General features: G+C 36.0%; 6 protein-coding genes and 1 long non-coding RNA gene across 11 annotated transcripts; 2 read left to right on the top strand and 5 right to left on the bottom strand.

The window, feature by feature from the left end:
* Positions 1 to 116112: 116112 nt before the first annotated feature.
* On the bottom strand, positions 116113 to 175623 carry asmt (acetylserotonin O-methyltransferase). Of its 2 annotated transcripts, XM_030124795.1 has the most exons (10): positions 174327 to 175623; positions 168620 to 168794; positions 165050 to 165179; positions 163417 to 163485; positions 160436 to 160554; positions 140143 to 140283; positions 127191 to 127313; positions 118731 to 120280; positions 116893 to 116894; positions 116113 to 116716 (listed from the first exon to the last, which is right to left on the bottom strand). In XM_030124795.1, exons 1-8 carry the CDS (start codon positions 174426 to 174428, stop codon positions 120063 to 120065), a joined length of 1077 nt encoding a protein of 358 aa, XP_029980655.1. In that variant the 5' UTR covers positions 174429 to 175623; the 3' UTR covers positions 116113 to 116716; positions 116893 to 116894; positions 118731 to 120062. The 2 variants fall into 2 exon arrangements, with proteins under 2 accessions (XP_029980655.1, XP_029980656.1); XM_030124796.1 differs by lacking the exon at positions 116893 to 116894.
* A 481-nt stretch (positions 175624 to 176104) lies between these two features.
* Positions 176105 to 183503, bottom strand: akap17a (A kinase (PRKA) anchor protein 17A). 3 transcript variants are annotated; one of them, XM_030124792.1, is made up of 7 exons: positions 183398 to 183503; positions 182039 to 182381; positions 181533 to 181751; positions 181102 to 181314; positions 179674 to 179822; positions 179319 to 179559; positions 176105 to 178260 (listed from the first exon to the last, which is right to left on the bottom strand). In XM_030124792.1, the coding sequence occupies exons 2-7, from the start codon at positions 182363 to 182365 to the stop codon at positions 177337 to 177339; spliced, it is 2073 nt and encodes a 690-aa protein (XP_029980652.1). In that variant the 5' UTR covers positions 182366 to 182381; positions 183398 to 183503; the 3' UTR covers positions 176105 to 177336. The 3 variants fall into 3 exon arrangements, with proteins under 3 accessions (XP_029980652.1, XP_029980653.1, XP_029980654.1); XM_030124793.1 differs by having other exon boundaries at positions 182039 to 182385; positions 183411 to 183496; XM_030124794.1 differs by lacking the exon at positions 183398 to 183503 and adding an exon at positions 183204 to 183360.
* Positions 183504 to 193701: 10198 nt separating this feature from the next.
* Positions 193702 to 202086, bottom strand: sowahca (sosondowah ankyrin repeat domain family Ca). Of its 2 annotated transcripts, none has more exons than XM_030125331.1 (4): positions 201576 to 202086; positions 199306 to 199689; positions 198028 to 198417; positions 193702 to 195836 (listed from the first exon to the last, which is right to left on the bottom strand). In XM_030125331.1, exons 1-4 carry the CDS (start codon positions 201921 to 201923, stop codon positions 195372 to 195374), a joined length of 1587 nt encoding a protein of 528 aa, XP_029981191.1. In that variant the 5' UTR covers positions 201924 to 202086; the 3' UTR covers positions 193702 to 195371. The 2 variants fall into 2 exon arrangements, with proteins under 2 accessions (XP_029981191.1, XP_029981190.1); XM_030125330.1 differs by having other exon boundaries at positions 199306 to 199694; positions 201581 to 202086.
* Positions 202087 to 202758: 672 nt separating this feature from the next.
* Positions 202759 to 214347, top strand: septin10 (septin 10). The gene is made up of 10 exons (XM_030125545.1): positions 202759 to 202909; positions 204350 to 204464; positions 204686 to 204881; positions 205063 to 205249; positions 208074 to 208235; positions 209214 to 209310; positions 209398 to 209566; positions 209667 to 209799; positions 210716 to 210894; positions 212802 to 214347. The coding sequence occupies exons 1-10, from the start codon at positions 202880 to 202882 to the stop codon at positions 212815 to 212817; spliced, it is 1284 nt and encodes a 427-aa protein (XP_029981405.1). The 5' UTR covers positions 202759 to 202879; the 3' UTR covers positions 212818 to 214347.
* A 13185-nt stretch (positions 214348 to 227532) lies between these two features.
* Positions 227533 to 464767, bottom strand: LOC115412945 (E3 ubiquitin-protein ligase SH3RF3-like). The gene is given in 11 exon segments (XM_030125629.1): positions 227533 to 229190; positions 234915 to 235288; positions 255245 to 255570; positions 274035 to 274306; positions 283798 to 283968; positions 291405 to 291510; positions 291513 to 291519; positions 295724 to 296032; positions 310858 to 310953; positions 317460 to 317735; positions 464152 to 464767. Coding segments are annotated over 11 exon segments (2523 nt in total). The 5' UTR covers positions 464569 to 464767; the 3' UTR covers positions 227533 to 229021.
* LOC115412946 (uncharacterized) lies at positions 352410 to 357768 on the bottom strand. Its single transcript, XR_003934405.1, has 3 exons — positions 357613 to 357768; positions 354656 to 354660; positions 352410 to 352424 (listed from the first exon to the last, which is right to left on the bottom strand). It is a non-coding gene; the product is annotated as an uncharacterized LOC115412946 (long non-coding RNA).
* Positions 464768 to 484250: 19483 nt separating the features above from the next.
* edar (ectodysplasin A receptor) lies at positions 484251 to 563486 on the top strand. The gene is made up of 12 exons (XM_030124057.1): positions 484251 to 484423; positions 510285 to 510350; positions 524371 to 524490; positions 528708 to 528889; positions 537042 to 537127; positions 547319 to 547390; positions 547666 to 547791; positions 547896 to 547970; positions 554506 to 554578; positions 560453 to 560783; positions 560898 to 560961; positions 562428 to 563486. The coding sequence occupies exons 2-12, from the start codon at positions 510300 to 510302 to the stop codon at positions 562811 to 562813; spliced, it is 1566 nt and encodes a 521-aa protein (XP_029979917.1). The 5' UTR covers positions 484251 to 484423; positions 510285 to 510299; the 3' UTR covers positions 562814 to 563486.
* Positions 563487 to 564664: the final 1178 nt, after the last annotated feature.

Genomic DNA, 564664 nt, shown 5'->3' with positions numbered 1-564664 from the left:
TTTATTACATAATGCGGCTTTATTACAAGATGATGTGACATTCTTATTACATTTTGAACTTTTATTACATAATGGGAATTTATTACATAATGTGGCTCAACACACCCTTAATTTAACTGTTATTATTAACAACTAATCAGTATAACTATTTGACCATTACTTATTTAATGAAGATTACTCTTACTTGAAAAGCTGCAACTTAGCTCATGGTGCAAGAATATGCAACTCAACAGAAATATTCATTCAACAAAAAAAATAATTAATCAAAACAGTCACCATAACTGTGCTATATAGGGTCATTCCATGTCAAATCACCCAAAAAAAAAATGACATTTTAAACCCCACCTCCTCCAAATTCAATGAAAATTGGTTTATAGGTAAATCCTAGCCAAAAAAGCCAAATTTTCAAATTTTAGCAAAATCGGACCAACGGTTTTTGAGATATCGCCATTTCTTTTTTTCACTTTTTCGCGAAAAACGGCGTGGCCACCAAATTTCAAAGTGCTGTATCTCAGCAACCAGTGGTCCAATTTTCAAAAATAAAGTATATTTGTGAAGGGGAGATCATAAGGAATCTAAATACATCATTAGTTTTATCTTTTAAGTGATATATCTCATCATGACCTTTTGACCAATATTTTGACCTTGAAATTGACAATTTGGGACAAATGACCCCGCGACGACTTTTCCTGAAAATTGTAGCCCAACATGTTGCCTACAACATATAAAGAAATTGGAGAGGTAATATTTTTCATTTTGAAGCAATATCAATTAGAATGAGACATACTTGCCACTAAAATGATCATCCCTGTATTCTGTGTACATAAACCATGTATTATCCATGTACATCACATATTCACAAAGTCAAGAGAAGATATATGCCAATTATCAGTCTTAATATGGAAAATCCAGTGTCTTTAGTCTTTTTATGTAATGACATGTCTATTCAGTGTCAAGAATCCATTTGTTGCATTCACTTGAAATCCTGAAAAGGTCATCTGAAGAGAGGCAATAGTTTCTAGTAGAGGAGGAGGTTAGGTACGGAGCAGTTATCACACATAGAATATCCGACTCCGGAATCCAACATTGGTCATCCCTTGATGGCCAATGGAAGGTTTTAGCAGGTCCAGATGGATGCATAAATTTGATGTGGTAGTCACCGAATTCCTCAGAAATTTCGTCAACTAGTCCAATCCACGGATGTTCATCGTACATACAGCAGACAAAATTCTGCTGTTTTATTTCCAAGGGAATTTGCATGACCCTGGGTGTACATGTTTCATTGTTGGCGTCTTGGATTTGTACCAAATCTGGAGGATTGTCCTGCTCAGAGAGTTTAAAGGCTTTAATCTGAGTGAGGGAGACAGGTACAAAACGATGATACTGCAGAGTGCCTTTGATAGTCCTTGCTAACTGGAATCGAGGTTTGAGGTTTTCTTAGTTGGCGGCAACTTCATCTTGTGTGACATGAAAGAAGGAGATTCCAGGGATATTCTTGACACAGTATTCAAACATTGCTTTAGAATCCAGAATATAACCTTCAGTAACACACTGCAGACTGGCCTTTGTGACCAATCGTTTTATTTTTATTTATTTTATTTATTTTTCATTCTTGTGTATGATGTAATTTAGGGCAGACTTGAGGTCTGCAGTTAACAGACATCAAAGGCTGAGGGAAATTTAGTGGCAGACATATGGTCTGCAGTTTAAGTGGGTTAGGTCATGTGACCCCTGATTTGTATTCTAGATATTTTTGAATAAAGTTTCAGTTGAGAATAGCATGCACTACTGCAAGCAAGTGGTTTTGAGTTGTCTTGTTAGTAGTGTAGAGACAGAGAACATGTTAACCATGTGGTAAGCATATAATGTGTGAAATGTGTTGAATTGTGTGTACGGATGTACATAGAATGTACAGGAGTAGGACTTTTAGCTGTGGTAATGCACATTTCAAACTGATGCTGCTTCAAAATGAAAAATATTACCTCTCCAGTTTCTTCATATGTTGTAGGCAACATGTTGGGCTACAATTTTCAGGAAAAGTTGTCGCGGGGTCGTTTGTCCCAAATTGTCAATTTCAAGGTCAAAATATAGGTCAAAAGGTCATGATGAGATATATCACTTAAAAGATAAAACTAATGATGTATTTAGATTCCTTATGATCTCCCCTTCACAAATATACTTTATTTTTGAAAATCGGACCACTGGTTGCTGAGATACAGCACTTTAAAATTTGGCGGCCACAACGTTTTTCGTGAAAAAGTTAAAAAAAGAAATGGCAATATCTCAAAAACCGTTGGTCCGATTTTGCTAAAATTTGAAAATTTGGCTTTTCTGGCTAGGATTTACCTATAAACCAATTTTCATTGAATTTGGAGGAGGTAGGGTTTAACTCATTGGGTGATCTGACATGGAATGACCCTATACTTAAAAAAAACAAAAACAAAAACAAACTTCTTATCAACTTAGAACACTGTTAAACACAAAAAAACTGTCCCAACTACTTTGTCCCTAGCTGCTCCTCACGTCACAATATTATGGGGTAAATTTTATTATATTATTTTAAGTAGCAATTGTTACTGTTAACAAATGGGTAGACTTTAACCAGTCAAAACAGATTTCACTGGCTAAATATTACTGTTGATTAAAATGCAACTGATTTCTATAGTTTGTTTTTACCAACCCCCAAAACCCTTTTTTACAGTGTTCTATTACAAGCCAACCTTCATCTTCCTCCCACTTTATTTACTTATCGTTTGTCTTTTTTATATAATGTATTTATTTTTATTTATGATGGTCCGAGGGCAGCATGCTCAACAAATTATGTCAAAGATGACTTGATGTTTTCATTGGAGGCAGTAAATGAAGTTATTTGACCTTCATGTAACAGTGATCAAATACAACCAGGATAGAAAATCAAATGTATTTTAGATCATGAAGCCTCCAGTCAGACACACCAGGGCAAATATAATTACAATTATTATCTATTGAAATAAAACACAAAGAAAAATGTCCACTTTACTCGTGTTCTGCATTAGTTTGAGTAAATAAACCTGCTCTGATGGTATGGACATAAAGTGAATCTTTAATCGTCTGATATATGAGATATTTAACTCTGGCTAAATAAATGACCAAACACATGAGGCGAAGAGGAATATCTTTCTCTTTGGAGTGTGAGAGAAGCCTGTCTGTCCTCATTAGCGGTCTCTTAAGTGTGAGATTAAAACAGCCATTAATCTTCCAGGCAGCAGTGATTTATGGGAAAGGCCTGACAGCGCAGGGCTAAGTGATACATGGACCTTGTCAAGGCTTCTGATGGAGGGATGAATGAGTGGACAAAAGGACACGCACGTACACACACCTCACCTGGACTATCAGGTATGTATATGAGGACAAAGTGGGTGGATATATAACAACAAAATTGCCAAAGACAAGGTTAGTCATCTATCAAATTACTGCAAACATCTACCAGTCACCATGAATACTTTCCGTAAACATTGACTTTTATGGGGCAACACCAAGGTTATTATCGTTAACGAAAACTAACGAAATAACGAAAACTAGAATTGAAAAAACAACTTTGTTAACTGAAATAAATAAAAACTATAATTAAAAGAAAAAAAACGATAACTAACTGAAACTGTATTGTGTGTTTACAAAACTAACTAAAACGAATAAGAATTATGGATAAAATTCCCTTCATTTTTGTCTTTGTCAATGTCGGATTGATAAGAAAGTGATTTATTTTGCTCTAGCAATTTTAGCTGGCGGCACCATACAACTCTTCACGGTCCCTCACTTGTCATCACTTGTGGTTTAGAGTCGTCTTCACATCCCCACTTTACCTGGAAACACGGAGACTAAAGTTGGGAGAAAGCAGCAGAGTCCTGTCTGGGAATTATGTGAATATGATGGCAAAAAAGATAAAAGATACGACAAAACTAAAACTAAACTACAACTAAACTAATACTAAGCATTTAGAAAAAAAATGAAAGCTAATAAAAACTAGCAAATCTGCTCTAAAAACTAATTAAAACTAACTGAATTACAGAAAAAAAGTCAAAACTAAATAAAAACTAGAAGCACTCGGAGAGCGCAGACCTCCGCCAAGGCTGATCAGTGCCCCCCCCCCCCCCCCCCCCCCCCGTGGGCCCCCCCACCCCCGATCACCACCAAAATTTAATCATTTCTTCCTTATCCCATTTCCAACAAACAACAAATTTCATCCGAATCTGTCCATAACTTTTTGAGTTATGTTGCACACTAACGGACAGACAAACAAACAAACAAACAAACAAACAAACAGACAGACAGACAGACAAACAAACTAACAAACAAACAAACCCTGGCAAAAACATAACCTCCTTGGCGGAGGTAATAAACTATAATGAAAAATCTAAAACTATTAGAACCTTGCAAAGTGGGTGTATATAGAACAACAAAATTACCAAAGACAAGGTGAGCCATCTATCAAATTACTGCAAACATCTACCAATCACCATGAATACTTTCCGTAAACATTGACTTTTATGGGGCAACACCAAGGTTATTATTGTTAACAAAAACTAACGAAATAACGAAAACTAGAATTGAAAATACAATTTCGTTAACGGAAATAAATAAAAACTGTAATTAAAAGAAAAAAAACGATAACTAACTGAAACTTTATTGTGTGTTTACAAAACTAACTAAAACTAATAAGAATTATGGATAAAATTCCCTTCGTTTTTGTCTTTGTCAATGTCGGATTGATAAGAAAGTGTTGTATTTCGCACTAGCAATTTTAGCTGGCGGCACCATACAACTCTTCACGGTCCCTCACTTGTCATCACTTGTGGTTTAGAGTTGTCTTCTCATCCCCACTTTACCTGGAAACACGGAGACTAAAGTTGGGAGAAAGCAGCAGAGTCCTGTCTGGGAATTATGTGAATACGACGGCAAAAAAGATAAAAGATACGACAAAACTAAAACTAAATTACAACTAAACTAATACTAAGCATTTAGAAAAAAATGAAAGCTGATAAAAACTAGCAAATCTGCTCTAAAAACTAATTAAAACTAACTGAATTAGAGAAAAAAAAGTCAAAACTAAATAAAAATAAACTAAAATGAAAAATCTAAAACTATTAGAACCTTGAAAAGTGGGTGTATATAGAACAACAAAATTACCAAAGACAAGGTGAGCCATCTATCAAATTACTGCAAACATCTACCAATCACCAAGAATACTTTCCGTAAACACTGACTTTTATGGGGCAAAACCAATGTTATTATCGTTAACAAAAACTAACGAAATAACAAAAACTTGAATTGAAAAAACATTTTTGTTAACTGAAATAAATAAAAACTATAATTAAAAGGAAAAAAATGATAACTAACGGAAGCTGTATTGTGTGCTCACAAAACTAACTAAAACAAATATAAATTATGGATAAAATTCCCTTCGTTTTCATCTTTGTGAATGTCGGATTGATAAGAAGGTGATTTATTTTGCTCTGGCAATTTTAGCTGGTGGCACCATACAACTCTTCACGGTCCCTCACTTGTCGTCACTTGTGGTTTAGAGTCGTCTTCTCGTTCCCACTTTACCTGGAAACATGGAGACTAAAGTTGGGAGAAAGCAGCAGAGTTCTGTCTGGGAATTATGTGAATACGACAGAGAAGACGGGAAAAGATGTGAAAAAACTAAACAAAAACTAAGCATTTAGAAAAAAAATGAAAACTAATAAAAACTAGCAAACCTGCTCTAAAAACTAATTAAAACTAACTGAATTAGCAGAAAAAAAAGTCAAAACTAAATAAAAACTAGAAGCACTCGGAGAGCGCAGACCTCCGCCAAGGCTGATCAGTGCCCCCCCCCCCCCGTGGGCCCCCCCACCCCCGATCACCACCAAAATTTAATCATTTCTTCCTTATCCCATTTCCAACAAACAACAAATTTCATCCGAATCTGTCCATAACTTTTTGAGTTATGTTGCACACTAACGGACAGACAAACAAACAAACAAACAAACAAACAAACAAACAAACAAACAAACAAACAAACAAACAAACAGACAGACAGACAGACAAACAAACTAACAAACAAACAAACCCTGGCAAAAACATAACCTCCTTGGCGGAGGTAATAAACTATAATGAAAAATCTAAAACTATTAGAACCTTGCAAAGTGGGTGTATATAGAACAACAAAATTACCAAAGACAAGGTGAGCCATCTATCAAATTACTGCAAACATCTACCAGTCACCATGAATACTTTCCGTAAACATTGACTTTTATGGGGCAACACCAAGGTTATTATTGTTAACAAAAACTAACGAAATAACGAAAACTAGAATTGAAAATACAATTTCGTTAACGGAAATAAATAAAAACTGTAATTAAAAGAAAAAAACGATAACTAACTGAAACTGTATTGTGTGTTTACAAAACTAACTAAAACTAATAAGAATTATGGATAAAATTCCCTTCGTTTTTGTCTTTGTCAATGTCGGATTGAAAAGAAAGTGTTGTATTTCGCACTAGCAATTTTAGCTGGCGGCACCATACAACTCTTCACGGTCCCTCACTTGTCGTCACTTGTGGTTTAGAGTTGTCTTCTCATCCCCACTTTACCTGGAAACACGGAGACTAAAGTTGGGAGAAAGCAGCAGAGTTCTGTCTGGGAATTATGTGAATACGACGGCAAAAAAGATAAAAGATACGACAAAACTAAAACTAAATTACAACTAAACTAATACTAAGCATTTAGAAAAAAATGAAAGCTGATAAAAACTAGCAAATCTGCTCTAAAAACTAATTAAAACTAACTGAATTAGAGAAAAAAAAGTCAAAACTAAATAAAAATAAACTATAATGAAAAATCTAAAACTATTAGAACCTTGAAAAGTGGGTGTATATAGAACAACAAAATTACCAAAGACAAGGTGAGCCATCTATCAAATTACTGCAAACATCTACCAATCACCAAGAATACTTTCCGTAAACACTGACTTTTATGGGGCAAAACCAATGTTATTATCGTTAACGAAAACTAACGAAATAACAAAAACTTGAATTGAAAAAACATTTTTGTTAACTGAAATAAATAAAAACTATAATTAAAAGGAAAAAAATGATAACTAACGGAAGCTGTATTGTGTGCTCACAAAACTAACTAAAACAAATATAAATTATGGATAAAATTCCCTTCGTTTTCATCTTTGTGAATGTCGGATTGATAAGAAGGTGATTTATTTTGCTCTGGCAATTTTAGCTGGTGGCACCATACAACTCTTCACGGTCCCTCACTTGTCGTCACTTGTGGTTTAGAGTCGTCTTCTCGTTCCCACTTTACCTGGAAACATGGAGACTAAAGTTGGGAGAAAGCAGCAGAGTTCTGTCTGGGAATTATGTGAATACGACAGAGAAGACGGGAAAAGATATGAAAAAACTAAACAAAAACTAAGCATTCAGAAAAAAAATGAAAACTAATAAAAACTAGCAAACCTGCTCTAAAAACTAATTAAAACTAACTGAATTAGAGGGAAAAAAAAGTCAAAACTAAATAAAACTTAACTATAATGAAAAATCCAAAACTATTAGAACCTTGGGCAACACTGTAGTTCAGTGGTTCCCAACCTTTTTTGACTCCTGACCCCATTTTAACATCACAAATTTCTGGCGACCCCAGACATTCAAAACGGAGACTTTTTTTTTTTTTTTTTGTGCTAAAATTTGTTTTTTATCATGTAATACGTTGCTATACTATGTTACAAATAAATGTTAATTCTAGAGGACATTTAGTCTATATAATGTATATTATTATGGACGGAGGCAGAAAAGCCAGGTGTAGATTACTGCACGAAGGGAGAATTTTATTTTCCTTGGTCAGGATATGTACAGTCAGTCCAGCTTGGATTTACAAGGCTCACAATTAATACTGAACAAACAAGAACTCAAACTATGAATTATGAAAGAGCTGCAGCATCTGAAACCGACCACAATGAACATTTGACAGATAAACAGAACCACAGTGCTGCAATTTCAGACTCACAGTTTGCCATGTCTTTTATGTATTGGGATTGTTTCTGTCAACTCAACATATATTTGTTATTAGTAAGTTTTTATGTTTCATTTTCGATCAATTACAAGAAATTTCAGATGACCCCATTTGAATTCCAGGGGACCCCACGTGGGGTCCCGACCCCAAGGTTGAAAAACACTGCTGTAGTTTATAGTATTGTGACGTCAAAACTTACTTTTCTTTGGGGTCAGTTTCCAGTTTCTTCACATAAAAACTGTTCATGAAAAACTTGAGCACATCTCAAATACATTTGTCAAAAAGTGGAGCAACAGACTGAGTTGTGTAAAGTGATGCTCTTTCTAATAACCGTCCTCTCTGTTCACCGACACTGACAACAAACAGCTTCAGTCGCCCGCTGCCTGTTCCAGACAGAAAGATAAAAAATAGACACTGAGGTCGACCTCTGCTTCAGAAACTGGAACAGGTTTCTGTACCAAATCCAGATCCCATTAACACTGTCTTTATCACCTCACTGGACAGAATCCTGCATTGCAAAATCCTGCTTTGTTTGCTCTGCATCACAGTTAATCTTTTTCTAATTATGGACCATACTGTTCTCTCTCATTCTGCAGCCAGACGGATTCCGTTTGGACTGAACTCTTGTTTGCAGCCGCCGTATTTTTCATTATAGGAGGAAGAAAAGACGTGACTACATTTAGAAATAGGTTTCTATGTTTGCATCGTACTTTAAGACTCATGCAGATAAGTTAATTCCAGATGCATTTCACCAGTCATCTTTGCATTAAGTGTCTAATTCGGCAGGTTGGACAGAAACGTCCAAGTGTCAGTTTTACTGGCGATGTAAGTAGATCAAAATTTTGCAGATTAGTCTCACCGCTAATGACTGGAGGCACGAGTCAGGAGAAATAAGATTGAGCTAAGACCCCTTTTCGTCTTACTTTAGCCTAATGCAGGTTCTTGCAGGTTGGCAATGTTTGCAATTTCTGTGATCTTCACACACTTAAGTAGCTATCATAATAACATTAAAAGTTAAAGGCGAACTCATTTCATTATCCATGGAGGGAAATTCAGTCTCTGCATTTTACCCATCCTACGCAGTGCACCTAGCATTAGCGGCAGCATTAGAATCAGCCCTACGGAAGCAGTGGGATGCCATTGAAGACACTTGGAGCCTGATTTACTAAAGGTTTACAAACTTGACTGCGCATGCAAAAACACTTTGCAGCTTATCTACTAAAAGAGTTGCACCTCTCAAATGGGCACAATAGCTCGCACAAGCCATTTAGCATGTTTGCTATGATGGACATTCAATATGAGTGTTTCTGCCAGAATGCGTAAAATTACTGGGAGGAGTAGATGCAAATATTTATTTAGCTCGGAAAATGTGATTTACCAAACCTGAAACTGATTGCGGTGGCTGATTTAGCGTCTATATTTAACATGTCTGTAAGGCAGGTTTTAACTGGCCCAGCTCTGCGCAAAATTGGCTGCAGTTGTAGTGGCAAGGAGGCAGCATAGGCACAACCAAAGACAACACATAGAACCAACGTTTTCTGCTCGTGTCAACAGTTTTGGAATGACGGAAGAAAAAATTATTGAGACGTATGACCCCCCCACACGCACTTCATGGGACTCTTGTAGCAAAGACAACTTTTCCACTTGATCTGATGATTGTGAGTAAAATTACGCATCGACATTGGGTGACAGTGTGACAAAATTATATGTGCTTGATAGTCGTTCAATTCAACAACTCCCACGGCCCCCCCACTACTAAAATGAATCTGGCGCCACTGCCCAGCAATGCCAATTTAGAACCTCTAGATGAACTAGGGGATGATTTGCTCATGCAATACCTTCTATGACAAAACTCCTCACATTACATTTCTGTGCATCTGGACCATTCCAGCGCACTGTTATTTGTGCCGGCGTATCCCAGAGCAGTTTTTCCAGTGTGCTGTCTCCATGACAACAATCAGTAGTGCATGCAAAATCCTCATTTAAATAGGGCGGTCTCCAAGACTTTACACCTGTTGTCATTTATGCAGGCAATCTTAGTTGATCACCTGTGACATACAATGGACCATAAGTTTTATTGTCCATTTTACATCTTCATTTCTATATATCATAATTATTCTTTTATCTGTTTATTCCTTTGTATTTTATGGATTGTCTGTTTTATCTTGTTGTACAGTGTCCTTGGGTGTCCTGAAAGGCGCTTATAAATAAAATTTATTATTATTATTATTATTATTATTATTATTATTATTATTATTATTATTATTATTATTATTCATTCATTTTCTGAACCTGCTTTATCCTCACTAGGGTCGCGGGGGTCGCTTGGAGCCTATCCCAGCTACATAGGGGCGAAGGCGGGGTACACCCTGGACAAGTCGCCAGTTCATCGCAGGGCTGAACATATAGAGACAAACAACCAATCACTTTCACATTCACACCTATGGGCAATTTTAGATTAACCAATTAACCTGTTAGTGCATGTCTTTGGATGGTGGGAGGAAGCCGGAGTACCCGAAGAGAACCCATGCAGACACGGGGAGAACATGCAAACTCCACACAGAAAGGTCCCACCCCCCGTCGACTGGTGTTGGAATTGAACCCAGGACCTTCTTGCGGTGAGGCACGAGTGCTAACCACTGCACCACCGTGTCGCCCTATTATTATTATTATTATTATTATTATTATTATTATTATTATTATTATTATTATTAATAATAGCGCATACATTTTTTTAAAAGCACAAACAAGCAAATTTGCGCCTGTTATTTGCGATCTTAGTAAATCAGAACCTTGGAGACCAGCTCCACATTTTCATCATACCCTGTTTTTTCACGATAAATCTTCAGACATAGAACACTGACACAGATCATACTTTCACCTTTTCAACCAGACCTGTTTGGAGTTGAAGCCTAATTGTGAAAGTATTTGTGTTTTAATAGCCAAAGAACCAAATGCACCATCATTTTGCTGGTCCACCACCAAGATCATGGCCAGATTTACCATCACAGAGCTGTAGTAGCACTGACTCCGGTTAACACAACAGAGATACCGGTAGAATAGAGTTTCAGTATGGCAGTGAAATCAAACCAGCAGAGGTCCATAACTGAACCTGCACAGATAAGACTGTTCTCGGTTCTTTGAGCACTGACAGCCAGACCTTGTTGATAGTCTCAAGGTATGCGGGCTGTCCTGTTAGCCTGTAGATATCTGCTTAATGGGAAAGTCTAGTATGAACATACATCTCTGAAAACATTGGAGCAACTTTCCAGGTTAGGCCAGGCTCTGTCTGGACCACAGATTCAAAGTTACACAACTAAATACTGTCATAACTCTAGAACAGAAAAGGCCTGTTTCTAAAATATTCAGCTCACAATAACATAAGTGTTGATGGAAGCATTAGGTGTGTTCCATCTAGCTGGTTTTAATCCCATTTTCAATATTCCATAAACTTTTAAGAAGAGAAAGGAGGCACTGGTATGTCAGTTTTTGGGCTGTTGTTTTGGAACCAGGAGTATACGAAGGTGTTGGAGTATGGGGGGGTCAGAACCATCAAACATGGGACGGCAGATTTAAAAGCCTCATAACAGCCTTAAAATCTTTCCAATAGAGCAATAAAGATAATAATGAATGAATGAATAAATAAAGAAATAAATAATAAAGATAATAAACTTGTGTATAGCTAACCATTAAGGCTATTATTATTTAGAAGAGGGCAGGAAATATAAGATTTTCTTCATCCTTCTCCTTTTCGAGCATGGGTGTGTATATATTTGTTCACCTGATGATTATTGAATGTCTGCTGATGAAATGCACAACTGCTGAAGTGCACAAACTGCTGAAGAAGTGACTATATTTGAACATAAGGGGCAGAACCACTGACTTGGTTAAATGGTAAAGCTCCTTAACCTCTGAATAACAGAATATATGTTAATTAACTTTATTATCCCTGTAGGGAAATTTATTTTCTGGATTTTACCCATCCTAATACACAAACACACAGTATTAGCATTAGCATTAGCACCTAGCATACATTAGGAGCAGTGAGCTGCCATTGAAGGCAGTCAGGGACAAACTGCATGTCTTCAACAGCTCTGCGGTCCATTAGAATTCACTTTATTTACCTGTTTTAAATGGTTTGGGAAGCCAGATATTCGATTGAGAATTAACCCCTGAACCTTCTTGCTCTGAGGCAAATGTGATAACCACTACACCACCGTGTCACCCCAATAATTTAAGTGGTACCGTTAATGTACGACTACTGTCAAACTGTCTAGTTGTGGTTAAATAAACCAAAACTGTAAAATTCCAAATTGGCAGGTGGGCGAACTGTCAGACAGACATATCCGTCAAATACTACAGATCACTAGAGATCTAATGAACAAGGGAAAAGTTTAAAAAATGGACCACCAGATCACTTACTGGAGGATCTGGATGCATATGACAAGAGTAGTTCCAGTAAAAACAAGTATTGATTCTTTTCAAAGACAATTTAAATGGAAGTTGATGGAAGTCAGGGCTTTTTGGAGACACCCTGGTGGCCATCTGTGGTATTACAACTTCAACATTAGCTTCATTTTTGAGTCGAGGTCCAGTTTTTATGGTTAAGAAAGTTGAACACAAAATGGAAACGGATTTAGCAAATAATTACATATTATGGGGATCATTAAGGAGAAAGAGTTCAACAGATTAATAAAGAAACAAACAGAGATACCACATTAGAAAGGAAACGGCATCCAAACATCACCATGTATGAAGAGTTACAGAATCTAAGACAACAGCTTTGACAAACCGTGGAAGGCTTTGAAATGTTATATGATCCAGACCAGTGGTTTGGTTCAGAGGAAGAAGCTAAAGCAGCTTCAGGCTGTTGACAAAATACCTCTTATGTCTGTCAGCTAAGGTTGTCTGTCATTGTATGAAATAGTATCCTATATCGTACTGGAGAGTTTTTACACCATAGACATGATTTAGAGTGGGTAGAAATGCATAAAGTTACATTTTCTATTGCGTTCTATTACTGATTCTCTGAGCTTTTGGTTAAAATTTGCAACACAATGACCCACCTGTGAACGTATACAGACACACAGTGTGGTTTAATGATGCAGTGGCTCTCTACTAAAGTTGAATTTGGTCCAAACTGGCAGCAGCTCCAGCTCAGAACCAGCAGCACATTGTGATATTGTTGGAAAGCTGTTATCAGAGTGGTAAAATCTGAAAATCACACGTTTTTCAGTGGGAATTCACATCCACACTTCTGTACTTATGTCATATGTGGAGTGAGTCATAGCCACATAAAAACATTACATTAGATCAACCTTTTCAAGGATTTATTTTCTCAAATTAACCCATAAAGACCCAAACATCCACCGGAGGCCAAATTATCTACTGATCTAAACTGTTTACTACCTGTTGATCCACTAATCCTATCAATACATGTGAATAATTGGTGTAAAATACAGTTTGTCATCTTTTCATGGTCATCAGATATGACCCATATGGACGTTCAGAGGCTCCATAGTGAACGTGGAAACACCATCATCTTCTACAACATTGATTCACCAGTAAAACCCAAGGAGTTGGATCACTAGTTGCTTTTCCATTGACCCTCAAATTGCGGAAATATAACTTGTGTATAAAAATTTAATGGAAAAATGAACAACTGAAATGAGCAAATGAAACAATTTCACCTAAAGTCTCATTTTTCGATTAACAATTTTTGCGCTGGCAAGAGATGGTTTGTCGGGCATAGTGCAAATGGTATATCATGCAAAACTGCAATGGAAAGACCTTTTTTCACAACTAGAGTCAGATGAATTAAAAAAAACGGATGTTGATGTGCGTTAAAACAAGCGAAGAAGAAGAAGAAACATGCCGCGGTATGTGTGGACACATCAGGAAACCCAATCATTTTTGAATTTAGTACGAGTTAGAGGGGTGATATATAATAATAATGAATATATCTGTAAATCAACACCATATTTATATTCGTCGCCATGTTTATGGAATGACTTCTCGTGTCGTCTCGCAATAATAAATAAACAAATCAATGCATTTGTGATTTAATGGAAATACTGACATTACACACTTCTGTTTTTTCGACATTTAGTAAATATCGGTGAAGTTTTGCGCAGATGTCCGATGGAAAATCAACAAATGACAGTGGATGGAGACACTTAATTCATGTTCAGTTAATGTTATATTTTGGTGAAAAAGTCACTTTTTCTTCAGTTTTCTCTGTTTCTTACATAACAACCCTCAACTTTAATCTGAGCTTTGATGAACGTCTACATCAGGGGTGTCAAACTCATTTTAGTTCAGGGGCCACATACAGCCTAATATGATATAAAGTGGGCCAGACCAGTAAAATAATATAAATAATAAGAGAAGAACTTATAAAAAATGTCAACTCTAAAGTTTTCTCTATTTTTGAGTGAAAAATAAATAAAATTCCGTAGTGAAAATGTTTACATCTACGAACTGTACTTGAACATATATGAACAACCTGAAAAATAAGTGCAATTGTAACAATATTACACCTTCGGTTATCATTTTTATCACAACTTTCAGATAACAGTGGATCTTCAAATACACAAAACATTCAGTAACAGGCAGAATATTGGTACAATTCCAAATACTTCTCGTGAGACATTTTAGGTTGTTCACATTTTTGTAAAAGGCTAGTCTGTAAATGTATACATTTTTGTGTAATTTTTCTTTTTTGTTTGTTTGTTTTACACTAAAACAAAGAGAAAAAACTTGCTTTTTTTCAGTATTTATAGGTTATTTTGATAGTATTTTACTGGTCTGACCCACTTTAGTTTGAATTGAACTAAAAGGATTTTGACATCCTTGATTGCTAATATATTCAGTGTAAATTTTTGCATTTCACAAATTCATCCCATGGGCCGGATTGGACCCTTTAGCGGGCCGATTTTGGCCACATGTTTGACACCTGTGGTCTACATGATGAGAGGATAATATTAAAATAAAATGGTGATAAATCATTTAGGAAAGGTTAAATAGAGAGAAAAATTTATTTGGGAACTTACACAAATGTCACACCGGGTCTTTATGAGTTAACTTCAGTATTTAATGCCACGAACATGCTTGAATTATATATATTTTTGAAAAATATGTAACTTATCTGTGGTTTTGACGAAACAAATACTAGCATTGAGTGGCCTTCAGTAATCCACAGCAGCTGTACACAAACACAGCAGCGCACCTTGCAATGGAGAGAGAGAAGGGGGGGGGGGGGGGGGGACATTCTCCTTTATTTCACACACAGTAAACAAACTTAATGCCCTGAATAACAGCGCAGGAGATGTGTTACATTAGCTGAAAAATACCAACCAAAATAGTGCACAATGAGCTCTACAGAACTAATAAAGTCCCATTTCCACTCATTTATTCAGTTACTGCCCTGGCTTTTTCTTTCTTTTTTTTTTTTTTTCCCAATTTGTTATTGAGCCATCCAGGGGGGTAAAACCAATTATCACAGCAGAGAATTGGTATCACCACCTTCCTTTAAATGGGGAAAAAAAAGATGCTAGTTGCAATATGTGACTTGGTGGTAGACAGTGGTGTGTTGGTGAAAGTATCATATCTGGAGGTGTGTTTAAGAATTTACAGTATGAGAGTGAGGGGGGGTGAGTGTAGTTTGTGTGTCTGTACATCTGTGTGCGTCCCTCTCTTATAAAAAAAAAAAAAAAAAAGACACTCTCAGAGATGCACTGTAGGAGAGGATGGGATTTACTGTCTAAAAATGGCCAAAGAGGAAGAGGAGGAGGAGGAGGAGGAGGAGAAAAAAGAGGAAAAGGCAGGGTAAGTGAGAAGATATGTGGAAATGTGGGAGACAGGGGGAGGGGGGAGAATATATTTCTCTCTGAGCTGGCATGGAAAGGAATGAGGAGAAGCAGCAGAAAATCTAAGAAATAGAAAATCAGAAAGAAAAATTAAACCACAGAAAAAATAAAATAAAACGGCTAAACACAAAACCAGGTAATGCACCCGGAGCCGGGGCAAATAGAAAATAAGCTGTCATTTTCTAAGTGAGATTTATATATTTGTAGGACAACAACGATGAACCAATAACTCAGATCATTTATTTAAGCCTGAGCGAAAGGGAACGTCCATTTTTCTTGTTGTGTTAAGGTTGTGTAAACACACACACAGACAGCACGCACACAAGGTCTGGGCCGTCTGGAAGGCGGATGGCACAACAATCTCCAGGGCACAATGCTTCACTCCACCCACTCATCTACTGAGGATAGAGAGAAGAAGAAGAAGATGAAGAAGAAGAGGAATGAGGATGAGGAAGGGGGAGAGGCAGGAGGTCGGAGACACAGAGAAATACCCACAGAGGCAGAGGAGGCGTTAAAGGAGAAAATACAGGAGGAAAGAAAAGACAAGGATGTGAAAGTAGAGAGGAAGGAAGATGACACAGCGGAGAGAAGAGAAAAGACGAGTGTATGTTTGCGTCACATCTGCAGTGGAGGAGAACTGCCTGACAGCCATCAGACGCCTGCTGAATGACAATCTCCTCTCCTCTCTCCTCTCTCAGGTGGCTCCTTTATTCCTCCTACTTTTTTTTTTTTTTTTTTTTCAGTTTCTCACCCTGTAACGTCCTTGAAACTCAGATGCTCCGAGCTTACAGTCTTGGCGATTTCACACCTGGCAATCAATCTTTTCTAAGACAATATGTGCTCCCCGTGGCTTGTATGCCAAAGCCGGTGCCACGTCATCATGGTCGATAAACTATTACACCGGAATCAATTCTCAGTGTGCAACATGAATTGAAGAAACTAAAGGTCCTTCCCCTGCTGTAATTTATAGTCATGCCAAAGTTGAGGCAAAAATAAGAAACGATGGATAACAGGTTATGGGTTTGTTAATGATGACAGTTGTATAAGTCTGTGAGGATAATATCTTGTTATGGGCGATTTAATGGGCATTAGACATGACAGATCTGGGATAAAAAAAACAGCGTGGCATTTTACGGAATATGATTAGACATCAAAATGGCATCCTGAAAGAGGATCGATATCAGTTAAATGTGTTAGTTTACAGACAGATTTAGAGTCGCATTCAGACCAGATGCAATTCACAAAGTTTGAGTTTTTTTTTTTTTTTATTACCTCCGCCAAGGAACGTCAGAGGTTATGTTTTCATTGGGGTTTGTCTGTTTGTTTGTTTGTCTGTTAGTAAGATATCTCAAAAGGTTATGAATTTGGATGAAATTTTCAGCAAATGTTGATACTGTCACAAGGAACAAATTATTACATTTTAGTGGTAATAGGGAGGACTGATCTGCCTTGGCGGAGGTCTGCGCTCTCCAAGTGCTTTTCTAGGCTGGCCGTAAGCTATTGTCATCATGCGGCGTCCGTTGACGTCTGTCATCCATTACAAAAATTTCAATTGTCTTCTTCTCCAAAACTACAACTCCGATTGACTTCAAACTTGGTATACAGCTTCTTAATGATGATGTCAACACAAGGTATTGAAAGTATTTTGATCCGGATCTGATTCTGGATTTGGTGCAACTTTGAAAAATTTTCCCATTATAAGAGATAGGAAGTGGATTGACCCAATAAATCAGTAAATATCAATGATATCAAATCGGAATTTGAATTCTTTACAGATCTGATTGGAATATGACCAAAACATGGGCTATTTCTGTAATATAATAAATACACATAACTGGGTGATAATAAATGGCATCTGGATACATTTCCCAAAGCTTTTCATTTGGCCAGTAAGCTACAGGGCCATTGGTCCTATTTTTTTTTTTTAGCTTATTATTATTAGCTTACCGGCCGAAAGGCCGTAAGCTATTGTTGTCTTGCATCGTTGTCGTCATCTGTCGTGGTCATCTGTCGTCCGTTACAAAAATTTCAATTGTCTTCTCCGAAACGACAATTCCGATTGACTTCAAACTTGGTATACAGCTTCTTTATGATGATGTCAACAAAAGTTAGTGAAATTATTTGGATCCGGATCTGATTCTGGATTTGGTGCGAGTTTGAAAAATTTCCCCATTATAAGTGATAGGAAGTGGATCGATGCAACGACTCAGTAAATATAAATGATATCAAGTGTAAATTTCTACAGTCCAGTCCTGATGGGGAGATGACCAAAACATAATGTCCACATGCTGATTAGGATCTTCGTCTGGATCTGGGAATTTATGGAAAATTTAACATGGGCTCTTATGGGGAAAACATTTCAATCGTCTTCTTCTCCAAAACTCCAGTTCTGATTGACTTCAAACTTGGTATACAGCTTCTGTATGATGATGTCAACACAAGGTATTGAAATTATTTCGATCCGGATCTGATTCAGGATTTGGTGTGACTTTGAAAACATTTTCCCATTATAACAGATGGGAAGTGGATTGATCCAATAAATCAGTAAGTATCAATGATATCAAGTTGGAATTTGAATTTTTTACAGATCTGATCGGAATATGACCAAAACATGGGCTATTTCTGTAATATAATAAATACACAGAACTGGGTGATAATAAATGGCATCTAGATACATTTCCCAAAGCTTTTCATTTGGCCAGTAAGCTACAGGGCCATTTGTCCTATTTTTTAGCTTATTATTATTAGCTTACCGGCCGATAGACCGTAAGCTATTGTTGTCTTGCGTCGTCGTGGTCATCTGTCGTCCGTTACAAAAATTTCAATCCTCTTCTTCTCCGAAGCGACAATTCCGATTGACTTCAAACTTGGTATACAGCTTCTTTATGATGATGTCAACAAAAGTTAGTGAAATTATTTGGATCCGGATCTGATTCTGGATTTGGTGCGACTTTGAAAAATTTCCCCATTATAAGAGATAGGAAGTGGATTGATCCAATAAATCAGTAAGTATCAATGATATCAAGTTGGAATTTGAATTTTTTACAGATCTGATCGGAATATGACCAAAACAAGGTAGCCATATGCTGATTTGCTTGGCACCATTAAACTGGATTTGAATTTGTTGTTTTGAGGTATTCAAATTCTTACATGTCTGCATGTTACAGAAGCACGTGTTTGATTGTTTAAAAATAACATCATTCAGGTAAACAAATCCGGTCACGTTATTGTCAACAACCAACTGCCGACTCTACTTCCTTTGGGCATGCACGGTGTGATCCTTCGCACGTTATTTGTTTAGAAATAAGCTTGCTCACGTGATCAGAAGAGGATTTTAATTTGGCCGGTAAGCTACAGGGCCATTGGTCCTATTTTTTATTTAACCTTTACTCAACCAATACGTCCCTTGAGAATAAAGAAGGCACACCAATCCACACAAAGATGAAACACTCATGCATGACAAAGATGTATAGAATATAATACAGATAAAAATAGCAGAAAAAAAAAACGAGGATGAGAGAACGCAAGGAAAGGTACATGAAACAAATCCAGCTGGAATAGATATTACACTCTTCAGTTAGTCTAATTCCGTGACAACAATAGCATGTTTATTTTTCTACACATATTTTCCTCCTTCTGCTCACATAACTATCATTTTACAAACTAGTATAAACATAAAAAAAACCCTTTAGTTTCTGTTGGACTTCAACCTGTGGATAATATTGGATGTGACAGATGGAAGTGAAGCAGCAACAAAAAGTTTAGTTTTCGTAAGTGTTGGTAGTGGAAGTGGATTCTTTATATTAGTGTTTGAGAGCCACTGCTTTACATGATGTAGATTTGTCCGTAACGCTGGTCTGGTCCATCTCTCAAAGGCATCAGCGTTGACCTCAATCTACACTAGGTTAAAAAATGATTAGACCACCCCTTGTTTTCTTCAATTTCTTGTTCATTTTAATGCCTGGTACAACTAAAGGTACATTTGTTTGTACAAATATAATGATAACAACAAAAATATCTCATTAGAGTTTAATTTCAGAGCTGATATCTAGTCACTTTCCATGTTTTTCTTGATAATAACCAAAATCACTTCAGTTCTTACATCAATATCTATGTCATTGTACTGCTAAAAACAGTGCTTTTAGGCATTCCATCTTTTCTTTTCTGTCTGTTTTAGTCACATGATACACACAGGAGTTAGTACTTGATTGCATAACCATTGTTTTTTGATGACTTTTGATGGTCTAATAATTTTTTCTACGACTGTACACTGATTTATACATCTGGATTTGACACGTCAGGTGCAGCTTCATTACAATAGTAGAATGTGGAAAATGGAGTGTGATGCCATCATTTTCCAAAATTTTCATATTTGTGGTGTCGTTTACACGGGGACAAGACACTCAAACATAATGAAAAATATTAATTTTGCAAAATATCAGCATTACTGTGGAGAGGGCATAAGTTAAACATTTGTCCATCGGTCATTTTTATCTCATTTGTTTCATTTGGAACTTTTAATAAGTGGTCTAGTTCATCTGTAGATTATGACTCCATTAACAGGATTTTATTCCAAACAGAAGATTCCTGTAGTTATAGAAGATAACACTGAGAGGCAGCTCACTGGTTCATAAAGGATATTTCACAAAACAAACATTTTCCTCTAGGAGATCTCATCCACATACATGACTGGATTTGATTTCTTAAATCGAAAGTGGAAATTTTCTAAAACAGTAATTTTTACCTTCGCCAAGGAACAGCAGAGGTTATGTTTTCATCGGTGTGTGTTTGTCTGTTTGTTTGTCCAACTGTTAACAAGATAACTCAAAAAGTTATGGACGGATTTGGATGAAATTTTCAGGAAATGTTGATACTGGTGTAAGGAACAAATGATAAAATTTTGGTGGTGATGGGGGGGCTGATCTGCCTTGGCAGAGGTGCTTTTCTAGTTATCCATGTGAACGTCAGAAATGAGTAGTTGGCAGTGGTGGCTGCTCGTCTTTCAGACAGGGGAAGCTCATTCTCGGCTTACATCAAAAAAAAAAAAAAAAGTCAAGTTATTTAAACATACATTCGACCCTCCGCTCCTTTTTAAGAAAATGCTCAGTGACCTTATCGTACCAAGTCGGCGTCTTTTCCAGGGACTGGACCAGTGTCCTCTGAATGTCCATCAGAGCAAGGCTGCTTAGATTGCCTTGGCCCATTGTGTTATGGGTGTAAGACTTCAGCCTTTTTAAACTAGAGATGCTCCTTTCACTCCGACCTAGCCGACAGTTTGATTGATTTGATTATCTACAAAACGATATTAAACTCGAACAAGAAATGATTAAATTATGTAACTGAAACAAGAAAATGCTGAAATTATGTTAAATTGAAACAAGGAAGTACAATGAGTGTGTTTTATTTACAGTGCAAGAAATGAACGAATAATTTCGTAGTGGTTTCTCTCCTGATTTCACAGCAGAATGCGCGACGGTATTAAACTGAACTGTGTCAGTGAAGGAGTAGATCTGAAAACAGCTGTCAATCAAACGGGATTCAGCCTTTCGACTGATCCTCCAATCAGCACGTGGGATTCTGGCGTCCAGCCTGGCCAAGCTCCGCCTACAGCTCCATTCACCCCCAGAGACGCCCGGCGTCCGGGGGCGGGACAACATCGTGGCATTTATCCAATTACCGTCCAGTTTTGATGCAATGAAAAAAACTGTTCCACTCAGTCCCATTGAAGCCCATAGACGCCCGCAGTCTACGGACAAATGCACTGAGCAGAGATCGAATGAGAAAACAGCGCAACAGGAATGTATGAGAAGTGAACAACATCGCGTCCGTTGATTTGTGATAAAGCTGATTCTGAACGAATTCGTCTGTGAGATGAACATGTTCTAACACATTTGTTGTCAATAAAATGTCAACTCAACCGTACATATTTAACCATTTAATTTTCATAATTTTAGGGGAAGCCAGGCTTCCCTTGCAGTCTATGAGAAATCGCCACTGGTAGTTGGGCGATAAAAACAGTTTAGAAAGCAATAATGTGACACCTAGTTTGTTTCTTATTCCTGTCAACGTGCATATATCTGAAATAACAATAATGGCAGATGTATAGGGTATTTACCTGGGGTAATACAGCGGCCCTGAGTCAAGGTCATGGTCAAGGTCAAATATACAACACATTTAAAAACAATGGGAAGTGCCCAAAGTGCTAGATACAAAGTTGTATATACAAATGCAAGTTATACTAAAACTAGTAAAATAAGAATAAATATTGATAGAATACAAAAATACAATAAAAAAAATACTGTTAAAAAATGAATACACAGTAATAGTAAAAATTTTTAATTTTATATTCTTATTCTGGTTTTTATCCCGGATTGTTTTTATCTTTTCTGATTTTTATTGTGTTTTATTGCATCTTGTTTTTATTTAATGGATCTTATCTATTTTATTTACTTATCCATGCTGCTATACCAATGAATGGTGGAACACTGAACACTTTTTGTCCTGTCTTTTTGTCCTGTCTGTAAGCGTGATCAAGTGCCTGTCTTGCATGTTTAATGTATGTGTTGTAATGCCAAGGCAATCACCTAGACTGCAAAACAAATCTACCTAGGGGTATAAATAAAGTAACCTTGACCTTGACCTTAGGATAAATAGCATCTAAAACATAACTGGAAGATAAAACAAATAAAAGTCACACACTTGTATTAAAGGCCAGTGCAAATAGGTGCGTCTTTAAAAGAGGTTTAAATGATGATTTAGATGAGTGTAGAAACATAACCACATTTGGGAAAATACAGCCACATTTCACAAAACACCGTGTTTCACAAAACACAACGGTATTTTACAGAACACAATGGCATTTCACAGAAGCAGGACGCAATGTGAAAAGCAGATAATGCAGTGAAAATGGAATTTGCTCTGTCTTTGTTCGTAAAACCAGGTCGATGACGAGTCAGCAAAGACAAAGAAGTCCTAAATGGGAGGTAGCAGGTAGCAAAGCAGGCAGAGATCGTGAACAAGCGGCCAGCCAGGCAGAACAAAGGCAGGAACACTAGGGATGAGTGGCACATTAGACAATCTGGCAAATGAGTACAGCTAGAGGGCAGGTGTATTTACTGAGAGGCTGATTAGCACAATGAGACTCATGTGCATCGACAAGTATCAGGTGATCCGAGTAAAAACAGTTGGGAGGGAATGGTTGACGGGCAACTTAAGAAAACACATGCAATTTGATGATGCAATAGGACGCTGTCAGACTGACTGTAGGTATGTTGGAAATATTTGAAGTACAACCAAACTCTAAAACCAGAAAAAAGAAAAGATAAAGAAATATTCTCTTGTAAAATGTTTCCATAGTGACGCCATCTTAGTAAGAATGGTCACTCAATTTGCAGAATTTACTGAGTTATCTAGTTAATTAGGTTTTTTTTTGTATTTTTTTAAAAATAATTTGTTGACTCATGTTTGTTTGTCATCAGCCACCATTTAAGTTTTGTCAGAACTGCTAATAGTCTCTTCATCCTTCTCAATGAAGAAGCTGAAACCTGCACTGGAAAAAAAAAAAAAATCTAAATCTTACCAAGTGTATATTTCTCATTTCTTGTCAAAATGTCTCATCACACTTAACCCTTTCATGCATAGTGGTCACTACAGTAGACAGTTATTCTACAGCTGTTCTCTTGTATATTCATGGGTTTTGTTGTTTTAGTTCCATATCAGCCAACACAGTGGGCTCTTATGCACCATCCCATACACTGACTTTCATACCATTACTGTAACTTTCCTGTTCTTTTATCTAAATCAATTGCTATTTGTTATTAGACTGAAATTAACAGTTTTTTTTTCTTTTTTTGCATATTATCTGAGTGAGTAATAACTAGTATTATAGTATGTTCAAATGTGATGAAACATCAGATTAGCAGCATTAACCTCCTGAGACCCAGGAAAATGAAATTTTTTAGCTTTTTTCCATTAAACAATTGTCTTGATTGGAAACTACATAATACTACAGTTTTTTTGTTTGTTTGTTTGTTTTCAGATACATTTTTAAAATTATTTTTATTTATTTATTTATTTTAATGGAATGTCCTTTACAATTGACAGCATTTTTTAAGTGAAACTGTTTCACTTTTGTCCTCTACAGAGGACAAAAATGCATTGCTGGGTCTCAGGAGGTTAAAAATGCTTTTATTTAATAGTTTTTCACACAGTATGTCAGTAAATGCATGTTTCTTAGCTAAAAAATTAAATGAACGGTGTTAAGCTGAGTGGACATTTTTGTAGTGCCATGAAAAATAGGTTCATTAAAAAATAATAATAATAATTGCATTGGTTTTTTTTTCATGACTAAAGAGATAAAAACACTCAGGAAAAAAAAAGTCTTGATGCAGGTTCTCATAATTCATGCATGAAAGGGTTAAAATACCTAAAGAGTAACTTTTCAGTGAGATAAAAGAACTTATTAATAGACAATAGACCTTGAAAATCTTATTTGAAGAAATCTTACAAGATCATTTTCACTTGTTCCATTGGCAGATTTTTTGTTCAATTCAAGCAAAAATTTTCTTGTATTAATTTTTCTTGCTAGTTTTTAGAGGGGCATTTTTTCCGGTGTTTGCAGTTTGATTAAAGCTGCATATGACTTTTGTCACCAATTTTTCATCAAATTTTTAAAATCCGAGTCATAGCTTAACTATCACGAATCTGTAAGTCTTTCCATGATTACGCACCTGAATCTCTTCCCTCACGGTGAACAATTTTGAAGTGTACTCCACTATAAACAATCCATTTGTTTACAAACAGAGCTGCTAGGTCACGCGGGCATTTTCAGAAATTTGTCATGACATGCGTTGTGAGAAGCGGAGCTCCACACAGCTCCAATAGCAAGACGCAATGAAGCTGTTTCCCTGTTTGTTGCCGCTGCGGCCATAATGTGGCTGCGTGGAGCTCTGTTTCCCATGATGCACATCGCAACAAATTTCCGAAAATGCCTGAGGGTTTACATCTTCTACTAACCAGTGACACTGGTACTATGAAATCTGTAAATAATTGATATTTGTGATAGACTTCTGTTGCAGTTAGGGAAAGATTAGGCACCAAATCTGTTTCTACAGTTTCACAGTGGCACAAGTTCCGTCACAGCTTTATGTCTCATACTTAACATTATTAAAATACACAGTTCTGACCCAAACCATGATTGTTTCTTATGCTTAACCAAATTGCATGTGAAGGTAATAAAACAAACACTCAAACTACAACTGTTGTCAGTTATCTGTCCACAAAAGTAAGCTAACTGTAAGTTAAAAATAAAGATTTCATATTAAAACATGTGCTTGGGCAGTTTTTTTTTTTTTTTTGCCTTTTCACACTGGTAAAGCTTCTTTCTGGATCTCAAGGACAGCTGAGGAACAAACAGTGAACATGAATTGAACTTTATTTGTCTTCTAAACTTCCTCGTTCTAATCTCGTTTATCAACTTTAATGACCTTGCAGATTTTGTTTGCATAATATTCCCTAATCATTCATTCCCTAATGGTCTTAAACTTGTCAAACTTTTAAAACATCACCATAAAAACCTCTTTAATACTCCAAGTTCATCGATCTCTGAATCGTGGTTTGTATGACAAGACACAATGAATGTTGCAAAGAAAAGAAGTTGCTTGTTTTTTTAAGACAGTAGCAGCACAAACCACCAGAGAAACAGGTCATGATGGAACCTTTTCACACCCACAAAGTGTCACTCTAAAAAGTTGTTTATTGAGCAAATGAACATGCATATGAGCACAAAATTTACACAGTGGACTAACAGTCATTAGACCCCATCCTGGATTTAATTAACAATGTGTGAAGGTGGCAGATGAGAATTTTTTTTCCCTAATGGTGCAAGATGCTGCTGCTAATGATGAGGGGATGTTAGGAATTTGTGTGATAGTTGACACACTGTAAAAATCAAAATCTTACCGAGTGTATTTTTCTCATTTCTAGACAAAATATCTCATCACACCTAAAATAAGACATAATCACCTAAAGAGTAACTTTCCAGTGAGATATAAGAACTTATTTTCAGACAATAGATCTTGAAAATCTTATTTCAAGAAATCTTACCAAAATAATTTTGACATGTTCCATTGGCAGATTTTTTTTTTTTTTCCTTACATCAATATTTTTTTGCTTAATTCAAACCAAAAAAAATTGCCATTGCATGCCAGTGCATATGTTGTATTGAGTATATGTTATGTATTACATACACTGAGAACTGCACTGTGCATTACACTGAGGGTGGTGGTTGTTCAGTCGGGGGAGGTGTGTGTGTGTGTGTGTGGGGGGGGGCATTTAACTGCTTGTGGGTAAAAACTGTGCTTGAGTCATCTTGGAATATGTCTGTGTCATCAGCAAAGAAAACCTCCACTGATGTTCAGGTCTGGTCCTTCAGTATATTCAGGTTCAGTTGACCTTATTTTATGGACTCAGTGTTCCTGAACCAACTCCAGATCAGAACACTGCAGCCACAGGCTTGTAATGCAGGCACTAGGTATGATGGGTAATCACTTTATCTGCCTCTCTTCATCACTCTGCAACAGGGTCAATCTGGACTCATCAGATCACATGACCTTGTTCTACTGAAACACAGTCCAATCTTTATGCTCTCTACGACGGTCTGAAGACCTCTTTAGGAAAGCATACCCGTAATCTTGTATCCATTACCTGTTTTAACTTGTCTTATTTCCTTTGTTTCATAACTTCCCTTGTAATCGTATTTATTCTACCCTGCTTGTAGCACTTTAATGTTTTTAGCTAAAAATGTAAAGTGCATTATAAACAAAATTTATTATTATTATTATTATTATTATTACGTAGGACACGTGTCGGACAAACGCGCGCCGGACACAGAACGTCCATTATAGTAGGACTAACGTGTAAAGGGACTAGTGCAAAGGCTGAACCCAAATGCAAGACCAGAACACAGATGACCAATTGAGAGTGTTTATTAAACACAATCACAGTAGTAAAAACACAGCACAAAATAGTTAACACGTCTGTGAAGGTGTGTGATACAGGACTCTTCGTCTGGGCTGTGAGCGGGGAATATGGATGGTCAGCACGGCCGAGCCGGAGGATTCCCGTCAACACCCCGACGAGGGCAAAACAGAGGATAGTCAAAAAACAAGCCAGGTCATACACAGGAGGGCAATTCAGGAGGCAACGGGACATGAGGGATAGGCTACTCACGGTCAAGGTCCAGGCGAGGGTCGAAACACAAGGTAACACGTTGGAGGCTGAGGTAATCAGGGAATAGGCAGAATCAGAAGTCGATGTATGAACCAGGTCAGAACCAGACAAGCAGGCAGACGAGGAACTGGCAGAATCGGTGGTCTGAAGGCAAAACGGGTCAAAATGGGCAGACAGACTGACAGGTATCCAAAAACGCTGGTAAGTGAGCACACAAAGGTAGAACACAAACTGGCAAAGGAACAGGGGAAAACACAGGGTTTAAATACACAAGAGGGCGGGAAGACAATTGGACACAGGTGGAGATAATCAGGGAGTCAGGTAATCAGGAGCAGGTGAAACAATCAAGGAGGGGAAGTAAAGACACCAGACATGACACAAGAGGGAAACTTAACAAAATAAAACAGGAACAGACAGACAAAACAGAGAAGACAGACAGTCTGGGAGCAGACATGACATAACGGCATTGTACCCGTGGTGCCATTGTATGATAGCGTCCTCCCGTGGTGAAACAGTGGCATTGCACCTGTACACCCTCCCATGCTGCAATATCGGGACACGCGTCGGATACAGAACGTCCATTATAGTAGGATTACGAACTGACAGTTGTTTATGAAATGAGAAGCTACTCATTGCATCAGTATCAGTGTTTCTTAACCTTTTTTGAAGAAATGTCCCTTTCGTCATCATGAGCCTCCTGCGCAAATTTTGCGACTGGGGGGTGGGATGGGTGTTATACCGCTCTGTAACAAGTAGTGGAGTGGGGGATAGTCAGACCTTATATACATTGCATAGATAGTGACACCTCATGAACCAGGGGGAATGCGATGGACATTACCACTGAAGATGGGGGGGGGTTGTGATGTACCTTATTGTGGAGGAGTGCGGGGGGGGGGTACTGCTTGGTATTGATACTTATACAGACTAACGCCCCCTATTCCGGTCTCAGCGCCCCCCTCTTAGCGTTCTCGTTCCAAACACCCCCCAATGCTGTCCCATTAGTACCATCCCCATTGAGAAACTCTGAGTTACGGGATTAAAGACCTTGTTGCAGCTCCAGTAATTATCCCATGGAAGGCTGATACATATTTCCTTAGTTAACGACCGAAAGCATCTACTGATCTAATAGATTTAATAACTTTTGAACCTCAAATCCTGTCAATACATGTAAATAATTCAGATAAAACGCAGGTTCTCTGCACATCAGCAGCCTCTGATATGACTCATCTGGATGTTCAGAGGTTTCGTAGTGAATGTGGAAACACTCATCTTCTGCAACATAGATTCACCAGTTAAACCTATGGAGTTTAGGTTGTGGACACTTCTTTGATGTTCCGTTAATGATATATTTTTCTGATAAAGTCAGTTTTTTCTTAAATATTTCTAATATAATATCCTCTGAGCTTTTTAAGATCAGTAAATGCAGGGAAATACCCATTTGTATATATCCTATTTGTTGTGCATATCTCTCATCTGTAGTACAGAGTTAGCGTTTGTATATTCTTTCTGTACATTTTGTTCATTTCAGGAGTTCTAGCATTACTTTAGTAGCGCGTGTGTATTAATATTTTATTCTGAAGCCCTTGCACAGTTCACTTTTCTTAACGCTGTGATGTTTGTATTTTATTTTATTTTTCTTATACAGTCCCTTTTGCACTAAGTGTTTTGCTGCTAAACTGAACTGCAGCTGCTAAACTGATTTTCATTGTTCCTGTGACAGTGACAATAAAGATCTATTCTATTCTATTCTACTGAAAATTGCTAAATGTGAAGGATAATTTGTAGGTGTGTTTTATGTTGCTGCTGTCAACTGTGAAATTTCCCCAAGGTGGGATCAATAAAATCTTCTCTTATCTTATCTTATCTTCTCTTCTCTTATCTTATTTTACCTTATCTTATCTTATCTTATTTTATCGTATTGTATCGTGTCGTATTGTATCTTATCTTATCTTATTTTATCTTGTTATCTTATCATATTGTATCATATCATGTCGTGTCATATCGTATCTTATCTTATTTTATCGTGTCGTATCTTATCTTATCGTATTGTATCGTGTCGTATCGTATCTTATCTTATTTTATCTTATGGTATCGTATCGTATTGTGTTGTGTCATATTGTATCTTATCTTATCTTATCTTATCGTGTCATATCTTATTTTTACCTTACCTTATTTTATCTTACCTTACCTTATTTTATTCTATCTTATCTTACCTTATTTATTTTATCGTATTGTATCGTGTCGTATCTTATCTTATTTATCTTATCTCATCTTATCTTATTTTGTCTTATCTTATCTTGTCTTATCGTATCGTATTGTGTCGTATCTTATCTTATTTTACCTTATCTTATTTGATCTTATCTTATCTTATTTTATCGTATTGTATCGTATCGTATCGTATCGTATCTTATCTTATCATATCTTGTCTTGTCTTGTCTTATCTTACACACAAATGTAGTCACAGCTCTTTAAGGGTTAAATGCAGATTGTGTCTTTCTTTTTATACCTGTGCAGTGTTATAGCCACACATCCGCAACTTACAAGGACAGTATTTCTCTCCAAGTCCAACAATAAAAGCGCAGACAAAGTGCTCTATCTGTGGATTGTTTTCAGTCTTCAAACCGCCTCATTCTGACTTCACCAAAAGCCTTCCTGCTGGAGGGCGCTTCATCCATTACCGTTCAGGTCACAGGACTGAGTGGCGTGTATATCAAGTGTGTGTGCGCGAGTGTGTGTGTTTTGTTTTTTTTTTGTTTTTTTTGAGTAATCCCGGGAGTTAAAGACATCTTACAGTTGTTCGACTTTCATTGATTGCTCGTCTCCTTCCTGTTCACTTATGTAGGGCTTGGGGGAAAAGAGTGAGATTATAGAGACGCAGAAGAGGAGGGAGGATGAGAAGAGAATCTGTGATGTGGGAGGAGATCACGGGTTAGGATGAGCGTAGGAGAGGGGTAAACTGCATAAAAAACAACAAGGAGGAGGAGGAGGAGGAGAGCCTTCTATTAACCCTTTCATGCATACTGGTCTCTACAGTGGACAGTTATTCTACAGCTGTTCTCTAATATATTCATGGATTTTGTTGTTTTAGTTCCATATCAGCCAACACAGTGGACGCTTATGCATCATCCCATACACTGACATTCCATGCGTTTCCATGACAACTTTTATTCCTGGTTTAAACTGATTAAAGGTTAGAGCCTATTTCAGATGCCCACGTAAACACTTTATTCCAGCTGAAAAAGAAAAGTTCAGATTAAATTTAAACCCAATTAAAGTCACTGGTTTAATCCACTTTTAAATCTGGGCTAAATTATTCCTCGGACATGTAAACGCTTTATTTCGTTTGGACTTTATTCCTGCCATTCTGCACATGCTCGTTGTCTTGTCCTGTCGTGATGACGCACACATTCTGCGCTGGTGGAAGAATATGTGTAACAGGGTCGATAATCTAGCAGCAATGTGGGTACATTATATTGTGTATTGTTATAATTACACAAAATCTGTGCATTTTATTTTAATTTCTTTTGGTTTAGTACCTGACATTGTGGGCCTCCGGATCAGTGTGTGTGGAACTTTTTGTTTTGGTCTGTTCCCCATCGAACTGTTTACAGTGTAACGCTGCGCACTATAACTTGAGTTTTCGCGCCTTTGCCTCCTCCCTTTTGTTCCGGTTTTCTGTGGGAGAGGTAAGCAGCCGTGTAGTTTGTAGAAATTTTTGGTTTAACCTTTGTTAATTTAATTTTTTTTTACATGAACCAGCTAGTTTAGGCTGTATTAGGCACTTATAATGTATTTAAACATGTTTCTTTATTATTTGGTTTGTGCAGGAGTGCGCTTTACATGGGGTACTGACCGGAGGTTATGTTTTATCATTTTGTCAGGTATGTTGTATTTTGTTTTAATAATTCAATGTATTTTGCTCCCTTTTGTTCCGGTTTTCTGTGGGAGAGGAGTGCGCTTTACATGGGGTACTGACCGGAGGTTATGTTTTATCATTTTGTCAGATCAATAAACGGAGACTATCTCCAAAGACACACACGTGCGGGTCTCATCATTAAAAGAGAAAAAGAACACAACGCAGAGTCCGACACCACCGGTTACATATGCAATGCAGTCTAGTCAACCCCGGGCTATTCTGATGGGATCTACCAGCCTCTAAAACCCTGAAGGAAGAGTTCATCACTTGTTTTTTATTCATTCATTTGTCATGCACTAATGAGTTCGATAAGTGGGCAAAACAGTTTGCACTGCAGTGCACCAATTGCCTTGTTCTTGCAGCCCTTCCGTTAGCTTAGCTTAGCCTAGCTTAGCATAATTGCTTCATTCCTATGGGCAGATGTAGCCAGGCTTTTATAGGTGATTTGTAGTATTTTATGAGTGATTTTGTGAAATTCAGTTGTCCCTAATCATTACTTTAGTCCGCTGGGGTCAGTATGATCACAAATTGAGGCTCAAATCATGGCGATGTGACTTACTGCACTTCTAAAATCTAGGGAAATAAAAACTAATGCAAAGCTAAAACAGTAAAATAAAGCTAATTTAGCGCATGCATCCCTTCCAACAAAAAGATTTTCCAACTTCCATCAACAAAACAGTCCCAAGATTGTATGAGTGCAGTAAGTTGTGAATCTAAAGAAATAATTAGGGAGAATCGGATTTCACAAAATCACTTACAAAAGACAACAAATCACCTTTAAAAAACTGGCTACCTGTGACCATGGGAATGCAGTAACTATTTTAAGCTAAGCTAACAGAAGGGCTGCCAGAACAGAATAAACATTTCACATGTAAACCTTTATTCGAGTTTAACATTTCCATGTAAACAGAAGAGCAAGTACTTTAGTTACGGATTAATTTCTTCTGAAAAAATAAATCAGATTTAAAAAACATCATGTAACCGTACCCATTCATACCATTACTGTAACTTTGCTGTTCTTGATAAACCTGATCTGTAGTAACATATTTGAGTGTTAATCAGTAGCTTGTTATTGTTATTAGACTATAATTAACAGGTTTTTTTAAAACAAGATGTGTTTTTTCTGCATATTATCTCCATGAAGTGAGTAATGACTAGTATTAGAGTATGTTAAAATATGAGAAAACATCTGAGTAGCACCATTAAAAATGTTTTTCTTACATAGTTTTCACACAATTAAAGTGAGGACAAATGCGAAGTCTAAATGAACTGGGATTGTAGGTGTGAAATTATGGAATGGACCTTATGATGCATTTAAGTTATTCATTCCTTTGGCAAAGTAAAAAAAAAAACCTACCTTAAGTTTAAAATTATTTAGAAATATTTAATTGTGATGGTAGATATGTTTTTGTCGTTGATTTTTTAAAATTATTAGCTTACCGGACGACAGGCCATTAGCTATTGTTGTCATGCAGCATCCGGTGTCATCATCTGTCGTCATCTGTCATCATCGTCGTCTGTGGTCGTCATCTGTGGTCGTCGTCTGTAGTCGTCGTCTGTCGTCCATTACAAAAATTTCAATCGTCTTCTTCTCCGAAACTACAATTCCAATTGACTTCAAACTTGGTATACAGCTTCTTTATGACTATGTCAACAAACGTTAGTGAAATTATTTGGATCTGGATCTGATTCTGGATTTGGTGCGACTTTGAAAAATGCCCCCGTTATAAGAGATAGGAAGTGGATCGATGCAATAACTCAGTAAATATAAATGATATCCAGTGTAAATTTCTACAGTCCAGCCCTGATGGGGAGATGACCAAAACATAATGTCCACATGCTGATCAGGATCTTCTTCTGGATCTGGGAACTTACGGAAAATTTAACATGGGCTCTTATGGGGAAAACATTTCAGTCGTCTTCTTCTCCTAAACTCCAGTTCTGATTGACTTCAAACTTGGTATACAGCTTCTTTATGATGATGTCAACACAAGGAATTGAAATTATTTCCATCCGAATCTGATTCTGGATTTGGTGCGACTTTGAAAAATTTCCCCATTATAAGAGATAGGAAGTGGATTGATCCAATAAATCAGTATCAATGATATCAGGTTGGAATTTGAATTTTTTACAGATCTGATCGGAATATGACCAAAACATGGGCTATTTCTGTAATATAATAAATACACATAACTGGGTGATAATAAATGGCATCTAGATACATTTCCCAAAGCTTTTAATTTGGCCGGTAAGCTACAGGGCCATTGGTCTTATTTATTTTTTATTATTATGTTGTGAACGCTTGATGCTGTACACGTTGAAGTTGATGTAAGCAGTGTATTAGGTGAAAAGGAGAGGCAAAAAAATGAGCTTTTGCTTCTAGCCTATTCCTTTTTTAGTTTTTATGTTTATTGCGATTAATGTACTGAGTATAAAAACCAAAAATAAATTCATTCAGTCATTCATTCATTCACAATATATCAGTAAATACATGTTTCTTTGTGTCCAGCTGAGTGGACATTTTTGCAATTCCATGCAAAATAGGTTCATAAGAAAATTTTCAATCGCATTGTTTTTTTCATGCCTAAAGAGGAATAAAAACATTCAGGAAAAAAAAATCTTGATTAAGGTTCTTATAATTCATGCATGAAAGGGTTAAGCAGCCATCTGGTTCACGTGGGTGGGTGGGTGGGTGGGGTGGGGGGGGCTGTGGTGTCCTTGGGCCTCAGGTCAATAAAGCCATTACATTAGAGTGACACACACCTACACAAACAGTGCCAAGGCCGTGCAGGGAGCTGACAGTGTGTCTGAGCAGCATGGGGGAGACAAATGAGTGACACTGCATGAACACGTAGTCTGCTACAGAGACGATTTGTCATCATGTGAACAGTAGCTCTAATTCTGACAGGGACACACACACATAACACATAGCACACACACACACACACATCCTCAGGGCTGCACTTCCCAATATACTCACATCAAAGCATGTATGCTTTTGAAGAATCTCTCTGCTGTTTTTTTTTTTTTTTGCTGCATTCTGTCTGTCTCTGATAAGGTTAGCATTCGATTAGCTGTCTCTGTGTCTTTTCTTTCTTTCCTAACAGATACCCAAGTGATGTCTAGAGAACTCACTGAACTGTGACATGATTGAAAAAGATGACCCGCCGTTTTCTTACATTAGAGGACGCTCCGGATAAGAATAGAAAACTGCCTATTTTGTGGTAAACTAGTCATGTCTGAGCATTTTTAGCAGCAGAAGCAACAGCTGGAGACTGGAAAGCACTTGGCGTTAAGCCTCGGATCCATAGGGGTATTATATCATTCTTTTTAGGGTTTTTTTTTTTTTTTTTTTTGTGCAAAACATCAGACTGCTTCATTAACTAAAAATGAAAAAAAAAATAAATAAATAACCAGGAAAATGACAATACTCCAAAATTCCTAAAGGGGATGAAAACAACTTATGTTTTAGATTTATTTATTTATTTTTAACATGCAAAGAACAAAATAAAACAAAACGAAGCGAATTAAGACAAAACAAAAACAAAATAACATTTAAATGAACAGAATCTCTCTTCAAATACGTGCAAGTCTAAATTTTGCATGGTCGAAAAGGAGTAGGAAGAAGTATAAACTTATTTAATCCTACCCCTCAAGTGCTTTTACACCTTTATGACTAACTTAATACAACAATCAAACAATACATTTTTCGAAATTTTAGCATTCAACCACAACTAATACATAATGCAGTATCTGAATTAATTAAACATCAGACTGCTTCATTAACTAAAAAAACAAACAAACAAACAAACATATATATATATATATATATATATATATATATATATATATATATATATATATATATATATATATATATATATATATATATATATGTATATAACCAGGAAAATGACAATACTCCAGAATGCCTAAAGGGGATGAAAACAACTGATGTTTATATATTTATGCATGCAAAGAACAAAATAAAACAAAACAAAGCAAATTAAGACAAAAAAAAAAACCCCAAAATAACATTTAAATGAACAGAATCTATCTTAAAATACGTGCAAGTCTGAATTTTTCATGGCCGAAAAGGAGTAGGAAGAAGTATAAACTTTTTTAATCCTACCCCTCAAGTGCTTTTACATCTTTACGACTAACTTAATACAACAATCAAACAATACATTTTTCCTAATTTTAGCTTCGAACCACAATAAATACATGCAGTAATTGAATTATACATAACGATATGTTCATGGCAGTACAGTCATACAAACAGACTCAACAATTCAACCATTTTCTTCAATAATTACAGCAGATTTATTAATACAACATCATCCATAAACAAACAGGCCTCACTGTCATTATTAAATACTGTCCCTCACAAGAATCCATTCTTTATATCTTTTTTAAACTAAATTATGTTTGATATTTGTTCTATCGCCACGCACAATTTGTTCCACAATTTGACTCCACAGATGGTGATACAGAAACTCTTTAACGTAGTGCATACTTTATGAATCTTTAAATTTAATTTTCCCCTTAAATCATAGCCTCCTTCTTTCACAAAACATTTCTTGAATGTTGCTCGGCATTAAGTTATTCTTTGCTTTATACATTATTTAAATAATTTTGAACTCCACAAGGTCAATGAGTTTTAAAGTTTTAGATTGTAAAAATAGTGTAAAAAACGTTTAGATTGTAATAAATATCTTGTGCAGTTGACAGTTGACTGGTGATGTTAGGGTGCTCTGTGTATATTTTTGTAATGTTCATCATACAATCGCGGAAAAAATTAGTAGCCCCCCCCCCCCCCCCTTGTTTTCTTCAGTTTCTTGTTCATTTTAATGCCTGGTACAACTAAAGGTACATTTGTTTAGACAAATATAATGATAACAACAAAAATAGCTCATAAGAGTTTAATTTCAGAGCTGATATCTAGACATTTTCCATGTTTTCTTGATAATAACCAGAATCACTCATTTATTTCTTTATTTTCTTTTTTTATTTATTTAGTTTATTACCTCCGCCAAGGAGGTTATGTTTTTGCCAGGGTTTGTTTGTTTGTTTGTCTGTCTGTCTGTTTGTCTGTCCGTTAGTGTGCAACATAACTCAAAAAGTTATGGACAGATTTGGATGAAATTTTCAGGGTTTGTTGGAAATGGGATAAGGGAGAAATGATTAAATTTTGGTGGTGATCGGGGGTGGGGGGGCCCACGGGGGGGGCCACTGATCAGCCTTGGCGGAGGTCTGCGCTCTCCGAGTGCTTCTAGTTTTGAATATGCAACAAGACAAAGTATTTTTACTTAGTCCTTAGAAATTAAACAGGTAGTAAGAAGTCATGGAAAAAAAAACAAAAACAAAACTTATACATATACATGACTTCCTTTGCACATTTGAAAAGGAGTGCAGAGGAAGTGTAATTTATTTAATCCCACCCCTTCTCCACACAACAGTCTATCCTTTAGCTTCCTATCAGCAGAATATATGAAGAGTCAAGTCCCATAGATCATTTTGTAAGTAATTAACCTTAAGTTAACTTTCAGTTCTTACATCAATATCTATGGCATTGTACTGCCAAAAACAGTGCTTTTTGGCATTCCATGTTTTCTTTTCTGTCTGCTTTAGTCACATGATACACACAGGAGTTAGTACTTCATTGCATAACCATTGTTTTTGATAACTTTTGATGGTCTAATAATTTTTTCCACGACTGTATTTCTTAGTTACAGTCTTTTTCTAACCCTAATCACCCTAATTTTTGCATCCAAACCTTTTTTTTTTTTTTTTTTTTAATCTTTTTTTATTATTTCAAATTATACATTTACACAAACATGCACCCATACATAGACACAACATATACAAACAAATTATACAACAAACCTACCAAAACCCCCAAAAGAGAAGAAAAAAAAAAAACCCAAAACAAACCAAAAAAACCACACACACACACACTAAAAACAAACAAACAAAAAAACAGCAAGATAAATAACATTATCAACTCCTCTTTACAATACTCAGGGCTGACCAAGAGTCAATACAATGCAAACCGACAACACATTTCTCCATCAAAAGGACACAGGAGACAGCAGGACACTCTTGTTGACAGTAGAGAAAAAAGGATTCCATCGTTGATAAAACAAAATAATTTGTCCACGAACAGAAAACTTAGTCTTTTCCAACTTTAAAAAGAAAAGTAAATCATGCACCCATTGCACAAAAGTAGGTGGCAGAGGAACCTTCCACTTAAACAGAATCATACGACGGGCTAATAGTATACAAAAAGCTATTGAGTCACTTTTGCATCCAAACCTACAGTCATTACAATTCAGCTGTATTTGAAAAAGCCCAACATCACAAATCAGAGATTCGCCTCCAACACCTTGTCTTCAAACCTTTGCCTGAAGTGAGAAAGAAAAGAAAAAAAAAAGTGTTATTGTGACAATGCAATTCAGTTTTATTTTTACAGCACCCATCATAATACATTATTAATTCAAGTCCTTCAAAAGACCATATGGAGAAGAAACCCACAAATCCTCCAGGAGCAAACCCAAGGCGACAGTGGGGAGAAAAAACTACTTTTACTGAAGAAAAAAAAACTCAGATAGAACTCAGCTCTGGGTATGCGGCCATCTGCCTCCACCAGCTGGAGTTGGTGGACAGAGGAGAAAAAGAACAACAAACAACGGACACTGGACAATACAAGCAAACCACAACCACACATCAGGAACAAACAGAAGCAGAACGAGAGATTTCTATATTTCTATATTTAGGGATCCCCATTTGTCTCCACCAAAGTAGAGACTATTCTTTCTCGGGTTCATTCCTAACATTAAAGTATTAAAATTTTTACATTTACAAAGCAAATAGACAGAAAAAAAACATAGTTACATTGATTTTGCATTGTTTCATTATTGATTACAGATTTCTTGAGATTTGTTTTAAAAGCAATATGATTACTTCTCAATATAAAACTATTACCACCTATAAATTTACAAAGCACATCAACAGAAAAAAAATGTTGTTACATTAACCCTTTCATGCATGAATTATGAGAACTGTAGTCGCAATTTTTTTCCTGAGTGTTTTTATTCCTCTTTAGGCATGAAAAAACAATGCAACTGAATTTTTTAATTAACCTGTTTTTTTTTTATGAAGGTAGATTTGTTTCTTTATTGCTTTAACTAACAAAAAAATTTCAATAAAAAAAAGTATTTGAATGAAAAAAAAATTTATGACCGAAAAAATTGCATTTGAACACTTTTTTTCTTTGATTGAAGTGATTTTTTTTTTTTTAACTGAAATTTTTTTTAAATAAAAATAATATTTTTTTTGTTTAAGCAATAAAAAAACAAATGTACCTTCATAATTTTTTGTGGAGTTCCAAAAATGTCCACTCTGTTGGACACCATGTGTTTAATTTTTGAAGGAAGGAATGCAATATCAGAAAGTGATAAACTGTGTGAAAGCTATAAAATGAAAACATTTTTAACGCAACTAATCTGATATTTTCTCACATTTTATCATATACCCAATTTTAATTAGCAATTGATTTACACTCAAACATGTCACTGCAGATCAGGTTTATCAAGTAATGCAAAGTTATAGTAACGGTATGAATGTCAGTGTATTATTATGGGATGGTGCATAAGCGTCCACTATGTTGGCTGATATGGAACTAAAACAACAAAACCCATGAATATATTAGAGAACAGATGTAGAATAACTGTCCACTGTAGTGACCACGATGCATGAAAGGGTTAATCAAGATTTTTTTTTCTGGAGTGTTTTTATTCTTCTTTAGGCATGGGAAAAAAAAAAGAAAAAAAAAAGAAAACAATGCAGTGGATTTTTTATGAATCTATTTGATCACGGAGTTACAAAAATGTCCACTCAGCTGGACACCATGTGTTTAATTTTAGAAACAAAGAAACATGTATTTACTGCTATACTATGTGAAAACTATGACATAAAAAACATTTTTAATGCTGCTAATCTGATGTTTTCTCACATTTTAACATACCTGCATGGAGATAATATGCAAAAAAAAACCAAACAACTTTTTGTTTAGAAAAAAAATACAAAAACTTTTTATTAAAGTCTAGTAACAATTAGCATTTTTTTTTTACACTCAAACATATTACTGCAGATCAGGTTTATGTAGAACAGCAAAGTTACAGTAATGGTATGAATTGTAGCATATGGGATGATGCACAAAACAACAAATCAATAAATATACAAGTAAACACCTTTGATCAGCTGTCCACTGTAATGACCACTATGCATGAAAGGGTTAATTTAGCATTGTTTCATTACTGATTATAGATTTCTTAAGATGTGTTTTTAAAAACAACATGATTACTTATTAACGTCGTTTCTAAGTGTTATGGTACAAGGAGACCACTAAGGCCTGACATAGTTACTGTTTAGAGTATTGTGAGTTAACAATGACTTTAAATTCGATTGATTGATTGATTTTAACCCTTTCATGCACACTGGTCACTCCAGTGGACAGCTATTTTACAGCTGTTCCCTTGTACAGGGTGGGGAAGCAAAATTTACAATGAACATTTAGTTGTTTTTTCTCAGCAGGCACTACGTCAGTTGTTTTGAAACCAAACATATATTGATTTCATAATCATACCTAACACTATTATCCATACCTTTTCAGAAACTTTTGCCCATATGAGTAATCAGGAAAGCAAACGTCAAAGAGTGTGTGATTTGCTGAATGCACTCGTCACACCAAAGGAGATTTCAAAAATAGTTGGAGTGTCCATAAAGACTGTTTATAATGGAAAGAAGAGAATGACTATGAGCAAAACTATTAGGAGAAAGTCTGGAAGATACTATTAAAGAAGAATGGGAGAAGTTGTCACCCGAATATTTGAGGAACACTTGGAAGTGGAGGAAGCAACAAAAAACGTACCAAAGCTTTTATTAAAGCTCTCAAATCCAAAATCCTAAAGGATCCAACCAAATCCATGAGAAAAATGGCAATTGAACTTGAGGTAGACAACAAGACCGTTAGAAATGCAGTAAAATATGGTTTGAAGTTAAAATCTTACACAAGAACACCAAAACACTTGTTGACAACAGCAACAAATCCAACTTTAGCAATTTTTGGGAATCATGTTTATGGCCGCCTTCTAGCCCAGATCTAAACCCTCTGGATTCTGCTATTTGGGGCGTTTTAGAATATGCTACCAATAGAACATCACACAGCAATGTTGACTTTCTTAAAGATACTATTAAAGAAGAATGGGAGAAGTTGTCACCCGAATATTTGAGGAACACTTGCGCAAGTTTCAGGAAGCGTGTGAAGGCAGTTATTGAGAAAGGAGGACACATAGAATAAAAACATTTTCAATTATGTAAATTTTCTTGTGGCAAATAAATTCTCATGACTTTCAATAAACTAATTGGTCATAGACTGTCTTTCAATCCCTGCCTCAAAATATTGTAAATTTTGCTTCCCCACCCTGTATATTCATGGATTTTGTTGTTGTTTTCGTTGTTGTTGTTGTTGTTGTTTTTTTTTACACATATCTTTATTAAAGTTTTAAGACACTACATATCTTTTCTGACATGAATTGGTAGCATTATGTAGATCTCTCCTGAGCATAAACCCCCAGAATCACAAGCCCTCTCCATAGTTTTCACACAATTTATCAGTAAATACATGTTTCTGTGCGTCAAAAATTAAACGTGTGGTGTCCAGCTGAGTGGACATTTTTGCAACTTCATGAAAAATAGGTTCATGAGAATTTTTTTTTCTTTTCTTTTTTTTTTTTAATGTATTTCTAATTTTTTTTTTAAATTATTTTTATTATTATTATTTTTTAAATTTATTTTCCAGAAGAAAATTTTCAATCGCATTGTTTTTTTCATGCCTAAAGAGGAATAAAAACACTCAGGAAAAAATTTTGATTAAGGTTCTCATAATTCGTGCATGAAAAGGTTAAATATGAATGTCAAAGAAGAGGAAAAATGAGTAAACAAACAAAACATTTCAACATTTCAACATAAAACATACAATACATACTTTAAAAGGAGTGAGAAACTCCCACCCCTTCTCCTTAATTAATAATAATAAGCTTCCTAGTCTAAACATACCTATACTCTAATGCCTGATACTTACAATTAAATAATTTTTTTTTCTGGCTTCATATTATTACGAACAAATAGAATATAATTTACATGAATTTAACTCTAGATTTTATAGGAAGCCACTGATCAGCATAACTTATTTTAGTTATCTTTTCCTGAACTAAACCAAGTTGCATATGTTCCTAAACCCAATGAAACTCATGCCATGATGTTATGCCATAGCCTTAAAAATGTTGTGAACAGGACTTAAAAGTAACATTTTCAGTTGGTTCTGATAATATGTTGTGTTGCTGTGTGATTTATTAGAGCACTGAAACCATATACATAAGCTCTGAAATGGTTATATTCAGCTGCCTGTCCCAAACATGGACATTTTACTGGGTCACCAATTGGATTATAAACATGTCTGCAAAATGAAGTAAATTTATTTTCTGAATTGCAATAAAAATGCTTTTGTTATTTTAGTCCATGAATGACTGCACAGGAAATTGTTTTGCTTTCATGTGACCTAACATGCAGGGGGTTGTATTGTTTTGTTTTCTTGTTGCTGTGGTTTTGGTGCTCGTTTTAATATTAATTCGCTGTTGTAGTGCTAAATATTACACTCTACTGAAAATAATTTTGGTTGTGGAAACCTTCAAACAGAATCAAGTTTTCTAATTTGTATTTTACTTTTTTGCTATCTTATGGACTGCATGTCTCCAAGTGTGGAGAAATAAAGAACCTTTTTTTAAGTTGACAATGAAAAGTTCAGTATCAGTCATGTGTTTTTGTTCATTAGCATTTGACTGGTTCATCTCAAATGTCGGTTCATAATACTGTGTTGCCACCATTAGCTAAATTACTTGTCAGCGTCATAAGCAACAAGTGGTTCCAGGCACAACAAACCCCGCCCCTCGCACGTACTGTAGCTTATTTTGGGATCGATCCAGCTGATGTCATCATGTCTATGTGTGTGCAGATGTCAGCATATCAATTGCCTCTATACATGCGGGTCATGGCTCAGGTGGTAGAGTGGGTCGTCCAATAACTGAAGGGTTGGCGGTTCGAATCCCGCTCTATCCTAGTCTGTTGTGTCCTTGGGCAAGACACTTCACCCTCCTTGCCTCCAGTGCCACTCACACTAGTGTATGAATGCGTGTGAATGTTTGGTGGTGGTCGGAAGGGCCGTAGGCGCGAATTGGCAGCCACGCTTCTGTCAGTCTGCCCCAGGGCAGCTATGGCTACAGATGTAGTTTACCACCACCAGAGGGAGAATGTGAGAGCGAATGAATAATGGATCAATAATGTAAAGCGCTTTGGGTGTCTAGAAAAGCGCTATATAAAATCTAATCCATTATTATTATTATTTTTATTATTATTATTATTATGTGCCAAGTGTGAAGTAAATTGAAACAAAATTGATGTTGTTATAGACATTTGAAATTTCGCCCATTATGAGCAAATGGGGAAAAAAAAAGATGTAAAAAATTCATTAAAAATTTGAACTTTGACCTACTTTTCCTAAAATGTAATCATGTCTATTCTGGATCACTAGCAATATATAAATCCAATTTGGTATGAATTCAAACAATAGTTGTGCTGCTACAAACATTTGAATTTTCACCCAATACAAGTAAATGGGGAAAAAAAAAGATTTTAAAAATTCATAAAAAATTGTAACTTTGACCTATTTTTCCCAAAATTTTATGACATTTCTTCTGGATCACTGGCAATCTATAAGCCCAATTTGGTAAGAATTCAACTAATAGTTTTGCTGCTACGCACATTTGAAATTTTGCCCATTGTAAGTAAATGGGGAAAAAAAAGTTTAAAAAATTCATAAAAAATTTGAACTTTGACCTACTGTTCCCAAAATGTTATGAGATTTATTCTGGGTCACTGGCAGTCTATAAACTAAATTTGGTATGAATTCAACCAACACTTTTTCTGCTAGAGTGTTAACAACCAAACAAAGAAACAACCAAACAAAGAAACAAACCAAACCAAAAACAATACCCCTTCCTTCCCCTTCGGGGAGGCGGGGAAACCATTCATGTTTCTATCCATGACTAATGTTCTGAAATTCCAACAACAATTCAACATTGTTAAGACACCAGAAAAGTCAGTCAAACTGCATACATTAAAGCATTTCCTGATGGATTTTGCATGTATGCATGATGGATTTTACATGGCTTGAGGAGACATAAAATAGATATTCTGGAACTGGAGCTGAACAACCTTGGAAACCACTGATCTGCATTATAATAAGACCACTGTTGAAAGGTGGAATGATCCCTCGGCTCCTTCTGACAATGAGGGCCAGCTGCACCAATGACAAGGTTCAAGGTTTGAGTTGCATTGTAGTGACATTGAGGACAAAAATTCAAGTTCTTGGTTATGGACTGAAAATATATCAGTTTAGAGTCAAATTTTCTCAGGAATCTGAATCTGAAATCATTTATGCAAAATCTTTTGTGGTTTTCAAATCACTGAGACTTTATTGACACAAGGTTGAAACAAAAAAACATGAAATTTCGCCAGTGCACTACTGGATTTAACCATTTAATTTCTGTCAAAAATCAAACATAACATGCTTTCTTCTCTTCATCTGTGGGCTTTGAATACTCCCCAGGAGGCCTTCCTTCCTCCACCCCTGGATGGCTTTGGTCTTGGCATCTTAGCCTTATTCAGTCAGTCTGAAATTGAAAAAAAATATATATATCAATTAGGCATTACTCCATAACATGTGTAAGAGTTGTTTTATTAGTTTAACTATAAATTGACATATAGAAGCCTTCCTAAAGTGATTCTGGCTGCTTAAACTGGCTTCATCATTGACAGCGCAAGTCAAAATCTTACCAATTTGGTGGGCAGTTTCAAAAACAAATATGAAAATTTGGTTGTAAAAAAATTTGATCTCACTTTAGGAAAGTAAATGGGCCTAAATAATATAAACTAATTGTAGCCCATGTAGGTGGGCATAATTGATTAAATTTTGGAGACTAGATATTGAAAATTGAGTGAATGCAAGTTTTTTTTTTTTACAATGGTATGTATTTTTTTTCACAAACTAAAAACTGATGGGGGTAGGGTTAGTAAAAGTAATGATTTGACTTATCTAATATTAGAATATACTTAATTGTCATGTAATGCAAATTCGATTGATTAATTGATTTTAAATATGAATGTCAAAGAAGAGGAAAAATGAGTAAACAAACAAAACATTTCAACATAAGACATACAATACATATTTTAAAAGGAGTGAGAAACTCCCACCCCTTCTCCTTAATTAATAATAATAAGCTTCCTAGTCTTCCTAGTCTAAGCATATCTATACTCCTAAATAATATAAACTTATTGTAGCCCATGTAGGTGGGCATAAATGATTAAATTTTGGAGGCTAGATATTGAAAATTGAGTGAATGCAAGTTTTTTTTTTACAATGGTATGTATTTTTTTCACAAACTAAAAACTGATGGGGGTTAGTAAAAGTAATGATTTGACTTATCTAATATTAGAATATAATTAATTGTCGCGTAATGCTTCATTAACAAGAGAAAAAGAAAGAGAATGGTGTATAATACATACAGATTTATGACAATATCAACTCTACATAAAGAATTCTAAGTCAAATTCTTACCTAGAAGCCAAAAAAATCCAAACAAAATTGTCACAGGACGTCTTCTGAGGAACTGGCTGATATGACGTCATTGACTTTGAACTGAAATCACTGAAACTGATACTCATTCAAAAGGGCATACCATAAGCTCTTCTTCTAAGGTTAAAAGTAAGCAAATTTGCAAGCAGCAACAAGATTAATATGGGTTTTCAAATTATTTGTCACTGAAAAAGGGGAATTTTTGCCCACTTTTCAGCAAACATCATGCAAAAAGTCACCCAAGGACAAGTGATACACATTTTTTGATGTTATATTCTGAAACTACACACTTTTTCCAATAAATTTAACGCAAGACACTGCATGAAAGGTATACATTTATTCCACAATATGTTTTTCATAATAATGTCACAATAATGATACTCAAAGTTTCAACCTTGTCCTATACTCCTGTTGCTCCCTGCTCCTCTACCAGTATCACTACCCCCCACCCCCACCCCCCCGACCATGCACTGACCCCGAAAGATGTGAAACATGTAGGTCAACATCGCCGTACATATTTGATGCATCAACCCAGATTTGACCTTGAAAATGAACGTCAAGGTCAACACCCAAGGAGCTCATCTGACACCTAAATATGAAACATGAAGGAGATGGGATGATTTGGTGAAGACTCATCGCATTGACACTGATGGATGGACAGACACCCTGACAGATGCTGCAGGACATGCCAATACTGAGTAATAAAAATAATATAAAATGTAGGATTTTTAACCCATAAAGACCCTGTGCTGCTATTGTGGCAGTTCCAAAATATTTTTTTTTCTCCATATTTTACTTTTCTTAAGTGATTTATCACCATCTATTATGACATTATCCTCTGTAGTTTGCTTTTTTTCAGTGAACATCAGGTATTTTCCCATATTTAGTTCACTGGTCATGTAGATGTTCATTAACCCTTTCATGCATGAATTATGAGAACCTTAGTCAAAATTTTTCTTCCTGAATGTTTTTATTCCTCTTTAGGCATTAAAAGAAAATACAATTGAATTTTTTTATTTTTTTATTTTTTTTTTTTTATGAACCTATTTTTCATGGAGTTACAAAAATGTCCACTCAGCTGGACACCGTGCATTTAATTTTTGAAGCAAAGAAACATGCATTTAAAACGTATCATTAGAAAGTGATATCTGTGTGTGTGAAATCTATGAAATAATAACATTTTTAATGCAGCTAATCTGATGTTTTCACACATTTGAACATACTCTAATACTAGTTATTACTCACTTCATGGAGATAATATATATATATAAAAAAAAAAAAAAACACTTTTTGATTAAGAAAACTTTTAAATTACAGTCTAACAACAGTTTGCAATTGATTTACACTCAAACATGTTACTGCTGATCAGGTTTATCTAGAACATAAAGTTACAGTAATGGTGTGAATGGCAGTGCATGGCAGTGGTTCTCAATCTTTTTCCGTCAGGCCCCCCCTTTGGATGACGAAAAATCTCCAGGCCCCCCTCAGCCCCAAACAACATTGTAACAGTGGTGCAATTATAACTTTTATTGAAAGAAACATCACTACTGTAACAATACTTTTTGCTTTTCCTTCAATTATTTGTTGCGCAAGTTAAAAGTAACTTAGATTTTTGTGTGAACAATACAAATAAACTCAACAAGACTGCTCCCTGAGACAATATTTTTCCAAATAAAAATAGGAAATGCACAATTATCTTACAACTATGACAGTAAAGTTCCTTTTTCTAGAACAACAAACAAATTTGGGTAACAAAGATGAACATTTTAACAATATCAGAGGCTGCAATGAGCCTGTTTCCATTGCACATCTCAGAACATTAAAGTGCAAACTGTACAAACTGTGCAAAAACACAAACATTGCACATGTTTCTTTTCCAGTCCAATCCTTGTCCATTCTCCAAACCTAAACTCTGTCTAGTCCAGTGACAGATCACTGTGGCAGTAGATTTGTTTGTTGTACATCCCTAAAATGAGTCCAGGGTGCTCCAACGCTAAAACATTAGTTCCACCTGCTACATTTTCTAACCTGAAAAAAAAAACAAAAAACAGGAGTGATCCCATGACCCCCCTGGCAAGCCTTCGCGCCCCCCCTAGGGGGCCCGCCCCACAGTTTGAGAAACACTGGTGTATGGGATGGTGCACAAGTGTCCACTGTGTTGGCTGATATGAAACTAAAACAAAACCCATGAATATACAAGAGAACAGCTGTAGAATAACTGTCCACTGTTGTGACCACTATGCATGAAAGGGTTAAAGGAATGATATTTTGCTTTTTTTTTTTTTTTTTTAACCCTTTCATGCATAGCGGTCACTACAGTGGACAGTTATTCTCCAGCTGTTCTCTTGTATATTCATGGGTTTTGTTGTTTTAGTTCCATATCAGCTGACACAGTGAACACTTATGCACCATCCCATACACTGACATTCATACCGTTATGTATGACAATAAAAAAAAAAAAAAAAAAAAAAAAATAGAAATGCAACAATTAAACGACTGGATCGGAATCCATTGAGGCTTTTATCATACCTTACTAACTCTTGCTAAATCTACAGTGCCAGCTCTCTCAGAATGTTTTACTATACGGAACTAAAATCCTTCACATAAAGTCATAAAAGATGTGAAATTTTACTGGAGGTTGATAGCTACACACCCCATTCTCAATAAATAATAAAAATAAAAAATATATATATAAACCTCTCGTGAAACTTTTTATGCTGCAAACTTTTCTGCTTCGGATCAGTGTGTGTGTGTGTGTGCGTTTGTGTGTGTGTGTGTGTCCATGAGGCTGTATATTTCTCACCTTATGGGGATGTAAATCTGTCACTTGTGGGGACAAAATGGAGGCCTCGATAACATAAATCATTAAATTCAGGGGCTGAGGGTTTCTCTGTGTGTCTGCTCGCTGGCATAAATCTCTTAAGAATTCATGTTGTCTCTCTTTTTCAGACCTATTTCTTTTTCTCCCAGGAGTTTTTGTGTCAGTCATAATGCTCTGCAATGTGTGTGTGTGCGTCTGTGCGTGTGCGTGCTTCAACAATGAATCATCAGAAGCATGTGCTCTGCGTTTTCTTTTCTGTTTCATGTTCGTCCCTGTCAGCGCCGTGTGCTTTCTTTTAATTATCTGTACGTAAGCGTGTCACATGCGTGTCAGCCCCCCCACCCCCCCACTGTGCAGTAATGAGACATATTGGCTACACGGAGCTGAGGGAAGGTCAGGCTAAATTGAGGAGGTGAAGAAGAAGAGAAGGTGTGACTTCTGCCACCGAGATCCTAATGATGAATCCGAATAAATCTGCTGCGAATTAGCATCAACAAGTATCATCCTGTTATGATCTGAGGAGAAAAGAGACAGAGGAACAGATGTAGAAGAATGTGTCAGAAGAAAACACACACAAAAAAATTGGTAATCAGTGCCTCTAGGATCTGTTTAACCTATAATGACCCAAACATCCACTGGTAACGTAAACCATCTACTGATCTAAAATCTATAATACCTGTTAATCCACTATTCTCATCAATAAATGTAAATAAAAAATTTTAAAAAATGAAAAAAAATACAGTTTGTCATCTTTTCATGGTAATCAGATATGACCCATTTGGACGTTCAGAGGCTCCGTAGTTACCGTGGAAACACTGTCATCTTCTACAACATTGATTCACCAGTAAAACAAATGGAGTTGGATCAATGACAGTGGATGGAAACACTGGGTTTATGTTCAGTTAATGATATTTTTTCTGAAGAAGTCACTTTTTTTTTGGATAAAATAACCTTTGAATTTACTGTGAATTTTCATGAACATCTAAATTAACCCTTTCATGCACAGTGGTCACTCCAGTGGACAACTGTTCAAATGTCTTCTCTTGTATACAGGGTGGGGAAGCAAAATTTTCAATGAACATTTAGTTGTTTTTTCTCAGCAGGCACTACGTCAATTGTTTTGAAACCAAACATATATTGATGTCATAATCATACCTAACACTATTATCCATACCTTTTCAGAAACTTTTGCCCATATGAGTAATCAGGAAAGCAAACGTCAAAGAGTGTGTGATTTGCTGAATGCACTCGTCACACCAAAGGAGATTTCAAAAATAGTTGGAGTGTCCGTAAAGACTGTTTATAATGGAAAGAAGAGAATGACTATGAGCAAAACTATTACGAGAAAGTCTGGAAGTGGAGGAAGCAACAAAAAACGTACCAAAGCTTTTATTAAAGCTCTCAAATCCAAAATCCTAAAGGATCCAACCAAATCCATGAGAAAAATGGCAATTGAACTTGAGGTAGACAACAAGACCGTTAGAAATGCAGTAAAATATGGTTTGAAGTGAAAATCTTACACAAGAACACCAAAACACTTGTTGACAACAGCAACAAATCCAACTTTAGCAATTTTTGGGAATCATGTTTATGGCCGCCTTCTAGCCCAGATCTAAACCCTCTGGATTCTGCTATTTGGGGATTTTAGAACATGCTACCAATAGAACATCACACAGCAATGTCCACTTTCTTAAAGATACTATTAAAGAAGAATGGGAGAAGTTGTCACCCGAATATTTGAGGAACACTTGTGCAAGTTTCAGGAAGCGTGTGAAGGCAGTTATTGAGAAAGAAGGAGGACACATAGAATAAAAACATTTTCTATTATGTACATTTTCTTGTGGCAAATAAATTCTCATGACTTTCAATAAACTAACTGGTCATACACTGTCTTTCAATCCCCGCCTCAAAATATTGTAAATTTTGCTTCCCCACCCTGTATATATGGGTTTTGTTGTTTTAGTTCCATATCAGCCAACACGGTGAACACTTATGTATCATCCCATATATTGTAATTCATACCATTACTGTAAATTTGCTGTTTTAGATAAACCTGATCTGCAGTAACATGTTTGAGTGTAAAAAAAAATTGCTAATTGGTGTTAAACTGTAATTAAAGTTTTTTTGTTTGTTTGTTTGCATATTATCTCCATGCAGGTATTGTTAAAATGTGAGAAAATATCAGATTAGCAGCATTAAAAATGTTTGTATCTCATAGTTTTCACACAGTATATCAGTAAATGCATTTTTCTTTGCTTCTAAAATTAAACGCATGATTTTGTAACTCCATGTAAAATCGGTTCATAAAAAAATAATTCAATCACATTGTTTGTTTTTTTTTTGTTTAGTTTTCATGCCTAAAGAGGAATAAAAACAGTTAGGAAAAAAAAAATCTTGATTAAGGTTCTCATAATTTATGCATGAAAGGGTTAAATACAGGAAATTAAATACAGGCACATATATGATTTTCAGTGAAAAATGCAAAAATACAGAGGATAATATTAAAATAAATGGTGATAAATCACTTCAGAAAGGGAGAGAGAGAAAATTTCCATTTGGGAACTGCCAGAAAAGTAAGACTGGGTCTTTATGGGTTAAGGAGTCGAAACAAAGATCAATGAATGACGACACAGCGAGGCCATTACAGGAAATATAGAAGAGAAATGAAAAGGTGTAAGAGTTCTGCACCTAAAGAGAAAAATGTTCAGGTTTTTTTTTGTTTTGTCTTGTTTTCAAACCAAACTAAAGATGTCAATAATTTAATCAGGAAATCTATTGATATCCCATAATAATAAGCCCCCGAGGACTCAGAGATCAAGAGGACTGGATGGATGGATGGATGGATGGATGGATGGATGGATGGATGGATGGATGATTTTCAGATAATGTGTTTCAGATTTGCTCTCTGTATAAAACTCTTTAACCCTTTCATGCATGAATTATGAAAACCTTAGTCAAATTTTTTTTCTTGAGTGTTTTTATTCCTCCTTAGGCATGAAAAAAACAATGTGATCAAGTTTTTTTTTCTTTTCATGGAGTTACATAATGTCCATGCATTTAATTTTTGAAGTAAAGAAACGTGTTTACAACCCAATATTAGAAAGTGAGATGAAAACAATGAAATAAAAACATTTTAATGCTGCTAATCTGATGTTTTCTCAGATTTTAACATATTCTAATGCTAGTTATTATTCACTTCATGGAGATAATATGTTAAAAAAAAAAAAAAAAAAAAACTTTTTGTCTAACAAATAACAATTGATTTTACACTAAAGGGGTTAGGGATGGGGTTAGGGTTGGGGTTAAGGTTAGGGTTGGGGTTAGGGTTAGGGTTGAGGTTAGGGTTGGGGTTAGGGTTAGGTCTAGGGTTGGGGTTAGGGTTGAGGTTAGGGTTGGGGTTAAGGTTAAGGTTAGGATTAGGGTTGGGGTTAGGGTTAGGGTTGATCTTAAGGTTAGAGTTAGGGTTGAGGTTAAGGTTAGGGTTGGGGTTAAGGTTAGGGTTAGGGTTGGGGTTAGGGTTGGGGTTAGGATTAGGATTAGGGTTGGGGTTAAGGTTAGGATTAGGGTTGGGTTAGGTTTGGGGTTAGGGTTGAGGTTAGGGTTGGGGTTAGGGTTGGGGTTAAGGTTAGGGTTGGGGTTAGGGTTGGGGTTAGGATTAGGATTAGGATTAGGATTAGGGTTGGGGTTAGGGTTGGGGTTAAGGTTAGGGTTGAGGTTAGGGTTAGGGTTGGGGTTAGGGTTGAGGTTAAGGTTAGAGTCAGGGTTGAGGTTAAGGTTAGGGTTAGGGTTAGGGTTGGGGTTAGGGTAAGGGTTAGGGTTGAGGTTAGGGTTAGGTAGGGCTGCACGATTAATCGATTTTAAATCAAAATCGGATTTTTTAATTAGGATGATTTTTAAAAAAAGGAAATCGCAAAATCGATTTCATCTCTCTCGTGCCTCCGGGCCACGCACTTGTGGGCTGCCATAGGTTCCTCCTCCTATCAGTGACAGCGGTCTGTCACAGAAGTCCGTGTAATGACCGGACTTTAAATGTGTTCATGAGCCCACAGTACTTATAGTAATGTAAGTCGTGGCTTCACGCATGGATCCCGCAACTGACATAGAACTGCATGCGGATCATTCATCTTCCATTGTCCTGGATCCGTACTGTACTGTCTTCTTCCGAACCGGGTCCTGGTCTCGGGGTCATCAGCCTCAGCAGAGGAGCCCACACAGCCCTCTGCCCACACAAATGCACCAGCTCCAGGATAGAATCCCTCCAGCGTGTCCTGGGTCGGTCTGTTCCACGCACGGATCCTCCAGGTTAAATAGAACCGCATGTAGATCACTCATATTACGTGGTCCACGCACACACGACTGATGCCTGTCACTGACTTACATTGGTATCACTTCTCTGGACCCAGATACCCAAAAAAGAAAGAAAACTATATATATATGTATATATATATATATATATATATATATATATATATATATATATTTTTTTTTTTTTTTTTTTTTTTTTTAATAATTAATTTAGTCCTCTTACTTGCTATTTTTTTTCGTTCACAAATGTAAGTTCTGTAACACAAAACCAAATATTTATTTTTTGAAAGATGCTGAAATTTATTTAAAGCTGTTTGATAAATCTGGAAACAAAAAGGCTATAAAACCATCAGTACTTGCTCTGAGTTGAACATTGTATTATAGTGTATTCCCCCTGGGAAACTTCTGTTATTTTCTTGTATACATTGTTTGTATACTCTACTTCATTCAATAAAGATTTAATTGAGAAAAAATGAACTTCTGACACGGTGGTGCAGTGGTTAGCACTCGTGCCTCTAAGCTAGAAGGTCCTGGGTTCGATTCCAACACCAGTCGACGGGGGGTGGGACCTTTCTATGTGGAGTTTGCATGTTCTCCCCGTGTCTGCGTGGGTTCTCTCCGGGTACTCCGGCTTCCTCCCACCATCCAAACACATGCAGTAATAGGTTAATTGGTTAATCTAAATTGCCCATAGGTGTGAATGTGAGAGTGATTGTTTGTCTCTATATGTCAGTCCTGTGATGAACTGGCGACTTGTCCAGGGTGTACCCCGCCTTCGCCCCTATGTAGCTGGGATAGGCTCCAAGCGACCCCCATTACCCTAGTGAGGATAAAGCGGGTTCAGAAAATGAATGAATGAATGAATAAACTTCTGTGGGTTCATCACATGATGCCATCACAGATTTGAGGTCAGAGCAGTGCCTTGCATTGTGGGCTGCTCATGAAAACGACATGCTGACTTTTGTTGTCTTTTGTAGTTTTACCCAAAAGTCAAAATCGAAAATTGAGTTTTTAGAGGAAAAAAATCAGGATTTTTTTTTTTTTTGCCAAAATCGTGCAGCCCTAGGGTTAGGTATGGGGTTAGGGTTAGGGTTAGAGTTAGGTTTAGGTTTAGGGTTAGGTTTAGGGTTAGGTTTATGTATTTCATACCAACATTTCTAGCCACAGATATAAGAAGTTGGTATTGTTTAAAGCATTTCCAACAGCTTTTGCATTTGGAATGAAGGAACAGAATGAAGCTGTAACCTCTCAGAACCTTTATTTCAGTTTAGTCAAAGACACCAGACTGGTCTGATAAAGTAAATGTCCTTCAAGATTTGTTGAAAAAACATATTTATTAATATTTAGACCAAAACACAATCTTTTCCTGACCTCAACCAAAGTATTTTTCATTACCTCATCCTAAAAACTTCCATGAGTCAGGATGCAGACTCTCTGGGTTCTGGATCTGCCTTCCACCCGTCCACCTCCTGCCGATCGAGGAACGTCTACATCAAATCTGATCCTTCAGTGACAAATTGCATCCAGATTAGGTATTTGTGGCTTTGCAGAAATCTACAATGACAGCAGTTTAAGTTAAAGTCCCTGTTAAACCGCTTCATGAAGAATATACTTCAAAAATATGTCTTTGGATTTATAGTTAGGCACAAATTATCTGTTTTGACGCTGAGTTCCAGCTTTTGGACGTTCACAGGCTGACCTGCTGCTGGTTCTGGCTCTAAACCCACTGAGAGATTTATGAAGGAAGTCTGAGTCATACGCCACCTCCTCCCTGACCTTGGAGGACACTGACCAGTACATGCTAAGCCAAATTTTTACTTTACTAATCTTTAATTTCTCTTTATTTGTTAGATTTTTTCAAGTTTATATGAACAAATATATATTTTTCCAACTTTTTAACAACAACAATCTCTCTGCCGCTGCATTTTCAACTTTAAAGGATTCAATTTACTGCAACTCCTTAACTGTTTGTGCTATCCACAAAATTCAAATGGCATCGGAAAGCTGAGATTCGGAGCTTTCCAACACCATATAGCATTTTATGGCAGCAATGTGGGACAAGTGGAAGGGAACTGTTTCAGAGACTTACACACAGGCTAAAAAAAACGCCTGGAAATAACAAAAAGTATGAAAGCATAATATGGATACTGCATGTTCATGACCAAAAACCATGTTGGAGCAGATGTAAAACAGTTGAAAGTTTATTTTTGCTATCTGAAAAAGTTTTGTTATGGACATTTACGTTTATTTTCTGATAAAAACTTCAAGTCTTTTTTTTTAACAAAAATATACTGTTTTAAGCATGTATTATTTGTAATAATGACAATTAATGGACAGACATTGAAAGTTAAGATCTTCCTGAAGACAAAGCTGCAAAAGAATTGGCAAAAAGGACATTTTCTGACACTTTTATTGCAAAGAAAACATGAAGACACCTGGGCGGCATGTTTAAATGGCAGTCTTAAACGGGTTAAAATGTGACATTTTTGACAACAGTTGGATAATATTTGTATCTATATAATATTTACAAAGATGAGATATAAGTTACAGAAAAAACTAGACTTAACTTAACCCTTTCATGCATGAATTATGAGAACCTTAAGTGTTTTTATTCCTCTTTAGGCATTAAAAAAACAAAGCAACTGAAAAATTAAAAAAAATGTATGAACTTCTTTTTCATGGAGTTGCAAAAATGTCCACTCAAGTGGACACCATGCATTTAATTTTTGAAGCAAAGAAACATGTATTTACTGATATACTGTGTGAAAACTATGTAATAAAAACATGTTTAATGCTGCTAATCCAATGTTTTGTCACATTTTAACATACTCTAATACTAGTTATTACTCACTTCATGGAGATAATATGCAAAAAACCCCACATTTTTGTTGAAAAAAACAAAACAAAAGAAACTGTTAGTTACAGTCTAATTACGATATCAAGCAATTTTTTACTCTTAAACATATCACTGCCGATTAGGTGTATAAAGAACAGCAAATTTACAACTAGAAGCACTCGGAGAGCGCAGACCTCCACCAAGGCTGATCAGTGCCCCCCCCCCCCCCCCCCGTGGGCCCCCCCATGCCAAGGAGGTTATGTTTTTGCCAGGGTTTGTTTGTCTGTCTGTCTGTTTGTCTGTCCATTAGTGTGCAACATAACTCAAAAAGTTATGGACAGATTTTGATAAAATTTTCTGGTCTGCGCCCCCCCGTGGGCCCCCCCACCCCCGATCACCACCAAAATTTAATCATTTCTTCCTTATCCTACTTCCAACAAACCCTGAAAATTTCATCAAAATCTGTCCATAACTTTTTGAGTTATGTTGCACACTAACGGACAGACAAACAGACAGACAAACAAACCCTGGCAAAAACATAACCTCCTTGGCGGAGGTAATAACAGTATGAATGTCAGTGTAAAGGATGATGCGTAAGTGTCCACTGTGTTGGCTGATATGGAACTAAAACAACAAAACCCATGAATATACAAGAGAACAGCTGTAGAATAGCTGTCCACTGTAGTGACCACTATGCATGAAAGGGTTAAAGACCCAAACGTCCACCTTTAACCAAAACCATCTACTGATCTAAACTGTCTAATACCTGTTGATCCATTAATCTTATCAATACATGTAAATAAATGTAAAATGCAGTTTATCATCTTTTCATGGTCATCAGATATGACCCATTTGGATGTTCAGAGGCTCCATAGTTACCATGGAAACACTGTCATCTTCTACAACATTGATTCACCAGTAAAACCCATGGAGTTGGATCAATGACAGTGGATGGAAACACTGGGTTTATGTTCAGTTAATGACAGATTGGACTGAAAGAGACACTTTTTCTTCAGTTTTCTCAGTTTCTGATATTACAACCCTCAACTTTAATCTGAGCTTTAATGATCATCTGCATGATCAGTTAATTAACCCTTTCATGCATGAATTATGAGAACCTTAATCAAGATTTTTTTTTTTTTCCTGAGTGTTTTTATTCCTCTTTAGGCATAAAAAAAACAATGTCATTGATTTTTTTTTTATTTTTTATTTTTATGAACCTATTTTTCATGAAGCTACAAAAATGTCCACTCAGCTGAACACCATGCGTTTAATTTTTGAAGCAAAGAAACATGCATTTACTGACATACTGTGTGAAAACTATGAAATAAAAACATTTTTATTCTCCTGAGACCCAGCAATGCATTTTTGTTCTCTGTAGCAGGCAAAAGTTTGACAGTTTTACTTAAAAAATGCTGTCCATTGCAAAGGACATTCCGCTAAAAAAAAAAAAAAAAAAAAAAAAATTAATAATAATAATAATAATAATAATTTTTTAAAAAATGTATCTGAAGAGAAAAAAACTGTTGCATTATGCAGTTTCCAATCACGACAATTGTTTAATGGATAAAAGCTAAAATTTTCACTTTCCTGGCTTTCAGGAGGTTAATGCTGCTAATCTGATGTTTTCTCACATTTTAATATACTATAATACTGGTTATTACTCACTCAGATAATATTTAAAAAAAAACAAAACAAAACAAAACTTTTTGTTTACAACAACAAACAAACTGTTAATTACAGTCTAATAAAGTTAGCAATTGATTTAGATAAAAGAACCGGAAAATTACAGTAATGGTATGAATGTCAGTGTATGGGATGATGCATTAGTGTCCACTGTCTTGGTTGATGTGGAACTAAAACATCAAAATCCATGAATATACGAAAGAACAGCTGTAGAATAACTGTCCACTGGAGTGACCAGTATGCATGAAAGGGTTAAATACAGGAAAACATCTGATTTATACTTAAAAATGCTAAATACAGAGCATAATATTCGAAGAAATGGTGAGAAATCAGTTAAGAAAGGTTTAAAATAGAGAAAAATTCATTTTGGAATCACCACAAAAATAACACTGGGTCTAGATGGGTTAAAAGTGTTGGTTTGGGTTATTGAAGTGTATTCTTTCTATTAAAAATACTTCATTACAACCCTGGTGAATGTGTCTGTGCTGACCTCAGTCTACTGCAGGTAAAACACTGACTTACACACCTGTATGACCTATATTTGGTGTTTCAGGCACATGTTCATTAGACAAAGAAACAATAGGCATGTGTGAACCAAGGTTATAATAGTTTTGGATTTTTAATTATAGTTTAGTTTTAATTAGTTTTGACTTTTTTTTTCTCTTATTCAGTTAGTTTTAATTAGTTTTTAGAGCAGGTTTGTTAGTTTTTATTAGTTATCGTTTTTTTCTGAATGCTTAGTTTTAGTTTAGTTTAGTTTAGTTTAGTTTTAGTATTAGTTTTAGTTATTTCATATATTTTATCTTCCTCATCATCCTATTCAAAGAAATTAGTGAGGCGTGGATATGTGTTACCCTGGACACTTTATTTGGGGGTCGGGTTAGGGCGGCTCATGGACTGAGCAGAGACACAATGTACCGTACAATGTCTAAATTCCCTATAGCAGGTTGAGGGGGGGTGCAATCCATACACAACGTCACTTACGTGAAACAATGCGAAGATGTGCAAAGCATGAGAGGAGATGCACAAAGCAGCCAGCAGTTAAAGCAGATAGAAACATATATAAACCAGCTAACCAGCAGTTAAAGCAGATAGAAACATATATAAACCAGCTAACCAGCAGTTAAAGCAGATAGGAGCATATTATAAACCAGCTAACCAGCAGTTAAAGCAGATAGGAACATATTATAAACCAGCTAACCAGCAGTTAAAGCAGACAGAAACATATATAAACCAGCTAACCAGCAGTTAAAGCAGATAGAAACATATATAAACCAGCTAACCAGCAGTTAAACCAGATAGGAACCTATTATAAACCAGCTAACCAGCAGTTAAAGCAGACAGAAACATATACAAACCACTTATAAACATATATAACCCAGTTCCTCAACAGTAAACCACACCTTAGCAGATTTCTCATCTCTTAATCATCTGCAGTTCCATTATTAGCCAAGTTTGCTTCAGTTCAGTTCAGCTAGCTGTAGCTAGTAACATCAAACGTTTTTTAACATTATAACAGGTTCCATACCTCTGTAATTGGATTAGTTTTCATCCTCCTCTTTTCTCCTCTTCTAAACTGTGCAGTTCAGGGCTTGGAAGGCCTTTTCATGGTGATAAACTCTCCAGTTTTAACCTGGATGCTAGTTCAACACTGACTGTCCTTTAGCTCAGCTCTGTCTGTCACTCACGCGCACACACACGGTACGCCAAAAAAAAAAAAAAAAAAAAAACCCGACCCATGTATCACTACAGTAAACCCCAGACAGGACTGTGCTGCTGTGTCCCAGCTTTAGTCTGTATGTTCCAGGTAGAGTGGGGACCAGAAGACGACTGGAAACCACAAATGACCAGACATGACAGACTGTGAAGTGTCGTATGGTGTCACCAGCTCAAACTGCTGAAGTGAAATAAATTAATTTCATATCAATCCGACATTGACAAAGACGAAAACGAAGGGAATTGTATCCATAATTTTTATACGTTTTAGTTAGTTTTGTAAGCTCACAATACAGTTTCAGTTAGTTATCGTTTTTTTCTTTTAATTAGAGTTTTTATTTATTTCAGTTAACGAAAATGTTTTTTCAATTTTAGTTTTCGTCATTTCGTTCGTTTTCGTTAACGATAATAACCTTGGTGTGAACTGGGGTGTAACACCATCGCTCTAATCTCTTCGTTTTTCATGCAGAAACACACAGACCAGGGTTTTATAAGATCAGTTTTTGTCTCAAAGTCAGTTTTATTGACTCAAAACATTGTTTATGTGCAGATGAGAAACCAAAACATAGAGAAAAAAAAAAAAGTCTCTATGAGAGTTAACAGGGATTAAGGTCGTAGAAAATCTCTGGGGATATAGAAGCAAACCACACCCACATTTTTTGGTCCTGTATGAAAATTACAACTTTTTGGAAAGTTGATGGAATAAAAATAGAACAGATTTGGGGTTTTAAATTACAGCAACCCACTGTTCCACTTTTGATAGGAGATCTTCCTGCTGATTTGACAATAAATGGAAACATACCTTGTAAAAATCTTTGGTGCTGCTGCTGCTGCAAAAAAGAAAACAATCACTCGAAATGGCTTCAACTTTTTTCTTTTTTTTTTTTTTTTTTTTTTTTTTAACTCGTCTTGTCCTGCATCCTAACAGCAGAATGGTAGTCTGGCTGCCTTTTAGTGCTGAACAAATTTGCTTTGCCAAGGGAAACTTCATAAAGTATATGAAGCTCTGCTTGATATTCTACTGTCTTTATTATGAGTTTTGTTGAACCATATTTCGATGCTGAACCTGACATGGTGGGGGGGGGGGGGGGGGGGCAAGAAAGAAGAAGGTGGTGAAGACCCTCACAAGAAAATATCAACATTACTAACAGTAACAACCATGGTGATAATTATAATGGTAACAATAACTACAACCAGAACTGAGTAAACTGGGCAGAAGAGAGAGAAGACAAAAAAAAAAAAAAACAACAACAACAGATAAACAAAACCACAATATAATAAAATAAAATAAAATAAAATACAAAAGACCTATTAAATGATGAATATAAGAAAAGAAGGCTTGAGCAGCATATCATACACAATGTCCGCTCAAATAATACCAGTAACAAATCCACACAGCATCAGTTGTTCACATTAATCTGCTGGGACAGAGTGACTGCATCAGAGTAAAGAAAGAGAACAAATGGCTTGAACTCGATCCACCGGTGCTGGAGGACTGGTTGAAAATTGTAGATGAAATTCACAAAATGGAGAGATTAACATTTATGCAGAGGCTGCAAACTGAACTCTACATGAGAAGGTGGGGCAAATGGATTAGTTTCTTTAAAGACAATTAATGTGTGGTTTGTCTCATCGTCCTGGGAGTGTTGTGTGAACTGCTGCTCGGATAATTTGATTGTGTAACTTGATTGCTGTTTCATAACTGTAGCCATTATTATCTTTGCTATTGGATTATAACTATTGTCTATTGCCGTTTGGGTTTTTTTTATGTTTTGTGTATAAAGATGATAAATAACTAATAGCTGAATAACTAATAACTAATAACCAGACCCCTCAGGTCATCTGGATCTGGTCTTTTGTCAGTTCCCACACTGTAAAAAATGACTGTATAATTAACACCTAAAAGTTGTAAAATTGCAACATAAAAAACCTGTAAGTGACAATACAATGCAAAGTTGTTTATTTTAAAAGATTTTTGTGTTAATGATTAAATCAAATATAGCTGCAGTTTTTACAGGAAGAGTATGTGAACAAAACCAGATTTGTATGTAGAAATTATGTATTTCTATTGTTTTTAGAAAATAAAACTGTACATTGAAATCCAATGTGGTGCTGTTTAAATTGCAGGACCATAATGTTGAAATAAGGACATATTTGCTTTTTTTTTTTTTAAACAAAAAGTTTTTAAAAAAGTAAACATTTAACAATTTAATATTTTAGACTTGTAAATTAATGGGTCGGCAGAGTTGGTAGAGCGGCTCGTCCAGTAACCAAAGGGTTGGTGGTTTGAATCCTGACTCTGACTGTCCATATGTCAAAGTGTCCATGGAAGACACTGAATCCTAAACTGGTCCCAGTAGGACCTGGTGGCTTTGGAAAGCGCTTTGGGTACCATGAAGGTGTAGAAAATGTGCTAAATAAGTGCAGTCCATTTACCATTTAAATCCAGTGTTAAATCTACGTGTTTAAAATGTTAAATCTACATGTTACTCTGTAAATATGTTTCCAGTTGGATGTGTTTTTTACAGTATTGTTCTGGAAACCACAGCTGCCAGTTTTTTTCTGTAAAAAGAACAGGATTTGTTTTTTATAGTGCAGAGTCAGAACAGACACGGAGAAGCTGCGTTCAGCTTCTATGCCCCACATGTCTGGAACAAACTTCCAGAAAACCTCAGATCAGCTGAAACCCTCAGTTTATTTAAATCCAGGTTAAAGACCCACTTGTTCTCAGCTGCATTTGAATAGAGTTTTGATTCTTCAGCTCAGATCTACACTGTTCCTTTTAAGCGAAAAGTTTTTATCTGTTTTATCTGCTTGTTATCTGTTTATCCGTTTTATCTATTTATCTGATTTTTTTGTTTGTTTGTTTTTCTTATGCCTATATTTTTTATTGCTCCCATGCTGTATTGCTTTTAATGTTTTATATAATAGCTTTTTTAAAATTTATATAGCACCTTTAAAAACAGTTTACAAAGTGCTTTGACAGACAAAGCAGAGGACACAACAACAGGATACAAGATGCAAGTAAAAACACTACAACAGAAGCAACACAATAAGAGAGATATGTACAGCAAATGCAAAAACATGACACTTCGAATAAATTAAGTGAATCGAAGTACAGAGGGCAGGAATAACGTAACATGATGCTGTCAAATCAATGTAAAAATGAAGAAATGGGATAAAGCAACATCATGTATGAGAAAATAAATTAATAATCAAACAGGATAAAATTCAAGTAAAAAAAAATTAATTAAAAATTAAAAAGGGACAAACATCACATAAAAGCGAGTCTATAAAAATGTGTTGTAAGAAGTGATTTAAAAGATGTCACTGATTCTGCAAGCCTTATCTCCTCGGGCAGGCCGTTCCAAAGTCGAGGGGCCCTGATGGAAAAGGCCCGATCACCTTTAGATTTAAGCCACGACTTTGGAACAGCCAGGAGCCCTCTGCCCCCCCCCGAGGATCTAAGGCTGCATACTGGCTCATAGTCAACTAGCATCTCATCTATATAGCTAGGGGCCAGGCCCATTCTGGCTTTAAAAGTGATCAGTAAAATCTTAAAATCAATTCTAAAACACACAGGAAGCCCATGGAGGGATGTCAGGAAAGGGGTGATGTGATGTCACCTGTTAAAACCAGTGAAAGCACTTTGAATTGTCTTATGCATGAAATGTGCTATATAAATAAACCTGCCTAATAAAAACTGTCAAAAAAAAAAGATAGTAGAAAATCTCTGTCTACCATCCCTCCCTTTCAGAGCTTCCAAGTGCTACATCTGGAATTTCAACCGTGGCGTTTCTTTGTTCGCAGTTAAATTATAGGCACTTGCTCGGCGCAGCATTAGCAGTCTCCTTACGGTTGCTGATTTAATGGCAGGTACAGCTGTCATTCAGCTACTTGTGTCTTACTGATAAATCCATGTTTAATCTCTGTCGGGGAAGCTGTAATAGCTGGTTGTAATGGAACAAGCGGCTTGCTGCAGTCACTGTGATTAATGTGAACCAAACTCCCTTTGGCCCAGGCAAGTGTTCACCTCAGGTCTTTTAACAGAGAGGTCACAAACTAATTCTGTGAGGGCAGATAAAACAATCTTGTGCAGCTGAACACAAGGAGGCAATGTCAGACTGTTGCAAATTAAGATTTAATGTCCACAATAACAGTGTCATTAAAAAATAAATCCTTTCAGAGGCTTCAGTTTATAAAGTCAAGAGAAAACTGTCAACTTGTCTCTTTGGAAAATGATGAAATTCTCAGATGCTGATTAGCTCATTTTAGAGTCAGAAAGGAAAAACTCCAGCAGTGGCTGATCAGACAAAGGTCATATTAATCATTATTTGTAACAGTTGGATTTATTTTCCTAAGGCAGCGACAACAACCCTGTCTCACAGAGGGTTACCTTCATATGGAACTAATATGCAAATCCAAAAACATTGACAATAAACTGAATGCTCTAAGTTTTTGCAATAAATGTCATCAGTGTTTTGTTTTGTTTTTTTTGTTTCAAGGACAAATTCTCTTATTGAAGGATGTGCAACTATGTTCACTTTTCCTCAACAGGTAGGAAGGAGTTATGGTGAATGCCAGGTCGTTGGCAAGAAAGATTAGAATTTGCATTCCAGTTTCCACTGTTTAAAGATAACAAACAAAACACAAGAAAAGTACTCGGAGAGCGCAGACCTCCAACAAGGCAGATCAGTCCCCCCCCCCCCCGATCACCACCAAAACTTAATCATTTCCTGCTTGTGCCAGTATCAGCATTTCCTGAAATTTTCATCCAAATCCATCCTTAACTTTTTGAGTTATCTTGCTAATAAACAAACAAACACACAAGGCAAAGTGATCACAATACCTCTGGAGGTAATAACAAAACACAACACAAGAAAATCACTCAGGAGCGCAGACCTCTGCCAAGACAGATCCCCCCCCCCCCCCCCCGATCACCACCAAAATTTCATCATTTTTTTCCTTGTTCTAGTACCAACATTTCCTGAAAATTTCATGAAAATCCATCCATAAATAACTTTTTGAGTTATCTTGCTAACAAACAAACAAACATGCACACATGCAAACACACAAAGTGATCACAATACCTCCAGGCAGAGGTAGCAACAAAAAACATAATGAATTTGTTAAACCCATAAAGACCCAGTGCTACTTTTGTGTCAATTACAAAAATTAATATTTCTATCCATTTAAACTTTCTTAAGTGTTTTATCACCATATATTACAAATTATCCTTTGCATTTTCCTTTTTTTGAAGTAAAAATCAGGTATTTTCCTATATTAAATTTACTGATCATGTAGATGTTCATTAAAGCTCAGATTAAAATTGAGGATTATTAAGTCATAAATACAAAAAACTGAAGAAAATGTGACTTTATCAGCAAACATGTCATTAACTGAACATAAACCCAGTCTTTCCATCCACTGTCATTGATCCACCTCCATGGGTTTCACTGGTGAATCAATATTGTTGAAGATGACAGTGTTTCCACGGTAACTACGGAGCCTCTGAACGTCCACATGGGTCATATCTGATGACCATGAAAAGATGACAAACTGTATTTTACAGCAATTATTTACATGTATTTATAGGATTAATGGATCAGCAGGTATTAAACAGTTTAGATCAGTAAATGCTTTTGGTCAGTGATGGATGTCTGGGTCTTTATGGGTTAAATGTTAACTACGGTCAAGGTCAAGTTTATTTATATAGCACATTTACAGCAACATCAAGTGCCCAAAGTGCTATACAAAGATATAGGTAAAAATATAATATATGATAAAACTACTAAAATATATAAATATAGAAGATAAGATATATTAAAACTGATCAAACAGATAAATAGTATCTAAAAACATTGTCAGAAGATAAAACAAATAAAAGTCACATGCTTGTGTTAAAAGCCAGTGTAAATAGGGATAATTATTAGCTCATTCATGCTAATTGCTCTAGATGTGAAGTTTGTGTTGGGTTGATGTTTGTGTTGTTTATTTACTGCAGGAGACTTCATTTCTAAGCATCAAATTGTAGACGGTGTTGTAGTGATGCTAAACAAAGCAGAGGCATATGAACTCTGAATGAAGCAGAATTGTTGTAGAAAAAACAAGAACACTTTACACAGGAGTTTGCTCAGAAACAGAGTTAATGTTAAAACATCAGTTCGCAGTAAGTCCAACACTTTGCATATGCACAAAAACATGGAAATTTCACATACTGTAGCTTTAATAGTGATAATTATATAGCATTGTAACCCTATAGTTTTGGCATCGTTATATTTATTGTACATTATGTAAACAAGCAAAGGACTAGACAACAGATTTACTCCCTATCCACAGAATACAGATATTTTCTTTAATGGGGGTTTTCTCGTACAATACTACCCACTCTGACCATACTACAAAGCAAAAACAACTGCAAACTGATGAAAACACATGGACAAATCATTATCTCTGTTGGACACTGTGGCTAATACTGGACATAGAAAACCCAAAGGCTTTAATCTGTGGTGATAGTGAGCAGTGTATATTCTGTATTTGATGTACAGTAGATTGCACAACACAACACTGATACACATGTCCGCCTCCCAAATGAGCAAATCACACATCGGCTTATACAGGGTTTTACTTCGATGTTTCAGGTGAATGTTTATTACACAAAGCACCAGTAGACACTGTGATGTGATGCTATCATTTTTAATCCCTTTTTCATCCCTGTTCACACAGACTAGGAGAGGGGGGTAAACATGTCCAGTTCATGGGGCCCAGCATTCCCAGGGGGCCCAGTAGATGTAGGTTAGAAGTTCAGATGTCCAAAGTTAAGTTTCACTTCCAGTTTCACGCCAGTTACAGCATTTATGGAACATGGATAAGTGAGTGATGATGATGATGAAGGCAGGAGAGAGGCAGGACCACAGCAGCAGGTCCAGAGATGATCCAGGGAAAACCTGTGAGGTAATAAAGCACAGAGACTCCAGGGAAGAAGACAGTTCTGAATAATCCCAAGTGCATCAATTAGTGACATGTGAGATATTTAGGACTGTTTAAAACTTAGTCTTTTTCCTGTTTTTTTTTTTTTTTTCCCACTAAATTTTTTCCTGTTTTTTTCCCCACAAAACTTTTTTCCTGTTTTTTCCCTCACCATTTTTTTTCCTGGGTTTTTTTTCCCAACGACAATTTTTTCTGTTTTTTTCCCACAAAATTTTTTCCTCGTTTTTTTTTCCAACAAAATTTTTTTCCTGGGTGTTTTTTCCCTATAAAAATGTTTCCCTGTGTTTTTTTCCCAACAAAAATTTTGTCTTGTTTTTTTCCCACAAAATTTTGGGGTTTTTTCCCACAAATTTTTTTCCTTGTTTTTTTTTTTTTTTTTTTTTTTTTTTTTTTCAAATTTTTTTCCCTGGGTTTTCCGTACAGAAATTTTGTCTTGTTTTTTTTTTTTACCATAAAATGTTTTCCTGGGTTTTTTTTCCCCATAAAATTTTTTTCCTGTTTTTTTTTTCCCCATAAAATTTTTTCTCTGTTTTTTTCCCAAAATTTTTCCCTGGGTTTTCCCACTAATTTTTTTCCTGTTTTTTTTTTGTTGTTTTGTTTGTTTGGTTTTTTTTTTTGTTTTTTTTTTTCTTCAACCAAATTTTTTTCCTAGGTTTTTTTCCCCCACAAATATTTTTCCTGTTTTTTTGTCCCACAATTTTTTTTTCCCTGTTGGTCTCCCCACTAATTTTTTTCCCTGTTTTTTTCCCCGCTATTTTTTTCCCTGTTTTTTTCCCCACAAATTTTTTTTCCTGTTTTTTTCCCCACTATTTTTTTTCCTGTGTTTTTTCGCCACTAAATTTTTTCCTGTTTTTTTTCCACTAATTTTTTCCTGTTTTTTATCCTACTAAATTTGAGCAAATTTACACATACTTTTATTTTATGAAGGCCCCACAACGTTAAGCTTTCATGGGGCCCACAAATGCTAGCGGCGCCTCAGCACACAGATACACAAAGACCCAAGTATTTAGAAAGACACAAACACCATTTATGTGTGGCTCAGACACTCAGTCCTAGTGAAAAACACAACTTCTGCAAAATATCTGCAGTGGATTGGTTCTGGTACTAATCTCTGAATCCAAATTAGCACTACAGAACATTACTTTCTGTTGCATCACATCCTTTCGTCTTGAGTTTATCACTGCCAACGTAAATCAAACGATTTCATAATATGTTTATAATGAAGTTCCTTATTTCACAGTTATAAAGTTTATCTTCATTTATAGTTAAAATTATGAAATTACGATAATGACGTACAATTATCCTTTCATAAGCAAGTTACAGCCATTTACTGACTCCCTTTGTCTTAGTTTTTAATCTCATCTCATCTGACAGTATTAATAAAGGTTTATCATATATATATATAAAAATAGTGTGTTTTAAATTTTTCATTTTTTCAGTTTTTTTCTTTAATACCAAAATCTAATGGAGTGCTAACAGCGCTTAAACAGACATACATTTTTTTCCCTTTCAAAATCACATTAACATAAATTTTTTAAATGTTGAAATGAAACAAATCATCACTGTCAGGTGGAAACCTCTTATGTCCAAAACGGTTATTTTTCAGGAAACTGGGAAATGATGCATATTCTAAATAAATGATTGGAGTGAAGAGATGTAGTCACAAGCCTTTTTCAACATTTCTTATTGGTTAAATATTTCTAAAACCATCAGGCCAACATGAAGACTGACCAATAGAATTATTTTATGACAAAAAACTTACAAGGACTTACAAGGTTTCCACCCGACAGTGACAAAATGTTTCACTTGCATGTAAAAACTATTTCTGCGAGACAGTTTCCAACAAGTGCCATTCTGTTATATGTGCGTTGGATGTGGAAACATGCATTAACCTATTGATTTAAATCAGGGGTAGATCTATGGGAAGCATATGGATGTGAAAATAAATCCAAAGGAGAGTACAAGGCAACAACACAACATACAAGCCGTTACAGGATGTACCTGAATGCAGCATCATTCATCACCAGGAAGCCTCATGCCATAGGGCAGGATCAACTGTGGAGGGGAAAAAAAAATAAAAAAGAAGGCAAGACAAAACCCTATAGAGACCTGGCACCTGAAAAAATGTCAGTGGAGATGAGATTCATCTTTTCATCCAAGAGAAAAGGGCATGCACCATGAAAGTGGTTCTGCTGTACAGCTGTTCATCAGACTTACCTGCTCATCCTTAACACCTCTTCCATCTGTATCGATATTTGAACAAATCACCACGGAGCGCTGAGAGTGCAGTCTTTTGTGCAGGTGGTCATGAGTTACAGTTCCCTGAGTTGTTGTTTGTTTCTTGAATTTCTTTTCATCAAGTGTAATTTTCTCAATGCTGCTGCATATTAAGGCTCACTTTAAAATAATGACACTCATTTTTGATAAATAATTAGACAAATTACACTTTATTGCAATCACAAGGAAATTGTGGCAGCCTACTGGGAAGAAATTCTTTGCTAGTAAGAAAAAAACCCAGTGAGTGTGAGGGAGAGACTTGTTCAGATTGATATTTTTTGCAGCGTTGCCCCCTCCCTTCCTTTTCTCTAGTTATTATTCCACCCCTGTCTCCCCGGCTCTTACTCTGTGCAGTGGAGTGCCAATTATTATGGTAATGACTGAAACAGATATCAGATGGGTTTCCCTGAAATAAGCTTTTCATATTTCACACACATCACTCGGTGTCTGTGTGTGCGTGCGTGTCCATGTCCATATGTGTGTTGGTGTGAAACAGGAACGAGACAGAATGCACAGAATTGAGTTTTCTCAACTCCCCCTGACTGAATTAAACATTTATAGGGAAATTTTTACAATACTACTTGGCTTCACTCATCAAGAACCGCTTCCTTTGAACACTGTGGACATAAACTGAGGGTTATAAAACAGGACTGTGTCAGTGTCGTTGACCGTAACTGGATAAGAAAGGCATGTGGTGACAGTCCTGTTTCCAAGGTCATTGCTCCCTCTCGTCTCTTCTCCGTTTCATCTCACCAGCCTTTCTGCCGCATGTATCTGTTCGTTCCTTCACTAAAGTCTGCACACCGTCTCATGCGTTTGATGATAGGTGGCTGATATTTCGCTGCAGAAAGGGGGTTGTTGGGAAATATAAAAGGTGTCCTATAAAGGGAACATGCAGGGTAATAGAACATCAGAGTGAAAACATCATTGGACTAACATGGTAACAAAGGTAACATTTCAACACACCTTGATCTATTCTGAGCTTCACCCTTTATACATATTTACACGCTAAGGTTCAGTATGCATGGATTTATATCCACTGAATACCTCACAATCTTCTCTATGGTGGCCATAAAAACACAAAAGTCCCTATAAAAAAAAGTTAGTGTTTGTTTTATGTATGCTTGGAATAATAACTTCACGCTCAGACATACAGTAGGTGATAGTTACCAGTAGCAGTCGGTGCTAAACAAGGCCAGGAACACAAGAAAATATGATCACAGCAGTCATGAATTTATGTGCAGTGTCATATTTTTATGTCAGCTGATAATTTGTGTTATAATACGCCATAAGCCTGTGATTTTAATGTTTGGCTAAACTCTGCCTGCATTTTAATGTTTTATTTGTGCAAGAAAATGGGAAAAAAATTAATCTAATTCACATTCTGATTACTCTCTGATCTATGATGTAACAGTCATATAATCTATATGGGTGCTTCTATGAAACTGGGTTAATTTTGGTATATGACTTTTTAGACCCAATAATAAAAGAGAATTTAGACATATTTCCCCCCAGGATGTACCTAATGATGACCTCAGATAAATGCAAAAAAAATTATACTCTTGCTCTGAGCCATCCCAAAAATAATGCATTTTTGATAAAATATTGGGGCCAAAAATAGGACCAAAATTGGGACATTAAAGCTGCCTAGATGTCAGTGCATTTGATCTAGAAAACATGGCTGTAAATGGTCTTATATACCACTATAAATAAAGACACTGTGTTAAATTTGAATATCCTAGTGGTTTTTCTAATCCAGACATGTGGGTTTTTCATGAATCTCAGTCTCATTCCAGGTTTTGCGAATAACCCATCATGTCCACTTGCGTTACATGCAGAACCTGCCCATTTAAACACAAATAAATCGCCAATGATTTTGCAACAGTGGTCATTTTTGTGAAACACTCTGCCTTGCATAATCAGTTCGATTCCCAAAATGTACCTGTGAGAGAATAAAGAGATATAAAAAAAAATAGTAGCATGTAATTTTCGTGTCCTTTTGACCATGTTACATGCAGATTTTTGTATTAAATGTAATGTTAAAATAATATCAAAATGTGTTTTATCTGAAACATATTCTGATCAGACTCTGATCTATGACATAACAATCACATGATATATTTGGGTGCTTCTATGAAACTGGGTTCATTTCGGTATATGACTTTTTAGACCCAATAATAAAAGAGAATTTAGACATATTTCCCCCCAGGATGTACCTAATGATGACCTCGGATAAATGCAAAAAAAAAATTATACTCTTGCTCTGAGCCATCCCAAAATTAATGCATTTTTGATAAAATATTGGGGCCAAAAATAGGACCAAAATTGGGACATTAAAGCTACCTAGATGTCAGTGCATTTGATTTGGAAAACATGGTTGTAAATGGTCTTATATACCGCAATAAATAAAGACACTGTGTTAAATGTGTTGATCTCAGTGGTTTTTCTAATCCAGACATGTGGGTTTTTCATGAATCTCAGTCTCATTTCAGGTTTTGCGAGTAACCCATCATGTCCACTTGCGTTACATGCAGAACTGGCCCATTTAAACACAAATAAATCGCCAATGATTTTGCAACAGCGGTCATTTTTGTGAAACACTCTCCCTTTCATAATCAGTTCGATTCCCAAAATGTACCTGTGAGAGAATAAAGAGATATTCAAAAAAATAGTAGCATGTAATTTTCGTGTCCTTTTGACCGTGTTACATGCAGATTTTTGTATTAAATATAATGTAAAATAATATCAAAATGTGTTTTATCTGACAAATAGTATCTCATTTATCTTAGTAAATATTTATTTTTAAAACAGACCCAAAGTGCTTCCAAACTTACTTCATAACATTAGTCTACATCTGGTATAAATTTTTAGTCCCATGTCCTGTTTTTAGGGACCAGTTTCAATGAAGCATCCATGTTGTTAACCACAGATGACCTCTGTTGCTGGACAGCCAGGTGGTGTTACACCTCATACTCTGTTAAATTTACTGTCAACAGGGACTAACTGGATGCTGAAGAGAGATAAACTTTATTACCGGTGACATTTGGAGCAGATTAACTGTCTGTATCTCAGTCAAGGTGACCTGGCAATCCTGTAAAAATAAAAGAAATAAAAACTACTGTGATTGGCTACAGGTGCAAATATGTGTGTCTGGAGCTGTCCTCTAAAAGTTTTAGCAGCAACATTTGTGCTGAAACTAGAATTCAGATAGATAGATAGATAGATAGATAGATAGATAGATAGATAGATAGATAGATAGATAGATAGATAGATAGATAGATTGATTGACTGATTGATTGATTCCCTGGCTTCATATATTCAATTTGATGATTCCCGTTGAAAGATTTCCAGTTATGATCAGCGTAAAGAATTCACTGAAGCAGACATCAACATTAATCTACATCTCTTTTATTCACTGGAAGTTAAATATTGATCAAAAGATTTATTTTTATTATTTGCACTTCAGAAACAGCAAGGGGAAAAAAAAAAAAACATTTTCATGCAAGTAACACCATTGTGCAGGAGAGGATAGAAGCTAAAAAAGGCTTATATAAATACCTCCCTGGAAATAAACAATGCACGGTTGAACAAAAAAAAAGTTTAAAAAAAAAAAAGTTAAAATACAGTATAAGTGAAATAATAATCTAAAGTAAAAACAATAGAAATACAAATCAAATTATATAAAGTCTTTTATTTATAATTATATGAAGGGGTGAATTGGGATTCAACCCCAACTTTAATAAACTCTTGTTTAAAAACATATACTATTTTAATGAAGAAAATGTATTACATATTACATATTAGGTGTTTTGTTTTTTATTTTAACAATACAGAAGATAAAAAAAAGAATTGACCCTTTCATGCATGAATTATGAGAACCCTAGTGAGTGAGTGTTTTTATTCCTCTTTAGGCATTAAAAAAAAAAAAAATACAAATGAATTTTTTTTTTTTTTTTTTTTTTTTTTATGAACCTATTTTTAATGGAGTTACAAAAATGTCCACTCATTTCGACACCATGTGTTTAATTTTTGAAGCAAAGAAACATTAATTTAAAACACAATATGAGAAATTGATATACTGTGTGAAAACTACAAAATAAAACATTTTTGATGCAGCTAATCTGATGTTTTCTCCTATTTTATCATACTCCAATACTAGTTATTACTCACTTCATGGAGATAATACACAAAAAAATCTATTTTGTTTAAGAAAACTGTTAATTACAGTTTAATAACAATTGGCAACTGATTTACACTCAATCATGTTACTGCAGATCAGGTTTACTAAGAACATAAAGTTACAGTAATGGTATGAATTGCAGTGTATGGAATGATGCATGAGTGTCCACTTGGTTGGCTGACATGGAACTAAAACAACAAAACCCAAGAATATACAAGAGAGCAGCTGGAGTATAACTGCCCCTGTCATGACCAGTATGCATGAAAGAGTTAAAAATACAATATAACTGAAATAATAATTTAAAGTAAAAACAATAGAAATACAAATCAGATTATATAAAGCCTTACATTTTTTCATAAATTAGAGTCCTTTTCAGATGCTTTTTAAATAATGATAAAGAAGATGTTGATTGAAGTGCAGGTCGTAGATTATTCCAAAGATGTGATCCACAATATTTTAAGAGAATACTGACTGACAGAAGTTTGGCAGTATGGAAAATAAAATTTGCTTGAGTAAGATGAAGTGGTTGAGCAGTAAAAGTAGGGTGGACACTTTAACCCTTTCATGCATACTGGTCACTACAGTGGACAGCTATTCTACAGCTGTTGTCTTATGGGTTTTGTTGTTTTAGTTCCGTATCAGCCAACACAGTGGATGCTTACATATACTGTAATTCAAACCATTACTGTAACTTTATGTTCTTGATAAATCTGATCTGCACTAGCATGATTGAGTGTAAATCAATTGCTAAATGTTATTAGACTGTAATTAACAGTTTTCTTAAACAAAAGTTTTTTGTTTGTTTTTTTATATTATCTCCATGAAGGGAGAAAGAACTAGTATTAGAGTATGATAAAAGATGACAAAATATGAGATTAGCCGCATTAAAAATGGTTTTATTTCATATTTTTAACATAGTATATCACTTTCTGATATTGCGTTTTAATACATGTTTTTTTGCTTCAAAAATTAAACATATGGTGTCCAAATGAGTGGACATTTTTGTAACTCCATGAAAAATTCTTAATTAAAAAAATAATAATTCAATCTCATTTTTTTGGTTTTTTTTATGCCTAAAGAGGAATAAAAACACTCAGGAAAAAAAATCTTGATTAAGGTTCTCATATGTCATGCATCAAAGGGTTAATAGAATTACCAAGACTTATGACTCATCTGCAAAAAGTCTGAATGTTTGCATAATGTCAAGAATCTGCTGTTTAAGAATCATATTAATAACCATAAAAGGACAAATACTGTGTGACCAAATGAGAGAAGAAGCTTAAATGCCTATTATTATCTGTGCCATTATATTAGAATTAAATGTATTGTGTAATTGACAATCAGTATCATGAGACTTGATCTGACTGTTGCAGAAAAAGCAGTATTCTACTACGGAATAATGAGCCACTCTGCGTAAATCATTACCATGTGACTGTCAGTCTAAATAGGATGATTTGTTTTCATTTCGTTTATATTTAACTCACTTCACAACATGCTGTGAAAAAGAATCCACTCAAACTAGTTAATATCAGCTGTAATATTCAAAGCATTCCATTATTTATTCCATGTTTCCCCTCAACATGCCTCATCTACTTTGCGCTGCTTGTTTGTTTTATTTAAACATGAAGAAGAAGCATTGCATTACAGTGAGACAGGAGAACATAAAAGAAGAACAATCCTCTGGAGCCTCAAGCTAGAGGTTCTCCAGAGGAGGCACGCTACATAAAAAGCTTAAAATGCGTCATGAAGGGGAAAAAAATCTTCCTTTTCCATACATACTGTACATAGTACAACATGTGCACATAGTTCAGAAGATCACAAAAACAGCAGGAAAGAATAAATACCCACAAATGAGCGAACGGATGAATATTTATTGCGCATTTCACAAACTTAGGGTTGAGATCCAAAACGAGTTGTGGAGCTGTTTTTATTGGGCCGCCAGTTGGTAAAATAAAAAACAAAACACTTAATATGTAATATGTAATACATTTTCTTCATTAAAATAGTATACGTTTTTATACAAGAGTTTATTAAAGTTGGGGTTGAATCCCAATTCATCTCTTGGCCCCTCCCCCTTTATATAATTATAAATGAAAGACTTTATATAATTCCATTTGTATTTCTGTTGTTTTTACTTTAGATTATTATTTCCTTATATTGCATTTTTAATTCTTTTTTTTTTTTTTTTTACCATGTATTGTTTATTTCCAGGGAGGTATTTATATAAGCCTTTTTTGGCTCCTATCCTCTCCGGCACAATGGTGTTACTTGCATGAAAACTGTTTTTTAAAATTTTCTCTTGCTGTTTCGGATGTGCAAATAAATAAAATAAAATAAAAAATAAATCTTATGCTCAATATTTAACTTCCAGTGAATAAAAGAGATGTAGATTACTGTTGATGTCTGCTTCAGTGAATTCTTTATGCTGTTCATAATTGGAAATCTTACAATGGGAATAATTAAATGGAATATATGAAGCCAGGGAATGGATGAATGAATGAATGAATGAATCTATCTATCTATCTATCTATCTATCTATCTATCTATCTATCTATCTATCTATCTATCTATCTATCTATCTATCTATCTATCTATCTATCTATCTATCTATCTATCTATCTATCTATCTATCTATCTATCTATCTATCTATCTATCTTTTTACACTTTGCAAGGAGGAGAAATTTCCCATAATTCTGTTCGAATCACTGGCAAGATGGAGATAAATACAACCAAAAAGTGCAGCAGTGTGATGAAAGTAACACACAAATGTACGTATTTTCTTCATAAACAACATAGTCATTTGATCGACTGTTTAATGCCATTTCAATGTGTTATTGATCGCATTTCTGCGGTTTATAGTTGATAGCTGCAAAATATGACCAAACCCCAGTTTAACAGATGGTTACATCTACTGACAGCACGATGAATACTTTGGGAAACAAAGTTGATAAAATTGCATAACAGCTTTGATGTGAGTTTTAGGAAATATTGCTGGTGTAAGGTGATGGTAAATGGGGGTGAGTTCAGCTGCTGCTGCTGTAGCAGCATTTGGAGGGTTAGACAGTTGGAGAATATTAATATGTAGCATCATAAGATGGATCCTACTTGGAATCAAAAATTCAACTATTTCTGATTAAGTCTATGAAAGCAGCGCAGGTAGGTACAGAAAGGAGACAAACCCTTTGTTTTTGGTCATTTTAGTTCTTTTAGTAGACTTTTTACAGAAAGGATATTTCAACAACATTTACCAAGTGGTCATACTCAGCTCTTTTATATATATTTTTCTGTATGTATTTTTATTGTTGTATTTACATTGTTGTATATATTGTTGTATTTTTTACTATTATTACTATTTACTATTATGACTATTATTCCAGTACATGTATTTGATGCAGGTTTTTTCCTTGTGTTTTTGACAGACATAAGTAGAGGAGGTGAAGATTGTAACAGAAGAGGTTTTCCTCTTAGTGTTTATTATATTATACTGACAGTCAATAGAAACTTTGAGGTAGAAATGTCTGCATATTTCTACTTGTAGGGGGGTTGTAATTATTCATTGTGGATTTATTGATGACTTAGTGCTTGGGTAGCTGAGATAATGATGAGTTGTCATGTTGTCACGGTTCATTGCACATGGGTTGGTCTCTTTGCAAAAGTGGACCAAATACACATTGAGCAATACTCAGTGGGTATCTGCACAAGCTGAGGATTGGTTTTGAAGGCCTATATAAAGGACCAAAAAAGGCCACCATTGTTAGTCCAGTGAACGGCATCATGCCACGTCTATCACGTAAACAATGTCTCCGGGCACTGGGTATGGTGGAGGCCGGTTTGAGCTACAGTGATATAGCCAGGCCTATGTATGGGCTGTTCCCAACCCACAATCAGAAACCTGGTTGAACACCACAACACCACAGGCTCTGCTGACCATAGACTGCGTCCAGGGAGAGAGAGAGTGACAACTCCTGACCGAAACCGCTACTGTTGTGACTTTGTGTTTGGCAGGTGCCATTTTCTTTTGTTAAGTTTTTTGTTTTGAAATTATTCTTGAAACTTTAGATTTTTGTTTCTGTGTCCCAATATCCTAAACAAATGATTCATATGAAAAAATTCCAGTTTAGGGTTTCAAAATAAAAAAATTATGTCGAAAAATATAGTCTCAAAGTTTTCATTGACTGTGAGTGTATTTTTCTGTATATATGTATTTTTATTGTTGTATTTACATTGTTGTATATGTTGTTGTATTTTTTACTATTATTACTATTTACTATTATGACTATTATTCCAGTGCATGTATTTGATGCAGGTTTTTTCCTTGTGTTTTTGACAGACATAAGTAGTGGAGGTGAAGACTAACAGAAGAGGTTTTCCTCTTAGTGTTTAGTCTGTTACATATTAGTGCATGTGAGCGACACGGTGGTGCAGTGGTTAGCACTCGTGCCTCACGGCAAGAAGGTCCTGGGTTTGATTCCAACACCAGTCGACGGGGGGTGGGACCTTTCTGTGTGGAGTTTGCATGTTCTCCCCGTGTCTGCGTGGGTTCTCTCCGGGTACTCCGGCTTCCTCCCACCATCCAAAAACATGCACTAATAAGTTAATTGGTTAATCTAAATTGTCCATAGGTGTGAATGTGAGAGTGATTGTTTGTCTCTATATGTCAGCCCTGCGATGAACTGGCGAAATGTCCAGGGTGTACCCCGCCTTCACCCCTATGTAGCTGGGATAGGCTCCAAGCGACCCCCGTGAACCTAGTGAGGATAAAGCAGGTTCAGAAAATGAATGAATGAATGAATATTAGCACATTGACCTGTGGGGATCCATGGGTTCTAGATGTGTTAGTACTCATGCATGCTGTACTGCATTTGTCCAATAGTGACCGCCAAAGCGTTCTGGCCATAGCACCATGATTGTAAGTCTATTGTATTGCAAAATTATTAATATTTTCCCAAATATTGGTCCTAACAACTTATCGTTTTCGCTAGTCTGTTCTTTGAGCAAAAATACATACGTACGCCAAACTGCAGTAGTCAGCTCTTTCTGCATTTTGTGTGAATCCCCAGACACACACACACGCACACACACACACACGCACACACACACACAAGCACGCACACACACACATACACACACACACACACACACACACACACACACACACACACACACACACAGAGGCCTCTTGGCTTATATGATATAGATATTTTACATTTTGTATGCTAATCCTTACTTTTAATATTACGATCCCTATGCTGTTATTTTATGTTAAATTTGGGTCCTGAGGAGTTTTTGGGTCTTGAGTTGAAAATGTTTCTTGACCTCTGATTTAGATGCAAAAATGTCATTTTATCATAATTATAGATCAATGAGAGATAAGTACTTCTATATTATCACTATACCTATGAGAGAGAAGTAGCTTTTACCTCATCCAACATTAGGTCTTTTTTTCCCATTTCTTTTTTCTTGTATCAGGCGTTGTCTTGGCTTCCATCCACATAAAAGTACAAAGTCTTCTATGCTTAACTCATAATCCTTTTCTTGGGTTTCCCTTAACATCACGAAACACAGAAAACTGCTGAGAAATGTGTATATAAGGACATTACCTCAGAAAACGTCCAGAAGTCGATTTGTCATATTCAATTTGTGGTTTTGGTGTTAAGAAAAAAAAAAAACAAAAAACTGCAGGTCTGAATCTGAGTTCAAAGCAGATTTCTTCCTTTTCATCGTTTGTGATGAAGCCTCAAGGCAAACACTGAGCAGACTGCTGCTCTATAAGTGCACATGAGGAGGAGGGAGATTTGCTGCTCCATTAAATTACCTTGTAATTTTGCACCAGGAAAACATCGTTGAGGTGTTGTGGAGGAGGACATAACCAGACCATTCATTATGCAACACAGACACATTTATGCCAGGAACTTAGAATAGGCCACAGCATTGCCAGTCGGAACATTTACACAGTGATAAAGTGCGTTGCGTCTTTGTGCGTCTCACTCATGCCGACATTAACAGAGGTCAGAGGTCAGGGCTGAAACCGCACAGAGACGACACACAGCTGTTAATCTTACTTCAGTGTTAAAGAAGGCAAATTGCAAGAGAATAGATCATTCAGAAACTGCATTAACCTCCTGGTATTAAGTGCAGCACTTACTTTTATTATGCACATTTCCCTCTCATATCTTTAAAACGGGGCTACACAATTAAAATGCAATCAAAATTTCAATATCAGCCTGTACATTTATATAATACAGATAAGGTGGTGAAAGCAGTGTTGTATAGTAATTAAGTAATAATACTTAACTACTGTACATGAGTAAGTTTTGGGAGAAGTTGTACTTTAACCCTTTCATGCATACTGGTCACTACAGTGGACGGTTATTCTACAGTTGTTCATTTGTATATTCCTGGATTTTGTTGTTTTAGTTCCATATCAACCAACACAGTGGACACTCGTGCATCATCCCATACACTGCAATTCATACCATTATTGTAAATTTGCTGGTCTTGATAAACCTGATCTGCAGTAACACGCTTAAGTGTAAAAAAAATGTTTGACATTGTTATTAGACTGTAATTAACAGGGTTTTTTCCCAACAAAAAGATGTTTTTTTTTTTTGTTTTTTTTTGTATATTATCTCCATGAAGTGAGTAATAACAAGTACTAGAGTATGTTAAAATGTGACAAAACATCAGATTAGCTGCATTAAACATGTTTTCACACAGTAGATCAGCAAATACATGTTTCTTTGCTTCAAAAATTAAATGCATGGTGTCCAGCTTAGTGGACATTTTTGCAACTCCATGAAAAATAAGTTCATAATTTTTTTTCAATTGTATTGGTTTTTTTTAATGCCTAAAGAGAAATAAAAACACTCAGGAAAAAAAAAAATATTGATTAAAGTTCTATTAATTCAGGCATGAAAAGGGTTAAATTATTAGACCATCAAAAGTCATCAAAAACAATGGTTATGCAATCAAGATCTAACTCCTGTATGTATCACGTGACTAAAACAGGCAGAAAAAAAAAACATGGAATGCCTAAAAGCACTGTTTTTACATATTATAAAGTGGCATTAAAGTACAGGATTTTGTTATTGTTGAGCTGATTCTTTATTAGTTTGTTTAACAAAACCTAATTTAGCTAGCAAGTGACTGGAAGTCTTACACAAACAATATAAAATAACTGTCAAATACTTAAGAAAACCACAAAATTAACATTTATGTCTCATCCACACAAATATGTTCTGCCAAACTGGTATTTTTCTTTATCTGTAGTCCTTTTATCCACATGTTAATGCTGTTTTAGGGCACTGTTATCATGGGATGCACTGAAGAGGATCAGAAGACCCATAGGTTTGTTTGAAAAAACCTTTAATCAAAGCTTTGAGGGAAGAAGTTAGTAAGGAACACTAACATCTGACAATGAATGGCTGAACAAAATGCCTTCTTATACAGCCGTGGAAAAAATTATTAGACCATCAAAGTCATCAAAAACAATGGTTATGCAATCAAGTACTAACTCCAGTGTGTATCATGTGACTAAAACAGACAGAAAAGAAAACATGGAATGCCTAAAAGCACTGTTTTAGCATATTATAAAGTGGCATTCAAGTACAGGATTTTATTACTGTTGAGCTGATTCTTTATTAGTTTGTTTAACAAAACCTAATTAAGTTAGTGAATGACTGGAAGTCACACACAAACAATATAAAATAACTGTCAAATGCTTAAGAAAACCACAAAATTAACATTTATGCCTCATCTATAAAAATATGTTCAGCCAAACTGGTATTTTTCTTTGTCTTTAGTCCTTTTATCCACATGTCAATGCTGTTTTAGGGCACTGTTATAATGGGATGCACTGAAGAGGATCAGAAAACCCATAGGTTTGCTTGAGAAAACCTTTGAGGGTAGAAGTTAGTGAGGAACACCAACATCTGACAATGAATGGTTGAACAAAATGCCTTCGTATACAGTTGTGGAAAAAATCATTAGACCATCAAAATTCATCAAAAACAATGGTTATGCAATAAAGTACTAACTCCTGTGTGTATCATGTGACTAAAACAGACAGAAATGAAAACATGGAATGCCTAAAAGCACTGTTTTTGTCAGTATAATGCCATAGATATTGATGTAAGAACTTAACCCATAAAGACCTAATGTTACATTTGTGGCAGTTCGAAAATATTTTGTACTCGATATTTAATTTTTCTTAAGTGATTTATCATAATTTATTACGACATAATCCTCTGTGTTTTATGTTTTTTTAGTGGACATCAGGTATTTTCCTGTATTTAATTTACTGATCATGTAGATATCTATAAAAGCTCAGATTAAAGTTGAGGGTTATTATATCAAAAAAATTATTAGACCATCAAAAGTCATCAAAAACAATGGTTATGCAATCAAGTACTAACTCCTGTGTGTATCATGTGACTAAAACAGACAGAAAAGAAAACATGAAAACATGGAATGCCTAAAAGCACTGTTTTTGTCGGTATAATGCCATAGATATTGATGTAAGAACTGAAGTGATTTTAGTTATCATCAAAAAAACATGGAAAATGTCTAGATATCAGCTCTGAAATTAAACTCTTATGAGCTATTTTTGTTGTTATCATTATATTTGTCCAAACAAATGTACCTTTAGTTGTACCAGGCATTAAAATGAACAAGAAATTGAAGAAAACAAGGGGTGGTCTAATAATTTTTTCCATGACTGTATGTATGGAATATTTCTTTAAGTAGTAATTTTCCATGTACTACAGTATGTTAATGCATCAACTACACACTCCAACTTTTGCATTAGCTCTGTCTGCTTCACATTCAACTCCATCCACTAGGTGTGACATTTTAACAGACTGCTACTGCAAGAGAGAATATTTTCATATCTGTGTTCAAAGATGATGTTCGCTGAGAAATCCAGTCAAAGCAGCCAAGAAAAATGGAATTAAAAGTAAAAACATGTTTATTATTTATTATTGAGATGACTTAATGGGGTAATTTTAATGTTCTTTGTGTACAGAGTGAGCTGTTCTTGTGGTTTGTTTTCAAGCTGCATTCTGCCAATATTAAAGAAACCACTGATGTTCTTGTCTTTGAAAATCTCCTTAAAGAAATTCAACGTTGCATGAGAAATAAATCATTTTTGGATCCTGTTAAATTATGCCAACTGTTACACTTACAATATGCTGTTTCTCAACTTTAAAGATATTCTTGCAAACTAAGAAATGTGTAGTTAAGAAAACTGATAAAGAGACAAAATGTTTGTAAGAACAAAACCAGTCCAACTGAACTTCGAAAACAAATAAGGATGAGCAATGACCTGGACAACTGAGAACTTACACAGAAGTAGGAGATTATTCATACTGAACTAAAAAACTATTTACATTAGAACCTCGCAGTAAAAGTGCAGGATTGTGTGAGAATGTGGCTCATGAGCATTTTTGTCTTGAAATACATGTAGAAATCCGCAGTATGAGCATGCCTCATGTCACTGAGGCAACGTATTCATTCATTCATTCATTTTCTGAACTTGCATTATCCTCACTAGGGTCACGGGGGTCACTTGGAGCCTATCCCAGCTACTTACGGGCAAAGGCGGGGTACACCCTGGACAAGTCAAGTTCATCGCAGGGCTGACATACAGACACAAACAATCACTCTCACACCTATGGGCAATTTAGATTAACCAGTTAACCTATCAGTGCATGTCTTTGGATGGTGGGAGGAAGCCAGAGTACCTGGAGAGAACCCACACACACACGGGGAGAACATGCAAACTCCACACAGAAAGGACCCACCCCCCGTCGACTGGTGTTGGAATCGAACCCAGGACCTTCTTGCTGAGAGGCACGAGTGCTAACCACTGCACCACCGTGTCGCCGAGATTATTCATACTGAACTAAAAAACTATTTACATTAGAACCTCGCAGTAAAAGCGCAGGATTGTGTGAGAATTTGCTTTACAGTGTGGCTCATGAGTATTTTTGTCTTGAAATACACTGAACAAAAATATAAACGCACCACTTTTGTTTTTGCTCCCATTTTTCATGAGCTGAACTCAAAGATCTAAAACTTTTTCTATGTACACAAAAGGCCTATTTCTCTCAAATATTGTTCATAAATTTCTCTAAATCTGTGTTAGTGAGCACTTCTCCTTTGTCCTGTGCTGAGATAATCCATCCACCTCACAGGTGTGGCATATCAAGATCCTGATTAGACAGCAGAATTATTGCACAGGTGTGACTTAGGCTGGCCACAATAAAAGGCCACTCTAAAATGTGCAGTTTTACTGTATTGGCTGGTCCAGGGGGGTCAGAAAACCAGTCAGTATTTGGTGTGACCACCATTTTCCTCGCACAGTCTTCTTCATGAATTCTCTGAAACAGCTTTGGAGATGGCTTATGGTAGAGAAATGAACATTCAATTCACAGGCAAAAGCTCTGGTGGAGATTCCTGAAGTCAGCATGCCAACTGCATATTCCCTCAAAACTTGTGACATCTGTGGTATTGTGCTGTGTGATAAAACTGCTCATTTTAGAGTGGCCTTTTATTGTGGCCAGCCTAAGGCACACCTGTGCAATAATCATGCTGTCTAATCAGTATCTTGATATGCCACACCTGTGAGGTGGATGGATTATCTCAGCAAAGGAGAAGTGTTCACTAACACAAATTTAGACAGATTTGTGAACAATATTTGAGAGAAATAAGCCTTGTGTGTACACAGAAAAAGTTTTAGATCTTTGAGTTCAGCTCATGAAAAATGGGAGCAAAAACAAAAGTGGTGCGTTTATATTTTTGTTCAGTGTACATGTAGAAATCCGCAGTACGAGCATGCCTCATGTCACTGAGGCAACGTATTCATTCATTCATTCATTTTCTGAACCTGCTTTATCCTCACTAGGGTCATGGGGGTCACTTGGAGCCTATCCCAGCTACTTACGGGCGAAGGCGGGGTACACCCTGGACATTTTGCCCGGGCATCGCAGGGCTGAACATATAGACACAAACAATCACTCTCATATTCACACCTATGGGCAATTTAGATTAACCAATTAACCTATTAGTGCATGTGTTTGGATGGTGGGAGGAAGCCGGAGTACCCGGAGAGAACCCACGCAGACACGGGGAGAACATGCAAACTCCACACAGAAAGGTCCCACCCCCTGTCAAATGGTGTTGGAATCGAACCCAGGACCTTCTTGCCGTGAGGCACGAGTGCTAACCACTGCACCACCGTGTCGCCTGAGGCAACAAAGCAATCATTTATTTCTTTTGCATTCTCTTTTATGAATTTCGTCACTTTAACATTCAGAGCACTGGGCAGAAATCACATCGCGTCAAACACCCGCCGTGGGCCTTTGCGACGCTTTGTTTTAATTAAACAGTCGGATTCCCCTGGTCCGCACCAGAATGTAAAAGAAATAAATGATTGCTGAGGCAACATAGCAGGCATTTATTTCTTTCGCATTCTGTTTTATTATGTTTTTAAAACTGTTAATTTTCTTTCTACCTGCACTTTTTCTGTTTCAAAAGCCCTTGAAAAGGGATTTTTGGGTGGTTTTCAGAATGGATTAATTATATTTCAATTCCTTTCAATAGGGAAAATTGATTTGTAAAACGAGTAAATTACAAAACGAGCTTGTTCATGGAATGAATTAAACACGTACACTGCAAAAAAGGCCTGTAGAAGAATTAGAAAAATAAACTCATTATTGGGTGTAAAATGTCTGTTTGAAGTAAAATTATCTGCCAGTGCAGTAAGAAAATTGCACTTATCAAGGTTTTTTTTTTAAATAAGAAAATGCACGGTCCAAACTTGTGGTGTAATTTCCAGAAAATGATTTGCTCAGGTGTCTATTTTGTGTATGTTACCATATGTTGAGGTGGACACACCTGATATTGAATGATGACACTTTCAATTTAACTGTATTGTACCTGTATTCAGTGCACTGAATAAACGTGTTAAGTTTGGTCACAATTTGTCCCCAGTTCCTTCTCTAGTGACCATACTCATCCTCCAACAATGTAGCTTGTTTTGTTATAAATATTGCTTAAAATTAGTTGTAGTATCTAAGTGGGGTAGCTCAAAATGGAAATTCTTATAAGTCAAATAATCTTTTTTTTGCTCCAATATTTTTTTATTGAAGAAAAATACAACACTTCTAATCACAGAATTACAATTTACCTTCCCTTTTTTTTTAGTTAAAACATATATGCATACAGACACATTTATTTATCTATCTATCTATCTATCTATCTATCTATCTATCTATCTATCTATCTATCTATCTATCTATCTATATATATATATATATATATATATATATATATACACACACACACTCACACATACAAAAACAATAAATGAAAGAGCAAAGTCAAATAATCTTAACAAGATTAAGTCTTCATAAGTAAATAAACAAACAAAACAATCTTTTAAGATAAATATTCCAAATTCAAGTCAGATATTCCTTTTATGCAGCGTACTGTATCTCTCATCACTGGTCACTGTAAATATTTTTTGCAAAGTTCCATCTTATGGGGCGTAACTTCAGCTGTCTGTCCATGTTGAGCCCTACAGCATCACCTACAGCAGCTCATCAAAATGATCTCTTAAATTGACAAGAATCACACCTGTAAATGATTTATCTGTCTCACTAAGTTCCCCTTGTGGTCCACTTTGCGTCTCCATAAACCACTCTGTCAGGAGCAGATGGAGGTTGGATGGAGGCTCTTTGGTATTTTTGGATAATATATCATTCACAGCTGCACTCTGTCCTCAATAACAGCCTCTGAAATGTTCACTTTCAGTTTACACTCACATTAAGTGTTTTATGGTTCATTCTGCCATTTCTGTTTATGACTGAATTAGCCGCTACAGTAACAGGCTTAGAGCGACATTATCCCAGTTCATCCTGTGTGCGTGAAGGAGAAACTGACCTTTCAGTCCAACCACTAATGTTGGCGGTAATTATCAAAAGTTTAACTGACATCATGATTTGCGTTAGCTGGCGTCTGTGCTCAGGACTGTACAGAAATATTGTGCCATTGACAGAATTACTGCAACATTTGAAAGTACTGTTTTTTACCTTTCGTTTGTTTGTTTGTCCATCTGTTAGCAAGATAACTCAAAAAGTTATAGATGGATTTTGATGAAATTTTCAGTAAATGTTGATACTGGCACAAGGAACAAATGATTAAATTTTGGTGGTGATTGGGGCGGGACTTTTTGTGTTTGTTTGTCTGATAGCAAGATAACTCAAAAGTTATGGAAGGATTTTGATGAAATTTAGGATAACTCTAAAAGTTATGGAAAAATTTTGATGACATTTTCAGGAAATGTTGATACTGGCACAAGGAACAAATGATTCAATTTTGGTGGTGATTGGGGTGGGGCTTTTTGTGTTTGTTTGTCTGATAGCAAGATAACTCCAAAGTTTTTGAAGGATTTTGATGAAATTTTCAGGAAATGTTGATACTGGCACAAGGAATAAATTATAAAATTTTGGTGGTGACTTGGGGGAGGGGGGGGGTTGGCGGATTTTTTGTTTGTTTGTTTGTCTGTCTGTTAGCAAGATAACTCAAAAAGTTCTCAAGGGATTTTGATGCAATTGTCAGGAAATGTTGATACTGGCACAAGGAACAACTGATTAAATTTGGTGGTGGTGGTGGTGGTGGGGGGGGGTTGGCAGATTTTTTGTTTGTTTGTCTGTCTGTTAACAAGATAACTCAAAAAGTTATGGACGGATTTGATGAAATTTTAGATAACTCAAAAAGTTATGGAATAATTTTAATAAAATTTTCAGGAAATGTTGATACTGGCACAAGGAATAAATTATACAATTTTGGTGGTGACTGGGGGGAATGGGACGGGGGGGACTGATTTTTTTGTTTGTTTGTTTGTCTGTCTGTTAGCAAGATAACTCAAAAAGTTATGGATGGATTTGATTAAATTTTCAGGAAATGTTGATACTGGCACAAGGAACAAATGATTAAATTTTGGTGGCGATCGGGGGGAGGGGGGGGATTTTTGTTTGTTTGTCTTTTAGCAAGATGACTTAAAAAGTTATGGATGGATTTTGATGAAATTTACAGGAAGTGTTGATACTGGCACAAGGAACCAATTATTAAATTTTGGCGATGATTGGGGGGGACGGGGGGGGCGCTTTTTTGTTTGTTTGTCTGTGTGTCAGCAAGATAATTCAAAAAGTTATGGAGGGATTTCGATGAAAATTTCAGGAAATGTTGATACTGGCACAAGGAACGAATGATTACATTTTGGTGGTGATCAGAGGAGGGGGGCTGATCTGCCTTGGCAGAGGTCTGCACTCTCCAAATGCTTTTCTATGTATACAAAGAAAATTGGGAAAGCATCTAAAACATCTTTATTAACAAATCTTGTAGTCCATTAGGAACCAATAACAGCCTTTAGATTTGGGAAAAGTCATTTCAGGTTTTTAGGGGGGGGGGGGGGCTGATCTGCCTTGATGGATGTCTGCGCTCTTTGAGTTTTTTTCTAGTTTTTTTATTGTCAACAGAAGATATTTCTGTCATCACATGCTGCATTATTCACCCCCATCATATCATTGAAATAAGGGGAAGAAAACACCACTGACAGAATGGAAAGCAGAATATCTGTTTTTTCTTGCCTGTTAATGACAAAGATGAATCGTGTTCAACAAGTCAAGGTCTCAAACAGCTTACTTCTAACCGCATTATGGAGAAAGAAACAAAGATGTCGTTGAGTGTCACTGTGTTGATTCAGGTTGCTTCCTGTCACCGTCACCCCCCCCCCACACACACAGTTAACGACACATCGCTCCAGTGTGTTTTTCCTTGATGCGACTGCAGCGATGAGCCGGGCTGTCTGCCTCCATGTTCCTTTTTTGGAGTGTGAGTGATGAAGATGTTTTCACAAAGACACAGAGAAGAGGGAGAAAAACAAACTTTGGATCTTTTATAGCAACAAACCCTGATTCACCTTTATTTTTTCTTTTGTGTTTGCAGCCGGCAGTGTACTCTCTGGCTGCAGAGTACGTGAAAACATGTTGTTTTCACAGACATTATAGTAATTTAACCCTCAGCGTGCATCCAGGTTGAGTGTGTTTTTCAGTTCTAACCTCATCTGCATGTTCCTGATGTTACTTGACAATATTTCTATACTTACAGGAGCTGGTATCAAACACTGTGGCTGCTGTAGATGAGTCAAAAGAGGCCCCGAGGTAATAATGAATGAGCACAAAAATCATCCTGTAGATTTCCTCAGTCTGTAGCCCAGTGTTTTTCAACCTTGGGGTTGGGATCTCACATGGGGTCACCTGGAATTCAAATGGGGTTGACTGAAATTTCTTGTAATTGATTAAAAAAAAAAAAAAAAAAAAACCTTACTTATAAAAAGTATATAATGAGTTGACAGAGACAATCCCACTACATAAAAGACATGACAAACTGTGAAGCTGAAACTGCAGCACTGTGGTACTGTTTATCTTTCAAATGTTCATTGTGGTCGGTTTCAGATGCTGCAGCTCTTTCATAATTCATAGTTTGAGTTATTGTTTGTTCAGTGTTAATTGTCAGCCTTGTAAATCCAAGCTGGACTGACTGTACATATCCTGACCAAGGAAAATAAAATTCTCCCTTTGTGCAGTAATCTACACCTGGCTTTTCTGCCTCCATCCATAATAATGTACATTATATAGACTAAATGTCGTCTAAAATTAACGTTCATTTGGAACATAGTATAGCAAACTATTACATGATCAAAACCAAATTAATTTTAGCAAAAAAAAAAAAGTCTTCGTTTTGAATGTCTGGGGTCGCCAGAAATTTGTGATGTGAAAATGGGGTCACAAGAGAAAAAAGGTTGAGAACCACTGATACAGCCCCATTTACACAGCACTTCTGTTCCAGGAATATTTCACCTTTATTTGGAGGACAGTTCAAAACAATAATATTTGCATGTATAACCAATCATTTCCATGTTTTCTTGATAATAACCAAAATCACTTAACCCATAAAGACCCAAACATCCACCATCGACCAAAACCATTTACTGATGTAAAATGTTTAATACCTGTTGATCCACTAATCCTATCAATCCATGTAAATAATTGGCGTAAAATACAGTTTGTCATCTTTTCATGGTCATCAGATATGACCCATTTGGATGTTCAGAGGCTCCGTAGTTACCATGGAAACACCGTCATCTTCTACAACATTGATTCACCAGTCAAACCGATGGAGTTGGATCAATGACAGTGGATGGACACACTTGATTTATGTTCAGTTAATGAGTGATTTTACTATAAAAGTCACTTCTTCTTCAGTTTTATCTGTTTCGATACAATAACCGTTGACTTTAATCTGAACTTTTATGAAAATCTACATGATCAGTCAATTAAAAATAGGAAAATAAATAATTTTTACTGGAAAAAAATGCTGAATTCCAAGGATAATATTATAATAAATGGTGATAAATCACTTAGGAATGGTTAAATACAGAGAACTGCCACAAAAGTCACACTGGGTCCTTATGGGTTAAATGTGAAACTCAGCAACCTGGATATTTATAATAGAACATACATTTAAAAGACAAACAGGTCAAAATCTAATATAATGTCAAGCCGCAATGTGTAAAAAGATGGATGGATGGATGCATGGATGGATGGATGGATGGATGGACGGACGGACGGACAGACAGACAGATGGAGGGACAGATGGACGGATGAATGGATGGATGGATGGATGGATGGATGGATGGATGGATGGACGGATGGATGGACAGATGGACGGATGGACGGATGGATGTGTAGATGGATGGATGGATGGATGATTGGATGGATGGATGGACGGATGGACAGATGAATGCGTGGATGGATGGATAGATGGATGAATGGATGGATGGATAGACGGACAGACAGACGGACGGACGGATGGATGGATGGACGGACGGACGGACAGACAGACAGATGGAGGGACAGATGGACGGATGAATGGATGGATGGATGGATGGATGGATGGACGGATGGATGGACAGATGGACGGATGGACGGATGGATGTGTAGATGGATGGATGGATGGATGATTGGATGGATGGATGGACGGATGGACAGATGAATGCGTGGATGGATGGATAGATGGATGAATGGATGGATGGATAGACGGACAGACAGACGGACGGACGGATGGATGGATGGATGGATGGACGGATGGACGGATGGACAGATGAATGCGTAGATGGATGAATGGATGGATGGATGGATGGATGCATGGATGGATGGGTGAGTGGATGGATGGACAGACGAACGGACGGATGGACAGATGGATGTGTAGATGGATGGATGGGTGGATGGATGGATGATTGGATGGATGGACGGACGGATGGACAGATGAATGCGTAGATAGATGGATGGATGGATGGATGGATGGATGGGTGGGTGAGTGGGTGGATGGATGGATGGATGGATGGACAGATGGATGTATGAATGGGTGAGTGGATGGATGGATGGACAGACAGACGGATGGATGAATGGGTGAGTGGATGGATGGATGGATGGATGGATGGATGGATGGATGGATGGACAAATGAATGCGTAGATGGATGGATGGATGATTGGATGGATGGATGGACGGACGGATGGACAGATGAATGCGTAGATGGATGGATGGATGGATGGGTGAGTGGGTGGATGGATGGATGGATGGACAGACGGATGTATGAATGGGTGAGTGGATGGATGGACGGACAGACGGATGGATGAATGGGTGAGTGGATGGATGGATGGACAAATGAATGCGTAGATGGATGAATGGATGGATGGATGGATGGATGGGTGAGTGGATGGATGGACATACGAACAGACGGATAGATAGATAGATAGATAGATAGATAGATAGATAGATAGATAGATAGATAGATAGATAGATAGATAGATAGATAGATAGATAGATAGATAGATAGATAGATAGATAGATAGAAGGAAATTCAAGAAATTCAAAAATATGGACATGTTCAGGCCCTATGATGGCGCCTGTTTGACATGCTTTCTGCTGATGCGTTCAGGCTGTTTCTTCACATGCCAGTATGAGCACATGTAACTTGAATCCTCCCCACCTGCTCTAATTTCTTTATTATCTGGAATCCCGTTAACATCTCCTGCTGCAACCGCCCATTTTCTCCACAGAGATCAGTTAATTTTCATCTAATCTTTTTATGTCCCCGCATACATCCTGCTGTATTAATTTCCTTTTTGCACGACTGCGAGAGCGTGAGTGTATTTTGTGAATTTGTGGGATGTGAAAACGTCTTACGACAACCCCCGATCTGGGTCTTGCATATGGGAGACTGAGTTGCCCCGGTTTCATAACCAAGTAATGACAAACTCACCAGAGTGCCTGCAATGCATGACTCATAAAGATATGATTTTTGAAATGCTAATGAGGGGAAGATTATACAGCGTGGAAGAGCAAGATAGGGCACGAAAGAGTAAGATAGAGACAGTAAGACAGAGGGGGAATTCTTTGTATCTTTACTGACTCTTTTTGCTCTGGAGCTGACAGTCATGGTTTCCTACTGAATGCATAAGGTAGTTTTAAATAATCTCCCCTTACCCGCTTCTATCACTTTGATGAGTCAGACGGCGAAGGGGAGCGAGGGCGAGACAGTTAGAGTTTAATGGTAAAGCCTGCAGCGCTTGGGAGAATTTCCTTACTCTTCTTTCCGTCTCACGCTTCCCATCTCGCATGCATGTTCGTCTCCAATGCAGTGAAACAGAGCTAAACAAGGTTAAAGAGAAGGTCAAACACATGAACACAGTTAATCTCCTCATGTCTCATAAGGCTGCTACTCCAGACCGCATGACGCGCCGGAAGAGACTCGATTATATTTCTTTGTAAAAAAAAAAAAAAAAAAAAATCCACTGAATCTTCTACATCACCTGTGGAGTGACCTTCAAGAAAATGCACAGGGAAGGGGAAAAAATAGGGGTGAAGCTACCTGTTTGAAGCTGCAGAAACACAGCGGTACATGTGTAGAATCATGATTTATTGTACAGTAGCAAGTATCAGGCTCATCATCTTCCCATTCTTTATCTCACTCCACCTCTGATTCTTCCCGGTCTTCCTCCCATTATTGTTATTGTGTTCCCAGCTCTCTCTCTCTCTCTCCTGCTCCTATAATTTTTTTCCCTGTATGCTCTCTCTCACCCCCCACCACCACCACCACCACCATCTATCTGTATCTCCTCCTCCTCATTACACCTCCGCCACATCCCTCTCTGCCTCCCTATCCACAGTTTCATCATTTGGGCAAATCTCCTCCTTTCCTCTCTCTCTATACCACTCTGCTTCTGTCTTCGCCATCTTCCGACATGTTGAGCTACTGTAGTGAAGGTCATTTTAGTGTTAGAGGCGTGGGGGGAGGGGGGAGGGGGCGAGGGAGAGATGATGCAGCTATATGCAACTGCTGCTCTGGATAACTGCAGGAAGACAAATGGATGGAACGCAATGTAGAAAAAGGAGGGTGGGGGGGGAAACAACAACAACAACAACAACAACACAGAAGACACTGTGACGAAGCCAGAATTCCCCGTGACCTTTGTTCTTTGTGCACCGCTGCATCCTGCTGCCATTTGTTTTCATTTGTGGACATCAGCTGAAATTTACCTAAGCATCCATGACAGCTTCATTATGTGCACTTTTATCAGTATGTCCTCATACCAAAACAACAGAGTAGGTCAATTTGCCAGTCACTTCTCAAACAACATACATGAGTGTTTGCAGATTTGCCGGTCTAGCAGCTCTATAGGACGATGGATCTGCAAAGGACACAGATTTCTGCCAAAAAAAAAAAAAAAACATGAAAAAAGGGATTTTTGCATATTATAAAGTGGCATTAAATACAGGATTATGTTACTGTTGAGCTGATACTTTATTAATTTGTTTGATAAAACTAATTTAGCTGGCAAGCAGTGGCGGCTGCTCGTCTTTCAGACAGGGGAAGCTCATTGTCGGCTTACATCAAAAAAATTGTCAAGTTATTTAAACATAAATTCGGCCCTCCATTCCTTTTTAAGAAAATGGTCAGTGACCTTATTGTACCAACTAAACAAGAAAATTTTGAAATTATGTTAAATTGAAACAAGGAAGTACAATGAGTGTGTTTTATTTACAGTGCAAGAAATGAACAAGTAATTTCATAATCAGCACGTGGAAGCCCAGCGTCCAGCCCAGCCGAGCTCCGCCCACAGCTCCATTCACCCCCAGAGACGCTGAGCATCCGGGGGCAGGACAACATCGTGGCATTTATCCAATTACCGTCCAGTTTTGAGGCAATGAAAAAAACTGTTCCACTCAGTCCCATTGAAGTGCATGGACGCTGAGCGTCTACGGACAAATGCACTGAGCAGAGATCGAATGAGAAAACAGCGCAACGGGAATGTATGAAAAGTGAACAACATCGAGTCCGCTGATTTGTGATAAAGCTGATTCTGAACGAACTCGTCTGTGAGATGAACGTGTTCTAACACATTTGTAGTGAATGAAATGTCAACACAACTGTACATATTTAACCATTTAATTTTCGTAATTTTAAGAGAAGCTAAGCTTCCCTTGCAGTCTATGAGAAATCACCTCTGGTGCACTCATCGATTGATATAAATTGCCCATAGGTGTGATAGGTTGTTTGTCTCCATATGTCAGCCCTGAAGTGGTGACATGTCCAGGGTGTACCCTGCCTACACCCATAAGTAGTTAGGACAGACTCCAGCACCCCCCATGACCCTAGTGAGGATAAAGCGGGTTCAGAAAATGAATGAATGAATGAATGCTTGAGAAAACCACAAAATTAACATTTATGTCTCATCCATACAAATATGTTCAGCCAAACTAGTATTTTTCTTTGTCTTTAGTCCTTTTATCCTCATGTCAATGCTGTTTTAGGGCACTGTTATCATGGGATGCACTGAAGAGAATCAGAAGACCCATAGATTTACTTGAGAAAACCTTTGAGGGTAGAAGTTAGTGAGGAACACCAACATCTGACAATGAATGGCTGAACAAAATGCTTTCTCATACACTCACAGAAAAAATTATTAGACCATCAAAAGTCATCAAAAACAATGGTTATGCAATGAAGTACTAACTCCTGTGTGCATCATGTGACTAAAACAGACAGAAAAGAAAACATGGAATGCCTAAAAGCACTGTTTTTGGCAGAACAATGCCATAGATATTGATGTAAGAACTTTGGTTTTCTCTGTTTTTAATAAAATAACCATCAACTTTAATCTGAGTTTTTCTGAACATCTACATGATAAGTAAATTAAACACAGGACCCATTTTTACATTTGTGTCAGTTCTAAAATATTTTGTTCTCTATATTTAACTTTTCTTAAGTGATTCGACATAATCCTCTGTGTTTTGTGTTTTTTTTAGTGAACATCAGGTATTTTCCTGTATTTAATTCACTGATCATGTAGATATCCATAAAAGCTCAGACAAAAGTTGAGGGTTATTATATCAAAAACAGGGAAAACTTAAGAAAAAGTGACTTTTTCAGCAAAAATATATCATTAACTGAACATAATCCAACCATCTCCATCCACTGTCATTGATCCAACTCCATGGGTTTCACTGGTGAATCAATGTTATAGAAAATGACAATGTTTCCACGGTAACTACGAAGCCTCTGAATGTCCAAATGGGTCATATCTGATGGCCATGAAAAGATGATAAACTGCATTTTACACCAATTATTTACATGTAGTGATAGGATTAATGGATCAACAGGTATTCAGCATTTTTTTCAGTGAGATAGCCAGTTACCATCATGCACACGTGAAGTTTTGGAACCCTTAGGGGACAGAAAAACTATGAGAATGCCCTCCTCACATATGCATATTGTCTTCAGTGCTTACACAGTTGAGGTGTATTTCTAGTCAAAGAATGATTTATGCCAAACTTCAAGACACACTGTAAACAAGGGTTATAAAACAGGGTCATATAGAGGGTCATTCAGAGATTTTCTGGACACCATCTATGATAACAGTCACAAAATTGGAGATTTGTAAAAATGGAGTGGACAGGGGAAAAGCAGAGATTGGAAAACGATGGTGTCACACCCCATTTTACTCATGTCTATTATTGCTTTGTGTAATGAAGCTGCACCTGAAACATCAAATCCAGGTGTATAAATCAGTGTAAGACCTGCAGTAGATCGAGGTCAGCACGGGTATCTTTAGATTGACCGGACCGGCGTTATGGACAAATCAACATCATATAAAGAATACATTTCGACCGCCCGAAACAGCACCTAAAATACCTTACGTTTAACAAAAACATAAGTAGTAATTGTCAGTTCTGATGTAACAGACCTACATTTACATATACCTCAGATAACCACAATGAACCATGACTGCTAGAAGCAAAAAATAACATTTGGCTGTGAGGAAAATGAATCATTCCTCTGTGTAATCTATGAAAACACTTCATAGTCATTTTAGATGTAAAACAACAACAAAAGCTCTACTTCATCACTTACTTCTACTCTGACTTCTAAACCATCTGATGACAATGAACCAAAAATTATATTTGCATTTTCTTTCTTTTTCTTTTTTTGCAGCTGTTCAAACATTAGCTTCAAACTGACTCTACATTTTATAGACACACATCGACAAATAAAATATGAAAATAAAAAAGTTCAGCTTTAGTGTAAAAGCAAAGGTTAGAATCAAATATATAGTAGATGATTAGGACTAAAATGAGTGTATTACTCTACAACATGTCTGTGATTATAAATACAAAATAAACAAAGTATGATTTTAAAGAACCGATGTTTAGTTTTAGTTGAAAGTACGACATGAACATTGGTTTCCTATTTCTACATTTAACCCCTTTAGCCCTATCAGCCCGCCCGCGTGCCGAAAAAATTATAATGATATTCATCTACTATGAAAATATAATAAATCAGGACAATGAATGTTTTTTTCAACTTTTGCTCAAAGTTTAGACCCTAATGTTAATAAAAGTACATCAAAAGTGTATTTTAGTGCAAACTTTAATGTTCAAACATGATTTTTAACATTTTGTGGGGTGAAATATACGCTATTAAAAATCTCTGACACGAACAATTAATTTATGCATATCATCGTCAATCCAGCCGAAAAAAAAACAGGCAAGGATAAAAAATTCCAATTTCTCTTTTAGTTTGTTACAGTTTACTCAGGCATAGTAATAGATACAATATTTTAGACAATGGGAATAGATTCTGTGAGGTCTCTAAATGTTCATAGACACCAAGAACATCCATATGAGCCTTATTATTGTGAAGTAATTCTTCATTTACTTTGGGTATGTCTTTTAAGGCGTTTTTCCCCTGAAAATATGGTCAGGGTTTAATTAATAATATTTACCAGTTTGGTTCATCCTTTCTTAACAGTATTATTGTTAACAGTATTATTATTTGAAATCACATTGTAAATCTTTAAACTGAAATAAAAGTTTCTCAGAAATGCTTTATGGGAGTCACTTTTTATGAATTCATAAACCCCTACAACTTAATTCACTGTAGGTCATTCCTATTCATTTACTATTTTCTGCCATTTTCATTGGAATTTGCATCACCTTGTATTATTAACAGTAAAGTAAGTAAACCATCAGTTTTGAAGACATAGTTTGATAAACAACAACTTCATTTTATGCATTTGTTGCAAAATATACTAAATACACAGTGAGACTAAGGCTGAATCCCAATTCACCCCTTACCCCTGCCCCTTGGTTTTGCACGTACACGTGAAAGAGTAGTGTTGTCCCGATTCTTGATTAGACGGAGGGGAAGGGCTAAGGCAGAGGGCTGTATAACCCTCCAAACGGAGATATTTCAGGACCATACTACAAATGGAGGGGTAGGAGAAATTTCCCATAGTTCTGTTCGAATCATTAGCAAGATGGAGGTAAACACAGCCAAAAAGCGCAGCAGTGTGATGAAAGAAACACACAAATGTATGTATTTTCTTCGTAAACAACTAAATCATTTGATCGACTCTTCAATGCCGTTTCAATGTGTCATACGTAGATCACATTTCTGTGGTTTATAGTTGATAGCTGCTAAAAGATGACCAAAGCCCATGGAACAGAGATGGTTACACCTACTGATGGCATGGGGAATACTTTCGGAAACAAAGTTGTCATACCTGTTTATAGCGGCATCGATGACTGATGATGACGTAACAGGTCTCGAAGGGTTGTTTCATTTCATAGGGGAATGTTTCAACCCCTAACCCTTGCAGCTCCATTTCAAGAGGTAGTGCCAAGTGCAAAGGCCAAAGGGTAGTGGTAAGGGGGAGGGCCAAGGGGTGAATTGGGATTGGGCCTAAATACATGGATTTAGGCAGAGGATATGGACTTTTTCATTTCATAACTGTAAGTCCCATCATGCATTGTGCAGATTAAATACATTTAAATAATTGTAAACAAATCCATTTAGCTGAAGACTTATTTGTTTGTCTCTTCTGTGTAAATCTTTTTAAGGTATTTCTGAGATCATCACAAGGTTGACATACATATAGTGACAAACACACATTCACAGCTGTAGGTAATTTAGCCATTTAACCTATTAACCCCTTAATGCAGGGGTGTCAAACTCATTTTAGTTCAGGGGCCACATTCAGCTAAATTTGATCTGTAGTGGGCCGAAACAGTAAAATAATAACGTAATAATATATAAATAATGCCAACTCCAAACTTTTCTCAATGTTTTAGAGTGAAAAAAGTAAATTTACCTTATGAAAAGGTTTACATCTACAAACTATCCTTTCAAAAGATGTGAATAACATGAACAAACTATAAAAATAGGTGTAATTTTAACAACATTCTGCCTCAGTTTATCATTTACACACGTACATTATAACTTACTGATCACAATGGCTCTACAAATACACAAAACATTTAATAACAGACAGAGTCTTGTTAAAATTGCACTTACTTCTCTTAAGACATTTCAGGTTGTTCATATTTGTTTGGGTTATTCACATTTTTTGCAAAATTATACTTTGTTTTAGTGTAAATACATGAAAATATTTACATTTACAGAGAGAAAAATTCAGAGTTGTCATTATTTATATGTTATTATGATAGTATTTTACTGGTCCTGCCCACTTCAGATTGAATTGGTCTGAATGTGGAACCTGAACTGAAATGATTGTTAATATCTTAGTGTAATTTTTGCATTCCACAAATTCATCCCAAGGGCCGGACTGGACCCTTTGGCGGGCCGGATTTAGCCCCTGGGCCACATGTTTGACACCTGTGCCTTAATGCCTGAATTTATATGCAAGTACATTCAAAAAATGTATTATTTTTGTTTTTGCTTTCTAGTAGATGCTAAATTAAGTGGAGATTGTTAATTTAACTATAGCACATAAAATAGATGGAGTTTTGGGTATGTTGTATATTTGCGACAATAGGCAATAAAGAAAATAAATAAATAAATGAATACACATTTTCCTGTCTCAGGCGTGGAAATGGTTTTATTGATGCCACATTATTTTCAGTGTCCTGACTGTAACACCAACTATTTTAACTATTATTATCCAAACAAAGTGAGCTCAAGCTTTTAATTTGGAACATGAGTGTCAAACTCCTTTTAGTTCAGGTTCCACATACAGATAAATATTATAACAGTATGTCACAAATTTATGAATGGAGGCATTTAAGGGTTTAAGGTGCATGTTTTCGGACATTGGGTGGAAGTCAGAGAACCCATGCAGACACTGGAAGAAAAAGCCTTCTAGCTGTGAGGTGACATTGCTAAATACTGCACCACTGTGCCGCCCTTAAATGCAAATATTTACAGTATTTGCTGATCCAAAAAAACAAGAACAAAAAAAATACCTGCAACCCACCTCTTGGTCCTGACGCACTGTTTGGGATTGGAGGCTTTAAGCTTTGTTTTCCTTATTTATATTCAACACACTGTATAATATAGCAGCATTATTTCCATTTATTTCTTGTAGCTATCTTATTGCATTCCAATGCAGTATTTAGACTTTTGCATAAGGACTGACTTTGTGAATATATTTCCATTCCGTGTTGACAATCACGTCCAGCGTTCCTGGTGAGAAAGGTCTTTCCCTCCCCAGTTGAACAGATAAAAGACCGGTAAGCTCTTGCGGTACTTTCCCTGCTGTGTCATTGTCAGACAACTTGCTGCTTTTTGTGTTTTGCCCTCACAGTCATTAAAAATGTGGGTGTAACTGGGCTTAAACTGGCTTAATGTTTTTGCAATACCCCAACCCTTTCTCACCTCCGTGGAAAGTATGTTAAAAGAGCAAGTGTTCAAAGGGGTGTTGCAAGAGAGCCGAGCCCAACCTCGATCCCTTTCGGCTCAAATTAAGTGGAGATTGTTCATTTGACTGTAGCACATAAAATAGATAGAGTTTTGGGTATGATGCATATTTGCGACAACAGGCAATAAAGAAAATAACTAAATTTATGACTGGAGGCATTTAAGGGTTTAACGTGCATGTTTTCGGACACTGGAAGAAAAAGCCTTCTAGCTGTGAGGTGACATTGCTAAACACTGCACCACTATGCCGCCCTTAAATGCAAATATTTACAGTATTTGCTGATCCAAAAAAACAAAAAAAAAAAAAAAACCTGCAACCCACCTCTTGGTCCTGACACGCTGTTTGGGATTGGAGGCTTTAAGCTTTGTTTTCCCTATTTATATTCAACACACTGTATAATATAGCAGCATTATTTCCATTTATTTCTTGTAGCTATCTTATAGCATTCCAATGCAGTATTTAGACTTTTGCATCAGGACTGACTTTGTGAATATATTTCCATTCCGTGTTGACAATCACATCCGGCGTTCCTGGTGAGAAAGGTCTTTCCCTCCCCAATTGAACAGATAAAAGACCGGTAAGCTCTTGCGGTACTTTCCCTGCTGTGTCATCGTCAGACAACTTGCTGCTTTTTGTGTTTTGCCCTCACAGTCATTAAAAATGTGGGTGTAACTGGGCTTAAACTGGCTTAATGTTTTTGCAATACCCCCACCCTTCCTCACCTCCGTGGAAAGTATGTTAAAAGAGCAAGTGTTCAAAGGGGTGTTGCAAGAGAGCCCAGCCCAGCCTCGATCCCTTTCGGCTCAAACTGACACAGAGATTCAACACGAGGAGAGGAGGCTAATAATCCGTGGAATTAAATGAATGGGAGTCATTTCCCCCTTGTGGATGTTCTAACTTGACAGTGTAATGCAGATTAGCGGCACTCTATAGTGTGAGATAACATGTAGAAGTGTAGGGGCATGTTTTTGCAAGTGGGATCAGTTTTACAGATTCACCTGCTATGTCATATGAATATGAATTAGCTGTCCTGTATTTCTGCCTGTCAAACGGGCATGGAGCTTCACCTATGCTGATACCTTAAGGGACACACACCCGGGTGACCCTGGCATTTACACACTAATGAAAACAATCACGGGAAATATGTTAATCTGCCTGGCTGTGGTTGGTTGAAGCAAACTGTGCTCTTTCAAAAAGGCCAGATGCTCCTATGAGTAATCACCTATGGCAACTGAATCCATTTAACCGTAACAACTACGACTCTGCATTTGACCCATGTATTAATGAACTTTATACACTACGCTCTATCCGGCAGATTCACAGCTACATATTTGTCTCGGGCTTATGGCAACGAGAGCCACAGTTCCCCCTTTAAACAACATTCCTGATTTTCCCTTGGAATATTTACGAAACTTATGAGACCATCATTACCTAATTGAAATGAATGTTGCAAATACAGTGGAAAATATTTTAAATTATTATGAATGCATGGTGCAAAGGGCAGCGCAGTGCGTCTAACTTCACTGCTGGAACTGGACTGATAATGTCATTAAGAATTAAGGCTGGTATTTTAATAGAACTAATGTAGTCTGACTGGTCTAAGAAAGAGGATGAGGCAAGGTCAACAACCTATATGTCTTCAAGAAATGGCCGTCATATTGAACTAAACTAAACTAAACGGCATCTCCAAATGACTCTTTCTCTGTCTCTTTTTTTTTTTTTTTAGGTCTTTCACACTTTTGTTTTTTACTCAATACTGTAATATTATGCTCTTATTTATATGTATGCTTTTCATATATATACATATATATACATATATATATATATATATATATATATATATATATATATATATATATATATATATATATATATATATATATATATATAAAACTATGATCCACTTTAACCTTTTCATGCATAGTGGTCACTCCAGTGGACAGTTCTTCTCCAGCCGTTCTCTTGTATATTCATGGATTTTGTTGTTTTAGTTTCATATCAGCCAACACAGTGGACGCTCATGCACCATCCCATACACTGAGATTCATACAATTACTATAACTTTGCTGTTCTAAATAAAGCTGATCTGCAATAACATGTTTGAGTGTAAAAAAAAATTGGCAATTGTTATTAGATTGTAATTAACAGTTTTGTTTTCCTTTTTTTTTTTTTTAACAAAAAGTTTTTTTTTTTTGCATATTATCTCCATGCAGGTATGTTAAAATGTGAGAAAATGTCAGATTAGCAGCATTAAAAGTGTTTTTATTTCATAGTTTTCCCACTGTATATCAGTAAATACATGTTTCTTTGCTTCTAAAATGAAATGCATGGTGTCCAGCTGAGTGGATATTTTTGTAACTTCATGAAATATAGGTTCATAAAAAAATCTATCAAAATTTTTTTTTCCATGCCTAAAGATGAATAAAAATACTCAGGAAAAAAATCTTGATTAAGGTTCTCATAATTCATGCATGAAAGGGTTAAAGATAACTGCATTTTTCTATTCTATTCTATTCTATTCTATTCTATTCTATTCTATTCTATTCTATTCTATTCATAAACCCTACCCCCATAAACCCAAACCCTGCTCAAAAACAGATAAATACAGGTTAATTTCTCTGTCCACAGTACTGATGAAGATTTATTCTACCTTCGCATACTAAAATGAAAAATGTCTGACACACAATTTATTGTCACCTGTAACTTGGGTAAAACATTTTTGGATGTGTTAATTCATCTGTTTTTTTTTTTTGTTTTGTTTTTTTTTGTGTTTTTTTTTAACGAACTGTTTATGCTATAAATGTACAAAAGCATTAGCTAACAGTCCCATAACATTAATAAAAGCATTGTTTATCATTGAAAAGTTCAACATGAAAAGTTGACTTTGGCCAGTAGAAAATATGGCGGGGGTTGGGGGGGGGGGGGGCATGAGCAATTTTGGAGTTTATAACTAGTATCAACCATACTTTCTGTAACACATGAAGACAGGATTAGTGTATCTTCAATGGCTGCTCACTGCTTTTAGCATGCTAAGTGCTAATGCTAATAGTAGGTGCTTTTTATTAGGGTGGGTAAAATGCGGAGACCAAAATTATTCATGTGGCTATTAAAGTGAGTTATCTTTAATCTTTAACTTCTAATTAAAGGTCCACAGATAGTAATGATCTTGTTAAAGGAGTGATATTTAGCTTTTTTTTTTTTTTTTTTTAATTTTAAATGGAATTATGCATTTTAAAACATTTCCTTGTGGTCTACATAAACTGTAAATGCTATCCTTAGGTCTGGATTCTTCATTAATTCAACTTGTATTTTTAACCCATAACGACCCAGTGCTACCATTGTGGCAGTTCCAAAATATTTTTTTTCTCTGTATTTAAATTTTCTTGAGTGATTTATCACTATCTATTATGACATTATCCTCTGTAGTTTGCTTTTTTTTCAGTGAACATCAGGTATTTTCCCATATTTAGCTCACTGGTAATGTAGATGTTCATTAAATGAGTGATATTTTGCTTTTTTAAAATGGAATTATGCATTTTAAAACATTTCCTTGTGGTCTACATAAACTGTAAATGCTATCCTTAGGTCTGAATTCTTCATTAATTCAACTCCACAGGTCCATCTTCAACCCTATTCCTGAGTAATGACACCAGAAAGGTTGTTTTGAGCCCTGGCCCTTTAAATGCAAATGAGCCACTTCACACTCCACCCCCTCCAGGGTGTTGACAGTGCTGCTCTGTCCCATTCAGCCAACAACTGAACATTTTAGGTAATCGGCTCGAAGTTTGGACATTTTTCAGTATGGACTACAGCTGCTGCTGCTGATAAACAATTACGTCGTACTCTGAGAAATGTTCGTTGGAAGTCTTGACCTTATATGTGCAAATGTCGTGACGTAACTAGTTATAGACGGAATTAAAACAGGTTGTAGAAATCCACTCGATTTTTACCAAAATGAATATAAAGATAGCTTTGCAGCACCTGCAGGGTTCAAATTCAAACTTTTTGAACTATTAGGGTCCAAATACACAAATAAATGAAGCAAAGACTAATAAAAGTGAGTTTATCAAAATATGACCCCTTTAACCCTTTCATGCATGAATTATGAGAACCTTAATCAAGATTTTTTTTCCTGAGTGTTTTTATTCATCTTAAGGCATGGAAAAAAAAATTTGACAGATTTTTTATGAACCTATATTTCATGGAGTTACAAAAATATCCACTCAGCTGGACACCATGCATTTCATTTTAGAAGCAAAGAAACATGTATTTACTGATATACAGTGGGAAAACTATGAAATAAAAACACTTTTAATGCTGCTAATCTGACATTTTCTCACATTTTAACATACCTGCATGGAGATAATATGCAAAAAAAAAAACAAAAAAAAAAACTTTTTGTTTAAAAAAAAAAAAAAACAGAAAACAAAACTGTTAATTGCAGTCTAATAACAATTGCCAATTTTTTTTACACTCAAACATGTTACTGCAGATCAGCTTTATTTAGAACAGCAAAGTTACAGTAATGGTATGAATCTCAGTGTATGGGATGATGCATAAGCGTCCACTGTGTTGGCTGATATGGAACTAAAACAACAAAATCCATGAATGTACAAGAGAATGGCTGGAGAAGAACTGTCCACTGGAGCGACCACTATGCATGAAAGGGTTAAGTCTGTATAAGGTTACAGCAATAAATGGATTGCGGCATCCGAAAAGGCAAAATACATCACTATATAGACATACGTTTTACTTAAAGCAGGGGTGTCAAACTCATTTTAGTTCAGGGGCCACATTCGCCCCAATTTAATCTCAAGTGGGCCGGACCAGTAAAATAATAACAGTGAAAAAAGTAAAATTATGTTATGGTCAGGTTTACATCTACTAAGTTTCCTTAAAAATCTGAATAACATTAACAACTTCAATTGTCTTAAGAAAAACAAGTGCAATTTTGACAATAGTCTGCCTCAGTTTATCAGTTTATCATTTACACATGTGCATTACAATCGCACAAAACATTTAGTAACAGGCAGAATATTGGTAAAATTGCATTTACTTTTCTTAAGACATTTCCGTTTTCATATTTGTTTAGGTTATTCACATTTTTTGTAAAATTATAGTTTGGTAATGTAAACATTTTCATGTAATTTTACTTTTTTTACACCAAAAAAAACAAAGAGAAAATTCGAGGTTGTCATTATTTATTGGTTATGATAATATTTTACTGGTTCTGACCCACTTGAAATCTAATTGGACTGTATGTGTCTGTATGTGGAACCTGAATTAAAATCATTTTGACACTACTGATTGTTAATATCTTCAGTGTAATTTTTTGCGTTTCACAAATTCATCCTGCGGGCCGGATTGGACCCTTTTGCGGGCTGGATTTGGCCCCCGGGCCGCATGTTTGACACGTGTGACTTAAAGGGTCCGTCATAGATATTTGTAGAAAAATAAACCTTAATGAACTGCAAGCTACACTTTTATGGCACTTTTGGCTAACATAATAGTGTAAAAAAAAGTCCTCAAAGTAATTATGTTTGTGGTTGACAAAGTGCAGATGTTAATCATTAGCATAGATGAAGTGACTAAACCAGAATAAACATTTATATCCATGACCTCCAGTAACAACATGTCAATCTTGGTTTGTTCTGAAAGTCTGACAGGCTTCCCATGCCCAGTTATGGATTCTAATGTAGGATAATGTGGACAGTTGCCATTTTATGGAAGGGTTTAGCAAAGGGTCAGCTATGCTTTGTTGGAAAAATAATACCCACCACATTATACTGTGTTTGAACACAATAATTGCATGTTATTTAACAGGTAATTTCCAAGAGCTAAAAATGGAACTGGCCTTTTTTCTGTGTATGTGTGGGAAGAAAATTATAGTGGAGTCTATTCCAATGTCAGAAGTGAAACCTGTGATAATCTCTTACTGTTAATTCTTTCATTCTGGAGCTCTAGTACTTAAAGTAGGCTGTGGAGCACATTTTAGAAATCGTATAATCCATCCTTGACATTTACACCCACTACAGTAAATTTATGGTGGCTTTTAGAATAAAGATCAAGGATTTTTCAGCAGTAGTTTCAGAGGAGGAAGTATGAAAAATTAAAAAAGAAAAAGTTAAAGTAGTCTTTCATTTTTATTAAGGTGTGATTAAGATGAAGCTCACATGCCTTCTTATGTTCAGAGGTCATTTCAGTGCTGCAGCAAGTCAAAACCGATATCACCTTTAATGTCTTTGGTCCAAATGCAGAGTGAGTATGTGGATGGAAATTGATTGTGGTGATCAAAGCGCCTTCATAGATTCCATTTATTGGTCTGACACTTCATCAATTCCTGGTCAGCTTTTAGTGTGAAAAAAAAAAAAAAGTACCTACACTGCAAAAATCTAAGTGTGTTTTTCTCATTTCTAGTCAAAATATCTCATCACACCTAAAATAAGACATAATCACCTAAAGAGTAACTTTTCAGTGAGATATAAGAACTTATTTTTAGACAATAGATCTTGAAAATCTTATTTCAAGAAATCTTACTAAAATAATTTTCACTTGTTCCATTGGCAGATTTTTTTTTTTGCTTGAATTAAGCACAAAAAAAAAAAAATCTAAAAACAAGCAAAAAAATCTGCCAATGGAACAAATGAAAGAAGGGATTCAGCCTGAGGATCAATAAGGTTCATCTGTACCTGCATTTACTTTGTGCTCAGTTTCATAATATGTTTTAGATGATATTATCAAAGCATTCACTCAAATAAAATGTTGCCTGTGTTTGTTCATCAAACCAGAGACACATATTTAATCATTTTCAACATTTCAACATATGGGTCCGATTAAGGGGTAACACATGGACATGTTTCATGTTCAACAGTCTCTGTCACACTGCAAAAATCAGAATTTTATTCAGTGTACTTTTCTCATTTCTAGTCAAAATATCTCATCACACTTAAAATAAGACATAATCACCTAAAGAGTAACTTGTAAGTGAGATATAAGAACTTATTTTTTGACAATAGATCTTGAAAATCTTATTTCGTGAAATCTTATCAAGATAATTTTCACTTGTTCCATTGGCAGATTTTTTTTGTCTGAATTAAGCAAAAAAAATCTCGAAACAAGCAAAAAAAAAAAAAAAAAAAATCTGTCAATGGAACAAGTGAAAGAAGGGATTTAGCCTGAGGATCAATAAAGTTCATCTGTCCCTGTATTTACTTTGTGCTCAGTTTCATACCATACCAACTTTATTTATAAAGCACTTTAAGAACTTTACAGCTGGCCAAAGTGCCATACACCAAACATAAAACAAGGGATTAAATAAGTAAATAAAACTAGTGATAACACAGGGTGTTAAGCGGGCTAAGAACAACAAAATACAACCATCATAAAAACAAAGACAAATTAAAATCTGTTAAAAATAGCATAAAAAAACCAGACATGCCACTCACTGATTAAAAGCTAATGAGAAAAGTGCATTTTTAGATGTGATTTAAAGACAGGTACAGACTGAGCCTGTCTAACAACTAAGGGCAACTGGTTCCACAACTTCGTAATACGTTTTAGATGATATTATCAAAGCATCCACTCAAATAAAATGTTGCCTGTGTTTGTTCAGCAAACCAGAAACGCACATTTAGTCATTTTCAACATTTCAACATATGGGTCTGATCAAGGGGTAACACATGGACATGTTTCATGTTCAGCAGTCTCTGTCACACTGCAAAAATCCAAATCTTATTAAGTGTATTTTTCTCATTTCTAGTCAAAATATCTCATCACACTTAAAATAAGACATAATCACCTAAAGAGTAACTTTTCAGTGAGATATAAGAAAATTTTTAAACAATAGATCTTGAAAAACTTATTTCAAAAAATCTTACCAAGATAATTTCCACTTGTTCCATTGGCAGATTTTTTGCTTAATTCAAGATTTTATTTTATTTTTGCTTAATTCAAGCAAAAAAAAAAAAAAATCAGCTAATGGAACAAGTAAAATTAATTCGGTATGATTTCTTGAAATCAGATTTTCAGGATCTATTGTCTAAAAATAAGTTCTTATATCTCACTGAAAAGTTACTCTTTAGGTGATTATGTCTTATTACCTCTGCCAAGGAGGTTATGTTTTTTCCAAGGTTTGTTTGTTGGTTAGTTAGCAACATAACTGAAAAAGTTATGGATGGATTTTGATGAAATTTTCAGGAAATGTCCAAAATGGGACGTGTAACAAATGATTAGATTTTGGGAATGATCCGGATCACTGTCTGGATCCAGGAATTTTTAAAAGGATTCTTTATCATTGGGAGATAAGGATATTTTCAACATATGTATGTGTAACTCCACAATGAACGGTCAGAGGGCTTGGTAAAAAAAAAAAAAAAAAAAGTTCCCAACAGGTTCTACAAGATATTGAAGATTGATTCATCTTGTGTAGCAAAAATGATATAGTTGTTTGTTAGCAAGATAACTCAAAAAGTTATGGATGGATTTGGGTGAAATTTTCAAGAAATGTTGATACTAGCACAAGGAACAAATGATAAAATTTTGGTGGTGATTGGGGGGGGGGGGTGATCTGCCTTGGCGGAGGTATGCGCTCTCCAAGTGCTTTTCTAGTTTTAAGTGTGATGAGACATTTTGACTAGAAATGAGAAAAATACACTTGGTAAGATTTTGACTTTTGCAGTGTACATAGGTTATTTGTAAAATTAAGTCCAGTAGTATTGACGCAATTGTGAAAATATACACAAAAATTTGCAGAATCTCAGATGTATAAAGCTCTGATGGACTGGACAATTTGGAACCTGTTCTCAATTGGACGTGGTTCTCAATTTCCATCTATAGATAAGATATATCACACCTTTCACATTACTCTGGACTCTGACGGAATGAACATCAAAGGTGTAATAGATTAATAAAAATAAAGCACCGGCACAGTGTGTGTGTTTGGCAAGGAGGACCAAATGATGTCAAAACCAGGACATGGCTATATTTTTGTCCCTGGAACACTTTGATGGGGGGTGGGGGCATGTGGGTGGGTGGGTGACATGTTGCCAGGAGCCGAAGTGACAACCTTGTGGCTGAAATATGTCTGCCAGACAGTCATAACCTCCTGCTGTGGAGTGTGTTTGTGAGTCTGAGGGATGAACTGTATTTAGTCATGCTAAGGGGCAGGACAAGGATACAAAAAACAGAAGCAACAATAAGTGACAGCAAGGAAGAAGGGCAAAAATAGAGGGATTAGTCATTATCAACTGGAGGAGTGTAACATGCACATCCATACACACACATACATGTTGGGTTTCCATGTTTTAAGGGAACTTCATAACCGCTTCATTACCTCTCCAAAGGTCTCCACCAACATCATCTCTTTTTTCTTTGTATTTGTAGCTCATAAAAGTCTACAACCTGCATTTTTGTGTGTGTGCATGTGTGTGTGTGTGTGTGTATGTGTGTGAAGCCTACAGGGCAGACATCTTTGTCCTCAGTTCAATACTGCTGTCACCGGCCCATGAATTATGGAAGTGTTTGGAAGTGACAAAGCACAGCTTAGAGCCAAGAGACACTTTTATTGAGTTGTGAGATGTGATGGCTGTGTGCATGTGTGTGCATGTGTGTGCTGATGTGTGCGCTGATGTGTGTGTTATTCTCCTCCACCTTGGTTTTGATGAAAAGACACGGATCATGTCTCACGCTCATCCCTCGGCTTCCCTCCTTGGCTCTTTGTTGAGGCAACATTGTCATCATAACCTCTCTTGTTTCTATCTTTTCCTGTTGCGCAGCTGTGCCGCAACAAAACAAACAGCTGTTTGCATGTGGTTTCCTCAGTGACAGCAAATATGAAGCAGTTACGCTTGTTCCTGTTACACTGTCCATAATCCTGCCACATTTTGCAAATATATTCTCTTCTAAATTCATGGCAAACTAGTTTTGTACTCTGTGTTCTTCATGCCTATATAATTACTCTGCAGTCATTAACATGTCTGTACAGTGCATATGCAGATAGATTATGAGACAAATAATTAATAAACAGGTCATGTCACCCTCAAAAAAGTCATTTGTCGAAAAGCAGTTTGTTTCTTTTTTTACAGCAAAACTGTGCCACATCTGGTTACTATAGCAACACAGGTGGATGAAAATCAGCAGTGTAGTAACACAGTGATTGCGTGATATGGAAGAAAATACATGAACAACACATTAGTCCAGCAGCAAACACTTGATAATGGCTTTACGTGTAAATTCATAATTTAAAGTTCATTTAAAAATTTAAGTCAATTTTACCGTGATGTACAGTACATAAATGTTGGTATTATGTATATTGATTTTCTGATGTTGTAAAGCTATGTCATTATTTTATGTAATTCATGGACTGTAAATGGATTCTCCCTACATTATAAGGCTTAGGTGAAAGAAGCCAAGCCATCTGAGCCAAATCAGTGAATAGATCATCCCATCTGGAATTAAAACCTAAAATGACTTTTGCCAGATATAAAGGCTGTTATTGGTCCCTAATAGACTACAAGTTTTATTAATAAAGATGTTTATGAATGCATATACAATAATAAGTAATGGTAAAAAATTGTGTCAAGTGATATATTTTTGTTGAAATATATAACATTATCATGTGAAAGGATGAAAGGATTAACCTTCCTCTTGTGTTAGCTTTCTGTTACCATCTCTTATGTTAACAGGTTGGTTTTGACCCATGTCTTAAATCAGCTGTAAAATACACTAAAAACTATTATCTATCATCCAATTTGTTTCTCATCTCTTGGTTACCTTGTTAGACTTCTTATCCATGAAAATGTTGATTTTTCACTCATTTCCTCTGCCAGGAGGTATTGTGATCACTTTGCTTTGTGTGTTTGCGTGTTTGTTGTTAGCAAGATAACTCAAAAAGTTATGGATGGATTTTCATGAAATTTTCAGGAAATATTGATACTGGCACAAGGAAGAAATGACTAAATTTTGGCGGTGATCGGGGGTGGGGGTGGGGGTGGGGTGGGGTGGGGCGGGGGTGGGGGCACTGATCTGCCTAGAGGTTCCTGACATAGTCAAAAAGCCTTGATGCAATACACAAGTTTTATGTGGTTAATTCACACATTTAAAACCTAAAATGGGTTGGTGCCTACCCTAACACAAGAGGAAGGTTTTAAGACACAACTTAATACACTGAACAAAAATATAAATGCAACACTTTTGTTTTTGCTCCCATTTTTCATGAGCTGAACTCAAAGATCTAAAACTTTTTCTGCGTACACACAAGGTTTATTTCTCTCAAATATTGTTCACAAATCTGTCTAAATTTGTGTTAGTGAACACTTCTTCTTTGCTGAGATAATCCATCCACCTCACAGGTGTGGCATATCAAGATGCTGATTAGACAGCATGATTATTGCACAGGTGTGCCTTAGGCTGGCCACAATAAAAGGCCACTCTAAAATGAGCAGTTTTATCACACAGCACAATACCACAGATGTCACAAGTTTTGAGGGAATATGCAGTTGGCATGCTGACTTCAGGAATCTCCACCAGAGCTTTTGCCTGTGAATTGAATGTTCATTTCTCTACCATAAGCCATCTCCAAAGCTGTTTCAGAGAATTCATGAAGAAGACTGTGCGAGGAAAATGGTGGTCACACCAAATACTGACTGGTTTTCTGACCCCCCTGGACCACCCAATTCTGTAAAACTGCACATTTTAGAGTGGCCTTTTATTGTGGCCAGCCTAAGTCACACCTGTGCAATAATCCTGCTGTCTAATCAGCATCTTGATATGCCACACCTGTGAGGTGGATGGATTATCTCAGCAAAGGACAAAGGAGAAGTGCTCACTAACACAGATTTAGACAAATTTATGAACAATATTTGAGAGAAATAGGCCTTTTGTGTAGATAGAAAAAAGTTTTAGATTGTTGAGTTCAGCTCATGAAAAATGGGAGCAAAAACAAAAGTGTTGCATTTATATTTTTGTTCAGTGTATATAATTTAATAATATAAAAGTAAAACACTCACATGTTTTTCTTAATAATGCTATTATAGAAAACTGAGCAACAAGAAACATGAATATGTGATTATATTTGGAGGCTAAATATGGTTTGATTCAATTGTTCAGGACTTCTCTTGTCTTATGCACCTTTTTTTTCCTCCTCTGTTTCCCCCAAATAAGCAAAGACCAAACACCTCTGGGATAGAAATGACCGTAAATGAGCATAAGCCCCGTCTTGCTGGTTTGTTTACATCTAACTACCACAATTCCTTATGCTCAGGCAGTTTGGCGTGACTTGCCTGGAACGCTATGAAGTCATGAGTCGTGGTTTTGAAGTCGTGACTTATGGGCTCAAAAACCTGCCTGGAACCCAGGTACCACATGCAACACACCTAAACTGAACCCTTTCCCTCACATTAAAACACCTTTTTAACCCTATGATTTCCTGACTTATGTCACAGGCCCCTGCATTTTGTCCTTATAAAGGAGCAGAGACCAAACAACTCACTGTGCAAAAAGATCTGCGTCCCCAAAATGTAACTATAATGTGGCTGCACACACACAAACACACACGCAAATACACACAGAAAGTCTTTAGGCTTAAACTGAGCTTGTTTCCTGAAATGCCCTGAAGTTGTTATCTTAAAGTGGCATCCTGAAGCTTGAGGGTGGTGAGGTGCGTGACTTGTGGAGCAGATTTAGAGTGTCCCCAAAGAGCAATGAGCAGCACACAGCTCATACACCGGCAAAATACACAAATAGAAGTGCATATTGATGAACGCCTTTCCTGTACGCTAAATCATGCATAATCGTACGAATACAGACGTCAGAATACTAATAACACACTGACATTCACACTGGGCTGTAAGTCATACATTTTACATGTGTGGTAATTAAGATATACTCATAAGAGGTATTGCTTTCATGAATGCTAATCGATTTCCCAAGGGGAGTGTGCATACATGATTATGTAATTCTTATACAGTCACGGAAAAAAATATTAGACCACCCCTTGTTTTCTTCAGTTTGTTAGTCATTTTAATGCCTGGTACAACTAAAGGTACATTTGTTTGGACAAATATAATGATAACAACAAAAATAGCTCATAAGGGTTTAATTTCAGAGCTGATATCTAGACATTTTCCATGTTTTTTTGATGATAACCAGAATCACTTCAGTTCTTACATCAACAGCTATGGCATTATACTGACAAAAACAGTGCTTTTAGGTATTCCATGTTTTATTTTCTGTCTGTTTTAGTCACATGATACACACATGAGTTAGTACTTGATTGCATAACCATTGTTTTTGATGGTCTAATAATTTTTTTCTGTCTGTATAAGAAGGCATTTTGTTCAGCCATTCATTGTCAGATGTTGGTGTTCCTCACTAACTTCTTCCCTCAAAGCTTTGATTAAAGGTTTTTTCAAACAAACCTATGGGTTTTCTGATCCTCTTCAGTGCATCCCATTATAACAGTGCCCTAAAACAGCATTAACATGTGGATAAAAGGACTAAAGACAAAGAAAAATACCAGTTTGGCTGAACATATTTGTGTGGATGAGACATAAATGTTAATTTTGTGGTTTTCTTAAGCATTTGACAATTATTTTATATTGTTTGCGTAAGACTTCCAGTCACTTGCTAGCTAAATTAGGTTTTGTTAAACAAACTAATAAAGAATCAGCTCAACAGTAACAAAATCCTGTATTTAATGCCACTTTATAATATGCAAAAATCTCTTTTTTCATGAATTTTTTTTTGCAGAAGTCTGTATCGCTCTCCTTTTCTTTTGTCCTTTACAGATCCATCGCCTATAGAGTATATAGTATATAATAGTATATAGTATATATTAACTATAACCTAATCTAATAACTAAAATCACTTAAGTTCTTACATCAATATCTATGGCATTGTACTGGCAAAAACAGTGCTTGTAGACATTCCATATTTTCTTTTCTGTCTGTTTTAGTTACATGACACGGTGGTGCAGTGGTTAGCACTCGTGCCTCACGGCAACAAGGTCCTGGGTTCAATTCCAACACCAGTCGACGGGGGGAGTTTGGATGTTCTCCCCGTGTCTGCGTGGGTTCTCTCCGGGTACTCCGGCTTCCTCCCACCATCCAAAGACATGCACTAATAGGTTAACTGGTTAATCTAAATTGCCCATAGGTGTGAATGTGAGAGTGATTGTTTGTCTCTATATGTTCAGCCCTGCGATGAACTGGTGACATGTCCAGGGTGTACCCCGCCTTCGCCCCTATGTAGCTGGGATAGGCTCCAAGCGACCCCCGTGACCCTAGTGAGGATAAAGCGGGTTCAGAAAATGAATGAATGGTTACATGATGCACACAGGAGTTAGTACTTGATTGCATAACAATTGTTTTTGATGACTTTTGATGGTCTAATAATTTTTTCCACAACTGTATAAGAAGGCATTTTGTTCAGCCATTCGTTGTCCCTTTTTTCATGGATTTTTTTTGCAGAAATTTGAATTGCTCTCCTCATCTTTTGTCCTTTGCAGATCCATCATCCTATATATATATATATATATATATATATATATATATATATATATATATATATATATATATATATATTTATTTATTTATTTATTTATTTTTTTTTTTCAAAGTCATTTTAAATCAATGGGAAAAGGACAAATGTGGGTGTAGATGTTTCTCTAATTGATTGAATTGGGTTTGGCTTTGAGATGTTTTTAAGGAACATTGTTATTATACTTTTAGTGCCTTTTAAAATAATGGTGATGCTTTATGTGTATGTTCTGATCAATTTTAAGTTCGTTTTTAGTACTGACTTCCAAAAACAGTGCTTTTAGGCATTCCTTGTTTTCTTTTCCATCTGTTTTAGTCACATGATACACACAGGAGTTGTACTTGATTGCATAATCATTGTTTTTGATGACTTTTGATGGTCTAATCATTTTTTCCCATTACTGTACATCTAATGCTTTTTTTTCTTTTATCTCAGAGTAGAACACAGTGACTGAGAGTGGGTGAACATGCCACCAAGCCGTACTGGAATCAGACACATGGTGGTTACACTGACATGTATCATAGACCACCTGGCACCGAAGACATCCACCATGGTTTCACCTTATTTTAGTACAATTGTGTGTCTTCTCCAGCTGGACTTGAGTCACATTTCCAAGACAGGAGGAGTAGAACAGCCGCCTGGCCGACCTCGCCTCACCTATCTAGCCTCCTCTCCGTCACAGTTCCCTATTTTTAAAGCTCTAACTTTCCAGATCCATCCATAAAGCCCACTCAGGTTGAACCGGGGGCTAGCACAATAATAGCTTCATGAGATGGAGCAGTAAATGGAACCGAAAAGTAGAGAGGAGAAATGTATGCACCTTTCTCTGCTGAAGTGGAAAACATTGACCTGAACCTAAATCATTGACGAAAAGCGAGGGAAAGTACTTGAAGAGATACTCTCGAAAAATTACAGCTGATTTTCTGCCGCTAGAGACAGAGAGAAGTTTATTTCAATGCACACTGCACACCAAATTGTTCTCTCTCATCTTGAGTGAAAAAGAATACACCTGACTGAACAATTTTAAAGTTCACACCATGTCATCCACTATTTTTTTCTTTCTTGATTTACTTTTTTTTTTTTTCACCCATTGAATAGTGCACTTCACATTTTTATCTTCAGATGTCAGTATAAAAGTGATCAAGGTGAAGAAGTAGAGAGAACTTTGCAGCTCCTCTCATTTTATTACCAACATTTTATTATTACCTTGCATCAGGTCGCATTCTAAAATAGCAGCTAGAGTCCAAAGTTTTATCCACGAGCTCAGATCAGCTTAACCCACAAAGACCCAAACAGCCACTGGTGACCAAGACCATGTACTGATGCAAAAAGTTTAATACTTGTTGGTCCACTTCTATCAATACATGTACATAATTGGTGTAAAATACAGTTTGTCATCTTTTCAGGGTCATCAGGTATGACCCATTTGGACATTCAGAGGCTCTGTAGTGAACGAGGAAACCACGTCATCTTCTACAACATTGATTCACCGGTAAAACCCATGGAGTTGGATCAATGACAGTGAATGGAGACACTTGTTTTTATGTTCAGTTAATGATATGTTGTACTGTTAAGTCACTTTTTCTTCAGTTTTCTCCATTTTGATATAATAACCTTTGAATTTACTCTGAGCTTTTATGAACATCTACATCAGTGTTTTTCAACCCCAGGTTCGAGACCCCATGTGGGGTTGCCTGGAATTCAAATGGGGTCGCCTGAAATTTCTAGCAATTGATAAAAATAAAAACTTACTCTAAAAATATATGGTAAGCTGAGAGAGACAAATGTTCATTGTGGTCGGTTTCAGATGCTGCAGCTCTTTCATAATTCATAGTTTGAGTTCTTGTTTGTTCAGTATTAATTGTCAGCCTTGTAAATACAAGCTGGACTGACTGTACATATCCTGACCAAGGAAAATAAAATTCTCACTTTGTGCAGTAATCTACACCTGGCTTTTCTGCTTCTGTCCATAATAATATACATTATATAGACTAAATGTCGTCTAAAATTAACAATTATTTGCAACATAGTAGTCCAGCTTGTATTTACAAGGCTGCAAATTAATACTGAACAAACAATAACTCAAACTATGAATTCTGAAAGAGCTGCAGCATCTGAAACCGACCACAATGAACATTTGAAAGACAAACAGTACCACAATGTTTCAGTTTCAGCTTCAGAGTTTGTCATGTCTTTTATGTATTGATTGTCTCTCTCAACTCACCACATATTTTTTTATAGTAAGTTTGTATTTTTATTTTTTTTTATCAATTACTAGAAATTTCAGGCGACCCCATTTGAATTCCAGGCGACCCCACATGGGGTCCCGACCCCAAGGTTGAAAAACACTGCAATAAATGGTCGCAAAACACTTAAGATTGGTTATATAGATTGATAAAGCTGATAATTGATAAAGCACTTTGTGACTCTGTCTGTGAAAAGTGCTCTATAAATAAAATTTACTTTACTTACTTACTTTACTTATATAGAGAAAACAATTTATTTGGGAACTGCCGCAAAAGTACCACTGGGTCTTTATGGGTTAAGGATATTTTAAAAACAGCTTTGTCATGCTACAGTTAATATTAAAATATTGCCAGAGCTCTTTATTATAAATGACCTCATAAGGAAGAAAAAATGAACTTTTTGGCTTTTTTTTTTATTAAAGATTTAGAGAAAGTAAGATCAATTTCATCTAATCTGCGTTTAGCGTCAGAGGAGGATTTCAGAGTGTGGGAAGTTTAATCAAGTTAAAGGGATGATCGTAGATTTGTCTCAACTCCAAATCCGTCTCATATTTAAAAAGACTCGAAACATATAAGTATGATTTGCTGCTTTACTCCTGAAACAGTCTTTGAGATTTAAAGTTGTATAGTCCTCTATGGTGTCAACACTGAGCACCCGAGCAATGTCCCGTTAACCACCGTGACCGTGGTATTACTGTACAGCGTCACCCGTTGCTACGTCTTCTCTCCACAGGTCGAACTGTCTTCAGCCTCAGCACTTCATTCCCCCTCATTAGTCCAGCTCTCTGCAAAGCTGTCCACACGGATTTGACATCAATTCTAATTTGTTGCACTTTGAAGTCTGATTAATTCACAATTACCAAGAGAAAGGGAAGAGAGGAGGGTATGAGAGGGCAGTGAGAATGAGTGGGTGTGAGGGAAGAGACAGTGAAGTGAACAGTGTTGGTACAGTTGTCTGAATGCAGAGCAGGGTTCACACAATACTAGTTCCAGGAGGATGAATATGTAGTCTCTTTCAGCTTTAAAAAAAAAAAAAAAAAAAAAAAAAAAAAAGGCTGGAAATGTATCTTTTAGTTATCTTTTGGCACTGGCACAAAATGGCAAATAGCGTTAATTATACTGTACAAACACTGGCCGGGAATTTAATTAAAATGTCAGATAAAAAGGTTTCTGCTCCTCGTAACGCTGAACAATACAAAAAAATGTTTTCAGGCAAAAGTGTGTCACATCCAAGGTACACCACAGTGACAGGCTGAGTTTGAACAAAAGGAGATGTTCATTCAGAATCCATGCTGTGCACACAAGAGGATGGAGTGGGGTGGGGGGGGGGGGGGGGGGGGGGGGTGAAATAAAAGATGAGCCAGGGCCCATTGTGAAAACGATTTATTGAGTCCCATCTATCATTACAAAGAATACGATACAAAGAGAGCTTTACTGGGCTGTTAGGAGCAGTAAGAGGTGAGCAGCTCAGACACGGGGATTAAAATGGAATAATGAGGAAAGATATGCAATGAGGTTCTTCATCTGCAAGCTCACACTACATGGTGCATGGAACAGGTTGAACTTTACTATCTATATCTATTGGTTTACAACAGGTTATGCTAAAACTCGGATGGTTTTATACTGTTAGCGATCTGCTTTACGGGGTCGTGTCGGAGGTAATTCTGCATTTCTTCTGATCTTTCGTGTCCACTGCTTTCAGACTGATACACTAACTCCGTCTGATGATTCATGTATTGATAGGCTTTGTTCTCATTTTTGTTTAATTTTCTTCTTTTTATTGAGTTGATGGAAAAAAAAAAAGGGATTTTGCCTGGAGATCAATAAAGTTCATCTGTATCTGTATTCACTTTGTGCTCAGTTTCATAAGTTTTAGATTATGTTATCAAGGCATTCAGTAAAATAAAACGTTGCCTGTGTTTGGTCATCAAACCATAGACGTTTAATACACGTTTAATCATTTTCAACATTTCTACATATGGGTCCGATCAAGCGGTAACACGTGGACACATTTACGTGTTCAACAGTCTCTGTCATGTAAGCAGAGTAACTTATATGCATGGATTATACATATTTGAGTAGGTATTTATAAGCACTTTAACATTATGTATAACAAAATTTGGGGAGATACAATTTTAGGTCAATCACTGCTAGGTTTGCTATCGGTTATTGGCATTATTAGGACTCTAAACAGATGTAACTTTATCATTAAGGAAGCAAAAGTAATGTGTTATGTCACAGATGTCAAACATGCGGCCCGGGGGCCAAATCTGGCCCACCATAGGGTCCAGTTCGGCCCTTGGGATGAATCTGTGAAATGCAAAAATAAGTAAGATAACTAAGATATTAACAATCATTTTAGTTCAGGTTCCACATTCAGACCAGTTTAATCTCAAGTGGGTCATAATAACCTATAATCATGTATTTACATGTATGTACGCTAAAACCAAGTATAATGTTGCAAAAATATCTGAATAACCTGAACAAATGTGAACAACCTGAAATGTCTTAAAAGAAGTAAGTGTAATTTTTTTTAATATTCCGCCTGATACTAAATGTTTTGTGTTTGTAGATCCACTGTGATCTGTAAGTTATAATGTACATGTGGAAATGATATAATATGATAGTGAAGCATAATATTGTTAAAATTACACATTTTTTTCAGTTTGTTCATATTATTCACATTGTTTGAAAGGATAGTTTGTAGATGCAAACATTTTCATCTTGTAATTTTACTTTTTTCACTCTAAAACATAGAGCAAAGTTTGGAGTTGACATTATTTATATATTATTATGTTATTATTTTACTGGTTCGGCCCACTTCAAATCAAATTTAGCTGAATGTGGCCCCTGAACTAAAATGAGTTTGACACCCCTGTGTTATATTGTGTAAATGTGAGATGGGGGTGGGATTTAATTAGTTTCTTCTTCCCACTCCTTTTTGAGCCACACATATTGAATTTATTTTATTACTAGTGTACATGGCAATTGCTATTTTGTCTTGATCACCTACATTTATTAATGTATTTGCTCTGCTATTAGTTCCTTGTACACAAAAAATGCTTATTTTTTTCTTCTGCTCAAAATAAATGAATGAATGAATGACTTAAAACAGACATACATTTTTTAAGCTTTACGCAAACATTCAAAACATACGGTTCTTGAGGGAAAAATACATCAAGTAGGACGAAACCTTTTAGATATTATGTTCAATTATGCTGAAAATCAATTTTGAAGTAAAATATTAAAAAGTCTCTGTTTTATTGACATGAGAATGTGGTAACACGTGGACAGGCTGCCATAGTAACACGTTACCATCACTCAAAATGTTGACTTATTTTTCAAAACAAGCCAAGATATAATGACAATGCTTTATTTAGGGGCAGCCATGGCTCAGAAAGTAGAGCGGGTTGTCCAATAATTGAAGGGTTGGCGGTTCGAATCACTCACACTAGTGTATGAATGTGTGTGAATGTTTGGTGGTGGTCGGAGGGGCCATTTGGCGCAAATTGGCAGCCATGCTTCCGTTAGCTATAAATGTAGTTTACCACCACCAGAGTGTGAATGTGAGAGCTAATGAATAATGTAAAGTGCCTTGAAAAGTGCTACAGAAATGTAATCCATTATTATTTAATGTATTTAATACTACCACAGTGTTACTTATAACTTGTGGTGGTCCATACTGATATAGGTAAATTACAAATAAAGGGTAATTTCTCTGTAACAGTTCACAGATAGTCATTTTAAATGTGACCGGTGTATGAATTCACAAACTTCATTATTCAGAATTTTAATTTCTCGCAGTAATAGACAGTTTTTTGCATGTCTTTTGGTTAATTTTATGCAGCCTAGCAAAAAGTTCATAACATCTCCTGTACTGTGTAAGTGGTATTTTAAAAAGGATGACAGATGACAGAGCCCACTTGATATATGATGTGTGCAAATGTACTTTCTCATGTTGATGTTTATTTTGCGCTTGATAGGACCCATATGTGTATATCAAGGTTATAGTGTGAAATTGCTTGTGGCTATTTTGGCACTTTGAATAAAATTAGATTTTAATAATTACCCTGTCTCTTTCAAAGGACAATATTACTACTTTTTTTTTTTTATGTGCTACAATTAGGGAATGATACGATACAAAGGAGGATTAGGGCCATGCTGAAAACAAAAAAGAAAAGTATGATCTTTCAAGAACAAGTTGTAAAATTCTGAGATTAAAGTCATAATATTTAATGAAAGAAGTTGTAATTTTATGAGAGGAAACTCATAAAGAAGGGGAAAAAATTTGAGGAATAGTCAATCAGCTGTGTTACAATGATGAAACTCCGTAAATCATACTTTAGTATAGGTTTCGCAAATTAAATACTCACTCTTTTAGGTTTAGTAGAAGGTGGAAAGATATTCACACATTCAAACTTTCAAGCTTCTCTGATAACTTTCACTCTTGCCTCCTGTTGTTGCTTTAGACTTGTAGAATTATGACTTCACTCCCATAAAAAATCTGACTTTCTTTCAAGTAAAACAATGACTTAATTGTCATAATTTGATGACTTCTTGAAATATTATGACATTATTCTCAAAATGTTGCATTTTTTTTTTTTTTTTTTAATCTTCAGCGTGGCCCTACTTGTCCTTAATATCAGGCCTTGGTTTAATACTTAAAAAGGCTGACCCTGATGAAGGCTAAAGCTGAAATTCGTAGGTATAAAATTTAGAGATAAATAAAATTATTCTACATAAGTGCTGCAGAGTTCTTGACCTGTTGAAAGTTTTTCTCCTTCTTCATACATTTTAGATGTAAGTGAAGTTGCGCCAGAACTTCCTACTTAAAATTAACACAGAAAAAGGCTGCAAAAATGTGCTATTCAAAAAAAAAGACTCAAAGTGCATTTATTAATATTTAAACCAAATCAGAATCCTTTCCTGACTCAAAACAAAGTGCTCTTATTGCCTAAATCTAAAAACTTACAGTTCAGAATTTGCAAAATCTTTGATGTTGTTTACGACAACATTTTATTCAACTCCTATAAAGCTAAACCTTTATTTAAAAAGTTAACATTAACACGTAATTAAACTGGCAGCTGTTTATCTGCCAAAAATATTAAAAATCAAAGTGGCACTCGAGCAGCTCTGTTAAATTTAGGGGGTCAGTCATAAACTGGGCCCAAGGACTTGAAATTAGATTCCAAAGTTTGCACACTACAGAAGCACGTATAAAAGGATGCAGGATATTTCAGAGTACGAAGTATAAGTAGAGAAGGTTTTTTGTTGACCTCTAAAAGTAGGCAAACCGAGGAGTCATGTACTTGTCAGTCTCATGTCTCTTTGCGGCCCAGGACAGCGTCGTAGATCTTTCCGGTGAAGCGGTGTTGGGTAGCGGTGAAGCCGGCAGCAGTCAGCAGGGCAGCGTACTGGACAGCTGTCCTCTCCCGACCCTCCGTCTGCACCAGCATATTCAGGGAGTAGAGCTGTGCTGTCAGTGGGCCAGAACCATCTTCATGGAGCAACGCCTCCACCAGCAACACAGCGCCTCCTGCAGGACAGAGCAGGGCATTGGACTTGTTTGTTTGTTTGTTTGTTTGTTTGTTTGTTACCGCCCCATTGCGAGGGGGAAGCAACTGTGTGACTATAGCATCTCAAAAATCACTTTTCTCTTCAGATCATGGTGTTATTTAAACCAGTTAATCTCCAACATGATAATAGCCCCCCCAAAAAATTTCAGCAAAATCCGAGAGAAACTATAGAGTGAGTAATATCTGAATAAATTGTGAAATGCACATGTATAAAAGTATGTCCAGATTATTAGAACCATGTCATCATTGAAGTCTTTGATTTATGCAACCTTAAATCTTGTATTTAGCCTTATTATTTAAGTGTTCAGCTATATTTGTCTTTAACTAAAACCTGTATTTTGCTGAAAAGGAGTTTAAGAAAACAGACATTGTGTTCAACTAGATTTACTGTTCTGAACTTCTTTCTATTTCAAGTTTTTAGCCTATAATTGAGTTATTTTATCTTAAAATCACCTTATTTTCACTTATATATCACCTGATATATAAGTTGATATTACAGGGACGCTGTAAAATACCATAAAAAGCAATTTGTGGACACTTAAGACCTCATTATATGTGATTTTCTGGGTTAAAATGAGCATTTTTGATGCTTTTTGATGGGCCCTTCATACTTTGCGGTGGGGGGGGGGTCAAACATTGACGGATTTTGCTGAAATTTTTTGGGGAGGGTATTATCATGTTGGAGATTAACTGGTTTAAATAACACCATGATCTGAAGAGAAAAGTGATTTTTGAGACGCCATACTGTGTGACTCAAAATCTACAGTACATTTCATTTACCTAGGCACCAGTGACAGCTGTAATATGTGTAAGCAGTCAGTTGCTAATCACACACACGTTCTGGTCCTGTCCGAAACTCTCGGGCTTTTGGGGCCAAATTTTTTGACACACTTGCAACAGTGCTCGTTACGGACCCTAGTTCTGAGCTATACATGGGCCTGTTTGGTTCTCCCTCACTTACAACACCCATTCTCCCTGTGACAAAGCACCAGGTACTGGCCTTCACAGCACAACTGGCCAGACGCCTTATTTTGCTTAAGTGGAAACATGTGTCACCCCCCCCCCCCCCCCCCCCCCCCCCACACACACACACACACACACACACACACACACACACACACACACACCTTCACACAATAGCTGGCTTAGAGAAATCTTAACTCATATCAAACTTGAGAAGGTTAGATTCCCAGTGTGGGTTCTAGTAATGTTTTCAACAAAACCTGGCAGCCCTTTATAGAGTATTTAGATCAGAGGTGTCAAACATGCGGCCTGGGGGCCAAATCTGGCCCTCCAAAGGGTCCAGTCCGGCCCCTGGGATGAATTTGTGAAATGCAAAAATTACACTGAAGATATTAATCATTTTAGTTCAGGTTCCACATACAGACCAATTCACCTCAAGTGGGTCGGATCAGTAAAATACTATCATAATAACCCATAAATACTCACAACTCCAAATTTTTCTCTTTGTAAATGTAAACATTTTCATGTCGTTTTGCTGTATTTACACTAAAACAAACTATCATTTAAAAAATGTGAATAACCTGAACAAATATGAACATTTTGAAAAGTCTGAAGTGTCATTTTACCAATATTCTGCCTGTTATTAAATGTTTTGTGTATTTGTAGATCCACTGTGATCTGTAAGTTATAATGCACATGTGTAAATGATAAACTGAGACATAATATTGTTAAAATTGTACTTAGTTTTCGTAAGAAATTTCAGTTTGGACAGTTGGACAGTTGCTAGATGTAAACATTTTCATCGCATAATTTTACATTTTTGGCTTTAAAACATAGAGGAAAGTTTGGAGTTGACATTATTTATATATTATTATGTTATTATTTCACTGGTCCGGCCCACTTCAGATCAAATTTGGCTTAATGTGGCCCCTGAACGAAAACCAGTTGGACACCCCTGATTTAGATAGAATTACTATTCACCCAGGGAGTGATTAGACCCCCCCACCCCCCGTCCTCTAGTTTGTTTCAATTACCTTTTTTAATTTATTTATATCATATATTATATTATGATTTAATTTATTTTATTGTAAATCCAACAGTGGTCATGTGGGGTTTTTTGCTTGTTTGTTTTTTTTTTTTATATATATATTTCTTTGTGTTTTGTTTTATTTTGTTTTTTCTATTAATAGTGGTTGGGAAGGGATAATGGTTAATTATGGTTCATTCATAGAAGCTGTTCTGGCTCAGATTAAAACTGTTGTTCTAAATATACATGGTATAAGACAACTTCCTATTGTTTTTCAACTAGAACACCTGGAAACATTGTACATGTCAAAAATTGCTATGTGTGTATGAAAAATCCAATAAAGATTTATAAAAACCAAAAAAACTAAAATCTACAGCACATTTCAACGTCATACAAAAGGCGGTACCATATCCCGATGTCCCTTGAAGATGTTGCGATTCACCTGAGCACAGTGAAAGTACTCAACATGGTGGATAAGATCTAAATGGGCGAGCATCTGCAATCTCTCCTCCTTCCGTACCCTTGACATTCTTTCTGTCCCACTCTAATTGATTAGACCGGGTGTCCTGATATGTCCTAGTGATACCTTTGCACAAAGTTTGTTTGCAGTAACACAGCTGGGAGATGTAAATTTAAAGCCTACCTACAGCATCTGTCGATACTTTGCACAACACTTCATATGATAACTCTGTTCTCTCAGTTAGGGGCAGTGATATTTGGAACAGCATATACCCCTCCCCATAAGAGAATGCCGCACATGTAACACCATCAAGACTGAACTTAAAAACTGGGTGAAATCAAATCAACATTGTACACACTAGAGTCCTGCAGGTCTACTGATGCACGTTGAATGTTTTCTCTCGTGTGTCCGGATAATCTGTACTAACAAGAGCTGGTTGTAACCAGGTAAACTGTTCATGTTCATATTCACTGGAATCAAGTTTTCTCTGTTTTGCACTGCATGACTGCATTGGCCCATGCACCAGTGTCTCTCCAGGTAGAATAGAATAGAATAGATAGATAGATAGATAGATAGATAGATAGATAGATAGATAGATAGATAGATAGATAGATAGATAGATAGATAGATAGATAGATAGATAGATAGACAGACAGACAGACAGACAGACAGACAGACAGACAGACAGACAGACAGACAGACAGACAGACAGACAGACAGACAGACAGACAGACAGACAGACAGATAGATAGATAGATAGATAGATAGATAGACAGATAGATACTTACTTTATTGATCCTTTGCAGGAAATTGCTTTGTTACAACAGCAGCAGTACAAGAAAAAAAAACCCACTGACCCATCGCGTGAACGTCCCACAAAAAACCATCAATGAAACAAATAAATAATAAACAGAATAAAAGATATATATATATATATATATATATATATATATATATATATATATATATATATATATATATATATATATATATATATATATATATATGTACAATACAAGTAATGTAAATAATACAATAACCTAAAACACCTAACACACCTAAGTATGCACAGCATACAATAATTTATCGCACAGCGATATTAAAAAGTCTAATAGCAGCAGGCAGGAAGGACCTCCTACTGCGTTCAGTCCTGGACCGATAATAGAATAGAATAGAATAGAATAGAATAGAATAGAATGTCTTTATTGTCATTGTACAGGTACAACAAAATTTAAAAAGTCCAATCATCCTAGGTGCCATATACAACTATAAATAATGTATATAAAACTAAAATATAAAAGAAAAACCCTGATGGCATAAATATCTAAAAAAAAAAAAAAAAAGAAAAAAAGCAGCATAAAACAGTGTTACTAGAAGTATAAAAGACACATAAAACATCATCATACACTCTGGACAACATTCAGCATTCCATACAATGGTGTTTATACTAATACTTAAAGGTTAACTGTGTATACTGTATATGTGAACTAATGCTATGGAATGTGTGTGTGTAGCCTTAATTTTTAAAATGTTTCTAATTTTATGAATTCTGGTACTGTACAGCTTACCCAGGGACAACAGTTGAAAAATAGCTTTTTTGCTAATACTGGCACATTTACAGAAATGTTCATTAATGTGTACTGTCCCTGCTAAATAAACAAATAAATAAAAAAATAAATAAATAAAATGGGTCAAGATATACAGCGCTATGCAAAAGCCACCAGCGAGTTTGTTGTAGCTACATTATAATGGCATACAAGGAAGAATTATTACACCGTCAAAAGTCATCAAAAACAATGGTTATGCAATCAAGTACTAACTCCTGTGTGTATCATGTGACTAAAACAGACAGAAAAGAAAACATGGAATGCCTGAAAGCACTGTTTTTGGCAGTACAATGCCATAGATATTGATGTAAGAACTTCAGTTTTCTCTGTTTTTGATTAAATAACCATCAACTTTAATCTCAGCTTTTATGAACGTCTACATGGTAAGTAAATTAAATATAGTAAAACACCCGATGTTCACAGAAAAAATACAAAATACACATGATAATATGAGAAAAAATGGTGATAAATCACTTTAAAAAAGTTGAATATAGAGAAATTAAATATTTTGGAACTGCCACAAAAGTAGCACTGGGTCTTTATGTGTTAAAGTACACAAATAGAATGTCTCCTAGATATAAGGTGGGACTTAACATCTTCTAATGAAGAATGTTATACACTATTACAGTCCTGGAAAAAATTATTAGACCATTAAAAGTCATCAAAAACAATGGTCTACGCAATCAAGTACTAACTCCTGTGTGTATCATGTGACTAAAACAGACTGAAAAGAAAACATGGAATGCCTAAAAGCACTGTTTTTGTCAGTACAATACCATAGATTTTAATGTACGAACTGAAGTGATTTTGGTTATTATCAAGAAAACATGGAAAATGTCTAGATATCAGCTCTGAAATTAAACTACTATGAGCTATTTTTGCTGTTATCATTATATGTGTCCTAACAAATGTACCTTTAGTTGTACCAGGCATTAAAATGAATAAGAAATTTAAGAAAACAAGGGGTGGTCCAATAATTTTTTCTGCGACTGTATTGCAAGATTAGATATTTCTTATTTTCTGCACTGCCCACTATCTGCAATGAATATTTAATGCCTCCCAATTCAAAAAAAAAAGTAAAATGTATTATCTATCTATGCAGGACCAAATAACTTATTTAACTACTAGAAATATTAATTCCTTCCTTCGAGTAAAACATGTATTTGTATTAATTGGATGCGTTTTGACAACAATTATTGAACCTTTCACTACATGAATACATATTAGAAACCATCCTGAGGGTTAAATCAAGTGGAAAAATAAGTAATTAGTGAAGAAAACAAGGGGTGGTCTAATAATCTTTTCCACAACTGTATGATGTACATCTGATTTTTCAGTGTCTCCAACTACAGATAACATGGAAATATAAAAAAATATTAAGACATTACAAGCAAGAACTTCAGCAAAAACAGGCCAAAGTGTCCAAAATTGCATTTAGACATACCATTGTGTTGTACTTAACATATCATGACCTCTTTTGCTCAGATAATATGGGATTTTCTCACTCACTTTCTTCACTATTGGTTGTGAGTCTTGGAGTCATCTGTACTGTTTCCTTTTATCTATTTTTCTTTGGTTCTGTTTTGTTTTCTCACTCTTGTTGTCTGTTGGGACCTCTTACCAGGTCATCGCTTTAAATGAGAAGGTGTTCAGTGTTCAGAGAACGCAAACCTCCGTCAAGCACCCCAAACAATGTGCATGTGTGGATCAACTATTTCTTTTTAAATTAAACAGTTTCAAGGTTGTTCCATACAGCAGAAAAATATGAAGATGTGTATGTCAAATTATATTCAATTCCAATCAATATTTGTTGAGTTATAATGAAAAATGTGTCGTAAATGGAATTTTCAATGTTCAGCTGAAATGTCCACAGAGTTCACATTCCACAGTGGATGTGGACAATTTTGTGCCAGATACATGATATTGTTCTAAGCTACGGGTGGATCAAATTGGAGGCTAATCGGAGTCGTTTTGAATTTTTTATGAATTTTCGAAAATTGCTCAATGATGAGAGATAGGAAAATTGGAGATTTTGTGACCTTGCTGTGACCTTGAACTTTGGCCTACTTGGCCCAAAATTTAATGGGTTGGTCCCAGGGCCTAGGCCTATCTGTGGGGGAGATTTGGTAAAGATGGTTGGAATAGTTTTCCCGTAAAGTTGCTAACAAACAAACAAACAAACAAACAAACAAACACACAAAGCAAAGTGATCACAATACCTCCTGGTGGAGATAATAATAAATAAAAACTCTGCATTTTTTGTATTTTTTTTTATCCTGTGCACATATTCCAGTGTGTTTCATTGTATGTTAAAAAAAGACAGAAATATTACGCTCACTCTAACACTATAAAGCCAAAAAAAAATAAAAGGAGGCTTAAGACTTTCATAGCACAATTTTATGTAATTAGCATCAAAAAACCAGAGCAATCATAATACTTTTAAGTCCATTTTTGCTTTTCCTTCGACGGAAATCCTGTAGCTCCACTGAAATTACAACAAGTTGCACTGACAATCCTCTAAAACTAGACTTCCCTTTTATATTATTTATTCCTTTTTCCTTCCATTTTTTTCCAACAGGAAACACACAAGACTGTTTTCTGTTGCCTTGCCTCATACTGTCACTGCTTGTGTGTAAGTGTGTGCAGGCGTCTCGTCTGTCTTTGATCAAAGTCAGAAGGACAGATTTTTCTGGGATCAGTTGCATTGTGGGATACAATCTGCCATCACATTTCAAGCAGGGGAAAAGAATTTCTCATCCTTTTACATTCAGTGACTCGCACACACACACTCACACACACATAGACACACAGACCTGGTTTGCAGGCTTTGTAGACTCGGCTGAGTAGCTCCACACAGCACTGGTCTGTCCAGTCATGAAGGATTCTGGCGAGGATGTAGAGGTCGGCTTCGGGCAGGGGGTCTTTGAAGAAGTCTCCTAAATACAAACATCCATATGCACAGTTTTAATCTACTGACTTTCAACGACAATTAAATTACTTCAAATAATTATGTTGGCAGGCCTCCCAGCAGTACGATGCGTAGTCTATTGGCGCTTCCCAAAGTCAGACATCATTATTAGATAGTACGATGTCTTTTATAATCAAATTATGTGATATACATGTGACCTAACAGTTCATGACAGCATATTTCCAGATGCTGACTAACATTCGCTGATAATCTGCTTACAGTGGGAAAAGATGTGTTTAGAGGAGCATGTTTGAGTTTTTTATTTGGCTCCTCTAGGCTAAGTCTTATCTGCTACTGACACTGCTGCTGTTTATTATCAGAGTATACACAGAAATGATGAATTAAACGCCTCTGTGAATCACAGCAAAGAGAACAGCAGCGGCTCCTGAATGGAGACACACAGGTGACAGTCTGTTCTGTCTTATGCTGCTTTTATTTTTAGCTCTAAGTGGGCACTTGTTTTTCATCCTTTTTTCAGTAGTTTCTTTTTTTTCTGAATTTTTTTTTTTTTTTTGCCCTTACTGAAAAGAAGACACAGGAGACGAGAGCAGATATCTGATGAGGAATGATATGAAACAACAGTCACAAAGGCCTAGAAACAAACCTGGCATGTCACAGTTCATGGATGGTTCAGTTAATCACAACTACAGGCCTCCACTGGTAGAGGCTTCTTTTTTAGAGACAGGAAATGTTTTCCCCAAAGACACTATATGGACAGAAACTCTTAATCATCAGTTATGACTCACTAGAAGTATATGACAGTGTATTTACCTGCAGAGACCTTGATAAATGCCTGGATTTTTGTTATTTTTCTGTTCTTGCGCTCTAGATCAAAACCTAAATGTACTTTTTTATATAGACTTGAGTTCATGGATATACATACTGTTAATATTGTGTCTATTCACATTATATGTCTATTTTTATTCTACTTTTAGTTCTATATTTATTTTATTTTCTGTAAAATTTAATATTTTGTTATCTTATTTTTAGTTTTTGAAATTTTATATTCATTCTATTTTTTTTATTTTTTTTTAATTAATATTTTTGCACTGACTGGAGTAGCATTTCTACTTTTAATGTACACACAATGCCGATAAAGTCTATTCTATTCTATTCTATTCTATTCTATTCTATTCTATTCTATTCTATTCTATTCTATTCTATTCTATATTTATTTGTGCTTTAGAGCGTAACCTTCTCATGATTGATTCTTTAGCTCACTTGACCACCACTGGTCTTGTTGCCTCTTACACTGAGAAGAGATGAGGGATGAACGTGAATTGTGTGTTTATGAACATTTACCCGAAAATATTATATATTATGTTTTTAACATTGTGTAGTCTTCATACAGTACATTCTCTTCATACTGTTAGTGATGTTAAAGAAATTCTACCTTAACCCATAAAGACCTTGTTCTACTTCTATATCACTTCCCAAATTAAATTTTCTCTATATTTAACCATTCTTAAGCGGTTTATCACCATTTATTTATAATATTATCCTCTGTATTTTGTATTTTATCAGTATAAATCAGGTATTTTCCTGTATTTAATTTACTAATCATGTAGCTCACAGGTGTCAAACATGCGGCCCGGGGGCCAAATCTAGCCTGCCAAAACATCCAATCTGGCCCATGGGATGAATTTGTGAAATGCAAAAACTATACTGAAGATATTAACAATCAACTGTGTCAAAATCATTTAAATTCAGGTTCCACATACAGACATATATATGCATACAGACCAATAAGATCTCAAGTGGCTCAGACCAGTAAAACGTTATATTAACCTATAAATAATGACAACCGTGAAATTTGTCGTGCAAAAAAGTAAAATTACATGAACATGTTTACATTAGCAAACTATCCTTTTACAAAAAATGTGAGTAACCTGAAATGTCTTAAGAGAAGTCAATGGAATTTTACCAATATTCTGCCAGTTACTAAATGTTTTGTGTATTTGTAATAGTAATGTAAGTTGAAACACGTGTAAATGATAAACTGATAAACTGAGGCATAATTTTGTTAAAATTGCAAATATTTCCTTAAGACATTTCTAGTAGTTCAAGTTATTTGAGATTTTTAAGTGAAGTTTGTGGATGTAAACATTATAATATAATTTTACTTTTTCTACTGTTATTATTTTAATAGTCTGGCCCACTTGAGATCATATTGAGGTGAATGTGGCCCTTGAACTAAAATGAGTTTGACACCCCTGATGTAGGTGTTCATAAAAGCTCAGACTGAAGTTGAGGGATATTACAACAGAAACAGAAACAAAAATGCAGGAAAAGTGACTTTTCCAATTAAATCTATCCTTAACTGAACATAAACCAAGTGTGTCCATCCACTGTCATTGCTCCAACTCCATGGATTTTACTGGTGAATCAATGTTGTAGAAGATGACCGTGTTTCTACGTTCACCACGGAGCCTCTCAACGTCCAAATGGGTCATATTTGATTATGATTTATATCTGAGAAACGGCATTTTACACCAATTATTTACATGTATTGATAGGATTAGTGGATCAACAGGTATTAAACAGTTTAGATCAGTAGATGGTTTAGGTTGGTGATGGATGTTTGGATCTTTATGGGTTAACCTGCTTTTAGTCAGACCATAGTCACAGTCTGCACACCTTGCCTCATACTCTGTTCTCCATCTGGATCTGCAGACAAGATGTCCACAGGCCAAGGTTCATGGACGTATTTTACCTAAACTACCTCCTTCTGCTTCATCTGAAAGGGGGTCAGAATAGAACCACTACTCCAACACATACAGAGGAAATAACTCAGGTGGGTCAGGATACCTAATGGATGCCTCCCTGGTGAGGTGTTTCACACATGTCAAACCAAGAGGAGACCCAGGGGCAGACCCAGGGCATGCTGGGAGGATTATGATTCTCAGCTGGCCTGGGAATGCCACGGTGCCTCCCAGGAGGAGTTAGAAGAGGTGGCTGGGGAGAGGAAAGTCTGAGCTATGGATGGATGGATGGATGGATGATGGATGGATGGGTGTGTGGGGGGGTGGATGCATGGATGGATGGATGGATGGATGCATGCATGCATGGAAGGATGGATGGGTGGGTGTGTGGATGGATGGATGGATGGATGGGTGAGCGGGTGGGTGGATGGATGGATGGATGCATGCATGGAAGCATGGATGGATGGGTGAGCGGGTGGGTGGATGGATGGATGGATGGATGGGTGTGTGAGGGGTGGATGCATGGATTGATGTATGGATGGATGTATGGATGGATGCATGCATGGATGGATGGATGGATGCATGGATGGATATCTGTCTCCTTTAGTAATGTGCATATTGTCGCTGTCGGGTGGAAACCTCTTAAGTCCATTTTTGTTCTTTTTTTTTGTCATAAAATGATTCTATTGGTCAGTCTTCATGTTGGCCTGATGGTTTAGCCAATGAAAAGTGTTGAAAATGGTTTGTGACTACATCTCTTAACTCCATTCATTTATTTAGAACATACAGAGTACTTCCAGTTTCCTGAAAAATAACCGTTTTGGACATAAGACGTTTCCACCCAACAGCTATGATTTATACATCGGTTGCTGTGTTTTCCTTTAGATAGTGGAAAAAAACCAGGACTACATAAATTTCTATCTTGATGTCTGTTCTCACAAGACTGTTCCAGTAAACGTCTCCTGCATAACCCATCCAATCAAGCATCTCAGTCCAGTTTCCAGTTCCAACTTCAGTGATTATTTCAAACCCATTTAATGTCACAGTCATAGGAACATATTTATGAGCATTTTAAAATTAATGACGGCTGCGAACGCTTCTTACAGACATGTTACAAAGAGCTCTGCCGTCGACTGAAGACGTATCCCTGACTAATTAACTAACAATTAACTGGATTAGACATGCATCGCTCTGGTTCCAGTCTGGGAGGGATTCTGTTTCAGAGGTGTTCAGGTCCATGGACGTCTTTTGTCCCATGAGTTGTTCTTAGGAAACGTACTTTTTGACAGGTTTAACTCCAGTGTTTCTGACATCAGAGGTAAGACCCCACTCAGGTCTCACCTCCCCTCATGACCGGATGAGGGGTAAAAGTCATTCAGAGCTCAGCTTGTCTCCTGAGACTGAAACATACAACCATTACTTATTGTTTGTATGGTTCATTGGTTGTGAAAATGACTGGCAACCTGCATCACAACAGTATTTCTGACAATGTTAACCTTTCAGGAAATGACTTCTAAATATGGCCGACTTACTGTTGTTATATATATATGAGCTCGTTTAGACTGACTACCTCCTTGTGGTGTATTTATTTATTGTATTTTATTGTTTCCTGGGTCGGTTTTTATGCACTTTTATTGGTTTTTATGCACTATTTCTAGTTGTTTTTTCTCGTATTTATCTGACTCTCTGAACGACCGCATAAGAATTCCTATGTGCATATGCACAAATAGCAAATAAACTTTTGAATCTTGATGTTCAATTCCCTATTGCACTGGAGTGAGAAAACTAACTCAGAATAATCTAATATTACATTTCATTTTTGGGGTAATTGACTTTAAATCACCTTACACGGTTCTTACACGCAGTTCCAGTTAATAAGTAACTGATGCAGTCAACTTATTGTAAAAACGTGAAACAGTCAACAAGCAAATCCTGTTGTTTTGCTGTTGGTTTTTTATGTCTCATTCATTACATTAGTCGGTTTTCCACGGACATCTGCACAAAACTTTACCGATATTCATTAAATGTTGAAAAAATCAAAAGTGCGTAATATCGGTTTTTCCATTAAATCACAAATGTGATGATTTGTTTATTATCGAGAGATGACACGAGAAGTCATTCCATAAACATGGCAACGAATATAAATATCATGTTGATTTACAGATATATTGATTATCATTATATATTACCCTTCTATCCCATATTAAATTAAAAAATGATTGGGTTTCCGGGCGATACGGTGGTGCAGTGGTTAGCACTCGTGCCTCACGGCAACAAGGTCCTGGGTTCGATTCCAACACCAGTCAACGGGGGGTGGGACCTTCCTGTGTGGAGTTTCTCCCCGTGTCTACGTGAGTTCTCTCTGGGTATTCCGGCTTCCTCCCACCATCCAAACACATGCACTAACTGGTTAATCTAAATTGCCCATAAGTGTGAATGTGAGAGTGACTGTTTGTCTCTATATGTTCAGCCCTGCGATGAACTGGCGACTTGTCCAGGGTGTACCCCGCCTTCACCCCTATGTAGCTGGGATAGGCTCCAAGCAACCCCCGTGACCCTAGTGAGGATAAAGCGGGTTCAGAAAATGAATGAATGACTTTAAATCATCTTACACGGTTACTTGGACTGACATTTTAACTAGTTCCAGTTAATAGGTAACTGATGCAGTCAACTTATTGTATAAACGTGAAACAGTCGACAAACAAATCCTGTTGTTTTACTGGATTTTTTGTCTCATTCATTACATTGGTAACTTTTCCATGGACATCTGCACAAAACTTTACCGATATTCATTAAATGTTGAAAAAACCAAAAGTGCGTAATGCTGGTTTTTCCATTAAATCACAAATGTGATGATTTGTTTATTGTCGAGAGATGACACGAGAAGTCATTCCATAAACATGGCAATGAACATAAATATCACTGGTCTACAAGGAAAATGCTTCCAGAATAAAAGTAATGAAATTTTACCACATGAGAGTCACTGATAAAGAAAAATCAAGTCAAAAATGCTGGTTGGCTGAACTTTCCAAGATACAGCCTTGGGTCAAAATGTGAAATTCAAGAATTAACGTGCGAATGGGTTCGACTCAAAAGGAATATTTGTCTCAGAGCTACAAGATCTACTTCAAAACACAGTCTGCACATTAGAATACATTCACTTTACAGGTTCTATTTAGTGGAAGATTTATAAAACTATTATATAAATGTACATAAACCAATACATATGTGTAATAACACTTAATCATAAACCTTGAAAACATCAGCAAACCGGCACTTTTGTCATTTATTTTCCAATTAATCTTATTAAAATACGTAACATTTAGCACATTTAATGTCTGAAGCAAATCATTTCTAAAAAATTGTAGACCAGTGTATCATGTTGATTTACAGATATATTGATGATCATTATATATTACCCTTCTATCCCATATTAAATAAAAAAAATTATTGGGTTTCCTGGTGTGTCCACACATACCGCGCCATGTTTCTTTTAAAACTCGTCTTCCTCTCTTGTTGCAACGTCCGTCAACATCCATTTTTTTTTTTTCAATTCACGCTACTCTAGTTGCGGAAAAAGGTCTTTCCATTTCAGTTTTTGCGTGATATATCAATTGCACTACGCCCAAAAAAACCACCTCTTATTAGCGTTAAAACTTTTAATTGAAAAATGAGAGTTTTGGCGAAATTGTTGTTTTTCCATTAGGCAAATTTTTATGCGCAAGTTATATTCTCGCAATTTGAGGGTCATTGGAAAAGCAACTACTATCACATGACATTAGCATCAGAAATCATGTTAGTGGAATACATGCTGAAGACGAGGACAACATTATATTTATTTTCCATTTTTCCTTCTCTGTTTTTTATGGCTTGAGTCATATATTTTAATGTATTTCTTGTGTTCTTATATAGGTCTTATATCAATAGTACCTTAAAATGTTCTTATGTTTATGTATATTGTTTGTATTTGTGTATATGCTTTATGGCTGTATTTTGTAAAACCATGGATTCTGCACATTGATGTAAATATTTTTAAGGAGGTTCATCACATAATTCTTAGTGGGTATACAAGATGATCACTCTTAGTTTAGTTTAGTTTATTTGTCTCAAACTTTGAAGCAAAAAAACCCCAAAACAATAAAAGCAAGACATTGCATATGCACCCATCAAGTCATTAATCACAGAAAAAGTAACGAAACACAATAAATTTAACATAAATGTACATAGTCGTGGAAAAAAATATTAGACCACCCTTGTTATTCTTTAGTTTTTTGTTAATTTTAATGCCTGGTACAACTAAAGGTACATTTGTTTGGACAAATACAATGATAACAACAAAAATAGCTCATAAGAGTTTAATGTAAGAGCTGATATCTAGACATTTTTCATATTTTCTTGATAATAACCAAAATCACTTCAGTTCTTACATCAATATCTATGGCATTGTACTGACAAAAACAGTCCTTTTAGGCATTCCATGTTTTCTTTTCAGTCTGTTTTAGTCACATGATACACACAAGAGTTAGTACTTGATTGTATAACCATTGTATTTGATGACTTTTGATGGTCTAATAATTTTTTCCGCGACTGTATGTACACAGTTTGGGAAGGGACAGAAAGAAGCAAAAGCTTATCTCTGTGCATGTTTGACAGAAGTCTGAAGAGGGGTAGTTATGCTTGAAACATCGTGGCTGGAATAAAAATGTATCTTGGGAGATATACTGGTGCACAGATTGTTTTTCTCTTCAGACTGTTGTTATGCAGCACCCAGTGAGATGTACTATGGGTATGTGCGAGTCTTTGTTCTTTATTCTTCAGATGCAGCATCGCAAATCATCTGATTTTACAAATGTGAGGAAATAAATACAACAGACATTTCCTCTCATTGATTAATTTGTTTAAGAAGGATGGATGGTGGCATTTGGATGCATTCTAGCCTACGTTTTATTCCAAAATAATGCTTCCTTTTGATGTATGCACAAGTAACCCACAAAATCCTCAACAGTCACTACTGGTGAAAAAAGTAAATACCGTAAAGATATTTACCTCCGCCAAGGAGGTTATGTTTTTGCCAGGGTTTGTTTGTTTGTTTGTCTGTCTGTTTGTTTGTCTGTCCGTTAGTGTGCAACATAACTCAAAAAGTTATGGACAGATTTGGATGAAATTTTCAGGGTTTGTTGGAAATGGGATAAGGAAGAAATGATTAAATTTTGGTGGTGATCGGGGGTGGGGGGGGCCCACAGGGGGGGCCACTGTTCGTTAGTGTGCAACATAACTCAAAAAGTTATGGACAGATTTGGATGAAATTTTCAGGGTTTGTTGGAAATGGGATAAGGAAGAAATGATTAAATTTTGGTGGTGATCGGGGGTGGGGGGGCCCACGGGGGGGCCCACTGATCAGCCTTGGCGGAGGTCTGCGCTCTCCGAGTGCTTCTAGTTTAGATCTGCAATTCCTATTCATATGCTTTAAAAAGTGACAGAAAGAAGATATTGTCAGCTTTTCAGTGACTTTGGTGTCATCTGTTGTGACATATGTATAAAGTTTTCTATTTATTGTCTGACTGTTTCATACACTGTTGCCCAGAAAGTTGGAGTAAAATATTTGTACCTCTTCTCATGCAATTAAATAAGCTATACTTCCTCCAACTCCTTTTCGAATGTGCAAATGAAGTCATACTTTGCTTTCATGTATATGTGTAAGTTTTTTTTCTCCACGATTTCTTACTATGTGTTTTATTTCTAAGGACTAAGTAAGATTACTTTGTTTTCTTGCATATTCGAAATAAACTACAAAATGTGATATCATGACTCGCATAAATATACACACCACTTTGAATTGGCGTGTTATCTGTACACATTATAAGTTTTCCTTGTGTATGTTCACGCCGCGTCAAATACCACGCACTGAGGGTTAGGGATATGTAAACCGGAGATCTTGGCTTAAACTGACACGTGATCAAATGGTGTTAACCCTGTGACACCAAACGTATCATATTTGATACAAGAGTTTTGAAGCTCTCTACATGATCAGTGTGGTATTATTTTCTTGAAAAATCTGATGTATACAATTAGATACATGTAATACACAGATAATCCACCAGGGGGAGGAATTCATTCACCAGAGGCTTTTCCAGTGACACTACAAGATTGTCATTAATGAGGAAGGAGGCAGAACTTTGACAATTTTGGAAAGGAATTACCAATTTGTTAGACATGTTCGTGTTATATTATGTTTTTGTTTGTTAAAAAATAGTAATATTTGAGCATTGAGACCTGATGTATCAAGTAGGATACCAAATTTAACCCTTTCATGCACCAATTATGAGAACCTTAATCAAAATTTTTTCCTGAGTGTTTTTATTCCTCTTTAGGCATGAAAAAAACAATGCAATTGAAAATTTTCTTCTGAAAAATAAATAAAAAATAAATAAATAAATAAAAATTATTTAAAAAATTAAAAAAAAAAAAATACATACAAAAAATAATAACGAAAAAAAATTCTTATGAACCTATTTTTCATGAAGTTGCAAAAATGTCCACTCAGCTGGACACCACACGTTTAATTTTTGACGCACAGAAACATGTATTTACTGATAAATTGTGTGAAAACTATGGGGAGGGCTTGTGATTCTGGGGGTTTATGCTCAGGAGAGATCTACATAATGTTACCTTTTCATGTCAGAAAAGATATGTAGTGTCTTAAAACTTTAATAAAGATATGTGTAAAAAAAAAAAAAAAAAAAAAAAAAAAAGCAACGAAAAGAACAACAAAATCCATGAATATACAAGAGAACAGTTGTAGAAGAGCTGTCCACTATAGTGACCACTGTGCATGAAAGGGTTAAACTCGTACATGGAAATTGTTATTTTAAAAAAATTTGGGGGGTTGTTCGGAAGGACCGATAAATGAATGAATGAATGTTTATTTCAGTTAAATACAAAACACAAAACATATACATATTAAAAAAAAAACAACAAAACAAAACACATACATATTAAAAAAACAAACAAACATAAAATTAACACATTTTGTAACTGAAAAAGGAAGAAGCTGAAGCCGGAGGCTTATTTCTGCTTCTCCTATTCACATCCTTAATTCACGTCTACACCCGTAGTTGCAGCAGGTAAATACTTAAACACAAATTATACTACATTCAGTGTTATAAATCATTTTGTAAACATATTACTTTCATAGCCCTTCAGAATTTGACAAATTAAAGTCTTTTTGAAACTCAACAGTGAGCTACACAATTTCACTTCATCCTTCAGTTCGTTCCATAGCTTGACACCAATAACTGAAACACTGTGATATTTAACGTTTGTTCTTACTTTACATTTTTCAAACACAAACATCCCTCTTAAATTATAATGTCCTTCTCTTAACTTAAAAATTTTCTGAATACAAAAAGGAAGGTTTTTACTTTTAACGCGAAACATAAATTCCATTGTTTTTAAATATACAATATCAAAAAATTTTAGTAAACCAGATTCTACAAAAAGTGGATTACTTGATTGGAAATAACCAGCTTTGTTTATGACTCTAATAGCTTTGTTTTTGGAGTTTAATTATCGGGTCTAAATTAGTTTTATTCACATTGCCCCATATTTCCACACAGTATGACATATATGGCATTACAAGTGAACAATACAACATATGCAAACATTTTTTGTTTAACAAGTCGCGAGTTTTATAAAGAATCGCAACAGCCTTGGACATTTTGCGTTTGATATATTCTATTTGTGGTTTCCAACAGAGTTTATGGTCAATAATCACTCCCAAAAATTTTGTTTCATACACCCTTTCAATTTCAATTTCATTAATTTTCAGTTTTATATCATAATTTACCCTAGCACCACCAAAAACCATAAATTTTGTTTTATCTTCAATAAGTGATAACTTATTTACATAAAACCATTTTTTTTAACTTGATCAATTCCTTTTCCACAGTTTCTAATATTTGTTTCATATTTGCTAAAGGCTCAAGTTTCAAAGAACTGGAATTTTCTGTCAATGATTTAATGGTTCAGGCTTTACAGGGTTAAATAACATGCGAAAGGTCAAAAATGCGTACGCTAAATGTCATAAGAACTGGCGTAACATGCAATGCGATTTCATGAGATCAGTTCCTCTCATGAAATGATTGTGACAACGTGAATTATTCCTGGTAGATAGTGTAACAGGAATTCAGCAAATAATCATTGCACCTAGTCAAAGATAATTATTAATGTGTATAAATAGGAATAAAAAGAGGAATGTGTCTGAAAACGAAATTATTCCAACTTTATCGGTAACAGTGTGTAAATACAACAATACACCTGTTTTACACTGAAAAACGCGGGACAATATTATACATATTTTGCTGGACCTCCTTTAGCATTTGTCATGACATTGTTTCACTAAGCTTCTGTAATATCACAACATTTATCATGTGAACCCACTTTTATTAGTCTTTGGTTCATTTATTTGTGTATTTGGACCCTAACAGTTCATAAAGTTTGAATTTGAACCCTCCAGGTGCTGCAAAGCTACCTTTACTGCAACAGCCTGTTTACATGCTTAAACAAGAAGGAGCTGGCCCGTCTACAGTTTGTCCAGAACTCTGCTGCCAGGCTCCTGACCCGCACAAACAGGAGAACCCACATCACTCCCATCCTTAAATCTCTCCACTGGCTCCCTGTTCTATATCGTCTTCATTTCAAAATTCTTGTGCTAACTTTCCGGGCCCTACATGGCCAGGCCCCTGCATACATTGCTTCCCTGATCCAGCCCTACAGCTCGACTCGTAGCTTGAGGTCTTCAGGACAGCACCTGCTGATGGTTCCACGGACCTGTTTTAGCACACGCGGTGACAGGTCTTTTAAAGCTGTGGCACCACGTCTATGGAATGACCTGCCTCTACACCTACGGTCCATGGACTCTGTAGAGAGCTTTAAGAAACACCTCAAAACCCTCCTGTTCAAAAAGGCTTTTTAGTCTCCCACCTGACCCAGGACCACCACAGACTGATTACACTCTATGTATTCATCATAACGTACTCCATGTGTCATCCCCCCCCCCAGTCTCTCTATATCTCTATCGCTCTCTCTTTTCTCCTCCTTTACTCTCTCTCCCTCTCTTTAACCCCAACTGGTCAAGGCAGACAGCCATCCTTCAGGAGTCTGGGTCTGCTCGAGGTTTCTGCTGTTAAAGGGAAGTTTTTCCTCGCCACTGTCACCAATCACAAGTGTTTGCCCCTGAAGGATTCTGTTGGGTCTCTGTAAACTTAATTTGATTCTGATTTGAATTGATAAAGCACTTTGTGACTCTGTCTGTGAAAAGTGCTCTATAAATAAAATTTACTTTACTTACTTTACTTACTTTACTTTATATTCATTCCGGCAAAAATCGAGTGCATTTCTATACCCTGTTTCAATTCCTTCATAATTTGTGAAGTTTTATAACTAGTTACATCACGATATTTGCCCATATAAGGTCAAGACTTCCGACGAACATTTCTCCGAGTACGATATAATTGTTTGTCAGCAGCAGCGGTTGTAGTAAAAAATGAAAATATGTCCAAACTTCCAGCCGATTACCTAAAATGTTCAGTTGTTGATTATGTTAATGAACTCAAGTGGCTGAACGGGACTGAGCGCACAGTTAACAACCTGGGAGGGGGCGGGGTCATGTGCATTTAAAGGGCCAGTGCTCAAAATGACTTTTCTGGTGTCATTACTCAGAAATGGGGTTGAAGATGGACCTGTGGAGTTGAATTAATGAAGAATTCAGACCCAAACATAGCATTTACAGTTTACGTAGACCACAGGGAAATATTTTAAATTGCATAATTCCATTTAAAAAAGCAAAATATCACTCCTTTAAGATACATACCCAAGCACGAGTTTAAAAAATATGTTCTGACTTGTGAATAAAACGGATTGTACAGTGCATTAATTAGTTTCACCCACCCCACCCTTGATTGGAAACACTGTGTGTGTGTGCGTGCGTGTGCGTGTGTGTGTGTGTGTGTATGTGTGTGTGTGTAGCATTGTACTTGAACTGGCTGTACATGATTAGAAATGTCAAGCGATTTCACCAGCTGTAATGAACGTTACCCTCGTGGAACGCTATTCTCTGGTCGGCCTCCGTGACAAAGTGTTCCCTGGAAGTACGCACCACCTTGGGGAGGTCAAAGATCGTCACAGTGCATTCTGGGTAGGCTGACGTGCACTGCTTAGCTAATGCTCCACTGCAGCCTGGAGAGAGAAACAGAGAGCGAGAGAATTACTTACAGTGTAGTTACTGCACAACGAATACAGATCACCTTCATTAACAAGGCAGAGTATCAAACACACACACACCCACACACACACCTACACATACACACATACACATACAGATTTTCACCGAAACGTACACGTTCACATGAGCGGCGCAGTTGCTTTCAGGTATGAATGCATTACTTAGTTGCATGATTTGTATTTAATTGTGTATTCCATCTTTGGGAATACGGTTCGTCTAACATTCATGCCAATAAAGCAGAGTGAAATGAACTGAATTTAAAGCAACACAGAAGCTGAATTTAGATTGACATGAACACAACAAAACTCACTATCCAGGAACACACATTCACACACAATTTGATTTCATTAATATATGGACAAGTGTGGTTTTGAAAGTGTTTGGAGAGCATTGTTTCTCCATACAACAACATGCTGCAAGGCTAAGGTGATGATTTGAGCAGAAAACCAAGCGGCGAAACAAGCCTGCAAACACACACACAAACTCACACACACACACACACACACACACACACACACACACACACACACACAAGGATTTAATCTGAAAATATGAATCTTTCAACTTGATGCTTTGGCAGCATTATTATCAGTGTTCATGCTTCATAAACCACGAATTTTAAACAGAGAGAGAGTGAGTATGGGGCAGATAGTAACAGAAAAAAACAGATAGAGAGAAGTAGATTAAGACCGAATGAATGGGGAAGAGTGATAGAAAGGCAGTCAAGTGGAATACAGGATCAACGGATCACAGTTTGACGTACCTACAAAGCTGGTCAGACCTGAGCTGATGCATATGTGTGTGTGTTTCTGTGTGTGTGTGTGTGTGTGTGTGTGTGTGCACAGGCCAAACAGTTTGAACCTCCTCCCAACACGACCTGCTGCTTCTGAATCAGTCTGTAATCTGAAAAAACGTGCAACATACACACACAGATAGTCTTCGACAGCCACGTCAAAGAGAGGTCAGCGCAGGAATCAGAGAGCAGCGAGGAGAAGCAAAACACAACACACCCCAAGACCTCAGGCTAACCAGCTGCCTCTGTTTGTTAATGACATCCTGTGAGTCTGAGACACATTGCTGTATTGTTTGCTGTTATTACAATAATTGAGGGGTTTTTTTTCCCCTTGAAACTGTTATTTTTGAATTCTTCTCGTCTTGTTTTCTATGTTATCTGATATGTGCAGTGCAGAACTACAATCACACAAATTTCTTTAGGTCAGTGGTTCCCTACCTTTTTTGGCTCGTGACCACATTTTCACATCACGAATTTCTGGCGACCCCAGACATTCAAAACGGAGACTTTTTTTTTTTCTAAAATTAATTTGTTTTTGATCATGTAATAGTTTGCTATACTATGCTGCAAATAAACGTTAATTTTAGATGACATTTAGTCTATATTTTGTATAATATTATGGACGGAGGCAGTAAAGTCAGGTGTAGATTACTGCACAAAGTGAGGATTTTATTTTTCTTGGTCAGGATATGTACAGTCAGTCTAGCTTGTATTTACAAGGCTGACAATTAATACTGAACAAATAATAACTCAAACTATGAATTATGAAAGAGCTGCAGCATCTGAAACCGACCACAATGAACATTTGACAGATAAACAGTACCACAGTGCTTCAGTTTCAGCTTCACAGTTTGTCATGTCTTTTATGTATTGTGATTGTCTCTCTCAACTCACTATATATTTTTTATTAGTAATTTTTTTCTTTTTTTTAATCAGTTGCTAGAAATTTCCAGTGACCCCATTTGAATTTCAGGTGACCCCACGTGGGATCCGACCCCAAGGTTGAAAAACACTGCTTTAGATTATATGGGTTTACTAGACTGTTTTACTTGGATCCAGTATTTTTAACCAATGTGGAGGAAATCTACATTTTGCAGTCAGTTAAACTGTGCTTTCTTTTTCACTTCTTGGTCTGGGAGAGAGCACATTTTAACCTTTTCATGCACGAATTATGAGAACCTTAATCAAATTTTTTTTCCGGAGTGTTTTTATTCCTCTTTACGCATGAAAAAAACAATGCGATTGAAAAATTTCTTCTGAAAAATAAATTTAAAAAAATAAAATAAGATAAAAATAATTCCAAAAAATTCAAAAATACATTAAAAAAAAAAATAATGAAAAACAAAAATTCTTATGAACCTATTTTTCATTAAGTTGCAAAAATGTCCACTCAGCTGGACGCCACACGTTTAATTTTTGATGCACAGAAACATGTATTTACTGATAAATTGTGTGAAAACTATGGGGAGGGCTTGTGATTCTGGGGGTTTATGCTCTGGAGAGATCTACATAATGTTACCAATTCATGTCAGAAAAGATATGTAGTGTCTTAAAACTTTAATAAAGATATGTGTAAAAAAAAAAAAAAAAAAAAAAAAAAAAAAACAACAAAAAGAACAACAAAATCCACGAATATAGAAGAGAACAGCTATAGAATAGCTGTTCACTGTAGTGACCAGTATGCATGAAAGGGTTAACAGAAAGCATTTAATGTAATATAAAAGGTGTTTTCTAATCTCTTGACAGTGCATGTCTATGTATGTCTTTTTTTTTCCATTTGCACAATTAAAAAAAAGAAAAGCAAGAAAAAATTAAGATCAAAATGTTAGCTGAGCCAAAAATCTCACCAAAATAACCATAAACAACCATAAAATAACCCAAAATTAAGTTATTCTAGTACTGCTGTAAATTAATTTTATAATAGTTTTATCTTTCCTACTATCAAATTTTAAGATTTCCATATGAGAAGACTGAATACTTTTAATTTACACAATGCCATTGTTTAGTGATGTATATTAGGTCCATTCGTATAGAAGCTATAATTATTAAATATTCAACATTTTTTGGCAAATAATTCACCTGTAAAAGTCATTCGTAACCCATAAAGACCCAAACCTCTACCGGTGATCAAAACCATCAACTGAATTAAAATGTTCCATATCTGTTGATTGATCCGCTAATTCTATCAATCCATGTAAATAATTGGTGTAAAATGCAGTTTGTCATCTTTTCATGGTCATCAGATATGACCCATTTGGATGTTCAGAGGCTCCATAGTGAACATGGAAACACTGTCATCTTCTACAACACTGATTCACCAGCAAAACCCATGGAGTTCAATAAATGACAGTGGATGAGGATGCTTATTTTTATATTCAGTTATTGATATATTTGCTGAAAACGTCCCTTTTTCCTCAGTTTTCTCTGTTTTGATATAATAACCTTTGAATTCACTCTGAGTTTTCATGAACATCTAAATTAAAAATCCAAATTAAGTATAGGAAAATATAGAATTTACAGTGAAAAATGCAAAATACAGAAGATAATATTATTGATGGTAATAAAAACCTCAGACCAGGCCAGGAATCTGGGTGTTGTCATGGATTCAGACCTGAATTTTAAAAACCACATAAACAATTACAAAGTCAGTTTACTATCACCTCAAGAATATTTCTAGGATTAAAGGACTGATGTCGCAGCAGGACCTTGAAAAACTTGTCCATGCATTTATCTTTAGTCGAGTTGACTACTGTAACAGTATCTTCTCTGGTCTGCCTAAAAAGTCAATCAGAAAACTGCAGCTGATCCAGAATCCTGCTGCTCCAGTCCTCACTAAAACTAAGAGAGTGGACCACATCAGTCCAGTTCTGAGGTCTCTACACTGGCTCCCTGTCTCTGAGAGAATAGACTTTAAAATTCCCTTGCTAGCATATAAAGCCCTGAATGGTTTAGGCCCAAACTCCATCAGAGACCTTCTAGTCCAGTATGAACCATCCAGACCACTCAGGTCATATGGTGCAGGTCTGCTCTGTGTTCCCAAAGTCAGAACTAAACATGGAGAATCAGCGTTCAGTTTCTATGCTCCGTATATCTGGAACAAACTACCAGAAAATATCAGGTCTGCTGAGAGTCTGAGTTCTTTTAAGTCCAGGTTAAAGACTCACCTGTTCACTGCTGCCTTTGACTAAAAGGCTTTTTACTTTTTAAATTTTACATTCTCTTTCGAAACTCTGCACTGCAACTCTTACTTTAATATTTGTGCGTTTTTATATTTTTCGGTTTCATGTTTTGTTTTCTTACTTGCTGTTTTTAATCACCTTTTACATGTTTTTTTAAATAATGTTTTAAATGTGTTTCTTTTTTCCTTGTCGTTGTATTTCATTGTCCTGTGTGAAGCACCTTGAATTGCATTGTTGCTGAAATGTGCTATACAAATAAACTTGCCTTGCCTTGATAAATCATTTAAGAAAGGTTGACCAGAGAGAAAAATTCATTTGGGAAGTGCCACAAAAGTAAAACTGGGTGTTTATGGGTTACCAAAGTTTTAGTACCATTTTTACTCTAAGTATCGATTGATTTAGTGATGCTTTCATGGGGCTGCAGTTTTTCCACCACCATGAAATGTTACCCCAGAGTTGGAACATTTCAGCTCATTTTTGATTTCCCAGGTGCGTTATCGCAGACTAAAATGCCTCTGGATGCAACTGGGCTTACTTACAAGTAATAAATTAAACTCATTAAATTCAGTCGAAAATACTGGAACACATCTTTCTTGTCAACAGAGGCTTTAATTACAGTTGTTGATGTAAAATCCTGGGGAGAGTGCTGCCGGCTGAATCAGATTCATTCCGTCTTATTTCATCTGACACGAAATTCTAAAAACCACTGACATGAGTTTGGGGGATAATTTTGACCACACGAAATGGAACACAATCATGTGAACAAAATCAGAAAAGCAATATAGAGTGAGTCACCAACTTCTACTGCTGATTGAAGCTGATCATCCACAGCCTGATTATTTTTGGTGCATTAACCCATAAAGACCCCAACATCCACCGCTGACCAAAAGCGTCTACTAATGTAAATGTTTAATAACTGTTGATCCACTAATCCTACCAATCCATGGAAATAATTGGTGTAAAATACAGTTTGTCATCTTTTCATGGTCATCAGATATGACCCATTTGGATGTTCAGAGGCTCTGTAGTTACCATGGCAACAATGTCATCTTCTACAACATTGTTTCACCAATAAAACCTATGGACTTGGATCAATGACAGTGGATGGATACACTTGGATTATGTTCAGTTAATGATAGATTTTGCTGGAAAAAGTCAGCTTTTTTTCAGTTTTCTCTGTTACTGATATAATAATTGTTGAATTTACTCTGAGCTTTTATGAACATCTACATGATCAGTAAAGTAAATATAGAAAAATGCATGATTTTCACAGAGAAAACACAAAATAAAGAAGATAATGTTACAATAAATGGTGATAAATCCCTTAAGAAAGATTAAATATGGAGAAAATTTCATTTGGGAAGTGACACTGCACCCTGCTGCAACAGTTGAATCCTGTATCCAGAGGTTAATCCTAAGGTATGAGTGGGAGTGCTATTCCGCACTCACAAAAGTCAATACTTAGCTTGAAAAATCACAGGTTGTCATCGTATCCAACTGTATCAGACCTGCCTCCTGTCAGATAAATGGCGGTGATCAATTCAGTCAGATCCATGCCGAGTTTAACCCATAAAGACCCAGTGCTACTTTTGTGGCTGTCCCCAAATGATTTTTTTTCTTTATTTTTAACTTTTCTTAAGTAATTTATTATCATTTATTTTAATATTATGCTCAGTATTTTTGCATTCTTAAGTGAAAATCAGGTACAGGGGTTGGACAAAATAATGGAAACACCTTAAAACATCAACAAAATATAATTTAATATGGTGTAGGTCCGCCTTTTGCGGCAGTTACAGCCTCAATTCTCAGAGGTATTGATTCATACAACTTGTGAATTGTTTCCAAAGGAATTTTAAGCCATTCTTCAGTTAGAATACCCTCCAACTCTTTTAGAGATGATGGCGGTGGAAATCGGCGTCTTACTTGAATCTCTAAAACTGACCATAAATGCTCAATAATGTTGAGGTCTGGGGACTGTGCCGGCCATACGAGATGCTCAACTTCATTAGAATGTTCCTCATGCCATTTTTTAACAATTCTAGCTGTATGGATTGGGGCATTATCATCTTGAGGTGAAGGTGTTTCCATTATTTTGTCCAACCCCTGTATTTTACTTAGCTATATTTAATTTACTTATGATTGATGTCCATAAAAGCTCAAATTAAAGTTGAGTGTTACTATATTAAAAACAGAGAAAATGAAAGAAGAAATGACATTTCTGGTAAAATATATCATTAACTGAACATAAAAACAAGTGTGTCCATCCACTGTCACTGATCCAACTCCATGGGTTTTACTGGTGAATCAATGTTGTAGAAGATGACGGTGTTTCCACGTTCACTACAGAGCCTCTGAACATCCAAATGGGTCATATTTGATGACCATGAAAAGATGACAAACTGCATTTTACAACAATTATTTACATGGCTTGATACGATTAGTGGATCAACAGTTTCAATTCAATTCAATTCTATTCTATTCTATTCTATTCTATTCTATATTTATTTGTGCTTTAGAGCGTAACCTTCTCATGATTGATTCTTTAGCTCACTTGACCACCACTGGTCTTGTTGCCTCTTACACTGAGAAGAGATGAGGGATGAACGTGAATTGTGTGTTTATGAAAATTTACCCGAAAATATTATACATTATGTTTTTAACATTGTGTACTCTTCATACAGTACATTCTCTTCATACTGTTTGTGATGTTAAAGAAATTCTACCTTAACCCATCTACTTTTATGTCACTTCCCAAATTAAATCTTCTCTATATTTAACCTTTCTTAAGTGGTTTATCACCATTTATTTATAACAGTATCCTCTGTATTTTGTATTTTATCAGTATAAATCAGGTATTTTCCTGTATTTCATTTACTGATCATGTAGATGTTCATAAAAGCTCAGATTGAAGTTGAGGGATATTACATAAAAAACAGAAAGAAAAAAGCAGGAAAAGTGACTTTTCCAGTAAAATCTATCATTAACTGAACATAAACTAAGTGTGTCCATCCACTGTCATTGATCCAACTCTATGGGTTTTGCTGGTGAATCATGTTGTAGAAGATGACGGTGTTTCCATGGTAACTACGGAGCTTCTGAACGTCCAAATGGGTCATATCTGATGACTATGAAAAGATGACAAACTGCATTTTACACCAGTTATTTACATGGATTGATAGGATTAGTGGATCAACAGGTATTTAACTTTTTATAACAGTAAATGATTTTTGTCACCAGTGTATGTTTGGGTCTTTATGCGTTAAATGCAGAGCCAGACTGGTCTCCCAAAGCTAAGGCAGATGTGTTTGGTTCTCAGTGAAATGTAGCAACATGACCTAAATATGTGTGTATATTGACCAGTATGAAATGCTTGAGAGCAATCTGTTTTTCTTACAGCTTAATTTCATTTTATTTATTTATTTATCTAGACAGGGACAATACACAACATACATTAACCTTAACCCTTTCATGCACAAATAATGAGAACCTTAATCAAAATTATTTCCTGAGTGTTTTCATTCCTCTTTAGGCATGAAAAACACAATGCGACTGAAAATTTTCTTCTGAAAAATAAAAAAATATTAAAAAAAAAAAAAAATCGAAAAAAAAAAAACATTTCTTATGAACCTATTTTTCATGAAGTTGCAAAAATGTCCACTCAGCTGGACACCACACGTTTAATTTCTGATGCACAGAAACATGTATTTACTGATAAATTGTGTGAAAACTATGGGGAGGGCTTGTAGTTCTGGGGGTTTATGATCAGGAGAGATCTACATAATGTTACCAATTCATGTCAGAAAAGATATGTAGTGTCTTAAAACTTTAATAAAGATATGTGTAAGAAAAACAAAAACAAAAAAAAAAACACCGAAAAGAACAACAAAATCCATGAATATACAAGAGAACAGCTGTAGAGTAGCTGTCCACTGTAGTGACCAGTATGCATGAAAGGGTTAAACAGGAGAAATATAGTGTGCCAGGTTGTAGCACTAGTGTTAATTTCCACCTGTAGTCCCTAAGAAGGCTGATGTTATTAAAAAAACAGACATTAATAAAAACTAAAACATACAAAAAGCGGTAAAAAATGCATTTCTATAAATCCATATATATGAAAAAATTCATTCACATCCAACCTCTTACTTGTCCCACTGCAGTCCGTCACACACTCTAAGCATGTTTACATTACATTACATTGTGGCCACAGGTTTGATTAGAGAGTGGCTGTTTTTGTTATTTTTGTTTTGTGTTAGTAGCTCCGTTGCTAATGTGTTCCACTGTCGCACGGTCACACACGAGAATGCTGAATTTGCAAATGTCGTTTTGTGCCTCGGAATCCTGCACTCGCCGCATGTGGTTGATCGAGTAGTTCGAGATGTTTTTCCAGAACTCAAAGAGATAAACCTTTTTAAGGCAGGAGCAGCAGAATTATGAATAACCTTAAACAAGAAGCACACATTTGTATACACGATTACATTTTCAAAGCTTAAGATCTTATATTTTGATAAAACTGCAGCTGCTACATCCTTTAAGCTGATTATTCAGTTTTTAAAAATCCAAAGAAATGCATGTAAAATACAGCATCTTTCCATACTTCAAATAATTTGGTTCTTACCAAGATTAAAAAACAACGTAGATTTAAAAGTGTTGGATAATTTATCTTGTTTTAAGAGTTAACTTCTTATTTTAAGTGTTCATGCATCTGTAGCAAGGTTATAATAGTTTTGGATTTTTCATTAAAGTTTCGTTTTATTTAGTTTTGAATTTTTTTTTCTCTAATTCAGTTAGTTTTAATTTGTTTTTAGAGCAGGTTTGCTAGCTTTTAGTAGTTTTCGTTATTCTCTACATGCTTAGTTTTAGTTTAGTTTTAGTTTCTTTATATGTTTTATCTTCTTCATCATCGAATTCATATAAATCCCAGACAGGATTCTGCTGTTTTCTCCCAACTTTAGTCTCCATGTTTCCAGGTAGAGTGGGGACCAGAAGACGACTCTCAACGACAAGTGACGAGAAGTGATTGACCGTTAAATATCATATGGTGCTGCTAGCTAAAATTGCTTGAGGGAAATAAATCGATTTTATATCAACCCGACATCGACAAAGACGAAAACGAAGGGAATTTTATCCATAATTTTTATACGTTTTAGTTAGCTTTATAAGCACACAATACAGTTTCAGTTAGTTATTGTTTTTTTTTCTTTTAATTCTGGTTTTTATTTATTTCAGTTAACGAAAATGTTTTTTCAATTCTAGTTTTCATCATTTCGTTAGTTTTCATTAACGATAATAACCTTGATCTATAGACATATTTCTACATTTACCAATCTTAATTCAAGAAATCTTGTCAAGTGAACTTATCCTGCTGCATGGACAGATATTTCACTTGTTTTGAGCACATTTTTCCTCAGATTTGGTGTTTTTATCTTATTTTTAGACACCCCTTTTTTTGCAGTGCACAGCTGTACCTCCAACACGTGCACTGTACATTAAGTCTGCAGACACATGCTGGTCTATTTGGTTTAAAGTCAGTCACTTGGCAGAGTTGGACAGATGATGAGAAAGACAGAGTTCCTGAGCAGCAGGTGTTCATAGACACAACAGATGCTGTGGTAGAGACAAAGTCTTAATGGGACACTGCAGTCACACCCTTCACACCCCTGCTGTCCACATGTACACTCTTTTTAGAGACACGCCTTCATGCATAAACATGAACATGTGACCTCATGCTGAGAAAGTCACAGAGTAAAAGGAAGGGAAAGGCTGTCCTCGATGTGTCTACATGTGTGTATGTGTGAGTGGGTCTGTGCTTTAAATGGCTTCACAGCTCCCCTGTGTGGTCAGCAGAGGTGTCACACTGCAGGGGTTTCCACCAATGTGCATCAGCCCGGAAAACTGAGGAGCTTCCTATTCCTGGCTGAGAGGAGACTTTTAATAATTAAACTGGAGATGAACTGAAAGTTACTCATTAACTTAAAATAACTGTTTTTGGTGATGTTTACATTAGATGTGTCTGTGAAAAAAGCTACTGACTGTGTTCTCACAAGGCTATTTTTAGATTATTTTCAAAGCCACTAGAAATTTGGTTTGATATAGCAATAATGCTTACAATCAAAACTGACTAAAGCCTCAGTGTAAATAAGCACTCATGTCTATTACAAAACATCATCCAAAAACATTTCTTTCTGCTGTTAAGACCAAGGGGCAAGGGCCTCAGCTCCAAAATAATGCTTAAGTATCGTATAGTTGTAATACCACTGACATCCACTAGGACTCACCTTAGTTTCCATAGACTTACACTGAAATCTCTCTAAAAGGCAAGGCAAGGCAAGTTTATTTGTATAGCACATTTCAGCAACAAGGCAATTCAAGGTGCTTCACACAGGACATTGAAATAAAAGAAACAAAAAGAAACACATTTAAAACATTATAAAAGAAACATATAAAAGGTGATTAAAAACAGAAAGTAAGAAAACAACACATAAAATCAAAAAAATAAATAAATGAATAAATAAAATAGAATAAAATAAAATAAAAATAAAAACACACACATATTAAAGTAAAAGTTGCAGTGCAGAGTTTCAAAGACAATATAAAATTTAAAAAGTCAAAAGCCTTTTAGTCAAAGGCAGCAGTGAACAGGTGAGTCTTTAACCTGGACTTAAAAGAACTCAGACTCTCAGCAGACCTGATATTTTCTGGTAGTTTGTTCCAGATATACGGAGCATAGAAACTGAACGCTGATTCTCCATGTTTAGTTCTGACTTTAGGAACACAGAGCAGACCTGCACCAGATGACCTGAGTGGTCTGGACGGTTCATACTGGACTAGAAGGTCTCTGATGTATTTTGCGCCTAAACCATTCAGTGCTTTATATGCTAGTAAGAGAATTTTGAAGTCTATTCTCTGAGAGACAGGGAGCCAGTGTAGAGACCTCAGAACTGGGCTGATGTGGTCCACTCTCTTGGTTTTAGTGAGGACTGGAGCAGCAGCATTCTGGATCAGTTGCAGTCGTCGAATAGACTTTTTAGGTAGACCAGAGAAGATACTGTTACAGTAGTCAACTCGACTAAAGATAAATGCATGGACAAGTTTTTCAAGGTCCTGCTGCGACATCAGTCCTTTAATCCTAGAAATGTTCTTGAGGTGATAGTAAGCTGACTTTGTAATTGTTTGTATGTGGTTTTTAAAATTCAGGTCTGAATCCATGACAACACCCAGATTCCTGGCCTGGTCTGAGGTTTTTAACTGAAGTGACTGGAGCTGTATGCTGATTTTAAGACGCTCCTCCTTGGGTCCAAAAACAACTACCTCAGTTTTTTCTCTGTTTAACTGAAGAAAGTTATGGCCCATCCATTCAGATATTTGCTCCATGCATTTACCCAGTGCTTGTAAAATATTAAATGAATCATTTTTTTTCCAGGACTTGCTATGATCTTTAAATTTTAACTTGATTAATTTGATATCGGGTCAAATGCTTGCCTGCTGAATTACAAATTTGGAATTTCAGTTTATTTAACATACCCCATTTTTCCTGACTGATAGTTCAACAGTAGTCATTGTCAGTCGGTTCTAGTGTAAAATGACCATTTTCCCAAGTCAATAAGCAAGTGTTTAGCATTAGCACACCTCTGATCCTTTGGGTTCCTGTAGTTCTGCACCTGCTGTCCAAATATGGTCACTTCTGTTTTCAAAATAGCCAACATGATGATGAGTAAATCACAAATATGTGCTTCAAAAGCACAGTAAAGAAACCTATACGTGATTTCACTGTTACGAGTTTGGACCATTTTTCAGGCTGGAAAGGTTTAGCGTACCATTAACTGTTGACGATAACTGAGGCTAAATGTGTCAGCAAAATTCAAAGATTCAATACAGTCTAACAATAAATCAGTTACATATAATTTTTATACTGTTAAAGTTAACTCACTTTATTATGCCTGTAAGGAAATTCACCCATCCTCACCTAGCGTTAGCATTAGCTCGTAGCGCATTAGGAACGGTGAGCTAATATTGAAGATGCTCAAGGAACATTCTTTGGACCGTGGTCAGTGACACTGACAGATTAATTAACCTATATGTAACTGTTTTTAATGATGGGGGAAACCTGTGAGGCAGAAGTGCTAACCAAGGTTATTATCATTAACGAAAACTAACGAAATGACAAAAACTAGAATTGAAAAGCATTTTCATTGACTGAAATAAATAAAAACTACAATTAAAAGAAAAAAAAACGATAACTAACTGAAATTGTATTGTGTGCTTACAAAACTAACTAAAATGTATAAAAATTATGGATAAAATTCCATTTCTTTTCATCTTTGTCAATGTCAGATTGATATGAAATCGATTTATTTCACTCTAGCAATTTTAGCTAGCAGCCCCATATGATATTTAACGGTCCGTCACTTGTTGTCACTTGTGGTTTAGAGTCGTCTTCTGATCCCCACTCTACCTAGAAACATGGAGACTAAAGTTGGGAGAAAGCAGCAGAGTCCTGTCTGGGATTTATTTGAATACAACGGTGAAGAAGATAAAAGAATTTAAAAAACTAAACTAAAACTAAGTATTTAGGAAAAAAACAAAAACTAATAAAAACTAGCAAACCTGCTCTAAAAACTAATTAAAACTAACTGAATTAGAGAAAAAAAAGTCAAAACTAAATAAAACTAAACTATAATGAAAAATCCAAAACTATTATAACCTTGGTGCTAACCACTATGCCACCACACTGCCCACTTTAGCTTTAACTGTGTTTATCTTGCTTAACTGCAGGTAACTAGCAGCTAGTAGCTAACAGAAGCTAGATTCGTTCTTGGAAGTAATAAATGTAGAAAGTTTACACAATTTCAGCTTTAGATTTACTCTGTCTAATGTTTTTTTAATGTTTTCTATCATGTACATAAGACGTACAGACTAAAAAGGCTTTGTGTATTTAGGTTTAAAAAAACATCCAAGCTAGTTCAGTGGATGGAAGGAGGCCGGACTCACTGGGGGCTGAGGATGAGAGATGGACTCTGAGGTGGAAACCATCATGGATAATTCAGATCATCCTCGTTGCAGCATACTGACTGACTGGAGAAGTAGCTCTAGTGGTTGGCTTCACTATGCTGCGAGACTTAATTTTACAGAAATCCTTCATCCCCAGTGCTGTAGTCGACGGCAAACACACTGCGCTGGACTTATTTACACATATTTCTACTCATGGAATAATAATCTTCTATAATTGAGCTATAGGACAAGTGATCTTCCATGAGGCAATCAGTAAAGTTCATCTCATCTCATTCAGCTGAAGTGTATCCACAATCAGTTCTTTTATTATCACAAATGGGAGGGGAAAATATTTATTTATGCACATCTTAACTTGCTGATGAATCACTTGTGACAACAGAGGATCCATTTATGCCTCCTTCACTTCTTCTTTCATCTTCCCTATTTGATCGTGCTCCGTTCTTGGCTTGTTTCTCCACGATTCCTTTGAAGCTCCAGCCTCACATTGTAGAGTTCACTTTCCGTTTGTTCTATCTTGTTTTTCCTCATATTTTTATCTTAGTGCCCTTTGCTCATGTAAAAAAAAGAAGTGGTGAGGAAGCTCTTGCTCAAGAACTCTTTATAAATAAATCTAAGGTGATAAAAGGGAATATTTGGAAAAGAAAGTGAGAGGCCTTTTTCATCCAAACATAATGGACATTCTATGATTTCCATAAGTTTGTAGCGACAGCTGTTCGTTCTGCTTCTACTGTTGTTGATGCAGTGACGGAAATGTCATCACTAATCGCTTTTCCATTGACCCTCAAACTGCACGAATATAACTTGTGCATCAAAATTTACCTAATGGAAAAATGACAATTAAAAATTTTTGTGCTGGCAAGAGGTGGTTTTTCAGGTGTAGCGCAAATGGTATATCACTCAAAACTGCAATGGAAAGACCTTTTTTCGCAACTAGAGTCACCTGAACATTAAAGAAAAGGGATGTTGACGGATGTTACAACAAGTGAAGAAGAGTTTTAAAAGAAACATGGTGCAGTATGTGTGGACAGATCAGGAAACCCAATCATTTTTTAATTTAGTATAAATTAGAGGGGAAATATATAATAATAATAATGAATATATCTGTAGATCAACACAATATTTATGTATGTAGCCATGTTTATGGAATGACTTCTCGTGTCATCTCACGATAAACAAGAAAAGCACTCGGAGAGCACAGACGTCCGCCAAGACAGATCTGTCCCTCCCCCCGATCACCACCAAAATGTAATCATTTCTTCCTTGTGCCAGTATCAACATTTCCTGATAATTTCATGAAAATCCGTCCATAACTTTTTGAGTTATCTTGCTAACAAACAAACAAACAAACAGGCAAACACACAAAGCAACGCGATCACAATACCTCCTGGTGAAGGTAATAAACAAATCATCGCATTTGTGATTTAATGGAAAAACTGACATTACGCACTTCTGTTTTTTCGACATTTAGTAAATATTGGTGAAGTTTTGTGAAGATGTCCAATGGAAAAACGACTACTGTTGAATTGTTTTCCGGTGCTATTTATTGTTACATGCATACTTTTATCTGCTTTGGAATTTGAGAAACTCTAATGATGATCATTCAAAAACAAAAAAAAAAGTAAAGCTAATTAGGAATGCATAAAGCCCATGTATGTATGTGATGCTGATAAAGAAAAAGCTGTTTCCCCACTTGTTTTCTAGAAGGTTGATAACTACACTGAAATGTCAGAACAACAGGGAAATATTGTAAAAGTCCCCCAGTTGCTTGTAAAGCTACAAACAGTTCTGACAGACGTGGTTGGATACTTCACTCCGTCTCAGCAGGGTAAACCTCAGCTCAGTCATGTTTGACGGAGACCACCACTGACTGAAAAATATTCAGAGTTTTTGTGCTGTTTACTTTCTCAGCTGGTAGGACCACAGACAAAACATGATTACAACCAAGAGAATAAAAAGTAGAAACTGTATCCACGGCATATAAAAAGGTTTGTCCATGAGTCCTCATCTGTAAAAGTGGTATCATGGAAACTGGTTGAAGGAATGTTTGAAAATATGGCACAAACATTCACTTGGACGGAAGATTTTTAAGGACGAGGACCTTACGTATTTTTAGCCATTGTTTTGTCTTACGTAAAATAATGGACCCAATTTTTGCCCAACTTTCAACATATCTTCTGAATTTTCAGACATTAACCCATAAAGATCCAGAGTGACTTTGTCTATATTTAACATTTCTTGTGATTTATCACCATATATCAAAATATTATCCTCTATATTTAGTAAAAATCAGGTATTTTCCTATATTTCATTTACTGATCATGTACTTTAATCATCATGATGAGATTACGTTTGAGGGTTATTATATCAAAAACCGGGAAAACTGAAGAAAAATGTACTTTTTCAGCAAATATATCATTAATTGAACATAAAACAAGTGTGTCTATCCACTGTCATTGATCCAGCTCCATGGGTTTTACTGGTGAATCAATGTTGTAGAAGATGACGGTGTTTCCACAGTAACTACAGAGCCTCTAAACGTCCAAATGGGTCATATCTGATGACCATGAAAAGATGACAAACTGCATTTTACACCAATTATTTACATGGAGTGATAGAATTAGTGGTTCAGAGGTTATTAAACATTTTAGATCAGTATGTGATTTTGGTTGCCGGTGGCTGTTTGGGTCTTTATGGGTTAAAATAATTTCTCAAACACACAGATCAGTAAAGTATTGACACTGTTTGATGCCTGTATCGGTTATTACCTCTGCCAGGAGGTATTGTGATCACTTTGCTTTGTGTGTTTGTTTGTTTGCGTGTTTGCTTGTTTGTTTGTTAGCAACTTTATGGGAAAACTGTTACAACCATCTTTACCAAATTGTACCCACAGAGCCCTGGGATGAACCCATTAAATTTTGGGCCAAGTAGGCCAAAGTTCAAGGTCACAGCAAGGTCACAAAATCTCAAATTTTCCTATCTCTCATCATTGAGCAATTTTCGAAAATTAATAAAAAATTCAAAACGACTCCGCTTAGCCTCCAATTTGATCCACCCGTAGCTTATAACAATATCTTGTATTTGGCACAAAATTGTCCACATCCACTGTGAAATGTGGACTCTGTGGACATTTTAATTTAAAATTGAAAATCCCATTTACGACACTTTTTATTATAACTTAACAAATATTGATTGGAATTTAATATAATTTGACATACACATGACTGGTACCAAGCTTCAACTTTTTCTGCTGTATGGAACAACCTGGAAACTGTTTAATTTAAAAAGAAATAGTTGATCCACACATACACACCGTTCAGGGTGCTTGGCGGAGGTTTGCGTTCTCTGAACACTTGTTATTTTATTTTGACCAGGGGAATCTACTTTCACTCATCATTCGCTCAACATTTTCAACCTTTAAGACGCTGCCCACTAAGGAAACTTAGGAAGTGAACGAGTTAATTTCATTGGCAAGGCATAAGGTGCAGTATATTCATCAGATTTTGGTGGTCAAAGGTTAAAGGTCAAAGCCAACTTTACTTTACAGCACAGGTGTCAAACTCCGGTCCTTGAGGGCTGGTATCCTGCATGTTTTAGATATTTCCCTCTTCCATCACACCTGAAAGCCATTATGTCATTATCAAACTTCTGCAGAGCTGGACGATGAGCTGATCATTAATTGACCGAGGTGTGCTGGAAGAGGGACATATCTAAAACATGCAGGACATCGGCCCTCGAGGACCGGAGTTTGACACCCCTGCTTTACAGGAATGCCAAAAAAAGATGTCTTTAACATGGCACAAATCCAGTGATGAATTGGTTAGAATTTGGTGGCCAAAGGTCACAGTCGTGATTTTGGCAATAATTCACAAATATACACTGTATATCAGTTATGAGGAAAACTTGATGTAAATAATGTAACAAATGCAATGGAATAAAATATGAACTGATAACATTTTATATCCAAAAGGGGCAAGAGTTAACTCCACTCTTGTGAACAAAATATCACAAGAATATTGTAATTTTTGTGTGAGATTTTCAGTAGATTTTAAAAATGTAATAATCTCTGCTAAAGAGTTCTGCATTAGTTGTAGTAGAATTTATTGGAGATACCGGCCAGAGTTGCATTGCAGTTGTCAACGCATGATGTGCTGTTGTGGTAATGGCATAACTAATACTTCTAATGTGTCAAAGGAGGGTGCAGTTTGGAAATGTTTTGTAGATGGAAAAAAGCAATCCGTCAAACATTATTGATATGACTGGAGAAGTAGAAGATACTGTCGACGAGAATGTAAGAAGATAGATATGGTGGTTCCAACAACGGAAAATTTACAGTTATATTGTTTTGAACTGATGATTATTACTCCCATTTTGTTGGTGTTGAGTTTTAGAACGTCGCTATCTATATCTGTATATCCTGGAGCCAAGCAGTGAGGGAGCTGGAGGGAAGACTAAAAATGGACCTGCTGTACATGTAAACTGTGTATCATCAGCATCAAAGTGCACTGGGAAAAAAAAAACAAAATCTTACCAAGTGTATTTTTCTCATTTCTAGTCAAAATATCTCATCACACTTAAAATAAGACATAATCACCTAAAGAGTAACTTCTAAGTGAGATATAAGAACTTGTGTTTAGACAATAGATCTTGAAAATCTTACTTCAAGAAATCTTACCAAGATAAGTTTCACTTGTTCTACTGGCAGATTTTTTTTTTTGCTTAATTCAAGATTTTTTTTTTTTGCTTAATTCAAGATTTTTTTTTGCTTAATTCAAGCAAAAAAAATCTGCCAATGGAACAGGTGAAAATTATCTTGGTAAAATTTTTTGAAATAAGATTTTCAAGGATATAGCTGATTCAACAAATTTAAATATTTCATCTAAAATCACCCTTACACACACTTACACATACTCTTTTTCTTTTATTCTCTGTTTATATTTTTGTTGTACTTTGTAAGTTATTGTTTTATTCCTATTGTCTTTTTTTAAGCTAATACTGTAATGAGGTGAGATTAATTTCATAAGCCCCACTGGGTTTTCTGATCTCACCTGCGCAATTTGTTTCTTTGTTTGTCCTAATGTTTGATTTGTTGTTGTGCTAAATAAATAAATAAATAAGATCTATTGTCTAAAAACAAGTTCTTATGTCTCACTGAAAATTTACTCTTTAGGTGATTGTCTTATTTTAAGTGTGATGACATATTTTGACTAGAAATGAGAAAAATACACTTGGTAAGATTTTTTTTATTTTTGCAGTGTTCAATGAGTGTGATTTGTTCGATGTTATCTAACTACTCTAATGCGGAAGGTGAGCGTTAATACTTAATATTAAATCTACTTTTGCTGCTTTGTGTTTCTCTCTGGCCAGTGAGTGAAGTCAGTGAGAGGTGCAGGTTGCTCTCAGTCGAATTCTGTCTTGATAAACCTTCCAAATTGTAAAAGACGGCAGGACTCAACATCCTTAGGCTACAAATCAAATTTCACAGCTCCTCTTGTATGAAACTTCACATGCAGCTTCTTTCCTGAGTCTCTCTGTGTGGCATTACTTTATTAACCTTGACCTATTTTCTAAGCTGTTAAAGCATCTGGTAATTTATTTACTGATGCCTTTCCTGGTACACTTGGTAAGATTTTGATTTTTTCCAGTGGTGAAACAGATAAAGAAGGAGGGGGCAGTTGAAAAACATGAGTGGCCCCAAAACTGAACCCTGTGGAACCCCATGCTGCTCTGAGGAGCTCTTTGACCGGCAGTTCTGAATCTGTACAAACTATGACCTGTCTGTGAGGTAGGAGGCCAACCACGGGACAACTTTGGCACAGACCCCAACGCTTCTCAAATGATCTTTGAAGAGCTGATGGGATATAGTGTCAAAGGCTACATGGAGGTCAAGTCAGGTAGGAATGAGGATGGAATGTAGTCAAGCACAGATGTGGTCATTGGGGATTTTAACCAGGGCCTTATAAACTGAATAACTTTGATTACTATAATAAGTTGATTTTTTTTTTTTTAAATAAGATGCAACTACCTTCGAAGTTGAATAATAGATTGATGACAGACAGGTTGGTGGATTTTTCTTTCTTTTTTTTTTTAACAATTAATCTGATTGGTGGTCAGAGAGGAGTTGATAATAAAGTTTATCAGAGAGGGTAGACAGACGGTTCTTGGCGGGGGGGGGGGTTAAACTTTGTGTGTGACAAAATCTTGTATCATAAAATGTGAATTTCTTTCTTTTTCGTATTGTACTTTTGGAGATGTACAATAAAAATAATTAAAAAGTTGATAAAAAAAGAGAAGGTAGAGAGACTTTAACTAGATTTGTAGATCTGTAATTGGATCCACGAGACATGATGATTTATTAAACTTCATAACAAGTTTAAAAAATGTGATTTCCAGACGACGGTTTAGTGGATGGGGACAATTTAATGGCGCTTGCTGATGGTAATTCAGTCACGTTAGCAGAGGGGAGCTGCTCATGAATTGTGCTAATTTTGGAGTTGAAAAATGTCAAAAAAAAAAAAAAAAGAAAAAGTAGAGAGTTCATGAGAGAGGGTTTTATTGATAGTGGTTTCTAGTGGATTCTCTGTGGAGAAGACATTTGTGGTACTACCTTCACCTGCACAAAGTGTTTTAGCTGTTGCACTAAAAATACGAAAGTCCGGTTTGACTGTTCTTGTCCGTTTAATTAGAGGAATGATAATAATAATAGGTGATGATGATGCACTTTAACACTGGATGTCATATGGGATCAAGTTAGGGAAAAAAAGGTGTCTGTTTTGAGCTCATACACCAAACATAAAAATCTCCAAATCTACAAATGTGTGACGGGATAATGAGGGAAAGTCCACATAGAGGTGCCTTTGACTTGTGTGTTGGGAGTACAACGAGGCTCAGGAGGGGAGGATGTCTCATAAAGGTCAGCGAACCTTTAATGAGTCCATTGTGTATTTTTGTGCACACATCTGCAGAGTGTATGTACATAAAAGTGTGTGTCTGTGGGTGTTCATGCGTGTGCCAGCTGCCTCTCGATTAACACATGACACCAACAGTTTTAAATGTTAATGACTCTGAACCCACAACCTTATGAAAATTAGATATAGCAACTTGACAAACACACACACACGGACTTACCGCCGAGGTCGCAGATAACCTTGAAAGGCGAAAGGTCGAAGGCTGTGACCACGTCTTTACCACAGATGTTCCAAATGGAGTTCATTAAGTGCATGAACTTCATCATCTCCTCATCGGACCTACATACAGACAATAGTGAGTCATTTTTTTTTTTTTTTTTTGGTTTTACTGCCGCCTGTTTGTTTTTGTCTGGCTGTGCTGAGGCTAAAGTTTCTTTATTGTTTCCCGTAGGCTGTCACCCGAGGGTCTACTTACTTTACGTCCACAGCAAACAGAACGACAACCACACGCGCGCACACAAACAAACAGAGGCTTTTTCGGTTAAAAGTTTCTCCCTGTGGCGACGCAGGGTGTGGGTGAGAGACAGGGTGAAGCAGAACAGAAGAGCCTGTGGTGACTGCTGCTGCTCTGAGGAATCTCCACCTCATCACCCAGCACTCTGCACTGCCATAGGGGCTGCACACTCACAAAACAGACACACACAGACATTTCCCTGATCTGTAACACTAGAAGTTTACTCATCCGAACACGACTGAAGTGAACTGATCAGGCGTCTGATACATAAACCAACTTGAAATGACACGGTGACCTCTGGAGTAACTTCCAAAGTGACTCATGTATAGTGTTGCAGCTTCAGACTGATTACATTGGATGTGAAAAGATGAAATGACGGTGGGGCCAAATAGCAGACTGTCAACCTTAATTTGAGAACATTTTGGACTTATGATATTGAATGCCCCCTAACGGCAACATCTCAAGCCCTTTTGTTCAAGTTTGAATACATGAACGCACATTACCATTTTTTGCCTGTAGTCATATCAAGTTGAAACCAATTATGTGTTTTCCATTACATAAACATCCTTGGTACAAGGTTGCCTGATTATTATAGTTTTAATTCTCTCAAAAGAGTGCTCTTAAGTTTCTACATTTAAAAGTCCAGTGTGTAATATTTATTGGTATTGGCTGTTAATAAGATGTAGTGTTTAAACATTGAAAAAACCCAATTAAAATCCATGTAACCTCGTATTTAAAGGCCAAGTTTATGATATTTATTCTTTAATGATTTTGATCAGTGCAATTGCTTCCCTGATTTTACCTGTATATCATTACTTGTTAGCTCTGTCCAGTATGAATTTATGTATTTAACCCAAACATTTGAGACTGAATCTTACTGAGATGAATATTTTGTTTTTGTTTGGTATTTCTTTTCTTTTCCTTGATATTTTTTCATTATTATTAAGTATTATTTAAATTCAAGTGAACATACATATGATATTTACTGATATCTGTTGCTGAAGTTGTAGATTGCAACAAACAGCAAAAGACACAAATCACCGATATAAACCGTGGTCCACACTGAAACATAATAATAGGTGATTTTACTCTAATTTACTTTAATGCATGAAACCAATAACTAGAAATGTGAAACATAGTGATGTGATCTTTGATTTAATTTTGTTGAATTCTTGCAATTACATAATAATAAATCCTCTAAATACTACACATTGGAACTCTAAAAATACTCATATATATATATATTTTTTACTCTGTTCTATTGCATAAATAGACACTAATTTAACTGTGAAATAAAAATAAGATTGTTGTGTTCATCTTTAGGATTTTGACTTCTTGTGCTATGACCTGTATGTGCTTAAAATCTCAACACATCTTCACGGTTTCTCGCCAGTTTTCCCTCCAAATCTTTTATGCTTTCTCAAGTATGAGATCTCCAGCTGTAGACGGGACTTGGCTGTAAATTATTCAGGTGCAGTACAAGGCTGGTTAAATGGCGATGAGTAAACAGAAGTCTGAGTCATCCAGCCGGCTTTGAATCATCCTGTTCCTGCTACATTCCTGCTGCTTCAAGAATGCAATGAATGACTTCAGTGGTTGTTTCTCCTCTCTGCTAATTTACCCACAGTGTTCACAGGGGAAATGAGCAGGGACAAACAACTGCTACTCCACATTAAATCAATTGCGCGCAGGTGCTAAAGATTTTCATGTGGGGTATTTTCATTCTCAATCAATTAAAGCTAAATTGCAAATTCATCTGCATGAGAGTGACTAGCATTATGTGCACATCAGTCATATACTGCACCATTTCACATGCACATGTTACAATTAGCTTGTTTCTCAGACTTATTAATTGCTTTTAAAAACAATATAAGAACAAAAAAAGGAGATTTATGAGCAAGCCCCAACGATAAAGAAACTTATGTTATGTGTTATGTACGTACATTTTATAAGGAAATTCAAGCTGTTAACTGTATTTATATTCATTAAATATAGGATCCACTTCATCACATTTAATTTCCTGCTCAGGTCTATAAATATAAATGTGCAAATAATAAATAAATAAATAAATAAATAAATAAATAAGAATGTTCATTTTAACATCAGCTTCCGCCTCCATTTCGTGCACATCTGTTCCCCTTGCATCAAGTGCAATGATTTTACACGTCATGTTATGATAAGGACAAATAAGGAGGACGTTTTAGCAAGTCATTTCCCCGTGTTTCAGCTTTGACAGTCTCTGGTCCTGTGGGACTGATGACGCTGTACAGTGCGGCGCCTCAGGCAGGCCGATCAAAATCTATTAGCGAACAAAGTGTAAAACTTTGGACATGTGACCCATGAAAACTGCTGACCAGCAGATCACTGAAGCGTTCAAACTATAGGCATTAGATACTATAAACACATAAGACCTCAAGGACAATGGAAAATGTATTCGTTCTCTCTTTGACTTGCTCTCCCTGCCCTAAGCTTCCTCACATCACTGCCCTCCCCCTCTCCTCCCCCCCTCAACACATCTTCTGCCTCCTAATGAATCCCACAAGTCAGTTTGGGAGGGGAAAGAGAAAAGAGTGACAGACAGTCTTAAGATAGAGAGACAAGGACAGAATATAAATTAGCCGGCATGTGTGTTTCATCTGTATTTGTGTGTCTCAGTGAGTGTGTGTTCATCAGAGGCAGAGTCCTACCTGTAAAGAGCCTGAAACAGATCCTTAGAGTTAACGCCGAATGCCTTCTCATACTGGTTTTTCCCTTCTCTAGAAAACAAAGAAGACAGACATGTGAAGTTACTGGTACACAATTCACTGCAAAAATCCAAATCTTACCAAGTGTATTTTTCTAATTTCTGGTCAAAATATCTCATCACACTTAAAATAAGACATAATCTCCTAAAGAGTAACTTTTCAGTGAGATATAAGAACTTATTTTTTTAGACAATAGATCTTGAAAATCTTATTTCAAGAAATCTTACCAAGATAATTTTCCCTTGTTTCATTAGCGAATTTTTTTTTTTGCTTAATTCAGTGTTTTTCAACCTTACTAATAAAAAATATATGGTGAATTGAGAGAGACAATCCCAATACATAAAAGACATGACAAACTCTGAAGCTGAAACTGAAGCACTGTGGTTCTGTTTATCTTTCAAATGTACATTGTGGTCAGTTTCAGATGCTGCAGCTCTTTCATAATTCATAGTTTAAGTTATTGTTTGTTCAGTATTAATTGTCAGCCTTGTAAATCTAAGATGGACTGACTGTACATATCCTGACCAAAGAAAATAAAAGTCTCACTTTGTGCAGTAATCTACACCTGGCTTTTCTGCCTACATTTATTTGTTACACAGTTTAGCAAAGTATTACATGATTAAAAACAAATTAATTTTAACAAAGAAAAAGCCTCTATTTTGAATGTCTGGGATCACCAGAAATTTGTGATGTTAAAATGGGGTCACGAGCCAAAAAAGGTAGAGAACCACTGGCTAAATTCAAGATTTTTTTTTTGCTTAATTCTAGCAAAAAAAATCTGCCAATGGAACAAGTGAAAATTATCTTGATAAGATTTCTTGAAATAAGATTTTCAAGATCTATTGTCTAAAAATGAGTTCTTACATCTCACTTACAAGTTACTCTTTAGGTGACTAAGTCTTATTTTAAGTGTGATGAGATATTTTGACTAGAAATGAGAAAAATACACTTGGTAAGATTTTTTTTATTTTTGCAGTGTTCAATGAGTGTGATTTGTTCGATGTTATCTAAATGCTTTAATGTGGAAGGTGAGCGTTAATACTTAATATTAAATCTACTTTTACTGCTTTGTGTTTCTCTCTGGCCAGTGAGTGAAGTCAGTGAGAGGTGCAGGTTGCTCTCAGGCGAATTCTGTCTTGATAAACCTTCCAAATTGTAAAAGACGGCAGGACTCAACATCCTTAGGCTACAAATCAAATCTCACAGCTCCTCTTGTATGAAACTTCACATGCAGCTTCTTTCCTGAGTCTCTCTGTGTGGCATTACTTTATTAACCTTGACCTATTTTCTAAGCTGTTAAAGCATCTCGTAATTTATGTACTGATGCCTTTCCTGGTTTGCCTCCGCCTGCATCATTTTATGGCCTCGTTCTTCAAAATAAGGCTACATTTTTAATAATGCAGGTTAGATGGGATTTCCTGAACAGACTGTATAGTGGTGTAATCCTGCACCACCATGAGGCCAATCAGACGGCACAGACACAATCTAGCGCATGATGGATCAGTAAAAACTGTCGAGTCGTATCAAAGCAGCCTGTTTTTTGCCTGCAGGGGATGCGCACGCGCCGTATACCGACCTGATGGCGTCGGTGAGGTAGTGCCAGGACAGGTAGATGGTTCTGGAACTGTACTGGATGGCATGGTAAAGAGATAACGGACTGGAGCGTGTCAGGTAGACCCTCGCCTCCTCCGTGTTACTGTACAACACTAAAATGGAGGATAAAGACATGAAGGATGGGGGAAAAGGAAGAAGATGAACTTATGAGTATGTGCAGGTTTTCAAAAAAAGACAAAGCTTAAACTAATGTCAACACATAAATTGATGTTTTATGCATTTCTAAATGATTTTCCCTTGTTAAGTATATTTTTTTACTTCACTACACTTGGTAGTGACATAACTTGATAAATAAGTACAATTTCGTGCTATAAATGTTTTCAGAAATGGAGTTGTCCCAGTGTGTGGCAGCCATTTTATTTTCTTAAACACAAAAAATCCATTTATGTCCAACCTATTATGTTATTATATGTTTTTTATTTATTATTATTATTATTATTATTATTATTATTATTATTATTATTATTATTATTATTATTATTATTATTATTATTATTATTATTATGGCCAACCCTATGTTCTGTGAATCAAGAATTATCCATAAACCTATTTACAGTACAGTAATTTGTTCAAGTTTTGAAGACATAGTCCTATTTTAGCGGCAATTTTTAAAACATTTTTTTCTCTACATTTAACCATCCATAGTTGATTTATCATCATTTATTAGAATAATTTCGACTCCATTTTGTATTTTTCAGTGAAAAGCAGATTTAATGTATTTAATTTACTGATAATGTATATTATCAATAATGTAGATTATTAGTGACTTATTATTTCATTAATTATAATTTCATAATTTCATTTCAAACACATTCATCTTCTACAACACTGATTGGCAAGTAAAACCCGTGGAGTTGGATCATGGATGGACACACTTGGTTTATGTTCAGTTAATGATAGAGTGGAATGAAAAAGTCCCGTTTTCTTGAGCTTTTTCTGTTTTTGATATAATAACCCTCAACTTTAATCTGACTTTTTATGAACATCTATGTGATCAGTGAATTAAATATTGGAAAATATCAGATTTTACAATAAAAACGCTAAATATGGAGGATTATTTTATAATAAATGGTGACAAATCACTTCGTAAATGTTAAAAATAGAGCAACAAATGATTTGGGAACTGCCCCAAAAGTACCACTGGGTTTTTATGGGTTAAACATCTATAAGGCGGTAGTGCTTAGTGTTGCAACCATCTCTCTAATTGGCTGTTGAGGCTCTCATTTTTCACTCTTAAATATTAAACATGGTTGAAAATTATTGCCTCTGATCAGTCTCTGTGCAGTTCAGGACTATCACATTCTGGGCCAAAGAAGGGGTCCAACAAACTCGAATCGGGAACATCAGTCCAATTGTCAGCACTCAGAATCAGTCTCAAAACAGGGCTAATTACCCCCTTTTGTCGAGCCAGTATTAGTGACATCTAATGGTGAAGTTGCAGATTTTAACCAAATGAACACCCCCGACCCTGATCTATGGAGGCTACAAAAAATGCAGAAACCTTTAGAGGCTACGTTTGTTTTGTCCATTCTGGGGTTTCTAGTGAAGAGAACATTAACACTTGTTGATTTTCCATTGGACATATGAGCAAAACTTTACTCATACTTACTAAATGTCAAAAAAACATAAGCGTGTAATATCGTTTTTTCCATTAAATCACAAATGCGATGATTTGTTTATCTATTATCGCGAGATGACACGAGAAGTCATTCCATAAACATGGCGACGAACGTAAATATCGTGTTGATTTACAGATATATTCATTATTAATATATATTACCCCTCGGTCCCGTACTAAATTAAAAAATGATTGGGTTTCCTCGTGTGTCAACACATACCGCGTCATGTTTCTTTTAAAACTCTTCTTTTTTGTTTGTTGTAACATCCATCAACATCGGGGGTTTTTTGTTCACGTGACTAGTTACGGAAAAAGGTCTTTCCATTGCAGTTTTGTGTGACATACCAATTGCGCTATGCCCGAAAAACCACCTCTTGCCAGCTTTATCGAAAAACAAGAGTTTTGGCAGAATTGACGTTTTTTATGCGCAAGTTATATTCGCACAATTTGAAGGTCAGTGGAAAAGCGACGGCTAGTACGTGACATTAGCGTCAGAAATCATGTTAGTGGAATACATGCTGAGGACAAAGACAAAATTATATTTATTTTCCATTTTTCTTTCTCTGTTTTTTGTGGCTTGGATCATAATTTTAATGTTTTTCTCTGTGCTCTTATACAGGTCTTATATCAATAGTAACTTAAAATATTCTTATGTTTATGTATATTGTGTGTGTTTGTGTATATGCTTTATGGCTGTATTTTGTAAAACCATGGCTTCTGTACAGTAATGTAAATATTTTTAAGGAGGTTCATCACGTAATTCTTACATAAGATGGTCTCTCTTTAGTTTAGTTATTTGTCTCACACTTTGAAGTAAAAAAATAAATAAATAAAAGCAAGATATTGCATATGCACCCATCAAGTCATTAATCACAGAAGAAGTTACAAAATACAATTTAACATAAATATATACAGGGTGGGGAAGCAAAATTTACAATATTTTGAGGCAGGGATTGAAAGACAGTGTATGACCAATTAGTTTATTGAAAGTCATGAGAATTTATTTGCCACAAGAAAATTTACATAATAGAAAATGTTTTTATTCTATGTGTCCTCCTTCTTTCTCAATAACTGCCTTCACACGCTTCCTGAAACTTGCGCAAGTGTTCCTCAAATATTCGGGTGACAACTTCTCCCATTCTTCTTTAATAGTATCTTCCAGACTTTCTCGTAATAGTTTTGCTCATAGTCATTCTCTTCTTTCCATTATAAACAGTCTTTATGGACACTCCAACTATTTTTGAAATCTCCTTTGGTGTGACGAGTGCATTCAGCAAATCACACACTCTGTGAAGTTTGCTTTCCTGATTACTCATATGGGCAAAAGTTTCTGAAAAGGTATGGATAATAGTGTTAGGTATGATTATGACATCAGTATATGTTTGGTTACAAAACAATTGACGTAGTGCCTGCTGAGAAAAAACAACTAAATGTTCATTGTAAATTTTGCTTCCCCACCCTGTATATGTATCAACTCATAATACACACTTTGGGAACCACCTCTTGCCGGCGCAAAAACTTTTAATCAAAAAACAAGAGTTTTGGCGAAATTGTCATTTTTCCATTAGGTACATTTTTATGTGCAAGTTATATTCGCGCAATTTCAGGGTCAGTGGAAAAGTGACTACTGACTGCCAAGCTCTATAAAACAGAAAAGACAGTCTGTTTGGGGGTGCTGTGGAAACATGGCGGACTCTATGGATGTGACCCACTCCTTTTGTAGATATATAGTAAATGACTCATACTAAGGTGATGAAAACACTGGTATTATACACTAATGAAAACTTCATTATGAAAATTGGATTCATTTCTGTGGTTGCATCATCCTAAATCTTACACATCTGTTCATTCGTTTATCTGTTTGTGTTTCCATATAAACACCACTCGTCCCTGTGTGAGTGTGTGTGCACTGACCTCGTCCGTTGTCCTGGTGTGTGTTGAGCAGCTGCAGGCCAGTGCAGGCGGCCAGCAGCCTCTGAGTCCCATCCAGACTGGCCTCCACCGCTTCAGAGATCTCCTCTGCAGACAGGGGGCGCTCTGCACTCAGCAACACATCGAACACACCCAGCTCACAGGACGCAAAAACAGTCTGGGTCAAAGAGAGAAAGGGCGGGAGGGAGGCGGGTATCAGCTGGAATGTGACTGAACACTTTGCAGAGAACGTTTTTTTTCCTTTTCCTGTCCAGTGAAAATCATCTCTTTTTTTGGAATCAGAATCTTTTTATTCAGTTATTGAGATTTTTTTTTATCCACGTATGGTATGGGAGTGATGAGTTTTTGCTTGTTTTATTTTACCTGAAACCTATTTATTTTAGCTGATTTGTATTCCTAATTTTTTTTAGTAGGTTTTATATATGATGCACAGATTGGATGACACTTTTAATTCCTTTGTAGTTGTTACAATGACAATAAAGATATTCTATTCTATTCTATTCTATTCTATTCTATTCTATTCTAAAAATCTAAATAATGTTTACTTGTACAACAAATAAACTAAGTAATCCTCTGTAAACATAGAAAATGCATTGCTGCAAACCTGAGTGTAGATTTTATTTTATTTTTTTCTGAACGCATGAAAAATTTGCTTTCGATATATACAGTACTGTGCAAAACTCATACACCACCTCTAGGTTTGTTGAAATGAGCATACATATTTATTTCTCCTTCTCTTTTCCTCAGATACAACAAAAAAATACAAGGAATATTTGAACGGCCTTAAAAGACCCAAAAAACTGAATTAAATGGGTTGTAAAACTTAAAGCAAAAACAAAAAGAAGAATATCTTAAGGGCGTCATTTTGAAAAACTTTTGAAATGCACTTGCATAAATAGGAATTATTTTATAATGTTTTTATTCTATATTTATTGTTCCGTCTCTTTGCTGTTTAAGCGCATTTTATCTTGTTTTAATTGCTAATGATTAGCTGTTTTCATATTACGCAGTATTTTACGTTGTCACTCCGGTTTAACCCATAAAGACCCAAACATTCACCGGCGACCAAAAGCATTTACTGATCTAAACTGTTTAAGAACTTTTGATCCACTAATCCTATCAATCCATATAAATAATTGGTGTAAAATGCAGTTTGTCATCTTTTTATGGTCATTAGATATGACCCATTTGGACATTCAGAGGCTCCGTAGTTACCATGGAAACACCGTCACCTTCAACAACATTGATTCACCAGTAAAACCCATGGAGTTTAAACAATGACAGTGGATGGAGACACTTGGTTTATGTTCAGTTATTGATAGTTTTGCTGAAAAAGTCTGTTTTTTTTTTTCAGTTTTCTCTGTTTTTTATATAATATCCCTCAACTTTAATTTGAGCTTTTATGAACATCTACATGATCATTAAATTAAATATAAGAAAATACTTGATTTTCACTGAAAATTCGCAAAATACACGGGATAATATTATAATAAATGGTGATAAATTACTCAAGAAAGACTAAATAGAGAGAAAAACTCCTTTGGGAACTGACACAAAAGTCACATTGGGTTTTTATGCGTTAAAGGCTGCGACAGATGTAAGGAAATAAAATAATATCATTAATATCTTAGAAAATACCGAACCAAAACTACCCAATAGTAAAGCAAAATAGTTCAAATGGGCGCAGCATTTAATAACTGCAGCAGTAAAATGCAACATATTATACATATTAATACAGTGGTAATATTCATGCAAAAACACCATATATAATAATAAAACACTGACATTTGACTTTTTTCACTTTTTGTGCTGATAATACTTGCATACTTTACCTAAGTGTCATTTTATATGCGGAACATTTACTTGTAGGAGAATGTAGTCTCTATTTGTTTATGTTTATTTCTGGCAGAATGATTGCGCAATGGTGATACAATCAATATAAAGGTGCTATGACTAGTTATTCCTCATTCTCTAATTTAATGTGATAAATAGTCGATGAAGGAAATATATGTGGTTATAAATCTGACACTGACTAGATAAACTTTTGTTTCTTTCTGTCCCCTCTTAAACTGTGTTTATGAGCTGATTCATATGTACACTGATGTTAAATATTTTGTATTTCACTACTTTTTCTGTGATTAATGACCATTGATGGGTGCATTTGTAATTAACTTCTTGATTTTATTGTCTTTTTTAGCTTTTTTTTCTTTTTTACTTCATAGTTTGAGACAAATAAATGTAAAAAAATAAATAAATAAATATTGTCACTGTGTGTATCACTTTTGCTCAACAAAGAGAACCTGAATACATTACTTCTTGGTTTTATTGTTGTTTTTTTTTAGCTGTTTTTTCTTTTTTACTTCAAAGTTTGAGACAATAAATTAGAATAAATAAATAAATAAATAAATATTGTCACTGTGTGCATCACTTTTGCTCAATAAAAGAACCTTAATACATTACTTCTTCATTTTATTTTTTTAGCTGTTTTTTCTTTTTTACTTCAAAGTTTGAGACAAATAAATTTAAATAAATAAATAAATATTGTCACTGTGTATCACTTTTGCTCAATAAAAGAACCTGAATACATTACTCCTTGATTTTATTGTTTTTTTTTAGCTGTTTTTCTTTTTTACTTCAAAGTTTGAGACAAATAAATTTAAAATTTATAAATAAAATATTGTCACTGTGTGTATCACTTTTACTTAATAAAAGAACCTGAATACACTACCTCTTGATTTTATTGGGGTTTTTTTTAGCTGTTTTTTCTTTTTTACTTTAAAGTTTGAGACAAATGAATTTTAATTAATTAATTAATTAATTAATTAATTAATTAATTAATTAATTAAATAAATAAATATTGTCACTGTGTGTATCACTTTTCCTCAATAAAAGAACCTGAATACATTACTTCTTGATTTTATTGGGGTTTTTTTTAGCTGTTTTTTCTTTTTTACTTCAAAGTTTGAGAATAAATAAATTTAAAATAAATAAATATTGTCACTGTGTGTGTCACTTTTACTCAATAAAAGAACCTGAATACATTACTTCTTGATTTTATTGGGGGTTTTTTTTAGTTGTTTTTTCTTTTTTACTTCAAAGTTTGAGACAAATAAATAAATAAATATTGTCACCGTGTAAATCACTATTGCCCCCAAAAAAGAACCTGAATACATTACTTCTTTTTGGATTCAACGTCCACAATGAAACTGAAAATGAACGAGGCAATCAATTATTCTCGTAGTTTTCATTATTTCACAAAAATTCTGTAGAGTTGATTGTAAATAATCTGCACTGATGGATCTTGCTTCAGCATTAAATGATTCGGATTTAAAATGCTCATACTTTCACAAAATATACTATCAGATTACAGATTAGGTTATTTTTTACAGCAGTGTTTTTTCATCACTTTAATTTCCATGAGATCTAGCAGAAACTATGCGACCTAGTTTGAGCACAGATGGCATGAAAGCCTGGGGGTAAAAGGTAAAGAATTTTGCCTCCATAAGCTGACCTGAGTGGGCCACAGGTGGCTGCACCCATATGGACCATCCCATACGTACTGACCTAACGGCTCCTGGTCAAGATGTGGAGTCTCTTGGAGAAAAAAAAGTCATGTAAAAACTTCTATTAAGTTCATGCAAAATCCTTAAGCCTTACTCCAAGGTCTGTTTTAGTGCAGAATTTTGTTTGCAAGTTTCCCACTTAGAGCTATTGTGTATCCTACGCTTCACCAATTGCTTATTTTTCCACTTGATTTAACCCTCAGGATGGTTTCTAATGTGTATTCATGTCGTGAAAGGTTCAATAATTGTTGTCAAAATGCATCCATTTCATACAAATACATTTTACTCGAAGGAATTAATATTTCTAGTAGTTAAAAAAGTTAGATAGCTCATTTTACTTTTTTTTTTAATTGAAAGGCATTAATATGCATTGCCGAAAACAAGAAACATTAAATCTTGCAATAAAGTCAAGTAAAAATTATTAGACCACCCTTGTTTCTTTTCAATTTCTTGTTCATTTTAATGCCTGGTATAACTAAAGGTACATTTGTTTGGACAAATATAATGATGACAACAAAAATAGCTCATAAAAGTTTAATTTAAGACCTGATATCTAGACATTTTCCATGGTTTTCTTGATAATAACCAAAATCACTTAAGTTCTTCCATTAATATCTATTATAGTGCTGAATTTTGTTTGCAAGTTTCCCACTTAGAGCTAATGTGTATCCTAAACTTCACCAACTGCTTATTTTTCCACTTGATTTAACCCTCAGGATGGTTTCTAATGTGTGTTCATGTTGTGTAAGGTTCAATAATCGTTGTCAAAATGCATCCAATTAATACAAATGCATGTTTTACTCCAAGGAGGGAATATTTCTAGTAGTTAAAAAAGGTATTTGGCCCTGTATAGATAGTAAATTTAACTCTTTTTTTTTGTATATATGAATTGGAAGGCATTAATATTCATTGCAGAAAACAATACACATTAAATCTTGCAATACGGTGGTGTGAAACATTATTAGACCTCCCTTGTTTTCTTCAGTTTCTTGTTCATTTTAATGCCTGGTACAACTAAAGGTACATTTGTTTAAACCAGGGGTGTCAAACTCATTTTAGTTCAGGGGCCGCACTCAGCCTAATATGATCTAAAGTGGGCTGGAGCAGTAAAGTAATATAAAAAAACAGGTTACGAACTTATAAATAATGTCAACACCAAAGTTTTCTCTATGTTTTTGAGTGAAAAAAGTAAAATTCCATAATGAAAATATTCACATCTATGAACTGTACTTGAACATAACATGAACAAATACGAACCTGAAAATTCTGAAGAAAAATAAGTGCAATTTTAACAATATAACACCTTAGTTTATCATTTATACATGTGCATCACAACTTACAGATCACAGTAGACAAATTATTTAGTAACAAGCAGAATACTGGTAAAATTCCACTTACTTCTTTTAAGAAATTTCTTATTGTTCTTATTTGTTCAGGTTATCCACATTTTTTGTAAAAGGAAAGTCTGTAAATATAAACATTTTTGTGTAATTTTACTTTTTTTTTTTTTACACTAAAACAAAGACAAAAATTAGCATTTTTTGTTATTTACATGTTGTTATGATTGTATTTTACTGGTCTGACCCACTTCAGACTGATTCAAATGGTTTTCACATCCTTGATTTTTAATATCTTCATTATAATTGTTGCATTTCACAAATTCATCCCAGGGGCCGGATTGGACCCTTTGGCAGGCCGGTTTTGGCCCCTGGGCTGCATGTTTGACACCTGTGGTTTAGAAAAATATAATGAGAACAACAAAAATAGCTCATAAGAGTTTAATTTCAGAGCTGATATTTATCCATTTTTCATGGTTTTCTTAATAATAACCAAAATCACTTCAGTTCTTACATCAATATCTATGGCATTGTACTGACAAAAACAGTGCTTTTAGGCATTCCATGTTTTCTTTTCTGTCTGTTTTAGTCACATGACGCACACAGGAGTTACTACTTGATTGCATAACTATAGTTTTTGATGACTTTTGATGGTCTAATAATTTTTTTCTGCGACTGCACATATATTCTTGCATTAAAAATATTTCCATTGCATGAACTGGAAAAATTCTCCATTCCATGTGAGTTGGTGTGGAACATCTTATATGTGACACTACATATGCATGTTACCTTTGAGATCAGGAATCCTTCCATATACTCCAGTATTTTTCTGGGGTACTTGTCTGCCACGACCGTTCCCTCAGTAGAACCCCTCTCTTGACGTTCAGCCATGACTGCACTTGGGATAGAACTCCCCAGAGACCCTCTGAATACTGTGGCTCCTCGAGGGCTTTTATCTGTAAACTGAACTTCACAGCAAAGTATGTCCGGCTGCACAGACTTCGACAGGTGTATTTATGAATGGCAAAAGGAGATACAAGTGGACTATGGCTGGAGAAAGCAGCAGCAGCAGTAGGCTAAGCCGATTACAGCCAGATAACCCAGATTAGAGCAGGGGCTCAGTCTGCAGACAAAGAAACAACTCTGTGGCAAATACACTGCTGCCTTGTTCATTATCAGTAACATTCAGATGTCAATGCATTCTCATACCAGATATGTTTTTATGACCCCGGAGTGTGATTGACACTGCTGGACGCCCAAACTCTGAGGAAAACTGTCTCATGACGATGCACTCCCCTTCTTCCTTCCCATATGGCACGACTGCACTTCTGCTGGGAGACTAATGGTAGCATCAGATTTAATGACACAGTCTGCAACGTGACGTGGCTTTATGAGATTACACAGACACTAATCAGTTTGACTATTAATTATTCAGTTCATTAAACCGGTGAAGTACAGACAGGATACACCGTACATGTGATAGAGTTGCCCAAGTTGTTACCATCATTATTTTGACAAGGTTTTAAGGAGATGACAGACCAGTTTTGATGAACAGTGTTGAGTGCAAGGCCATCAGAAATGTTCAGCAAAACTTTTTTAAACTAAAACACTTTAAAAACATCACAAATATATAATTAATTTACATCAGGGGCGTCGATATCATTTTAGTTGAGGTGCCACATACAGCCCAAAATGATCTCAAGTGGGTCGGACCAGTATAATAACCTATCAATAGGTTCAGGTTCAAGGTTATTAAATAATGACAACTTCAGACTTTTCTCTATGTTTTAGAGTGAAAAAGTAAAATGACATCATGAAAATGTTGACATCTACAAACTGTCCTTTAAAGAAATGTGAAAAACATGAGCAACTATGAACAAACTGGAATTTCTACACAGAAATAAGTACTATTTTAACAAGATTATGTCTCAGCTTCTCCATTACACGTGCATTATGTTACAGATCACAGTGGATCTACAAAAACTCAAACCATTTCATAACAAGAATCATGTTAAAATTTCATTTTCTTCTCTTAATACATTTCAAGTATTTCATATTTGTTCAGGTTAATTCATTTTTTTCTGGAAATACAGTTTAAAATCATCAACATTTTTATGTTTGTTTGTTTTTTTTGTGCTAAAACAAAGAGAAACATTTGGAGTTGTCCTTGTTTATAGGTTATTAACCCATAAAGACTCAGTGCTACTTTTGTGTCAGTACCCAAATCAATTTCATTTTACACCAGTTTTTTGCATGTATTGATAGGGTTAATGGATCAACAAGTATTAAACATTTTAAACCAGTAGATAATTTTGGTTTCCAGTGGATTTTGGGTCTTTATGGGTTGAGATTAGTATTTTACTAAGATTTAGCCAGTATGTGGCCCCTGAACTAAAATGATTTTAACAGCCTTTACTGTTAATATCTTCAGTGTAAATTTTTGCATTTCACAAATTCATCCACAGGCCAGATTGGATCCTTAGGTGGGCCAGTTTTGGCCCACAGGCTGTATTTTTGACCCCCTTGCTTTACATAGTTGTATCAAATGTCACAAACTTTACAAATTCTGAGTTTCCAGTTTGGATTTTTATTGTAACCAATCTGTTGGATCCGATCATGAGCATATACAGAACAAATGGGCTTTTTTTTTTTTCCAGAAAAAATGCGAATGACAGTATCATTCGGGGTTGTTGTGTAACATCCCCCGAACTCAAATCCAAACAGAAGCACAGATCAGTCAATGTGTCCTTTCTTTTGTCTCGACACACACAAACACGACAGATGCCAAAGAAAGACTTTCAATATTAAGTTTTCACACATTTCAAACCAATAAACTCATTTATCTTCAAATAAAATGCACTTTAGATTTTAAGTTACTTATGTAATCATCAAAAACATAGTTCCACAAGACCAGTGCTGCTTATGTTTCATAGAAATACTTGTGGAGCGTATCTGCCGGTCAGCCTAAACATAGAGGTATATGTCACATGGTTTGTGGAAACTTCACATTCGTGTTAAAGCAGCTCTGGTTCATTTTCAAGTGGTCTGCTTAAAGATCCATGTACTTGGAGCTGGCTCAGTCAAATACTGTCTGACCTTTCATGCTGATGATGCTTTAGTAAAGGATTCAGTGTTTTGTTATAGCTCATGCTACTGATAATGGTCAAACTGTAGCCATATTACTGTAACAGTTTTCTCTGAGTACTTAAACTTTCTATTAGGCTTATGCACAACAACAAACTGCTTGCAGAAAATTAGAGTTAAACATCAGCCTATAAATAGAATGAGCCAATACAAGCCTTTAATTTAAAATGTATTTTAACAGCAATTAAATTCAAAAACTTCCTAATCTATTAATAACTCCAAACTTATTTTGAAACCCAATTTTACGTTAAGCTTCGGAACCAGTTTTATTGTATCGAAGTCTTAGTGCGTGTTAGAATACTGTTGTGTTAAAACCAAATACGACCTGTGCTATTATGTGATGAATTGCTACAGTCAAAGGTATTGAATTTTGTAACAAACTTAACACCAAAGGGCAGCTACAATCCAACAGTATCTGTGTGAAATAAAAGAGACCTGTAAAAAAAAAAAAAAAAAAAAGAAAAAGCACAAACTCCTTGAAATCAACAGACACTTCCATGCTACACTCACATGTTTTTTGAGTCATTTTGTGGTGTTGTTTTTACTTTTGTGTCACATTTAAGATATTTGTGCAACCAAATCCTTGAGACAGTTTGAAGCAGTGTCACATCTTTATCGGTGGACTATTGCTCCACCAGAACCTGGAGGCTTAATTCTAGCGGTGTCTGGAGTGGCTGCGGTCCCTGCTGGTGCTGTGTCTCCTGTACCTTCGGCTGTAATGACTGTGACTCCTCCTGTCTTTGCTTCTGTTGCTGCTCCTGGAGCTGCCTCTGCTGTATCTACGATGACTCCGTCTGCGGCTCCTCCCGCTGCTGTAGCTCCTCCCGCTGCTGCTCCTGCTCCTGCTGATGCTCGTGCTCCGACTGAAATGGCTATGGCTCCGCCTCCTGCTGCCATGGTGACTGTAGCTCCTTCTGTGACGGTTGGAGCTTCTTCGACGGTGGCTGGGGCTCCTCCTCCTCCTGCTGTAGCTGTGGGAGCGCCTCGTCCTCCCGCGGGTGTTGGCGCTCCGGTCTCGGTGGGGGCGTTCCCGGACCCTAGCCCTCTCCTTGCTGCGTCGCCCATAGCTCCTGCTCTTCACACCTTCCTCCCTCCTCTCCTCCCTGTCCTTGTTCCTGTCCCCGCCTCCTCTTCTATCCTCCGTCACCCTGTTTTTCCCTAAAACTTGGGCGTGCGTCCTAGATTTAGACACGTGTTTCTTGTCGTTGCTCTCGCCTGCTTTCACTCCATTCACTCTTCCCAGAACTCCCATCATTATATCACTGGCTCCAGGATCAAGGGCCTCCTCCATGGTTACCGGTCCCGCCTGGTCCTTGTCGCCTGGCGGTCTGGTAGTTCTTCCACTGCTCTTCTTCAAAAGGTTGCACAGCAGTTTCTCCCTGAGCTCCTTCTCTCGGCGCTGGAGCTCCAATGCCCGCTCCTTCTCCACCTCCACCCGATGGAGCTCTTCCTCCTGCTTACGACGGCACGCCTCCAGCTGCTGGAGCCGAGCTAATTCCTCCTTCTGTCGAGCCTCCTCCTGCCTTTTCTGTTCCTCGTGCTCAGCTCGCTCTTTCTCCTCTTGCTGCTGTTTCAAGGCCTAAGAGAAGGAAAAACACCGCATAGCAAAATAGAGCTCAAGATGGAGCCTTTCTGTTGCAGCACCTATAAACCGTAACAGTGTAACAAAATGAATATTCTGCAAATCAAACGAGGATTTTATTTAATATATTCATATCAATCAATCGATCAAATTTTATTTATATAGCCCAAATCGTAAAAAATGTTATCTCATGACACGTTACATATCAAGTCAATCAAAACCAGACTCTAAGCCAATTTACAGAAACACAACAGAATCCTCCAGGAGCAAACACTTGTGACTGGTGACAGTGGCGAGGAAAAACTTCCTTTTAACAGGCAGAAACCTCGAGCAGACCCTGAATCCTGGAGGATGGACGTCTGCCTGATGCACATCACCTTCCTATGAAAGTCGCGCTACATAGTATGTGATCTGTGCATTTTCTGATCCATTTTAAGATAAACCATACTGGGCTAATGGGCAGCACCAGTATAAATGTTGAAAAAGCTCTAAAAAACACCCCTCTTGACCAGATGCCAAAGCACATCACCTTCCTAAAATGGCAATTAAATCAACTTAATAATGACGAACAGATGTGCTATTGTCATAAATCATACTTACTTACATGCATTAGGTGGCTTAAAAGTAATTTACAAAGTCTTGCCATTAAACCTGCAAATAACCATAACACATGATGCAGGTGTAGGTGACTTATGGTTTATCACTCATGCTTGTGTTATGAAATTGCTTCTTAACTGCATAGTGATGAACAGGTGTGATTGGCTGTTTATGAGTCTCTTGTAACAGAAGACATCATCGACTGAGATGATTGTCTCTTCATGAGTCTGGTAGAGGGCATGTTTGGGTTTATTCAATATGTGCTTCATAGCGATTGCCATTTAAGTGAAACTATGAACAAATTACTGCCGATTACTTACCTCCTGCTGATATATACTGATGTGATTTTGTAGCTCAGACCTATTGCTTTATCACATCAGGTTAAACTATATAAAGCAATGATTGGTTGATGTGTCTGTGTGCATAACATTATTGCGTTGGGTGTTTTTGTGTCATACCTTCGCTCTGGCGAGCAGCTCAGCTATCAGACGTATAGACTCGAGGTTACGCTGGGCCAGCAGCAGCCTCCTCTCCTCCATGGCGATCTTCATCTGCAGCTTCTTCTGCTCCTCCTCCTGCTGTCGTCTCACCCTCTTCAGGTTCCTCCTCTCCTCTCGCTCCTTCAGCTTCTGCTCCCGTTTCCTCAGCCTCTCCTCCTTCTTCCTCTCTTTCTCCTCCTCTTCCTGCTCCTTCTGTTTCCTGAAAAAAAAAAAACATTTAAACACAGAAATGTACAATCGTGTGTGTGAAACAGCGCTGGCAAAAAATGCTTTATTTCCTCTGTGCTTTCTATTGAATTTTGTGGTGTTGTACCTCTCCTCCTCCTTCCGTTGTTCCTCTTCTTCCTTCTCTCGTCGTTTCTGCTCCTCCCTCTGTCTCTCCAACTCCTGTAACTTCAGTCTTTCCATACTCCTCCTCTTCAAAGCTGATTCACTGAGGTGCTTGCTGGTGTCAAAGGTCACCTAAAGAAAAAAAACATACCAAGTATTTTCACAGTGCTTGAAGTTAACTCTTTTCGCATAAATAATCTTGCAAATTGCAGTTATCAATCATTTCATGTTTAACTCCTGATGGTTGTAGACACTGGTCCCTGCAGAACTCACACTGTGAAATGCTCATCCTAAATTTCTGGTACCGTCACAATCTTATTTCATGTTACATTTCTTCTCGAAACAGTGGCATCAGTCATCTGCAAACTTCACTCAGTGTTGTTTTGCTGCAACCACAGATATCGCTTCATTCTGTCATCTTACATCCTGGACAGACAGGTCCGAAATTACAGCGTATAACCATCTTTAAACTGAGCTCACACTACAGAAGGTTAAAGAAAATTGGAACACATCAAACAGAACCTTTAGAGATGTTCTTCTCTCTAATCTCAAACGTGCACACATTACAAGAACATCAAACTCACACCATCAGCCACTTTAGGATGCTAGCTTTGAACATAACTGAAGTAATGATCCCGATTTGCACTCTTAAATATCAAAGATGTTTGGAATTATTAGCTTGTTTAGTCTGCAAACAGTTCAAGAGGTTTAATATGGGATCTGTGAAACCCCTCACATCACCACATAGTCTGAACCAAACATAATTACCAACCAAGGTCCCATGTCTTATGTTGTAAGTAAACTTATTAGAGTAGTTAGAAGACATCTGTTTCAGATCTGTGTATTTTTCTAATTTAATATAATCACCTTGCAATATCTTCTTTTTACTTAACTTCTTACATACACATCCTTCCTCACTTCTCCAGCCCTCATTTACATTTCACAGCAATGCTTATTCTGAGGATTAAGGGACCTGACTCCCCCTTCCCTCATTATCTTGGAAATGATGATGGCGCAGCATTAATTCTCATTACACTAAAAGGTCCTAAAGCTGCTGTGTTACTCTGCACATCACAGTCTCAGTGCAACAATCGGAGCAGATCCCTGATATGCCCTTAGTGACAGTTTAAACCAAAAATAACAACATAATGAAAAATAATAACTGCTTAGGGCTGTGTTGCAGAGGCGGAACAACAACAGGTTCCAGTGAGAAAATACAATACAACCTACAGAAGGAGCACACATTTAAGAGTCACGCTATAAACTTACTTTAAGCTAAAACTTTGGACACACAAGGTTTCAATAGCTTAGTGTTAAAAACTGGACATTAAATAACCCTTTTCTCTGTTCTTACTGGAACAATGAATCTTTTATGTGTGTAATTCTCTGCAGCAATGTAAATCTGCAGTACCTTGATGTTGCAGGCCACTGCTTTTCCATCTTCTCCCTTTAGCATTAACTTCATGCCACGCAGAGTGTCCATGGCTTTGGTGAAACCGCAGTACTCCTGATATTGGACATAAGCCTCAAAGTTTAGATGGCCACCGAAGCTGAAAGTGCTGAAGTTCTTGTCCATCATCTCTTCCCTGTATGGGTCCAGCATGGGGATGTCTACATTTCGCACCTGTAACAACAATAAAGTGTCAATCTTCTCAGTCTGTCATCTGATATTCATGACATAAAATAGAAATAAAAATAAATAATGACAAAAATTAAACAAAACAGAAACTTGAACTAAGACATTCACCTCTTACCCACAGACTAGTTAAAAGTTACATGTATGTATTTCTCAGGGGGGATGTATAATTCCACAGAACAGCAGAAACAGATATTTACGCTTACCTTGCCAAATACCTGGAAAACAGAAATTAGGACTTCTTCGGTGGGACGATCTGGGAACGGGCTGTCCTTTAGGCTAAACCAGCGGCAAGGAAGCCCCTCCAGGTGGATGGTGTCAGGCCTTTCTCCTGGCAGAGTCTCATTCATGTCTTTAGCATCTCGGAAGAATGAGTCCCAATCATGGCGTGTCGGGAAGTCTACTTTATTCTCTACTGCACGAACCTAAGAAAAGACACAAAATCAAAATATGCACCAGGGTTTATGTTGTCTCTGAAGACTGATGGAGAACCCAAATTGCTTTGAATGGTTTTGAGGAGGTTCTAATTTGCAAATGAATTGAAAAATACTACATTAAACTAATCCACCTTTAGTGACAATGTAATATACTCAAAACAATAACATAATACAAATAAAAGGTCATCCGTAGTCTGCAAAAAAGTGTAACAACGTGCAACACAATCCCTTCAAATTCATCATGGGCTTTGTTAAGCTGTAACGGACACATTTACCTTTAATACATCAGTAAATCCACTGAGTTTGATGCTCTTCCCATCCAGACGGCTCAGCAGGCTCTTCACCACTGTCTTATTTTCCACCTCCCCTTCAAAGCGGATGAAGTCCATGGTGCTCTTGGAGATCCGCAAAGCTGCAAACTGCTCAGGAGCAACCATGGCCTTCACCCTCTCCATTACCTCCCAGTTGGAGATGCTTTTGCCTGGCAGCTTGAGCTGGGGCAGCGCCACACTGATGGTCATCTTAGCAATGGGTTTGAGGTACAAGTTGTACTCAGTGGAGAGGCACACTGCCTCCGTAGTGTCGTGGACTATAGTGGTCATTATTCCAGGCAAGAAACTGGAGGGATAGAATGAGTCAGTGTTATTACTCTGTAGTTAACTGGTTCTGAAATAGCCATTTTAATTACACAAAGGATAGGTTTACGAATTCAATATGCTGTGTCTTTTCAACTAAAGATTCAGCATTTCGTCGGCTTCCTGATAAAACCTGCTATGTGACTTTTGGCAAATTTTACAGGAGAAACAAAAAACTGTTTATATAACATGAAACTGTGAAATATGACAAAAAAAATATCTGTTCCTTTAATGTTGGTACTTATGATGGAATGTAAACAACTTTCACAGGAAACTGAAATTTGAAGCTATAATAGGGAAGATAGCAGCTTTTTATTCCCAACCAAAAATGTCACTTAGCAGGTTTTATCAGGAAGCCGACGATTTTAGAAAGTACATATCGATGCTATGACCTCACAGAAGAGGATTTTTTTTCATAAACAGTCTTACTTTCTTACAGATTTACGCAAAACACATTAAACGGTGTCATTGCTTCGCAGATTTATGAAAGACAGCTCGCTATTTTAATTACAGTTACAATCGACTACATATATTGCCAATTCTGGACATCACATCAAGTAAATGAAGTAACTTAAGACCTAGTATGGCTTTATTCGATCCACTAAGACCATTTACTTTCAATATTTTCTTGCTAGCTAAACTGTACAAGCTTCCATACAATGCAACAATCGCAACAATGCAAGTCGAATTGTTGCGATTTGCACACTTCAGCTAACTGTCAACACGTACAAAACAATTACGCTTTAATTGTGAGGACTATTCAGTTTAATATTAAAGCTGCTTGACTTATAAAATATGTTTAGACCTGTTCTTTGTCTGAAAACCGTCAGATCTTGCGCGCAGGTGGCTAATGTTACTGTTACATCCACATTAAGCTAACGTTAGCTGCATGCTAGTTAGCATAAAGTGGTTTTACTCTGTAGCTCCAGTTTGACGACTCCGAGCTTTTGCATAATATTATCCAAGTATCAACAGTTTTAGTATTTAAAGTCCACTTACCTAACATTAGATCCACCAAAAGTGAGACTGTGTCAACGTATTTACTGAATCATTAACGAACGAGACATTGTGGGAAAACATCACTACTCATGTCACTTCCGTATACGCTAATTGAACTTTGACCCCGAAAAGAGACAACGAGTGTTAGAACAGTTTGGAGTGTTTAAGAACATCGCCATCGTGTGGAAAAAGTAAAGAAAACGTAAATAAATCATCCTTACTTGATTTAATTTGAGAGAGAGAGAGAGAGAGAGAGAGAGAGAGAGAGAGAGAGAGAGAGAGAGAGTAAATGTGGGAATTAGAATAAAAGCCACAAGTTTTTTTTCCCTCAACTTTATTGAAAATATTCAGGTTTACAAAACATATATTTTGAACAAACAAACATCAAGATATCAAAAAGAAAAAGCCTTTGAGCGGATAAATTTATGAAAAAAAAAGCATAGATTTAAAGACATAAGGCAGAATAGACAAATAATAGCATAAAAAAACAACACTATATCTAACAAAAATACATAAATATATACACCAGAGAGTTCAGTCTATTTTAAAGAATTCTTTATAAATTGTCAAGGTGCTAGTGCTTTTTTTTTCTTGTTAAAGATAAATTCTAAAGATTTGATAAATTTTTCAAATTCTATCAGGAAGATTTTACAATTTGGGTGTGTTTCGGTATATTTATTTTTGTGAATATGAAATTTTAACAAATAAAATGATCAAATTTACGACAAATTCGAAATTACGAATGTCATGTTCAAAATATGTAATTACATTTTGAGATGTTATAGTTATTTTTTCATCATTTCATTTCAAGTTAGAAGAGTGTTAACATAGAAAGAATAAGAGTAGAGTAGTTTCAGGACAAGAATGACAAAAGTTCCAAATTTCTTCCACGTCAGAAAATCAAGATAAAAAAGCCACAAGTCACACACTTACAAATTATTATTAAGCTACTCACTGAAAACAATAAACGCAAATAGGCACAAATTGCAATGTTGTCCACAATAATTGCATTGAGTCCCTGGTTTGATTTTTTTCCTGATTCGAACATACACATCTAAAAAAAAATATATAGAAAGGTATGGTTTCTGTTTTTGATTTTCTTTTATGTTTTTCCTTATTTATTTATTTATTTATTTATTTATTTTTGGCCAGTGGGTTGGGTGGGTGGGAAGGGATGGGTGTTGACAGTCAGATATGTCATTCTTGATTGTGCGTTGACTGTTACGAATTGATATAATGTATGTTGTGTTCATTGAAAATGTTCAATAAATATAGTTGGAAAAAAAAAATATATATATATATAGAAAAGTTTCTGAATCCAAAATATCAGCACTGACACACTGGACCTTGTATTATATAATTGCAAAGACTTATACTGCAATTATGTTTGCACTTTGATTAACTGTGCAGCTCTTATATTGACGGTGGAGCTGAGGTTAATGCCCTGCACCCACCCCTCAAAAGCGTCCTATATAAAATGACTAATTTGTGTCAGTAAATGTGTCATAAGGCGAAAGAACTGGCAGCTCCCATTTGTCACTTTTCTGATGCCAGTGTGTAAATTTAGCCTGCTTGAATGGCATTACTCATGTGTTATCTGTTTGGGGAAAATAGAAAAAAAGATGCAGATAGATTGGACGCATGGATTAGTCCAACAGTGGAGGCCCCAGGCAAAAAAGTTGGCACAATTTCCCTGAAAAGATGGCAGAAGAATTTACATAATGGGCATTACTCCCCTCAGTGTGTATGTAGGTCAGTAGCTGCAGTCAGACAGCCACTACTCTGTCCCGATCAGTGGCCATCAAAGAGATCGGCTGCTCCGGGCAACTGAGCTATGAAAACTACTCACCCAGGAAAATGCTTGTACCTTCAGGGACCTCTATAAGTCTTTGTTGACTTGATAAGGGCAATGACAAAGCTAAAAGAGTGTAGAAAAAGAGACCCTTTACTGTAGGATGTATTTATGGCAACACTTTTCAATGAGTGGGAAATTATCCACATGAAATCCTTCTTTTTATGATGGATTTGTTACAGTAAACTGCGTCAGAAGATAGACAAAAACAGATCACATCTGTGGATGAAGTAAAAGTACTGATTCCACTTGTTAACTCAAATGAAAGTGAAAAAGTACAGGCTCTGAAATGCACTCAGGGAATAAAAGTGTAAAGTAACCCATTTAAGGACATTTTTTTTAGTTTACCTTTTGTGCCTGTTTTATTTTGCTGCATTATTTGCATAATTTTGCAAGAAAAAGCAGCAATTTTTGAAATATTACCCAAAAAAAGTAATGAATCCTAAAATTAGAAGCTACAAAAAAACTCATTCGCTTCTTTATTACACCAAATATTAAAAGCAAACAGTTGGGAAAACAGCAGCAATGCTGGAGAGGATGTGGACACATAAATGCCAACCACTCTAAAAATGCAAATGTTTTGGAACCATGTTGTTCAGACAATGGAGAATATTTTAAATTGTAAAATTCCAATGGACCCCCAGACTATCTACCTTGGTCTAATACCTGATGACATAATTAAAAGAGAAGACACTTACTTATTTAAAATTTTAATTCTTGCCTGCAAAAAGGTAGTCACAAGGAACTGGTTAAAAAGGGACCCTCTTCAACCACAAGAATGGCTGGACATTATAGAGGAAATATATACCATGGAAAAATTAACATTTCAACTGAGGATTAAGATGGGAACTTTTAAGCGAAGATGGGAGAAATGGACCATATTCAAGGACAGAAATTCTTGATATCAGATTGAGTACGGAAAAGCAGTCAAATGCATAAGGAACAACATCCCCCCTTGTTGTATTGTGTGTGTTTCCCCCTTTTTGTTTTTTGTTTTAATTAATTTATTTATTTTTATTTCGTGTTGTTACTGCACTGTAAAAGTGATTTAAAACATCAAAATAAAGAGTATTAAAAAAAAAAAAAAAATTAGAAGCTACAGGTGTTTCATCTTGTTGCATCCTTTTTTGAACTTTTACACTCTGGCAGACGTTTCCGGACACTAAAGGCCGTCTAACAAACAGTTTTTATCCCAGGGCCATAATTGCACTGAATACTGCTGGACATTAACTAATTGTGTGGAATGCTGAATGTTGTCCAGAGTATATGATTACGTTTTATGTGTCTTTCATACCTCTAGTAACACTCTTTTTTTTAATGCTGCTTTAGATATTTATGCCATTAGGGTTTTCCTTTTATATGTTAGTTTTTATACTCTTTTATATACATTATTTATACTTTTTTATGGCACCTAGAACGATTGCACTTTTTAATTTCGTTGTACCTGTACAATGACAATAAAGACATTCTATTCTATTCTATTCTATTCTATTCTATTCTATTCTATTCTGTTCTATTCTATTCTATTCTTTATACCATTTTCATCTGGCTGCTTCTTATTTGCAGCTTCCATCTCATTAGATATTTTATATTGTTTTAATTTCCTTTGTCCCTCACATCATTTCCATCACCTTCAACCTGTTACACCTTATACTTCATTTTGTTTTGGTACTTTTCTGCATCCCATCAGTTATGCTTTGGTTATTTTGTTGACGTTGGCAACTTCTTCAGCCAATTTTATAGCACTGAATTTGTAATAATAAGACCTCTTACTTTAGTTTTTATGTTTAGTGTATGTGATATGCATTGATCTTCTTTTTTACTTAAACAACAGACTGAGTTTGCATTAAGAGATTTTGCAAAGATTCCATTACAGTATTGGTGTTGCAGCGTTTCGCAGTGATACAAAATTTCAGTAATTCCTCTCAAATGCATTAAGACTGAAATAACAAGTGTGTTTTGTAAATGGAAGTAGTAATAAGTGTAGATATTTGTGTTAAATATACACAGTAAAAAATGCAGTGTCAATATTTCAGAGCCAGGCTATTTTAACCTAGATAGAGTATTTCTAATTCTATGGAGGGTAAAGCTTGTCTAACAGTAGAGTTAAAAGTCAGTGTAATCGGAAAGCCCAATGCTGAGCATGTGGATGGACATTATAGTGGACATATATAAGATGGAGAGACTTACTGCAGAGGTGAACTAAAAGAAGGACTTGTTTGTTATGTGCTGGAAGAAATGGATGGAATACATTACGCCATGCAGACCGGACTTTGATGCTTTTATTTTTGTATAGAAGATTAGATATAGTAAATGTAATTACTGCAATTCACTCCCTACTTGTTTATGTTCTTTTTGTTTGTTTCATTGTTAAAAAAAATGGGACATTCAGATTAATATAATGTTGATGACATTTAAAATGAATATCTTTGTCAAAATTGATACAGAATGTCAATAAAAAGTGAATTAAAAAAAATAAAATAAAAGTCAGTGTAAAGTTCTGCACAGATGCAGTGTAAAATTCAACTCTACAGAGTGATGATTAGTGCCAGTCTGCCGCATTGCATTTATGGTACAGGGTATTTTACTCATTGTGTTCTATTTTATGTGCAGGGGTTACGAGGGGGGTTTGTGTTAATGTTTGTTTAGGTTAATATGTCTGTTTTACAATGTTTATTGGCTTTTTCGTGTTTTTTTTTTTTTTTTATTAATGCCACCATTAGTCAAACCTAGAGGCAGAACAACGCTGAACCTGATTGTCACTAAAAAGCTATAATTGGGTGTTATGACCTAGCTCAGAAGCCACAATAAAAAAAAAAGGGGAACACACCATAATGAAGTTTAATACAAGAGTATTTTATTAAATCAAAATAAGCCAAATTAAGCCAAATTAGACCAAATTAAACCAAATTAGGGAAAAGCAAACTATAGTATTTAACATTGGGGTGCAAGCAAGGTAATCTTTATTAATTCAAAGAAAAAATATGTGGTAGAGTAAATGACATTCCTAGAACAAACTTACACCCATCACGATCCCTACATTGTTTCAATATTAGTTTATATAGGGTGCAAATTGATGAAGAAAATAACACTGCAGAGAAATAAACATTAAAACATTATAGAGTCTTTTTTAAATTAAATTTGGAGTAAAAATAGCTCTATAAAGTGTAATCATATTACTCTTAACGGTGTGAAAACCTCACAGTGTTAAATATTATTACACATTTCATTGTTAATTTTGACACTGAATTGAGTAGAATTAACGACAGTACTCTATCTTTTCAATCCCACATCAATAACATCACTCGGTCTGCATACTTCCACCTACGTAACATTAATCGCCTCCACCCCATACCACTGCTATCCTTATTCACAGCCTTGTCACCTCTCGTCTAGATTACTGTAACTCTCTCCTCTTTGGTCTCACACACAAATCCCTCCATAAACTTCAGTTAGTTCAGAACTCTGCTGCTTGCATCATCACCAGGACCCCCTCCACTCACCACATCACTCCTGTCCTCCAACTGCTCCACTGGCTCCCGGTTAAATTCCGGATTGAATTTAAAATCCTTCTAATGACATTCAAGGCCATCCATAACCTGGCCCCTCCATATCTGTCTGATCTTCTTCATGTTGCCACTCCCTCTCGTACCCTCAGATCTTCCTCCTCCATCCACCTCACTGTTCCCTCTGCCCATCTCACCACCATGGGGAGCAGAGCATTCAGCCGCTCTGCTCCCTAACACTGGAACTCCTTGCCACCGGATCTCAGAAACACCACTTCACTCCCTCTCTTCACATCCAGACTCAAAACGCATCTGTTTAGGACCTCTTTGTCTTTGTGAACACAACTGCATTGTCCAATTTTTTTTAACCTGCCTTTTATTTTTTACTCTGCTTTATTGCTTGTTTTATACTCTCCTGTTTTACTGTTTTACTGTACGGTGTCCTACAGTGCCAAGAAAGGCGCCTATAAATAAAATGTATTATTATTATTATTATTATTATTATTATTATTACACTGGGTTACAAAAAAAATTTTTTTTGCAAGTTGTCTAGGTTTTTTCAACTGAATTAGGACAATTTTGCACCGCTAAATCCAAAAATGACATCTGTTTTTCTCAATCAGGTCAGGTTTTTTTGTTAATTTGATTTTGAAAAATTTGATCTTCTCACAACATTGATTACATTTTTGTGACATTATCAGTTGATTTTTTATATAGTTCTCACCCAAAATAGGTTTTAAGAGAAAAAAAATCATTTGATCACTTGATTCCTGTTAGGTACAATGGTGTATTCACCGCAGATGTAGCAGAATACGTCAGGCTTATTTTTGCAAGATCTTCTAGTCGAAGCCATTTCATTCACCTGTAATATTAAAAAAAAACATTAATCATAAATTGGCAAAAGTAAAATCTTCAGAACTCGTTTATTGCAAGAAATATGAAAGAATTTTGTATCATATGATGTGAAAATGCCCATAAATGTAAGCAAAAATGTTAAAAAAGCCAATATGTAGCATAGTTCAGAAAGTTGACCTGATTGAGCAAAATTAATGTGATTTTTGGATTCAGCACACCAAAATTATCCTAAATCAGCTCAAAAAACTTAAACAATAAATTTGTTGTTGACCAGTGTTATTATTATTATTATTATTATTATTATTATTATTATTATTATTATTATTATTATTATTATTATCTCACTGGCCATAGAGTAAATTTTACTCTAATTTTGAGTGAGACCAGATGTTATCGGAAACAGAGTTAAATTCAACTCTCTAAGACTTAAATTGACACTTTTACTGTGTATAGGAAAATGGTAAAAAAAACAAACAAAAAAAAAAAACAACAAAACTCATATATCTGAAAACTCACACATCTGCACAAAGCTGAAAGAACATGTTGCATCACAGGAGGACATGAGCTGTGCTTCTGTGTGCCATACTGTCCTCACATGTGTGATGGCTTATGAATATTAATTATTCTTGCCTCTTAGTCCCAGTGACACACTGCGAATAAAAGACTTGACAACATGACCCAGCGTGACTCATTTAATAAAACCTGTGAGGACGATGGGTGCCTGTAACGTTAGAGCTGCCACACAAACACCAGGTGCAGAATGAGGAGTGGCTGGGAATATGCAGGGTGCACAGTTTCATAGGACAGGAAGCTGTGGATATACGACAAAATGCTGGGCCAAAGCTGCGAGAGGAGGAGGGGGTCATCGAGTCATCAATTATTCAGCACTACCAGACAAGGACAATCAGTGGGTGTCAGCGGGAAAGGCAGATAAATCGCCTGTTTTATTCAGACTCCAGTATTCAACAGGGGCTTTATTTTTTACAGTGGGGAAGCCTGTGTGGATCGGAGGTCTCAGACTTTGTATCTCTGTACTGAGAGTGAGACCTTTATTAATGTATGGTTTATTTGATAAGGGCAGATACAAGCGCACAGGTACTCTGACAGAAATCCTATGTAAATATCACAGTGTCTGTAGTTAACACTTTTCCCAGAGGTGTCGCGCTCATTTTAACTCAGGGGCCACATTCAGTTCAATTTGATGTCAAGCAAGTCAAACCAATAAAATAACAGCATAATAATCTAGAAATAATGACAACTCCAAGTTTTTCTCTTTGTTGTAGTGCAATAAAAAACATTAAATTATCCTAAAATGTACACTAACAAAGTATTCTTTCACAAAAAAGATGTGGATAAATTGAAAAAACTGGAATTTCTTAGGAAAAATAAGTGCAATTTTAACAATATTATGCCTCAACTTATCATTTGTACATATGCATTATACATGATGTTACACTTACATTTGATAACTGGGATAATATTGTTAAAATTTTGAAGTTTGGAACTTGGAACTAATATAAGAATAATTTGTACAATATTATGTCTTAGCTTATTATTACGCAAAATGTCCAAAGCTGTTGCGATTCTTTATAAAACTCGAGACTTGTTAAGCAAAAAATGTTTGCATATATTGTATTGTTCACTTGTAATGCCATATATGTCATACTGTGTGGAAATATGGGGCAATGTGTATAAAACTAATTTAGACCCAATAATTAAACTCCAAAAAAAGCTATTAGAGTCATAAACAAAGCTGGTTATCTCCAATCAAGTAATCCACTTTTTGTAGAATCTGGTTTACTAAAATTTCTTGACATTGTATATTTAAAAACAATGGAATTTATGTTTCGCGTTAAAAGTAAAAACCTTCCTTTTTGTATTCAGAAAATTTTTAAGTTAAGAGAAGGATATTATAATTTAAGAGGGATGTTTGTGTTTGAAAAATGTAAAGTTAGAACAAACGTTAAATATCACTGTGTTTCATTTATTGGTGTCAAGCTATGGAACGAACTGAAGGATGAAGTGAAATTGTGTAGCTCACTGTTGAGTTTCAAAAAGACTTTAATTTGTCAAATTATGAAGGGCTATGAAAGTAATATGATTACAAAATAACTTATTACACTGAATGTAGTATAATTTAAGTTTAAGTATTTATCTGCTGCAACTTAAGGTGTGGACTTGGACTAAGGATGTGAATAGAAGAAGCAGAAATAAGCCTCCGGCTTCAGCTTCTTCCTTTTTCAGTTACACAATGTGTTAATTTTATGTTTGTTTTTTTAATATGTAGGTGTTTTGTTTTTGTTTTTTTAATATGTATGTGTTTTGTATTTTGTATTTAACTGAAATAAACATTCATTCATTCATTCATTCATTATTAACACAATTTACAGATCACAGTGGATCTGCTAATGCATAAAACATTTAGAACCTTTACAAGAACACACAATATGTTAAAAAGCAGACATATATACAGCTTTGTCAGTGAAGAAACCAGGATTTAGTGTCTGTCTTTCCAGTGGTGAAGTTTGTAGCAGATTTCAGATGATCAGGCAGTGACAGTTTTGTTCCTTTAACCCTGAAACACTTAAACAGCCACGGACGACCCAAATCATATACGGATCTAAAATGTTTAACAATATATAAGCACTAATCCAATCAATGCATTTAAATAATTCGAGCAGAATGTTGTTTCTGAGCTTTTTATGGTCATCAGATATGACTCATTTCAGAGGTTCCGTAGTCTTCTAATCTTCTGAAACATTGATTCCCCAATAAAACCATGCTGTTTGACAAATGACAGTGGTTACAGATTTTTAGTAAATGATAATGATGATACTTTTGCTTCACTTTTTTGTTTTGATATAATAACAGCTGTGCAATATTGCACATATTCAGAAGTTTATTTTATATTTTTTTGTGCATTTTATGGTCGTTTTAATTCTATTCTATTAAGCTTTTATATAGTTTATTTCATATTTTTATCCTTTTATTTTTTTTTTTTTCATGCTACAAACACCGAGACCTGGGTAACTACATTTTATTTTATATTGATTGCATGAAAATCAAGCTGAATTGATTCTGAGCTTTTATGAACATCTACATGATCAGTAAATTGCTTTAGGGAAATACCTGATTTTCAATAAAAAATGCACAACGTATGAGACAATATTAAAATAAACAATGATAAATCACTTGGGAAAGACTAAATGTAAAAAAAAAAAAAAAAATTCACTCAGAAGTCGTTTCAAAAATAATTCTAGGTCAATTGTCACATGAAGCTGCTCTGGTCAATCTGCTGCAGCTTTGCAGTTTATCGAAAGAGACTGAGGAGAAAGCACATTTAAATACTCAAATAATAACTTCATGGTGTTAAAATCAACAAAATCGTCCAAACTTCATCTTATTTTTGCTTAAAATGTGGTAGTGATGATATTTTACTTGCTTCTATTACATTTTTAAGGCACCATCCATAGAGTCTTGGTCTGAGGCCACAGTAGAATCATTTAACAAATGCAAGAAGATCATGTAAATTTGAAAAACAGTCAAATGTTAGGCAGTTTCACATCATTCCAAAAGAGGTCAGATTAGCTTAAATTGTTTTACGTATCTTTTCGATATTGTTTTTAAAATTAAACTGAGAATCTAAGATAATATCTGAATATTTCTCCTATTTACTTGTTTGATCTTCACTTCTAATCTGTTATAAATAGCTTTTTAACCCTTAAAATCCAATCCAACTTTATTTGTAAAGCCCTTTAAAACAACCACAGTGGACCAAAGTGCTGCACAGAACAATAAATAAAAAACAAAGTAAAAGAATAAAATACAAGAATAGATTAAAGCATATAAAACAATGGTACAAAAACAGCGCTGTACAGACCTATAACTATTTTTTGCTGATTTCCAAATGACATTTAAGCTTTTGTAGGTGATTTATCATAATTTATTGTATTATTATCCTCTGCATTTTACATTTAGTGAAAATCAGATGTATTCCTATTTTTAATTTAAAGGCCAAATAAATTAATAATATCGATACTCTGTGTATCGCTAAATGCGTTGTTAGAGAAATGTAGTCTTAATCTGAGCAATCAATGTTAAATGCAAACAATTATTGCTTTATTTCACATTTAAGACGAGAAATGACGAGATGTGGCCCAGATACATTATTTTAGTGTATGTAATGACTTCACAGTTTTCCACAAATAAGACAGACACGATGGTATACAGACAAAACATAAACAGTGCACAGTTACATTTCCCCATGTCATGCATGTGAAAAAAAAAACAAAAAACAAAACGTACAGTACGTCAAAATTCCAACTGTACAGTACATATCTACACCAAAAATGTTACCTTACAATTATTACATAAAGCCCTACAATTTGTGCTACAAAATACTAACGGTACATTCATGAGATCTAGGATGCATCAGTATGTCATTGGGAGAGCAAGGTTCACATATTTGGGACACAAACAGTCAGAAAGTCAGTGTGCTCCTTGGCTAAACACAATGTTCACACTTTATTACCCATAGACGACACTAAAAATGAGTCAATAATGAGGAAATGATTGTGCACATGCGAGGTTAGACCAATACATGAGGGGCAGTAAAGCTCTTAACATCTAATCCAGTGTCATGGGGGGTGATTGTATCAACTGTATATTTGTATATTTATTGTAAAATTAAGCAGTGCTATGCTGGTTGACTACAAAAAAAAAAAAAGTACTAAAATTTGACAAAAATGTATGATTTTCATTTACATATTTACTTGACGTGTCTACATTCTGGAATTACAAAAAAAAAAAAGAAAAGCTTTCTCGGAAAAATTCATGTCATTTATTATATGAAGTACTTCTGGAAATGCAAAATGACAGGATATCTGCATACAGTTTGATTAAACATTATAAAATGAAGCAAGATAACAAAGAGTGAACCAGACTTGGATGATCTGAGGTACATTTGAGCTCATACATCAATAGATGTATGCCGTGTCTAGAAAATTAACAAGTATCGGCCCTGAAACATAGGCCCCAAAAACACCTTTGATCCCGTGAACACCTACCAAAGTGACAAGTGCAAACTTAAGACTGTACATGGTCGTTTGGACATACAACAGTTCTGTTTACGACAGTGTGAATATTAAATCTGCTACAAAAAAATGTAAAAAAAGAAAGTCCACTGGATTGTTTATGAAATTTTTCTTCAGTGTGTAGCACCATCCAATCAGAAGTGGCTGATAAATAGAAAATGTGCTCTATAAATATATTAACTTTTCTGCAAACAGACACATACATGTCAGAACTCCAGCCCTGTGTGTGTGTGTGTGTGTGTGTGTGTGTATCTTTATCATTTGTGTAAATAACATTTCATCATATCGTGCGATGAAGCTGGTCTCATATTTTCAGAGCCTCAGGAATAAACAGGAATAAACATAAACACAAAAATCTAAAATAATTCATATATAAGTAGTCGGTGACCTGTAAATAAAATACTGTGACTTGTGCTCTTCACTCAACTGCAAAAGGAACAAAAATAAAGTAGATTTTTAGAAGGAAAATGAGTGGTTAATAAGTTTAAATAATGCTATACTAAAGTAAAAATCTGTAATCATAAAACCTGTGTCATCTTATCACTATTTCACATGTTTAATATTATTTGCAGTGATAAATGTATGAAATCTCAGCTTATAGAGGTGAGTAAACTGTTCCGTGTAAATAACATCACACTGGTTTAGATTTTTGTGATTTTTGTGCGAGTTCACCCGAACAGGTTGGACAGAGGTCGTGTTCGTAGTGGACTGCTGGGCAGATCTTCTCCTCTCCCGACTTCTCCCGTGTCCCTGAAGGAGGCGCTGTGGATGATCTGTGCTCGGTGGCGTCCACGGTGCAGGCGAGCATTCAGGCGACTCAGAGATGACTTCCTCTGCATCCCTCCTTTGGTCTTCCCGGCCCCGTTCCCATCCTCCGCCGCCTCGGCCGGTGGGTTCAGCAGCCGCAGTGGGTTCAGATTACCCTGCAGAACTCTGGGAAAACGCCAGCCACGCCCCCAGCCGCTTCCGCCGTTTGCGTTTTCACTGTCGGACTCAGTCCCAGGTGAGGTGACCACCCCCTCCTCCTGTAGGTCTGCGGCCAGCGGTGGGGGGAGGTACTGGATGGCTCGCCTCCCGCTGTAGTCTCGAGCCTCGGGGTCCGCCTCCCAGTCTGACAGCAACACGCGAACCACCTGTCAATCACAGATAAACAGTCATATACAGGGTGACCCAAAAAAACGGGATTTTTTGAAGTGCGTATTGGCAGACATGAGCAAGTGGCAGCACTGCGAGACAGTGACCTTGAGCAAGTAAACACACCCCCATTTTAGTAACCATTGGCGGCTGTGCGAGAATTGTTCGGTAACCGTGTGATCTCAAGATTCAGTAATGTTCCCTGGCCCCCTAGATCGCCAGATTTGTCTGTTTGTGATTTTTTCTTGTGGGGCTATCTCAAGAGTAAAGTGTACACGACTCGACCAAGAACTCTGGATGAGTTAAAACAGAGAATGCAGGATGAAATTCACAGTATCCCAGCTGAGATGTTGCAGCGGTCAATGAGGAATCTCAACAGCAGATTTCAAGAATGCATTCGTACAGGAGGACGCCATCTACAGGAAGTAATTTTAAAAAAATGAAAATTCCATCATTGTTTCTTAAATGGCATGTTTTAAGGTTTCAATTACTATGAATAAAATATTTTTCTTTGGTTTTATTGGATTGTTAAAAAGTTCCCTTTTTTTGTGTCATCCTGTAACAAGACCTGGTTTCACTGTCAGTCATCCAGAATTATGGTGAATTACTGACCCACATCAGTGAACATAAGCAAAAAAAATACAAATTATTTTAATATAATGTGATCATGAGATACATACGGTGTCAGATTAATTTCTATTTAGGGCAGATTCTTTTTTTTTTATACTTTATATTTATTTGTTTTATCCACAGACAATACAACACAGAAACTAGGGGTCACTGGTTGAACCTAAAATATTTAAATGACACACAGTAGTAATTATGCATTGTTTTGTTTATCGTCCAGCCATTAGATTAATTTCTATTTGGGGCAGATTCTTAGTATTTTCTCCCTCATTATAACTGGGGAAACTCTCATTTTAAGTTTGTGCTCTAGATGTAAACTCCCAAACACACTGTGAAATATGAAACATGATATTTTGATGAGAAACAGTTAACTCCTATTTTAGAATACTTAGCAGGGTACATTTTATTGTAGTTTTAAAGTTTAAAGTTGTTTTTTTTTTTTTTTTTATCATATATTACATAATTAGTTATATATCTACAGTAATGAGCAAGAGTTTAAGGTTTCAGTTTCAGGTTTCACAATGGGATCCTTGCATTTCTTAGGTTTCTACAAACCACAGTTTCAAATTTAGTGCTACTTTTATTTGCCTTTATGTCCAATTCTTTTTTTCAGAGAATATGAGATCCAGTGCATTCATTTTCTGATGATTTACACTTCCGTTCATTCAACATGTCTCAGATGTTTCTTACCATTTGGGCTACTAATATAATACTGACTTTTCCCTGTAAAAAAAATGTGTTTTAGATGCGTTTTTAAAACTGTACAAATATTTTCTGTATTTTCTTGTTATACCTTATTAAACAAACTGAGAAACACGTATGTCTTCCCTGTAAAAATAACAAAACTAAAGGTGTGCTGTACTGCATTTGCAGCTTGATTTAAGTTAGTAATTTTACTTGAATATCTATTTAGTTATTTTTTATGTATTACGTGTGAAGCTCTGGAATATAGAAGCTGAAAAAGTGTATAAACACATGACATCAAATACGACTTACAAAACTATTGCTTGTTAAAGGTTGCATATCGTCGCTGTTGGGCAGAAACCTCGTAATTCCATTTTTGGTCCTTTTTTTGTCATTAAATGATTCTGTTGGTCAGCCTTCAATTGGCCTGACGGTTTTAGAAATATTTAACCAATGAATTGTGTTGAAAATGGCTTGCGGCTACATCTCTTAACTACACTCATTTGTTTAGACTATACATAGTTTTTACTGTTTCCTGAAAAATAACTGTTTTGGACATAAGAGGTTTCTGCCTGACAGCGACAATATGCAATATAAACAGATGATTTTACCTAAAATTGTGTTATATTTTAGTTTTGCAGGTTTTACTTAACTGTCATGTCATACTTTGTTTTACTTTTTATCGGTTAATTCAATTATTTTTTTCATTATTAGTTTTATTAGTCCTAGTTTTCATTAATTACAATAATCCTGTTTAGAAGCAGAATTTAACTATTGTTTATTCTAGCCTGAGTAGAAGAAGAGGTGCACTTATCCTCTGCTTCACTGAGCAGGTGTAACACATGACACCCTTCTACCACAGATCTCCATTCCACCCACCTGTGTGTGTCCATGCATGGCTGCCAGGTGCAGTGGCGTGTATCCAGCACTTGATCTGATATTTACATTCACGGGTACGGCGTTCTCCTTGGCGAAGGCTAGCAGCTGGGAGAGCAGCTCAGCTTTGCCCTGCTTCGCAGCCCAGTGGAGGCAGGTAAAGCCCGTCACAAAGTCTCTTTTGACCACTAAGCTGGGTTCTACGGCCAACAGGGGCTGCAGACTTTCCCACAGGCCGTCGGACGCACACAGCATCCACTCGTGCTCCAGTGGGTCCAGGGTCACCGAGGCACAGTCCTCATCGGTGGCTGAAGAGAGCAGAGATGCTGAGTCACCGTCACTCTTCACGGAATCTCGGAGACGTGAGCCTCGGTTAATAAGAGATCTCCTAACCTAAAAAAAGAGGAAAAGAAAGATGTGCATATAAGTGACATGTCCCAAAACATGCACAGATACAATAAATTAACAGACATTCTGAAAAACTGCTTTTTTACAAGTACCAAAATAAATACAGCTGTGGAAAAAATTATTAGACCATCAAAAGTCATCAAAAACAATGGTTATGCAATCAAGTACTAACTCCTGTGTGTATCATGTGACTAAAACAGACAGAAAAAGAAAACATGGAACGCCTACAAGCACTGTTTTTGTCAGTACAATGCCATAGCTATTGATGTAAGAACTGAAGTGATTTTGGTTATTATCAAGAAAACCATGGGAAATATCTAGATACCAGCTCTTAAATTAAACTCTTATGAGCTGTTTTTGTTGTTATCTTTATATTTGTCCAAACAAATGTACCTTTAGTTGTACCAGGCATTAAAATGAACAAGAAATTGAAGAAAACAAGGGGTGGTCTAATAATTTTTTCCGTGATTTTAAGTGTATCATAACGCTTTAAGGTTGCACATGATAAACTGCTATAATATCTTGTTCTATGTAAAAATCTGGGTCATAAAGTGGATACTGTGGTACCATTGTTAATCACACTGTACTGTAAAGTGTTCAGGAGGCATCGTAAAGAGAGAAAACACATCAGCTTTGAAAGCCTGACGTTGTTGTCTTATGACAGTCACCAGTGGAGGCTTCAGGACAAGATAAACTGGAACAATGTGGTAAATAATTGCATTAAGAGTAAGTGAGGCAGATAACATTGTGGATTAACCTGAATGAACAATAAGGGAGCAGTTAGTGGTAAAGACCTTTAGGACGCTATCAGAGCATAATGATAAGCCATGGGATGCAAACTGTTATTCACGATGGAAAGACACTGCATCCTACCTGAGGAGAACTACTCATCATCAGCTCTATGAAGTTCCTCCGACTTCCTTTGGGGGTGTTAATATCCCCGATAGCATCCAACCCCTCAAAACCGCTGTCCTCTGATAGGCAGCTGGTCAGCATGGCCCGCTGGGACCCTTTGGACACCCTACGCAGGCCTCTAATCTGCTGGCTGTGGGACCCTCCTGGATGCGCCTGGTCCAGGTCAGACGTCCCGATCACCGGGGCCGACTCCCGCCTCCTCCTGTCTCTTAGCTTCACCTCCCCTCCTCCACCAGATGCAGGAGTCTCAGTGCTGGTCGTATTATTCTGAGAGGGGGCTTCGGGTCGCTCGTTGTCATTTGACTGTTTGTCATTGTCAAGGCTGGAGACTGGTGGACTGGATGCCTCTGAGAAATAAGATCATGTTTTTAATAGTCATCCATCTTTGATGCTGTATGTTAAACATGTGTAAACACTTTCATGTGTGCTCTTATTTCATGGATGTGCTTCGAGGCCTGGAGGGTGGAGTTTCACATGGGGAGAAAATACATTATATTTATGAATAGTGTTGCATTCACTCCATTTTTTTTTTCATTAAACAATCACATTTTACTGAAGTACCACGTGATCACAAGTATGTTTGTAGGGCTGTAAGAAAATATATGCTTGAGTATATTTTATGTGTGATACATATCAATTCTCTTAAAGATTACATTGATTTTAAATTAATAGTTTACATGCAAGGATTTTAAGATGAATCTTCTATTTATAGAGATAAATGTTACTTTTTTGCCTCAGTACAGAAAAAGAAGTGATGTGAATATGGATCTTAACAGGACACCTTTGATGCTGTATGATAACCTTTTTTAAACACTTTTATGTGTGCTCTTATTTCATGGATGTGCTCCGAGGCCTGGAGGGTGGAGTTTCACATGGGGAGAAAGAGCGAAAATACATTATATTTATGAACTGTGTTGATTTCACTCCATTTTTTTTTTAATCAAACAATCACATTTTACTGAAGTACCACGTGATCACAAGTATGTTTGTAGGGCTGTAAGAAAATATATGCTTGAGTATATTTTATGTGTGATACATATCAATTCTCTTAAAGATTACATTGATTTTAAATTAATAGTTTACATGCAAGGATTTTAAGATGAATCTTCTATTTATAGAGATAAATGTTACTTTTTTGCCTCAGTACAGAAAAAGAAGTGATGTGAATATGGATCTTAACAGGACACCTTTGATGCTGTATGATAAACTTGTTTAAACACTTTTATGTGTGCTCTTATTTCATGGATGTGCTTTGAGGCCTGGAGGGTGGACTTCCACATGGAGAAAAAGAGTGAAAATACATTATATTTATGAATAGTGTTGCATTCACTCCATTTTTTTTTCATTAAACAATCACATTTTACTGAAGAACCTAGTGATCACAAGTATGTTTGTAGGGCTGTAAGAAAATATATGCTTGAGTATATTTTATGTGTGATACATATCAATTCTCTTAAAGATTACAGTGATTTTAAATTAATAGTTTACATGCAAGGATTTTAAGCTGAATCTTCTATTATAGAGATAAATGTTACTTTTTTGCCTCATCGTTAAGAAAAAGAAGTGCTGTGAATTTGTATCTTGACAGGACAGAACTACATGTTAATCCCATTTTGACTTTGAATAAAAATTAATAAGTTAATTGTGTCCTCAAATGTCTGATTTTTTTTTTTTAACCTTTATTTACCCAGGCAAGCAATTACAAACAGATTCTTATTTACAAATGCAGCCTGATCAAAGAGTAATGGCTCCTTGAGGGGTAAGGGGGTGAGGGGGCTAAAAGTAAAAACAAGGTTAAACAATTACAACAGTTAAAAACAGTTAATAAATAAATAGATGGTGTTTATTATCCTAAATATGATTTAAAAAAAAAACAACAGAAAAAGAAAACACTATGGCCTTGCTTACAGAAGCCTTTGCAGTAGCAGTAGACCACACATTATATTAAAAAATAAAGCTTGTATAATGATTCTTATCCCACAATATTGTGAAAACACAGATCTATTAATCATCTAAAGTGATGCTTTTCCATGTCAGTTGTAATCAATAATAAGAAAACAAAACAATGTGGAGACAATGACTGCACATGCACAACATGGACCTACACTTGTCCATATGTCAAAATAAATAAAGGCAGGAAGACTGAATTAAGATGTGTAATAAATGTAAGAATGGAAATAGGACTTTAATCACCAGATATATGAAATAAACAGAGTGGTCAGGGCCTCCTCACCTGTTTGCTGTCCGTTGTCAGGGTTGCCGTTGACATAGTCGTCCAGTGTGTCTTGGATGTTCCCATTACACTCCGCGTGACCGTGGTCGTCTGTGTCCGCGCGCATCACTGCCTCCGCGTGCCCCTCCGCGTTTAAACACACGAATTTCACACCGTCCTCCACTTTAACGAAGCCCACGGTGTCCACGACGCGTTTTAGTATCTCGCTGTCCACCCCTTCCTCCGATGAGTCATTTTGTCCCGAAATTGATCGGAAATGCTCCATCAGCTCCATCTGTTGGACCCTCCCTCCTCTCTCCATCAGGAACTCCAACACGGCTCGCTCCGCGCGCTGAGAGGCCATCCCGACCGGCCTCCGTGCACGCACCTCACTGAGTTTGCACGAAAATATTTCACAGTATCTCCATTTTCACGTTGCTGTCATTGCCTGATGTGGGTGACAACATGACAGCATCTTCCTCCTCTGGCCTCCTCCTCCTCTCATCCATGGGAAACAGCAGTGCGGAGCCTCTACCGACAGGGCGCGCGCTACCGAAAGTACACATCAATACAGCAAGAGTCATGTCGCATTTCAGTACACTTTGTAAAGTCTAGCTTCATACTAGATCAATAGAATATACTGTAAAATTAAGGACATGTTTATAGATTTCAAGTCAGTGTTAGGTGTAAGTATTTTTTATAAAGCCACAAAAAACGTCAACGAAGTCTGTTAAAGCCTGATGTAAATATAATGAATGTAATGAAATATAACGTTGATAATGTAGATATGACTGCAATAAAATCATAAAATAAATCAGGAGTTACACTACTTCTATAAAAATGACTCAAATTAATCTAATGTGCTGGTGTACTTTTGAGACCATTGTCAAAACTGTTTTAATTCCATGCGTTTAATCAGATTTTTGATCCTTACCGTACTGCACCTAAAGCAGCTTTTTGTCTGACCGTCTGAGCTGTACCACTTCACAAAAAGAGGGGGATTTATTACGACAATATATATACGTCGTCCCTCAGCGGTTAATAACAGCTGCAGGGTAGTTATAATTCCTAAAACACATTAGCTGTATGAGTTATGTGCATATTTGATTATAAAATGTGGTGTTTTATTTTAGAATAATATTAATTAATAACCCAAAAAATTCAATTCACCCCTATATTGTTTAGAGTGGTCCGTTCTGTCCAGTTGTCGACGGCGAACTGAATGAGGCGGTCCAGATCGGACTCTAAAAAAGTTGTTCGATTTTAGTTAGTTTGTTTTTGTTTTTTCCGAATCACTCGGGATTTTAATAGTATAAAATTATGTCTTCCTCTGATGTTGCACGGCAGCCGGTTTGTATTTTCTCTCTTTGCTAGTGACTTATGATATTATTTTTGACAGATGAGAAGGGAGTGTCCAATGCTATCACTAAGTTAGCTTGTCTTAGCTTCTAAGTTGTCTATTAAAACCTGACAAAAGAAAAGTTCTCACTTTATAAAACGTGCCCTTTTTCACATTACCACTACCTATCGGGGTAGTAGATAGTGGTGTTTCTACTTAACAACATTTTTTTTTCTTCAGTGAGGTAGAAGAACACGGCGGAGTTGGCTCAGTTGCTAATAGCTAGCGGGCGTCAGTCAAAAGTTTATAAAGATTGCGGTTTGGCACAGGAGTAAACATCCATGTGTCTGAATTATTATAAAGAAACTGCCACAATTTACTTTGAAATGTTGTTACGAATGGGAGTTGGTTTAGCTTTTAGTTTCGCGTGTTGCCTCACTAGATAACTATGTGTGTTTGAGTGAAACTAAGCATCCATATAAGTGATGACATGAAAGAAGTTGTTGAAACACGTGACAACATTTATTTCTCCACTTTATGGAGGCACAAAGGAGATTATATTTCACAAAACACTGCATGTATAAGGGACACTTCCTTAAATGATTAATGTGATCTACTCCATTACTTTAGTCATCTCTGGACTAATGACACTCCCTGTATTGGAGTTCATTCAGGGGCAGATTAAGAGGACTGCAAAAGTATGAGAAAAATGAATTAGCAATGGCATCAACTGAGATCTGCCTGCTTTGTATTTCTCACATGTAGTTATGAATTATATTATAGGACAGTAACTTTTAAGGTGTGGTTAACAGCCATGTTGATAGAAGTAGTGAACATCTAGTTTGTTGTTCAAGATACGGTACCGTATAAACTGTCTGGTATCTGCAAAATTGTATACACTCCGGTGAAAACTGCCACTGAAAGTTTCAAGTGAACAAAAAGGCCCGTTTTAGCTCTACATAGTTATTTATCAGTCTTGTTAGAAAGTTCCAACAAGAAAACACAGGAAATAGAGTTTAGACAGCACAAAATCTGACTTCAAAATCATAATTATTGCAACATGTTTTCTATCGGCAAAAGTCAGTATTTAGTAGAATGTAAGTTCCCATACCAAAAAGTCACCTAAACAGTAAGAAACATTATCTGTTTTTTTGATTAAAACCTTATCTCAATCCCTTTAAAACTTGGAAATCTTATACTTACAGCCTAAAAGATTTCAAGACATGTTAAATGCAATCAGACTGACTTTCCACTTTGATCAATAGATAGTTTTCTTCAGTACTTTTTGTTTTGAGAGTGTATGTGTGCATTTTTCCTTTATGCAGATACTAATAATTACATGTGTGAGCTCATTATAAACTTGCTAAACCAGAAAACCTAAGCATGGCCAAATACTTGAGCTAAAACAGCTGTGGCATTTTGAAAATATCTCTATGTAATGTCTTCTCTAGGATAAGGGTGCGCGGCCCCTGTCCCTGTCAGGCCATGTGGGCTTTGACAGCCTCCCAGATCAGCTTGTCAACAAGTCCATCTGCCAAGGCTTCTGCTTCAATATTCTCTGCATTGGTATGTTATCTCACATATACGTGAATAAACATGAGCATATTTATGAATATACTTGTGTCTTTACTGAAATATTTGAACAAACACTTTGTCAAGCAGGATTCAGCCATCATACTTTGTGGCAGTAGTATTTGGGCTCAATCTTCAATGTTCTCAGTAGACTATCGGATCTCGGTGATGAAGTTGAATATCTATAATTGAATCCTGTGTTTTTCTGACTGCAGGTGAGACGGGTATTGGCAAGTCAACTCTGATGGACACTCTGTTCAACACCAACTTTGAGAATTTTGAATCATCCCACTTTGAGCCCCAGGTGAAGCTGCGAGCTCAAACCTATGACCTGCAGGAGAGTAATGTCCGACTTCGCCTCACTGTGGTCAACACTGTCGGCTTTGGAGACCAAATGAACAAGCAGGAGAGGTATGAATGTTATTCACATTGAAGAAAAAGTTTCTGAGAGAAAGAATGAGTGGCTGAATAAATATTGTATTTAAAGTTTTGCTCCTTGTGAAGGTTAAAATGTTTATGGGCTTGTTGTACTTATCCCTTCTGTTTACCACCAAAATCTTTGATCAGTGCTGCATGTATTTGTGTCTTACAGCTACCAGCCGGTGGTGGACTACATCGACAGGCAGTTTGAGAGTTATCTGCAGGAGGAGTTAAAGATCAAACGCTCTCTCCACAACTACCATGACTCACGAGTCCATGCCTGCCTGTACTTCATCTCCCCCTCAGGCCATTCACTCAAATCTCTGGACTTGGTCACAATGAAGAAACTGGACAGCAAGGTAGTAATTCCTGAAAAAAAGACACATCAGATATAATGTGTACATAAATTCAGCACAAGTCAAACTTAAAAAAATGTGTAGACTGAAAATGTGATTATATTTGCAGTCAAAAATTAAGAAGAATCAAACTTTACCCAGGAAATAGTCTGGCTCACAGGATGTAATCTGCTGGAAAAAATTGTCACGATTGTCAATCTTCTTCCTTCCGCTGTCTGCAACTTACTATTTTGCTACATGAAAAAAACAGCCTTTGAGCTGCAACTATACACTGAAAAAGGCAGGTTTTGACAGAGATGTGGGGTTTCCGTTTGTAGAGATTTTATCATTTTAGTAACACTGTGCGCTTCCTTGAGCGCATGTTTGACCAAAACGACTCCTTTTTCTTATACTACTCTGCAAAGGCGCTGTCACTTTGTGTCCTGGACTTTGTGCCACCCAACTCGAGTGTGATTCAGTTTGAGAATACAAACTAGCCAAATAGCCCAGAGCACTTTTACACCTACTCCAAAATAATAGTAGATGGTGCTAAATTTGTCCCACAGCACTGGAACCATGATTAAAAATTATGGAAATAGGTTTGGCCATTAGATAGAATAAGATAATCTTGTACTAGTCCAGCACATGGGAAATTTACACTTTAAAAGCAGCAAAGAGCAAGAACAATAACAGTAAAAAAACAGAAATGGAGATGAGAGAAAATCTTAAAGTGGAGGATAAGAGCAATAATTGCAAGGGATTTAAAAACCATAAATATAATTCACACCAAAATAGTGTTAATAGAAGACACATGCAAAATATACATTACGGTGCGGTTGTATAAGTAATTTGTGGAGGCTCGTGCCCCATGGGAGTAAATGACAAACAAAATAAATTTTAAAAAATATATTGCACTGATACTGGAGAGTTCAATGAGGGTGGTCTACAGGGTGAAAGACTACCCACCAAACGAAAAGAAAACAAGAATTTTTGATCTTCTCAGTCAGAATCCTAAATATAGTGTTTGACTGACTGATGAATGCAAATCTATGTTCATGTTAGAGAGTGTGGGAGTTTTCTACATTGAATCTATGCTGTGGTTGTTGCTCCTTTCCTCTTAGTATTTTAATGTGCGGCTGTTGGGAGAGGTTCACGATCCAACTGGATAAACCCCTCCCTTCCCTCTTGTAGTGGTCAGACACTTTCCCATGCTCTCTGTGTGTAGCAGCCTGTGTTCTTTGTGCGTTTGTGTGATTTCACTGCTCTGGAGTGTCACTAACCCTGGATTTGCGTGTGAATGGACTAGAAAAAGCAGTGGAATGCTGTAATCACCTCACACACACATACTGGAGTTGTGCTTTTGTGTCACTGTACGGATACGCAGAGAGAGAGAGACATTTGTTGAATCTACAGCACTGACAGAAAGACAGTCAGTGACCCCCACAGCTGTTGGAAGAGATCTTTACTTATTGTCTTGTTTACCCACTACTGTATTCTGTTGGTGTATGCAAGTATGTGGTCGGATTCGAAGCTTGACTGGTGACACAACTCATTCCAGTCCTGTCTGGGGTACGACAAGATGACAGACAAACAGACAGACAGACAAGAATGGAATGGAATGGAATGTGTGATTAAAGTGGGCCAGAAATAACAGCAGATATCTTATTTCAGCCCAGTTATTCAGTGTATATTGCCAGAACTACCGAATTAGAATTTATCATTATAGCTCCAACCTTTAAAATATGCAGTCTCTTTAAGTCCCTTATGCAGCAGATTTGTTGAGAAATCTGACCAAAAATGTGACTATACTAAATAATGTTCAGAAAAGTCATGTTATTATTTGTACTTCTGGAAATTGTATTTCTTATAAATATGTTTGATTTGTATCTAGAAAATATGCATACAGTGGTGCTCTATGCATATTTGTACCTAAAATGAACATTTTTGGATATTCTCGTAACTATGGTTAACATTTCCTCAAGATTCCATATAAATATATTGGAATTTTCAGCATTTGTTTACAGAAATAGTGCATGGTTTTTGAAATAATAGTGGAGGATGTAAAGTTTATCTGAGTTTTATCCAAAATAATCCCACAGCTTTGGCAAATTTTCAAATAGAAACCTGTAAACTGCAAATGATTTATATACGGCTGTGAAAAACACGATCTATAAATACTGTTTTCTGTGTATTCTAGATACAGCTGTTAACATTTTTGCGCGTAACTTCCATGATGTCTGCTCAGAGAGTTGCTGATAAACTTGCGTGTTGCCTCATCAAGCTCATGCTGAATCTTTTCATCGGTAGTCGTTTTGCGGGCTGTCATCATGGATTAGCCTACCGGTATATTTACTGTAAACTTCTGAATCTGTTTTTTTAAATGGCGTGTCGCGCCATTTTGGATTTTCAGTTATTCTATTAAAACACATTTTTTCCTGACAGACAGCTCCTCTGTAGTCGTGGTTAAAAGGTTCCACAAACAAGAATAAGTAAGCTATTGGTTAGCATTAGCTCATCTGTGACCCTTTGGACTTCTGTAGTTTCTGTATCTTTTTTTAATAATCCTAATTTTCAGTCACAGCTTCCTAGCGTCTTGTCATGCTCTACACCAGTCTTTTACTTTGCCACACTTTAAATGCAAGCGTCTCTGTTTTGTTTGATGGCTTGTTACTACTCGTATTCCTCTTGATCTCATTCCAGAGATTTTACGAGTTTATCAGAGCTGTATATTTTCCAAAAAGCATTCAATTACCTTAAAAAAAAACCTGTAGATATTTATAGTCATGTATTGCCAACGGGTGTGAAGGGATAATCTGTCATTTAGAACTTGTGTCCTCTCTTGCTGTAGGTGAACATCATCCCAGTGATCGCCAAAGCTGACACCATCAGTAAGAGCGAGCTGCACAAGTTTAAGATCAAGATTATGAGTGAACTGGTCAGCAACGGCGTCCAGATCTACCAGTTCCCTCTGGACGATGAAACTGTAGCCAAGGTCAACACGTCAATGAATGTGAGTATCTAGAGCTGGTGTAACAGACGGCTGTCCATAAGTTTTATAGACTACAGGGCAAGGTCAAGGGTGTCACAGATGGACAGCCCACTACTTTTTGATTCATAACTTTTGAACCAGACAAATTTAAGACAAATATTACACATAACTGGAAAGGTCTAAATGCCATCTTAAACAGACTCAAAGGACAAAATTTAGTTTTGAATATTTTTAAATGAAAAATATCAAAAACTACTGCGTCACAGATGGACAAAAAATTTACGTCTATTTTTTGCAAGAATTACAAAGTTCTCAAAAGTGAAGTTCCTATGACATTTTATGCTAAAATGTTTTCAGTGTATACCTTAAACCCTCTATTTTACAACTTAATAATTGGTTAGAGGAAAAAAATATTTGATCATACCTAAATAGGAAGAGTTTTGACAAATGGCAGCGTCACGGATAGACAACGAAAGTAAATATCTAATTAAACATTTTTTATGTCAATTATCAATATCATATACATTTTTGTTTACAATATTTACAACATACGAATAATATGAACATTATATTCAAATATATTTTGCATAGATACATGCATTTATGAATTTTAAACACTGTGTGTTTAGAATATGACATAAATAATACAATAGTCAAATATCAATGTATTTGGAATAAATTTAGTTTATTTATGAGAGTTTTTAAAATGAACCCAGAATGACGGCAGAAAACTTTGTCACTTTCCAAACATTCACACTCATAAAACATTTTTTTCACAAATTTCTTCTCATTTAAAAAATACGTTTTCCTGAAAATATAAGCAATTCCCTACCCAAATATATACGTTTGATGTAGATTATTTTAATAAATTTTTTTTTTTTTGACCAGGATGTTAAACGTCCCTTGACTTCGCCCTACAGTCAAATTAGGTGCTACGTTAATGGTAGTAAGTTGATTGCAGATTTCTTTCAAAGGTATAACCTGATATTTCCTGTGTAGGGCCATTTGCCATTTGCTGTAGTCGGTAGTACAGAGGAAGTCTCTGTTGGCAACAAGATGGTGAAGGCCCGTCAGTATCCGTGGGGTATTGTACAAGGTAGGATAAAAGTCATTTGATTACTAAAAACTTCCTGAGCTTCCCGGGGAAGTATCCATCCATTAATTCTCTAATTGTCTGTGTCAGTGGAGAATGAGAATCACTGTGACTTCATGAAGCTGAGGGAGATGCTGATCTGTGTAAACATGGAGGATCTGAGAGAGCAGACGCACACTCGCCACTATGAGCTGTACAGACGCTGCAAACTGGAGGAAATGGGCTTCAAAGACACTGACCCGGAGTGCAAACCTGTCAGGTGAGCCATCGACTTGTAAACACCTGCACCGGCTCTGCCAAACACCGGCACACACTGACAACTGGCAACCGGTGTGGAAGTAATGTGTGTGTTTGTGTAGTTTGCAGCAGACGTACGAGGCCAAGCGGCAGGAGTTCCTGGAGGAGCTGCAGAGGAGAGAGGATGAGATGAGGCAGATGTTTGTTCTGAGGGTGAAGGAGAAGGAGGCTGAGCTCAAGGATGCTGAGAGAGAGGTAGACGCACAAATACACACACAAATACACAATGTGTCACTGAAAAGAATTAAACATGCAGCTATGATTATAAAACGGCACCCAAACCTATTAGAGTTAAATTAAAGTCAACCTGCTAGAGAGACTGTTACATATAAGTAACTAAATTACTTTTCCTACATCTAATGGTTGTAGTTGGTCCACAGTGGTCCTATTTTGATACTTGTGATTTAGTACCTGTACCTACTTTTCAGTTTGCCCACATGGTAATAAGAATTATTCAAAATTATGTGAAATATATATTTTAATACAAAAATTTCTACTCCCAAACCATTCACCTGTGCATATGAGGCTTCAGCAAACTTGAGAATGTGCTAAAATGAATGACCTTGAGCACCTTTAATATTCACTAGTTTTCTTTTATATGTATATATTTTATATTTATTAAGGATAATAGTCAAAAAGAACATGGAAAACATATACTTAGAATGTTTTCAAACCCCCTCAACCCCCACCCCAGGAACCCACATAGCACCTACCAGTGGTGCAGTGTTGATCAATGACAGTGATTTTGTCATCTTTAGTTAATTATGTATCTATTGTTGTTTCTGACTGTTTGTCTGATTCTCTGGCATGAAACACTTTTGTTTTTTGTGAGATTATTCAGTTGTAGACATAAGACATAATTTTTTTATCTATAAAAGCATTATTTCAATAAAGTCACAAGCAGGATAATACAGCACACCAAGCTGATTATAGTCAACACATTTCATGCATCACCCTTATGGGGTTTAGTTCACTTTAAATGTTCTATTTTGAGAGGAAGTTGTGCAGATAAACATCTCCACTGTTTCATGTTAATCGAGTAGTAGTTAAAAGAAGCAGATTCCCGTTAAGGCAGTTTTGTAACTAAGTGGTTGTTTTCTGCACGTTGTAGCTGCAGAGTCGTTTTGAGCAGCTGAAGCGCCTCCACGCGGACGAGAAAGCTGCTCTGGAGGAAAAGAAGAGGCTGCTGGAGGACGACCAGAGCTCCTTCGGAAAGAGACGAGCTGCCGCTCAGCTTCTACAGGCTCAGAGCCTCACAGCCAACGGCAAGAAGGACAAGGACCGCAAGAAGTACGTACACGTAGACACTAAAGCTGCCGTTTCATCAGAACAGTAATTACTCATCAGATGGTGATGATGAAATGGAGTATTAAAATTACTGCTGCCGGTTATGGTAGTCATAGCCTCCTGTTGAATAGGAAACACTGCCCCCTGCTGGTTAGAGTAAAGTGAGTCCAGTATTTAAAAATCCACAAGAGCAGATCAAAAGTAAAAGCAGAGGCAGCAGAATAAAACAGTGCTACAAAACAATTTTACATCAACACAATTATTATTAATGTAGCATTTTTATTTATTTAGTTTAATAAAACAGTCAGTGTTTCAATGCTCTGTAGATTCACTTAACATAAATGTTTGGAAAGTTTTACCTCAAGATTTGAAATAGTCCACTGCACAAAAAACAATCTTTTATGTCGTTTTTATCTTGTCAAATAAGAAGCCAGATCTCGGTAATTTTGCTTATATACTATCGGCTCTTACTTTTCCAATTTGTCCACCAATATGCAAAAAAAAAAAAAAAAAAATTCCAAAGGCGAAATAAATACATTTTTATTCAAAACCCCTAATCATCACCCCCATCAGTGTATCTGAAGCTTCCGCAAACTTGGGAAAATCCTTTGTCAGGTATTTCAATTTAACACAACATTAAATCAAAACAAAACTAAACAAAAAAAGAACAAAATAAGCACCACATCATTTTGTGTGACGTCTTATGTGTCTTGTTTGTTTAGTCTAGTTTTTTCGTCACATTTTTGTCTTACATTTTTCTCTCATTGCGTCTTTCATGAATAATTTAACGCCCCAAATACTATAAAAAAATCATCCGTTAAGCGTGAAAGTCTTTATGATTTTGCATTTACTTTAATAATAATCAGTATTGATTAGTGTGAATTGTTATAATATTTTTGGCCACATTCTTCAGCACTTTTGGGGTGTACTAGAGATGAAAACAGATTACTTGATACTATTATATATTATTATTATAATACTATTTTATTTCATTTACTTATTCAGGTTTAACAAAATACAGTACATAAGTGACATATTTAAGCAAACAAATTACATAGAAGAGTGACGGATGTAAATAATATAAATGGGACTCTTAATAGACAGAATGTTACTGATGTGACTGATGGAAAGCTGATTCTTACCGATGCTGTAAATGTCTTTTGTCACAGTTTTTATTAAGAATTTTTTTTTTTTTTTTTTTTTACTGTATTTCCTTAAAATCTTTCTTAGAATGAGCTTTTTCTGTCTAGAGAGGAAGCATGTGGAATCCTTCTGATATAGGCTGTTTATAAAGATGGACGCAGTGACAGATTCTCAAAAATTAAGACAAAAACACGTAGAGCTCCCTCTAGTACAGGTCTTACAAACAAAAAATTAAACTGACAGTTGTCATATCCTGCTGACACCTAGTAAGTAAACATTTTCACTATTTTACATTAAATAATTGCCGTAATTGGAAACAGCATGATGCAACAGTTTTTTCGGATATATATATATTTTTTTATTAATATAATGTCCTTTTCAGTGGACATTATGCAATTTTTTATTTTAAAATAAAGCCGTGAAACTCTTGTCCACTACAGAGGGCGAAAATGCATTGCTGGGTCTCAGGAGGATATGTCTAAATGACGACAGAAATTAAACAAGTTAAAAACTGCTTGTCTCTTGCCATTGAATGCAAAACATGTTTTTTTTTTATTTTCTAAACTCAGGTTCCTGTGGGGCCTCTTTACCTCTTTAAGTAAAAATTCAAGTATACATCTAAAGCGTTTTATTTCTAAAGGCGTTTTTAATGCCATCTTTTGAATCATTGTGTTTTTACACATTTAATGACATAAAAACAGGTGATTGACAGTTGTAATGACCAATAAGGGGCTATAATCAAATTTCTCGTCTGTTCTTTCTTTTAGTTCTGGCTTCATGTAAAGACTTTGGGATGTGACTTGAACTCCAATAAGACCAGCGTGACCAGTGACATTCACCCCTTCAGTACCAGTTCAGCCCTCCGAGGCCAGTCTAAAAACACTAACCAGGAGAACGCACCCCCGCTGTGTGTGAGCTGATCTTTTTGTGCCAAAGTTACATGACTGTATCCAAGAATAATGTGTACACTTCCCTCTGTTTAATTTTTTAATCTTTTCTGTGGGGTTTTATACATCTGTGTAATATTGTCTATTTATCCTTTCATTTTTTATATAAACGTTTGTATCCCGTATACCTCCGTGCTTTGCTTTTAAACCAGAATGAGGGAAATTTTAGCGGATTAATCCTCCCACGACCTCCTCACACAGATCCTCCACACAGATCAGTTGACGTGGAGATAATTCAGTGGGTTCTGCAGAAAAAATAAGGGACTTTTCATACGCCTGCCATATCTTTTTATGCACTATTCATACTTGTTCATTATAAAGCTCCATTCATGCATGCGCTTCAATGGAGGATTCGTTAGTTTCACATTCCAGTAACAGCTACCACTCATTAAAAGTTATTTCGCTCTGTTAGCATATGTTTAACGCTCAAAAATCACACAAGTCGCTATGAAATCACACCCACAGTAATCTTCCCTATGACTAAGAAGAACTGAGACCCGTGTATGTTTATATACAAAGGCTTTCAGTTGTATTTTCTTTGTCTGGAAGGGGATTTTTTTGTGTTTGGGATTATTTCTGAAGGATTTTCACTGCAGGAATCATGAAAAGCCAGCGCAGGCATCATCATAGGGCATTAGTAGTTATACTTTGTCATGTTTCTTTACTATTAATGTTAATAAGAGCTTATCAGAATCACACAAACCTGCAGAAGCCACTGATTCTTCTCCAGTGTTTTTCTTATGGTTTTTTTTTTTTTTTTTTCCAAAGGGAAAGAGTTTCACCTCCACAATTTTCCAGAGTGAGGCTGGGGCTCAGTTTCCATTAGGTACATGTTACAGTTCTATTTATACGTATCATGTTTTACTTCCTGTCTTATTTTTCCCTGCTGGCAAACAGAGTGAAGTCTGTCTGAAAAGATGTGACTCACAGGAAACAAACAGGGAGAGATAGAAGATGCATCTTATGATTTTTTTTTTTTTTTTTTTTTCTTTTCCTGTATTTTTATCATGTTTTTATTCGCTCCTCTCTGGAGTCAGGATGGGACAGGGACTCGCATAGTATTTTACAACCCAGACTAAACCAGAACACCGTTTCTGATTTCCAGTTAAGTGTGATTTCGCAACATTCACTCCAAACACTGCCATTTTGTTTTATTTCCACTTGTACTTACAACACATTAGTGCCTTACATGTGTAAAGTTTGGTTAGAAATACACTAGGTACTCACTTGTACATGCAGTGAAACACAGCAGTGCCTGATGGTAGATGCATTCATACAACACTTATATTTAAGGAATAAACAGTGTTATTTTGGGAGCCTTTTTTTTTTTCCTTCTTTCTAAATAAATTGTGTATTTTTGCCAAGATGTGTGTTTGTTTTGATTGATTTATTAAACCTCGTCCTACTGACATTAACTCATAAGGATTCCTCACTTATAAAAAAGACATATGCAATTAAAGCCTCAGTGTGGATGTGTTTACTACAGAAGACTGGTATTTGTGTAAAATCTTGTTCGGTGCGAGTAAAAAGGCAATTACCAAGAAATGTTGTTACCCTGAACCTCCCAACCTTAAGTAAAGGATGGATTTGGTTAAAGTGATACTTGTGAAAAGACAACTTTCTCACTGAGATGCAGATGGGCAGACTTTCAAAAAATGGAATAAATAGATTATATTGCAGAGGGAGAGGATGCTATTTCCTTTAACCCATAAACACCCAAACAGCCACCGACGACCAAAACCTCTACTGATCTAAAATGTTTATTAACTTCTGATCCACTAATTCTATCAATCCATGTAAATAATGGGTGCAAAATACAGTTTGTCATCTTTTCATGGTCATCAGATATGACCCATTTGGATGTTCAGAGGCTCTGTAGTTACCATGGAAACATCATCTTCTACAACACTGACTCACCAGTAAAACCCATGGAGTTAAATCAAAGACAGTGGATGGAGATGCTTGGTTTAAGTCAGTGTTTCTCAAAAAGTGGGGCGTGCATGGGATCATTCCTAGGTGTTTATTTTTTCTTCAGGTTCGAACATGTAGCAAGTGGAACTAATGTTTTAGCGTTGGAGCACCCTGGACTTATTTTAGGGACGTACAACAAACAAATCTGCTGCCACAGTGATCTGTCACTAGACTAGACAAAGAGTTTAGGTTTGGAGAGTGGACAAGGATTGGACTGGAAAAGAAAAATGTGCAATGTTTCTGTTTTTGCACAGTTTGTACAGTTTGCACTTTGATGTTCTCAGATGTGCAACGTAAACGGGCTCATTGCAGCCTCTGATATTGTTAAAATGTTCATCTTTGTTACCAAAATGTGTTTGTTATTCTAAAAAAAAAAAGTACCTTATTGTCATAGTTGTAAGATAATTACACATTTCCTATTTTTATTTTGAAAAATAATGTCTCAGGGAGCAGTCTTGTTGAGTTCATTTGTATTGTTCAATCAAAACTCTACGTTATTTTTAATTTGCACAACAAATTATTCAAGGAAAAGCAAAAAGTATTCTTACCATATTGATGTTTCTTTCAATAAAAGTAATAATTGCACCACAGGTACAATGTTGTTGGGGTTGAGGGGGGCTTGGAGATTTTTCATGCTCCAAAGGGGGGCCCCGACAGAAAAAGATTGAGAACCACTGATTTAAGTTAATGAGTTTTGCTGAAAATGTCACTTTTTCTTCAGTTTTCTTTGTTTTTGACACAACTCTCATCTTTAATCTGAGCTTTTATGAATATCTACATGACCAGTAAATTAAATATAGGAAAATACCTCCATGTTCACTGAAAAAAATGCAAAATACAGAGGGTCATGTCATACTAAATTCTGATAAATAACTTAAGAAAAGTTAAATGTAGAGAAAAAAATAAATAAAAAATTGGAACTGCCACAAATGTAACACTGGGTCTTTATGGGTTAAAGGAGCTCTGATGTACTGTTGTGTGCTACAAAAGTCCAGTGTGTAAGGTCTGAGGGGATTAGGAGGTAACTGCACATGATATTCATTAACATGCCTTCATTGATGTACAGTTTTGGGAGTGGCACAAATTTTATGTTTGTGAGTTTTACTGTATCAGGTTTTTTTTTCCACATTTTTTTAATGTGTGTCTGAGGTGCACTGGTGAACAATTACAGGTGCGGGGAAAAAAAATAGTCCATTAAAAGTCATCAAAAACAGTGGTTATGCAATCAAGTGCTAACTCCTGTGTGTATCGTGACTTAGACAGAAAAGAAAACATGGAATGCCTAAAAGCACTGTTTTTGTCAGTACAATGCCATAGATAGTGATGTAAGAACTTAAGAGATTTTGGTTATTATCAAGAAAAACATGGAAAATGAGTAGATATCAGCTCTGAAATTAAACTCTGACGAGCTATTTTTTTTTATCATTATATTTGTCCAAACCAATGTACCTTAAGTTGTACCAGGCATTAAAATGAACAAGAAATTAAAGAAAAAAAGGAGGGTCTAATAATTTTTCCATGACTACATTTTTTTTTTTAAAGAGCACAGACATTGTTACAACAATCAGCTTACTACAATATGAATAAAAATATAGTATCTGGTTGTATACAGTAACAGGAAGTTCCAGAGTTAAGAACTACAAGTTTAACAATTTAAGAATTTTAAGCTTTTTATAAGGACACAGACTTAATAAATGACATTCACGATAAAAAATAATTTGTGTTGCTGCCAAAACTTTTGTCATGTGTTTGACATTTGTATAATAGTTAAAAAAAAAAGAGAGAGAGTGAGAATTCATTTTTGTTACCTTAGGATGAGCCGTTTGTCTAGAGATGGAGTAAGTGTAGTCCTGATGTCATGGACACAGTGACAGCTCCTCAAAAGTGAAGACAAAAAAAAACAAAAAAAAAAAAACAACAACCTGGAGCTCCCCCTGGTGGTTGGCCACAGGATAGCGCTTAAATCTGGTAAACCTCCATGTTATTGTACATAGAGGCGAACTCCTGCCTGTGGAAAAAATATAATAAAGTATAATTAATTTGACAGCTCAGTAACATTTCAACTGTGATGATTAAAAAAAAGATTAACTATGAAATTTACATTAATATATTTTTGCTAGGGCTGGGCAAGTTAACGCGTTATTACCGTGTTAACTCATTCATTAAATAACGCAGACAATTTTTTTAATCTCCCGTTAATGCCATTCGGCCTTTCAAGCAAGTCTTAGTTCATTTATACTTACGGACTCTTATTTCATTACTTTGCCTGAATAAACTATAACAAACTAAAAGAGAAATTAGAATTTTTTACCCTCGCCTGTTTTTTTTTCGGCTGGATTGACGATGATATGCATAAATTAATTGTTCGTGTCGGAGATTTTTAATAGCGTATATTTCACCCCACAAAGATTAAAAATCCTGTTTGAACATTAAAGTTTGCACGAAAATACACTTTTGATGTACTTTTATTAACATTAGGGTCTAAACTTTGAGCAAAAGTTGAAAAAAACATCCACTGTCCTGATTTATTATATTTTTATAGTAGATGAATATTAATATAATTTTTTTGGCCCGCCGGCAGGCTGAGAGGGCTAAAGGGGTTAACATATTTAATGACATAAAAACAGGTGATTGACAGCTCTAATGACCAATGGAGAGCTATAATCTGAAAGGTGACTCATTCTGTTCTTTTTGGAATAAATCAAAGTGTGCATATTACTCCTAGTTTCATCACACCTCCCTTGGTCATTAAGTCATTTTAGAATTCAGCTCAGAATTTTGGTTCTGAAATACTGTACATCTTGGATCTTTTAGAGCCAGAGGGGGATCGATGCTTCAATGACACCAAGGTCATAGATTGAACACTCTGTGCTGATTCAGTTCACTCTTAAAAAGCAATAATAGACCTGTTTTTATGGTTTATGTTTCACCACTTTGTATTACACGTAATCGTATGTGTTGAGCCCTTTGTGTGGTGCTGTATGAATAAATTCTACTTAGTACTTACTTACAAATACCTCATTTTTAAAATAATCTCCAGGGGAAATTCGAAGTCCATGAAAATGAAAAAAATAAAGCCAATCACAAGTGAATTACTTAGAGAATTTTCAGTTTTCAGTCAAGGCTCCAGTCTTCCATCTTCTGTAGCCTGTATTTCTCGTCTATTTACTCTGTCTATATACTCTCCTTAACAAGGTCTTCTGCCTGGAGCTAGTTCAGCTTCTGACTCATCTCCATTGATTCAACTTAATACAACATTTAACTTCTACAAACATTAATTCAGTGACATTCAAGCAAACATTTCAGCTCTCAGCAATAACATATGATCTCTGCAGTGAGAATGCAGATGTTGTAATCTATTGCACATTTTACTTTAATCACTGTGGGCTTTAATTGTAAGTGAGCATATTTTTTTGCAAATTGGAATGTGTTCTGTAATGTGTACATCAGGGGTGTCAAACTCATTTTAGTTCAGGGGCCACATTCAGACCGATTTGATCTGAAGTGGGCCAGAACAGTAAAATAATAACAGAATAATATAGAAATAATGTCAACTCCAAACTTTTCTCTATGTTTTAGAGTGAAAAAAGTAAAATTACATTATTGAAAATGTTTACATCTACAAACTATCCTTTAAAAAATGTAAATAACATGAAAGAAAAATGAAGTGCAATTTTAACATTATGTCCCAGTTTATCATTTACACGTGTATTACACAACTTAAAGATCACAATTATACAGATATACAAAAGCAAAAAAACACTCAGTAAAAGATATAATATTGTTAACCCTGTAAACCCTGAACCATTAAATCATTTTTAGAAAATTCCAGTTCTTTAAAACTGGAGCCTTTATTGGGTCTTCTGAACAACCAAAAGACATTTTTTTCAAATATCAATTTCCATGTATGAGTTTCAGTTTTGTATCATATTTGATACATCGGGTCTCAATGCTCAAATATTATTTTTGAACAAACAAAAACATAATATAACACAAACATGTCTAACAAATTGGTAATTCCTCTTCAAAATTATCAAAGTTCTGCCTCCTTCCTCATTAATGACAGTCTTGTAGTGTCACTGGAAAGGCCTCTGGTGCATGAATTCCTCCCCCCTGGTGAATTATCTGTGTATTGCATGTATCTAATTGTATACATCAGTTTTTTGTATAGTTTTTTTTAATCACACTGATCATGTAGAGGGCTTCAAAACTCCTGTCTCAAATATGATACGTTTGGCGTTATAGGGTAAAAATCGCACTTACTTCTGTTAAGACATTTCAGGTTATTCGTATTTATTCAGGTTATTAACATTTTTTGTGAAAGGATAGCTTGTAAATGTACATATGTTCATGCAATTTTCCTTTTTTTACACTAAAAGAGAAAAATATTTGGAAGTAAATCTGTCTCATCAGATTTTGAATTATAAAAGCCATTGAATTTCTAGCACTGATTTTTTTTTGCACTGAAATTAAATATCTGAATTTTTTTTTGCATCGAAATTAAGTATCTTAAATTTTTTTGCATTGAAATTAAGTATCAGATTTTTTTTGCACTGAAATTAAATATCTGAATTTTTTTTTGCACTGAAATCAAGTATCTTCATTTTTTTTTTGCACTGAAATTAAGTATCTGAATTTTTTTGCACTGAAATTAAGTATCTTCATTTTTTTTTTGCACTGAAATTAAGTATCTGAATTTTTTTTGCACTGAAATTAAGTATCTTCATTTTTTTTTGCACTGAAATTAAGTATCTGAATTTTTTTGCACTGAAATTAAGTATCTGAATTTTTTTTGCACTGAAATTAAGTATCTGAATTTTTTTGTCTCTCAATTTTACTATGTTCATAAATTTAGAATAAAAAAAAATTCCAGATGCAAAAAATTCAGATACAAAAAATTCAGATCACACATCCGGGACACCAAGGATAAGCAATAATTCTTTCTCAAGTGGAACTGCCAGCCAGCCAATCAGGTTACGTTAGGTTGGTCATGTGATGCCGAAAAAATTCAGATACTTAATTTCAGGGCAAAAAAATTCAGTGCTAGTAAAATTCAGTGGCTTTTATAATTCAAAGTCTGATGAGATAGATTTACTTCCATAAAAATATGCTTATTAAATTCAAAAACATATATGATATAGATTATTATGATAGTATTTTACTGGTCTAACCCACTTGAGATGGAATTTAGCTGAATGTGGAATCTGAACAGAAATAATTGACAGTATCTTCAGTGGAATTGTTGAATTTTCCAAATTCATCCCACAGGCCAGATTGGACCCACTGATAGATAGATAGACGTACTTGATTTATCCCAAACTAGGAAATTACAGTGTATTTGTATCTGTTTGGTGTACCGGTTTTGACACCAATGATGTGAATCCTTGCTCTTTATTCGCTGTATTCTTTAACAGATTGGACTGCTCTACCTGTCCATAAGGAAAGTGGATTACAGGCTTCCACTTTGCATGGGAGGCAGATTTAGGAGAAGGCAGTAGCTTAACACGGTCCCTGCCCACCTTTTGCTATATACAGTCTACTCTCGTTATACCGCCAACTTCCGTTCACGGCCAAATTGGTGGTATAGCGAAAATGGCGTTACAACGGGTTGCGTCCATAATGTGCATGTCTTTACTATATGATGTCTATGCTGCCTCCGTTAACCCGTTCTAATTGCGTTTCTAAATAAATCTTGATTCTGTTATGTTGTAAGGCAGGGATCGGCAACCTTTAACACTCAAAGAGCCATTTCGACCCGGTTTCCACGGAAAAGACAACACTGGGAGCCGCACCTCGGAGGTGCCACGGCGGCGCACCTCGGAGGTGCCGCGTCGCGACGCTGGCGGTATAACGGTCGGGAAATCAATGGTATAACTGTTGTTTGTGCATGGAACTGGGCTGGCGGATGGCGATAAGCGGAAATGGCGGTACAACGGCGGGCGGTTTAACGAGAGTAGACTGTATATATATAAAACACTCTCACAAAGGGACCGCCCTGCTCTGCCGTTTAGAGGTCTTGTTCTGTGCAGTGTCTCACCCTCAGGCTCTGATGCCCTTCAAGTGACTCAGAGCTGGCATGTAGACAGGTAGACAGACAGCTCTGGCGCAAAGAGGACAGAGAGAGATGCTGATCGATTCCCTGCAGGGCCCTGCAGCACCTGGCAATAGGACACCCTGAGGTGAAGCACTTCACCAAAGCAAACTGTGTGCAGATGCATGCATGTGTGTGTGTGTGTGTGTGTGCAGATACCTTTAGATATTCTCAAGGTGGTATAGCTTCTGGGTGGGAAGTGATTTCTCCTTTTTGGGCTTGAACACTATCTCTGCACTGCAGAAATCTGAAAAATCTCAATTTGCTGCCTTCGTCTTGCTCTCCTTAAACATGGCAGCTCGAGTTAGTGTCAAGTTTTTCTGAGCGCCCGTACATTCCAGATAGCTGTCATACCCTTGTCACCTTTTGCTAGTCACTCTAAATGCAAATAGAGGTGATCATTGGAGACAGGCCAGGCTGCTGAAGAGATGAGGTTGTCATTTAAGGAGAGTCCTGGTGAATTACCAATTACACACCTCATCCACGCTGGTGTTGGCATAAGAGCGTGTGGAAGACGGAGAGAGAAAGAAAGAGCGGAGGAAGGAAAAGAGGACAGAGGAAAGGGATGGAGGGACTGATGGGAAAAGAAGGCGGGCGTCTTCTTTATTTTTAAACATTCTTTACAGCATGCCTCTCACTGATTATGGGTAATATACTCCGTCAGACAGCCGTACCTGCAGTGTTGCTCACAGCGCTCCATAAACTCATAATGAGCACATTGTGAGTGCAGATAATTATAATTAGAGCAGGATATAATATGATTCTGAAGGATGAAACCTTCAAGGGCCCACCGTAAAGTCCTAATAGGCTATCCAGGTAATGTGCTTGTATTGTATTAGACTACTTGAGTGTGTATTGTTTCATGTTTTCTCCATTGTGATTATAAAGCTGCAGGCACAGACAAAAAGACGCATTTTAAAACAAAGGCATTTATTGCGAAAAATGCACTTGACATGAAAAAAACAATCAAATCAACCACGGGTCATCAGTACAAGACAATGTATAATGATCACATGGTAGAAAGTGCTGGGCATGGCCAGCGCAGAGCATGACTTCATTGGCACAAAAGGCCTATAAATATTCTGCACAATATAGAATTATATATATATTTGATTTTTTTCTGTTTCTCTCGTGGTGTACTCAGCCCAACCAAGTCAGTCCCGATGAGGCGTGAGCATACACGCTGCATCAAACGTTTTCATAAAACTTCTTTTTTTTTTTATGTAAAAAGCTACATACAGAGCCCCACCCCCCTTCCCCTCGCACGCTCACACACAAACACACACTCAAACGCACAAGTATCCATAGGAACAAATATGGCCGACATCTAATTCAAGATGGTAGGGTGAGGGCTCAGGCTTCCTGGAGGGACAAGAAAGGGAGCGGACAGAAAGAAATCAAGTCTGATGGAGAACCAGGACGCCACGAATGTGCAATAGAGAGATGAAGACCCGGCCCTTCTGGTGGTGCATTATGGGAGCTAACTGGAGAAAAAGTAGATCACAGTCAATGGCAAGGTTACTATCGTTAACGAAGACTAACAAAATAACGAAAACTAGAATTGAAAAAAACATTTTTGTTAACTGAAATAAATATAAACTATAATTAAAAGAAAAAAAACAATAACTAACTGAAATTGTATTGTGTGCTTACAAAACTAACTAAAACGAATAAAAATTATAGATAAAATTCCCTTAGTTTTCCTCTTTGTCAATGTCAGATTGATAAGAAAGTAATATAATCCACTCTAACAATTTTAGCTGCAGGCACCGTACGACACTTCACGGTCCGTCACTTGTCGTCACTTGTTATTTACAGTCATCTTCTCATCCCCACTCTACCTGGAAACATGGAGACTAAAGTTGGGAGAAAGCAGCAGAGTCCTGTCTGGGATTTATGTGAATATGACGGCAAAAAAAATAAAAGATACGACAAAACTAAAACAAAACTAAAACTAAGCATTTAGAAGAAAATGAAAACTAATAAAAACTAGCAAACCTGCTCTAAAAACAAATTAAAAATAAGTGAATTAGAGAAAAAAAGTCGAAATTAAATAAAACTAAAGTGTAATGAAAAATCCAAAACTATTAGAACCTTGGTCAATGGTGAGACAAAGGTAAGTTTTTTTTTTACCCCGACGCCTGAAGGGGAGGCAAGGGGTATTGTTTTTAATTCAGATTGTTAACATTTTAGCAGCAAAACTATTGGTTCAATTCATACTAAATTGGGTTTATAGATTGCCAGTGATCCAGAATAGATGTCATTGCATTTCGGGAAAGGTAGGTCAAAGTTCAGCTTTTTATGACGGGGCTGCCGTGGCTCAGGGGGTTGTCCAATAACCGAAGGGTTGACGGTTCGAGTTCCGCTCTGTTCTAGTCATGTGCTGTTGTGTCCTTGGGCAAGACACTTCACCCTCCTTGCCTCCAGTGCTGCTACTCACACTGGTGTATGAATGTGTATGAATGTTTGGTGGTGGTCGGAGTGGCTGTAGGCGCAAATTGGCAGCCATGCTTCCATCAGTTTGCCCAAGGGCAGCGGTGGCTACATATGTAGTTTACCACCACCAGAGTGTGAATGTGTGAGCGAATGAATAATGGATCCCCTGTACCCTCTTTGAGTATGTGTTCATAGAAAAGCGTTATATAAATCTAATTATTATTATTATTTTTTTAAAAAATCTTCGTATTTACTTATAATGGACAAATATGTGTAAGGGGCGGGGTTTGTTGTGCCAGGCACCACTTGTTTTTTATCCTGTTTGGATTCTACCATTTAATTAACTGCCGCTCATTTAAACATAGGATAATAAATCATTTTACAAGCCAAGAAAGTCACAGTCTGTTATAACACTATTTTACTATCAAACTGAAAGACTACATACCCCAAAGTTACAAAGGTGTCGTCATAGCAACCATGTCTCTCCACAGCCCCTGAATAAGTCTCTGCAGCTTCGACATGACCCGATTGTGGTGATTTTCACCTCTTAATACCTTTTCACCTTGCTCTAGGAGATTAAGGTAAAATGTTCCCACATACCAGCTGTTTTGGTGTTGGTGAGTCGTATCACATGTAAGAAAAGGTGCTGTCGGTTAAACCTTTTATCACAAAACTAGATGTTCCTTTACCATCTTTGCCAGAAACCACAAAGTTCTTGACTTGTAAAATCCTATATTACAAAAAGGAAGTGGAATCTGTGTGTGTGTCTCGGGCATCACACAAAATCCGTCCAGAGCTGACTGCTGCAGTTGGGCATGCTTATGTATTTTTAGTCAAGGAAGAGACTAGCGAAAACGGCAGGTTGATAGGACTGACATTTTGGGAGATATTAGTAATTTTGGAATAGAATGGCCTCTCAGTCATGTTGCTAAGCCCAGAATCACAAAATCATCATTGAAATTGGTTACATAGCAACAGATAAACAATAGGGCCACGTTGGCATGGTGTCAAATTTAATGTGCAGAAACAGACATGCCTGCTGAGAGGTTATTCAACTGAAAATGCCTGTGGAATTTACCGAGAAAGTAAAGAAAGTAAAGGAATGAACCGGATCAGAGGATCTAGAACGCACTAGTTATCTTTTAAACTGACAGATGTCGCACAATTCCAATTATCAAAGGATTATTTGTTTGTTGCCATTGACTGCTGTTGATTTTTTTTCTCCAAAGTTCAGTCCCATGGAGCACAGAGAAAGAGGCGGGACTTCGGCGCTCTATGTGTGTTTTATGTTGCGTTCATGTCCAGTTGGAATTACTAACACTACACAATTTGTTAATGTTCACATTTGTCAAGATGCCATGATTGGATTTCTCTGAACACACACACAGGGTTCAAGACCAAAACTGTGTGTGTGTGTTTGTTCTCAAGTGGTATTTACAACCAGGAAGCCGAGACCAATGACAAGAAGCATTACATCACAAAAATAAAGACACAAACAGCATGAAAACATTTGTTTAAACCGGCGGTTCAAGTTATTTTACATAAAGTGACCACTGTGCAGTGGTTTTATTCCTGATGTTTTGACTGCTTGTAAACTCTACTCCCCCACACAGCCTCGACCTCACAAAACAAACATTAAAAAAAAAAAACAACAACAACAAAGACTCAAATGAGGACTTTTTAGAAATTCAAGTCCTTTGTTCAGGGAGCGTTGAGGCTATCCTCCCTCCACGTTTGTGCAGAGCTGTTCTGGGATCTGCTGGTTGCTTTTGTCTTCAAGTCAAACAGAACGGATCTGGTAGACAAACACCAGGCAGGTCATCGTATCGAAACAGAGACGAAGGAAAAGACAAGGTCTGCCTGAAGTAAACACTGTGTGTGTGTTGGCGTTTTGTAGGCACTAGGGTTTGACTGACAGCTTCCAAAGGCCAATGGAGACGTTTTGTACTGAAGCCTCCAATAATTAATAACTTCTGCCAAAAACTGACATTTACTTTTGGCCCTGTTGAAATAAATATGCGCTTATACTCTGCTGGACGACAGCATTCAACTGCAGAATAGAATTAAATGACACAACTAAACTCATTAATTGGACACTAAATGTGTAAAATTGTTGAAGTGGCTAAATGTCAGTCTAGCCCTAGTCTGTCCCAGTGTGTTCGTGTTGAAGTGTGTGACTTCTGTCTAAGCCATGTCCTCCTAAAGAATGAAAGTCTCAACTGCAGAGTGTTTTTGGTTTCATCAGTTGCTTCAGATGCACAGGATTACCCATAATGCACTGCGGGGAGATGATTTCAGCTAATCCTTCACTCTGTAATGACTCTGTGTATGTGTGTTTGTGTGGGTTTTTTTTTTTTTTCCCATTTGTCCGGTTACGCTCCATTTTTGTCCTGTTTCCTTCACAGTTTAAGGGATCAGGGTCGAGGGTTTATTAAAGAAAAATCACAACTGCAAATTGCTTGTGCTTTTATCTTCCACAAAAGCGACAGTGGCGACATCGCGGGCTGTCCTTACTTCGGAGTCCACGCTAAACATCAAAATATCAACACATTTTCTATAAAAAAACAAAAACGAAAACACAAATATCTTCTAGTTTGATCTCCTAGTTTCCCATTTTCATCTCCTTTCATTACACTTTAATTTTGACATGTGGAAAACTGGAAAAAAAAAAAAAAAAAAAAAAATATGGCCCCAAAATAATAATGTATCATGTGACAACTTTAGTAGCCCATTAATCTGAGGTGACAGACGTACTGTAGAGTTGAAATATTTGTACTTTAAGCTTGTGCTTGTTTTCTGTAAGTCTTTGGAGAGCATGTTATGTTAGACAGTCTGTTTATTTGGCAAGTTTGCTGTCACACCTTAAAGAACTAAAGAAAAAAAAGTCTGTATTTATTATATGTACGTACAGATGCTAGTTTATGTCCCCCAACCAGTGAATGAACGTCACTTCGCCTGCATAATTTGTGCTTCGTTCGACTTTCGCTGTGCTTCTACCTCCACAAACAGGGGATAAAGGTAGATGGTTGTGGCTGGATGTAAACTAGAGAAGCCTGGGTTTACATTCAGGACATAGATATTCACAAAGCGGACGAACTTACACACTGAAACTGTACAAAAGCACTTGTTGAAAGATGAAATGACAAGAGGAAAAGTTGTGTAAGTCTGGCAGTCGACCGGTTGCCTTGTGACTCCAGGTGTTTCCCCCTCACATGGATGTTTTCCATGAGCATCAAACACATCTGGTTCCACAATATTAATGTTATTGGACAATAACAGAGATGACTGAGGAAGAGGAATAGGGAAGTGAAGACCTGCTCCCACTGTGCCTCAGAACTATGTGTAAAAGACAATTTGATCCCATCTTTTACTTTCTGATTTATGATATTTCTCAACTTAAAAGATAATATTGCAAGTCAGAAAAGTCATAATCTGCTGTAAAGGTTGACACAATACACATCATCACTAACCTCTCCACAAGAAAAAATAAAAAGAACTAAAAACCACTATATGTCACTATTATCAGGTGTGAAAGTCATTTAACACTACACCAGCTAACAAGTCAAATTTACCCATTGTTGTTTTTCCTCAATCTAATACAACGTTGAAGCTCCACAGTTTTTGACTTTTCTTAAAATAATGTCATTTTACATATTCTATTGTTAAATATAATAAACATAAATCCACATTAAAATATGGGCTACAACAGCCAAGGGGTCAAATTTACCCCCAAAGAAATGCACTGGGTTTTTTTGTACCATTTTATGTTTAAACATTCTACACTGCAAAAAATCAAAATCTTACCAGGTGTATTTTTGTCATTTCTAGTCAAAATATCTCATCACACTTAAAATAAGACATAATCACCTAAAGAGTAATTTGTAAGTGAGATATAAGAACTTATTTTTAAACAATAGATCTTGAAAATCTTACTTCAAGAAATCTTACCAAGATAATATCCACTTGTTCCATTGGCAGATTTTTTTGCTTAATTCAAGATTTTTTTGCTTATTTCAAGCAAAAAAAAAAAAAATCATAAATAAATGTTTATAAATCCATTGTATAAATGTACATAAACCAACATATATGCGCAATAACACATCATCATATATATTGGAAACATGAGCTAACCAGCACCTTTGTCATTTGTTTTGTAATTTATCTTAATAAAGTATGTAAGATTTAGCACATTTAATGTCTGAAGCTGATATTTTCTTCGAAATTATAGAGCGGTGTTATCTATTCAGAATCTTTGATATTATCTTTTCTGAAATATTATTAATTTTTTTTTTTTTTTGAAGCAAGAAGGAGCAGGACTTCACCTCTCAATTTACTGCTTTTAATGTTTGTGAAATGTTTGTGCATTTCCCAAAGGTTCCACCGTGTTTATAACTTAAACCATCTGATAAAATAAGTTGCTACAAATATTGCAGCAATAGAAATTTCAGTTCTCCAACAAATAATCACATGTAAAATACTGTAAATGTAAATGTATTGGCAAGTTGTGTCAAATATGACCAGGAGTGTTTCTTTTTCTCTGTAATAAAAAACAAAAACAAAAAAAGAAACCTTTTTGTGTCGCTTTCTGTTTCGTTTTACTTTAGACTGGACACTTTATTTAGCTCCAGCCGGCTCTCGGAGGTCTACAAATTTCAATAATATTTAAAAATTAGGAAAGATAAATTAATGTAAAAATGTATCGCCAAATTTATATTCACACATAAAAAAAAAACATAAGAATGCTACATGCACTGTTGTTATTATTATATTATATATTGGGTTTAAACACATACTAAATATGGAGATGTGCTTACAATGACCCTGATGTGTACGTTAACACACCTCATCATCATCTTCCCGTCAAAGAAATAATAAAAGCGTCAAGTTGAGAGGTCGCAGTCCGAAGCAGAGCGATGCTTCTTGTGCTTGTGTTTGCTGGTGGATGATGAGGAGGACTGGGAGGCTTCTGTGTCTGTCTGTGCTATTCAAGTCTTTGTGCCTTCAGTAGTCAACGATGTGGGTCGAAACAACCAATCTAATAAAAAAAAACAAAACCCTCGGACCCGACGCTGTCCCCGGGCAAATGAAAATGGAAAAGCCGCCCCTCTTCCTGTGTGGTTGGGCTGGTTGAAGACAGGGCTCGCTTTCCCGTTTTGTGTGTCTGTGAATCAGCTGGACCGATGCTGGTTTCTCGTTTATTATATTTTTCAGTTTCAATGTTTAATATTTTTGTATTGGATTATTATTTTTATTTTTTTTTGTGCCTAAAATCCAGTCTCTTTTTGCAGATCGCTGTAGGGTAAGATTCCGAAGAACATTAAAAAGTGGAAAATATTCAGACTAATTACATTTTTTTTAGGGTTTGCGTCTCCATAAGGCAAGTGCACTTTAATCAGACCAATGTCCTCGAAACCAATATCGGTTCCACGTTCATGTACCGCAGTGTGTATGAAAGTAAAAACTGGTGGCTTCTGTGTGCCTTTTGTAACTCAGAGACAGAAACAGTGTGTGTTCTTTTGTACATTTTTTTTTCGCTTTTACTTCAGAAGCTCTCGACGAAGCTGCCGGGGAAGAGGCCGGTCTGTCCCGTTCTCTGCAGAGTGCCTTTGTACCAGCCGTCCTCCCGCTTCTTATGGACGAACACCACATCGCCTTCACGCAGCTCGATCTCCGCCTCGCTCTGAGGCGGGTAGGGCACCACCACACGATACCTGCAACGAGGACGAGGACACACACGAAACCTGGTCAGAGCTGAGGATGATGGTTGTCTTCAGTTTATATGTGAATCTTTGATGATGCAACAGAAATAAAATATGGGTTGAGTGTCGTAGTCGAGACCATCAAAGTCACAACCAAGACCAGAGCGGACTAAAACACAGTCAAGACCACAGTCAGACCAAATAGAGCACAGGTGTCAAACATGTGGCCCGTGGGCCAAAACCGGCCCTCCAAAGGTTCTAATCCGGCCCGCGGCATGATTTTATGGAGTGCAAAAATTACACTGAAGATATGAACACTCAAAGATGGTGAACTGGTTTTAGCCCAATGTGATCTAAAGTAAAATAATAGTCTAATAACCCGTACAATAAAATGTGAACAACCTGAAAATTAAGTACAATTTTAACAATATTCTGTCTGTTACTAAATGTTTTGTGGATTTGTAGATCCGATTTGTACAGGGTGGGGAAGCAAAATTTACAATGAACATTTAGTTGTTTTTTCTCAGCAGGCACTACGTCAATTGTTTTGAAACCAAACATATATTGATGTCATAATCATACCTAACACTATTATCCATACCTTTTCAGAAACTTTTGCCCATATGAGTAATCAGGAAAGCAAACGTCAAAGTGTGTGATTTGCTGAATGCACTCGTCACACCAAAGGAGATTTCAAAAATAGTTGGAGTGTCCATAAAGACTGTTTATAATGTGAAGAAGAGAATGACTATGAGCAAAACTATTACGAGAAAGTCTGGAAGATACTATTAAAGAAGAATGGGAGAAGTTGTCACCTGAATATTTGAGGAACACTTGCGCAAGTTTCAGGAAGCGTGTGAAGGCAGTTATTGAGAAAGAAGGAGGACACATAGAATAAAAACATTTTCTATTATGTCAATTTTCTTGTAGCAAATAAATTCTCATGACTTTCAATAAACTAACTGGTCATACACTGTCTTTCAATCCCTGCCTCAAAATATTGTAAATTTTGCTTCCCCACCCTGTAAGTTGTGTTCATAAGTTGACACATAATATTGCAGACATTCTTGTTTTAGCTACACATTCCAAACTTCAAAATTTCAACAATATTATGTTTGTGTAACATTGTGTGTCATGCACATGTACGAGTGATAAGTTGAGGCATAATATTGTTAAAATTTAGCTTATTTTTCTTGAGAAATTAATTTTTTTCTGGTTAGTCACATCTTTTTTGTGAAAAGACAGTTTGTAAATGTAAATATTTTAATAATGTAATTTTTTTATTGCACTAAAATCAAGAAAAAAAACTTTGAGTTGTCATTATTTATAGGTTTTTATGCTATAATTTTAATGGTTTGGCCTGCTTGAGATCGAATTGGGCTGAATGTGGCCCCTGAACTAAAATGAGTTTGACACCCCTGAGATAAAGCATGGGTGTCAAACTCATTTTAGTTCAGTTCCACATTCAGCCTAATATGATCTAAAGTGAGCCGGACTGGTAAAATAATATAAGTAATAGGATAAGAACTTTTGAGTGTAGAAAGTAAATTCTGTAATGAAAATGTTTATATCCACAAATTGTACTTGAACATAACATGAACAAATATGAACCTGAAAATTCTTTAGTAAAATAAGTGCAATGTTAACAATATTATGCCTTAGTTTATCATTTATACATGTGAATCACAACTTAGAGATCACAGTTTATCTACAAATACACAAAACATTAAATAACAGGGAGAATATTATTAAAATTCCACATACTTCTCTTAAGATAGTTCAGATATTCATATTTTTTGTAAAAGACTAGTCTGTAAATGTAAATATTTTTGTATAATTTTACTTTTTTTATACTAAAACAAGGGAAAAATTTGCAGTTTTCATTATTTATAGGTTATTATGATAGTATTTTACTGGTCTGATCCACTTTAGACTGACATGACCTAAAATGATTTTAACATCCTTGATTATTAATATCTTCAGTAATTTTTGCATTTCACAAATTCATCCCAGGGGCCAGATTGAACCCTTTGGCGGGCCGGATTTGGCCCCTGGGCCGCATGTTTGACACCTGTGAGATAGAGGCTTCTCAAATACAGTAGTTGTTGGACATCCTTAAAATTTTACACTATCTCAATTATTATCATAAAATATTTGCGTAAAAATCTGTTTCGTGTTTCAAAAGGTCTGGCTGCATCAGACAGACACAAACAAATGTAAATGATTTTTTTTTATTTATTGTACTGTTGTTGTTTTTTTTAGTTTAGTTTAATTTGAGTATGCAACAAGACAATGTAATTTTACTTAGTCCTTGGAAATTAAACGGGTATTAAGAAGTCATGGAAGAAAACAACCTTCTGACCCAGAAGTCACTCCGATCCTTATATTTGCCCATTTTGCTGCTTCCAATATGGGTCAACAGACAGTTTTTTTCTAAATGGGACAATATCTTAGCTAGTGATTCAATTGTTACTAATATATTCCATCCACTGAAATGACCAAAGCAGTTAATTTTCTGAACATAAAACTGAAATTACAATATTTTTTAAGGTGATTAAACCTCTACAAACAGAGGATAAATGTTTTTTCTTTCAAGTATCCAACAATCAGTGAAGGAAAAAATGAGTGATTGAGCTAATGACGCTCAAAACACTACATTTACTACATATGTGTAGAAAGTCTGAATGCCAAATATCTCGGAATAGTACAATATACTATGCTAGTGACTTTCCACATTCACTCAGAACATTATTTTGTCTCCTTTTAACCCATTGCAGTACTCACTATAAACTTTTTCCTTTATTATACGGATACATTTTATCTGCAACTGTGTTTCCTTCGAAGTACTCGTAAGACAAGAGTGAAGTTATTTGAGGCATTTAAAGCAGGACACTTTAGCATCAAATCTCTGTAATGATGCTAAATAAAACAGACAGTGCAGACAAGTGTGGTTTTTAATATCCCTTCAGATGAAATACAATCTTCTTTGTCTGAGACGAGACGAAACCCGATGGAAACACAATCGATTTTGAGATGAGGCTCAGACCATTGAAATGTGGTCCAGACACTGATCTCAAGTACTGCAGCTACACATGGATGTCAGTCTACGCATCTGTAAGACACTCATCTGTATAAAACAATGGCGTAACTTTCCTACAGTGTTAAATCACTGCAGTCCTGACAGTCTCTATTTCTTTTCTGCTCATAATTGTGATATTAGACAGTTTGATAACTCACAGCTTTGAGATTGGAATGTAATTATGTGTCCAGTTTTTTCTGTTTCATTCCTTTTGAAGTTGTTGTTTGCTTCAGACATGTGTTTTTTAGTGTTTCAGTGTTTCTAGACTGTGACTATTTGTGTCAGTATTTGTTAGATACAATAAGAGATGAAAATGTTGCTTAAATTTTCCAGAATTCCACTTTTTTTTCCCGAAATAATTGTGTATTTGCAGGGAGGATTATGGTTTCTTTTCTTTTCTGACACATGTGGAATCTATAACCACAAAATTCCACAAAAACCTCAAAAGAAGTAATTTAGCACAAACAACATGTGTGGCAGTGCTGTGTTGCTGTCAACATGAAAAGTGTAGGAATTTTCAACAAATTAAATGTTTTTTTGTGAGTTGCTGAGTTTTTTTTGTTGCCGTTTTGTTAATTTAGTTCCCATTCATTTTTGCACGGCAATGGCTAATCAGTTTACATGGTGACGATACAAAATACACATAACTACTCATGATGATACATTAACATAACACACTGTGATGCACTCCAGTATAATTTAAACAACATAAACACTAAATACTGGCTATGAAATTTTAAAATGTACCCAGAGGTTTTAGTGAAGGCCTACTTGTTGTATTTCAAGCTTGTTTGGATTTATTATGAATATCCATGTTCACTGAAAACAGTCATTGTTAGAAATAGAAGATTATGATGTAAAAATTATTCCACTGAAACCCATAGATTTTCCAAAACTATGAAAAATGTTGAGATCCTATGTGGGAATTATCAGACTATTATTTGCTGTTTGTAAAATCACTTTACAGGAAACAACATTCTTTTGGGTTTCTGTAAATTGGCTTAGAGTATGGTTTTGACCAACTCTATATATAAAGTGTCAGGAGATAACTTTTTTGTTGTGATCTGGCGCTATATAAATAAAATTTGATTGATTGAGTGATTTGATTGGTTTTCCCCTGTAAGTCGCTTTGGAAAAAAGCGTCTGCCAAATGCATAAACATAAACAACATACTGGAAATACTTTGCAGAAGTGTTCTTGAGCTGACATGTTTATTTCTTGTCTTGGAGTTTCAGGGGCGTTATGCAAGACAAGATCATTTTAACCCTGTACAGCCTGAACCATTACATCGTTGACAGAAAAATCCAGTTCTTTGAAACCGGAGCCTTTATTGGTCCTTCTGAACAATATTTTTTCAAATATCAATTTCCATGTATGAATTTCAATTTTGTATCATATTTGATGCATCGGGTCTCAATGCTCAAATATTATTATTTTTGAAGAAACAAAAACATAACATGAGACAAACATGTTAAAATTGGCAAAGTTCTGCCTTCTGACAGTCTTGTAGTGTCACTGGAAAGGCCTTCGGTGAACAAATTCCTCCCCCCTGGTGGAATATCCATGAATCGCATGTATGTAATTGTATACATCAGGTTTTTCAAGAAAAAAAATACCACACTGATCAAGTAGAGCTGGGGTGTCAGACTCATTTTCTTTCAGGGACCACATTCAGCCCGATCTGATCTTAAGTGGGCCGGACCAGTAAAATACTAGCATAATAACTGATAAATAATGACCACTCCAAATTTTTGTCTTTGTTTTAGTGCAAAAAAACAAAACATTAAATCATGAAAATACTTACTTTTATAAACTATCCAAGTAAAAAAAAAAAAAATTGAATAACCTGAAAAAATGAATTTTCTTTAGAAAGATAAGTGCAATTTTAACAGTATTATGCCTCAACTTACCATTTCTACATGTGCATTATGGATCAGATCTACAAAGACACTAAACACTTAGTAACAGGCAGAAAAATTGTTAAAATTGTGCTTAATTTTCTTTAGACATTTCAGGTTGTTCATATTTGTTCAGGTTATTCACATTTTATTGTTACAGGATAGTTTGAAAATGCAAATATTTTCATAATTTAATGTTATGTTTTGGACTAAAACAAAGACAAAAACTTGAAGTTGTCATTATTTATAGGCATAATGTAATGGTTTTTTTTTTTCCCACATCAAACTGAGTAGAAAATCTGGAGTCATGATTTTTTGTAGGTTATTATGCTGTCATTATTTGACTGTAGATCATATTGGTCTATATGTGGAACCGGAACTAAAATGAATTCCATAGCTTTAACTGTGGAATTTTTGCACTTTGTAAATTCATCCCACGGGCCAGATTTGAACCTTTGGCGGGCCACATGTTTGAGACCCCTGAAGTAGAGGGCTTCAAAACTCATGTATCAAATAGGATATATTTGGCATTAAAGGGTTAAATCAGTTTTTGTAGCTATATAGTTTCCTATTGTGTATAAGGACAAATGCTGTAAATCTCTTGAGAGTTAAATGTGTTGCATTTTTGAAAATTATACTAATTTCTCCACTGCCTAAGCTTCATCCGAGCCGAAACAAATTCAGAAACCAACAAACATAAACGAGGTGTGTGACCGTGATTATAACTATGCATCATAAAAATATCTCTGGTGTGCCCACCTCTCTCTCGACAGTGGCTTCGGCTCAGGCCTGAGGACCATCAGAGCGTTGCCGGCGCGTGTTGCCGGGGGCGACATGGGGAAGTTGGTGTCCAGGGAGCCGGACTTTCTGTGCAGCGGCTCCAGCCCTATGGCCCCCGCCATGTCGCTCTCTATGGGACAAGAGCCGGCTCTGCCCTGCGACGCCATCGGACAGGAACCTGAGCGGGCATGGTGATGATTGTGGTGAGGATGGTGGGCGGGGTCTGTGGCCACGGCGCCCTGGCCGGACAGCGAGGGGTCGTGGGTGGGCGGAGAAGAGGGAGGGGACCGAGGTTTCTTCTTAGCCGCCGCCCCCGACAAGAGCTTTAACAAACCTCCTGCTTTTCTCTCTTTCTGAAGATGAAAGGAGAGAAGAACGGAACATGAGGGTGGAGAAAGGAAGTAAACAGAGATGCATGGAAGAGACATTTATCCTTATACATAAACAGAGATAAATATTTCATAATACAATACTGTGCAAAAATCTTACACTTTGTTCAGATCTTAACGCTTAATTCCAATTTTTTTTTGCCAAAATTTGATTTTTTTGTTTTGTTATTTACATTATAATTTAAGTGCGATGCCATCCGACTCGTGAGAACAGTGTACTGTCCTGAAGTGGTGTCACACGCATCACACTGGATTTATGGAAGTAAATGTGGATGTCGCCAGGTCCCGCCTCCTTCATTGCAGAATTGGGATGTCTGTTGCATTTCAATGACGTAAGATGAAATGGGACATGACTGTTTAGACTGAAGTCACATTGCAAAACATCAGTCATGTATCCAATTTAGGCCCACATAATGAAGTGGCCTGGGTCTGATTTGAAAAAATAAATCTAATTTGTGCTGTTTAGATTGTCATAAAAAAGGTCAGATTTGGGCCAATTTTGCCTGCAGAGTGCATAATGCATTAGACCACCATGAACGTTGTTGTTTTATGTTATTCTAATGCACAAAGAGAAGTTGGATGTCACCCATATGGATGCTGTATCGGACTGACCGTCTATTATAGAGAACTTGTATCTGTAGAAGCCAATAATGTAATAACGACACATAATGTAATAAATTTGCCATTTCTAAAATATAATAGGCCCATAACGTAATAACTGGGCAATAACGTAATAAAAGTCCTGAACCGATAACATAATAACTTTTGGCCGATAACGCTATTTGCATTTATAATTTAACCCCCCCCCTTTTTTTTATTTTTCTTTCTTTTATTCTCCAAACCTACCATACACCACTACTTTAATTTATCTGCACTGTTTTTAAGTGCATTTTGTATATAATTTCAACAGGCAAACAATGTATATGATGTATGTGGTTGTATGCAGAATCAAAGCTAATCTGCTAAATGGTGATCTATCTATCTATCTATCTATCTATCTATCTATCTATCTATCTATCTATCTATCTATCTATCTATCTATCTATCTATCTATCTATCTATCTATCTATCTATCTATCTATCTATCTATCTATCTATCTATCTATCTATAGTCTGTACAGTTTCTACATAAATACTGACAAAAAGACTTTGAGCAAAACAAAACAAAAAAGTTTTAGTAAGGTTATAAACATGCATTTCTCAGTTTTATGTATCACAATACAACTGGAATATACAGGAAATATGTGAATAGCTTTAAAAACAAACCATTCAATACAAAAATATGACCCTGGGAATCTGTATTGGACCATTTGAAGGGATAATAAATAAAAGACAGTTTAAGTCTGGTAAGTTCTGCAGGAGGATTGGCATAATGTACCAGAAAATTACTGAGAAGCCTTTCAAACAAGAGCTCAACATGTACTAAGTGCAAGTGGAGGTCAAACTACATTCTGACTTTTTCCTGTAGAAGTCATTCAGTTTTATTTTTCTGCCTGTTCAAACACTGAAGACACACATTTCTTTTTGTATTCCTGCCATTAGAAAACCTAGGTGCAGAAATGTTAATGATGTTTTATCTGAAAGGAAAAGACTTCTCTGCAATTCTGGAGGACAAATACACCAAACCAGCCTGAAGAGACTGTGTTTTTTTTTAATTAAATGAAAAGGTAAATGTTTATTACACTGAACAAAAATATAAACGCACCACTTTTGTTTTTGCTCCCATTTGTCATGAGCTGAACTCAAAGATCTAAAACTTTTTCTGTGTACACACAAGGTTTATTTCTCTCAAATATTGTTCACAAATCTGTTTAAATTTGTGTTAGTGAACACTTCTTCTTTGCTGAGATAATCCATCCACCTCACAGGTGTGGCATATCAAGATGCTGATTAGACAGCATGATTTTTTGCACAGGTGTGCCTTAGGCTGGCCACAATAAAAGGCCACTCCAAAATGTGCAGTTTTATCACACAGCACAATACCACAGATGTCACAAGTTTTGAGGGAATATGCAATTGGCATGCTGACTTCAGGAATCTCCACCAGAGCTTTTGCCTGTGAATTGAATGTTCATTTCTCTACCATAAGCCATCTCCAAAGCTGTTTCAGAGAATTCATGAAGAAGACTGTGCGAGGAAAATGGTGGTCACACCAAATACTGACTGGTTTTCTGACCCCCCTGGACCACCCAATACAGTAAAACTGCACATTTTAGAGTGGCCTTTTATTGTGGCCAGCCTAAGTCACACCTGTGCAATAATCCTGCTGTCTAATCAGGATCTTGATATGCCACACCTGTGAGGTGGATGGATTATCTCAGCAAAGGACAAAGGAGAAGTGCTCACTAACACAGATTTAGACAAATTTATGAACAATATTTGAGAGAAATAGGCCTTTTGTGTACATAGAAAAAGTTTTAGATTGTTGAGTTCAGCTCATGAAAAATAGGAGCAAAAACAAAAGTCGTGCATATATATTTTTGTTCAGCGTATTTACTAAAGTTGAGCTTATTGGTTTCTTTGAGCTACTTTCAAAATATTGCAATAATTTTGGCACTGTTGTACGCAAAGATATAGCATGGGTTTTTAGTCAAACACCAATAACAACATCCATCAGAGCTCCTAATCCCTCCACAAACTGAGGGAAAACCCTGAATATGCCTGCTCATTATAACCCAGCAAAAACAACAAAGCTGAAAGACTTTTGCACAGTAACGTACATGTCTAGACTAAAATGATACAGTAGTGTCTGTATAAACCAAACCTCCAAACACAAAGAAGCACAAAGCATTCATGCATTAATCTAAAAAACACATGAAACATATACAAAAATACATAAAACAGGGAATAAAATGGGATTGAATGTGTTGCTTGGGGCTGCAGTGTGTATTTTTTGGTGCCTTTGGGCAAAAATTCCACTATTTCCTTTCATCTTATTGTAATCTACCCCCTTCTCCAGACTCTGCTTTAGAAAATCTACCTCATGATGGGAGGTTTTGGCCGCTTATAGGTGTTTTCAGACAGGTGAGGGGGTAAAATGCATGACTGACAGCTGTAATTACAAGCTTTCCTCCAACGTGACTCTACTGCTTATAACTCTGCAGCTCGACACAAAAACCTGGAAAAGAGACTTCGCTGATGTCAGGTCATATCTTTATATTTAGTCTTTTGATTTGGAAAGTTTTTTTTTTTTTCAGCTTTAACATGGTAAAGTCAAATGAATGTCAAATCAATGTGGAAAAAAAATGTTTTAAAGCCTTTTTGGTCTTTTTAAATTATCATCTGCTTTTTTGTTTTCCAGACTTTTGTACATATTATGGTCCAAAATAATATGGCATTATATGTTTTTATTGAATAACAAATTTTTCTTGCAGCAGGACCCTTAAACCCCCCAGTCATGTTCATAATATTTCCAAAGACGTAAGCAAAATGCTGTAACCCTCAAAGAACCAAACAGCTGCTGGTGATCAAAAACATCTTCTTATCTGAAATGTTATAATCAATGTAAAAAATTCAGGTAAATTCAGGTTTTTTTTTTGCCTTTTGCCAGCATCATGACTCATTTGGACGTTCAGAGGCCCTGTAGTAAATGTGGAAACACCGTCATCTTCTGCAACATTGATTCACCAGTAAAACCAATGGAAGATGATAAATGACAGTGGATGGAGACAATGATATATTTTGCTGATGAAGTCATTTTTTTCTTCAGTTTTTTCTGTTTTGATTAGTGCTGTCAAATGATTAACATTTTTAATGTTACACTGTTTACATTGCACTTTATCCTTTGCACAGACTCATTCACTGCACTGACTCTAAGCACAACAGTCTCCTTTGCACTGACTCCTTGTGGAAAGTTAAAGCGTTTTTTTTACGATTGTGTTTTTACTACTGTTTGTTTTGAAGTTTGTGGATACTGCTGGAACCTGTAAATTTCCCTATGGGATGAATAAAGTATCTATCTATCTATCTATCTATCTATCTATCTATCTATCTATCTATCTATCTATCTATCTATCTATCTATCTATCTATCTATCTATCTATCTATCTATCTATCTATCTATCTATCTAATCAGATAAATCACAGGGTTGCTGTGTGTTAATTTTGATTAATCACGATTAAATATTCATTTTTAATTTATATTAATTGTGTTTCATTTTGCATGAGGAAACAGACTAAAGAAAAAAGGGAATATATTTGCACTTAATGTGTTTGTTGCAAGCTGGGCGACGTGTTCGCTGCAGTGCTAGCAGAATCACCGACTAATGTATCCTTCGCATTAATGTGATATTTTAAGCTGAAGTGCTTCCATGAAAAGAAAACTCCTTCCTGCAGAGTGTGTATAACACATTATGTCGGTCGACTGTTTTGTCTTGGTTTTTTTGTCCTCATATTTCCATCCAGAGGACCAGCGTGCTGTTTAGTGTCTTCCATTTTTATGGGTTGGTTCTGCTGCCTGTCACTACCAGATCAACTGACCATTTGTTCATGAGTCACGGTAACTCTACTTGGACAAATGGCGACAAATGCATTGGCAGAGATGTTCAGAGTCATTCTGTACTGCAGATGGGCTAATTGTGTAAAATTTTTTTTTTTTTTCTTAAATATGTATTTATTCATTTTTTCATTTTACAAAAAACAACATAAACATAAAACAGCCCCACCCCCTCCTGCACATCAATGAATTTACAGCAACACAGTCCTGACAACAGTAAATGAATATGCTACAAATTAGTAATCATATATCAAATAAAAGAAAGAAAAGTGCATGTAATGTAGAAAACAACAAGGTCAATCACTCACATCAGTCACCTCATTGAAGAAATTTTAACACAGTCCTTCTTCCATAATCTAAGGATCAACTTTTTAGCAATCACCATACCAAACAAAACAGCAACTTTCTCATACTTATTGGCTGATGGTAAAGCACTGGGAGCCCCAATGATGGCAATGGTCTGGATCCCAGTGCTTCCCAAAAACCACTGAAAAACAATGAAAAATACTCTTCCAGAATGAGTTAAGTTTAGTGCATGACCAGAGGGAGTGCGTCAAGTTGCCAGTTGCAGCCTTGCAATTGCGTTAAAATTTTTAATCAGATCAATCATGATGACGGATTAATCTGTGTTAATGTATTAATTTTGACAGCCCTAGTTTTGATTTAATAACCTTTAATTGTCTTTTATGAACATCTGTATGGTCAGTAAATTAACTATATGAACATACCTGACTTTGACTGAAAAATGCGAAATGAATGCTTTGTATTTGTTTTGCATCTTGTGACATTTATTTACTTATTTTGGTCTGGTATAGTGTTTTTGCATCATTTCGTCTGGTATATATTTACCTACGTTTTGTACTTTGTGGACATGTAGTTTTGCACTTGGTTTTGTATTCATTTTGTACCATCTTTGGATGTATTTAGTTTGGTTTGTCTGACTTTATACAGTATGATTTTATAGCTAGTTGTGTATGGCTAACCATTAAGGTTATTATTATTTAGAAGGGGGCAGGAAATAAAAGATTTTCTTCTTCCCGCTCCTTTTCGAGCATGAGTGTGTACATGTTTGTTTACTTGATGATTATTGAATGTTTACTGATGAAATGCACAACCATGAACGAAATAAATGAAATGAAATGAAGAGGATAATTTTGGAATAAATGGTGATAAATGACTTGGAAAGGTTAAATGTAGAGAAAAAAAAATCATTTGGAAGTCTCTGCAAAAAATGTTCTAGGTCTTTAAGGGTTAATTGTCTAAAACTGTATAAAAAAAGTATGAAATTTAGCCAGATCTACATAAGGGAGGTCTAACTCCCCCCCCCCCCCAATCCCCATCATCCTCTTGAGAACCGAAGCTCTCCAGAAACCTAGGGAAAACCTGAAAGAGCTGCACACTTGATTATACTGGCTCTGAATCTTCTGTTCGAGCTGAAATGAAAGATCTATTGCTCTAGGTTTCACATAAGATTGGAAAACTAAACTAAATCACAGCAGTCGTTTCTACTGTTGCCAGATTTGTAGTTTAAGACATGACAGCAGTCAGATTCATGGCTTTCCTTCATGCTGCTTTATTCATGCTTGATTACAGAGAGTCTGTACTCTCCATTTAAAAAACTATGCAAGCAAAAGAGGAATGTCTTTGTCTCTTTTCATGCTGCTTGGCATGACAGTACATTTTAAACCAAACCATCATAGATCAATACTCATGACGCCTGTGCATGATTATGATTTTTATTGATGCCTTAAGGCTTTATATCTACTCTTATATATATGTATGTTGTCATGGCAACTGCATGGAATGGAAAAGACAACCCTGAAACACTGATGGATTTGGATGTTTTGTCTGAAAATGAACTGGTTTTATCTTCACATCAGGGTAAGACAAAGCCTGGGGAGCAGCAACGACACTCCAGTAAAAAGTTTCACAAAAGAAACTGAAACCAAAACAAAGAAGCATTTTACTGTCATCATAAACTAACAACGAGACCGGTCTGCAAATGGACTCAAGCCAAACAAGTAAAATAATCTGTGAAAAAAATCCAATCTAATCCTCATTGCTTTAGATTGATCAGAAAGTACCTGTTTAGTTTGATATATTACTAAAATGTAATTACAGTTGTCCCTCACTATAACGCGCTTCACCTTTCGCGGCCTTGCTGTTTTGCAAATTTTTTTTGTGCAATTTTGCATGTGTTTTTTTTTTTTACAGTGTATGAATGCGCATTGTGTTCTATGTCCTGATTGGCTAAGGGAGAACCCGCGCATTGTGTTCTGCGTCCTGATTGGCTAAGGGTCTGTAGACCATTGTCAATCAATCTCCTCCGTGCCGTGTCTCCTGTACAGTACAGAATGCGTTCTTCTTGCCAAAGTTACATAAATGTTCCATCACTAGCAGTGCGACTCTGAAGTGCTATATGTTTGCAAGTTTTCTCCCCGACAAAACCCACAATGTCGACGAAACGTTGTGCACCGACAAAGGCACCTGCAGTCACACCCAAAAGGCAGAGGAAGATGCTAACCATCGCACAAAAAGTTGGACTTCTGGACATGCTGAAGGACGGTAGAAGTTACGCAGCTGTAAAACATATATAATAATTGTAAAAAATAAAGCTGACTACTTCGCGGATTACGCCTATTGCGGGCTATTTTTAGAACACAACCCCTGCGATAAACGAGGAACCACTGTATATCAAAACCGAAAAAACTGCAGAAAAAGTGACTTCATCAGTGAAATATATCACTGTCTACATCTGCTGTTATTTGTCATATTCCATGAGTTTTACTTGTGAATCAGTAGTTGCTTTTCCATTGACCCTCAAATTGCGCAAATATAACTTGCGATTAAAATTTACCCAATGGAAAAACGACAATTTTGCCAAAAGTCACATTTTTCAATTAAAAGTTCCGGCGCTGCCAAGAGGTGGTTTTTCGGGCGCAGCGCAAATGGTGTATCACGCAAAACTGCAACTAGAGTCAGGAGTTGACAGATGTTACAACAAGTGAAGAAGAAGATGAAACATGTCGCGGTATGTGTGGACACACCAGGAAACCCAATCATTTTTTAATTTAGTACGAGACAGAGGGGTAATATATAATAATAATGAATATATCTGTAAATCAACACCATATTTACGTTCGTCACCATTTTTATGGAATGACTTCTCATGTCATCTTGTGATAATAAATAAACAAATCATAGCATTTGTGATTTAATGAAAAAAACAACTTTATGCACTTTTGTTTTTTTGACATTTAGTAAATATCAGTAAAGTTTTGCGCAGATGTCCAATGGAAAAGCGGCTAGTGTTACAGAAGATGACAGTGTTCCAACGTTCACTACAGAGCATCTGAACACCCAAATGGGTCATATCTGATGCTGCTTAAAGGGGTCATATTTTGCTAAAACCACTTTTATTAGTCTTTGGTTCACTTATTTGTGTATTTGGACCCTAATAGTTCATAAAGTTTGAACTTGAACCCTCCAGGTGCTGCAAAGCTATCTTTATATTCATTCAAGCAAAAAAAAAATGAGTGGATTTCAACAACCTGTTTTAATTCCTGCTTAATTTGTTATATTTTATAGCTAGTTACGTCTCAACATTTGCACATATAAGGTCTCGACTTCCGACGAACATTTCTCAGAGTAGGACATAATTGTTTATCAGCAGCAGCGGTTGCAGTAAAAACTGAAAATATGTCCAAACTTGGAGCCGATTACCTAAAATGTTCAGTTGTTGGTTGTATTAATGAACACAAGTGGCTGAACGGGTCAGAAACCTGGAGGGGGTGGGGCATGAAGTGGCTCACTTGCATTTAAAGGGCCAGTGCTCAAAACAACCTTTCTGGTGTCATTACTCAGAAATAGGGTTGAAGATGGACCTGTGGAGGTGAATTAATGAAGAATTCAGACCCAAGCAGAGCATTTACAGTTTATGTAGAGCACAGGGAAATGTTTTAAAATGCATAATTCCATTTAAAAAAACAAAATATCACCCCTTTAAAAGCTGAGAACCTGCATTTTAACTGAATTATTTACATGTATTGATAGGATTAGTGGCTTAAAAGTTATTAAACATTTTTAATCAGTTGATGCTTTTGGTCATCAGTCGTTTAGAGCTTGGAGAGTTAAAGTAGTGAATTAGCGGTGCATATTGTATATTGCAGTTCCAATGCTACTGTTATGTCAAATAAATAAATGAATCTAAATAAAAAACCTAAAAACATATGAGCTTTCCAGTGCAATGAATCCCATCCAGGTCTTTTCAGTTTCACACTCTAAACTTGTAGCTTTATGTGAACTGCAGATGTTCACACTGAAAGGGCAAACCTTGTGTCCTTAAATTTGACAGATAAATCTTTTCTTATCCATTACTGTTCTTCTTCTTCTGCCAGCTGCCCCTGTGCTGACTGGCCCCTGTGGCAGATTCACCCAGCTGTCACACCAAAGCATTTGCAGATGGCCCTGTATTACTGTGAACACAGCTTCAGGCAAAACATGCCTATGCGTCACTACTGTTGTAAACAGTAAGTTATCAGAAAAAACAAAGGAATCAATTTAAAATAATCCAGACCAAAATAAACAGATTATATGAGTGTAAAGCACCATTTCCAAAAGAAACAACTACTTTGGTTTGTTGGTAATTTCGCTGCATAGTTTAATCCAAACTCTGAACAGTAGGGGGAAGTCTGGTACCAGAACACACTTAGAACCAAAACCACAGATGGATCAACACTATGTATCCACAGACTGGATAAAGTATAAAACTCATACTTTACACCAGTGGTTCCCAACCTTTTTTGGTTCATGACACCATTTTAACATCACAAATTTCTGGCGACCCCAGACATTCAAAACTGAGACTTTTGTTGTTTTTTTTAAAAATGAATTTGTTTTGATTATATAATAGTTTGCTATACTATGTTGCAAATAAACGTTAATTTTATATGACATATAGTCTATATAATGTATATTATTATGGACGGAGGCAGAAAAGCCAGGTGTAGATTATTACACAAAGTGAGAATTTTATTTTCCTTGGTCAGGATATGTACAGTCAGTCCAGCTTGGATTTACAAGGTTGACAATTAATACTGAATAAAAAATAACAAACTATGAATTATGAAAGAGCTGCAGCATCTGAAACTGACCACAATGAACATTTGAAAGATAAACAGTAAACAGTACCACAGTGCTTCAGTTTCAGCTTCACAGTTTGTCATGTCTTCTATGTATTGGGATTGTCTCTGTCAACTCACCATATATTTTTTATTAGTAAGTATTGTTTTTTTTTTTAATTTTTTTTTTTTATCAATTACTAGAAATATCAGGCGACCCCATTTGAATTCCAGGCGACCCCACGTGGGGTCCTGACCCCAAGGTTGAAAATCACTGCTTTACACACGTGTATTACGGAATCATCAGATCTTCTTCTTACAAACTAAAACTCATATAGACCTTTATTCTATTGCTTTCATAGGTCTTTCTTGATTTTACTGGGTATTTAGAATTTCATATTTTATATTTTTGCACTCTGTATTCCTTTTGAGTAAAGCATTTTGTTTTGGTTTTTTTTGTGTGTGTTAGACTGTTAACCCCGTCACCCGGCCCCAGATAAGCGGAAGAAAATGGATAGATGGCTGGATTGTGTGTTACTCTCTTGTATCCTTTTAATCTGTAAAGCACTTTGTGAGGTTTCTCTGTGATAAGTGTTATATAAATAAATTTTACTTTTTACTTCACTTTTAGACAATTATTTTGACAGTCGGTCAAAATAAAACTGTGTCTTAAAATCTTCACATGCTGCATCAGCTGATAGTTTACATTATAACTCTGTTAGTTCAGTTTTTAGACAAAAGCAGCCACAGTAAAACCACAAATCACCTCTGTTTTCTGTATGGTTTGTGTTGTCAGCAGCTGAACTAAAGATATGTTCGGAATCATTCAAACAAGGTCAAAACTGTCAGTTTAGTCTGAACCATGGATCAATAAATGACAACATCACTTAATAACTTCATATCTTCAAAAAACTAATAATCAAACTCACCCTTATAGAAGAAACACTGGCATTTCAGCAACAAACTCCATTCTTTTCATTTAAACCTGTGTCCAGTGGTTAAAACAACAGTGCTTCAACTTGTACCATTATTTGTCACTTTCTTTGAATTGAAAAGTTGTTTCTTAGCAGTTCTCATCCCATTACTTTTTTTTTTTATTCTTTTTTTCTTGGGATTTTCCATAGTTCACATGTTTATTCATATAATTCCCCATTCTCATCCATTCATCTGAAAATTACAACTGAATCACACAGATACGCCTGTGACTCCACAGACAATACAGATAAGAAAAACCTGGTCTACCCTCAGCTATACAAAAGATGTAATTTATACAATACAAAATTAAAACTAAACTCCCTAGAACAGGAATGCTGGGGTGCACATTTATGATATTAAAAAAAAAAAACCAACAATAAAAAAAAACAAAAAACGAAACAAAACATCAATAGAAAAGGGTTACAAAGGAAAAAGGGGGTGAAATGGATGTAAGACATGGCCTTAAACGATGGTTGAACTGGTCTGACATACCTAATCCTTCTTTCCCATCTTTTCAAAAACAGACCTTGTTGTAGTCTTATTGCAAAAGTCATTCTTTCCATCTTAAAAATGTCATAAATAATGCCAATCCACTCCTCCACTGTAGGTATTTCTAGTTTTTTGCCACTTTCTTGTCAGGGCTTTCCTACAAGCAGCACTTAAAATCGGAAATAAACATTTGTCATTAGAGGAGACCTTTTCTGATGGTAGAACTCTTAAGTATAATGACACAAACTCAAAAGTAATGTCTATCTAGAATACTTTTTTCAAAATTTTATAGACCTCCAGCCAGAAAGGGAATAACATTGTACAAGAGCAGAATATGTGAAAATGATTTGCCCCAAGGCATCCACACTGTCTGCAGCATGTAGCCGAACTGGTATTGTGTCTTTTTTGAGCTGGAGTGATGAAAAGTTCTCATCCCATTTCATCACTTTTTCCCCATGGTGTTAGTTTTCATCACCATGGGAGACCAGTAGAGTGACTCACTACTCCCTCTAGTGGTCACATAAATCCCCCGGCCCATTCAGTTCATACCAGTACAGACATTGTCATCTTTGACAAAACTTCAGAGCTCTTTATTCCAAACAATCTAATCATCTTTTAATCTTTTTTTTTTTCCCAGAGGAGAAACACATATAAAGCCCTTTTCACAATATCCTGAACACAGAAGTAGGACCTGAATATCAGCGAGTAGATTATTATTAAAGCCCTCAAGGTTCCCAAGGTTTTTGTCTTTTTTTTTTCTGATTTGAACATGTTTGAGGTTAAATGAAGAAAAAAAATCTAACACTAATGATTCATAGTTATACTAGTTTTAGTTTAGTTTACGTCATCCATATTTTTCCCAAAGTATTAATTACTTTAACTGATTTCATCATGCTACAGATGCTTACGTTTTGGAGAATACACACTCGCTTTAGGTATACACAGGGGTGTGCATTGGCAAGAATCTGGCAATACAATACAAATTACAATACTAGGATCACAATACGATGTATCACAATATATCATGATACTGTTAGAAAGGCCATTTTTTGTTTGTTTCTTTTTTTTTTTTTAAATGTTTTTTTTCCAGGAAGAATTGAATTACACCAGAAATATGCACAAATACTAAACAAATTTTTATCTGACCACAAAAGGATTTAATGCTATATCACAAAATTTTCCTGTGTTAAAACTTACATTTTGTTTTACAGACATTACAGTTTAAGATCCTGCTCAAATGTTCATATTCTATTAGTTCATAATTAACATCATAACATTATTTTTGTGCAATCCCAACAAAAGAACTAACATCTGCCTCTCTCAGACACTAAAAAGTGCTTTTAGGGATGGGATAACCATTATTTCATAAAACAGTGTTAAATAATAATAAATAAAATACAAACAATAAAGAAAACCAAAACACAAAAATAAATCTCCCATATCTGCATTTGATTAAATACCTAAAAATATCGATGCAGATCTGATATTTTCTAACATCCCTAGGTATACAATGTCAAAGCACCGAAACACAAACACATGCAAGTTTACAATGGATCTGTAAAGTAAATAGAGCCCTTTAATAAGTGGAAGAAGAGGGAGGAAGGAAAACTGGAGGAAGGACTTTGAGATAAAAATGGAGCATTAAGAAGAGGGCAGAGGAGGGTAGAGCTGAGAGAAATGAAAAGATAAAGGAAGAGAGGACAGATAACGCTTTGAGGGACGGAAAACAGGAATGTGTAGGAGAGAGGGAATAAGGGAGAAGAAACGAAGAGAAGGAGAGAGATGGAGGAACGGCAGGAAGGATGGAAATGTGACAGGAGGAGAGAGAGGAAACTGGGGAGGTGAGATTGAAGGAGCCAGGAAAAAAAGTGAATAATCACTCTCTCTCTTCTTTCATCTGCAGGCTTAAAGGCTTAATCTGCCTCCTGTGAGTGTGTGCTCGTCACTGTGTGTGTCTGTTTACAAAGGCTGGTGTGTTGTTCCAAAATGAACCACCAGATGGCAGCACATCACCACATGTTAATCTACTGTCAGTCACTGCTGTTTTCTCTGTTATTCAGTGGCATATTCATCACTGTGCTTTCTACTTTGTGCATATGCATGAAGCAACAACATGGCTTTTCCTTATTTTGTCAAATTCACTGACTATACTGTTTTCGTAAAAGAAACTGTTAAAGAAGCAGATCTAAAAAACAAAAAAAAATTGCTTGATCTTGTTAGGGGTGATGTTCTTGTTGCTGGTTTTCATCCACCCACTACTATAATTAGTCTCCCATTCATTCACCAACACTCTTACTCTGGTGCTAAAATATCTAAGCAGCAGAAAATTACAATGGGAATCCACGAAAACCACAAATGTCAAGTCAGAATAACATCCACTGCTTAATGCACTTGTTTTCTTTGCTTTTAGCCGCAGTTAGAGGCAGCTGAAATCTTAAGCAAGCAGAGAGACGAGATCTTTTTTCACAAGTACAATATTAGACAATTTTTCACTGACATATAGACATTGCCTTTGACTACTGTGTAGTTGCCAAAATACGTTATATAAACTGAAGGAGACACACACACACACACACACACACACAAAAAAAAAAAATATATATATATATGTATAAAAATCCAATTTAAGATCAACGTCGTCTGAGCTCAAGGCCTTAAACATTAATATTTCAACATATTTTGAACTTTTCAGGGTCTGCAAGCAGTTCTGACAGCCATTTCATTTGGCAGTTGCTCCGCGAGCCCAGACTTCTTGGAAACAATCTGCAAACATGTCCAGCAAGATATGTGTCTGTAATGCTGGCTGTGCTGCAGACACTGTGACCGTGTATCCGACAGAGATTATCCTAACTACGTCTGCCAGACAGTTATCAGAGCTGTTTTATCATTTCCTCCATGGTCTGTAACTTAAACTGACTCTTTGGCTCACTTCAGACAAGTTGTTCTTCCTCTGCCAAGCTCAGCCAGATTCAGCAACAAAGGAAAAAAAAAAAAAAAAAAATCAAGATTTAACTGATTATACTATGATGATACAATAATCTAATTGTACCAGTATGATAATATTATCTTCAGGACAAAACATAGCAAAGAAATGATAAAGATTTCACATCCTCTAATCTTCTAGAAGTGGAAATAAGGGAAAAAACACCAGAAATTACAAATAAAACACCTTCCATCTACAGCTTTGTCGTTTCTGTCCAAGTAAAGTGAGTAAATATTAAGGCTTGGAGATGTAGACAAGAGATCATACAGCATTATTTTGTGTAGAATCATCATCCGTGACCTGAATCACAATTTTCTCACTTATTATAAAATATAAGTGAGTTACAACTAACATTTTCCTCAAATTTTCTTTGTTTTTTAGAGGTTTAGTTTGTGTCTTGGTGGCTGTTTTGTTGTGTCTGACTGCAAATTCTGTGTTTTTGTATTGTTCTGAACCAAAATAATTACAGTATTGACAATTGTAGATGAAATAAACGCTAGTCGACATTTGCATTTGCCTTCGATGGACTAATTTGTCCCATTGGAGTTCTTGTAATGAATCAAAATCATTTTTTTGTGTATGTACACATTCTTTTCACTGAATGTCAGACATCAGAAGTCTTACCTGCAGCTGATGGAATTTGTCGTTATTATTTCTTCAGCAGCAAAACAACCCACAAACTCTGTACGAGAGATGCTAATGTAGTGTTATAAACAGACTGAAATACACTCACCAGCCTAGAGAACTGTGTTAGCTACCTTAATACTGCAAACATTCTCGGTAAAATACCATAATTGCAACATAAATGGGAGATTTAAAATGAATGACAGCAGAATGGACACAATCTGACAGTGCTATTATTGTTTGTTTTTTTTACTGGCATGATCCCTCTGAAAAGTAGATAATGTGCCAAATTAAGACTATTCAAGATCTAAAATCATAAGGTCACCAAGTAAATACAAAGATAGATTATATGAGGCTATTTCATACTGCTATGGAAAAGTGAAGTCCAAATATCAGTTATGGAAGTTGCCATGTTGCTTCTGCTGCTTCCTCTGAGCCACAAAGTAGAGCAGTAGAGTCATGTTTAAAAGGGTCAGATTTAGCTAAACCCACTTTTATTAATCTTTCTTGATTGATTGATTCGTGTATTTGGACCCAAATAGTTCCAAAAGTTTGAACCGATATGTCCGAGGCCAAGACAAGACCGAGACCAAAGAGAGTCGAGATTAAGACAAGACAGAGACCAAAGAGAGTCGAGACTAAGACAAGACCGAGACCAAAGAGAGTTGAGACCAAGACAAGACCGAGACCAAAGAGAGTCGAGATTAAGACAAGACCGAGACCAAAGAGAGTTGAGATTAAGACCGAGACCAAAGAGACGACAAGACCGAGACCAAAGAGAGTCGAGACTAAGACAAGACCGAGACCAAAGAGAGTCGAGATTACGACAAGACAGAGACCAAAGAGAGTTGAGACTAAGACAAAACCGTGACCAAAGAGAGTCGAGATTAAGACAAGATTGAGACCAAAGAGAGTCGAGATTAAGACAAAACCAAGACCAAAGAGAGTCGAGATTAAGACAAAACCGTGACCAAAGAGAGTCGAGATTAAGACAAGGCCGAGACCAAAGAGAGTTGAGATTAAGACAAAACCGTGACCAAAGAGAGTCGAGATTAAGACAAGACAGAGACCAAAGAGAGTTGAGACTAAGACAAAACCGTGACCAAAGAGAGCCGAGATTAAGACAAGACTGAGACCAAAGAGAGTCGAGATTAAGACAAGACCGAGACCAAAGAGAGTCGAGATTAAGACAAAACCAAGACCAAAGAGAGTCGAGATTAAGACAAAACCGTGACCAAAGAGAGTCGAGATTAAGACAAGATTGAGACCAAAGAGAGTTGAGATTAAGACAAAACCAAGACCAAAGAGAGTCGAGATTAAGACAAAACCATGACCAAAGAGAGTTGAGATTAAGACAAGACCGTGACCAAAGAGAGTCGAGATTAAGACAAGACCGAGACCAAAGAGAGTTGAGACTAAGACAAAACCGTGACCAAAGAGAGCCGAGATTAAGACAAGACTGAGACCAAAGAGAGTTGAGATTAAGACAAAACCGTGACCAAAGAGAGTCGAGATTAAGACAAGACCGAGACCAAAGAGAGTTGAGATTAAGACAAGACCGTGACCAAAGAGAGTCGAGATTAAGACAAGACCGAGACCAAAGAGAGTTGAGACTAAGACAAAACCGTGACCAAAGAGAGCCGAGATTAAGACAAGACCGAGACCAAAGAGAGTTGAGATTAAGACAAAACCAAGACCAAAGAGAGTCGAGATTAAGACAAAACCGTGACCAAAGAGAGTCGAGATTAAGACAAGATTGAGACCAAAGAGAGTCGAGATTAAGACAAAACCAAGACCAAAGAGAGTCGAGATTAAGACAAAACCGTGACCAAAGAGAGTCAAGATTAAGACAAGGCCGAGACCAAAGAGAGTCGAGACTAAGACAAGACTGAGACCAAAGAGAGTCGAGATTAAGACAAGACAGAGACCAAAGAGAGTTGAGACTAAGACAAAACCGTGACCAAAGATAGCCGAGATTAAGACAAGACTGAGACCAAAGAGAGTCGAGATTAAGACAAGACCGAGACCAAAGAGAGTTGAGATTAAGACAAAACCAAGACCAAAGAGAGTCGAGATTAAGACAAAACCGTGACCAAAGAGAGTCGAGATTAAGACAAGATTGAGACCAAAGAGAGTCGAGATTAAGACAAAACCAAGACCAAGACCAAAGAGAGTCGAGATTAAGACAAAACCGTGACCAAAGAGAGTCAAGATTAAGACAAGGCCGAGACCAAAGAGAGTCGAGACTAAGACAAGACTGAGACCAAAGAGAGTCAAGATTAAGACAAGACTGAGACCACAAAAAATTGGTCTCGAGACCAAGACCAGGTTTCAAGAACTCCATTACTAGTTTGAGCCACGTAGACACTGATAAAAAACAAAAACCTCCTCCATAGGCATGAAAATCTGACAACACAGTTAACAAATTACCTTTTCACCAAGCCAATAACTTATATGATATGTGTTCAGCATCTACCCGATACAAGACTGAACATCACACTGAATCTCCTAAAAAATATAAGTTGAAGTCATCTATGAGTGGGACGATGTAAACAAGGCCGCTGTCTGCTGTTCCATAGTCAATGAGCTGTTTTGTCAGCTAGCCATGTAGTTAGATTAGCTGTCCCAGACAGCGGAGCCAACAGCGAAACAAATGGAGCTGAGACAGATGCGGGCTTTCCATGCCATCCTTTACTGTCAGAGCAGCCTGTTTTAACATCCAGAGCTTTAACTCCTCTGATTTCACAACATCGAGAGCAGACACGTGACAAAAACACAAAAAAACCTGCGATATTCAGGTGACAACACACCTCACTTTACATCAGAGGTGGTGTTAAAGTTATAATATATATAAGGTAGATTTTATTCAGAGGAATAAATTAATAAATAAAAAACATCCTCAGAGGAATAGAGTGGAATCATCAGTGGGATTTATCGTCCTTACAGTTAGTTTCCATTGGACTCACTTTGCATTTTTCAGATTAATTTCTTTGTGTTTCCCTTCTGTCACAAATTGCAAGTTTTGTTCTATCTTCACTATCTGTACTGATACTGTATCTGTATCTGAAAACTCTCCTCCAACAATAAGATACTGTTGGGAATCATTCATTATTTTTTATTATCATCATCATCATCATCTGTTGTTTTATCATTTTTTGCAAGAGTGAACCTGCTTTCCAACCATCTGTCTTTCTTCCAAGTATGATCCTTTAATCAATTAGTTCCTCCTGCAGAAACACCTTTTGATTATTGGTTATTCAGCTTGAGACAACATTTAGTTTTACCTGTATTTTCTTTTTTTTCATTATAAGCAAATGTACTACTTTGTTTTCATGCTCTAAATCTGCCTTTTCCAAACTTAGGGTGGAGACTGCAGAGCTGTTTTAATAGGAGTGTGAGTAAAGCGCATAACAATAGTATAATATGTGGTTTTTCTTTTCCAAATTAGAATGGAAAAGGGCTGTCTCTGGAGGGGTTTATAAATGCTGACCTCACCATATCCATGTGAGACACAGAGAAGTAATAGTAAAAGATGCAAATAGATGAACGTGAAATAAAAATCGCAATACAACGAAAGCAATGTAATAGATACAATAAAACGCAACAAAACCAAAAATGACAGAAAAGACACAACAGGAAAAAGAGTTGCAGACAGTGTTTGTGTGCATTAGCATGTGAATTGCATGTTTCGCATTTTTTAAGCTAGTGACGGTGTATTGCTAACGTTGCTTGTCAGTGATTGATGATGTTATCTTTGTGTCTGGGATAGACATTCTGACAATCCAGAAAAGATAACTTAAATCAACACTGTTTTGATGATGGAAGACTTAATGAAATGCAAACATCATGTCAATGCATGGTGTATTTATGTACATTTGAGTCCTAAGGGGAGATAAATAAATTTTTTGGGGTCTTCAGCACTAAAAGTTTATAGGTTTCTGTTCCTTAACCCAGAAAGACTATGTGCTATTTTTGTGGCAGTTCCCAAATAAACTTTCTCTAAGTGATTTATCACATTTATTATAATATTATCCTCCATATTTTGCATTTTTCCAGTGAAAATCACATATTTTCCAATATTTAATGTACTGACCATATAGATGTTCAAATAAGCTCAGAGGAAATTCAAAGCTTATTAAATCAACAACAGAGAAAACTGAAGAAAAAGTGACTTTTTCAGTAAAATATATCATTAATTGAACATAAAACAAGTGTCTCCATCCACTGTCATTGATCAAATTCCATGGGTTTTACTGGTGAATCAATGTTGTAGATCAGGGGTGTCAAACTCATTTTAGTTCAGGGGCCACATTCAGCTAAATTTGATCTGAAATGGGCCGAACCAGTAAAATAATAACATAATAATACATAAATAGTGTCAACTCCAAACTTTTCTCTATGTTTTATAGTGAAAAAAGTAAATTTACATTATGAAAAGGTTTAGATCTACAAACTATCCTTTCAAAAGATGTGAATATCATGAACAAACTGAAAAAAATAAGTGTAGTTTTAACAATATTCTGCCTCAGTTTATCATTTACACATGTCCATTATAACTTACAGACCACAGTCGATCTACAAATACACAAAACATTTAATAACAGGCAGAATATTGTTAAAATTGTACTTACTTCTCCTAAAACATTTCAGGTTGTTCATATTTGTTCAGGTTCTTCACATTTTTTGTGAAATTATACTATGTTTTCGTGTAAATACATGAAAATATTTACATTTACAAAGAAAAAACATTTGGAGTTGTCATTATTTATATGTTTTTATGATAGTATTTTACTGGTCTGACCCACTTGAGATTGAATTGGTCTGAATGTGGAACCTGAACTAAAAGGATTGTTAATATCTTAGTGTAATTTTTGCATTTCACAAATTCATCCCAGGGGCCGGACTGGACCCTTTGGCGGGCTGGATTTGGCCCCCGGGCTACATGACACCTGTGTAGTAGAAGATGACGATTACAGAGCTTCTGAAGGTCTGAATGGGTCATATCTGATGACCATGAAAAGATGACAAACTGCATTTTACACCAGTTATTTACATGGATTGATAGGATTAGCGGATTAACAAGTATTATACATTTTAGATCAGTAGATGGTTTTGGTCAGTGGTAGATGTTTGGGTCTTTATGGGTCAATCTTCATTGAAAATCCTTGAATGGTTTTAAACCATTATGCTGGAGCAAGTCTTTTTATCTCATTATTAACAAAGATCAGACTCACCTTTTCTACTTTGGGGGCAAGGACACCCTGGGTGGGCGCATGTGAGGGGCCCGGCGATGGTGGCTGCATGGGGCTGCCTGGTTCGCCGTTCAGAAGGACCGCTGACACATTGGGGGGTGTGAGACAGGATAGCGGAGAGGAGAGGGGAAGGAGGGGCCGCGAGGCAGGAGAAGAGAGGGGAGAGGGCCCAAGGCTGGGGCCCGGAGACACCATGGAAAGAGGACGACCTGATTGGCCTGGGCACCGGGACGGGGAGGAGCTCTGAGGACGCAGGGGGGAGATGGCCACCGTGGGGCGCTCTGGGCTTCCAGCAGGAGGACTGTGGACTAAGGAAAGACAAAAACGTACATGGATTATTACATAGTCAGTCATAGTTAGTCCGGATTGAGTCTGATATGAGTAGGATTTTTGAGTTATGGGATGTGACATTTAGGGAATTTAGGATAGGTAGAAGAATGAGGTAAGAGGGTGGGAGATTATAAATTAAACTTCATCCCACTCCTCAAATGTTTTCCTTTCTTTTTATATAAATCTTTTTGTTGTTTGGTTTTAACGTTACGTATATTCTAAATCAGGGGTGTCAAACTCATTTTGGTTCAGGGGCCACATTTAGCCCAATTTGATCTCAAGCGGGCCAGACCAGTAAAATAATGACTTAATAACCTATAAATAATGACAAATCCAAGTTTTTCTTTTTGTTTTGATACAAAAAAAACCCCAATTAAATTATGAAAAATATTTACATTTTACAAAAAAAGATGTGAATAACCTGAAAAAGCTGAAATTTCATTTGAAAAATTAGTGCAATTTGAGCAATATTATGCCTCAATTTATTATTTATACATGTACATTTACACACAGTGTTACATAAACATTTGGTAACAGGCATAATATTGTTAAAATTTTGGAGTCTGGAACTAAAATTTGAACAATTTCTACAATATTACATCTCTTACTATTAACACACCTACAGATCACAGTGGATCCATAAATGCACAAAACATTTAGTAACAGGCAGTGTATTGTTAAAATTGCACATTTCGGGTTGTTCTTATTTGTTTTTATTTATGTATTTATTTGCGTTTTATTGTGAAAGAATAGTTGTAAATATTTTCACAGTGTAATGGTATTTTTTTCACTTAAATTTTTTCCACATAATTTTTCACAAAGAAAACTTGTAGTTGTCATTATTTATGGGTTATTGTGTTGTTATTTTTACTTGAGATCACATTGGTCTGTATGTGGAACCTGAACCAAAAGGATTTGGACAACCTGGACTGTTCAGGTTAATTTTTGCATTTTCATCCTGTGAGGCTGGAATGGAACCTTTGGCAGGCCAGATTTGGCCCCCGGGCCGCATGTTTGACACCTGTGTTCTAAATAAACAAACAAACTAACACAGAACAAGGGACAACAATGGCATTTACTGAGACATTGTAGGCAGGAATAAAAATAAATAATACATTTGAGGTCTAATTAAGCTATAGAAGGGTTTTAAATTAACTTTCTGACTCACTGGCCAAAGCGGCTGGAAAAAAAAAAGATTTTTGTATCTAATTGTTGAAAATGTTTCTGTGAAAGAAGGAATGAAATGTGTAGCTATTTTTTATTAACTAAAGGAAAATAAGAAAAGGATTTAAAACAACATTTGTGGCTATTCAAGTGTAGAGTTCTACAGTTCTGTGTTTTCCAGGTGCTCCCGAATGCACCATGAAGTCCATGTCCTTATGTGTCGAATTGAACTGCTTTGCCCTCAGCATTGTTTGGCAGGCAGACTATATGGTAGGAACTTCTTTGTTGTGTCGTTGTGCTATTTAAATGGTCAATTTTAACAAAAATTATTATAGTAAAGTAAATTTATTTATTGGGCACTTTTCACAGACAGGGAGTCACAAAGTGCTTTACAGTGCAAGACAATTAAAATGCATTTTAAAATACAATTTAAAATGAGATTAAAATACAGTTAAAATGCAATAAAAACAATAAGTGCAATTGGTTTGTAGCAGCCCTGCGTCAGTTTGGATTTAAAACATCATTAAACATCATTAAACTTTATTATCTCTTTCTAAAGCAAATTAAATTGTTTTGGCGTCTAAAGTTGACCAAACTACGACTGGAAATAATAAGTCAAGTCCACCCATTCAGTCAGGGCAAACTGTTTCACACTTTATGCTGCTTCATCTGACTTCCTAACACCCTTCTGCAAGAAAACCCTGAAGGCGAACCTCTACCAGTACCACAGAAAGCAGCAAGAAGAGTGATGCTCCAAATCTTTTACTCTGGGAATATAGTTGCAGAATGTGGGCAGGAAACATCAATTTTAACTGGTTTTGTTGTCGTTATGCTGCTTGTACTCGTTGATAAGAAGATGATAGATGGATTTATAATGTCTTTTGAAACTGAAGATCAGTAAATCATCATGAAATATTTGTATCTTGGGTATTTTCATGGTTCTTTCAATAAAAGAGAAAAATATCCTAAATAATTCAACGTGTGTTTCTTTGTAGGTGTAGGCTGTACATGAAGGCTTGTGCTTAGAGGTGATGATCATGGATAAAGGCATTTTCAGTAGCTGCAGTTCTCATTTATCACAACAGTCATTTATTTTATTAGTCACTGTTTGGGAAGAAAAATGTTTATAGCAGCCATTGTCACTGATGAAAGCACTGGCTGTGTGTAAGCTCAGTAATGACAGGAAAATGTCTTAGTGGGTGAAGTCCAAGATTAAAGTTGAGTAAAAGGGGTTCTATGTAGTGTTGATTTTCCAAATTCTAAATAGCAGGACACACAAAGGACTACCAAAACCACCCATAAATCAACGTTATGTATCAATAGACTGTATCACTCACTGAATAAACTATAAAGTTCATTGTTTTTACACACATCTGCATTATGGTATCATCAAGTTTTTTGTCTCAAAATAAAACTCGTAGTTACTTTTTTTGACAGTCAGCCAAAATAAAAGTGTCTTACAATCTTCAGAGACTACATCAGCTGATAGTTTACATTATAGACAGAAAACAACCACAGTAAAACTACATATCACCTTTGTTTTCTGTACGGTTTGTGTTGTCAATAGTTGCAGTAAAGATCTGTTTGGAATCGAACAAAGTCAGAGTTTAGTCTGAACCGTGGACAAACAAATGGAACCTTTGCAACGATAATAACATCCCATAATAACTTAATGCCAACATAAACCTCACAATCAGTCACCCGTGTAGAAGAAACGCTGCCATTTCAGCATCAAACTCCATTCTTTTCATTTAGAGCTGTATTCAGTGGCGACAACAACAGTGCATCTAGTTTTAATCACTTTGTCACTTTCTTTGACTCTAAAAGTTCTTTCTTAATGGTTCTCATCCAATATGGTCACTCTCCGATGCTTTGGTCAAAGGTTCTAGGGTGCTAGTTTTCCTCGCCAGAATGACTCACTACTCCCTTTAGTGGCCACATAAATCCACCGAACCATTTGTAAGAACAAATTAAGTTCATATCTCTACAATCCAACACATTTTGGCAGAACTTCATAGCTAAACATTTTAATTAGTGCTGCAACAATGAATCGATTAAATCAGGGGTGCCCAATCCTGGTCCTCGAGCGCTAATATCCTGCATGTTTTAGATGTATCCCTCTTCCAGCACTCCTGATTCAAAGGATAACCCTATCATCAAGCTCTGCAGAAGTCTGATAATGACCGTCAGGTGTGCTGGAAGAGGGAAACACCTAAAACATGCAGGATAGTAGCTCTCGAGGACCTGGATTGGGCACCCCTGGATTAAATCAATCCAAATCGGTTTTTAAAAGAGTTGGCAACGAATTCGGCAGTCAATTAGTTGGGTCTTGAACATGTTAGTATTGAGGCATGCCCGCACGCTGTGTAGTGCAACATAGGAAAACACAGAGCAGCATGGATGAGGCTTCGGATGCTGGGCAGCCCTGTTTGGCCGAAATGTAGTGCGGTGTTTATGTAACAAAGCTTGAATATGGAGAAAAAAATGGCCAAAATCCCACGGCGCAGTACGTTTCAGGCAAACGGGGCTGTAGTGGCAACCGCGAACACAATGTGAACCGAACTTAAGATAGCCTAAGTGTCCGGATTACTTTAGCCCGCCAGCTACTTATTATTAGACACTATTAAGGCTAATGATGTTCATTTTGTCTTCTGTTAATGTAATTATACTTTTCTTTGTTTCTTTTGTTCAGACAAGGTATCGTTTTTAGATGTTAATGCTATACCTTGTCCGAACAAAAGAAAAAAAGAAAATTATAATTACATTCGACACTATTGTTGTAATTATAATGTTTTCATCCATCTGCGTTTATCACTAGACTAACGTCACCTATCGTTGACCGGAACTAATACAACCCCAGTTTGATAGCCTAGAACTGGTTGAAGGCTAAAGCTTGCTAGTCTCTAGCCGTAACAAGTCTCGGTAGCGGGCTAGTTCTCTCTAACTATACCTGAAGCCTATATTGCTTTGGGTTAAATACTGATCTTTGAAAATTGAGTCTTTTGTGTTTATCCTGCGTTGTGTTTGTGTTTTAGCCTGTCCGTCCGTGGGAGTGGATCATTGTGGTTCTCCCTGAGGTTTCTCTTTTCCCACTGGGTTTTTGGAGTTTTTCCTCTCCGAGAAGAAGGGTCAAAGGACGGGGGATGCCTGGGACATTAACCCATTTCCTTCATCTGCTGTTCATTTGACTGTTGTTTGTTTTCATATCCAACTAATTCTGTAAAACCCTGTGCGGCAACCTTGTTGTGATATAGGGCTCCACAAATCAAACTGAATTGAACTGAATTATCCGATGATTCTATTTGTTATTAAAATAATCTACAGATGACTCAATTATTAAAGTTATCGTTAGTTGCCGCCCTAATTCTAATGATAATTTTAGCTCACGTTTTACTATTCGAAAGTAGAAATATTACATATAGTCACTTTAAAACAGGGGTCTCAAATTCATTTTCTTTTAGGGGCCACATTTAGCCCGATTTGATCTCCAGTGGGCGGGACCAGTAAAATAATTGTATAATAACCTATAAATCATGACAACTTCAAATTTTTGTCTTGGTTTTAGTGCAAAAAAACCCCATTAAATTATGAAAATACTTACTTTTATAAACTATCCAAACAAAAAAGATGTAAATAACCTGAAAAAACTGAAATTTCCGAAGAAAAATAAGTTTAACAATAAAATAACAAAAAACAACAAAATAATTTTAACAATATTCTGCCTCACCTTATCATTTATACTTTCACTTATAATTTCGTTTGATATACTTTGTACTGTCAAATGACAATAAAGGCAATCAATCAATCAATCAATCAATTTCTACATGTGCATTATGGATCGGATCTACAAAGACACTGTTGTTCGTCCATCAGTCTCGATGATGACCTTGATTTCAGTTTCTGTGGGTCCTGGAGTGGCTTGACAGCCCTATTTTTGCCCTGAAGTATCTGCCACAAAGACACTAAACACAGAGGAACAGGCAGAAAATTTTTTAAAATTGCGCTTAATTTTCTTCAGACATTTCAGGTTGTTCATATTTGTTCAGGTTATTCATATTTTATTGTTTCAGGATAGTTTGTAAATGTAAGTATTTTCAGAATTTAATGTTATTTTTTGCACTAAAACAAAGACAAAAATTTGAAGTTGTCATTATTTATAGACATATTGTAATATTTTTTTCATTTTTTTTCTTGACTGTGGAATTTTTGCACTTTGTATATTCATCCCACGGGCCGCATTGGAACCTTTGGTGGGCCGCATTTGGCCCCCGGGCCGCATGTCTGAGACCCCTGCTTTAAAACAAGAAAAATGTGAAGGAACAAACAGTTGTGACGTATTTCGACAAATCAATCCCACTCGTCTTTATATTCATGTGTACTACTGCGGCCTTTCAGTGCCTACGCCCTAACCGTCCCCAACTTGAAATGACCATTTTATCAAAAAGAACAAAAACAATAAAAACACTGGAAAGCTCAACTCCGACCTCACCCCTTGAAGAAATAAAAAACTGGGATGTCCTCAGTTTGGAGTACTTTTCTCAGCCTTTAATCCCTCCGAGGACATTTGGTGCTTGTGAGGATAAAAGTACACAAAAATACACACCCACACGAGCATGTACACACTGGCGTACACTCACGCACACACAGAGTTGCTAGCCACCTGCTCTTACTACATAGCAGAACTCGGGCTGAAGTCCACAGAGAGACACAGCGGTCATGTGAGTGTGTAAAACCACCCAACGCCAGAACTATGCACATACTTTATTTTATAATGGGGACCAGATGTGTGTTTGTGTGTACGCTGAAAAAGAGAAAGAGCGAAACAGAGAAAGGGAAAGAGGTTGAGAGAGAGGCACGAAGCTCTGTCATTACGCCTCCATAAAACAAAATCACAGTGATGTCATTCAGCTGCATGTGTATATAAGTGGGAGTGCACATGTGTAGTATGTGTACGACTGTAGCCAATGTGTATGTGTGTGCGTGTGTTATTCTTGGCAGTGCTTTCACAGTGTGTACTCTTTCAGCCTTCCCAAAGAAACCCTCACCATTATTCCCTCTGAGGAAGAAAGAAAAGATACGGTGGAAAAAAAAAAGAGTGAAATTGGGGCTGAGGAGATGAATAGACTCTGAGTGGAGAATAATGTTGATATGATTTAGACCTTGTACAGACACAGGTGTGTGCAATTGTTAAAGCTTCTGTTTGTCTGTGTAAACACATCAGGCACAAGGAGTAACACGATTATAATGAGAAACCATTGTGACTGTGCCAAATTATTTACCTGCGTATGTACTTGTACTCCCCATTGTGCAACAGTAGCTAATGTTGGAAGGCAGATTATTGTGCGGAGGGAAAAAAAAAAAAAGAATGTGGATGCGAGCAACACCAGCATCATTTATCCCTCTGGAGAGACATAAGCAAGACTCATCTGTCCTTTAACATGCTATGCATCTTTTTGAGAAGCCTAATGCAGCCGTTCCTCCTGTTGAATAGGGAGCTGCTGTTTGCTATTCATAAGAGTATCTCAATCCCTGCATCACCAAGTTCACATTTCTCTCTTTCTTGAGTGATGTTTTGGTCCAGAAGACAATGGATCCCTCACCTACTATGGTACAGTGCAGTTTCCAAACCTTTTTGTCTCATTCCAATAAGCTACTTGTTACTGACAGTCTTAACACTGAATGATTTTTTTTTATTTTTTAATGGTTTTTTTTTTTTTTTTTAGAATATATTGATTCAATTTTCATTGTTCAAAACAAAACAAAACTGCTCAGCCCCACACTCAAAACAAAAATAGTGACTTACAGTCATCATAGAGATAGATTCTCATCACCTTCATATCTGTATAAATTATACAGTACAATGTGTAATTATAATGAGTCCATTTAACTCAAAAGGACCCAGTGGGACATTTGTGGCAGTTCTCAAATGAATTTTTCTCTATATTTAACCATCCTTAAGTGGTTTATTAGCATTTATTGTAACATTATCCTCTGTATTTTGTGGTTTTTTGTTTTTTTTTTAAATGAAAATCAGGTATTTTCCTACATTTAATTCACTGAATTCAAGGTCTAAGTTGCACCTCTTTCTACCTCTTTTCAGGGATGTAAATGGAACTATTGTGCTGTTCTTCTGTCTAAGATTGTTATGATTCCTGATATTTATATTATTATGTATGTTTTGCTAGTTCGCATATATGTTAAATTTCATTGCATGTTCAGAAGAAATCACTAAATCAAAAATCAAATCACTGATCATGTAGATGTTCATAAAAGCTCAGAGTAAAGTTGAGGATTAATATATTAAAAACAGAGAAAATGAAATGCAAACATTATGTCAATGCATGGTATATTTACATATATTTGAGTCCTAAGGGGACATAAATACATTTTTAGGGGTCTTCAGCATAAAAAGTTTACATGTTTCTGTTCCTTAACCCATAAAAATCCAGTGCTACTTTTGTGGCAGTTCCCAAATAAACTTTCTCTGAGTGATTTACCACATTTATTATAATATTATCCTCCATATTTTGCATTTTTCCAGTGAAAATCTGGTATTTTATAATACTTAACGTACTGATCATATATCGTAGACGTTCAAATAAGCTCAGAGTAAATTCAAAGGTTATTATATCAACAACAGAGAAAATTGAAGAAAGAGGGACTTTTTCAGTAAAATCTCTCATTAACTGAACATAAAATAAGTGTCCATCCACTGTCATTGATCCACCTCCAGGGGTTTTACTGGTGAATCAATGTTGGAGAAGATGACGGTGTTTCCACGGTAACTACGGAGCCTCTGAACGTCCACATGGGTCATATCTCTTGACTGTGAAAAGATGACAAACTGTATTTTACACCAATTATTTACATGGATTGATAGGATTATTGGTTCAGAAGTTATAAAGATTTTAGATCAGCAGTTTGTTTGGGTCGCTGGTGGATGTTTGGGCTTTTATGGGTTAAGAGCAGATGAAAGCCCAAGACAGAGTTGAGGACACATTTCCTTCAGTATAGTTCAAGAAGGGTTTCCAAATGTGGTTGAATTTGTCAATCTTAGAATGTGCCAAGCATGTCAAAAAGTCAAGTGGAATGTGCTCCAATATTAGCTTCCTCCATCCAGAAAGGGTAGGGGATTTATTAGAAGTCCAATATAGTAATATATTCTTTCGGGCACAAAAACACGGAATGATTTTAACAATAACACTGGGTTACAAAAAAATGTTTTTTACAAGTTTCTAGGTTTTTTCAACTGAATTAGAACCATTTTGCACCGCTAAATCCAAAAATGACATCTGTTTTTCTCAATCAGGTCAGGTTTTTTTGCTAATTATATTTTGAAAAATTTGATCTTCTCACAAAATTGATGACATTTTTGTGACTTTATCAGTTGATTTTTTATATAGTTCTCACCCAAAATAGGTTTTAAGAGAAAAAAACAATCATTTTCTAACAGGATGTATTTATTATTTATTATGTATTCAGCGCAGATGTAGCAGAATACGTCAGGCTTATTTTTGCAAGATCTTCTAGTCGAAGCCATTTCATTCACCTGTAATATTAAAAAAAAACATTAATCATAAATTGGCAAAAGTAAAATCTTCAGAACTCGTTTATTGCAAGAAATATGAAAGAATTTTGTATCATATGATGTGAAAATGCCCATAAATGTAAGCAAGAAAGTTGACCTGATTGAGCAAAATTAATGTGATTTTTGGTTTCAGCACACCAAAATTATCCTAAATCAGCTCAAAAAACTTAAACAATAAATTTGTTGTTGACCAGTGTAATCATAGTAGGTATTTTAGTTATCTATAAGTTTAACCTGTTTTGAGCATGTACATTCAGATAACACTTTCAACTCCTCTGTTTATGCTGCTTGGTTTGAAATACTATATAGTGCTGTGCAAAAACTGCACAGACCACCTCAAGCTTTGTTGTTTTTGCAGGGTTATAATGAGCATATACTGTGTATTTATTTCTCAGTTCATTTATTCAGCAAGAAAACAGAAATAGAAAATATGTTCAGAGGAATAAAAAAACACACAAACACACACACAAACACAGAAACTGAACTAAAAAGCTTCTGCAGGCATAGTCAGTGGTAAGTATGACCTTCCTACAACAAAAATGAGGACAAACAATAAAAACATTTGACTTCTGTTGAATGAAACCTAAAACTAAAATTGGCTGAACAAGAGATTTAAAGTGGTGTTAAGAAGGGAGGTCCCGGGTCTTTAGGAGCGGTTGTATCATGATACAGTGAAAGAGAAATGTATGTTAAAGGGGTCATATTTTGCTAAACCCACTTTTATTAGTCTTTGGTTCATTTTTTTGTGTATTTGGACCCTAATAGTTGATAAAGTTTGAATTTGAACCCTCCAGAAAGGTTATAATAGTTTTGGATTTTTCATTATAGTTTAGTTTTATTTAGTTTTGACATTTTTTTTCTCTAATTCAGTTAGTTTTAATTAGATTATAGAGCAGGTTTGCTAGTTTTTATTAGTTTTCATTTTTTTCTAAATGCTTAGTTCAAGTTCAGTTTAGTGTAATTTTAGTTTTTTCATATTCTTTATCTTCCTCTCTGTTGTAGTCACATACAGGACTCTGCTGCTTTCTACCAACTTTATTCTCCATGTTTCCAGGTAGAGTGGGGACGAGTAGCCGAGTCTAAACGACAAATGACTAGAAGTGACGGACTGTGAAGTGTCATATGGTGCCACCAGCTAAAATTGCTCCAGTAAAATAAATCGATTTCGTATCAATCCGACATTGACAAAGACGAAAACAAGGGGAATTTTATCTACAATTTTTGTCTGTTTTAGTTAGTTTTGTAAGCACACAACACAGTTTCAGTTAGTTATAATTTTTTTCCTTTTAATTATAGTTTTCATTTATTTCATTTAACCAAAATGTTTTTTCAATTCTAGTTTTCGTCATTTCGTTAGTTTTCGTTAACGATAACCTTGTCCTCCAGGTGCTGCAAAGCTATCTTTATATTTATTCTGGCAAAAAAATGGAGTGAATTTCTGCTTTCCTGCTTAATTTGTTATGTTTTATAATCAGTTACGTCACGACATTTGCACATATAAGGTCAAGACTTCTGATGAACATTTCTCTGAGTACGACATAATTGTTTATCAGCAGCAGCGGTTGTAGTAAAAACTGAAAATATGTCCAAACTTGGAGCCGATTACCTAAAACATTCAGTTGTTGGTTGTATTAATGAACACAAGTGGCTGAACGGGACAGAAAGCACAGTCAACAACCTGGAGGGGGTGGGGCCTGAAGTGGCTCATGTGCATTTAAAGGGCCAGCACTCAAAATGACCTTTCTGGTGTCATTAGTCAGAAATAGGGTTGAAGATGGACCTGTGGAGTTGAATTAACCCTTTCATGCATGAATTATAAGAGCCTTAATCAAGATTTTTATTCATGAGTGTTTTTATTCCTCGAGGCATTAAAAAAACAATGCGATTGGAGTAGTTTTTATGAATCCATTTTTCATGGAGCTGCAAAAATGTCCACTCAGCTGGACACCATGCATTACATTTTTGAAGCAAAGAAACATATTTACTGATAAACTGTGTGAAAACTACAAAATGAAAACATTTTTAATGCAGCTAATCTGATGTTTCCTCACATTTTAACATACACTAATACTAGTCATTACTCACTTCATAAAGATAATAAGCAAAAAACCCCACAAAAACCTGTTAATTACAGTTTAATAACAATAACAAGCAATTGATTTACTCTGAAACATGTTAGTGCAGATCAGGTTTATCAAGAACAGCAAAGTTACAGTAATGGTATGAATTGCAGTGTATGGGATGGTGCATGCACTGCAAAAATCTAAATCTTACCAAGTTTTTCTCATTTCTAGTCAAATATTTCATCACTATATATTCTAATATATTCTAATATATTCATCACATCATTATTCTATGTGTCCTCCTTCTTTCTCAATAACTGCCTTCACACGCTTCCTGAAACTTGCGCAAGTGTTCCTCAAATATTCGGGTGACAACTTCTCCCATTCTTCTTTAATAGTATCTTCCAGACTTTCTCATAATAGTTTTGCTCATAGTCATTCTCTTCTTTCCATTATAAACAGTCTTTATGGACACTCCAACTATTTTTGAAATCTCCTTTGGTGTGACGAGTGCATTCAGCAAATCACACACTCTTTGACGTTTGCTTTCCTGATTACTCATATGGGCAAAAGTTTCTGAAAAGGTATGGATAATAGTGTTAGGTATGATTATGACATCAATATATGTTTGGTTTCAAAACAATTGACGTGTGCCTGCTGAGAAAAAACAACTAAATGTTCATTGTAAATTTTGCTTCCCCACCCTGTAAAATAAGACATAATTACCTATAGAGTATCATTTTTTGCTTAATTCAAGCAAAAAAATCTGCCAATGGAACAAGTGAAGATTATCTTGGTAAGATTTCTTGAAATAAGATTTTGCAGATCTATTGCCTCGAAATAAGTTCTTATATCACACTGAAAAGTTCCTCTTTAGGTGTTTATGTCATATTTTAAGTGTGATGACATATTTGGATTAGAAATGAGAAAAATACACTTGGTCAGAGTTAGATTTTTCCAGTGTGAGTGTCCACTGTGTTGGCTGATATGGAACTAAAACAACAAAATCCATGCATATACAAGAGAACAGCTGTCCACTGTAGTGACCACTATGCATGAAAGGGTTAATGAAGAATTCAGACCCAAGCATAGCATTTACAGTTTATGCAGACCACAGGGAAATGTTTTAAAATGCATTATTCTATTTTAAAAAAACAAAACAAAATATCACTCCTTTAAAGGAATATATGAGTGACAACACAGTTAACGCTGTCAGTCACTTATCTACCCATTCCCCATCTTTGAAAATATGATTAAACACCTATGTTGAAAATTTACTTCATGATCTTCCATTACGAGGTAGATTTCCTACAGCCTGTAACAAGAGAATTGCATTTAAAAAAGGAAAATATCCCTCCTTTAAAAGTTATGGCGGCTCAGTCTGCTCTTAGTTCTGCTCCTATAGGCTTAGACTGCTGGGAGACTCATCATGATACACTGAGCTCTTCTCTCCTCCTCCTCTTCTCTGACCTCCTCTCTCCTCTTCACCCCTTTTCACGCCCCAGCAAATACATGTTACTGACTAGACTTCTTCCCTGGAGTGTCTGTGTTTTATGTCCTCACAGGTTATCTCTGGATCATCTCTGGACCTGCTGCTGTGATAATACTTCTCTCCTGTCTCCATTGTCATCACTCATTTATCCATGTAGTAGTGATAAAGTTTATTATATACAGCTCTGGAAAAAATTAAGAGACCACTGCAATTTCCTCTAAAATGAGCATGTGTGCATGTATGACAGTCATTCCATTCCTGTGTCCGTTGAATTCCAACACAAACACACCATATTCTATTGAATAAACACCTGATCCTACCTGGTCTTATTTAAAAAGAAGTATAAAAACACTACTGTGTCCATCACTATCTTCTTACAAGAGGCAAAAACAGTGACATTAGTACTGAAAAAGTAACTGGAATCAAAAAATAACTATTGAAAACTACTGGACTTCTGCTCTGACAATGTTCCTAAACTCTCTAGGACTAGTTTTTCTATCAGGACAATGCTCCTGGCCTCAGATAGGTCCATAAAGGTGTGGATGACGGACCACCAGATGAAGACCCTGTCATGACCAGCCCAATCTCCAGACCTGAACCCACTTTTGCCACGTTTCCATTACATGGTATTGGCTCGACTCAACTCGGCCTTTTTGCGTTTCCATTCCGAAAAAGGACCTGGAATCTGGTACCCGGTACTAGTTTTTTGGTATCACCTCCGCTGATGTTCCAGGACTGGGGACCAGATACTAAAACGTGACGTGTAAACACTGCAGAATACTGATTGGTCAGAGAGTCGTCTCTGTAACCCGCTGTTTTACAAAAAACAAATGCGGAAGTTGACAGTAAATATAGCGGTAGGTTAATCCACATGATGACAGCCCACAAAACTACACCATGGTTTGTCGAGGAGGTTCAGACGTAAAAATTCAGCATGAGCTTGATGAGACAACACGCAACAAGTGACTTTATCAGCAACTCTCTGAGCAGACAACACAGAAGTAACGCTATGACGTCCAGGTACTATAAAGTCAGTAGTATCCTGTAATGGAAACATTCGCCAGGAATAGGACCTGGTACCCGAGTCGAGTCGAGTCGAGCCGAGCCGGTTCCACGTAGTGGAAACACGGCATTTGAAAACTTCTGGAGGAACATGGATGGTCACGAGCCATCGAACAATGCTGAGCTTCTTGAATTTCTCTTCCAGGAGCCGCATAAAGTCATCCAACAGAAACGATGGAGAGACAAGACATGTAAAAACCAGGGTTATTCCACCAAATATTGATATCTGAACTTGACCCAAGTTACAACATTAGTGATGTGTTGTTTAGAAATGAATATAAACTTGTTTTCCTTGCATTATTTGAGGTCTGCATCTTTTTGTTATTTTGACCATGTGTCGTGTTCTGCAAATACATGCTCTAAATAACAATATTTTTATTTGGAATTTGGGAGAAATTTTGTCGGTAGTTTAGAGAATAAAACAAAAATGTTCATTTTACTCAAACACACACCTATAAATGGTCAAATCAGAGAAAGTGATAATTTCTAAAGTCTCTTATTTTTTCCAGAGCTGTAGCTAAATAAATAGTAGTGGTTTCTATTATTGGTTATACTAACAGCAGTAATAGTAGTATATCTACTGTTAATATTTGTATTTGTAGTAGTAGTATTAACAGTTATGGACACTTGTTGTTGCTATTGGTAATTATACCAGCACCAGTTGTTTTATTGTTTGACAGTTGTAGTTCAGTTTGCTGTACATCCATGTGTCTCCCCCTATTTCCCTCCTTCTCCAAATAAATTGTGCAAATTGACACAAATTGTAATATTGTCCGCAATAATTGCATTGAGTCCCTGGTTTGACTTGTAGCTTTTATCCTCATTCCCACATATTCTCTCTCTCTCTAAGGATTCTGTTGGGTTTCAGTAAATTGATTCAAGAGTCTGGTTTAGATCGGCTCTAAATGGAAAGTGTCATGAGATAACTTTTGTTATGATGTGACGCTATATAAATAAATTGGATTTGATTTATATGTATGGTCATTATAACATTGATACAACTACAAATCCAATAGTGGCCAGACTTCTGCACAGTACTGTACTGAACTGCAACAACTCACTTCTGATTGTGCATTTACTAGGGCTGAACTGATGTGACTTCTTCAGGTCTAATAGAAAAGAATAGAATAGACTTTATTTTGCCATTTGCACAGATACTTCGCAGTATAATTGGAATTCTTGTGCATTTCCCTGAATCACAGAGTTAAAAAACACCAAAACAAAAACAAAACATAAACACAGCTAAAACACATAAAAACAGTTATTAATACAAATGGTGTTAAATTAATAAGCTGTATTGTGCGTTTGTTATATGCAAAGAAACAAGCTTCACCTTAATTAACACTGAGGTCATCAAACGCAGGGTTACTAGCGACTCCCAGAAATATTACAAAGAAAATGGGGGACGCAGCCTTTACTAACTATGCACCAAAGTTATGGAATACAATTCCAAAAGACATTAGAGAAGCCAGTTCACTGAATATATTTAAAACCAAATTAAAAACATTTTTATTCTCATTAGCCTTTGAAAGGAGATAAAAATAGGGTCACAATTCAGGAACCAGGAATGTGCGGTTTTTATTTTTATTTTATTTTATTGTATTTCTGTTTTTATTTTTTATTTTATTGTATTTCAAATTTCATCTTATTTCTTGCACTTCAAAAATTCTATGCATAATCAAATATTTTAATGTGCGCTGCTTTTATTTTTATTTTATTGTATTTCTCTCAAATTTCATCTTATTTCTTGCACTTCAAAAATTCTATGCATAATCAAATATTTTAATGTGCGCTGTTTTTATATTTATTTTTATTTTATTGTATTTCTCTCAAATTTCATTTTATTTCTTGATGTACAATCAAATCTTAATGTATTTTAATATTGTATTTTTTCAATCAATGTGAAGCACTTTGGGCTACAATTTTTGTATGAAAGGTGCTATACAAATAAAGTTTATTATTATTATTATTATTATTATTATTATTATTATTATTATTATTATTATTAATCACTGCTTTTTAACTCTGTAAAACAAATTATTGCAAAAAAAGAGCAAAATTTGCAGATTTATTTTATGTACTAGATCATCTTTTACCAACTATTTGGTAAAAACTGTGTGAAATCCTCCCGAGTGCTAATCCTTTTTTGTCAGTGTAAAAGGAGATTTATTTTTCACTTATTTTGCAGAACAGCAAAATGACTTAATGTGTTACATATTTTAGTTATGAGTCATTATTAGATTTAATAAGTTGGGTTGTCACTGTCTTCTGTGTGCTAATTGCTTGGTAATTATTTACACTGACAGAGTACATACACGCACACACATATGATGACATACAGTAGAATTGAACAACACGGATCAGAGCTATAATAGTTGTCTTTCTATAAAATGTTTGAAAAACCACAAAACTGATAATGTGTATTATGTGTGTTTCCATTAAGTGGTTTAGAGTGAATAATCTGGGCTGCGTTATGTGTCAGCTGCTTTGCACATGGCTCTAATAAACAGAGTAGAAGAAGCAGAGTGATTTGGTTTCCTAAAATAGCCGTGATGTCGTCTGTCTGCTTGTACAACCATGTTCTCACACTTTAGAATGTTCAGAACATATTCAAAAGAGTTTATCCATTTCTGCTACATGTATTTCTATTTACTCTTCTGCAAATGAACGGCAAAAACCACCTCAAATGAGAGAAAACAATTTTTTTTGTTTGCTAAATTTGTTAGTCATACCATTTCCCTAAAGCTTTTCCAACGGGAATTTCAATTTCATTAAACAACTTCATGGAAACACACCTTATGTCACCAATATCTGATTCAGTTGTGTGTGATATCCAGTATTGGTGCATCCAAACCAGCATAACATCGCTGCAAGTCTGCAGATGGCTCTCTAATGCACCTTTTCTGGACATGTCCAACATTGTATGGTTTCTGGTGTGAAATATTCAAATGGTTCTCTCACATATATCACTGTGTGTTCCAGCCTGAGCCTGAGATTGTTTGGTTACTCTCTGTCATTAAGGACTCATGATCTCTCCGCTCAGTGCATGATCATGTATGGGATGATGATCGCAAAAAGGCTCATTTTAACCCTTTCATGCACGAATTATGAGACTCTTAATCAAAAATTTTTCCTGAGTGTTTTTATTCTTCTTCAGGCATGAAAAAAACAATGTGACTGAAAATTTTCTTCTGAAAGATAAATTAAAATAAATAAATAAATAAAAATAATTTTAAAAATTTAAAAAATACATAAAAATAAAAAAATAATGAAAAAAAAAAAAAAATCTTATGGACCTATTTTTCATGAAGTTGCAAAAATGTCCACTCACCAGGACATCACACGTTTAATTTTTGACGCATAGAAACATCTATTCACTGATAAATTGTGTGAAAACTATGGGGAGGGCTTTGTGATTCTGGGGGTTTATGCTCAGAAGAGATCTACATAATGTTACCAATTCATGTCAGAAAAGATATGTAGTGTCTTAAAACTTAATAAAGATATGTGTGAAAAAAAACGAAACAACGAAAACAACAAAATCCATGAATATAGAAGAGAAAAGCTGTAGAATAGCTGTCCACTGTAGTGACCAGTATGCATGAAAGGGTTAAGCCAGGGGTGTCAAACTCATTTTAGTTCAGGGGCCACATTCAGCCTGATTTGATCTCCAGTGGGCCGGACCAGTAAAATAATACGAGTAAAAAAAAGTAAAATTCTATTATGATCAGGTTTACGTCTACAAAGTTTCCTTAAAAATCTGAATAACATGAACAACTTGAATTGACTTAAGAAAAACAAGTGCAATTTTAACAATATTATACCTCGGTTTATCAGTTTATCATTTACACATGTGCATTACAATCACACAAAACATTTAGTAACAAGCAGAATATTGGTAAAATTGCATTTCATTTTCTCAAGACATTTCTGTTTGTTCATATTTGTTCAGGTTATTCGCATTTTTTGTAAATGTATAGTTTGGTAATGTAAACATTTTCATGTAACTTTACTTTTTTTACACCAAAAAACAAAGAGAAAATTTGGAATTGTCATTATTTATAGGTTATTATGATCATATTTTACTGGTCTGACCTTCTTGAAATCTAATTGGACTGTATGTGGAACCCGAATTAAAATGATTTGGACACAATTAATTGTTAATATCTTAAGTGTAATTTTTGCAATTTTTCACAAATTCATCCCCCAGGCCTCATGTTTGACACCTGTGTTTTAAGCCTTTGGAAATCTGAGACTGTGGCTCTTCTCAAAACATGGTTGACAAAGCTGACCTCTGTGCTTCACATGGAGAAGATCAGATACAACATGAGTAATAATCTAAAAACATTCTATAAGATTTGGCAGCCTTTTTGGACCATATGGCTCAAACCAATGAAGACCTTGGGCAGGGAAGTGGTCCATAACATGCCACTCACCTCTTTGTTTTTTGTTTTTTTGTAGAAATCTATGTGGAATCCAGCCAGTTTACTAGTGATGCAACATCATGTACCTTATCATCTTGAGTTGTACGACCTTAATTTTGTTTTTCTTTTTTCTTCTTTTTCTTTCTTTCTTTTGCATTTATAAATTTTTTTTCTCCTTTGTATTTCTGTAAGCTACATGGCTGTTTTGAAAAACAATAAAAATATTGAACACAATTCCCAAAATGTACCTGTGAGAGAATAAAGAGATTGAAAAAAAAAAAAAAAAAAAAAAAAAAGACCAGCGTAACATCAAATTTCAATCCTGTTTAGTTGTTTATACTTTTCAACAAATGCATGTGGATTTATTTTACTCCAGTACAAGTTCTCCCTGGCAACAGCAGGAGAAAATGTTCCTCCAGTCGCAGATCAAATAGTCTGGTGGATCTGTGCTGTTGTGTTAGATAATTATTGCTAATCAGTGCGTTTTACAGTTATGAATAAACTGTTGAAATGAGAAGAAACAGATGCTTTTAAATGTTAAACGGAACCAGTGTAAATATAGAGATTTAAAAATGCTTACTGAGTGAAACCTGTGATGCTGTTACGTGTTTGTGTAGTTCTTTAATTGTGTGTTAGTGTTTCTGCTTACCCAGCTGCATGGAGGTGCGTGCCTGGTTAACCGTATGCTGGCTGGAGCGCAGGCAGTTCTTCAGCTGGGCGGCAGCACTTTGTGGCGAGGAGGCGGGACTGACGCTATTAACAGAGTTGGCAGAGTTTAGCAGCGGGGTGGAGGGGCGGGATGAAGATGGCCCAGGGGATGAAGGGTCGGAGATTTTACTCCCCACCTGACTGCACCCGCTTCCTCCTCCTACTGGACTGGACAGACATGAGCCCCGAGTAGCACCTACTCCAAATGGAGCCCTGGAGAGGAGACGGTAGACACAAAAACAAAAAAATGACTCTACACCACGTTTTTGAAATGATAAAAACAAAGCCCCCCGCCTCTGGAATGCCCTCCCAGAACACATAAAAAACTGTGGTTCTATTACCACCTTCAAATCCCAGCTTAAGACTTATTTATTCAGACAGGCCTACTCAATTCCATAATTTCACTTTTATCTACTGCCATTTTATGTACCTACAGGGTGGGGAAGCAAAATTTATAATATTTTGAGGCAGGGATTGAAAGACAGTGTATGACCAATTAGTTTATTGAAAGTCAGGAGAATTTATTTGCCAGAAGAAAATTGACATAATAGAAAATGTTTTTATTCTATGTGTCCTCCTTCTTTCTCAATAACTGCCTTCACACACTTCCTGAAACTTGCGCAAGTGTTCCTCAAATATTCGGGTGACAACTTCTCCCATTCTTCTTTAATAGTATCTTCCAGACTTTCTCATAATAGTTTTGCTCATAGTCATTCTCTTCTTTCCATTCTAAACAGTCTTTATGGACACTCCAACTATTTTTGAAATCTCCTTTGGTGTGACGAGTGCATTCAGCAAATCACACACTCTTTGACGTTTGCTTTCCTGATTACTCATATGGGCAAAAGTTTCTGAAAAGGTATGGATAATAGTGTTAGGTATGATTATGACATCAATATATGTTTGGTTTCAAAACAATTGACGTAGTGCCTGCTGAGAAAAAACAACTAAATGTTCATTGTAAATTTTGCTTCCCCACCCTGTATGTGTTTTAAATATGTATATATGTAATTTTAATTGCGTTTTATTTATTTTTAACAACTTTCTACGGTGACCTTGAGTGTCCTGAAAGGCACCTATAAATAAAATGTATTATTATTATTAAAAATAACACAGATTTGATGAACATGAAGCTATCAACAACAGTTAATTTTTGTTATTTATTTTTATTTTATTTGCACATCATAAACAGCGAGAGAAAAATTTAAAACACAATTTTCATGCAAGTAACACCATTGTGCAGGAGAGGATAGAAACTAAACTAGAAGCACTCGGAGAGCGCAGACCTCCGCCAAGGCTGATCAGTGGCCCCCCCCGTGGGCCCCCCCACGCTAAGGAAGTTATGTTTTTGCCAGGGTTTGTTTGTCTGTCTGTCTGTTTGTTTGTCTGTCCGTTAGTGTGCAACATAACTCAAAAAGTTATGGACAGATTTTGATGAAATTTTCTGGTCTGCGCCCCCCCCGTGGGCCCCCCCACCCCCGATCACCACCAAAATTTAATCATTTCTTCCTTATCCCATTTCCAACAAACCCTGAAAATTTCATCAAAATCTGTCCATAACTTTTTGAGTTATGTTGCACACTAACGGACAGACAAACAAACAAACAAACAAACAAACAAACAAACAAACAGACAGACAGACAGACAGACAGACAGACAGACAGACAGACAGACAGACAAACAAACAAACAAACAAACAAACAAACAAACAGACAGACAGACAGACAGACAGACAGACAAACAAACCCTGGCAAAAACATAACCTCCTTGGCGGAGGTAAGAAAGGCTTTTGTAAATACCTCCCCGGAAATAAACAACACACAGGAGAAAAAAAAAAAAAAAAAAAAAAACGATAAAACTGAAATAACTAGAAGCACTCGGAGAGCGCAGACCTCCGCCAAGGCTGATCAGTGGCCCCCCCCGTGGGCCCCCCCACCCCCGATCACCACCAAAATTTAATCATTTGTTCCTTATCCCATTTCCAACAAACCCTGAAAATTTAATCCAAATCTGTCCATAACTTTTTGAGTTATGTTGCACACTAACGGACAGACAAACAAACAAACAAACAGACAAACAAACAAACAAACAAACAAACAAACAAACCCTGGCAAAAACATAACCTCCTTGGCGGAGGTAATAATCTGAAGTAAAAACAACAGAAATACAAATCAAAAAATGATATACAGTCTTACATTTTTTCATAAATTCGAGTCCTTTTTAGATGCTTTTTAAATAATGATAAAGAAGATATTGATTGAAGTTCAGGTCGTAGATTATTCCAAAAATGAACTGAAATAGTTTCTAATTAACCCTTTCATGCATAGTGGACACTTTAACTCCATTTTGGGTTCATAAAACACCCTCTAAACCTCTTGTGGATCATATAATGCATCATGCAACACTGGAGCCAGATCATATTAATTCATGTTGTTTGTGTTATCTATGATTTGCATTAGCTCATACAGTGATACACATATTAACAACAATGATCACACATTATTACTGTTAAACTTTGGACATATATACAAAAATGTATTGTTTTGTGCTTTTTGGAATTTCAGTACTGGGTAGTGGAGAAAATCAGAGAAAGAAGTAGAGGCGTTTCTGTTAACGGTGTTTTCTCATATTTTTAGTATTATTATTATCATTGTTTCAGTTTTTATTCACTGTCACATTAAATATTTGTCTCTATTGTTTCTAATGTATGTGATTTCCTTAGCTTGTATATACTTCAAAACATAATATAACCCAAATGTGATCTGATATTATATATATATATATTATCTGATACTTATTAGTCACTTTTCCATTGACCCTCAAATTGTGTGAATATAACTTGCGCATAAAAATTTGCCTAACATAAAAACGACAATTTTGCCAAAACCCTGGTTTTCGATTAAAAGTTTTTGTGCTGGAGGTGGTTTTTCGGGCATAGCGCAAATGGTATATCACGCAAAACTGCAATGGAAAGACCTTTTTCTGCAACTAGAGTCACGTGAATAAAAAAAAAAAAAAAAAAGGATGTTGACGTACCAAATCAATCAAGCAACATCAAGCAAAGAAGAAGAGTTTTAAAAGAAACACGGTGCTGTATGTGTGGACACATCAGGAAATGAATAAATTTTAAGTCCAATTAGGTCCATACTGTCTACTAGGACTCTTACAGAGTTCCTTTTCTTTTTTGTTAGACAGAAGGAAAAAGAGTTAATTCTTTTACCTTGACACGTTTCAGCTACAACCTGTAGCCTTCCTCAGAAGGGTCACATGTTGTCAAGGTAAAAGAATGAACTCTTTTTCCATCTGCCTGACAAAAAAGAAAAGGAAATCTGCAAATCATTTTTTAAATTTAGTACAGGATAGAGGGGCAACATATAAAAATAATGAATATATCTGTAAATCAACACGATATTTAAGTTTGTCGCCATGTTGATGGAATGACTTCTCATGTCATCTTGCAATAATAAATAAACAAATCACTGCATTTTTGATTTAATGGAAAAACCGAGATTATGTGCTTGTGTTTTTTCGACATTTAATAAATATTGGTAAAGTTTTGCGCACATGTCCAATGGAAAAGTGACTATTGTCAGTTGCTATTTTTACCCCTTTGTTGCATAGTGTCCACATCCATAGACAGCTAAAAAACATTTATACTAAACATAGTTCTGCAAAAATTTCAGCTTTAGCCCTATTTTAAATAGGAAAAAATAAGCTTTTTTTCTCCTCATGATGTATGCATGAAGGGGTTAATCAGGCAGCCCAGCAACTTACGCACTTTTCACTATATGGGCTCAGCATCACTGCGAACGCCCAGAAAAATTACTTCCCTATACAATCAGACTCTAAAAATAATTGACAAAAAGTCTGCCCGAGGACATCACTGCCATATCCTGAAAAGATGCAATCTACTAAGTTTTGAAAGCCTCCGTCATTTTTATTTCCTCAAATTAGTCTTCAAATTTATCATTAGTTTAACCCTAGAGCTTCTTTTCTGATGAATCCAAAAGACAAGGCAGTAACTGGGAGAGTAACTGAGAGCACAGTGTAAAAGCTGTAAAATAACACACTGCAAAACCTAAAGTTGGACCATCACTTTTCTCCATAAAGGTGTTAACAACACTGTAACACATTACCAGCTGAAGTCAGATATTTACAGATATGATATTTTTACAGCAGAGGTTAATGGGTGTCTAAAAGCAGAGCTGTACTGTTTATTATTATTTATTTGATTTTACCTCCGTGTCTGTAGTGTTTTGTGGATTCATGAGAATGAATGAAAAAGGGAATCTGTACATTTTGTTGATACTGTAAAGCGCAAATGGGGCAAGAGATGAACTGTGTGTTCAGAATGTCAGTTTAGTGCTAAAATTGGAACAAGAGCTGCACAATTAATTGAATCACAAACACAATTGCAGCGTCAGCCCATGCAATTATATAATCACAAAAGGCTGCAGTGTAACCCTTAAAGACCTAGAACTATTTTTATGGCAACTTCCAAATGAATTTTTCTCTACATCTAACCTTTTCTAAGCGATTTACCAACATTTATTGTAATATTTTTGCATTTTGCATTGAGAATCATGCATGATGCTATATTAAATTTACAGATGATGTATATGTTCATAAAGGTTCAGAGTAAATTCAAGGGATATTATTATTATTACCAAAACAGAGAAAACTGAAGAAATAAATGACTTTTTCAGCAAAATATATCATTAGCTGAATGTGTCTACACCCAGTCATTTGTCAAATTAAATGGGTTTTACTGTTGAATCAATGCTGCAGCAGAAGACAGTGTTTGCACATTCACTACAGAGCTGCTAAACATCCAAAAATGACATATCTGAAAAGCAGAGAAAGTGTATTTTACCTGAATTACAAACTTACATTAACAGGATTAGTGGTTATAAACATTTTAAACATTTTAAATCAGTTGATGCTTTTGATTGCCAGTGGCGTTTCAGTGTTTTTATTATGATAAATAAGTAAGCAATAAATAAGGATTAAATAAGTTATACTTCCTCCCACTCCTTTTCAAATGTGCAAATGAAGTCATGTACATGTAAATGTTCTGTTTTTGTTAGTTTGTCTTTTTGTTTTCTTCCATGACTTCTTACTACCTGTTTTATTTCAAAGGACTAAGTAAGATTACTTTGTCTTGTTGCATATTCGAAATAAACTAAACTAAAAACTGATATTTTGGACTCAGAGACAATGACAATGAAAAATATATCGGCTAAAATTTACTTAGGGGGTCAAATGAGTGGCCATTTTTGTAAAAAAAAAAAAAAAAAAAAGTTGTAAGAAATGCATAGAACTGTATTGAAATAATAATTTGTACACAGACTACTGATATTATTTGACAGTGGAAGCTATATTTTCAGAAATACTGGATTTGGAATAGCACGTGAATGTGAAAACTTTTGCTGGTGGACGGACGTGACATTACCCATGATGATCTGGTCAGTACCAGTACTTTATTAGGAATAAACTTATATACTTACTATTGCTAATTATCCTCTTATTCATACATGTTAGTATTGTGGATCTAAAACAATAACAGCTGACACAAAAACGCAAAATGTGGCAGTGGACGGATGTGACATGGTTGTTACAGATCCCATCATACTGATGCTCGGCAGCCATGTCACCGTTTCCACAAATGATCCCTGTGCAAAAACTAGGATCAGAATTATTTATTGTATAGTTTATCATCATACTAAAGAGTAAATAACAATATAGAATTGTTTTTTCTTTATAAAAATGCTTATTATTAGAAAATTGTTGATTTAAAAGTAACGTGTGACATTCTTAATGTATGTATTGGCGTAACATAAGCAGGATGGATCAGCACCATACTCCATACTGAACCTGTAAAAATAAAACATGTGATATTTAGGATAGAATCTTGTAAGAAAAATTGAGGAATCTAAAAGAACAGAATATTTGTTTTTCAGGTAATTTCAGCTCAAATATAACTTGGCCATTTGTGACATGAAAATATAGCATTAATTGTGACGAAATTGGACATTTTTGACCTGAAAACATAGTTCATATGACCATCAACATGTTGCAACAGAACGGAAATCCTGTAAATTTGCATAACTTGCATTTACCAACACAAAGTTCCTTTGAGGATTCACTTCTATTGATTTCTTATGCACAAAGACAGAAATAAGACCTCTAACCAAATTTTAGCCGATATGCATTTTTTGTACGTTTGCATTGAAAAAGCAAACACACATTTCAAAATAATAAGTAATCTGCGTAAAAGACAACAACACGGTGACTTTTTCACCAAACTGTGCAGCCTTACTTGGAATAATGAATTAATTTCATGCTAACTTACAATACAGTACGCAATCAATACAAATAAATATGAAAGGTTTCCGGCTTATTATTACAAGTGCAATGCGTCAGTGTGTTGTCCGTCCTTCTGGCATTATAAAATAAATTGCCGAGCCATGTTGTCTGTCACCCTGAGTGATGTCTGTGCTATCTGCCTGGTGGATCTACACCACAGCGTCTGACTGTAACATACATGAAGTGGTGGGATGCTCATGTTTCAGTCTGCAGAGTGCTGAATGGCAGAACAGTGAGCTGAACATTATTGACTTGGTGGTATTCACACTCTTATAGCTGCCCATCGACTTCCTGTCACACACATGCAGAGTTATGGCTTTCTATGTGTGTGTGTGAGAGTGTGTGTGCACCAGCAGAAACACTACATAGACACTAAACATATACAACTAGTGTACGTTTGATTTGCCGCCAGTGTGACTGATGGGACCTTTAACTGAGCCAGTGTTAAATATAGAGTAAGTCTTCACATTCATAACACACATTGTCCAGTTTTGCATCTGTGCATTTATCAACATTACATATGGCTATTAAAAATATTGTCTGTTTGCATCGGTCAGCCTCTCATCTCCAGTGCATGTTAGCATGTGAGTGAATGTGCATCTTTGGCAGTCTCTCATTATCATATTGAGAAATTTCTGAGCTGCACTGCAGACAAAGGATTGGGGAGAGGTAAGGAGGAAGGAGAGAAAAGGGAAGGAGGGAGAGGGGGAGGGATGGAGAGAGTATGCTTGCGTAAAAATAACAAATTGCCTCTCATTTGATTACTCGCCCATTCTTTCTGTGTCTCTCTCAGATTGCATAACTGCAGAATGTGAAGCAGCCATTCATATCCACTGGAGAGGGACACCTGCTGTTTTCGCAAGGTTTCATCTCTCTGATTCATTTTCTCTTTCCTCTATCTTGCCTCTGTCTGCCTTTTCATCTATACCTCTGCCTTTATCTCGACTTCTACCTTTCTGCAACCCATTCAGCCTCATTTACCCTCCCTCTCCCTTCTTTCTAATTCTTGCCTCTCCTTCTGTTTTCCTTTCTGTTTGTCCCTTGCCTTAATTTTCTGCACCTCACTCTCTCTTTCTTTTACTGCATCATGGAGCAGAATACAGATTAGCTGAACAACCAGCGCAAATGTTTTCATGCATACAGCCATGAGGGCAATTAAACTGCCAAATATCATTTCAGCGCACTATTTTTTTTCCTTTTTAATTTGGTTTTAATGGCTTTGGTAACAGTGTTCAGGATGTGAAAAGTAATGATGACGACAACGATGATGATGACGACGATGATTGCATTCACGGTACATTAATTTTCAAGTCTTTAAAGTGAAGATATATACAGCACACACATACATTTAGACATCCTTGTAGGCATCATCTACACGTTTATGATAGATTTTGCTGGAATGACTTTTACAGGCTTTCATATTCCCAGATTTTGTCTCCTGCCGTGAAAATACGGTGATAACGGCGCCATGATTTTGTTAGTTTTGATGTCCAGAGGTGAAAGCAGTGGGGCATAATGTGGAGAAGAGGTTGGAGCAGAGAGAATACATTATCAGTGCAGGGAATACAGTATTGGCAGATAGAGCCGCTGTGTTTGGGTGTGACTTTGCAACAAGAGGGTGACCACATGAAAGTGGAATTACATACCATAACAAGCACCGCAGTCATGCTGCTCTGCCTGATCTCTATTCAACTAAAGTAAATAACCAAGAAAAATTACAATGGAAATGATCACCTCCTTTGTGCCAACAACAAAACTATAAGCCAGAGTGTGATTGTGTTGCACCGCTGGGTTCATATGACCAAACCTGCGGACAATTTCAAGCACCTGGGGTTTGAATAGCGTTTCAAACAAGTGTTCAGAGAATGCAAACCTCCACCAAGCACCCTGAATGGTGTGCATGTGTGGATCGACTATTTCTTTTTAAATTAAACAGTTTCAAGGTTGTTCCATAAAGCAGAAAAAGTTGAAGCTTGGTACCAGTCATGTATATGTCAAATTGTATTAAATTCCAATCAATATTTGTTGAGTTATAATGAAAAATGTGTCGTAAATGGGATTTTCGGTGTTAAATTGAAATGTCCACAGTGTCCACATTCCACAGTGGATGTGGCCAATTTTGTGCCAGATACAAGATATTGTTATAAGCTACAGGTGGATCAAATTGGAGGCTAGTCGGAGTCGTTTTGATTTTTTTATGAATTTTCAGAAATTGCTCAATGATAAGAAAATTGTAGATTTTGTGACCTTGAACTTTGGCCTACTTGGCCCAAAATTTAATGGGTTCATCCCAGGGCCTAGGCCTATCTGTGGGTAAAATTTGGTAAAGATGGTTGGAATAGTTTTCCCGTAAAGTTGCTAACAATCAAACAAACAAACAAACAAACACGCAAACAAACACAAAGCAAAGTTAATCACAATACCTGCTGGTGGAGGTAATAACTAGAAAACCACTTGGAGAGCGCAGACCTCCACCAAGGCAGACCAGTGCCCCTGCCCCTCACCACCAAAATGTAATCATTTGTTCCTTGTGCCAGTATCAACATTTCCTCAAAATTTCATCCCAATCCGTCCATAACTTTTTGCGTTATCTTGCTAACAGACAAACAGACAGACAGAAAAAACAGACACGCCCTCGCGGGGGTAACTAGAAAAGCACTCGGAGAGTGCAGACCTCCACCAAGGCAGATCAGCTGAGTTAATCAGTTAATCAGATGAGTTATCTTGCTAACAGACAAAACAAACAACCCCCTCCCCATTCACCACCAAAATTTAATCATTTGTTCCTCATGCCAGTATCAACATTTCCTGAAAATTTCAGCAAAATCTGTCCATAACTTTTTGAGTTATCTTGCTAACAAACAAACAAACAAACAAACAAACAAACAAACAAACAAACAAACAAACAAACAAACAAACAAACACCCCCACCCCCCAGTCACCACCAAAATGTAATTATTTGTTTCTTGTGCCAGTATCAACATTTCCTGAAAATTTCATCCAAATCCTTCCATAACTTTTTGAGTTATCTTGCTATCAAACAAAGAAACAAAGAAACAAACCCCAATGAAAACATAACCTCTTTGGTAGAGGTAAAAATGCCACAAACATTCAAGGCTCTTTTTTGTCAGTGCCAATCTGAGTCTCTCCAACAACCACCACTCAACTATCAGTAGGCACTTCTCCCTGCATTTATATTAACATTTACATTTTAGCACTTGAGTTTGTTTCATTTTCAAGAGTACTTCTTCCATTGTGACTGCTACTATTCAACTGGCTCTTTTATTCTGTGACGATGCAGGCTCCATCAGCATCCTGCATCAGCTGAGTTCCCCTACCTGGACACGGGGGTGACATAGTTCCCTGGGAAGACACCGGAGGCAGCGGTCCTTAGCGAGGTGCCTTTGAACCATCCGTCTTGACACTTTTCTGTGACGCGATACATTTCACCTTTCCGAAGTTCAAGCTCATCCGCCTTCTGGGGCTTGTATGCGTACAGAGCCAGGTATCTGAGGGCAGACAGTAACAGAAAAATATCCAACAAATGTTCACCAGAAGTAGTAAAACCACACAAATAATGATCCTGCTTTATAAAAAATGTTGTTATTTTCCCTCTACAACTGGAAGTGTTCTGGTTGTTTAAAGTGCACAGTGCAGAGGATCAAAGTATAAAAGCCCACGTACTGTTGATGCTCCAACAACTCTTTTATTAGACCCTCAAACAATGTTTTGATCTACAGCAGGGATCTTTGTCAAGACAGGGAGAGAAACAGTGCAGCTTTGTCCTCCCACCATATACAAACAATTTCCCCAAAGTGTTTTGTGTCAATTTCTCTTAAAAAAAATAAGGATGTGACAGAGGAGACGATATCTACTGCATATATTACAGTAAACTATCTCAGATAACATCAAAACAAGAGAAAGTTCTGCTTCTTTAAAACTGTAGGAACTAAAATTAGGGTAAAAAAAAACACCTAAATTTGTAAATATTCATCTTTGTTTTTGCAGCTTTCTCCTCTCCATCTAAAATCAAAGACTAAACAGAAATATATATAATTTGCTGGTGTTTAAAATGTGTTTTAGTTTAATTGTAATTCATCAATTGTTGACAATCCGTGTTAAATCCCATTATCAGGGTGGTAGCTCTGGTTTTATTCCAAAACACGGTCATGATTGATCCAACTAGGGGTTCTAGCTGTCAAAAAAGAGCTATATGTAGGTTAATTCTCCTTGACCATGATACTGATGAACATCTGGAGTTTGTCCCAGAATGTCTTCACTGCCCCTAATGTGCTACGTGCTAATGCTAATTGCTAATACTAGGTACTGTGTGGATTAAGATGGTTAAAATGAGCTTAACCTTTAACCTTAACCTTTGACCTTTAAACCATACAATAATCAGTGCAATAAACAGCATCCATATCCAACCTGTGGCATGATCAGCATGTGCACAGCAACATGTATATATCTTTTTTTGATTTTTGATTTGTCTTTATTTTTGATTTTTCACTTCTTTTGCTCTTATGTGCTTTTGTACTTTGCTGCTGTAAACCTGGAAATTTCCCCTTGTGGGACTAATAAAGGCATATCTTATCTTATCTTATCTTATCTTATCTTATCTTACCTGACATGATAGTGTTTTATGCACATGTGAAAAAGAGAATCCATATTTCCAAGCTACCACAGACTGGAGCATCAAACTCTGACTGAATCTGCTCAGCGGTCAACGTTTACAGCTGTCAATCATATATTTAACCCCCTCCCTATTTGAAAACACCTGTGAATCCTGTGGCATGGTTTTTCTACAGTCTAAAAACCACAGATGTGATAGAATTTCTGTGTTTTCTCAGACCACTTTAATTGTAATACGTTGGCAGGTAATTATGGAATTTTAAGACAACAACGTCAACAGCCTCAAGTTAAAACAACTTAGATTTTTGGTATTAGAATTATTTTGAGAACAAGACAAACTAATGTCTTTTTAGAAAACAATAAACCCCAAACAGCTGGTGAAAAACAATACCATAATTGAAATTTAAGTGACGCTACTGCTATATTCTGTCGCTGCCAGTGATTTTATTGTTCTATTGAAATTCTAACGGAAAGGTCAAGTGATTTCTCAGCTGGAACAAGAGGATAACTCAATGATTTTTTTTTTTTTTCCCTTTCCCAAATGGTATGGTTAGCAGTGAAACGCCGCCTAATCAATACGTCCTTGTTTAGCGGCCGACGTACTGCTGTAATGATACATGTAGCATTTAGCGCCTTAACCTACAATGTTTATGTACCAAGTGTTTGTGTTGTGTTTTGTGTGTTAGCATATAAATGAGTTTCTGATCCTGTTGTTGGGAGACGTCCGTAGAATGTGGTACCAGACTCCGACACAAGACGATAAGACCACAGAGTAAACAAGCCCTATATGCGCTGCCTCTCCGTTGCCATGGTAACAGATGTGGGGACCATCTCCCGTCTCCCCATGGCAACAGGAATAGTTGCCAGGTCAAGATGGAATCGTCCAACCTCATCAGTAGGACAAACCCACTCAGGACGTGTGTGTGTGTGTGTGTGTGTGTATGTGTGTGTGAGAGAGAACACCTTGCACTACTTGGAAGGTGATATTATTAAAGCTGACAATGTTGCTGTATTTGTCTCATATCCTGCAGGCAAGACACCAGTTAATAGTAAATAGCGCACTCACCCTGACACATGTTGTGCTATACCTGTGGGGACTTCAGCGTGATGAATCTCAAGGCCCGTCACCCTGACCCTAAACCTAATCCGAGCCTAAATCCTCAACATGCATTAACCCTGAACCGACCGTCTCTAAGGATGAGAACTGACCCAACGTCCTCACTTCCCAATACTGCCCTAATTTTCAAGGTCTACCCCTTCCAACACAAGTACCAAACACCTTGAAGGTACCTGTGTCTTTCTGGCATTTAGCTAGTAGATTAATTACCAGGTAAATTATAGAACATTCTTGCTCAGCATTGGCACCGCACCGGCCATCTGGAAGTGACTTGTGTTGTTATATTTCTGCAAGAATTTAATTGTGTTTGCATGTATCAGGTGGTCTTGATCTATTTAAGAAATAATCAGCCTGTGAAATCAGTTAATAACAGAGTGACCAGCTGTATACTACAATGTTCATTCATAAACACTGGGTCACAGCACCACAAGTTTATCGTTTGTGGAGTGGATATGATCTCAATTAAGAGGAAATATTTTCCAGAGCATGTAATATTCATGTATACCAAATCCATATGAAGACAATAGAATATCATAATTATTGATTTGAAAAGTTAAATCTATAGAAAATGAAAGAAAAAAATTCTTCACAAGCTGGCTATTTCATGTTGAGACCTATTTTTGGTTATGTAGGGAAAAAAAATAAATCTTTTTTTTAGATTAGTGACAAAATAATCTTAAATTCCAATGAAGCCATGCTTAAGCAGAGGGTTAAATGCTTACTTTCAGAAATTTCCATTGGTTTAGCTCATTTGATTAATTAGTGATTTAAAAAAAACATGTTTTTTGAGAAAAGTGGAATTCCCTACATAACCGGCACCATCTGATATTAAAATGCTTAAAAAAGCCATTCATACCAATTTTTCAGACAAAATGATTTTTATAATGATAAAAGGGTGCATAAAAGGTCATAAAACTATATTGAAAATAGAAATATATGATTGAGATTTCAAATTATAGAAATGATAAATTATGTTATTATTCATTCTTGGGGAACTTTCCGTGGGACTGAATTTAGTTCATATAAAAAAGTTCTGTAATTTTCTTAAAAATCCTTTCTTGGCAAACATTTTAATGGATTTAGAAACTTAAGATGTTATACTATTGAACTCCAAAAAGTTTAAAAACATTATCTCAATTCTAATTTTTTGATTTAAAGTCAATAGGCGTGTGACTTGACCCATTTGTAAAGCACAGTATAAAGTGCCTCACAAGTTTCCTGATAAAGTACAAAACACTTAAACACAGCAAAAGATGGGAATAGAATATAATAAGTGGGTTGCAGTGAATTGAATTTTGGTCACCATTGGAAAAACCTACAAGAAAGAACAACATGTTAACAATATTACATTCTTGTATTATTTCGAAAACTTCTTATAACTTGGAATCTAGATCTCTATGAAAGGCTGAATATATTCAGATAATATCCTTGACCACCTCATCTCCACCTGAATGGATCACTTTGGAGTGATTTATAAAGTCACCTATTTATAACACGTATAAAAAAAAGTTAAAATTGGATATGGACAAAAATATTGAGGCACATACCCATGACATCTACAGCTGATTTCAAAGATTACTATGATAAAAAAGTTCACATTAGTTGCTGTCATGATAAATGTCCAATCAATATATCTTTGTTTTTCAGTTTGTAGGCTGACAAGACAGTTACTTGTGGTTTAAAATGATTATTTATGGGAATAATATGACATAAAATTCAAAAATCTAAAGGCACAACATGTACAACAATTATAATGATAAAAACATTGAGTGAAACTAAGCTAAAAGTAATTCCGAAGCATTTTGTTGGAGTTGTAGGAGGAGAATGGGAAATAAAATATTTATTTCATTTAATCAATCAGGAAGCTGCAGCTGATCCAGAATGCTGTTACCAGAGCCCTTACAAACACCAGGAAACTAGACCATATCCCATCGGTCCTCAAATCACTAAACTGGCTTCCTGTGCATCAAAGGATAGATTTTAAAATCCTGCTGCTAGTTTATAAAGCACTAAATGGTCTTGGATCAAAATATATGCAGGATTTATTAGTTCCCTATGAAGCATCCAGGCCCCTCAGGTCATCTGGGACAGGTCTATTGTGTGTTCCCAGATCCAGAACCAAACAAAGTGAAGCTGCATTCAGTTACTCTGCTCCTCGCCTGTGGAATAAACTTCCTGAATACCTGATGAATATGTGAGATCTGCTCAAACTGTCAGTTCATTCAAATCAGGGCTGAAAATACTATTGTTTACTGTGGCTTTCTCATAAATTCTTCATCTTTGTTTTTTAAAGCCCTTTATTCCATAATACCTTGTTCTGTTTCAATAGTTGCTTTTCCATTGGACATCTGTGCAAAACTTTATAGATATTTACTAAATGTCGAAAAAAACGAAGTGCCTAATGTCAGTTTTTCCACTAAATCACAAATATGCTGATTATTTTTATTTATTATCGCGAGATGACACGAGAAGTCATTCCATAAACATGATGACGAAAGTAAATATCACGTTGATTTACAGATATATTCATTATTATTATATATTACTCCTCTATCCCGTAGTAAATTGAAAAATGATTCAGTTTTCTGGTGTGTCCACACATATCGCGACATGTTTCTTTAAAAACTCCTCTTCTTCACTCATTGTAACATCCGTCAACATCCGTTTTTTTTTTTTTCATGTGACTCTGGTTGCAGAAAAAGGTCTTTCCATTGCAGTTTCGCGTCATATACCAATTGCTCTACGCCCAAAAAAGTACCTCTTGCCAGTGCAAAAACTTTTCATCGAAAAATGAGAGGTTTGGCAAAATTGTTGTTTTTCCATTAGGTAAATTTTTATGCGTACGTTATATTTGCGCAACTTGAGGGTCAATGAAAAAGCACCTAATGACTGTAATGTCTTTTATCTTTAAATGCTCTTATTATCCTTGTATTTTTTTTTTAATTTATTTTGTGATAATTCTATGATTTCAATGTAATTTTCCTTGACTTAATGTATTTCCATACTTTTGTAAAGCACCTTCAATTGCCTTGTGTATGAATGGTCCTGTACAAACATCCCTTTCTTTGCCTTGATAAACATTACAATGCAAATTATCTAATGACATTTCTCATTATCATTCTGTAACCCAGCCCGTTAGTAAAAAAAAACATCATAATTCATTGTGTCCTGGTATTTTTTTTCCTATATACACTACAAACAAACAGTTAAGGATATTTCTCCTTTTTTGTCATTTTTTTGGTCATTTTTGCCATTTGTAAATAAAACTATGTCTGGTCATTAAAAAAATGTATTTCAATTTAATTCAATTCACACACTAAAAAGTAAAAAGCACTGTGCAAGAATCTCAACTGAAAAAAATAGCTCAAAAATTAAAAATATCCTTAACTTTTTGTTTGTAGTGTAGATTATATTTTGTCATAATTTACACGTTTATCTATTCAAGATATTATAAGGCGGTGTGGAAATGGTGGTAAAAATAACCAGAAATATTCATTTAAGCAAAAACTGACTCTTCCTGATTTAGAGATCAGCCCTATTGAATTCCCTCGTTGCAGTTTGCAATTTTCGTTGCTTAGTCCCTGGAAAGTAAGTTTAATTTGCACTATCGTAAATTACACTATGTCACCTCACACTATGTTTAGATGCACCTTGATCCAAAAGAAAAATCATCTCCTAAAAAGATGTTGACAAGACCATATGAAAGTTTTTCATTGGAGGCAGACATTCACTGTATGAACTCAGCCTTCACTTTTTATTCTTTCAATCACCTTCTGCAAAAACTCAGTTTTTTCAAATTTGCTCATATGCAAAAACCTGTTGATATCCTCCTTCATGTTTAACAGTAGGGTTATCTCATGTGCTGTGGCCTTTTCATTAGATTCATCCGTCTTTATCACAGAGGATCTTTGTCTTTACCCCATCTGACCAGAGTCACAACCTGCCATCGAAAGAATCTTCATAAAACAAGAATAATATCAGAATACCCCTTTTAGCTTTGTAATATGGACTATCTAAACGCAATATACCAGTGTTTTTCAACCACGTGGGGTCACCTGGAATTCAAATGGGGTCGCCTGAAATTTCTAGTAATTGATAAAAAAAACAAAACAAAACAATAAAAAATGTATGGTGAGTTGAGAGAGACAACCCGAATACATAAAAGACATGACAAACTGTGAGGCTGAAACTGAAGCACTGTGGTACTGTTTATCTGTCAAATGTTCATTGTGGTCAGTTTCAGATGCTGCAGCTCTTTCATAATTCATAGTTGGAGTTCTTGTTTGTTCAGCATTAATTGTCAGCCTTGTAAATCCAAGCTGGACTGACTGTCCTGACCTGACCAAGGAAAATAAAATTCTCACTTTGTGCAGTAATCTACATCTGGCTTTTCTGCTTCTGTCCATAATAATATACATTATACAGACTAAATGAGGTCTAAAATTAACATTTATTTGCAACATAGTATAGCAAACTATTACATGATCAAAAACAAATACATTTTAGCAGAAAAAAAAAAAAAAAAAAGTCTCCGTTTTGAATGTTTGGGGTCTCCAGAAATTTAGGATGTTAAAATGAGGTCACGAGCCAAAATAGGTTGGGAACCACTGGCTTATACTATTACCTTGACACTTTCGAATTCAGAACTATGGTGGAATATCATTGTCATTGTACTAACGTGTATTAACTGTCTGATATCTGTGATGTGCATCAGAATAAAACATTATAGTACATTTGGAAAGATCGTTTTATATAGGATGGATGAAACTGTTTTTCTGCAGGGCATTTTTGTAGCTTAGAGGTTTAAAATGCCACGAACAAGGAATCCTTGTCGCTCTACTCACTGATTTCCTGTCTACTACTCAAGGTGAAGGTGATGTTAGACACGATTTTAATCTTATGAAAAGGAAGGAAGTGATCTGAAGACTAAACTTATGTGTGTAACATCTCAACTGAGAGAACAATGTGTGTGGGCCTCTCTTTTTAAGGGGAATTTAATCCTTGACCAGTGGAGGAGTGACTGTGGCTGCAGAGGTGGTGGAACATGGCCAGTATCTCTGGGCACAAAAGAGGAGGAGGTGGGTCCTGAAATCACGGTTATATTTCAGGGACGGAGAAAGCAGAATGGGCAGATGGAAGGAGGGATGAATCCAGGTTGCAGGTGGGTGAGCTGACAGCACCCTGAGGCATACTCACATGTTGAGCGGCAGCTGCACCTTGGCGTGGGCCAGCAGCTCAGAGGTTATGGACGCCACTTTGGGGGGCACCAAAACCCCTGCCGAGGAGGGAGAGGGACCAGGGGAGACGCATCCTGAAGGCAGAAAAGGAAAACACATGCAAAATGAGTGGCTTCCATCAAAAACACAGGTGTCAAACATGCGGCCCGGGGGCCAAATCCGGCCTGCCAAAAGGTCCAGTCCGGCCATGGGATGAATTTGTGAAATGCAAAAATTACACCAAGATATTAACAATCCTTTTAGTTCAGGTTCCACATTCAGAACAATTCAATCTCCAGTGGGTGGGACCAGTAAAATACAATCATAATAACATGTAAATAATGACAACTCCAAATTTTTCTCTTTGTAAATGTAAATATTTTCATGTATTTACACTAAAACAAAGTATACAGGGTGGGGAAGCAAAATTTACAATATTTTGAGGCAGGGATTGAAAGACAGTGTATGACCAATTAGTTTATTGAAAGTCAGGAGAATTTATTTCCCACAAGAAAATTGACATAAGAGAAATTTTTTTTATTCTGTGTTCTCATTCTTTCTCAATAACTGCCTTCACACACTTCCTGAAACTTGCGCAAGTGTTCCTCAAATATTCGGGTGACAACTTCTCCCATTCTTCTTTAATAGTATCTTCCAGACTTTCTCGTAATAGTTTTGCTCATAGTCATTCTCTTCTTTCCATTATAAACAGTCTTTATGGACACTCCAACTATTTTTGAAATCTCCTTTGGTGTGACGAGTGCATTCAGCAAAACACACACTCTTTGACGTTTGCTTTCCTGATTACTCATATGGGCAAAAGTTTCTGAAAAGGTATGGATAATAGTGTTAGGTATGATTATGACATCAGTATATGTTTGGTTTCAAAACAATTGACGTAGTGCCTGCTGAGAAAAAACAACTAAATGTTCATTGTAAATTTTGCTTCCCCACCCTGTAATTTCGCAAAATGTGAATAACCTGAACTAATATGAACAACCTGAAATGTCTTAAGAGAAGTAAGTACAGTTTTAACAAGAAAAGCACTCGGAAAGTGCAGACCTCTGCCAAGACAGCTCTGCCTCCCGTGCGTGTTTGTTTTTTTGTTTGTTAGCAAGATAACTCAAAAAGTTATGGACGGATTTTCATGAAATTTTCAGGAAATGTTGATACTGGCACAAGGAAGAATTGATTAAATTTTGAGTTATCTTGCTAACAAACAAACAAGCAAACACACACGCACACATGCATGCAAGCATGCACCCAAAGCAAAGCGATCACAATACCTCCTGGTGAAGGTAACAAGATTCTGTCTGTTACTAAATGTTTTGTGTATTTGTAGATCCACTGTGATCTGTAAGTTATAATAAACGTGTGGAAATGATAAACTGAGGCAGAATACTGTTAAAATTACACTTATTTTTTTCAGTTTGTTCACGTTTTTCACATTGTTTGAAAGGATAGTTTGCAGATGTAAACCATTTTATAATGTAAATGTACTTTTTTCGCTCTAAAACATAGAGAAAAGTTTGGAGTTGACATTCATATATTGTTATTATGTTATTATTTTACTGGTTCAGCCCACTTCAGATCAAATTTAGCTGAATATGGCCCCTGAACTAAAATGAGTTTCACACCCCAGATCTAAAATAAAACAGAACTTGTAATATATTAACTTTCGCAGCTTTCCAGTATGCACTCTGGCTATTATTCAGAAACAGCAAAAACACAACACCCCTGTGTAAATGCAACCAGAGGCGGTAAATGTAAGTGCAGTATGTCTCCAGTCTCCAGCTATCAAAAAGAAAAATGATTTTATTCACATGGAAGTGGCAGACCAAGTGTCTGGGGAATAAGTAAATCAAATGTGGTGACCACTGAATATTCCAGCTTGTATGTTTACTGCATATGCTTAGAGGCAAATCAATAAATCAGTCAGGCCAGTATATCAGATATTTACTGTGGACACATCACAATAGGTGGATATATTGTACAGGAAGAACAAACCTGTAGTGTATAAATACTGTATGAACAATATGTTAGACATTAAAGAAACTATGAATCTCTTCCATAGTCTTATCACTAGAGAGAACTGCCAAGTTTGTGTTATTACTTAAAGATAAACTGGCACCTATAGGGCATAAAACACTGAACTTGACTGTGATAATAGGCTTCACAAATAAAATGAATGACTTTAACTTTTTAGTTTGTTGTGTTTGTGTTGTTTTCACCACTGGACACAGCTCTAAAGAAAAAAATTGGAGTTTGATGCTGAAATGACAGCATTTCTTCTACACAGTGGAGTTTGATTATGAGGTTTATGAATGTTATTATGTGGTGTTATTATCTTTGCTAAGTTGGCTGTTTGTTGCTGTTGTTGATCGATTCCAAACAGATCTTTAGTGCAGCTGTTGACAACACAAACCATACCGAAAACGGAGGTGAATTGTGGTTGTACTGTGGCTGTTTTCTGTCTAAAAACAGAGCTAAGCTAACAGAGTTAAAATGTAAACTATCAGCTGATGCAGCAAGTGAAGATTATAAAACAGTAGTCGCTTTTCTATTGGACATATGTGCAAAACTTTACTGATATTTACTAAATGTCAAAAAAAACAGAAGTGTTAATGTCGGTTTTTCCATTAAATCACAAATGTGATGATTTGTTTATTTATTATCACGAGATGACATGAGAAGTCATTCCATAAACATGGCAACGAACATAAATATCGTGTTGATTTACAGATATATTCATTATTATTATATATTACCCCTCTATCTCGTACTAAATAAAAAAATGATTCAGTTTCCTGGTGTGCCCACACATACTGCGACATGTTTCTTTTAAAACTCTTCTTCTTTGCTTGTTGTAACGTCCATCAACATCGTTTTTTTTTTTTTTTTTTTTTATTCACATGACTCTAGTTGCAAAAAAAGGTCTTTCCATTGCAGTTTTGTGTGATATACCAGTTGTGATACGCCCGAAAAACCACCTCTTGCCAGCACAAAAACGTTTTTCCATTAGGTAAATTTTTATGCGGAAGTTATATTCGCGCAATGTGAGGGTCAATAGAAAAGTGTTATTTTGAACCACTGTCAAACTAATACACCGCACACCATAAAACAGATGTGTGTAAATAATGAGTTTTATTCTATATTCAGCGACTGATACAGTCTGTGGATACAAAGTCATTATTCGTTGATAGTTTTGGTAGATCTAAAGGTGTTCTACTACCAGTCTTCCCCCTGCTGTCGAGAGTTTGGAATATCAATACTACATAGTAGGGCTGCACGATATTGGAAAAAAAACTGATATTACGATTTTTTTAATCCTGCGATATATATTGCCATATGAAAAAATACTCAGGAGGATATAATAGCTGTGTGGTGTTGACGTAAATGGTCAAACTAATTAGTCGTATTTCCTCTCGTTATGGCAGCAGGTGCAAGACACTGTCCACACAGAACATGCGTTTCAATATCATCCTTCTTGTAGACGAAATAATTCGAGAAAACTGACAGTGCTTTTGTTTTTGGCACCAAGTCTTCGTTTACGTTGATTCTCTCTGGTTTGTTGCTCATTTTCCAATGTTACCAGCTACTAACTCCAAACTGATTAAGAATGATCGTGATTGGTGGATCGCTGTGTGCAGTGTGTGTCACATATCCTTGGAATTAGATGAGAACATGTTGAGTTCATTTTCCTCCTACATTGCAGGACCTGCGATGTGACTATTGCGTACACGTACATCGCAATGACGCTGCTCAAACAACATATTGTGCAGCTCTACTAGGTCTAGTTGCCGAAAAAGGTCTTTCCTTTGCAGTTTTGCGTGATGTACCAATTGCGCTATGCCCGAAAAACCACCTCTTGACAGTGCAAAAATTTTTAATTGTTGTTTTTCCATTAGGTAAATTTTTATGCGGAAATTATATTCGACTCAATGTGAGGGTCAATGGAAAAGTGACTAGTGTTATTTTGAGCGACTGTCAAACTAATCTACAACACACCGTAATACAGATGTGTGTAAATAATGAGCTTTATTCTTTATGCAGTGACTGATACAGTCTGTGGATTCATAGTCATTATTCGTTGATAGTTTTAGTAGATTTTAAGGTGTTCTGGTACCAGACTTCCCCTGCTGTTGAGAGTTTGGAATATCAATACTACATAGAACCCCTTTAAAACATGACAGTGGAAAGTTTTAATGCAGTGTCTTTTCTCGTGATGGTGCTAATGTAAATCACCTGAACACAACCTCTGCTACAAATCGTGATGACAGAGTTCGTATTCGTGTTCACCTGGATGCGTGCTGCAGCTCTGGGGTCTGAGGAGCTGATCAGGACTGGATGGGAGATCTCCATGCTGTGTCTGTTGTTCAGCTGGGCGGCTCTCTGGCTTACAGACAGCGCTGTGAACGAATGCCGCTTCTTGGCGTTTTTCTTCCCTTCGCCTCGTCGCGGGCCGGAACCATTCCCGTTGGACGGTGACGCACTGGGGGAGGGGCCCGGAGAACACGGGCCCAGCGGGGTCGGCTCAGAGCTCGGACCTGGCGCATTTGTTGTCGTAGGTTTGTCGATTTCCATTAGCTGTTTGGCTGTTTCATTTAACTGAAAAGACAAAAGAAGTTGATCAGGGAAAGAAGAAAAAGGATAACAGCAACACTCACAAGGTGTGTGTTTGTGTGGCTGTTTCTTACTTGTTGGCAGGTTTTCAAACCTCGGAATAACAATCATCGCTTACAACAACTGGTCTAGGGAGACTCTGTGTTTACCACACACTCACTGACTCTCTTTTCTAACACCTAGATACTTGAATAAGCCACCCCAAGACAAACAAGATTATTCTTTTTGCTCCTAACTCACAGCAGTTTAGTCTTTGAGGAAATTATTTCTCTTGATGTAAAATAATTACAAGGTAATTTGTCATGCATGAAGCTACAGCAGCGTTTGCTAATGCTGCATTGGTTTACCTTACACTCACCCATAACATAATTAATTTCAAGTTTTAAGCTTGTATTCACAGTTGAATTAATAAAGTCTCCCCGATGGATGAAAAATAATACAAATAGGCGCTTAATGCTTTTAGAAATATGACTAAAGCATGCACTTTTAATCTGTTGGAGGAGATTTGTGCAATAAGCTGCATAACGCAAAAAAAATGTGATTACGTCTGTTTTTTGTTTTTATTATTTGTTTATTGCGTTTTTATCCACTGCCATTTTAATTGCATGCCAGGGCTTGGCTATTGCAGTGTTTTACTATCATCCAATATATCTAACAATCGAAGAAGCAAACATTTTAAATCATAAAGTGTATAATTAGCGGTGTGAGTTTGCCGTTTTGGTCGCAGACACGGATTTTTAATAACACTGAGGGTGTTTTAAACACACTGAAGGAAAAAAAAACACATTAAACTAATAAAGCTGTTTCTTGTTTTTCAGTTTCAGAGGTTAGAAGAGTATACCGTCTTGCCATTTAGTGTTTAAAGTGTTTCAATATTACAATGTAGCGGTCGAATTGAAAAAAAAAAAGAGGTCAGTGACTTATATATGTGCAGTTTTCCTGTGGTTGATTAATAATTCACATACTAATCCTGTAGTACAGAGTAGACACAGTTTAATATGGATGAGTGTTCTTGTTATTAGTACTTGAAAGGTAACATAAGACCTGAATCTTTCATTAATAGAGAAAAGGGACCTCCATGTTCTTAATCTAATTGAAGTCCACGTTGATGCCTAGTATACCTACTATATAGCTAACAGTTGTTGCTCCTTACTACCTGAAATATTATTTTAACCCTTTCATGCATAGTGGTCACTACAGTGGACAGTTATTCTCCAGTTGTTCTCTTGTATTTTCATGGATTTGTTGTTTTAGTTCCATATCAGCCAACACAGTGGACGCTTATGCACCATCCTATACACTGTAATTCATCCCATTACTGTAACTTTCCTGTCTTGATAAACCTGATCTGCAGTGACATATTTGAGTATAAATCAATTGCTAATTGTTATTAGACTGTAATTAACAGTTTTTTAAAAAAAGAAAAACATGTTGTTTTTTTGCATATTATCTGAGTGTGTAATAGCTAGTATTATATGTGATGACTGTCAGGTTGTGACGTCAGCTTGGAGGTGTCTCCAGCTGGTGACTGTGAGTTGCAGCTCGTTGGTAATACTGCACACCTGGACCCGGTGTGCTGAGATTATTTAAGCTCCTCCAGTTACACTCATTCGCTCTCTGACTCTCTCCCTGACCTGACCTCCTCCCAGGTATCCACAGCTTTTGTTGGGTTATGTTTGGTTAGGTTAATTCATTTCTTTCCTTGCAACTTACAACACTTTCACACACACAATTTTCACTCATGCATATCCTACACCACTGACTTAACTGACTTCCACACCTCATATAGTTAGATCTTTAATTTGGTTCAACTGAGTTGTTTAAGATTTGTTTGATTATTCAATTTGATTAAATATTTTCAATAAAGATAATTTGTAAAGTTTAACATGGTGTTGTCTCCCCTTTCTTTGCTGTGACCTTTTGAGCCAGGTCATGACATATACAGGGTGTCCCATAAGTCTCCATACATAGGAGACATAATACATTCCATACATATATGGTTCTAACATGTATTTCTTTATATTTCTTCTTTATAGTTTTTCAGCAGTGGAGGACATGCACTGAAATGTGTTCCCGACAAAATGGCAGTCATATAGAGCATAATATATAAACTAGAAGCACTCGGAGAGCGCAGACCTCCGCCAAGGCTGATCAGTGGCCCCCCCCGTGGGCCCCCCCACGCCAAGGAGGTTATGTTTTTGCCAGGGTTTGTTTGTCTGTCTGTCTGTTTGTCTGTCCGTTAGTGTGCAACATAACTCAAAAAGTTATGTACAGATTTTGATGAAATTTTCTGGTCTGCGCCCCCCCCCCCCCCCCGTGGGCCCCCCCACCCCCGATCACCACCAAAATTTAATTATTTCTTCCTTATCCCATTTCCAACAAACCCTGAAAATTTCATCAAAATCTGTCCATAACTTTTTGAGTTATGTTGCACACTAACGGACAGACAAACAGACAGACAAACAAACAAACCCTGGCAAAAACATAACCTCCTTGGCGGAGGTAATAAAAATGGTTTATGTCAAGAAACGTTTATTTTTCCTATGTATGGAGACTTATGGGACACCCTGTAGTATGTTAAAATGTGAGAAAATATCAGACTAGCAGCGTTAAAAATGTTTTTATTTCGTAGTTTTCACACGGTATGTCACTTCAAAAATGAAACACATGGTGTTCAGCTGGGTGGACATTTTTGTAACCTCATGAAAAATAGGATCATAAAAAAATTTCAATCACATTGTTTTTTTTTCATGCCTAAAGAGGAATAAAAACAGTCAGAAAAAAATCTCATAATTCATGCATGAAGGGGTTAAATACATGTATCTTCGCTTCAAAAATTAAACGCATGGTGTCCAGCTGAGTGGACATTTTTGTAACTCCATGAAAAACAGGGTCGTAAAAAAATTCAATTGCATTGTTTTTTTCTTGCCTAAAGAGGGAAAAATAAATCACTCAAGAAAAAAATATTGACTAAGGTTCTCATAATTGATGCATGAAAGGTTAATTTAGTTGAAGTCTTAAAGTTTAATCACATATTAGTCAGTAGTTAATGTTTTAAGATATGAGTCCTTTGTTTCACTTAGTAAATTAAATAAATTTATCCAAATGAGACCCAGACAAATCCGGATTATTCTTGGAGCTTCCAACAAAAGAACACACTAACTACCATTCAACAAAAAAAAAAAAAAAAGCTTAAATGTGAGGATTTTTCTGTGTAAAGCTGATCAAGAGGTTAGTTCTACATTCTCATACACTGTGAAATTATCATAATACTGTATCTGTGAACTTTCTGACCTTTAGCTGTGGGAACATTGTTTGAGGGAGAAGGAATAGGGAAAGTTTTGACACTTATTGGATGCATTTGACAATTACAGACTTTTGAAGGAGTCTGTGCGAGTTATCCCCGGGCTCCTACGGCATCAGACGTTAGGGATGGTTTTGGAAGATTTTCTTCTGTGTTAATGTTTATCAAAGTTGTATATCTGTTAGAGGGATTTGTGCGCTCAGCATCAGCCTCTGGTAAGCTTGCTCAGATTTGTTCCAGGGCATCACAAAGGAGAGGACAAAGTAGTTATCACACTGCCCAATGCAAATATAACAACAGACACTTGTACTGAGCGATGCAGGCCAAATTTAATGGCACGCATCACATGCAAATATGCAGTTTTAATGTCTATGCTGGGTTAAAGCTGCAAGAAAATCTGGGGGAAATATGACAGAATCTGAGAATACACTTTCCTTCTGCATTTCCCAAAATACTAAATATAAAAGTAAATGACCTGACATTGTTTCATGCTGATATGGAAAAGCGAAGCCTATTTTCCAAGCTTCTGCAACATGGAGTAGAGCAGCAGAATTGAATATTTTTAACTCTCTCATACATATATTCTCTAATAAATGTAGGTAAGAATAAATGTATGGATGTGGGAGAAGAATATATGTGTATATGAAGAGAATATATAACATGTATGATGAAAATATGTGCATGTATGATAGAATATACAAATGAATGAAGAGAATATGTGTGTCTGAGAAGAGAAAATGTTAGTCTGAGGAGTAGCCTATATATGTATGTGAGAGGAGACTATATGTGTGTGTAAGAGGAAAATATATGAGTGTGAGTGGAGAATATATGTGTAATATATGTGTGTGAGAGGAAAATGTATGTGTGCGAGAGGAAAATACATGCATAAGACAGGAAAATATATAAATGTGAAGAGAAAATATATGTGTATGATGAGTATATGTGTATATGAGAGGAGAATATATGCTTGTGAAAGGAAAATATATGTGTGTGAAAGGAAAATAAATGAGTGTGAGAGAAAAATACCTGCATAAGACAGGAAAATATATGAATGTGAATAGAAAATATGTGTCTGAGGAGTATATGTATATATGAGAGGAGAATATATATGTGTGAGAGGAAAATACATGCATGAGACAGGAAAATATATGAATGTGAAGAGAAAATATATGTGTCTGATGAGTATATGTGTATATGAGAGAATATATGAGTGTGAGAGGAAATATATTTAAGTGTGAGAGGAAAATATATGTGTCTCAGGAGTATATATATATATATATATATATATATATATATATATATATATATATATATATATATATATATATATACATATGTACATGAGTGGAAAATATATGTGTAATATATGTGTGTGAGAGGAAAATATGTGTGTGCGAGAGCAAAATACATGCATGAGACAGGAAAATATATGATTGTGAATAGAAAATATATGTGTCTGAGAAAATATATGTGTCCGATGAGTATATGTGTATATGACAGGATAATATATGTTTGTGAAAGGAAAATATATGAGAGTGAGAGGAAAATATATGTGTCTCAGGAGTATATATGTATATGAGTGGAAAATATAAGTGTAATATATGTGCGTGAGAGCAAAATACATGCATGAGACAGGAAAATATATGAACGTGAAGAGAAAATATATGGGTCTGATGAGCATATGTGTATATGAGAGGAGAACATATGTTTGTGAAAGGAAAATATATATGAGTGTGACGAAAATATATGTGTCTGAGGAGTATATATGCATATGGATGGAGAATATATGTTTGTGAAAGGAAAATAAAATGAGTGTGAGAGGAAAATACATGTGTGCAAGAGCAATATACATGCATGAGACAGGAAAATATATGAATGTTAATAGAAAATATATGTGTCTGATGAGCATATGTGTATATGAGAGGATAGTATATGTTTGTGAAAGGAAAATATATATGAGCATGAGAGGAAAATATATGTGTCTCAGGAGTATATATGTATATGAGTGGAAAATATATGAGTGTGAGAGGAAATTACATGCATGAGAGAGGAAAATATACGAATGTGAAAAGAAAATATGTGTCTGATGACTATATGTGTATATGAGAGGAGAATATATGCTTGTGAAAGGAAAATTTATGAATGTGAGAGGAAAATATATAAGTGTGAGGAAAATATATGTGTGAGTGGAAAATCTATGTAATGTGTGAGGAGAATATATGTCTGATAATGCTGTTTTCAGGGCAGTACTGATGGTCCCTCTCTATTCAAGCGTCTCAGCCAATCAAAGCATGATTAAACCATAAACCATCTGCCATCCGTTTCCACTATACTTGAGCTCCCACATATATATTCCCCTCTCACACATACATATATATATATACATATATTTTCCTCAAACATTCTTCTCTCATATACATACATTTCCTTCTTACATACAAGTATTAGGGAATGCATGTAAGAAATTATATAAATGTGCAAAGGAGACAATATGTACATGTAGTAGGAGAATGTATTAATGTGTAAGAGAAAATATATGAATATGAGAGAAAATATATGAATGAGAGACTTAAAATGAACACTGTTGATAAAGATGGATTAAAATGTTTTTGGAATGACTGTGAGATTGCGATTTATTCTTGATAAAGTGTGAAGTGTGACCATGGCACCTGGTCAAAGATGAATACGGATGTGTTTAATAGGAATAAAAAGGCGAATGCGTCTGGAAAAGAAAATTATTCCAACTTTATGGGCAACACTGTATTTTTGTAAAAGGAGAATGTATGACTGTGAAAGAGATAGAATAAATGATGTCTTATACAGCCTTTCATATCTGAGAGAATCCAACCACTGATTAGTAATTACAGCTGTCACTCAAGCATATAACCCACCTACTTGTCATAAAACACCTGTGATTAGCTTAAACCTGTGCCAGAGGGAAGATTTTCTACAGCCAGGAAATACTGGAGGAGAGTAAATGCAGAACTATTGTTTCTCAGACCTATTGAATTACAATAAGCTGAAAGGTAATTATGGATTTTTGCCCAGCGACAATAAAAAAACCATCAAGTGCCGCAGCTTTAAAGCAAACAACACTCTTGCAGTACACAATAGTATGGCGAATACCTGTATCATCAATGCCAATGCTAAGGAAACATTAGTTTTTTGGGTCAGATCTTATAGGTCACAGTCTTATTGATTTGTTGGACGCACACCAAGAGGTCAATGTGAAACACTGCTGCACAAAGTAATACATTACCTGACAACAACAGCCTGAGCCTTCGAACAAATTTACACCGGAATCATGTCTGCTTAGTGTAACCTCAAATTTCCAAACCATCCCTAGAGGGAAAGTCAAGCATTTGTGTTCATGAGTGTGTGTGTGAGAGGCGGAATGTGTACAGGACCGACCCGTCTAGGTTCTGTGTTGGGGCTCCTGCATTTCCATATTAATAGATATGCTAATCAAAGCAAAATCATATGCTAATGAGCATGATGGATTGATGCTGCAGCTATAACTCAGTTTGCTCTCAAGAGACTGACTAGAGGACACACACAAACACGTATCCTCACGCAGAAACAAGAGGTCACCGAGGCAGTGGACGGGCGCATTGGTTTAGCATATTTTTCAACCAATTATATACCTATTAAATGGACGCTTTTACCCACGCACGAGCCTCCGCATATAGTGCATTCAGCAGTCGCCACATACATGACTGCTGTGTCAGTTTCTCTTTAACTACTACTACTGCAATAGTGGCTGGACACACTGCAGTAAAGGAGATAAGGGAGTCGACGTTCTTGATAGAGACAATTCTTCACTTGGTGCTTTTGGCTGAATGAAATCTCCAAGGTCATCTGTTATGTGTTGAGCTAACTGTACTCTCTGTACTTTGTGCCTTTTGGAAGATGAGCGCTCTCTCTGGGTAATACTAAGACTCAAAACTGATGAGCTGATATCTGCACTGCGAAAAGGGTAAGCCAGCAAGATACATGCATGCACACGCACGCACACAAGCCACGGCAGGTGTGTGCCAGCCGCTTTTCTGCTGCATCGATGGTGGGAGGCATAAAGACAGAGAAATAAAAAATAGAGATGGAGCAGGGAGACAAAAGGTGTGCTTCACATGTTACAGCGTGTGAATCCAAACTCGCCCCAGTCTTATCTCAAACTCTTCCCAAATCTGCACCGTTCACCCTCAGATGTGTTAAAAACTTTTTTACACTCGACTCAGATCTTACTTGCGCTGACCTCACCTCCATCCGAGTCCACAGCTAACCTTTCCACAGAGCTCCTCCACTTACACAACATCATTCCAACCCACTCAGTGCACCATCCAAGGTACAAATCCTGGTACAACGGACTGAAAAAAAAAAAATCTACAACAGATGCAGCTCAGTTTGATAAAACATGCCAAACTTTTATCTAGTCAACCCCAGATTTAATAAGAGTTGTTTGAAGAATACATAACAGCTTCATTGTTTTTAACATATTTGTTTTTCTACATCTTGTAAAGTGTCCTTGACTTGTTCAGAGGACATTTATGAATAAAAAGCATTATTTTTGTGATTATTTCATGATTATGTTAACCCATAAAGACCCAAACCTCCACCGGCAACCAAAGGCATCTACTGAACTAAAATGTTTAATACCTGTTGATCAACTAATCCTATCAATACATGTAAATAATTGCTGTAAAATGCAGTTTGTCATTTTTTCGTGGTCATCAGATATGACCCATTTGGACGTTCAGAGGCTCCGCAGTGAACGTGGAAACACTGTCATCTTCTAGAACACTGATTCACCAATCCAATCCAACTTCTTTTGTAAAGCACATTAAAAGAACCAGGGCGACACGGTGGTGCAGTGGTTAGCACTCGTGCCTCACAGCAAGAAGGTCCTGGGTTCGATTCCAACACCTTTGGGGGACCTTTCTGTGTGCAATTTGCATGTTCTCCCTGTGTCTGCGTGGGTTCTCTCTGGGTACTCTGGCTTCCTCCCACCATCCAAAGACATCCACTGATAAGTTAATTGGTCAATCTAAATTGCCCATAGGTGTGAATGTGAGAGTGAGTGTTCGTCTCTATATGTTCAGCCCTGCGATGAACTGGCGACTTGTCCAGGGTGTACCCCGCCTTCGCCCCTATGTAGCTGGGATAGGCTCCAAGTGACCCCCGTGACCCTAGTGAGGATAAAGCGGGTTCAGAAAATGAATGAATGAATTAAAACAACCGTAGTGGACCAAAGTGCTGTACAGAAGAATAATTAAAAACAAAATAAAAGAATAAAATACAGAATAGATCATACCAGTAAAACCTATTGAGTTTGACAAATGACAGTGGACATTCATATTGCTATCTTTGCTGAAAAAGTCGCTTTTTCTTTAGTTTTCTCCGTTTTGATATAGTAACCTTTGAATTAACTATGAGCTTTCGTGAACATCTAAATTAAATATAACAAGTGGTGCAAGGCACAACAAACCCCGCCCCTCGCTTTTATTGTAGCTTATTTTGGCATCGATCCAGCTGATGTCATCATGTCTATGCATGTGCTGATGTCAGCATATCAATTGCCTCGATATATGTGCCAAGTTTGAAGTAAACTGAAACTAAATTGATGTTTTTAATAGACATTTGAAATTTCGTCCATTATTAGTAAATGGGAGAAAAAAAAGATTTGAAAAATTCATTAAAAAATTTTAACTTTGACCTGCTTTTCCCAAAATGTAATCACATCTATCCTGGGTCACGGGCAATCTATAAACCCAATTTGATATGAATTCAACCAATAGTTTTGCTGCTACAGTGTTAAAAAAAAAACAAGAAACAAACCAAACCAAAAACAATGCCCTTTGCCTCCCTTTCAGGGGGCGGGGTAATTAATTAAATATAGGAAAACACATGACTTACAGTGAAAAATACAAAATACAGAGGATAATATCATAATAAATGGTGATAAATCACTTAAGAACGGCTGACCAGAGAATAAAATTAATTTGGAAACTGCCGCAAAAGCACCTCTAGGTCTTTATGGGTTAAGTCATATTTAGCATAAAATATTGTTTTGCCAAACTTTAGCCACACAGACACCACCTAGTATCAGCCCAATTGCTCACCTACTGTGTTTAACACCTATCTTACATATAAGCTGAATGTGTAAGATCACATAACCTTAACCCTACATGATGGGATACAGGACATTTAAAACCAAACAGACTAAAAGAAATGTTTTCTCCATGGACACTTAATCCAATTTGAACATTACCATTTCTGCGCTTCCAATAAAATGTGCAATATCAACGGCATATGTATGTAAATATGTGCAATACAATCAATTATTCCTTCATACAGCTGAATACAAAAATGTTTTTCATTTTATTTATAGATCTGTTTATGCAACTTGCTACATGTCTTATTATTATGTACTTATTGTAACTATACAATGACAATAAAAGGATATCTAATCTCATCTTAAATTAATTGATTTATTTACATATGTTACATTTCTACTGCTATCAACAACCTAATTAAATATTAATTTAATCTTTGAGCATTATGATACACACTGACCCACAATCATTGCCAAGTCATTTCCAAGATGCTGCCCTGAGGGGATGAAATTGTAGAATATTCATTCATTTATTAATAGTGATGTTTATCTGATGAAATCGCAAACATCACTGAGTGGAAGCAGAAGAGGTCCTGTGTGTTCTAAAGTAAAAACTCAAAACGATTAATCACATAGAAATACGAAGCAAAAGAAAGATGAGATTTAAAGTTCTTAATTTTACTGTTACTCGCAGTGCACTGTAATGCTATGCAAAGCTATGCAGCAATATATGCAAGTGCACAGACCTGAAAGATTACTATATAGTGTACGTGACATGGTCTGGCTATTTACAGCTTCATCTAATACTTAATATTCAATTAATCTGCCATTTGCACTGAATAAATTAATGCATTTTTCGTTTGGCTGCATATGTACACAGAACATAAATGATTTCACAGACATTATTCTCACAAACAGTAACTGAAAAAAGGGGAAAAAAAAGGAATAAGCTGAAGCCAAAGTTGTCGTTTTATTTATTTTCCTAATCCTGTATCCATCCCTTCCCATTATCCATACTGCTAACAATGCCAAAGAAATAAACTAACATAAATGAGTCTAAATCCTTAAGTATATTATATTTAAAGCATTTTGTATTATAATCCTTAGGTATTTTACATTTAAAGGCTTTTCAAAACTCAACACAGTGAAACAGTTTCAACTCATAACTATGTTCATTCATTGTTTGACTCCAAAAACTTAAGTGCACCGATATTTTATATTTCATGTGCAGACAATTCATGTTCGGTATATTTTATATGTGGTTTCCAACAGAGTTTATGGTCCATAATCACTCCTAAGAAACAGTGAGAGAAATAGGGAAAAAGACCCTCTTAATACTGCTCTATAGTTTGAAGTACCATTTAATCCACAATATAAAATTTCAGAGGAAAATGTGAATTGATTACTGTGTGGATGATACCCTCAAAGACTGAAGCAGCTGCCAGCGACCAAAAGCATCTACTGATCTAAAATATTTAATGACTTTTGAAACACTAATCTTACCATTACATTGAAATAATTGAGGTAAAACACAGCTTCTGAGCTTTTCATGGTCATCAGATACGACCCATTTGGATGTTCAAAGGCTCCACAGTGAACATGGAAACGCTGTCATTTTTTCCAATACTGATTTACCAACAAAAACAAATAATTTGGCAGATGGCGATGACTGTAGATGTTTGTTTTTATGTTCAGTTAATGATATATTTTACTGAAAAAGTCAGATTTGTTCCAGTTTTTACTGTTTTGATATAATACGCTTTGGATTTACTCTGAGCTTTTATGAACACTAATATATTAACCTGCTGTTTCAGGTTCATAAAAGCTGCTGTGAGTATGTGCTTGTGTTCCTTTTATTCAGTGGTTTTGTTTTACTATGTGTTTTAGGGTCAAAACAGGGTGGAATAACAGAAAAAGACAAAGGAGGAGTTGAGGTTTGACAGGTTTTTACTATATAACGCACTCAGAATGTACATCAATAAGAGATTTAGGATGCTTAACATGAACTTTGAAGTGGAACACACTGACCAACAACAAGGATTTGAATTTTGGCCACGTAGTTTTTGTTTTGGGGCTCTTTGGGGCCTGTTTCTTTACTGTACGCATGACAATAAACGCTTTGAATCTTGAATCTTTCAATCTTTTTGTCTAAATCAGTCTAGACCACAGGTGTCAAACATGAGGCCTGGGGGCCAAAACCAGCCCGCCAAAGGTTTCAATTCGGCCCATGGGATGAATTTGCAAAATGCAAGTTAGGGCATCAAACTCAAAAATAATATCATAATAACCTATAAATAATGACAACACCATTTTTTTTCTCTTTGATTTAGTGCAAAAAACATTAAATTTTGAAAATACTTACATTAAGAAACTATCCTTTAACAATAAAATATGAATAACCTGAACAAATATGGACAACATTACATGCAATTTTCACAATATTTTGCCTGTTACTAAATGTTTTGTGCCTCTGCAGATCTGATCTGTAATGCACATGTAGAAATGATAAGTCAAGGCATAATATTGATAAAATTGTACTTACATTTCTTAAGAAATTTCATTTTTCAGGTTATTCACATCCTTTTTGTTTTGATGGTTTGTAAATGTAAATATCAGCAGAATTGAATGTTATTTTTTGCACTAAAACAATTTGGAGTCGTCATTATTTATTGGCTATCATGCTATTATTTTACCGGTCCGGCCCACTTCAGATTAAATCGGGATGAATGGGGCCCCCGGAAGAAAATGAGTTTGACACCCCTGGTCTAGATACTTTTTGATACCTGGTTGAATTCCAAAACGCAGTTACATGGTCAAAACTCAGTAAAAACACAGTAAAAAAAAAAAAGTCAAGGAAAATCACCAAAACACTGCAAACAACAGTGAAAAAAACACAAGGAAAACAATGTAGAAAAAAGCCCAAACTGTTTATTTTTATAGTGAGTCCATCTCAATCACCACTCTGTGTTTTCCCCCCATTACACAGGCGGCGAGGGGGGGGGCTACACTGAGCATGGTCAGATGTCCATGGAAAGAACAAGGTCTATTCTATGAGTGTTTTTGAAATTGTTCTTCTTGAGCAAACGGTTGAATTTCTAGGAATATTTTAAAGAAATCCTACATTCAGAACACTCACCACAGACACGTTAGAGGTTAACAGGTTAAATATAGGAAAATACCTGATTTACACCGAAACATTCAGAGGATAATATTATAATAAATGGTGACACATCATTTAGGAAAGGTTAAATTCAGGTGGAAACCATCACAAAAATACTTCTAAGTTTTAATCAGTTAGTCACTGCAGCTTGTCAAGTTATAGTTCAGAACTTTTGTCCGCAGAGGCGAGCAGCTAAAAGATCGAGTTTTTTAGGGTTAGACTTTCCAAAAACACCTGAGGCGAAATGCCTTAACTAATACAACCCAGTGAAAGCAGAGAGCTATAATTTAGTCTGCAGGGATTGAACAGAAGCACCCTCTCCAAAGTGGCGGCTGCCAATAACTTTACACACCCCCTATGTAATTTTGATGGCATCACTATCAAATAAATCCTTAACCACAGATTTATGAACATCACCCCGATTGGCAAATATTAGCACAAGTGGAGACAACAGCTGAAAGAGGTACTTCACCACTACCGAGGCAAACACACACGCACAAACACACACACACACACACAAACAAACACACACACACACACACACCAGCAGAAGTCCAGCTGGGCCCTCCTCATTAGGCTTTCCCCACAGACGTCCCACCACCACCCCCCCACTCAGAGTCACTCACACTCACACACACACACACACACACACACACACAAACACACACATACACACACACATGGTATGCCACCATTACCCCGCTGTGTCAGCGTGACAGAGAGGTCTAAATTATTGATGTATCTCTAACTAATAGGTGTGTGTCTGTGTGTTTGCGGCGGCTTTGTTCAGCCTATGGTTTAATCACCTTCACCTATGAGAGTCATTTGGTCAGATAGCTCAATTTGAGGACATGATTGGGTTTGCAAACGAAAAGAAGATGGAAAGATTGATGAGAAAGCTGTCTTGTGTTGAGTGTGAGATTTTACGATCATCTGTTCATTAAATAGGGGATGAACAAGAAAAGTAATACGGCTCATAAAAGCCAAACCAAAGCTTGTCCAGGAATTAGCCTAAATGTGTGCACTAATGAATTTCTCCAAACTACACTTCATCTTTCTTGACTTAATGGCACACACACACACACACACACACACACACACACACACACACACACACACACACACACACACACATATATATATATACACACACAGCAGTACTTCCCAGTTTGAAGAAACCTGACACCATTTAGAGCCATGAAAACAGACTAATAATACAAGAAAGTAAATATTAGGCACTTTCAGTCACTTTTAAAAGGACCAGTGTTAAAAGGCAATGTTTTCTTTTTCCAGAACAAACATGACAGTAGTCGCTTTTCCATTGACCCTCAAACTGCGCATAAATATTTACATAATGGAAAAACGACAATTTCGCCAAAAGTGTCATTTTTCGATTAAAAGTTTTTGCGCTGGCAAGAGGTGGTTTTTTGGGCGTAGCGCAAATGGTATATCATGCAAAACTGCAATGGAAAGACCTTTTTTCGCAACTAGAGTCAGGTGAATTAAATAAACGGATGTTGACGTACGTTACAACAAGCGATGAAGAAGAAGAAGAAACGTGTCGCGGTATGTGTGGAGACACCAGGAAACCCAATCTTTTTTTTTTTTTTTTTTTTAATTTAAGTACGAGATAGAGGGGTAATATATAAGACCAATGAATATATCTGTAAATCAACACCATATTTACGTTCGTCGCCATGTTTATGGAATGACTTCTCATGTCATCTCGCGATAATAAATAAACGAATCATCGCATTTGTGATTTAATGAAAAAAAACGACATTACGCACTTCTGTTTTTTCGACATTTAGTAAATATTGGTAAAGTTTTGTGCAGATGTCGAATGGAAAAGTGACTAGTGAAACAGAAGGCAAATACTTTCAGAGTTGGAGCTGTTACCCTTTTATTGAGGAAATGCCTTTAAGAAAACATCATCATTAAATACCTCAGCCAAATTAAGTGCTATCAGTTCAATCTGTGTCTCAGGGGCTACTTTAAGGTTGGTTTTGTGTTCACACAAATTTGCAAGTACTCAGAAATAGACCATTTTTTATCACAGCCTGATGTGGAACAGCAGCATGTGAAGTTCATGTAATACTAACAGTGCAACCATGAGAAGGAAAACAGATCAGACTAAAAAAAACTTTCCATTAGATCCTGAGTACGAGTTTCTCTACTGAAATTTTGCAGCAGTAACATCATATGAAGCCTGTGTGTTGGTGTTTTTCTGTGTTTACCTCTACGTAGAGAATGGGGAAGATGCCAATCTTGTCTCCCAGCATGCCTTCTGCCCAGTTCTCGTCCACTCTCCTAATTACCGTCAGTACCTCGTCCTAAAGGAAGACAGCGAGACCTCACATTCATAAACATACATACACAGCATGCATGTCATATTTAGACCATTTTCTTTTTTTAAATGCAGAATATTGTTAAAAGACACATTAAAATAAAGCACCTAAGAATTCCTTCCTGAGGCATTTGAATTATTACATTTAAACCTCCTAACTACAAATTCTGCATCCAGACACTGTCCATGGCATGTTTTATACTAAACTGGATTCCAGACTTTTTTTGCTCGAGACCCAAATAAATCAATTTTATGTCTCCTCAGGACTCAAATTTAAAAAAAAAAAAAAAAATATTCATGAATAACCATAGTGTCTGCATTTCCACCCTCAAAACAGTACTGAATGAAATGGTTTTGCAGCAAGGATGGAGCAACCATTACATAAATTATGTTTCTATTATCAACAATGAAAGTAATGTTAAAACAGCCAAAGATCCTGTGTTTATAAAAGTGACAGAACATATGTTTTGGCAATGGTACGATATGGTTCACTTCCTGTCCTGTAAGTGGGCGTGGTCAGAAGGGTTGACAACATGGTTGAAGGTATGGTTACAAACTAGGTTTAAATTAAATAATGATAAACTAATATTACTTTTTAACAGATTCATTCATTCATTCAAATGAATGAATTTAAAAGAATGAATGAATGAACGTTAAGTAAATGTGGCACTTGTGACAAACTTGGACAAAGTATCCTGGTACCATCATTGGCAAACTGACCTTTTATTCATGTTGATGGTTTCTGTGGAAAAACCACCATTGTATGTATTTTTACTGCAAGCTTTGTGGTTTTAACATTGACCAGACTTTCATAAAAATGTGTTATCCTTATTTTTATTGAATCAGCACTCAGCTTTTTTTCTTTTTTTTGGTTCGGATAAATGTCCTTTAGAAATAAGAACCCATTGGAACCAATTGTGAAAATGTGCAGTAAAATTGCAAGCATCTCCACACATTTTGCATGGTGAAGTCTTTAAAGAAGGTTCAGTCAATCTTGCCTGACCCGAGCCATCCACTTCACAGTGAATTTGTATTTCTTCCATCTGGTCGCAGATTTTAAGAGCTAAAATGCAGGATAACAGACTGAAGAAATCCTTTATCCCTGCAGCGATTGGGTTATTAAACGATCCGATGTGATATTTACGTTATTTATCATTGTGTGGGTTCAGAATGTTGGTCGTATTTTATGTTATTCTGTTGGCTGCACACAATTTCCCCCTCTTGGAGATAATAAAGATTTCTTGAACCTGAACTTTGGTGACTTTGGGGCGGAAGAATTGCTCGGCCCTATAAATCATGTTCACTTCTCCCAGTGGAATTAGTGCGACTGGATCTGCTGCTAGTGAACCTTCTTGTTCTTTGTTACAGCAACACACAGACAGAAACTAACATGTCTCATATTATTGTCAGGTATTTTGGGAACTAGCTAAAAAAAAAAGCTACATAATAGAATAGAATAGAATAGAATAGAATAGAATAGAATAGAATAGAAAAATAGCCAACAAAACACCAGTTTAACAGAAAATAAGAAAATAGAGTGAATATAAAATTACAAAAGCTAAAAATAAGATGAGAAAATAGGTTAAAATATAAATTTGTACAATTTGTAAAGTAATGTAAGAATAGAGCTAAGTAGATTAAAAAAATAAGACTAGACAAAATATGAATGAATGCAAATTTACAGTGTTAACAGTATGTATATCTATGAACGATATAAACAATATTAACAGTATGTCTTACCTATGAAAACAGTATATATGTCTATAAACAGTATGTATATCATGAACAACATTAACAGTATGTATTGCCTATGAAAACAGTATATACATAAACAGTATGTATGTCATGAATACCATTAACAGTATTAAAAGTAAGTATTGCCTATGAAAACAGTATACATATCTATAAACAGTATATGTATCATGAGCAGTATTAACAGTATTAAAAGTATGTATTGCCGATGAAAACAATATGTATATCAGTGAAACAGTATGTATATCATATATGTATCATGAACAATATTAACAGTATATATTGCCTATGTAAACAGTACGTATATCTATAAACAGTATGTATATTATGGATAGTCTTAATAGTATGTATTGCCTATGAAAACAGTATATATATCAATAAACAGTATGTATATCATGAACAATATTAACAGTATGTATTGCCTATGAAAACAGTATATATATATCTATATACAGTATGTATATCATGAACAATATTAACAGTATGTATTGCCTATGAAAACAGTATATATATAAAACTATAAATAGTATGTATATTACGAATAGTATTAACAGTATTAAAAGTATGTATTGCCTATGAAAACAGTATGTATATCTATGAAACAGTATGTATATTTATAAACAGTATGTATACCTATGAACCTAAGTCTATATAAAACAGTGCATTTATATTTTAATAAATATTGAATAAGTATTGCGTTGTTATTGCAGAACAGAGGATTATTGCATGACTTATTGCACTTAATGACACACTTTAGGTCGTGACTCTAATGTTGGGAAGGCCAGTTTTAGTCTAATAGTCTTGTTTCAGTTGATTTATACTGTTGTATTTTAATAGGTATAGCTTTTATACTGTGTATTCCTTCACATAATGTATGTGTGTATCAGAAAGCCTTTAAAGATATCCTGTTAACCAAACGCGCACACACCCACAAAGTATTTTTTCATGGTGAGCATATTTTTCCCTGTGCTTCTTCGTCTTTCCTCAGATGAATATGGCGGTCTTTGTTGGACCATTATGGACTCCAGTGATAATACTGGTAAATGACTGTGTATTGTTCATACTGAGTAATTACTTCCCACACTGAGAAAACAATATCACACACACTGGTTCTGCATGACAACACGCATTGGGCACACCACAGGGGCTTGTGCCTCAGCGCGAGTGTACAGCTTTTTCTAATCTTCAATCATTAACCTGTTGATTAGTTTGGCCCTAAAACACAAAATAACATGAACAATAGGCAGATCGTAATCATGTGTTAATACGGATTTAAAACCCAGCTATCTATGACTTTGCTTTTGCGTGTTATGAGTCTAAAGTGAACCGTACGGTGTAATTTAATCATCTTTCTTTTTCTCTATCTATGGACTTAGAGAGAGGAGACACAGTGGATATGTCGAGCATTCAATCCTTGCACAAATGAGCCTCTGTAACAGCAGAAACAAAATGATAAGCTTTGAGGAACAGAGGAGCACAGGGAATACAAATTACCATTCACATCGAGCTGTGTCTTGATGCACACTGTAAGGGGCACGTTTGTCTTTGGAGACATCAACACGACTGCAAGTTTCCCATATGATGATGTATAGAGGTCTTCACTAGATCAAATTGTGCTGAGGCCAAATCCCTACCTCATTTCACACAAAATATACGCCCACAGTCAACGAAAATGCATCACCATGGAGATGAAATATTTCACTATATATCTGCTGATAAAAATAAGAAACAAGATCTTGATGCGACTGATGCGACTCCCACCCTCAATCATCAAGGTAATCCTGCAGTTACAAATTTTCAGATATTTTACACTGTATTTGGGTTTGGCTTTACAGTCGTGGAAAAAATTTTTAGACCATCCTTGTTTTCTGCAGTTTCTTGTTCATTTTAATGCCTGGTACAACTAAAGGTACATTTGTTTGGACAAATATAAAGATAACAACAAAAATTCTGAATTGAGGAACGACAAACGGCCAACGTAGCAAAAAGCATAATAACGTCAAATAATTGTCTTATACCTGCATAAACCTCATAATCAAACTCATCTGTGTAGAAGAAACGCTACCATTTCATCATCAAACTGCCTCCTTTTCCTTTAAAGCTGTCTCCAGTGGTGAAAACAAAAAATGGTGCCTATAGCTTTTTTCATAGAGTCATTTTGGCGAAGTTAAAAAAAAAAAAAAAAAAAAAAAAAAAAAGAGTACTTTAGGTTTAAATTATTCAGAAATATTGAATTAAGATGGTAGATGTGTTTTTGTTGTTGACTTTTTTTTTTTTTATCTTTTATTTGTTATTATTATGGTGTAAATGCTTGATGCTGTACACATTTAAGTTGACGTAAGCAGTGTAATAGTTGAAAAGGATAAGCAAAAAAATAAGCTTTTGCTTCTAGCCTATTCCTTTTTTGGTTTTTATGTTTATTACAATTGATGTACTGAGTGCAATGACTGATGTAAAACCAAAAATAAATTTATTCATTCATTTTCTTCTACTCTAGAAGTTGTTTCTTAATGGTTCTCATCCATTCTTGTCACTTTCTGATGCTTTGGTCAAAGGCCCTGCACCGTTGGTTTTCCTCATCATGGGAGACCAACAGAATGACTCGCTAATCATAAATCTGCTGGACCATCTGTGTAAATAACCTCAGTTCATATCTCTTTAATCCAAAACATAATGCTGTTATTCTAAATACTACGATGATTTCTGGTAATTTTTTTTTTTTGGGACACTTTTTATTTATAGTCATTTTAATTTTTACAAAGAACAAGAAAGTGTGGTCTAGGGATGACAATTATAACATAAAGATGCATACAACATCAGCCGTTTTTAGTTCCATTGTCTCCAGCGCAGTTTTCCCAGCTCCTCCTGAAGCTGCAGGGTGAAAGTCATGCATTCCATAAGTCTAATATTTTCTACAACTGAAATGAAAAGGTCCATTGTGGGTGTTTCCTTCTGCAGCCAACATTTTGTTATGGCTTTTTTAGCTGATGTCAACAAAATCTTTAGGAGGTAAACATCTGAATCCAGTTCATCTTGGGAAGTAATCAAGGTACAATATTGATTTCTGGTCATTTTTTTTTTAAACACTTCGAAGTGGAAACACTACCTATAGCCCCTTAAATAACAAATCCGATCAATGGTATGCTTTGACTTTTGACAAATACAAAATCATCGAAGTGTGAAATCCACTGTTTGGAGTACTCTAGTGAGTCTAGACATCACAAATGCCCAGACATGTCAGTTTTTGTTTTTTTTTTTGATTAAGGGATGCATTTTCACTGTCAGTATACATGGTATTACTTTTGTGATCCCACTTGAATCTTTCCATCAGTGACACATACAGGGTGGGGAAGCAAAATTTACAATATTTTGAGGCAGGGATTGAAAGACAGTGTATGACCAATTAGTTTATTGAAAGTCATGAGAATTTATTTGCCACAAGAAAATTGACATAATAGAAAATGTTTTTATTCTATGTGTCCTCCTTCTTTCTCAATAACTGCCTTCACACGCTTCCTGAAACTTGCGCAAGTGTTCCTCAAATATTCGGGTGACAACTTCTCCCATTCTTCTTTAATAGTATCTTCCAGACTTTCTCGTAATAGTTTTGCTCATAGTCATTCTCTTCTTTCCATTATAAACAGTCTTTATGGACACTCCAACTATTTTTGAAATCTCCTTTGGTGTGACGAGTGCATTCAGCAAATCACACACTCTTTGACGTTTGCTTTCCTGATTACTCGTATGGGCAAAAGTTTCTGAAAAGGTATGGATAATAGTGTTAGGTATGATTATGACATCAATATATGTTTGGTTTCAAAACAACTGACGTAGTGCCTGCTGAGAAAAAAACAACTAAATGTTCATTGTAAATTTTGCTTCCCCACCCTGTATAACATCTGTCAATTTAAAGAATTATTTTACAAGTTAGCAAAGTTACTTTGACATAAAAATCCAACTGCCTGTGTCCACTGTGTGCTGAAAGTGTCTCTTCAGATCTCAATGTGACCAAGTTTGAAGTGGATTTCACCTCGTCTGGTACTTTTTCATTTCTTTCTCAAGAGCAAGGTGAAATGTGCTGAGGTGATGGTCCTTTTTAGTTTTGATGAGACAAAAGAAGTAGTCCACCGAGCCCTTTCACAGAAAACTTTTTTTTTTTTCCAACAGGCTACTGCTCTCGTACCTTGCACAATCATCTTTTAACAGCTAGACGTTATACATTTGATCCAAAAGTTCAATCAAACAGAATCAAAGCATTATATGTCACTCATCAGACTATTCTACATTTTCCTATCCCACGAGGCACATTGTAAGGAGCGGAACTCCCTATTGGACCCATCTACGACCATAAAACCACAACCAATGAGTAACTGACTCATCAACAATCATCCCCTCAAAGTTTAGAGAGGTAATTTAAAGTTGTACCCCTAAAAAGTTACGTATTGTTCACAGTCAGTGAGACTCATTTCACTGCTTTTGAAGGCAAGATATGGATTAAAAGGTGAAAACTGCATCTCCTTTGGGAAATCAGCACACAGAGCTGGTACTTTTTATCCTGTTTGAAGTTGCTCTGGTTTACATTTTCAGGACCAGACTGAAGAGCAGAGGCAGGGGTAATAAATTATTACTGTCCTACAAAAGAACAGCCTGGGTTAACACTACAGATATCAGTTTGCCTCTAGTAAGTAGACCAACCATCCATCCATCCATCCATCTCTCCAGGGTGTGTGTATGCGTTACCTTGCTGAAGGCCAGACAGTCTTTATCCTGGTCTTTGTCTTTGACCTCAAAGTCATACAGTGCTTTGCCCTGTGGTGGAGTCTGGCTCAGGGGACGCAGAAGCTGGATGTAACTAGCAGGCAAGAAACCATGGCAGCCGTTGAGCTCACCGTGATACCAGTTGTCATCCACCTTACGACGCAGGATGATGATATCGCCTTTGGAGAACTGCAGATCTCCGGGTTCTTTGCCCTCATAGGAGTAGAGGGCTTTACCACAAGGCAGTGCAGGGATGTTCTACAAAAACACACAAACACACAAAAACTGTTGATGTACATAAAAATAAAAACCTGACACAGATAGATTTAGCCTGTTAGCTAACCTTTGGGCTAATCTGAAGAGTCATAGGAAGATTAAGAGAAAAGAAAAAACACATTATGATACATAAAAAATTAATATTTTATTTTTGCTTTTATTATTGACAGCAGCTGTGTTTCCATAAAATATTCAAGAAATTTGAAAATGCAAATATGTGTAATTTCATTACACTGGTGTGGCCAAAAATCAGTGCCACATTGTGTCCGCAGTTGGTGCTGTAGGTTGTTACACATGGCTCAAAAAAACAGTAGAAGTAGTAGAGCATTCTGTTGTTGATTTCCGTCTATAATAGCAATGATGTTGTTTTTTTATGGATAAGAAAGATTAATAATTTGGTCTCCTCATTAGTCCAAATGACTTGTTGGTCCAGACAGGATTTTACACTTTATCAGAAAATCTGGGAGGATGCAGCAAAGACTTAAATGTCCGCTACATCAGAATTTACATAAAAAGTTTTTTTATGCACATTTGCTTTTTTTTGTTGTTGTTGCACAAAACAGCAAAAACCACATCAAGAGAGAGAAAAATCTTTAGTTCCTCCAATTTTACCCTTTCCATGAACATTTTTTAAATGCAAAATGTCAAAATGCACATTAAATATTATAGAAATGCATCCAGTGGGAAATAGAAAGAAAGGAATGGAAATATAGGAGAGTGAGATGGGGAGGTGACATGCAGAAAAAGAACTGGGTTGGAAATCAAACCTCACTATTGCTTTATAATGTTTCTCTTTTGAGTGAATTTGAGATCCAACAGGTTAGAAAATATACAATGCAATGAATTAGAGCTGCACAACATATCGTTTGAGCATCGTTATCGCGATGTACGTGTGCGAATTAGTCACATTGCAGGTCCTGCAATGTAGGAGGCAAATGAACTCAATGTGTTCTCATCTAATTTCAACGGTACCTGAGAAATACTGTACGCAGCGATCCACCAATCACAATCATTCTTAATCAGTTTGCTGAAGCAGACCACGCCCCTGCATATGGAGTGAGTCGCTGGTAACAATATTGAAAAATGAGCAACAAACAAAAGAGAAAATCACTGAAAACAAAGACTTGGTACCAAAAAGAAAAGCAACGTCAGTTATCTGGAATTATTTCAGCTACAAGAAGGATGATACTGAAACATGTGTTCTGTATTGATAGTGCCTTACACCTGTTGCCACAACAAGAGGAAACACAACTAATTTGTTTGACCATTTACATCAGCACCACGCAACTATTATATTCTCCTGAATAGATTTTTATATTGCAACATACAGGGGTTGGACAACATAATGGAAACACCTTAAAACATCAACAAAATATAATTTAATATGGTGTAGGTCCGCCTTTTGCGGCAATTACAGCCTCAATTCTCCGAGGTATTGATTCATACAACTTGTGAATTGTTTCCAAAGGAATTTTAAGCCATTCTTCAGTTAGAATACCCTCCAACTCTTTTAGAGACGATGGCGGTGGAAATCGACATCTTACTTGAATCTCTAAAACTGACCATAAATGCTCAATAATGTTGAGGTCTGGGGACTGTGCCGGCCATACGAGATGCTCAACTTCATTAGAATGTTCCTCATGCCATTCTTTAACAATTCTAGCTGTATGGATTGGGGCATTATCATCTTGAGGTGAAGGTGTTTCCATTATTTTGTCCAACCCCTGTATATTGCAGGGTTAAAAAAAATTGCAATGTCAGTTTTTTCCAATATTGTGCAGCCATTCAATGAAAGTCTTTTTACAGAACTGCATGATTATATAATTTCACATCTACAGAAAAACAACACGTGGTTGCACAGGAAAATCCCAGACTGGAGATTTCAGCCATTTCTACTCGCTTTAACTACGCATCAAAGATAAAGTTTGTCTTCCTCTTAGCTCCTGTTTAAAGTGTCCTCAGCTGCAACTGGGTACTTTCATTTCCTGTTGTACTTGTGCTTGGTAAGTGCACAATACTCACATCCTTCTCCAAAAGAGACACTTTTCTTTTCTACTCTCAACTTGTTGCTTTCTGCTGCCAAACATATTACCTGTTGGTTATCTAACCCAGCAGACAAAAGCCTCACAGAGAAAAGACTGCAGTAATTAACATATAGGGTGATGTGCCAGGTGTATTTTTACATAAAACCCATGCACACTGCACTATTAGACAAAGACTAAAAAAGCAGTGCTGTCTCGCATTGTGCCACGGTGCCCACCTTTTTTTGGAGTGCACCTTAAAAAACTCGTTGACACCTGCACATCCAGAGAATTGTTATGTTTCATTATATTGTTCAAAGTGAGCGTTTGGAAAGTGTCACTTTGTGCCATGCCTGGAACAAATGAGTTTCAAGCCTGCTATGTGACACAACAAAAAAATGTATTGCATTAGTCTATATGCTGTTTTGTATTCTTGCTATTTTCACATTTGCGATACCCCATACTGGTACAAATGGGGCTTTGATTCCTGCAGTGATAAGTGAATTAATTCAAATAAAAAAGAAAGTAAAGATAAAAAGCTAAGAGGCAAACTGGCTTTGAAGCAACAAAAAAAGTGTAAAATCCAATATGTTGCAAACTGTTAGCCCTGGAGACAAATTTGTAGAGCATGGATAGCTGGATATGTGCTCCAAGTTACGTTTTATTCCCCTAGCAGTGTGTGAGATATGACTGGTTATTAAAATGTTTGCCAGGTAATTGCCGCTCCCACCTTGGGCAAACACAGTAATTTTGAAAATGCCAGTGCAGTGTGATGCATTACTCTCTGGAGTTTCATCAAAATCAGGACTGTGCTGTCTAACTTATCACTTGTCAAAAAGAGACATGCACTGACTCACTCATTTCTTACATGATGCATACATTTCACAATATGAGAAATGCTTTTTTAGCATATTAGAGCCACATAAGAAAATAAAAACACTTGTCACTATAAGAATAAAGTCAGAAAATATCAAGATAAAACATGTAATTTTATGAGAAAAAGTCAAATACAAAAAAAAAAGTTATAGTTTTATGAGAATGAAGTCATAGTTAACCCTATAATCCCAAATGTATCATATGTGACACATGAGTTTAGAAGCCCTCTACATGATCGGTGTGATATTTTTGCTCTTGAAAAACCTCATGTATACAATTAGATACATGCAATACACAGATAATCCACCAGGGGGAGGAATTCATTCACCAAAGGCCTTTCCAGTGACACTACAAGACTGTCATTAATGAGGAAGGAGGAAGAACTTTGTCAATTTTGAAAAGAAATGACCAATTTGTTAGACATGTTTGTGTTATATTACGTTTTTTATATAATGTTTTTGTTTGTTCAAAAATAATATTTGAGCATTGAGACCTAATGTATCAAATATGATACAATACTGAAACTCATACATAGAAATTAATATTTGAAAACATTTTTTTTGGTTGTTCAGAAGGACCAATAAAGGCACCAGTTTCAAAGAACTGGAATTTTCTGTCAATGATTTAATGGTTCAGGCTTTACAGGGTTAAAAAAACGGAAAATAATGTTGTACTTTTATGAGATTAAAGTCCTCATATTTCAAGAGTAAGCCATAATATTATGAGAATAACATTTTAATTTAATAACAGGTGGGAAATATATCAGAATTTACCAGAATCAAGTCGTACCCACTTGTCACATATTGGAGAACTTGGAACATTTTGCAAGGTTATACTTTCATTAGGGGTTTACCCACGTTGAAATACTGAGCCTATTAGCCCCGCCCACCATCAACACATTAGCATTAGTCGTCCGGTCCAACAGAAATGAAAGTTGCTGCTACGCTTGTTGCATTCGCTTTAACCAGAAACTCTGTCATCAACAAGGCTTAAGGTTTACAATTTCTAAATTATGACTTTTTTTGCACTATCGCAAATTTATTTTGAAAATATTCCAACTTTAATCTCATAAAAGTAAGACATTATTTTCATTAAATTATGAGTGTTTTAAAAAAATTACATTATTCTCATAACATTACAGCTTTATTCTCAAAATATTATGACTTTGCTCTCGATGTTTTTTGTTTCTTTTTGTTTTTTTTTTTAATATCATTTTTTCTCCTGTTTTGCTATCGCATTGGTGTTACATCGATGAACCATGTACTGTACTGACTGTTGTTTCACGACCAAAATAAACTAACTAACTAAAAAAATCATGGCTCTCTTTGTATTCGACTTTATTCTCATAAAGTTAAGGGTTTTATCTTGATATTCTATTACTTTATTCTCATAGTGACAAGTCTTTTTATTATCTTATCTGGCCCAAATATGCCAGTGTACTATTTTTTATCAGTATAAATATAAAGAAAAATATATCAGATTCAGACAAACCAAACAAACTGACTTTTTAAAATAAAATGTCCACATTTTATGCTAATACAATATCAAAGCTACATTTCTATACAACCTGAGACACCCTGATACCCATCTTCACAGCTCACCTTCGTATCTTAACATTTACCTTCACACTCTAATAAACACTTTCACCCACACTTAATACACTGAACATGTTCTTGAAGGAGACAGGTATTAAAAGGGAGTTTATCTTATACAGATTCCACGTAAACAAACACCAGCGTGCAGCAAAAGAGACAATGCGTGAAAGAGGACAACTTCTTTTCTTCCCAGAGAACGTGTTTACAATTCTACCAGTGCACACGCTCTCACACACACACACACACACACACACACACACACACACACACACACACACACACACACACACACACAGGCAGACAGACACACACACAGTCCTATTTTTTTAATACACTCACATACTGGCTGATTCTCCCCAGACGCCACATTGAAGAGAGGAGCCTCAGGCTGCACCGTTTGACTGTTCTGAGATCAGTGGTGATGCAATATGACGAAAGACACACACACACACACACACACGCAAACACATAAAATACATAAAAGAACTGTTACTGTGACTGCTTTTACTATAATTATACCACTGCCACCTGTAACCACTAATGTACAGTGCCTAACACACCTACATATCAATAGAATGACATCTATAAAAGAACAGGCCTGGGAACTTCAACACTGACCCAACTGCATACAGATATATATTACTTACAGGGTTCCGACAGGTTTCTACAAGTTAAATTTAAGACTTTTTAGGACCTGTTTAAGACTACTTAGAACAGAATTTAACACCTTTTTCACAGCCAATTTCGCGACCTTAGTGACAAAAAAATTTGTGACTCCTGGAATGTAGGAAAATGTATTTATTTACTCCAACACCTTGATTCCCACTGTTCCGAGTTATTTCTCACCGGGGGCTGAAAAGTTAGTGATAATTGGTTCCTAATTTCAATATAATGGTCGGGTCGGAACAGGTTGAACTGAGTAACGTTACTTACTTTGCAGCTTGAACACAATATAATGAACCACAACTTAAGACATACCATATCAATTTCAATACCTTTTAAAGACTTTTTTAAGGTATTAAATGCAGATTTGTAAATTCAAGACTTTTAAGACCCCGCGGGAAGCCTGTACTTATGTATGGTTTTACTTTAAAGTTATTATCATAGTTAAGGCCAAAACAAAGAACTGGCTTAAGACTGATGTTTCGTCTTACAAACAATTGCTTTCAATCATAGATGATATACTTGTCATGGAACATCTTACATATAAACTGAAGTTGAAAGAAAATCTTTTCATGAAAAACTGAGGAAAATGGCTCACATTCAGAGGAAAATGTATCTATTAAGGGACCTAAACATAATCTGACACAAACACAGGCTGTTCTTTTCATTTGTTTGCTTTTCTGTTTTTTTTGTTTCTTTTCCTGCTCCTCAACCTGAGGAGTTTGTATTGTACTGCTAAAAATGAGAAATGAATACATTTGTATTTATTCATTATTATTATTATTATTATTATTATTATTATTATTATTATTATTATTTATTTATTTATTTATTTATTTATTTTATTTTATTTTAAATTAGACATTTACATAAACATGTACTTAGACATAAGGAACCACACAGACACAATACAAAAAAATTTATACAACAAACCTACAGACCTATTAAACACAAAAAATATTTAAAAAAAAAGAAACAAAAAAAAACAAAACAAAACACAACAACCACAAAAAACAACAACAACAAATCAACTCCTCTTTACAATGTTCAGGGCTGATTAAGAGCTAATATAATGTATACTAACGAGAAACTTCTCCATCCAGAGGACATAGGAGACAGCAGGACACTCTTGTTGACAGTAGAGAAAAAAAGGATTCCATTGTTGATAAAACAAATTAATTTGTCCACGAACAGAAAACTTAATCTTTTCCAACTTTAAAAAGAAAAGTAAATCATGCACCCATTGCACAAAAGTGGGTGCCAGAGCTTCCTTCCACTTAAAGAGAATAATACGACGGGCCAATAATGTACAAAAAGCTATCGAGTCACTTTGGGAAGAAATAAATAAAAATATTAAATGTTTAAAAAAAAAAAGTTATTATTATAGTTATTACAGGTTTATTGACTAGTGCACACTTTCTGTTTCTGTTTTATATGGAAATGTGTGATCACAATAAAGAACCTCAAACCTTGAAGTTCTGCCCATTCCACTGAGAAGGTGTCAATTCCACCATTTACACATATGATGTTTGTCAATGTAAAACATTATTTTGCAGGTGAAGAAGCTTGCAGTTCGTGGTAAAGACAGTAAATTAACATCTAGTTTTAGAGGTAGTAAAAACACTGAGAAAGCACTGCTTCTTGAAATTTAAAAAAGGTGTTTTGTTTGAGGTGGTATTTGGATTAGGACATAGTCAATGGTGGCCAAAATTATCAGAACACCTAACAAATGTGAAAACAGTTACCTTTTGCCTCCAAAATATGATTTCATTTCATAATAGTAATGAAATATGCAGATAGTAGGTCTGAGCACAACAAATATTAGATGAAGTGAGTCACTGTTTTTATCCACTTTTAACTTTAATATTTACTTAATGAGCAGAATAGACCTTGTACATTCAACAGAATCACACAGTCCTAAGACTCACCATCAGCCCCAGTTTAAAACCCATAAAGACCCAGAGACCCGCCAGCGACCAAATGCATCTACTCATCTATGATGTTTAATACCTGTTGATGCACTAATCCTATTAAAACATGCAAATAATTGGTGTAAAATACAGTTTGTCATCTTTTCATGGTCATCAGATATGACCAGTTTGGATGTTCATAGTTACCATGGAAACACTGTCATCTTCTACAACATTGATTAATCAGTAAAACCCATGGAGTTGGATCAATGACAGCGGATGGAGATGCTTGGTTTATGTTCAGTTATTGATGTATTTTACTGAAAAAGTCACTTTTTCTTCAGTTTTCTATGTTTTTGATATAACCCTCAACTTTACTCTTAGCTTTTATGAACATCTATATGACCAGCAAATTAAATAAAGGGAAAAAATACCTGATTTACACTGAAAAATAGGGCTGTAAGAATATATCAGTTCTGCAATATATTGCAATATTTCATTTCATGATACTGTATCGATATTAAAAAGTACTGTATCGATATTTTAGGTATTTATTCAAATGCAAATATTGCAGAGGTTCATTTTGGTTTTTTGGTTTTTTTCTTTGTTTATATTTTATTTGTTATTCTTTAACACTCTTTTATTAAATAATGTTAGTTCCTTTGTTGAGATTGAACTAAAACACGGTTCTGATGTTAGTTCTGCAATAATACAATATGAACATTTGAACAGGATCTTAAACTGTAATGTCTGTAAAACAGAATTTAAGTTTGAACACAGGAACATTTTGTGATAAAACATTAGATCCTGTTCTGATCAAATAAAAATGTGTTTAGTATTTGTGCGTATTTCTGATGTAATTCAATTCTTCCAGGAAATAATCTTAAAAATTTTTTAAAAGTATTTTTAACAGTATCTTGATATATTGTATCGTGGTCCTAGTATTGTGATTTGTATCATATCACCAGATTCTTGCCAATACACACCCCTACTGAAAAATGTAAAACAGAAAGGATAATAGTGTAATAAATGGCAACAAATCACTTAACAAAGATTGAATAGAGAGAAAAATTCATTTAAGAACAGCCACAGAAGTAGCACTGGGTCTTTATGTGTTAATTAATCACACCTGACAATGATACACAATGAATTTTCTGTGAAGGAATATGGTTTATATCAGGAAAATGACTTAAATCTCCTTATGATAGCTCTATTCTAGGATTTACAGAGCATAATGATGACTGTGTAGATATTATATTAGTTTTATGGGTACTTTAATGGCCAATTACAAAAAAAAAACTAAACAAACAAACAGATGACACCTCTTAAATATGCCAAGTGTTCTAATAATTTTAGCCATCACTGTATGAACTCCAAGGCTCCATTCTATCTATAAAAACATCTATACATCATTGTATTTCGGCATCAAGTCCTCATTAGGAACACAAAGCCTCATTGTTTCCTGAGTAACATCTTGTTGTGTGTGAAACTGCTCTGAATCTCTTGTGGAATATGATACATGCCACCAACGCCGCCGTTACCTCGACATATTACACCTCATTCTTCGAGAGCAAAGTGAAAAAGTATTAAAAGATGCAATAGTCATTACAAGCCTGGTCATGTTGAAGCTGTGGAGATGTCCTCAGAACAGATGGTGGGAAAAAAAAGCAGCATCACATCCACGACTTTAATGGTGTAGTCTTTATAATTATGTGTTTTTTAATGTATGTGTTTTATTTCAAAGTGCGACTTTCTTGACTTGTGAAATTATCTGTTAATTTGACAAACATCATAATGTGTAAATAATGCATCAAACGGGGCAAAAAAATGAATATAATACAATTTCTTTTCTGAAATAATGTCCCACAGTGCAATATTAGACTGGATTAGATGTTCGATACCAAATCTCAACACCTAAGGAGTGAACTTCAGAGTCACATGTTTGTTAATGGTTTTATATTAACAGTCAGCTTGAAGTTGTGGTGAATAGATTTATTTTTATAAGCTGTAAAACTGGTTTAAGTGGTAAAGTAGCAGGGTGTGGAAACATTTAGAGGAAAAAGGAAAAGGTTGAGAGGTTTTATGTGTTGTGAAACAGCTTTGGAAAATATATTGAAACACTTGTACAGGAGTGTATAATGCATATTTTCTTCTAGTTAAAATGGAAATTTGTGGTGAATAGATGTCTATCATTTGTATTGAAGCCAAGGTATTAAATTTTTAACATCCTATCAGAGCCACCTTTTACTCTGGGTGTTAGAAAATATTGGTTCTGCAACATATTGCGATATTACATTTCACAATGCTGTATCGATGTTAAAAAATACTGTATCGATATTTTAGGTATTTATTCAAATGCAGATATGGTGGAGGTTCATTTTTGTTTTTTTGCTTTTCTTTATTTGTTTATGTCTTATTTATTATTATTTAACACTGTTTTATTAAATAATGGTTATTTGAAGCATCCTAAAAGTACTTTTTACTGTCTGAGAGAGGCAGATGTTAGTTCCTTTGTTGGAATTGCACAGAAATAATGTTATGATGTTAGTTATGAACTAATAGAAAATGAACATTTGAGCAGGATCTTAAACTGTAATGTCTGTAAAACATAATTTAAGTTTTAATACAGGAAAATTTTGTGATATAGCATTAGATCCTGTTGTGATCAAATAAAAATGTGCTGAGAGGGAAAAGGAATAAGTTGAGAGATTTTATGTGCTGTGAAACAGCTTTGGAAAATATATTAAAACACTTGCACAGCAATGTATAATGTACATTTTCTTCTAATTAAAATGGAAATTTGTAGTGAATAGAAGCCTATCATTTGTATTGAAGCCAAGGTATTACATTTTTAACATCCTATCAGAGCCACCTTCCACTACAGGTGTTAGAAAATATCAGGTCTGCAATATATCGCAATATTTCATTTCACAATACTATATCAATATTAAAAAGTACTGTATCAATATTTTAGGTATTTATTCAAATGCAGATATGGCGGAGGTTAATTTTTGTTTTTTTGCTTTTCTTTATTGTTTATATCTTATTTATCATCATTTAACGCTGTTTTATTAAATAATGATTATTTGACGCATCTTAAAAGCACTTTTTACTTTAATTCCTTTGTTGGAATTGTACAAAAATAATGTTATGATGTTAGTTATGAACTAATAGAATATGAACATTTGAACAGGATCTTAAACTGGAATGTCTGTAAAACATAATTTAAGTTTTAACACAGGAACATTTTGTGATATAGCATTAGATCCTGCTGTGATCAAATAAAAATGTGTTTAGTAGTTGTGTATATTTCTGGTGTAATTCAATTCTTCCAGGAAATAAAAAAGAAACAAACAAAAAACTGCCTTTTCAACAGTATCGTGATATATCGTATCGTGATCCTACTATTGTGATTTGTATTGTATCGCCAGATTCTTTCCAATACACACCCCTGCTTTTTACTAACTCTACGCACTTGCAAACAAAGCAGAGATGATGTAAAAGAAGGACATGAGAAAGGAGGAACACTGAAAGAATAAGATGAGATGGAAGAGGGGGAGGCATGTAATTTTACAGAGGTGAGGTCTGTAATTAAGTTGTAGAAAAGAGAATTGATACGGTCAAGACATTCATCCAAAACGCTCCACAGGTGCAAGCGATAGGTGGAGTGAAAGCCAAGTCTGAGAAATGATAGGAAAAGGAAAAGAGGCAGGAGCAGAGGATGATGAGGGCAGAGAGGAGGAGCATATTTACCTTCGACAAGGAAGTTATGTTTTTGCCAGCGTTGGTTTGTCTGTCTGTCTGTCCGTGTGCAAGACAACTCAAAAAGCTATGGACGGATTTGAATGAAAATTTCAGGAAATGTTGATACTGGCACAAGGAACAAATGATTACATTTTGGTGGTGATCGGGTGGGGGCATTGATCTGCCTTGGCGGAAGTCTGCGCTCTCCGAATACTTTTCTAGTTTTTTTATGTTCAGTTAAGGATGTATTTCTGCAGTTTTTCAGTTTCTGTTTTGTTCTAATAACCTTGGAATTTACTCTGAGTTTTTATGAATGATCCGTTACATAGAAAATACATGTTTTTTTTTCACTAAATAATTCAAAATAGAGTGGATTATACAGTAAATTGTGATAGAAAAGGCTGAATGTAAAGAAAAAGTCATGTGGAATTGGACACAAAAATATTTCTAAGTCTTTAAGGGTTAATAAAAAATTTCAGAAAGAAATATTCAGGCTTTTTCATTGCTGTTTGTACAATTACTCACAAGCTGTACTTATTACCTCCACCAAGGAGGTTATGTTTTTGCCGGCGTTGGTTTGTTTGTCTGTCTGTCTGTCTGTTATGGACAGTTCTGGATGGATTTGGATGACAGTTTCAAGAAATGTTGATACTGGCACAAGGAACAAATGATTACATTTTGGTGATGATCGGGGGGGGGGCTGATCTGCCTTGGCGGAGGTCTGCGTTGTCCGAGTGCTTTTCTGGTTTTTAAATTTATTTACTTAATTATTTACTTACTTACTTACTCACTTATTTATTTATTTATTTTCTTTCTTTCTTTTCCCCCTAAGCTTCTTTCTATACTATTATTTAAAACCCTTTCCAGATTTCTCGATTCTGTATACCCATATCCTTTAACCCTTTTACTTATTAGACTGGCAATTTTGTTCTCATTCTCTCTTCTGTTTCCACCTGGATATGCACAACCCACAAAAAAAAAAAAGAAAAAAAATCATAAATAACCACACACACACACACACACACACACACACACACCCATCTTTGTTTTACTTAATGTCTATGTCTTATGAATTCTCTTTTGTTTGTTTGTTTATTTGTCTTTGCTACCCCTGTCATAATATTTTGTCGTGCACTAAATAAATGGGAAAAAACCCCCGCAAAAACAAACAAACAAAAAAAAAACCAAAAAGAGAGGAGGAGCATCACTTCCTCCTTTCCTTTCCTTTCTTTTCCTTTCCTTTCCTCGTTTCTCCTCTCCCCGTTTCTCCTCTCCTCTCCTTTCCTCTCCTCATCTTTCACGCCTTTCTGTCTTTCTCCTTACCCTTTCATTTTCATCTCGTCTTTGTTTCTCTCTCCCTGGGGCCCACAGACTGGGGTGACCTCCTGGAGGTTGCTGGAGGGGCTCATCGGGGAGTTTCTGGGTTCGTTGCTCAGTGGAGTGAGGTCGTTCAACAACCTGCTTAGGGCAACAGTTAAACCTAAGGGGAGCCAGTTTGTGTCTTCATCAGGTCAAACTGCGTACGATACAATCCCATTTCAGTGGTCTAAATAAAATCAACCTTGTTTGTTGGATTCCAAACAGATCTTTAGTGCAGCTATTGACAACACAAACCATACAGGAAACAGAAGTTATTTGTGTTTTTTTTTTTTTTTTTCATTCTTTGTTTATTCGGGTAAGCAGATCATACAAAACTTCCCTTTTGGGTTCAATTCAAAGTCCACACCTCAAATGTGAACAAAGAGTAAGTTGCTAATTCAACTTTTTTAGTAAAATATACAAATATAACAAGTGGGTGGGAGAGGGATTACTCCGCTTCTTCATCAACAAGATAAAACACATTAAGGTGTGTTTGTTTACATTAACCTAAACAGAAATGTATAGCATGTAAATGTTTTCACCTAAATCATATATTCAATTCACATCAATTACAGGTTTTGCATAGTTTGTCCGTTTTGACTAAAGTTATTTGTGGTTTTACTGTGGTTGTTTAAAAACACAGCTAAGCTAACAGAGCTATAATGTAAACTATCAGCTAATGCAGCATGAGGATTATAAAATATAGTGATATTTTGACCAGCTATAAATTTTAGTTGGAAGAAGAAAACTTAATGATACCATAATACAGATGCATGTGAACAATGTTTATTTTTTTATATGGATAGTTGTGTTATGAAATGGAAAGAATATATTTGTTGTTTTTTATATGGGTATGGTTAGGAATTGGATATAGTTTATTTTTGATAAGTATATTACTGCTAAGAAATGATAGTTTAATTTTGTGCATTATTGTTTTGAAACGTTTAGTGTACTTTTGTTTCTGATATGTTTATTATAGTCATGAAAAGGACAGAGTATTTTTTTTTGTTTTTTAATATGTGTATTTTTGTTATGAAAAGGACACAGTTTATTTTTGTTTTTTAATGTGTATTCTTGTGATGAAATGGACAGAGTTTATTTTTGTTTTTTAATATGTGTATTATTGTCATGAAAAGGACAGCACTTATTTTTGGTTTTAATATGTGTATTCTTATTATGGAAAGGACAGAGTTTATTTTTGTTTTTTATATGGGTATTACTGACATGAAATGGACATAGTATATTTATTGTTTTTTATACAGGTGTGGTTAGGAATTGGACATAGTTTATTTTTTATAAGTATGTTACTGCTAAGAAATAATAGTTTATTTTTGTGCATTATTGTTATGAAATGGATAGTGTACTTTTGTTTCTGATATGTGTATTATAGTCATGAAAAGGACAGAGTATTTTTTTTTTGTTTTTTAATATGTGTATTTTTGTTATGAAAAGGACACAGTTTATTTTTGTTTTTTAATATGTGTATTCTTGTTATGAAATGGACAGAGTTTATTGTTGTTTTTTAATATGTGTATTATTGTCATGAAAAGGACAGCACTTATTTTTGTTTTTATTATGTGTATTCTTGTTATGGAAAGGACAGAGTTTATTTTTGTTTTTTATATGGGTATTATTGACATGAAATGGACATAGTATATTTATTGTTTTTTATACAGGTGTGATTAGGAATTGGACATAGTTTATTTTTGATAAGTATGTTACTGCTAAGAGATAATAGTTTATTGTTGTGCATTATTGTTATGAAACAGATAGTGTATTTTTGTTTCTGATACATGTATTATAGTCATGAAAAGGGCAGAGTTTATTTTTGTTTTTTTAATGTGTATTTTTGTTATGAAATGGACACAGTTTATTTTTGTTTTTTAATATGTGTATTCTTGTTATGAAATGGACAGAGTTTATTTTTGTTTTTTAATATGTGTATTTTTGTTATGAAATGGATGGAGTTTATTTTTGTTTTGATATGTGCACCATTACTGTTATGGAAAGGACACCGTTTATTTTAATGTGAATGCTGCTGCTGCAAAATGGACAGTCTATCCTTGATATGGACAGCAATTTAGTGTTTTATGCTTAGTCAGAATTTAGTCTGATGTGTGAGGATTTTTTGAGTTACTTATGGAATCTGACATAGGAGTTTAGGGTGGGTGAAGGATGGAGTAAGGGGGCGGGAGGTTATACGTTAAACTTCATCCCTCTCTGTTTTGAATGGTTTACTTTCTTTTTTATATAATTTTTTTGTTGTTGTTGATTTTATTGCAAATATTCAAAATAAATAAATAAACAAACAAATATGTGTGAGCTTTATACTTTATTCAGTGAGTAATACGCTAGTGTTGATTTAATACTACTTAAAAAAAACACCTTTAAGCTTTTCACCCATCCTCTTCCCCCATGCCCTTGGCTACTTAATATACTACAACAGTATAAATGCTTTGCTTAGTGTTTAAACATCTCCTTAATATGTGCACTTCACTCCATTAACCATCTGGCAAGTTTATTTTTTGGCATCACCCTCCACACACTGTAACACACGCATATACAGTATGTATGTAACAGTACGTCTATAACATCAGTAGAACAAATGTAACATTTAATTATTGTTTCGTATGCATAAGGAAATAGAATCCATTAGAAAAACAATTTTACAAATGAAACACTGTGAATAAGCCAATTTTAGCTGCAGCTGGGAAAAAAGACATATTTAAAGCTGTATTATCCACTTTTTTTCCCCCTACATGGGAGTGCATGGCTAAAAAAAAAAAAAAAAAAAAAAAACTCCCAGGAAATCCGCCTTAGAAAATTGCATGCTGCCTGCATAATAACACAATCAAAGTTTTCAGCTTTAATTTATGGCAACTTCTTACAGGCAAACAGCTTTACATACAATAGTCACATCAAGAGAGCATGGTGAGGATTAAGTAGCAGCAAAAAAGGGCAGAATATATGACACATTTAGGGCAAAATTATTCTGAATTATTCACTGTTTCTTAAGGTGGAATCCAGTTAAACAATAAATAACTGAAGACTATCTTGTTTTGTTGTGTCATTTATTCGATATGCCAGTAATTTCCACCATGCTGAGAAAAACAAAATCTCTGAATGGCCATTTCCTACAGACTGGAAAGCTTGTGTACAACTTCTTCTCTTCTGCTGTCAAATGTTGATATGACTTTATCCAAGCAGTCGATATTTGGTAAATTACAATTCACATCAGGAACTTAAAGCTGCAGGAGTCAAAAAGAGGAAAAAAACCAACAGGGTTTGTAAATACACACCTTCCCTCTGCAGCTCTTTCCTGTCAGTCAAAAATAAAAATACTAAATATTAACATAGAGTCGAGTTTGATTCTGATCAGTGATAAGCGAATACAGCTGTCACTTATGTCTTTAATCCGCCTACTTGCCTGGAAGCACATCTGATTGGACAAAACTTCCATCATTTTTTTTTTTTTTAATTATTTATTTATTTATGCATTTATTATTTTTTTCTAATGTAATCATGATAACCATCTCCATTAACCTGAATAAATATAGTCAGTTGAAACACAAATAACATATTTATCATTATTTCCACATCTTTTCCCACTGTTTCACCAGCACACCTTCAATTAAAATATCTTGTTGCATCCCAGTCTTCCTCTGGTAAATGCAACAGCGTGATTTAACAATAAATACAAATGAAGATACAGATTAATTCATTGCAAACAGATAAGCTAAACAAAACACAAATTAATAAACAACCAATCACGAGTCTACCAGTCAAATGGCTCTTCTTCATAAGGTATAAGTGCATAATTAAACTCTTGTTAGGCTTATACTACCAGGGTGGCATAAAGTGAACAGAACAGACAATAATGTCATTACTTGCAATTATTTATACAACAATAGATAATTAACTCAAATATTATTGCAACAGCCCTGATTACAATATACTGGAAGGTGGAAGGTTGTGAGAGACTTTTGCTGAATGATGTAAAAAGAATATCTAGCACAGGAACTTTAACCCTTTCATGCATGAATTATCAGAACCTTAATTAAGATTTTTTTTTCCTGAGTGTTTTTATTCCTCTTTAGGCGTGAAAAAACAAACAATGTGATTGAATTTCTTTTTAAATCAACCTGTTTTTCATGGAGTTACAAAAATGTCCACTCACCTACACCATGAATTTTATTCTTGAAGCAAAGAAACATGTATTTAAAACCCAATATCATAAAGTGATATGAAAACAGTGAAATGAAACCATGTTTAATGCAGCTAATCTGATGTTTTCTCACATTTTAACATATTCTAATACTAGTTATTACTCACTTCATGGAGATAATACGCAAAAAATAAACATTAACAATTGATTTCCACTCAAGAACCAACCAAGAACAGCAAAGTTACAATAATGGTGTGAATTGCAGTTTATGAGATGATGCGTAAGTGTCCACTGTGTTGGTTGATATGGAACTAAAACAACAAAACCCATGAATATACAAGAGTAAAGCTGTAGAGTAACTGTCCACTGTAGAGACCACTATACATGAAAGGGTAAAGGAAAGAAACGTAGGTAAAACCTGGTCCAGCTCTTAAAAAAAAAATCACATTTTCATCATCTAATAACAAATGTGTGAAAAAGACATCGCAAAAGTCCACCTCAAATGTAATAAATAAGTTTGTTTCATTTCAATATTGAACAATTTTACTGAATTTTGCACATTTTGCTCATATTACATTGCCCTAATGAAGTATTTCTTTCTTTCTCTCTTTCTTTTTCCTCTTCTTTCTTATTATCTTATTCACTAAACTGAATCAGATCCTTAATTTAACACCATTCTTGTTCTCCGTCTATTAATCATGACATTAAGTGTTTACAACATTTTCTCACCCTTCATCATATCTTCATCTCTACCTGATAGAATGACATCTGTTCACCTTGTTCTTTAAATAACACATACCAGGATCGTTAAACTGCATCTGAATATAACGTGCTTATACCTGTGTGTGTGAAAAGAGGTGGTTACGGTGCAATGCAGGTGTTAATGATGCTTCAGAGGAGGTGATATAAACTGAGAGAGGAGATAAAAAGTAACTGAATATAAATGCAGGATTGTATATATATACCAAATATATGCACAAACAAACAAACAAACAAACAAATGCAAACCTTTATAACAGGATTAGAGACTGTATACCCAGTGCTCACACACACACTGGGCATATTAAATCAATAATTAACAGCTTTGTGTATGTGAGAGTAAACAATACACTGCAAATTCCACCACTCGGATGTTTGATGATCTACAGTGTGACACCACTTATCTATTCTAACACGGAACAATATTTAAAAAGCGCCTGTTAGTGATACAGACTTATTATCCTATGAATGTCTTTTTGGTGAAAATCCAGTATTTTCTTGTATTAAATTTACTGATCATGTAGATGTTGATAGACGCTCAGAATAAATTCAACAGTTGTTATATTAGAACAACATAAAGTGACATTTTCAGCAAAATATATTATCAACGGAATGATATATGAAAAACAAGCGTCTACAATCACTATCATTTGTCAAACTACATGTGTTTTATTGATAAATCAATGTTGCAGAACATAATAGCATTTCACTGTTCACTACGGAGCCTCTGAATGTCCAAATCAGTCATATTTGACACTACTGAAAATCGGAGACACTGTGTTTTACCTGAATTATCTACACGTATTTGCAGGATCAGTGGATTAAAAGTTATTAACATTATAGATCAGTAGATGTTTTTGGTCACTGTTGACTGTTTAGGTCTTTGAGGGTTAAAGAGATGATGTGTGTTCTATAGAGTTTATGAGTACTGATAGTAGAGGTGGGCGATATGTATCTCCTACGATAATATTGTAAATGTTGATTTGACGATGTGCAATTTTATATTATCAAGTATTCATACTGTCTCGAAAAGAAAACAAACGGACGGTGGACAGATGGTAAAGGAGAGGTGTTTGAAAATCCTCAGAAGCCAATCAGCGGACAGGATTCAGTCTCGTGGTGACTCGGCGACATCAAAACACAACATCGTCTCACATGGAGGAAATATGCAGGAGTGTCCCGTCTCGGTGGATGATTTCATAGCAGACGTGGGTCCACATCACTAGCCTGGAAATGGTTCGGTTTGGACAAGACTGATGTCGGTCAAAATAGTGTTATATGCAAGCCGGGGGGCCGTAAAGGGGGGGTAAATGTGACAAAATCATGTGGAGGGGATCTGGTGGATACTAGAGCCCGACCGATATGGGATTTTTGGGGCCGATACCAATACCGATATCGGGGGCTAAAAAAAGCCGATATCCAATATATCGGCCGATATCCAATATTGGCCGATAACCGATATGTTGGCCAATATATGAAATAAGAACACTGATCTACACAGGATATAATAATCTTATATTAGATAATTGTGGACAGGTGGATGAACAGTTGCATAAATCTTTGTTTATCTCAAATATAATTTACACAACTTTCAAAAGCAAACTATGCAATCACAAAAATAATTGGAGCCAAAAATATGACTTACCACACAATTATGTTTTCCCTCACAAATTTTGATGTGTCTGTCTCATGGCACTACAAGTTCTTATGTGGACTAAGGACTAAACTGAGCATGTGCAGAGTGAATTAGGTGAGTCCTAAGTTGTTCCTGATTGGAGCAACTGCAAGAGTTACAACTGTCCCCAGTCTCCCCTACACTAATAACACCCAGACCTGCTGGCAGAATGAAACTGTGAGGTAGACAGGAAGTGCACAGACATGGGTGTGTGTGGAGGGGTGAATACTTTATAAGGGGGGTGGGGGGGTGGGGTCCGTGTTTTTCGGAGCTGGGGTGCGGGGTTTAGCGGTCCATCCTTGTCAGAGTGCGCAGTAGCGGTCCATGATTTTCGTGGGGGTTGGGGGTCGGAGTGGAGGGGGGGGTTGTAAGCAGTCCATCCATGTCAGAGCGCGCGGGGGTGGGGTGGGGGGGTGGCTCCGTGATTATGTGATTGTGTGTGTGGGGTGATAGCATCTTTGTCCAAGCAGGAGTGAAAGTGAAACTAATTCGCTTTAAAGTTCCTCTTATTCTCCGGGCAGCACACACACACACACACACACACACACACAGGAGCAGCAAGCGACAGAATCTCCGCGCAGCAAAAAAATTTAATATATCGGCTACATCGGCTACATATTGGCCGATGTTGATTAATTGGTGATACGCTATAATCAGCCCGATTAATCGGCCGGCTGATTAATCAGTCGGGCTCTAGTGGATACAAGTTAGAAGTTGTGAAAATTTTGTGTAAGAGCTGTTGTATAATAGAGGCACAGAAGCCGAGGGCCGGATGTTGAAAGCATGATAGATTTCACTTTCGTTTCACCCCAGCATTAGTTACGGACCATACACCCACATGCATAACTACTGCCCCTACCCCACATACATCCCCCCCTGTATGTTTTGCAGAAGATGTATGAAGCACTCTAAAGACACACAAGAGCTGTTGTTCTGAAACACTGTGTCTCTCCATAGATGTCCTGGTAAGCAAGTAGAGTTATACGGCAATTTTTGTAAAAAAAAAAAAAAAAGAAAAAAAAAGAAATTCACATTTTAAAGGATATCGTCAGATTATCATTATCAGGAAATTAAAAAAAAAAAAAAAAACAACTGAGAGATTTTTTTATCCATACCCATATCACCCATCCATATCTGATTGTGAGTTTGAATTTCAGGTTGTCTAACAGTGAAATTTCACAGTTTCTTGTGAGAAACAGACAATAGTCAGTATCATACTAACCCCCACATCATAGAATTTAACTTCTTCATTAGAAACTAGACTTACCCATAAAGACCTGAGCAATCACTAGTGACCAAAACCATCTACTGTTGTAAACTGTTTAATACCTGTTGATCCACTAATCCTATTAATATATGTAAATAATTGGTGTAAAATACAGTTTGTCATCTTTTCATGGTCATCAGATATGACCCATTACGTTCAGAGGCTCCATAGTGAACATAGAAACACTGTCATCTTCTACAACATTGATTCACCATTGAGTTTGGTCAATGACAGTGGATGGAGACACTTCTTTTTACATCCATTTATCAGTATCTTTGCTCAAAAATGTACTTTTCTTTAGTTTTCTCTGTTTCTGATACAATAACCTTTGAATTTACTCTGAGCTTTTATGAACTTCTACATGACCAATTAACTAAATTTAGAAAAACATCTAATTTTTTCTGAATATAATGCAAAATACAGAGGATAATATGATGATAAATGGTGATAAATCAATTAAGAAAGATTACAGATAGAGAAAAGTTAATTTTGGGAACTGCCACAAAAGTAGCACTGGGTCATTATGGGTTAATATAGAACTGAAAATTTTACTCAAATTAGGAAATACTTCAATGAATAAATCAATCAGTCAATAAATCTGGATTACTGAAGATCAAACCTGAAATAATGAAGCATCTATATTATATCCAGTACAATGAATAACACCATTACTGAAACACTCATAGAAACATATGAGGGATGTTTTTATGTTCTATCATCAGTTGTTTTGAAGTTGTGGTGGAGTGGATGGTATTTCAGTGTCAGTAATGTCACTTCCATTATCAGACTGAGAATGAGCAGGTCTGTTATGAAACACGCATGAACAATGAGTGTGAAAAACAGATCTGAACTTATCCCAGGTACCTCAAATGGGGTGGATTTAGAAATGAAATGAAAATATGCTCTGGATTTGTTACAGGATCAACAAGAAATTGATCATATTGCATTTTTGGAATGCTTTATGGAACAATAACTGTGTTTATTTTGGAAAAATAATCACAAAAATGTCCATATGTGACCTATTTTTTAGTTCCAAAAATTCTAGAATTATGTTCCAGATCATTCCATCTTATAGGAGGGATAAGATACGGGATAAATCTTGAAGTTGAAATGTGCTAGTTTTGTCGTTACGGATAGACTTTATTAAACATCAATCTAACAGTTAAAAATCTAGACCAGGGGTTGGCAAGCTTTGCAACCTAAAGAGCCATTTTTGTTTTGAAAAAAAAAAGAAAAAAAATTAACTGGAGCCATGAATAAAATATTTAAACCCGTCTACATTTTACCATGAGGTAGCTGCTCTACTGTAGCCTATTTGTGATAAGTTTGCTATTTAACTTTGTATTTCCATTATAATAATGCAATGTCTGGTGCATTTACAAAATTATACAACTACAAGAAAGAAAAACGTTCAAGATTTGTACAAAATTTTGATAACGGACACCATTTCCAAAACATAATTACATTGTATAATGGAGAAAAAGAGCAACTTCCATGTATAGTGGCTTACAAACTATGAACAAATGCAAATTGAGCATCTTGTATTGAATTTGGCAAGAAAATAATCATTTGGGTTTTATGCTGTCAAAATATAATTTTATTCCGTTTAAAGCCTGCGCATTTTTGCAGATGGACAGTGTTAGAATAGATTTAGGCCTATAACAGTGTTAGTTGAGTTTAAGTCCGAGAACATAGAATCATCAGATAACAAAGAACCATACAACATCGTCAAACTAAATTTTTCGGCACAATGTTAGAAAGTAATGACTCATTCAGTTCATTTCAAAATGTTCCTTATGTTTTTTTCACCAGAGAAGCCATAGAGAGATGCAAAAGAGCCACATGTGGCCCTGGAGCCATGGGTTGCAGACCCCTGATCTAGACTATTCTAGGTGGATTTATTAGTCTCCCTTCAATTCAACAATTTCAGAAGAAGCCCAAATTTAGCCACTGGCCACACTGAGTAAAGTTCAGCCAATTACATAATTTGTAAAATGTGCTAGTGCTGATTAGTCTCTAAAACTTCCTGAAAGACAAGAGAATTCAACCTTTTGAAGTTGTCCCAGTGTGTCATCTTTGACGCCTTTTACATGACTCCATAAGTCCTGACATAGATATTGAGACGTTCACTGGATACTGTATGTGAAAACTTTAAAACCCCGGGGAGAGCATCGTATAGCAGCACAACTTGTTCCTATTCACTGCTCTGATGCTCTCAGCGCTGGCATTGAATTCAAAGCAAAGACAGCTAAGCTACTTTTGAAGCAGCTCTGTCAGGAGGCCCTCCGTGGGGCCCTATGGCGTAATCACTGCGTCTGAACCAAACTCATCAAAGACATTAAAATGGAAGTCTTGTCCACAGAAACTTGCATAGTTTGCTATAGGAGTGCAAAGGCAGTAGCTCTGTAAGTCTGATTAACTGCTATATAGTAGTTGAGTGGAAGTATATTTATTAGAATAACACTGGTCTACAAGGAAAATGCTTCCAGAATGAAAAATAGTTCAACTTTACTAAATTTGAGTCACTAATAAAGAAAAATTAAGTAAAAAGTGATACTAAGTTGTAATTTTTAAAACACAGTCTTGGGCTAAAATGTGAAAATCTGAGAATTAATGAGAGAATGGGTTTTATTAAAAAAAAAAAAAAAGTTGTCGTAGAGCTACAGATCTACTTCAAAACACTGTCTGCACATTACATTATATTCACTTGACAGATTCTATCTAGTGGAACATTTATAAATCTATTGTATAAATGTACATAAAGCAACATATATGAGCAATAACACAAGGAGTGTTAGAAAATATTGGTTTTGCAATATATTGCGATATTTCATTTCACAATACTGTATCGATATTAAAAAGTACTGTATCGATATTTTTCTGTATTTATTCAAATGCAGATATGGTGGAGGTTCATTTTAGTTTTTTGGTTTTCTTTACTGTTTATATCTTATTTATTATTATTTAACACTGTTTAATTAAATAATGGTTATTTGATGCATCCTAAAAGTACTTTTTACTGTCTGAGAGAAGCAGATGTTAGTTCCTTTGTTGGGATTGTACAAAAATAATGCTATGATGTTAGTTATGAAATAATAGAATATGAACATTTGAGCAGGATCTTAATCTGTAATGTCTGTAAAACATAATTTAAGTTTTAACACAGGAATATTTTGTGATATAGCATTAGATCCTGTTGTGATCAAATAAAAATGTGTTTAGTATTTGTGCATATTTCTGGTGTAATTCAATTCTTACAGGAAATAATCATTTTTAAAAAAGAAACAAACAAAAAACTGCCTTTTGAACAGTATATATCGTATTGTGATCCTAGTTTTGCGATTTGTATCATATTGTCAGATTTTTGCCAATACACACCCCTAAATAACATAATATATGTTCAGGGTTTATGCAGGCATCAACAAATCTAATTGAATTCTTTTTAATGCCACTTTGAACAAATTTAATGCCCATGTCCAACTGCAGATACAGTTTTACATATAGCTTTGACAGTTTACCGATGACAGGTTCTGAATAGTTCCTCCTTCAATCACTTCTGCTGAAACTTGCATTTTCCCATTTTTCCAACATTTCCTAATATTCCCTCTGCTCTTTCACCACAGCATGAGCACACTCACAGCACGTTGCATTCCAAGCATTCAGTCTTGTGACTTTGTGTGTCGCCCACAAACAATAACCAATTAAAGGGTTCTGCCTGTCAATCATCACACTATACTTCCAGTCAAAATTATTAAATATTTATATAATCAAATGAAATTTTGACTAACAATGCTTTTTTCCATCAAGTGTATTTAATTTTTTAATGCCTCTGGATATCAAATTTAATGTTTTTTAATGCAGTTGAAGGCCTTAATTTTCACAAAATCTATTTAATGACTTTTAATGCTTTTTAATGACCTGCAGAAACCCTGATATTGAAAACATGAGCTAACCAGCACTTTTGTAATTTGTTTTCTGAGTCATCTTATTAAAGTATGATAAGGTAAGATTTAGCACATTAAATGTCTTAAGCAGATATTTTCTAAGAAATTGTAGAACAGTGACACAAAACACAACTTTATACTGAAAATAGAATTAGATCTGAGCAGCAGAAGTGGCTTTACAAGCAAATTAGTGTTTTCTGTGGCTGACACTATTAGATACTAATAGTTAGATACTAATTTTATAATGTGTTACGCTACCTATAATGTGACTAATCTCTCAGCCTTTAAAGGTGAAGGGGATTAAACAGGATGTAGCAGATGTAACAGGTTGTCGGGAACAAAACTTGCATGAGAGCAGGGATCGTGAGATATATCAGCGCAATTTTTTTTTTTTTTTTTTTAATTTAATGGGGAAAAAAACTCAGGGTTAGAAATCTCTTTTGCATGAGTGTTCTGGCCAAGACTGCAGCAACAGAAGTTAGAGATAATTTAGAGCTATTTAATCCATACATCCACACTAAAAAATGTACATAAAACACATCATAAAACTTGATTCTCAATTCCTCATCAGACTCAGATCTTTCAGTGTTGAGTTTAATGCTGTTCTCTCCACACCACGTGGGTTTCCTCCAGTCTCCCCATCATTAAAAACAGGTACATATAAGTTAATTCTCCTGTCAGTGCCCTTGACCACGGTGCTGATGAAGATCTGAAGTTGGTCCCCGAGCGCCTTCAGTGGCAGCTCACTCCTAATGAGCTCAGTGCTGATGCTAATGCTAAGTGCTGTATTAGTATGGGTAAAATTCAGACTGAATTTCCCTATAGGGATAAAAACATGTGTTAACCTTTAACTATTTCTAGTATCACCCTCACCAACTTTCCAAAAGAGCTAGAGGGATAGGAAGTGTACAGAAAAACCCTGTATGCAAGTTTTTTTGAAAAACTTAAAATTATATTGAATTTTATTATATTTTATTATTATCATATTAATTATACTTATTGACACCTTGACATCTCTGTCTGATCGTGATGACTGAGACCCCCCCCCTTTTTTTTTTTTTTTTTTTTTTGCTTTGTTTGTTTTTTGTTCATTTGTCTTATTTGAGCTACTTTTTTTTTGTTTCGTTTTGTTAATTAGACAACTGTTGTATCTATTCTTTACTGATTACTTGTTAATACTGGATAACATTTTAAAAATAAAAATTTTAAAAACTGCATCTGAAAAAACTGTTGCATCATGATGTTTCCAATATAAGCACTTATTTAATAAAAATTAAAAAAAACTTGTACTTTGCTGACATTTCCTGGGTCTTAGGAGGTTAAGAATTGTCTTTAGGGTAGGGTGGGATTGTGGGAGGGATAACATGAAAAATGAAAGAATGGAAGTCCTTTTTATCACATTGCACTGTCATGCCTGAGAAATTACTTCCAATTAAGAAAGTTAAGTTAAAATTAAAAAAATATATATATATATGCAAAATCATGTTTATCACAGATTTGACAACCTAGAATCATCACTATAATTGGTGTGAATGTTATTATATTCTGATGTGGTACACCAACGCAAACCTAGCAGTGAATCTCCTCTCCTATCTTAGTAAATTGACCACAAATTTTAAGTGTCAACAACCATATTCTTGCATGGAAAACTTGTACTATAGCATCTTATTTTGGAAATGATGACTTAAAGTTTTAAATGTCATCTTCTTCAACTACTTGTACTGAGACAGTACAATGCATCGGTGGAATAGCGGAGTCGAGCCGATACTGTCAGTGGAAAACTGGCATTAGTTACCCGTTATATTTGTCTGTTTTATGCTTAAAATGCATAGGCAACCCAGTGAAAAGCCCATCATACAACAAAAAATATAAACAATTTCATTCCCTGTTCCTGAGAAAAAAGCAGGCTTGCCGGGTGCAAATATTTAACCCTCCAACGAGAGCTCAGCCTCAGGTCACCTGCTCAACAAAAAATTAAAAATCCTACATACACACTCATTTGGCTGGTCTCCTGAATTCACACAGAAATTAAACAAATCTGAAGTGAATGTTGACATGACTAAAGGGCATGGATTGAATTACTTTGGACTTTGGAAAAACAGCATTTTCCTACCATGCACCATGGTCGTGGAATAATCTTCAAAAAACTGTAAAACTACATACATTCATTTCTATTAATGATTTTAAACGTATCATGGAGAATGCAGTGAAGGAGGAATGTCACTGTTTTTCTTGATGCCATTATAGTTGAATAGTTGTTATTGTGTTTTATAATTAATTGTGTATCATGTATGTGTGTTATGTTGTTTGGACTTTGTATGGCTGCTACCTTGGACAGGTCTCCCTCGCAAAAGAGATTCCTAATCTCAATGGGATTCTGGTTAAATATCCTGGTTAAATAAAGGTAAAATAAACAAATAAATACAATTTTTACCTCCACCAAGGAGGTTATGTTTTTGCCGGTGTTGGTTTGTCTGTCTGTCTGTCTGTTTCTCTGTCCGTGTGCAAGATAACTCAAAAAGTTAAATATGGATTTCGATGAAAATTTCAGGAAATGTTGATACTGGCACAAGGAAGAAATGATTACATTTTGGTGGTGATTGGGGGTGGGGGGGTGGGGCAGAGGGGCCCACTGATCTGCCTTGGCGGAGGTCTGCGCTCTCCGAGTGCTTCTAGTTTCATTTATTTCTAATACATTTTTGTAAGGATTAATATATGTTCAAATAGTCTTACCTTTCCATGTAATTTAAAGTCTGGGTGGTGCCTTGTGGCCCTTATGGACCAGCCACCACTGATAAGGACTTGACATCCCCATGACAATACATTCCTTATAGCCACACCAACTGGTGCATTATGGAAAGAGTTAATACTGTCACTGAGCAGAGATGCAATCTTCATGTATCCTCTGCATGTCCTTTGTGTCCCCTCATAAATAACGACTCCATATTCGACAAAAGGTTGATAAACTATGGCTCTGTCAAGGGAAGTACTTATTTTATGGAAGCTGCAAAGACAAGAGGCTCAGAGGGTTATCTGCTAAAAAAAAAAAAAAAGGAGGAAAAAATCAGGTGCCTGACATTTTAAACCAATTACTAATTAGAAAAAAAGAAAAAAACACATATCTTTATTACAGCTCATTACAGACTATTAGTCTGTATCCAATGGCAATTTAAATCAAAGTTTTCTTATATGGAAGTGAGAACACTTAAGGGATATTTGGCCCATTGCATGTGCAATCAGAGACATAATGACTGCATTTCACAATTTTTCTTCCCCGTTCTGCTAAAACACTTAGGCTCCTGCTAACAACTTGCCATTATGCTTCCCCTAGGTGGTGACACTGTAGCTGCTTCATACATTTTAAAAGGTCATAGGAACAAGTGGAGATCCTGGACCTCCACTAGAGAAAAGCAGCCGTGCACACATTCAGTTAGAGGAAATTTTCATATGTTGAAAATTATTTATAAAGACAGCTGCACATGAACCCACCACAACAATAAATGGTTAATGCAACAGCTGTTTTGGAGCTTGATATGCATAAAAAAATCTGTTTATGTGTCTAAGTCTATTTACTTATTTGAATGTGTGAATCAAAAGGACAGACTTCATGGGGTGTGAAATAGAGGTGGCTGTTTTCGAGGTTAAGGTTATACTGGTGAACGCTGTGGTGGATGCTCATTCAAGTGCTGTGACTAATTAGGGAGAAATTGTTGACCAACAGCACACGACAGAAGCGGTAAACACTGTTGGTTCAAAGAAGCCACCCTTTTTCATTTGTGTTGTGAATATACAAAGTATAATTTGCATGTAATGTTTCCACTTCTTTCTTTGTCTTTTTCTCCATTATGTCTAGCACCGTTTAATGCGCTGTGGTTTTGCTAATGAACAATAAAAAAATAAACTGCGGTTATCAAAGTCGGCTGAGATGCATTATTTTGTGCACTGGAAAAGTGTGTGTAGGTGTCTGTGGTCTGTCTGAACTCAACAGAACTGTCTTTCTACTTAATTCGAGTATTTATTTTCTGATGGCTTTTTTACTTTCACTCCTCACAACAACACTGATGGAGGAGCATGAACTCGGAACATCAGAAGCATTGTTTCGGCTTTTCTTCTCCGATTGGCTCCTAGAAATATGTGTAGTACTCCTCACACATGTAAAACAGACTTATAATTTTGTTACCTCTGCCAAGGAGGTTATGTTTTTGCCGGCGTTGGTTTGTCTGTCTGTCTGTCTGTCTGTGTGCAAGATAACTCAAAAAGTTATGGACGGATTTGGATGGAAATTTCAGGAAATGTTAATACTGGCACGAGGGACAAATGATTTAATTTTGGTGGTGATTGGGGGGGTGGGGGTGGGGTGGGGGGACTGATCTGCCTTGGTGGAGGTCTGCGTTCTCCGAGTGCTTCTAGTTTTTAATGTGTTTTAAAAGGATTCGATTGATTGTAACCAACATGTCAGACTGATCTCATGAAATGGCACTGTATGTCATGCCAGTTCTTATGGCATTTGGAGTGCTATACGTACGCATTTTCATCCTTTTGCATGTTATTCAACACCATCTGATCGCGTGTCAATGTACACCAAGATCTCTGGTTTACATATCTGTAATGGCTAACCCTAACCCTAATCGCTAATCGTGTAGGATTTTACATGGCTAGGGATGTAACGATTACCGGCATAACGATAAACTGCGGTAAAATTGCAGACGGTTAGTATTACTGTTTAAATTCTAATTATCATGATAACTGTGTTTGATTACTGCGCTTTTAGGGGAAAAAATACCAATGTAAAGATGTGCTTTTATGTCAAATATTTGAGTATAGTTTTTATTTATTGCAAATTAAATTGTATATACCTAATATTTGGAACCAATATTCACTTTTAAAGTCTTTGAAAAGGTTTGTTCAGCATCTTTGTGTTATTGATGCAATAAATTATATACATTTTTCAAATCAGATTTTATACATTTTGTGTTTTCTGGTCTTTTATGTTTTTATAGAAGGTTAAAGTGAAAAAAATAATAGGCAGATGAGATAGATGAAGTTGTGCTGAAAAAAACAGATCCCAAACGTGGGTATAGTAAACATTTGTTTATATAGTATATAAAGGCAAAATCAAAAGGACTGAAAAATGGCCAAAATAGGCTCAGACCACTAATGGTTAATATTTGAATGTTTCTGCAACAGAAGGTACATTGTGCCTATTATTTTATTTTATTTATTTTTAATACAACTTGGTTACATTATTTCAGTGTGTGTATTAGTACTTTTTGAACATTTTGAGCACAATTTCAATAACACCCCGATAATAATGATAACCATGATAATTTTGGTCACAATAACCGTGATATGAAATTATCATATCATTGCATCCCTATACGTGGCATGAACATACACGCGGAAAGCTTATAATGCGTACAGATAACACGACAATTAAAAGTGGCGTGTTATCTGTACACAGTTCATGATATCCCATTGAACATGTAGAACAGGGTGATCACAATTTTAGATAGCGATTGATCTTAATTTGGCAGTTGATCTACTCAAGAAATAAATACCAGCACCCTCAAAACATTCTAACTCACATAACACTTATTTTAAATAGTTTGTTTAAGGGCTGTTTTTACACTTGTAGCACCCATTTTCCATACAAATCCTATGCAGTTCTGCACTCAAAGAGCTCAGTATTCTCAGTCCGCAAAGGTTCTTGGCACAGTAAAAAAAAAAAAAAAAGAGCTGAACATTGAGAACGGTGCCATGTTTATCAATGTCACTTTAATCTCACTGACTAATTAAAATCAAAAAGAGGCAGGACTTACATGATCAAAAATGGAAACCTCATTAATAATGATCTAACGCTGCAGGTTTAACATAATACAACCACATTCTCACCTTTCTGTGGCCCAACGACAGTAATTTTTAACAAATTCTCATTTACAGCAGCCACTATTGAATAATGCAGTAATGCAGAGGTGACTTTTTTTGTAACCATGGCAACTATAAGCATCTGTCAAGACAAAAGCCAGGTTGAGGGTGCATCCACCACAAAAAAAGCTGCTTGTGGACACTTATCAATGTAACTATGGTATTTTACAGAAGGTCTAAGTACTAACCTATGGCAAAAACCACAGGACGCTGGTTTAGTGAGTCTATTTCAGTCCATATGTCCATACACTTTTATTTATATACTTAGCGCCATTAAAAACGCACAGTCCAAACATGTGGTGTAATTTCCAGAGAATGATTTGCTCAGGTGTCTATTTCATATATGCTGTTCATGAGATGAGTAACACAGTTAACAGCTGTATATTTTTCATTCCCAATGTGTGCAACGTCGGAGTTTGGACTAAGCCCTTAATGTCAGACACCGAGTCGAATCTCTTGTACAGAGTCATGCTTGACTGGTAACTTTAGGTGTGGTCAATAGCCGATATGAAGGCAGCAAAGAAAACGCTGAAATGTTTTTGCCAGCTCAAAAAGCCACGACTTACGATACAACAGAGAGAATATACCATTGGCATGTTATGACCAGGTCTGAGCCGAGGTGAAGTTGCTCGCTGTCTGCACTGGCATCGCAGTACAATCAGTCGTCTGAGTGATTGGATCCCTCAGGACAGCATCATGAGACTTAGACTGCAGCCAAATGTGGCCCAAATCAGATTTTTTGCTACTATTTGACCTGTATCTGACCTGTTAAAGACAGTTTGAACGGCACAAATCCGATTTTTTCAAATCCGACCCAGGCCACTTTCATATGTTGTCCTAAATCCAACACATATCGGATATTTTGCAATGCGACATCAGTCTTAACATCATCAAAATGCCAGAACAGCCAGACTGCAACACGCTTGCAAACAGATATAGGTCGCCAACTTTATCAGTTCCACACACATGCCGATACGAGAAGCCTCCATATTTACTTCCGTAAACACAGTGCGTGCTGCGTGGTCACGTATTATATCAGGACCTCTTTTGCGCACGCAGGTCACTTCAGAGTCGCATTCAGTTCATACTGAGAACTGATAGAAGTTGCATTTAATTTGTATTATGAACGAGCACACAAAAAACCAATTTCACAAAAAAATCTGAATTGTGCATTCAGATCTGCTGTCTGAGCGTAGCCTTAGTTCCATGCGTAGTTCCAAATATACATATTACTCTGACCTGTGTGTTTTTAATGGAGCTAAGTATACTTTAGCATCTGTTTGCACTAAGTGGTTTGGTTTCATTCCATATTATCTTGCATTGTTGTATTGCCGTCGCTGAATAAATGATGAAGACTTACTGTAAGTCCGTCAGCTGCTGCTCTGTCTTCTGAATGTGCAGTGAGACTGATTTACTCAGATGCTAGTGTGAAAATATTATTGACTCATTATTAAAACTAATTGGGTAAAAACAGCTGCCAAAACTACAAGTAATTAATTTAAACACTGCAGCTGTATGTAGGTGGATGTGGTAAGGATATGTCAAAATATTGTCATAATTTCTTCCCAAAACTATGCAAAAATGCAGAGTTTCTAGTCGCATAAGAAACAGCTAAAAGCCATCACACAATGCAGCCTTCAGAAACCAGAGAACGCCAGAGGAAAACTTAGTTTGGCTGTAACTTTCCTGTATTCTAGGAGGTAAGAAAATTGTGATTCAGTTCATGGATGATGATTTTTCCCTCAAAAGTCATCGTCATCTTTTGGCCCTACCTGCATGGATGGGACAATAACACACAGAAAACACAACCCCGTGGTGTAAACAGCGGTGCATATCAGGTGTGACAGGCAGAGTGACATAAAAAAGACAATCCATATGAAACAAACAAAAGAAGAAAACTGCAGAGGCATGGTGCAATGTCCAAGAGGGAGAGCCAATATCAACACAGATGATGTGAGATTCAGTTAACTCTGCATAACAACAACTGGTAGAAATGTAGACCTAGTGTTAGAGCATATTTTGGAGTTCATTCTTTAGCTTGAATAAAGAAGCTGGATCAGTACTTTTACTGTTCTTTTAGTACTTTTTAACCTATAAAGACCCAGTCCTACTTTTATGTCAGTTCCCAAATTAAACTTTCTCTATATCTAAGCTTTCGTAAGTGATTTATCACCATTTATTTATAATATTATCCTCTGTATTTTGGATTTTATCAGTATAAATCATGCATTTGCCTATATTTAATTTAATGATCATGTAGATGTTAAAGGTAGGGTTGGAGAGCCTGGAAAAGTGGTTTGAGCAAGCTACATTTCAAAAGCTACAATTCAAAAGTCCGAATTCCTTTCTTCAGACTTCCCTCTGAAGCTAGCATCCTAATATACAGGGTGGGGAAGCAAAATTTACAATGAACATTTAGTTGTTTTTTCTCAACAGGCACTACGTCAATTGTTTTGAAACCAAACATATATTGATGTCATAATCATACCTAACACTATTATCCATACCTTTTCAGAAACTTTTGCCCATATGAGTAATCAGGAAAGCAAACGTCAAAGAGTGTGTGATTTGCTGAATGCACTCGTCACACGGGAGATTTCAAAAATAGTGGGAGTGTCCATAAAGACTGTTTATAAAGAAAAGAATGACTATGAGCAAAACTATTAGGAGAAAGTCTGGAAGTGGAGGAAGCAACAAAAAACGTACCAAAGCTTTTATTAAAGCTCTCAAATCCAAAATCCTAAAGGATCCAACCAAGTCCATGAGAAAAATGGCAATTGAACTTGAGGTAGACAACAAGACCGTAAGAAATGCAGTAAAATATGATTTGAAGATTTAAATTCTCATGACTTTCAATAAACTAATTGGTCATACACTGTCTTTCAATCCCTGCCTCAAAATAATGTAAATTTTGCTTCCCTACCCTGTGGCTAATATAGCAAGTCAAGCTCTGGCTCTGGCTTCGTTTCCTGTACAAGTGCTCTAAGCCTCTGAGAACGTATGATTCGTTGGGGGGGGGGCAAATGTCAGTTGAGTTTGATCGACAAATCACCATTCAATCATTTCGATTAGCTGGTTAAAATTATTGGATGGTGTTTTTCCGTCCTGCCTGTTGAACAGGTGATTAAATTTTTGTATTTTTGTATTAGATAATTTAATTAATTGGTTGCAATCACAGTGTAAAGGGGATTTTAAGCAATATAGTAAAAAAAAAAAGTTCCTACCCTACCTTTAAAGTTGAGGGTTATTATATCAAAAACAAAGAAAATTGAAGAAAAAGTCACCTTTTCAGCAATATACATCATTAACTGAACATAAACCAATCATTTCCATTCACTGTCATTGATCCGACTTCATGGGTTTTACTGGTGAATCAATGTTATAGAAGATGATGGTGGTTCCATGGTAACTACGGAGCCTCTGATCATCCAAATGGTTCATATCTGATGACCATGAAAAGATGACGAACTGTATTTTACACCAATTATTTACATGCATCGATAGGATTAACGGATCAACAGGTATTAAACAGTTTATATCAGTATATGGTTTTGGTCATTGATGGATGTTTGAGTCTTTATGGGTTAAACAAGTATCTGTGCTTGTACTTCAGTAAAGAATGTGTGGATTTCTGTGGAAGAAATTATTCATTTCATTTTATTCTTTGTTGTTCTTTCTCTTAAAAAACACCTATTGTTGTTAATTATACCTGAGTCATTCAGCTTCAGTTTAATCACTAGCCTTTTTTCTGTTCATTTTTTCATAATCATTACTGTTAAATCACTCACCACTATTGTTATTCAGTCACTCTTAATTGTTTAGAACACAGCTTTCACTGCCTTTGTTGTACAAGAGTGCATAACTTAACCTGGCCCACCTTTGATCAGTTTTTGTATAAATTATTCACTGCTGAGTTATACAAACTGACGGAATATTTCTGTCTTGTTAGTGTTACAGTCTGTCTCTATTGCGCTGTGAATAAAACTCACCTGAACCAGCCATAATTTGGAGTTTGGAAATATTCCTGCAACACTCCCTCTGAATTTTATCTAAGTGGATGCCTCTTTATCACTGCGAAGAAGAGGAGTTTTAAAAGAAACATGGTGTGGTATGTGTAGACACGTGAGGAAACTGAATCATTTTTTAATTTACTACGAGATAGAGGGGTAATATATAATAATAATGAATATATCTGTAAATCAACACCATGTTTATGTTTCTCGCCATGTTTATGGAATGACTTCTTGTGTCATCTCGTGATAAACAAATCATCGCATTAGTGATTTAATGGAAAAACTGACATTACTCACTTCTGTCTTTTTGACATTTAGTAAATATCAGTAAAGTTTTGCACAGATGTCCAATGGAAAAGCGACTAACTTGATGTAACGTCTGTCAACATCTGTTTTTTTTATTCATGTGACTCTAGTTCACAGGTGTCAGACATGCGGCCCGGGGGCCAAATCCGGCCTGCCAAAGGGTCCATTCCGGCCCGCAGGATGAATGTGAGAAATGCAAAAATTACACTGAGGATATTAACAATCAGTGGTGTCAAAATTTTTTAATTCAGGTTCCACATAGAGTCCAATTAGATTTCAAGTGGGTCAGACCAGCAAAATATTATCCTAATAACCTATAAATAATGTCAACCCCAAAGTCTCTCTTTGTTTTTTTGGTGTAAAAAAGTAAATGTTTACATTACCAAACTATACTTTTAAAAAAAATAAAAACATGAATAACCTGAACAAATATGAACAAAAGGAAATGTCTTAAGAAAAGTAAATGCAATTTTACCAATATTCTGCCTGTTACTAAATGTTTTGTGCGATTGTAATGCACATGTGTAAATGATAAACTGATAAACCGAGGCATAATATTGTTAAAATTGCTCTTGTTTTTCTTAAAACAATTCAAGTTGTTCATGTTAATCAGATTTTTAAGGAAACTTTGTAGATGTAAAGCTGATCATAATAGAAGTTTACTGGTCCGGCCACTTGAGATCAAATTGGGGTGAATGTGGCCCATGAACTAAAATGAGTTTGACACCCCTGCTTTAGTTGCAAAAAAAGGTCTTTCCATTGCAGTTTTGCGTGATATACCATTTGTGCTACACCCAAAAAAAACACCTCTTGCCAGCGCAAAAACTTTTAATGGAAAAACAAGATTTGGGAAAATTGCCGTTTTTCCATTAGGTGAATTTTTAAGCACAAGTTATATTCACGCAATTTGAGGGTCAATGAAAAAGCGACTACAGATGCTGCTCATCTGATGAAAGCAGACACTGATCTGATGGTGGATGTAGTCGCTGCACCCGCCCAGAAATTCCAACATGCAGGTCAGAAAAACAAAAACAAACCAAGTACATCTGATACTACGCAAAATGAACTGTTCCACCTTCCTACAAAAAAAGCACTGGAAAGGATATGCTGATTTTCAGAGTGAGTGTGTACACAAGCATTTAGCAACCTGTGGTGTTTGTAAAATTCTAATTTAACATCCTCAAAGATGAGCTGATGTTTTGGAGCGTTTTGGCACTGTGCAGTTCAGCACAAGTTTCCTCGACATTCCAATTATCTGCTAGTTATTCATCACTGCGGTGTAAATAAAAATGAGGAAAAAAATTAAATGCGGTCTTCTGGACTGTAATACATGGATTAAAACGCAAAAAATGACCCTAAGTGAGCACCAAGAAAGTGGCACTTCATATTTCCTGCACCAATATATTCAAATGTGTTACATTTATTAAGAATACAGTCATCTCTGAGTTTTGTTCCTACAGCATTCATACAGAAATGAAGCTTAAATTAATCAATATATAGATTTAGTAAACACGCACACACACAGAAAAACATAAAACTATTAATGAAAGCATGCTGCACGGTAAAGAAGAGTACGCAAGTCCATACGTAAGCATAAAATAAATAACGAAGAAATATTTAAATGCATAAAAATACCGTAAAAAAACAATTATTTTAATTTCACCGCTCGGATATTAGCGTGTGTGTGATGTCTGTTGTGAACCGAGACTCAATTTTTAGGGTTTTACTTCAAAGAAAACATTTGCATACGGCAGAGTGGATGTTTGAGGAGCTCCAGGTTAAGTGCACTTTGAAGGAAATCAAGAATTAAAGAGACTAAACGGTTTTATTTGGAGCGCTGGAACGCGTATCTCGTATCCTGGACTCACTCATCTGTCAGCTCTATCGCCCGGCAACACTAACATTCCCACGCCGAGCCACTGCACGGCCGTGAAGGATGGTCGACGGGACAGGATGTTCCACTCCTCTCATATCCCCATCCATTTTTCCAGCACCGAACCTCTCTCTGTCCCCCTGTAGTCCATCTATTCAACTCCCTGCAGACACACACACACTCTCTCTCTCTTTAACTGTGATTACTCTGCTCGCCCCGCTCTTCCTCACCCGTCCTTGGAGGGGCACTGGGCCATTACAACTTTTTTTTTTTTTCTCCCTACCTTTGCACAGTGTGTGAGTGTGTGTGCACCTACATATATATATATGTGTGTGTGCGGTAATAGCATAGTAAATCTGCAGAGGTCTTTTTCCACTCTGCTGTGAGAGCGGCATTCTATCATGCTGTGCTGTTTTATTGGAGCAGACACTCAAGTACAACACAAACACATCCACACACACACATTTATGCACAGACAAGAATATTACCTGAAAGTTAAGGTAACGTTAAAAGTTAAAGCCAAACTGGGGTAAAAATGCTATAAAATACACAGCAGAATGCACAGCAACAGAGTTGGGCAAGAAAATAAACAAAAAAAACCCCTGTAATTAAGCAAAAAAAATTAAATTTACACAATAGCATTCAGACACACATACTCACACACCATGTCTGGCAGTAATTCAGTGCACTATTGATTCACTTTCCATCTATAATTCATGATACAACACACACCTCAAGTTAAGTGGAGACACACACACACACACAGGCAGACTGGCAGATTCTGAGAGGTAGGAAGACGAGAAACACAACACCTCTCACTGTGTATAACTTAAATGCAGTAGCGTACACATACATGATGCGCACGCACACAAATACACAAGTCTAGCCGCCAGCTAGGAGGAGTTCATTCATCTCAACCTTGTCTTCACCTCTCCATCACTCCATCAGTTCTCCTCCCATCGCTCTTTCTCTAAATCCAACTTAGCTGAGGCAGCATCCCGCTCCTTGCTCTCACTCATACAGTCTGGTGTTGTCAGTTTAAGGTAAAATATAGAAGAATTCTCGCTTGTTGTTCGCAAAAAGACGGTGGGAGGTTCCTCTATGACACAGGCAGGTGAGCAGCTACTAATTATGGGAGCCATGAAAGCACAATCATCGTGGATCCTACAGAAATTGACTATCTTCTCAATCTGCGGGACTTGGGGGGGTTGTTGGGAGGGATCGACCACCCCCCCCCCTCTGGTTTTTACATCCCTACGTCTGCTCAGTGAATTACAACCTCGAGGGAGACAACCAACCAACGGAAATAACAGGCAGGTTGTGACTGAGTTTTCTTACACCTATATCCTACATTACTGGCACTAACGTTCACCTGAACCGAACTGTCGGCAGTCTCAGAATTTGTGAATGTCCCCCATGCAGTGGGGCAGTGTAAAGGGGGGTGTGTAAAAGTGACAAATTCAAGGGCCCAACTAGGGACGTAACGATATGAAAACTTCATATCACGGTTATTGTGAACAAGATTATCACTTGTTATCATTATTATCGCGGTATTGTTGAAATTGTGCTCAAAATATTCAAAAAAGTACTGATACACACACTGAAATAATTTAACCAAGTTGTATTTTGAAATAAATAAATAAATAAATAAATAAATGAAATAATTGGTACAATGCACTTTCTTATTCAAGTATTAACCCTTAGTGGTCTGAGTCTATTTTGTCCATTTTTCAGTACTTTTGATTTTGCCTTTATATACTATATAAACAAATGTTTACTATACCCATATTTGGTATCTTTTTTTTCAGCACAACTTCATTTATATCATCTGTCTATTATTTTTTCACTTTAACCTACTATAAAAACATAAAAGGACAGAAAACACACACACACAAAAAAAAAAAAATCCAATTTGAAAAATTTATATACTTTATCGCATAAAAACACACAGATGCTTAACGAACCTTTTCAAAGACTTTAAAAGTGAATATTGGTTCCAAATATTAGGTATATACAATTAAAATTGTAATCAATTAAAACTATACTCAAATATTTGACATAAAAACAGATCTTTACATAGGTGTTTTCTCTCCTAAAAGTGCAGTAATCAAACACAGTTATCATGATAATTAGAATTTAAATGGTAAAACTAACTGTTGGAAATTTTACTGTGGTTTATCATTATACCGGTAATCGTTACATCCCTAGGCCCAACATTTATGTGTCCAGTGGATACAGGTTAGAAGTTGTGAAAATTTTGTGGAAGATCTGCTGTATGATAAAGGAATAGAATCTGAGAGTTGGACGTTGAAAGTATGCAAAGTTTCACGCCAGCGTTAGTTATGTTAGTTATGGACCGCACCCCCATGTATATAATAATAATAATAATAATAATAATAATAATAATAATAATAATGATAATAATAGCTTTATTTATATAGCACCTTTAAAAATGAAGTTTACAAAGTGCTCTGATAGACAAAGCAGAAGGACACAACAGCAGGATACAAGATGCAAGTAAAGACACTAAAACAGAAGCAACACAATAAGAGAGATGTGTACAACAAATGCAAAAACATGACACTTCGAATAAGTTAAGTTAATCGGAGTGAAGAAGGCAGGGAGAACGTAACGTGATGCTGTCAAATCAATGTAAAAATGAAGGAATGAGATAAAACAACATCACGTATGAGAATATAAATTAATAACCAAACAGGATAATGATAAAATATATAACTGTATAACTGTATATGGCCCCTGAACTAAAATGAGTTTAACACCCCTACTCTATGATCAACAGAGAATGGAGTGACTTGAATGATCATGCGGTTTTCAACTGGTCTCACCTTGGATCTCACATTTCCCACTGGTGATGATGTTGTGGCCCACTTTTACAGAAATTAAACTGAGAATATCGGCTCGTAAGCACGTATACAATGTCCTCGCAGCTTTATTAAATAAGAGTTTCATCCTCTTCTGGGCAAATTACTCTAATAATAAAATCTAACACAGTGAGGGAACATCATAACTGTGTAACTGAATTTACATACTAAGCAAGTTTAATTTCCACTTAAGATGAATCCATTTTTCCATATACTCACAGTAATATTTCTCTTTCTCTCTTCTTACCGTCTAAATCATAAGGCCTGTCCAGTCATATTTTAACCAAATGCTGGTTTTGCCAATAGACTGTGTATAATAAGTGGATGGAAGAAACATATTACCAATTGGTTTCTGTGCTGCTGTTTTGAAGCCAGTAGTTTGTGATTTAGCCATTGCTGGGTTGAGTTTTGAAACTGAAACTGACCATATCTGGACAATAAGGGGTGGAGCCTCTGGAGCACAAGGAGTCATGGGTGAGCTAATGCTAAATGCAAACTTCCTGACTTGGTAAAACTGGAAACTTAGTCCTGCATTTGTGTAGTAAAGTTATTTTATGGTCTTGTTAGGGTAACATACTAACCACAAATATAGTCCAACTGTCTGTCAGAAAAAATTGCATTCTATTAAATAAACCGAAAGCCAGAAAGCCTAACTCTGCAGTCGAGCAAGCTGTCATACACACCCACAGCTGTCAATCAAAGCCTGACACTGCAGACAGCAAAGCTTCTATTCAGTCTGAATTCTTATTAACCTGTTAAACCCTGGGCCATTTGTTTTCAGTCAGAATCATTTCAATGTAACACAGAACAAAGGATTAGTTAATGGCAGAAGCTTTATTCATATAAAAGCAACTTATGATCAGAAGACAGCAAAGATGAAACAAAATTCATCATCACTGCTTCATAAAGCGACCTTTATTTTTGCTCTTCTTTGCTTTGTTCAGTGAGTTTTAGCAGTAGAGAAATAATACTTGTACTGTTGAATCTGGTTAGCGTTAGCTTAGCGCTGTAAAATGTGTCACATCGGTCTGTTGTTTTCTTAAATTACTCATGATATATATAAATTAAATTAAAAAAAAAAAAAAATTACACATGATATATGCTGGTCTCGGACCATTAGATTGTTTTGTTACTTTCGCCAAAGAGGTTGTATCAGGGTTTGTCTGTTAGCAAGATAACTCAAAAAGTTCTGCAAAGATTTTGACGAAATTTTCAGGAAATGTTGATACTGGCACAAGGAACAAATGATTAAATTTTGTTGGTGATGGGGGGGGGGGGGATCTGAGAGTGCTTTTCTAGTTCCATATTTGCCCATTTAATTACATGTTGTTTGGATTGTGTTCTGTTTTTTGAAACTTGGTTTTGTTGAGCTGTTAGCCAACATTCTTCTGGTTGCATCGACGTAAATCGTGTGTATATTGCTACAAGCATCCCGTAGCATTACCATGACAATACACTATGCTAACTATGGAAAATGTAAAGATGGAACACCTGATTAAACAAATAAGAATAGAAAAAGTCCTGCAAAAAAAAAAAGAATGACAGTATTTTCAGAGGGAACTTCAATGTAAATCTATGGGAGCCACGGCTTTTTGGAGCAGCATCTAGTGGGCACTAGCAGTATTACATCGTTAAAATACTTCCACTGTGGCTTCATTTTGGAGCCAAGGTCGCTGCTTCTCAATCAAAGTAAATGCCAAACATCAGAGAGTTGACCACCCACACTGTCCTATTTAGAACAACTCTGTAACCCACTTTTAGGCCATGACCCACAATTGATGAAGCTGCCACATAGCGGGGGGCGGGGGGGGGATTCAGAGTAAATGTAACTGAAGCAAAGATGGAAGGCTACTGTGTGTTCATGCCATTCATGTAATTTGTCATTGTTTTTTTTTTGTTTGTTTTTTTTTTTTTTACCTTGTACTGTTTTTCATGTATCTTTATGCTGAGCTTTTGCAAGTCATTTCTAATGCAGTTTTTCTGCAAATGGGAAATAAACCAATTCTGATTCTGTTTACCTGGGTTCATTCATCCCCAAGTACTGATACTCATAGACAAACCTGCAGTAAGATAATCCATAAGAGCAGGTACAGGAGATAAGCATGAAATAAGAGTAACTACATTTTCATAGCAGTTCACAAACATGTTACTGTCAGAGAGGGATCACTATCATATCATAGAATAGAATAGAATAGAATAGAATAGAATAGAATAGAATAGAATAGAATAGAATCGATCTTTATTGTCACTGTCACAGGAACAATGAAAATCCGTTTAGCAGCTCAGTTCAGTTTAGCAGCAAAAAGCTTAGTGCAAAAGGGACTGTATAATCATATGAGTCCTTCTCTTTGATTTTTACCAACATTTTCCATATTTTAGCTTTAAATAAGATGAAATAAGACAGAAACTTTGGCTTATTTATTGAAGATACTACCATGTTCTCATAAAGAAGCCCAGTAAAACCTGCTGGGGCTCCTTCTTCTTGCAGAGCTCCAACAACTCAATTTAATATCTGCTGTTTCTTAACAATCATCCACAGTTTCACACATCAGTATGAACATGCACACATACACATGCACACACACACACACCATATGGCAAAAGCCACTTCAGTGTTTTCATTAAAATTACTGGGTCACTAAAACAGCATGAACACTTAACTTAGCAATCAGCGTAAATCACGTGTGTGCTGTGTTGTTCCTGTTATTGTGCTTGTTGAATAATTCCCAGTCGGAAAGTTTTCAAGAGTTAGCCTGCTGTTACGTTTGTAAGTCATCTACTGTATTTATAGGCAGTCTTTAGTTTTCTGTTTGTAGCATTTAGCTCCAGACAATTGTAATAAATGCGCATAAAAATTATTTTGCGCTTGTCCGTTCCTTTGCTTGTATTAGTGATATTAAACTTTTAATCTTTCCTGCCCTATATTAAAACCAGTTGCAATATTTGTTTATAGCACCATTTCTATAATGATTATTACCACAGAGTAATGATATCAATAAATAATCCTCTTAATACCTCCGATCGCTAGGTAATTAGGTTTCCTGCCCTTTATAACTGCACTGTGCCTTCATAATTACTATTTTGAAGGCGTTGCTTTGAAAAACTGGCACGTGTTATAAGTGCACACTGTGTATGGCTATGCAAGAAGAATTATATATAGGCACACGTATACATTGATTCCTAAGTGTGTGATCTCATAGAACAAAGCACTAAAGTAACACAGACACCCCCTAGAGGTAAGGTAACCTGTCAAACTGAATTAACATTACGTATGTACATGCACACACGCAAACACAGCTATCACTATCTACTCTTATACAATGTCATATAAAACTTTCATCTTCACATTCGATATTCTTTTTAAATATCTTCCGTGCTGCACTTTCATGACTTAACGCAAGGCTCCTGAATCTAAGGTGCTTGACTGAGTGAAGATCTCCGAAAGAAGCAATGACAGAAAAGACGGTAAGACAGGAAAGTGTTGCGACAGTGAGCTTTAATACAGAAAGCTCTGGGATGGCATGCATATTCATAAGACTAATTTCCATCTGAGCTGAGAGAGAAAGAGTAGCTATCCACGAAAAAAAAAAAAAAACACACATCATGCACACATAAATATGCGAGCTGCGCAGTGCCAGTGGAGTTGTGAAAAAGGATGAATGTCTTACCTGATTGAGAGGCAGAGAATGAGTTATGACGACGGCAGAGGGAAAAAAGAGAAAAGAAAGAGGAGCGGAGAATTAGTGTCATTATTCAATTACGAAAAGGATCCAAACATTTGTCAAAGTCTGCAATTCATGATACATCAAATAAACCCATAAATGAATGTATTAAGATAAATGCTTATACACCTGCACGTATAATAATGGCATAAAGTTAAATAACAGGATGTAAGAAAAAGGACATGTTTACAGAAATGATCAGTTATAAATATAACACTTGAAGAAACTCTAGATCGCTAGAGGAAAATAATGTATTCAGACTTCATTTACATCAAATTCCATCACTAAACAAATGATTTGATGATCTAATGTGAGACAGAATATGACATGTAACCATGTGGCATTTGTCTTAATCCTTTCTGACATGTTTTTATTGCCTTATGTGCAGCAGTTGCACAGATGTAAGCAGCTGTTACATCATGTGTTTGCTACATATTGATTAATTCATGATGCAGAATGTTAAACACACTGATTCAAATGCAGAATATGTTATTTTGTTTACAGCTAAACAGTGACTATAACATGTCTTCTAACATCATATAGATGAAGGCTATGTTGATACTGCAGGCAAAAGTGGGTCCATATCCAGTCTTTTCACTTATATATATATATGACTCACATCAGTAAGTGTCAGTGAATGACAGTTTGATCAGCTGAAATAACAAGGAACACATGTAGCTCTAAATCAAATATAGACCTATTTTCAATATGACCTCACCCGCACAGTCATATCAGAATGTATCCAACTCTTATATCACTCTAGAACAGGGGTGGACAATTAATTTTATTACGGAGCCACATGAGAAACGTTGATAGTTGTTAAGGGCCGGACCAATACACCTGCAGTTCTGCTCAACAGTAAATCAAACAATAGAATGATGCAATGAAAATGTGGAGCACAGAATACAGCTATTTAATGAATATTCACAAAAATGTGTAAAACCAGCTCCACTTTAACTTCACTTTACATGAAAAACTAGAAAAGCACTCGGAGACCAAAAATTTCATCAAAATCCTTCTACAACTTTTGGAGTTATCTTGCTAACAGACAAAAAAAACAAACAAAATATCCCCCCCACCCCCCGATCACCACCAAAATTTAATCATTTGTTCCTTATGCCAGTATCAACATTTCCTGAAAATTTCATCAAAATCTTTCCATAACTTTTTGAGTTATCTTGCTTACAAACAAACAGAAAGACAGACAAACCCTAATGAAAACATAATCTTCTTGGCAGAGGTAACAATAAATGCATCCAGTTTTATTTGTTTGCGTATCTCACTTTTGTGTTGTTTTTCTTTACCTCTGATTTCAGTGTAGAAATCCTTAGAAGTCCATGTCTTGTTAAAAACTCTGCATTCTGAATCAGTCTTTCTTTTTTTTGGTATTAGCTGACCCCTTCATGGGCTGAAGCTAACCAACAAACCAATCAGTGCATTAGCCTTATGCTAAGTACAGAAAGTACGTGTGAAAAAATACGTCAATTTAGCAGATCCTTGAAAATAAAATCAGAGCCGTTGTATTGGTTGCATCTATTACGATGATTTATATTTGCATTGACTTTTAATTTGCCCATGACCTCATGCAGGCCAGACAGGGTCACCTATCGGGCCGCATAATGCCAGGTCTGCTCTAGAATAATGGTCTACAATAATATGGATATGTTCAAAAAAGTGTACCTTCCTGCTAATTTTTTTATTTTAATTTTATTTTTTATTCTGTCCTCATGACCCACACTCCAATGCAAAACCAACTAGAAACATGTACAAGCATTGTAGACTTAGTTATAGTAAGAAATTATAGGAACAAGTAATGACATCAGTACATTTCCAGTCCAATCCATCGCTTCAAATATGTCCATGCTGACCTCAGTCTGTGACCTGCATGACCTGTATTTGATGTTTCTGATTCAGTTTAATAACACAAAGCAACAAGAGACGTATGCAAACTGAGTCGTGACACCATTTAAAAAAAAAAAATCTCTTCATTTTCTCTGTCCACACAACAGCGTTTTTGTAACCTAAAAGGCCAAGATCAAAGTTAAGTTGATTTAAAACAACGCAAGCTGTCGAAAGTGCTGTACAAAGATATGAACACTATTCACATGTTAAAAAAGGAGCAAAATGGAGAGAAAAATATGCAATTTGCAAAATATCTGCTTTAATATGGAAGGGGCATTACATACAGTATATATATATATATACTGACCTCGAGCTCATAGCACAAATGAGCTCGAGATGATCGTTCACGCTTTCGTATCTTCTCGCTTAGACTACTGCAACAGCCTGTTTACATGCTTAAACAAGAAGGAGCTGGCCCGTCTACAGTTTGTCCAGAACTCTGCTGCCAGGCTCCTGACCCGCACAAACAGGAGAACCCACATCACTCCCATCCTTAAATCTCTCCACTGGCTCCCTGTTCTATATCGTCTTCATTTCAAAATTCTTGTGCTAACTTTCCGGGCCCTACATGGCCAGGCCCCTGCATACATTGCTTCCCTGATCCAGCCCTACAGCTCGACTCGTAGCTTGAGGTCTTCAGGACAGTACCTGCTGATGGTTCCACGGACCTGTTTTAGCACACGCGGTGACAGGTCTTTTAAAGCTGTGGCACCACGTCTATGGAATGACCTGCCTCTACACCTACGGTCCATGGACTCTGTAGAGAGCTTTAAGAAACACCTCAAAACCCTCCTGTTCAAAAAGGCTTTTTAGTCTCCCACCTGACCCAGGACCACCACAGACTGATTACACTCTATGTATTCATCATAACGTACTCCATGTGTCATCCCCCCCCCCCCCCCAGTCTCTCTATATCTCTATCGCTCTCTCTTTTCTCCTCCTTTACTCTCTCTCTCTCTCTTTAACCCCAACTGGTCAAGGCAGACAGCCATCCTTCAGGAGTCTGGGTCTGCTCGAGGTTTCTGCCCGTTAAAGGGAAGTTTTTCCTCGCCACTGTCACCAATCACAAGTGTTTGCCCCTGAAGGATTCTGTTGGGTCTCTGTAAACTTAATTTGATTCTGATTTGAATTGATAAAGCACTTTGTGACTCTGTCTGTGAAAAGTGCTCTATAAATAAAATTTACTTTACTTACTTACTTTACTTATATATATATATATCAAAATTCTGCACTGAGGGGAATCACTCAAATAATATAATACTAATGTTTTCATGAACATTATACATGTACAGCAATAAAATAAATCCAAAATCATCATACTTAATTGTAGAACAGTGAAGAGGACAATTTTACTGTGCAGTTGGTACTCATACAACAGTTTTGATTGCACAGTTTTTACTTGTAGTTGAGTATTGACTTGTTCTGTAAATTATTGTATGTTGTAACTGTGTGTTGTAACTGTGTGCTGTATTTCCTGCTGCTTCTTGGCCAGGACTCCCTTGGAAAAGAGATTCTTAATCCCAATGGGATCTTTTTTCCTGGTTAAACAAAAAAAAAATATTTTCCTGGTGTGTTTAAGTATTTTCACATAAGAAAATGATCTGTGTGCTTCTAACTGGAATCTGATAATGGCCACATTTTAAAAACCAACATGAACAGACAAACAACAGAATCAAACCTGTGCCACAAGGTAGGATTGAGCACTTAATCTTTAAGTGTGAACATAACCTGACAAAACTACCAATAGAAGTTGAAAAATGCATAGGAACTGGCATTTTAATAACTCTAAGTGGAATAATCAAGAATATGATAGTCATTTGGCCAATTAGTCATCACATCATTTTGACATCCAAGCCAAAATAACAATTATAATGATAAAAACTGATCAATTAAGGGGTGCTTGAATGTAAGCATACCTTTAATTTACTTAAATTATGCAACAATCAGGGAGAAACAATCAAGGAATTGATTCTACTGCATATTTATATCATAATATCCTACTGCTTTACACTTCTGATTAACCTTGCATTTGTGACATGTACAATGACAATAAAGTTGAATGAAATCAAATCTAAATACCACTAGTTGCAAACCTCTATGAAGTAAAACTTAAATCTACAAATGTGCGTGAACCAGAGTTTTTGTAACTTAAAAGGCCAAGATCAAGGTCAAATTTATTTATATAGCACAATTAAAACAACGCAAGCTGCCCAAAGTGCTGTACAAAGATATAAACTCCATTTACATGTGAAAATGAGAGCAAAATGTAGAGAAAAAACATAAATCAAACTAGGATTATCACTTTCACTAATCAATAAATCGATTGTTCGTGCTCATCCCTAAAAATAAGCACAAAAAAAATGCTGAGCAGCCATTTCCAGTTAACGATTTATAGTGTGTAGACAACAAACAATGTTTTTCATCCCTATGTAGTAGGGATTTTGTGTGTCATTAATAAAAAATATTGTGACAGACAGTGGAACTCCCACTCTGTTGTATAGGATGCAATTTCTCAAAAAGTATTGGAAGAACAGCTACAGATTTGATGTAAACATTCATTTAGGTCAAAATACACCAGAGCTGCACAATATATTGTTTGAGCATCGTCATCACAATGTGCGTGTGTGCAATAGTCACATTGCAGATTTTGCAATGTAGGAGGCAAATGAACTCAAAGTGTTCTCATCTAATTTCAACCTGGGTACCTGACGCACACTGCGTACAGCCATCCACCAATCACAGACATTCTTAATCAGTTTGCCGAAGCAGACCACGCCCCCTGCACATAGAGTGGGTCGCTGGTAACAACATTGAAAAATGAGCAACGAACCAGAGAAAATCACCAAAAACGAAGACTTGGTGCCCAAAAGAAAAGCAACATCAGTTACTTGGAATTCTTTTGGCTACAGGAAGGATGATATTAACCCTTAGAGGTCTGAGCCTATTTTGGCCGTTTTTGAGTACTTTTGATTTTGCCTTTATATACGATATAAAGAAATGTTTACTATACCCATGTTTGGTATCTTTTTTTTCAGCACAACTTCATCTGTATCATCTGCCCAATATTTTTTCACTTTAACCTACTATATCAACATAAAAGGCCAAAAAACACACAAAAAATATAAAATCCGATTTGAAAAATGTACATAATTTATTGCATAAATAACACAAAGATGCTTAATGAACCTTTTCAAAGACTTTAAAAGTGAATGCTGGTTCCAAATATTAGGTATATAAAATTAAAATAGTAATAAATTAAAACTATACTCAAATATTTGACAAAGAAGCGTATCTTTACATAGGCGCTTTCTAACCCCCCTGGTCCTTCCGGTTTCCACATCCTACTCAGATGGGGGTCATTCTCACCCTTACCTGTAATGCTAATGCCATTTGTTGATTATAATCTGCAGATTCGGCCAGTTTTTTTTTTTTTCCGTTTTGAAAAAGGACAAAAAATGACTATAATATGGTCAGAAATATAACACCTGCCCTACCTGATTTTCATACTTTTATTCATGTTTGTTTGCTCCGGGTTCAAACCGTCATCTCTCTGGTTGTATTTGCTCTACCAACATCAAATAAAAAGTGAGAGAGTGTTTCAAGTCCCAGTGGTCTATGTGACCGATGTCCGACGCTATGATGTGTTGAAAATGTCATGTGATTCATTCACGGGCCCATGACTGTGGACCCCTAAGGGTTAAAACACGTTTTCTGTGTCGATAGTACCTTGCTGTTAGAACTCCTTGACGTATGAAATGGAGGACTCAAATGCACGACGCACAAAAACTTAAGATTTTAACAAAAGTATTTTAATAATAAAAAAGTGATTAACAAAAAGTGCTCACAAGGAGGATATAAATAACTACAAACAAATCTCTATGAAAAACTTTTCACAGAAAAACTTGAAACATAAACTGACAAATATGGAAAAACCTGGTAGGCAGCTAGACATGAAACACCATGACGGAATCAGACGAACTGGCACGAGACAAAGGGAGACAGGACTATTTATACATGAGGTAGGGGAACACAGGTGACAACAATCGCACTGGTGGGAAAACACACAAAAGGAGGAAATCAGAATCTGAAATGAGAGGGAAGAGATGTGTACAAAATAAAACAGGAAGTGCAAGACTGGACCAAATGTGAACGACTTCAACTTAACATAAAGTGATAAATCAAACAAAGACAAAACACTGAAGACCAAAGACGAGACATGAAACACTAAACATTAACATAATTAACAAATCTGACGAGACCTGACACTTGCACCTCACTGTAAGCCCGGATAAGTAGAGTTTACTCAAAAAATCTGAGGCAAGTGATTGCACTTAAATGATTTGAGTAATGATCGACTAATCAATTGGTTTAAGTAGGTTCAACTTTAATGCTAAAAGTATTGAATTTAAATTATTAAGTAGAAAACACTAAAAGACAAGTTATTTGTACTTTAAATCTGTTGTAAAATCAACCCCACTATCCAACCATTCAACTCAGCATTTTAGGTTATACTGACTAATTTTCTCAATTGCAGCCAGATTAATTTATCATTGATTAAACTACATGTTTTAAGTTAATCAAACTCAAAATCCTACTCCTGACCAAAATAATTACAAAATTATTCAACTAAATACATTGTAGCAGACATGGAAGTTTGATCAATGTCATTTGCCAGTATAGGACATACTTTTGATTTGACAAGACATTAAGATTTCCATTGTACATTAATAGTCTTAGATGGACAGGAAAGCCATTGTTCTTCCTATGGCTCTGACTCATGGTGCAGCTCTTCAAAAATACAAAAACAAACACAAAAAGGCCAATAAACACTGCCATACACACATTAAATCCAAATTAACACTAACACCACAACCCCGCTGAACCCCTGCACAGAAAAATAACACATTTTCAACAACATGCCCAATACCCACAATGCAACGCGAAGATAAAAAGGTGTGGACATGACTAAAACTTAGTGATTTAATTCCATTCAACTTAAACTTTTTCGTACTTTCAACTATGTCTACAAATTAGTGGAATATACTGAACATTTTATAGTAACTTCATAAAATCTAAATCATTTAAGTGCATTGTAATTAAAGCATTTTAGTAAATACAAATTCCGGGCTTACAGCGCCACAACAAGGGGGAACACAACTAAACTGTTTGACCATTTACGTCGGTGCCACACAGCTATTATATCCACCTGAGTATTTTTTTCATATCACAATATGTATTGCAGGGTTAAAAAAATCAGTGTCAGTTTTTTTCAATATCGTGCAGCCCTAAAATACACACACACACACACACACACACACACACACACACACACACGCACACACACACACACACACACACACACACACACACACACACACACACACAAATAGATTTTTGTAAAAGTCCAGCATGAAGTGACAATAACAGAACCTTGTAAACACACCCACACCCACAGATGCATCTTTTCCACTTTACATCAGTTGTCAGTCTCTTCTCTTGTCCCTGACCTGTCACGTATTGTGGTTTCTCCTGGCGGTAAACTGTTGCAGACGTTTGACCTTTCAACACAACAGAGTTCAGCCCACAGGGTCACATGACTGCCAGAAGGACATTGTCAACAAACCTTGTTCATTTCCTTCAACTTAGCAGCCCCTCTGTGCTTTAATAATGGACCTGCTTTTTTTTTTTTTTTTCCATGAAACTTCACGCTGCACTACTGCCCTTCGCATTAGTCATTTTTAACTACCCACAAATTTTCAATGCACGTATGATGAAAAATAACCGCAGAATGGGGACAGAACTGTTATTAAACTTTTCAAGGGATTTGAATGGAATAAAACGAGGAAGTGACGGAGGGGAACTGGCGACAATAGAGGAAAAGAAGAGGTGTGAGGAGCAGGTGAGGTTGCTAAGGGTGACAGGTTGTCATGGATGTGCCCTTTTATTTGATCTCCTCCCCTCTTCAGACCACGGTTACTGTGGCAACATAGGGCCTTGAGTGACAGATGGCTGCTGAGGCGTGTCGCTACTTGTTAAGAGTACTAAATGTGTCAATCACGGTCACAGATATAAAGAGCTTAAAGGATAGAGTCAGGGTCAAAAGAATGGCAAACACAGTGGAAAATGTGAAGCAAAGTGTGTCTGATATAGGTGCAAGATTTTTTTTAAAGACTTCAGATTATATGACGCGATGAATTTTGATGGCTTCGCTATATTTCTGAAAGTCTTCGCTGCGTAACGAGACCACTTGTTTCATGTGACTTTCATCTTTACATCTTTGAGCTACATGCATACGAGACGCAGAAAAACAAACATCTTCTGGGTTTTTTTTGTTTTGGTTTTTTTTTGCTTAATTTTATTGCAACCACCAAAAAAACTAAGCAAACTAACATGAACGTATCTGAAGTAATTAAGATATTAATATTTGTTCATTATGGGTTCATCAGATACCAGACATTCAGCAATTGTCCTCGTGCTACTTATTTAATTACTTTTCTGCAATGACTTCCTGTTCCCCTTATTACTTTTCTTTAACAACAGATACACTGAGATAAGAGTCGGATGATGCTGTATTGAATTATACTCTGTGCATAAAACCATCTGGATGGAAACAGTTTGAGATGGAAGAGAAAAAATGTACAGGAAGCTATAGATTGTATTGTGCATTTAACCCCGAACCCATTATGAGTCATTCAGAAAAAAAAACATCCACTACTTGTAGCTATAGGTGGGTTGTAGAGGTTTGCAACCCACGGTTCTTATGGCTTTGTCCAAAAGCATAAGGAACATATGGAAATGAGTAACAATCAACATTTTGTTATCATTTTTATGGGCTTAAAGCATTTGAACATCGTCCATCTGTAAAAATGTGCAGCCTACACACTGAAAAACAGGGTTTATGCAGGTATCAGCAAATCTAATATAATTCTTTTTAATGCCACTTGAAACAAATTTAATACCCATGTCCAACTGCAGATACAGTTGTTTGGACAAGGCTTTAACCAGGTTCTGAATAGTTCCTCCTCTAATCACTTCTGCTGAAACTTGCATTTTCCTATTTTTCCGAAATTTCCTAATATTCCCTCCGCTCTTTCGCCACAGCATGAGCACGCTCACAGCACGCTGCATTCCAAACATCTGGTGTTGTGACTTTGTGTACCGGCTATAAACAATAACCAATTAAAGGGTTCCACCTGTCAATCATTAAACTATACTTCAGATCAAAATGAATATGATTATGTTTATATATCAAAATAAATCATGAATAACAATGCTTTTTTTTCCATCAAGTGTATTTAATTTTTTAATGCCTCTGGATATTGAATTTAATGCTTTTTAATGTCATTTAAGGCCTTAATTTTCACAAAACCTATTTAATGACTTTTAATGCTTTTTAATGACCCGCAGAAAACCTGAAAAAAAACTAATTTCCTCCACCTAAATGAGTACCTTAGACTGCATGAGGGCCTGGTCCTATCCTAACTGAGTTTTTGCTCTCTAAATATCATAAAAAATTCATTGTAAAAACCCAAATCAAGATTATTCCTCTGTGGACCTTTCTTGTTCAACAAACAAATTAAGATGCAACCTTTTTGCTACCTGTAATATTTTACTTCTTAATGTGTTTTTCCAGTCATAAATGGCATAAGGTTTTAAGTAAAGAAAGAGTGCTTTGAATCCAGCTTTATCTTCAGCTCAGACAGCAAGAACAATCAATTAACCCATAAGGACCCAGTATGACATTTGTGGCAGTTCCCAAATGATTTTTTCTCCATACTTACTTGTCCTTAAGTAATTTATCACCATTTATTGTAGTATTATCTTCTGCATTCTGTGTGTTTTTTTTTTTTTTTCAGTGAAATCAGGCATTTTCCTACATTTCATTTACTAATCATGTAGATGTTCATAAAAGCTCAGAATAAAGTTGAGGGTTATTATATCAAAACTAGAGAAAACTGAAGAAAAAGTGACTTTTTCAGCAAAATCGATCACTAAGTGAACATAAACCCAGTGTCTCCATCCACTGTCTTTGATCCACCTCCATGGGTTACACCCAACTGTATTTTACACCAATTATTTACATTGATTAGTGGATCAACAGGGATTAAACAGTTTATATAAGTAGATGTCAGCCTGTCCCAGGGCAGATGTGGCTACAAATGTAGTTTACCACCACCAGAGTGTGAATGTGAGAGCGAATGAATAATGGGCCAATAATGTAAAGTGCTTTGGGTGTCTAGAAAAGTGCTATATAAATCCAATCCATTATTATTATTATTATTATTATTATTATTATTATTATTATTATTATTATTATTATTATGAATTTTGTAGATGGTGGATGTTTGGGTCTTTATGGGTTAAAACAGTAAATCACTGATAACAGTTTTTCGTTTTTTATTATTATTATTATTATTATTATTATTATTATTATTATTATTAAAACCAAACTGAACTGCTCAAACTCAACTTGTATTATTTCATAGTTAGTCTGTCACTAAGTTAGACAATACTCTCCGGTGGATTGTTTTCTCCATTACACAATAAACCACTTTTGGGTTCTGGAAATAGCATCCCACAATTAAAAAAAATAAAATAAAAAAAAATCTTGCATTTGTGTATTGTACTTATATAATTTTATAAATGGACAATACATTGGATTATTGTAATGATAAAGCAAAGTTAGAACACCAAAGATAAACAAGCACTTTTCCGATTGTAAAAGGCACTAATCCACGCTACAGCAGAATTAAATAGCATTAAAAAGTGAAAGTAAGTGAAAGACCTCAAAACCTGGTGTCAATATATTTTTTTCTTTATTTCCCTTTTTTATTTAGTCAAAGAAAGCGACCATATTTTAAATGCAATCTCACTTACACCTTTCTATATGATAATATATGTTTTGTTTCATGTGAGATGTAGATACTGTAAAGGTATTAAGGCATTAGTGTAACATAGACAGATTTTCTCTAGTCCTACAAAGATAACTAGATAAAGATATGCCATCAGATATTCTTTGAGAAATAATTTTTAGTAGACAAGGTCTTTGGTATCAACTGATTAACTATCTGTCTACCTGTACTATCATATTAGCTTCAAAAATCCATGGTTGACCTTTACTGTACAGGATAATAGTCAAGTGTAATCTTCGGTGTTTCATGTTAATTAAGAGAGTTAAGCGACACCAGTCTTATCTGCTCAGTATCGTAGAGTTGCCCTATTTGCACAGGATGAGTATAACCCAGAGCCCTCCAGCAATTAATAAATTAACCTCCATGTATGCGTTTCATGCAGCGCATTCCCACAAGATAAGTACGTTTTTCACTTTAAGTTACTAAAGTCAAGGCTCTGTATTAATAGGCTATCGCTTAAAAGCAGTGGTGTAGTCCAGGATATACGGTGCAGAACTACTTCTTTTTCAGTCAGCATTGCGTATACCCACTTCTAAATCCCCCTAATGCGCATCATTCAGTAGTATCTGAGCCAAATTGCTCATGTTTTCCCCTAGGATGGTGAAGCCATGACCCGCCCTACTCTGCCTCTAATTGGCTAGTACTCAGTACCTTCACTGATTAGATTGGTTAACTTTAGGCATGAGGAGTGATGAGCCAGTCAGAGGCAGAGTAGGGCAGGTTAGTCATGGCAGAGGGCTGGAGAGTTGGCTGGAGAGTAGGCTTGTGACCTAAGGGTTGCCAGTTAGATTCCACAGACTGGCAGAAAAAAATGTTGGCTGATGCGCCCTTGAGCAAGGCACTTAAACACCCATTTGCTCCCCGGGTGCCTACTATGGCAAGCCCACTGCTCCTAGTGTGTGGTGTGTTCCTATATGTTCTAGAGATGGGTTAAAAGCAGAGGTTGAATTTCAGTGTGTGGTAAAAAAAAAATGTACTACATACTGACAAAAAGGATCTTAATTTTTTTTTTTTTTTTTTTGTCATGTCGAAGAAAATATTGCTAACAAGTGTTGGCCACCTCTGCAACCTGACTGGACACCTCAGGTGCCAGTGCCACCCCAGTTGATTGACAGGTCACTGCACGTCTCACTGAAAGATGCGCAATTATTGAAAATGTGAACGAGAAAGGCAGAATAAACGTCTTTCAAATGAGTGACACATACCACGAGAACCTACTTTCATGAAATACATAATTCTGAGGTAAGTTTGAAGGTGGTTTTCACTGTTTTAAACTATTGACCATATGACTGCACATTTAGAAAGGAGATGTTGTCACCAATAGTTAAACTGTTTGAGTAGGCTAACATTATGAAAGACTAACGTTATGAAAGGCTAACGTTATCCTAGGTTTTCCTCATGTTAAATACATTTACATTCATGCAGCTGCTTGTGTGACCAGTAAAACCTACAAACTGCTCCTGATCAAGTCATGATAATTTTATAATAGTGAGTGAATACTACTGATGGATTTTGGGGTAAACTAAAGAGGAGTCTGACATGTCACTGTTTCTAAAACAGGGTTTTTCTGGACTACTTGGGGGGGGGGGATAAAAAATTGAGAGTATACCCAGTTCTCCAGGGACGACTACACCACTGCTTAAAAGTAACTGTTGAGCCTGTTGAAAGATAGAGCCCTGTCATGCGTGTCATCCATCTTATCATCTTTTGAGATTTCGTTCTTCTTTTGCTCGTCTTTCAATGAGTTTCTATGATATATTGTGACACAAGCCTCCAGAATTGTATCAAAAACACTTTTAAAACATTCATTTATAATCGCCAGTGCTGGGTTCGCTGAAAAAGAAAAACTGGCAGAATATAAACACTTGGAGCAAACAAAAAATATTGCAAATGACTCCAAATGAGAGATGTCAACTCATATGAGACTAATATTATCACAGGACCTCCGTGTTTGCTGAAACAGGGCGGCTAATTTGCAGTGGAATTTTTGCTTGACATGGCAGATTCACACGGGATTGAGATCACAGGCGTTCTCCAAAATTATTACAAATTACAACAGGTCCTCAGGTAATACTAGTCCCGTGAGAATAGGGCTTAAGAGATGTTAACTCGCGCTGCTGCATCGGTACAGAGAGAGGAAACAAAGTATCTCTGCACATCAGCATTCTCCCGTTCTCTCACATGTACATAAAGACACTCCAGTCAAAAGCATGAACACACATGCATGATCAGTGAAGTCATAGGCTACACAAACTGAGGCTCTCCCCTCGGGCTCGTTGCTGATGAAAAGGAGATTCCTCCACCATGATGTCAGACTCGTGTTGTCTGGATGCAGGAATCAGAACCTTGAAAGATAACTATGAGTCAAACAACGTCCAAGTTTATTTTTTTCTGACCTGAGTCAAAGTTTCTTTTTTTTTCCTGCCAAATGAAACCATCTGAGAATAACATTGTAGAGATAGTGTATTTATAAAGGCTAAGACTGGAAAAAGACAGGACAATTATTCGGCTTATATCACACGTCCACCAACAATTTTCAGCAGTGAAAACCCATTATACATGCTTGGAAAAAAAAAAATCTGAATCATTGACATCACACTAATTACCTGCTGAATAGATGTGGAACCGAACATCAAATAATCAGCAAAAAATCTAGTTGACTGTGCTTTTTTATGATTTTATGAGCTATTATTCTCATTATTTCAATTTAGAAGACTATCAGAAACTTCAGACAAAGCCAGTAATTTGCAAAATTAACTACTGTTATTATAATACATCTCTATTACATATGATTATATATGGTTTTCTTTGTCAATGTTGTGCCAAACAGCAGGTGAGCACACTTACCAAAAACAGTTTACTGAGCAGGAAACCATCAACAAAAACTGGCTGCGGAAACTCTGCACTTTTGCCATCTTTAATAAGCCGACATCATCACAAAACATGCAATATAGCACATCCTGGTACATGTTGACTCACTGACAGAACAAGCCTCAGCTGGTTGCAGTGTATTGGTAGAAAATGATTCAGAATCAATTCGTAAGGTTAAATGATATTTTTGACATAAGGCTGACACTGTGGATGATCTTCATTTGTCATACAGTGTGGACCATAAAGTTGGGCAACAGTGTCTGACAAATATTTCAACCTCTTCTTATGAAAAGATTGTGACAATGTGATTTTTTTTCTTGATAAATAAAGTGTAAGTTGGACCCAGTATGAAATCATAGCACCTGGTCAAAGGTAATCACTGGGGTGTATAAAAAGGAATAAAAAGAAGAATCAGTCTGCAAACCAAATTATGCCAGCTTTATGGGTGTCTAATAGGGATGTCATGAGAACCGATACTCACGATACCATTCGATACTATGATGAAAAAAAAGTCAATGCTCATTTTTTAAAGAATTGATACCATCGGTAGGCTACGACTCTTTCGGAATTGATGGGGGCAGTACGTGCTGACAGTAAACATGCAACAAGTACAGGAACTCATGAAAGAATGGACACAGCTGCAGCTCAAACTCCGCTTGTTATTATATTATTTCGATCCAGATATGATTCTGGATTTGGTGCGACTTTGAAAAATTTTCCCATTATGACAGATAGGAAGTGGATTGATCCAATAAATCAGTAAGTATCAATGATATCAAGTTGGAATTTGAATTTTTTACAGATCTGATTGGAATATGACCAAAACAAGGGCTATTTCTGTGATATAATAAATACACATAACTGGGTGATAATAAATGGCATCTGGATACATTTCCCAAAGCTTTTAATTTGGCCGGTAAGCTACAGGGCCATTGGTCCTATTTTTTTTTTTTTTACTGTGGTGTTGATTTGGTATCAAGAATCGTGTACTTTTAGTGGTATCGGTACCGATTTCTAAATTTTTGGTATCATGCCATCCCTAGTGTCTAATCTGCTTTTCAAGAGAATGTACAGATTGTGTCATTACATCAGACCTTTACCCAGTTTACCCAATAGTACACACACCTCACACATGTACAAATACACTGTTTACATTGACCAAGCTGCGATGAAGGCACGTTGATCTCCTATATCTGTCTGTATATATCTTAGTTTTCCCAACACATCCTCTGTGTTTGTCTGCCTTTATACCCACTTCATTCTACCGCCACCTTCCAACCTCATCATCTGCTCTTATCACATCGCTCGATTTCCCCATCTCACTCTCTCTCTCTCTTTTTCCTTCTGGCCATCTTCCTTCATTCCTGTTGCTTCTAGATTATCTTCGTTTTCATTTTCAATTATTTCAGAAAGGAAATGCAACAAACCTTACAGGACACATTCATTAATTATGACATTTACAGTCAGGTCCGTAAGTGTTTTGTGTTTTTGCCTCTGTATATAACCACAGTGGATCTGAAATGAAACAACCAAGATGAGAGCGCACTTTCACGTTTAATTCGAGGAGTTTAACAAAAATATTGCATTAACCATTTAGGAATTACAAATAGTTTAAACCTCAAATCCACTGTGATATACAGATGCAAAGTGACAAAAATTTAAGTCGTCTTAATTAAACTATTATTTTATTTGCAGACTCGAAGTAGACAGTACATGCGCACACACATACACACATAAGCCACAGAGATAAATACCACAGATGTACAATGTCAGTCAGTGGTCAGCAATTAAAAAACATATAGTTGTTTGTGCCAATATTTCCAAAAGATGGAGGTGTACTTTGTGTCACTATGATTAGGGTGTGATTCCATTATGATTAATACTTATGGGCTAGGGATGTAACGATAGGAAAATTTTATATCACGGTTATTGTGACCAAAATTATCACGGTTATCATTATTATCGTGGTATTGTTGAAATTGTGCTTAAAATGTTCAAAAAATACTTATACACACACTGAAATAACTGAATCAAGTTGTAATTTGAAAAAAATAAAATAAAATAATTGGCACAATGTACCTTCTGTTGGCAGAAACATTCAAGTATTAATCCATGGGAGTTTGAGCCTATTTTGGCCGTTTTTCAGTACTTTTGATTTTGCCTTTATATACTATATAAACGAATGTTTACTATTCCCATGTTTGGTATCTTTTTTTTCAGCAAAACATCATTTACATCATCTGTCTATTATGTTTTTCACTTTAACCTAAAATATCAACATAAAAGGCCAGAAAACACAAAAAAATCTAAAATCCAATTTGAAAAATGTATATAATTTATTGCATAAATAACACAAAGATGCTTAAAGAACCTTTTCAAAGACTTTAAAAGTGAATATTGGTTTCAAATATTAGGTATATAAAATTAAAATTGTAATAAATTAAAACTATACTCAAATATTTGACATAAAAACATATCTTTACATAGGCGTTTTCTCTGGAAAAGTGTGGTAATCAAACACGGTTATCATGATAATTACAATTTAAATGGTAATACTAACCGTCTGCAATTTTACCGCGGTTTATCTTTAAACCGGTAATCACTACATCCCTATTATGGGCATGGCTGCATTTGAGGTTAAAGTAATAAATCACAGTACATTTGATCAACATATTGTTCGTAATTGAAATAAGGACCAAGTTTTTTAATGTAAGCTGCAGTTCGGATGTCTGTCTGTCTGGTTTTGGTCAAAAGACGAAGAAACTGAAGTAAGACACCGTGGTCCTTTTAACGTGTCCTACACTAAAGGTTTGTTTTTCCACTTCCTAATTTCTCTACCCTACCTGATTAGTAGTGGTGTAGTTGCTGAGGTGTAATATGGACTGGCAGGCCATGCAGGGGGAGAGTAAATCTACCCCAGCAGCACAAAGGGAGACATTTACTGAGATTTAACTGCAGACTTGGGAGTCTTACATCACCAGCAACAGGGCAGAGAAAGATGGAGACGGTGAGAATGAAAAGGACTGAAAATCCACACTTGACACTAAGTACCAATTTGTTTCATTTTTCCCCAGGTATCAGTGCTGAAGACAACTCCTCTTCCTCCACAATACTGCACCTCTGCTTCATCATATTTATTTTCCAAAGCTCCTTAAACTTTAAACCTATAATTATCTCATTGAAGGCATTTCACTGTGTCTGTTAGGCATTCTCTATGCCAATTTAAAATGGGCACAGAGACCGTAAATGTAAATGTGACATTTACGTTTATGTTAGTCCATGACAACCACTTCTGACTGACAAGCATGTGGGAAACCTGAAGGCTGGCAGACATGGAGCCAAATAATCCAATTATGCATGAACACAAATGTAACAGGTTAATGAGGCTGACTCTATGGTCATGCATCACAAAACCAAGGAAAGAATGCTCAGCAACATCGAGAACATTAAGTCTGTCCCTTAAACGCATCACTGTGTGACAGAGCTTGTGCACCAGCCAATATTTCAGAGCTTAGAGAGTAACTTTACCCGTTCTGAGTCTAATGCTGCTTTTCCACTGCTGGCATCAGCTCGACTCGCTTCAACTCGGCACGGCTCAGCTTGGTTTTGGCTTCCAACATCGCGTAATTCCACTGCAGGTATGGAGGGCACATGTCCCACCCCTTCTGGTGTGCCCCATGGGACTCCAATCCACATCCATACATCCATTTTCTGAACCACCTAATAATCATGAAAGTCGCAGGGGGTTCTGGGGCCTACCCAAAGGACGGGTACACCCTGGATGTATGACATGGCTGACCTATACAGATGAACAACCATTCACTATCACATTCACACCACTGGGTGATTTAGACTTACCAATTAACTTACTAATGCATGATATCAGATGGTGGGAGGAAACCAGAGAGAACCCATACAGACAAGGGATGTAACGATATGAAAATTTCAGATCACGGTTATTGTGACCAAAATTATCACGGTTATCATTATTATCGCGGTATTGTTGTAATTGTGCTCAAAATGTTCAAAAAGTACTGATACACGCACTGAAATAATTTAACCAAGTTGTATTTTGAAAAACAAATAAATAAAAAATAACAGGAAATATGTACTTTCTGTTGGCAGAAACACTCAAATTTTAACATGTAAACATCAAACATACAAATGTGCATTAAAGATGTCACCCAATGGGGAGAGAGAGAGAGAGAGAGAGAGAGAGAGAGAGAGAGAGAGAGAGAGAGAGAGAGAAAGACAGCTACACAGAACATCAGCCAATGAGAGCGCAGCGTCACAGAACGTCAGCAAATGAGAGGGCAGCATCACAGAATGCCAGCCAATGAGAGCGAAGCGTCACAGAACGCCAGCCAATCAGAGCGCAGGGTCACAGAACGCCAGCCAATAAGAGCGCAGCGTCACAGAACGCCAGCCAATCAGAGCGCAGCATCACAGAACGCCAGCTAATGAGAGCGGAGCATCACAAAATGCCAGCCAATGAGAGCGGAGCGTCACAGAGCGCCAGCCAATGAGATCCCAGCGTCACAGAACGCCAGCCAATCAGAGCGGAGCATCACAGAACGCCAGCCAATGAGATCCCAGCATCACAAAACGCCAGCCAATGAGTTTGCAGCGTCACAGAACACCAGCCAATGAGAGCGCAGCATCACAGGACGCCAGCCAATGAGAGCGCAGCATCACAGGACGCCAGCCAATGAGAGGGCAGCGTCACAGAACGCCAGCCAATGAGAGCGCAGCGTCACAGGACGCCAGCCAATGAGAGCGGAGCGTCACAGAACGCCAGCCAATGAGAGCGGAGCGTCACAGAACACCAGCCAATGAGAGTGCAGCGTCACAGAACGCCAGCCAATCAGAGCGCAGCGTCACAGAATGCGAGCCAATGAGAGCGGAGCGTCACAGAATGTCAGCCAATGAGAGCGGAGCGTCACAGAACGTCAGCCAATCAGACCGCAGTGTCACAGACCGTCAGCCAATCAGAGCACAGCGTCACAGAACGCCAGCCAATGAGAGCGCAGTGTCACAGACCGTCAGCCAATGAGAGGGCAGCGTCACAGAACGCCAGCCAATGAGATCGCAGCGTCACAGAACGCCAGCCAATGAGAGCGCAGCGTCACAGCACATCAGCCAATGAGAGTGCAGCGTCACAGAACGCCAGCCAATGAGATCGCAGCGTCACAGAACGCCAGCCAATGAGAGCGCAGCGTCACAGCACATCAGCCAATGAGAGTGCAGCGTCACAGAGCGCCAGCCAATGAGATCCCAGCGTCACAGAACGCCAGCCAATCAGAGCGGAGCATCACAGAACGCCAGCCAATGAGATCCCAGCATCACAAAACGCCAGCCAATGAGTTTGCAGCGTCACAGAACACCAGCCAATGAGAGCGCAGCATCACAGGACGCCAGCCAATGAGAGCGCAGCATCACAGGATGCCAGCCAATGAGAGGGCAGCGTCACAGAACGCCAGCCAATGAGAGCGCAGCGTCACAGGACGCCAGCCAATGAGAGCGGAGCGTCACAGAACGCCAGCCAATGAGAGCGGAGCGTCACAGAACACCAGCCAATGAGAGTGCAGCGTCACAGAACGCCAGCCAATCAGAGCGCAGCGTCACAGAATGCGAGCCAATGAGAGCGGAGCGTCACAGAATGTCAGCCAATGAGAGCGGAGCGTCACAGAACGTCAGCCAATCAGACCGCAGTGTCACAGACCGTCAGCCAATCAGAGCACAGCGTCACAGAACGCCAGCCAATGAGAGCGCAGTGTCACAGACCGTCAGCCAATGAGAGGGCAGCGTCACAGAACGCCAGCCAATCAGATCGCAGCGTCACAGAACGCCAGCCAATGAGAGCGCAGCGTCACAGCACATCAGCCAATGAGAGTGCAGCGTCACAGAACGCCAGCCAAAAAGAGCGCAGCGTCACAGAACGCCAGCCAATGAGAACGCAGAGTCACAAAACGTCAGTAAAGGTGATAATAAAATAAATAGTATTTTATTGTAACTGGTGGTTTCTGCTCTCAAACAAAAAACCTGTGGTAGTTAAAGGAGAGTGGAGCTCATATCGCTGGTGGATTCAAGATTCAACATTCAAGGTGTTTTTATTGTCGGGGAGGGTCACAAATACACATCAACCAACAACAGCACACAGAAACACAAATGCCAATGTACACTATTATTTACAAATCTGATAGCAAGAGGAATCAACGACTTCCTGAACCTGTTCGATCCACATTATGAACCAACGTCCTAATCGTAGCAAAATGAATTCCCACCATATGGGATGGCTGGGATCAGATCCTATAGAGGTCACAGAGGTCATTCCGTGCCAGCAGTTCTGCTTCACACTGTCAAAACACCCTGCGAGCAATATTTCTGTTTAACAGAACTTGACATGAGACAGAGGATAAAAGAAACTGTAAGAACAGATTCAATAAAACAGTGGACAAGATGCATAAGTCAACACACTGAAGAAAAACTACAAAGTCACGAAGAGGGTGAGAATGAGGTCATCAGTGTCTGAATGTCCAGATGTGGATACGAGACACAAGCAGTTCAGATTCATCCGTATAAACTGAGAATCACAGTTCACTCATGCAAAACCATAAGAGGCTCTGAAAGAGTTTGTTTGAGTTTTTGTTCTGGTTTTACCGCCTGAGAAAGCCCAGCCTAAAAATCAATATCCATTTAAGTGTACGCTATGTTTAGAATATTTTCAGTCCTTTTTTCTTGCCATCAGACAGTCCTTTCCCATGATGAACTGAAGCCCTGAAGTGCTCTTAACCATTAAAAGACCTAAACAGTGGCCAGCAACCAAAAGCATCTACTAATCTAAAATGTTTAATGATTTCTGAAGCCCTAACCCTATCATTACATTGAAATAATTCATATAAAATACAGTTTCTAAGCTTTGCAGTAGCATCAGATGTATTGTAGACGCTAGTATTTATGTTTCAGTAATGATTTATTTTGCTGAAAAAGTCATTTTTTCTTTAGTTTTTTTCAGTTTTGATGTAATAACCTTAGAATTTACTTTGAGTATTTATGAACAGCTACATGATCAGTAAATAAAATAAAGGATTTTTGATGAAAAATGCAAAATACAGAGGAAAATATAATAATTGGTGATAAATTGGAGGGCGAAACAAAAATAGTTGGTGTTTAAAAAACTGGGTGTTTAAGGTTTGAATCTACCAGAGCCATTAATGCATTAATAGTTGCTTTTCCATAGACCCTCAAATTGTGCAAATATAACTTGCGCATAAAAATTTACGAAATAGAAAAATTTCACCAAAAGTCTCATTTTTCAAATAAAAGTTTTTGAGGTGAAAAGGTGAAAAGAGGTGGTTTTTCGGGCGTAGCGCAAATAGTATATCACACAAAACTGCAATGGAAAGACCTTTTTTCGCAACTAGAGTCAGGTGAATTAAAAAAAACTGGATGTTGACGTACGTTACAACAAGCGAAGAAGAAGAAGAAACATATCGCGGTATGTGTGGACACACCAGGAAACCCAATCATTTTTTAATTTGTGTGAGATAGAGGGGTAATATATAATAATAATGAATATATCTGTAAATCAACACCATATTTACATTCGTCGCCATGTTTATGGAGTGACTTCTCGTGTCATCTCGCAATAATAAATAAACAAATCATCGCATTTCTGATTTAATGGAAAAACCGGCATTACGCACTTCTGTTTTTTTGACATTTAGTAAATATTGGTAAAGTTTTGCGCAGATGTCCAATGGAAAAGCGACAAATGATGGATGTAAGGACAGATGAACTGAACACTTCTGATTATTATTTTTTACTATAAATTCCATGATGTAAAGACAAATTAACCCTTTCATGTGTTCACTCCAGTGGACAGTTCTTCTACAGCTGTTCTCTTGTATATTCATGGGTTTTGTTGTTTTCGTTGCATATCAGCCAACACAGTGGACGCTTATGCACCATCCAATACACCAGGGGTTTCAAACTCATTTTAGTTCAGGGGACATATTCAGCTAAATTTGATTTGCAGTGGGCCGGACCAGTAAAATAATAACATAATAACCTATAAATAATGACAACTCCAAATTTTTGTCTTTGTTTTAGTGTAAAAAAAAAACATTAAATTATGAAAATACTTAATTTTATAAACTATCCAAAAATAAAAAAGAAAACCCTGAAAAAACTGAAATTTAAGTTAAAAAACATAAGAAAATTTCGTGCAATTTTAACAATATTATGCCTCAACTTATCATTTGTCCATGTGCATTATGGATCAGATCTACGAAGACACTAAACACTGAGTAACAGGCAGAAAAACTGTTAAAAATAGTGCTTAATTTTCTTTAGACATTTCAGGTTCTTCATATTTGTTCAGGTTATTCACATTTTAGTGTTACAGGATAGTTTGTACATGTAAATATTTTCAGAATTTAATGTTATTTTTTGCATTAAAAAAAGAAAAAAAATTAAGTTGTTAATTCTAGATTTTATTTGGCTTAATTGAAGATTTTTTTTACTTAATTGAAAATTTTTGATTTACTTAATTGAAGGTTTTTTTGGGCTTAATTCAAGATTTTTTCCTTAATTCACGCTAAATTTTTTTGCTTAATTCAATTCAAGACTGGAATTTTTGCACTTTGCAAAAACATCCCAGGGGCCAAACTGGACCCTTTGGCGTTTGGCCCCCGGGCGGCATGTTTGACACCCCTACAATACACTGACATTCATACCATTACTGTAACTTTTCTGTTCTTGATAAATCTGATCTGCAGTGATATGTTTGAGTTTAAATCAGTTGTTAATTGTTGGATTGTAATTAACAGGGGTTTTTTTTATGTTTGTTTTTTTGTTTTTTTTGCATATTATCTCCATGAACTAGGAAGATTATTACTGTTAATTATTTAAGAAGAAGGGGTCAGAGTTTATAAGTTATGCTTCTTCTCACTCCTTTTTGAAAATGTTTTATATGTCTTACGTCTTATAGTTTAAGTGTTTTGTTTATTTATTTTCTTCTGTTTTGACATTCATATTTGAAATAAATACATTAATCAATCAAATCAGTCAATCAAGTGAGTCATAACTAGTATTAGAATACGTAAATTGTGAGAAAACATCTGATTAGCGGCATAAAAAAATTTTTATGTCATTGTTTTCATATCACTTTCTGATATTGGGTTTTAAATACATGTTTCTTTGCTTCAAGAATAAAATGCATGGTGTAGCCATGTGGACATTTTTGTAAATCCATGAAAAAAAAAAAACTCAGTTGCATTGTTTTTTCATGCCTAATGAGGAATAAAAATACCCAAGAAAAGATCTCGACAAAGGTTTTAACAATCCATGTATGAAAGGGTTGACGTGTGACTTTACTTCATTTGTCATTTTTTATGTATATTATTACTAGAATTAATGTTTCATCACAATTTATTCATATAATATAATATATTTATATTCATATAATTCAGTTTACAGCTCAAAAACATGTTTTAGTGTATATTATCACTTTGTTTCATTATCACCTTAAAAAAAATAACCTTGCTTTTCATGTATTTATTATTATTAGCATCATTAAAGGGGATTACTTTACTCATACAAAGCCATGTTATATTGTTTTCAATGTTAACGATTAACTCTGTTTCAAGTCTAGCTCCATTCTCTTTCTGACATCTTTTCCAGAGGCATAAAGAAATTGCTGCTTCCCACATCGATAATCCAAATGTAACTCTCAACGGAACTGCAGGATATATAAAATATGAAAGCCATGACTGCCGGTCTAATATCATTGTCGAATATTTCCCAAATCCTCGGCAATAATGCTTTTACTGAGAAAGGGAGCCATATCTGATTCTGTGTTGTATTGTATTATATTGTAATTTGTCAGAGAGTAATAAAATCTGCTATGAGAGAAGTCTGTATTTCACCATCTCACACCAGACACACCTTCCATGTTCAGAACGTGTGATTAATTGATAGCATGAGATGTACAGTTAGCCTACAGTCATTAATTTAACACTTCATTACAGCTTTTTAGGGAAAAATCTCAGCTCAGAAAATCTGTTAATTAAAGCAGCCACTGGGAATGCTTTATCTCGAGGAGTTTAGTCTGTGGAGGATGAAAAGTGGAATGTTTTCCAAAGTACGGCTTCATGAATTGAGACACAGCAAAACTTTATTTTAGGAAAACTATTTTGGATCACAGAGATACTGGTGTAGGTTCTAAAGTGCAGTGAGTTCCTTCAGATTCTACAGATTTCATGTCATTACACACCGATCAGCCATAACATTCTGACCACTGACAGGCGAAGTGGTATTAATATAGATTATCTCATCACACTGGGACCTGTCAGTGGGTGGGAGGTATCGGTATAGGTAGAGTGGACATGTTGACCTTGAAGATGATGCGTTAGAAACAGCAAAAATGGCAAGACCAGGGATCTGAGCAACTTTAACCAGGGAGAAATTGCAATGGTTAAATCACCAGGTCAGATCTTCTTGTTTATTCCTAATGAAAAGAGGTTAATACTGTCCAAAAGTATCTAAAGAACAATAATCGGACCTCAACCACTCGAGCATCTATGGGAGTACAACATTATTACCACTTGTCAAATATTGTGTAGGTCAACCTTTTTCCAACAAACTGATTGATTAGCAGAAATTTATATACATTTCTGGAATTTCCCCTTGTGGGACTAATAAAGGCATATCTTATCTTATCTTATCTTATCTTATCTTACCTTAAATCAGTCCCTGAAAAAAATGGTCGGAAATGAGCTAAATAACTTTCAAACACCTAGATAAAAGTAAAACATACATAAATCTGCTATCACTGTTCATGTACTCCAAGTAATTGACCAATAAATTTAAAAATAACTAAATACTAATGATAACTAATGATGATCAAGGTCAAAGGTCATGGCACCAAATGAAAGCACATATGTGACGTTCTATCTATTGCAAATAGTAACTAGAAAAGCACTCAGAGTGCAGACCTCCGCCAAGGCAGATCAGTCGTCGTCGTTCCCCCCCTCCCCGATCACCACCAAAATTTAAAATTTAACCATTTGTTCCTTGTGCCAGTATCAACATTTCCTGAAAATTTCATTAAAATCCTTCCATAACTTTTTGAGTTATTTTGCGAACAGATAGACAAACAAAAAATCTGTCCCCCATACCCGTCCCGATCACCACCAAAATTTAATCATTTGTTCCTTGTGCCAGTATCAACATTTCCTGAATATTTCATGAAAATCTGTCCATAAATTTTTGAGTTATCTTGCTAACCGATAAACAAACAAACAGACAAACCCCAATGAAAACATAACCTCCTTCGCGGAGGTAATTATATCAATGTCTTTAACTGTTTTGAAGTTACAGCACTTTGACATTTGTCCCATTATAAACCAATGGGGATTTTTAGAATTTCAAAAATTCGTAAAAAAAATTAATAAATAAAAAAATTTTCAAAAATCAATATTACCCAATTCTTTGAACAAACTTGGTAGACCTTACCCCCAAAGATGTTCCATAACAAATACCAACTCATTCTGACTGACTGGGTTTGGAGAAGAAGATTCTTGAACTAGAAAAGCACTCGGAGAGCGCAGACCTCCGCCAAGGCTGATCAGTGGCCCCCCCCGTGGGCCCCCCCACGCCAAGGAGGTTATGTTTTTACCAGGGTTTGTTTGTTTGTTTGTCTGTCTGTCTGTCTGTCTGTCTGTCTGTTTGTCTGTCCGTTAGTGTGCAACATAACTCAAAAAGTTATGGACAGATTTTGATGAAATTTTCTGGTCTGCGCCCCCCCCGTGGGCCCCCCCACCCCCGATCACCACCAAAATTTAATCATTTCTTCCTTATCCCATTTCCAACAAACCCTGAAAATTTCATCCAAATCTGTCCATAACTTTTTGAGTTATGTTGCACACTAACGGACAGACAGACAGACAGACAAACAAACAAACAAACAAACAAACCCTGGCAAAAACATAACCTCCTTGGCGGAGGTAAAAATTGTTTACGTACAGATGACAGACAGATGACAACTAATACCAATAGTCCATCGGGCTTTTTGGACTGTTGGACTAAAAATGTAACTAGCATTTTGCCACTATTGAAACCTATCTGCACCATCTCTACTTCCATCTGGAATAATGGAGTAACTGGAGCACAACAGGATAAAGTGTTAAAGTTGAAAGCACTGAATTATGAAGCTAATGGTTTAGGGAGAGATTTTATAACTACCAATGAATGCAGATACTTAGGAAAAAAGTGGATAAAAACAGAAGCAAAAAGACTTTTTTCAGGTGCAAATTTATTAAAATGGGTCTTTTGTGTTGTTTTGCTTTGTTGCTTCTTTAACATCATTTTTGCATTGTATGTAATTTTTGTGAATTTTCGTTGGGGACTAATAAAGTTCATCTGTATCTATCTATATCTGGATTTTTGTCTTATCTTCATACTGTTACATATTTTGACTGACACCTCTACATTTCACATAGTGTTGATTATATTATATTATATTATATTTTATTATGGCTTCCATAATAGCATGAAGCAGTGTCTGTAAATTGTCTCTATAGCTAGTCTTTTGATTTGGATATAGAGTGGAAAGCTGTGAAAGGAAGGTTTGCATTTCCAAATTCTGGCATTTTTTCTCCCATGATTTCCGCTCCTGTAGCCGTAATGTCTTTCAGTCTTCTTTCAGGCATTGATTTGCCACCTAATTTCTACTTCACTGAGTGCAAAAAGCATACCATGCACTCATGTACTGCATCGCTTGAACACAATAGAGGACAAAAACCCAATTTAAAGGCACAAATGAAAAGGATTTCAGTGCTAAAAAACTAAAAGGATCTCATACAACATGCAGAATACTCTATATGAAGAGCACTAAAGGTGTGTTTTTTTTTGTTTTTTTTTTAAAGCACACCTTTTTAAGCAGTGGTCAGGCCTTACAATAGAGGATGGGTCTTTCTTACAGCTAAAGCTCCACTGCACAGGCTGCTGGAGGGTTTATCTTAATAAGAGCTCTGTCAAAGCATTATCTACACAACTCCTAACCTTTCCATCCCCTTTTTCAGTTTTCTCTCTTGCTCATCTTCATCTCCTTTTTCCTTCCTCTGTGCAGTTAAATTAATTTCAGTTTGCTTTATTGTCACCACAGCACAAACGCTGAGTTTACAGAGCGACGCTTTATAAGTGCATTTGGACAAATACTTGGAGTAATCATCCTCTCTGAATTGTCCACACTTGTGTGATTTATTGTTAAGTTTACCATCATACCAGGTGTTTATTTAAGGTATTAAAGCACACAATACACCACCGACTACACAAATGCAACCTGAGTGAGTGAATGAAACAGCACTGATGACATAGTGGAAGCGACGGGGGCTGTTCCAAATCTCTCTTGTGGAAAAGTAAACAGTATTTTTCCAGTCTTTATGTAAATTTCGATTTCAAAGTGCACAAAATGCATAATTTCGTGGCTCCTTGCACCTTGTTACTTTGAAATGCTAATGACGGCTGTGGTTCGTGCTCGCTGTATGTGTGTTCCTGAGTGGGTGTGGGAGAGAACATGGGTGTCTGGAGCGTGCCGGGGCTTTGTATAGCCCGGCCGTTGACTGGTTGACATCTTCAGCTCTCATTTGTCCCATTTGCTCGCATTTGTCACACACACACACATACACACCCACACAATCTCGCACACAACCTTGCTCCATATCTATCTTGATGTACTCGGAAGGTGAGCGCTCTACCAGCCATTACTCTTCATATATCAAGTCATAGACAACCGCCGCCTCCCTGGCCATAACACCTCCACCTCTCACACACACCGACAATGCTTTTATCACCGCAGTTACTTAGGAAAAGGTCACGACCTATGTAGGGCTCATTAATCATGCAGGACAAACCGCTCTCATTGGTGGGTTCACATTTAACAAGAGATACAGATTGACCTTTGAAAAAAGAAGGTGCGCTGACTGGGGGGGGTTGATAGGGCACGGTATATAATGCGCTGATAAGCAGTCTATTTATTTGACAATAAAATTCATAAAGTGAAAAATAAAGGAAGGAATTAAAGGAGCTGTGTGTAGTATTACAACTTTAAACATTCAACAATGACCTAAAGGTGTAATTAGAGTGTGTAGAATAAAGAGTTCTGACACTGATGAGAGTTATAGCACTGCATTTATTCTCAGCCATGGGCGAAATTGCCATTGTGAATGCATGTGACCGGTAAAGAGAGTGAAATATCACTTCGATCATCATCATTTTTCTATCTGTACAATATTTATTAATAGTCTTGATTGGTAAAAGGGCTTGTTATTATCTATCCTATTTTTTTATTGTTTTAAGTGCAGTTTAGGTGTGAGAATTATTTTTAATGTGAATGAGTTCATTGCATTTTTTTATTTATTTACATTTACATTTATGTATTTGGCAGATGCTTTTTTCCAAAGCGACTTACAGGGGAAAACCAATCAAATCAATCAATCAATCAATCAAATTTTATTTATATAGCGCCAAATCATAACAAAAGTTATCTCATGACACTTTACATACAGAGTTGGTCAAAACCAGACTCTAAGCCAATTTACAGAAACCCAACAGAATCCTCCAGGAGCAAACACTTGTGACTGACGACAGTGGCGAGGAAAAACTTCCCTTTAACAGGCAAAAACCTCGAGCAGACCCAGACTCCTGGAGGATGGACGTCTGCCTTGACCAGTTGGGGTATTTATTTGTCTTGCAATTTTTGCAATATGATGACAATAAATAATGACGTTTTCTTCATCCTGCCCCTTTCCAGTCATGTGGATTAGAGTGAACAAATAAATGAAAATGAAATAAAGGCTTTCTGTTCTTTTTATGCATGTAGTCATTGGAAATTTTTGGGCCAATCATCACTAAAATAGCATTTTGGCTGAGAAACGAGGCCGATAACCAATTTCATTTTCTGTTTCTTTCTATTTGATTTTTCCTGTGGTTATTTGTCCCTGTTTATCAAAAACAAACAAAAAAACATTTATTATAGTAATAAAAATACTTGTCATTTTGAAAACATTCAGCTTGTCATCAAATGATCTTTCAATGAACACATATTCAAGCACACAAACTGAAAGAACTTTTAATGTAACATGACTGATAAATATCTCCCACTCCCATTGGTGATATCAGCTGACGCCATTGTTTGCATCTATTCTATTCTATTCTATTCTATTCTATTCTATTCTATTCTGTTTTTTCTGAGTCACTGCCAGTCTCCCACAGGGTTGAGGATTAGAAATAATAAACAACTTTCAGAGTCAAAGAAAGTGACAAAGTGATCAAATCTAGAATCACTGTTGTTTTCTCCACTGAACACAGCTCTACATGAAAAGAATGGAGTTTGATGTTGAAATGGCAGTGTTTCTTCTACATGGGTGAGTTTGATTATGAGGCTTATGAAGGTATAAAAATATTATGTGATGTCATGATCTTTGCTAAGTTGCTGTTTGTTGATCCATGTTTCAGAGTAAACTGTGACAGTTCTGACTTTGTTTGGATGATTCCAAGCAGATATTAACCGTACAGAAAACAGAGGTGATTTACTGTGGCTATTTTCTGTCTAAAAACAGAGCTAAGCTATCAGAGCTATAATGTAAACCAGGGGTGTCAAACTCATTTTAGTTCAGGGGCCACATTCAGCTAAATCTGATCTGAAGTGGGCCGAACCAGTAAAATAATATAACATATATACATAATAATATATAAATAATGTCAACTCCAAACTTTTCTCCATGTTTTAGAGTGAAAAAAGTACATTTACATTATGAAAAGGTTTACATCTGCAAACTATCCTCTCAAACAATGTGAATAACATGAACAAAGTGAAAAAATAAGTGTAATTTTAACAATATTCTGTCTCAGTTTATCATTTACACATGTTCATTATAACATACAGATCACAGTGGATCTACAAATACACACAAAACATTTAATAACAGAATAAAATTGTATAAACTTATCTTAAGACATTTCAGGTTGTTCATATTTGTTCAGGTTCTTCACATTTTTTTTTGCAAAATTATCCTTTGTTTTAGTGTAAATACATGAAAATATTTACATTTGCAAACAGAAAAATTTGGAGTTTTTATTATTTATATGTTATTATAATAGTATTTTGCTTGTCTGACCCACTTGAGATTGAATTGGTCTGAATGTGGAACCTAACCTAAAAGGATTGATTGTATGTTTGTGTAATTTTTACATTTCACAAATTCATTCCAAGGGCCACACTGGACCCTTTGGTGGGCCGGATTTGGCCCCCGGGCCACATGTTTGGCACCTGTGATGTAAACTATCAGCTGAAGCAGCATGTGTTTATTTTAATATTTATTGCTATTTATTGCTACACTTTCGTAAGGGTATCCTGAACCAATTTCATTCTAACATGGAGTACAATGACAATAAAGCCTATACTATTCTTCTATTCTTTTCTAAAACATTAATTCGCTGGTGGTTTCATTAGCTGTAGGTATGTTCTTATACATGATTTCCCCCTAGTGTTGATTGGTTGCAATATTAACACCTACATATAACCTCTAAAAGGTTAATTTTGCTCAGTTTGTTCATCTGAATAGACAGGTTAAAGTTCAACTTCTGTGCTCCAGTCAGTGATCGCTTAGTTCTGACACAATAAACTTCTGCCTTTTATTTTCTGTCTGACTTTCCAGTCTTTTCTCATTGTGACACTTTCACTGTTCTTTTCTCTCTGTGAGGGGTGACTTTCCCATATTAACTTTTATACTTGTGGTTTCAAGTCTATTCAGATATGTGAGTGGGTGTGTGCATATGTATGTGTGTTAGGCATCTCTCTTGGCAGCAGGATAAAGAGAGAGCTCCACAGGAGATGACAGTGAATAGTAAAACAGGGGAGAAAGGATAAATGTAGCAGTTGGGAAAACATGGAACTTTATGTACTGAATATATGTCCTTAGGGGGAAGAAATACTAAGAAAGTCAAAATGAATTTCGAATGCAAAGTGACTTCCCAAAACTGTCTAGTGTAATAGCACTCAGGTAATGAGCCTATATGTAGGTAGACGAAGAAAAAAGGGGGAATTGCCACATTATACATCTGGGAGCTCATTTATAAACACTGCGTATGCACAAAAAAAATATTTGAAAGATGCATTGTTCTCTACTGTGCAGATGTTAGGTGTTAAACAAACAAGACAGGCAAATACGAGCCGCTTTGAACAGTGGGACCTGGTTATATCATCTGTGCAGCAGGAGTTAAATGTTCTTAAAAAGGCTCCTGACACAGTTCACTCCAACCCAAAACATCCCTAAAACACTGGAAAACAATGCAACAGTAGACCCAAAAGGGGAAATAATTAAGGCTAAAGTGTCACTGGGTAAAACTCCAACCACTACGTGATTTTGAAAATTACTACAAAGTCGAAAAGAGGGTGACAGTGAAGACCAATCCCAATTCACCCCTTAGCCCTCCCCCTTACTTGGCACTATCCCTTGAAACAGAGTTGCAAGGGGTAGGGGTTGAAACATTCCCCTATGACAGTGTTTCCCAACCACGGTGCTGTGAGAAATCATCAGGTGTGCCGTGGAAAATGATCAAATTTCACCTGATTGGTACTGTAAGCGACTCCTGTTTCCCCTTGCAAAATAAAAGTGAAAGTGAACCGGCCCTGATGCGGTGCGTTATGTTAATAAAGCCCCCCTCACTAGTGATGCGCAGATTAGCGAGTTACCCGTAAACCTTGGGGAGGGGGGGGTATGCCTCCCATTGTTGAGGAAGATTTGTGTGCATCTGTCTTCATTTCCTGCAAGAATATCAGCTTTATGTTCCACTAAACAGGCCCAGGTTTCACACTGAGTAAGTAAATCGAGACTAGATTTACATTATATTTCAATAAATATACTTTTTTGAGACATTTTTATTTGGTGGTGTGCCTTGTGATTTTTCCGATGTAAAATATGTGCCGTGGCTCAAAAAGGTTGGGAAACACTGCCCTATGAAATGAAATGGGACAACCCTTCGAGACCTGTTACATCATCAGCAGTCACTGATGCCGCTATAAACAGTTGCGACAACTTTGTTTCCGAAAGAATTCACTATGCTGTCAGCAGCTGTAACCGTTTCTGTTCCATGGGCTTTGGGCAACTTTTTGTGGCTATGAACCACAAACCCCAGAAATGCGATCTATAACACATTGAAACGGCATTAAACGGTCGATCAAATGATTAAGTTGTTTACAAAGAAAATACGTACATTTGTGTGTTTCTTTCATCACACTGCTGCACTTTTTTGTTGTGTTTACCTCCATCTTGCTGATGACTCAAACAGAATTATGTGAAATTTCTCCTACCCCTCCGTTCATAGTGTGGTCCTGAAATATCTTCATTTTGAGGGCTATACTGTCCTCCGCCTTAGCCCTTTCCCTTCATCTAATTAAGAATTGGGACAACACTACCCCTTCACGTGTACACGCAAAACGGAGGGTTAGGGGTAAGGGGGAGGGGCCAAGGGGTGAGTTGGGATTCAGCCTTGCAACTCCGTTTCAAGGGACAGGAGTTGAAATATTCTCCTATGAAATGAGACAACCCTTCGAGACCTGTTATGTCATCAGCAGTCATCGATGCAGCTATAAACAGATGCGACAACTTTGTTTCCGAAAGTATTCACCATACCATCAGTAGCTGTAACCATCTCTGTTCCATGGGCTTTGGGCATCTTTTTGCGCCTATCAACCTCAAACCACAGAAATGCGATCTATAACACATTGAAATGGCACTAAACAGACAAATAAATGATTTAGTTATTTCCATTTGTGTTTCTTTCATCACACTGCTGCCCTTTTTTGCTGTGTTTACCTCCATCTTGCCAATGATTCAAACAGAATTATGGGAAATTTCTCATACCCCTCCATTTGTAGTGTGATCCTAAAAAATCCGGCTTAGCCCTTCCCCTCCGACTCATCGCAAATCGGGACACCCCTACCCCTTGACGTGAACGCACAAAATGGAGGGGTAGGAGCAAGGGGGAGTGGCCAAGGGGTGAATTGGGATTGGGCCTGAGTGAGATGTGAATTTGAATGATGAGACAGATGCATTATCTACCAAGGTTTGAAGGGATTCACTTGAGATATTGTACTATACGTAAAACAATAAATATCCATTTAAGTGTATGCTATAATTTTAATACTTTTGCCACTTTTTCCTGCCGTCATACAGCCCTTTCCCACTGAACTGAAGCCCTGGGGACTCTTAAACCTACCGGAGTTCACCAACAAAATAAGCAATTCTGCAGTCTGTGTTGTTGTGTCACTACAGTGTTTTAATATATTATACCGGCTTCAAAGCAGCAAATTAAAAAACGATTGAAGCAGCAGTTTTATGCGGCAAAATCACTGCCCCTGCCTGAGTCTGGCGGTTCAGAATACAGTGATATTATGGCTTCAGTTTGTCCCAATGAAAAATGAATGAGGTTTGTCAGACTCTGACTGAACACTACTCATCAGAGATTTTACGGATCTCATGATATAGGGTTGCTCTGAACGTCCAACTCAGCCTCGTCAACAAGGTGTGAAACAGAAGTGGTGATTTAAGCGTTCAAGTTGTATTTTTATATTTTTTTTTATTTCCACCGACATTGATTTATTTCATCACAGTTAAGCTAATTCCAAAGTGCAGTTCCATCACAATTCACTGACTGACCATTGACTATTTGCTTCATATTTTCAGCAAATAATGCTATTAGTCCTATTAAACACCAAACAAACAACATTTCAGCTGCATATCCTTATTAATTTTCTAGAACCTGGGCTTTAAATGGAGAGTGTGACACTGATTTTACTGTACGAGCGAGTGGTATAGAAAATGCTGTTCAATAATTTATTACTCTTGAACTATTCATGATAAATGCATGAAATTTTCAGGAGTTCTTCTAATGTACAAGGCATACTTCAGTCAAAGAAGATCCATAGTTGTGTTTTTGCCAAATTATATCTTGCTGAAAACTTTCACGCACCTAATGACTTATTGAACTTTTTATGACCCACTCGTTTTACCGTAAAATCAGCATTCTACTCCCTTTCCAATATATTAAAAAGATATACGGCTGAAATTATGTATGGTGTTTACAAGGACTGGTAACATTATTTCTTCTAAACATGTCGCAAATTGGGGTAAATTTTTTCCATTTTTTTCAGTTTCTCCGTAAATCCTGTACCATGTAATAAATTTACAACTACATCCGACACTAAATTCTGTTGGGTGGTTACAGAAATGCTCATGTTCAGCAGCTGAGCAAATAAATATGTTAATACAGCGAACAACTTGTACACGATTTGCATTTTCAAGGCAACAATTCAAAATCTCACTTAATTCACCTGAACAGTTTGTCTGGCTAATTTATGCTGCAATTTGTGCAAAACAGGCAAGAAAAAAACACAAGGTGCAAAAGCTGAGATTTGTTAATGAAGCAAAATTACGATGCACCGAAGCAAAATGAGATATGAAAACGGTTGTAGAAAAAAAAAAAAAAAGTGCACAGTTTCTGTTTTTAAATGATTATGTATTCGGCAACTCTAACGTGGATTCTCCCAAATCCAGTTGTAAAAATCCAATGCTGTCTCTGCGAAAGACATGCAGATATTTGTCTTCTGACTGTGAGCAGCAGATGGCCCAGACTGGAGCTCATGATGGTATGATCTGTCATTATGCCCAAACTCTAACTATAATCATAATGCCCAAAAATAGTGAGTGTGTCTGTCGGCGCTTTTAGCAGATTTTTAGATTGCTGGCTTTAATGTGATTCATTTTGTGTGCTCAGAAATCTGCAACAAAACACTGCGCTTTAAATTAACCATGACTTAAACCGTAATTTTGATCCTAAGCTACTGGTATTTAAGCTAATTAAGGCCATGCAGGGGAACACCTGATGTGTTCGTGTGTCCCCACATGTGTCCGAGACCCCAGAGAGATGACTGGAGACGGGGAGGGATTAGGTAGCAGTGTGTAATGACTTTAGGGGTTGAGGGGTTGGGCCGGATCAGGTGGCGCATTAGGTGGGTGGGCCACTGGTCTGCGCACACAAACAGGAATAAATACACAGATAATATTCACACATATACAGCGTGTAGTAATATAGATACACAGACAGGAAGAAATGGTCACTGGGGCCATACAAACACAGTCTGGATTTGCAGATGATCTTGCATATCAAAAATCACGCTTTCCTTTCTGACCTTCTCCTGACTCATCCTGACCTGGTACTAACCCCTAACCATTAGCAGACTGTAAGCATGTGTCTGTGCGCACTTGTATCCTCAGCTGTTCAGCTCATTCAACTCTCCCCAGTGTTCAGCTGCTTCACTGAGTTGACTTCTCCGGCTGTATCTTCACAGCTCTATCCGAGTTTCTGTCATTTCACATCTCTGCAGGGTGTTTTGTCACTTTGCCATTGCATTCTATTGAATCTTTAATTAACATTCCTGAAAAAAAAAAAAAAAAAGAAGCTATTTCTTGGGCTGATAAATCACAACACATCATCCTTGCAGGTCAGAGGCTCTGTTAACACTGTCAGGCTTTGTGCTCGCATCTAATTATCTGTTGTTTTGTTTGTCTGTTTATATTATTTTCTAAAATGTGACCAAAATCAGATTTCAGTGTGAACATGTGGTAGAAGTAGAGTTAGAACTGTGCAGATCAGTAAAAGTATTAATATATATAGCAGTGGTTCCCAACCTTTTTTGCCTCGTGACCCCATTTTAACATCACACATTTCTGGTGATGCCAGACATTCAAAACGGAGACATTTTTTTGCTAAAATGAATTTTTTTTGATCATGTAATAGTTTGCTATGCTATGTTGCAAATAAATGTTAATTTTAGACGACATTTAGTCTATATAATGTATATTATTAGGGATGGAGGCAGAAAAGCCAGGTTGAGGTTACTGCACAGAGTGAGAATTTTATTTTCCTTGGTCACGATATGTACAGTCAGTCCAGCTTGGATTTACAAGGCTGACAATTAATACTGAACAAACAAGAACTCAAACTATGAATTATGAAAGAGCTGCAGCATCTGAAACTGACCGCAATGAACATTTGACAGATAAACAGCACCACGATGCTTCAGTTTCAGCTTCAGAGTTTGTCATGTCTTTTATGTACTGGTATTGTCTCTGTCAACTCACTATATATTTTTTATTAGTACAATTTTTTTTCCCTTTTTTTTTTTAATCAATTACTGGAAATTTCAGGCGACCCCATTTGAATTCCAGGTGACCCCACATGGGATCCCGACCCCAAGGTTGAAAAACACTGATATACAGTGAAATTAGTCAACTACATAAAAGTTGTGCATTAAAAACCTTACCTTTGAGCTAAAATAAATGTTATCAATAATAATTGTGCAGTAAAAGGTCCCTGCCAGTGTTTGCTTATTATACAGTATATATGAGAAGATTCATTTTACTGCTGCTTTCATGCTGAACTACTTTATAACATGCAGAGTTGTGACAAATTTCCATTTAAAGTGTAATGAATTCTGATCTGGCTGTTCATACTGACCTCACATTCACAAAGATCCAAGTTATATATGTTTTACCTTAGAGCCCATTCCAACCCCTCCTCCTCCTCCTCCTCCTCCTCCTCCACATCCCTGCCTCCACTCTCCACCGTCACCACCTGCCTTGAGGAGATAAAGGTGTGGATGAACTAAAACTTACTTCTCCTGAACAGTAACAAGACCGAAGCCATCTTGATTGGCACCCCCCACCAGGTCCAGTCCGACTCCATATCCTCCATCTCCTTCTCCGACCAGATCATACCACTCTCAACCTCTGTAACTAACCTTGGCGTGAAACCGGACCCACACCTAACATTTGAAAACAACATCAAATACCTGAAGTAAGGAGTAATATTTTGCTTTTTTAAATGGAATTATGCATTTTCAAACATTTTCCTGTGGTCTACATTAACTGGAAATGCTCTGCTTAGGTCTGAATTCTTTATTAATTCCAACTCCACAGGTCCATCTTCAACCCCATTTCTGACTAATGACACGAGAAAAGTCGTTTCAAGCGCTGGCCCTTGAAATCCAAAGAAGCCACTTCAAGCCCCACCCCCTCCAGGTTGTTGACCGTGCTTTCTGTCCCATTCAGCCACTTATGTTTGCTAATACAACCAACAACTGAACATTTTAGGTAATCGGCTCAAAATTTGGACTTATTTTCAGTTTTTACTATAACCGCTGCAGCTAATAAACAATTATGTCGTACTCTGAGAAAAGTTCATCGTAAGTCTTCACCTTATATATACAAATGCTGTGACATAACTAGTTATATAATGGAACAAATTAATAAGGAATTACAATAGGTTGTAGAAATCCACTCAATTTGTGCTGGAATGAATATAAAGATAACTTTGCAGCACCTGGAGGGTTCAAATTCAAACTTTTTGAACTGTTAGGGTCCAAATACACAAACTATAAAAGCACTCGGAGAGCACAGACCTCTGCCAAGGCAAATCAGTGCCCCCCCCCTTTTGTTCCTTGTGCCAGTATCAACATTTCTTGAAAATTTCATCGAAAGTGTCACACATGAGTGAAACAGGATTAGGATGGTGAATAGTTTTACATATACACCCAAAACAAACTTTAAATAAAAGCTGTCTTAACGGATGTACTGGATTTTACCAATAATACTGATTGCACTTCCACTCAGTATAGGAAAAGAAATGAGACTACCAAAGCTCTTCACTGAGAGTGTACATCCAGTCCACCTGCTGGTGGTAACACAACTCTAAGCTGATTTGCCGACTATCAATAAACACTATAAAGAAAAAAGGATGCATAAGTGAAACAGGACCATCCTCAGCGCTGGCAATGCAAGACAAAAGCAGAACTGTAATCAGGTCTGCCATGACTTTTTTTGCTGCTTTACATGCTGCGTCAACTATGTTTTTCAGCTCAGCTCTTTTGTCAGCTTCAAATGGCCACGTTGCCTTATCGGTGCAGTTTTAGTCTCTCATTTGTCCTCTCGTGTCGCCCCCAAAAAACACACTCACTTTCAAGGAAAATAAACAACATGCACCATGCACATCTTCCTCTTTCCTCAGCTGAAATATGATCCTCCATGTCGTCAGCGGTAGATTACTTACAGTTTACCAGGCGCTAGTGGCTCAGTTAGTCTATTTAGAATTGGGTGCTTCTATGAAACTGGGTACATTTTGGTACCTGGCACTTTTCCAGCTTTTTAGCTTTTAAAAGACAGATTTAGACAGGATATATCTAATGATGACCTCAGATAAATGAAAAAAAAAAAAAAAATTTTTGCTCTGAGCCATCCCAAAATCAATGAATTTGTAATCAAATACTGGGGCCAAAAATAGGACCAAAATTGGGACATGAAAAGTTACCTATAGGTGTCAGTGCATTTGATCTGAAAAACATGGCTGTAAATGGTCTTATATACCACTATAAATAAAGACACTGTGTTAAATGTGACGATCCTACTGGTTTTTCTAATCCAGACATGTGGGTTGTTCATGAATCTCAGTCTCATTCCAGGTTCTGCATGTAACCCATCGTGTCCACTGGCATTACATGCAGAACCTGCCCATTTACACACAAATAAATCATGAGTATATTTTGCAACTGCAGTCATTTTTGTGAAACACTCTGCCTTGCATAATTAGTTTGATTCCCAAAATGTACCTGTGAGAGAATAAAAAGATATTCAAAAAAATAGTAGTGCGTAATTTTCGTGTCCTTTTTACAATGTTACACGCAGATTTTTGTATAAAAAAAAAACAATACAAAAATGTGTTTTATCTGAAAAATAGTTTCTCTTTTATCTCCGTAAAAGTTTATTTTTAAAATAGACCCAAAGTGCTTCCAAACTTGCTTCATAACATTAGTCTACATCTGGTTTGAATTTTTAGCCCCCATGTCCTGTTTTTAGGAACCAGTTTCATAGAAGCACCCAATTCTATAATATATGACGTAATAATATTATATTGTCAGTTTGCTCATAAGATGAATTCAGTGCAGTGATGCCGTGGCCAGTTAATGGATTTAACACACCTTTGAATTTGACACAACCTGGCATAAAGAGAAATATCAGTCAAACTGGTTTAAGCTTCCGATTCTATTCCAAACTTGACCAGCCGAACCGAAAAATGACGTGATGTGTAGCTTGAAAACATCAGATGCAGTGTGAACGCAGCCATAGTTGGCATCGTTCCCATTCACCTAGTTAATAACACATTCCAGGCAATTAATGCAATGTTTTCTATGTGCAGATGACAAATGGAGCAAAAGATGTACACTGAAAACTTGAATCTTGCACCATAGTAAAAGGGCAACAACATCAAGAATTTAATTGGTGTTCTCTACTGATCATTCACCAGAAACAAAAACAGAAATCCAGAATTTAATCATAAATACGTAAACATAAAAAAAACTCCTAATAATTAGAGGGATATAAATACATGTTTGTTAAATAATTAAACAGTAGTGTACAATTTACTTCTCTAAGGGCCTATGCATAATTCTCTTGCGTTGGAAGTGTCTAGCAAGTGGTCGCACTTCAATATTCTGTCTGAATCTGGTGTTTGATTATTTCCACATCATGCACACATACAGGGAGTTAGCTCAGTGGCTGGAGATTGGAAGGAGAGCTATCAGTAACAAAGACAAATATTCATCAAATCCCACCAGACAATGCATAATTCATCACATAGGGATTTGAATTATATATCGATCATCAAATATTTAGAGTATTTGCGTTTTTCAAGAACGGGAAGCTGGATGTAGTCTTTCTCTGCATTGGCTCAATTTGACAGAAGGAAAAAAACAGAAGTAGTAACATGAGATTTCCCATCCTCTCAGGGATACAACACAGAACAGTTGTTTTTTTTTTTTGGGGGGGGGGGGGGGTGTTTTTAATGATCATTCTTTCATTTTTTCAATTACTTCTCCGTGTAGTGTGTTTTCTGGGATGTCAAACCAGCAAACACACAGTTGTTTTCATTGCATAATAAAGCGTTGTTCACTACTTAACCCCCTCTGTAGACTGACAGCAAATTAAAATCAGGAGAAAGAGGATGAAGCAGCTTCCAAAAAGGGTTAAACCATTGTAAGCTGTTATAAATCCATAGACGCTCACATATGCACAAGCTTGTAGCCAAGTCCGCATTATGTCAGACCAACAGATCTGCTTGATCTCTTTGGATTTCCAGCCATGAAATATGAGAACCGAAATAACATAACATCTACTGGAAGCTATATGTTCGCAACGAGTATGACCTTTGTAAAGAGCTACGGTGTATACATAGATCGTGTGTGCGGTTGTGTTATTTTTGTTAGGAGTCGCTGAAATTGCCCCCAATGAATAAGGGATTTACTCCTTTAAAATAGTTGGATTTGATGATAATAAGCAGTAGATAAGCTCTGTGGATGTCTGTTGGGGTGTGTGTGTGTGTGTGTATAAGTTCTAATTCTTCTTTAAGGAGATTAAACCTTTATTTTGGCAAACATCTTAGTCAGAAATGATCCTTCTTACACAAACACACATCGGCACGCTCATGCACTGCAGGGGGTGTCATTGGGAAGTGGGCCAGATGAGAAGAAGGGGCTGCTGGGAAGATGAGAGAGGCCGACCAAGAGTAAGAAAGAGAGAGAGAGAAGAGAGAGAGAGAGACATTCAACATTGATGGAGAGATAGGAGGCAAGTAGGACAGATGTAACAGGCCGCAGTGGGTCAGATAACACCTCAGTGATGGAGAGAGAAATCTGATCCTCTACTTTTACCTCCCATCTCTCTCTCTCTCTCTCTCGCTCTCTCTGTTGCATGAGTCTAGGTCTCTCTCTCTCCCACAGAGCCACTGAGTCTTGAGTGTTGAAGTCGAGCTTGCAGCTGTCTGCAGCTCTCTCTCCATCAGTCAGTCTGTCTACGATGGGGATGCAAACTGTCCATCACAAACTAAATGCAAAACGGAACAGTGCACACAAAGTTCACAGTTTGATGTCACCGTTACAGCGGGGTGAAGAAATGCAAAACAGATCATTAGTTTCAAGATTCTAATAGTTTTGGATTTTTCGTTATAATTTAGTTTTATTTAGTTTGGACTTTTTTTTCTCTAATTCAGTTAGTTTTAATGAGTCTTTAGAGCAGGTTTGCTAGTTTTTATTAGTTTTAATTTTTTTCTAAATGCTTAGTTTTAGTTTACTTTTGTCGTATCTTTTATCTTTTTTGCCATTGTATTCACATAAATCCCAGACAGGACTCTGCTGCTTTCTCCCAACTTTAGTCTCCGTGTTTCCAGGTAAAGTGGGGATGAGAAGACGACTCTAAACGACAAGTGACGACAAGCGACAAATTATAGTTTTTATTTATTTCCGTTAACGAAAATGTTTTGTCAGTTCTTGTTTTTGTTATTTCGTTAGTTTTCATTAACGATAATAACCTTGATTAGTTTCACTGTAAACCTTAAGCCCTGAGAGGACACAACATCAAAAAGTAGGGCTGTGTATTGGCAAGAATCTGGTGATACGATACAAATCACAATACTAGGCTCATGATATATCACGATATATCATGATACTGTTAAAAAAGGCAATTTTTTTGTTTTCTTTAAAAAAAAAAAAAAAAAAAAAAAAAGACTATTTCCTGGAAGAATTGAATTGCACCAGAAATCTGCACAAATACTAATCATATTTCTATTTGATGAGAACAGGATCTATTGCTATATCACAATTTTTTTCTAATTCTCCTAGTTTCCAAAGGAACTAACATCTGCCACTCTCAGTAAAAACAGTAAAAAGTGCTTTTAGGATGCTTCAAATAGCAACAATTTAACAGTGTTAAATAATAAGAAATAAGATATAAAGAAAACCAAAAATGAAAATCCACCACATCTGCATTTGAATAAATACCTAAAAATATCCGAACAGTACTTTTTATTATCGATACAGTATTGTGAAATGAAATATCACGATATACTGCAGAACCGATATTTTCTAACACCCCAATCAAAAAGTGGGCTTTACAGTCACGGAAAAAATTATTAGACCACCCTTTGTTTCCTTCAATTTCTTGTTCATTTTAAAGAGGAGTTGATAATATTATTTATCTTGTTGTTTTTTTTGTTGTGTTTTTTTTTTTTCTCTTTTTTTTGGGGTTTAATAGGTTTGTAGGTTTGTTGTATAATTTTTTTTTTTTTTTGTATTGTGTTTGTGTGGTTCCTTATGTCTAAGTACATGTTAATCTAAATGTATAATTTACAATAATAAAAAATAAATAATTTTTTTTTTAAAAATGTCTTGTTCATTTTAATGTCTGATACAACTAAAGGTGCATTTGTTTAGATAATATAATGTTAACAACAAAAATAGCTAGTAAGAGTTTAATTTAAGAGCTGATTTCTACTCGTTTTCCATGGTTTTCTTGATAATAACCAAAATCACTTCAGTTCTTACATCAACATCTATGGCATTGTACTGACAAAAACAGTGCTTTTAGACATTCCATGTTTTCTTTTCTGTCTGTTTTAGTCACATGATACACACAGGAGTTAGTACTTGATTGCATAGCCATTGTTATTACCTCCGCCAAGGAGGTTATGTTTTTGCCAGGGTTTGTTTGTTTGTTTGTCTGTCTGTTTGTTTGTTTGTCTGTCCGTTAGTGTGCAACATAACTCAAAAAGTTACGGACAGATTTGGATGAAATTTTCAGGGTTTGTTGGAAATGGGATGAGGAAGAAATGATTAAATTTTGGTGGTGATCGGGGGTGGGGGGCCCACGGGGGGGGCCACTGATCAGCCTTGGCGGAGGTCTGCGCTCTCCGAGTGCTTCTAGTTTTTGATGACTTCTGATGGTCTAATAATTTTTCCTGCGACTGTAGTTGTGATATTAGAATATTTTACCCATTGACAGCAGAGACAATGAGCAGTCTCTCGAGACATTCACTGGAAATACATTGAAAGGTTAAAAGGTTAAAGGTTAATGCACTTTATTATCTCTGTAGGGAAATTCGGTCTCTACATTTTACCTATCCCAGTATACGCACAGTACCTAGCATTAGCTTTAGCCATTAGCATCAGTACACATTAGAAGCATTGTGGTCAAACGAATTAACTTGACAAGAGAATTAACTTATATATGCCTGTTTTTTAATGGTGGGGGAAATGGAAAAAATAAATAAAATGGTGAAAAACAGCATGAAGGAGAACACACAAAAACGTTTAAAAAAAAAAATTATATATATATATATACACACACACACACACACATATATATAAATAAATAAATAAATAAATAAATATATATATATATATATATATATATATATATATATATATATATATATATATATATATGATGAAAGCCACCACTTCAACACATTACTAATAAATTGCAGCTAGTTTGGTGAAAAAATACTGCTATATAGCAAAAGGCTCCATTTCCTCAGAAAATGATAAACTGCTACAACTTTGGTGAAAAAGCTTTGAGATGTCGTTTGGTTATGCTCTTGAAATTAAACGATGATGGAGGGACATGCTGATCATTATACCTGACCATATTATATGATGAGCAGATAATGAGATGTGCAATATGGCCAAAAATGTTATAATGACAATTTTTTATATCACTTCATACTAATAGCTATCACAATACAAGTCATAGCCTTATTTCCTTCATATTTAAAGGCTGAATTTTTACCCTGAGTGAAAACTAAATAACCCAGATGATTATTTGTGAATACACCTGGAGGTAGAGTATTTGAAACAATTATAGTGATTAAAAAAACTCTTTTTCCAGCATCATAATTACAATAAACCATTAGGAAACAAATGTTTATTTAGCAGTTTAAGACCACAAACTCTACAGCAATATTGCTACATCACGATAAAAAATTTTACTGCTATATTTATTAGGTGTTCACTGATTTTTATGATAACAGTAGTTTCTAACGAGAAACATTAATGGAAATTTCCACTATTTTTGACTACATTAGAAGCTAGAGAAATGATGAACTCAACATTTAAGTGACTGAAAAATATTTACATAACAAAAACAAATAGCAATAACTCTAAATAATGAAGCAAATCAGTAAATCCAGAAGTGAACATCACATTAACTGTATAAAGTCTAGTTGATTCTATGCTTTTTTAAGTTTAATTTTTTTATGTATTACTTTTTTTTGCCTTTTACCCCCTCAATGTTGTGTTCATGCTGAGAGGCTTAATGTCCTAAACAGTGAAATGTCCTATTACCATTTAACAACTATTAATAATCATCGCTGTTTCAATGTCTAGTCCCAACAATATTCATAAATCTACCAAATTCATTTCCACACAGTCAGTCAAGACATCCCATCATCATGCAGAGCTGTGAAACCCCCTGAACAGGAACGTCAATTCTACTAATACACATGGGAGGGAACATTATATGTAGCGGGCCTTGAAGGCTGAAGGCTGCCGATGTGTAATTTACTACATCTTTTCATTTTTCTTAGACGCACCCCCAAGACAAGGACCTTGATAAGAGTCATGCCTAATGAAAAAAAACTAGATTAGAGTTTATAATAAAGAAGCTAGATGAATTAACTAGAGGAAAAAATGAATTTGATAGGAGCCAATGTTTAAAAGGAACGAGATAAGAGTCACTCATGATGATAAAGAATACAGTGGTCACACAAAGCCGATGGCGCAGTCACACTATGAGAACACATTTCTGAACATCTGGTTATTTAATGGTTCTGTTATTGAGAAACATATGTGAAAAATGAATTGCTGTAATGCTGTTGTCTACTGGTAAATAAAAGCCAACACACCGTATGAACTAGGGGTGTGTATGGGCAAGAATCTGGCAAAACGATACAAATCACAATACTAGGTTCAATGTTCAAGGTTCAAGGTTACTTTATTTGTATCCGTGGGTACATTTGTTTTGCAGTCGATGTGATTGCTTTGGCATTACAGCAAGACATACAAGACATACAGGGGTTGGACAAAATAATGGAAACACCTTCACCTCAAGATGATAATGCCCCAATCCATACAGCTAGAATTGTTAAAGAATGGCATGAGGAACATTCTAATGAAGTTGAGCATCTCGTATGGCCGGTACAGTCCCCAGACCTCAACATTATTGAGCATTTATGGTCAGTTGGAGGGTATTCTAACTGAAGAATGGCTTAAAATTCCTTTGGAAACAATTCACAAGTTGTATGAATCAATACAACAATAATTGAGGCTGTAATTGCTGCAAAAGGCGGACCTACACCATATTAAATTATATTTTGTTGATGTTTTAAGGTGTTTCCATTATTTTGTCCAACCCCTGTACATTGAACATGTATGTAGGCTCACGATACGATATATCACGATATGTCATGATACTGTTTAAAAAGCAATTTTTTGTTTGTTTCGTTTTTTTTTAAAGATTGTTTCCTGGAAGAATTGAATTACACCAGAAATCTGTACAAATACTTAACACATTTTTATTAGGTCACAACAGGATCTAATGCTATTAGGGGTGTGTATTGGCAAGAATCTGGCGATACGATTCAAATCACAATACTAGGATCACAATATGATACATCGCAATATATCATAATACTGTTAAAAAGGAAATTTTTCATTGGTTTTGTTTCTTTTTTTAAAAGATTATTTCCTGGAAAATTTTAATTACACCAGAAATATGCACAAATACTAAACACATTTTTATTTGATCAGAACAGGATCTAATGCTATATCAAAATTTTTCTGTGTTAAAACTTAAATCACATTTTACAGACATTACAGTTTAAGATCCTGCTCAAATGTTCATATTCTATTATTCAAGCCCAACAAAGGAACCAACATTATTTAATAAAAGAGTGTTAAATAATAATAAATAAAATACAAACGAAAAAGAAAAATGAACCTCCGCCATATCTGCATTTAAATAAATATTTAAAAATATTGATACAGTGCTTTTTAATATCAATACAGTATTGTGAAATGAAATATCATGATATATCACAGAAACGATATTTTCTTACATCCCTAAATGCTATATCACAAATTTTTTCTAATTCTCCTAGTTTCCAAAGGAACTAACATCTGCCTCTCAGACAGTAAAAAGTGCTTTGAGGATGCTTCAAATAACCATGATTTAAACAGTGTTAAATAATAATAAATAAGATGTAAACAATAAAGAAAAACAAAAAACAAAAATGAACCTCCACAATATCTGCATTTAAATAAATACCTAAAAATATCAGTACAGTACTTTTTAATATCGATACAGTATTATGAAATGAAATATCACAATATATTGCAGAACCAATATTTTCTAACACCACTAGTATGAACCATATGGTATTTTCATGAGAATTAGGGTCAAATTCACATGGGTTTTGGGCACAACCTTTGTTGATATTGTATTAAATTACAAACTCCTCAGTGGGTCAGTAAACGTGGCTCAGTAGGAAGAGAAAAAGTCTTAATTGACTCCAACAACATGCAATACTAGCCAATAAAAAGACTCTCATAGCCATATTCATTTAAATTAATTCATACAAACTCAAACTGATACAAATATATTATTACAAATATTAAATTATTTAACTCATTGTTGTATTGTGGCTGCCTCCGCTGCTATCGCCGCCACAATAATACTAGCAAATTAGGGTACAGGTGTTATTATTATATATTTTTGTATTATTACGACAATTATTATTTTCCCCCTCATTGCCCCCTCGTTCTTACTCACTTTCATTCACCCTCTCCTCTTCCCCTTTTCCCTATCGCCCCTAACCACGCTATATTGTTTAGCTGTTCTTTACATGTATGATCTTTTTCACTGAAATATGATGTTGTCATTGTTGTTGTTTGTCATTACTTTGTCGTTGTTGTTGTTGTTTTTGGTTTGTTTATTTGTTTGATTTTCCCTTTGTTTATGTGTTGTTGTTGGTTATCTGTTCACAATGTCTTGTTAACCCTCCGGTATCCCATCCAGCAAGACCCTTACTAAGCACCAAGTGCGCCTTTTTGGCACACTTGTGGAATAATGTCAAAAAAATGTTTGTTTTTAAATCTTTTATACTTTTTTCTATTTCATCAACTTGAGCCGTAAATAAAAATACCAAATACTCAATAACTGTCACATTTTTTAACCCTTTAAATGCCATGTTTGTAATGTAAACAAACCATTTTTTTGGATGGAAAAAACACAAAAACACTAATTTTTTTCAATATACTACATAAAAAGTGGATCACATATTATTTGATTTTTGCAACCTGGCATATGTCAATGATTAACTCCAACATTTGGTTAATTTGCATGATTTTTTTTTTGGTGCTAGGTCAAATGTTCAAAAATACTAGCATCTGTCACCAAGTGTCCAAAAAATGCACACCTATAAATCAAACTATTAAATATTGTATATCGATTTATTTTTCTGCTCTAATTTGATATTATTTTTGTAAATCAAGGTCAGCCCTAATCATACATATCAAATGGAAGAAATAGTGCGTTTTAGGCACACTTGGGAGACAGATGCTAGTCTTGTAATTTTCTTTTGTTTACAATATGCAAATTTTAGTTGGCGGCCAGAATTTTAAAGATCAGGCAAATATGAACAACTTTTAAATTCTAACCTTATTTAAATTGTGAAAAATAATACGAAGTTTTTTAACATGAAGTGCAAAGTGTGCCTAAAAGGCGCACCCGGATACGGGAGGGTTAACGATCACAAAAAAAAAAAAAGTTAAATATGTTGGAAAAAAAACAAAAAAACAGAAGAAGTAAGAAATATAATATAAACAATAAAGAAAAACAAAAAACAAAAATGAACCTCCGCCATATCTGCATTTGAATAAATATCTAGAAATATCAATACAATACTATTTACTATCAATACAGTATTATGAAATGAAATATCGCGATATATTGCAGAACCAAAATTTTCTAACACCCCTAGTATGAACCATATGGTATTTTCATGCGAATTAGGGTCAAATTCACATGGGTTTTGGGCACAACCTTTGTTGATATTGTATTAAATTACAAACTCCTCAGTGGGTCAGTAAACGTGGTTGAGTAGGAAGAGAAAAAGTCTTAATTGACTCGAACAACATGCAACATTAGCCAATAAAAAGACCACATCGGAGCAAGTTACTGTGGAAGAAGTCAGTGCAGATGGAGTTTATCTACTGAACCTTTCACACAAGGGAATATGCAGTGGGGTTCAAGACTTTTTTCATCCCCCATTGCCTCAATAATGGTCAAAAATATGCTAATGAACAAACGTCCTCTGTGGGAAACCAAGCATAGACTCGCCTGGAATGGAATGTAAATTACACAACACCCTAACACGACGGTACCACGACTGTAGGATAATGTGCAGATATCCTACGGAGAACATTTCAGGAAGTAATGGGGGGGAGGAGTGTGAAGAAATGCACGAGTGAGGAAGACTGGGTGTAAAAAAAGAAAGGGAAAAGCAAGGAGTGGGCCGTGGTGTCAGATGGAGAAGGCAGATGGTTGCAGGAAGCCTTTCCAATCAGCCTGGTGATAGGGGTGAATCCTCAAACGTTAAATCCAGAGAGATCCTTACAACTAAAAAAACACACACATCTTAACAACAATCTGGGCTCAAGGTTTTTGAATACCCCCCTCTTTCCAAAAAAACATAATGTCTACTAACTCACTAACAGCCAAAGTCTCTTCAAAGACAATGGGCTTTCTGTCATCATCATGTTTAATCACTATCATTAGTCTTTTTTTGTCTTCACTATCATTAGTCTCTTTGTGTATCATTGAGTCATTTATAACATATTTAACCATGTCACTGACTGACAATCTGAGGGGTTTATTAGGCTGGGAATATTATTTTCGGGACGCAGACTGCAAATTAATGTAAAACTCTCTGTAGTTCATGAGATGAAATAAAGTGACGCTAAATAAGACTTGATGATGGGTTGTTAAAAACATGTACATTTCAGGAAGACAATAGATGACAAAAAAAAACTGAGCCTGCTTCTGAATATTTAAAGATAGAAATAGACTGATTAAAAATGGGTCACGGCTGATTCTTTTTTAATTAATATCTAAGAAAAGTAATTAATTTAGAAATCTTTTATTTTGGCTCTGAAACAGCCATCTTTCCGTCAGTAGGCATCACTTTGCGGACTGATCAGTGTCCCACCCACTCATTTATTCAGCACTACTTATTATTTTTAATCCCTCCAGTTCAGTTGTGAAAGATGATAATAAATATTGCTGCAGTAATGTTGAATTGTACTGTCTTTACCTGATTTGACAGTCAGTTTAAAACTATTGGTTCCATAGTTGTATGTTGGAGTTATTTTCAGGTTGACATGTTAGTTGAAAATGGTATTTATGGCCTTTTCGGCTAAAATTTACTTAGGGGGTCAAATGAGTGGCCATTTTTGTTAAAAAAAAAAAAAAAGTTGTAAGAAATGCAGAGAACTGTGTTGAAATAATGCTAATACATTTGTACACAGACTACTGATATGATTTGACAGTGGAAACTATATTTTCAGAAATATTGGATTTTGAATAGCACGTGTATGTGAAAACTTTTGCTGGTGGATGGACGTGACATTACCCATGATAATCTGGTCAGTACCAGTACTTTATTAGTAATAAACTTATATACTTGCTATTGCTAATTCTCCTCTTATTCATAAATGTTAGTATTGTGGATCTAAAACAATAACAGTTGACACAAAAACACAAAATGTGGCAGTGGACGGATGTGACATGGTTGTTACAGATCCCATCATACTGATGCTCGGCAGCCATGTCACCGTTTCCACAAATGATCCCTGTGCAAAAACTAGGATCAGAATTATTTATTGTATAGTTTATCATCATACTAAAGAGTAAATAACAATATATTATTGTTATTTCTTTATAAAAATGCTTATTATTAAAACTGTTGATTTAAAAAGTGACGTGTGACATTCTTCATGTATGTATTGGCGTAACATAAGCAGGATGGATCAGCACCATACTCCATATTGCAAGCTGTAAAAATAAAACGTGATATGTAGTATATAATCTTGTAAGAAAAACTGGGAATCTAAAAGAATAGAATATTCAGTCAAAATATAACTTGGCCATTTGTGACATGAAAATATAGCATTAATTGTGATGAAATTGGACATGTTTGACCTGAAAACATAGTTCATATGACCATCAACATGTTGCAACAGAACTGAAATCCTGTAAATTTGCATAACTTGCATTTACCAACACAAAGTTCCTTTGGGGATTCACTTCTATTGATTTCTTATGCACAAAGACATAAATAAGACCTCTAAGCAAATTTTAGCCCTTTTCTTTTGAATAACATGACATAATGTGAGTATATATCAATATAAATTATGTAAGAAAAACTTTAATATGTTTGCTTATGTGTAAAAATGATTTCAGGTAGATGTTTAAAGACAATGATGGTGAAAACTACAACTCCCATGATCTCACACTATTTGACAACATCTTGAAACTATTTAGTCTGTTATTGTAGCAGAAATGGTGTTTAGGGATTAGGAGGGAATCAGTATCAGCGCACACACTGTAAGACCGGATAAGTTGAGTTTACTTTAAAAAATTGAGAAAAGTGGTTCCCTTAAAAAATTTAATTAACTATTAATGAACTTTTTAAGTACATTTAACTTATCTTTTGTATTATCAACTACTTTGCATAGTCATTACACTTAAATAATTAAGTTCAATGCACTAAATTCCAAGTTGATTTAACTAGAAATATACTTAGTAATAAAAAAAGCAAAGCAGTTTTTAAGTTAAATACACTTAAAAAGTTCATTAATAATTACTTAATTTTTTTTAAAGGGAACCACTTTTCTCAATTTTTTTAAAATAAACTCAGCTTATCCGGGCTTACAGTGTAAATTGCTATATTTAACCCTTTCATGCATACTGGTCACTACAGTGGACATCTATTCTACAGCTGTTCTCTTATATATTCATGGATTTCGTTGTTTTAGTTCCATATCAGTCAACACAGTGGATGCTTATGCACCATCCCATATACTGCAATTCATTGTTCTTGATAAACCTGATCTGCAGTAACTTGTTTGAATGTAAATCAATTGCTTGTTATTGTTATTAGACTGTAATTAACTGTTTTTTTGTTTTTTGGGTTTTTTTTTTACAAAAAGTTGTTTTTTTGCATATTATCTCCATGAAGTGAGTAGTGACTGGTATTAGAGTATGTTAAAATGTGAGAAAATGTCAGATTGGCTGCATCTAAAAAAAAAAATATTTCATAGTTTTCACACAGTATATCAGTAAATATGTTTCTTTGCTTCAAAAATTAAATGCATGGTGTCCTGTTGAGTGGACCTTTTTTGCAACTCAAATAGGTTCATAAAAATAAAAAAAAAAAAAAAAACAGTCGCATTGTTTTTTTAATGCCTAGAGGAATTAAAACATTCAGGAAAAAAAATCTTGATTGAGGCTCTCATAATTCATGCATGAAAGGGTTAAAACTGTGTTTTCTTTTTTTTTTTTTTTTTTTTTAATAAATCTGTAGTTAGAGCTGGGGGGAGTAAACATGATAAATTCATGGGGCCCAACATGTCTGGGGAGGGGGTCCAGTGGATACAGGCTAGAAGTTGTGAAAATTTCATGTCAGATCTGTTGTACAAGAGAGGCATAGAAGTCAGACATTGAAAGCATGTTAAGTTTCATTTTCACTTCACGCCAGCGTTAGTTACGTTATTTATGGACCGCACCCCCACATACGTAACTCTGATGCCCCTACCCCACGTACAACCCCCACAACGTTAAGCTTTGATGGGGCCCACAATTGCTTGCGGTGCCCTAGAGTTACAGTAACTATTTTAATATTTATAAAGAAGATTTCTTTGTTAAGGAGGGTCATAGCACCTAAAACAAAACAAGATAAAGAAACGGAAAGCAACATGGGTTAAAAAAAAAAAAATGAAGCTGAGGATGTGATGCCTTCAGAGGTGGTGAAGGAGTGGAGGAGGGTTTGGAACAGGCCAACGGAACAGAAATGACAGCTGAATGACAACAGAACCAGGGGACACTTTAAACGTTTGGCTAACATGGACCTGTCAGGTTGGTTGGATGAGGGCGGATATCAGCTGACGGAGTTTGGGATTGGAGTGAAACTACACACAGATTCAGTCTCCTGAGCTTCATTTAAGGGATTTTTAAAACTCATAGAAATCAGTATATGAGATTTGGGTAAAAACTTTATCATTGATGCAGGTTTTCTTACAAGCACATCATGTATTTATTTTGTTGCTATGATATTGCACTAGACTAGACCTGCAGTGACCCACTTAAATCCCAAAGAGCACATGGATTTTGGGGAAGTTTTGCTTTTGTACACTAGTAACACACAGATAACTTTGTCCACTTACTTTGGAGCCACTGAAAACAGAGGTTCTTTGTTGAAAATGGCTGTAACTGGTGAACACTTTATAGAATATTTTTGTTAAACTCCTTGAATTAAAGCTAAAAGTCCACATTCCAATCACATCTTAATTGCTTCATGGCAGATCCATATCGTACGTTATCACTGAAAATTGAAATAGTGTCGATATTTGTTGTGAAATTTGAGATCTATCTTAAAAATACAAGACTGTGCAAAAATCTCAGGCCATCATTAGCTTTGTTGTTTTTACAGGGATAAAATGAACTTTTTTTTTTTTCTCAACCTCTTTTCTTCAGATACAACAAGAAAACAGAGGGAATATGTACACAACCTTAAAAGACACAAACTGAATTAAATGGTTCTAAAGGTTTAAGTGACTATTTAGTGTGACCTTTGACCCCATGACAAGAAGCAACACAAACAGATATAAAACATCAGACTATTAATGCAATAAACCTCATATTGTCTGAACAAAAGGGTTAAATACATATTAAGTCAGTGCTTTTCAACCTCGGGGTTGGGACCCCATGTGGGGTCGCCTGGAATTCAAATGGAGTCGCCTGAAATTTCTAGTAATTGATTAAAAAAAAAAAAAAAGACGAAAAAAAAAAAATTACTAAAATGGCAAGGTTTCCCTGTTAAAGGATCAACATTATTACAATGCAAACTTTGGTGCTGTTGGTGGATCTACACCCCAGGTGAGCCTCTAAATAAGACCCTCTTTCCTCCTCATTTCAGTTTAACCCCTTGAACACTGGTTTCAGATGTTTGTGGTGCAAGATTTTATCAGTTTGAGAAAGAACAGACTGTACCACACAACTTAAAAAGGGGATTGGGCGCAGATAATGCAGTGTTTTTTAACCTTAGGATCAGGACCCCACATAGGGTCAGCTGGATTTCAAATGGAATTGCCTGAAATTTCTAGTAATTGATAAAACATTTTTTTAAAAATTAAAACTTGCTAATAAAAATGTACATGATATAACCTAAATGTCGTGTAAAATGAACATTTATTTGCAACATATTATAGCAAACTATTACATGATCAAAAACAAATTAATTTTAGCAAAAAAAATGTCTCCGTTTTGAATGTCTGGGGTCGCCAGAAATTTGTGATGTTAAAATGGGGTCACAAGCCAAAAAAGGTTGGAAACCACTGTGTTAAGTGCAAAGGAGGAGTCACACTAAATACGACCACTTTTATAGAAGCTGTTTTTTTACATGAAACTTTTTTTTCTGCTGTACATACTTCACATATATCAGATTAGATCTTAATACAGAGCAGAAATACATATGTGGGGTCATTAGAACTGTACTAAACCAACAAACCCGCACATTTATAAAAGTCACCCACTGCACACTTGCTATTTATCATTATTATATTGCTACATCTTGTCACTTTAGCCACTTTAACAAACTTGTATATATTGTTTATATTTTTATCTCTTCATTTTTTCTGTTGTATTGATGCATACTGTCTTGCACTGCTGTACACACTTGAATTTCCCCCTTGCGGGATCAATAAAGTATATTCAGTTCAATTCAAACCTAATGTTGGACAAGGACTTTTGTACAGGACTGTATGTGTCAGATAACTTTGTACTGTTAAATGAAGAAAACGTTAAAGTTTGCTAAGTGTAGGGGACAGGTAAACATCTCAGTGTACAGTATGATGTGAGTGTATGTCTGAGAAGGGTGGAGTGGGGAAGTTGCGATGTCATCACTGGGAGCAGCTGCTTGTTGACATCATTACCATAGGACAGCTGAGAGCAGCTGCGAGGCTCCAGAGACAGAGGGAGAAAGACACAGAGGGAGAGAGAAAGCACTGAGTTTAGGTCATTAAAACCAAACCTTCGTCACTCTGCTTCTTTTTTTTTTTTTTTTTTCTGTTTTTGTCCCCGAGTGTATGTCTGTCTAACAACCACAACCTTTTCCTGCACAAACAGACTGAAACGCAAACTAAGACAAGTTCAACTCTGGGGCCTCACACAGACATACTGCCAAAAATATATGGTGTGGAGTCAATTGTGGTCATAATTGTGCTTCAGTCAGTCTAAGGGGCACTGACTTTTACTTGTTTTTCATCTGTTTCTCACACATATAAACCTACTGGACTTAACCTCATATATAAACAAAGCAAATACATCTGTCAAGTTGTCTGTTTTTTTTTTTTTTTTTTAACTTGCCGTTTCCCCAACTTGAATAAAAGGAACGAACGTCTGCTGGAGGTTTGGGCAACTGGACTTCACTGAAAAGACAGACTTCCCAGGATGACCTTGTCCTGTTTTTTTGTTTTTTTTTTGTTTTTGTTTTTTTTTAATTAAAGCTCAGAGGCACATGTCCACTTGGATGCACATATACCGATGTAGTAGTAACAACTAAGGTCTTTAGGTGGAAAACCTTTAAAGAAAATAAACAACAAAGAAACAAACAGCAGTTATTAACTTACCAACAAATGTGTAAAAATGCCATAAAATTAAAAAAAATCATCGTCATATAGAAAAATAGATATTTACATATGTAGATAAAATACAATACAAAAATAGTTTTGATTTAAATTGATTAATAGAAAATATAAATTTAACACATCTGAATAAATAGAATAAGTATAAGCAGAAAAAATCCAATTAATTGCACTTCGGGATATAACGATATAAAAATTTCTTATCACGGTTATTGTGACCAAAATGATCACGGTTATCATTATTATCGTGCTATTATTGAAATTGTGCTCAAAATGTTCAAAAAGTACTTATACACACACTGAAATAATTTAACCAAGTTGTATTTAAAAATAAATAAATAAATAAAATAAAATAATTGGTACAATGTACCTTCTCTTGGCAGAAACATTCAAATATTAACCCTTAGTGGTCTGAGTCTATTTTGTCCGTTTTTCAGTACTTTTGATTTTGTCTTTATACACTATATAAACAAATGTTTACTATACCCATGTTTGGGATCTGTTTTTTCAGCACAACTTCATCTACATCATCTGCCTATTATTTTTTTTTACTTTAACCTACTATAAAAACATAAAAGCCCAGAAAACACAAAAAATATATGAAATCCGATTTGAAAAATTTATATAATTTATTGTATAAATAACACACAGATGCTTAACGAACCCTTTCAGAGACTTTAAAAGTGAATATTGGTTCCAAATATTAGGTATATAAAATCAAAATTTGTAATAAATTAAAACTATACTCAAATATTTGACATTAAAGCAGATCTTTACAAAGGGTTTTTTCCCCTAAAAATGCAGTAATCAAACACGGTTATCATGATAATTAGAATTTAAGCGGTAATACTAACTGTCTGCAATTTTACCGCGGTTTATTGTTATACCGCTAATCGTTACATCCCTAACTGCACTTAATTAACAGTACTTAAACTCAATAAACTCACTACTACAACCACAATTATTATTAAGATATCATTAAATCCAACAACTGGAAAACTGTGCCCAGGCGGTTTACCTTTGAGATACAAGATAATATTTACTATAAAAAACTTTTCTTTTTCTCCCATGTGCTTTCCTACAGTGAATTAAAAACAGTTTGACTTCTGTACTCATCTGTATGGAGCATCTGAGGCAGAAATATTTGTGGAGGATCTAAATATATATATAGAAGTAATCCTGTGTTTGTTTGAGCGTATGTATATGTGTGAATGAGTAGTCTGGCCAAAACCACAAAGCCTGGGGAGGCTACTGCTGTTACAGACGAACACATGCAGACACACACACCTTCCTCCATCTGTTTACTTAGCAGGTCAATCATAACCTCATTCATGCGGAGAGACGGTGAGGGCCAGAATCTGTCTCCTACTGAGACCAAAAACCCCTTCACACCATCGCTGTGCACACTAAACCAGTCTGAACCAGATAATACTGGACTTAAATGGGATTATATCAAGCCAATCTGGATCATGTGCATCTAAAACTGATTAAACTGAATTACTGGATTACAAAAAAAATCGTACAGAACACCGAGGATGAGTATACACTGAGTACAGTAATCTATTGTTCACAGAGCCTTTTTAGAAATTAAATAATGTGCCCGACACCTCTTTACCTTCTTTAATGTGATTTGTTGATCACTGAAAAGGAGGTAATACTGCAAGCCTCATCCTCTAAACTCGACAAGTCACTTTTAAGGTACATTATGTAACATTTCACTCTTGGTGACTGTAAATAAATATTTGCTTTCAGGGTGACAGCAGTGATGGTGAACCTAGAAATAGAGTGGATGAGGACAGCAAGCAGCTTATGCAAGAAAAAATGTGGTGAATATAGAAAAATAAAGCATTTTCCCAGAGGATCCTGTGTCTACTTTACCAGACGAAAACTAACTTGTGTTTCTCAGACAGAACTGCACCATGCTAAGAACACTGCAGTAAGTGCGAAGAGCGGAATCAATTTGAGTTGCTTCTTGTTTATATTAGCCACTTTTTAGGGCTGCACGATATTGGAAAAAAACTGACATTGCAATTTTTTTTAACCCTGCGATATATATTGTGAGATGAAAAACTACTCAGGAGGATATAATAGCTGTGTGGTGCCGACGTAAATGGTCAAACAAATTAATTGTGTTACCTCTCGTTGTGCTGACAGACGTAAGGCACTATCGACACAGAACATGTGTTTCAATATCATCCTTCCTCTAGCTGAAATAATTCTAGATAACTCATGTTGCTTTTCTTTTTGGCACCAAGTCTTCATTTTCGGTGATTTTCTCTTGTTTGTCGCTCATTTTTCAATGTTGTTACCAACGACTCACTCCATGTGCAGGGGCGTGGTCTGCTTCGGCAAACTGATTAAGAAGGATTGTGATTGGTGGATCGCCGCATGTAGTGTGTGTCAGGTACCCAGTTTGAAATTAGATGAGAACACATTGAGTTCATTTGCCTCCTACATTGCAGGACTTACGATGTGACTATTGCGCACACGTACGTTGCGATGATGATGCTCAAACAATATATTGTACCAGCTCTACCACTTTGACACAGGGATCCCGAAAAAAGGTGAGATACTGATCCCACCTTTTTTACACCATCGACAGATTTCCACAGCCAAGCCAAAGTAGTAACAGAGGTGAGACAGGCTGGAATTTTACACAGCGGACCTGCGTTCCGGAATCAAAGGGGCGGTGACGCAGCAGAGCGTATAGTGCAACATATAACTTACAAGTTAGAAATACCCCTAGCATAGCGATGTTGCTAACCTCTCCAGAGTTGGCTCGTCTTTCACTGTTCCACAAATGTTAGCATGGGTACAGTCCTCTGCCTGAAGAGACAACAGCTCGCAGATCTTGGTGTGTCCTTAGTTTGACATCTTTCTGGTCGCGTTGATATTAGAGCTAGTAAGTAAGTAAGTAAGTACATTTTATTTATAGAGCACTTTTCAAAGACAGAGTCACAAAGTGCTTTATCAATTCGAATCAGAATCAAATCAAGTTTACAGAGACCCAACAGAATCCTCCAGGAGCAAACACTTGTGATTGGTGACAGTGGCGAGGAAAAACTTCCCTTTAACAGGCAGAAACCTCTGCACAATATATCATTTGAGCGTTGTCATTGCAATGTACATGTGCGCAATAGTCACATCACAGGTCCTGCAATGTAGGAGGCAAATGAACTCACCGTGTTCTCATCAAATTTCAAGGGTACCTGACACACACTGTGCGCAGCGATCCACCAATCACAATCTTTCTTAATCAGTTTGGAGTGAGCCACTGGTAACAACATTGAAAAATGAGCAACGAACCAGAAAAAAATCACTGTAAATGAAGACTTGGTGCCAAAAAAAAAAGCAACATCAGTTATCTGGAATTATTTCGGCTACAAGAAAGATGATACTGAAACGTGTTCTGTGTCGATAGTGCCTTGCAATTGTTGCCACAACAAGAGGTAACACAACTAATTTGTTTGACCAGTTACATCTGCACCACACAGCTATTATATCCTTCTGAGTAGGGCTGCTCGATTATAGAAAAAAAAAATAATCACGATTATTTTAGCAATAATTGAAATCACGATTATTAAAAACGATTATTTGTTAACCTTAAAGTTGTTTATTTTTTTCTTGCAAAACAATGTAAAATATACTCTTTAAACATAAATAAAGCTTTTAACCACTAAAACAAAGTATTTTCACTTTTGTACGAAACAAAAAAATCTTTGAAATCAAATAAGTGTACTGTAAATTCAAGTATGTTTCCTTTTGTAAACAAATAGTGCACTGGAATTAAACTGCTATAGACTTGCCATAGAACTGTAGCAATAAAAAAAAAAAAAAAAAAAAACCTCACGTAAAGTGCAAATTATAAATTCAAGTATGTTCAATGTAGTATGAAACATAGTAAATTCAGTGGCGTGCTGTGAGGTTTCAGTTCAGGCCTTCTGTATACATCAGCCATCTACAGGGTGTCCCATAAGTCTCCATATATAGGAGACATAATACATATGGTTCTAACATATATTTCTTTATATTTCTTCTTTATAGTTCTTCAGCAGTGGAGGACACGCATTGAAATGTGTTCCCGACAAAATGGCAGTCATATAGAGCATATTATATAAATAAAAATGGTTTATGTCAAGAAACGTTTATTTTTCCTGTGTATGGAGACTTATGGGACACCCTGTAGAATACGTACGTTAGGGTTATACGGGTTAGGGTTAGTTTAATACGGGAGTTGCAGCGTAAAGAGATTCGGAGACTGAAGATTGCATTGCGGATGAAGTTGTTTTTATGCGTTTTAGTTTTTCATAAGATAAAGAATATGATAAAAGTGGCGGTGGTTAAACTTTAGATGGTTAAAAAGGTTTGTTGTGTTAGCGGTCGGTGCGGACACAACTACAAAACACTTTTTGCACGTGATGTGTTTTTGCTCTTCGTCTTCTTCATCAAACCCAAAGTGATTCCATACAATTGAATTTGACTTGCCTTTTTTGTTTACCAAGCACTTCTGCTGTGATTCTCCTGCCATTTTTCCAGACCGCTAGGTACAACTGTCCTCTTGGGGTGGACCTGCCGGCTAGCTGGCAGCAGTAGCTTAGAGGGGGCGGGGCAGAGCAGCTCATGGTAGCTTGCGTGCGCGTGAATTAAAACAACTCAAAATTAATAATCGTTTTTTCTCGATTACATAATTTTTGTAATCGTTGCGTGTAATAATCAAAATCGTAATTGAATTTCGATTAATTGCACGGCCCTACTTCTGAGTATTCTTTCATATTGCAACATATATCGCCGGGTTAAAAAAAATCGCAATGTCAGTTTTTCCAATATTGTGCAGCCCTGGTTGATAGCCCTAGTTTGCTGCACATGGCCCGGGTCGCACTCGCAATACATCATCAGAACATTACACCTTGGTTGTGGAACATAGCGTTCCAGAATCACGATTCCACCTTTATCACGGCTCTGTTACTACTTCCAGAAGTGTTGCAAAGCCGTGATAAAGGTGGGACCAAATGATCCCACCATTTTGTTTACACAAACATTGTTCCGGAATAAAGGTGAAATACTCCTGTAACAGAAGTGCTTTGTAAAAGGGGCTTTTGTTGCATCCTCTACACTCTGCACATTGCTGCTATTGGCTGGAGGTCCGAACTCGTTGCCAAAACCGTGATGGCAGAGGATAAGGTGTCTGCAGGTAAATATTCTATCAGATGCTTGTACTGCCTTTCCACTGCCAGTACCAGCTAGGTTTGGCATGGCTCGGCTCGGTTTGGGCAGCACCACACCGCATTTCCACTGCAGATGTTTTCTCTACAATGTACCGTAAAGTATTGTGATGTCTTCCTCAGTGCAACTAGGGCTACAAATGAAACAACAATTGTGAAGGACTAAACTTAGCACTGAAATTAAATATAAGATTACAGTTTGTTTCAGGTGACAATTTGGTTAACACTTAAATCTGTGTGTAAATGTTTATGGATATTTCCCTCTAGCTTGGCTCTGTATCCTGTGTCTTGTGACATGATGACACATTGCATATTGATGCGGCGATGATTCTGGTTCTGCGTGATTATATATGTTATGACTGTACTGCTGCTTGGAACGGCAAAGGTGGAACCATAAACAGATGAAAAAATAAAACTGATAGTCCATGGTGGTTTCTGCTCTCATGTGGTGGAAACCCAACAAAGCCAAGTCTGGTACTGTCAGTGGAAAAACAGCATTAGAGGAATAGAAGTGATAGTTGAGAAGGGCTGTTATTGTATTTTTTTGTCACAAATTTCCTTTTAACCCTTTGATGCATGAATTATGAAAACCTTAGTCAAGATTTTTTCCTGAGTGTTTTTATTTCTCTTTAGGCATGAAAAAAAACAATGTGATTGCAATTTTTTAATGAACCTATTTTTTATGGAATTACAAAAATGTCCACTCAGCTTTAATTTTTGAAGCAAAGAAACGTGTATTTAAAACGCAATATCAGAAAGTGATATACAGTGTGAAAACTATGAAATAAAAACATTTTTAATGCAGCTAATCTGATGTTTTCTCACATTTTAACATACTCTGATATTAATTGATACTCACTTCATGGAGATAATATTTACAAACATAAAAAAATTGTTTAAGAAAACTGTTAATTACAGTCTAGCAATTAATTTACGCTCAAACATGTTTGAGTAGATCAGGTTTATCCAGAACAGCAAAGTTACAGTAATTATACACTACCAGGCAAAAGTTTGGACTCACCTGGTTTTTCTTTATTTTTATGACTGTTTTCATTGTAGATTCTCACTGAAGGCATCAAAACTATGAATGAACACATATGGAATTATGTAGTTTAAAAAGGTGTAACAAAACTCAAAGCATGTTTTATATTTTAGATTCTTCAAAATAGCCACATTTTACTTTTATTACTGCTTTGTGCATTCTTGGCATTCTCTTGATGAGCTTCATGAGGTAGTCACCTGAAATGTTTTCCAAAAGTCTGGAAGGAGTTCCAAATGATGCTGAGCTCTTGTTGGCCATCTATGGTCCATCTCATGTCATTTAAATAAGAAGGTGAGTCCAAATTTTTGCCTGGTAGTGTATGAATAGCCGCTTTTCCACTGGACATTTGCGTGAAACTTTACCGATATTTACTAAATGTCGAAAAAACAGAAGTGCGTAGTGTGGGTTTATCCATTAAATCACAAATGCAATGATTTGTTAATTTATTATTGTGAGATGACACAAGAAGTCATTCCACAAACATGGCTAAATACGGTGTTTATTTACAGATATATATTCATTATTATTATATATTACCTCTCTATCTCCTACTAAATTAAAAAATGATTGGGTTTCCTGGTGTGTCCACACATACCACAACATGTTTCTTTTAAAACTCTTCTTCGCTTGTTGTAACGTCCGTCAACATCAGTTTTTTGTTGTTTTTTTTTTTTTTATCCACGCGACTCTAGTTGTGGAAAAAGGTCTTTCCATTGCAGTTTTGTGTGATATACCATTTGTGCTACACCTGAAAAACCACCTCTTGCCAGTGCAAAAACTTTTAATCGAAAAAGAGTTTTGGCGAAATTGTTGCTTTTTCATTTGGTAAATTTTCATGCGCAAGTTATATTTGCGCAATTTGAGGGTCAATGGAAAAGCGACTAGTGTCAGTATATGAGATGATGCACAAGCGTCCATTGTTTGGCTGATATGGAACTAAAACAACAAAATGAATATACAAGAGAACAGCTGGAGAATAACTGTCCTCTGTAGTTACTGTTATGCACGAAAGGGTTAAATGATAGAAGACACAAAGCTGTCCTCATAACTGAAGGGCTCTGAAGCAAGAATTCAGGGTGTTCAGACTTCAGAATCAACAGGAATAATTTATTCTCATCACACTGGGTTACAAAAAAATGTTTTTTGCAAGTTGTCTAGGTTTTTTCAACTGAATTAGGACCATTTTGCACCACTAAATCCAAAAATGACATCTGTTTTTCTCAATCAGGTCAGGTTTTTTTTGCTAATTTGATTTTGAAAAATTTGATCTTCTCACAAAATTGATTACATTTTTGTGACTTTATCAGTTGATTTTTTATATAGTTCTCACCCAAAATAGGTTTTAAGAGAAAAAAAATCATTTTCTAACAGGATGTATTTATTAAGTGTTACAAAGCAGAATACGTCAGGCTTATTTTTGCAAGATCTTCTAGTCGAAGCCATTTCATTCACCTGTAATATTAAAAAAACCATGAATCATAAATTGGCAAAAGTAAAATCTTCAGAACTCGTTTATTGCAAGAAATATGAAATAATTTTGTATCATATGATGTGAAAATGCCCATAAATGTAAGCAAAAATGTTAAAAAGCCAATATGTAGCATAGTTCAGAAAGTTGACCTGACTGAGCAAAATTAATGTGATTTTTTTGATTCAGCACACCAAAATTATCCTAAATCAGCTCAAAAAACTTCAACAATAAATTTGTTGTTGACCAGTGTTATTTGACATTAAATGGGTTTAGTTTATTATGCTGAATATGCAGTTTCTGGGACTATGCTGTGAAATACCTCAGTCAGGTGGCAGGTCAAATAAAGGCAGACAAGGAAGCGTACACACAGTCCGCTCCAATACCACATTAGAGGAAACCTCAGCTTTCCAACCGCAGACCATACTGGCTCAAACACACACAGACACAGATGTCTGTAGACCACCAGTGGGACCCCACCTGTCTATCTATGGACCACCAGTGGTTAATGAATCAATGTCTCTCGCTGTGTGTTGAAGCAAAATATGACACTGTACGAAAACCAATCTAAAACAGAAATGCTTTTTTTTTTTTTTTCATTTTTGCAAGTGTGTCTGTTGTGTGTATTATGTGTGAATCGTTCCGTCTCCGTCATAAGATTCAATTAAGGAAAACAAGAGATCTTTATTCACGATTGACAACAACACTCGCAAACATCTGCAGGGTTCACAGCCATCTGTTGTTACAAACTGCTCAATCGGCCCGGTGTGTGTGAATACAAAATATCTCCCAGTTAGACATAAACTATTGTCTCCTGAATGTGTGGGAGTGTGTGACTATGAGTGTGTGTGTGTGTGTGTGTGTTACTGAGAATATGTGCAGCTTGTCATTGGGAATGTAGTCTGTCTGCGAATAGGAATGTCAGTCAGTATAAATTGTGTCTGGGAGTAAACAGGACTATACCTTCCACGCAAAATCAAACTGATCAGTGTTTCCACCATATGGAAAAAAAGTATGTAGAAAGCAGGAAACAATAACCCATAAGCTGTCTGAAAATAGATGTTCTGTGACAGCTATGAGAAGCGTTCTGGAAGGATTTCAACTCAGGGAGGAATGAAGCACTGCCTCAGTGATAATGGATGACATTTACTTATACGCATCAATGTGTCTTTGGCTTTGTGAGAAACTTTTTATGAATTTAACAATACAGAACTGACAACAGACGCACCAGGAGAAAGATTTAAACATCCTACAAGAAGAAAAAAATAAATAAATTAACCCCTCAACACACTCACACATACACTTGAAAAGTAACATGAACCGATAAATGCATGCATCTTGCTCAGACACGATGATTTAACCCAGTCTAGATGAGGAGGTACTGGACATCCATCACAGCTGAACAGCCTCACTAAATATGAATGAAAAATACATATGACATTTAGAATTCATCCCTCTGTCTGAAAATCTAAGTTGAATCATTCATCAAAAATTTGTTGTAAAGTTTAGACTAAGGCTGGACATTGTCATGATTTTAGATCAGGGGTGGGCAACTAAGTTTCCTATGGGGCCACATGGGAAACTTTGACAGTCGTTAAGGGCCAGATCAATACACTTGCAGCTCTCCTCTCTCTCTCTCTCTCTCTCTCTCTCTCTCTCTCTCTCTCTCTCTCTCTCTCTCTCTCTCTCTCTCTCTCTCTCTCTCTCTCTCTCTCTCTCTCTCTCTCTCTATATATATATATATATATATATATATATATATATATGTATATATATACAGGGTGGGGAAGCAAAATTTACAATATTTTGAGGCAGGGATTGAAAGACAGTGTATGACCAATTAGTTTATTGAAAGTGAGAATGAGAATTTATTTGCCACAAGAAAATTTACATAATAGAAAATGTTTTTATTTTATGTGTCCTCCTTCTTTCTCAATAACTGCCTTCACACGCTTCCTGAAACTTCTGCAAGTGTTCCTCAAATATTCGGGTGACAACTTCTCCCATTCTTCTTTAATAGCATCTTCCAGACTTTCTCGTAATAGTTTTGCTCATAGTCATTCTCTTCTTTCCATTATAAACAGTCTTTATGGACACTCCAACTATTTTTGAAATCTCCTTTGGTGTGACGAGTGCATTCAGCAAATCACACACTCTTTGACATTTGCTTTCCTGATTACTCATATGGGCAAAAGTTTCTGAAAAGTTATGGATAATAGTGTTAGGTATGATTATGACATCAATATATGTTTGGTTTCAAAACAATTGACGTAGTGCCTGCTGAGAAAAAACAACTAAATGTTCATTGTAAATTTAGCTTCCCCATCCTGTATATACTTTACTATAATACAAAAACAGTAAATGCAACAATACAATAATAAAATGAAAATGTGGATCACAGAATACAACTATTTAATGAATATTCCCAAAAAGACTTTAGAAAATGTGCAAAACCAGCTCCAAATTAACTTTAGATGAAAAACTCTAAATGCATCCAGCTTTGTTTGTTTGCATATCACAGTTCCTTTTCTTTTTCTTTACCTCTGACTTCAGTAAAGAAATACTTTCAAGTCCAGATCTTGTTAAAAACTCTGCATTCGGAATCAGTCGTTCTTTTTTTGGCGTTAGCGGACATCTTCATGGGCTAAAACTGACCAACAAACCAATCAGTGCATAAGCCTTATGCAAGTACGGAAAGTATGTGTGAAAAAACGGTCAATTAGCAGATCCTTCAAAATAAAAGCAGTGGTGTTGTATTGGATACGTCTATTATGATGATACAAATTTGCATTGACATTTAATTTGCCAATGACCTCATGTGGGCCAGTTAGGGTCAGCTGTCGGGCCGCATGTGGCCCCCGGGCCTTACAATGCCCAGGTCTGTTTTAGATCATGATTTATCTCAGCTTAGTATATGATTTATTTTCAGAGGGATCATACAGCTTATGTCATTAAAAAAATGTAAAACACCGCTGTCAAAACGTTCCTCCTCCTAACATTTATTTTAAATGGTCCATTTATTATTGTAATTATAATACTTTATAGAAAGTAATAATCTATGGTTTTGTAGCATTAACGTCACTTGCACAGGTCATTAAGTTATTTCAGACCATTTACAGCAATATAAAGGCCCTGTCTGTACTAAGTGTAACAAGTGTCTGTACTTGTACAGATTATATAATGTGCTACTTTGGTGCAGCAGAAGCAATATGACAAATTACTGTAAATCTTTCAGCAGCAGGTCTGGCTTCTGAACTCTGATGAGCAGTGAGTTTAATTTTCACAGATGCTTAAAGTTTAAACTTGTATGAAAAACTTTTGATTCATTATAAAAGTCTAATGGGTGAAATTAGATGCAAATGAGAAGTTGACTAATGTTTACTTTATCTGGTTATGGTAAATATTGGTTCAAAATGATGCAAAAATTAAAAGTTTAAATTCAGATACCAACAAGAAAAAGCCATCACACATAGCTTCACAAATTGAGGAAAAGTAAAATATTGATTGTATTTTCATAAGAGGATTGTGCATTTGATTCTACGTCAAGAGATCAGCATATGATCTTTAAGCCAGATCACCAAGTCCTAGTTTAGACAATCCCTGGAATAGTCGTGAGGGTCGTGGGAGTGTCCATTCACAACCATTGACTCTCATATTCACACCTACATGTTACTTATATTGAGATAACCTATTAAGGTGTATGTCTTTGGATGGTGGGAGGAAGCCAGAGAACCCACCCAGACACAGGGAACAGGGAGGACATATAAACTCCACAGTAGGGTTGTGAGAAAATAGCGGTTCTGCAGTATATCACAATATTTCATTTTACAATACTGTATTGATATTAACCCTTTCATGCATAGTGGTCACTACAGCGGACAGTTATTCTACAGCTGTTCTATTGTACATTTACAGATTTTGTTGTTTTAGTTCCATATCAGTTAACACAGTGGACGCTTATGCATCATCCCAAACACTGTATTTCATACCATTACTGTAAATTTGCTGTTCTAGATAAACCTGATCGGCACTAACATGTTTGAATATATAAAAAAAAATAATAATAAAAAAAAAAGCAAATTGTTATTAAACTGTAATTAACAGTTTGTTTGTTTTTTTGTTGTTGTTTTTTTGCATATAATCTCCATGCAGGTATTGTTGAAATGTGAGAAAACATCAAATTAGCAGCATTAAAAATGTTTTTATCTCGTAGTTTGCACACAGTATATCAGTAGATACATGTTTCTTTGCTTCTAAAATTAAATGCATGGTTTTGTAACTCCATGTAAAATTGGTTCATTAAAAAAAAATTCAATCACATTGGGTTTTTTTCATGCCTAAACAGGAATAAAAATACTTAGGAAAAAAAAAAATCTTGATTAAGGTTCTCATAATTCATGCATGAAAGGGTTAAATAGTACTGTATCAATATTTTTAGGTATTTATTCAAATGCAGATATTGTGGACGTTCATTTTAGTTTTTTCATTTTTCTTTTTTGTTTATATTTTATGTATTATAATTTAACACTATTATATTAAATAATGCTAGTTCCTTTGTTGGGATTGCACAAAAATAATGTTATGATGTTAGTTATGAACTAAGAGAATATGAACATTTGAGCAGGATCTTAAACTGGAATGTCTGTAAAAAATAATCTAAGTTTTAACACAGGAAAATTTTGTGATATAGCATCAGATCCTGTTCTGATCAAATAAAAATGTGTTTAGTATTTGTGCATATTTCTGGTGTAATTCCATTCTCCCAGGAAATAATCTTTTAAAAAGAAGCAAAGCTAATTAAAAATTGCCCTGTTAACAGTATCGTGACATATCGTGATGTATTGTATCGTGATGGGCGACTGTGCCTCAGTTGGCAGAGCAGGTCGTCCAATGACCAAAGGGTTGGTGGTTCGAATCCTGGCTCTGACTGTCCACATGTTGAAGTGTCCTTGGGCAAGACATTGAACCAGTGGCGATTTCTCATAGACTGCAAGGGAAGCCCGGCTTCCCCTAAAATTACGAAAATTAAATGGTTAAATATGTTCGGTTGTGTTGACATTTTATTAACTACAAATGTGTTAGAACACGTTCATCTCAAAGATGAGTTTGTTCAGAATCAGCTTTATCACAAATCAACAGACGCGATGTTGTTCACTTCTCATACATTCCTGTTGCGCTGTTTTCTCATCCATCTCTGCTCAGTGCATTTGTCCGTGGACTGCGGGCGTCTATGGGCTTCAATGGGACTGAGTGGAACAGTTTTTTTCATTGCATCAAAACTGGACGGTAATTGGATAAATACCACGATGTTGTCCCGCCCCCGGACGCCGGGCGTCTCTGGGGGTGAATGGAGCTGTGGGCGGAGCTCGGCCGGGCTGGACACCAGAATCCCTCGTGCTGATTGGAGGATCAGTCGAAAGACTGAATCCCGTTTGATTGACAGCTATTTTCAGATCTCCTCCTTCACTGACACAGTTCAGTTTAATACCGTCGCGCATTCTGCTGTGAAATCAGAGAGAAACCACTACGAAATTACTCGTTCATTTCTTTCACCGTAAATAAAACACACTCATTGTACTTCCTTGTTTCAATTTAACATAATTTCAGCATTTTCTTGTTTCAGTTACATAATTTAATCATTTCTTGTTCGAGTTTAATATCGTTATGTAGATAGTTAAATCAATCAAACTGTCGGCTAGGTCGGAGTGAAAGGAGCATCTCCAGTTTAAAAAGGCTGAAGTCTTACACTCGCAACACAATGGGCCAAGGCAATCTAAGCAGCCTTGCTCTGCTGGACATTCAGAGGACACTGGTCCAGTCCCTGGAAAAGACACCGACTTGGTACGATAATAATAATAATAATAATAATAATAATAATAATAATAATAATAATAATAATAATAATAATAATAATAATAATAATGGTCACTGACCATTTTCTTAAAAAGGAACGGAGGGCCGAATTTATGTTTAAATAACTTGACAATTTTTTTATGTAAGCTGACAATGAGCTTCCCCTGTCTTAAAGACGAGCAGCCGCCACTGCATTGAACCCTACATTGCTCCCAGTAGGGCCGGGCAGAACCTTGCATGGCAGCAGCCACCCATTGGTGTATGAATGTGTGTGTGAATGTAAAGCTCACTGTAAGCCCAGAATTTGTATTTACTAAAATGCTTTAATTACAATGCACTTAAGTGATTTAAGTTTTATGATGTTACTATAAAATGTTAAGTATATTCTACTAAATTGTAGACATAGTTGAAAGTACGAAAAAGTTTAAGCTGAATGGAATTAAATCACTAAGTTTTAGTCATGACCACACCTTTTATCTTCGCATTGCATTGTGGGTATTGGGCATGCTGTTGAAAATGTGTTATTTTTATGTGCAGGGGTTCAGCGGGGTTGTGGTGTTAGTGTTAATTTGGATTTAATGTGTGTATGGCAGTGTTTATTGGCCTTTTTGTGTTTGTTTTTGTATTTTTGTAGAGCTGCACCATGAGTCAGAGCCATTGGAAGAACAATGGCTTTCCTGTTCACCTATGGCTGTTATTGTACAATGGCAATTTTAATGTCTTGTCAAATTACAAGCACTTCCCCTACTGGCAAATGACATTGAGCTACCTTCCATTCATATTACAATATATTAAGCTGAATAATTTCATAACTATTTTGGTCAGGAATAGGATTTTGAGTTTGATTAACTTAAAAAAAGTTGTTTAATCAATGATAAATTAAATTAATCTGGCTGCAATTGAGAAAATTAGTCAGTGTAAGCTAAAATGCTGAGTTGAATGGTTGGATAGTGGGGTTGATTTTACAACAGATTTAGAGTACAAATAACTTGTCCTCTAGTGTTTTCTAATTAATGGCTTAAGTTCGATTTTTAGCATTAAAGTTGAACCTACTTAAACCAACTGATTAGTCGATCATTACTCAAATCATTTAAGTACAATCACTTGCCTCAAATTTTTTGAGTAAACTGTACTTATCCGGGCTTACAGTGCTTCGTAAAGCACTTGGGGTACCGTGAAGGTGTAGAAAACACACTACGTAAGTGCAGTCCATTTAACGTCACAACATCACAAGTGTTTGCTCCTGGAGGATTCTGTTGGGTTTCTGTGAATTGGCTTAGAGTCTGGTTTTGACCAACTCTATATATAAAGTGTCATGAGATAACTTTTTTGTGATCTGGCGCTATATAAATAAAATTTGATTGATTGAGTGATTTGATTGGTTTTCCCCTGTAAGTCGCTTTGGAAAAAGCGTCTGCCAAATGCATAAACATAAACATAAACAATTACCATCCTAGTATTGTGATTTGTATCGTATCACCAGATTCTTGCCAATACACACCCCTACTCCACACAGAGATGACTAATCCCAGGACCTTGTTTGTATGAGGCGACAGTGCTAACCCCTGCACCGCCGCACCACCGAGACAACGTCCATGTTCAAATATTGTCAAAATTTTTTGTGACATTTCAGTGCAGTTTCTGGTTCTTTTCCTGTTCCCCACATTATCCATCTACTGCTACAATTTTCTACCTAAAACAAGTGCACGAATCTGGAGAGAGCATTAAATACCTCTATTTTTTTTTTTTTTTTTTTTTTGCTCAGAAACTGTCAAACTGTGAGGTATTAAACATCAGCACAAATACAGGCTATTAGCAATTGTCAACAAAACAATAAAGTTGGCCCTGGGAAGCCCACATCAGCTGAGCACCACTAAATGTGTTTGCATGTGTGTGTCTGTATGCAAGCACCAAGGGACATGAGTGACTTATCTGGGACGGGGACATCACAGGGAACAACAGCGGTAGAAATTCAATTTTCTGGTGGTGATAGAACAGGGAGCGAGAGCGTGACTGAATAGGTGTGACTGCAGAGGTTTTCCTTTAATACGGCCAAGATCATACAATACACAGAAGAACGGGCCGCCAGGAAAAGCCTTCCTGCTGACATTGTTTTATGTCTTAAAAAGTGTGCGAGTTAAGCTGCAGCAGCTGAATTCAGCAGATATAAAGGAGCACTGTAGTGTCACTCAAAACTAGAGGGAGAGAAAAGAGAGCGAAAGAGAGTGCACCAAACAAAGAGGAAATAAAACAACAAGGAAGCGGTGGAACTAGAGAGGGGGCATTAGTCAATGGAAGAGGATAGCTGCTATTGTACAACATGTTTACTTTATTATCACTTACAAGGCATATTTTTACTTGGCTTTCTTCTACCTTTACTGCATCACTGCACTGAATCAATAAACGCTGCAGAACGGCTGTTTTTCTCTGTAGGGTAAAAGTTTAAAGCTTGCTACAACAACACACTCAGGTGTTTGTTTTTTTTAAATCAGCGCCTATTATAGCTTAAACTACGCTTAAGAGGGCTAAACTTATGGCCTTTGTAAAGTTTCCAGGCCTCACAGGACATCAACACGGGCCTGTGGCTAAATGCCTGTAAATGCGAGCTACAAAGAGTCTGTAAAACATACTGGGTGGTAAAACTTTTTTTTATACATACTCCAAACTGTTCTGTGGCGGTGCAGCAAAACTTAAATTTAGACCAGCACAGCAAAACATCCTGTGCTCAGAATAAACCTATAAGAAAATACCCTCAGTGAAACAAAGGGTGAGACTCTAAAACTAAAACTTTACAGAGATAAACAAAAAAAACAAAAAACAAAAACAAATCAAAGACAATTGCAACACCCCAAAATATTCCGCTTTTCACTGCAACAATCACTCTTTACTGTTTATACTGAGTGTATCTTTAGGGGTGTTTGGAAAAGGCCAGAAAAATACCATTTTTAGCTAACTTGCTGATGGTGTAAGCATACTTGTTTTCATTTTATGTTCTTGCAGGAGCTTGCAGCATCTCTATGGTTTCAGTTTCAAAGCAAAAGCGCATTAGAGCCAATCAGGCTAACATCACATCTAAGACTATTTTGTCACATTTATGTTCCTCTATGGTAAGATGGAACTCAGGATGGTTTTTATTCAAGTTCAAGGTGCACAGCTCGCTAACATAAGGGTGCCTTAAGGTAATGTAAAATACTTCTAGCACCACGTGGAGGGTGATAACCCAGAATTGCATTATCATACATTTTCTGTGTTCTTTCCTAAGGATTGGTGTGAGAATAATATGGTAACAACCACACGACGTCTCTCCTTCTTCTCTTTTTCTCTGTAAAAGCAGTGTTCTTCCGCCACAGTGTACTGACAGTTGTGTAATGGAGGTCGGAGAGAACACAGCAGTCCGAATTACAATATCCCGAGCAAGTTTCCTCTTGAGGGGTAACTTATTCAGGATGTGCTGTGTTGCAAATTCTGACACAGAGCTGTTCAAACACCCATATGCTGCAAAGTCACAGGACAACTCTTTTTATTCACAGTTCTGAGTCAATAAATAATAGGCTCGCTTATACAATAATAACACATTTTTTTCTATATCTATTCCTGGGATCACAATATTTTATGCAACCACTGCATTTGGAAGCAAAAACAACACTGGTCAAATAGCTGACAATATACAGGGTGGGGAAGCAAAATTTACAATATTTTGAGGCAGGGATTGAAAGACAGTCTATGACCAATTAGTTTATTGAAAGTCATGAGAATTTATTTGCCACAAGAAAATTTGCATAATAGAAAATGTTTTTATTCTATGTGTCCTCCTCCTTTCTCAATAACTGCCTTCACACACTTCCTGAAACTTGCGCAAGTGTTCCTCAAATATTCGGGTGACAACTTCTCCCATTCTTCTTCAATAGTATCTTTAAGAAAGTCGACATTGCTGTGTGATGTTCTATTGGTAGCATGTTCTAAAACGCCCCAAATAGCAGAATCCAGAGGGTTTAGATCTGGGCTAGAAGGCGGCCATAAACATGATTCCCAAAAATTGCTCAAGTTGGATTTGTTGCTGTTGTCAACAAGTGTTTTGGTGTTCTTGTGTAAGATTTTAACTTCAAATCATATTTTACTGCATTTCTAACGGTCTTGTTGTCTACCTCAAGTTCAATTGCCATTTTTCTCATGGATTTGGTTGGATCCTTTAGGATTTTGGATTTGAGAGCTTTAATAAAAGCTTTGGTACGTTTTTTTGTTGCTTCCTCCACTTCCAGACTTTCTCGTAATAGTTTTGCTCATAGTCATTCTCTTCTTTCCATTATAAACAGTCTTTATGGACACTCCAACCATTTTTGAAATCTCCTTTGGTGTGACGAGTGCATTCAGCAAATCACACACTCTTTGACGTTTACTTTCCTGATTACTCATATGGGCAAAAGTTTCTGAAAAGGTATGGATAATAGTGTTAGGTATGATTATGACATCAATATATGTTTGGTTTCAAAACAATTGACGTAGTGCCTGCTGAGAAAAAACAACTAAATGTTCATTGTAAATTTAGCTTCCCCATCCTGTATATACTTTACTATAATACAAAAACAGTAAATGCAACAATACAATAATAAAATGAAAATGTGGATCACAGAATACAACTATTTAATGAATATTCCCAAAAAGACTTTAGAAAATGTGCAAAACCAGCTCCAAATTAACTTTAGATGAAAAACTCTAAATGCATCCAGCTTTGTTTGTTTGCATATCACAGTTCCTTTTCTTTTTCTTTACCTCTGACTTCAGTAAAGAAATACCCCACCCTGTATATATTTTAAAAAATCATAAATAACCACACACACCCCTACACACACACACACACACACACGCACTTGTAAATGCCCCTTTGTTTGAACCCGTCTTTGTTTTGATTAAATTAAAGTTACTCCCCATCTGTGTACAAAGGTTCTTCTCAACACATGAGTCTAAATATGATTTGAGAGATGTTTGTAAATTTGCTGTACAAAAAGCTAAAAAAGAGACTAAAAGAAGATGTCTGTTGTTGGAGTTAAACTAAGGAATGAATCCAGCATGGATTTAAGAATGTGTAGCCCATTTTTGATATTTAAAAAAAATGGTACGTAAGGCAATTTTTGAAGGATACAATTGTTAAGATCTAAGTAAGAGGTAAATAATTTATTTTGGATTCTACATTAAATTACCATTAATTTGTCTGGTTAAGTGTTCTATTTTTCTGGTTTAGTTGCACTTGATGTTTTTGATTGTTTGTTTGGTTGTATGCAATGTTGCTTTTTCTTTTTCCTATACTGAATGCTGGGTAGCTGAATTTGTTATGTAGGACAGGCATTAATATAAGCATTCTGCTTCTGCCTGTGCCTTTTCAGTCATTAACCTGTTGGTAATGTTTGTAGTGTTGACACTGGCTGTATTATTATGTGATGACTGAATAAAGAATTTCATCATTTCATCATCATCAATGTCTATGTCTTATGAATTCTCTTTTGTTTGTTTGTTTGTTTGTCTTTGTTACCTCGTCACAATATTTTGTCAAGCACTAAATAAAATTACAATAAATAAATAAATAAATAAATAAATAAATAATAGGCTCACTTATACAATAATAACATATTTTTTCTATATTTATTATTCTTGGGATCACAATATTTTATGCAACCACCACATTTGGAAGCAAAACACTACTGGTGGAATAGCTGAAAATAGTGACTGTAATTATTATTACTTTAATTGTTAGTTTGTTTGATTAAGACTGCATGTAGAGAAATAAAATCAACACCTGCATGCTTTAATGGTAGTCGTACGATACTGACAAAATTATCAGTTTTAGTTTCTTGAATCCTGGTTGCATAAGCAGTTCATTCCAGTTTTCTTTTTTAAATATACTTTTTTTTTTTCACAATTAAAGGTTTAGTGTACAGGGCTTAGGGGTCTTCAGGAGGACCTAATTGCAGAGATGGAATGTAATATTCATAATTACGTGTCACTGTATAATCACAAGTAATCTTGTTGCCTTAAATATCCTACAGATGGAGGAGTGCTTTTCCGAGTCGACCATGTTGTGCACCATGTTTCTACAGTTCTATGGAACAAACGTCTTCTTATTCTTTCCATTTCATACGATACTAGATACTGCAATAGCATCTTCTTGGTGGAAAACCCGAGAATATACATGCAACACACACCGGCTCCGATGAGGAACTTCCACATTTTTTGCAACCAACCAAAGATGAGTAGGGCTGTGTATTGGCAAAAATCTGGCGATATGATATAAATCACAATACTGAGATTGCAATACGATATATCATGATATATCATGATACTGTTAAAAAAGCGATTTTTTGTTTGTTTCTTTTTTTTTAAAGATTAATTCCTGGAAAAATGTAATTACACCAGAAATATGAACAAATACTAAACACATTTTTATTTGATCAGAACAGGATCCAATACTATATCACAAAATGTTTAGAGTTCTCCTAGTTTCCAAAGGAACAAACATCTGCCTCTCTCAGACAGTAAAAGGTGCCTTTAGGATGCTTCAAATAACCATTATTTAATAAAACAGTGTTAAATAATCATAAATAATATATAAAACAATAAAGAAAAACAAAAAACAAAAATGAACCTCCGCCATATCTGCATTTGAATAAATACCTAAAAATATCGATACAGTACTTTTTAATATCGATACAGTATTGTGAAATGAAATATTGCGATATATTGCAAAACTGACATTTTCTAACACCCCTAAAGATGAGTTGGGAAAAACTGCACCTTCACCCCTAAATGTCACTAAAAATTACAGTGAACCTTTAAAGAATATAATTGCATTACAGTAACATGTGATTAAAATAATTATGAATCACTTTATCCAGGCCTAATCAGTGCTCTTTTGGCATTCCCAAGAATCACACTGGGAAAAAAAAACAGAACTAGAATGCAGGGAAGACTGGGGCAAAAGCAAAAGAGAAGTGAAGAAAGAGGGGTAGATGGAAATGCGGAACGTGTTGATGAGGAGAGAAACGGGGTTAATGTATGAAAGAATGTGTTTTCAGAGAGGAAAAGGGAAAGCCATGGCTGCAGGGTTTGACACTGTCCCAGTTTTACTCCAGTGCCAGTATCTCCTGTGGCTCTCCAACACACTTCCACCCAGTTGATTAATGCTACCATCACAACCATCGCCAGCCTCTTTGAAGACTAAAAAAAAAAAAAAAAAAAAGCTATGATGATCTACATAACATTTCTGCTGTAAGTTTTAGCCTAGTTTTGATTGCCTGAGACAAACTGTTCTGGGACATGATAGCATGATGGTGGAACTGGGCTATGACAGCACACTGTAACACAGGATGGACTGGAACAAATTACATTTACAGTGGGAGCTAGACTTTGAAGAAAATGGTTTTCTGAAAGCTAAACTGAAAGGTAAGTTCAGCGGCAATGAGTTCTTCGCGATGGACAGTTTTATGGTGTCAAAGTGGTTTTTATTTCAAAATATATAAAATAAATGCTTTTGTTTTCTGCAGGGATGACACTTTTCTGTGTTTGAGCTAGTCTGATAAAATGGCATATAGGGTAGGAGCCAATTATTTTACAGCGTGCAAAAGTTTCCTTTATTTCATGCCCCTGAAAGCAACACTGGCATACAGTTTATACGCGACTAGAAATATTTACAACAGTCATGCAGTATAAAGAAAGTCACTCCACAAAGGGTGTCTGTGAGCTGACACACACTCATTGTTTGCACTCCTATGTGAGGCTGTTATCTATGCCTATACAGGGATTTGATGCTAATTGATTCTCCTTATCTATTACACAGGCCTTTGCTTGGATTGAGTGTCCTACATGAGAAACCCACTAAGATCTGCTATAAGTATAAAACAAGGAATACAGAGGCCAAAGTGCTAAAATCTGCACCATCCAACCTGTAGGGGGACTGTTAGTAGGCTATTGATTTTATGTAAGTCTGCTGACCATGAAAAACTGTCCACTTTAGTCCACTTTAACCTGCAGGAGTTTGTGTAATGTGCTTTCTTGCTCAAGTAAAGTCAGGATGTCAGACTCAAAAGGAGTGCAAACCCCACCCCTTGCACGTATTGTATCTTATTTTGGCATCGATCAACTCTTTGTTAAATATAAAAATGATTTTTGTGCCAAGTTGGAAGTAAATTGAAACAAAATTGATGTTTTTATAGACATTTAAAATTTCGGCCATTATACGTAAATGGAAAAAGAAAAAGATTTAAAAATTTAACAAAAAATTTCAAAAAACAAGCTATCACTTAGATATTTTGCAGAGAGATATAGAAAATTAATCTCTATATTTCTGAAACATTTTTAAATAAATTGAGTTCAAATTGAAGTTTTTATAGCAGTTTTAAATTTTGCCTATTACAAGTAAATGGAGAGAAAAAAATGATTCAACAAATTCATACAAAAATTGAACTTTGACCTACTTTTCCCAAAATGTAATCACATCTATTCTGGATCATTGGCAATCTATAAACTCAATTTGGTATGAATTCAACCAATAGTTCTGTTGCTAAAGTGTAAAAAAAATACAAACAAACCAAACCAAAAAACTAGAAGCACTCGGAGAGCGCAGACCTCTGCCAAGGCAGATCAGTGCCCCGGATTTGGATGAAAATTTCAGGAAATGTTGATACTGGCACAAGGAACAAATGATTAAATTTTGGTGGTGATTGGGGTTGGGGGGGGGCACAGGGTCCCACTGATCTGCCATGGCGGAGGTCTGCGCTGTCTTTTCCAGAAAAGCACTTGTAGAGCGCAGACCTCCTTGTGTCAGTATCAACATTTCCTGAAATTTTCATCCAAATCCATCTGTAACTTTTTGAGTTATCTTACACACAAACAGACAGACAAACAAACCAACACCGACAAAAACATAACCTCCTTGGCGGGGGTAATTATACTCCTTGCCTCACCTTTGGGGGGCGGGGTAATAACTTCAGGTTGCATTGAACATAAAATTCCCAGTTTATCTATGTAAGCTACGGACACAAGTCAAAAACTATTACACATTTTTGTACATGTACTTTTGTTTCTGATATGTGTATTTTTGTTATGAAATGGACAGAGTTTATTTTTGCTTTGATATGTGCACCATGACTGTTATGGAAAGGACAGAGTTTGTTTTATTGTGAAATGCTGCTGTAAAATGGACAGTCTATCGTTGATATTTACAGCAATTCTGTGTTTTATGCATTGTCAGAATTTAGTCTAATATGTGAGAATTTTTGAGTTACTTATGGAATCTGACAGGAACTTAGTGTAGGTGAAGGATGGAGTAAGGGGGTGGGAGATTATAAATTAATCTTCATCCTGCTCCTTTTAGAATTGTTTATTTTCTTTTTTATATAATTATTTTGTTGTTTGATTTTATTGCCATTTTTGAAATAAATAAATATACAAACAAATGAACAAACTTTACTTCAGTAAATAAATTTCAGTAACTGGGGCATTTATTTATTCTGCTGCCAAAGGTACCAGGCCTTTGTTTGACAGAGGCTTGTATTAGTGGCTGTTATTTCTAATTTCCTCTGTTCAAAAAGTACAAATGTTTTGATCTGCTCACATTGTGATATTAAAGGTACTGCAACGCACTTTTCTGCAAACATTTCCTACAAGAAAATAAAAGCCTGTTAGCATTTTACACAGCCTTAAAACACTGATTAGTTTTTCTTTACGTTTCCATGTCTATTAAGAATTTACAGCAGATGACAGTCAAGCCTCAATATAGTTTCCATCATATTATGTAACAGTGTATATTTTACAAGGTTTTTCTGACAGCAGTGATATGTATGCAGCCTTTGCCAGATAACAGCATGATGACCTATGGTGTTTTAATAGAGCTGGCAGGACTGGCAAAGGAAGCCTGAGATGAGCTTGGACATGGGCCAGTCCGAGGACACATGAAGAGAATGAATGGAGAGCTAAGTTAGGAAGTGGCTGCAATCATTTGCTCAGTCGCCCTCCAAGTGGACAAACATCAGTCAGATACAAAGACAAGCCTGATAAAAGAAAAAGGACAGCAAAGGGGAAAAAGAAACAAAAAGAGATGACATTGATGCACAGCAGTGAAGCAGGGCATTGAAGGCCAAGGAACTCATTTAGAATTGTAATTAGATTAAAAACTATCTACATTTTGGGACATAAAATGACCAACTCTGAAGTGTTCTTCTTTGGTTAGCCATTTCATTGCAGAGTTTATAGGTTAGGTTTTAGGGTTACGATTCGATTCCAAATCGATTTTTGATTCAAAACGATTTCATTCAGGATGATTTCTGCTTCAATCTATGGGTGTGCAAAGGATCCTCATGATCTACTCCAGTCTAGCCACTAATCGCTAACCCTAACTGCTAATCGTGCTAGTCTCTAATCACTAACCCTAAACCTTACTCTAGCCACTAATCACGCTTATCACTAACTCTAACTGCTAATCGCACTAGCCGCTAATCGCGCAAATTGCTAACCCTAGCCACTAATCACACTAACCCGAAACCGCTAATCGCACTAATGGCGTGAGACTGCTGATAGATTTGTTTTATTTTTTAAAATCGGTTTAGGGACATTTTAAATCAATTCTGAATTGCAGTAAATGAGAATCATGATTTTTATATGAATCGATTTTTGGCGCACCCCTAGCGCCGATATCAATACCAGTATTGGTATCGGGTCTGATACTCAGCATATGTACTTGTACTCATACTCGTAAAAGTACTCCGATACAATCGCACCGATACAACTACTGGTAGTGTGACATTCACAGTTAAGTGCAGCAGGTACACGATGGAGGAGTAATGTCAACAGTGTGGAGATTTTTCAAAATAAATGACAGTGACAAAAGTAACGCTAAAGACACAGACAGATATGGACGGAGCATTCTGTCCATCCTCTGCGTACATTCCATCTGTTTTCCAGGTGCTCACGGATCTGTACCCAGCGGAGAATACCACAGGGAACCGTGGAGGTAGAGGATCTGTTCAAAGAGCGACTGTGAGTTAATGAAAAACTACTGATATATTTATGACAACTACCCTCATCAATATCAACATTAGTATCCACATTAGTGTTGCCTCTGTTGTCTCCATGTTTACTATTACTGACTTTCTTCTTCTCAAAAAATTTTACTTTTCTTCGTTGTATTAGGCCAGTATGGTTATATGTTAGGCATCCCCTGGTGGATTGATTGAGAGACGCTCATTCCAACGTATTAAACGTCAGCAGCAGCAATTTTGTTACAGTCAGATGAATGACAACGACAATAAAGTGCATTTTCAAAAGTAACTAAGAACTGGAATGGGATTACTGAGTACTCAAATCAGTGCTCAGTATCAGCAAGTACTCAAATGTAAGTACTTGTACTTGTACTCAGTTTGGAAAAAAGTGGTATTGGTGCATCCCTAGTTTATATTGTAAATTGGATTAATTCTGTTAAAAAAAAAACAAAAAAAACGAGCTTCCTCCAACTCAGCTTGCATTTTACATGTTGCTGCAAAGAAGTGACAAATTCTCAAACATTAATGGTTTCCAGACATTTTCAATTGAGCAAAGTTTAAAGATTAGTGTACCAGTTTCAGACACTCTTTCCTTCTACAGTTGAATAACGGCCACAGAAGCGCTTTTGTATTGGAATATAATGTCACAGTGAAGATGACCTTTGACGTTTTGGATATTAAATGTCATCCCTTCATCATTTTATCCAATTATATATTTGTGTGAAATTCTGTCGTTGCATATGAGTTCCTGCAGTTTCTTTTTGCATTAAACCCTACAAAGACCTGCCATTTCTTCTAACCAGTGTTTTGATAGCTTAGTACTTAGTTTAGCGATCCAAAGATGTCATAATATATTAGAATACTGCTTTTCAACTGCTATTATGGTATTCTAATTTAAGCTATCTTGTGGTATATTTGAGAGGCTATGCAGTGAGACCAAAGTGGAAATAAAACAAATGAGCATGCTAGAAGAAAAGTGTGTGAAAAGTGGTTCCAGATGGAATTTACAACAGAATAATAACTACAACATGTCCATGTGTCTCTCTGGAAATGAGGTGTGGAGTTGTAGATGATGACGTTTCATCACACACACACACACAACAGTTCACAGAGGAAACGGGACAGAACCTCTTACGTTCACAAATACACACCATCACAAATAAATAAACCCAAACAACTCAGCTGTGAGCAGGAGAGGCCAATTACTTTCTGAGACTTGGATTCTTTAAAGCTACAGGAGGTGAAACTCAGTGGAAAGAACTCGGTCCTTCGAGCATTCTCTGCATTCTACCCAAATCAAAAGATGGCCTGATCATAATCAAGGTGTACAAGTATATTTGCATCAGTTATTAATCAGTATTGCAAAAAGATCCCCCCAAAACCATTCCCAAAATGTTTCTTTGGCCATCTTATTACTAGATCTTGAAATCCTCCAAATTTGAAGAAAATCGGACAAAAACTGATAAAATGGCGACCCAATGAGCGTGAAAATATGCACAATTTTATTATGAGCAAAATTATTGTACATAATGTTTTGTAACACAATAATTACTACTTAACTCCTGTGTCTTTTTTATCGTAAAATACACACATCACATTGCTTTTCATTTATTGATCATTTTTGTTGAACAGTTGTTTGATTATCAATTCTTATTTTCAGTATTAAGACAATCAACCTTTTTTTTTTTTTGAAAACCCTTCTTTTACAGCCCTTTAATTACCTCCGCCAAGGAGGTTATGTTTTTGCCAGGGTTTGTTTGTTTGTTTGTCTGTTTGTTTGTTTGTTTGTTTGTCTGTCCGTTAGTGTGCAATATAACTCAAAAAGTTACAGACAGATTTTGATGAAATTTTCAGGGTTTGTTGGAAATGGGATAAGGAAGAAATGATTAAATTTTGGTGGTGATCGGGGGTGGGGGGGCCCACGGGGGGGGCCACTGATCAGCCTTGGCGGAGGTCTGCGCTCTCCGAGTGCTTCTAGTTGTAATAATAGAATGGGAACCTGTTATTTAAGTATTATTATGACTAAATATGCACAACTAGACAGATTTTGGTATGCTCCCTGGCTGCAGAAAATTTGATAACGATGTGGCAAACGGATGTGTTTGCTTGTTGTTTGTTTTCAATGGCGCGTTGTTCTCCAAAATTCATGTAGTGTCCGTACACCAGTATACTTCCATCACTAATATCACGTACATGCCTTATAGATATATTGTTCTAACTTGTTCACAAATGTTTATTTCCTCTTGTACCAGGAAGACTTAGTTACAGATCCAACAGCGATGCGACCGTGTGGTGAGCCAGATTTCCATTCCGATCTTGAAGAGTCCGTAAACCAAGTAGTGTCTGTACACCATATTCAAAATATGTGGGTCTAATTTTATTGTTTCTGTCAATATATGGAATTTTTCAGCACGTATGCTTTGGACACGACATCTATGCAATAAACAATGCATGATTATCCTGAGTGCTGACACATTTGTATATCCATGTAGGCATTAAATATGGAGGCTATTAGGCTGGAGTGTCGGAACACCCAATAATTTCTGATTTGACAGGGGTACAAGCCTGCGAAATTTTTAGTAGACACCATAATACAAAAATATTTTGGACTTTAACGGAGAAATATCAGACAAATAAAATGACCTGTCTGATTTTTTGATAGAGCATTATTATTTTTTATCTATATGCGCACCCTTTCTGGTAGCCTCGATTGCGATAAGGCCGACGACTAAATATAAAGATAGACGACATTATTTTGTTCTTGAAACTAAGGACGAGTGAAGCCAAAGTAGCAGAGTTAAAGGAGCTGCCATGTAAGGGATGGGTGAGCATGATTTATTGTATATGTGACCCAGGACTGGACTCGCTGTCCGACCCACAACCGAGTTAATTAAAGCTCATTAACATTCTCCAGCGTTTCCCACCGAGGCCTGCGATATGTCATATCAGGCGTGATAGTAAGCAAAAATGCAAGAGGTATTCATGATTTTGCACAGTAACAGGCAGACACAACGTCACCGTTACCATGGTAATTAACTTTCACTTCTGCTCTGCTTCATTTCATGGATGTATTATATGTAATGTGTGTATCTGTCAGTGTCGTCTTTCTGCTCCTCCAGTCCTGAAGTCATTTTTCACCCTGTGAGATAATGTACGAGTGGTGGTAGAGTTCAGATTGACATTATTATGAGAATCTGTGCAGAATAAAAGTCAGCCTGGGCCAGTAAAAACACAGATTCACACAGCACACCTGTCGGCTTCATGTCTTATTGCTAAGTGCCTGATATCTATTTCATCGGTGGGAATAACATGTACGTTTTTAAATGCCAATAGGTTCATTAGCTGCAGTTGAGGAGCTACTTAAATCACTGTAAAACTAATACTACACTAATACTTACAAAACCTATACTACTTACAATTAGTGATGGCCCAATCTGGATTTTTTTGCTTCTGATCCGATCTGATTTTTTTTAGGATTAGTTTTGCCAATGCCGATCTGATACTGATCTGATACCAACTTTTTACAATTAAATTTTGACTTAAATGTGGAGTCATTATGCTATTATTTTACTTGTGGAATCTGAACTAAAACACGTATAACACCTTTGATGCGTTCCAAATTCATGCACTTTCCAAATTCATACTGTGGGCCAAATTAGAACCTTCTTTGGGCCGGTTTTGGCCCGCAGGCCGTATGTTTACCACTGCTGTAGTGCGTCTATGGACTGGTCCATCCAGGTATTATATGGGGGTTCGTTCCATACCTAAAATGTTCAGCTGTTGGATGTATTAACGAACACAAGTGGCTGAACGGGACACAAAGCACAGTCAACAGCCTGGAGGAGGTGGGGTGTAAAGTGGGTCATTTGCATTTAAAGGGCCAGCACTCAAAACGACCTTTCTGGTGTCATTACTCAGGAATATTGTTGAAGATGGACCTGTGGAGTTGGATTAATGAAGAATTCAGACCCAAGCAGAGCATTTACAGTTTATGTAGACCACAGGGAAACGTTTTAAAATGCATAATTCCATTTAAAAAAGCTAAATATCACTCCTTTAAAGTCACGTGCATCAATTTTCCACAAGTTCCCATTTCAATTTTTGAAACAGCAGGCATTGTCATGATTGCAGAGTTAATGTAATGCAGAAAATAACCTGTGAACGCCAGAGGTAACAAAGTAGCTAGTTTTATTTAGCACTTCCACTGTCAGTCAGGTTGTTACTATTTCAGCCTATTGCATCTGTATTCAGTCCTCTCCTCCTGTATGTGCTATACAGTACACAATATAACTGCCTTAATTTCTTTGCTTAACAATGAATAAATAAATTTACTAGTGCTATACTCACAACTGCAAATCTTAATATATAACCACGTCAGCTGATAAAATAGCATTAATATTATTATAAAACAATAGAATTACCCCCCAGCCTTCCAGTTCATATGGAACCTGGAGTTCGTAGACATTCGTGGAGGGAGCATGTCTATAATGTCCAGATTTCATACAAACTGGAAGATTCATACAAACCCATCATTTGTAAGAATCTTTGTGACCTTGGCATTAGCACTGTTTCCTTGAAAATGACAACATCTGGTCTCAGAAAATGAAAAAAAAAAGGCGTATTTGGTCTGTTTTTCCATTTCTGACTGGAAATAACTTTCTTTTTTGTTATTATGAAGAGAAAATGAAAATCAATCTTTTTTTTTTAATTTGGTTTGTCTGTTTTGACACTGAAAATGAAAAACGCTTTGAAATTCAATTTTAATTCTTCTATTTTAAAACCAAAATCAATTAACCATTAGTTTTTTCTTTTTTATTAGTTTATTGTATCGTGGACAATCCCAATTAATGAACTGTATCAATAACAGTAAAAAGGGGCAGCTTTAGCCAACATAGCTAGTATCCTGCTGTAGTTCCCAGCCTGATGACAATAGGCACCCTAAAAAAACAATATATTACAGCACATTAATTAAAAAGAGAGAGTTAAGATGGCTAAGAGACAAGATAAATCAATAAAGATAAAAAAAAAAAAAAAAAAAAGATATCTGAAAAGAAAATCCAATTACCAAGAGATAAACTGACCCAGTAGTTGAGTAGTTTGTTTATTAGTAATCATTAATAGTGTTTTTGCGTAAAATGTCCATACATTTTGCTTGGTTCTGTGATAAGCCACAGAGCAGAGTCACGTTGTGTCACAGAATAGATTTCAGGTTGTCTTTAGCACATTTGAGTGGAGATGTAAAAGTCTAGTTTCCTGTCAGACGACTTGAATTACAATATGCTGAAAGGTAATTATAGGATTTTTGCCCGGTAACAACAAAACACTATCACACACCATCTCATTATGTGCACCTATTTCATAATTAACACGAGTGTCATTCCAGTACATTTGTAAAAGTGAGTGTTTTTGACTTTCCAGCAGCTCAGTGGTTTCAGTTCATTTCAGTTCACCCTCAGAATTAACGCAACACAGCTCTGTAATAAAACACACATTCACACTGGCTTTTGTTTATGTTACTTCATTTTAGCAGCGTAAAAATACTCCGTGGTCTGTGAATCTTTCTGCTGGGAATGCAGTGAAGGTATGCCTCCACCGCAGAAACAACATTACAACTTTAAAATTACACTACAGTATAGGACAGAGTCATTTTTTTAAGGTCACTTGTGCTCTTGTTTGGATGTTTTACTGTGCACCCACTGAAAATCATAAATGAAAGCTCAAACAGGCTGTTGATATTAGTCACCAACGCCTGCAAGTATTTTTCTTAGCGGCCTGGTTTACCTTTGCTATGCTCTATTTTAGTGCAAAAAGGAGACCAAGGGAACATGGCTGCAACCAATATCACAAAATTACAGGAATGTTTAGAGCAGTGGTTCTCAAACTTTTTACAGTGGCGTACCCCCTGAAATATACTTTTTTAGCCAAGTACCCCCAATATTTACTTCAGCATTTTTTGATAGAAAAAATTAAGCAAAATCTGTACCTGTGCCAAAGGTGTCTGTTTTTACTTTCAAAACTTTTATTTAACTGTAATATAGAAAAAAAAAAAAATAAAATAATTTATAAGTAAATTTTATGTGCAAAATATATACTGAAAAGTGCCCTCTTTCACTGATAAGAAAAATAAATTAATCAGTCATTAATTAATAAATAAACTGATCTTGAATAATAGAAAACAGAAATGCTCTTAAAATGTTACCAAAGCTTAAACAAGATGATTGAGAATAAAACTAGGAGTGTCATTTTTATTACATGAATGTATTTATTCTGATTTATATTTCAGCATTATTTATCATTTTTACCTCACCCCCCCGAAGGGGAGGCAAGGGGGTATAGTTTTTGTTTTGTTTTGTTTTGTTTTGTTTGTTTGTTTGTTTGTTTACACTTTAGCAGCAAAACTACTGGTTGAATTCATACCAAATTGGATTTATAGATTGCTAGTGACCCAGAATACATGTGATCACATTTTGGGAAAAGCAGGTCAAAGTTCACGTTTTTTTATGAATTAAAAAAAAAATGTTTAAATTCCCATTGACTTATAACGGCCGAAATTTGTCTATGCTGTCTGTCTATGCTGACATCAGCACACACATAGACATGATGACATCAGCTGGATCGATGCCACCATAAGCTACAACATGTGCGAGGGGCGGGGTTTGCTGTGCTTGGAACTATTTGTTTATTTTGTATTCAGTACATGATGACTTATTAAATGTACTTTTCCCCCCAAAAATGTCAAGTACCCCCTGGGCTTCTTTCAAGTCTATCCCTGGGGGTGCGCATACCCCCATTAGAGAAAAACTGGTTTAGAGGACATACAGAAACAAAAACAATCCATAGTAAATGTTATGCTGAAGTCTATCCCGCAATGGAGGACACCATATGTATTAAAAACACAAGCATTTATCGCCTCATGTCAAACTGTCATTGAACATGAACAGCACTGAAAGCATTATCATTTTCAAGTTTCAAGATTCAAGATTCCTTTTATTGTCATTGTTAGGGCTGTGTATTGGCAAGAATCTGGCAGTACGATACAAATCACAATACTAGGATCACGATACGATATATCGCGATATATCACAATACTGTTAACAGGGCAATGTTTTTTGTTTTGTTTCTTTTTTTAAAAAGATTATTTCCTGGAAAAATTTAGAGTGCGGCATTTGGATAAATAAAGTTTTAACATGCAGCTTTACCAGAATGAAAAAACACACAAATAAATAAATAAATAATGTTTTACAGACATTACAGTTTAAGATTCTTCTTAAATGTTCGTATTCTATTGCGAACAGACTCCATAGTGTTCAGTCTCTGAATCATCCAACATCTGAACATTATTTTTTTGCATTCCCAATAAAAAAACAAACATTTGTCTCTTTCAGACAGTAAAATGTGCTTTTAGGATGCTTGAATTATCCATTATTTAACAAAACAGTGTTATCAGTTTAAAAAAAAAAAAAATTACATTTATGACCTGCAAAATCACAATACTACTTTTGTAGTAAACAAACAACAGAAAAAAGTACTCATGTGACTATAGAAATAGCTTAAAAAACAAAACTGAACCTCCACCATATCTGCATTTGAATAAATACCTAAAAATATCGATACAGTACTTTTTAATATCGATACAGTATCTTGAAGTGAAATATCGCGATATATTGCGATACAGATATTTTCTTACACCCCTGGTCATTGTATACACAGAGCATACACAACAAAATTCTGATGCGCATGTAAAAGATGGAACTTCTCAAGTAAAAAAAGGAAAATATACAATGCAAAAATATAAAAATTAAAAATTAAATAGTAAAGAGCAGTAAAAACAATATAAAAAAGACACACTCCGCCGCTCTCCATTTTGTCAAGTCTCACATTCATACATAGTTAAAGTGCAGAGGACCGTTAGAGGTAAATACAGCAGTTTCAGATTTTCCATATTGCACATTGTTGATTATGGTTATTGCACATTGCTGTTTTCCATTATTGTATATTGTTAGTTGTTACAGATTGCCGATTGTGATATTGATTATTGCTGACATGGTTGATTATGATTATTGCACATTGTTGATTATTGCATGTGTTTACTTATCGCACAGTTTAGCGTAATGATTGCAGTACAAAAATTCATGACACTATAAGCTTGTCTCTGGTCTGTGATGTAAATCATGTATAAGAGGAACCTATTTCCATTTAATGACTCATCCAGAGTCATCCAGATTAAAGATACCAGAAAATCCAGCCAAGAGCATTGACGATAACCTCCCATCCTTTTCACATGAAGAACAGATTTATAGGATGATGTAAACTTCAGTTCCAGACATGCGTGCATGCATGTTGCTATGGAAACACATCTCTTAATTTCTTGCTTTTCTCTCGTCTACGTCTGTCTGTCTTTGGACACAATAGCCAAACAAAAAAAAAAGTACAATGCCGGAGAAAATGGCAGTCAGTCAGCGGAGGGAGAAGAGCTTTTTACATTTAAGTGCAGTGTTTGATTGTACCAGCGCTCCCATTGTTCCCAGTTGCCAAAGAGAAAACAGCCAGAAGGAGGATAGTACTAGGCTATTTGACCTCACTTTTCACTGCTTACATAATCCCTGTTCTGGAGGGAGAAAACTGCCAGATCCCTCTTATATATATACACACACACACACACACACACACAGAGACACACAGACACACAACCAATAGTCAAAGGCACCTGAATTTTCAACACAACTTTCCTCCACTGATGCCTTTCCTTCTTACCATTAAGTTGTCTCTCACACACAAACAAAGCCAGTCCTGCAGAATAAAACACTTAAAAGCATCCAAACAGAACATGTACACATCACGATTCATACTGTACATCTATACGCATACCGCCGTTACCACAAGCCACCGCTAAGCACCGCACATGTGAGCGTCTGCCAATACAAATAAGCACACATAGGGTAAAAAAAACACACATATGCACACACAGACACACACTCACACATGCAGCCAGGAGTGGATGTTTGGACACAGACGTCACAGTGGAAAGCTGATCACAGTTGTACAGCAGCCATGAACACTGTGGATCAGACCGTGTCCTAAAATAACCTGAAACATTCTTATCTAAACCTCAAAAATGTATACGTATCATCGGCATATACACTTATATCTCCTGAAACCCCTCATCATCAGGTGGTTAAAGTTTGCTAAATATGACATGTAAAGTTGTTGCTTGCGTTCCCACAAAAAAGGGTTTTTTTTAACCTTCTTAAAAGTTCCACAAAGTAGTAGTAGTAGTAGTAATTTATTCATCCATTTAACAGAACACAGTATATATGTACGTACAGTTTGGATTTCTATATTAAACATGGGCGAAAAGGCGTAGGCTGAAGCAACAGCTTATTTATGCCTACCCTATTTACAAAAAAGAAAGTTGCAGAAACAAAACAGTCATTATATTATTAGAATGATGTAATGTGAAGACTACTTTTTAATTTTCTTATAATTTATTTCTTCAAAAGCTCTTATCAAATAATACAGTCTGTTTATGTAGTGGTTTGTACCTAATTTGAACTCCAGCTCCAGAAACGTCCAATTAAAACATTTTAAAGAGCAATTTTTGGTTATGTTTACACAGCAAAAATCCTTTAGGACCAAATGAACTACCTCGGAAAGTTCAATCAGTCCTACAGGGAAAGTGGAAAACCAGAGGAAAAGAATGAGCCCAGAAGAAGAGAGGGATGATTTTACAAAGATCCATAAACACTGCTGGTGATGAATTGAAGTGGATAGCTGTGAAAATGAACAGCAGGTCGATGAAGAGAAAGACCTGTATTCACTGCCATGTTTCCAAATTCTCTTCAGATGTGTGTGTCTGTGCAAGTGTGTATACACTGATCTCTCTTCTCTACTCCAGCCAAGACTCTGTTTCCTGCCAAGTCTAAAGTGGGTGGTGGGAGCATTTCAACATCTCTCCATTACAGAGAAAGATGAGGAGGAGGAGGAGGAGGGTGGAAGAGGAGGCGGATGAAGGCGGCATTTTTGCAACAAGACAGGAAAGAACTGAAATGTATTAAAAAAACTCAAGCGCACACTGTCTGACACCTGGAGAAGCCACAGTGTGTTTCCATGAATTTCTTCCCCCAGGAGAACCGTTCCACTTCTTCAAGCACATCAGCCTCATATGTTATTACAACAAACACACGCATTACGTCGCATCCTGCAGGAGGAGTCATCAGAGTTTTAACATAGAAGTAGAACTGTCAAAAATGCTTTACCATAAATTTTACATGATTTCTTAAAGGAGTTATATGCTGAGTTGATATTACAAACTGTCTACACCGGGAGGAGGTTGCACACTGGAATGCGTTTAGGATTACCAAAACCATCAACGAATCAGTGCCATGTATCCACAAAGCTCATTGTGCTCGTTATTCGCACACATCTGTGTCATCATTTTTCTCCTTCAAACTAAACCTAGACTGCTCAGTTTGACAGTAGATCAAAATAACACTGTCTTATAATCTCTACATGCTGCATCAGCTGATAGTTTACATTATAGCTCTGTTAGCTTAGCTCTATTTTTACTCAGAAAACAGCCACAGTAAAACCGCAAATCGCCTCTGTTTTCTGTCCATTTTGTGTAGCCAGTAGCTGCACTGAAGATCTGTTTGGAATCGTCCAAACAAGGTCAGAACTCTCACAATTTCATCTGAACTGAAAATCAACAAATGACCAACTTAATATTAACTTTATACCTTCATAAGCCTCATAATTAAACTCACCACGTAGAAGAAACACTGCCATTTTGTTTCAAACTCCATTCTTTTCATTTATATCTGTGTCCAGTGGTGAAAACAACAGCAGTGCTTCTAGGATTTATCATGGAGCAGTGTTTCCTGTGGAATTGATCTATTGGTGTGGCAAGGGAAGGTGGGGGGGTTTGATCATGGGGTTGTGTTTGCGCGCAGTTGATTGTGTGTATGTGTGTGTGTGTGTGGGGGGGGGGGGGGGGCGTGGGTGGTGGCTGGGCGGGTTCTGTCCTTCTTATAATACAGGCAAAGCGGTCCGCGCTGCACGTGTCCTACAGAAGTGAAAGTGAAGCTTAAGGCTCATTTACCTTTTCCCCAGCCCCTGAAGCTTTGCAAACTTTCATTTGAGGGGGCAGGATGTTTGTCCTGGCCTATTATATATGATACATATGTATAATATACATATGTATAATAAGACTGATGCAACGGTGATGATTTTTTGTATGACATGTATGGTATGGCGGGCAAGGATTTTGCTGTGGCGCTGTGCCACGGCAGAAATGCTGTGGAGTCACTTTATTTGACTCTAAATGTTGTTTCTTAGTGCTTCTCATTCCATCTGATCATATTCTGATGCCCTGGTCAAAGGCTGTGTGGCATTAGTTTTCTTCACCATGAGAGGCCAGCAGTGTGACTCACTACTCCCTCTAGTGGTCACATAAATACACCGGCCCACTGGTGTGAATAAATTCAACTCATATCTCTACAATCCAATATTTTGGTATCTTTTGCAGAACTTCAGAGCTCTTTATGAAACATTGAAATGACAAGTTTAGGTCATTTTTTAAATATGTGAAAGCAGAAATACTACAAAGAGCCTATTTAAAGTTGCTTTGAGTGATTATGCACAATGATCGAAGGAGTAACAGGTTTTAATAGTTTGTTTCATTACATACAGATGCTTCTGGTTTCTCACAATTCACAATGATAACACTCAACTATCATGAACAAGATTATTTTTATACCATGTATTATCAAAATATGCATCATAAGATGCTCGATCTCTCTCCGTTATCAATAAAACACACACGTGATCTAAAAACATTATGGTGGATTTCAGGATTGCTCTGCATGATAAGATGAAAAAAACAAAAAAAACAGGCTGTGATCATTGTGGACAATAACGCAAATTGACTTTAAGTCACCTAGTGTGTCACCTAATATCGTAAGGCTTAGGTGGACTGTCCAAGCCAAATTAATGTGGTGATAATTAGAAAAATAAATGACAGATGGTTGTAGTTTGTCCCAGTGGACATATTTGGCAAGTTTCATCTATAAGCTTCTTGGTATCTTTAGTATGTGCTCGTGTTTCCAAATAATTTGTGCACAGAAATGGTACTAAAAATGGTCCAAAACATAGCATTTATGCATTTTAAACCATTGTTGGCAGGGATGCTCCACTTGTAAAGTCCTCGGCCAATTCTGGTACCAGTTTTTATTTGGCAGAAAGCCAATGCTGATACTGGTTTTCTTTCTTTATGTTGCTTTTCCTGTTATTTATGCCCCCCTTAACAAAGAACTCTTCATTATGAATATAAAATGTGTTACTATTTTTAAGTCTGTCAGCCAGTGATCACATTATCTTGGAAAGAACACATACCAACATAGAAATTCATGAAAAAAGATCTTTGATATAACACAGATCAATATCTATGACTGTTGTCAGTGCAAAGACATTGATACTGATACTGGCAGATCAGCAAACATCAGCTAATATATCAGTGCATCCCTATTTATCAGTACAAAGGCAAGAAAAAAAATTCTATGCTAGGGAGGGACATTTTTATTAGCCTACTTAGCTGAATTATTAAGACAATTCAAATCAATCAACACATGCCCTCCAACAATAATAAAAAAAAAAATACCAACCAAAGAGTGGGTGAATCACAAGTTTACCTTTTCATGCGTTAAAACACTTTAAACACTTTTTCACCACTAATGCATAAACAGTCCCATAAACATTAGTTCCACATCTCTAAGAAGAAAATATATCCTCCCCCTCACCCCAAATAAAACTTAGCCAACTCCATAAAAAAAGAAGACAATTTTGCTTGCCTTTCCCTTTTTGGACTAGTCACCTAATGATTATTCAAGCATATTTCTATTCTATACCCAAGTTTGTGCTTAAGTCTTACACAAACTTGATGAACATACCAAAAAAAAACAGTGGAAAACTGAAAATGAATACACAGACTTTAGTCAAATAACATCAAATGCCCACAATGTGAATGTGAAATGTATTTTGAATTCAAACATACAATCTTGAAGGGGAATAAAAAAGTACAAAGCTTAAAAGAGGCTTTTTTTTTATTTTTTTTACTGTTTTAAACAGAATAATATCTGCTTAAGGTCTCTATATGCCTTTAAATTGCAGCCCTTTGTGATTAGATAATTGCACAAGTGCACACTGCGATTCAATTAATTGTGCTGCTCTAGTGGCAAATATACTTTAATTACATCATATTTACCAATTCACATGTCTGCCCCATTATTACTTCGGTTTAATATTGAAATAAGGCGCCATTTACCCGTCTGAAATGCTTTGCCTTGACCAGTGGCCAGTGACATCTCACCCTCATATCCATAGTAACAATAGGGACAGAAATGAGGGGGTTAACCCTTAACCTAATGTGTGTGTGCTGGGGGATGGGATTGATGGGATTCCACACATACACCCATGGGAATAGCAGTCAAGCTCCAAAGCTTGTTTAGGCTTTACCACCCATTATACATCCACCCCCCCCAAACTAAACAACACTCACACACACACACACACACACACACACACACACAAACCCAGTCAGTATCTTATTATACCATCTCTAAGGCTCGAAGGTCCCCTTAACTGCCACCCTGCCTCCATCCATCCATCAGTCCATCATATGACCTATATCTCCATATGTGTATGAGCCGTATGATGGCGATGTCAAGGATGACAGTGATGCGAAATGACATCATCCAAATTCAAGGCAATGCAAGTCATTACAGTTACTGTTATATAATGAAATACACAGATATAGGAGGAGGTCAGATGATAGACACAGTTTACATTGAATGGAAAAGATTGATCCACTTCTGCAAAAGGGCAAAGGGTTATATATTATTTTACGCACATGATGACAGAATTATCTCTTCTGACTGAACAAAATATCTCCTGTAAGCTACTATTACAACTACTGATGTTATAAAATTTCCATTTTTACTACAGTTTGACATCCCCGGGTCTTTATATCAACATAGAAGCAGAAGTATCACCTTTCATTGCAGACTGAACTTGCTTCAGCTATATTCATTCCCTGTTTTATCTTAGATAATGCACTAGTTGTGTACACGCTCTTTTTAATGGGTTTACTCTTATTCTCTTCCACTCGCTATTGACATGTAAAATTAAAAACGTTCTTTTTGAGGCTTTTCACGTCAAGAATGAAATGAGAAAACAGCATGAAAATGGCTTTAACTACGACGACTTCTACTTTTACCCACTGAATATTGGCTGTGGGCAGCAAACCATTCAGAAATCCAATTATGCCTTATGGCTACAAGAAAAAAGAAAAAAAAGGCTTAGAAATGGTAGGAAAAAACACAAAAGCATAGAAGAAATGAGCACGCGTATCCTTGCATACACGTGCACAAATGCATGATTCCCAGGACATCCCGGGAGACGCACAGCATAGATGTCTTACTTCTAACTACCCCTTAAATAGCAGCGAACGTACAATATGTGTGTATGTGGGGGGGCTTCATTATATGGTAACGCTGAAATTAATTAAATTCCCTTCCCATGAACATCAGAGAAAAAGCCAAGGCAAGATGAGAAAGAATGAGTTAAGAGCGACAGAGAATAAGATGTGTTTTTTCATCTGTGCAGTTACTAGGCAGACACAGATCTTATATACACACACTATACATAAAGCGAGAAATCTGTCTAGAGAGATATTCACACACAGCAGATGAGCTGTATTTGTGTGTCTGTCTGCGTGTGTGTGTGTGTATGTCGGGCTTTCGTTCAGTATTTATGAAGTGCAGGGGTAATGTGGAGGTAATGACTGAAGGAGTGTTGTTGCTGCCCAGAGACGGGCAGTTTATAAAACGAATGAATATGAATAAATGTGTACATGCGTGTTTGTATGAGAGTGTGTGTTTGTTGATGTCTACGTGAGGAGGGGGAGAAGAAGAAGCGCTGGAAAAAAGTTGCTTTTCTCACACTGTTATGGTAAACGGGTGGGAGATATTCAGCTTAACTATGAATGGGGCTGCATATGAGAAAGTCTGCATGTCAAAGAGTGTGCAATCATATTTCTGTGAGTTTAAATTCAGGGTTTGACTTGATGTTTTGATTTAAGGAGATTGAGGCGGTGTACTGGCAAGGAATCAGATGATACAATACAATTATGAAACAGGATAAAACAGGGTGATCTCATGATCTTAGACTGTGTTCCATCTTAATTTGTCATCTGATCTACTTTTCAGAGGGATTGTACAGACTCTGACCATAAACTAATAAATAACAGCACTGTCCAAACTTTTCTACTCAGCTAACATTTGTTTTAAGCGGTCTGTTTGTCAGTGTAATTATGGTATTTGACATAGATCATTGCACTAGCCCACGGATATGTAGAGTAAGTGTCCAGTAAAGTGTTCCATTTCTCTTCACATTAACTTGTAGAGTTTATGTAACATGTTGTTTTGCTGCTGAAGAAATAGTGATGAAAAGTTACTGTCAGTCCTTCGGTTATGGTTCTGGCCTCTGAACTCCGACATGCAATGAATCTGACTTACACAGACGCTTTAGAATTACACTTGTGAGAAAAATCTTCTGACTCATTATAAAAACTCCTGCTAGACAAATTGGGCCACCACAGTTTAACACTGCAGCTGTAGGAACAGGAAATGTGTTTCTTTCATCTAGAGACTGTCAATATTCTAACAATTTCAGTCAAACACGATGTAAAAATGCACAAGTTCTAGTCAGATACAACAACACAAACCCATCACACACAGATTACACATCCAGAAACCAGAGAAAAGTGGAGGAAAACTTCAGGAAAAAAAATATAGTTTGGTTGTAAATTGCCCAAATTTTGGTGAAAATAACTGTGATTAAGATTGTGCATTGCGATTCTACCTCAAAAGATGATCACATGACCTCTTGGCCCAGTCCTAATACAGGGGTTATCAATCAACATTTTGCAAAATGTTGTAACATAGTGCTAAGTACTTTAAACAGCTTAATAGTAGGGCTGTCAAATTTAACTTGCTAACGCAGATTAATCCATCATCATGATTAATCTGATTAAAAATTTTAACGCAATTAACCCATCAGTAGCGGAGAATACTCTGAATGTCTCTGGCAATGCATTTTGGGTTAGTGTCATGCATGCACAAATGGGCAGTTGATCTGGTAGTGACAGGCAGCAGAACCAACCCATTAAGATGAAAGACACTAAACAGCATGTTGGACCTCTGGACGGAAATATGAGGACAAAAAAAAAAAGAAAAGAAAACTTGTTTTAAGTTGTTTTGTTGAAACTATTGAAGGTGATTTTTGATTGAGTGATTTATTCCGAATATGCAATGAAATTTAACCTATATGTGAACAAGCAAAACATGCATAATAATACAAATATCAACAATCATAACAATCTCAGACAGAAGAACAGCACAATGGTTCCATTTACATGAAAAGGGGTGGGAAGGTGTTTAAGAAATACGTTAAGTGCATATACTTTTCCCTCTTTTCTTGAGTCTGTTTGCTCATACAAAATGAAACACGATTAATATTGATTAAAAATGAATGATATTTAACAGTGATTAATCAAAATTAATCCACAGCAACCCTGTGATTAATCTGATTAAAAATTTTAATCATTTGACAGCGCTACTTATTATATTATCAAACATTTTTGTTGTAAAGCATACATAATATCCACCCATCCATCCATCCATTTTCTGAACCACTTAGCCCTTGTGTGGGTCATGGGGTGCTGGAACCTATCTCAGCTACCAACGGCTGACATATACAGATGAAAAACCATTCACTCTCACTCAGGAGAACCCACACAGACATGGGAGAGCGTGTAAACTCCACACTGTGAGGCAACAGCGATAACCACCATGCTGCCCCTGTATTCTACATACTATTATAAATGCAAAATTATGCCTCAGTTTTATGTATAAAAGCAGAACAATGTTATTGAAAACACAAATAAGACTAAACAATAATGGCCAAATCCTTTCAAATTCCTTCAGTCTGTCACCAAGGACATGTCAGAGCCCCTCCAAGTAGCAGGTATCAGTCAGATTTGTTATCCGGGATTTAAGGGTTGGCACTGCTCCTTTTTTTCCAGAATGAGTCCATTGGATACCATAGGACAGGAGATAATGTGAAATCACACAATATAACCATATAAATGGATCTGGATTTTTGCAAAGAGACAATGCAAGCAATATATTTTATATCTGCCACTGCTTGGGCACATAACTCACATTTTGGTGATACTTCTGGGAAGATTTTGACCTTCAAGCCATTCTGCCTGTGCTAAATTTTAGAAAACTGTCATAAAGACACCACCATCTGAATTTTAATTTCACACAGTCCCAACATCAAAGCACTACTTTTTGTACAATATGAGGCAAAGTAATTAACATTTGCCTATACGAGCAAATAAAGCAATAGGAAAACAAATAACAACAAGCCATGTTTCTGAAATTGGATGCAGAATCATAAGCTATAATACTGTGACATTAAAGCAGTGTTTTTCAACCTTGGGGTCGGGACCCTACGTGGGGTCGCCTGGAATTCAAATGGGGTCGCCTGAAATTTCTAGTAATTGATAAAAATACAAATAAAAATTTCCTAATAATAAATATACAGGGTGGGGAAGCAAAATTTACAATGAACATTTAGTTGTTTTTTCTCAGCAGGCACTACGTCAATTGTTTTGAAACCAAACATATATTGATGTCATAATCATACCTAACACTATTATCCATACCTTTTCAGAAACTTTTGCCCATATGAGTAATCAGGAAAGCAAACGTCAAAGAGTGTGTGATTTGCTGAATGCACTCGTCACACCAAAGGAGATTTCAAAAATAGCTGGAGTGTCCATAAAGACTGTTTATAATGGAAAGAAGAGAATGACTATGAGCAAAACTATTACGAGAAAGTCTGGAAGATACTATTAAAGAAGAATGGGAGAAGTTGTCACCCGAATATTTGAGGAACACTTGCGCAAGTTTCAGGAAGCATGTGAAGGCAGTTATTGAGAAAGAAGGAGGACACATAGAATAAAAACATTTTCTATTATGTCAATTTTCTTGTGGCAAATAAATAATCATGACTTTCAATAAACTAACTGGTCATACACTGTCTTTCAATCCCTGCCTCAAAATATTGTAAATTTTGCTTCCTCACCCTGTATGGTGACTTGACAGAGACAATCCCAGTACATAAAAGACATGACAAACTATGAAGCTGAAACTGAAGCACTGTGGTACTGTTTATCTTTCAAATGTTCATTGTGGTTGGTTTCAGATGCTGCAGCTCTTTAATAATTCATAGTTTGAGTTATTGTTTGTTCAGTATTAATTGTCAGCCTTGTAAATCCATGCTGGACTGACTGTACATATTCTGACCAAGGAAAATAAAATTCTCACTTTGTGCAGTAATCTACACCTGGCTTTTCTGCCTCCATCCATAATAATATACATTACCTAGACCAAATCTCATCTAAAATTAACGTTTATTGCAACATAGTATAGCAAACTATTACATGATCAAAAACAAATTCATTTTAGCAAAAAAAAAAAAAAAAACTGTCTGGGGTCACTAGAAATTTGTGATGTTAAAATGGGATCAGGAGCCAAAATAGGTTGGGAACCACTGTGTTAAAGTATACTGTTATTTTCTTACTACATTACATTCTTCATATTGTCGAAAATGTGTGCACATCCCTACAATTTAACACAAAAGACACAGGTTTAAAGGATCATTACAGAGGTTGGTAACATGCTATTTCCTTTTTAGAATCCTAAACCAAATCCCTTCAATCACACAGACAAACACACACACACATATATGTGGTAATGACAGGGCAGAGCAGTGTATCTGAGATGAAAGCAGTGGGTGTCAGCGCTTCTTTAAGTTGTCATGGCGACCTAAGGCGTCACCGCAGCAGCACCAGGTAAACACAGGTAAGGAAGAAGATCAAGGCCTGGGATTAGTGACAAAATACTTCAATGGGTAGTGGACAGTTTGAGCCTGAAAAGCACATTTTAACAGCGACGTTGATCCTGCTTCTAACATACAGAGGGAGCATGTGTTCAGAATGTGGGAAGTGAGGAGACTAGCTTTTAATCTATTTTTGATTATTTTCGTTGTGAAAGCTATGCATTGAAGGGGGGAAAACACCCGATATGACTTGTGGCGCTGCTTGTTTAGCTGAACTAAAGCATCTGGATTTGTCTCAATGTTGTCTGGAGGTAGTTACGCTCTAAGTACAGGACATTTACCTCAATACATCACCCTCAAATGAGTCTGACAGTGCAGTGTGCGGTGGAAAAATGAAACAATCAAGGTGTAAATTCCTTCCAAGAATGCGTTTCTCCGTCCTGTATGTGTTTATTCAAATCCAAACCAGCAGGAACGGCATATGGCATGAAGTCTGAGCAAGTAAATTAGGCAGGTGTTGTTTTTGAACTAGATTTTATGTAAGCACAGAAATGATTGAACACCCTGGAGTATATGAACATCCAATAAGTTGGGAGTCATTCTATTTTTCATTTATGTCAACAAAAACTACAGATAAAGAAAAAAAAAAAAAAAACATACAGCAAATTATTTCAGAAAACATAGAAAACTACAGAAAATATAAAGTAATAATGGTATTTACGCCTTGTCATCTGACTTAAGTGACCTCTGGACTCTGTATAAACAGCATGGTCACATTTAATCCATTTCCATTATGTAGATAACACTGTTACACTGGTTAAAAAAAAAAAAAAAAAGCAGCAGATCCTGTTTGCATACTGAATGTGCCTTCACGGTGCTGTCTGTGAACAGGCTAACAAGCGGTGAGTCATCTCTACAACAGCTGATGTACAACACGACAACTGAGGGACTAGTTAGAGGATTGCCAATGTCATCGACTGCTCAACAAATCTTGTTCGGGGTGAGGGAGAGAAGTTGGAAACTTATAACAAAAGCCCCATACTACCAATAAAGAGTGACCAGGACCTTGAATGCATCACTCAGCCACTGATTCAGCAAAGTAAAGACAAGCTTAACCCTTAGGGGTCCACGGTCACGGCCCCATGACTGAATCACATGATATTTTCAAAACGTAGTGTCAGGAGTCAGTTACGTAGACCACTGGGGACAATTGCATTCAAAAGTGGAGACTTGAAACACTCTCACTTTTTATTTGATGTTGATAGAGCAAATATAACCGGAGATATAACGTTTAGAAACCGGAGCAAACAAACGTGAGTAAAAGTATGAAAATGAGGTGGGGCGGGCGTTATATTTCTGACCATATCTTCGTCATTTTTGTCCTTTTTCAAAAAGGAAAAAACTGGCCGAATCTGCGGATTCTAATCCACACACTGGATTAGCATTATAGGTAAGGGTGAGAATGACCCCCACCTGAACCGGATGCGGAAATCGGGAGGACGGGGTGGTTAGAAAACCGGAGAAAACACCTATGTAATGGTTTTATGTCAAATATTTGAGTATAGTTTTAATTTATTACAATTTTAATGTGATATACCTAATATTTGGAACCAACATTCACTTTTAAAGTCTTTGACAAGGTTCATTAAGCATCTTTATGTTATTTATGCAGTAAATCATATACATTTTTCAAATCGGATTTCATATTTTTTGTGTGTTTTTTGGTCTTTCACGTTGATATAGTAGGCTAAACTGAAACCATAATAGGCAGATAAGATAGATGAAGTTATGCTGAAAAAAAAGATAACAAACACGGGTATAGTAAACATTTCTTTATATAGTGTATAAAGCCAAATCAAAAGTACTCAAAAACGGCCAAAATAGGCTCAGAGTGGACCTCTAAGGGTTAATAGGTATGATTGAATACTCTTATCAAAAACTAAGGCCATTTTGTCTTATTATTCTGGACAGGTACATATTTAACATGTCTAATTCAATGAGCTACTTCCACACGTCGACAAAAGAAAATATGAGCCTTGAGAAAGTCTTAGCGGTCAAGTCGGTACTAGGAGACCAAACAGCACAGAGGGAAAGCCAGTCTTTCTGCTGACTCAGCATCTCTGCCTCTTCATCTATTTCCATAGCAACACATTCATTCTCCTCCACAACCTTTATTACCTTACGTAGACCGTTCTGTTTGACCCATTTGACTGCCCTCAACATGGTGTAACATTAATGTGTCTCTCAAAAGTAGATTTAACTCCCTTTACAGGACCTCAGATTTGTTAGCGTGCAGAGTGGGGGATGCGCATTCAATTGCATGTGCACACACACACACACACAAAGACAGACAGACACACACACACACACAAACATGCACACTGTTAGAAGAGATTAATTCACACTTTCATCACCAGGCCTGGGTCCCATGGGAGCCTGGAGGAGACTTGGGCAAAGTGACTGCGGGGGTTTGCAGAGGGTAATGGGTTAGGTGTGTACGTGTAAGTGTGTGCTCACTGGCAATAAAGGCAACGTCCACAGTGGAGTGCTCTCTCTGTGGGGCCTTAAAACAAACAAAGACAGGCCGCGACAAGGGACTCGGTATATTTTTGCGAATACTCAGTCCCTGATTCGTTTTCTGTGTATATGTTTTTGTGCATTTGTTGTGTGAATGCATGCAATCACAAGTGCATTCCTCTTCAATTCTCTTCACACAACTTCACCTTTAACATTTCACATATTTAACCATGAACATAGGTTTTATTTAAAAGTCAAGAGGGTGGATTTTTCCTGCATTTTATTTACCACTTTATACCATCACTTCGTGGTAGAAATGTCTTTGCTGATGTTAAGGACAACACATATTCTGGTACCAGTTAATGGTGTTTTTTTAGAATAAAATCCCTCTGCTGCTTTTGTGTTTTTGTCTACATTTTCATACTTAACCATACAATAAATGCAAAAAAAAATGACTTGATGTTTAGCAACATATCGTTAAGTTATATTATCAGAGTCAGGTGTATTCTCATTGTTTGAAAAGCAAGTTTAAAAACAATGAAATGCTGTTTTGTAATTTCAATAAAAGGCAGCAGGGTAAAAAAAAATTAAAGCATTAACAACAGTAAGTTAACTTTAAAAGTCTTATATAACCATGTCTCTTTTATGGAACCTTTATAACATCATGCATCTCTTGGGCTTTTTATGTTTTCTATAGGTACCAGGCATCAAAACTGCCCTGTAGGGACGGGTACACTTTATTGAGTGAATTGAAATAGAGTGTTAAGTGTTAGTGGAAATGTCACTGAGGATTTGGATTTCTGTTCATCGCCATGAATGAGCGACTGCTTGCTGCTGCTGCACTTCATCACATCGAAGTGCTCTGCTGCTTCAATCAATGCTAGCCTGGCTGATAAGTCTCGCTGTATTGCAGGGGCGGGTACAACCTGATGCCAGAGACGTTGTTAGCATGATTATTCATTGCATTCCTCTTATTGGAAACATCACAAAAGTCTTAAGAAAAACAACGACACTACAAGCAAACATGAACACACTTGCCCACAACTGTGCTTGTACACTCCCACTTTGACAAATCCCTTTTCATTTATCAGTAACCTCAAAACACAAGCTCACCATAGACAAATATACTATATCCATCTTAACAGGTTATGACTTGTGGTATTTAGTCTGGAAGAATTGTCTTCCTTTGGAGAAAAACAAGATAAGCTGTCTATAAAGTGATAAGCAAAGCATGTTTTCAGCTCCCATTAATCATATTTCTCTTTATCATTCAAGAGAAACTCCTCGTCCACTCTGTTTATCTCTGGAGTAGGTACTGCACGGGACAGATCTACCTGAGTGGAATTGATAAGTGCAGTCCTGGAGCTTCAACAATGTATAAATGTGAAAATATAAATCAGGAAAACAAAAAATTTCTCGACTATAAGAGTTAGAAGTTTTTAGATTCTCGTAGGAGGCAAAATGACTTTTCCTCTGCAGCGCACTACTAATTATATATCTTCTGTCTCATTTGCACATCACAGTCACATTCTTTAACACATCTCACATTACAGCCATAAGACAACACATTGCACTGCATAACAAGTGAAGATCCCCAGTTCTCTCCTGCTGAGGCTGACTTATGAAAATTCACACTGCTGCAGCATGTGGGCAACTGGGCTTTAACAGGACTGTGGTGACACCGACAACACACACACAGGTCACCTTTCAAGTCTCCTACATCCTTCTTGTAGTCTCTCTGACTCACTTGGATAGGAGAGGCAATGAATAAACTGACACAAATAGATAACAGTCAATGCACTGCAACAAATATGACAAAACCACCTGAAGTCCACTTCTAATGGCATCTGGGGGAGTTGTGTTGCTCTTTCTCTGTTGCGGAACTTGGACTGTGCTACCAAGTTGTTGCTTTTATACCAATCTATGGTGCAATCACTACTCTTTGCGTGTGCATTTTGAGCACAGACATTTGCATGTATATAACCATACAGCAGCTTGATGCAGGCGGCATGCTGAACACATTTCCCCACACCAGAGCATGCACAATAAAACATTGTAATTGTTTTCAAAGTGTTTTCTCCCCTTCCATTCACCAAATGTTGCCTCTTTACTGTGTTGCCATGAACTAACCAAGTTGTCATTCTTGGGAAATCAGAGCTGTTTTGTGAAATGGAAAAAGAGGATGGAAGACACTCTTTAAAAGATGTCTTTTTGAATATAAGGGGTCCTACACTGAAGCGTTTGAAGATAGTCTCTGACTCACTTGGATCTGTATCTCATAATAGGAGATGCAATGAATAAACTGACACAAATAGATAACAGTCAATGCACTGCAACAAATATGACAAAACCACCTGAAGTCCACTTCTAATGGCATCTGGGGGAGTTGTGTTGCTCTTTCTCTGTTGCAGAACTTGGACTGTGTTACCAAGTTGTTGCTTTTATACCAATCTATGGTGCATTTTGTGCATAGACATTTGTATGTATATAACCATACAGCAGGTTGATGCAGGCGGCATGCTGAACACATTTCCCCACACCAGAGCTGCACAATAAAACATTCTCTGTAAGTGTTTTCAAAGTGTCTTCTCCCCTTGTTGCCTCTTTACTGTGTTGCCATGTACTAACCAAGTTGTCATTCTTGGGAAATAAGAGCTGTTTTGTGAAATGGAAGAGGATGGAAGAAACTCTTTAAAAGAAGTCTTTTTGAATATAAGGAGTCCTACATTGAAATGTTTGAAGATAGTCTCTGACTCACTTGGACCTGTATCTCATAGTAGGAGATGCAATGAATAAACTGACACAAATAGATAACAGTCAGTGCACTGCAAAAAATATGACAAAACAACCTGAAGTCCACTTCTAATGGCATCTGGAGGAGTTGTGTTGCTCTTTCTCTGTTGCACTCTTTAAAAGGTGTCTTTTTGAATGTAAGTGGTCCTACACTGAAACGTTTGTAGATAGTTTAGGTGTTTTAATGCACCGTGGAACTAACCTTAACGGGGGAGCTCCTGGTGGCTACGGGCAGCTCTCTGATCGCACTGCCCGGGGGAGAAGCGGATATCCCGGCTGCGTACCCCTGGAGTGAGCCCCCGGGCAGGGACTGCCTGCCGCCGGCTCCCACTCCCCCTCCTCCGTTGCCTCTCTGGGGCCGCTGTTTAATACCGTCCAGGAGGCGAACCAGGAGGATGTTCGCCGGGAGGTCGTCCACCCCGCAGTCCACCAGGATGCGGCACTCCGGGCAGCGGAGCTCATTCCGGGAGCTGACTATGTTCTCCAGGCAGCGGCGGCAGAAGGTGTGCTGGCACGGCAGCACCTTGGCCGTGGTGTCCAGGCGCTCCAGGCACACCGAGCACTCCAGCAGATCCAGCAGCGACGAAGACTCGTCCATGTCGGCGGAGAGGGTGAGCATCTGGGCTTCACTGTCCGGGACGTGGCGGGGACTGGTTTGTGTTCCGTGGAAATGAACCGGGGGCACAGAACATTCTGGGAGGCGGACAGGACGGACGGACGCAGCCGACGCTCCACGGCGGAGTCCCCGTGCGCCAAAACACTTTCCGCGTGTCTGGTGACTGTTTGTCTGCGTGTCCGTGGCTGTCTCCGGTCCCCCTCGGCGTCTCTCTCTCTCTCTCTCTCTCTCTCTCTCTCTCTCTCTCTCTCTCTCTCTCTCTCTCTCTCCTCCTCTCTCCAGCAGCTGTGCAGAAAGCGGTGAGGTCACGCTCTCATCATCATCATTCGCGCGCCGATCACAATTGCGGCGCGCGCACGAACTGGAGACAGATTGATCCGGACTGAAAGAGAGAGAGAGAGGGACCTAGACCCAGACCAGGACCTGGACCTGGACCAGGGACAGTAAGCTCCACTGTACTGCTGTTGCCAGTCAGGTTATCTCCTCACACCTTCACCAGCACTGAATGGAAAAAAAAAGGCGAAAATAAGACGCGCGCGTGTGTCTCGTGCGTCCTGAACGCGTTCCTCTCATCTCACCTGCTGAGTCCAATTGAAGTCAAAACAATGCTTTTTTTTTTTCTCAGAAAACTCAACACCATCAGCAGTTTTCAACACAAACACTGTTGCCACTTCTTACATAAACTCAAAACCCTCTGCGCTTCCATATGTACATTTAATCCTGAAACTGTTTTACATGACAAAGTGTGCACAAAACCCAATGCATGAGAGCGCGTGCATCACCTTGTGATCCACACCTGACATAAACATCTCCTACATTAGCCAACCTTCACATCCAGCTTTTATGGATTTGTGGCGACGCCTGGTGGTGATAAACTGTTTTTGTTGTGTTCTCCACTGGTCAGCTGAAGTAAAATTGAAGTTTTCTTTCAGTGCATAGACCAAATTGTTGCCAACCCCCCTTTAGCTCCATGTGGTTAAATTTAACCCTTTCATGCATGAATTATGAGAACCTTAGTCTATATTTTTTTCTTGAGTGTTTTTATTCCTCTTTAGGCATGAAAAAAACAATGCAACTGAATTTTTTTTTATGAACCTTTTTTTCATGGAGTTACAAAAATGTCCACTCAGCTGAACACCATGTGTTTAATTTTTGAAGCAAAGAAACATGTATTTAAAACTCATCATCAGAAAGTGATATACTGTGTGAAAACTATGAAATAAAAACATTTTTAATGCCGCTAATCTGATGTTTTCTCACATTTTATCCTACTCAAATACTAGTTACTACTGATTTCATGAAGATAATTCCTCCTGAGACCAAGGAAATTGACAATTTTAGCTTTTTTACACTAAAAAATTGTCTTGTTTGGAAACTGCACAGTTCAACAGTTTTTTCAGATACATTTTTAAAATCATTTTTATTTATTGATTGATTTTTTTTAATGGAATGTCCTTTGCAATGGACAGCATTTAAGTTAAACTGTCAAACTTTTGTCCCCTATAGAGGACAAAATGCATTGTTGGGTCTCAGGAGGATATGCAAAAAAAACAAACAAAAACAAAACCTTTTTGTTTCAGAAAACTGTTAATGACAGTCTAATAACAATTAGCAATTGATTTACACTCAAAACATGTTACTGCAGATCAGGTTTATCAAGAGCAGCAAAGTTACAATAATTGTATGAATTGCAGTGTTTGAGATGATGCGTAAGTGTTCACTGTGTTGGCTGATATGGAACTAAAACAACCAAACCCATGAATATACAAGAGAACAGCTGGAAAAGAACTGTCCACTGTAGTGACCAGTATGCACGAAAGGGTTAAATGTCAGATAGAACAGGTTTCACACAGAGATGTTTGGATAAACTGCGTCATGCGCCATGTGCTCCCTTGCGTTGGTGCTTTCTCTGTCCTGTGCTTTGGCTGCAGGCGTGCTTCTGCAGATTCACCTGTTCAGACCTGCTCTGCTTTTACATTCAGCCCAGAGGGGTTGACGAAGATTAACTTAAACATGTGTGTGAGTATTTGTGCGACGCCTTCCTGAGCATGAGGCAGGCTCACTATTTACCACCCATGATGAAAAACAAAGGGTAGGGGGGGGCTATTTATGCATAGTGTGAGAAAGAAGACTGATGTATGTGTTCAGTTTGTAGGAAAGCGTGTAAGGCATGTTTGGTTTTGGTGCAGTGATGTTGCTTTTTTAACATGCATGTATACATACACTGCAAAAATCCAAATCTTGCCGAGTGTATTTTTCTCATTTGTAGTCAAAACATCTCATCCCACTTAAAATAACACATAATCACCTAAAGAGTAACTTGTAAGTGAGATACACTACAAAAAAAAGTTAAGGATATGTTTAATTTATGGGCTATTTTTGTCATTTGGGATTCTTGCACAGCGCTTTTTACTTTTTTGTGTGTCAATTGAATTGAAACACATTTTTTAATGACCAGACATAGTTTTATTTACAAATGGCAAAAATGACACAAAAAAAAAAACCCACAAAAAACGAAATATCCTTAACTTTTCTTTGTAGTGTAAAAGAACTTATTTTTAGACAGTAGATCTTGAAAATCTTATTTCAAGAAATCTCACCAAGATAATTTTGACTTGTTCCATAGGCGGATTTTTTTTTTTTTTTTTTTTTTTTGCTTGATTCAAGCAAAAAAAAAAAAAAAAAAAAACAATGGAAAAAGTGAAAATTATCTTGGTAAGATTTCTTGAAATAAGATTTTCAAGATCTACTGTCTAAAAATAAGTTCTTATATCTCACTGAAATGCCACTCTTTAGGTGATTATGTCTTATTTTAAGTGTGATGAGACATTTTGACTAGAAATGAGAAGAATACACTTGGTAAGATTTTGACTTATACAGTGTACATATATGGTCTTTAATTCTTTCTTTTTCTTTCTTGCAAATGCATATGGATATAACCAGTCAGTGATGGTCCTTTTACTTGATGTTAGAGAAAAATGAGGGAAAAAAATAAAAGGTATGATATGTGCAACATGTCATACTAATATATTATGATTAAAAAGACATGGAAATATATTAAATGGAAGTAAATGGCAGGAGAGCTAATGTAAGTGGGTGAAGATAGCATTAATGTTCCCATTTTTTGGCTCTGTACTTCAATAAATGGAATGATAAATAGAACAAGAAAAGAAGACATGCACATGCACAAAGCACACTGTACAAATCGAAAAGGATTCAAGGGTTCAAGGAGATATTATTGTCATTCCATATCAGTACATGGCATATGAGAGGAACAAGATTAGTCATTGAGGTCCCGGTAAAAAGAAATGAAACCGTAAATGAAATGGAACAGAATTTAAACAATAAAATACATACACAGATGAGACATAACATTCTGACCACTGACAGGAGAAGTGGTTATAATACTGATTATTTCATTATAATGGTTCCTTTTACTGGGTTGGATATATCAGGTAGCAAGTGAATATTTAGTCATTGAAACTGATGCGTTGGAAGCAGCAAAATGAACAATGTAAGGACTTTAACAAGGTATAATGGTAATGGGAATGACTGGGTCAGGGTTAGACCACTTTTGGAAGGTACTAACCACTTTACATTGGGATGAACAAGATCTGGAGATGCTCTGACCCAGTGATTTAACCACCACAATTTCTCTACAGTTTCAAATCTGCTTAGATCCCTATTGTTGTCCATTTTGCTGTTTCTAACACATCAACTTCAAGGACTAAATGTTCCCTTGCTGCCTATATCTCACCCACTGACAGCTCCCAAAGCAATGAGATAATCAAAGTTAACCCATAAAGACCCAAACAACCACTGGCGACCAAAATCATCTACCATTATACAATGATTAATAACTTCCGATCCACTAATCCTATCAATACATGTGAATAATTGGTGTAAAATACAGTTTTTCATCTTTTCATAGTTGTCCGATATGATGCATTCGGACGTTCAGAGGCTCCATAGTTACTGTGGAAACATCATCTTCTACAACACTGATTCACCAGTAAAACCCATGGAGCTGGATCAATGACAGTGGATGGAGACACTTGTTTTATGTTCAATTAATGATATATTTTGTTGAAAAAGTCACTTTTTCTTCATTTTTCTCTGTTTCTGATATGACAATGAACTTTAATCTAAGCTTTTATGAACATCTACACGGTCAGTAAATTAAATATGGGAAAATATCAGATTGTTATTGAAGAAACGTAAAATACAGAGGATAATATTATAGTAAATGGTGATAAATCACTTAAGAAAGGTTAAATGGAGAGAAAAATTAATTTGGGAACTGCTGCAAAAGTAGTACTGGGAGAGTGGTCATGATGTTATGGCTGATCGGCATAGAAACAACAACAACAATAATAATAATAATAATAATAATAATAATAATAATAATAATAATAATAATAATAATGAAGTTTACTTCTATAGCACTTTTTGCAGAAAGGTTTCACAAAGTGCTTTACTATAAAAATCAGAAGTAAAATACATAGGCAAAAGAAAACACACAGCTACATACACAGGTATAAAAAAAAAACACATAATAAATAAAGGTATATTAAAAAAAAAAGTAGCAGTGGTGGAGTTTGCATATACACATCAGTATAAAAATAGGTAAAAGACCATGTCAGATTGCAAGTCTCATCTTAACTCCATAACTAAAAAAAAAACAAATTCAAGCATAGCTTCAACATTTCTAAACCCAGCTGAAGGTCATATTGCAACAAAAATGGGGTAACATGAAAACTTTCTGCACAGTTCAAGTAGAAGTAGGAAAAGGAAGCTCCCCGTATACTTCATCTACAGAGACCTGCCATTTCTTCTAGGTCTATTTGTATCCCCACGGCTGCTTGACATTGCAGTAGTACAGTAATTCAGTTGCTAAAAACGGGAGCATGTGTGCCTGTGTTGTTGTCAAGCCTCGATTTTTAATGCCCCGCTTGAGCGAAAAACCCACAAGAACTGGCGAGAAGCCCAAACTCGTGGCATCTTCCTTGCGCTCACTCTCTTTATCGTACCCACTCATGTCTTGTGCCCAGTGTATTTCTTGTGCTTAATACAATTCTCCACAGCCAATGATTCCGAATTAGAGGGGAACTACTGGGAGAAGGAAGCAGAAATGATTATTGGATGAAAATCCCCTCAATCTGTTTAAGCAGCATCGTCAGGACTCCCAGTAGGATATGCTGCTGTCAATAACAGACAAAAGGTGGATGCTGTTTAAAGAATAAATATGTCAATTAGGCATGGAAAGCAGCATTCTGGAGATAAAAGGGTTAAATGCCACACACTGGGACAAGTCTTAGTGTGTGGTGTTATATGGAAGTTGCATAATGTCCTCCTATACTTATATTTTATTCACGAATTATGTCATATTGTAAATAATTTCCACGTTTTAACCCCGTAAAGCCTGAACCATTAAATCACTGACAGAAAATTCCAGGTATTTGAAACTGGAGCCTTTATTGGTCCTTCTGAACAACCAAAGAAGTTTTTTTTTTCTAATATCAATTTCTATGTATGAGTTTCAATTTTGTATCATATTTGATACATTGGGTCTCAATGCTCAAATATTATTATTTTTGAACAAACAAAAACACAAACATGTCTAACAAATTGGTAATTCTTTTTCAAAATTGGCAAAGTTCTGCCTCCTTCCTCATTATTATGGATGCACCGATACCACTTTTTTCCAGACCGAATACAAGTACAAGTACCTACATTTGAGTACTTGCTGATACAGAGTACCTATATGAGTACTTAATAATCCCATTCCAGTTCTTAGTTACTTTTGAAAATGTGCTTTATTGTCGTTGTTATTAGTCTGACTGGAACAAAGTGCTGCTACTGACATTTAGTGCGTTGGAATGAGCGTTTCTCAATTAATCCACCAGGGGGCGCTGCTCTTAATTAACCATACTGGACAAATACCACGAAGAAAAGTAAAAATTTTTTTAGAAGAAGGGGAAGAAAGTCAGTAATAACAAACATGGAGACGACAGAGGTAACACTAATGTGGATACAAATGTTGATATTGATGAGGGTAGTTGTCATAAATCTGTCAGTAGTTTTTCTCTAACTCACAGTTGCTCTTTGAACAGATCCTCTATCTCCACGGTTCCCGCTGGTATTCTCCGTCTGTGTACGCATCTGCAAGCACCTGGAAAACAGATGGAATGTACGCAGAGGATGGACCAACTCTGTCCGTATCCATCTGTGTCATTAACGTTACTTGCAGTCAGCAATACTTTTGTCACCGTCACTTATTTTGAAAAATCTCCACACTGCTGACATTACTCCTGCGTACCTGCTGCACTTAACTGCGAAAGTGGTATCGGTGTGGTTGTATCGGAGTACTTTTATGAGTATGAGTACAAGTACACACACTGAGTATCGGACCCAATACCCGATACTGGTATCAGTATCGGTGCATCCCTACTAGTTAATGTCAATCTTGTGTCACTGGAAAGGCCTCTGGTGAACGAATTCCTCCCCCCTGGTGGATTATCCTTGTATTGCATGTATCTAATGCCACGTTTCCACTACGTGGTATTGACTTGACTCAACTCAACTTGGCTCGGCCTTTTTGCGTTTCTATTACGAAAAAGGCGCTAGTTTTTTGGTATAACCTCCGCCGAGGTTCCAGGACTGGGTACCAGATACTAAAACGTGACGTGTAAACACTGCAGACCACTGACTGGTCAGAGAGTCGTCTCTGTGACCTGCCATTTTACAAAAAACAGATGAGGAAGTTGACAGTAAATATAGCGTTAGGTTAATCCACATAATGACAGCCCAAAACTACACCATGGTTTGTCAAGGAGGTTCAGATGTAAAAAATCAGTATGAGCTTGATGAGACAACATGCAATGAGCGAGTTTATCAGCAACTCTGAGCAGACGACACGGAAGTAACGCGCCGCATCGCTATGACATCCAGGTACTGTAAAGTCTGTAGTATCCTGTAATGGAAACGGTCTCCAGGAATAGGACCTGGTATCCGAGTCGAGTCGAGTCGAGTCGAGTCGAGCCGAGCCGAGCCGAGTCGAGCCAAGTCGAGCCGAGCCAGTTCCATGTAGTGGAAACACAGCATAATTGTATACATCTGGTTTTTCAAGAAATAAATATTACGCTGATCATGTAGAGGGCTTCAAAACTCATGTATCAAATATGATACGTTTGGCATTATAGGGTTAATTTACTGCTGCCAGACGCTTCTACTGTACATCCGTCTATCCTGGAATAGAAGAACTGACCAAAGTCACTTTCATCTTATTTCCTTAGCTTTAATTTGTTTTTGTTTTGGCACATTTTTGCGCTGGCGAGAGCTGCTCACTTTTACTCATCAAAAAAACAGAAAAGGGCTCATAACTGCAGACTGAGTAAACAGTGCCCAGTTTGTTTGGAAAGGTACGTCAGTCAGGCCTCTTATGTATTTGGTGTTTCAGGCTTTGTTTTGTTGTTCGGTTGCAAACTTCAGTTTCCCTCAGACAATACACACAACAAAGATCCTTTGCTAATAACGTAAGAAAATAAACAAAACACCATCGCTGTGCTGTTTTCTCCAACAACAGCCTCATTCTCCTATAAGATTTGCAAAGTTTCAAAATAGTTATGCATGAACCCAAAAATGATTATACACGAATATGTATATATATATAATGTCTGGATAGTGTGTATGCGTCGTCTCTATATGCACCTATGCCACACACATCTCTCTCATCAACCAATGTCCTGTGTTCATGCAAAAGTAGGTTAGCTGACACTGCAGTTACCATGGCAACTGGTTCCTGGCTTCCTGGTTAAAGAGTAGTTAAGAGAATGTGTGTGTGCGTGTGTGTGTGTGTTCTCACAGACATTGTGCATGGATGATATTACCAGGGGTCCTAAAAAGGTCAAAGAGTCTGCAGTAGGTTCATTATTGGGATTTAGAGACACCCAAATACATGTTATGTTCATTTATGTTATGCAGTACATTAGGTTTGATCAAATTTGTGCTATTTGTTTGCTAATATGTACATGTGCATATAACAGCATGTACATGTGTTAGATTCAAGGAGGAGTTTTTGATGCCCTCCGGCTTAAATTTTAATTCCCTATGGAAGAGTTTTAACAATAACTATTAACTATTTTCCTATTTTTTTGAGAGATTTCATTCCTGAAAACAACTGATTCTCAAAACTTCCATGGCATTAAGTTAAAAAAAAAAAAGTGCCTTAAGTTTTAAATTATTTAGAAATACTGAATTGAGATGGTGGATATGTTTTTGTTGTTGATTTTTTTATTATGGTGTGAAATCTCAATGCTGTACACATTTAAGTTGATGTGAGCAGTGTATTAGGTGGAAAGGAGAGGCAAAAAAATACGCTTTTGCTTCTAGCCTATTCCTTTTTTGGTTTTTATGTTTATTATGATTAATGTAGTAAGTGCAACGATTGATGTAAAACCAAATAAAAAAATTCATTCATTCATTTAGAGACACCCAAATACATGTTATGTAGAGTTATGTTATGCAGTATATTAGGTCTAATCAAATTTGTGCTATTTGTCTGCTAATATGTGCATGTGTTGTAACCATTAATTATTTTCCTGTTTTTTTGAGAGATTTTATCCCTGAAAACAACTGCGTCTCAAAACTTCTGTGGCATTTTAAAAAAGCACACGTTTTAATAGCACTGGTCAACAACAAATTTATTGTTTAAGTTTTTTGAGCTGATTTAGGATAATTTTGGTGTGCTGAATCCAAAAATCACATTAATTTTGCTCAATCAGGTCAACTTTCTGAACTATGCTACATATTGGCTTTTTAACATTTTTGCTTACATTTATGGGCATTTTCACATCATATGATACAAAATTCTTTCATATTTCTTGCAATAAACGAGTTCTGAAGATTTTACTTTTGCCAATTTATGATTAATGTTTTTTTTTTTATATTACAGGTGAATGAAATGGCTTCGACTAGAAGATCTTGCAAAAATAAGCCTGACGTATTCTGCTACATCTGCGGTGAATACACCATTGTACCTAACAGGAATCAAGTGATCAAATGATTTTTTTTCTCTTAAAACCTATTTTGGGTGAGAACTATATAAAAAATCAACTGATAAAGTCACAAAAATGTAATCAATTTTGTGAGAAGATCAAATTTTTCAAAATCAAATTAGCAAAAAACCCTGACCTGATTGAGAAAAACAGATGTCATTTTTGGATTTAGCGGTGCAAAATGGTCCTAATTCAGTTGAAAAAACCTAGACAACTTGCAAAAAAAACATTTTTTTGTAGCCCAGTGTAATTTTACAGCAAACCTAATGGACATCTGGGGATGTTCAGAAGGTCTTTGAGGCTGCAGTAGGTTCATTAATGTGATTTAGAGACACCCAAATACATTTTATGTTGATTTATGCTATGCAGTACATTAGGTTTGATCAAATTTGTGCTATTTGTTTGCTAATATGCGCATGTGCATGTATTAAATTTAAGGAGGAGTTTTTGATGCCCTCCAGCTTAAATATTAAGTCCCTATGAAAGAGTTTTAACTATAACTATTAACTATTTTCCTGTTTTTTTGAGAGATTTCATCCCTGAAAACAACTGTTTCTCAAAACGTCTGTGGCATTTTAAAAAAGCACAAGTTGTATTGATTTTACAGCAAACATAATGGACATTGGGAGTTATTAAGAAGGTCTATATGTGTTTTAGAGACACAAAGTGACATCCAAATATATGTTTTGTGTACATTTATGTTACGCATTACTTTTGGTTTGATTACATTTTCGCAATTTGCTAATTTGTGCATATGATTATTGGACTGTAGGAAGAGCCTTTGGAATATTTTTAACTACTGAACTTATTTCTGAAAAATTCCATCCTTGAAAACAACATAACATTGGATCACACATCAGCTTCTCACAACTTTCACGGGGCACTTTGAAAAAATAGCAAAAGAAAGTGTGTTTTTAATGATTTTAGTGCAAACATCACTGTGCATAGAGGATATTAACAGGGTGACAAATATTTGATATTTTCATTTATGTTTATTTTTTTATTTTTTCATTTAATGGTTTATTTAATAGGGACCATGCACATTTATGAACATTGCTGTATAAAAAATACACCCATGTAAAGATGCCAGAATTATATAAGTAACTACTTTTCATCTGCAGTCCCTAAGCAGGTGACAGATACAAAACATAAAACAGCAAACATTAATACATCACTCATTTGCTATAGATTAAAAAAATGTAAAAATACACATAATGATGATATCGGCATGATCAAAACAAACAAACAGACAAACAAATAAACAAAAAACAAATAGACATAGGATGATCACAGGGGCATTGGCCTATACATTCACCTGTAATGTCATGCATTTTTTTGGTTTCATTAAATTTGTGCAGTTAGTGCAATTTATGTGCACATGCATATGATGAGGAACATTTTTAGTTTAAATTTTAATTGCCTATGGGGATTTATAATTATTTTATTTTTTGAGAAATTTCATCCCTGCAAACAAGATAACACTAGATTACACTTTCAGCTTCTAAAACCCTCCTTGTTCCACATAAAAAAGCACAAGGAGTCTTGCTTTTAATGATTTTACAGCAAATTAAAGTTTCCTTTACTTCATTATACCAAGAGTCACATTAGGTCTCCACAGATCACTGTCTGTCTCAGAGCTGCAGTACTTTGAAGTGCTGGGTTCTTTTGGAGGTGGGGGTGGGTGGGTGGTATGGAGTCAGAACAGCCTGTGACAGCTGCTGAGATGTATTAAATCTGTGAAAAGTTGTTGAAAAAGTGTAAAATGTACAGTATGTGCATATACTATGTAGCCACTGAACAATTTATCAGATAATTTCTGTACATTTTTGCAACTGTCACACATTATTACCATTTATTTTGTTTAAATAGTTGCTGAAAAAAATGATTAGACCATCAAAAGTAATCAAAAGCAATAGTTATACAATCAAGTATTAACTCCTGTGTGTATCATGTGACTGAAACAGATAGAAAAGAAAACATGGAAGCACTGGCAGTACAATTATATAGCTATTGGTGTAAGAACTGAAGTGATTTTTGTTATTAAAAAAAAAACAACAACATGGATAAGGGCTAGATATCAGCTCTTAAATTAAACTCTTATGAGCTATTTTTGTTGTTAACATTATATTTGTCCAAACAAATGTACCTTTACTTGTACCAGGCATTAATAAAATGAACAAGAAACTGAAGAAAACAAGGGTGGTCTAATAATTTTTTCCGCGACTGTATTTAGAGTAACATGCTCTTTTATTGCTGAAAAATTGCATTCCCAGACTGGGATTAAGATAGAGGAACAGATATTTTGTGTTTAGTTTATTTTATCAGCACATTACATGCAATAAGATGATAAAAAGTTGGTTATTTTTGACATGTTACCCATGGAATACTTAACATACAGGTCTAGATGTATGACTGAAGTTTTCTATAGAATCTGGTCCCCATTCCTGACTTATAATGGTACAAGACTAACTATCATTGTGTTGAAGGGCCTGGTGGACCATGAGTGAGAAAACATAGTACAGATCAACACATAGTGGGTTATCTGAGTTAATATGCACTTGATGTTAATGATGCTGCAGTGGTGGAATGTAAACATTTGATGCTGTCTTCAGGGGGATTTCCCCCACTCTTATTTCTATGTGTCATATATGATTCTTTTGTTCATATATGATATGACCGCATCCCCTGTTGTTTTTGTTGTTATGGTTGTTTTTGTCTAAGACAGCATTATTTATGTGCTTGTCTATGCTGGTTTGTGCCTATGTATATTTGGCTGCTCATAATGACATGTTGTATGTATCCTCCTGAGACCCAGCAATGCATTTTTGTCTTTTGTAGGGGACAAAAGTCTGACAGTTTTACTTAAAAAATGCTGTCCATTGCAAAGGATATTCCACAAAAAACAAATAAATAAATAAAAATAATTTTAAAAATGTATCTGTAAAAACTGTTGCATTGAGCCAGAGGTGTCAAACATGTGGCCCGGGGGCCAAAACTGGCCCGCCAAAGGTTCCAATCCGGCCCACGGGATAAATTTGCGAAGTGCAAGTTAGGGCATCAAACTCAAAAATAATATCTTAATAACCTATAAATAATGACAACATCAATTTTTTCTCTTTGATTTAGTGCAAAAAACAGTAAATTATGAAAATATTTACTTTTACAAACTATCCTTTAACAATAACATGTTAATAACCTGAACAAATATGGACAACCTGAAAGGTCTAAAGAAAATTAAGCACAATTTTAACTATTTTCTGCCTGTTACAAAATGTTTTGTACCTTTGTAGATCTGATCTGTAATGCATATGTAGAAATGATAAGTCGCGGCAAAATATTGATAAGATTGTACTTATATTTCTTAACAAATGTAATTTTTTTCATGTTATTCACGTCCTTTTTGTTTGGATAGTTTGTAAACATCAATATTGGCATAATTGAATGTGGGGTATTTTTTGCACTAAAACAATTTTGAGTTGTCATTATTTATTGTCTATCATGTTATTATTTTACTGGTCCGGCCCACTTCAGATTAAATTGGGCTGAATGTGGCCCCCGGAAGAAAATGAGTTTGACACCCCTGCATTAAGCAGTTTCTAATCAAGACAATTCTTTAGGTACAAAAGCACCAATTTTCACTTTCCTGGGTCTCAGGAGGATATGTGAAGGAACAGAAACTGTATTTTATTTTTCTTACACATGGCATAACCTTCCATTCATGTCTCTCCAGCCTCTTGCTTTATATTTGAATTTATTTTTTTCTCTTTTTTTTTTTTTTGTTGTGTTATATGAAAAACTCAATAAAGATATTGACCAGAAAAAGTTAGCACACTGTGCAAAAGAGGGAAGTAGCTAATCTAAATACAATTCCCAAAACAAATACAAAAGCAGGCATCAACATAAGAAAATGGGAAAAAAAACATTGTAGTTTAAATACATAGGATTTTATACTTAAAAGTTGATGTACAATACAGGGAAATTCACTTGAGTCCTTTTCAGATGCTTAAGTCCAGATAATGTGCAAGTGTTGATCGAAGTGGGTGAAAAACTGCTTTATCATCTAATCTCATCATATCTGATCTTTGTAATCCTTTATTTTAATTATTGCCTTTTGTCGCTCACTTCATTTTATCTTATTGTCTTATTGTTGTTTGTATGTCACATTCTCTCTACATCCATCACATTATCACACCTTATACAAAGTCATTGGGGTGTATTTTTCGTGTGTGTAACACCATCCATCACAGTAAGTACTGGTTTTCTTTAATATGTGTTTTTGTCCGGTCTGTGACAGAGCAGCCATCATTCTCTCAGCAGAGCTCATCACTCTTCTTGTTATCCTCTTCTCATCCCCTCTTTATCCTCTCTTCTCATCTAATCTCTCCTCCTCTCATCCTTCTTTTCAGTCAGGAAGCCCCTGGATTGACATCAATGAGCCTCAAAAGGAGGGTGGGAGACAGAGTGAGTGAGAAGAGGGAGAAGAGGGGGAAAAAAATGAGAAAGAAAGACAGGGAAATGAGTGAAAAAGGGGAAGGGAAGGGAAGGAGAAAGAAAAAGAGAGTGAGGTAAAAAGTGAAGAAAATGAGACGAAATCGAGGAGAAAGTGCAAAAGATGGACAGAGAGAACAGAGTCGGAGGGAGTAATTAAAGGACTCCCAGTGTTTTCAAAGCTCCTCTTTTATCTCAGCCTTCCTGTGGCTGAGAAAGACGACACAGCGGAAAGGGAGTGGAGGAGGAGGAGGAGGAAGAGGAGGAAAAGAGGACGACTAAAACCCAAACCTGGGTCCAACTCAGACAACAGGCACCAGTCTTCTACAGGGTACACAGACACACTCTAATGCAATGTTTTTCAACCTTGGGGTCGGGACCCCATGTGAGGGTCGCCTGAAATTTGTAGTAATTGATAAAAAATTTAAACTTACTATAAAAAATATATAGTGAGTTGACAGAGACAATCCCAGTACATTAAAAACTGAAGTACCGTGGTTCTGTTTATCTGTCAAATGTTCATTGTGGTCGGTTTCAGATGCTGCAGCTCTTTCATAATTCATAGTTGGAGTTCTTGTTTGTTCAGTATTAATTGTCAGCCTTGTAAATCCAAGCTGGACTGACTGTACATATCCTGACCAAGGAAAATCAAATCCTCACTTTGTGCAGTAATCTACACCTGGATTTTCTGCCTCCGTCCATGATAATATACATTATATAGACTAAATGTTGTCTAAAATTAACGTTTATTTGCAATGTATAGCAAACTATTACATGATTAAAAACAAATTAATTTCAGCAAAAAAAAATGTCTAGGGTTGCCAGAAATTTCTAGTAATTGATAAAAAATAAAAACTTACTAATAAAAAATAAATGGTGAGTTGAGAGAGACAATCCCAATACATAAAAGACATGACAAACTCTGAAGCTGAAACTGAAGCACTGTGGTTCTGTTTATCTTTCAAATGTTCATTGTGGTCGGTTTCAGATGCTGCAGCTCTTTCATAATTCATAGTTTAAGTTGTTGTTTGTTCACTATTAATTGTCAGCCTTGTAAATCCAAGCTGGACTGACTGCACATATCCTGACCAAGGAAAATAAAATTCTCACTTTGTGCAGTAATCTACACCTGGCTTTTCTGCCTCCATCCATAATAATACACATTATATAGACTAAATGTCATCTAAAATTAACATTTATTTGCAACATAGTATAGCAAACGACATGATCAAAAACAAATTAATTTTAGCAAAAAAAAATGTCTGGGGTTGCCAGAAATTTCCAGCAATTGATAAAAAATAAAACTTACTAATAAAAAATATGGTGAGTTGACAGAGACAATCCCAGTACATAAAAGTCATGACAAACTCTGAAGCTGAAACTGAAGCACTGTGGTACTGTTTATCTGTCAAATGTTCATTGTGGTCAGTTTCAGATGCTGCAGCTCTTTCATAATTCATAGTTTAAGTTCTTGTTTGTTCAGTATTAATTGTCAGCCTTGTAAATCCAAGCTGGACTGACTGCACATATCCTGACCAAGGAAAATAAAATTCTCACTTTGTGCAGTAATCTACACCTGGCTTTTCGGCCTCCGTCCCTAATAATATACATCATATAGTCTAAATATCATCTAAAATTAACATTTATTTGCAACATAGTATAGCAAACTATTACATGATCAAAAACAATAAATTTTAGCAAAAAAAATGTCTGGGGTCACCAGAAATTTGTGATGTTAAAATGGGGTCACGAGTCAAAAAAGGTGGGGAACCACTGCTCTAATGTATACCTTATGTTTCCAAACATATTTTATAATTATCTGACGTTTGTCTTTGTGGGTTCTACTGCTAATGTAGATAGACACTGGAGATAGAGGAACACTCCCGAGAATTTCTGGGTGACTTTATGTAGAGAATATTTACAGGAACCAGCTCTAGAGATTCAGCTATACAGTGAATAACTATTCCGACAGTGAAGGGCACATCTTCACATCTTCACTGCCCTGTTTTTTCTATCTCTCTGAGTCCTACTAACCCACTAACACTTGTCCTTGGCCCAAATCTGATTAAACTCTGCATGTGGAGGATGGGTGTTAAACGAACAATGAACACTATGTGGGTTGTTCTTTTTATCTGATGTACTGATGCACTTATAAATCAGCCGAAGATACTGTGTTGTCTGTCAAGTTGGAATATTTTATTGTTTTGTTTACCTCTTTTCATGAAATGATTGTGACAGTGTGATTTATATGAATACCAAATTTCTTGTTTTTCTCTTTATATTTCATTTTTCACTTGTTTGTGGCTTTTCTACTTGTCTTTTTCTCTGTATGTTGCTACTGTTAACTGTGACATTTCCCCTCAGTGGCATAAATAAAGTCAAATCTGATCTTATTTTATCTTTAATTATCTTATCTTTTCTTAATTTATTTTATCGTATCTTATATTATTTTATCCTGTATTATTTTATCTTATATTATTTTATCTTATCTTTTCTTAATTTATCTCATATTATTTTAACTTATCTTTTCTTAATTTATCTTATCTTTTCTTAATTTATCTTATCTTATCTTATCTTATCTTATCTTATCTTATCTTATCTTATCTTATCTTATCTTAAATTATCTTATTTTACATCATCGATAAAGTGCAACTAGGACTCGGTATGTAATCATTGCACCAGGTCAAAAAAGGTGATTACTGATGTGTATAAATAGGAATAAAAAGAGGAATGTGTTTGAAAACTTTATGGACAACAGTGCATTTGTCAATATCAGTATATAAGATATCATTTCATACCAGTGGTAGTGGCTGATGTTCATTGGTTGTGTTATCATAAGATAAGATAAGATAAGATGAGATGAGATGAGATGAGATGAGATGAGATGAGATGAGATGAGATGAGATAAGATAAGATAAGATAAGCCTTTATTAGTCCCACAAGGGGAAATTCCAGGTTTACAGCAGCAAAAGTACACAAGCACACAAGAGCAAAAAAAGTGCAAAATCAAGATAAACACAAATCAAGAAAGCTATTACAGTTGTGCACATTTTAGAGGTTTTTCATACATTTAATACATGCGCTCATTCAAACATAAGGAAATGAAGGGCTGAAAGACTGAAAATGGTTCATTTAAACTATTTTTGTCTACATAATAAATATATTTTATGTGTTTTTACCACAAAATGGTTGAAAATTACCAAAAAAAAAGAAAAAAAAAAGCTCATGGACTCAAGAAATAATACTGATAAAGAATTATACAAATAGATTAGAGAGGCAGAAGACTGAAGAAGAGATTATTCTATTAAATTCAAATAGAACCTCAACAGGTTAGAAAGAATTGAAATTAAATTATAACAATGTCAGATAGGTTTTATTTATTTCATTTTTCCCAGACAAACTTTCTGAATAAAATCATCAAACAAAAGATTGTGATAAAGTAATAAATAAACCTCACAGCTGAAAGTATTTTCAGTTTGCACAGAATAAATCTGCCGAAAAAAAAAAGAAAGAAAATCTGCCTCCGCCTGAAAGTAGTTCCAGTGGAATTGTAGACAATAAAGTATATAATATGGTGGAAGATGACTGTAGGGATTCAGTAACAGAGAAGATGATAGAAAATACTGATAGTTTCACTTGTTTTGATTGACTGATTAGACTCAGTTTGCCCAGGTCTATAACATAACTGCAGAATATTTAGAGGATTTCTATCATTTCATGGTTTATAGTTCATGTGGAAGCACTTTTATGATAAAAACTGATCAAATATAAAACTGATACATGATCCAAAACACCTTGAAAGTAGTTTTTTGTTTTGTTTTATTTATTTTTGTATTTTATGCATGAAACCGTGGGAGATTTTTGTTTCAGGGTTGCCATAAAACCTGATTGCTTTCATAAGTACATGGGTAAAGGAAATAAAACATAGCTCCAGCCCACACCTTTTCCTGATCAATATTGTTTCTTTTTCCATCTAACAGTGTCATCTTGTTGATTTATGTTTGCATGGTAAAGAAAATCAATACATACAGAAACTAAAATGAACTGAACTGCATATATGTGTAATTTATGTCATTTGTTAGAAATATTCAGCTGATTTTACTTAAATATGAATCATTATGTGGCAGAAAAGTCATCGTATAACAGGAAGTACACTTTTAGGTATAAAAGCAAAGCACATTTAGTATTATTATGACTTTTAAAAAAAAAAATATTCACAAAATAGAGAAGCATTAAAAACACAAATTTCAGATAAAAACTGACTATAGTATTCAGTATTTAATGTCCTTAAAAACGTCCTCAGTACTTAACATGTCTTGAACTCTTCTGCACAGATGAGTGAGATTCAACAGATCTTCTATCTTTCGTTGTATTTTAAGAAAGAGACTGAGGAATAGATATTAAGCTCATTATAAAAACAACATATAAAATGGTGATCTAATACTTCTGCACAGTACATTACATATCATGGATGTCAAACTCATTTTAGTTCAGGTGCCTCATACAACCTAATATGATCTCAATCGGGCCGGACCAGTAAAATAATAGCGTAATAGCCTATAAATAATGACAACTTCATTTTTTATTTTCATTTTAGTACAAAAAAAAAAGTAAAATTACATTTTGAAAAGTATCCTTTCACAAAAAATGTGAATAACCATAACAACCTGAAATTTCTTAAGAAAAATAAGCGCAATTTTAACAATATTTAATTCAGTTTATTGTTTATTTGTCAGGAACAATGCACAAATACATTAATCTCAAAGAGAAGAGACGCTTTGCACCAGAGATAGCTATAAGCTACTTTCCATCTGCTGTCCCCAACAGGAGCGCACACATTACAGGGGTCACCAACCGTGGTCCTCGAGATCTACTATCCTGCATGTGTTAGATGTATCCCTCCTCCTACACACCAGATTCAAATGATAAGACTATCATCAAACTCTGCAGAAGCCTGATAACAACTGTCAGGTGTGTTGGAAGAGGGAAACATCTAAAACATGCAGGATAGTAGATCTCCAGGACCAGGGTTGGTGACCGCTGATATAGAACATTTACGTTACATGCAATACAAAACTAACCTTATTACCTCTGCCAGGAGGTATTGTGATCACTTTGCTTTGTGTGTTTGCATGCGTGTTTGTTTGTTTGTTAGCAAGATAACTGAAAAAGTTATGCACGGATTTTCATGACATTTTCAGGAAATGTTGATACTGGCACAAGGAAGAAATGATTAAATTTTGGTGGTGATGGAGGGGGCTGTTCTTGTTATATATTACATTACATATATTATTATTATTATTATCATTATTATTATTATTATTCTATTATATATAACATTTCAACTTAAAGATCACAGTGGATCTATAAAGGCACAAAACATGTTTAAACAGTCATCTGGAACTGAAAAATATCCCCTTGAGACCTAGCAATGCATTTTTGTAATCTGTGGGGGACAACAGTTTCAGCTATACTTAAAAATAAAATAAAACAAACAAACAAAAATAATCCCAAAAAAAACATAAAACACGCTGTCCACAGCAAAGGACATTCCATAAAACTAACTAACTAACTAACTAACTAACTAACTAACTAACTAACTAACTAACTAACTAACTAACTAACTAAATAAATAATGCTGTTTCCAATCAAGACACTTATTTAATTAAGGTTAAAAAAAAGCCAAAACCTTTATTTTCCTGGGTTTCAGAAGAATACAGCATTTAACTTGATCATCAATACTACTTTTCAACACTCAGTGACATTTTTGACTGTCATTGCCTTTTGTGCATTTTTTTTTTTTTTTTTTACATTTTTCATATTCATCCTGTGGGCCGGACTGAACCCACTGGAGGGCCGGTTTTGGTCCGCGGGCCATATGTTTATCAACCCTGGATATACAGCAGAACATCCCACATTAGACTCCAGGTCATTCTGTACCTGGATGTGTTCCTCTCCATGTGTCCACTAGATGGCGTCGTTGACTCGCCTCCTTCCAGCCCCGCTCCTCCAGTCCCGGCCTGCATGGGTCTACCTGGGCCACAGGCCGGATCAGGGCGGAGAAACCTCCTCTTTTCCTCCTCATGTGGGAGGGGCCTGCAGACACACCGACGCGCACCAATGTGGAGTCTGACACAAGTCGGACTGGAGCAGGAGTCCGAACTCACAGACCCCCATCCAGTCCTTCAGCGATGCTCAACCGACACCGCACCGCAGATTGAACCCCGACCACCGGCAGCAGCAGGACCCACCGACCTCCAGCTGATCCCCCAGGGAGAAAACCAGAGCAGCCTGCCCCCCTCTCTGAGCTCCAGGTAAGACGTCTGATCACCTCCGCTCTCAGGAATGCATGGACGGATTGCTGCAAGACTTTGGGGAAATTCCTGAGCAATACTTATTCCGCCAAACAAAACTTTTCTACCCAGAGGATTTTACTTAAAACTAAAAAAAATAAGCATGTGTTGATATAGTTTGTGATGCATGGAAATTTGACTCATAGGATGCATATCAAAAGAAACATTCATATTTAGTTTAATTCCTAAAATAATCCCAAACACATCATTTTGGAGAAGATCACATGTTATTACACCTATATACTTGAATTTACATGTGACTGACTAAAGTATAGGCCACAGCTCAGGCCATATGAGAGCTATAATTTATTGTTAAGTGCATAATAACACATAACTATTGTCTATTTCTGCTGCATTTTATTTGCAAGAATGCCATCTATGAAACCAGGCTGCAGCTTGTGTATAACAGCCAAACAACCTGTATAGGTGAAAATATACATGTCGGTGCAAAGGTTTTAGCCCAAAGGTGGAAGAAAAATGAAATTGTTTCTCACATCACTTGCTTTAAAGTTTAAGCCTGAGTTGCTCTGTGACAAACGGGAGATGTGAATCCTATGCATGCATACACAAACACCACTACAGTGTGAGTCTGATTGAAAACACTAAGAGTTAAAGCTGCAAAACTCTTAACACATTCTCTACTCATGGGGGGTGGGGGGGTAGTGTCTTTTCTTGGCTACATGTGCTGGTGACCTTGCACACCTTTTTCTCCTGTCTGCATAATTGTTTTTTCGGTGCCGCCTGACTGTCCCAGGCCCCAGGGCCCCCGGGGGAAGTCCTGCCCGCAGACAGGCAGCTCGGCCCGGCTGGGGACATGCCGGGTCCTGCCGAGCCTCTGAAGTCTGCTGGCTGTGCTTTGAACTGAAGCTGCTGGAGGTGGAAATCAATCCGTCTCTATCCCCCTCCTCCCTCTCTCTCTCTCTCTCTCTCTCTCTCAGTCTTTCTGTCTACCTGCGTCTCTGTCTTTCTCCCATCAGCCCCCCAGCACATCCCTCCTCTCGCTGCCGTAGAATCTTTCATGTTCACAGGTAGAAAAAGGCTGAGGAAGAAACAGGGGGAGTGTAACTCATCTTCAAAAGACATTAATATGGTTTGTGAGGATTAAAGGGATGAGGGGCAGAGGAACTACACACACACATCACACACACTCTGAAAAAGTGTTTACTCTGTTGTTGTTCGTGTACGACTCTGTACTAACATTTGCACAATGACCTTATTGATTCTGCAGTGATTTCACACAAAGCAAAGGGAAGGATTCTTGTGTTTTTTTGCCAATTTTATTACTCTGATTTATGCTAAATGTCACAGCTGATTCCAATCCACCGAGCTTACCCCTTCCCCCCCACCTCCAGAGAAAGTTATAGAGCTCAAGAGGCCTGTAACAGTCCAGTGTTTCATAATGCTTCACACATCTAAGACAACGTTTCGCTAAACATGTCATTCAGAGTTTACTTATGGAAGTGAAGTTATTTCAGCTTGTTAGGCTACTATGTTTAATTTATATCTCAGCTGTTTGGTAGAGTTTATCCATCAGCAATGGGGGCTCTGTCCTGTGCAAATAATATACATACATATATATATATATATATATATATATATATATATATATATATATATATATATATACTTTTTAAAAAAAATTTTAACATTCAGCACTGCATTTTAATGATTAAAAACTGTAAGACTGTCACTTTTATCGTTGCACTCCAGATATCCATTATACCTTAAACGCCAAAATGCTATTATCATGTTACACTGAGCTTTTCCTATTTTACATGAGCATTATTTTACACTTTTGTTCAAATGCAAACAGAAATGTTCAATGTGATAATAATATTTTGGCATTTAACTGATACTAGATATCCTCCTGAGACCCAGCAATGCATTTTTGTACTCTGTAGGGGACAAAAGTTTGACAGTTTTATTTCAAAAATGCTGTACATTGCAAAGTACATTCCAATCAATCAATCAATCAATCAATCAATCAATCAATCAATCAATCAATCAATAAAAATAATAATGTATCTGAAAAACCTGTTCCAATCAAGACAGTTGTTCAATGTAAAAAAGCAAAAAAAAAATTCACTTTCCTGGCTCTCAGGAGGATCTAGATTGCAGCTATAAAAGTGATATTCTTGCAGTATATAATGTTTACAATCCTGTAATGAACATTTTATATATTAAAAAGCACAAAAAAGCCAAAGTAACTGAATGAAAGAAGCTCATTTTTAGTGCATTACATTCAAAAGTCAAACATGCATTAACAATAACCCTTTTCTTGTAATATTAAGATTTATTTCTGTTTATATTTATACAGTCAATGTCTGATGTCAACCCTAAAAACAAGTGCACAAAGAAATAAGGCTAATAGGGGCTAAATGCTGAATATATCCTCAATATAATATGCATTTGTGACTAATAATCTGTTCTCAGGTACAAAAACATGAGGCTAAATCCTTTTCCATTACAGGATTCCTGTCATTAGAGCTACACCTACAAAAAAAAAAAAAAATGCATATAACGTGCAACTATTTGATCACCGATGGATTTTTAAAGTCATTTTTCATGCACAAGTAACAAAAAAGTGCCTCAATTGGAATCATTTTCACAGTCACAAATCCAGGTAACCAGGCAGTGGATCAATGCATGCAGTGCAGGGCTCCATCTCAGTGAAATTAAAGGTAGCTGCCTTTCATTATATTTTAATTTACATGCAGTAATCCTACCGAAGCGACATAAAAGCACCATGTATTTCTAATCATAGCTTTTATTCGTACCACTGTTATTTCCCCGTATAAAGTGCAGACAGTTCAACAAAGCAGTACTAAATCAACGTTTGAAACTTCTCCGTGTAGGCCCCGGGGATTGAGTTTAATCAAATTGGGGTTTGTGGTCTAATTTGTGTCTACTTAAACCTCCTCCGTATGGGCAATCTACTTTAGTTAGTCATCAATTTCTTTTTATCATGGGTCTGTGGACGGGGATCTGGCGCTTATTGTCCTGCTATGTGGGAAAATATAAATACTGAACAAAGGTGGCAGATAGGTTTCATTAACCCATAAAGACTCAAAACCAAAACCATCTACTAACATAAACTGTTTAATACCTGGGGATCCACTAATCATGTCAATCCATGTAAAAAAAAATTGGTGTAAAATGCAGTTTATCATCTTTTTATGGTCATCAGATATGACCCATTTGAATGTTCAGAGGCTCCGTAGTTACCATGGAAACCCTGTCATCTTCTATAACATTTATTCACCAGAAAAACCCATGGAGTTTGACCAATGGCAGTAGTTTTTGACGCTTGTTTTTATGTTCAATTAATGATATATTTTGCTGCAAAACTCACTTTTTCTTCAGTTTTCTCTGTGTTTATATAATAAGATTTGAATCTGAGTTTTCATGAACATCTACATGGTCAGTTAGTGAAATATAGGGGAAAATACATTATTTACACTGAATAATACAAATACATAGGATAATATCATACTAAATCACTTAAGAAAGGTTAAAAAGAGAGAAGTTGCACTGGGTCTTTATGGGTTAAACTTGCTGTTCAATGTGGAAATACACTGTAATGTAAATATAGAAGTAATAGGAGACTTATAGTGTGGTTGGTCCCAAACTACCTGCATCAGGGTATTAAATAAGATCATCATCAACAATAACAACTGGTTGGATCAATGACAGTGGATGGAGACACTTAGTTTATGTTCAGTTATTAATATATTTTGCTGAAAAAAACACTTTTTCTTCAGTTTTCTCTGTTTTTATATAATAAGTTTTGAATCTACTCTGAGTTTTCATGAACATCTACATGGTCAATTAATTAAATATAGGGGAAAATACATTATTTACACTGAATAATGCAAAATACATAGGATAATATCATAATAAATCACTTAAGAAAGGTTAAAAAGAGAGAAAAATTCATGTAGGAGGTGCCATAAAAGTTGCACTGGGTTTTTATGGGTTAAACATGCTGTTAAATATGGAAATACTCTGTAATGTAACTACAGAAGTAATAGGAGACTCATAGTGTGGTTGGTCCCAAACTACCTGCATGAGGGTATTAAATAAGATCATCATCAGCAATAACAACTGGTTAGATCAATGACAGTGGATGAAGACACTTGGTTTATGTGCCGTTATTAATATATTTTGCTGAAAAAAATCACTTTTTCTTCAGTTTTCTCTGTTACTGATATAATAACCTTTGAAATTTCTCTGAGATTTTATGAACATCTACATGATCTGTGAATTAAACATACAAAAATACCTGATTTTTATTCAAGAAACACAACATAAAGAGGATAATATTACAAAAAAATGGCAATAAATCTCTTAAGAAAGGGTAAATATCGAGAAAAATTCATTTGTGAACTGCCATAAAAGTAGCACTGGGTCTTTATGAGTTAAAATAAAAAATCCCCTCAAATACAGGGGATGATACATTATTTACACTGAATGATGCAAGTTACATAAGATAATATAATAATAAATCATGATAAACCATTTAAGAAAGGGTAAAAAAAGAGCAAAATCCATTTAGGAGATGCCATAAAAGTTGCACTGGGTCTTTATGGGTTAATCTTGCTGCTAATGTGGAAATGCACTGTAATGTAAATACAGAAGTAATAGGAAACTCATAGTGTGGTCGGTCCCAAACTACCTGCATGAGGGTATTAAATAAGATCATCATCAACAATAACAAGTGGTTAGATCAATGACTGTGGATAGAAACACTTAGTTTATGTTCAGTTATAAATATATTTAGCTGAAAAAGTCACTTTTTCTTCAGTTTTCTCTGTTACTGATATAATAACCTTTGAAATTACTCTGAGATTTTATGAACATCTACATGATCAGTGAATTAAATATAGAAAAAAAACCCAGATTTTTACAGAAGAAACACAAAATAAAGAGGATAATATGACAATAAATGGTGGTAAATCTCTTAAGAAAAGGTAAATATAGAGGAATAATTCATTTGTGAACTGCCACAAAAGTAGCACGTGGTCTTTATGGGTTAAAATAAGAAAAAAAATCTTGGAAGCTTGGAACAGAGCGTCAGGCAACTGTTGTCCATCACAGCAGGTTTAATCCCCTGTCATGCTGTTTCTGGCTTTTTGGGTGTGTTTATTGAAAGCAAACAGTGGGAGGGATCATGCCATTGTTGCACCTGCGTTGATAGGTATATTTGAGAAGTAGTCTAATAGGTCTCCTGCCCCTAAATATAACCTTTAGTAGCAGGTTTTTGATGCAATAAATGGAGCCACATCCCACCTGCAGATTGTATTTAATGAGAAAAAACATACCAGTTGAAAGCATGAGTGCCTCTCCTCTAAGTTCAGTACTTAAAATCTTAACTCTCTGCTTTTTTTTTTTTTTTTAAGTTTTGCACTTTGAAGACTCCTCCAACTTTACAACCACATCAATCCATCAAGTAAACTGCAGCTCAGACGGCTAGAACTCTATAAGCCCTTAGATTTGTTTTTGAGAAATCACTACAGAGGGTGAAAGCACATGTAGAGTATTATAGTCATAACTGAAAAGTGGTAGCAGTGAATGTAGAACATCCCGTAAGAATACCGTCATGAACAGAGTTAAGCTCAGGTGAGCGCTAAAAGGTACAGAACAATGCATTGTTTTGCAGCTCCTTTATTGTAGGTGTTAGTAATGCGGGGGAAGCTTGGAGGCGTTCAGTTGAATTCCAGGCTGCAGATTAGGCTTCCCACCTACAGCCGCTGCAAAATAAACAGAGACGGAGACGGAGACAGGGAGAAAGACGAGAGAGCGATGTTCTGCCCCAGCAGAGCTAAAGAGGGGAACAAGGGATCAGTGAGAGGAGACGATGAAAGACAGATAACCGGCAGGCAGCGAATCAAAGACTGACTGGAGCTGGGATAGGTGTGTGTTTGTGTGTGCGCGCAGGAGAGAGTGTATTGTGTGTGTGTGTGTGTGTATGTGCGTGCGGACGCGTGCGACTTCCTTTCATGTGCCGTAAGAGTTTGTTTTTCCTGTGAGCCGAGTGGGAAGCTGACAGCAAGTCTGTAATTAAAGCAATCAAAAGATGAAGAGAGATGAAGAAATATCACACATAAACACACACATTCACACATATCATTCAGCAAACGGGATGACTGTGTGTTATTATTAGTATTATTATTAGTATTGGGGGAGTTTACTGTTACCTATTGGTGTACAGTCAAAACCACCTGACTGTTCGTTGCTTATACCAGTGTTTTTCAACCTTGGGGTCGGGACCCAAGGTGGGGTCGCCTGGAATTCAAATGGGGTCGCCTGAAATTTCCAGTAATTTATTTAAAAAACCCAAAAACTTTCTAATACTAGAAGCACTCGGAGAGCGCAGACCTCTGCCAAGGCTGATCAGTGCTGACCCCCCCCCCCGTGGGCCCCCCCCCACCCCCGATCACCACCAAAATTTAATCATTTCTTCCTTATCCCATTTCCAACAAACCCTGAAAATTTCATCCAAATCTGTCCATAACTTTTTGAGTTATGTTGTACACTAACGATCAGTGGCCCCCCCCGTGGGCCCCCCCCCACCCCCGATCACCACCAAAATTTAATCATTTCTTCCTTATCCCATTTCCAACAAACCCTGAAAATTTCATCCAAATCTGTCCATAACTTTTTGAGTTATGTTGCACACTAACGGACAGACAAACAGACAGACAGACAAACAAACAAACAAACAAACAAACAAACAAACAAACCCTGGCAAAAACATAACCTCCTTGGCGGAGGTAATAAAAAATATGGTGAGTTGAGAGAGACAATCCCAATACATAAAAGACATGACAAACTCTGAAGCTGAAACTGTAGCACTATGGTACTGTTTATCTGTCAAATGTTCATTGTGGTCGGTTTCAGATGCTGCAGCTCTTTCATAATTCATAATTTGAGTTCTTGTTTGTTCACTATTAATTGTCAGCCTTGTAAATCCAAGCTGGACTGACTGTACATATCCTGACCAAGGAAAATAAAATTCTCACTTTGTGCAGTAATCTACACCTGACTTTTCTGCCTCTGTCCATAATAATATACATTATACAGACCAAATCTCGTCTAAAATTAACGTTTATTTTCAACACAGTGTAGCAAACTATGACATGATCAAAAACAAATTAATTTTAGCAAAAAAAAAAAAAGTCTTAGTTTTGAATGCCTGGGGTCACCAGAAATTTGTGATGTTAAAATGGGGTCACGAACAAAAAAAGTTGGGAACCACTGGCTTATACTATAGGGCAGGGATGTCAAAACTCATTTTAGTTCAGGGGCCATGTACAGCCCATCATGATCTGAAGTGGACCGGGACAGTAAAATGATAACAAGATAATGTATAAATAATGTCAAATCCAAGCTTTTCTCCATGTTTTAGAGTGAAAAAACTAAAATCGCTTAATGAAAATGTTTACGTCTACAAATTACCCTTTAAACAATGTGAATAACATGAACAGCTATAAACAAATCGAAATTTCTTAAGAAAAATAAGTGCAATTTTAACAATTGTATGCCTCATCTTTTCATTTACACGTGTATTACGACTTACAAATCACAGTGGATCTACAAATACACAAAACATTTAGTAACAGGCAGAATATTGTTAAAATCACACTTACTTCTCTTAAGATATTTCAGGTTGTTCATATTTGTTCAGGTCATTCACATTTTTTTGTGAAAGGATAGTTTGTAAATGTAAACATTTTACACTAAAACAAAGAGAAAAAATTGGAGTCGTAATTATTTATAGGTTATTATGATAATATTTTATGGACTGATCCACTTGAGATTGAATTGGGCTGAAAGTGGAACCTGAACTAAAATGACTGTTAAAGCAGCGTATGACTTTCATCACAAAATTTTTTTCAAATTTGTAAAACCCTAGTGATATCCTAATTATCACTAGTCTTTCCATTCTTACGCATCTGAATCACTTCCCTCACGGTGAACAACTTCAAAGATGACTTCATCATAAATGTAGTCCGCTTGTTTACATAACAAACTGAAACATCACTTGGGCCTTTTTCGGAAATTCTGACGCGAAGTGCATTGTGGAAAGCAAAAGAATTTTCTCACAGATTCGGCAAAAAAATGAGCCAGATCGCTACAATGTAAAATGATCCAGTTCACCAGGGTTGTTTTAAAGAATGAGTGTATTCGGTGGATGGAGGTACAAGCGACATTGCTGGAAATCTCTGTTCCGTGGAATTCTCATTCCCACAAAGTACTTTGCGACAAAATTTCCGAAAAGGTTCAAGTGACATTTCGGTTTGTTATGTAAACAAGCGGACTGTGTTTATGATGGAGTCAATTTTGAAGTTGTTCACCATGAGGGAAGTGATTCAGATGTGTAAGAATATAAAGACTAATACACTGTAAAAATCTAAATCTGACCAAGTGTATTTTTCTCATTTCTAGTCAAAATATCTCATCACACATAAAATAAGACATAATCACCTAAAGAATACGTTTTTAGTAGTCACTTTTCCATTGGATATCTGCGCAAAACTTTACCGATAATTAGTAAATGTCGAAAAAACAGAAGTGCGTAACGTCAATTTTTCTATTAAATCACAAATGCGATGATTTGTTTATTTATTATTGTGAGATGACACTAGAAGTCATTTCATAAATATGGTGACAAACGTAAATATGGTGTTGATTGACAGATATATTCATTATTATTATTATATATTACCCCTCTATCTCGTACTAAATTAAAAAATTACTGGGTTTCCTGGTGTGTCCACACATACCGCGACATGTATCTTCTTCTTCTTTGCTTGTTATAACGTACGTCAACATCCGTTTTTTTAATTCACCTGACTCTAGTTGTGAAAAAAGGTCTTTCCATTGCAGTTTTTTGTGATATACCATTTGTGCTACGCCCGAAAAAGCACCTCTTGCCAGCGCAAAAACTTTTAATCGAAAAATTAAACTTTTGGCAAAATTGTCGTTTTTCCATTAGGTAAATTTTTATGTGCAAGTTACATTTGCGCAATTTGAGGTTCAACTGAAAAGTGACTAGTGAGATATAAGAACTTATTTTTACACAATAGATCTTGAAAATCTTATTTCAAGAAAACTTACCAAAATAATTTTCACTTGTTCCATTGGCAGATTTTTTTTGCATGTTTCAAGATTTTTTTGCTTAATTCAAGTTATCTTAATTATCTTGGTAAGATTTCTTGACATAAGATTTTCATGCTCTATTGTCTAAAAATAAGTTCTTATATCTCACTGAAAAGTTACTCTTTAGGTGATTATGTCTTATTTGAATTGTGATGAGATATTTGACTAGAAATGAGAAAAATACACTTGGTAAGAGTTAGATTTTTGCAGTGTGGATTACTGATAATTAGCCTATCACTGGGCTTTTACACATTTGAAAAAAAAAAAAATTGTGATCAAAGTCATTCGCTGCTTTTATATCTTCAGTGTAAATTTTCCATTTCACAGATTTATCCCAGGGGCCAGATCAGACCCTTTGTCTGGCCGGTTTTGGCCCACAGGCCGTATGTTTGACACATGTGCTTCAGGGGAATCAATCTTTTCCTGCACATGACATTCGAGCCGTGAAGTCTGCCCACGCTTTTTAGTTTTTGAGTCTGACTTCAAGGTAGTTTATTCAAAGTGAAATTATTTTGCACTGCTACACAGAATGTTTTGACACTCCTGCTAAAATACAGTTCACACTGATAAGCCCTAACACTGCAGTGGGGTCGGATTGGAGTAAATGGATATTCAGTCAGGAGATGAGGGCCAGCTGCTTGAGGTTTGCGTCTGTCTCCGAAAAGCTGTAACACCATAAGCGGATCACTTTAATCATGGGTTTATTTTCACATCAAACTTAGACGGTAATCAGGTCGGCAAATTAGACTTATTTACATCTGGCTCATTTAGTTTTGAGCCGTGATAGACGTCGACTTCCTTCAGCGCTGATAAAAACCTGATCAGAGAAGGAGTCTGAGGGAAAAAAAAAAAAAAAAAAAAAGACTGCACTACGGTAGTGTTAGCCTGTTGTGGAGCTCTTGTAGTGATTAATGAGCGTTGCACTGACTTTGTGCCGTCTCGCTGTGTGTTAGCTGTTTTTCAATCAGTGAGTTTTGTTGAGTTTGACTCAGCTGAAGGTGAAAGCGGTTGGTCTGATTTGATTGACAGCAGCATCGCCGGCCCTCTTTTTGTACCCCAGCTGCCTCCAAATCATAGAAAGGAAGAAAAAAAAAAAATGCCAGCAGCACATTCTTTCTTCATAACTGTCTTCTGAAAAAAAAAAAAAAAACAACACACACACACAAAGCAGAGGCACTTATAGATCTTAAATCACAGAGTGACAGCTGATTAGCCATTCGCTGTTTCTAGAGCGCACTCTTATTGTCAAAATTGGACATCAGTGCTTTAATTGATGTGTGTTTTGCCTCTTTCAGACATACTGAAAACACAAATAGGTGATTAACAGTCTCATGAATCACAAATCAGTGCGTATTAGCTCTAGAGTGCGTTATTCATGTGCGATTGTTGAAATTTGAGGTCTTTGATTTCAGCCAAGAGTAACAGAACGGTAGCAGTTATCAGATGTAAAGTCGCAATAATGTGCAAAAATGTGTTTTTTCTTTTCGGGGCAACTTTTCCACTGATTGAAAATGGCTGAAATGAAATCTTACAGTAATACGATAAAGAGAAAATCCACAATGTGGGTGATTTAGTCTAAAAATGTGCAGTTTTTGTTTGTTTTGCATGATTATGTTTATCGTTTCTTTAGTAGGTGAAGTATCATCTGCTCTGTACAGACATGGGCCGGCCTAATGAAGTGGAAACTGACAGCTGATTAGCCATTAGGTGTTTCTAGATTATTGTCAAAACTGGACATCAGTGCTTTAATTGATGTGTGTTTTGCCTCTTTCAGACATACTGAAAACACAAATAGGCGATTAACAGTCTCATGAATCACAAATCAGTGCGTATTAGCTCTAAAGTGCGTTATTCATGTGCGATTGTTGAAATTTGAGGTCTTTGATTTCAGCCAAGATCAACAGAACAGTAGCAGTTATCAGATGTAAAGTCGCAATTATGTGTTGTTTCTTTTTGGGGCAATTTTTTCAAGGATTGAATATGGTTTAAATGGCATCTTATAGTAATATGATGAAGAGAAAATCCACAATGTGAGTGATTTAGTCCAAAAATGTGCAGTTTTTTTTTTTTTTTTGCATGATTATGTTTGTTATTGTTTCTTTAGTAGGTGAAGTATCATCCGCTCTGTACAGACATGTGCTGGCCTAATGAAGTGGAAACTTGTTAAAATTATACACCGTGTGCCACGGTTCACAGAATATCAACAGGAAATGACGCACGCTGTGTTTTATAGCAGCAGTTTTATTTTAGACAGAGACGTGCATTATGTTTAGTGCCACTGATGATGACCATCTCCTCCATCAGGGACTCAGAGATGGTGAGTCTGATATAGCTGATGTTTTGTTGGATGGAAAACAGTGAGACTTGAGGTGCTGGCACACACACTTCCACACACATACACACACATACACACAAGCAGGCACAGTTCAAGGCAGCCTGAATGAGTAACATGTGTTTAACATCTCGTATGGATTTGGCAGGTTGAGTTGCCGGTCTGTAAAGGGATAAAATAATTGGCTTTTTTAGCGACAGAGCTCAGTAGTGAAGCATTGATTAATTCTGGAACTTGTTTATGACCAGAGGGATCCTGGTAAGTGTGTGTTTATGGGAGGGTTAGTTAATGAATGGAGTCAAATACTTCCTTATATATACAGCACTTTGACTACGTTTACAGCGTTAACATCAGAAATTATATGTGTTTAATCAGTTTTTAAAGGACCGGTAGTGGAAGCTGATTCAATGGCTGATACTGATACTATTGGAAATCTACTATTTTTGTTTGAAATTCGACAATTGATAAACATCTGAGTCAAAGTAATACATACATAAACACATAAAAACCAGCAGGCAATAAAACCGAACTACTGAAAATTAAATTTAAAGTCATGAATCAATAAAAAAAATCTTGGCTATTCTAGGTGCAATTGTTATTTTTCACTATTTCTCACTAGTTGCTTTTCCATCGGATATCTGTGCAAAACTTTAATGATATTTACTAAATGTAAAAAAAAAACCCCAAAAACAGAAGTGCGTAATGTTGTTTTTTCCATTAAATCACAAATGCGAAGATTTGTTTATGTAGCATCGCGAGATGACACGAGAAGTCATTTCATAAATATAGTGACAAACGTAAATATGGTGTTGATTGACAGATATATTCATTATTATTATTATATATTACCCCTCTATCTCGTACTAAATTAAAAAATTATTGGGTTTCCTGGTGTGTCCGCACATACGACATATTTCTTCTTCTTCTTCGCTTGTTATAACGTACGTCAACATCCATTTTTTTTAATTCACCTGACTCTAGTTGTGAAAAAAGGTCTTTCCGTTGCAGTTTTGCGTGACATACCATTTGTGCTATGCCCGAAAAAGCACCTCTTGCCAGCGCAAAAACTTTTAATCGAAAAAATTAAACTTTTGGCAAAATTGTCCTTTTTCCATTAGGTAAATTTTTATGTGCAAGTTACATTTGCGAAATTTGAGGTTCAATTGAAAAGTGACTAGTGAGATATAAGAACTTATTTTTAGACAATAGATCTTGAAAATCTTATTTCAAGAAAACTTACCAAAATAATTTTCACTTGTTCTACCGCCAAATTTTTTTGCATGTTTCAAGATTTTTTTGCTGAATTCAAGTCATCTTGATTATCGTGGTAAGATTTCTTGACATAAGATTTTCATAATCTATTGTCTGAAAATAAGTTCTTGTATCTCACTGAACAGTTACTCTTTATGCGATTATGTCTTATTTGAATTGTGATGAAATATTTGACTAGAAATGAGAAAGATACACTTGGTAAGAGTTAGATTTTTGCAGTGTGGATTACTGATAATTAGGCTATCACTGGGCTTTTACACATTTGAAGAAAAAAAAAATTCTTCACTTGTTATAATGTATGTCAACATCCGTTTTTTAAATTCACCTGACTAATTGCGAAAAAAGGTCTTTCCATTGCGGTTTTGCTTGATACACCATTTGCGCTATGCCCAAAAACCACCTCTTGCCAGTGCAAAAACTTTTAATAAAAAAATGAGACTTGTGGCAAAATTGTCATTTTTCCATTAGGTAAATTTTTATGTGCAAGTTAAATTTGTGCAATTTGAGGGTCAATGGGAAAGCGACTAGTGTTATACATATAAAAAGCAGAGCATCTCCGCTGAATTAAGCAAAAAAACTGACCTTATAGATAGATAGATAGATAGATAGATAGATATTTAATAATGTATTGTGTTATTAAATTTCACTTACTAATATAATATATGACATGACCAATATATTTTATATCTTTGTAAAATACAAATATATTTATCATTTGCAGATAAGATGAATTGGAAAACAGTTGACAAATGTACTGGTTGGCTAATGTTTTGAAGGTATATAATAAAGTTAAACACATGTAAATACACATAGGTTTACATATATTTACGTGATAGATTTAAAAATGTCATACTAAGAAGTGAATGTATTCTAACGTGAGAGCTTGACTAAAACCCATTCTCTCATAAATTCATAGAATTTCAGTTTTTGGCCCAAATACTGTAACTTATGCTACAACCAACAAACACTTTGGAATCATTTTTCTTTATTAATGATCCAAATCTTGTTGAAGTTTAATTAAATCACTCCTTTTATTATGGAAGTATTTTATCATTCAGTTTGCCTATTAATATTTGGTGAACGCAGCCTTTAAAGAAGATACTTTAAGTACTCTAGTATATTTATTTTTCATGGTGTAACAGTATGGTAGTTTGGGAATATGTTAATCTGAGTGTTTTTTCCATCAAAACACCACATTCCAGTTTTTTTAACTGCACATAAATATATAATAAAGCATGATCGAGACTCTCCGCATTCCTTCAAATCAGCGTTAAACTGAAAAACAAGTCGTTGAACGTTGTTTTCGTACCGTCCGATTGAAAAGGCAGCTAACAAGACGACAAAAGAGTTCGAAAGCAAAAAAAAAATAAATAATGAGAAGAGAAACAGTTGAATTATTTTAATGGAAACCACATTTTCCGTGTAGAAAAACCCCAAACCAGGATGACAGAAATCCCTTTCCTTTTTTTAATTGTCATCAGAAATTAAGTGCTATGGAAGAGCCCACAAACCATCCTGTAAGTACATTCTTTGTGTTCATCTGGTTTTCTCTCTGGCTGAGTTCCCTGGCCACTGATTGGCCTATTAGTTAATCAGGCAGGAAGTCATTATCAACGGGCGTAATGAATATCCATTATGAGGTTAAACACTGATGGTGAAAAGCTATTTCCCACACAGTCGATGGTAATGGTACGGAATGACATAAAGGTAGAAAACGGAGAGAGACTGGAATTTTTTTTCCCTTAAGGAGGCAATTAATTGAAAGAATAGAATGATATTGATGGGACTTGGGAAAACAGAGGCTTAATGTTTAAGTTAATAGTATTCTAAAAGATATCGGATACAGTTGAGTGAAAGAACAATAAAAGTAAGCCAAGAAATGTAAAAAAAAAAGGACTTTTATGAAATGTTGCTCCTGACTTGAAAACAGATGTCTTATAATGGCAAATGTTGGTTTCTTGGCGTATCCGACATCAAAGTGAGCGGCTAAATCCACGGATTGACTTACATGGCAGCTTTATTTGACATAGAGAGTCAATACGCTGAAAAACAGCAGAAACAACCTGACTGAGGATCAAATCAAAGGTTTAGAAGGAGGATTTATCACATGAGTTGTAATAAGTCTAACTGTGTCAGACTGTTTGATCTGATTTCTAGTCCTACTACTACCTCTGCTTGTAACTCACTGACTTTTGCTGTCGTAGAAAATTTTTGTCAGTCAGGTTCGTAAGTATGATCTGATTTCCAGAACAGCTACCAAATGCAAATTCAACATTTGGAATTGACTCCAAACATTTTTTCTGCTTCATTTGGCAAAGAATAACGTGAACATAAAGCTGCTTGTCAGTCAGATGTCCAATTACTAAGGACTAAAATGATTCTAATTCCTAAATAGGGTGAATTGTCCTAATGTGGGACACTTAAGCTTTACATTATATATTACACTGGTCAGCAACAAATTTATTGTTTAAGTTTTTTGAGCTGATTTAGGATAATTTTGGTGTGCTGAATCCAAAAATCACATTAATTTTGCTCAATCGGGTCAACTTTCTGAACTATGCTACATATTGGCTTTTTAACATTTTTGCTTACATTTATGGGCATTTTCACATCATATGATACAAAATTCTTTCATATTTCTTGCAATAAACGAGTTCTGAAGATTTTACTTTTGCCAATTTATGATTAATGTTTTTTTTAATATTAGAGGTGAATGAAATGGCTTCGACTAGAAGATCTTGCAAAAATAAGCCTGAAGTATTCTGCTACATCTGCAGTGAATACATAATAAATGATAACACATCCTGTTAGAAAATGATTTTTTTTCTCTTAAAACCTATTTTGGGTGAGAACCATATAAAAAATCAACTGATAAAGTCACAAAAATGTCATCAATTTTGTGAGAAGATCAAATTTTTCAAAATCAAATTAGCAAAAAAACCTGACCTGATTGAGAAAAACAGATGTCATTTTTGGATTTAGCGGTGCAAAATGGTCCTAATTCAGTTGAAAAAACCTAGACAACTTGCAAAAAACATTTTTTTGTTACCCAGTGTTATTATTATTATTATTATTACATGACCTTTTTGGCTTAGCATTGTAATATATTACAGAAGTCCGAAATACAAAAAATGTCCCATATTAGGGCAATCCACCCTAGTTAATGCAACATTTTTGGTAAACCCCTTGAATTAAAGCTCAAAGTCCACACGTCAATCACACCTTGATTGTTTCATTTCAGCTCTATTGTGGTGGTGTACAAAGGCAAAGTTACACAATATGTGTCACTGTCCAAATATTTATGGATCTGACTGTATGAAGGAATGGAAAACACAACCACCACATGAACAGAGGGATTTTTTTATAGTCTGACCCCTTAATTTAGTATTATTTATATTAATAGGTAGCTCATACTCAATGAATATCACATATTCTTCCAGTTTAACATGCAAAGCTGTATCTATCCTTTACTTCCATCCATATTGTTTCTATTTTCTGCTTTAAGTAAAATGTGTCACAAATAGACGCCTCCATATTGAGGTGTTTGGGCATGTCCAAACAGGAGATGGATGGATGGATGGTAGTAATGTTCGTTACCATGGATTCCCTTTCCGATTCAATACCAAGTAAAATTCAGGCTGGTATTGGCGATACTGATCTGATACCAACACTTGGTACAAATACATTTAATGTCTGGAAAAAAAAATGTTTATTTCAAATGATAACTTCATAAAGAATGCAAGACATTAGAGAAATTATTGTTTAATTATTAAGAACTATTATAAAAATGAAAACTTGCCTATTATTTCACGTTACATGAATGTGTTAACATGAAAATACTGAACATGTAACACTTCAATAAAAGCATCTGACATCAACACTTTCCCTCATTCACAAGTTTTTAAGGAACAATAGCATATTTACTGTTTTCCCCTTTAATTTGTTCCATATATTGCTTACCACACTTATTCAGGCGTAAGAAGAAGTAGTTCTCAACAATCGTGTATCATGTGGACAAGATTCCAATAGTTTAACTATTTTCCACTGTGTTCCTAATTAGGGGTGTAAGAAAATATTGGTTCTGCAATATATCACGATATTTCATTTCACAATACTGTATTGATATTAAAAAGTACTGTATCAATATTTTTAGGTATTAATTCAAATGCAGATATTATAGAGGTTAATTTTGGCTTTTTTTGTTTTTCATTTTTGTTTATAGTTCATTTATTATTATTTAACACTCTTTTATTAATAATGTTAGTTCCTTTGTTGGGATTGCACAAAAATAATGTTATGATATTAATGATGAACCAGCAGAATACGAACATTTGAACAGGATCTTAATCTGTAATGTCTGTAAAACATAATTTAAATTTTAACACTGGAAAATTTTGTGATATAGCATTAGATTCTGTTCCGATCAAATAAAAATGTGTTTAGTATTTGTGCATATTTCTGGTGTAACTCAATTCTTCAAGGAAATAATCATTTAAAAAAAGAAACAAACAAAAAATTGCCTTTTTTAACAGTATCGTGATATATCCTATCGTGATCCTAGTATTGGGATTTGTATCGTATCGCCAGATTCTTGCCAAGACACACCCCTATTCCTGATATACATTATCTCAAATGACCAAAGGATCAAAAGTGTTGATATTTTGATTTGTGAATCGATTCTAGAGTGTAAAGATCTGGTATCAGAGATATCAATATTTCAGTATCGATCCGCATATCACTAATGTTTGGATGGATGGATGGAGTCATAGATGCCCTAGAACACAGGTGTCAAACATGCGGCCCGGGGGCCAAATCCATCCCGCTAAAGGGTCCAGGGTCCCTTGGGATGAATTTATGAAATGCAAAAATTACACTGATAATAACAATCCTTTTAGTTCAGGTTCCACATTCAGACCAATTCAATCTCAAGTGGGCAGGATTCAGTAAAATACGATCATAATATCATATAAATAATGACAACTCCAAATTTTTCTCTTTGTAAATGTAAATATTTTCATGTATTTACACTAAAACAACGTATAATTTTGCAAAAAAGGTGAATAACCTGAACAAATATGAACAACCTGAAATGTTTTAAGAGAAGTAAGTACAATTTTAACAATATTCTGCCTGATATTAAATGTTTTATGTGTTTGTAGATCCACTGTGATCTGTAAATTATAATGTACATGTGTAAATGATAAACTGAAGCATTACACTGTTAAAATTACACTTATTTTTTTCAGTTTGTTCATGTTATTCACATCTTTTGAAAGGATAGTTTGTAGATATAAAGCTTTTCATCATGTAAATTCCCTTTTGTTCGCTCTAAAACATAGAGAAAAGTTTGGAGTTGACACTATTTATATATTATTATGTTATTATTTCACTGGTTCGGCCCACTTCAAATCAAATTTAGATGAATGTGGCCCCTGAGCTAAAATGACTTTGACACCCCTGCCCTGGAAATATCTACACGAATGTAACATGCATCACACAAGCATTTCAGAAGACTTTTAATTAGTGTGACATTATAAAGATCAACCTATTTTGCTCTCATTTTGCAGGTGTTGAGCTTCCTGTTAAAATAAATACACCCTAAAGGAAAAAAATACTGAGACTTTCTTCTATAATAAAACACTGAGGTGGGTTTGGCTTCACATATGGGCACCACCCTGTTACTGAAAGCCTTTTTGTCATTATCACCGTGATGCCATGTTTGTAACTAATGACAAATAGCTTCTGTTACTAATCACACACGTCCATAACAGCTTATTATTTGTCTTGGAGCTGTGTCTTTTTTTTTTTTTTTTGGTGTTTAGTGTTACCTCTGTTTTTCAGCAGATGCTGACAGCGGTTGGATGAATAGTAAGACATTGTCTGGCAGTTTTGGGAGGGCACCCTTAGAGGCTGCCAAAAAACAAGGAAGAGCGTAGACAATGTCTGCTTAACGTACATGTGTTTTTGTGAGCTGTTCTATGGGAATTTCCATATGGAGACTCCTTTCACCTACAGGGCCCGTAATGACTTTTAGCTTAATCTATCAAATTTGGCTGTCACATTGTGCTGCATTTATATCAATACAGACTTAATTCTTCTTTGAAGCTCCGGTCTGGACTCTCACCAATACCAGGGCATTATACTTGTCACTTTGGGCCAGGAAGCTTTGATGGAAGACGTCTTATTTTAGGTCTTGTTAAATTGCATTGAGCGCATTTTTGAGGTCCGTGGGTTTTGCTATTGTGCATTTTTTTGAATGAAGTAGAATAAATTGTCTTCCCATAGTTATGTGGAATTTCATATTGGGTTTCATGTGCTGACATAAAAAAAAAAAAAAAAAAAAAAGCACGATCAAATGCGACTAAATGGAAAACAGAGAAGGCGGAGGAGGAGGAGGAGGAAAAGGGAGCTGATGAAGGACAGGAGGAAGAGAGGCATCTGAACACACCACATAATAATTCAAGTTTCTAAAGTTCACCTTTGACTTCAGTGATTTTTTTTTTTTTTTTTTTTTTCAACAGCAACCTGTTTAAAATTTATTTTTGGGACCTGCTTAGTGAGATCACTGTTGCCCCAAAGAGCTGCACTGACTCTACTCAGTAATGACACAGCTAAAGACAGAAAGGTTATTTATCTGAGATTATGTGGTCGTTAGAAGATTAATACCCTCTGGGGGCAAAAAAAACTCAAGCTGACTTTCATCTCAAACCTGCCCCGACAGAGAGAGGTGGGGTTAAAGAGACATACAGAGGGTTGAAAGAGGTAGAAGAAGAGTGTCAGAAGACAGAGAGAGTCTTCAAACAACTGCGGCGAGTGTGTACGTCTACGTATGTGTGTGTGTGCGCATCACTTTAACCCCATAATGAGTAGCCTAGAGGGGGTCCATAGCCATTTGGCAGATCTTCATTTCCTGACTTAAAAAAAAAAGTGCTACCCTTTTATCTCTTGAGCAGCAACACACTCACAAACACACATCAGGACTTGCACAGTTGGGCCTGTTTTCCTCTCAGAAGCCAACTTTGCTTATTTATTGCCTATACACTTCATATGTATATATCTAAGTGTTTGTGTGTGTATATATACATATGTGTGAGTGTGTGTGTGTGGGGAGACTGTAATTAAACAAGATCAAACCCTCAGGCTCGGGGGAATTAGCCATCATTGAAGATCAGAAGGTTTTTTTTTTTTTTTTCCCCTCAAGTTTGCAACATGGAAGAGTGAAATCAGAGGTTTGGAGCCAGACAGACAGATTTTGACCTCAGATAACAAATAATGGCGGCTTCTTCCTGTCTTTTTCCCCGCATACCCACACAAACATACTTTGATGCGGCCGACAGCTTCTGATAGATTGAAAGTTTAGCTGTTAATTTGTTGAATCAAATGATCTAACTTCGGGGCACATCAGTCAACACTCAATATCCTCTTATATCAAAATATCACAACAGTGCCAGAGCGTTTAGTTCCTGCTCTTCACGGTTAAGGTTAAAGTGATTAAGTTTAAAGTTGAAATGCTTCTTTTATCGAATTCAATCCGCTCAGCCTTAGCAGAAACACGCAGAGTCAGTGCATATTTTTCTTCCTTTTTTCTAGCTTTCATATGTAGTAATTAACACTCAAAGAGTTAGATCGAGTTAGAAATGCACTTAATAACAGTAATTAAGAGGAATGCCTGTGTTTATATACACTACTGTGTGTGCGGGTGGGGGTGGGGGTGGGTACTGGAAGCCTGCAGCTGGAGATGTTTGGGGTTGTCATGAATATTACTTAAACCACAGTTTTCTCAGAACAGAGACAACTCAAACAGGAGATTCTGCAAATATGATTGTTACGCCCAAACTAGAGGAACCTGAGCTTAACATTAACCCTTTCATGCATGAATTATGAGATCCTTAATCAAGTTTTTTTTTTTCTGGAGTGTTTTTATTTCTCTTTAGGCATGAAAAAAACAAAACAAAACAGTGCAATTGATTTTTATGAACCTATTTTTCATGGAATTACAAAAATGCTCATTTAGCTGGACACCATGCGTTTAATTTTAGAAGCAAAGAAACATGTATTTACTGATATACTAGGTGAAAACTATGAAATAAAAACATTTTTAATGCTGCTAATCTGATGTTTTCTCACATTTTAACATACCTGCATGGAGATAATATGCAAAAAAAAACCAAACAAGCAACTTTTGTTTAAAAAACAAACAAAACAAAATTGTTTATTTCAGTCTAGTAACAATTAGCTTTTTTTTTTTTTTTTACACTCAAACATGTTACTGCAGATCAGGTTTATCTAGAACAGCAAAGTTACAGTAATGGTATACAGTGTATGTGATGATGCACAAAACAACAAATCCATAAATATACAAGAAAACACCTTTGATCAGCTGTCCACTGTGGTGACCACTATGCATGAAAGGGTTAAAGACACTCCCTTCTTTCCTGGAAAAAAAAAAAAGTCCAATGCATGCAAGAGTTTTCAGTCCAAAATAGTTAATTTATTTACAACATCAACCCTTAAAGACCTACACCTATTTTGTGGCAACATCCAAATAAATTTAACCCTTCCAAAGAGATTAAAAACCATTTATTAAAATAATTTAAAATAAGTGATTAATTTAAAATAACATAATTTTTCAGTGAAAATCAGGTATTTCCAGGTATTTCATTTCTTGATTATGTAGATCAGGGGTCTCAAACTCATTTTCTTTCAGGGGCCACATTCAGCCCGATTTGATCTGAAGTGAGTCGGACCAGTAAAATAATAACATAATAACCTATAAATAATGACAACTCCAATTTTTTGTCTTTGTTTTAGTGCAAAAAAACCCCCACACCATTGAATTTTGAAAATATATACTTTTATAAACTATGTGAAAAAACTGAAATTTCTTAAGAAAAATAAGTGCAATTTTAACAACATTATGCCTCAACTTATCATTTCTACATGTGCATTATTGATCAGATCTACAAAGACACTAAACACTTAGTAACAGGCAGAAAATTGTTAAAATTGTGCTTAATTTTCTTTAGATATTTCAGGTTGTTCATATTTGTTCAGGTTATTCACATGTTATTGATACAGGATAGTTTGTAAATGTAAATATTTTCATAATTTAATGTTATTTTTTGCATTAAAACAAAGAAAAAAATAAAGTTGTTAATTCACGGTTTTTTGCTTAATTCAAGATTTTTTGCTAAATTTGAGATTTTTTTTTGGCTTAATTCAAGATTTTTTTTTTTACTTCATTGAAGATTTTTTTTTTTTTTTTTTTTTTTTTTTGCTTAATTCTAGATTTTTTTCCCTTTATTCAAGCAAATTTTTTTTTTTTTGCTTAATTCAATTCAAGACTGTGGAATTTTTGCACTTGACAAATTCATCCCATGGGCCAGATTGGAACCTCGGGCCGCATGTTTGAGACCCCTGATGTAGATGTTAATAACAGCTCAGAGTAACTTCAAAAGTTATTATATCAAAACAGAGAAAACTGAAGAAAAGCTGTCTTTTTTTTGCAAAATCTTTCATTAATTGACCATAAAAACAAGGATCTACAACCACTGTCATTTGTCAAACTATACAGGTTTTACTGGTGAATCAATGTTGCAGAAGATGACAGTGTCTCCATGTTCAGTAAGGAGTCACTACACAGATAGATAGATAGATACAGGGGTTGGACAAAATAATGGAAACACCTTCACCTCAAGATGATAATGCCCCAATCCATATAGCTAGAATTGTTAAAGAATGGCATGAGGAACATTCTAATGAAGTTGAGCATCTCGTATGGCCGGCACAGTCCCCAGACCTCAACATTATTGAGCATTTATGGTCAGTTTTAGAGATTCAAGTAAGACGTCGATTTCCACCGCCATCGTCTCTAAAAGAGTTGGAGGGTATTCTAACTGAAGAATGGCTTAAAATTCCTTTGGAAACAATTCACAAGTTGTATGAATCAATACCTCGGAGAATTGAGGCTGTAATTGCCGCAAAAGGCGGACCTACACCATATTAAATTATATTTTGTTGATTTTTTAAGGTGTTTCCATTATTTTGTCCAACCCCTGTAGTTAGATAGATAGATAGATAGATAGATAGATAGATAGATAGATAGATAGATAGATAGATAGATAGATAGATAGATAGATAGATACTTTATTAACCCCGAGGGAAATTCAAGATTTTAGGTCTCATATTCATTTGATTACAGCTGCTGTGGTCTTTGCTGGTTAAAAATATTAATTATTTGCTTCGACTATTGGACTAAAGCGTCATTGTTTGAACATCCAACTGATCTGATTTGCTTTCAATTTTAAACTCTGCAAGCCATCCGTCCTCTTATTCCCTCTATTACTAACACAAGAGGACTGTGTTTTCTGATTACATAATTTTTTTTTCTCGGCTTTTGTTTTGTTTGAAAGTTGCCCCGAGTGTTTGGGTGAGCGACTCTGGGCTCCTCGGTTTTTATTCAAACATGGCTTAAGAGGCGATTCTTTACCAAGGAGCGAAGCCAACGCACCTCCTTTCAATTACGGTGACGACATTATTTACACACTCAGTAATGCACACATGCTCAGTGTGGGCAGGACAAACACACAGGAAATGCAATGATCCTGCAGATGTGTGTGCACATGAACCACGACATTTAACTGTTTATCATTTTATCTCACAGGCTCAGAAATACACACCGAGTTATGTCTTATCGAGCTGGATCTGTGCACACCTCAAATGTTCCATAGCATTAAAAGAACATCCAGAACTCGAGTTATTATTTCTCATAAAGCAATCAGTGGAGAAAATCCCATTCTGACACACTGCTTTACGACTTGGTGCTTTCGGGGCTTTTATAGGTTTACAACCTTTCACTTTTCCTGCCAAGGTTGTTAAGATACTTTTTAGCAATAGGATGGAGAATATTTTACATTGGTTGCTAAAACAAACATACAATCTGCTAAGGCTTACCCCATAATCACTTAAATGTGTATGTGTGTTGGAAATTAGAATAGAATAGAATAGAATAGAATAGAATAGAATAGAATAGAATAGACTGAATTTTCATTGTCTGTACAATGAAATTAGGAGTGCAATTCCAGACTATCTAACAATGTTAATAAAAAAACATAATGCTTCAGAAAATAAGAATAGAGCGAATGTAAAATTACAAAAATTAAAAATAATAAGAAAAAAAATGTATATAAAATTTACAAAAAGTAAAAAAAGAATAGAACTAAAAGTAGAATAAATATGAAAAAAATATATGAATAGACTCAATATTAACAGTATGTATATCTGTGAAAACAGTATTTATATACATGAAAAAGTATGTATATCTGTGAACAATATTAACAATAGGAACAGTATGTATATCTATGAATAATATTAGCTATATTGACAGTATGTATATGTATGAAAACAGTATTTATATACATGAAAAAAAAAAAAAAAAAAATGTATGAACAATATGTAACAGTATGTATATCTGTGAACAATATTAGCTATATTAACAGTATGTATATGTATGAAAACAGTATTTATTTACATGAAAAAGTATGTATATTTATCAACAATATTAACAATATGTAACAGTGTGTATATCGATGAACAATATTAAGAATATGTAACAGTATGTATATCTATGAACAATATTAGCCACATTAACAGTATGTATATCTATGAACAATATTAACAATATGGAACAGTATGTATATCTATGAATAATATTCGCTATATTGACAGTATGTATATGTATGAAAACAGTATTTATATACATGAAATATACACACACACACACACACACACATATATATATATATATATATGTATGAACAACATGTACAAGTATGTATATCTGTGAACAATATTAGCTATATCAACAATATGTATATGTATGAAAACAGTATTTATTTAGATGAAAAAGTATGTATATCGATGAACAATATTAAGAATATGTAACAGTATGTATATCTATGAACAATATTAGCCACATTAACAGTATGTATATCTATGAACAATATTAACAATATGTAACAGTATTTATATCTGTGAACAATATTAGCTATATCAACAGTATGTATATGTATGAAAACAGTAGTTATTTACATGAAAAAGTATGTATATCGATGAACAATAGTAAGAATATGTAACAGTATGTATATCTATGAACAATATTAGCCACATTAACAGTATGTATATCTATGAAAACAGTATTTATATACATGAAAAAGTATGTATATCTATGAACTCAAGTTTATAAAAAAATAGTGCATTTATTTTTAGATAAAAATTGAATAAATATTGCATTGTTATTGCAAGAACAGAAGATTTTGCATGAACTGCAAAAGATTATTATTATTGCAGGACTTAATGCACATAATTCACATTATAGTGTTGATAGGAGTTTTTTTTTTCGCTTGAGGAAACATCAAGAAAGGAAACACGGGTAAGAACAGAGAAAAGAGAGCGGTGTTGATTCAACTCAGGCTGAATCATGTTTAAGTTTTAAGCTTTCAGGCGCAATTGAATGTATTCTTTTACTCCAGTATGCATCGGGAAAACATGAAATAGTAATAATAAAAACCTGAAGCTATACCTATGACAGACTGTAAAACTATACCCCGGAGATGCTTTTTTTTCCTTTTTTTTTGCTCTATTTTCAGTAGGTTTGGGGCTATGAGAAAAATTTCACCCCAGTGCCAAAAAGACATAAGAAAGAGATAATTAAATGTTATTAAGTGATATCACCAGCCATTATTGGAGCAGAGGTTAGCCAGCGGTGATTTGTGCTCGCAGGTATGAACCAGAGGAATGCCATCGGCTGTTCTGCTGCTATTACATGTTTATGGGCGATGACGTGACGATAATGGGACAGTGAACTCATCAGGGCCACACACGTACACATACACTGATACTCAGCGTGCAGCACCGTCTGCAGGAATGCTCCCATCTATGACTCCGCTGTTTCGTAATTCCTGCTCAAATGCTTGAAAAAGTTTCCTGAGAAATTATTAACAATGGATGAATGAATGATGCTTTGTCTCCTTTTTCTGTTTTGCCTCTATCCTGCAGGAAGAAGACGCAAAAATGTCAGAGAGGAGAGGTCAGAAAAAGTCCGTCTTCCTGTCTTCATTGTTGGTAAGTTCTGTTTTTTTCTCTTTTCTCCAACCCCGAGTCCCTCTTTTTCACCTCCTCCCTTAATGTTATTGTTATTTAGTCATCCGCTGCTTCACTTTTTCCTGACTTAGCCTTTCTTAAAATATTATCGAGCAGTAGCTTTTGACCGGAGTCATCTGTATATGTTTTTGGTATTATCCCACACAAACCCTTATTGGTTCCATAATATGGATCGCAGCCACATTCGGCTCCACTCTTGGCACAGCGGCGTCCAGACTTTAGCTGTTATGTGCCAGCAGCTTGCACAACTCTGCAGCACTTGTACCAATTAGTCAACCTTTGAGTTTTTTTTTTTGTTTTTTTTTTTTAGAACAGATATCTTTATAATCTAACTGGGAATCTCGAGATTCTCTGCTTGTTTTGATGTTGCAACCCACTGGCAGGGTTCCCAACTGCCTCCTCCACCTTGCCCTCCCTACTCTGTTATACCCTCATCAGTCACTATATGTGCACATGCAGGCTGATGCTGGAACTTTAAGCGGGGATGTGTTCGGATTAAGTCGGAGGTGTCAAGTCACCGAATCACCGAGCAGTGGCGTCAGATTCATTATCAGCATCACTGCATCAGTAAATGGTGTAATGGTGTGTATCCACTGTAGTGTACTGAATAGACTCCTATGACCTACATTAATACAGATATGGAACTGATACAGATAGATACACAAAAACAAAGCTTATCTTGTTTGCCACCTCTTGCATTCTACACTGAACAAAAATATAAATGCACGACTTTTGTTTTTGCTCCCTTTTTTCATGAGCTGAACGCAAACATCTAAAACTTTTTCTATGTACACAAAAGGCCTATTTCTCTCAAATATTGTTCATAAATTTGTCTAAATCTGTGTTAGTGAACACTTCTCCTTTGTCCTTTGCTGAGATAATCCATCCACCTCACAGGTGTGGCATTTCAAGATGCTGATTAGACAGCAGGATTATTGCACAGGTGTGACTTAGGCTGGCCACAATAAAAAGCCACTCTAAAATGTGCACTTTTACTGTATTGGGTGGTCCAGGGGGGTCAGAAAACCAGTCAGTATTTGGTGTGACCACCATTTTCCTCACACAGTCTTCTTCATGAATTCTCTGAAACAGCTTTGGAGATGGCTTATGGTAGAGAAATGAACATTCAATTCACAGGCAAAAGCTCTGGTGGAGATTCCTGAAGTCAGCATGCCGATTTCATATTCCCTCAAAACTTGTGACATCTGTGGTATTGCGCTGTGTGATAAAACTGCACATTTTAGAGTGGCTTTTTATTGTGGCCAGCCTAAGGCACACCTGCGCAAAAATCATGCTGTCTAATCAGCATCTTGATATGCCACACCTGTGAGGTGGATGGATTATCTCAGCAAAGAAGAAGTGTTCACTAACACAAATTTAGACAGATTTGTGAACAATATTTGAGAGAAATAAACCTTGTGTGTACACAGAAAAAGTTTTAGATCTTTGGGTTCAGCTCATGAAAAATGGGAGCAAAAACAAAAGTCGTGCATTATATTTTTGTTCAGTATAATTAACCCTTTCATGCATAGTGGTCACTACAGTGGACAGTTACTCTACAGCTTTAATCTGGAATATTCATGTTTTTTTTTGGTTTTAGTTCCATATCAACCAACACAGTGGACACTTATGCATCATCTCATAAACTGCAATTCATACCATTATTGTAACTTTGCTGTTCTTGATTGGTTCTTGAGTGGAAATCAATTGTTAATATTTATTTTTTGCATATTATCTCCATGAAGTGAGTAATAACTAGTTTTAGAATATGTTAAAATGTGAGAAAACATCAGATTAGCTGCATTAAACATGGTTTCATTTCACTGTTTTCATATCACTTTATGATATTGGGTTTTAAATACATGTTTCTTTGCTTCAAGAATAAAATTCATGGTGTAGCTGAGTGGACATTTTTGTAACTCCATGAAAAACAGGTTGATTTATAAAAAAAAAAAAAAAATTCAATCACATTGTTTTGTTTTTTTTCATGCCTAAAGAGGAATAAAAACACTCAGGAAAAAAAAATCTTGATTAAGATACTCATAATTCATGCATGAAAGGGTTAATTAACCCATAAAGACCAAAAAAAGAAGCCGGTGGCCAAAAGCATCTACTCATCACTAATGTTTAATACCTGTCGATCCATTAATTCTATCAGTACTTGCAAATAATTGCTGTAAAATGCAGTTTTTCATCTTTTCATGGTCATCAGATATGACCCATTTGGACGTTTAGAGGCTCCGTAGTTACCGTGGAAACACCGTCATCTTATACAACATTGATTCACCAGTAAAACCCATGGAGTTGGATCAGTGACAGTGGATGGAGACACTTGGTTTATGTTTAGTTAATGATTGATTTTGCTGAAAAAGTCACCTTTTTCTTCAGTTTTTTTCTATTTTTAACCTCCAAAGACCCAGCTATGGGTTTTCAGTCCACTTTTGTAGACAAGAGTTTCACAGCTTTACACAAAAAACTAAACAAAACAAAAGAAACTGTCCACCACAAAGGATATTCCATAAAATATTTTTAAAATGCATCTGAAAAACTGTTGTATCATGATGTTTGCAAAAGCCAAAACTTGTACTAGCCTGGGTCTCAGGAGGTTAATATAATAACCCTCAACTTTACTTTGAGTTTTTATGAACATCTAAATGATAAGTAAATTAAATGTAGGAAAATACCTGATTGTCACAAAAAAAAACAAAAAAAACAAAACACAAAATACAGAAGATAATATTACAATAAATGGTGATAAATCACGGATGGTTAAATATAGAGAAAAATGTATTTAGGAACGGCCATAAATGGTCCTAATGGGTTGTTTGGTTTTAATGTTATATTCGAAACTAGAAAAGCACCTCCGCCAAGGCAGATCAGTCGCCCCCCCCACCCAACACCACCAAAATTTTATCATTTATTCCTTGTGCCAGTATCAACATTTCCTGAAAATTTCATGAAAATCCATCCTTAACTTTTTGAGTTATCTTGCTAACAGACAAACAAACAAATGAACAGACAGACAAACCCCGATGAAAACATAACCTCTTACGTTACACTCTGCAGAGGTAATAAATAAACAAACAAACAAACGTTCAGAGGTTCCGTAGTTACCGTGGAAACACCGTCATCTTCTATAACAGTGATTCAACAGAAAAACCCATGGAGTTTGACAGATGACAGTGGTTTTTGAGGCTTATTTTTATGTTCGGTTAATGATATATTTTGGTGAAAAACTCGCTTTTTCTACAGTTTTCTCTGTTTTTATATAATAAGCTTTGAATCTACTCTGAGTTTTCATGAACATCTGCATGGCCAGTTAATTAAATATAGGGGAAAATACATTATTTACACTGAATAATGCAAAATACATAGGGTAATATAATACCGTAATTTCTGGACTATAAGCCGCTACTTTTTTCACCCGCTTTGAACCCTGCGGCTTAAACAATGATGCGGCTAATTCATGTTTTATGGGCTAATGCACTTCATGCCGCCAATACATTTAGGCTTGTCACACCAGACCAAAGAAATTACCGAACAAGTCACAGTGGACCGATGAAACTGTTGGAATCACCGTAAATCAAACGCACTCACACTAAATTCTTCAGATCAGTCATTTTGCGTGTCATGCACACACCCTCATCACAGAAAACACACAAAGAAATGCATATGAGGCAGCTTTCAAGGTAAAGGTGATTGATCTAGCTGTCGAAGAAGGAGATAGAGCTGCTGCACGTAAGCTTGGCATCAAGGAATCGATGGGGAGATGGTGGAGATGGTGAGCTCAATAGTCAGGAAATTACGATAAATCATGATAAATCACTTAAAAGTTAAAAAGAGAAAAAAATCCATTTAGTAGCTGCCATAAAAGTTGCACTGGGTTTTTATGGGTTAAACATGCTGTTAAATGTGGAAATACTCTGTAATGTAAATACAGAAGTAATAGGATACTTGTAGCATGGTCGGTCCCCAACTACCTAGGGTATTAAATAAGATCATCATCAACAATAACAACTGCTTGAACCAATGAAAGTGGATGAAGACACTTGGTTTATGTTCAGTTATTAATATATTTTGCTGAAAAAGTCACTTTTTCTTCAGTTTTCTCTGTCTCTGATATAATAACCTTTGAATTTACACTGAGATTTTATAAACATCTACATGATCAGTGAATTAAACATAGAAAAAACCCTGATTTTTATTAAAGAAACACAAAATAAAGAAGATAATATTACAATAAATGGTGCTATATCACTTAAAAAAAGGGTAAATATAGAGAAAAATTAATTTGCGAACTGCCACAAAAGTTGCACTGGGTCTTTATGGGTTAAACATCTTGTTAAATGTGGAAATATACACTAATGTAAATACATAAGTAATAGGAGATTTGTAGTGTGGTTGGTCCCAAACTACCTGCATGAGGGTATTAAATAAGATCATCATCAACAATAACAAGTGGTTGGATCAATGACAGTGGATGAAGACACTTGGTTTATGTTCAGTTATTAATATATTTTGCTGAAAAAGTCACTTTTTCTTCAGTTTTCTCTGTCTCTGATATAATAACCTTTGAATTTACACTGAGATTTTATAAACATCTACATGATCAGTGAATTAAACATAGAAAAAACCCTGATTTTTATTAAAGAAACACAAAATAAAGAAGATAATATTATAATAAATGGCGCTAAATCACTTAAAAAAGGGTAAATATAGAGAAAAATTAATTTGCGAACTGCCACAAAAGTTGCACTGGGTCTTTATGGGTTAAACATGCTGTTAAATGTGGAAATACACTGTAATGTAAATACAGAAGTAATAGGATACTTGTAGTGTGGTCGGTCCCCAACTACCTGCATGAGGGTATTAAATAAGATCATCATCAACAATAACAACTGGTTGAACCAATGAAAGTGGATGAAGACACTTGGTTTATGTTCAGTTATTAATATATTTTGCTGAAAAAGTCACTTTTTCTTCAGTTTTCTCTGTCTCTGATATAATAACCTTTGAATTTACACTGAGATTTTATAAACATCTACATGATCAGTGAATTAAACATAGAAAAAACCCTGATTTTTATTAAAGAAACACAAAATAAAGAAGATAATATTATAATAAATGGCGCTAAATCACTTAAAAAAGGGTAAATATAGAGAAAAATTAATTTGCGAACTGCCACAAAAGTTGCACTGGGTCTTTATGGGTTAAACATGCTGTTAAATGTGGAAATACACTGTAATGTAAATACAGAAGTAATAGGATACTTGTAGTGTGGTCGGTCCCCAACTACCTGCATGAGGGTATTAAATAAGATCATCATCAACAATAACAACTGGTTGAACCAATGAAAGTGGATGAAGACACTTGGTTTATGTTCAGTTATTAATATATTTTGCTGAAAAAGTCACTTTTTCTTCAGTTTTCTCTGTCTCTGATATAATAACCTTTGAATTTACACTGAGATTTTATAAACATCTACATGATCAGTGAATTAAACATAGAAAAAACCCTGATTTTTATTAAAGAAACACAAAATAAAGAAGATAATATTATAATAAATGGCGCTAAATCACTTAAAAAAGGGTAAATATAGAGAAAAATTAATTTGCGAACTGCCACAAAAGTTGCACTGGGTCTTTATGGGTTAAACATGCTGTTAAATGTGGAAATACACTGTAATGTAAATACAGAAGTAATAGGATACTTGTAGTGTGGTCGGTCCCCAACTACCTGCATGAGGGTATTAAATAAGATCATCGTCAACAATAACAACTGATTGAATCAATGACAGTGGATGAAGACACTAGGTTTATGTTCAGTTATTAATATATTTTGCTGAAAAAGTCACTTTTTCTTCAGTTTTCTCTGTCTCTGATATAATAACCTTTGAATTTACACTGAGATTTTATAAACATCTACATGATCAGTGAATTAAACATAGAAAAAACCCTGATTTTTATTAAAGAAACACAAAATAAAGAGGATAGTATTACAATAAATGGTGCTAAATCACTTAAAAAAGGGTAAATACAGAGAACAATTAATTTGCGAACTGCCACAAAAGTTGCACTGGGTTTTTATGGGTTAAACATGCTGTTAAATGTGGAAATACTCTGTAATGTAAATAGAGAAGTAATAGGAGACTCATAGTGTGGTTGGTCCCAAACTACCTGCATAAGGGTATTAAATAAGATCATCATCAACAATAACAACTGGTTTCTCTGGACCTGATTTTTAAAAAAAGAGTTAAGGTCCCACACCTTCTGGTTGAGCAACATGGGATAGTATTTCAGAAAAAAAAAACATGTATTACAGTCAGTGGTAAGAAAGATATTTTAGATAGTTTAGTTTGTTTTTTCCCGATGTGAGGGATTCCATCATTCACACGTGTCATGTTTGTCAGTTTAAAACAACATTTTAAGTCAATAAAGTTGCAGTTTGTGTTGAAAACTGTTGCAGTATCACACTGTGAAAATATGTAAATATAGACAGGAAGTCGTGGAGGTGACGTTATCCAGGTCCTGTCTCTCTCCATGATGTGTTCAGAATTACTGAAGGTGTCTCTGCAGTGTCAACATGACCAGACTTGTAGTGATTTTCACTTCTTTTAATATTTCTTCACCTCGCTCTCGAAGATTAAGGTAAAATGTGCCAAGTCACCGGCTGCTTTGGTGTGAATGATGTGTTTCACGTGCAATGAGACATGCAGTCCATTGAGCTGTTTAGTACAAAACTACATGTTTTTTGTTGGGTTTTTTTTCATGATTTTTTTCAATAAACCGTGACTTTCTTGACTTGTAAAATGATCATATGTGTAATATATTAGCAGAGCGGAAGGGGCGGGTCTTCACCTGTCTATAGGCCAATTATGCTACAGATGGAATGTTCTGTTTACATTTTGTCAATCCAGAAAACCACCAAACTTGCTAGAGTCATGAATTTGTTGCAGTGGCTTTTCAATTTAGCAACTTGGCACTAGAATAATCGCAACCATGTTTTGAGTTTGTGAAATCGTCTGGCTCACTGCGAGGCTGGAATATTTCTGTCACACTGGGGCATTCGACTTGTCCTTCTACTTCCTTTCTTTATTTGTGTTATAAGCTTTTAAAGGCCGTCTCGCTATGTGAAAGAACAACAACCTTCAAACTGCAACTACATCCTGAAAATGAAGTTTTGACAAAGACACGTGGTGTTTTCTTTTGTACAACGTGCTTGCTCATGTGCAGATGTTCTACCGACCAACTTCTTTCCTGACACGATTTTGTCGCAACATCCTGCGCCCAAACAACCTAGAAAACGTTTACCCTCAGTCTAGAACTATAATACTGGGTTACAAAAAAATGTTTTTTGCAAGTTGTCTAGGTTTTTTCAACTGAATTAGGACCATTTTGCACCGCTAAATCCGAAAATTACATCTGTTTTTCACAATCAGGTCAAGTTTTTTTGCTAATTTGATTTTGAAAAATTTGATCTTCTCACAAAATTGATTACATTTTTGTGACTTTATCAGTTGATTTTTTATATAGGTCTCACCCAAAATAGGTTTTAAGAGAAAAAAAAATCATTTTCTAACAGGATGTATTTATTATTTATTATGTATTCACCGCAGATGTAGCAGAATACGTCAGGCTTATTTTTGCAAGATCTTCTAGTCGAAGCCATTTCATTCACCTGTAATATTAAAAGAAACATTAATCACCAATTGGCAAAAGTAAAATCTTCAGAACTCGTTTATTGCAAGAAATATGAAAGAATTTTGTATCATATGATGTGAAAATGCCCATAAATGTAAGCAAAAAATGTTAAAAAGCCAATATGTAGCATAGTTCAATTGATTACATTTTTGTGACTTTATCAGTTGATTTTTTATATAGTTCTCACCCAAAATAGGTTTTAAGAGAAAAAAAAAATCATTTTCTAACAGGATGTATTTATTAAGTGTTACAAACTGTAGCAGAATGCGTCAGGCTTATTTTTGCAAGATCTTCTAGTCGAAGCCATTTCATTCACCTGTAATATTAAAAAACCATTAATCATAAATTGGCAAAAATAAAATCTCACCAAAAAAGTAATCCTACAAAACTGGAAATCCAAGAATACATGTCATATCACTCTAACCTCATGACTAACCTCATGACTGAATATATATCAATGGAAAAAAATAGTGCTCTTCAGAAGAAGCATATGTCAGCCTTTGAGAACAACTGGAACCCATTCATAACTTTCTTAAAGCAAACATAACCGAAAACTGCACATATCATCAGAACACAACACATACCCCCTTGCCCCTATAACCCCCCCCAACACCCACTTTCTATCTCAGCATTTAACCTCCACACCTCACCCCCACTCATCATTAACATTAATACACACACACACACACACACACACACACACACACACACACACACACCACACTTACAACAATGCAATACATCTGATCAACAGTAACATCAATAAGAGTGACCACTTACTTTGTCTGTCCATTTATCTTGTCTTATGTCTGTCCTGTGTCACTGTCCCGTCTTATGTTTGTCCCATCCTACTGTCTTGTCTGATGTCTACTCAGTCCCACTGTCTTGTCTTATATTCGTTCTGTCCCACTGTCATGTGTCAATCTTCCACTTTGTCAAGTCTCGTCCTTGTGCACTTATGTTTATATGAATCCCTCCCTCTATGTACATATATACTAGCTAGGAATGCTGGTCAATGGGAGCATAATCTTGAAATTGTTACTGGTTACTTGTTAAGTATAAACTGTAATAAATAATAAAGTTGTGCCCCGAAGAGGGGGGGTGGTGGCGGGTCAAAAATAAATAAATAAATAAATAAAATAAATAAATAAATAAATTGGCAATTAGGAGCATTTTGCACCGCTAAATCCAAAAATGACATCTGTTTTTCTCAATCAGGTCAGGTTTTTTTGCTAATTTGATTTTGAAAAATTTGATCTTCTCACAAAATTGATTACATTTTTGTGACTTTCTCAGTTGATTTTTTTATATAGTTCTCACCCAAAATAGGTTTTAAGAGAAAAAAAATCATTTTCTAACAGGATTCCTGTTAGGTACAATGGTGTATTCACCGCAGATGTAGCAGAATACGTCAGGCTTCTAGTCGAAGCCATTTCATTCACCTGTAATATAAAAAAAAAAAACATTAATCATAAATTGGCAAAAATAAAATCTTCAGAACTCGTTTATTGCAAGAAATATGAAAGAATTTTGTATCATATGATGTGAAAATGCCCATAAATGTAAGCAAAAATGTTAAAAAGCCAATATGTAGCATAGTTCAGAAAGTTGACCTGATTGAGCAAAATTAATGTGATTTTTGGATTCAGCACACCAAAATTATCCTAAATCAGCTCAAAAAACTTAAACAATAAATTTGTTGTTGACCAGTGTGATGGGTGGTCCCGGATCTGTCTACAGTGCCGATGAAGTCCAAAGATCTGAATATCCAGGACTATTTCTAAGTATAATTGGAAAATCATTCAGCATGTTTTCTCCAAACTCACTACAGTCGATCTGTTCTGTGTTGACGTGGTACCTTTAGCTAAAGTGCCTGTTGTTGCTATTTGTCATCATTTCATTTTCAGAACAGAACTACAAAAGCATTCAATATTTTTCCCATTAAACTCCTCAAAAACTACTCAGTTCAGCCTCTTTTATGTTTATATTTCTTTTATACTTAAAAGAAATAAGCTTCCATCACTAATAAGTGCCACTCTCTGATTTGTGTGAGGAAAAAAATTACTATATACGTACTTTGACTATCTGTAAAGCATTCATGAAAGCTATAATATATAACATTCTATAATGAATTAATCAGTGATTCTGTGAAATGTTTCAACAAACTTCTAATTCAGAGAAAACCATCATTTTACTCAGTGTAAGTATATGTTTGTTTATTTATTTATTTATTTATTTCAAATTTGCATTAAAACCAAACAATAAAAAGATTATATAAAAGAAAGTCCAACATTTGAAAAGAAGTGGGATGAAGTTTAATTTATAATCTTCCTCCCCCTTATCCCATCCTTCAACCTACTCTAAATTCCTACACAAAACAAAAAATTGCTTTACATATCGAGGATAGATAGGATAGATATCTGTTCATTTGGTCACCTGTCATATCAACTGAATTCTATTATGTGTTTTATATATATTTTTAGCATGGATGTATGGCTGTGATTTCTATTTTATGTAACTTCTGCTGCTGCTGTCTTAGCCAGGACACTCATGCAAAAGAGATTTAAATCTCAATTTTTTGGGGGGGTTAAATAAAGGTTAAATAAAAAATAAAATACTAAAAAAATACCACTAGCTAATAGGTATGTAACGATTACCGGTATAACGATAAACTGTGGTAAAATTGCCAACGGTTAGTATTACCATTTCAGTTCTAATTATCATGATAACTGTGTTTGATTACTGCACTTTTAGGGGAAAAAACCCTATGTAAAGATCTGCTTTTATGTCAAATATTTAAGTATAGTTTTAATTTATTACAATTTTAATTTTCTATACCTAATATTTGGAACCAATACTCACTTTTAAAGACTTTGAAAAGGCATCTTTGAGTTATTTATGCAATAAATTATATACATGTTTTAAATCAGATTATATATTTTTGTGTTTTCTGGCCTTTTATATTTTTATAGTGGGTTAAAGTGAAAAAAATAATAGACAGGTGATATAGATGAAGTTGTGCTGAAAAAACAGATCCCAAACATGGGTATAGTAAACATTTGTTTATATAGTATATAAAAGCAAAATCAAAAGGACTGAAAAACGGACAAAATAGGCTCAGACCACTAAGGGTTAATACTTGAACGTGTCTGCCAACAGAAGGTACATTGTGCCAATTATTTTCTTTTTCTTTTTTTTTTTTTTTTTTTCCAAAATACAACTTGGTTAAATTATTTCAGTGTGTGTATTAGTACTTTTTGAACATTTTGAGCACAATTTCAATAATACCGCAATAATAATGATAACCGTGATAATTTTGGTCACAATAACCATGATATCAAATTTTCATATCTTTACATCCCTACTAGCTAATGTTACTTACAATTTCATCAGAATAAATAGATAAAACTTTAACATATTACCCCATCTGCAAGCCTGATTTCTATCTGTGTCACATTAAAAAGATTTTCAGTTGACACCAGTTCCCATGATCCCTTGCTACTTCACAAGATTGACAGACCCCTCGTGTTAAAAATTACATACTGTGCATTTAAATAACTGACAAACCATCATTACAACAACCGTGGATTAAAAAAAGTCTAGTCTAAAGTGTATGTTGATATGTAAATACAACCAAAACATACTGTGCACATATACATATTTCTCCAAACTGTGTCCTGTGTTTGCTGTCGTGAGATGATTATGAAGAATAGGAAAACAGAGGGAGATGGTATTAAAACAACAAAAAGATGGAGAGAGTTAGTCATGCACTCATTTCCTTTGCCTCTGTTATTTCCCGGACTGCAAATCATTTTTAAAAGTCAGTTAGTTTATGTGGAAGAGCACAAAGTGTGCTGGTAAAGCTATAAATATCAGCTGCTACTGATTACAGCGAGCCACAATGACACAGTGCACACAATGTGATGCACAGACACACAAACACACACATGCTGATTGATGATTTACTTTACTTTGTTTGTTTAATAGAGACAATGTGCATTGATGAACATCCATATTAGAGTAATACCAGATGTAAACATGGCAGATTATAGCAGAAATTGCTAATTTATATTCGTAGTCCGTTGGCAGGTAAGAAAAAACGGAACGTTATAGGAAACAATACACAAATATGAATAGAAAAGGACAGTATGTTATACAAAAGGTTAAAATTGAGCACAAATCTTGAGTCCAGTGTTTCAGGTGAATGGGATATGTAGTAGAATCCTTTGTTGTTCTAACCTTGACTGATACCATGGTTTATCTAAATGTGATGCATCTGTGTTTTATATCAGGATGTACATAAGGTGGTACATAAGGTCCTTTTTAAGGTTAATATATGTTGTGCATCATCCCTGTCTAAATAAATAAATAAAATGAAAAAAATGAAAGAAATAAATAAATACATACATACATACATACATACATACATACATACATACATATATACATAAATAAATAAATAAATAAAATGAAAAGATATTCTGAAAAGTGTGAAAAATGCCTATATCACAAAATGCAGTATATTTGTCTCTTGTAATATAATAACTGTGAAAGTGTTTCTACAGTCGTATATGGCATGGTTTTAGTAATGAGAGACTAGTTTTGAAGCTTGTGTTGTCTTCAGTTCATGTAGAAAAAGTCGATTAAACTCATAATTAATCCATCGCATGGAAGAAAATTGAGATTTAGTATTTTTGTCAAATGGTAATTATATTTAACATTTTGGAGACTTATGTTGTATTTCACTAAGATGTGGAACTAATGTTTATGGCACTGTTTTATTGCCAAGTTCTGCATCTCCTACAGAAACCAGAGCACTGTTTTAAAAAAAATAGTATTTTTATGGTTCATCTACCCTTCAAGTAGTCAGTCTTTTATTACTCTTGTTATTCTGGATCAGATCGAGGGCACATGTAAATGGTGGCGTCACAATGAATTGACTTAAACTATTTTGATTATTCGACTTCCAAAAGCATAGATGTTTTTCTCTGATTTAATACATTTGTGACAAGCCCATGCAACCCTTTATATTTTATTTATTTATTTATTTAAATGAACATCTAAAGGAATTGCAGCTGTAAATATGCCAGATTGTGTATTATGTATGATTTTTTAAAATTCCGAACACTCAAGAAATGATACTTCCAATGATAAAACAAAACAATTTTTAGAGTGATTCTATAGTTTTATTGATTTAGTACTTTACTTTATATTTGTACCTGTATTTATTTTTATTACCATAACCTTTAATACTATGGAACACTGAAATTACAAATAATATATTGGGACTCAGAATTGATGTTTACATTAACCCTTTCATGCATACTGGTCACTACAGTGGACAGCTACTCTACAGCTGTTCTCTTGTATACATGGATCTTGTTGTTCTTTTTGTTTTTTGGTTGTTTTTTTTTGTTTACACATATCCTTATTCAAGTTTTAATACACTACATATCTTTTCTGACATGAATTGATAATATTATGTAGATCTCTCCTGAGCATAAACCCCCAGAATCACAAGCCCTCCCCATAGTTTTCCCACAATTTATCAGTAAATACATGTTTCTGTGCGTCAAAAATTAAACGTGTGGTGTCCAGCTGAGTGGGCATTTTTGCAACTTCATGAAAAATTGGTTCATAAGAATTTTTTTTCATTATTATTTTTTTATGCATTTTTTATTATTATTTTTTTATTATTTTTATTTTATTTATTAATTTTATTTGTTTATTTTTCAGAGCAAAATTTTCTATTGCATTGCTTTTTTCATGCCTAAAGAGGAATAAAAACACTCAGGAAAATATTTTGATTAAGGTTCTCATAATTCGTGCATGAAAGGGTTAATAAATACATAAAAGAGAAAAGGATAAAAACCTTACATAGTAGTAGAGGGACTGTGAGAAGGTCAACATGTTTAGTGTATCTTTTGTTATCAGTATTACCTATATGTTATGCAGAAGTTATAACTACTTGATTAATCCAGTTGTGATCTTCATGTCTGCACAGTAATATAACAGCAAAGGTAAAAATTAAAGTTTATACATTAAAAAAAAAAAAAAAAAATTTGAAGTTTCTGTATATTTTGTGTTAATTTATGGTTGTTTGCGCTGGAAATATAGACATTTCCATACTGATCACCAATCTCTGCATTTTCCTTCCTATGCATGCACTGTAATACTGTCTATAATAAAGGCTTTTTCAGCAGTTTGTGCAGCTCTGGCAGTAGTCGTATTACTTCTGTGTCCCTCACTGCTTCCTCTTTTGTTCTGTCTCTGTCCTCCAGGTGTGTTGTATGTTTGCTAGTGCAGAGTATTCCAGCTGTGGAGAGTATGAATTTTTCAACCAGACCAGTAACAGCTGCCAGGCCTGCCCTCAGTGCCAACCGGGACAAGAGCCACATATGGTGAGACAAAACACAAAAACACACACTGACGAGTACTGTGGGCCAGAAACCTGATTTGTAAATCGGCCGAGCAGAAGAGAAATATAAAAAAATATATAGTCTTGCACTTCAATATCAAGCTGTAATCATCCAGAGCTTGTAAACAGCAGCGACAACTGACCTTATCATCGTGATTGATTTTGGTCAGACCACCCACAACACACACACAAGTGCTCGCATTGCTGCACAGTGAAGAGTGCCTCAATCCAAATGAACAATTTCTTCTGCTTTATTGCTCTCATTGACTTGGATGGGAAGGTATGCATTACAGTGAATGACTTGCGGTAGTCACGTAGTGATTTAGCCCCCGTCAGTCAGTCTGCCGTCAGCCAAAGAAAACAGAGTCAAGAGAAACGCTTCAGTGGGCACCTCAGGGTGCCACACCCTCCTCAGGGAGACAGATGCATTTAAGGGTGAATGAAATGAGTTATAGTTCCTCTCTCTGACACTTTGATTTTCTCACTTTATGAATCCACTTTTTTTGTCAGTGCCTAGCAAGGTTATAATAGTTTTGGATTTTGCCTTCAAGTTTAGTTTTATTTAGTTTTGACTTTTTTTTTTCTCTAATTCATTTAGTTTTAATTAGTTTTTAAAGCAGGTTTGCTAGTTTTTATTAGTTTTCATTTTGGTCTAAATGCTTAGTTTTATTTTCTTTATATCTTTAATCTTTTTTGCCATTGTATTCAAATAAATCCCAGACAGGACTCTGCTGCTTTCTCCCAACTTTTGTCTCCATGTTTCCAGGTAGAGTGGGGACAAGAAGACTACTCTAAACCACAAGTGACGGACCGTCAAGTGTCATACGGTGCTGCTAGCTAAAACTGATAGAGCGAAATAAATCGATCTCAAATCAATCCAACATTAACAAAGATGAAAACTAAGGCAATTTTATCCATAATTTTTATGCGTTTTTAGTTGGTTTTGTAAACACACAATACAGTTTCAGTTAGTTATCGTTTTTTTCTTTTAATTATAGTTTTTATTTATTTCAGTTAACGAAAATATTTTTTCATTTGTAGTTTTCGTCATTTCGTTAGTTTTCGTTAATGATAATAACCTTGGTGCCTAGATTTCAGTTTTGCTTTTTTTTTTTTTTTTTTTTTTTTTAATTTTCATTTTTTAAATCACTTTTACAGTGCAGTAACAAAAAACCCCAAAACCCACACAATACAACAAGGGGGGGGGGGATGCTGTTCCTTATGCACTCGTCTGCTTTTCCGTATCAGATCTGGTACCAAGAGTTAGTGTTCTTCAATATGGTCCATTTCTCCCATCTTCGTTTAAGAGTTCCCACCTTAATCCTCAGATGAAACGTTAATTTTTCCATGCTATATATTTCCTCTATAATGTCCAGCCTCAGTTTTGCTTTTTATTTAATTTTTTTTTACAGCAGATAACTCCTGTAGGTATAGAGTGAAAATCTGCTTCTTCTGGGGTCAAATCACAACTATACTAAAATTAGTTTAATGACTTCCCAGATTTCTAGATAAATTCCAGTCCATAGGTTCATCACAACACACCATTTCTTACTTTTTTATTGTTTCTCTGAGTTTGTTTCCAGTTTTGAAGTGTTTTTTTTTTTTCAAAGGGCAGTGCAAACACTACAATCCAGAACTCCAGTACACAAAACATGGCTCCTTCTCTCCAGACCACAACCTGTTTGTAAGCTTCGCAGTAACATGTGGTGGTTTAACATCAGGTGACCCACTCATCTGTTTCTGAGGCACAGACGACAATGATCAGCTCAGTTTGATGAGCACAGACCTCTGTCATAAAGGATAATTCAGCCATTTGTGAGCAAAGGAGACGTGATGAAACGAGTTTTAATCAGTGAGATGAGAGCCCCCTTTGCACTTTCTCCTGCCTGTCTGATCCTCCGGGTGCTTCAGCCTGTAATTCATGTGTTATTCTATTCCCCTGAGCTTTCCCTCAAAGTGTGTATGTTGACACCCTTTTAATCTTGGGATAACCATAGGGTTCCTGATCTTCAGAGACTTTGGAACTGAGCGTGTGCCCACACACACACACACACACTTACACACATCCAGACGCTACATGACACATCACACAGTGACGAAGACATTCTCGACCCCCCCACAATCCCCAATGTGCATCTTGTGTCCAGATTGTGCCGATGGCTAGGTTTACATTCCCCACGTAGTTTACATGAAGATAAACACTGATGTCAGACTAATATTTCCTATTTCCCAACTTTTATTGAGTGATGAAAGTGATGGTGAGGTGAGGAAAACATGAAAAATTGGGTCATGGATTGGGAAGCTGCAGGACATTAAGAGAAAATTCCCTGTGGTAACCTCATGTTTTAGATGTGCACTGTGTGTTCTTTGTTGGTATGTCACCTCTCTTTTACTCCTTAACCCTTAAAAAGCACCAGAACTAGAGCTATTTTCTCTACATTTTCTCTTTATTCAACCTTTCCTAAGTGATTAATCAACATTTATCATAATGTTATCATCCACATTTTGCATTTTCTTAGAGAAAACCACACATTTTCTTGTATTAAATTTACAGATCATGTAGATGTTCATAAACGCTCAGAGTAAATTGAAAGATTATCATAGCAATACAGAGAAAAGTGCATTTTTCAGCCAAATATATTATTAACAGAACACAAAACATCAAAGCATCTACAACCACTATCCCATAGGTGTTGCGTTTTTTTTTTGTTTTGTTTTGTTTTGTTTTTTTGGGGGGGGGCAACTTTTGCAAAAAATAACTGATTCCATGTTCATTACAGAGCCTCTGAATGTCCAAATGGGTCATAAATTATGCCACTGAAAAGCTAAGAAACTGCAGTATTCAATGTATCGATAGGATTATTGCTTAAAAAGTTACTACACATTTTTTTTTCTTTCTTTGTATTATGGTATTATGATTATGAATGCTACTTTGTGTGTGTACATATATGTGTATTTATGCAATTTTTTTATTTAATTGGGTTTTTTTTCTTGTTTGTCGTCCCATTTCCTAGAAGTGTGGTTGGCTATGTGTACAGGCTTGTTAATATCATTGTTATTATTATTATTATTATCCATTTTTACATACTTATTTAATTTACTTATATTATCTTTTTTTTCCTTTCAGTGAGCATTATTGATACCCCTTTTTTTTTGCTTCCAAAAAAAAAAAAAAAAAAAGAGAACAGTGTACTTTGTATTATTGATGTCCTGTATAATATCTTATGAGACTGTTCTGAATAAACATTTGAATTAAAAAAAAAAAAGTTACTAAACATTTTAGATGTGTAGATGCTTTTAGTCACCGGGGCCTGTTTAGGTTTAAGGACTAATCTAAGCTATGAAAACAAAAAAAAAAATCCACTAGTGCTAGAATCAAATTCTGTGATTGTTCCAGGTTTTAGTTACTTCCCTAATTCAGAGATATGTGATATGACAGAAGCTAAACTAGCTTTGAAAAGAAAGACGCTTTTAGCCGGTCTGGAACTGTTCTGCGTGAACGAACAGAAGCAGAGTCAGGGTTACCGACGACGAAAGAGCCAACGTTAGCTTTAACCCAATGCGACAAGATCTCGCTGATAACTCGCAGTGCAGTTTAATATCAAACCATTGCGCTGAGGCTTATGGACGTCAAACAGAAGGGAGGAATATTAGATTTCCTTAAGAGTCGGTCTGCTGTAGCCCAGAGCTGTAGACTGTAGCATAGGCTTGTTTTAATAGACAGATGAAAGAACGAGAGAAATGAAAGATGAAAGAGACAGTGCTTTTGTATGTACAGTATATGTGTGTGTGTGTGTGTGTGGCCTGTTGTTCGGCCTCCCCACTGTGAGGAATTAACATGCGGTGAAGGGAGGAGATCAATGCTAGAAGACAGAATGATGAGTTGGTCATCTTCTTAAACACTACCAGGCATAGAACGCTACACACACAAACACATGGACCTCTGTGACCAATCAGATTTCGCTTTTGTCATCTTAGAACAGTAATGCCAGATTTGCTAAAGGACAAGGATGGAAACAGATGTGTGCTTGTGAGTGTGTGTGGTGTGTTTTTTTTTTTTTTTTCCTCAACTCATTAACTGTGAAGAGTTAATTCAGTAACATAATATATCCATTGTGCTGTGTTAGCATTAAAAAAAAAGATAAACAAAATGTTGGTCAGACAATAAAAATATGCTTCTGTGTGTGTGTGTTTTTGCAGACTTGTGGCTACGGTGTGAAGGATGAGGACTTTGCCTGTGTGCCGTGTCCTCAGGGGAAGTATTCGAAAGGGAAGTATGAGATCTGCAGACGCCACAAGGACTGTGACGCCTTCTACAGAGCCACGGTGCTCATACCAGGAACGCCAGAGAGTGATGCTGAGTGCGGACCCTGTTTACCTGGGTAAACAACAACACAACTGCCTCGAAGCTCATTTGAGATTTAAGAAATTCATTCCAACTAACAACAGTAGGGGGCAGTAGTCGCCATGCTCAAAAACTAGGCTTATCTGTGTCATTGTTTTTAGCTCACCAGCTGATAGACCATGAGCTGTTGTGAAGGCGCTATCTGGCGTTGTCTTCGTCATCGTTGACTTCTTTGTCATTGTCGTGTTAGTCATTGTCGTCTTTGTCATTCTTGTCTTTGTCATTGTTGTCTTTATCATCGTCGTCTTCGTCATCGTCGTCTTCGTCATCGTCGTCTTCGTCATCGTCGTCTTCGTCATCTTCGTCTTCGTCATCTTCTTCGTCATCGTCGTCTTTGTCATTGTCGTCTTTGTCATTGTCGTCTTTGTCATCATCGTCATCATTGTCATCTTCGTCGTCTTCATCGTCTTCGTCATCGTTGTCTTTGTCATTGTTGTCATTGTTGTCTTCGTCATGGTCGTCATCTTCATCGTGGTCGTCTTCGTCATGGTCATCTTTGTCTTTGTTCGTCAGCAATATCTTCAAATATTTTCTCTGCTGGTTGGATTCACATGTAGCTTCCTTGGGATAATGTGTACAAATTTTTGCTCACAGTTTTGACATATTTTGATTTTTAAATTTTTGACAAATTTTTGAAATATTAAAAATTTGCCTTATAACGGGCCGTATTCTGATGGCTTATAACATGGAAATGGTTACAGATATCAATATAGTTACTACTGAGCTTTGATAGGAAGACATATATGGACTTTCATTTGGATCCATGACCTTTGACCTTCAATGACCTTGAAGGCGAAACTCAAGGTCACCAATGTCTACATTTCAACAATCTTCCTCTCCAAAAGTGCTGGTTGGATTCATCATACATTTTTTTATGTAGCTTCCTTGGGACAATGTCTAGCACTGATAGGAAGTCATATATGGAATTTAATTTAATTTGTGGGTTATTCTCAAGTGAAAGTACCACCCACGTCTATTGATTTCCTATATCAAGACCACAGGACTAGCGCCAGAACCTGACACCTTCACAAATTCAAGTTGTTATTGATACTTGATAGAACATAACGGTGAGATACAGGGCCATTGGTCCTATTTTTTTTTTTTTTACTTTATAATGACAATTTTTAAAGCTCCGTCACCAGTAGTTTACATTAAAGCTTTAGCAAGAAATGTAAGTTTTTTTTTCTGTACGGTTTGTGTTGGCAGTGATTTTGAATAGACAGAACAGCCACATTTTGATCTCAACTACGAATAAATAAAATGGCAAACTTCAGAAATACAGTAATACTCTCGGTCACTATATTACCAGCATGTCTGGTGTCGATATCAGCTTGGCTTGCCTCGACCCGGTGTGGCTTTTTTGGTGTTTCCACTGTGTGAGAGCAGAGACCATCAAGGACGAGCAGATATTATGTTTAGTCCAGCCTTCACCGAGGATGGAAGTGGTTGATAGTGATACTAAACATGGATTGGTCAATCAAGAAACATCACTGCATCAGTATGTATGCATGTAATCATGTCCTGATGTGGAACCCCCTTGCCCAGCTAGTGGGAAATCTACAAAAAACACTGGAACAAATAAAATCTATCTTAATAAACTGAAAATCTCAATATAATGTTCAACAGTTTGTTGTGTCACTTGTAGCTTCAGTTACACTGACGATGACATAATAATTTACACTGCATGTTGCAAATGCTGCTTGCTAGCGGCCAGATCGAGCTGACATCTGCAGCTAGACGAATCTAGCTTCTACTTAATTCTTTTTCTTTTTTTTTTTAAAACTCTGAGCACTAATTCTGGTTTCATGAAGCTTAGTGTTTATTGTTGTGTTTACAATTCTGTACCTCCTTCCACACTACATACACTACCAGGCAAAAGTTTGGACTCACCTTCTTATTTAAATGACATGAGATGGACCACAGATGGTCAACAAGAGCTCAGCATCATTTGGAACTCCTTCCAGACTTTTGGAAAACATTTCAGGTGATTACCTCATGAAGCTCATCAAGAGAATGCCAAGAATGCACAAAGCAGTAATAAAAGCAAAACGTGGCTATTTTGAAGAATCTAAAATATAAAACATGCTTTGAGTTTTGTCACACCTTTTTAAACTACATAATTCCATATGTGTTCATTCATAGTTTTGATGCCTTCAGTGAGAATCTACAATGAAAATAGTCATAAAAATAAAGAAAAACCAGGTGAGTCCAAACTTTTGCCTGGTAGTGTACTTTAACATAAATAAAAAGAGGTTAGAATTCATTCAGAAGCTCAGGACTCACTCTAGTGGTACCAAGTGTTACTACAGGACTCTCTGAGGGAAGACTCGAGGCTACAGAGGCTCACTACTCACTCTAGTGGTATAAACTGGTATTAAGGGAGTTGTAACATTATCTTGGCTGATAGCTCAGCACATTGTTTGCAATGCAATACACTGAAATCTTTAGCCTAATGTCAAAAGTCTTACATTTCAACAATGTCAAAATGATTTCAAGTAATTTTTGATTTAAACAGAAATTTTAGAAAAAGCTCCTTTAAACAGACAGTAGAGTATGATATTTTCAACATGTGAGTACCTCTAATCCTACCAACAGACTTCATGCTGGTTGTTGCTAATTAGCTGCTCTACTGAAGCAGCAGGGAGGTTTACTGCAGTTTGTAAAGACTCCCTGAAATTAGATCTTGACAGAATGAAGTTAATCTGATTACAAATTTCCACTTGCCAGAAGTGTTCATCACTGAATGCCGAGTAAAGTGACCACAAACAATAAGGCGTCTTTTCTTCACACTTTACACAGAGTCAAAGGATTAGTTCTGACATGCACATGCACACCACCGTGGTACCTGACTTTATCCAGAACATCCTGGAATCTTTACCCTGGAGACACATTGTTTTATAGACAATAATGTGTTTGTACCAACCCACGCAGCTAGAAATGCAGAGAGATTGTAACATTTGTGAAAACTAGGGAAGACGATTCATAACAAAGTGGCTGCATGGAAAAATTCCCACAGATCTGAGCAACTTACCCCTATAGTTAGCCCCATTTATAATTACCCTGTCATATTCACCTCTATGTGTATCATTTTCTTCTGATGGATTTGCACTAATGATCATCAGGAATTCTTTTTTGTGCCACTTGCTAATCATATTTCTGACCAAAGGATTGAAACGCAGACATACATGAAACAAAGTCTAGAAACACTTGCTTTAAAAATCAGACAAGTTGACATAATTCTAGACCACCCTGCGTTCTTCAGCTTAATCCATCCTGTCTCTTTGTGTGCAAACACACACTAAATCCTCCGTTTCCTAATTACAGCCGCAGATGCAACATCTGTCATTAAAAAAAAAAACAAAAAAACACGGAGTCAATAAGGGACTTGAAAATGTCACCAGATTTCCTGTCCTCCCTTCTCTTCATCACTCCCCCTTTCCCATCATCCATCACCCGCTCCCCGTCTCTTTCCTCTCTGTGGAGATTGAGATGCTGCGTCCAACAGTTGATTGGTTTGGTTGTTTTGAATCTCCTGCTTCACACAGACTTACAATATTTCATTTATAAGGAAGTGGCATAAATATGTGAGATCCATGGGGATGCACTACTCAAAGAGTTTAATGTTTAAGTCTCAGCTTGTCATCGGTCTGGATTCTGTCCTCCTGCTTTTCATTAGTGTGTTTGTTGCAGTAATGCGTGCACGAACACTGAAGTTGGCTGTGTGTTTTTTTGTGGGTATCTGCTGCGTAGTTGTATGCAAGCTGCCGTTCCTGCAGAGTCCATACATGCTTAACGCAGAGCAGAACAGGCCTGAACATTTGCTGTAAAGTTTTGCTGCAGGTTCAACAGAGAAAAAAGAGCTTGACAAGTTGTTGTGACAGATCTGTTTATCAAATCAGTTTTCTTTAAAGTGTATATGAGCATGAATTCCAGATTAAAGGAAGCATAAGATAACCAGGCATGCATTATAGACGTAAATACTCACTGATTCTCCTCATCCTCCTAAAGGTTTTAAAATTCATTCACAGACTAACCTCCTCCTTTCCTCCCTTTCACCCTCTTTCTCATAGACACTTTATAACTGAAGGCGATACCTGTACCAAGCGTTGTTTAGTGCCTTCAGGGCATCAATTACATTTCTTTCTCTGAGTCAAACTTTTCACCTTAGCGGCTTCCTCATATCTTTACCCTTTGCTGCTACAGTAAAGATAGGAACGCTCATATTAGACCCACCTGCCATCCTCACTGACGGTTCATGTTGAAACCTAAAAACTATTTCTTCAAATCGGCTCTGTTGGTACCGTATTATGACAGAATGAGAGTAAGTCTCTCTCTTAAATGATCAGTATTCCAAAAATGGTCTAGTGTAGTTTGGGTAGGCTGATTTCTCACAGGATGTGTTGTCATGAAATGGACAGAGTTTACATTTGATGTATGTAAAGCCAATCATGTATTAACAACCGATAATGTAATAACAGCCGATCAGGTAATAAATTTTCTATTTTTAAAATGTAATAGGCCAATAACGTAATATCTGGCCAATAACGTAATAAAAGTCCTGAACTGATAACGTAATAGCTTTTGGCCAATAACGTTATAACATATTACGTTTTTGGCTCAGTTATTAAATTTGCAAATAATTTTTTTTTTTACCAGGCCAATAGCGTAATAACCAACCAATAAGTTACAACGTTATTGGCCAAAAGTTATTACGTTATCAGTTCAGGACTTTTATTACGTTATTGGCCAGATATTACGTTATTGGCTTATTACATTTTAAAAACGACAAATTTATTACATGATCGGCTGTTATTACATTATTGGCTTCAACAATGTATAATACCATCATGAAATGGACAGAGTTTACATTTGATGTATGTAGAAGCCAATAATGTAATAACAACCAATAACGTAATAACGGCCGATCATGTAATAAATTTGCTATTTTTAAAATGTAATAGGCCAATAACGTAATATCTGGCCAGTAACGTAATAAAAGTCCTGAACTGATAACGTAATAGCTTTTGGCCAATAACGGTATACCTTATTACGTTATTGGCTCAGTTATTACATTTGCAAAGAATTTTTTTTTTTTTTACCAGGCTAATAACATAATAACCAGCCAATAAGTTATGTTATTGGCCAAAAGTTATTACGTTATCAGTTCAGGACTTTTATTACATTATTGGCCAGATATTACGTTATTGGCTTATTACATTTTAAAAACGACAAATTTATTACGTTATCGGCTGTTATTACATTATTGGCTTCTAAAATGTATAATACCGTCATGAAATGGACAGAGTTTACATTTGATGTATGTAGAAGCCAATAATGTAATAACAACCGATAACGTAATAACAGCCGATCATGTAATAAATTTGCTATTTTTAAAATGTAATAGGCCAATAACGTAATATCTGGCCAATAATGTAATAAAATTCCTGAACTGATAACGTGATAGCTTTTGGCCAATAACGTTATAACATATTACGTTTTTGGCTCAGTTATTAAATTTGCACATAATTTTTTTTTTTACCAGACCAATAATGTAATAACCAGCCAATAAGTTACAACGTTATTGGCCAAAAGTTATTACGTTATCAGTTCAGGACTTGTATTACATTATTGGCCAGATATTATATTATTGGTTTATTACATTTTAAAAATGACAAATTTATTACGTTATCGGCTGTTATTACATTATTGGCTTCTACAATGTATAATACTGTCATGAAATGGACAGAGTTTACATTTGATTTATGTAGAAGCCAATAATGTAATAACAACCGATAACGTAATAACAGCCGATCATGTAATAAATTTGCTATTTTTAAAACGTAATAGGCCAATAACATAATATCTGGCCAGTAACGTAATAAAAGTCCTGAACTGATAACGTAATAGCTTTTGGCCAATAACGTTATAACATATTACGTTTTTGGCTCAGTTATTAAATTTGCAAATAATTTTTTTTTTTTAACCAGGCCAATAATGTAATAACCAGCCAATAAGTTACAACGTTATTGGCCAAAAGTTATTACGTTATCAGTTCAGGACTTTTATTACATTATTGGCCAGATATTACGTTATTGGCTTATTACATTTTAAAAACGACAAATTTATTACGTTATCGGCTGTTATTATATTATTGGCTTCTAAAATGTATAATACCATCATGAAATGGACAGAGTTTACATTTGATGTATGTAGAAGCCAATAATGTAATAACAACCGATAACGTAATAACAGCCGATCATGTAATAAATTTGCTATTTTTAAAATGTAATAGGCCAATAACATAATATCTGGCCAATAATGTAATAAAATTCCTGAACTGATAACGTAATAGCTTTTGGCCAATAACGTTATAACATATTACGTTTTTGGCTCAGTTATTAAATTTGCAAATAATTTTTTTTTTTTACCAGGCCAATAATGTAATAACCAGCCAATAAGTTACAACGTTATTGGCCAAAAGTTATTACGTTATCAGTTCAGGACTTTTATTACATTATTGGCCAGATATTACATTATTGGTTTATTACATTTTAAAAATGACAAATTTATTACGTTATCGGCTGTTATTACATTATTGGCTTCTACAATGTATAATACTGTCATGAAATGGACAGAGTTTACATTTGATTTATGTAGAAGCCAATAATGTAATAACAACCAATAACGTAATAACGGCCGATCATGTAATAAATTTGCTATTTTTAAAATGTAATAGGCCAATAACGTAATATCTGGCCAGTAACGTAATAAAAGTCCTGAACTGATAACGTAATAGCTTTTGGCCAATAACATTATAACTTATTACGTTATTGGCTCAGTTATTACATTTGCAAAGAATTTTTTTTTTTACCAAGCCGATAACGTAATAACCAGCCAATAAGTTATAACGTTATTGGCCAAAAGTTATTACATTATCAGTTCAGGGCTTTTATTACATTATTGGCCAGATATTACGTTATTGGCTTATTACATTTTAAAAACGACAAATGTATTACGTTATCGGCTGTTATTACGTTATCAGCTGTTATTACATTATTGGCTTCTACAATGTATAATACCGTCATGAAATGGACAGAGTTTATTTTGATATGTATAGCATTTTTGTGTTTTGTGCAGGCTTAGTCAGAATTTATTTTTATATATATAACATTTGTTAAAGGAGTCATATTTTGCTTTTTTGCTAAACCCAAAACACTTTGGCATCTTTGACAGAACACTCTAATGATATTTATTCTCAAAACTCTAATGATACTCTTTTTTAACATGTTAAAAACGAAATGCTACATACAGCTCCTTTAAAGGGGTCATATTTTGTTAAACCCACTTTTATTAGTCTTTGGTTCATTTATTTGTGTATTTGGACCCTAACAGTTCATAAAGTTTGAATTTGAACCCTCCAGGTGCTGCAATGCTATCTTTATATTCATTCCGGCAAAAATCAAGTGGATTTCTACAACCTGTTTCAATTCCCTCTTGATTTGTTACGTTTATAATTAGTTACATCACGACATTTGCACGTACAAGGTCAAGACTTCTGACGAACATTTCTCTGAGTACGCCATAATTGTTTATCGGCAGCAGCGGTTGTAGTAAAAACTGAAAATATGTCCAAACTTAGAGCCGATTACATAAAATGTTCAGTCTTTGGTTGTATTAACGAATTCAAGTGGCTGAACGGGACAGAAAGCACGGTCAACAACCTGGAGGTGAAGTGGCTCATTTGCATTTAAAGGGCCAGCGCTCAAAACGACCTTTCTGGTGTCATTACTCAGAAATAGGGTTGAAGATGGACCTGTGGAGTTGAATTAATGAAGAATTCAGAACCAAGCAGAGCATTTACAGTTTATGTAGACCACAGGGAAATGTTTAAAAATGTACAATTCCTTTTAAAAAAGCAAAATATCACTACTTTAAGCTTACTTATGGGAGCTGACATGGGAATTTATGATCAGGGTAAGGGGGCGGAAGAATATAAGTTGAACTTCATCCTGCTCCTTTTCGAGTATGTTTTCTTTTTCAATATTGATTTTTCTTGTATTGGTTTTAAATGTTGATATTTGAAGTAATCAATCAATCCAATCAATTAATTAATGTGTTGTGTCTTGTAGGTATTACATGCTGGAGAACAGACCCAGAAACCTCTACGGGATGGTCTGCCATTCCTGCCAGAACGCACCAAGCAACACCAAAGAATGTAAGAGCACCTCCTTCTCCATCCTGTTCCCTTTGCCAGCTTCCTCGCGATTATTTTTTCTTCTCATCTCATCCTCTTTTTTTTGTTCCCCTTTCAACTTCAAATTTCCCCTTTTTCCTTTTTTAACGTTTATCTTCACAACCTCCCCCGTCCAAATACAGACTTGTGTTCCGCTCCAATTAAAAGCTTTAAGACATTAAAGTTTTCTGTCAAAATCAAAGGAAATGAGGAATGACAGGATGTGCAAAAGCAGATGTCCTGTACACTATGTTCAAAACATGGACTTAATTTGAGGGAGTTTTTTGAAGGTCAGAGATTTTACTGTTTCTCCCAATCCCTCTCTGGTCAATATTCTCCTCTCGGTATCTCTTTCTTACCCCACTGCGTTACAGACAGCTGCATGTGTGTGCATGCAGACTTAGTGCTCCACAGGACGATAATATTTACCAAAGGTTTCCCCATCCTCCGTGTCTGATCCATTATCATTATGAGAAGTATGTTTCTTCACATATAATTGCAACACTGGCTCCTCTTCAGTGTGACTTTTCTGAATGGTCATCGGTGTCATGTACAGGTTTGTTGATGTCTTTCAAAACTCCAGTAGATGGCAGTCAAGCAGAAAATGACAACAGATGGCAATATTGCAAACATCTAACCCTATGTTTCAGATGCGCAGCCCCTTCTTTGATACATTTTACCTCCTGTTTTTGTTCATTTTACTTTTCTCCTTTATCTAACTTATGAAAATAAAGAAATTAGAGCTGAAAACAAATTCCTTCACTGGTTTACACTGGGTTTTAGATATGAGGGCAAGATTAGAAAAGACAGAAATTAAACTTAAAAAAAAAAAAAAAAGAAGCAGTCAAGCAGAAAATGACGACAGATGACAATACTGCAAATATGTAACCTGATGTCTATTATGTACTGCAGGTATTCTCGTTTATCTTGGCTTTTTGTTGCATTACATCTCTCTTTCCTCCGGAATATGAGCTATGATTACTGAAAACAAATTCCCTGACTGTTTTATTGCATATTTTTTGTTATGAGCATTGGATTAGAAAGGACAGAAATTAAACTAGCATTGAAAAGAGAAGCAGTCATGGAGAAAATGACAACAGATGACAATATTCCAAACTTTTATCCCTATGCTTCAGATGTGTATAGTGCATCCTGGTTACACTGGGTTTCAGTGTTACATTATATTTCTCTTTTCTGTCATTTTTCTTCTCTTCTTTATCTAACCTATGAAAAAAAAGACATTAAATTCTCTGACTGTGTTATTCTGGGTTTTATTTAGGCACAGAAGTTTAGATTGTATATAAACTAAAGTACCCAAATAAAGAGGTAGTCAAGCAGAAAATGCATATATGAAATGTTATAATGCACATTGCAATATTGCAACCATGCACGTTTGATTTAAGCTGCACATCACTAAGCAGCAGAGAGAGAGGCTATTTTCATTAGAATATATCAGCTGAAGTTGACATTTACTTGATTGTAATTTAGTTTTATCATGTGCCAGCCAAGGCTTTCTGTTTCATATATGCTTTCAAACATGGTCAAAACTTGCATGTATATTATAATTGTAAATTGCATTCATTTGTTGTTTATATTTGCCTTTGTCAAAAGTAGTTTGTACGTTTTTGTTAGTATTGACACCTCTGCACATTTTTATATAAGTATGTTTTTGTTCAGGTGAACAAGAACCAGAAATACAGAGAAATATTCGATTTACTCTAATTTCTCTATTCTCTTAGGCTACGTTCAGACTGCAGGCAAATGTAGCCCAAATCATATTTTTTTTGCCCATATGTGACCTGTATCCAATCTGTTAAAGACAGTTTGAACAGCATAAATCAGAGTTTTTTCAAATCTGACCCAGGCCACTTTCATATGTCAGAATCAGAATCAGCTTTATTGGCCGAGTATGTGAACACATACAAGGAATTTGGCTTCGGTTTTTACATTGCTCACAGCATACAGTTCCAACATGAATCCAGACAACATGTGGACCTAGACACAATATAGACAAACAGTCCACCAGAGACAGAGACAACAGTGGGTTGAGATTTATAGTGAATTCACAATGTAATATGTACAGAGTGCAAATTGGAGTTTTTATACAGTGAGTGGATGTGTGGATCCGGTCCATTAAAAATAAATGTTCATGTATATATTATTTACAGTGGGTTTTTACATTGTAATGTGTATAGAAAGTGCAAACTGAAGTATTTATACAGTGAGTGGATATGTACAGGAATACAGTCTGTAAAAATATATGTTTATGTATATATATGTATATCTTATTGTAGTGCAAATAAAGGTTTTTCTTTTTTTACATAGTGCAAATTAGACAGTTTTATAGAGTGCAAAATATAAGTTTGTGAGTTGGTGATATGTGGTCCTAAATCCAATATGTATCTGATATTTTGCAATGCGGCTTCAGTTTGAACAGCCAGGTCACATTTATCCAACCTTTACATCATTGAAATGTGATAATCGTCACGATTCTGCATCCCAGGAGAAGAAGCGCCGGGAAAAACATACTTCCTTCTGTAAAAACAGTGTGTGCCTTTGTGGTCACGTATTACGTCAGGACCTCTTTTATGCATGCGAGTCACTTCAGGGTTACATTCATTTCATTCTCAGAACTGATAGAAGTTGCATTTAATGTGTAATATGAACGAGCACACAAAAAAATCGGATTTCACCAAAAAATCCAAATTGTGAATTAAGACTTGCTTTCTGAATGTAGCCTTAGTTTACTCTATTTTCTAAAATCAGTAGTCAACTTGCATGTCAGGCTTCAGATAAAACTTGAAAGCAGAAGATTAGGCTGCAGTCATTACAGTTTTTGGTAGATTACATCAGTTAACTAAACACGTCCTTGCTTTTGAACCTTTTATCTTGGAAATAACTTTTCAGTTAAGTTTGCACACAGTGAAAATAAAGCTTTGAAAAAAGGGAGCTAATAGTACTGGAGGACTGAGGGGAGTTTCTTAGATGAATATTTATGGTGGCACTGAAGCAGCGTCTTTTTACCCTCCCGCTGTGGGTTTGTTAAGAAGTGACAAACAGAGCACGCTGATCCCCAAAAAATGAGGAAATATCAACAGGATCTGATTATTGTTTTTGACCCTCATTGATACATGCTGCTTTGACATTTATGGGCCCATAATTGCCCAAAATCTCCCCTCAAGTGTAACTGAAGAGGCCGGAAATGAATAGTCCTGTTATTGTGTCATATTTAATGAGTGTGTTTTGAAAGATGAAAACCCCAAAAAGCAGCCCAGGCCTGCAGAGAAGAGGGTGTGAAGAATCAGGAGTAAAGAATATATGCCTTTATATGTGTGTGTGTGTGTGTGTGTGTGTGTGTGTGTGCGTGTGTGTGTGTGTGTGTACGAACAAACACTTTCTTTTCAACAGTGCTCTAATTGTTTCTCGCAGGCATGGAAATGAGTGATTGAATGATACTGGGAAGAAGTACAAATAAAAGAGACTGAATAAATGATGTAACACAACGAAATATGGCAAGTGTGGCAAGTAATTCTATCTTACTGTATCCTCTGATTTATGAAGCGGAATTTAGTAATAAAACATGTCTTCCTGTGATAGATTGATTTTAACGCTGAAGTTTATTTTTTTTTTGAAACGCAATCCTTCGCTTGTGACATTTCTTTGCTATTTTGGGTAAATCTGGTATCTTACTAATTTAAAAACTATAAAAATCGAACTCCTTCAATATTCTTTTCTATTGAAGTCAAGGTAAAAGAAAATGGCAGTCATACAAGAAAAAAACAATACTTTTAGATTTCCTACATAACAAAAAACACACCCCCACCCTACAAAGTGCAATGCATCCCCATCTAAAGATTAAATAAATAAATAAATAAATAAGCAAAACAAAGAAAAACATATAGAGGTGATAATATTAGTAGGTATGACACTCAACAGGCATAAATAATTAAACAAAAAGAAGAAAAGAGTGGAGCAAATGAGGTTGTGTTGTGTTGGGCTGCGTAATGACACACGTCGCTCCTCATGATCTAGCTTAAAACTCATGAAATCATAAGTTATCAGGGAGAGAAATCCAACTCCGTATTGTTTATCATAAGATTCCTCCAAACAAACAGTAATAGTTTATACTTTAATCCTTAAAATCAGCTGTATTAACTCAATCTTGCCACTTTTTTCTTTAAAATTGTGTAGAAAAAAGACAAAATCCCCATTGAGCATTGTCTGTTTACGCTGTTGGTGTGTTTTAATTATTCTTTTTTTGAAAGAAGAAGAAAAAAAAACAAAAAACGCCCCCAACAGTAGAAAAAAAAGGAGCTAAACGCTGGGAGTTCTGCTTGCTGAGGGTGAAGGCAGGCTGACACTCGTCGTGTAATCTGCAAATTACCCTGGCTTCTGCCGAGCTCTGTGTGTGTGATAATTAAAACTTCAGTGGGTATGAGAAAGAAAGATGATTAGCATGTTAGTGCTTGTGCCGATGCTACTTTTTGGCATGCTCGTGTTATGAGTTTGTGGGTTTATCGCAGTATTTCCACTGTCACCTTTGGGTATTTAGAAACCTTTGCACTATTGTTTTTTTTGTTGTTGTTTTTTTTATCAAAATACCTTTTCATGCTCACTTAATATATTTGTTAGTGTTTTCATGCTGTCTGCAGAGCTATATTATGAGCCTTATTTTCATCTGTGTACATGCATGCATACAGTGTGGAGTCACAACAAGGTTATAATAGTTTTGGATTTTTCAGTTTAGTTTAGTTTTATTTAGTTTTGACTTTTTTTTCTCTACTTCAGTTAGTTTTAATTAGTTTTTAGAGCAAGTTTGCTAGTTTTTATTAGTTTTCATTAGTTTCTAAATGCTTAGTTTTAGTTTACTTTTGGCAAATCTTTTATCTTTTTCACTGTCGTATTCAGATAAATCCCAGACAGGATTCTGCTGCTTTCTCCCAACTTTAGTTTCCATGTTTCCAGGTAGAATGGGGACGAGAAGACGACTCTAAATGACATTTAATGAGAAGTGATGGATCATTAAATATCATATGGTGCCAGCAGCTAAAATTGCTTGAGGGAAATAAATCATATCAATCCGACATTGACATAGACAAAAATGAAGGGAATTTTATCCATAATTTTTATTAGTTTTAGTTAGTTTTTTTTTTTTTTTTTTTTTTATTGATATTTTGACAGACAGTACAACATATGCCATCATCACAAAATAGAAGACATAAACATCATCCACTGTCTGGTTTTGTCTGGTTGCACGTAAGACTAACAAACACCAGCAAACAAATAAAAATAAAAAATAAAAAACACCACTTGTGCCTTACATTTGTCCTCTCATTCTACCTCTCAGTCAGTATACTGGATTAGGTCAGACCAGACCCGGCGCCTTATGTTTATATAGACATCCTCTCTATTGACGTCAGAAAGGAGCCCCAGACTTTACTGAAAATGTCTTCTCTCCCCATTACTCTGTATGCGACTCGCTCAAAGGTAGCCATTCTTGTCATCAATTAGTTTTAGTTAGTTTTATAAGCACACAATACAGTTTCAGTTAGTTATCGTTTTTTTCTTTTAATTATAGTTTTTATTCATTTCAGTTAACGAAAATGTTTTTTTCAATTCTAGTTTTCGTCATTTCGTTAGTTTTCGTTAACGATAATAACCTTGAGTCACAACTGACGGGGCATGCACATGTGTGGGTGCAAACACACACTATCTGCGCTACAGGTTGATATTTACTAAAGGTTGTCTGCATCGCAAACTGATCCCTTATCAGCCTGAGCAGTTAATCTGAACTGTGTCTTCATACAGTTGCAACACCGGCTCCTGTTCTCTGTGATTTTCTGTCATCTTCTGTAAGTTGCCTTTACAGGATCTCTGCAGAAAACCTCACCCTCACCTGAGCTTCAACACTATTTTACCTTTTTTTTTTTTTTTTTAATAATCACCCTACTCTGTAATTCTGCTCCTCGCCGTTTGTTTGGACCTGAGTACCCAGATTGCCCTGCGGAGTTATCATTTTGCAGTGTGTGTTCAGCCCGTGAGACATGATTAAGAGATGAAACCACAAGACGCTAAACAGAATTCCAGTTCAGGCTAATATCCCTATCCCAGAGAGTGTAAACACATATCCCTTGTTAATGTCTGCAGCCACAGGGCACTGCAATATGTGTGTGTGATGACATGAAGCTCTGAGACCACGGGAAGCGGCAGGGCACATGCCAAAGAAGTACAACAGTATATCACATTGGTGAAATAAAACGCTGATTAAAAGGGCTGATTTATGAGCTGCCAGGAGTTTACAGCTCCATTAGGAGAGAGGAAAAACAGTTGGTGAATAATCCAGAGAAAGAGACACAGAGAAGGGAAATGAAAGAAGGAGGAGGGGGGTGGAAAGTGAGCAAAATTTGGGCCGAGTCCCCACAATTCCCATGTGCTTCTTTAAGACAAACAGCTTTTATTGTGCGTAGATAATTTGTGAAATGTTACTGCTCCCAAAATGATGTCATTAACATTGTCTGTTGACAAAAAGTCAACAAAATGCCAGGCCAAAGCAAATATTCCACTCCCGATGATTGATGCCGTTTCCTCTGCATCAGTAACAAATATCCCGACCAGAGAGACGCCGTGGTGCCAATCTGTGAAATTTTATAAACTCTGGGTGAAGGTGGCGATGCATCATTCCTCCTGGTTTAACTGAAACTGGCACAATTTTGCTCGATTTCACAGCAGGAATGTCTTTGGGATTGAATCCATCAATCTGCTCAATAGTTGAAATGCACAAGTCAGGAATGGAAAGTTGGACGCCTGCGTTATCCCTGTGATACAAGTGTTAGGTTGAAGCTTTGTCACTGCCTTTAACCCGTAAAGACCCAAACATCCACCATAAACTAAAATCATCTGCTGATATAAACTGTTTAATCCCTGTTGATCCATTAATACATGTAAATAAGTGGTGTAAAATGCAGTTTTTCAACTTTTCATGGTCATCACATATGACCCATTTGGACATTCAGAGGCTCCGTAGTTACCGTGGAAACATTGTTATCTTCTACAACATTGATTCACCAGTAAAACCGATCAATGACAGTGGATGGAGACATTAGTTTTATGTTCTGTTAATGATAGATTTTGCTGAAAAAGTCACTTTTTCTTCTGTTTTTTTTTTTCTTTATTTTTAACCTCCTAAGACCCAGCTATTGGTTTTCAGTCCACGTTTATAACAAGAGTTTCACAGCTTTATACAAAAAAAAAAAAAAAACAACAAAAAAGAAAAACTGTCCACCACAAAGGACATTCCATAAAATATTTTCAAAATGCATCTGAAAAATTGTTGCATCGTGATGTTTCCAAAAGCCATAACTTGTACTTTCCTGGGTCTCAGGAGGTTAATATAATAATCCCCAACTTTGAGTTTTTTTGAACATCTACATGATTAGTAAAGTAAATGTAGGAAAATACCTGATTTTCACTGAAAAAAACACACAATACAGAAGATAATATTACAATAAATAGTGATAAATGACTTAAGGAAGGTTAAATATAGAGAAAAATGTATTTAGGAACGGCCACAAATGGGTCCTTATGGGTTAAAAGTGTAAGATTTAGAAGAGTTAAATCAGAAATGGAATGTAATATTATGTTTTTAATTTTGTTTGCGCAATAGTTGAAACGCACAAGTCAGGAATGGAAAGTTGGACGTCTGCGTTATCCCTGTGATACAAGTGTTAGTTTGAAGCTTTGTCACTGCCTTTAACCCATAAAGACCCAAACATCCACCATAAACTAAAATCATCTACTGATATAAACTGTTTAATCCCTGTTGATCCACTCATACATGTAAATAGTTGGTGTAAAATGCAGTTTTTCAACTTTTCATGGTCATCAGATATGACCCATTCTGATGTTCAGAGGCTCTGTAGTTACCATGGAAACATTGTTATCTTCTACAACATTGATTCACCAGTAAAACCCATGGAGTTGGATCAATGACAGTGGATGGACACACTAAGTTTACGTTTAGTCAATGATAGATTTTGCAGAAAAAGTCACTTTTTCTTCAGTTTTTTTTCTATTTTTAACCTCCTAAGACCCAGCTATTGGTTTTCAGTCCACGTTTGTAGACAAGAGTTTCACAGCTTTATACAAAAAGCAAACCATGAAGGACATTCCATAAAATATTTTTAAAACGCATCTGAAAAACTGTTGCATCATGATATTTCCAAAAGCCAAAACTTGTACTTTCCTTGGTCTCAGGAGGTTAATATAATCATCTTCAACTTTACTGAGTTTATACGAACATCTACATGATTAGTAAAGTAAATGTAGGAAAATACCTGATTTTCACTGAAAAAAACACAAAATACAGAAGATAATATTACAATAAATGGTGATAAATCACTTAAGGATGGTTAAATATAGAGAAAAATTCATTTAGGAACTGCCATAAATGGGTCCTCAGGGGTTAAAGGTGTAAGATTTAGAAGAGTTAAATCAGAAATGGAATGTAATATTATGTTTTTAATTTTGTTTGCTCAATATTTGAAACGCACAAGTCAGGAATGGAAAGATGGACGTCTGCATTATCCCTGTGATAGAAGTGTTAGGTTGAAGCTTTGTTACTGCCTTTAACCCAAACATCCACCATCTACCAAAATCATCTACTGATATAAACTGTTTAATCCCTGTTGATCCACTCATACATGTAAATAGTTGGTCTAAAATGCAGTTTTTCATCATTTCATGGACATCAAATATGACCCATTTGGACGTTCAGAGGCTCCGTAGTGAACGTGGAAACACCGTCATCTTCTACAACATTGATTCACCAGTAAAACCCACGGAGCTGGATCAATGACAGTGGATGGAGACATTTGTTTTATGTTCAGTTAATGATAGATTTTGCTGAAAAACTCACCTTTTTCTTCAGTTTTTTCTATTTTTAACCTCCTAAGACCCAGCTATTGGTTTTCAGTCCATGTTTGTAGACAAGAGTTTCACAGCTTTATACAAAAAACAAACCATGAAGGACATTCCATAAAATATTTTAAAAATGCATCTGAAAAACTGTTGCATCATGATATTTCCAAAAGCCAAAACTTGTACGTTCCTTGGTCTCAGGAGGTTAATATAGTCATCTTCAACTTTACTCTGAGTTTTTCTGAACATCTACATGATTAGTTAAGTAAATGTAGGAAAATACCTGATTTTCACTGAAAAAAACACAAAATACAGAAGATAATATTACAATAAATGGTGATAAATCACTTGATGTCACAGGATGGTTAAATATAGAGAAAAATTCATTCAGGAACTGCCACAAATGGGTCCTTATGGGTTAAAAGTGTAAGATTTAGGAGAATTAAATCAGAAATGGAATGTAACATTCATAATTATGCTTTCTTTAGTGTGTAATTACATGAAGATGAGTTTTTGTTAGTATCAGCTGTTTAGTAAGAGTCCACCATGAGATTATTTGTTTCTATAGTAACTCCAAACAGATTTTCTCCTCTTTTTTTTCCATTTTATAAAAATGGTACACAAATCATAGTTATTAAGCCCAGTACAGACAAAACAAACACTGACTCTAACAACAGACTCTCACCTTTTTTTGCAGCCGCCATATGTGAGTGTGATATTTAGTGAAATCACCACCAGATATCTCTAAATATTACATATGCTGCATGTTTAATAGATGACATATCCACAAATTGTACTTTCATGCAACTGAGTTTTTTCACTCAACTGTCATACTTTTCTTCATCATTTCCATCTTCTGCTCTTTTCTATTCCTAGTCCATAAATCTAAGAGCAAATATTGTTCTTTTTCCTCCACTGCAGCCTCAGATACTGTTTACTTTCCAATGTTGATTCTCAATGTTTGTGATAAACTGAAGGATTAAGTGTTTCCTTTAGGCGTTGAGAAAAACCTCCTCCTTCTTAAGTTAAATAAACTCTTTGAAAACCCTCTTGGATTAACTGAAAAATGCATGTGACAAATCTGCCAAAAAGGCCGTTGAACCACCTACAGCATTAGAATGGAACATACACATTAATGCAGCTGTCATATGAATCCAAAAACATTATATTCCACAGTGTGTTATTATCTGAATTCTTTTTCCACCACCGTCCGCAAGTAATAAACTAGTGTCGAATGCATGTTTGTGTGTTTCACAGGTAGAAACAAAGTTCCTGGACCTCCTCCAATCGATCCCGGTAGCACCACTGTGTTCCCGCCGCGAAATAAAGGTAAACAAACAAACGCATGCAGATAAACTTCAGCTCTGCTCCATTACCATCAAACTTTATACTTTATACTTCTCCCTACTCCTTTTCGACCATGCAAAATTCAGAGTTGCACATACCTGAAGATAGATTCTGTTCATTTAAATGTTTTTTTTTTTTTTTTAATTTGCTTCATTTTGTTTTATTTTGTTTCTTTGCATGTTCAAAGTAAATTAAAAAATAAATAAACTTTACACATCATCAGCATCTGTACTAACATGACTGATTCCGTGTTTCAGAACCCACGGGACAGGGTCACCTAGCAACCGCTCTCATTATCGCCATGTCAACCATCTTCATCATGGCCATTGCTATAGTCCTCATCATCATGTTTTACATTCTTAAGGCCAAACCGAGTGGCCAAGGTGAGACATCTGCATACACACAATAACGTTTTACATTCAGAGTTCATTTATTTATTTATTTTTGTATGATGTGAACCCTGTTTGTGTTGCATGTGTGTCTGCAGCGTGTTGTTCTGGACAAGTGGTGAAGGCAGTAGAAGCTCAGACGAATAAACAGGAAGACAAGAAAGATGTCCCTGGTGAGACACAACACACACACCTCCATTTTAAGACATTTATAGTGTTTCTATGTAGTTCTGATATTCCAAACTCTCAACAGCCACCAGAACACACTAAGGACCAAAACCACTAATGAATCAACAACTGTTACTGCAAATAACGGGTGCAAATTTGCGCGTGCTATTGATTTTCACATCACGAGTGATCAACGAAGATTGACTCCGCAAATAACAACAGGTGCAAAGTCTTGGAGACTGCCCTATTTAACCCTTTCATGCATGAATTATGAGAACCTTAAGATTTTTTTTCCTGAGTGCTTGTATTCCTCTTTAGGTGTTAAAAAAACAATGCAATTAAAAAAAAAATGTATGAACTTATTTTTCATGGAGTTACAAAAATGTCCACTCAGCTGGACACCATGCATTTAATTTTTGAAGCAAAGAAATATCTATTTACTGATATACTGTGTGAAGACTATATAATAAAAACATGTTTAATGCAGCTAATCTGATGTTTTCTTACATTTTAACATACTCTAATACCAGTTAATACTCACTTCATGGAGATAATATGCAAAAAAAACACCTTTTTGTTAAAAAAGCAAACAAAAAAAACTGTTAATTACAGTCTACAGGGTGGGGAAGCAAAATTTACAATGAACATTTAGTTGTTTTTTCTCAGCAGGCACTATGTCAATTGTTTTGAAACCAAACACATATTGATGTCATAATCATACCTAACACTATTATCCATACCTTTTCAGAAACTTTTGCCCATATGAGTAATCAGGAAAGCAAACGTCAAAGAGTGTGTGATTTGCTGAACGCACTCGTCACACCAAAGGAGATTTCAAAAATAGTTGGAGTGTCCATAAAGACTGTTTATAATGGAAAGAAGAGAATGACTATGAGCAAAACTATTATGAGAAAGTCTGGAAGATACTATTAAAGAAGAATGGGAGAAGTTGTCACCTGAATATCTGAGGAACATTTGCGCAAGTTTCAGGAAGCGTGTGAAGGCAGTTATTGAGAAAGAAGGAGGACACATAGAATAAAAACATTTTCTATTATGTCAATTTTCTTGTGGCAAATAAATTCTCATGACTTTCAATAAACTAATTGGTCATACACTGTCTTTCAATCCCTGCCTCAAAATATTGTAAATTTTGCTTCCCCACCCTGTAATAACAAATATCAAGCAATTTTTTACACTTTAACATATCACTGCAGCTTAGGTGTATGAAGAACAGCAAATTTACAAAAACAGTATGAATTACAGTGTATAGGATGATGCATAAGTGTCCACTGTGTTGGCTGATATGGAACTAAAACAACAAAACCCATGAATATACAAAAGAACAGCTGGAGAATAGCTGTCCACTGGAGTGACCACTATACATGAAAGGGTTAAATGAGGATTTTGGGTGCACTACTGGTTGTTGTCGTGGAGACAGTACGCTGTAAAAACTGTTCTAGGATACGCCGGCACTAATGGCAACAGTACACTGGAATGTTCCAGAAGCAAGGAAATGTAATGTAAAATCAGCCACTGCAATCAGTTTCAGGTTTGGTAAATCACATTGCATAAATATTTGCGTTTATTCCAGCCAATCATTTTGTGCGTTCTGGCAGAAATGAGCCGATTACCTAAAATGATTAACAAACACAAGAGGCAGAAGGAGAAAAGAAGGCACAGTCAACAACCTGGAGGGGGGTGGGGCATGAAGTGGCTCATTTGCATTTAAAGGGCCAGCGCTCAAAATGACTTTTCTGGTGTCATTACTCAGAAATAGGGTTGAAGATGGACCTGTGGAGTTGAATTAATGAAGAATTCAGACCCAAGCAGAGCATTTACAGTTTATGTAGACCACAGGGAAATGTTTTAACCCTTTCATGCATAGTGGTCACTACAGTGGACAGCTGTTCTCTTATAGAGTCATGAATTTTGTTGTTTTAGTTCCACATCAGACAACACAGTAGACGCTTATGTATCATCCCCTTACACTGTAATTCATACCATTACTGTAACTTTGCTGTTTTTGATAAACCTGATCTAACATGTTTTAGTGTAAATCAGTTCCATGTTATTATTAGACTGTAATTAAAAAACTTTTTTTTTTTTTTTTTTTTTGCATATTATCTCCATGAAGTGAGTAGTGACTAGTGTTAGAGTATGTTAAAATGTGAGAAAACATCAGATTAGGAGCATTAAAAATGTTTTTATTTCATAGTTTTCACCCACTATATCAGTAAATACATGTTAATAAAAAAATAATGGCATTGTTTTTTCAATTCCTAAAAAGTAATCAAATCACTCAAGAAAAAAATCTTGATTAAGGTTCTCGTAACATGTTTGAGTGTAAATTCATTGCTTGTTATTGTTATTAGACTGTAATTAAGAGTTTTTTTGTTTTTTTTTTGTTAAACAAAAAGTTGTTGTTTTTTTTTTGTTTTTTTTTGCCTATTAACTCCATGAAGTGAGTAGTGACTAGTGTTAGAGTATGTTAAAATGTGAGAAAACATCAGATTAGGAGCATTAAAAATGTTTTTATTTCATAGTTTTCACCCACTATATCAGTAAATACATGTTAAAGGAAAAATAAAATAAAATAAAAATGTTTCTTTGCTTCAAAAATTAAACTCATGGTGCCCAGCTGAGTGGATATTTTTGCAACTCCATGAAAAATAGGTTCATTGGAAAATTTTCAGTAGCATTGTTTTTTTCATGCATAAAGAGGAACGAAAACACTCAGGAAAAAAATCTTGATTAAGGTTCTCATAATTCATATATGAAAAGGTTAACAGGCATAATTCTATTAAAAAAACCAAAAAAAAAAAAAAACCAAAAACAAAATATCGCTCCTTTAAAAGCTTCCTGTTTATTTCTGTCTTCATAGAAATAAACTGAATTCCACTCAGTTTCTGGATGTATTATCACTGATTATAAACAATAAAAGCAATGAGTTTGTTAACTTTCACATATTGTTTCAGGTAAACAGAGTCTTACCCCAGTTTTGTTTCAAATATAATGTTTAGATCGAAAACGAGTATGTATTTATTCACCAGGAATGGAGAACAAGTGTGATGAAGGAGTTAATCGGATTATTCTTACAGGGTCCACAGTGGTTAGTATCATTATTTTCATTTGTTTTCTGGCTGACTACATGAAACAGACCTGATATACAGTACTTCAGGCAAAGATCAGAATCCTGATAAAAGTCTTTACACCCACATAATATGCTGGTTTTAATAAAAGTATCAAAGTGTAGTTACCTCTGACAGTGACATCCTTATGGTGTTGTATATTAGCTCGTATCTCTAATACAGAGTGATGTGTTAATGTTATTACTTAAAACTTGGGAGAAAATCTAAAATAAAACAGATGCAAACTCAAGCCTGTATAAACACACTAAGACTTTTTCATTTAAATATTTATACCGCAGTCTGTTCAATTACACACAGCACAGTCTATTTACATGTGCATTTATTTTTATTTAACCTTTATTACTCGCACATGTCAGTCACAAGAGTTGTTTTAGTTTAGATAAGGTTGGAGCCATATGTACATGCAACACAAGCGTCATATAACTGACATGACAATATAAATAAAAGACAAAGAAGTTATTATTTTACCGGCCAAAGCATCTGCAGCTCGATGTGCCTGTCTTTAAGTCATTTACAGTCACTTGTGTATAATCAGGTGATTTTCCTTTCAGTATAATATTTAAGTATTTATTTCCCAGTTCATCACAGACTTTTGGAACATATAATAAGAATAAACCCTAGGACTGGGGGCTGTAACTACCTGTACTTATTGAAGATACTATAAAATCACCGCTAAAGACAGACTTGTAGATGAGAACATGTCAGACCATCCCACACAAACATATAACAAAAATGAGTGAGGGCTTATATTACATAATAAATAAAATAAACCTCATTGTAAATGGTATTCGGAGTATGAATGCATATACACTGTCCAGCCAAAAAAAACAGTCCCCACCTGGATTTAACAGAAACAAATAGTTAAGAGATTTATGTTCGATAATAACTTCAGTGAATAATATTTTTCTGTTTGTGCAAACAAGCTATTGATGCATTGTATAATAAGATTTGACTGTTTTTCAATGGAAAAGGGTCATATGGTCTGATGAGTCCGCACTGACCCTGTTCCAGAGTGATGAAGAGAGGTGGATAAAGTGATTACTCATCATGCTTAGTGCCTACAGGACAAGTCTGTGGGGGCAGAGTTATGATTTAGGTTTAGATTATTATTATTATTATTATTTTGTTATTATTATTATTATTATTATTATTATTATTATTATTATTATTATTATTATTATTATTATTACTTTCTTTTTTTTTTTTTTTAATTCATTTATATTTAGACTTTTATATTTTTGGTCTGTTACTTTTGAGTGTGTTTAGCTGGTTTATTCCTTTAGGGGTGGGGGGTGAGAAGAGTGCACAAAGGAGAATTGCAAAACATAACACCCTGTATAGTACTAAGTTTGTACTGTATCTGGATGATTTTCTTTTGTGAAATAAAAAAAATATAAAAAAAGAAAAAGAAAAAAACAAACAAAAAACTAGAAAAGCACTTGGAGAACGCAGACCTCCGCCAAGGCAGATCAGTGGGACCCCATGGCCCCCCCACCCCCGATCACCACTAAAATTTAATCATTTGTTCCTTGTGCCAGTATCAACATTTCCAGAAATTTTCATCCAAATCCATCCATAACTTTTTGAGTTATCTTGCACACAGACAGACAGACAGACAGACAAACCAACGCCAGCAAAACCATAACCTCCTTGGCGGAGGTAAAAAAAACAGTCATGGTAGATAAAATCAAACCATGGTGTACTTAAAATTTCACTCTGGAAAGTATAGACATGCTATCTACATTAGTCAAACTATAATTTATTCTTTTCAGTCGGATTCAGGGAATATTTCTTCAGTCTGACTGTAATCACTTTGATCTGAAATTCCACCTTCACTGTCATGCACAGATGCAGATCCAATAAGATGTTAACTCAGAATGCAATTTTTTTTGGCATGTGATAAATAATTCTACCCATCTGCTGAGAGAAATATAAGAAATAAAGTCGCTTTTTATTGTTAAGATGACCAAGGTGGACCGACAGAGTGTAATGGGGGAAAAAAAATAGCCCAAGTGTTAACAATCCATAAGTTGCAAAACAAAAAAACATGTATAATTCACAAATAAATGTTGTTTTATGGCCATCATTCACATGTGATCTAATGTTTCCCAAGTGTTTGTCAATCATGCATGAAAATAAAGAAATGATCAGATCACATGTTTACACTGCTAATTTTTTCCTATATAATGTAGGTTTATACCACCCCTCTTTTTCTTCTTCTGATTGGGCTGTTTATTCTGATTATTGGTGGAATATTAGTGTCCATGTAAACACAGTCAGTAACCCAGCATATGAAGACATACCACCATATTTACATTACTCCAAACCCTCTTTTGGATTGATTCAGTTCACACGCTATTTGTTTAAGCATCCGCAATTTACATGAGCAATCCTATGATGCAATTTCATTCCAGATTGTTTGGTTTTGCATACTTTTTTTTTCTGTATTATGCTTTGTGGTATATCCTTTTTGGATTCATTTATGTGTGTATAAGCTGACAGAACTGCAGTATGATGAGTACATCATGGTGGAATGCGAAGCCTCTGAAGCTAAAGCCATACGTTGCTTTAGGCACCGTTTCTCCTGACAATGATGCTCTGTTCAATTTCACGTCCAGACTGACTAAGTGCTCACATGTGGTGTAGACAAGAGAACACACACACACTTTTAGTATACCTGCGGTCGCTAGAGCATTATATGGTACAATTAGGTGGGTAAGTTAACAATGTAATAGCTAAAAACATAATAAAGTCCTTTAATGATTAAAACGATCATTTATGCATTCTAATTTTACTGTGTTACCGTAAATGTGAGTGTGTGTGTGTGAGTGTGTGTGCATGTGTGTGAATGCATTTTGGAAGGCTGGTATGTGCTTATGGGATAGAAGCCCATTGCTTGGAGCTGTACCGGAGCTAGACGTCACTCATGTAGACACCAACTTAATAAGGCAGTGAGATGAAAGACACAGTCGCTTGATTTTTTAACACACACACACAGAGCGCACACACAGAATTTGTTCCACTTTAGCATTCAGTCATTACGCTGTCTACCCCTATCAGTGTCCATGATGTAAGTGCAATTTCAACTTAATAGTCACGATAATTGTTTTATCCATCATTCCAAACGGATTCTATCCTTCAGAGTATATATCTGTTTAGCCTTAGGAAGCTGTCCTCTTTTGTGTACTTCTTCTTTTGTATTTGGATTCAAATGCATTGAGTTCAAAACTAGGTCTGGACCTCAGTAATTATTCCGCATCCCACTGTGTTGAAGTAATTTTGCAGGTATAATCACTGAATTGTTATGATTTTGTCCCGTTTCTGCTTCGTTCCATTTGGTTTAATAAAAAAAATAGCATAAACCTGTGTGTTCTCTCTTTGTCTCTCTCAGATAACGTGGTGATCTACTCGGAGAAAGATGAGTTCGACAAATTAAAAGCTCCTCCTCAGAAGACAGTGAAAAGGTAAGAAAAAAAAACAAACATCTACAGGGGTTGGACAAAATAATGGAAACACGTTAAAACATCAACAAAATATAATTTAATATGGTGTAGGTCCGCCTTTTGCGGCAATTACAGCCTCAATTCTCCGAGGTATTGATTCATACAACTTGTGAATTGTTTCCAAAGGAATTTTAAGCCATTCTTCAGTTAGAATACCCTCCAACTCTTTTAGAGACGATGGCGGTGGAAATCGACGTCTTACTTGAATCTCTAAAACTGACCATAAATGCTCAATAATGTTGAGGTCTGGGGACTGTGCCGGCCATACGAGATGCTCAACTTCATTAGAATGTTCCTCATGCCATTCTTTAACAATTCTAGCTATATGGATTGGGGCATTATCATCTTGAGGTGAAGGTGTTTCCATTATTTTGTCCAACCCCTGTATTCTCCTATATAGAAGAAAATGATTTATTAGTCATTAAACAGTCTGCTTCCATTTAGCCATGTGACATTTTCAACCCTTCTAAGTGTGTCTGCATAGGAGACAGGAAGTGTACTGTTTCATATCAATGCTATATAATCATTCAAATACTAGTGGATGCCTATAAAGATTCCAGTAACAAAAACATCACTGGCAAAATTTATACAGCTTTGAATGAAAAAAAACAAAAAAAACACAATGAGATATATTTTCACACAACAAACTCACTATCCTGGAGGGATTTTTGTTGGAAAAGTCTGTTCCACTTCTTTACAACACCTGTTCAAAAATCACATTTTTTTTGGAGTTAAATTTTGTTGCTGGAGGGAGCGTGGATCGCTTGAGGCAGATCAAGCACATGTATTCCGGTCCTGTCCTGGTATTGTTGGCTTTTGGGGAAATATGATCCAATTGATGTATTCAGTTTTTGGTGTTCATGTTGATATGCCATTGGCTACTTTGTTTTTTAGCATTCCCCTCGAGCACAGGTGTCAAACCTGCGGCCCGGGGGCCAAATCCGGTCCGCCAGAGGCTCCAGTCTGGCTCTTGCAATGAATTTGTGAAATGCAAAAATTACACTAAAATATTAACAATCCTTTTAGTTCAGGTTCAGACCAATTCAATCTCAAGTGGGTCAGACCAGTAAAGTACTATCATAATAACATAACATATAAATAATGACAACTTCAAATGTTTCTCTTTGTAAATGTAAATATTTTCATGTAATTACACTAAAACAAAGTATAATTTTGCAAAAAATGTGAACAACCTGAAATGTCTTAAGAGAAATAAGTAGAATTTTAACAATATTCTGCCTGTTACTCAATGTTTTGTGTATTTGTAGATCCACTGCGATCTGTAAGTTCTAATGTAAACGTGGAAATGATAAACTGAAGCAGAATATTGTTGAAATAATACTTATTTTTTCAGTTTGTTCATGTTATTCACGTCTTTTGAAAGGATAGTTTGTAGATGTAAACCTTTTTATAATGTAAATTGACTTTTTTCGCTCTAAAACATAGAGAAAAATTTGGAGTTGACATTATTTATATATTATTATGTTATTATTTTACTGGTTTGGCCCACTTCAGGTCAAATTTAGACGAATCTGGCCCCTGAACTAAAATGAGTTTGACACCCCTGCCCTAGAGGAATTATGTAAAAGTGACGTATATCTGTTTAGAATATTGCTTGCCACAGGTTAAAAAACCCATCATCAAATATTGGCTAAAAAAGGACCCTCCCTCAATCTCCTAGGTGATAAAAATTGTCAATCATATCCATTTACTGGAAATGATGACCTACAATTTCTGCCTACAACAACATAAGGGTGCAAAGTATTGGAAAAAATGGGACTTTTTCATTCAATCTGGGAACAGTAAACAGTAAATGTGTAAATGTCTGAATGTACCTGTGACCATTTCTATGTTTGTTTTGTACTTTATACTAAAATTATATAAAAAAAAAAAGAAAGGTAAAAAAAATAAGAAAATTCCAAGATCTGCCCATTTTTCTTCTTCTTGGGTCTGGCAGACTAAATGCTACTCTAGCACATCGCTGCCCTCTACTGTTAATACTATAGAGGGCTGTGCACTGATATTGTTACTACAATATATGTAGATTATTTCATTATTAACCCTTTCATGTATGAATTACGAGAACCTTAATCAAGATTTTTTTCTTGAGTGATTCGATTACTCTTTAGGAATTGAAAAAACAATGCCATTATTTTTTTATTAAGCTATTTTTCATGGAGTTGCAAAAATATCCACTCAGCTGGACACCATGCGTTTAATTTTTGAAGCAAAAAATATGTATTTACTGTGAAAACTATGAAAGAAAAACATTTTAATGCTGCTAATCTGATGTTTTCTCACATTTTTACGTACTCTAATACTAGTCATTATTCACTTCATGGCGATAATATGCAAAAAAAAAAAAAAAAAAAAAAAAAAATTGTTAATTACAGTCTAATAATAACATGGAACTGATTTACACTAAAACGTGTTAGATCAGGTTTATCAAGAACAGCAAAGTTACAGTAATGTTATCAATTGTAGTGTATAGGATGATGCATGAGCGTCCAATATGTTGGCTGATGTGAAAGAAAAACAACAAAACCCATGAATATACAAGAGAACAGCTGTAGAATAACTGTCTACTGTAGTGACCACTATGCATGAAAGGGTTAAAAGCCCTGAAATGGAAGATTAATATAACCCACTTGTTAAACCGTGATTTAATTTACTGTTTCCAGCTCCTATTTTGTATTCGATCTGCTGCAGTGCTGTGTCTCTGAGTCCATAAAACACATCCAGTTTTCATTCTACCGCTTTACATGTGATGATAAAGAGCAGAGGAAGTGGATGAGGTTGATAATTAAACTTGCAGGTCTTAAATGAATGGGAAAAAGCAAATCCTGGCTAAGCTAGCGAATGTTAATGCGTTACTTTCCACTGCATCTGGCAAAATGTATGTTTATTTTATTCAAAAAAAGCTTTAATGGCTTTATAATGGTATGAACGCGGTAAAACAGCAGATCTGCATGTTTATCTTAAGATTTCTGCACCTGTACCTACATTAGCTCGGTAAACTTTGTGCTGTTCTTTTGTGTATGTGTGGGTCTTATTGAAGAACAGTGCATGTGCTATGTATACTGTATACCGTTGCTGGTCTTAAAGTGTACTAAATGTGTATGTGTCTGCATTTGTATGTGGCGTCACAGAGGCTCTACACCGCAGAAAGAGGCTTTTATCATCTTTTTTTTTTTCAGCATCTGCCCATAATTAGGCCACCACAGAACAAGTCACTGCAGTAGTAGTGTGATGGCTGCTGGCTTTCTTGGTGTATCTATGCATATATGTGTGTAAGGCATGGGGAGAGGGAGAAAAAAAAAAAAAAAGGCTTTTTTTATATTTTTAATGAAGCAGAGAGCCATTATGTGGCTTGGAAGAGACAGAGAGGAAGGTTGTGGGTGGCGGTGTGAGGTAGCGTAGACGAGCCCTGAAGCCGAGCGCAGACTGGGAGACGGACAGACGGGTAGTTGTCGGGTGGATAGGGGTATTTATTCCAAGCTTCACCTAAAACCATCACCAGGTGAAAGCACGTCGTGGCAGACAACAAAAGAATGATAGTCTGCTCACCTTTGTCTTTTCTGCATATAACTTACCCCCATGTGCAGACAATGCTGCTTTATTGACCATAGTGGTTAATAATAGTGGGGCGTTCTTGCACACAAATCGACATTGTACTTACGTATTACAGTGCCTGCAGTGTAGATGCTCAGATTAAAACACTCTGCCAGTGTATGGTGGGGGTGTGAATTAGAGAATACATGAGATACACATAGACGCTCCTCAGCATCAATAGCTGTAAACAGTGCGGTGTAGCAGAATGCCAAAGGATGTGCTAACTCACTGCTTTAGCTGCCAGAGTGGGTGTTAGATGTCTGGGAAACAATGCCATTTTTTGTGCGTCCAGGAAAAAGAGTGTGGGACTGCGAAACAATGGCATTCTGTGAGCATCTCTGTCAACAAGGTGCTTTTTTTGCGAGAAAATCCAGAGCAGGCAAAGAGAGGGAGAGGGCGGGTAGTAGATGATATTATATGGTATCATGTTGTAAAATGCAGGGCTATTTCGGTCAATCACAGGAACAGATTAGAAACACTGGCAGCTATGGCAACAGCCGCATTCTTTTCCAGTGCAGTTTCATTTGTTACTGTCACTCTAAGTTAAGTTTGTACAGACTCCAGTCATTTTGTATGCAGCAGATGTCACTGACGCTGTAAATTATGCAAGGTTACAGTATTAGATTAGATTACTAGGGTAATTATTAGCACAGAGCAGAGGTGGGAGAAGCATTTAGAACGTATTTATACTAAACATACTCAAAATGTTCTGCAAGTACAGGGTGGGGAAGCAAAATTCACAATGAACATTTAGTTGTTTTTTCTCAGCAGGCACTACGTCAATTGTTTTGAAACCAAACATATGTCGAGGCCCAAAACGGAATCTGGCCCGATTCAGAATCGGGCCAGCCCAGGATGGAATTCTATTCTAGGCCAGCCTAGAATGGAATCCTGCTGCTATAATGTTATTTTTATACCATGTTTAATGCAAATGATCCGTAATTCCATAATTTGTCATAATTTTACATTTTCAGTCTTACATACCTTGAGTAACTATTGTCAATTTCAGTCGATTTCACTGTACCATATATTGGTGGGGAGTACCACTCGGTTCTATTTGTAAATAAAGTGTATTATAGTTTACAATTAAAATGTTGTTTGTTTCATTTTTTTTTCACATATTTGCAAATTCCCTGTATTGATTTTTGTAATAATTTAGATCATTTGCATTAAACATGGTATAAAAATAACATTATAGCAGCAGGATTCCATTCTAGGCCGGCCTAGAATAGAATTCCATTCTGGGCCGGCCCGATTCTGAATCGGGCCAGATTCCGTTTTGGGCCTCGACACATATATTGATGTCATAATCATACCTAACACTATTATCCATACCTTTTCAGAAACTTTTGCCCATATGAGTAACAGGAAAGCAAACATCAAAGAGTGTGTGATTTGCTGAATGCACTCGTCACACCAAAGGAGATTTGAAAAATAGTTGGAGTGTCCATAAAGACTGTTTATAATGGAAAGAAGAGAATGACTATGAGCAAAACTATTACGAGAAAGTCTGGAAGTGGAGGAAGCAACAAAAAACGTACCAAAGCTTTTATTAAAGCTCTCAAATCCAAAATCTTAAAGGATCCAACCAAATCCATGAGAAAAATGGCAATTAAACTTGAGGTAGACAACAAGACCATTAGAAATGCAGTAAAATATGATTTGAAGTTAAAATCTTACACAAGAACACCAAAACACTTGTTGACAACAGCAACAAATCCAACTTTAGCAATTTTTGGGAATCATGTTTATGGCCGCCTTCTAGCCCAGATCTAAACCCTCTGGATTCTGCTATTTGGGGCGTTTTAGAACATGCTACCAATAGAACATCACACAGCAATGTCGACTTTCTTAAAGATACTATTAAAGAAGAATGGGAGAAGTTGTCACCCGAATATTTGAGGAACACTTGCACAAGTTTCAGGAAGCGTGTGAAGGCAGTTATTGAGAAAGAAGGAGGACACATAGAATAAAAACATTTTCTATTATGTACATTTTCTTGTGGCAAATAAATTCTCATGACTTTCAATAAACTAATTGGTCATACACTGTCTTTCAATCCCTGCCTCAAAATATTGTAAATTTTGCTTCCCTACCCTGTATATCTATATTCTTTGTGTCCAAAAATATGAGCCAGTTGGTGTAAAATTATCTGCTTATACACTAAAAGAGAAAATCAATCAACAGCCGTGGTCTTAAATGTGCATATTTGTGTGTCCACAGTGAAAATGATGCATCGTCGGAGAATGAGCAGCTGTTAAGTCGCAGCATTGACAGTGATGAAGAGGCAGCGTCGGACAAACAGGGATCGGCCGACAACAATAACCCCAACCCTAACCTGTGCCTGGTCAACATGGGCAACAAGCCCGACCTCTGCCTGCTCTCTCTGGGGCTCCTGGACCGAGATCGCGCTTGCAACGGGACCCCAAACATCGGAACCAGCCCCACTAATAACATTTCAAATTCCACCCATATCAGCAACGTCAACCACCTGACCAGCACAAACCACATCAACAGCATGAATGCAATCAACAACAACAATAAAACCCCAGGGGTACGAATATAAATAGTTATAAAAGCTACTACTGTACAGCCATACAATTTAGATTTCAGTGTCGTCTGGATGATACATAAATAAGTTATTTCATTACTTTTTTTCCCCTCACAGATGCTACAGAGTCGAAGGAAAAAGATCCTGGATTTGTATACGAGAGCATGTAACGTGACAGAGGGTAAGTCTTTCACAACAAACCTTATAATAAAAATTCAGATAGCTGAATATGTCTACACGTACAGCCACATTTCCATCCAAACAACCAAACAACTTGTATTACTTCAAACCTGTGGTTGTCTGCATTTTCACAATGGTCAAACAAACAGTCGCGTAAAAAAATTATTAGACCATCAAAAGTCATCAAAAACAACAGCGCTGCAATCAAGTACTAACTCCTGTGTGTATCATGTGACTAAAACAGTCAGAAAAGAAAACATGGAATGCCTAAAAGCACTGTTTTTGTCAGTACAATGCCATAGATATTGACGTAAGAACTGAAGTGATTTTGGTTATTATCAAGAAAACCATGGAAAATGTCTAGATATCAGCTCTGAAATTAAACTCTTATGAGCTATTTTTGTTGTTATCATTATATTTATCCAAATAAATGTACCTTTAGTTGTACCAGACATTAAAATGAACAAGAAACTGAAGAAAACAAGGGGTGGTCTACAAATTTTTTCCGCGACTGTAGTTGTCCCAAACCTTGGTCAGCTCAAAACCCAAAGAAGTTTATTTTATCTCCTTAGAACTCAAATTTACAAAAATGCATCAAGAATTGACAGTTTCACAATGATAAATTAAATGCATTTTTCTATATATTTAATGTTTCATCTTGCATCGCTTTTTCCAGTCAAATTGTTGTGTCCTTTACTTTGTTTTTATCTTGCGTAAACTCTTGGTCTACCTTCTGTATTCACAAGAAAATTAATTCACATTATCATATCAATGTGATGTATTTTACTCAGTTGACAGTTGGCAACTAAATGAAAATAGCTCTGCAACCCATTTTGTGTTCTGACTAAGTTTGGAAAAAGCAGGTCTAAAGACCCCCACCCCCCCGGCAGTTTATACACACCATTTGTGTGTCCAACTATTTCAACAAAGCTTGGACTTCATCATGAGTCCATTTGTTGCATGCTTTTACTCTGTGAAATGAGGAGCTGCAGATAATGCTACGGATTTTTAGAAGTGGTGGCTGTGATAAAATGCTGCAAGTACTGACCAATCACAAATCAAACCTCAAAGTTCCCAAACTATCAGACAATTCTACCCCTAGAGCAATGGCTTTTGTTGGGAGTGAAATAAACTCCACAGAATTAAATTGGTTCCTGCGGTGGAAACTCACTGAGTTCCTCCAAAGGTTCTTAGTTCATGGGCAAAGTTCCTGTGGTGGAAATACGGCTTACATTTGAGTAAGTGAATTATTTTACAATGCCTACAAATGAATCTGCTATTATCGTACTTTTTTTATGCTAGTGTTTTCAGATAAAATCAAACATCACTGCATAGCAACAGGGTCACTGCGGCAGTCAAGCAGATAAAGTAACACCAAAATATGAAAAAGGAAACTCTGTGTAGGCCTATAAAAGTAATACAACAAACAGTTTCATTTCCGTAAAACACTTGCGCCTCCTTTTCTAGGTCTGAGCCCCACAGAGCTTCCCTTCGACTGCCTGGAGAAGGCCAGCCGCATGCTCAGCTCCTCATACAGCAGCGAGGCGGCCGTTGTGAAGACGTGGAGACACTTGGCGGAAAGTTTCGGCCTGAAACGCGATGAGATTGGCGGCATGAGTGACGGCCTGCAGCTTTTTGAGAGGGTGAGCACAGCGGGCTACAGCATCCCCGACCTCCTGACCCGCCTGGTGCAGATCGAGAGGCTGGACGCCGTGGAGTCTCTCTGCTCAGACGTGCTGGGCAGCAACGAGACGGCAGCATCGGCCGGACGGCAGGGCATCAACAGTTTTCACAGTCAGCTAGTATGTCCGTCACCGTGCCCGTCGCCTTCCCAACGCTGTGCCAGTGTATAAACATGTGGCGCAGAAGAGACTTCAGAGACCTCAGTGACGTGCAGAACAGTGACTGCTCTAACACAGAGGACAGCACATTTATACTGTATATTCAAGTACATACACGCATTACATGAAGAATATCAGCGGACACCTATGGGTACTGTCCTTGTTTCACAGTATGGTTTTCTCCATTAAGAAGCGAGTACTAAAAAAAAACAACTTTTATCTTAAGTGATACAAACATGGATGGAAACAACAATCAAAGAGCATACATTGATCAGAAGTGAAAGCTAATTGTTCCTGTGCAACATCAACACATCGGAGCTACACCACAGCCGTTTTGGACTGAAAGCGGAACCACACCTTCGTCTCTTTGCATCTATATTCTTGGTTAAAAATCCAGTTTATGCTTAATTTTGATATGTTTTCTCTATTACGAATAAGAAATTTATGTTAAAGGTTCAATATGTAAGATACTGATGTGCTTGTGTACTTGAAAGAAAAATTAGTTTTGAGCTGAGAGTTGGTCAGTCACTGATGTTAAATAACTTATTTCTAAGCTAACAACTCTCTTGTTTGCCAGTATAACAGCCTAAACCAGGGGTCTCAAACATGCGGCCCGGGGGCCAAATGTGGCCCACCAAAGATTCCAATCTGGCCTGTGGGATGAATTTGCAAAGTGCAAAAATTCCTCAGTCAAGGCTGTGGAACTCATTTTAGTTCAGGTTCCACATACAGACCGATATGATCTACAGTCAAATAATAACAGCAAAATAACCGACAAAAAAGAATGACTCCATGTTTTCTTCTTGGCTTGATGTGAAAAAAATTATATTACATTATGCCTATAAATAATGACAACTTCAAATATTTGTCTTAGTTTTAGTGCAAAAAATAACATTAAATTATGAAAATATTTCCATTTACGAACTATCCTTTAACAATAAAACGTGAACAACCTGAACAAAAATTAAGCACAATTTTAACTATTTTCTGCCTGTTACTCAGTGTTTAGTGTCTTTGTAGATCCGATCCGCAATGCACATGCAGAAATGATAAGTTGAGGCAGAATAGTGTTAAAATTGTACGTATTTTTCTTAAGAAATTTCAGTTTTTTCAGGTTATTCACATCTTTTTTGTTTGAATAGTTTATAAAAATAAGTATTTTCGTAATTTAATTGGGGGGGGGGAGGGTTTGCACTAAAACAAAGACAAAATTTTGGAGTTGTCTTTATTTATAGGTTATTATTTTTCTGGTCCGGCCCGCTGGAGATCAAATCAGTCTGAATGTGGCCCCTGAAAGAAACTGAGTTTGAGAGCCCTGGCCTAAACATTGGATTCTGTTTAGAGGACTCAGGTTTTTTTTCTCCATGATTTCTGCTCATTCCTGAGTTCTTTAGTTCTTCTCTTCTGCTCCTCAACACTAGCTACTGTTAGCTTAGAAATGCAGTCAGCTAACATCAACACATGTCCATGTCTGAGAACATAGACTGTGTCTCAAATCGAGTCCTTCCATGAGTACTTTTTCAAGTAGCACACTCTATATGTAGGGCATTTACTTGTGCAGGGCTCAAATTTTGACAAGTTAGTCTCTGATACGCTTGTATCGAAACCAGAAATGATACCTCACTGTTCTTCTTTGCTGCTTTTTAACAGTTAATCAGCAGAGTATTGCAACCTGCCAGATGACCTGCTGCTAAACTTAACTTTCTGCCACATTATTTCACATATTGGAGTTCACCACTGCCACAATTACAACTTCCTCTACCATTTTCTGGTCTGTCCCCTTCTGCTATACAGCCAAGAAGGCCATCTTTTGAGTCTACATCCAGGTACTTACTGCACTAAATGTTAATTACAGAGGTCCGT

The sequence above is a fragment of the Sphaeramia orbicularis genome, chromosome 21 (assembly GCF_902148855.1).
Source record: "Sphaeramia orbicularis chromosome 21, fSphaOr1.1, whole genome shotgun sequence".
Classification (NCBI taxonomy): Eukaryota; Metazoa; Chordata; class Actinopteri; order Kurtiformes; family Apogonidae; genus Sphaeramia; species Sphaeramia orbicularis.
This window is presented reverse-complemented; position numbering and strand designations above follow the sequence as displayed.

Coding starts and splice junctions, on each gene's coding strand:
- asmt (XM_030124795.1), bottom strand. CDS start 174,428: ATGGCTGAACGTCAAGAGAGGGGTTCTACTGAGGGAACGGTCGTGGCA. Junction 140,284..160,435: donor GGTTATCTGCGACCTCGGCG/GTAAGTCCGTGT, acceptor TTCTCTCTCCAG/GCTGCAGTGGAGCATTAGCT. Junction 120,281..127,190: donor CTACAAAGCCTGCAAACCAG/GTCTGTGTGTCT, acceptor TCTGTCCTGCAG/GAGGCGCTGTGTTGCTGGTG.
- akap17a (XM_030124792.1), bottom strand. CDS start 182,365: ATGACCACTATAGTCCACGACACTACGGAGGCAGTGTGCCTCTCCACT. Junction 179,823..181,101: donor CAGTGGCCTGCAACATCAAG/GTACTGCAGATT, acceptor TTTTTTCTTTAG/GTGACCTTTGACACCAGCAA. Junction 179,560..179,673: donor CAACGGAAGGAGGAGGAGAG/GTACAACACCAC, acceptor TTTTTTTTTCAG/GAAACAGAAGGAGCAGGAAG.
- sowahca (XM_030125331.1), bottom strand. CDS start 201,923: ATGGCCTCTCAGCGCGCGGAGCGAGCCGTGTTGGAGTTCCTGATGGAG. Junction 199,690..201,575: donor ACGGACAGCAAACAGGTGAG/GAGGCCCTGACC, acceptor TTCTCAGAGGCA/TCCAGTCCACCAGTCTCCAG. Junction 198,418..199,305: donor TGATGAGTAGTTCTCCTCAG/GTAGGATGCAGT, acceptor CTCTTTTTTTAG/GTTAGGAGATCTCTTATTAA.
- septin10 (XM_030125545.1), top strand. CDS start 202,880: ATGTCTTCCTCTGATGTTGCACGGCAGCCG. Junction 202,910..204,349: donor CTGATGTTGCACGGCAGCCG/GTTTGTATTTTC, acceptor TGTCTTCTCTAG/GATAAGGGTGCGCGGCCCCT. Junction 205,250..208,073: donor TGAAGAAACTGGACAGCAAG/GTAGTAATTCCT, acceptor CTCTTGCTGTAG/GTGAACATCATCCCAGTGAT.
- edar (XM_030124057.1), top strand. CDS start 510,300: ATGTCAGAGAGGAGAGGTCAGAAAAAGTCCGTCTTCCTGTCTTCATTG. Junction 524,491..528,707: donor CGGGACAAGAGCCACATATG/GTGAGACAAAAC, acceptor GTGTTTTTGCAG/ACTTGTGGCTACGGTGTGAA. Junction 547,792..547,895: donor GGCCAAACCGAGTGGCCAAG/GTGAGACATCTG, acceptor GTGTGTCTGCAG/CGTGTTGTTCTGGACAAGTG.